At 41.4% G+C, this 576,716-nt stretch overlaps 2 protein-coding genes and 1 non-coding gene across 4 annotated transcripts; 1 reads left to right on the top strand and 2 right to left on the bottom strand.

Annotated features, from left to right (window-relative positions):
• Window positions 1-122,359: 122,359 nt before the first annotated feature.
• On the bottom strand, window positions 122,360-567,443 carry LOC124614053 (tyrosine-protein kinase Abl). 2 transcript variants are annotated; one of them, XM_047142887.1, is made up of 15 exons: window positions 567,096-567,443; window positions 270,198-270,572; window positions 262,244-262,542; window positions 258,945-259,086; window positions 254,988-255,118; window positions 244,958-245,042; window positions 239,536-239,713; window positions 217,565-217,736; window positions 203,613-203,725; window positions 195,523-195,665; window positions 193,939-194,070; window positions 178,596-178,728; window positions 175,777-175,898; window positions 139,324-139,565; window positions 122,360-127,219 (listed from the first exon to the last, which is right to left on the bottom strand). In XM_047142887.1, the coding sequence occupies exons 1-15, from the start codon at window positions 567,226-567,228 to the stop codon at window positions 124,478-124,480; spliced, it is 5,142 nt and encodes a 1,713-aa protein (XP_046998843.1). In that variant the 5' UTR covers window positions 567,229-567,443; the 3' UTR covers window positions 122,360-124,477. The 2 variants fall into 2 exon arrangements, with proteins under 2 accessions (XP_046998843.1, XP_046998844.1); XM_047142888.1 differs by having other exon boundaries at window positions 175,798-175,898.
• Window positions 507,920-507,994, bottom strand: Trnat-ugu. Its single transcript has one exon. It is a non-coding gene; the product is annotated as a tRNA-Thr (tRNA).
• Window positions 567,444-568,279: 836 nt separating the features above from the next.
• Window positions 568,280-569,067, top strand: LOC124613129 (DNA polymerase epsilon subunit 3). The gene is made up of 2 exons (XM_047141746.1): window positions 568,280-568,701; window positions 568,825-569,067. Exons 1-2 carry the CDS (start codon window positions 568,431-568,433, stop codon window positions 568,968-568,970), a joined length of 417 nt encoding a protein of 138 aa, XP_046997702.1. The 5' UTR covers window positions 568,280-568,430; the 3' UTR covers window positions 568,971-569,067.
• The last annotated feature ends 7,649 nt before the right edge of the window (window positions 569,068-576,716 follow it).

Here is a 576,716-nt window from a genome sequence, read left to right as displayed (position 1 = left end):
TCACAAATAAATCATGACAAACATCAAATTAATTTTTATCTTTTAAAGAATGCTTTTTAGGTACCATGACCCATAAACTAGCAGTAATAGGAATATAAAGGCTGCTCTTTTTCAGTTGCTTAGGGACAACTCACTTTGGTGGTGCCACAAATATAAACATTTGGAATGATGGCTCAAAGCTGTCATAATACACAGTCAAGTATTACATCATATTGCACTGTACCAGGTGATTCAAAAAGAAAGACACTGTGACTACACCACAAGAGGAATCATTTTGTGTATTGGAATTTGTGTGAAGTCAATCCATTGTTCAAATGCAACATGCATTCCGCTGTTGTTTCAGCAAGAAGACTCCTCTGCACAAGCAGATTTATGACTGGCATACAAAATTCTTGGAAGTTGGTTGCATATGCAAAAGTAAGAGCTCTGTTGGGCTACGTACATATGATGAAAATCTGGAGCATGTGCTTTACTGTATGATTAAATGATGATGGCGTCCTCTTGGGTAAAATATTCCAGAGGTAAAATGCTCTCCCATTCAGATCTCCGGGCGGGGACTACTCAAGAGGATGTCGTTATCAGGAGAAAGAAAACTGGCGTTCTACGGATCGGAGCGTGGAATGTCAGATCCCTTAATCGGGCGGGAAGGTTAGAAAATTTAAAAAGGGAAATGGATAGGTTAAAGTTAGATATAGTGGGAATTAGCGAAGTTCGGTGGCAGGAGGAACAAGACTTCTGGTCAGGTGAATACAGGGTTATAAATACAAAATCAAATAGGGGTAATGCAGGAGTCGGTTTAATAATGAATAAAAAAAATAGGAGTGCGGGTAAGCTACTACAAACAGCATAGTGAACGCATTATTGTGGCCAAGATAGACACGAAGCCCACGCCTACTACAGTAGTACAAGTTTATATGCCAACTAGCTCTGCAGATGACGAAGAAATTGAAGAAGTGTATGATGAAATAAAAGAAATTATTCAGATAGTGAAGGGAGACGAAAATTTAATAGTCATGGGTGACTGGAATTCGGTAGTAGGAAAAGGGAGAGAAGGAAACGTAGTAGGTGAATATGGATTGGGGCTAAGAAATGAAAGAGGAAGCCGTCTGATAGAATTTTGCACAGAGCACAACTTAATCATAGCTAACACTTGGTTCAAGAATCATAAAAGAAGGTTGTATACATGGAAGAAGCCTGGAGATACTGACAGGTTTCAGATAGATTACATAATGGTAAGACAGAGATTTAGGAACCAGGTTTTAAATTGTAAGACATTTCCAGAGGCAGATTATTGGTTATGAACTGTAGATTAAAACTGAAGAAACTGCAAAAAAGGTGGGAATTTAAGGAGATGGGACCTGGATAAACTGAAAGAACCAGAGGTTGTACAGAGCTTCAGGGAGAGCATAAGGGAACAATTGACAGGAATGGGTGAATGAAATACAGTAGAAGAAGAATGGGTAGCTTTGAGAGATGAAGTAGTGAAGGCAGCAGAGGACCTAGTAGGTAAATAGACGAGGGCTAGTAGAAATCCTTGGTTAACAGAAGAAATACTGAATTTAATTGATGAAAGGAGAAAATATAAAAATACAGTAAATGAAGCAGGCAAAAAGGAATACAAACGTCTCAAAAATGAGATCGACAGGAAGTGCAAAATGGCTAAGCAGGGATGGCTAGAGGACAAATGTAAGGATGTAGAGGGTTATCTCACTAGGGGTAAGATAGATACTGCCTACAGGAAAATTAACGAGACCTTTGGAGAAAAGAGACCCACTTGTATGAATATCAAGAGCTCAGATGGAAACCCAGTTCTAAGCAAAGAAGGGAAAGCAGAAAGGTGGAGGGAGTATATGAAGATGAAATGGGAGATACGATACTGCGTGAAGAGTTTGACAGAGCACTGAAAGACCTAAGTCGAAACAAGGCCCCGGGAGTAGACAACATTCCATTAGAACTACTGACGGCCTTGGGAGAGCCAGTCCTGATAAAACTCTACCATCTGGCGAGCAAGATGTATGAGACAGGTGAAATACCCTCAGACTTCAAGAAGAATATAATAATTCCGATCCCAAAGAAAGCAGGTGGTGACAGATGTGAAAATTACCGAACAATCAGTTTAATAAGTCACGGATGCAAAATACTAACGCGTATTCTCTACAGACGAATGGAAAAACTGGTAGAAGCTGACCTCGGGGAAGATCAGTTTGGATTCCGTAGAAATATTGGAACACGTGAGGCAATACTGACCCTACGACTTGTCTTAGAAGCTAGATTAAGGAAAAGCAAACCTACGTTTCTAGCATTTGTAGACTTAGAGAAAGCTTTTGACAATGTTGACTGGAATACTCTCTTTCAAATTCTGAAGGTGGCAGGGGTAAAATACAGGGAGCGAAAGGCTATTTACAATTTGTGCAGAAACCAGATGGCAGTTATAAGAGTGGAGGGGCACAAAAGGGAAGCAGTGGTTGGGAAGGGAGTGAGATAGGGTTGTACCTATCCCCAATGTTATTCAATCTGTATATTGAGCAAGCAGTGAAGGAAACAAAAGAAAAATTCAGAGTAAGTATTAAAATCCATGGAGAAGAAATAAAAACTTTGAGGTTCACCGATGACATTGTAATTCTGTCAGAGACAGCAAAGGACTTGGAAGAGCAGTTGAACGGAATGGACAGTGTCTTGAAAGGAAGATATAAGATGAACATCAACAAAAGCAAAACAAGGATAATGGAATGTAGTCTAATTAAGTCGGGTGATGCTGAGGGAATTAGATTAGGAAATGAGACACTTAAAGTAGTAAAGGAGTTTTGCTATTTGGGGAGCAAAATAACTGATGATGGTCGAAGTAGAGAGGATATAAAATGTAGGCTGGCAATGGCAAGGAAAGCGTTTCTGAAGAAGAGAAATTTGTTAACATCGAATATTGATTTAAGTGTCAGGAAGTCGTTTCTGAAAGTATTTGTATGGAGCGTAGCCATGTATGGAAGTGAAATATGGACGATAACTAGTTTGGACAAGAAGAGAATAGAAGCTTTTGAAATGTGGTGCTACAGAAGAATGTTGAAGATTAGATGGGTAGATCATATAACTAATGAGGAGGTATTGAATAGGATTGGGAAGAAGAGAAGTTTGTGGCACAACTTAACTAGAAGAAGGGATTGGTTGGTAGGACATGTTCTGAGGCATCAAGGGATCACCAATTTAGCATTGGAGGGCAGTGTGGAGGGTAAAAATTGTAGAGGGAGACCAAGAGATGAATACACTAAACAGATTCAGAAGGATGTAGGTTGCAGTAGGTACTGGGAGATGAAGAAGCTTGCACAGGATAGAGTAGCATGGAGAGCTGCATCAAACCAGTCTCAGGACTGAAGACCACAACAACAACACCAGAGATGCAGCGAATATGGAGCCCTCAGAAGTCTACATCTACATCTACATACATACTCCGCAATCCACCATACGGTGCATGGCGGAGGGTACCTGGTACCACAACTAACATCTCTCCCTGTTCCACTCCCAAACAGAACGAGGGAAAAACGACTGCCTATATGCCTCTGTATGAGATGGGCAAGCCAGTATTTTCAACTTGAAAATTTGGTTTGTTTAGAAATAATTTACAGCAAAAAAATAGCTATTTTAATCAACACTACAAACACTAAATTCATCGTGGCTTCATGCAATGACCTACACGGGAAGTACCTAACTTCTTTCTTCCTTCCAATACACAAAGAATTGTGGCTTAGTACATGATTATTTTTATGAATCACAGTAAGATAAATTAGTTACAAATTAATGTTACAAAGTAAACTAGAATTATTCACTCATGTACAACATTATGCCATAAAATTGTATATTTTTAACTCTGGCACTTTAAGTCATTGTATTGTAAATCATTGTGAATTATTTAACATAATATATATACTGTGCAAGTTATTATATGTACTCACTGTGTGAACTATTATATGCCTATACTGTGTAGATTGTAAGTATAGTGATGTGTCCTATGTTACAAGTACATAACTGCACAAGAGGTAAATTATGAGACTAATAAAGATCACAGTCACAATCTATTAACCCTGCAACTGAATATATTGCTGAATTTCAGAAAATTTATTCCTCCTATGGGTTGAAAAACCATAATTTCATTGAACTAAGTATAAGTTTAATCGAGAAGAGCATGTTAACAAATAAAATATTTGAAAAATACTTTAATTCCTGCATTTTTATCACACACTTTTCATTTTACACCCATAAGCTCTGGAGAGAACGCAGCTACCCTTAGTTGCACTCTGATCCTTGCGAGCATGTATTAATCGAAAACAACTTGCATAAACCATACATAATTCATATATACATGTATAAAACATATCACAAAACTAAGGGTCAATTGTCTAATGATATTGCTGTGAAGAAACATTCACAGATCTGCCATTTGCAAGTAGACAAAACTCCAGGAATTGAAGTAGCAGCAAATAAAGGTATTCCTGCTGTGCTACAAATTTATTATGAGCCTCAGCAACACAGATAGCAGCACCATAGGTGCAACCACAATGGATGGATATCTGTTGATAGGCCAGATAAGCAAGTAGTTGCTGAAGATGGGCAGCAGCCTTTTCAGTAGTTACAGGGCAAACATTCTGGATGATTGACTGATATGGTCTTGTAATATCAACCAAAATAGCCTGGTTGTGTTGATACTACGAACAGCTGAAAGCAAGGGGAAACTGCAGCCATAATTTTCCCCAAGGGCACGTAGCTCTGCCGTATGGTTAACTGAGGGTATCCTCTTGGGTAAAATATTTTGGAGGGAATATGGCCACCATTCAAACCCCTCAGCAGAGACTACTCACGAGGATGTCATCATCAGGAGAAACGTAACTGGTATTCTAAGGGTCCAAGCAGAAAACGTTATATTTCTTAGCTGAGCAGGTAGATCAGAAAATCCCACACCCACCACAGTAGTATAAGTTTATATGCCAAGTAGCTACACAGGTGAAAAAAATGCATGATGGCATAAAAGAAATTATACATATGGAGAAGAAAATTTAATTGTGCTGGGGGACTGGAATTTGATAGCAGGAAAAGGAAGAGAAGGAAAAAGAGTAGGTGAATGTGAACTGAGGGAAAAGAACGAAAGAGGAAGCCATCTGGTAGTGAAAGAAGGTTGTACAGGTGGAAGACACCTGGAAACACTGGAAGGTTTCAGACTGATTATACAGAGTGTTCATAAATAGTCTGAAAAGGCTGTTAAGGTTTTGCAAGGTAGGTTATGATGAAAAATACAAGGTAAGAAAAACATCTGACACATTGCACCATTTCTGAGTTGATAAGCATTGAAGCTAGCCAATCAGGCTGCCACACATGGATATTCAAGTGGCCCACTAGAGATAGTGTTGCCAAATATGTTTTTCATTTGGTTTCCTACAACCAAACAAGAGAGTTATAAAAAAATTGTACACAGGACAGTAGTAAGGATTGAACCTGAGCAAAAGGCTGAGCAGTCTCGTGCACTGTCATGAGTGCTATAAGGACAAATGACAATAACTGTATCTGGAAGGCTGTTCAAATTTGTGCACACAGTGGTCTGGTCAACTAACTTCAATGCTAATTAACTCGGGAATGGCACAATGTATTGATTCAACCCCCCCCCCCCTTAACAATTATTTCTCAGCACAATCTATCCTTCAACCTCCTTACAAGGTTTTCGGACTGTTTCTGACTACCTGAATAATGGTAAGACAGAGGTTTTGGAATTGGATTTTAGATTGTAAGACATTTCCATGGGTCAACTTGGACTCTGACCACAATTGATTGGTTATGAACTGTAGATTAAAACTGAAGAAACTGCAAAAATATAGGAAATTAGGGAGATGGGACCAGCATAAGTTGAAAGAACCAGAGGTTACTGCAATTGATTGGTTATGAACTGTAGATTAAAACTGAAGAAACTGCAAAAATATAGGAAATTAGGGAGATGGGACCAGCATAAGTTGAAAGAACCAGAGGTTACTGCAAGTATCAGAGGGAGCATTGGGGAATGATTGATTGGAACAGGGGAAAGGATACAGTAGATGACACATGGGTAGCTTTGAGAGATGAAACAGTGAAGGCAGCAGAGGATCAACTGGTAAAAAGAGAAGGCCTTATAGAAATCCTTGGATATCACAGGATGTATTGAATTTAATTGGTGAAAGACAAAAATATAAAAATGCAGCAAATGAAGTAGACAAAAGGGAATACAAACGTATAAAAAATGAGACTGACAGTAAGTGCAAAATGGCCAAGCAGGAATGGCTATGTGACAAATGTAGGATTTAGAGTCACATGTAACTAGGGAAAAGATGGGTATCACCTACAGGAATATTAAAGAGATGTTTGGAAAAAAGAGAAGCAACTGTATGATATCAAGAGCTAGAATGGAAAACTAAGCAAGGAAGGGAAAACTGAAGGGTGGAAGAAGTATATAGAGGGTCTATATATGGTAGATGAAGTTGAAGGCAGTATTATATAAAGGGAACAAGACCCCAGGGGTTGACGGCATTCCGTCAGAACTACTGATCTCCATCTTGTGTGCAAGATTTATGAGAAAGACATGAAATAATCTCAGACTTCAAAAAGAAAGTAACAATTCCAATAACAAAGAAAGCAGTGTTGACAGAGGTGAATATTACTGAACTACCAGTTTTATAAGTCATGGCTGCAAAATACTAACACCAATTCTTTACAGAAGAATGGAAAAAAAAGGAAGATCAGTTTGGATTCCAGAGACATGTAGCAAACACACAAGGCAACATTGAACCTACAACTTCTCTTAGAAAATAAGTTAACAAAAGGCAGACATACATTTACAGTATTTATAGACTTAGAGAATTTTTGACAATGTTGACTGGAATACTCCCTTTGAGTAAAATACAGGGAGCAAAAAGCTGTTTAAATCTGGTACAGAAACCAGACAGCAGTTATAATAGTCAAGGGGCATGAAATTCCAAGCAGCAGTTGAGATGGGAGTGAGACAGGGTTATAACCTGTTGTTCAATCTTACACTGAGCAAGCAGTAAAGGAAATCAAAGAAAAATTTGGAGTAGGAATTAAAGTTCAGGGAGAGGAAATAAAAAAGATCAGGTTTGCCAGTGAAACTGTAATTCTGTCAGAGATAGCAAAAACCCTATAAGAGCAGTTGAATGGAATTGACAGTGTCTTGAAAGAAGAATACGAGATGAGCATCAACAAAAATAAGACAAGGATAATGGAATGTAGTAGAGTTAAATCACGTGATGCTGAGAATTAGATTAGGAAATAGGACACCCCACTCAGTATACTTAAAGCAGTAGATGAGTTTTGCTATTTGGATAGAAAAATAACTCATGAGGGTTGAAGTAGAGATGATGTAAAATGTAGACTGGCAATGGCAAGAAATATGTTTCTGAAGAAGAGCAATTTGTTAACATCATATCTAGATTTAGGTGTAAAGAAGTCTTTTCTGAAGGTATTTGTATGGAGTGTAGCCATGTATGGAAGTGAAACATGGACAACAAACAGTGTAGACAAGAAGAGACGATAAGCTTTTGAAATGTGGTGCTACAGAAGAATGCTGAAGATTAGATGAGTAGATCATTTAACTAATGAGGAGGTATTAAACAGAACTGGGGAGAAAAGAAGGAATTGGTTGATAGGACACATTATGAGACATCAAGGAATCACCAATTTAGTGTTAGAGGGAAGTGTGAAGGGTAAAAATCATAGAGGGAGACAAACATGTATACAGTAAGCAAGATTCAAAGGAGTAGGTTGCAATAGTTATTTGGAGATGAAGAGCCTTGCACAGCATAGAGTAGCATGGAGAGCTGTATCAAACCAGTCTTCAGACTGAAGAGCACAACAATAACAATATGTCAGTTAAGTACTGAAAAGAGCAATTTATGCAGTATTATCATTCCAATTCTCCAAAGCTGAAACTATGCACATGGACATACACTGCTTTAGACCATAGAGTTACTGTCCAAGGTCCTCTCTGCTGATGAATGCAGAATGTGTTCATGATGATCATTGTCTGTATACAATTGCATAACCTGGAAATTATATATCACTAAGCAAGGTGACATAGTGGTTGGAACATTGGACCCACATTTGGGAGGACGACGGATCAAACCTACATGCAGCCATCCTGATTTAGGTTTTCCATGAGTTCCCTAAATCGCTTCAGGCAAAAGCTGGGATGGTTCTGGTGAAAGGGCACAACTGATTTCCTTCTCCATCCTTCCCTTAATCGAGCTTGTGCAAAAGTTAAACACTAATCTCCTCTTCCTTCCGGAAATTATCTTGTAGAGCTACTAACGGTATCTGTCTGCTCATTTATGAATAATGTGAACAGTTACAGTGTTCATCACACTTCTTTGCTGTATGCTTGATGTTACACCAGATTCTAGCTGTATGTTACCAATGAGGATATTGTGCTGAGTTGTGTTTGAGAAGAAGCCTTCAGCCTAACCATATATCTAATGTTACACTGCAAGAGTATATTATTAGTATGTTAGATGGTAGCATGAAATTATAACAAAGTGTATCTGCAGTCAACAAACATGGCATCAATTTGGTCTCATCTGTAATAATGATCTGATTGATATACATGAAATGAATGAGATGGTGCAACAGTTAATACACTCGATTAATATTTGGGGCAAATGGCATTCAAATCTACACCCAACCACCTGTAACTCGGTATTTGGCGATTTCTCTATATAACTAAAGTGAATGCTGGAACGGTTATTTTATTAAGACCACACCCAGTTTCTTGGTCCCTTCTTGCTTGGGACCTAATCTATAATGCTTTCACTCTCAGCAACACAACTTCCACCTGCCTCCATAGCTGAGGTTACTCACACACACCTTTACTGTGGCACCCAATTCAGTAGTTGGCCACTTCAGATTACAGTAGTGGAAGAATTCTTTATTGCCAGTATTTGGTCAGCAAGGTGAGAAATAATGGTAACATGAAGTACCAGATCCGTAGATTTGGTGCCAGTATCCTGCATTATAGTCTGATTAAACTTCATGCATTGTAACTGGTTTCCTCCAACCAAAGAACTCAATGTCACACCCGAACAGTTCACCATTACCAAACAGCCACAACAATTAGATTTGGTTGTGCTAATCAAATTCACACTTTTCATACACAGCACTAACCAAACACTACTTGATCCTTCCACTCAAGATGCAATTCAGCATCACATACATAGTTATGATAATCACAGAGATTGGCTTACGTTACATAAATTTCACACAACATTAATGAAGCCAAATTTTTTAAGGCTGCAATTAATCGTTGCGACTGTGTCACCAGACTCATAAATACAACTTTCTGCAGTGTAATAACATAGCATAGTGATTAACATATAAACGTGACAGAAGTCATAGGTTCAAATCCCATCAAATGCAGCAAATTTTTTTATTTTTGTACATCTGATCGAAAGACTTTACCTTTTTTTTCATTTAATTGGTTTAAATGTAATTTTTTTATTTCTAATCCTTTGGTGTGTCATTCTCGTCATCGTATTGACTTTTCTTGTGTGCTCTTATTTTTCTCCCTGTCATTCTTTTTTTGGTTGGGATCTGCTTGTGTAACCTGTAATTAGCAACTTAAGTGCCAACCAGGACTGTTCACCCCCTGTAGCCAATGTGGGTATAGTTCTAGGTACACAATGACAGTGAGAAATTACAGTTTTCTTTTACTGCTGAAACTGAAATTTTGCTGCAGAAGATGGCTATGGAAACATACATATTATGAAATTTTTCTATCTTGAGTTTGCTCATAGAGATTAGCCTTAAATGCCATGAACAAAATACTTATTTTAGTTCTGCCACAGATTATTGATCACTCTTTCCTTGTATACATTACACATAATGAGGTGGTTAGGTTAGGACATGAGTTTAAATTCAGGATTATAAAATGTATCTTCTGCTGCAGTTAAGTCATTGATCACTCAAAGTCAGCTGTTGACAGAGCATCTCCTGTTTCCATCAGACATCGTGACGGCCATTTACAAAATTTCTCCAAATTACACATTAACAGCATTTGTGTAGTTATCCACCATGTTTGTGTGTTGCCTATAACTGAGTGGTAGGCAGCAGCAGATGCGGCGGCACTGTAGTTGCAAGTGACAGACTTCAATTATCAAGTAATTTTATTCAGACTATTGTTGAAACTACTCAACAATGAGTGCATTTGATATTGCTGGCAGTAGTCTGTTCATGGGCTGTAAACATTAACTCTGTTGGGGCCTGCAGAGCTATTCAAGAGGAGTAAACTTGTCCCTCATTTTGATACACAATACAAACACTAAATTCTTCACGGCTTCATGCAGTGACCTACATCGAAAGTAATGAAAAGAACAACTGGATTTCACATAACTGATTCTTGCAAAATCCATATTGAATTGTTCTGTCTCAAGAAAAGTCATCATATGTGCAAAGCATTTGTTCCATTATTGTATAACAAATTAACAAAAGCAATACAGGGCTGCATTTCTGTGTATCCATCCTATGACCCAATCTCTGTTGAGCTTCACATTAATTGTTTTCTGTCCTGCCTTTTTCAGGTCGGCAGAAGCGCTCTGGAAAGCAGGCATCACCCTCGTCATCAGTACAACCGTCAGCCTCACAAGAGTCAGGCCTCAAGGCAGAAGTAGACCCGGCAACAGAGCATGCTTATCTGGCAGCTCTGTATGTGTGCACCTACCACCACGTGGCCACTGCTGTCGACTGGACAACTGCTGCGATAGAGTCGCATACTGTGCTCACACCCTGAACCTGCTGCTAGTTGCCCAAGCGAAAATAAATGTGCCTGTAAGTGAAAAATGTATTGCCTGGTCAGTTACAGTTGTCATTGTTAGTGGAAGGAAATGAACATTTTGGGTAATACATGGTCTTATATGCAGAGAAGTTGCCCACACTATCTCTTACAAATGGCCATATTACATATTTATGTAAAGTGCACTGCAGTAGGCACTTTTCATCAATGAAAATAGCACACAGGAACTGTACTCAACAGAGAACAATTTAGAACATTTATTACTCTTGAGTGACCAGCTGCATTGTTGACTCCATTTTTCGTCATACTATATTTTGACAATCTACTCAGTCATCTTCTTCAGGTGCTGTGAGCTGTGTTATTATGCATACTCTTACAGTGGCAGTGGCCATAACGAATGATTTATCTAACAGTAATGATCAAATAGCAGCAATAAACTATCTAATCAATTAGCCTTAGCTAAGAAGGTAAAAGTAGAATTTTACAGGATTATAAGAATCATGTTAGATGACTAAAAATGTTCTAACACTATGAATCCAGTTCTCCTTAACGTCAGGTCAGGGGCTATCATTTTGAAACATTTACAGTCAGAGTGTCTTATCTCAGAAAGAGAGAGCTTTATCTAATAAAGAGGACTATGAGCCACTACAAACAGTATTCAAAACTCTTCACTGTGTCTTGAACAAGTGATGCTCTGCAGCTTCAAAGGAGAAAAAATACCTTTCAAAAGACATTTATAACTCATGCACAGTATTTCCTATCACTTAATATGGCAGCTACTTTTTCACATAATATAACTTTATAACTCGTGCACAGTATTTCCTATCACTTAATATGGCAGCTACTTTTTCACATAATATAACTTGTGTTATACAGGTTGGTCAGAAACAGTCTGGAAAACTTGTAAGTGTGTCAGAGGACAGGTTGTGCTGGGAAATCATTGTTAAGAAAAAACTTCAATATGTTACACCATTTCCAAGTTAATTAACATTGAAGTTAGTCAGTCAGGTCATTGTGTGCACAAATTCAAATGGCCACCAGAGATAGTGTCACAGATCTACATCTACATCATACTCCACAAGCCACCTAATGGTATGTGGCGGAGGGTGCTTTCAGTACCACTATCCGATCCCTCGAACCCTGTTTCACTCGCAAATAGTGCGTGCGAAGAATGATTGTTGGTAAGCCTCTATATCGGCTCTAACTTCTCGAATTTTCTCCACATGGTCAATACGTGAGATGTATGTGGTGGCGGGAGGGGGGGGAATAATATGTTGTCTGACTCCTCCAGAAAAGTGCTTTCCTGAAATTTCAATAGTAAATCTCTCTGTGACACACAATGTCTCTCTTGCAATGTCTGCCAGTGGAGTTTGTTAAGCATCTCCGTAACACTCTCTCGCCAGCTAAACGATCCCATGATGAAACGCACCACTCTTCATTGGATCTTCTCTATCTCCTCTATCAGTCCAACCTGATAGGGATCCCAGATGGACGAACAATACTCAAGAATCAAGTGAACAAGTGCCGTATAAGTCACTTCTTTCATGTATGAGTTCAATTTCCTTAAGATTCTTCCGATGTATCTGAGTCTTGTATCCGCTTTTCCACTATCCATTTTATATGGTCATTCCACTTAAGGTTGCTCTGGATAGTTATGCCTAGATATTTTACAGCAGACGCTGTCTCCAGCTGTTTGTCATCAATAGTGTAGCTGTACAGTAGTGGATTTCTTCTCCTATGTATGCTCAATATGTTACATTTATTTACGTCCAGGGTCAACTGCCAGAGGCTCCATGAGTCATCAATGCTCTGCAGCTTGTTCTGCAAATTCTTACTATCTTCTGCTGTTGCTACTTTGGTATAGACAACTGCATCATCTTGTAACCTCCCCCTCACTTATCGACCTTAATGACAGTAAAAATTAAACCACGTGTACCTAATGGAAATTTGGGATAAGCAATCGTCACCGAAGTTAATCTGTCGGTAAAGAGGGAGGAAAGGGTTACATCTAAATGAAAGGAAAAATGCAAATGAAACTGGTGGAAATTAATTTTGAAAAGGGGTAAAGTTAACAAAGAGAGTAAATGTGCAGTTGTTACATTAACAATTAACTGGCGTTAATTAGAGATTTGAGATTTGGGGAAAATTACGGTCACCAGTCCTATGGACAACTACTATAATAACTGAAAATGAAAGATTAATGCACATATAATTAGCACTAATAGCGTGGCAACTGAAGGTTGACACGTGCTGTGTGAAAACTGAATGTTTGTCAGAAGTAATAAATTTCGCTACACTCTGACTTAATTTAGCAAAAGAATTAATAAAACCGGAAAATTGAAAGTTAATTTAGTGACTGAAATTAATAGTGAACTTTGTTTCTGACCCACTACAAAATTCAATAAAATAAGGTTAGTCTTGAGCTACCTCAACAATCATTTCAAAAGCTACTTGAATCTATGCAATTTAGAAATAAGAGATTTAACTTTGAACTTGAATTAAATGATTCTGAACAATTAACAATAGTAAAATTTAGTACGTACCAAGCTGAGCAGCAGTCGCAGGTAAGCTAAAATATGGTAACAAAACTCGCACTCTTAATTTGTGCTTGTGTAATCTAAATATTGTAGCCAGCTATGAATACCTTAACTGAACTTTGGAATCAAAGCAGTGAAATGGAATGATATTACTTTAATGCTGGCATTTGAATTTCAATGACACTCGGGATCATTTCAGAAAAGGAAGGGACACTGCTTGGTAATGCAATTGGGACAATGAGCAACAAAGGTTCATGCTAAGTTGCTGTAATTTTGATGCAACAGTTTGAAAATCTGAGGTCTGCCATACAGTTCTATAACTTTACGTGCTTTTAGTCTTCCTAGTTGGTTGATTGAAGGTTTGAAGTCGTCGATCGAGGAGGTGGCGACAGTCACTCATTGTCGGCCATCACTGTTGCAGAAGCTGGATGTTGGCGCGCCTTCTTCTCGACACGGTCAACAGACGAAACGGGCTCTTGATGTGCACCAGCTAATGCTTCCCGTCCGCGACACCGTGTCAGAAACTATCATAGCAAGTCGAGCGCAATTACGTGCTGCCAAACCCCGAAAGCGCGGAAACTCGCAGGAGCGTCACACAACACACCTGCTCCACCGCCCTACTCCAGCCAGACTCCCCTCTGCTTGCACTCCACGCGGCAGAGTTAACACTCTCAAAGATCATAAACACTTTGGTTCTCCACACGACCTATCGATGTAATCGTTCGATAGAACAGTTTTCCCTAGGCAAGACCCAGAATATAAATACAAATAATATTTACAAAACAAACCAATTATACATCGACATAAATGGATAAATATATATATATACAAACAGTAAAACAATTATAATATATAAAGAGATGGAAATGTCATATCTTCAGGTGACAAAATAAGGAAAAAAATTTATAGTACAATAGATGGGAATAGGAGGATATGCATTTCCGGCATTACACGTGCCCCACATTGTCTGAGGATGTTCATGTAACCTAAACAGACTCAGAAAATGCCCCAAAAAAGAAACAGCGGAAATGCATATGCTCAAAACGTCAACAAAATTAGCATTCGTCTAATTAACCATAAATCAATTTTAGACAATAATAATTGAGTGGAGACACTCCTAATCTTATTCCACTCTGTCATCTTGCACAAAATAAAACAGGTTGACAACATATTAAAATTCATAGAAAACATAGAAAATGGTTTAGCTATTCTAAAATCATTAAAGTTCGTAACACTATCAAGAAATGGAATACTATTTACAAAATTAATCAGAGTACATGGTTATAAAAACAGGTAGATCAAAATACGCAAATTAATAATTAATTACATAGAATACACATTTTTATGTAACCTTTTCATAATTAATATTCTCGCCATGAGAGTCCACTTAATACTAAACACGAAAATAATGTTCAGCAGATCGAAAAAAACATAAATATTGACAGCAGAATTCTTTCACATCAGCTGTCCAGGAAGAAAAACTACTCTGCCTTTCATACCCGCAAGTACAAAGAATGCCGACAGCAGCACAAGAGCCGACAGCGGCTCCGCCTCGCCAGTATTGTTGCGCCCGCCTGTGCGGCATGCTTGATCTCACTCGCCTGTGTAACGGCATTTCCAGAATGTCCGTTTCACTGAATTCTTTTGGAAAAACTCACTCCCGAGTAATCTCAAGGAGTCCATTAACACTATCACAGTGGATAACTCAACACTGTCCATCATCACACGAATGTACTAGCCTGAAACTTAAAACAGCGTCTAAGTACATCGGCAATGACTAGTAAATCACATATTTATGAAATCTTACAGCTAGTTACAAAATCATATTTACATTCCTTAATCTACTGTGACTCAGCTGAAAACTTAAACTAGCAGCTTGGATTTTTCAATTGATTAATAATTGTTACTCTTAAATCATTTAGTCAAAATTAATTACTTATTAGTTGCAACTTCTTTAATGTCCTCTTGGTCAGGCAAAAGCATGGCAATCTAGCAAATAGTTAAATATTACACTCTATATTTACATACTGTACAAATTACCCATGCTGTGGTATTAATCAATCCTTGGTTGGTACAATTTCAAGTCTACAATGTTCTGTATACCTGATAGTTTTCCAGAGCTTGGATACTCTAAGCAATAAGTATTTGTGTGAGGTATACCGATGACTTTATATGGTCCATTATAAACAAACTGAAATTTAGAGATTTCATTATATATCTCACTCTATTTCTCATGAACTTTTACAAGTACTAAGTCTCCGATTGCAAACTTAGCAAAATGCGCTTTAGCGTCATGACAACGTATGCGAGCATCGGCTTTTAGCTTCATTATTTCTCGCGAACGATCTTTTTTCACACCAATACTAATGTCAATCCGTGGAGGGAATTTGATCATCTCTTCCACTAAACTTTTATTTCTGTCATCTACAATACTTTCCAATTCACTTTCTACACTATTGTCAATGCCGAGATTCCTCGCGTTACAGTAGTTCAAATTCATGCCTACGTCAATGGCATCCGGCCAGTTCAGAATGTGTATAGGCTGGTATTGCCTATGCACACTGTCTCCCGCCTCGCCAAAACTGACTACTATTGTTTTATCTTGTGACATACATGTCAAAGTTTTGCTTTCACAGTTAATCACTGCACGGTACTTTAATAACCAATCTAAACCGATAATTACTTCCGTAGTTAAGTCTGGCATGACGACAAACTCTTGTTCAAATCGTGCCCCACATATCTCGAAGTTGACAAAAATCTGTTTTGTGACCGGTTTACTGGCCTTCCCAGTAGCACCGATAATTTTCATCCTGTTACTGGCATAACTACGATACCAGGTCTGTCTTTTAGTAACTCAAATATTTTCCCAGATACAGCACTCAATTCTGCACCGGTGTCAATCAACACGTTTAGTTGTAGGCCGTGCATATTAACAGACACTACTATCTGTCTACACTTATCCTCGACTGTTTCTTTATTTTCCCACAATAAATCCTCATCTATATCCAGGTCATTCCAGAAAAAAACCATCCGGCTTTGATCCTAAATCCTGCTTATCTGGCGGCTTTTTCAGCCTCTGTTCACATACAGTTTTAATTTCAACACGTTTGTCCTGAGGCTTAGTCTGTGGCTTCGCCTCCAATACCAAAACCTTTTCCTGTAATTCGTCAACTAGTGAGTGTTGCTTTGCTATCAGTTCACTAATTGTCACCTTCATTGATTCCTCTTTGGCCAGATTGATCTCATCTGCCAATCTACCTGGCGGAATGTGCCCAGTAGTATCTGCAATTACTTCCTCTGGATCTGTGCAACCCACACTGCCATCGTCCGACCGTATAACGTCAGCTCTAACCTCATACACGCTGTAATCTACGTGCTTTTCTACCAATCGTGTCTGGCTATCACTAAAATTCTCAAAATGTTTCTCCTTAATACTCTCGCAATGTTTAAACTGGAGTTTTGCGTCGGATGGGTCGGCTACTTCTACCACTATAACTTTCGGTAAGGTCTGCCGGTTAGGGCCAGAACTTTCCGTTACTACTTCAACATCAAACTCCTGCGGGACGAACCACGACGAATCTTGCTCTTGCTCCCCATTAAAACCAACTATTTCTGGTAAAGTCTGCCGGTTAGGGCCAGAACTTTCTATCACTTCACAACCACTATCTTCCTGCGGGACGAGACGCGGCAAATCCTGCCTGCGCTCCCCATCAACACTTCTCCCGTACAGGCCCCTATAATCTCTTAGTTCATCTTATAAGCGACCGAACTGCCTTAACCAGACCTCATCCCTCTCTGCATCCCCTCGCTCGATGACGAACGTGTTATCCGACATCTGATCTTCTCTCAACAATTGCGAATCATTCTTAAACTCAATCTCCAGTTCCGCTGTGACTGTTACAGCTGCCACTTTATAATCAATTTCCGGAACACTACTTAAATTGTTCTCACTGACAGTGAATGTATTTTCTACTGCCATGTCTACAACTGATCTACTACTTGTGGGCGCACTCCTTTCTCCTAACACTGGCACACTCTCCCGCCATTGATTATTCCATACGGAATTTTCATAACGACGACACCTCGGTTTTCTACTGTTATTGGGCCGCCAAAATTTCACCACGCCCGGTCGGCCCCTCACCGGCGCGGCTAATGGTTTCCCTGTCTCGTCCCTGCAGATACGCTCCCCGGATGCTGCTGAGGCGGCTGATCACACCCTCTGGCATTATTATTATTCTGTGAAGCCCGTATCACACTAGTATACTGGTTTCCATCAGTCCTGTTATTATTTGCATTGTACCGATTGTCATTACAGCCCGAATCACTATTGGTATTGCGGCCAAGGTTGCGGTATGCATTATTCCCATGGTTATCGTTGTCGTATGCGTTGTTTTTACCACGGCCTCTACCATTATCACGATTATTGTGCCAATTGTCCTCGTCCTCAACTCTCTCCAGGAAATCATTGATTGTCCTGTAATTGCTTCCTACGTAGCATTTTGTATCATCTGGAAGCTTCTTGTAGAGTTCTCAGACTATTTCCGATTCTGTGCGGTGATCACGCAAATATTTCAACTTGCGGATCCAGCCCTCACAAAACTCCTCATCGAGCCGTGCGAATTCACATCGAGAGGCCTCAATACGACAAATTCGTGCCAGACTCTTTGTTGTTTTTGCTCTGACCAGTATTCAGCCAGAAACAAATTTTTAAACTTGTCGAAAGTCAGGTTCGTGATGTTGAGGTTTAAGCCCCAACGCTTGGCATCACCAGCCAACACGTCAATAACTGCATTAATTTTTCTCTCATTAGTCCATGATCTGGGTAAAACTCTTTCACAATTTTTAATGAAATCTGTCACGTGTATACCGCCTTTTTTCAAGGGGTCGAACCGCTCCTCTTTCGCCAACAATTCCGAACTATGAGCACAGATTGGCACATAGCTCTGTTTTTCGTCAAGTTTCTTTTCTAATTCCGACACTCTCATAATAACTTGGCAAGTGGTTGTCGCAAGCGTTTCCACTTCCCTCTTTTACTCTTCGCAGGTATTAGCCTGCTTCCTCACTTTAGTATCTACCTCAGATACTAAAGCCTTTAAAGTTTCCACATTCTGTTGATCCTCTTTTTTTCACTAATTGAGCCGGCCGGTGTGGCCGTGCGGTTAAAGGCGCTTCAGTCTGGAACCGCGTGACCGCTACGGTCGCAGGTTCGAATCCTGCCTCGGGCATGGATGTGTGTGGTGTCCTTAGGTTAGTTAGGTTTAAGTAGTTCTAAGTTCTAGGGGACTTATGACCACAGATGTTGAGTCCCATAGTGCTCAGAGACATTTGAACCATCACTAATTGAATTTGTTCCATCACCTTATTCTCGATGATCGGAGCAACTGCTTCTCCTACACTTTTCTCGATTCTGCTAATTTCGGAATCAAAACGAGTATTTATGCTCGCAATTTCCGCCTGAACGCTTATCATTTCCTGTTTAAGATTACTGATTTCCGTATTAATCACAACAATATCTTCTATGATTTTATCAACTTTTGTGTTAACAGCTCCAACATTGTTGTTAACAACATTAATAGCTTTGTTCTGATTGTCTAGCTTCCTGTCAATTTTTTCAGACTGAGCTTTAATTTCTGCTGATTGACTCTTCATTTCGTTAATCAAAACATTCAATAAATCAGTTAAATTCCCGGAAACTACCGGTTTTACTTCCGTAGCTGGTTCCTCTATATATGTCCCCCCGTATTCGTCATCAAGGGGTTCAGATTTGATTTTCACTCCCGATTCCGAAACATTTTCTGAAGTTTGGAATTCCATTTCTGCTCTTTGTTGCATTTCGGCGGTCGCGTCTTTCATTATAGCTGCCTGCCCCTGACAATGGGTTCCGCGATGCGCGTTTCCCACTGTTTGACCGATTGTTCCGTACCCAAGTCTACCAAATTCTGGTAATTGTTGCCTTCACTCATTTTACAAATTTTCAATATAAATGACAAATCTCAAATCTAATTAGGATTCATCCCACTACTTATTCTCGCTGACATAACGACCTGTTCGTAACCAATACTTTGTTACGAGATTTGCGCAATGCAAAATTCGTGTCCAGAACAACCTCAAATCCGAAGATCGTCCTGTCACCAGGTCGCCACGTGTAACCTCCCCCTCACTTATCGACCTTAATGACAGTAAAAATTAAACTGTGTGTACCTAATGGAAATTTGGGATAAGCAATCGTCACCGAAGTTAATCTGTCGGTAAAGAGGGAGGAAAGGGTTACATCTAAATGAAACTGGTGGAAATTAATTTTGAAAAGGCGTAAAGTTAATCAAGAAAGCAAATGTGCAGTCATTACACTAACAATTAACTGGCGTTAATTAGAGATTTGAGATTTGGGGAAAATTATGGTCGCCAGTCCTATGGACAACTACTATAATAACTGAAAATGAAAGATTAATACACATGTAATTAGCACTAAAAGCGTGGCAACTGAAGGTTGACACATGCTGTGTGAAAACTGAATGTTTGTCAGAAGTATTAAATTTCGCTACACTCTGACTTAATTTAGCAAAAGAATTAATAAAACCGGAAAATTGAAAGTTAATTTAGTGACTGAAATTAATAGTGAACTTTGTTTCTGACGCACTATGAAATTCAATAAAATAAGGTTAGTCTTGGCCTACCTCAACAATCATTTCAAAAGCTACTTGAATCTATGCAATTTAGAAATAAGAGATTTAACTTTGAACTTGAATTAAATAATTCTGAACAGTTAACAATAGTAAAATTTAGTACGTACCAAGCTGAGCAGCAGTCGCAGGTAAGCTAAAATATGGTAACAAAACTCGCACTCTTAATTTGTGCTTGTGTAATCTAAATATTGTAGCCAGCTATGAATATCTTAACTGAACTTTGGAATCAAAGCAGTGAAATGGAATGATATTACTTTAATGCTGGCGTTTGAATTTCAACGACACTCGGGATCATTTCGGAAAAGGAAGGGACCCATGATGGAACAAATGGAAAGAAATCCGCTACCCCAGGTCCCAGTCAACGGACTGGACTTTCCTGGTCATCGGATTCTGGGGGACCAGGAACATCATGAGGAGAAGAGTCGGAGCTTCTCAAAACCTCTTCGCAAGCACTACCTTGGCATTCTCAATGCAAACACTCTGTTCAAACTTGGAAAACTAAAACAACTGACAGACATGCTAGATAAATTTCACATCAAAATTCTTGCCATCCAAGAGACGCGCTTCGTAGATGAAAACCATTTCGACACAGAACATTACAGGATTTACAAAGATAAACCTGCTGTCAGAAGAGGAACACCATTATTGTTTGGTACAGGGTTTGCAGTACACAAATCAGTCATGGATAACATCATAGACTTCAATTCAGTATCAGAACGTATCTCGACACTGTCCTTCAAATCAGGTAATAAAGCATACACAATTATCAACGCACATGCACCTACAAATGACCATAACAGAAAGAAGCCACAAGAAATTGAAGACTTCTGGGAAGACATGGAGGAAGTAACTAACAACGTACCAGAAAGAAATGTGAAAATTGTAATGGGTGATTTCAATGCGCAGCTTGGTAAGGAGAGAAAATTCAGAGAAATAACAGGCCCATACTCAGCACATATTCGCACGAACAGAAATGGGGAACACCTCATAAAATATTGTCAAAACTTTAACCTCAAAATCATGTCAACACAATTTCAAAAACCAAGACGAAAACTTACAACATGGAAAGCACCCAACACAGTGTGGGGAGAATTTCAGATTGATCATGTGGCCATATCCAAGAAAAATTCGCGGGAAATTCTAAATGTCAGAACACGTAAAGGAGTCTTCGAGTCTGATCATTATTTGCTACAAGTTAAGATTAGGCCAATCCCAAGACTGAAACAGACAGCGCAAAACAAAATAGTCAAACCTGATCCGGAATACTTGAAGATAAACAGGGATAAAATCGTTGAAGAAATTAATTGGCACTCAATAGACACATGGACAGATCTGGCGAAGGCAGTTCAGAAGACTATGTGCTGGGGACAACCACCTAGAAAACGCAAACATAGGTGGTGGAACGCAAAGTGTGATGAAGCCATTGAGAGAAGAAAGCAAGCATGGGACAAGTTCAGTAGCTACAGAAATTCAGAAACATGGAAAGAATTTCACGAAGTTCAGAAACTAGCATCGAAGGAAATCAGAAGGGAAAAACGAGCATATGACAATAACAGACTAAAAGAAATTGAGGAAGATTTCAAAAGAAATAACACAAGAAATTTTTACAGAACTTTCAAAGAAAATATTAAGGGCTATCAACCCCCTAGCCTCTGCTTCCGAAGAACAGATGGATCCCTGGAAACAAACACAAAAGAAAACTGTAAAATTCTCAAACATTACTTTGATAAACTTCTTAATTGCAAAAAACCTACAGGAAAATTAACATTCCAAAAGACCACATCTAATGCCGATTCTGATCCACCCACAATAGAAGAGATAGAGGAAATCATAAAACAAATGAAAAATAACAGAGCTGCCGGAGAAGATGGTATTATCGCCGAGATCTGGAAACTCCAAGATGAAAACATCACCAAAAAAATCCATAAGATTATCTCCGAAATTTGTATCACAGAGAAAGTGCCAGAGGAATGGAAATGTGCATTGATCCATCCGTTACATAAAAAGGGTGATAAGTCAGATCCAAACAATTACAGAGGCATTTCGCTAGTACCAGTTACATACAAAATTTTCTCTAAGGTGCTATTAAACAGACTAGAACCACAAGCAGATCTGCAAATTGGCGAATACCAGGCAGGCTTCAGAAAAGGGAGATCATGCATCGAACAGATCTGGAACCTGAGAACACTTTTGAAAGTCAGACAGGCAAGAAACACTGTAGTTACCTTTGTGGACTTTAAAAAAGCATATGATTCCATAGACAGACAGACACTCTTTGACGTACTGGAAGAATATGGTATCGACAGAAAAACCAGGGCACTTATACAACAGACGCTTACAGACACTACCTCCAAGATTAAGTTCATGGGAGAAATTTCGGAACCCTTCCACATACACACAGGTGTCCGACAAGGAGACGGGCTCTCACCAATACTGTTCAACAAGGTGTTAGACAAAATTATCAAGCAGTGGGAGGAACAAGTTAAAGGAATACAGCTGGGAAGAACACGTGAAACCAAAACAATCATAAAATGTCTGGCATTTGCAGATGATATAGCCATACTCAGCAATAATACACAGGAGGCAAAGGAAGCACTGGAATGCTTGCATGAAATAGGTGCCAAAACAGGTCTGCAGGTATCTTACGAGAAGACACAATATATGGAACGACAGACCAACAATGTACACACCATGCATACGGTATATGGATCCGTAGAAAGAGTCGAAAAATTTAAGTATTTAGGGGAGTATATACAAATGGGAGGATCAAACAAGGCGGCTAACATGGAACGAACGAAGAAACTCCAGAAGGCATACAAACTCACATGGTCACATTATAATAAGAAAAGCATATCGAGGCAGGCCAAACTTAGGCACTACAAAACAGTTGTATTACCAGAAGCATTGTACGCATCAGAAACAACCACAATTGGAGCATCAGGCATCATAGACACAGAAAAAATAGAACGCAAAATTCTCAGAAAAATATTTGGACCAATTCACAGAGATGGCATATGGATGAAGCGACCTACCAAAGAGCTGTACCAGCACACTGACAGACTAACAGACGCGATCAGAAAACGCAGATTAACTTTCTATGGGCACATACAGAGAATGGACAACAACCGACTTACAAAGAAAATTTTTGATGTAGTAAACAGCTCAAGCAAGAAAACAAATTGGTATCATGAAATAGACGAAGACTTAAGGCAGATAGGGATCAACAGGCAAATGATAGGAGACAGGAAATACTTCAGAAACAAAGTTAGGAGTGCAAAATTTATTGTAAAGGAGAGAAAGAAGAAAGGAACATTATGGACAGAGCAAAGGAAACAGGAGCACAGCCAAAGGATGAAGAGATTTTGGGAAGAGAAGAGGAAGAAAGGAAAGAAGTGAAAATTGTGTCATCATGTGATTTTCGAGTTCAAACACTATCCATAAGGGCAACAATGAAATGAATGAATGAATGAATGAAATGGAAATAGGAGGATATGCATTTCCGGTGTTACAATCTGTGAACAGTCTTAAAGAGTATCCGACGCTTTCTACTAGATCATTTATATATATTGTAAACAGCAACGGTCCTATCACACTTCTCTGTGGAACTCCGGATATTACCTTTACACCTGTCCATTTTGTTCCGTTAAGAGCGAAGTGTTGAGTTCCATCTGCAAAAAAGTCTTGAATTCAGTCCCAAGTCCGCTCTGATACTCCATAAGATCTTATTTTTTTTCATTAAATGGCAATGCAGGGCAGTGTCCAATGCCTTACTTAAATCCAGCAACACAGAATCAACCTGAGTGCCATTGTCCATTGCACTGTGGATCTCATAGAGGAACAGCGAGCTGAGTTTTGCAGGATCTCTTTTGCGGAATCCATGTTGATTTTTATAGAGGAGATGTTCATTTTCAAATAGTCATAATTCTTGAGCATAAAACATGTTCCATAATTCTACAGCAGATTGACATCAATGCTATAGATCTATAATTGTGCAGATCTGTCTTATGAACTTTCTTAAAAATGGGAATGACCTGCGCTTTTTTCCAGTTGTTAGGTACCTTTCGTTGCTCAAGCGATCCACTATAAATTACTGCTAGAAGGGGAGCAAGTTCTTTCGCATAATCTTTATAGAATCTTATAAGTATCTCATCTGGTCCTGACGCCTTCCCACTATCAAGTGATTGTAGCTGCTTTTCAGTTCAGTTATCTCAATATCTGCCATTTCAACGTTCATATGACGATTGAAAGGAGGGACAGTGTCACAATCTTTCGCAATGAAACAACTTCGAAAGACCATATTCAGTATTCGGCCTTCTCACTGTTATCTTCTGTTTCGGTGCCGGTGTGGTCACTGAGAGAATGAATTGATGATTTTCACCCACCTACTGATTTTACATATGATCAAAATCTCTTATGGTTTTTACTCATATCGGTTGACAACTTCTTCCTTTCAAAATCATTGAATGCTTCTCTCATTGCTCTCCTTATGCTCATTTTCGCTTTGTTCAGCTTTTGTTTGTCAGACAGGTTTTTACTTCTCTTGAATCTGAGATGAAGTGCTCTTTGTTTACATAGCGCTTTTCTAACATGGCTATTAAACCATGATGGATCTTAAAACCTTACTCAGAACACACTTGTCTAGGACATACTGAACGATGCCTTTGAATTTTTTCCATTTGTTCTCCACACCTTCGTCCTCATCACCAAATATTTCATGCCAACTGCTAAGATATTCTGAAATTTGTATCCTGTCACCCTTGCTGAGCAAATATATCTTCCTACCTTTCTTAACATTCCTTGTAGGACCCATCAGCATAGATTCTATCACAGCATTATGATCACTGATTCGATAAGCTCAGGTCTGTTTGTTGCCAGGAGGTCTAAGAAGCCGGCCGTGGTGGCCGAGCGGTTCTAGGCGCTACAGTCTGGAACCGCGCGACCACTACGGTCGCAGGTTCAAATCCTGCCTCGGGCATGGATGTGTGTGATGTCCTTAGGTTAGTTAGGTTTAAGTAGTTCTAAGTTCTAGGGGACTGATGACCTAAGATGTTAAGTCCTATAGTGCTCAGAGCCATTTGAACCATTTGAAGGTCTAAGAAGTTGCCCTCATGAGTTGGTTCTCTAACTATCTGCTCAAGGTAATTTTCAGACAACACATCGAGAACAATACCACACAAATCCCTGTCTCTGGCACCAGTTTTAATGGCATACTACTCCCAATATATACCTGGCAACTTGAAGTCACTCTATATTACAACAGCATGAGCAGGAAAATTACTAATGATATTCTGCAAATTCTGTCTGGCGCGCTCTACAACTACGGATCCTGACCCAGGTTGTCTATAAAAGCATCCGATCACCATTTTTGACCGTTCTTTGATAGTTTCACCCAGATTAATCCACATTCAGAATCCATGATAACCTCGCTACATTTTATCAAATTTTTTACTGCAATAAACACGCCGCCACCACTGGCAACTAACTTATCCTTTCAATAAATATTCCAATCTGAACTTAGGATTTCGGTGTCATTGAAGGATGGTTTCAACCAGCTTTCTGTTCCCAATACTGTCTGTGCATTGTAATCTTCAGTAAGTGATACTAATTCTGGGATCTTTCCTTGGATGCCCCTGCACTTTACTAAAGTCATATTAATCTCTCATACCTCTGATCTGCAAGGGCCAAGATTCTCTGAGCTCACTGTGGCTTTTTTAACAGGCAAATCATCTTTGATTCCAAGTGAAGGGTTCTCTAACCTAAAAACACCCCATGCATGCCACACATAGTCCACTACCCTAGTGCATGCCTGGTCTATTAAGGAGAACCCTACAATTATGCACCCAGTAGCGGAGGTTGAGACATTCCCATCCGATATCATTGCAGACTCTGAGCCTCTGGTTTAGACCTTCCACTCTCCTCCAAACCAGAGGACCGCAATCAACCCTGGGTACGATGCTACAAATAGACTGTTTAGCCTGCACTCCATGAGTGCTGCTAGTTGTCTTCACCAAATCAGCCAGCCACCAAAAGGAGCCAGGGATGGCCTCAGAACCCAAACAGCAGGCGTTATTCGTGCCGACATGTGCCACTAAATGCAGCCGGTTGCACCCAATGTGCTCAATAGCCGCTGGCAGCGCCTTCTCCACATCATGGATGAGACCTCCTGGCAAACATACCAAATGCACAGTGGAATTCTTTCCCGCCTTGCCTTCTATCTCCCTGAGGGGCTCCATCAACCGCCTAGCATTGTAGCACTCAATGACAAGCATACCTAACCTCTGTACTTGTCCGGACTGGGCAGGAAAATCGACCACTGGCCCAACAGGAGAGGCACCCCATGCTCGCTCAGAGTTATCATCAACACTAGGTAGCACCTCGTACCTGTAGCTAAGACATAGGAAGCCAGCCACACAGCCTGCTCCCTCTTTCGCATTCCACCCAGTAACAAGCGAAACCACCACTGTCTGACACCCACTCTGGAGTGGGGATGGACCGGTCAGATGTTGCGTATCAGAAGCCGGGTCACCAGGGGATTCCAGTGGCACCAAAGGTGTCGCAGGTCTTGTCACTGGCGTCCTGATGTCACTGCAACTTTGAACATTAGCTAGAAGCTTTTTGACGGTGGCAAATGCAGCTTCCAACTGTTTACAGACAGCAGCCAACTCTCCTTGTGTCCACTCACAACAAGCACAGTCCCTAGCCACATCATACTGTGTATGAAATAGAAATAAGGCATGAAATTGTGCTGCTGAGTTTGAAAGATTGAATTAATTTACTGTTTATCAGACAAGTGCTGCTACTGCGTGTCCTCTCACCTCAGCTGTTCTTTGTTTGGTTTCCTAAAACTGAATGAGAGAACAATACAAAAATTGTTCCTGGAATACTAATTAGGGCTGAACGCGCGACACTGAGCCAATGTTTGAGCAGTCTTGTGTGCTGTTATATATGCTATGAGCACACCTGATGTTAATTGTATCTGGCAGGCTACTGGAATTTGTGCACACAACATCCTGATTGGCCAATTCGATTCTAATTAAATCAGACACAGTGGAAGTACAAAAACTTTTTCTTCACAATTATTGCTCAGCAACATCCTTAAAAGCTTTCCAGACTGTTTCTGACCACCCTGTACACTGATTTCTTAGCATGTGCTGAAGACTTTTGCCAGTAACAGCCACTTAATTATCTATGTACACAGAAATGTGCTAAACATCCAAAGATATTGATTTAGTTGTTTATTTCATAGATTATGTAATGTAATTTCTTAATCCTGTTATCTATGTTAACAGAATTTCTAAACAAAGGAATGTACTTCAGAACTAAATGTTAAAATGAGAATACTGGTGAAATTTTTAATTAACTTTTTTAGGTCAGTCTGTTCGTTCAAAATAGTATTAGCTGTGTTGCCACACGTACTGGAAATCAGGGACTATCACAGAATTTCGAACATGTCAGGGAAATCAAGGAAATATCAGGGAAATTTGGAAAAAAAGCTGGAAAAATCTCGTTTTTGTCTCAGTAGATGAAATGGTTGGTTTACTGATATGTCATGCATTGTCGCTGGCTGGGCACAGCTGAGAACATACGCTGCTTTCCTAATCCCCCATTCTTACTGCTTCTCCTCTTCCTACCACTCCCCTCAGCTTGCAGTCAGTGCTGCCACCACTTCTTGCTCCTAGCCTAGTAGCTGCCAATGAGAAGCAGGGAGGCATGAGGAATTGTTTGTTTGGATTTGATTCTCAGAGGTAGTTGACACAGTGGCCAGTGACGGCAGTCATGTGCATGAGTTGCGCCTGAGTGATTGTGTGAATTTGTGTGTGCTCTCATTTTTGACAAAGGCTATGGCTGAAAATTTATTTGTGAGAGTGTGATTGTCTTTTCTATGTGCCTGTCTGCGGCTCAGTAGACTCTTTACGCTGTGTTGCTACCTATCCTCATTAGTATTGATTCTTAGAGTATTTGCGCAAGTAATCTGTTGCATGGACATATCACTCCGGTCTCATTTCATCAACATGCTGTTTGTGACATGTGAATAACTGCTCAAACGAGTTGATTTCTGTGACGGGCCAAAACAGCAGGCCATTTCTGTGGGTATCCCTAATGGACTAGGCCTGCCGATCTGAAGCCCATTGTTTCCCACTAATGTGCAGACCGTGCTCTTCTAGTCTCACCAATCTGTCTGGAGACCAGGTTGTTTGTGTGTGGCATAATGCGGTGGATTCTTGTGGTTTATCCATGGACCCAAGACCGAGGTGCTCCTCAGCAGGCCAGAGGCCACGGGCAATGGATTTCAGGAATTGTGACTGTCTCACCGCAAGTACATTGTACGGTGGTGTTTAGTAGACATTTATTGTACTAAATTTTGGAACTTCAAAAGTAGTTTATATATTAGAAACTATGGACGACAAGAAGAAAAAAAATTCTGGCAGTTTGTACACTATACTCATATTTCTCAAAAGAAAAATCACACAATACCTGTAAAATAATAGACATAACACAGTGGGTAATAATCAACAATTACGAACATAGCAGAACCAACATTTTATTGGCGGTCACCTATACTGTTGGTTTACACAACTCTTCATTGCCTTCTACACTTCTTTCAAGAGGCCTGCTTTATTCTGAAGTTATTTCTGAAATCAGTGAAGGTGTTTTAAATCTGAATCTTTCTTGCAACTCCAAGGAAATGTGTATTTTTGTCACCAGATATGTTTCATTTTATTGAAAAACATAACAGTGGTCTTAAGGAAACACATATACCATTTGGCTTGCTTTCCCCATCTAAAAATATTTCATTACAAAAGATGTTGATGTTAGTTTTGCTCACATGGGAGAGAAATACAGAAATCCTTACAATTTTTGTCAACTTATGTCTTTACTTACCCTTGAGATCTCAAAATCTGTCAGGGAAAAATGCTAAAACTTGTCTGGAAATAGGGAAATTGAAGGAAAAAATTTATTTGGGGAAACCCTGGTTAGGATGTTTCGTGAATGTGAAAATTTGCTACATTATTATGACTAAAAGTATTGATCTAAAAAAAAAAAAAAAAAAAAAAATCACCAATACGCTCATAAACCATTAATGCTGAAATACATAAATACATTCATTGTAAATTGTTTATGAATTCCAGTACACAAATAATATCATGTATTATGCACAAAAGATTGAAAGGTTCAAGAACAAACCCAAGCAAATGTGGGTCATTCTAGACTATGAAACAAATAAATCCATCAAAAATGATACTGAACTGCCTGATGACAATAGTAACAACAAGTACGATGTTAAATTCAAATATTGGCCACTAAATTCAGTGAATTCTACCAAACAATAGCTGTAAACACAGGTACAAAAATGAACATTTGAAATCAGATCCATTAGACTTAAACAGGCACTGATAACTCCACCATCAGACATCACTTTATCCAGATCAACTGCCAAAGAGATCACAAAAATGATTACTTCTCTCAAAAGCAATAACTCTTCTAACTATGATGGTATTTCAGTTGAAGTAGCAAAATCTTCTGCAGACTTGGTAGCATCTTACTTGACTAATATTTGTAACCAGTCAATGAGTTAAGGAGCATTTTCTGAAAGGCTGAAGTATGTCGGAGTAACACTAATTTACAGAAGTGGAGACAAGTAAGGGACTTTTAGTTGCAAATTCATATCCCTTGCTCCCACATTCTCAGTTTTCTTTAGAAAGTAGCTTATAACAATATTGAACAATCTATTTGTTTACAACAGCACACTTTTGGTCTTCATAGGGGCTTATCCACTGAGAAACAAATATATGATCTTACAAACGCTGCTCTGAGATAATTAAATGTGAAAAACTATGCTGCTGGACAAAATCAAACAATGGAAAGTCCAGGATGAAATAACAGGTAGTCAGACATGGAGTGTTAGAGTTGTGTTCGTGTGAATGTTTGTGTGTTTCCTACTCCAGAAGGAGGACTTTGTTCCTGTCTGTGACTCAGTGTATCCTCTTATGGTGAGTAGCAACCTACTGAAACTATGCTGTTGGCATTTTCTGTAATCTTGCTAAGGCCTTCAGTTGTGTGAATCATAAAATTAAACTTAGTGAACTAGAATGGTAGTGTGTGCACCTACCACCACGTGGCCACTGCTGTTGACTGGACAACTGCTGCGATAGAGTCACATACTGTGCTCACACCCTGAACCTGCTGCTAGTTGCCCAAGCTCTTGATGGTTAAAGTCTTATCTTACCAACAAAAACTGAGACACACATTTATAATTTATCAACAGAAATAAAACCAACTCTGAAATGTGTAAACATTAAATATGGTATCCCAATGGTTTGGTGCTTAGCATACTCCTTCTTTTTACCTACATCAATTATTTATCCAAGAACTGCAGAATTCTTCAAAAATTATGATTACATTAGTCTATCAATAAAGGATCCAAACACATTCGTACATGGCACAGCCAGGAGAATAATGATATCATAACTGATACAAAGCAATCATGGTAACACTTTATCCTACAAAGACTCATGTTATGCAGTTCAACACAAATATAGATGAAAATCACTTACAGGTATGAGGCCTCCGTGGTCAATGGACACACATTCGATGAGGTTTTGTGAGTGAGGTTCCTAAGTACCCATGTGGATAGTAAGCTGAGGGACAACAAGTGGATAAGTTAGCAAAAACCTATAATTTTGTCTGCTTTGCAACTAGAAATGTCTCATTATGTGGGCCTGCAGATGGCATTGCTAACAGGGCTGATTCCACAAAAGTGACACATAATTTTGCCCCCCCCCCCCCCCCTGCCAACCCAACTGGCCTCTTTTTTAAGACCTTTAAAAATAAATTTAACCCTAGTGATTGTGGATACAGGATGACTTTTCTTTTTAAATAACTACTACGTATACATTCAACTGTAACAAAAATAAATGTCTAAATCTTATTCTAGTGCTAAATATTAAGAGAAGAAACAATTCATTTCTGTTTAAAATAGTTCCCGAGATCTGTAAAAAATCTTAGTGAAAATTTTTTGTTCATAAATATACAGGCTGTATCACAATTAAAAGTGAAAACTGATAATGCAAAAGCATACAAAAACAGAAGAACAAATTGTGAATGTGTGGTTATGAGTTCTCCTAGTTAGTACACATGTGACTGAAATGTAAATTGATTAAGTTCCATCTAATTGAATTCAAATTTCACCCATGTCATCCTAGCTTAGCTTGTGTAATATTGGAGAATGTGGTACACGCATGATGAGGCACTGGCACATTTTCAGCTGATATAAAATTCTGCCTTATGCACTCATACAGTCAAAGCTGGATAGATCAAAAACAGACTTCACCTTGGCCATTAAGATCACATGCCCTCGATGCTCTGTATTTTTGCCTGAGTATCATCTCAAAAATGAAATGTACAAAACTCCCGTTGATATGGTTGAAGAACTGGATCAGCAAATTGTACAGTTGTGTCACGACTGATGATATGAGCCGGGAGTATTTGAAAGAATTCACAACCCACAGCAGGGATGAATGCTGTTCTGCAACACACGGAACTCTACATTTAACATACAATAAAGAGCCAAAAAAACTGGTACAACTGCCTAATAACGTGTAGGGCTCCCATGAGCACAAAGAAGTGCCACGACATGACATGGTCTCGACTAATGTCTGAAGTGGTGCTGGAGGGAAATGACACCATGAATCCTGTAGGGCTGTCCATAAATAAATAAAGAGTACTAGGGGGTGGAGATCTCTTCTGAACAACATGTTGCAAGGCATGTCAGATATGCTCAATAATGTTCATGTATAGAGTTTGATGGCCAGTGGAAGTGTTTAAACTTAGAAGAGTCTTCCTGGACCCACTCTGTAGCAATTCTGGATGTGTGGAGTTTTGCATTGTCGTGCTAGAATTGCCCAAGTCCACCGGAATGCACAATGGATATGAATGGATGCAGGTGATCAGGCAGGATGTTTATGTACATGTCACCTGTCGGAGTCGTATCTATATGTAACAGGGGTCCCACATCACTCCCACTGCACATGTCCCACGCCATTACAGAGCCTCCACCAGCTTGAACAGTCCCCTGCTGATATGCAGGGTCCAGGGATTCATGAGGTTGTCTCCATACCCGTACACATCCATCCTCTTGACACAATTTGAAAAGAGACTTGTCCGGCCAGGCAACATGTTTCCAGTCAACAGTCCAAAGTCAGTGTTGACGGGCCCAGGCGAGGTGTGAAGCTTTGTTTGTGCAGTCATGAAGGGTATACGAGAGGGTCATTGTCTCTGACAGCCCATATCGATGATGTTTTGTAGAATGGTTCGAACACTGACACTTGTTGATGGCCCAGCACTGAAACCTGCAACAATTTGCAGAAGGGTTGCACTTCTGTCATGTTGAACAATTCTCTTCAGTCATCGTTGGTCCCGTTCTTCTAGGATCTTTTCCCGGGCACAGTGACGTCAGAGATTTGATGTTTTACCAAAGTCCTGATATTCACTGTACACTCGAGAAATCGTTGTATAGGAAAATTGCCACTTCATCGCTACCTCAGAGACGCCGTATCCCATTGCTAGTGCGCTGACCATAACACCATGTTCAAACTCACTTAAATCTTAATAACCTGCCACAGTAGCAGCAGTAACCAATCTAACAACTGCGCCAGACACTTGTTGCCTTATATAGGGATTGCCGACTAAAGTGCCGTATTCTGCCTGTTTATATATCTCTGTATTTGAATATGTACGCCTATTCTTTGGCACTTCAGTATATATGAACGTACGGGAAATTGTAATACATTAATGCTGAAATAAAATTGTATTTTTTGTTAAAGTAGGCCAAAGGTGAAATCTGAGCCTAATTAGTCGGGACTTGATCAAAATGTTTGCATTTCAAATATATTTATACTAACCAGGACACTATTTCCTACAGAAGTCAATTGCAGTCATAATTGTACCCTTTTACTTATCTCACAAACAGTTCATTTGTGGCCCCATCTTTAATCAGACATTTTTGCTACAAATTATTTTTCACTCCGTATGCGAATCCTGCACCTCTAAGCTTAGCACCACAGAATTCTTTGTCACTGTAAAAATTATTCTTATCAAATTTGTGTACAGCACTCTCCATTTTTCAACATTTGACTACTAAAGTTGTATGCATATGCTAGGTTTCTCACGAATACATATGGACACACTTCACAGTGAGCTGGTACTTGAGAGTGCAACAGCTGAAATTGTAACATGAAAAAACACATTCAATATGTAGGAATGCAGTGGGTTGTGGAGAGATAGGCCCAGCAGGCAGACACAAACATGTGTAGAGAAAACTCCTTGAGTAATCACCAAGATATGAATAAACACTGACTGCATAACCTCCAAAGGCACAGAAACAAAGATGAAGAAATTATGTAAAAGATATATGAGGATGATTTGATAAGACCAGTAAAAAATCAGATAAAAGGTTTGTTTCATAAGAAGCTCACTTTACTTCTCGACATATTCTCCTTTGAGGGTGGTCCATCTGAAGTTCGGATGAGATTATCTCGAAAACTATACATTGGGTAAAACTAGTGGGTAAGACAAGTTCGTAAGCTTGAAGGGGGACATCAAATGATACTACACATGACCCCCTGCCCGCGCCCCCTTGGGTGGGGCAGAGGGCAACTTTTAAACCTTAAATGGAAACCCCAATTTTTTCATTGCAGATTCGGATTCTCCATAAAAAAGTAATCAAGTTCTGTCTGAAACATTTTTTAAACCATTGACAGGTGGCACTGAAATCGAGAAAAATTAAAATTGAGGAAGGATTCCAATTTATTTAGAATGATCCAAGAAAGACGCAGGAAATCATTAAAAAAGGTGCACTAATTCTTTCGTTATGCCAAATTAGCTATTTTTATACAAAATTCTCCATAAAAAAGTAATCAAGTTCTGTCTGAAACATTTTTTAAACCATTGACAGGTGGCATTGAAATCGAGAAAAATTAAAATTGGGGAAGAATTCCAATTTATTTAGAATGATCCGAGAAAGACGCAGGAAATCAATAAAAAATGTGCACTAAATCTTTCATTACACCAAATTAGCTATTTTTATACAAAATGTATCCTACTTGCCACAGTTTTTGATGGAGGGATGCGGAATGGTATTAAAATCTCGTTAGGGAACTCTTCACTATTGCATTACCTACCCGACTGTGGCACTACTGTGGCCAGACTGCGAACTATGGCTAGTATAAAGATCGGTGCAACGCGATCAGATATCACTTCACTTTCAGATTGTGAACTGTAAACATCAACTGATGAAAGTAAATTGTTCTTTAGCAAAACATGGCTCACTATCCTCCTACAGAGATTGTTGATATGATGTTAATTTTAGGTGAATTCCATAACAATTACACTGCAGCTGCACAACTGTATGCGGATCGTTTCCCAAACAGGCGACATCCAAGCAAAAACATTATTCGAAATTGCACTCAATGAACTTGAAATGGATATATGCACCGTCCACCCCTACATCGTGAATACAATGAAAATGACACTCGTACCATTACCGTTCTCGCCTGTGTTCAACAGGATCCCAAAATTAGTAGTCATGTCAGTCAGAGAGAAATTGGAATACCAAAATCAACTGTTTTGAGGATTTTGATGGCGCATAATTATCATGCGTATCATATCACACTGACACAGGCATTAACACCAAAAGATATGCAAATACATGTGCATTTCTGCCAGTGGGCCTTGGAAATGAATAAGAGGTGACAATGATTTTTTTAGATATGTTATGTTCACCAATGAAGGCACATTAAAAAACAATGGTGAATTAAATCGTCATGATTGTCATTATTGGTACCTATCAATCCACACTGGCACAGACCCGCTGACAATCAACACAAACGGTCATTAATGGTATGGTGTGCAATTTTAAATGGTTACTTGATAGGACCATATTTTTTTGACTGAAATGTTACTGGGGAATCTTATTTACAACTTCTCCGTGATAATTTGTAAGAACTATTGGAAGATGTTGATTTAGAAACTAGGCAACAAATGTGGTTCCAACAGGACGGAGCAGCTCCCCATTATGCTAAAAATGTGCATAACATTTTAAATTTAGGGTACCCTGGTCGGTGGATAGGATGCGACGGACCAATTCAGCAGCCTCCACGTTCACCAGACCTAACATATCCTGATTTTTTCTTGTGGGGTTATTTAAAAAATAATGTTTATGAAAGACAGCCCACAATCCGAAACGGTATGTAGCAATGCATTCGAAGAGCGTGTGCGGCCATACCACGGGATGTGCTGCTCAAAACTGTGGACAACTTTCGCAGACAATTGACTTCATGCACTGAAGCAAATTGGGATAGTTTTGAACAATTTCTTTGTGGCTAACTTCATAAATTAAGCACCCAAAATTGTGATAGACAAGGGGACTCACACTAATGAAGCACGCCAACATGTGAGAGGCAAGGGGACTCAGTGAAGCACCCCAACATGTAAGAGGCAAGAGGACTCACACTAATGAAGCACCCCATCGGAACATCATTCTACGATGTCCATGTCGTTGTTCCTGGGTAACGCTAAAAGTAGGATACAGTACATTTTGTATAAAAATAGCTTAATTTGGCATAATGAAAGAATTAGTGCACATTTTTATCGATTTCATGCGTCTTTCTCGGATAATTCTAAATAAATCAGAGTTCTTCCCCAATTTTACTCTTTTCTCAATTTCACCGCCATCTGTCAATGGTTTATAAATGTTTCAGACAAAACTTCATTACTTTTTTATGGAGAATCCGAATCTGCAATAAAAAATGGGTGTTTCCATTTAAGATTTAAAAGTTGTCCCACGCCCCACCCAAGGGGACGGGGGCTGGAGGTCACGGGTAGTATCATTTGATGTCCTCCTTTGAGCTTACGAACTTGTCTTACCCACTATTTTTACCCAATGTATAGTTTTCGTGATAATCTCATCCGAAACTTCAGATGGACCACCCTGTACATCTCATCCAGAGATCTTCCGGCTTTTATATCCCACTGGAAAAAAAGTTTCTGTCAAACTCTGCAAAATACTCATTGCCTATAAACTATCACATGATCATTTGAAAAAAAAAATCTTCCCAGCAAGCCAAAGTTTCAAGTTATAGAACAGACAGAGGTCACTTAGGGCTAAGTCTGGTGAACAGGATGGATGACAAACCGATTCACAGCCCAGTACTTGCACTTTCGCCACAGTTATTGCTGATGAGTGGGATGGTGCATTACCCTGGTGAAAGAGCACTTTCTTGTGTGCCACCCTTTGGTTTTATTCAGCCAATGCAAGATTCAAATGATGCAACAGTGAAGTGTAGTAGGGTACAGTTATGGTTCTGCCATTTTCCAAGTAATCTATGAGGATTATCCTTCAGGAATCCCAAAGGACAATGCTCATCACCTTACCAGCTGACAAAATGGCTTTTACCCTCTTTGGTGCCCTTTTACCAGTCTCTGCCCATTGTTTTGATGCTGGTGTATAACGGTGGATCTAAGTTTTATCAAAAACCATGAATTGATGCAAAAATCTTGTGGATTGTGATGAAACATTAACAGACACTGCACTGAAATGTTGTGCCAGATGGGCTTTTGTTCAACTGTGAGCAACTGCGGCACCCACCTCGCACACAACTTCTTCGTAGCTGATTCTCCAATGCAAGATACTATGCACTCACTCATTTCATATCCCTACAGTCTCAGCTATGTCACGAATCTTTACTCAAGGGTCTTGCATTACCATACCACGGATTTTGTCAGTGGTTTCCTTTGTAGTAACCTCAGTTGGACAGCCGCAGCATGCTTCATCCCTTGTGCTTGTCTGACCACATTTAAATTCATTAATCCAAATGTAATTGGTCTTCAGTAGTGGTGCAGATTCCATGTGAAATTCATACAACTCTGTTTTGCTTTGTGCAGCAGTCCAATGTTTCAAATGAAAATGTTTAATAACAGCACGAAGCTTGGTGTTCTACAATTTCAGTCATAGTCGACCCACTGACCAATTCAGACAGCTGTTAACTGTATGCTGTACTACATCCTTATATGATCCTTGGAACTAATCGAGCTTACCAGCCATAAAGGCGGAACAAAAATGCTCCATTCTTTAATGGAAATTTACCAGACGTATCAAACCAGCCTTATACTACACATCACTGTTGCAATCATTTTTTATTTGGCTATCATTATGTCACTACCCCTCACCCCACTTTTTCTTTGTAAAACATAAACATGGAGTTCCAGGGATGTCAGGGAACTGTTGTGTGATCTCAAGTCCAGCAAGTGTCCTTGTCAGCAGAAATTTCTGCATCCTAGCTATTGAGCCCCATGCCTTGACATTCAAGCTGCTGTCGCTTGCATCATCTGTCAGTGGTATGCAGTCTGCAGGAAGATGTGGCAGCAGCAGCTGCTGTGTTCCCTGTCTCCAGATCTAGATCCAGATGAGCTGGTTTAAGCTATCTGTTTTGACACCATCTACTCACATTTGTTCTACCGAATCTTGAAGTGTGTTGCACCACTCTGTATGGTTTATGTAATGAGCTGATAGTGGAAGAGGGTGAACAGTCATCACAAAGCTATACATAGGATGAGTTGAACAGGTCCCTGTGGACAAAAATGGGTTTGTCCATGTAAGGCTTAAGAGCAGTTGGTCAAAGGACACCCATGGTCATCACAGAACTGTCTTCCAAGCTCGACAAAACTGAAAGGATGTGTGTCGGCTTGTCTGAAATCAATTTGAGTGGCAGATGTAATGTTTTGTCATAAGCCAACTGTGCCGGTGTATGTTCCATGTCTTCCTTGAAGGCTGACCACAACCGTAACAACACAATTGGGAGAGCCCTCATCCATGTAACCTCATTACACATCAGTGCCACCTTCAACGTGCGATGGAAACTTTCCACCATCCCATTACTGGATGGGTATGGAACATGCCAAATCTTGCAATCAAACTCCTGAGGAGTGTCCTCACCATTGGTTGCAGCAGTGATACCAGCGACTGAGAAGGCCTCAGCCCATATTGTGAAATTGTTCACAATGGTTACCAAATAACAGTAACCATTCAACTACGAGTTGGATAGTGGCCTGACCAGATAGACACGAGTGTGCCCAAATTGTGCTGTAGGTATGGCGATGGCTCCTGTCAGTCCAGACACATATCACCTCCTTAGTTAGCAGCAGTGCAGTAGCTCATAGTCCTGGATGCAGCAGACCGTGGAACACAACAAACACACTGCACCAAAAACCCTGGGAAGGAAAATCCATGTTATTCCATGCAGAAATATCACACCACATGATTAAACTGCCAGCAGGGCATGTATCTCTGGGTCAAGTGCTTGTGCATAGGTAGTGTTGTGCCACTATATAAACTTCACGCATAAGCAATATCTTGACAGGCAATCGGCAATTATGTTTTTGCTACCACTTATGTAGTGCATGTCTGTTGTGCAAGCCTAATCAACCCGAGTGAACCATTGGACATTAATTCCCTGAACAGGGCTGCAGTTGGTGTGTGATCTGTATAAAGTTTCTTCTTTAGATTGAATCCCTGAAATGTCGGACTTCTGTATACTCTGCATACAGATCTCTGTCAATAGCACTCCAAGACCTTTGCATGTCTGTGAGTAGCTTGGAAAAGAAAGCTAAAGGCTGCCAAGCACCCTCAATGAAATGCTGGCATACCATCCGCATAGCCACCTGAATTTCGTCAACCATGAGAGCCATTGGTGCCTTCAGCCATGGATATGCCACCAGAACTGCCCACACAGCATATCCCTTTCCTTTCTTGAATGCTGTCACTCGCAAGATACCATTTTTGACCCGCTGCGTGTTTTCTGTTAAGCAGTTTTGTTAATGGTGCCAGCAATGTTGTAGACTGGGGTAAGTGCTGCCAATAATAATTTAACATTCCAAAGAGGCTTCTTAGATCTTTCAATGTCTTCAGGCTGGAAACATTTTGAATGGCAGTGTAAGCCCTTTTGCCTCTGTTGACTACAACACCAGCATCCTGTAGGCATATAAAAACTTGCAACAGAAGTTTTTTATGGTGGTCTCACAACTGCAAAAAGACTAGAATATTGCCCATACACTAGGGTGACAAAAGTAGTGGGATACCTCCTAACATTATGACAGACCTTCTTTTGACTGGTGTAGTGTTGGAATATGGCTTGGCATTGAATCAACAACTCGTTGGAAGTCCCCTGCAGAAATACTGAGACCATGCTAGCTCTATGGCCATCTGTAATTTAGAATATGCTGCTGGTGCAGGATTTTGTGCACAAACTTACCTCTTGTTTATGTCCCCTAAATGTTCAAGAGGATTCATGTCAGGCAATTTGGGTGTAAAATCATTCGCTTCAATTGACCAAATTGTTCTTCAACTCAATCGCGACCAGTTGTGGCCCAGTGACATGGCGCATAGTCATTCATAAAAATTCCATCATTGTTTGGGAACATGAAATCCATGAATGGCTGCAAATGGTCTCCAAGTAGCCAAACATAACCATTTCCAGTCAATGACCATTCAGTTGGACCAGAGAACTCAGTCCATTCCATGTAAACACAGACCACATTATTAAGGAACCACCACCAGCTTGCACAGTGCCTTGTTGACAACTTGGGTACATGGCTTCATGGGGTCTGCACTACACTCGAATCCTACCATCCACTCTTATCAACTGAAATTGGAAGTCATCAGACAAGGCCATGGTTTTCCAGTCATCTATGGTCCAAGCAGTATGGTCACAAACCCAGTAGAGGTGCTGCAGGTTGTCATTCTGTTAGCAAAGGCACTCACATCAGTCGTCTGCTGCCATAGCCCAGTAACACAAAATTTCGTGTCACTGTCCTTACGGATATGTTCATTGTACATCCCACAGAAACCAGATGGCTGTTATAAGAGTCGAGGGCCACAAAGGGGAGCAGTGGTTGGGAAGGGAGTGAGACAGGGTTGTAGTCTCTCACCGATGCTATTCAATCTGTATATTGAGCAAGCAGTAAAGGAAACAAAAGAAAAGTTTGGAGTAGGAACTATAATTCATGGAGAAGAAATAAAAACTTTGAGGTTCGCCGATGACATTGTAATTCTGTCAGAGACAGCAAAGGACTTGGAAGAGCAGTTGAACGGAATGGACAGTATCTTGAAAGGAGGGTATAAGATGAACATCAACAAAAGCAAAACAAGGATAATGGAATGTAGTCTAATTAAGTCGGGTGATGCTGAGGGAATTAGATTAGGAAATGAGACACTTAAAGTAGTAAAGGAGTTTTGCTATTTGGGGAGCAAAATAACTGATGATGGTCGAAGTAGAGAGGATATAAAATGTAGGCTGGCAATGGCAAGGAAAGCGTTTCTGAAGAAGAGAAATTTGTTAACATCCAGTATTGATTTAAGTGTCAGGAAGTCATTTCTGAAAGTATTCGTATGGAGTGTAGCCATGTATGGAAGTGAAACATGGACGATAAATAGTTTGGACAAGAAGAGAATAGAAGCTTTTGAAATGTGGTGCTACAGAAGAATGCTGAAGATTAGATGGGTAGATCAAATAACTAATGAGGAGGTATTGAATAGAATTGGGGAGAAGAGGAGTTTGTGGCACAACTTGACTAGAAGAAGGGATCGGTTGGCAGGACATGTTCTAAGGCATCAAGGGATCACCAATTTAGCACTGGAGGGCAGCGTGGAGGGTAAAAATCGTAGAGGGAGGCCAAGAGATGAATGCACTAAGCAGATTCAGAAGGATGTAGGGTGCAGTAGGTACTGGGAGATGAAGAAGTTTGCACAGGATAGAGTAGCATGGAGAGCTGCATCAAACCAGTCCCAGGACTGAAGACCACAACAACAACAACAACAACAACATTGATTTCTGCATTTATGTCATGCAGTGTTGCTTTTTTGTTAGCGCTGACAACTCTACACAAATGCCACTGCTCTTGATCATTAAGTGAAGCTGTTGACCATGGTGAGAGGTACTGCCTGAAATCCAATATTCTTGGCACACTCTTGACACCTTGGATCTTGGACTATTGAATTCCCTAACAATCTCCAAAATGGAATCTCTTGTGTCTAGCTTATACTATCATTCCACCTTCAGAGTCTGTTAATTCCAGTCATGTAGCCGTAATTGTGTAGGACATCCTTTCACATGAATCACCACAAATGACAGCTCCACCAAGGCACTGCCCTTTTGTACGATACTACTGTGATATGTGCATATCGCTATCACGTCTTTTGTCACCTCAGTGTATAACAGAATAAACAGTAGAATCCTTGGAGCACTAGTGAATGAAACATTGCCACATTTGGACAATGGTTTTCAATCCATACGGCATATCACAATATTCAAATAAGGCAAAGGGTGTGGCAACTGTCATCTTGACTTGTCAGATGATGCCATGGGAATTTGGGAGTATGTGTGGGTGCAGTCAATAACGGATAATATTGTGGCATCTGCCATTGAATTGTTTACATTTATAACATGTGGCATAGAATACCAATCTGGAATCGTCCTTGAATTTAATATCGAGTAGTTGCTGCAAGGCAGGGGCTTAGTTACCATCGTATCAATGATATGGGGCCCAACATGTGCTTGCAAAAATCCGTAAGATGTTTTCCACAATCTCACTCAAGTCTTAGGGGCAACAATGATTACGATATTTCTCCTTTCAGTTAAATAAGCACAATCTATATGTGTTTATTTCAATCAGTGCATGCAGTTCATGACATTCAAACTTTGTAAATCTAGTGATTATTTGTTCATTAATAAGTTTAATTGTGGAAGAAATGAGTGAAAGAAAGAGATTCTCCAGTGGAGCTATGAAAAAAAGAAATAAACAGAAGGAAGAAGTTATAAAGAAATTGCCCAAAATTTCTTCATTTTTTCAGGAATCAGATTCTGTGAGTGATTTACTTTGCAGTGGTAAGTACTAAAAACTTATTTATCTCCATGGAAAAAAACACTTCATGCATATAATTTAGGTCACATTATGTAGCATTCTAAACTGTGTAACTTAGGACTCATAAGTATCATTACACGTCCTCACAGAAATGTACAACATACATAATTTTATTTGAATTATGGTAACAATTCGATAACTCGATAAATAGTACAATTCTCAAGGCTGTCAATTCAACTAAGTACCTGGGTGTTAAAATTACGAACAACTTCAGTTGGAAAGACCACATAGATAATATTGTGGGGAAGGCGAGCCAAAGGATGCGTTTCATTGGCAGGACACTTAGAAGATGCGACAAGTCCACTAAAGAGACAGCTTACACTACACTCGTTCATCCTCTGTTAGAATATTGCTGCGTGGTGTGGGATCCTTACCAGGTGGGATTGACGGAGGACATCGAAAGGGTGCAAAAAAGGGCAGCTCGTTTTGTATTATCACGTAATAGGGGAGAGAGTGTGGCAGATATGATATGCGAGTTGGGATGGAAGTCATTAAAGCGAAGATGTTTTTCGTCGCGGTGAGATCTATTTATGAAATTTCAGTCACCAACTTTCTCTTCTGAATGCGAAAGTATTTTGTTGAGCCCAACCTTCATAGGTAGGAATGATCATCAAAATAAAATAAGAGAAATCAGAGCTCGAACAGAAAGGTTTAGGTGTTCGTTTTTCCTGCACGCTGTTCGGGAGTGGAATGGTAGAGAGATAGTATGATTGTGGTTCGATGAACCCTCTGCCAAGCACTTAAACGTGAATTGCAGAGTAATCATGTAGATGTAGATGTAGATGAACAACAGGGTTAGATTAAGAGTGTGCATGTGATCTATGTCTCTCGAGAGCAGCAGCATGTGAAAAGGTGCACCTAGGTCTATCATCTAGTTGAACAAATTGCACTAGGTAAATACACAGCATGTGAAAAGGTGCATCTAGGTCTATCATCTAGTTGAACGAATTGCACTAGGCAAATACATGTGAGCAGTGTGTTTGCTAGATTTGTACACATGCAGTACACACCTTTATAAGAAAATACATTACCTAATTTTATATACAGAAGTTTTCTCACATTAGGTGCATGTATATGAATGTTTAATTTTATGCACTTCATGCAGAATGTATTAATTCATTAATTTTTTTATGGTACACAATTAACAAGATGGTGAGACATTAAATTTGTTTACAATAGTGAGCTTATATGTATAACATTCTCGATTTTCTTGTTGTGTCAATTTGAGGTAATGCCCAAATTGGCAAAGCAAGAAATCTAAGAATGTTTTACATATCAGTGCCATTGCGAAAGACTTCGTTCTCACATTACTTTGCTCTATGGGGAGGATTACTTTGCTCTATGGGGAGGACACTGCATGCCAGGTTCGTCAACTGGAGAAGCTGGATGTCAAATATGCACAGTTGTGGAGTAATTTGGCATTTCTGCAATGCTGTCGCGACAAGGAGATTATGCCCAAGTTTGCTGTGGTTAAACGCCATACCAAGTCAGTTGGAATGAAGAATATATTACAGAAGACCAGGTGGCCAATCATCAAAGAAAGGTTGTGACACACAAGGTACGAACTGGATTTTAATACATGCAGTCTTATATATAGGGTAATGCCAACAGTAAGGTCTCCTATTTTTTTATAAGTACAGAAATCTGTTTGTTTGGCAGTTGGTCACACTGTTATGAAGAGTGCTTCACACACTGTGTGTAAACATTCGCACACCGCGCTGAGGTGCTCAGTCTTGGCTTGGCAGCCCTTGAGAATGGAGCTTCCATTGGACGTCACCGCCAAGTGCGAATTGTGCGCAGTTATTCGGTTTTTGAACGCAAAGGGCTCTGCGCTGATTGAAATCCATCGCCAATTGACGGAAGTGTATGGTGAGTCGTGCATGGATGTCAAAAATGTTTGTAAGTGGTGTAGAGAGTTTGCCGCTGGTCAGACTGAAATTCACAATGAACAAAGGATTGGGAGACCATCAGTTTCTGAGGAGATAGTGTTGAAGTTTGAGCAAAGCATGCGTGAAGATTGACAGATCACCCTGAATGATCTCTGCACGTTGGTTCCTGAGGTTTCCCGAAGCACCACTCACAGAATTTTAATGGAAACATTGAACTACCGGAAGGTGTGCACAAGATGGGTGCCACGCATGCCGACTGAGAACCACTTTCGGCAATGAATTGATGCTTCCCGCGCATTTCTTCACCACCTTTCAGCCGAACAGGACAACTTTCTGGACTCAATTGTCACGGGTGACGAAACCTGAGCATACCACTTTACACCTGAGACCAAGCAACAATCACGCCAGTGGCAGCATCCTTCTTTGCCAAAGCCACGGAAATTCAAACATACACAGTCTGCCGGTAAAGTCATGAAAACCGGTTTTTGGGATCGGAAAGCGGTATTGTTGGTCGACTTTATGCCCACTGGGACCATAATTAACGCTGACAGGTACTGTGAGACTCTGAAAAAACTCAAACAGGCAATTCAGAACTGGAGAAGAGGAATGTTGAGCAAGGGCGTACACATTCTCCATGACAACGCTCTCCCACACATCGCTCAGCAAACCATAGCTCTCCTGCAACAGTTTCAGTGGAACATAATCACCCACCCACCCTATAGTCCTGACTTGGTGCCCAGTGACTATCACCTGTTCCCTAGGTTAAAAGAACTTTTGGCCGGAAAGCGATTCAGCTCCGGCGACGAGGTGAAAGAAGACGTTCATAACTTTCTGAACAGCATGGCAGCGAGCTGGTATGAAATGGGCATACAAAAGCTTCCACAGCGTATACAAAAATGCATCGACAGAAATGGTGATGATGTTGAAAAATAGCTAAATATTCAAGCTGTAAATTGATGTAAACCATTGTAGAAATAAACAGGTCTATGTACTTATAAAAAAAATAGGAGATGTTACTTTTGGGATTATCCTCCTAGGTGCCATCTTTTGTTATCTACAGTTCTCTTGCCTTTTGACTGGGAGTGGGTCTATATGACAACGGCTGCTCATCAAAGAACTCATTTTAGCAATACACTGATTAAACAAGTAAAGATATTTGAGTGTCTTGCAGCTATGCAAAGATTGGAGTCATCATATGAAACAGCACACACTGTCATCAACCTGTCAGACAAGAACCTGGACAAAGGAGCCAATCTTGGCCCTTAATAAAGGTTTGAATTTTGCTCTCACACCATGTACTATACCCATCGTGGATCTTATCAATGGAGCAGAACAGACAGTGTAGCATCTTGCACAGGACGACGCCAACGAAGTGAGACTTACTACCAGTCACTTTTTGGCCTCAGCTAAGCCTCCCAAATATAATATCAGTAGAGAGGAGAGAGAGGGGCTCCGTTTGCTTCGGAGAGATGAAGATCTTGTCATATTACCAGACGACAAAGGAAATGCCACCATCATTCTTAATACTACCAAATATCATAGCAAAATGACATCAATATTGGAGGACAGTACATGTAAGTGTCTTAAGGGGATCACACCTTGCCTATCGAACCCATGTTAATTTAGGCAACTATTTGACCCATTTCAGAAAAAAAGAAAAACTATTTGATGCAGGACCTTAATATTTTTAATGTATGTTACATGATGCTAACAGAGTCAATTGTACTAAAGTCTACTTTATCCATTTTATACTTTTTAAGAAATACTTTTTTAAATTTATTAAGAAAAAATATTAAGTTTTTTCTGCAGAAAATATTTTTTTGTAAACTTCCTCTTGGGGGAATATTAATGAATGTAGTACCAGAGGTGGCTTTTTATGTTATGCAGAGTCTCTGGAAATTTCATTAATTTATCTATGATAGTTTCTGATATTATGGGCCACATGTACTGAAAATTTTAGTTTGCAGGAAATTGACTTAAAAAAAAAGCTTTTGAAATTTGTTACTTATAGTTAATTAAAACTGTCCTGCTGCATATGATGGCCTTCTTTGGCCTCTAGCAGGTCTACCAGCTTCTTTTTCACCTTCCTGGATGTTTGTCTTGCTTTTTTTGGCAATATTAGATGTAGACCTGTCTGCATCGGCTATCCTCATTTTATCGCAATGTTGCAGCCAAGTGATCATATTTTTACCAAGATTAATTCCCAGCTTTTTCAGTACCCTACACTTTCCAATATTATCACAATTTAAAACTATCCTGCTGCATATGATGGCCTTCTTTGGCCTCTAGCAGGTCTTCCAGCTTCTTTTTCACCTTCAGCATCATGAGCTCCAAGTTTCATTGTATGCATGCCTACAAATACAGTTTTAGGAAGGAAGTTCCAAATTATGCTGTTGAAATATTCACTTGGGTTCTGTGTCTGCCCGTGCAGACATTTCCTTAGAAGGTCAGGATGAGCCAAGTCTCTGAAAACATGTTTAATTGCTGTAATAACAGTATCAGGAAGAGAGTGCTGGTGAGAATAAGATTCTCCAGTTGCCTGAGCCCTATTGTATTTGAACCACGAATTTTCTCCTGATGGACATGTGGCGCCGATGAAATCGACACCAACATCGATATGCATTCATCCTTGGACCCTAAGCATGATCGTTGGCTGTTACACCATGTTCAGTTCAGTTCTTTGTGATCCTTGTATGTGTTAAGGTTAATGAATGAACTATTGCTAAATGGGTGTGATTATTGGTGCAACCAACCCGGCAATCCTCCTCACTGGTGACCCCGAGTTGTAACGTCTTCCGTTTTCGACGTTTTACTGTGTCAACGACCTCCGCAACGGTATTTTCGCATGTATTACATTGACACAGCATTCGAACAATGACTTCGGCCCAGCGCCTAATGCTGGATTTTGTGACCAACATGCATCGTGTTGCGGGCGATGTACACCCACCAGGACTGCAACACAATGCCTCTCACTCGATGATTCCGTCGATTTCACCGGACGTTTTCGAGCCTGCAACAATAAGTGAGGTTAGGAGTGCGCATGACTCTGGCTATCAAATGCCTTTGTTCTCGTCACATGTGCCCTCCCTCATCAACTGTGCAGTTACCTCTTACGGATCTCCGTGCAATGCCGATTTCTGCAAATGCTTTGTCGGACAACCTTCGTCGGACAACCTACTACCACCAGGACAACGATTTGCCATGCCGCAATCCGTGCAGTACTACACGGATACCTGCCACGTGGCCGGAACTGCTTTGTTCACAGGTCTACCTCCTCAGCATCCAACCACGCCCACGCCTACCTCAGCTCAGCAACAGCACATGCCCTCCTACTTCGATACTCTGCCTGCAACAGGAAAAATAACTTGTTATCTGTGCCTGACCTCCACCTCCGTCCCACTGCTATGCCTCAGTGTTTTGTGCCACGACATTCACCTTATCTGCACACCATTTTGAGTGGAGTGACTAAGAACAGTGATCATTCACACAGTCTGTCCCTCATTCTAAATCATTTCCCACACTGTGCTTCTGGACAGCCCGCACCTCCGCAACCTCCCTGCAACAAAGGTGGCCCAGGCTCTGATCATACGTCGAGCTTTCCGTGGACTAGCACGCGTTCTCAAACTTTGAACTTTTTCTCACCTGTTGCCCCCGCGCCGGCTCCAGTCGAGGTTCCGCTACCGTTCTCGGCACATCTCGGTGCCTCATCCACGTCGGTCTTCCGCGACACGTCAATCCGAACACACCCGCAACGTGTTGAGCTTCCGCAACCGCAACGACAAATTACGGTGTCGCAACCCCGTCGGTCTTCCGCGTCACAACGGATCGCACTCAACCACAACGCGTCATCTTCACGCTGCCACCCAAACAGCCGTCATTGCCATATCTCCTGGAGGCACACTCTCCTGGAATACTACAGCAACAACAGCTCGATTCAGGCAGTGCCCCTACGAACTCAACTCAACCTGTTCTTCCGAACATTCTACAATGCTTACCGACGCTGCCGCCATTCAATCCCGACAGAGCAACAACCTGGTTCAAAATTGTAGACGAAGTGTTTGACCATTACAAACTCAACGAGTCAACCAGGTTTCTGTGCCTCATCACCCACCTGCATTACCAGGAGGACTTGATTGCTAAACTGGTCAACGCCCCGGTCACATCTACCCAGTACACTCTAGCCAAAAAGACAGTTCTACGTCGGCTTGCATGCTCAACTGAGGCAGCAATACGGCAAGTGCCCCACGTCAAGTAACTAGGCAACGACAAACCTTCCCAGCTCTGGAGACGGCTACGTGCCCTGGTCAGCGCCGATCTATTCTCTGACACAGCACTCTTCGCCATCTGGTCAGATAAACTATCTCCTCACATCCGCTTTCCTCTGGCTCAAAGGTCTCCTGAACCTGTCGAGCAAATAATGACAATTGCTGATAAGCTACACCAGGGACGGCCAAGAACGCAGCACATGTGCATGCACGCATGCCAAGCTTTCACACGCGTGCAGATCGCTCCCTTCTGACGTCACACGTCACCCACTACCACACCAGCTGACTGCGCACGCATGCACGGAACTATGAACACACCGCACGTGACAGTGCGTTCGCGTAAGGAACACCGCCCTGCTAGCATACAGCTTAGTTTCATATTACGACATTTTATAATATTAAGCTCTGTACAATACATCATGTTGAGCAATACTGAATCTTTGTTGGCTGTTCGTACACCTACAGAAAAATAACAATAACGCTGGGTTTGAAACTGCAGTACACCAACAATATCGTGCTTCTCACATCGTCACTTGTAAAATTCTTACAACATTTAAGCTGAGATATAGAAACAGACTCGAAAGTAGTCTACAGCCAGCATGCAGTATTAGAGATGGGAGCAGCATGCAGTATTACAGATGGGAGATACGCTCCTGAACTGATTCATAGAGTTGAATCTTTCAAAGGAGTGAACAATCAGTGATTCAGAAAAAAAGAACGGTAGCTCCAAACATTTCCCACAGCAGAGAGAGAGAGAGAGAGAGAGAGAGAGAGAGAGAGAGAGAGAGAGAGAGAGAGAGTCGGAGCAGATCAGCGGGGCCTCTGCTGGTCAGAGCACACTGCACGCCACACAACACAGCCAGCGCCGGCCTCTGCCCTGCTTCTGCCTTGGCTGCCTGCATTGTTCAGTGCCCCAACGGATTTTGTGTTTCACATATGGCATGCTGTCTCTGTGCTTCCTCTGCCGCGTGCAGTGTCTGGCGCACCTCAACTTAGCATCGCACTTCGTCGGCGATCGTTTCAGTCGCACGTCCTGCCCTCTGGGCAGTTGATGCGAGCAACAGGACAGAGAGCCTCCCAGCGAAGAACATAAGAACTACTTGCAACAACCTGCTCGCAAGAGAACGGACGATTTGTCTCGGAGCGGGTGACTGGTGGACGAAACGTTGGCGACAGCCCGGAATGGTGCACAGTCCCGCCAAATCAGCCCCCTCCACACCAATCCATTTCCTAAGCTCCGCCCATGGTCTGCTGCATGTTCCAACATCAAAGTTCTTCGTATCACAGATATGCCAGTCATAAGAAGAGAGAAAATCAGTATTTAGTACAAAATACAGTTTTACCGGTACCATTGTGAAAAGAATTAGAAATATGTTCATTGAAAAATCATCAATAAGAATGAAAAATAAAAATGGTGTCCACACTGTCTTTTTTATTTCATGAGCTTTCATCTGCACTATATCAAAGAATATGATATTTGTTAACTGCAGTAAGTGCAAATTTCCGTCACCTCGCGTAGTGTAAGAAATTCTGTTGGGAAATATTAATTGGCAGTATTGCCAAGGATGCTGTCCATTATCTCCATTGTCTAAAGTCAATGTTGGGCATAAACAAGGCAATGTCGATGTCTTGCTTTGTTTCTGATTATCTCATTAAGACTAAAGAATATAAGAGTGGGATAATGTAGAAATGCGTAATGCGAGCAGTCAGATATTTATACAGTGACATTCTTCATTACCAAAACGGCCTTGCTGTGCTGGTACTGCGAACGGCTGAAAGCAAGGGGAAACTACAGCCGTAATTTTTCCCGAGGGCATGCAGCTTTACTGTATGATTACATGATGATGGCGTCCTCTTGGGTAAAATATTCCGGAGGTAAAATAGTCCCCCATTCGGATCTCTGGGCGGGGACTACTCAAGAGGATGTCGTTATCAGGAGAAAGAAAACTGGCGTTCTACGGATCGGAGCGTGGACTGTCAGATTCCTTAATCGGGCAGGTAGGTTAGAAAATTTAAAAAGGGAAATGGATAGGTTGAAGTTAGATATAGTGGGAATTAGTGAAGTTCGGTGGCAGGAGGAACAAGACTTCTGGTCAGGTGACTACAGGGTTATAAACACAAAATCAAGAAATGCACGAGTAGGTTTAATAAAGAATAGGAAAATAGGAATGCAGGTAAGCTACTACAAACAGCATAGTGAATGCATTATTGTGGCCAAGATAGATACGAAGCCCACACCTACTACAGTAGTACAAGTTTATATGCCAACTAGCTCTGCAGATGACGAAGAAATTGAAGAAATGTATGATGAAATAAAAGAAGTTATTCAGATTGTGAAGGGAGACGAAAATTTAATAGTCATGGGTGACTGGAATTCGAGTGTAGGAAAAGGGAGAGAAGGAAACATAGTAGGTGAATATGGATTGGGGCTAAGAAATGAAAGAGGAAGCCACCTGGTAGAATTTTGCACAGAGCACAACATAATCATAACTAACACTTGGTTTAAGAATCATGAAAGAAGGTTGTATACATGGAAGAACCCTGGAGATACTAAAAGGTATCAGATAGATTATATAATGGTAAGACAGAGATTTAGGAACCAGGTTTTAAATTGTAAGACATTTCCAGGCGCAGATGTGTACTCTGACCACAATCTACTGAAGAAACTGCAAAAAGGTGGGAATTTAAGGCGATGGGACCTGGATAAACTAAAAGAACCAGAGGTTGTACAGAGATTCAGGGAGAGCATAAGGGAACAATTGACAGGAATGGGGGAAATAAATACAGTAGAAGAAGAATGGGTAGCTTTGAGGGATGAAGTAGTGAAGGCAGCAGAGAATCAAGTAGGTAAAAAGACAAGGGCTAGTAGAAATCCTTGGGTAACAGAAGAAATGTTGAATTTAATTGATGAAAGGAGAAAATATAAAAATGCAGTAAGTGAAGCAGGCAAAAAGGAATACAAACGTCTCAAAAATGAGATCGACAGGAAGTGCAAAATGGCTAAGCAGGGATGGCTAGAGGACAAATGTAAGGATGTAGAGGCCTATCTCACTAGGGGTAAGATAGATACCGCCTATAGGAAAATTAAAGAGACCTTTGGAGATAAGAGAACGACTTGTATGAATATCAAGAGCTCAGATCAAAACCCAGTTCTAAGCAAAGAAGGGAAAGCAGAAAGGTGGAAGGAGTATATAGAGGGTCTATACAAGGGCGATGTACTTGAGGACAATATCATGGAAATGGAAGAGGATGTAGTTGAAGATGAAATGGGAGATATGATACTGCGTGAAGAGTTTGACAGAGCACTGAAAGACCTGAGTCGAAACAAGGCCCCCGGAGTAGACAATATTCCATTGGAACTACTGACGGCCGTGGGAGAGCCAGTCCTGACAAAACTCTACCATCTCGTGAGCAAGATGTATGAAACAGGCGAAATACCCTCAGACTTCAAGAAGAATATAATAATTCCAATCCCAAAGAAAGCAGGTGTTGACAGATGTGAAAATTACCGAACTATCAGTTTAATAAGTCACAGCTGCAAAATACTAACACGAATTCTTTACAGACGAATGGAAAAACTAGTAGAAGCCAACCTCGGGGAAGATCAGTTTGGATTCCGTAGAAACACTGGAACACGTGAGGCAATACTGACCTTACGACTTATCTTAGAAGAAAGATTAAGGAAAGGGAAACCTACGTTTCTAGCATTTGTAGACTTAGAGAAAGCTTTTGACAATGTTGACTGGAATACTCTCTTTCAAATTCTGAAGGTGGCAGGGGTAAAATACAGGGAGCGAAAGGCTATTTACAATTTGTACAGAAACCAGATGGCAGTTATAAGAGTCAAGGGACATGAAAGGGAAGCAGTGGTTGGGAAGGGAGTAAGACAGGGTTGTAGCCTCTCCCTGATGTTGTTCAATCTGTATATTGAGCAAGCAGTAAAGGAAACAAAAGAAAAATTCGGAGTAGGTATTAAAATTCATGGAGAAGAAATAAAAACTTTGAGGTTCGCCGATGACATTGTAATTCTGTCAGAGACAGCAAAGGACTTGGAAGAGCAGTTGAATGGAATGGACAGTGTCTTGAAAGGAGGATATAAGATGAACATCAACAAAAGCAAAACAAGGATAATGGAATGTAGTCTAATTAAGTCGGGTGATGCTGAGGGAATTAGATTAGGAAATGAGACACTTAAAGTAGTAAAGGAGTTTTGCTATTTGGGGAGCAAAATAACTGATGATGGTCGAAGTAGAGAGGATATAAAATGTAGGCTGGCAATGGCAAGGAAAGCGTTTCTGAAGAAGAGAAATTTGTTAACATCCAGTATTGATTTAAGTGTCAGGAAGTCATTTCTGAAAGTATTCGTATGGAGTGTAGCCATGTATGGAAGTGAAACATGGACGATAAATAGTTTGGACAAGAAGAGAATAGAAGCTTTTGAAATGTGGTGCTACAGAAGAATGCTGAAGATTAGATGGGTAGATCACATAACTAATGAGGAAGTATTGAATAGGATTGGGGAGAAGAGAAGTTTGTGGCACAACTTGACCAGAAGAAGGGATCGGTTGGTAGGACATGTTCTGAGGCATCAAGGGATCACCAATTTAGTATTGGAGGGCAGCGTGGAGGGTAAAAATCGTAGAGGGAGACCAAGAGATGAATACACTAAGCAGATTCAGAAGGATGTAGGTTGCAGTAGGTACTGGGAGATGAAAAAGCTTGCACAGGATAGAGTAGCATGGAGAGCTGCATCAAGCCAGTCTCAGGACTGAGGACCACAACAACAACATTCTTCATTAATATTTGCCTGTGTAGTGGGTGAATTTTTACTTGTGAACTCTTATGACTGCTTGCTTAAAGCAGACACAAGATTGCTTTGAGTTCTTCTTCAGTGTTTGAGAGCTTTAGAGCTGCCTATTGTTAAACATATGTACATAATTTCGTCAGTGTCATTCCAACGCATCTTATCGTACTTTAATGTCTGTTAGATATCAGTTTTGACAGCAGTTGGCCACAACAGTCAGGATTAGGTACCTTGTGTATGATAACTTTATTGAGAGTGCATATCTATGTTTCATTTTGACAGTATTACACAAACAGCTAAGAAGTAGTAACAGCACAACACTGCTAGTATGATGAACAACCGCGGTAAAACAAAAAACGACGACAAAAACACGACGGCGACGAGGACTACCAAAGATCATACTGATGCGCTCTTCTTTGGTGTAGCGGGGGGTAGGTGTGGAGGGGGGTAAATGGGCGGGACTTGTGCAAATGTCCGCGGCTGTCGCTAGCGTTTCCTGACTGGTGGCCGTTCACCGCTCCCCCCACCCTCGGAACTCGCCCGCTCAACACTCACCCCACCGTTCTCGATTCTAGCCAGAGCGTTGAGCAAAGCAACTCAGGTGTTACTCTGGTCTCTGCGGTGAGCGGTCTTAGCTCACGCAGTAATACAGCTCGCGGCTCGATCTGCTTGACTCAGCGCCTCTGCATCGGAGTTCGTCTCTACTGGATATTGTTCTACGTAGTAATACCGGTATGTATATTACATAATTATGTTATATATACATCATTTGTTTTTATTTTATTTTTATTTGTTTAAACTGATCAGATTAGGTTCCTGACGACTCCTGTTACTACAGGATTTTTTATTATGGACACTCGAATTTACGCTTTAATTACGAGCGAACCGATAAATGTATCGCAAAATGTGATAAACCAATATTTTCCTTGTTTTATTCTGCGTAAGGCTATATGCAGCACTTTGGTCTTACAGTCAAATTTACATATTTTTTTCTTATTGTAGTACGGATTTTGCGATTTTAGGCGTCTTCGGAAGGAAACGTTCACTTTAAAAATATATGGCTTCCGATGTATTTGTACGAGGTTAATGAAATTTTAATACATTATAGCCAAATATATTGTTAATGTAAATCTCAAGTTACAACATTTTCCGATCACCCAAAAAAAGTTCTTATTATTTTTGTAAACTAACTTTTTCTCATCACAGGATAAATATATAACAGAAATCGTGAGTTCGTTTTGAAGGTCTCTTTCGTGGTTGTAAGAAGCTGTAACCATTGCGACCATACAGTGGGGTATGGATTTTATACAGAGTGATATTTGATAGTGGTTGTGTGCGTGTTTGACCGTGCAGTTAGCAGTGTCCAGCAGAGCGCAGCATTGTCACGTACCGTTTCCTACCCCCGGCTGCTGGGAAAAACAGCAAGCTCACAGGCGTTAATTCCCTCCGTGCTGCCACTGTTACGCCTGAACGCGGCAATGTAGCAAATGATTTCCCTACCGCACGCACTATTAAACTCACGGTCAAACACGCTCACAATCGTTATACAATATCACTCTGTATAAAATCCGTATCCCACTGTATGGTCACAGTGGTTGCAGCTTCTTACAACCATGAAAGAGACCTTCAAAACAAACCCACGCTTGCAGTTATATATTTATCCTGTGATGAGAAAAATTTAGTTTACGAAAATCAAGAACTTTTTTTGGGTGATCGGAAAATGTTGAATCTTGAGATTTCCATTAACAATATATTTGGCTATAACATATTAAAATTTCATTAACCTGGAACAAATACATCGCAAGCTGTATATTTTTAAAGTGAACGTTTCCTTCTGAAGACGCCTAAAATCGTAAAATCCATATTACAATACGAAAAAAGTATATAAATTTGACTTTAAGACCAAATTGCTGCATATAGCCTTACGCAGTATAAAACAAGGGAAATATTGGTGTACACATTTTGCAATACATTTATTGTTTCGTTCGTAATTAAAGTGTAAACTCAAGTGTCCATAATAAAAAATCAGATAGTAGCTTGGCCAGGTCAGGGAACTATAAAACTTAGTACATCACAGCTACTTAACAAATATATTATAACATATGTCTTCTTTATGCAAGTACTAGGCATTATTATCTTATGCCACTTATAGTAGAAAGTATCATACTCTAATGCAGGGCTTCCCAACCCCTTATGGGTCCGCCGCCTCTTTCTAGGGGGTCCGCGGCCACCCTTCACCAAATCGCGTAAAATAATGAGTAAAATTATTGAATAAAAATGTGAAAATCAAATTCATCACTATTTTTCTTTCATGTGAAAAAAGTGTGTACTTTCACCTCAGGTCGTATTCCCAAGCAGTCTTTGCAGTTCCTAAGTGAGAACGCATACACAGTTTTAGTGCCGGAGAATGCGGCTTCTCTGATCGACTGTTTCGCAACAACACGGGGGTTGTTTGTGCGCCGGCTCACGGCGCTAGATGCGCGGAGCGAGCTTCGTCGACCAATCACAGCGCTCGCTGGCACGTATGCGGCCCCAGGCATCATTAAATGTTAAACTTGCTTTGTCAGTGCGCTACCTATTTCATAAGTCAATTTTTGACCTTCAAGTTGTTTTCATTCATCTCTAAACCAAAGACTATTGATACTTCAGGAGGGGTGGGGGGGGGGGGGGGGGGGGGGGGGTCATTGGGAACAGACTAGGGGTCCGCCATGGATTTTCGACTGAAGAAGGGGTCCACCTGCTGAAAAGGTTGGGAGGCGCTGCTCTAATGGAAACGAGTATTTCTGCTGCGTTGTCCAGGCAAGAGCCTTTAGGTCTAAGGAAGTAACGAGCAGTAGTTATAGCGTAGTATTGTGTCAATAATAAACTTGATCATTTGGACTGTGATGCCATCCTGTACAGAGGATGCTCATCTGACAAAAATGATGGATTTATCGATAGTGTTTCCAGCTTAAGAAAGAATTTTTCATAGCTAATGTTATTTACCTCTGTGAAACATTCGTTTAGGACAATGGGATCAGCTGTAGCTTTTACTTTGCCTTCACTTAGTCAATGCTTGTCTTGTAGATTCATATATCAGCTTGCCTGAGTTGTCTTTTCTCTCAGATTGATTGACTCTTCCCTTTTTGCTTGTAAACTATTTGTAGGTTCGATTTGTAGTGTGAGATTCATCTGCTGTTATAATTCATCCGTTAGCCAAGGCATAAGTTTCCCCTTAAGGTTTCCATCTCCAGTGGGCCATATTTATCTTGTAGTGGAGTTACTTTCTTAGTAAATCCAAGTTTGTATTTTATGTCCGGTAACAGAATGGAAGTAGTCTCCTAAACTCTCTCTTGTGCCCTTGCATCAAGACCAGATACAATGATGCACTTAGTCTCTGCAGTGAATTACGGTTTCTTTCTTGGATATTTTAACGAGTAGGGCCAACATCTCCAAAATTGTCATGAGCAGAATTCCAAATTTTAATGTTTGAGAGGTATAAATTACGCTGTTTGGAGATTTCATTTCAAATATATGTATGAAACTGTAACTGTTTGCGGCATTATGGATAGGTCCAAGTGGAAGTAGGCAAGTAGCGTCATATTTGAAGAGAAAGCTCAGGCTTGAATTTCTAAGTGGAGATACTGAAAAATTATGTTAGCGTCACCAGCATTAATTGTATGCTCTGACGCCAATTCTAATCTTGAAAGGGCAGTTTCGAAACACTCTGCATTCAAAGGTTTGTAGAGTATACAGTTTGAGGGGCCCAACCATGATCCCTGTGAAAATTTGGCCTTACGTAATGAAGTCAGGTTTCCTGCTAAATGAAAAAAAAAGTCTTCAGATTTAGAATGTTAATCGATTTAGAATGTTAATAGATTTAGAATGTTAATAGAATGACTGCATTGACACTAGCGCTGTCAAGATAGCTCTACTTTCCCTTTAACCACGCAGCTTTGATGAAAACCGCTGCAGTCCTCCTCCACATCAACCGACAACAATGCAGATTTCCATTTCTCTCACAGGCAGCCGCTGCTTGTGCCGAAATACCGGCACCAGAAACGTTTGATGTCTCCCACAGGAGGGGTATGCCTTTTGCCTATAATACTATACAAAGTGCCCTGCGTAGGCGGAGATCCACAGATAGTCTGTGGTGACAGCCCTCAACCCTTCACATTAACATGCAGTTGGGAATTTACACTGTTCATCTTGGGCAGGTTTGCATAAAGGGCCCTAACGTTTTCAGTATCAGTAATATGAGGCAGAGGGCACTTTTTCAACTGTGAAATCTACTTTGGCATACGTAAGAAAGGCCTTTCTGAAAGATGTGGAAAAATAGATGGTAATTTTTTTATAATGGGGTCAACTAAAACCAAATCAGATTTGGTTTAATATTACTGTAATGTTAAGTCGCACCTAATACATTGTTAGATTCCTGTTTTTCAGTTCTATTTTGTACTGGTTTTAGATACAGGTTCATCCATTTTAAATGCATATTTTCCTTGTTTAAGTGTATGTTTTAGGTATTTTTGTGCATATTTTAACTATAAATGCGTACATTTAACACGGCAAGGCCAACTTGTGATCTAGCTGGGGCAAAAGCACAGTCGTGTTGACATAAAAAAAGATTTGAGATTTTATGAAATCTACTCCAAGTTGTATTCTTACAACTGGGTCTTCACACTTTACACTCCATACAAAGAAATCATTGAATTAAAATGTGTTTTTTTTTACCAATTCCTAAGCCCATGCAAAGTCACAGGTATGCCACTACTTAATATACTGTTGGCCTGTCTGTAAATAGATTTAAAAAAACCTCATGCCATCGTTTTGATCAAAACTGTATAATCACTAAAGTCACAGAAAGTGTAGTCGAAATTACATTATACAAAAAAATAGGGGTGGGCCCAAAATCACATAGAGCCCTTAAATTCCTTAAAACTTCCCAGCCCCACCATAATTTTCGTTTACAAATATTAATGCATGTGCATTTGTTGTCATTTTACGTTTTTACTATTTAAGAGGTCTATCTGAAGAGTAAATACTTTAATTTCCACTGTACTTTTCAGTACTGGAGGACAGTATGTCAGCTACGTCGCCTTCGCCTAGAAGAATTTGGAGCGACATATGGTACCATTTTACCAAAATGGAAAAAAAAAGGAAAATGCCATTACTGCCAGCAGATAATTTCCATTTCCTCTGGCTCCAGTTCAAACCTGAAGAGACATCTAAAATCGAAGCATCCAACAATACCTGCAGAATGGTGTGGGTCAAGAAGCCGATCAAGATCGCCATCAATGGATGCAGAAATTCAAGAAATCATTTCTTGCGAATCTACTTCTACCTCAAATGAAGGTATTCTCCCAGAAAGCCAAACTGAGTCTCAAGCTGTATCCAGCCAATCACTGTCATCTGGTTCTGGACCAAGTCCTGATTTATCTTCTTTTGTGACCCCCTCAACTCCAACTGTTTATCATTTGCAACAACCCATAAGTAGATTTGTTAATATTATGAAGCCAATCACATTAAACAAAAGTATGGCATTAGATACACAACTTATGAAAATGATTTGCAAAGAGTACCATCCTTTCTCTATAGTTGAAGACACAGAGTTTAAAAAATTTATATTTTGCCCAAATTATAATTTACCGAATCGAAAAACATTATCAAACTTTTTAATGCCCAGATTGTATCACGAGTTATTTGAAAAAATTAAAAATGATTTGGCCGCTGCAAAGGCAGTTTGCCTTATATCTGACGGATGGACAAGTACAAATAACATAAGTTTCTATGCAGTCGCAGCACATTTCATAGATGTGAACAGTCAGCTGAAGTCATACCTTCTAGAGTGCTCACAGTTCGAAGAAAGGCACACTGCAGAAAACATTTAGAATTGGGTAAAGGCTGTTATTGCAAAACATAATATCAATTTTAAAGTCACTGAAATGATCACAGACAATGCATCAAACATGATAGCAACTGTCGTGCTTCTGAAACTTCCGCATATCCCATGTTTCGCACATACATTAAATCTCATTGTGCAACACGCGATGCACAAGTCGATTCAGAAAATTGTTTATGAGGTGAAAGACAGTAATGTACTTCAAGAAGGGTTCTTTTGCATTAAACAAATTTGCTGGAATGCAAAAAAATTTGAAAAAAGATAAATTGAAACTGAAACAAGACGTGCCAACAAGATGGAATTCTACTTACGACATGTTAGAAAGATTTCTATTGAATAAAGATCCCATCATTTCTTGCCTAGCTATTTTGGGTGGAAAGTCGATTACTTTAAACTTGAAAGACACTGAATGGGATATAATTCAACAATGTATAAGAATTTTGAAAGTTTTCGATGAGATAACCAAAGAGGTGTCCTCAGAGAAAACAGTCTCCCTGTCAAAAATGAAGATCTTGCCAAGATTAATGGCATGGCAACTACAGTCTTTTAAAGACAAAAATGAAAAATATCCTGAAGAAGCACATGCATTAATAAATAATTTGCTGAAAGGCTTGTCAGAGCGATTTGGGGTCATCTCCAGCAACGAAGTGGTTGCACAAGCAACTTTATTGGACCCCCGGTTCAAAAAACAAGGATTTGCTGATGAGTCGACATTCCATGACTGCTACATGAGTGTCATAGCAAAAATGAAATCACTGCTAGCTCAACAAGAAGAAACACATCAACGATCTGAACCAGTTACCACTGTAACAGGCGAGAGCTCTTCAATCTAGGAGGACTTCAATGAAACAATAAATCAGCTCCAAGGAAGTCATGACCCGGGATGTGCTACAATTGTCGAACTAGACAAATATTTGTCTGAGGCATATTTGTGTAGAAACAGCGATCCATTAAAGTGGTGGGGCACTAGAAGATTGCTGTACCCAACACTGTATGAACTAGTCCTGCAAATGTTATGCATCCCAGCTACATCAGTTCCCTGTGAGCGTATCTTCTCAAAAGCAGGACAAACATGCAACGACAGAAGGAACAGACTCACTTCAAGTAAAATTGAACAAATTTTATTTATAAACCAGAACATTGATTAGTTTTTCCTATAACATATACTCATTGTGTGTGTCGACTGTGCATACTAAAATATATTACAGTTTTTGTATGTTGCTTTTTATACAATTAAAGTTTGTTTACATAACATGAATCAGTCTTATTTTCAGAATTTCCCTACCCGATAAAAATACTTAGAATTTTATTGTAATATTTTTATTTTTTCCACCAGATGAAATGTACAACTTTTCTATCTCAAAGTGAATCAGGATGTAATATAAACCTATCAGGGATTTTTCCTTCATTGCGGACTGCAGTCATACTGTACTTTATGAATGAAAATGCAACCATTTGATTAAGTTTCATTATTACTTCATTTCACACTATCACTATTTAGATGTCGAGGTTTGTTTTGCGGGGCACTCAAAAGTGTCTTTATTAGCCTATTTTAGCTTTGTAGCCATTATCACGTGCAAAGGTGGAATATTTATTAAATGTCTGACATGTCTGAATGATTGTTGTCACAATATTACAATTATTCAGACATGTCAGATATTTTATGACTATTTCACCTTTGATCATGATAATGGCTACAAAGCCAAAACCACGATAGTTCAAAATAAATCACTAATCAAAAACTTTGTCATATCGTGGAAATTTCAATAAACAATACAAAATTCTTACTCATTATCTGTGTTACTTCAAAATAGGATAAAATAAGATCAAAATACAGATATAGTACTGGAATAAACCAAGTTTAAAGGGCAATGTGCCATTTATTTTCTGTTGTGAATGAGTGGCGAGTCATGAAAAAGAGCTAGTTCACTTCAGGGAGTGAACAATTCTGATCCGATCTCTGAAAAGAACAGTTTTGCCCATCTCTATGCAGTATGATGTGGAATAAGTGATTCCAACTACATGTGAAACAAGCAAATTTTACATTCTGGAACTACTGCACAAAATTTGCAATAACTACAATTCTCAACAAAACATATGACAAATACAACAAAATTATCACCATTAATTTAATCATTTTTGGTTCACTGTAGACATAATAAAGTACATATCCGGCACAAACTGATGGTACACGGACAAATGCAGACAGTTTCCCATATTTTCGTCACTCAGACTGCCACATAATTCTGACTTATTTAGTTTCATAATCGAAATAAACCTTTCGCACACATATGTCGATCCAAACACTGATATAACTTTTGCAGCCTCATTGTGGAGACGGGGAAACTCTTCCCGAGGAAAACCTTCGTAAAATTCCTGGACAGTTTTTACGTAGCAAAATTTGTCCTTTAAACGGAATTACACTGCAGATCGATCAATTCCAATTGGAAATGAACTGGAGTACTTTCAACTGAAACGGCAAAGGGTCTAGAAAATAGTTCAAAAGCAGATTTCAGACTGGCAGTGTCCTGAAAATGTTTAGAAAATTGTGCCTGTAGTTCCTCCAACACAGAAATGAATTCGTCAGAAGTTGCACTCTCTCTGACTTTAGAGAGTGTAGGGCAATGGGCGGTATTCATTTTCATAAGTTGTTCCTTCCACAATGCGAGTTTCTTATTAAATGCATTCACTTTTTTCATCAGATCAGAAACAAGCTGCTACTCACCTTGCAAAGTCTTATTGAGAGTGTTCAAGTGTGCAGTCAGATCAACTAAAAAGGCGAGGTCTGCAATCCATTTTGGATCTTCTAATTTTGGCTCTGCCTTTCCTTTTTTCTTCAGAAACTCAACAATAGTGAGTCTTAAATTGAAAAAATCTTTCGAGGCATTATCCTCGACTTAACCAACGTATTTCCCAGTGGTAAGTAACATCTCCGTACTCTTCGTCCAGTTCCATGAGAAACTGTTGAAACTGACGGTGTACAAAGCCATGCGACTTCAAAAAATGTACTATGGTGACTACCAACTTCATCATGTGCTCCAAATTTGCATACTTAGTACAAAGAGCTTCTTGGTGTACGAAACAGTGAATTCCGTACAAATCTTCTGTCGATCATCCTGGTTTTTTACGCAACAATGCTACAAGCCCATTTTGAGCACCTCGAATTGCTGGCGCTCCATCCGTGGTGACTGAAACTTAACATTTTCCAATTCAAGACAATGGCTTCAACTGTCTCTTCAACTGCTTTTAGCAAGTTGGTACCCCTCACTGTGTGTTTCATTGGTACTAAATCTAACAGTTGTTCTTTCACGTGCACCAACATAAATCGGTAGCTGTGCTGTGTCCGAAATGTCGGTCGACTCGTCCAAAGCAATCGAGAATGCAATAAACTTGCAGGCACTATCAATTAACTGCCTGTAGACATCCGCTGCCATACCAGCTATGCGCCAAGCTATTGTCTGTCTGGAAAGACTAATTCCACTAAACTTCTTTACTTCCAGTGGCGTCAAGAGTTCTGCTGCCTCAACAATAAATTCCTTGATGAAATCACCATCACTGAAAGGATTATTCGCTCTTGCAATTTTGAGCGCTATTTTGTAGCTTGCTCTTAAAGACAGGTCGCTAAGTTCGGTTGCAGGCTAAAAAAAGGAAACAAAAATTGAGTGAACTCTAAATTAGAATTGTAACGACAAATATGTACAAATACAAACATCAGAAACACAAAGATTTGTAAGTGGTACTCGCGTTCAGTCCGTCTCGCTGCATAACACTGTCTTCTTAATTCTGTCAACTTGTTTGATCTATCAACCCAACTAAATCATTAAGTGCTTTGTGTGTAATGTTATAATGCCGTTCTAATGCAAATTTGCGGTGCCCGGTGAGTGTGCGACTGCATAATAGACACTGAGAATTTTCATCCTTCTCTTCGAAAATATATTGCAATTTCCATTCAGCTCTGAAGGCTCGTGACGTTGTCACTACCCCACCTCTTTGTGAGCGTGCGTTCCATTGCAACAACCACTGTACAGTACTTACAAAACTTCCTATGAATCACTAACAAATAGCAAGGAATAAACATGGCTGCCACTACGAATCAACTAATGCACCCAATGCCGGATGAAAAGATCTCGCATCGCACAGCTAGCCTAATGTCTCGCCGAGCCAAGCAATGCCGTGAAAGACTGAGGAAAGCCAAGTAGTGGCGAGGCGGACCGAGCCCTGGACAGCACGCGTGCAGCACATCTGCACACGCGTGCAGCACATCTGCACACGCGTGCAGTTTGGCACGCCGTGGCCGTCCCTGAGCTACAAGATGCATCACTGCTATATTTCGCCAGCCTCTGCCTACCTGACAAGTCTCAGGTTCAGGCTCATCGCCCTGCGGCCAGATGCGGCTGGGGCCGTACTGTGCCGACCGTTCCGCTCACTCCGGGAAGCAGTGAACAAGCAACTGGGACATCACCGGCTCCGCCCACGGTCACACCTCCTCCTGCAACCGAACCTGCTGCGACCACCAAACCTCAGCCACCACCACTGGCAATGAACCTTCCACAGGAAATGCAACCGCACTACTTGCACTGTTACTTCCACACACGGTTTGGTGAGACAGCACGGAACTGCAGACCACCCTGCTACTTCCCAAACGACAATCGCAGGTAGGTCCGGGTGCCGACTCCTGCGCACAACATGACAGGCACCCCCCAGTGCTCCATTCTGTCCGGGAATGACCGGATAATTGCGGACAACTTTACATTAAAGACATTTTGTCGAGATACCGTTTCCTAGTGGACACAGGCGCTGATGTTTCGCTGCTACCTAATTCCTTAGCATCAGCAAACATCCGTCCTCCTCATATTTCACTGCAAGCCGTGAATTCAACTAAACTACAATGCTCAAGTTCAACTTCCCACATCGTCTCACTCTCCACAAACTGCAAACTTGAGTGGACTTTTTTAGTGTGGTGAAATTAACGAAACTATACTAGGCATTGACTTCTTGCAACACCACAAACTTTCACCGGACCTAGTGCGAAACACCATGTTTCATCATCCGTCCAAGACTCACTTCCCCTGTGCTCCGTCAAGCAACCTCCCCCCCCCCCCTCCCCCTTCCGTGACACATCGGTCTGGGCTCATCTTATCCGTACATGCTCGTCTCTGTTGAGGACGTTACAAGAAACCACGCACAAGTGCCTTGTCGAGCTAGAACATGTCGCTCACCTACGCAAGGAAAATTTCGAATTCTCCCTCCGGCTCCATGAAACACAGCTCCAGCTCTCCAATGCAGAAAGGAATTACAGACACTACAGCAAGGACAAAGCAAGGTCAGTAATTTCGCCGAATCTGCTTGCAATCCCAGCAATCGAGCCTCCGTGTGTTTACCTCCCGCTACCCCTCGCAACTGTGCTATCAAGACTGCCATAATGTGTACTGACAGTTCTGCAGGGCCACACCCTCCTAACACGGCAGCGTTTGCCACTCGGCCGAACACAAGTGCGCATGCGCGACGAGCGTCACGTGTTCCCGAACTGCCGGTTCCTACCCCACCCCTGGCGGACAGCACCTCAAACTATGCAACTTCGGCTCCTGCTCGCCGTCGTGCGACCGCCACTGACAACACAAACAGTGCACTCGCGCCAAGTGTTTTGCCCGCGACCATGCTGCCACAGACCGTGCCCTCGAACAATGGGCTCACTAACGGCTCATGAGCTCTACCAAGTTCACCTGACCACTGTGCCACTGCTTCGGTCCGGCGGCCATCTTGTCGTGTTGACTCCAGGGACACTTTGCTGCCTTGGCTCCTGTTGGATCCTCCGAGTGGCTCCGAACACCACGACCATGCCTCGCCTGCCCTGCCCACCACACATTGTAAACAAACTGCCTCCCGTGCCACCAGCAACATTTCCGTCGTCACCAAAGGCATGGTTCACAAGATTCGCCTCACACTAGGTCCCCTGATCTCCAGTAAACCACGTCGACTTTGTTCTGAGTGCCTCTCCAACCTTAAAAATTAGATTTCTGAACTACTAAGCTCCGGTGTCATTGAACTCTCTGCCAGTAGCTGGTCTACGCCCATACATATGTCACCCAAGAAAGACGGGTCCTGGCACATGAGTGGAGACTACCCTCGACTAAACACACGAACAATTATGGACACCTACCCCCTACCCAACATTGCCGAGTTTACCAGTTCCCTCGTAGGTGCGACCACGTTCTCTGTCATTGATTGCAAATGGGCCTACCACCAGATCCCCATGGCACCTGAAGACACCGAGAAGACAGAAATCACCACCCCGTTTGGGTTATTTCAGTTTCGATTCATGCCCTTCGGTCTGAAAAACACAACCCAGACCGGCAACGCTTCATCAATGAAGTGCTATTCAACCTAAAATTCTGCTTTGCATACCTTGAGGACATTCTTGTGTTCAGCTCCTCTGTCAAGGACAACATTCGACATGTGCAAACTGTTATGAACACTCTCGTGGCAGCAGGCATCGAGACCAACCAGGACAAATTGCAGCTACATCAACCTGCTGTCACTTTTCTTGTTTTTCGGGTCTCTGCCGATGGCATTTCATCGCCCCCTGAGAAAGTACAAACAATACTAAAACTGGAATGAGCAATACTAAAACTACCCAGACCTTCATCATTCAAAGAGCTCCGGTGCTTTCTGGGGATGGTTAATTATCATCGCCGACATCTACCTCAGGCTGCGGAGATTCAAGCTCCGCTGACGAATGTCTTGGCAGGCACCAACATTTCCGGATCTCGGCCCGTTCCATGGACCCCTGCTATGACTGACTCTTTCACTGCCCTCAAAAATCTTCTTGCTGAGGCCTGCACCATCACGCATCCTCATCCCAATGCGCAGCTTTTCATCACCACAGACGCGAGCGGTACTGCCATCGGCGCTGTCCTTAGCCAGACTATCGACGGCCAAACTTCGTCTCTCCAGTTCTTCTCGTGCAAGCTCACCAATGCACAACAGAAATATTCCGCGTTTGACAGGGAGTTGCTTGCGGTCTACGAAGTGATTAAGCATTTTAAGACTGACGTTGAGGGATGCTCTTTCTACGTTTTAACGGACCACAAACCCACCAGCTGACCCGCCTCCTCGCCGCTTCAGATACATGGACTTCATATCTCAGTTCACCACCAATGTCAGACACATAAAGGGTGCTGACAATATAGTTGCTGATTTCCTTTCACGAGTCAACGCTGTCCATTCGCTGTTAGACCTCTCTGAACTGCCTAACCTCCAACCCGCCGATGAGGAAACAAAACCTGATTTCAGACTCTACTTCTTCACTACACTTCGTCCACACCACCTTCCCTGGCATTCCTGGTGAGATCTGATGCAACGACAGTACGGGCACGTTACACCCCTTCATCCCAACCATGCTCCGTCGAGCTTTCTTCAACGCATTGCATAGTTTAGCCCACCCCGGTGTTCGGTGTTCGTGCGTCTGCCCGCCTCATAGCGGAGTGCTTTGTGTGGAGAAATGTCAACAAGGACTGCCAGCAATGGGCACGCGCCTGCGTCGTATGCCAACGCTGCAAAATACACAAACACACTTCACCCCCCCCCCTCCCTTTCCCTCGGCGCCTTTTCGATCCCTCCTGGGCATTTCCAGCATATTCATATTGACATTGTCGGCCCTCTCTCCCCCTCTAACGGCTTTCATTATGTTCTCTCGTCTATCCACCAAACAACTCGCTGGCTACCTCAGTATATCACTCACAAAGTAACTGGCTAGTCGAGCGCTGGCACCGCACTTTCGAGGTGGCTCTTCAGTGCCACGACTCTCTATGGATGGAGGCCCTTCCCCTTGTGCTACTCTGCATTCGTACGATTTAGAAGGAAGACCTCAAAGGCACAATAGCCGAGTTCGTATACAGCCAGAACGGTTGTTCTCCCTGTTGAGCTTGTGAGCCCTTCCGCTTCTCTCCCTCAGTCTGACTTACCTTCCTTCATGGACCGCATCCGATGCCACTTCATCAACCTCCATATCCCTCCGCCCACCAGTCATTCCCGCCCTAAGGTTTACGTCCCGAAATCTCTAGACAATTGCGAGTACGTCATGCTCTGAGATGACACTGCCCATGCTCCCTTCCAACCTCCATACACCGGCCCGTACCGAGTTCTCCGACGCTCACCCAACACCTATGACATGCAGATGAAAGATTCAGCTGTTACAGTCTCTCTCAACAGAATTCAGCCTGCTCATGTCGAGCCTTCTTCTACCCCCCTTCAGGCCACGACCATGCCGCTCACTGTTGTGGCTCACGACGCTCTGACCACTCCCTCCACATCGACACACTCCATCGAGTGACTTCCAGCTCCAATCATCATGCTCTCCTCCGACCTCGCCCTCTACTCCGGTCTCATGCACTCCATCAAGTGACCACATGCTCCCCACGTTGAGCTTACCTACCCTCGCCGCCAGGCCCTTCGCTGGTCCCTTTGACCTCTCCACTGCCACCTGCCTCGCTCTGTCGGGGTTTCTCACGCCCCCCCCCCCCATCTCGAACGTGCCCTCGCTCGAGGTGTTTGTGCCTGTCACCCCCCCCCCCCCCGGACATAATCCACGACATCTCAATAATACTGTGCGATTATACACTGTTCGTCATGTGTTTCTCTTCATCCAGTGCTCATGACACAACCTCCTCCATATTCCCTGCCACCTGGTGAAATGGGTTCCCCTCCCGCCCGATGTCGACCTGGACATGCTTCGTGTGTTCGCCACGCCCACCGGAGACATCGTTGTAATCGCTCCGTTCCAAACCGCCGGCCTACCTGTTGCCGCATGACCAGCAGGCCCAGTACGACGCCTGCCTCGCTTCAACGACTTCCAGGCTCGGTGGCCGAACCTTCCTTCACGACATCTACGCATACAACTCCCCGACGACGCTGTCGAGCTGACCATGGTTCGGCTCCCACACCCACAGACCACCCCTACCGACGCCATAGCCCCCCCCCCCCGGCCTCTCAAGAGTACTCTGAAAGGTGGGGGGAGGGGGGCGGGGCACGGATGAAATCAACACCAACATCGATATGCATTCATCTTTGGACTCTAAGCATGATCTTTGGCTGTTCCGCCATGTTCAGTTCAGTTCTTTGTGATCCTTGTATGTGTTAAGGTTAATACATGAACTATTGCTAAATGGGTGTGATTATTGGTGCAACTAACCCGGTAATCCTCCTCAGACACAATCCATGACATAGCTTATCATCAGTAGAGGACATATGGAAGAATATGGCCCAAACATCTCTCTTCATTTGCCTCCAGATATTCTTTATTTCTCCTAATTGCCTGCCCATAGTGTACCTGCAAGTTTACTATTTCAGTTTTAGTTAACTGACCCTGTCAGGTCAACAATTTTCCATCTCCTAATTGTTTTCCCCTCATATCAACAGTTAGTTTTCTCAGCCTTGTTCCCAAACGTTTTTGAACATGGCCCACACATTCTATTTTGCTAATAATGGCATCTCCATATGGCTTAGAGTTCACCACATTGTTGTATGCTTTATTGTCACCATCGCCCAAATATTTGGTGTACTGTACCCCTCTTGTTTCTACGGAGCGATGAAATATTTGTTGTACTCCATGAACTCCCATACCACCACTTGTTCCTCTAAAATTAGCCACACAGTTGTGTTCTTTATGTTGACTTTACACCATTTTCAATATTTAGACATTATCTCCACATCTAACACTCTACTGGTGTCTACACTCGTGGCAGTCACTACTCCATTCAGAGAAGTATGTCCTCTTTTCTGCCAACTTCCATCAAGTGCAACAGCAATATCAGAACATCCGTCATTTTCTTCCACTGCTTCCCTAGCAGCCAGTTTCATGCTTTCCTCACTGACCTCACATACAGCTTTCTCTAATATTGCAGTCAGTTTTTCAAATTTATTTGTTGGTTGATAGTTCATCATTGATCAAAATGTTCCCCCTGCAGCCATGCCCTTGCCAATGGCTTGTGAGGCATAAACTAATCTAGTATTGATTTCATAAGGGCCACTTGCATCTGGTTTTGAAGAACTCATAAATGAAATCATGGCTGAGCATTTAATGCAAATTAAATTCAAAGTAATTGCTAGGCCTTTTCTCCCACTGGCACTCTCACAAATTTTCAACTGTGTGACTCACCACACTGACTACATTGTACAAATTTGGAAATTACATCTGATAATATTCTCAAATTTATAATAATGTTACTGCACCCCTTGTCACTTACAGTAAATTCGTTGTAACTTTCTCGAAATGGTGAGAGCTTCTTTGATGATGCACTTGTTGAAGAATACAATTAGAAACATCATTGCCAGGTGACATACCCTCTTGTACAGAAAGCTTTCTAAACGTGTTTCCTCTAAATTGTCGTTTCTTGAGATTGCCTTTGGTTTTGTCATCTTAAATAAACACAACAAAACACATGTAAACAAGCACTGCAAAGGTAAGTATAACTACTACTCGCAATCACACTTGAACAAAACTGACCGCATATTTGAAAGCGTGTTGTTTACAAACAGCAGAAACAAAAGAATACTGACCGCTGCATTCCAAAGATAGCCAACACACTCGGGAGAAAAAAAATCCCAAACGTGCAATGTAGGGGATATAAAGATATAAAATATATGTAAAAAAGTGGGCGTGGCACATAAACACACGTGGTAAAAAAATGCTCTTTAAATGCTTGGAAAAAAATTTCAGCAAAATCCTTTTCAGAGTGCTTAAATAAAACCTTAATCTATCGAAATATGATGAAAACCGAAAATCGATTTTTTTCGACCTGAACCACGATGTGGTCCCCTTAAACAGGACTCAACTTTGATGTACAGCAGAAAAACTACAGAGCTGCTGAAGAATTTCGGTCTACCAGGTGATGTTACAAAAAATCTCAGTCTGAACTCCTAGATCTCCCAGGTTGTATGGACTACCGAAGATCCACAAAGATAATGTTCCTTGAGACCTATTGTCAGTGAAATTGGTTCTCTTATTTACAAACTGGCCAAATAACTAACAATGCTGATGACTCCTATAGTTGGCCATTGCGAACATCACAGCAAAAACTCTCACATGTTCATTGAGAAAATAGAAACAAATTAAGAGTTGGTGCAAATGGCATTTTAGTCAGCCTGGATGTGGTACCACTGTTCACAAAGTTCCTATGGAGGACCCTTTGAAAATGCTGGCGGATCTTTTTCCTCCTGAAACTATAAATTTGTTCCGGCATGTGATGACAACCACCTACTTTCTGCACAGTAGTAAATTTTATGAAATGATGGGGTCTCTGTTGTCTCCATCATTGGCTAACTTTTGTTATGGAGAATTTTGAGGAATGTGCATTAAATTCAGCTCCCCCTCCTTCCATCCTTATTTTATTGTTATGTTGACGATACTTTTATGGTCTAGCCATACAGTGCATATGGCCTGGCCACACGGTGCAGAAGCTCTTGAACAATTCATGGAACACGTGAACAGCATACAACCGAACAACCAGTTCACTGTCGAGACGGAGAAGGAAAGAAGGTTAACATTTCTAGACGTTTAGTACGACAGGCAGACAGGCGTCTCAGACACTCTGTGTACCAGAAGCTGATGCATACCAATTTATATCTTGGTGCACAGTTTCCATCATCCTGTTCAGAAGAGAGCCATTTTGAACACATTAGTATAAAGAGCAAAAACTGTTTCTGACAAGGATCACTTGAAATTAACCAATCTGAAGTACGTGTTCCGAAAGAATGGCTATGATGCACACAATATAAAATCAGCGTTCTCCAAAGAAAGGAAACGTGAAAATGCTATATACTCACTCGATGAATCACTGACTGTGGTTCTTCCTTTTTGTGGTGCTATATCCAGTAAAATAGGAAGAGTCCTGGGTAGATGGGGTATAAGACCGATTTTTCATCCTCCTAAGAAAACTAAGGAGATGATGCACCCTGTTCAGGACAGTCTCGGCCTCAGGGTCCCTGGAATTTATAATTTCCCCTGAGAGTGTGGAAGCAATTATATTGGTCAGACCATTTGTACGATGCTGTGCTGAACACCAATGGCATATTAAAAATAGAGAACTAGAGAAATCAGCAGTTGTGGAGCACAGCCTCACTAACAAACAAAAACTACTGTTTGATGAAACTAAAATTTTGTCCCATGCCTCCACATACTGGGATTCTGTTATTAAAGAGGCTGTTGAAATAAGACTGAGCGAGAAGAATTTTAATTGTGATATTGGACATCATCTAAGCAGAGCATGGGAAGGAGCGTTCGATGCAGAGAAGTAACAGACATTCCTTGCAGTGTTTTCGTTCCCACGGGTGCGATGGCGCCACCATCGCAGATATAGACACCGTCTGTGACAGCAGTACATAATCGCTGACAAATCACAAGCTAACTAATCAGAAACTGTCCATCAGCTACATAAGGCCACCACAGCAACAGTGAAGACAGTCAGTCGCTCCTGACGATGACAATGGAGGCTATTGCCGAAAGCACGAGATTTTAGCCCGAACTGACGCGGCAAGAAAACTGAATGTTTAACATATCAGTGCCATCGTGAAAAACTTCTTACTCAATGTAACTACAGAGCTAACTACCCATTGTTGACCCGTTTCTAAAGCATTGTAGGTCGGGAGCCACAATTATCAACATGTACCATACAAATCATCAAAGAATATAAAAGTATGTTTTACAGATATTTGCATTTTGTCACGCATAATGAAAGTAAAGTACGAGCTGATACCTCCAATAGCAAAAAACAAATATTTCCTTGTGAGAACCGGCCCCATGGAAAATTCATTATAAGTAATGACGATAATCGAATTTTTCGAGTAAGATCGATGAATTTATCGATTATGGGTTAAACAAAAACGTCTAAATCATCGAAATAAATTCCGTTACGGTATGTTTTATGTGTTGACTTTGCTGGTTACATATTCCCCATGACCACTAATTTCGTATTAGAACTGCTACAAATATTTGTTTCTAATCTTGATGTGCCTTGGAAAAGGTCAATATGCTTACAAAGTATTTATTACAACATTCATTTGCCACAAATGGAGGAGAGTATGAAAAAATAGCTCACCAAAGAAAAGCAAGGCACATTTTATATTGAAAACGAAAGGAACACTACAGTATACGTACATAAGTAACACTTTCTAAAAGTGTAACTTGAACGAACAGAGATCTCTCTCGATACACCAAACTCACAGAGGATTATAAATGGGAAGCGGACAACTAAAGAGACGTCAATCAAACACACATTGCAGTTTTGCAGCTATTGCAAGTTGTTATTCATGTGGAATGTTTTTTGCAAACAAATCGCTAACACTCTTTCATAACAAAATGGTTCAAATGGCTCTGAGCACTATGGGACTTAACATCTGAGGTCATCGGTCCCCTAGAACTTAGAACTACTTAAACCTAACTAACCTAAGGACACCACACACATCCACGTCCGAGACAGGATTCAAACCTGCGACTGTAGCGGTCATGTGGTTCCAGACTGAAGCACCTAGAACCGCTTGGCCACAGTGGCCGGCTCTTTCATAACACACAGGCCAATCACTATTATGTTCACCAGTGCCTAGGCACCCACTTAAACCATAAGGCCCGTTTCCAAAGACTCCAGAAACAAAGTGATGTTTTTCGGCATATAATTACTAATATTTCAATAAGGCTGGCATAAAAATTTCAAGGTCATGGCTACGTTATTCTAATATTTTAGACAAACAATATTGTCACTTCAGTTGGTTGTTTGCAGATGGTCAAAGCAAATAATAATTGGTTAAAAGGTAATACCATTGATACTTCACTGCAAAGTGAAATCAGTAGCAAACTTAACTTCTGGCGAGATGTGTCGCATGATGTTGTTGTTGTTGTTGTGGTCTTCAGTCCTGAGACTGGTTTGATGCAGCTCTCCATGCTACTCTATCCTGTGCAAGCTTCTTCATCTCCCAGTACCTACTGCAACCTACATCCTTCTGAATCTGCTTAGTGTATTCATCTCTTGGTCTCCCTCTACGATTTTTACCCTCCACGCTGCCCTCCAATGCTAAATTTGTGATCCCTTGATGGCTCAAAACATGTCCTACCAACCGATCCCTTCTTCTAGTCAAGTTGTGCCACAAACTTCTCTTCTCCCCAATCCTATTCAATACCTCCTCATTAGTTACGTGATCTACCCACCTTATCCGCATGATGTTATTAATGTAATAATTACATTAGCTTCAAGCAATTTACCTTTAAGAGACTATAATTCTGAATCCTGCCCCCTCCCCATTAACCATGGACCTTGCCTGGTGGGGAGGCTTGAGTACCTCAGCAATACAGGTAACTGTACCGTAGGTTCAGCCACAGCGGAGGGGTACCTGTAGAGAGGCCAGACAAATCTGTGGTTCCTGAAGAGAGCCAGCAGCCTTTTCAGTAGTTGCAGGGGCAACAGTCTGCAGGACTGACTCATCTGGACTTGTAACATCAATCAAACAGGCCTCATTGTGCTGGCACTGTGAACCACTAAAAGCAAGGGGAAATTACACCCATAATTTTTCCCAAGGGCATGCAGCTTTACTGTATGGTCAAATAATGATGGTGTCCTTTTGGGTAACATATTCCAGAGGTAAAATAGCCCCCATTTGGAGCTCTCAGGAGGACATCTTTATCAGGAGAAACAAAACTAGCGTTCTATGAATCCGAGCTTGGAATGTCAGATCCCTTAATCAGGCAGGCAGGTTAGAAAATTTACAAAGGGAAATGGATAGGTTAAAGTTAGATAAAATGGAAATTTGTGAAGTTCTGTGGCAGGAGGAACAAGAATTCTGGTCAGGTGAATACAGGGTTATAAATACATAATTAAATAGGGGTAATGCAGGAGTAGATTTAATAATGAATTAAAAACATGGGAACACAGATAAGCTACTATGAACAGCAAAGTGAATGCATTATTGTAGCCAAGATAGACACAAAGCCCACGCCTACCACAGTAATACAAGTTTATATTCCGACTAGCTCCGCAGATGAAGAAGAGATTGAAGATATGTATGATGCAATAAAAGAAATTATTCAGATAGTTAAGGGAGACAAAAATTTAATAGTGATGGGGGACTGGATTAGACAGTAGGAGAAGGAAGAGAAGGAAAAACAGTAGGTGAATATGGACTGGAGGTAAGGAATGAAAGAGGAAGCCGTCTGGTAGAGTTTTGCACAGAGCACAACTTAATCACAGTTAACACTTGGTTTAAGAATCATGAAAGAAGTTTTTATATGTGGAAGAGGCCTGAAGACATTGGAAGGTTTCAGATATATTACATAATGGTAAATTGTATGGCATTCCCAGGGGCAGATGTGGCCTCTGACCGCAATTTATTGGTTATAAACTGTAGATTACAACTGAAGAAACTGCAAAAATGTAGGAATTTAAGGAGATGGGACTTGGATAAACTGAAAGAACCACAGGTTATAGAGAGTTTCAGAGAGAGCATTAGGAAACAGTTGACAAGAACAGGGGAAAGAAATACAGCAGAAGAAGAATGGTAGCTTTGAGAGATGAAATAATGAAGGCAGCAGAGGAGCAAGTAGGGAAAAAGATGAGGGCTAGTAGATATCATTGGGTAACAGAAGAGAGATTGAATTTAACTGATGAAAGGAGAAAATGTAGAAATGTATTAAATGAAGCAGGCGAAAAGGAATACGAACGTCTCAAAAATGATACCAACAAGAAGTGCAAAATGGCTAAGCAGGGATGGCTAGAGGACAAATTAAAGGATGTAGAAGTATATATCATTATGGATAAGATAGATACTGCCTATAGGAAAATTAAAAATACCTTTGGAGAAAAGAGAACCACCTGTACAAATATCAAGAGCTCAGATCAGTCCTAGGCAAAGAAAGGAAAGCAGAAAGATGGAAGGAGTACATACACGGGCGATGTACTTGAGGGCAATATTATGCAAATGGAAGAGGACATAGAAGAAGATGAAGTGGAAGATATGATACCGCGTGAAGAATTTGACAGACCACTGAAAGACCTAAGTCAAAACAAGGCCTCGGGAGTAGACAACATTCCTTTAGAACTATTGATAGCCTTGGGAGAGCCAGCCATGACAAAACTCCATTGATGAGTGTGCTCCCTGCCGCCGTTGGATAAGCAGCTGCAGCAGCGAGTCGTATACTCCTAGCTCATGCATTTGTTACATAGTTCAATTCTTAATTTCTTTGCGTGTTTTTGGTACTTGCATTGTTTAATTCATAAATTTCGGGCGTATTATAGTATTTGAGAGTTGTAGCATCGCGTTTTAGTACCTGATTAGTGTAAATTCGCGTAGGCGTTTGTCTTCTGTTTTTGTTTTGAACGGCCAGTGTCGGTTGGTCACAGTCAGTGTGCTCCCTGCCGCCGTTGGATAAGCAGCTGCAGCAGCGAGTCGTATACTCCTAGCTCACTCATTTGTTACATAGTTTAATTCTTAATTTCTTTGCGTGTTTTTGGTACTTGCATTGTTTAATTCATAAATTTCGGGCGTATTATAGTATTTGAGAGTTGTAGCATCGCGTTTTAGTACCTGAATAGTGTAAATTCGCGCAGTCGTCTGTCTTCTGTTTTTGTTTTGAACGGCCAGTGTCGGTTGGTCACAGTCAGTGTGCTCCCTGCCGCCGTTGGATAAGCAGCTGCAGCAGCAAGTCGTATACTCCTAGCTCACTCATTTGTTACATAGTTTAATTCTTAATTTCTTTGCGTGTTTTTGGTACTTGCATTGTTTAATTCATAAATTTCGGGCGTATTATAGTATTTGAGAGTGTAGCATCGCGTTTTAGTACCTGAATAGTGTAAATTCGCGTAGTCTCCTTCCGCCGCCGAGCAGTGTCAGCAGTGCGCAAGTAGCAGCATTACTGCATTTACTAGGCAATCTTGTATTTTAATAACCGTTTAAATTTTGTCGATTTGTTTGCGCTCTCTGTAGATTAGTTCAGACGTTCTTTGCAAAACAGTTTTTAGCATGGATAGGGACTGCAACTGCTGTGTTCGGATGCAGGCTGAGTTGGCATCCCTTCGCTCCCAGCTTCAGGCAGTGTTGGCTTCGGTCACACAGCTTGAGGCTGTTGCCAATGGGCATCACTGTGGGGGTCCGGATGGGGGTTTGTCGGGGACGGCCAGCTCGTCCCACGCATCCCCCGATCGGACTACGACTGTGGTTGCCCGGGATACTGCCCGCATTGAGGCTGATCCCTCACCTGTGGCAGAGTGGGAGGCCGTCTCAAGGTGTGGCAGGGGGCGAAAGACATTCCGGAGGGCTGAACGGAAGGCCTCTCCAGTTTGTCTGACGAACCGGTTTCAGGCTCTGTCTCAGGCTGATACTGATCTTCGGCCTGACATGGCTGCTTGTCCTGTTCCAGAGGTTGCCCCTCAGTTTGCAAGATCCGGGCAGTTGCAGAGGGTGGGCTTACTGGTTGTTGGGAGCTCCAACGTCAGGCGCGTAATGGGGCCCCTTAGGGAAATGGCAGCAAGAGAGAGGAAGAAAACCAATGTGCACTCCGTGTGCATACCGGGGGGAGTCATTCGAGATGTGGAAAGGGTCCTTCCGGATACCATGAAGGGTACAGGGTGCACCCATCTGCAGGTGGTCGCTCATGTCAGCACCAATGATGTGTGTCGCTATGGATCGGAGGAAATCCTCTCTGGCTTCCGGCAGCTATCTGATTTGGTGAAGACTGCCAGTCTCGCTAGCGGGATGAAAGCAGAGCTCACCATCTGCAGCATCGTCGACAGGACTGACTGCGGACCTTTGGTACAGAGCCGAGTGGAGGGTCTGAATCAGAGGCTGAGACGGTTCTGCGACCGTGTGGGCTGCAGATTCCTCGACTTGCGCCATAGGGTGGTGGGGTTTCGGGTTCCGCTGGATAGGTCAGGAGTCCACTACACACAACAAGCGGCTACACGGGTAGCAGGGGTTGTGTGACATGGGCTGGGCGGTTTTTTAGGTTAGATGGCCTTGGGCAAGTACAGAAAGGGCAACAGCCTCAACGGGTGCGGGGCAAAGTCAGGACATGCGGGGACCAAGCAGCAATCGGTATTGTAATTGTCGACTGTCGAAGCTGCGTTGGTAAAGAACCAGAACTTCAAGCGCTGATAGAAAGCACCGAAGCTGAAATCGTTATAGGTACAGAAAGCTGGCTTAAGCCAGAGATAAATTCTGCCGAAATTTTTACAAAGGTACAGACGGTGTTTAGAAAGGATAGATTGCATGCAACCAGTGGTGGAGTGTTCGTCGCTGTTAGTAGTAGTTTATCCTGTAGTGAAGTAGAAGTGGATAGTTCCTGTGAATTATTATGGGTGGAGGTTACACTCAACAACCGAGCTAGGTTAATAATTGGCTCCTTTTACCGACCTCTCGACTCAGCAGCATTAGTGGCAGAACAACTGAGAGAAAATTTGGAATACATTTCGCATAAATTTTCTCAGCATGTTATTGTCTTAGGTGGAGATTTCAATTTACCAGATGTAGACTGGGACACTCAGATGTTTAGGACGGGTGGTAGGGACAGAGCATCGAGTGACATTATACTGAGTGCACTATCCGAAAATTACCTCGAGCAATTAAACAGAGAACCGACTCGTGGAGATAACATCTTGGACCTACTGATAACAAACAGACCCGAACTTTTCGACTCAAGTGCAGAACAGGGAATCAGTGATCATAAGGCCGTTGCAGCATCCCTGAAATGGAAGTTAATAGGAATATAAAAAAAGGGAGGAAGGTTTATCTGTTTAGCAAGAGTAATAGAAGGCAGATTTCAGACTACCTAACAGATCAAAACGAAAATTTCTGTTCCGACACTGACAATGTTGAGTGTTTATGGAAAAAGTTCAAGGCAATCGTAAAATGCGTTTTAGACAGGTACGTGCCGAGTAAAACTGTGAGGGACAGGAAAAACCCACCGTGGTACAACAACAAAGTTAGGAAACTACTGCGAAAGCAAAGAGAGCTTCACTCCAAGTTTAAACGCAGCCAAAACCTCTCAGACAAACAGAAGCTAAACGATGTCAAAGTTAGTGTAAGGAGGGCTATGCGTGAAGCGTTCAGTGAATTCGAAAGTAAAATTCTATGTACCGACTTGACAGAAAATCCTAGGAAGTTCTGGTCTTACGTTAAATCAGTAAGTGGCTCGAAACAGCATATCCAGACACTCCGGGATGATGATGGCATTGAAACAGAGGATGACACGTGTAAAGCTGAAATACTAAACACCTTTTTCCAAAGATGTTTCACAGAGGAAGACCGCACTGCAGTTCCTTCTCTAAATCCTCGCACAAACGAAAAAATGGCTGACATCGAAATAAGTGTCCAAGGAATAGAAAAGCAACTGGAATCACTCAATAGAGGAAAGTCCACTGGACCTGACGGGATACCAATTCGATTCTACACAGAGTACGTGAAAGAACTTGCCCCCCTTCTAACAGCCGTGTACCCCAAGTCTGTAGAGGAACGGAGGAGGGTTCCAAATGATGAGAAAAGAGCACAGGTAGTCCCAGTCTTCAGGAAGGGTCGTCGAGCAGATGCGCAAAACTATAGACCTATATCTCTGACCCGATCTGTTGTAGAATTTTAGAACATGTTTTTTGCTCGAGTATCATGGCGTTTTTGGAAACCCAGAATCTACTATGTAGGAATCAACATGGATTCCGGAAACAGCGATTGTGTGAGACCCAACTCGCTTTATTTGTTCATGAGACCCAGAAAATATTAGATACAGGCTCCCAGGTAGATGCTATTTTTCTTGACTTCCAGAAGGCGTTCGATACAGTTCCGCACTGTCGCCTGATAAACAAAGTAAGAGCCTACGGAATATCAGACCAGCTATGTGGCTGGATTGAAGAGTTTTTAGCAAACAGAACACAGCATGTTGTTATCAATGGAGAGATGTCTACAGACGTTAAAGTAACCTCTGGCGTGCCACAGGGGAGTGTTATGGGACCATTGCTTTTCACAATATATATAAATGACCTAGTAGATAGTGTCGGAAGTTCCATGCAGCTTTTCGCGGATGATGCTGTAGTATACAGAGAAGTTGCAGCATTAGAAAATTGTAGCGAAATGCAGGAAGATCTGCAGCGGATAGGCACTTGGTGCAGGGAGTGGCAACTGTCCCTTAACATAGACAAATGTAATGTATTGCGAATACATAGAAAGAAGGATCCTTTATTGTATGATTATATGATAGCGGAACAAACACTGGTAGCAGTTACTTCTGTAAAATATCTGGGAGTATGCGTGCGGAACGATTTGAAGTGGAATGATCATATAAAATTAATTGTTGGTAAGGCGGGTACCAGGTTGAGATTCATTGGGAGAGTGCTTAGAAAATGTAGTCCATCAACAAAGGAGGTGGCTTACAAAACACTCGTTCGACCTATACTTGAGTATTGCTCATCAGTGTGGGATCCGTACCAGATCGGTTTGACGGAGGAGATAGAGAAGATCCAAAGAAGAGCGGCGCGTTTCGTCACAGGGTTATTTGGTAACCGTGATAGCGTTACGGAGATGTTTAATAAACTCAAGTGGCAGACTCTGCAAGAGAGGCGCTCTGCATCGCGGTGTAGCTTGCTCGCCAGGTTTCGAGAGGGTGCGTTTCTGGATGAGGTATCGAATATATTGCTTCCCCCTAATTATACCTCCCGAGGAGATCACGAATGTAAAATTAGAGAGATTAGAGGGCGCACGGAGGCTTTCAGACAGTCGTTCTTCCCGCGAACCATACGCGACTGGATCAGGGAATGGAGGTAATGACAGTGGCACGTAAAGTGCCCTCCGCCACACACCGTTGGGTGGCTTGCGGAGTATAAATGTAGATGTAGATGAACTCTACCATCTGGTGAGCAAGATGCATGAGACAGTTGAAATGCCCTCAGACTTCAAGAAGAATATAATAATTCCAATCCCAAAGAAAGCAGATGTCGACAGGATAGATTGCTACTCACCGTGAATGACATAAAGATGACAGGCACAACAAAAAGACAGTTACGCACTGTGCTTATGAACAAAGCATTCTTCAGAAACGAAAACACGCTTGCACACTCACGCAAGCAAGCACACCTCACACGCACATGACCATAATCACTGGCTGTGGTTTATTGTAACTTGCTATTTATACAAGAAAGAAAGATTCTGAATTTGATGGCTCTCGCTCTACTGTTTTAATGACATGTGACAAATCTTTGTGATAATTGTTATTATAAGACTCCAACTCAAAGAGTGGTCACACTGAGGACTTTTGAAGACACTAAAGTTTAACTTGCGCTCTCCACAGTTCAGTCGCAATTTACTTTGCTCTATTTTGATCATCTTTCTGTCTAAAATGTTACATCAGATATGAAAAGAAGAATGGCAATAATTATTGCCATGATACTGCAAGACACCTGAAATAATGCTTTGATCATGATTTTTCTGTGTTTTCATACTTTGGCTTTTGTATGGCACACTCACCGAATGTTTGATAATAAGCCTATGTTCTTTGTAGACTTGTAAACTTCACAAGTTGAATAAAAAGGGACAACTGACGGAACTACAGCATCCTGAAATTTCTTAAATTTTAATCCAGGTCAGTATTCAGACTCTCAGAAATGAAGGTTACATATCACATAAGATCTAGAGTTTAAATAGGATTTGAAATCTGCTCTTGATATTGCTTTAAGGCATTTTTGTGTGAGATCACTTTGGCTGGGAAATACATCAAATGAAACTCCTTTCACATAACCACTTTGGCTTGTTCAAAAAGACACACAGTAATACACCATTGCTGTTGGTAAACTTAACCCTGTAATGAGATGTTATTCTACTAATTAAATGTAGGGTGAAATTGTAAGAAATAACTAATTTGAGCAGATGTGCCAATTGGGTGGAAAAATAGTGTGTGCAAAACATACGTTGGATTCATGCAATCTGTGTGGAGGTTTTTTATATTAAATTACTACTATGACATACCTCCTTACAATTAAATAAACCCATCACTATTCTTTTATCACACCTCAATATACCCTTGTAAATGTAGACAGAGAAACAATAAAGTACAATGTTTACTCAATTTGCACAAGTGATTCTAATATTTCTCTAGTGCGAGTCTACTACTAGTGCCACATTGGCCAAGATGATAACTCCAAGATGTCGGCTGAATTGCACGCCTGCTGAGCAAATTGGGAGGCTAGGAGAATTGTAGTGGACAATTCCTCAACATAACTCACCTTCAATCAACACAACAGCTACCCTCTTGCATTTGAATGTCTGATGTTGTAATGGTTTACCGCAATAAACAGCACTTAGGGATGCCACCTTTCAAGAAACCCTGGGATGAACTGCTTCTCGAAGAAAATGCCAATAGTTTGCTACAAATTTCGTAAGTAATATAATCAATTTTTTCTACCTGCAATTTCTGAACATATCAGTATTATTTTTAATAGTGTGTTAACAGAAAAATAAAAAATAAAATCTTTTTTTCAGTCATACTTTTAATGTATGGATTTGTCGTTTAGACATAAAATTATTTTTTTAACACTATATGCAGGCAATATAATCAGTTAAATTCAAAGTTCTGAAACAAAATCTTGGAAGAAATTGTCTAGCAGTAACATGGTCACTGTTTTGTATTTCTGAATGCATATTTTGTGTTGTTCTTTACTGCTTTCAGTAGCCTAGTCCTTCACTATCCCCACCTCCCCCCTCTTTCAGAAAATTCAAAGATTTACCAACACTTTCAGAAGGGTTCACATTTATTTGAAGTTCTCTTTTCTCAAAGGCCATGGACATTTGATTTCTTTCTTCTGACTACAGAACTATCTTCATCATACGGAAGATTGTTTCATCAAATGAATTACTGGTAGGAACTGAAAATATCCTTATACACTCCTGGAAATGGAAAAAAGAACACATTGACACCGGTGTGTCAGACCCACCATACTTGCTCCGGACACTGCAAGAGGGCTGTACAAGCAATGATCACACGCACGGCACAGCGGACACACCAGGAACCGCGGTGTTGGCCGTTGAATGGCGCTAGCTGCGCAGCATTTGTGCACCGCCGCCGTCAGTGTCAGCCAGTTTGCCGTAGCATACGGAGCTCCATCGCAGTCTTTAACACTGGTAGCATACCGCGACAGCGTGGACGTGAACCGTATGTGCAGTTGACGGACTTTGAGCTAGGGCGTATAGTGGGCATGCAGGAGGCCGGGTGGACGTACCGCCGAATTGCTCAACACGTGGGGCGTGAGGTCTCCACAGTACATCGATGTTGTCGCCAGTGGTCGGCGGAAGGTGCACGTGCCCGTCGACCTGGGACCGGACCGCAGCGACGCACGGATGCACGCCAAGACCGTAGGATCCTACGCAGTGCCGTAGGGGACCGCACCGCCACTTCCCAGCAAATTAGGGACACTGTTGCTCCTGGGGTATCGGCGAGGACCATTCGCAACCGTCTCCATGAAGCTGGGCTACGGTCCCGCACACCGTTAGGCCGTCTTCCGCTCACGCCCCAACATCGTGCAGCCCGCCTCCAGTGGTGTCGCGACAGGCGTGAATGGAGGGACGAATGGAGACGTGTCGTCTTCAGCGATGAGAGTCGCTTCTGCCTTGGTGCCAATGATGGTCGTATGCGTGTTTGGCGCCGTGCAGGTGAGCGCCACAATCAGGACTGCATACGACCGAGGCACACAGGGCCAACACCCGGCATCATGGTGTGGGGAGCGATCTCCTACACTGGCCGTACACCACTGGTGATCGTCGAGGGGACACTGAATAGTGCACGGTACATCCAAACCGTCATCGAACCCATCGTTCTACCATTCCTAGACCGGCAAGGGAACTTGCTGTTCCAACAGGACAATGCACGTCCGCATGTATCCCGTGCCACCCAACGTGCTCAAGAAGGTGTAAGTCAACTACCCTGGCCAGCAAGATCTCCGGATCTGTCCCCCATTGAGCATGTTTGGGACTGGATGAAGCGTCGTCTCACGCGGTCTGCACGTCCAGCACGAACGCTGGTCCAACTGAGGCGCCAGGTGGAAATGGCATGGCAAGCCGTTTCACAGGACTACATCCAGCATCTCTACGATCGTCTCCATGGGAGAATAGCAGCCTGTATTGTTGCGAAAGGTGGATATACACTGTACTAGTGCCGACATTGTGCATGCTCTGTTGCCTGTGTCTATGTGCCTGTGGTTCTGTCAGTGTGATCATGTGATGTATCTGACCCCAGGAATGTGTCAATAAAGTTTCCCCTTCCTGGGACAATGAATTCACGGTGTTCTTATTTCAATTTCCAGGAGTGTATATAAAATTCTCGTGTCACAGTGTTAGTTGCCATACTCCTCTGAAACGGCTCGATCGATTCTGATGAAATTTTACATGTGTATTAGGTAGGTCTGAGAATCAGCCATAATCTATTTTTCATACCCCTAAGCGATAAGGGTGGTCCACCCCCAAAATGTTTTTTCTTATTTTTTGGACAGAACTTTTTATTTTTATAATTTTATGATGTGAAATTAAAAAATACACAGAAGCCTAAATTTTCACCCTTCTACCACTAACCCTTATTTTTTAACAGCGATTTTAGTAATTGAATAATTTTCAATCCCAGTCGATAACTGATAAGTTATCACTTGATCAGTTATCCCTACCAGGTGTCTACCAGTGGTAGTCTTTCACTATTCTTTGAATCGACATAACTAGACAGAGAAGTTTAACTAGGTAGCACGCATCATTAGCCAAACCCACATTTACGCCTAGCGCACGTGCGACCTTTTTTATCATACAGAAATATATTGAACGATCAAATTCTTTTAGTGGAACAAAGAAGTTCCTATGCTCTCATTTGTTCCTCTAAAAGAATTTAATCGTACAATATTTTTACATACGATAAAAATTGATGCGTGTGCGCTTGGCCTTATTCATAATGCTGGCGAACATATTTTGACACTAAATTGCCGCTATGTTTGTATGCTCATGGACGAGCTGTGTGTCGGCTGCAATTGTTAAATCCACGTGGTTTACCGTAGAAATGCTAGAACTAATAGTGGCCGATACTGCAGGACTTCCCCCCAAGCTTTTTCTCACTCCCTACACAGTTTTCGAAAATTATTATTGTTTGTGTCACGAGCTCTCGCCAACAACAGCTATTGTGTTACACGTATACATTGTGTTAGTTGTATACATTATCCTTATAGACTAGAGATATTTTATATGGCAAAACAATGTTTGCTGGGTCAGCTGTAACACACAAAGATTTTTAGAGGCGGAACGAAGTTCGCCTCTATAGCTAGTGTACCTATAGTATAAGCCTACGCATGGGGAATGGGAGATGACAAATGTGTACTGCTGCTTAAAGAAATCTACCTAAATATGGTAATCTGCTTTACTTTTATCAAGTCCAGCATATTCTAGCGTTAAAAGGTTTTTGCTTTTCGTATTTAACGAAATATAACATTGATGATGATAATTTATGGCAATGTTTGCCGACAAGATAAAGAATGCAACCTTTTAACACTAGATTGCGTACTCACGGCAGTTCTCCATGGCCGTTTTTTTTTTTTTTTTTTTTTTTGGTACGACTTGGAAAGAGAGAAAAATCAATTAATGATCGACGATGCGTCGGTTCTCGATTGTGTTCAAGAGACGTACAGACTGATTGCGTGAAAATTGTTTCTCAAATGACTTCTTAACCCGGATTGCTTTCACGCAATCAGACCCTTCAATACCTAAGGGACCCATTTGAATAATAAAAAAAATGCAAAACAGTGAAATTTTGTAAAAAAAGTTGTCAGATCGGAAATTGATGGTCTCCCAAATACAATCGAGACACCGCGATAAAGAGCGAACCTGTAACAAAGTACATATAAACATAAACATTATTTGTGGTTAATTTAAAGAAAAGAATAAGCATAGATTTTCTGTACAGTGAAGCATCAATATATTCTCAAAGAACAAAGGCGTTAAACTATAAACATTAACAAATTTACAATGAATACAAAACTTACATTTTTATGTTTCTCTCATACATGGAGCAGACCAACAATCGCTTCTTTTGTATGTGTGATATTTTGTAAAAATTAAATGTCCTGGCGTGCGCGTAAGTATTTTTTATCGTCACAAGGTTTACAAAAGCGTTTTCTTTCTTGATGATAACGTGGTTTTTCACACTAAATGAAATATAACTTGTAGCGGTGCTACACAACACGTCTTAACAAGTCTGCGACCAAACATCAAAGGTAATGAAGTACATGTTAACATATCGGCGACCAGAAGTACAACTAACTATAAAGACTCTAGAATTTTCCTAACAAATGATAAATTGTTCTTTCTTCTGTTTCGCAGCTTCTTGCTATCAAGCGCTGCGGCAATTATTTTAAATATCTGCGCCCAGCGAGTCATAGTGTTTAAAAGTACCTTTTAAACGCTGGCCGCGCGTCTTGGTATAGGCGCACGTTATAAACAGATTTCGTTTCTTTACTCTCGTGTTGTCATGCTTAGTATCATTACAAACTACAGCTCGATGGCTGTCCTTTTCTCACATGCAAAAATGTCTGTAATCCAATAATATCACATTGCTTCCCGCGTGAGGAGCGATGACTCCGTCAGGATCATCGCGACTCACGCGTAGTCGTGATATTATTGCTTTCGTGAAACAAGTTAGTATTACTTGCAAAAATTCTTTACAATCGATTTTACACACTACATCGAGCAAAGTGGTTAACATACAGAGTATCAGGTAAGTCTATTCGTACGACTGAAATTGATAGTAATTTGTCCATGGCAATTGAACTGTGCTCTTTCTAATGTATTGTACAGGGATAACAAATGTTCATTTCTCGGTAAAAGATAATGAAATTAAGATAAAGATACACATACATAGATACATTATACATGGAATAATAAATATTAAAAAATAACAAAGAAATAAATTTCTTGACTTCGCAGGAAGTCTGGGTGCTGTGTGCACTCGTGGACAAAATTATGTTACAAAAATTTGACATTCTTGTTTTACAATGACGTATTACAGGAATATTTTTGTCGTTTTTTCGTCGAGGATTTCGTGCAGTAAATACGTAACACTTTACTTATTTGGGGCTTTCATGACCTGCAAAAAAAATGTTTCACTACATTTGGGTAGGTATGAGTTGCACTGGGAGTGGTAGAACTTCGGGTATAAATGATAGCACTACACTTGAGTAGGGAAATTGATTACACTTTCACAGTGGATGAAAAGTAGGGCATCACTTTCACTGTGGAGGTTGGAGTAGTTGTCGGGGTGTGATGTTGCGTTGGAAATACGTCGTGGGTCAGGAACTGAAAGATTGGTTCTGCAACATGTTGAGGTCTCTATTTCACTTGATACATGTCCGTGCTTCCATTTATGTTTTCGTACATGAAAAATACAGAAAAAAAATCTGTATTAGAATGTGCTTAGTTACTAATAACTTAGTCTATAAGAAAATTGGATTAGGTAAGGATAACAATTGTTTATGTACATAAGGTCTCATTCTCTTAGGAATGCTTAATTCTCACATCTATCTATTTTTCTGGTTTTATTTGGTTCGACACGTTTTCGTCATTACTCGGCCTGGTCAGTAAATTCGGTAGCAATTGTCAAATTTGAGCTTAAGACTCTTCCGATTAGTGTCTTTATAATTTCACAAGGTACATGAGTGCTTAATTCGTTGCTATATCATATTTTATTATGAATGCATTTCAAACACATTTGGCATCCGCGCTCGTTGTGCAAAGAAAAATTGATTGTTGAGCGCTCAGCGTACACAGTGTTACGTCCGTTGGTCACAATCACGTGATAATAACTGGACAGTTCCACAACGCTAGCAGCAGTATTCTGCGAGAAGCAGAGCGTTTGGTGTCTACTAGCCGTGGTGCGAGTTTTTCACAGTTTTTCATCGACTCTGATTTACGGAAGCAGCCAGATGCGGCGACTCCCGCAGCTGTTTCGAAGAATGTGTCCGTGGAAAGGCATACAGTACCGTTTGTGGTAAGTACAACACTTATTCACTTTCACTCTTCGGCTTTCTACATCGCGGTTTCGTGGTACAGGTACTTATAACTTTACTTCACACGCGGTATTTCACACGTGTCCTTGGAGTTATCACCTTTTCAGTTCACACGTTATTGTTAATTCGTGTTCACATTTATTTGGTCGTCATGTTAAGGTTCACACGCACCACTTTTATACGTGTCCATTAATTACTTGTCTATAGTCGGTTCACACGCAGCAGCATATACGTGTCCATTTATTACTGACTGCATTATTACTACAAAGTACAGTTAACATTTAGTATACATATCGTGTCTAAACATTATTTACAAAGAAATATTTAGTCTCTGTGACTACAAGGCCTGACGAAAAGCGTGTCTCTTGTTCGTAGTTTGTGCTTCCAAGGCACTTTAGGTTTACACTTTGTTCGAAATCTTGTTATTCTTTTCTTTTTATAGCAGTTACTCTTTTCTCAAGTTCAGCTTTTTTATTTTCTCTCTATTACGTCGTTAGTTTGAAGACATAGTCAATGTGGCTTCGTTTACGAGATGAACAGTTCGTGTTCAAACTACCATTAGGGAAATTGGGAAGCTTGGTGTTCCCTGTCGTGCAATTGCACATAACAAATCTTAACTGAACTCGCAATTTGCGGAGAATAAGCATAGCCCGTCGACAACCAATGTGTCACGACTATCCATTCGTATAGCCTGTATGTATCAATCATGCAACCAGCCCGTAAAATTCATTTCTCTACTGGATAAGGTAGGATGGTAAGGATACTAGTTAGAGGAAAACACAAAGACTTTTATGGAGTGAAGAGATTTGAAGGCAAAGTGTTAATGACGTATGATATGATGAGCTAAACATAAATTATTATCACCTTAGTTTTTCATAACAAATAGTATAATTAAATCGATACAGTAGTTTCAGTGTCGTCTGATCCAGCTCTCTAAACAATTTTCTATGCATATCTAAAATTCTTTAAACCATGCATTAGCAGTGAACTGTGTCTGTTAACTATCTTCTGTTCCATGTATCGTAAAATTGGTTTTCTAAAAAAAAAAAATCGTCGTATCTCGAGGACCTGAAATAGATATTTCTAGTACTAAATTAGTTTACTTATAAATGATCTTTGTAAGTATTTCAGCTGCACTGTGCCGTACAATTGTTATGAGAGTATACGGTTTTCTCCGTATTATAATAAAATAATTGAGTTGCGCACTTCATTCCTGCTACCTGGATCGTTATTGACTTACTTGATTCTTATATGCTAAACTGCTGCTTTTTGCCTGCTGCGTTTCATAGGTGGTGTCATAAAATTTGTTGTCACACACTCCTTATGCATTACATAACATTTACCTCATTAGAGTAAGCGACCTTAATCAAATTTTTTTTTTCTTCCTACGAGCAATCATTCTGGTCTGAATGATCATTTTAATTTATTTCATTCAAGAGGAGAGAGCTTTGCTATACTTAAAACTAGTGATAGCAGGTGGCACTTAGCACGTCCCTACTATAATATTTGTCAGCTCTTTCGGCTGTGGCCGTTCATGGCTCAATTAACTTAAAACTAACTTACATCTAAGGCAAATCTTGCTCTCCTACAATAAATGTGTTTTACTTAAGGTGCTCATATAAATTACTTATCTTGTTGTGGCAGGTCGACAGGGTGTTAGTCCTATGCATTACTCTTACATACGTTGGTACTTCACACATAGTATGACAACTTATAGTGTGTGTATATTTTATTTTAGCAGCTTAACAGATAGTTTCAATGGTTGACTCGGTATTTCTTCAAGTCTGCGTGATGAAACAATCCTTTTATTCGTCCAGATACAGGGTCAGCTAATAGATATCAACCAATGTGCGGCTTTCTTAATATAGTACACTCCTGGAAATTGAAATAAGAACACCGTGAATTCATTGTCCCAGGAAGGGGAAACTTTATTGACACATTCCTGGGGTCAGATACATCACATGATCACACTGACAGAACCACAGGCACATAGACACAGGCAACAGAGCATGCACAATGTCGGCACTAGTACAGTGTATATCCACCTTTCGCAGCAATGCAGGCTGCTATTCTCCCATGGAGACGATCGTAGAGATGCTGGATGTAGTCCTGTGGAACGGCTTGCCATGCCATTTCCACCTGGTGCCTCAGTTGGACCAGCGTTCGTGCTGGACGTGCAGACCGCGTGAGACGACGCTTCATCCAGTCCCAAACATGCTCAATGGGGGACAGATCCGGAGATCTTGCTGGCCAGGGTAGTTGACTTACACCTTCTTGAGCACGTTGGGTGGCACGGGATACATGCGGACGTGCATTGTCCTGTTGGAACAGCAAGTTCCCTTGCCGGTCTAGGAATGGTAGAACGATGGGTTCGATGACGGTTTGGATGTACCGTGCACTATTCAGTGTCCCCTCGACGATCACCAGTGGTGTACGGCCAGTGTAGGAGATCGCTCCCCACACCATGATGCCGGGTGTTGGCCCTGTGTGCCTCGGTCGTATGCAGTCCTGATTGTGGCGCTCACCTGCACGGCGCCAAACACGCATACGACCATCATTGGCACCAAGGCAGAAGCGACTCTCATCGCCGAAGACGACACGTCTCCATTCGTCCCTCCATTCACGCCTGTCGCGACACCACTGGAGGCGGGCTGCACGATGTTGGGGCGTGAGCGGAAGACGGCCTAACGGTGTGCGGGACCGTAGCCCAGCTTCATGGAGACGGTTGCGAATGGTCCTCGCCGATACCCCAGGAGCAACAGTGTCCCTAATTTGCTGGGAAGTGGCGGTGCGGTCCCCTACGGCACTGCGTAGGATCCTACGGTCTTGGCGTGCGTCCGTGCGTCGCTGCGGTCCGGTCCCAGGTCGACGGGCACGTGCACCTTCCGCCGACCACTGGCGACAACATCGATGTACTGTGGAGACCTCACGCCCCATGTGTTGAGCAATTCGGCGGTACGTCCACCCGGCCTCCCGCATGCCCACTATACGCCCTCGCTCAAAGTCCGTCAACTGCACATACGGTTCACGTCCACGCTGTCGCGGTATGCTACCAGTGTTAAAGACTGCGATGGAGCTCCGTATGCCACGGCAAACTGGCTGACACTGACGGCGGCGGTGCACAAATGCTGCGCAGCTAGCGCCATTCGACGGCCAACACCGCGGTTCCTGGTGTGTCCGCTGTGCCGTGCGTGTGATCATTGCTTGTACAGCCCTCTCGCAGTGTCCGGAGCAAGTATGGTGTGTCTGACACACCGGTGTCAATGTGTTCTTTTTTCCATTTCCAGGAGTGTATATGGTCCTTCATACAAGTGCTGCCACTTGCGATTCTTATGATGAATCGAAGATGGTTTGAAGTGGGTCTTTAATAGCACTCGTTCATTTATACGATACGATAAGACTTTGCTAATGTGTTTGTCATTCACCTTTTTTCTTAGGTTGGCATGAGTGGTTAAAGATATGAGAGCTTGTTGGTTCCGCAACTTCCCCGTGGAGGCATAAAGAATTTGCTAATGGTTTTCCGACTGGGGTGGAGCTGAAGTGTCAGTTATTTTTACTTGACTAGTATTTTGCGACATACCATGTCGAAAATTTGCGTTCGTATCCCATACGACTTGTGCATCTCTTGATGGCGTGTTATTTGACATCGCGTTTGGTGCTTGGTTCGCCTGTGTGTAGAAAATGATCGGATTTCCTTGGCTATTATGACCGGCGGTGTCAGGAAAAGCATGCGACGAATTGTCTTGATTATTGTTCCTGAACTGTTGGTTGGGTTGGTGGGAAAATGTCGCATTTTTCGGCTGTGAAAAATTCATTTGGTGAGAGGGAGTGAAGTGACTCGGCTGACTGTACTGTTGTGGTCTGTTACAATTGTTCCATTTCTTTCCCTTGTGACGATTTCCATTATTCGTCTTGTTGTTCTGGTACTGGTAATTACCGTTTTGATTTATCGGTGAATTACCGTATTGTTGCTGTGTGTTTTGATAAATCGGATTATATTTATTCTGGTGTGGATATTTGTTATATCGTTTTCCATTACAGCGGTTGAAGCTGTTATGATTGCCGTAAGGCTGAGCGTTTGGTTGTCCCGTGTTATGTTGGTACGACATTCCATTGACGCAATTTGTTATGTGCTGCTGCGGAGCGGGCGGTCCATTATTATAATTATTCCGCGCGCTCGCACGCACATCCTCATAGATCATATCCAAATTGTCAAGAACAGAAAGCAAGGCTTCTAGGTCTTCTTCACTCACATTAATTAGTTTTTCTCTTATTGACACAGGAAGTTTTGACTTTAAGATCATGATTACATCTTTGGTTGAAATGGGCGTGTCCCAATAGTGAATTTTACGTAGATATTTTTCAAAATAACGTCTCAAACCTCCTCCTTTGGTGTTGAAAGGTTCGGCGTTGTAAACCTCCTTTCGGAGTCTTTGTTGTATACCTGAACTCCAGAATTTATTCAAAAAATGCTTTTCAAAATCTGCATAGGTGTGACATTTGTCTATTATTTCTGTACCCCAAATTGATCCTTCACCGTGTACATAGCCTAAGATGAACTTTATCCGCTGCCTGTCGTTCCATGATTCTGGAAAAGCACCTGTGAATGATTTTAGAAATACCATGGGATGTATATTTCGTTTTTCAGGTATAAAAGGCTGAAAAACTCTGTGTTTTAGCACACTCTCGTCGCGCATTAGTTCGAGTGTTAGTTGATCGGCATGACTACGTGATGTGGAAGCTTCGTCACGCGTATTATTTACTATTGGTGAGAATTGTACCTAACACTTGGGATATTGACGATTATCGTGTTCTGGCGGTAGCGAATACTCACATTTATTGTCACCTTGCAATTCTGTAACTTGTCGTTGCAGCTGATCTATATCATTGCTTAGCTGACGTTTCCATTCCGGAAGATCGTGGCTAAATGCTCGTCTGATTTCACCTAATTCACTGGTTAAAGTGTCACCAGAAGTACCGGGAGCGGTTAAGATTTCTGCTGTAGCAGATTTAACCGTACCCTTTAGTTCAGCGTGTACCTTGCTGACAATGTACTGTTCTTTGGATTGCATCCACTCTTCCAATTCCCTATTTAGTGTATTGCTTATACCCCTGTTGACATCTGCGATCTTTTTGTCAATATTGACATCGGATATTTGCTGAGCAAGGTCTTCGACTCGCTCGCCAACGTGGTTGACAACTTCTGTCAATTGGCTCACTCTCTTTGAAACATCACTGTAATGTTTCAAAGAGTCACTCGCAGTTGATTTACACACAGCTATTTGGGCCTGCATATCTATGAACTTGCTACCAATATTGGTCTCTGCGGATTCCACCATCGAAAGAACACTATCAATTTTTGCGTGTACGCTTGCGTTTAGCTCGCTTGCGTAAGCAGTGGTAATGGCTTTAATTTTTTCCTCCATGGTGTCATTCGAATTTTTGATTTGTGCTTGGATGTCGGTAATAACAGAATTTATATTGTTCATTCGCACTTGAGTGTCCTCTATCCTTGATTCTAAACTGTTGAACCTGCTGTCACTTTGATTTGCTAACTGACTGATTTGCGTTTCAATATTGTCACTTTGGTTTGTTAACTGACTGATTTGCGTTTCAACATTGCCATTTTGGTTTGTTAACTGTGCCATGTTTGCTTCAAAACTGGTTTTCATATCAGCAAACAATTTTAGTATATCTGACAGCGAGCATTCACGTGACTGCGACGCGGTCTGTGGCGCCGACAGCTCACGTGTCGCTTCGTCGTCTGTTGTTCCCTCACTACGACATTCAGGTTTGTTTACACCCGCGCACGGTCTAAGTTGCCTTGGTTGCTCATCAGCCACTTTTTTTTTTTTAATTATGATTTTCACTTGTCAGGTGCGCCAAGGATTTCGCGTCCTGATTTCACAGATATTGCTTGCGCGTTATAAACAATTGAAACTCTGACACACGAAAATGCCAATATGGCAACGGGAGTGATAAAATAAATGAAAAACACTTATAGAGCACTGAAACTGGCACAGATAGCGCCCATTGTGATTCACTAAAATGCACAACAATGGAAATTCTTGCTAACTATTTCTAACTGTTGTAAGCGAAATGATGAGATAGAGGCGGATCTAATAGCAAAAGGAAACAGAAATTTGGGAAATTAAATTGCTTGAGGAAAAGGAAAAAAAGCGTAGAGAGTGAATGTCACGAGCCGACTGAATGCTCGGTACGCAAAGCTTCAAACGTAATGAAAAATCGTACTCACATTAGTTGTCTTGCGCGCTGCTATTTATTGCTGTTGTGGATTCTTACTGCGATTTTCTGCATATGCGTCCTTTTTTTTTTTTTTTAATCACTAGTTTTGGCTTCCAATTTTCTCCAGATGGTAGCATGAAAATAAAAGGAACAAATTAGTTTTTTAGTTAGGTCCCTGTTCGGGCGCCACATCTAGCGTCAAAAGGGTTTTTTTGTTTTTCACATTTAACCAAATATAACATTGATGATAATAATTTATGGCAATGTTTGCCGACAAGATAAAGAATGCACCCTTTAACACTAGATTGCGTACTCACGGCAGTTCTCCATGGCCTTTTTTTTTTTTTTTTTGGTACGACTTGGAAAGAGAGAAAAATCAATTAATGATCGACGATGCGTCGGTTCTCGATTGTGTTCAAGAGACGTACAGACTGATTGCGTGAAAATTGTTTCTCAAATGACCTCTTAACCCGGATTGCTTTCACGCAATCAGACTCTTCAATGAAATTACCTAAGGGACCTATTTGGATAATAAAAAAAATGCAAAACAGTGAAATTTTGTAAAAAAGTTGTCAGATCGGAAATTGAACACATTAATGGTCTCCCAAATACAATCGAGACACCACGATAAAGAGCGAACCTGTAACAAAGGTCATTTAAACATAAACATTATTTGTGGTCAATTTAAAGAAAAGAATAAGCATAGATTATCTGTACAGTGAAGCATCAATATATTCTCAAAGAACAAAGGCGTTTAACTATAAACATTAACAAATTTACAATGAATACAAAACTTACATTTTTATGTTTTTCTCATGCATAGAGCAGACCAACAATCGCTGCTTTTGTATGTGTGATATTTTGTAAAAATTAAATGTCCTGGCGTGCGCGTAAGTATTTTTTATCGTCACGAGGTTTACAAATGCGTTTTCTTTCTTGATGATAACGTGGTTTTTCGCACTAAATGAAATATAACTTGTAGCGGTGCTACACAACACGTCTTAACAAGTCTGCGACCAAACATCAAAGGTAATGAAGTACATGTTAACATATCGGCGACCAGAAGTACAACTAACTATAATCATTCATTGTTTAAGTCCGCATACATACATCATAGATGTCTGAGATTTTAAAAGGTCTCTGGAACCATAAAGTTTCATTTGATTAAAACACTTATACCTGGGATTCTGGAAGGATTACCCACTTAGTTTGATGGTGAGTCACAGTCCAATACAGTTGGAGAGCCTCTACAATGCTGTTCAAGTTTATGGGAATACCAAGTGGGCTGAGGTGTGAGTGAGGATTTGGGTTGAGAAGGGAGAAATGCTAGGATAGTCCATGCAGTTGTGCAAAGCCACTGTGCCAGGGCACACAATGTCTCAAAAATATCAGCTTCTCTCCCTTTTAAGTAAACCAATGTCCTGTCCATATCTTCCCATTCCACAAACTTTGTCCACTCAAATATGTCAAAACTTGCTAGTTGCTGAGACTGTTTTGTAAGATAAGTAATGGTATTGTCATAAAACTCCATTATGTCACTGTGAAATTTTTCAGTGGTTAGTTCAGGGCAGTTATCTTCTACACTTTTAAAATTTTTTAGTTTTCATACCCAAGTTGTGTTCTCAATGAAGATCTTCACTGCATGTCACTACTTTTGATTTTCTTTATTAAACTGGAAGTAGGCCCCACTTTCAGGAGCAGAAAAAAAGGTCTTAGGTGGTTTTTCTTCTAACAAGAACAAAGATTTCAGAACTTCAACTTCATACAGTTGTAAGATTGTCTTGACTGCAAGCACTAAAGGCAGCCATCTAGTTTTATTTTGTGAGAAAAACTTCTCTATAGCAATATCCACAAGTTCACAAATATTGGCAATTTTTGAGCTTCTGTTAGATGGAAAAGTAGTTAAAAAGTTTCAGCACAATTAACTCAATATCAACTGCTAAAATGACCACAGCAGTTGAAATAGCGGTAGTGTTATGTACAGCACTCCACAATTCTTCCCAAGTTTCGGTTTTAAGTGACTGAACGTTGTTTTCACCTCTATGGTTCAAACCCAGAAACTGATGTTGCAGCTCTTGGCACAAAATGTTACACAATTTTTAAATTAATTTTAACATCCGTGAGTGCTGAAATGTATAAGTTGGATATGGACTCTGATGTTTCATTTTATGCGGAATACCGCTTAATTGGTTTCGTTTTTATCCCTTCACCTACATCAAAAGACTGAAAAACTATGGCATATAATTTCCACGCTTTTTGATTACTGCCATTAGTTGCTAGGCTCAAAACGGAGGTTTTTCTAAAGTTCAATGAACACAGAATGAGGGGCAAGAATACCAGATGTTTGACCATTGCTGTGGCTTTTGTTCTTGTGACACGGGCATTTTTGCAATCACAGAATCGAGATACATAACTGAACACAATTTCATCATGCAATCAAGTGACTTAAATCAATGGTAATGTTTTACAGTTCCACATGCTGCTGTTAACTCAGCGGTAGCAGTGATAATTTTTTCTCCTGTACCCGATTTTACAAAAAAGCGTGTAAGTTTTGGACTGGATGCCTCTTCAAAAGTAATTCTTTTGTGCTTTTAGGTCTCAATACGACGACTTACGTAAGATTTCCCTCGACGCTCAACTGAAAAAAATAAAATAAAAACAGGAACTTGTTCGCAGCATACTTCCCCACCTGTGTTGCCTCTTTTTTTATGAATGGCCATATTTCTGTACATCCGTCACTGAAAGAGCACTTGAGTTTCACTTTTGGCATCAAAAAACAGTGAGAACTCACCCACTACAAAAGAACCAAACGAACTGCAATGGTAAAAGAAGTGAAGGAACTCAAATTACTCAACAATATGAACAAGTGAATAATGAATTTTATACAACGCTGCCAACTACAATGAACTAAACCAGACGTAATATAATGTATTGAAGGAGTAGATTATAAATCTTCGCTCCTCTTATTTAGAACTCGGGACATTTGGTGCCCCAATTGTGCCTTTTTGGAACAGCGGGATAAGGAGTAAAAAATGAGAACATTCCCGATTCATCGTCCCGTATGGCACCCGTGCTGTACATCGTTCACTGCGTTTACATGCGACACATCTTCCGAAAGACGAGAACTGAATTTCAGGAACTGCTCCAGTTTATGATTTAGCCAGCACTATCCTTGTTTCTGGTCAGTTAGTCGAGGGTAAACAGCTTCAGTCTATTGTTTCTACTTATCCTTCAATGTACAAAAAGCCTCTCCGTTCATCTTATGCGAAACACTTTTAAAACAAGACGAAACCTGACACCCCAAGCACGTTTCCAAACCGATTGTGTTGGGTATATGGGAGCAAAAATCAACTGCGGAACTGGAAAACCGGCAACCAGAAGCAGATTTTCACAACATATATTGAAATGTTTACATGACCACCCAGAAGCGGTGTTGGGAAGTCGGTTTCCGAAATCCAGTTTTGGCAGCACCATATAAATGGGGCGAATGAAATGTTTTTAGGCCATTTTTATAGTATTATTTATGAAATGGAAGTTGCACTTAGCCCTGAGAATGGATGGAGTTTGATTTCTCAGTTAAGACAGAAGCCAAATTGCTTTATCCATAGTGCACTGGGGCATTGTCAGCACGGTATACACATTCTTAATTCATATGAAAGCCATTAGATAGACAGATACTGTAATGTTCTTTATTGCATCGAAAATGTCTTAGTGGGTGTCTTTGGAGTCGTCATTAACATTTAGCAACCTCTGACGTATCCTGTGATTTAACATCAAAGTACCTACTGAGTTGTAAAAGGAAAAGTTTTTATATTTCCTGGGTTTGAAGCACATGAGGCCACAGAAGAATGAAAGGATTCATGAAGCTCGCCTATGATTAGGGCCTACATCTTGGATGTATTATAGACCAGGAACATTTTGCGAGATAGTCGCTGCCTTGGTTCTTCTACACGAAATTTTAGATGGAATGCTGTCTTGAAACAGCAAGCGATGCAATTTTATTTGGGAATCCAGTGAGTGTTAGTGAAGGCTGTGTTTTACACATGAATAAACGTCTGCAACTGAGCATTTTTCGACACTGCTGTTGTGCCAGGAAGTACTTTAGTGTCTTCTGGTGACCCAATACAGCTTTTCTTCCTTCAAGTTTGATCGAAAACGTGGCTGGGCGAAGCACACACTTCTTTCATAAACCGTGTGGAAAAATATTTGTTTTGCAACAAGTCTTTGTTGAAAACCGTACTCCTGTAACTTTCTTTAATGAACTAACTACCCACAACATTAGGCTAGGCGCAAATTGAGGCGCGTATAGCACGTGTGATGTGACACAACACTACAGCGCGACACGCACGTGCCGCACGAGTCGCGCGGGTGCAGCGCATATTGTGACGCGTACACCATACTTCGCACGCACCGACTGGCGACGCCCTGCGCTGACAGAACCGAAGCGCGTGCAACCTATTATCTTCCTCAAACGATTTTCCAGAAAATATTCACTGAAAATATTTGATTTTTGCCTTACTTGTAGCGTTATATGTCAGCTTCGTGGCGAAGTGCCCATGATCTCGCTAATGACTATTCTTATTGTGATGTACACATTTTAATTAGACACTACGCAAAACTCAAAAGGTTTGCAACGAAAATTAGGGGTCGCTATGATTTTGCGTTTGGTGCTTATTAAACCATATGTTGCTGCGTATGAAATTTAGCTAACATGTTGAATTTTTGTTTGGACTTGGGAGGCGGTCTCTATCTGCCTCCGATCTCGAGAAAATGGATCCCATGTAGCGCGGCCACTTCCGATCTCGCGCCCGCAGGAATGAAACACTCGCCATCATCTTTCATATCTCCTAAACCGCTCGAGACATCGAAACGAAAGTTTGGCGAATGATAGCAAACAAGGAGGAGAGTGTTTTGCCAATTCTTAAACACACGAAACTTTCTTATCTATATATCAGTACTTATCTATATATTAGTACTTATACTTCCCTTTTCATTTTTTTCACTCCAGTGACTGTAATTTTTTTAGAGTTATCGACAGCTAGCGAAACAAGAGCTTACTAGTATGAAAATAAACATGAAATTTCTTCTTTTATGTTACTGCAAACCGACACTATGAGGTTTTCCGTAAGCTATTGAGCTCTGTGATTGCCAATTACATGTTTAATGAGGCACTCCGTTTCGGAATTCTGTCTCAATAGCTGCTGTGAGATGAGTTTGGCAAATTACACTGTGACAATGAAAGTACAATTAAACCAGTCACTAAGAGAAATGTGGCCGTTACTCACTAACGGTGATGCTTTTCGAATGAGAAAAGGTTAACAACTCACACAAAACTAGATTGCAACTCTGTTGGAATTTTGGTGGAATCCCCATAACCCATCGTATTTTGAACACTGAGCGACTGGAATGCAAACTTACCAAAGGATTTTATTCCTTCTCTTGATCTCAGCAGTATTAAAAAAATGACGAGCGTTCCTTCAGGCGGAATGATAGACACATGCCAGATGCTGGTTCCTCGTCTATGGCTTGCCAAACTGACAATGTGTGACCGCGAATAAAATAGATGTTACTGAGAAAAATAAACAACTGATCTGTCGCACAACACAATGGTCATTGTATTGTCAGCAGCGGAGGATAATGCGCGCACAAGCTAGCCATGTGTGCCTTGTGGGCTGAAGTTTGAAAAACATTGCCATGAAAGTAGATCTGCCTTTATCGGCAGTACATTTCAACAAATTAAATATATCTAATCATGACACTCTTTTAGGATTTTCCTACTTTCGTAATACTACCGAACATTTTATTCATTTGTGTAGCCTGTTGTATAATTAGTTTATTAATGCTGATAATGTGCATACAACAATTGAAATGCTTTTTCTCATCACGGCCAACCAATTAAAACATTGTTATCTGTGACTGCTTTTCGACTCTGTCTAGCTTGCAGTGGAAATGTGATGTTCACATGCATATAGTACAGTGTGTCGTATTATATTATTACATCCATATCCAAGCAATCACAGTGAGACTTCTATACTTCAGACCTTGATCGCTTTTTACCAGGAGCACAAAGAAATCACACATGTGGAGATTATCTTTTTCTAAATTTTTGTAACAGATCGTACAGATACACCAGCATACTAGGCAGCGAAGAGATAACCTTGTTTTACTTTCCTGCCTTGCTTCTTAATCACATGATTTTATAATATTCCTTGCTTCCTTATTCACTACCCTCTGTCCCTTCTTGCGATCTGAAAACATCGCGGAGGCATATGATCCAATTCCAGCGGCTAATGGCTCATAAGTTACTGAAGTAAGAATTTTTCTTGACAGAAGAAAAACAAAACTATACAGATATAAATAACAGAAAAGTATAATGTAATGTACTAACAAAGAAAGCTGGAGCGTTTAAATGGGGGAAAACGAAACACTACCCAAAGGCAATAAAATTTAGTAAGGCAAAATTTATCGTATGGGCAATACCGCCACTGCTCATATGCGCCGTTCCAATGTGAACACATGGCCGGGCTACTTTTCCGCTCCCCACCTCAAATTTCCCACGGTGCTAACGAGGCACACGCGACGCGAGAAACTGTGCCTCAACCACAACGCCGCGCGACCTGGCGCAGGCGCGTGTCGCGTCCCAGTCGCGTCGCGTCGCAATTTGCGCGGTCCCATTTGAACCTGTGAAGTTACAAAAATGCTCGCTGCGCTGCGTCGCGTTATACGCGTCTCAATTTGCGCCTAGCCTTAGAGGAACAAACGAAACATCTTTTACGAATTCCGAACTTTCTAATTCTAAAACTCTCAGAATGGACGTGAAATGCACTGGCATCATAACTGCCAAATAACGCCTAACATAATAGGCAAATGTGTATTTTGAATTGTGTATAGTGAGTGAGCAAATTCGCAGATAATTCTTTCTCATCGTTCACATCGTCAGCAAATTCCGCACGAGGTGTGTCCTGAGTCCCTTTACCCTGGATCCTGGACAGTACTTTAAATTCTGCAACAACTCCGCTGAAAACGACGTGTAGCGTTCGCGCGTTTCTTATTGTCGCGTGTATCAATTTGCGATCAAACTTATTTATATACGAGTGAGCCCGCTATTTCCTGCTTCTGTAACGCATTTTCAGAATTTGCTTTATAACTCTCTATCCTTAAAACATATGGACCGTAATTTTTTACCTTCCTATTTTCGACTTTTTGCTAAAAATTTTCAATTGCTCCTTTTGTCCCGCGACGATGCATCCATGAATCCCAGCTCATTCTATTTTCGCTAACCCACAAAATTCCCCTCTGCCCTTGCAAAACTTCAACAATACATCCCCTTTCCAAATTTCTGTCTGGCATATAGCATCCTACCTACTGGACTTAAAATTGAAATCTCTGGCTGTCACTCCTCTACTCCAAGAACCTTCATATTATCCAATTCGATCGGCCTCTCACCCGTCTGGCCCGTTATAGTCATACAATCCTAGCTCAAACCATACTTGACAGTCTCGACTCTTTTCACAAAATACTTTTACCCTGTGACTCTGTAGTGTAACAGGACGTTGTGGGTCAAGCCCCGTTATGCTATATTAAGAATTGTAGCGTTAGCTAAAGATGCTCGCGATGTTTAAGTAAAATAAGGGTGGCGGGGAGGTCAAATATCGTAAGACCTACTGTGCGTACCGTATCAGTTCCTACAGAAAGGGCAAACCTGGAAAGATGTAGCCGCAGTGCGTGGAAGCCAGAAGAATGTTGACTACTTACTGGGCATATGGTATGCAGTTCATGGGCCCAGAAGAGGCGCACACAATAAACGGGATTATGACATCTCTTAGGAGAAAAACGAATGATGTTTTTTGATTGTAGTGCAAGAAAGCTTTTGTATTACTGTTAGATCAGTGGTGCTCTTGTTCGAGTTCTCATAGACAAAGAATGTATTAGCGTCATATTAATGGGCTGAATTGTAAATGCAGTTATGTGGAAACGTCTGGAAATGGATGGTTGAAAGTGAAAACATATGTTCAGTCATAATTTGATAATTTAGTATGAGTCATTAGTCAGAAAGCTTTAGCAATGTACTGCAGCAGAAAGACACTTTGGAGAAGTTCGTACAGGTGTGGCACAGCAGAGCTGATCCAAAATTCTAAATGGTGACCAAAATTATATGCAAGGCAGATTCATCAAAAAAGAGGTAATCCTTTAACTGATCATTGTGACACATGGTACAGGATGCAAATAAAATAGCACCGGGTGATGCCAAACTAAACTGAACTAACTAACACAACCAAAACTAAAATGTATATTTTGTTTTTCACCATAACTCCATCTTCCTGAATGTCATCACTGCAATAAGAACTGTTGCCCTTCAACAGTTGGTACAGTATTCTCAGCACCACCTGAGGAAGCTGGCCTAGATACTCCTGTCCTATGCGTGTATGGGACTACCTATTGCCAAGTAAGAGACTACAACTCTGATCACCCCTCGTCCTACCCCTCCGTCAACTCCTTTAGTTCTCTGACCGTGCCTTGCTGACTTACTCCTCCTTCCGCAGCCCCAAAAACTTTCTCCACTCTCCGTGATAAACACTGCTCCTGAACACCCATCCCATATCACTGTTGTCAATCTTTTTGCCAAAACTGTGACTCTTGCAGAACTCTTAGAAGTTTTAAAGGCCTCACATTTAGCCCAAACGTAATTTCAACCTTGCTGGGCATGTAAAGGACTTCCCTTTCCTTACTTATCCTTTGCAGTGGAAGCATTTCTTTGCCACACACACCACTGACAACAGCTAACCAATACCCCATACAGAACCTTGTTTAAAACAGTTCCAACTTCCCTCCAACATGATCCTTCTCCCCTTCCATGCAGTCATCCCCTGGTAATCAATCAGGAACTCCTCGCTTCTAACCTGGCCTCACTTTCTTTTCCTAAATCCCTCCTCAGGAAATCCAACATCACTACTATGGAACACACTGCTACACATAACTTGAAAAACAATCCAGACCTTATCATCCTTCCTGCAAAGACTCCACCACAATGTCATGAACCATAGTGACTACCTATGCGGACAAGATCTCTGCCAACATTTCTGACACCTTTTCATACAAACCTTACAACCATGACCCAATCCCAGAAGACCAACATGACCTTAAGCAGCTCCTCAAGGCCTGAGGTCTGTCCCAAAACCTGACATCTGAATGCACCACCCTCTGCACTCCTAAATTTTACTTGCTCCCCAAACCCAACCTGATTGTCCCATTGTGGCTGAGTACAAAGCTCTCCAAGAGTGAACCTGTCCCTTCGTTTACCAACACCAAACTATTGTCCATAGCATCCCATTCTAGTCAGGACTGTTCAGTCCCTTCATCGTCTCACCACAGTTCCTATCCTGTTACTACCAGCAGCAGAGAAGATGCTTCAGAGAAGTCCACACCCATGTGGCACAGCAGAGTTGCTCAAAAATCCTACATTGCGGCCAAAATTACATACAATCCAGATTCATCAAAAAAAGAGGTAATCCTGTAACAGAACATTGTGACACACAGTACAGGATTCAAGTGAAATAGTGCCGGATCACTGTGGATGCAAAGTCCTATTACACCAACACCCCCCCATCCCCATAACCTTGGGGCCAGGGAACCCTACCGTTCCAATGTCGTCCTGACACCAAACCCACCATCTCTTTCCTAATCCTCCACTTTATGACCCACACTTATTTCACTTCCGAAAGTCAAATCTACAAACAAATCTTTGGTACTGCCATGAGTACTCCAATGGCACTATTCTGTCAACCTATTTATGGGCCATTGGGAGAAATCCTTCCTATCCACTCAACACCTAAAATCTCTTATCTGGTTAAGATTCACTGATGACATTTTCATGATTTGGGCTCACACAGCAAGGACAATCTTTGCTCTTTCCTCCATAATAACAACACCTGTTCCCAAATCCACTTCATCTGGTCCATCTTAACTCATTGAGCCACCTTCTTAGGTGCCTGTCTCTACCTCTCAGATGGCTCCATAAATACATCTGTCCATATCAAAAACACCAACCACCAAAAGTATCCCCACTGTGACAGCTGTCACATGTTCCGTGTTCAAAAGTCTTTTGCTTACATACTCGCCAGTGGATGTCTCAACTGCAGTGAACACCAGGAGCTTTCGAAATATACTGATAACCTTACCAGAAGCTTTACTGACAGCCAATCCAGTTCGTCCATAAATAAATCCCCCATGCCATCAGCTACTCTGATACCAGTAAACCTGTTAACCAGCCACCGACAGTACTCCTTTGATCACCCACGCCTTGAAAAGTTCTACCAAATCTACCACCAAGACTTCAGTCATGCATTGAGATGAGGGATATCCTATCAAAAATCCTATTCACATCCCCTGAAAGTAGTGTTCTACCTCCCACCTGACCTACGGAATATCCTTGTCCATTCCTATTCCAATCCCACTCCCAGTCCTGCACTCCATGGGTAATTCTGTTGTGGGTGGCCCAGGTGCAAGACCTGTCCCATACACCCACCTATCACCTCCTACCACAGTCCAGTCCAGGCATTTCCTACCCAATAATATGTCAGGGCCATGTGTGATAGCTACCATGTTATACAGGGGGAGTCATATAAGATATAACATTCCTTTAAATTCATGAAGAATTCCAGGTATTGAAATGTTGTTTTCGCAAATGACAGTATGCCAAGGGGCATGTGTTTTGGTATGTGATAAAATGGCTTAGCTCTTGCATTGATGAGGCAAGTATGATTTTTTTTTTAAATGGCGTGATATACTTTTTTACAGCATCTGAAACCTCTTGAATAGATCGGTACAGTGGTATAGCACTTGTTAATGTTGAGGTTGAAGTTCTTCACAAAAAAATCCAAGAAATGTGTTAAAATTGGTAAGTAATGTGGTCAGAGTCAGCTATTGCAGTGTAAACATCACAAGGCAGAGCTCTGATGTAGGGATCCATCATTACATGCAGTAAAACAGCCCTACTCACAATGATAAACAGCCCTCTTCAAGGGAAAAAGGAAACTACTTTATTAACTTTCTTAGAGTTGGAAAAAAAATGTATGACCTGTCTTTGTCATGAGGTGCCTGAATGCTTCTATAAGTAAACCACCTGCTACTGGAAAAATATATACAAATACTACTTGAAACTGTAACTAGGTGGAATACACATTAAACAAACTGAACAGTTTATTCAGAAACTTCCCTTAACAAACACAGTTTCACATTTTACTCGAATATGTGCTCAAATTGTTTACCTTTGACTGCAACGCACATTCACAGTCATTGTTTGGGAGATAGATGAACAGATGAAAGTACATTGTACAGTATGCTATTGCATACTGTGGTGATTCAGTGGCGCTTATCATCTGGTGCAGTTGGGGCATCATGATGGGCTGCATCTTTCAGTGCTCCACATAGAAAGAAATCATTCCATTCTATCCATCGATCAGGAAACTTTTCACTCAGTATCCACATTGCAATACAGGAAGAGTGAGCTGGGCAGCCATCATGTTGGAACCACACATTTAGTCACTTATACAGTGGTACCTTTTCTAGAAGAAAAGATACATGTTCATAAGAAAGTGTGCACATGTATTTCCGTTTAACATATGTGGGATGAAGTAAGGTCCCCCAGTGGAATTCTCTGTGATACCGCACCATAAGTTTATGCTTCACAGCCGTTGTTGTTGTACCTGACAAGGCCATCTAGTGCATGTTATATAAATACTCCAGTTTGTAAATGTTGCTTTGTCTGAATAAATGTAGCATTGTATCCCAAGTGACATGGAACAACGCAATAAAATTCTACATGTGGTTTTCATGAGCAATAAAAATGGCGGAAATGATGTTTATGTTGATCTCTATTCCAGGATTTCTGAACAAGTCCCAGAACTCTCGGAAATGAGGTGATGCAAAACTTTTTTTGATGTGTGTATCTCACTGCAGTACCATGTAAAAATGTCCCCTGTGTATTTGGTGCTATGTTCCTACTATTTTTACCTATAGTTTTCTTACATCTATTGTAATTTATATAAGTATTATTGCTTTCTTTGCTCTACCTCTTCAAGTATAACAAAGACTATAAATGTGATGAGACAGATGATAAATAAACAAACAAACATCATTTGAGATAGTTTTGCTAAGTACAATTTTGTATTTAATCTTGTCTGGCTCAATGACAAAGTGGTTTCAAAGTTCCCATACTCTTTAGTTTTATTTACACTTCTGCATCTACACAATTACTCTTCAAGTCCCACCATATTCACCTGAAAATAAGCTGCACTTTTTATCCAAATTTCGCCATCAAAAAGTTAGGGTATGTCTCACATCCGCTACCTTGTCTTTTTACAAACACTTGCTGTACAAAAATTAAGCTCATTTGTTACAATGCAGGTAGTGCCTTTAGCCGAAACTGGCAACAAAGCATTTTGTTATGTAACAGTGTAAACTTTTACCGGTGTTCTATTGACGTTAACATAGTGTACATCTATCAGTATTGTTTTGTTAGCTAATAATTCAGTTTCAGTTGGATACTGGTAAGAAGGCCTGATTTATGATGATATGAATGACCTCCTTCTTCCATTGGCAGTACATCCCGGGACGGGACTTGGCCTCCTCAATAATTTTCTGCCATTCTTCTCTGGACTTCACTATGAACCTCCAGTAATGGCAACCGAATCTGGCAGCATCCTCTCCAACCTCATCTCTCCATCTCAACCTAGATCATCCTCTTGCTCTTCTTCCTCCAGGTTCACTGCAGCGGGCTTTTCTTACGGGATCTGTCTCATCGAGTCGCATTACATGTCCAGCCCATCTCAGTCTACACAGTTTTATGAACTTTACCACATCTTCCTCCTCATAGCAGTCACAAAGTTCGAAAATACTTCTCAATATACTCCTTTCATGTGATCTCAGTTTGTTTTCACCCTGCTTCATAATTGTTCGTGTTTCTGAGCCATAAGTATGTACTGGGCATATCAGTATTTTGTAAAGTCGTCACTTATGGCTCAAAAATAGTTCAAATGGCTCTGAGCACTATGGGACTTAACTTCTGAGGTCATCAGTCCCCTAGAACTTAGAACTACTTAAACCTAACTAACCTAAGGACATCACAAACATCCATGCCTGAGGCAGGATTCGAACCTGCAACCGTGGCGGTCACGCGGTTCCAGACTGTAGCGCCTAGAACCGCTCGGCCACCACGGCCGGCGCACTTAGTCCCTTGAGATATAAGCTTGGATTTAAAATGTCGTAACATTCCAAAGTAGCATCGGTTGGAAGCACTTATGTGAGCAATAATTTCAGTAAAGGTGGTGCCGTTTGCTTCTATCTTTGAGTCCAGATAGGTGAAACATTTGTAGTGTTACCTTTACTCGGGGTTCTGCTGTGAAAATATAAAATAGAAAATCTGATTGGGTTTTGAATTTTGGTGGTTTCAGTTACGGATAAGGCGGACTTCGTATCATTGATTGAGATAGTGCTGTAATTTGACCATGCATGGCAGACCAGGTCGGCAACACTACAAAAAGCGACTGTACGGAAATAGCATCAGAAACTAGTGAAAATTTACCTTATAATCTTGTTAGAAACGCAGTACTAATTACAATATAGTCCTCCATACTGTCAGATATTCAGATTCTGTGCATTTTTCATATAAATCATTAGGTTTAATTCCCTGAATATCCATTAACACATAAACCCAGAGGTCTACATCCACACAGACATTTGAAAAAATACCTACAGTAAAATGTTAGCTAATGAGAAGAAGATAATTAATATGATATACAGTTATGATGAACCTACATTGAAGTTATACAGATACTTAAATCTAATGAATGCAGGTCTAAAAAGCAATGTGAACCATCCAATAGCTAATAAGATATTTGGTTATAAGAGAAGTTGCTATTGAGGCATATACACATTAGAGGAGGCATATACACATTAGAGGAGGCATATACACATTAGAGGAGGCAGAGAACTGAACAGAATTATTTTCTTTAGGAGGAATGTGATAATAGTAATGTTGATATGAGTGATGTGAGTGACTGAATGAGATGAGTGAATTTAATTTTAGTTTAATAAGAGGACAAATAGTAATATGGAGAGAGGTAAATGGAATATAAGATGAGAAAAGGGTATTATTATTATTATTATTATTATTATTGTTGTTGTTGTTGTTGAAGTAAAAAGTAAGTGATGATGAATAAGAGGAAAATATGTATATAATGCTGAGGAATAAGTATATGTTATTTTGTGAAGAATAAATATTGGATAGGTGAGAATGTTATGAGTAATTGAGAATATGTTGAGAGGAAAGAAACTAGATTTGAACGCTATATCACATGTACTCATGGAATACAGAATGAAAGTAGTGAAAGAATATTATTTATTGAAACATTGGTATGCCTGAGATAATAACTTATGTGATGTCTTATATATTCTTATAACTAAAGGTGAAAGTATAGATTTATGTGGAAAGAATTATTTACACCAGCCACTGTTGAAAATATACCAGAAGATTTAACTCTATAACACTTTAACACTAATCTAATGGGAACTTGTAATGAAATTTTTGGAGTTATGTAGGCTTGACACTTCAGATTGGAAGAATTATTTAGGAGAACATATTTAGCAGTCATCTAATGGCATAAACAAAGCTCATCTATATATATATATTTGATATTATATAATTTGTGATTATCTGACAGTATGGAGAGACATACACACATATTTATTTATGAATAGAATTTTACAGGTACCGCAAGGTAAATACAGAATGGATATACAGCATGGAACGCAGCAGCAATTATCTAAGAAGATTTATTTATTTATTAAGTAAAACATTTATTTATATTGCTTGATACTCATGAAAGGAAGGAGATGAACTACACAAACTTTATAGGAACATGATTGACTGTTGTTATTTATAGATCCCCAGACTCCAATTTCACAACATTTTTGCTAAAGCTAGAGGAGGTTCTTGGTTCACTTTATAGGAAATACAAAAAGTTAGTTATATGTGGTGACTTCAATATTAATTGTATAAGTGATTGTGCAAGGAAGAGGATGCTGGTAGACCTCTTTAATTCATATAATCTTATGCAAACCGTGTTCTTTGCAACGAGAGTGCAAGGGAACAGTAGAACAGCCATAGACAACATTTTTGTTCATTCCTCATTACTAGAAGGGCATTCTGCTAGCAAAAAGGTGAATGGCCTTTCAGATCATGATGCACAAATTATAACTTTAAAAGATTTTTGTGCTGCAACACGTGTTAAATATAGTCATCAGCTGTTCAGGAAAGCTGATCCAGTTGCTGTAGAGACCTTTGTAAACCTTATAAAGGAACAAGAGTGGCAAGATGTTTATAGCGCTGATATAGTAGACGATAAATATAATGCTTTTCTCAAGACTTTTCTCATGCTCTTTGGAAGTTGCTTTCCGTTAGAACGTTTAAAACAGAGTACTAGCACAAACAGGCAGCCTGGGTGGCTGACTAGAGGGATAAGAATATCTTGTAGAACAAAGTGGCAATTATATCAAAACGTTAGAAACAGTCAAAATTTAAATGCAGCAGCCCATTACAAACAGTATTGTAAGGTGCTTAAAAATGTTATTAGGAAGGCAAAAAGTATGTGGTATGCAGATAGAATAGCTAAGTCTCAGGATAAAATTAAAACCATATGGTCAGTCGTAAAGGAAGTTGCTGGTCTGCGGAGACAGGTCGAGGATATAGAATCAGTGCGTAGTGGGAATGTCCGTGTTACTGATAAGTCGCATATATGTACAGCATTTAATAGTAACTTTCTGAATATAGCAGGTGAACTAAATAGAAACCTTGTCCCAACAGGGAATCATATAGCGCTCTTAGAAAAAAGTGTTCCGAGACTGTTACCTGAAATGCTCCTCCATGATACTCACAAGAGGGAGATTGAGTTAATAATTAAATCACTAAAGACCAAGAACTCTCATGGATATGACGGGGTATCTAGCAGAATACTGAAGTATTGTCCTATGTATGTTAGCCCAGTTCTCAGCCATGTCTGTAACTTTTCCTTTAGGAGTGGTCGGTTTCGTGACCGATTAAAGTACTCGGTAGTGAAGCCACTTTATGAAAAGGGAGACATTGATAATGTTGACAATTTTAGACCTATTTCTATGCCATCGGTGTTTGCTAAAGTTATCGAGAAGGTTGTATATACAAGGTTACTGGGGCATTTAAATTCACATAATTTGCTGTCAAATGTTCAGTTTGGTTTTAGAAATGGTTTAACAACTGAAAATGTTATATTCTCTTTTCTCTGTGAGGTTTTGGACGGATTAAATAAAAGGTTGCGAACGGTAGGTGTTTTCTTTGATTTAACGAAGGCTTTTGACTGTGTTGACCACAAAATATTACTGCAGAAGTTGGACCATTATGGAGTAAGGGGAGTAGCTTACAATTGGTTCGCCTCTTACTTTAAGAACAGAAAGCAGAGGGTAATTCTCCGCAATATTGAGAGTGGTAGCGATGTTCAGTCCCAATGGGGCACTGTTAAGTGGGGCATTCCCCAAGGGTCGGTGCTGGGGCCACTGCTGTTTCTTATTTATATAAATGATATGCCTTCTAGTATTACAGGTGATTCAAAAATATTTCTGTTTGCTGATGACACCAGCTTGATAGTGAAGGATCTTGTGTGTAATATTGAAACAGTAACAAATAATGTAGTTCATGAAATAAGTTCATGGCTTGTGGGAAATAATTTGATGCTAAATCACAGTAAGACTCAGTTTTTACAGTTTCTAACTCACAATTCAACAAGAACCGATATTTTGATCAGACAGAATAGGCATATTATAAGCGAGACGGAACAGTTCAAGTTCCTAGGCGTTCGGATAGATAGTAAGCTGTTGTGGAAAGCCCATGTCCAGGATCTTGTTCAGAAGCTAAATGCTGCTTTATTTACCATTAGAACAGTATCTGAAATAAGTGACACTTCAACACGAAAAGTAGTCTACTTCGCATATTTTCATACGCTTATGTCGTATGGTATTATTGTTTGGGGTAATTCTTCTGATTCAAAAAGGGTATTTTTGGCTCAAAAATGGGCTGTTCGAGCTATATGTGGTGTAAGTTCGAGAACCTCTTGTCGACCCCTATTCAAAAATCTGGGAATTCTGACATTGTCCTCACAGTATATATTTTCTTTAATGTCGTTTGTTGTTAGCAATATTAGCCTATTCCCAAGAGTTAGCAGCTTTCACTCAGTTAATACTAGGCAGAAATCAAATCTGCATGTAGAATGCACTTCCTTGACTCTTGTGCAGAAAGGAGTGCAGTATTCTGCTGCATCCATTTTCAATAAGCTACCACAAGAACTCAAAAATCTTAGCAGTAGCCCAAACACTTTTAAGTCTAAACTGAAGAGTTTCCTCATGGCTCATTCCTTCTATTCTGTCGAGGAGCTCCTGGAAGAGCTAAAAAATTAAGCAAATTCCAGTGTTACATTGTTGATTTTCTTCATTTAAACTTACGACTTGTCGCCTGAATATGTTTTTTTATATTTCATTTTATCTGTTTCTAATATCTAATATCATGTTATAATTTCATGTATTGACTCGTTCCATGACCATGGAGACTTCTCCTTTATATATATTAGGTATAGGAAATTTTACATTATATTAAGTAAACATGTATTTTGTCTATCATATTTTATTTTGTGTAGTCCACTGTAGGAGATAACTTTACTAGTATTTATGAAGTAGTTAGCAAATATCCCATGAACCTATCCTCCTACAGAGGGCTGTCTTGAAGCTTGAAATATGTGTAAATTTTATTCCAGGAGGCAAGAAGAATTTTAAGTTGAATATTCTAGCGAGTTGCCACAATTATCTTAAAATGTTGCAAGTGTAACGAAAAGGAAAGGAACGAAGAAAGGAAAGAAAGTAAATGGAATGAGCTAACAAATAAAATAAATAAAATGTATATTTCAATCTGAATGTAATTCACATGTCAGCACAATGATATTGAATGTAACGTAAAAATTTACTATATTTTTCATTTAATTCTGTATATGTACTATATGACAACAATGTAAATATCTCATGTAATGATTAATTGTAAATATTTGTATATTTATGTACTTATTATATCAAGAAATGTATTTTAAGGAGATGTTAATGAACTGCAAAGGACTTGTGCATGTGGCACATGATTCGTATAAATGGAACTGAAAATGCAATGAAGACACCAACGTGATGGAACACTGGTCAAGAAATATTTACGTAGTGTCAATATGCCTTAAAGTGTATGGTGTAGTGGAAGCCGGATGGTCTTCAGGTTGGTGTAAAGGACAAGCTCATCACCTGTCGTAGGCGGTGAGGTGTTTCCTGTGCCCTCATTGACCATTTATACCCCGGTGGACGCCACCAAAATTCGACTGCTGGGGATCACAATTTCGTGTTGACACAATGACCAAACTTTGGATTTTCTTCAAGTCACATGGAAGAGAGCCAGGCAGTACACACACACACACACACACTCAGAAGCCGATACTACGTTTAAAGACACTGGAGCAATATAATAGAAACATTTATTGTTTGAATTAATTCCATTGTAAACACGAATCATATGAACTGAATTCAAACGCTGTGCTAAGCAACAATAATAAGCCCCAGTTCAAAGACATTAATGTTACGACTCCTAAAATAGATACACATCAAAAAGACTATACAAAGACTGATATGCAAAGAGCATCGTTCTCAGAAATATTTTTTGTAATATGTAAATTTCTTATTTTCTCATATATATGTATGTATGTAAATTTTCTATACTGCCACGCTCGCTTGCGGAGCATGTCAGTAGAGGAGGCATTGTAATGGTACTTTGACTACCGCGCCTCCGCCAATACAAAGATATAATTCACGATCGCGCACGCAGAAGAGCGCTGCGCCAGCGACCTATTTTTATAAATAATTTTTTTGTTCTTTTTATTTTTGCGTAGGTGTTTGTTTTTAACAACTAATTGAGGACACTCTCTCTCTTGTCTTCATACGAAAGACGTGTATTTTTCCGCGCTGTGTTGAATGTGCTTTTGGGTGTAAATTAAAATTATATTACAAAGCGAGGTTGTTTCAATACTGATTCGATGTGGTTATCACCAAATTTGTGAATTGATCATGACAGTGACTGAAGAAGTTTTCACAGACGGAGAAAAGTGAAAGACGGGTTGTCCTACAAGGGAATTAGGACGACAGCCATGAAGACTATATTGTAATTAGTACTGCGTTTCTAACAAGATTATAAGGTAAATTTCCACTAGTTTCTGATGCTATTTCCGTACAGTCGCTTTTTGTAGTGTTGCCGACCCGGTCTGCCATGCACGGTCAAATTACAGCACTATCTCAATCAATAATACGAAGTCCGCCTTACTCGTAACTGAAACCACCAAAATTCAAGACCCAATCAGATTTTCTATTTTATATTTTCACGGCAGAACCCCGAGCAAAGGTAACACTACACATTCCACTAGCTCTAATGTCCATTATACATACTTTGTCTTTCCTTCATTAATTCTCAGACCCATCTTCTCTCAACTCAGTTTTAGAGCTGAAAATGCACTCTGTAGATCTGCTCATTAAATCCAAGTCATCTGCATATCCCAGCATATCGTACAGACTTATAGTAGATAGTTCTTCCTATCTCAGTATCCGATCCACGTACACTTTTTCAAGCGCCAAGTTGAAAAGTAACCAGGAAAGCCCGTCTCCTTGCCTTAGCCCAGTTCGAGTGGGAAAGTGAGGTGATGGGCTTGACTGCACTCACACGGTACACTGGGGATACTCTTGGGTGACCTCTATTAAATGCACCAATTTTCCAGGCACTCGAAATTCCCGCAGTGCCTCATAAAGTTTGGCCTGGTTTATTGTGTCATATGCAGATTTAAAGTAAATGAAAAGATCATGCATACCAACATTGAATTTATTAGTCTTTTCTACTATTTGTCCTAGAGTAAATATCTGATTTACAGTTGACTTTCCTGGTCTGAACCCGCATTGATAGCTTCCTATAATAGCTTCTGCTATAGGTGAAAGCCTACTAAACCGGATATTTGATAGTACTTTATATATAATATTTAAAATTGTTATGCCTCTGCAGTTGCTGCATTCAAATAGATCTCCTTTCTTATGCACCAGACACACTATCCCAACATTGGCTATGTATGTAAAAAACAGTATTCCATTTGAGTCCATGGACGTATCAAGACACTGCACTGAATAGATATTTGAATGTTGTGCAGGGGCAGTCAAATTTTGCTTCATGGCCCTCATTATCATCAGAGTCCATCATCAAGGGGTTCAAGAAATGGTGCATATTGAATGTGCTGGATGGCAGTGAGGATGATGTACTGTGGGAAGAGAATGAAGAAAATGGTAGTAGCGAGAGTAATGAAGTGGCTACTGGTACTGTTACTGATGAGAGTAAATAAGACAAAATATGTCACCAACATTTTGTATTGTATCAAATTTTAAACAAATGTTTGCGGTACCTACCTAAGTCTTATATGTAAGTAAAAATAAATTTTTGGTAATTTTTCTCCTTTCAGTAAGTGTAGGGCTTATTTTCAGGTATTTATTTTTCCCTCAAAATTTAGGGGTGTAGCTTATATACAGTGAGTGGTGCCTTATTTTTTTTGAGCCAATGTGGTATGTGTTTGGTGGAGTGTTCATATGGCCACTTTCAGACTATTTCTTATCTGTTCTGCTCTTGATAACAAGTGGGAAAACTAATCACTGAAATCTTTCCATGCTAGATTTAATTTTTCTTATTTTATATTATGCTGATCATTGCTCCCTATGTAGGTGGAAGTCTACAAAATATTTTCACATTCAGTGGAAAAAGCATGTTACCAAAATTTTGTGATAAGTTTTTGCCTTTGATTTAATGATTTTCACCCCAAATCACTTATCATATCCTTGATGCTCTCTTCCCTGTTTCATGATAATGCAAGATCAGCTGTCCTTCTCAGCACTTTTTCAATGTCTCCAGTCAACCATATCTGGTTAGAACAATGGATCAATATTCCAGAAGACAACAGGCAAGGGTAAAGTAAGCAGTCTCTTCATTGTACCTTCTAAGTGTTCTGGCAATAAAATGCAATATTTGGTTCACCTATCCCACAACATTTTCAGTGTGATGCTTTCAATTTAAGTTGTTTGTCATTTCAATCCTTAGGTATTTAGTAGAATCATCAATTTTTCAGTTTTTAGTATGTAATCATTTGAGGACCTCTCACTTCTTATTGTTTAAGGTCAAATACCCCTTTTTGCACCATGTAGATAACTTGTGTAAATCATCTTGCTATTTGTTTTATCTCCTGAAGGCTTAATGAGAGAGTAAATGACAGCACCACCTGCAAAAAATTTAGAGGGCTGCACATCTCCTAAATAGTGCATATACACTGAAGAGCAAAAAAACTGGTACACCTTCCTAATATTGTGTAGGGCCCCCGCAAGCATGCAGAAGTGCCACAATATGATGTGGCATGGATTTGACTAATGTCTGAAGTAGTGCTGGAGGGAACTGACGCCACGAATTCTGCTGGGCCGTCCATAAATCCGTAAGAGGCATCCAAGATATGCTCAATAATGTTCATTTCTGAAGAGTCCAGTGGCCAACAGAAGTTTCTAAACCCAGAAGAGTTTTCATGGAGCCACTCTGTGTTCATGGAGCCACTCTGTAGCAATTCTGGATGTGTGAGGTGTTGCACTGTCCTGCTGGAATTGCCCAAGTCTGTCAGCATGCACAATGGACATGAATGGGCGCAGGTGATCACACAGGGTGCTTGTGAATGTGTCATCTGTCAGAATCATATCTAGACATATCAGGGGTCCCATATCACTCCAACTGCACATGCCCCACACCATTACAGAGCCTCCACCATATTGAACAGTCCCCTGCTGACATGCAGGGTCCATGTATTCATGAGGATGTCTCCATATCCATTCACATCCATCCGCTCAATACAATTTGAAACGAGACTCGTCTGACCAGGAAAGTTATTTCCACTCAACAACAGTGCAATCTCTGTGTTGACAAGCCAAGGCGAGGTGTAAAGCTTTGTCTTGTACAGTCTTCAACAGTACACGAGTGGGCTTTCACCTCTGAAAGCCCATATCAGTGATGTTTTGTTGAATGGTTCGCACGCTGACTCTTGGTGATGGCCCAGCATTGAAATCTGCAGCAATTTGCAGAAGGGTTGCAGTTCCATCACGTTCCACGATTCTCTTGCAGGAGTCATCGGTCCCGTTCTTGCAGGATCTTTTTCCAGCCGCAGTGATGTCAGAGAGCTGATGTTTTACCGCATTCCTGATATTTTTGGTACACTCGTGAAATGGTCATACGGGAAAATTCCCACATCAACACTACCTCAGAGATGCTGTGTCCCATCGCTCATGTGCCGACTATACCACCATGTTCAAACACACTTATATCTTGATAACCTGCCATTGTAGGAGCAGTAACTGATCTGACAACTGCGACAGACACTTGTCTTATATAGGTACTGCTGACTGCAGCACCATATTCTGCCTCTTTACATATCTCTGTATCTGAATATGCATTTCTATACCAGTTTCTGTGGCACTTCAGTGTACATCAACAACAGCACAGGGTCTACAACATTTCCTTGGAGAACCCAAGATATCACTTTGCTCCCTCTAGATGACTTTCCATCAATTACTATGAACTGTGACCTGTTGAAAAGCAGTCTCACACATTGTAACTTAAGCTCAGGTCAAACTTTTGATACACTTTCTAACATTTGCAGCTAGAAGTAGTGAAATGCAGCTTAGCAAATTACATTTCTTTGGAATGTAGTTGTGAAAAAGTCAGGTGCACATTTATATACAGTGGTGTAGTAAAAGTACACTTAGAACTCACTAAAATCATTTGTAAATTCAGTGCATCATTCTAAGAACAAATTGAATTGCTAATTACTAAAGGGGGATAACTTCTCAAAAACTGGAAATGCAGGTTGTTTCAGTTTCTTGAGACATAGATGCATCGATTGAGACTAAAGAAGGATGCCATTGCTGTCTTGCTGTGTGCTGAGAGTAGATTGAATTCATCTGTTCTCTATCATCATGTGTCTTTTATCAACTTTGACCATCATTACAATATGTTGAAGTAAATACTATTAGTCATACATTTGCTCATCTAATTAGATTGTTGCATCATGCAGTTAATTCATCTGTGCATAAAACCTTCCTCCCTTCTATGGATCAATGAGAGAGTTGTACGTACAAGTTACGTATTCACATGTCATCAATGCGTTCTCAGCAACAGCATGGGCTATTGACAAGAATGTCTTGACAGTTGGTTCATACAATACACATTGCAGTTTGGCCACCCTTTCAATTAATTTATTAGACCTACAATTCTAACATTTCTGATATGAATATCATCACAAACAGTAGACAAGGGGCATATGCACTATTATCTCTCGTACAGTCTCACTGACAATGCTTGAAGCTCAGAGGCGGTCCGCTGGATTTGTTATCAATAGGTTTGATCAACACAGGAGTATTACACGGATGCTTCATCAACTTGAGTGGGGACCCTTCAAGGGAAAACCACTTCCTTTTCACGGGAAACTATTGAGATAATTTAGAGAACCAGCATTTGAATCTGACTAAGGTAACAAAATTAAGCCACTAACGGAGGCATATAGCCAGTCATTTTCCCCTCACTGTTAATTGCAAGTAGAAGAGAAAAGGAATTGAATAGTAGTGGTACCAGGTACCCTCGCCATGTGCTCTAAGCTGGCTTAAGGAATATGTACATGTAGAATTGTACAATCATAAAATCACACTCCCATTCAAATTTACTCAATTCTCTCTGGTGATTTAATCTGACAGAAATATGTCCACAGTTCAGATTTACTGTGGCTGAATCTATATAAACAGTTATGCCAAGCCTAACTTGAAAGTGCAGTCAATGCAGTCTGGACACTTGACGATACAGTGTAGACTTGTTAAGTCTAACAGCTAAATACACTAAGGTGACTAAAGTCATGGAATACCTCCTAATATTGTGTTGGACCTTCTTTTATCCAGTGTAGTGGAGCAACTCAATGTTTCATGGACTCAACAAGTTGTTGGAAGTCCCCTTCAGAAATATTGAGTCATACTGCCTCTACAGCAGTCTGTAAGTGCTAAATTGTTACTGGTGAAGGATTTTGTGCATGAACTCTCCATTGAGTCCCATAAATGTTCAATGAGGTGCACATCAGGAAATCTGGGTGGCCAAATCATTCACTTGAATTGTCAATAACGTACTTCAAACCAGTCATCAAAAATTGTGACATGGTACATTTTCGTCCATAAAAATTCCATTGTTCTTTGGGAACATGAAGTCCACGAATTGCTGAAAATGGTCTACAAGTAGCCAGACATTACCATTTCCAGTCAATGATAGGTTCAGCTGGCTCAAGGACTCAGTCCATTCCATAAAACACAGCACACAGCATTATGGAGCAACCACCAGAGCCTTGTTGACAACTTGGGTGCATGGCTTTGTGGGGTCTGTGTCCAACTCGAACCCTATCACCAGCTCTTATCAACTGAAATCAGGACTCATCTGACCAGCGCACAGTTTTCCAGTCATCTAGGGTCTAAGCAATATGAGCACAAGCCCAGGAGAGGCACTGCAGGCGATGTCATGCTGTTAGCAAAGGCAGTCACGTCAGTTGTCTGCTGCCTTAGCCCATCAGTGCCAAATTTTGTCATACTGTCGTAAATGATACATTTGTCAAACATCCTATATTGATTTGTGTGGTTAGTTTATGGAGTGTTGCTTGTCTTTCAGGACTGACAGCTCTACACAAGTTATTAAATGAAAGCTGTCAACCACTGTGTAGCCCAGGGTGAGGTCATGAGGTTGAAAGTCTTTATAGGGAAAAAAAGAAGAAACTCACTGCAGCATTTATGATTTCACGTGGAGCATGAGGTGTTTCAGGAATTTATTCCTCAGTGTGGACTGCCCATATAAAAGAATTCTAACCAACAAGGCCTGCACATGAGTGTCACCCCCTGCCAATAGCAATAGGTTTCAAACCCAATAGTAATTGCTGCTGTCATTGAATGCCTACATCTCAACCACTTCCTGAGCAAACACAGAGAGTAACTGCATGAAAGGGACATTTTTGAGTCGGGTACCTCGCTAAAGGCCATTGCTCACAGCAGCACAATAAAAGCTGCATGTCTTCAGTGGACTAAACAAAACAGAAACTGGACAGTAACTGATTGGAGGCATGTAATGTGGTCCAACAAGTCACGATTTTTCCTCCTTTCAAATGATGCAAGGCGTTGAGTGCACTGGTAGTCCAATGTGGAGTTGTAGCATGTGGAAGGTGTACTTTTGGCTGGAGACGGTTCTGAGATGTTTAGGGTATGTTTTCCATTCCACGACTTGAGGCTACTCATTTTGGCACCAGGAACATGAACCACCAGGTGTTTATTTCAACATTCTCTGTGACGCAGTGTTGCCCTTTCTTTTACATTTTGATGATGGCTATACTGTGGACACACTTACTGCCCAAGATGAGGACAGCCGTGTTCACTGTGTTACACACACAGTTCCTAGTTTGATGAGCACTCTGGCACTATACTGCACGTCAGTGGGCCCACTGAATTACACAGTCTTTATCTCATAGAGTATGTCTGGTATTATTTAGAACAGCAAATGAAATGCAGCATTCAACATTCCTACAGTCTGACAGCACTATGGAATCTAATAACAAAAGAGTGGTTTCAACTAGATGCAGAATTTCTGAAGACACTCTTCCTCATCAAATGAGACTATTATTGAGGATAGTGGTTTTGTTACATGGTATTAGTATACGTCTCCTGGGGTTGATAAATTTTTATTCCAGTGTGGTTATAAATCCTACAGCACTTCCCAGTGGGGGAAAATTCCTGAAGTATACTATCTGATCAAAAGTATCTGGACACGTTTTAGTGGACATTAACATGAGGTGAGTGCATCCTTTCCCTTTATGACGACAAACTTTGCTGTGCATACTTTCAATGAGGTGTCTGTGCGTGGAGGGATGGCAGCCCGTTCCTGAAGATCTACATTCTAACTCACCCCAAGGGTTAGGTTGGAGTAAGAGCAGGTCAGTCCATTTCCAGAACACTATTTTCCACAAACTATTGCCTCACAGACGCTGCTTTGACAAGGCACATACACAAACACTCATCTCGGAACTGCTCCTCTACTGTACACAGAATTCAGTGTTGTAAAATTTGTTCATATCCTCCTGTATTAAGTGTTTTATTAAGCACAATAAGGGGATCACACCCTAGCCATGACACACACACTCACACTGTTAACACCACTTTCTCTGTACTTCACTGTTGGCACTACACAGAATGGCATGTAATACTCTCCAGGCATGTGGCGAACCCGAAACCTTACACTGGAATGCCACATGATTCATCACTCCAAATCACTCATTTCCAGTCATCCTATGTGTAGTGCCAACACTTTTTACACCACCTTGAGCATAACGTAGCACTGAATATAGAAATATGCGACTTACTAAGTGCTGCTCGACCATTGTTCCCCATTCTTTTTAACTTCCAATGCGCAGTCATTATGCTGAATGGACTGACAGTAACACCGATGGGAACACAAGAGTGATTCCTTCTGCTGATTTAATGCTACTTCTTTACAACAACCCTCCACTGTGCTGGATGTTCCTTGTCTGTCAGTACATGAGGTCTGTCTGGTCTTGGTTTAGCTGTGGTTGTTCCTTCTCTTTGCCACTTACTGAAATCTGATGAATTTGTTACTCAAGAGACACCCAATGACTTTCATATGTGAAGTCACTGAGCTCTCCTAATCAACCCAGTCTGCTGTTACTGCTTCTCTACGGACTACACAATATTACCTGCCTCCTTTTATACTGTCGGATCTACCACTTGTGGTCAATTCCTCATTACAGAGAGATGTCCACATACTTCTGATCAAATAGTGTATATCATTCCCTCATGAAAAAAAGGGTTTTTAAATCTACAAAAATTGCTTTTGTTGCTACTAATCACTACCAGCATCTCCTTCTAAGGTATTTATGACATAACACTGCCATATGAATCAGCAGATAAGTATTCAAGTTTGAATTCCACAGACTCCCAACATAACTTTAATTGCTGGAAATGTACTTTGTACATGTGAAAATATCAAGCAGCTATAATCCTCGAGTGTCTTCAGATGACTATTTTATTAGATAATCTAATACACTATATACTTTCAAATGGTTCAGCTATCATTCTTTGCATGCTGGTTCAGCGAATATTGGCAGGAAATGGGAAGGGAGGAGAATTTACGAAGTTTTTAAGGATCATATTCAGAAAAGATTATGGAAGCAAATATATGAAATAAATTCCAAATTAGCCTCCTTGTATGGATGAGTACAAAATTTATTTCTGTTCCCTCACCTGCCAATAAAAAGAACAAACTATGTGGCAAGGTACACACCTAGCTGAAAATGACTTACAATTCTGTGGCGCCCTCCGTTGGTATTTCTGGAATTCAGTATGGTGTTGGCCCACCCTTAGCCTTGATGACAGCTTCCACTCTCGCAGGCATACGTTGAATCAGGTGCTGGAACATTTCTTGGGGAATGGCAGCCCATTCTTCATGGAGTGCTGCACTGAGGATAGGTATCGATGTCGGTCGGTGAGATCTGGCACAAAGTCGACATTCCAGAACATCCCAAAGGTGTTCCATAGGATTCAGGTCAGGATTCTGTGCAGGTCAGTCCATTACAGGGATGTTATTGTCATGTAATCACTCCACCACAGGCCATGCATTATGAACAGGTGCTCGATTGCATTGAAAGGTGCAATCACCATCCCCAAGTTGCTCTTCAACAGTGGGAAGTAAGAAAATGCTTAAAACTTCAGTGAAGGCCTGTGCTGTGATAGTGCCACGCAAAACAAGAGGTGCAAGCCCCCTCCATGAAAAACACGACCACACCACTGCCTACGAATTTTACTGTGCAGTGATAGTGCCATGCAAAAGAACAAAGCGGTGCAAGCCCCCTCCATGAAAAACATGACCACACCATAACACCACCGCCTCCGAATTTCACTGTTGGTGCTACACATACCGGCAGCTGACGTTCACCAGGCATTCGTCATACCCACACCCTGCCATAGGATCGCCACATTGTGTACTGTAATTTGTCACTCCAAACAACGTTTTTCCACTGTTCAATCGTCCAATGTTTACACTCCTTACACCAAGCGAGGCTTTATTTGGCATTTACCGGCATAATGTGTGGCTTATAAGCAGCTGCTCGATCATGAAATCCTAGTTTTCTCACCTCCCGCCTAACTGTCATAGTACTTGCAATGGATCCTGACACAGTTTGGAATTCCTGTGTGACGATCTGGACAGGTCGTCTGCCTATCACCCATTACAACCTTCTTCAACTGTTGGCAGCCTCTCAGTCAACAGACGAGGTCGGCCTGTACGCTTTTGTGCTGTACGTGTCCCTTCACGTTTCCACTTCACTATCACATCAGGAACAATGAACCTAGGGATGTTTATTAGGAGTGTGGAAATCTCGCATACAGACATATGATACAAGTGACACCCAATCACCTGACCACGTTTGAAGTCCGTGAGTTCAGCGGAGCACCCCATTCTGCTCTCTCACGCTGTCTAATGACTACTGAGGTTGCTGATATGGAGTATCTGGCAGCAAAATGCACCTAATATGAAAAACATTTGTTTTTGGGGGATGTCCGGATACTTTTGATCGCATAGTGTAATTTTAACTATGAAGTTTCATTATGGGTGTTTCGATTAAAAAAAAGAAAACTAAATAAATGGAGTTCTTTGTGTTTGTGAATAGAATGTGAAAAACGAGATCTGCATTCCTGTTCAGAACTGTGTATCCTGAATGAGAAATAAACTGAACTAGAGTATTTCAGCTGAGTAGCATTTACACGTCCCTTAACTGATCAAGTGCAGTTAAAAACAGTGCCATTCTAGTAAAACACTGGTGCAGAAATACACAGAGAAACCATAACACAATTGAAAACGTTATTTTAATTACAGACAAAATGACAAGCTTATGAACTGCAATTTATGGAAAGGAAAATGCTCTGAAGGAGTATTCATGAAGGGTACAAATGAATTTTGATTCTACTTCTTGTTTATATTTATAATCATTGTACAAACATCCATACAGCAATACACATTGACAAAGGAACACACTTTTACCTGTACAAAATGCATGCATCAACATACAAAGTAAAGAAACCATAATGAAGTAATCTGGCATTCGTACAGAGAAATATATATATAATATATATAATCTTCATATATAAAACAGAATTTCCTTGCGAAAATTACTTCACAGTTATAAAGTGTAAACATGAGAAATACAAAATCAAGACTATTTTTCCATCTTCATCCTTACGATCAGACATACAGAGTTCTCTCTCGAATCTCCAAAAAATTTTCAAATTCAAAATTTCATTCTAAAATATTGAGCCATGATACTGGTACTATACTAACAGTTACCTATGTGAAGTTTCACTGGTTTGAAATCTAGGAACAAAAAAATCTGTACCTAGAATATAATGCTAGTGTAAAAATAGTACATATTGTTAAAAAAAATCCACTGACAGGATTACAAGACAGCTGGTACAATTTGCACTACTGCTGAAGTTAAATGAAAAATAAATAATATATAACATAAAGAACCAAATTAGCATCAACAGATCACAGAGTATTCAAGTAATCTCATAATGTTTTTTCTGATTTATTTTGCACAAACACACTTTCCAAAGTTGCTATTCACTGCCATATAAAAGTATCATACACAGTCTGTTTTAAATTAACACAGTACACAATCGATTTTCTTTGCTTTGTTAATGAGCGCCAAGTGGGAAATGTTTTCATACAAAACCTATTTACATTACAAAAGAAATTTTAAAAAAGTATGCAAGAAATGGCATGAGCAAATACTAAACCTGCAATATTAGGCAGATTCTGAATTTTTCAGTACATGATTTCCAGTTCGTTGTTTTGAAAAACATTTTTGGCTCATTTAAACAAACTATGAATTCATTTAAAAAAAGGATGAATTAGTCACTACACAATAACAGTGGGAATATTTGTATGTGCACAGTAAGAAAAGTTATTTTTAAAATCTTTGGGTTTATAAAAACTCTTTGCAAGATGTTACATCCCAATTCTCAACTCTATTCAATATAACTATACATTACATAGACTAGCATAAACAATGCAAATTATGCAAATAATCAGATAATGTAAGCAGTAATTGTACTTAGCATAAAATAATAGTCCTTTAAGTTCAAATACTGCTTATTTCTGAATTCCATTCTTCAGTAACATTATAGGGGAGAACGTTATCACTGCAGCCCCGGAAGAAAATACTCCTTGGAAACAAATAGCACATTATGGTCCCTGTCCTAATTTCTTGCTTGCATTTTTTGTTAGACAAACAACACTCATTCAATACTGCATAAAATTATATTTGAGCACGTGCTATTCATATCTGTCAAGCATCTAATCCAATGTACAACGTTATCACAGGTAAAAGGGGGGAGGGGTAGCAAATACAACAGAACTCAAAACAAGATCAATTGCAGATATTTTTTGTTAATTTGCATTTACCTAGAGCAGCTTCATAAATAACAGCTATTGTTTAATGGTATTCAGACTGAAGTTGTGCTCAAGCCTTCAAATTTAATACATGCAGTAAATTCCACACAATACAGTGAAGCATACACACAGCACACATACATACCTCTCTGGATGATGCATGCTGTAAAACAATGTATCAGCAAATACTGTATGAAAAATAGTCTATAGTTTCATATTTTTTTGGTAAAACCTGAATATATGACTCAAAAGTGGATATTTTTCTCAACACTTACCAGACTTCGGCTCTCAGCACAAACATTTTACCATCTTAACACGTATTTCCTGCTTTAATAACCTTCCGATTACATTCCTCAACAGGAAACTATAACCTGCTCTTCACTTCTTACAATGGATATTCACGACTGAGGAAAAAACCACTGAGTCTCACACACATCACAGAAAATTCCACAAGTACAATAAGTACGCATAATGCCTAAAAAAAAGACACACACATTCACCTAGATGAACACGGATGACTCTATTTTAAATCTCAGAAGAGATCAGATGAAGTGTGCTCATTCCTACACACACACGTGAAACACATCAATGATCTTCTACAGTAGGTGCAGTTACCATAAACTAAATCAGTCTTTATCATACATTTAATGGACCTATCTTTGCACAGCATTTATCACATCTTTCACAGTATTCTGTACTTCAGTGAAAAGCCGCGTATTATCAGCTGAGTTTCTAACACTGGCTGAGCGTAACTGTTGAGCCTGAGTTTCCAGTCTAGTAAGTAATTCACGGAAATGAAACCGTGTGTGAGGTGGTACCCTATCAGCATAACCTACACATGAAGAATGGAACAAACCAACTTTGTCTGACAGTTGCAGCCAGCTGCCTGTCGATACATTTGGAGATGACCTTAACACAGATAAACTCGTTTCTAAGGCTTGTGAAATCTCGAGAACACTTTCCCGCTCATCTTTAGCGTCCTTTTCACTTTCCAGTTTCCCACATGTCTCTTCTTCTGTTTTGCTATCACTACTACTGCTTTTTGGTATGACAGAAGGTTTTGACATAGAAGGTGTTGCATAAATAGCTGCTGAGCTTGTAGGAAGTTTGGAAGAAAATATAACTGGCTTGGAAGCTTTTACTAATGGTTTAGTAGGAACTGCAGGTTTTTCATCACTTGTTGTAGGGGGCCACACTCTTCTTTCACCTACAGATACCTTGTTAATCCTGCTTGGTGCATCTTCTGGAGAACTATGATCTTTGTTATTTTCTTCACTCCTAGACCTATCATCATCATCACACGGTGTGTCACGACACGTTCGAGAAGGAACTTCAGGCTTGACTGCTGTCTTTAATGTTAATTTTGGACTCACTTGGCCAGGGGCACACTCGGATGTTGATTCTTTATTTTCCCACAGTTTTTTTAAACTACTTATGCTACCTGTACTACGTCGTTTGTCCTCTGTTTCGTCTACTTTCAATGATCCTCCATCTAGACTATGGGCACTCACTGTACTGTCCCTCTTTTTTGCGTCGTCCTCATGATAGTCACCATCTAAATGTACACTATTTCGACGCTTCTCGTCCTCTTGTCCCTGCTCCTCTTCTGCTTTTTCATTTTCTGATTTCTTTGAGACCTTTTCAGATAATTTATCTCCAGTGTTATCTACCTTACGTAAACGAGATTTAAAGTCTATGATGGAAACAGAATGGTCCTCATTCTCCTCCTTTGCACCCACTCTCTTAGGAGCAGCTTCAATTTTCTTCAGCTGAGCTTTAAACCCACCTAAGTTACTACCTACTGGCTCCTGGTTAGAGCTCGTCTGCTGATCATACAATTTTGAACTGTCTGATCCTCGACTGAACTTACGCAGATTCGATTTTATATCAACTGGAGAACCAGATGCTTTTCCTCCTAAATCAGGAGAAGTTTTATTAAAGCTAATATCAGAAGCTGATTCTTGTCGGCTGTTTTCTTGCAGCAGAGTTTCATTAAGTTCTGAAACTATTTGTGCTGATGGGTCAATTAATGCAGACGGTTGATCACCATGTGGAGATTCTTTTGACCCATTCCGTCCAAAGCCTCTATCAGCTCTCTCTTTAATCTCTGCCATCAATTTAAGTTCCAACAGGTCTTTCACATCTGATGGTACACTTTTTGCAGGTTTGCTACAAGAAGGTCTCCTCTCTGTTTCATCATTCTCATTTGGGGAGCACATTTCTTCGTCTGGATGATGGCAATCAGGTTCACTGAAGTTAGGAAAATCCTTATTCTGGGTTGGGGAGGAACAAGTTTCAGAAGGAAGTGCTGGAGGTGAATACAGTGCAGGTGCATCACTACCAGGGGAGAGAGGACTTTTTGTTTCAAGACTTGGAGATGTTAAACTTCTGCTGGATCTTGGTGGACTTGGAGGGCGATCACGAGGCCGTCCTTTCGAACTTCGGCGACCACTCTGCGTCAACTGACAGGAATCTTCCCTTTCTCTTCCTGACTTAACACTGCTGCAGGAGTCAGTAGATGGTTCACGGTGCCTCAGGCTCACACCAAATCTAGAACTTGCCTCCTCTACAGATGGTTCAGTGTTTCGAACATCACTGGTTTGCGTGGTATGAGGGCTATCCCGCTCTTGGTCACTATGATCCAGCGGAAAAATGGGTTCTACAATTGGATAGTTCCGTTCAGCCTCATTTGATGAGGCCCAATGAGGAGAAGGTTGATCTAAACTGGAACTGTGAGCTAACTTCCGCAAACTACGAGGTGAAGAAAGTCCTGATGGCTTGCCGGAAGCAGCACCAGAGCGGAGTCGTCGTCTTTCTGGGCTGGGGGAAGCAGCAGTCAAAGGTGGAGGTGGTTCTGGGGTCATTGGGGTTTCACTAACACAGTCAAACTCTTCTGGGGGAGGGGGTAGATCTGAAGGTGGTGGTGGAAACTCCAAATCAGCCAATGAAGGCTGAAGCACTCTTGAAGGACTGCCCCCACGGAAAGTTGAGGTGTTTGGTGCACGGAATGTACGCATCTCCGGCCCATGATTACGAGTATTTCCAGCTGTGCGAGGTCGTTGTAATTTGCTTGCAGTTGGTGAAGAAGGTGGATGGTGATGCTGATGGAAGCCTCCAACAGTTCCTCCAGACGAGTTGCTACGTATCATCTGTGGCTGGGTACGTATGTTAGTTCTTGGTGACACTGAACGATGGGGAGTAGGAAGATCATTCATAGATTGCTGCTCTACCATTTCTTCTCCTTGGTCCATTTCATCAGCATCTGTTCCTCCTGCTAGACCACTCTGCCGCAATGACTCCAGGTATGCTCCAATGCGGGCTCCTTTGGGTAGTGTGCCATATCGATTTATGGCTCGTGTTACATTTTTCACCTCAAGAGCTACAACTTGCACGACCTGAAAAAGGAAAGTTTTTGAAACACAACTCCAATGCATTAAGCAAATATTGCATATTATTTGTACCATAAAGCTAACCACTTAAATAATTCTTCTAGATCCTTTCATGAAACTTATAAATAAATTTAAAAACACTCCAGGTTCTCTGCCTGACATTTTCTGTGTTGCTCTTTCTGAACTGATCTGCCAAGTGTGTAAATAGGTTTAATATGAGAGTTACACAGTTTTACTGCAGCAATAATTATAGTGGTTTTAATATAGATTATCACATTGCAAATGCATATACAGCCATTCTTTACCTGACTATCTAAAAGCCATGAAGAGACTAAGTCTATATACACTAACTGGCAAAAAGATCTTGTATTCCCTATGTCATTTTGTCCAAGGACCCATTAACAAACATGAGAGATTTTCTTTTGCTATTATTATAATGTTTAACTTTAAGGGCAGGTTCTGATAAACAGAACAATAATTTCTGGTACAGAGTATGCAGAATGAGTTCTGGTACAGATATGCAGAATGAGTTCTGATATATAGAAGGCTAAATCTGCTACCATCCTTTCTCAAAAATGGTGAACAGTTTGCGTCAACCCATAGATATGCACGTGATTCAACCAAAAGCTTTGAGTATATTAGCCCAGAAACTCCAACATACTTTCTTCAAACTATGATGCTCTTGATTTGTGCAGAGGACTACCATGGCATTGAAATAAAAGGTTCCCTTCAAAATGTTTCCACAGTGTTTTAATTTTGACATCAACAATAATTATTGTTCACATTATGTTTGAAAGTGGTCCAATTCTGAGCTATTCTGTGCATCCATTTCCACAATCAAACAGCACCAAATAAGTTTGTCTTCTTCAGGCATCTTACCAAGGATAGACATCAGCAACTGCTCCTAACTGCACTTTAGCCAACTTCAGAAATAACATAATTTCAGTCACCACTGTCTGCATCAATATCATAACAGCCACACAGAGCATTTGCACTGACATTCAACACTGTCTCTACTTCATAAAACATTTTTAATTCCTCCACAGGCCAATGGCGGTTTTATTCAATATGCTCTGAACGTAATCTTACATTGTAGTTAGTGACTTTTGGTGGGAGCCAGACCATAACAACTGAGTCATTCCATCATCTCTAAAGTGATCCTTGTATCACTGATTGATCTATCTCTTTGTAACAGACATACTCTGCAATAGCCAACAAACACATCTGATGACTTTTTTGTGCAGTATGAAGTAGAGTTTAGGGTCCATATTAGGTCATTTCTTAGATGTACAAGACTAATAATTTGCGGGGCATGTTAGTAACATTTCCACTTCACACTGCCATTGTTGAAAATCGTTGTGTGTACATTTATCTCCCAAGGAATGCCTATTGTTTTGGATTCTTATCATCAGACCAACTACAAAATTGCTAAATTTTCCACACCGATTTACTTTACCAGCACCTGTGCCCTTGCATGTTCGATGGCTTTAGTTGGTCAGAAGAATGTAATAATAAAATTACATACTGTTTCATGGGACACAGGAATCCTTTTTGTTTTTGAATGAAGGAGAGAAGATCAGTATTTACTAAATTATTCTAACCGAAGTGTTATATTAAATGAAAACCAAAGTAAGATGAGGTTTAACAGTTTTTGAAAGTATAAGCATAAAAAATAATCCAGAATGAGATTTTCACTCTGCAGCGGAGTGTGCACTGATATGAAACTTCCTGGCAGATTAAAACTGTGTGCCCGACCGACACTCGAACTCGGGACCTTTGCCTTTAGCGGGCAAGTGCTCTACCATCTGAGCTACCAAAGCACGACTCACGCCCGGTGCCCACAGCAAGGTTCGCAGGAGAGCTTCTGTAAAGTTTGGAAGGTAGGAGACAAGATACTGGCAGAAGTAAAGGCAAAGGTCCCGAGTTCGAGTCTCGGTCGGGCACACAGTTTTAATCTGCCAGGAAGTTTCATAAAAAATAATGGTTACTAGTCCAGCAGAAGACTAAACATATACTGGCAGGTAACTGGAGGGGAAAAATTACAAATGGACTGATCACATAAATTTCAGACAGATAGTTCTAGATTACAATACTCCTAAGAATGTTTTTAAAAAATGAACATGCCATTGCATAAACTTTGTATTTCTGAAACCATTAACGTAAATGATCAAAAATAGGTAAAAATCAACAATGGAAAATCTAGGAAGGAGTAATGACCATATGAAAAAGATAAGATTTGCTACTCACCATACAGAGCAGACGTTGAGTTTTTGACAGGCACAACAAAAAGACTGCTATACATCTGAGCTTTCATCTGAAAGACCTCCTTCAGAAGTGGAAAACACACACGCACAAAAGCACAATTCACACACACATGACCACTGTCTCTGGCCATTGAGGCCAGGCTGAGTACACCAACTGCACCTGATGGAACAAGCAATCTGTAGGTGGAGTTGGGAGGAGGGAGGAGAGAGTGAGGAGAGGAGAGAGTGAGGAGGAGGCTGGGTCAGGGACAGGGAGCAATAAAAGGGTAGGGGTGGACGAGGGTGTATTGCTGCTTGTGGGGGCATGCACGGCATTGTGGGGACAGGACAGGGCTGCTAGGTGCAGTTGGGGGATTTGAGGTAGAGGGGAGGGGCAAGGGGAGCAGAAAAGGAGAGTACTATAGGAGGATAAAACAGACTGGTTGGTGTGCTGGTGGAACAGAAGGCTACGTAGTGCTGGAATAATGGGATCACAGTAGGGGATAAGTGGGTGAAAGGACAGGGACCAATGAAGGTTGAGGCCAGGATGCTTACAGGAACATAGGATATATAGGAGAGAGATTTCCCACCTGCATTACATGACTACCTCTTGTCGTGTCCTGAAATAATGACTATCCTATCTGCTACCTTTCCCACTCCTCCCACAGTAGTATTCCACCACCCATCAAATCTACACAATAACCTTGTCCATCCTCACTCCAACCCCTTGCCCCCCTGACTTGTACCTTTGCAATAGACCTAGATACACGATCTGTCTCATATGTCCTCCCACTACCACCTACTCCAGTCTGGTCACAGGTCTCTCCTATCTCATCGGAGGCAGGGCTACCTGTGAAAGCAGTCCTGTGATTTACAAACTAAGCTACAACCACTGTGCTGCTTTCTACATGGGCAAGACAACTAACAAGCTGTCTGTCAGCAATGTGCTTCACTTCAATGCCTCTTTCAAGGCCTGCCTGGATCCTTCTTGCCAACACCAGCTTTCCTGAACTGTGCAGGTGGGAACTCTCCTTGCAGTATATGCCACATACCTGCCTGTAACCCCCACCCACCAACTTTCAATAGTCTCTGTCCTTCGCCCAATTATCCCCTTTTCTATCTCCACACTTCAGCACTATAAAGTCTTCTATTTCACCCCCCCCCCCCCCCCCCCCAGTCTTTTTTCCCCTCTTCTTCCTTTCTGCTCACTTCCTCCCTCCCTCCCTCCTCAAACCTCCGAACTGTACCTGGCAGCCATGCCCCATCCCCACCACGTAACTGCAAGCCCCCATAAGCAGCACTACACCCTCCCCCACCTCAACCCTAGCTTGCTATACCTTCCCCTCCCCAGCCCAGCCTCTTTCTGATCTCCACCACCCAAAGACTGCTTGTCACATTAGGCACAGTTGCTATACACAGTTCAGCCACAATGACCAGGGACAGAGATCATATGAGTAAGTTGTGCTTGTGTGAATGTCTGACCGAAACCTTAAATGTATAGCACTCTTTTTCTTGTGCCCGGCTGCAACTCAACAAAAATAGGTAAATATGTCTATAAACTTTACATGCAATACCCAACAGCAGAACATATTTTGTAACACAATTTCCAAGTGGTTGCTGTCTGCTTTACTACATATATCTGAATTCTTGCCATCAAAAAACTTTGTAGATGGTAGCTAAGCACATAATGTGTAGTGAATTTCCATCAGCCACAATTCAGGAATGATTCCTGTCACTGTCGTCTATCTCTCGTTCACTATCCCTAATACTTCTCTAGTAGTCTGTAATACATAATATAATCGTTACGAGCAATAACTAATTGTAACTGATCAAAGCATGAGTATTCTGCCAAGATGAGAATTTGACAATCTGGTACAATGGATCAGACACTTTGAATGCCACAAGTGCAACACTTTTTTTTTCTTTCTTGATGTGAGGACCCTACAGACTGTTCTGCTTCCTGTATCTCAAATCGATCAGCTGTTCATTTTCACGATCACCTTAGTGCATTTACCTCTCTGGCATAATCTCTCTCACTCCTTGAAGTCACATTTCTCTTGAACAATGAGTTGTTCTGCATCTTTCTGGACATTACTCCAATACCTTTTCATGACAAGTTTATTTCTCCATTTTCCTACCATGACGATTCCAAAAGAGTTGCCAATTCTTGTAACCCAGTAATCAAAACTTGTCCTGCTACCTCCATTTCTGATATGCTACAAGGCCCTACAAGCATTTCGCTGATGACCCATTTCCTGGGCTTTTATCACATTTTCAGTGCTATCTGTATTGTGAAAACATTCTAAATATATTTTTGTGTTCTTCCTTACCATGGATAACTGTAATATAAACACATTTGCAACTCACTGTTAGCCACTGGGAGTCTTGAAATCAGTGGTTGAACATGCTTTCTTGGCAATTGAATATTAACACTTTCATGACAGGGCAAAGGGGATGTAGTGCAATTGACTGATAGTGTGCTATTTCATAGTTTTTCTGAATTTTGTGCAGCAGGTTCTACTGCATGTAACTTACATCAGTTTATTGCATTTGAAAGAAGGGTCTTTTTTCTGTGAAATACCGCAAAGAAACAGACTTGTTTCAGTTATTTTGAAATGAAAATGGATTGTTTTGCAAAAGTAGCAATCTTTTTAAATCTTTCATTTTCTAAATTGAGATAGAATTCCAAGTCACTAGTAATGAAAATAAAACCCTTTAAAGGGTAAATTTTTACTGAAAATTAATTGGTTGCATTTTGAAAACTTAAGTTGTGTGTCACATTCTTCACAATAGTACCAGGTATCTTTCCTTGTCACTTTCTCAGATCTTGCTTTGCTTCATTCTGCACAAACATTACATCTCCTCCAAGGCCATTTAGACATTTCTGCAGCCAGAATCAATTTAAGAAAATGTATCTCACTGAGTCTGTTTACTGGTGAACTATTTGGGGTAGAAGTTAATTCAACTAGACAGCCTTTGTATATCAAAGATGCTACAATTCAGTACCAAATTCAAAAAGGTATGTGATAGTAAGCCTCTACTTTTTATATAAAACTTACAAACTGAGGGAACATTTTTTCAAAACTTCATAAATACAGCGGATACTGTTTTTCACGGAAGGAGTTTTTCTGTTTTCACTTAAATACATTTGAGTGTTTGAATTTTTAGATGACTACTAGATTTCAGTGATATTAAGAAAATGTTCAATGAAATAAGATGAACATTTGATTTTTGTAACAGAATATTAAGGTGTGATTTTTCCAGTTTTTTCAACAGATGATAAATGCTTATAATCATTGCTAGTATCAGTTATGTTGCCTTCTTTATTTAAATGTAATTTTTCCACAACTAATTTTTTATAATGTTTATTATATGCCTGCATCATTGTAAAAGGCACATTTTTGCATATATTATTATATAAAGCAGTTTTTTTTAATGTATAGTTTTTGACTTTGTTAAGAATTACAATAATAGCAATGGTAACTATTTTAACGTAATTGTTTAACTCATATCATTATTATCATGAAGTATGAAATAAGTAACACAAAAATTTTTGCATGTTGCAATCACATTTTTTACTGTGAAGTTTTTCCTGTTACAGCCATACATTATTCCTCTAGGACATTTTGATAAAACTCCTCTGCATCATCTGCAACTTCAAAATATTTAGCAAGGCAGAAACATCTTTCTTCTTTTCTTTGCATCATCTGTAATTTCAAAATTACATCTTTCTTCTTTTCTTTGCTCATCATATTTTGTTTTGGTAGAACAGTGTATGTTAGTACTGTTGGATGGCATGGTTTCGTTCATCTCAGGATGTCAACTTGTGCTGGATCTCCACAGTACGTATCACTCAGAAACACATTAACAATCTTCTTTTCTTTCTTGTCTGAGATGAAATGATGATTGTTAATTTTGAAAGGTAGCTTGGATTTTAGTACTTTCTGTGCACTATCTTCTAGGTTTTTAACAGTCCAGTCGGTGTTTAGGACTTCGAGTATCATGATTTTCTAAAATATCATAATATTCTTTAGGAGAAAAACACTCGGTCCTGTTATTTTAAGAAGCCTTTGAGCAGTTACGTATCTGGGAACCTATTCTGTAGCCTCGTACTCTTTTCCAAGAATGCTGTAGGATTGTTGTCATACAAATGTTTTTATTTTGGCTGCTGCAACAATATGAGAACAGGTGTATAGTATTGGTACCATCATTTGGTTGTTTCTTATCTAAGTCAGAAAGGAAGTCCAGCAAAGCCGAAGCAACATGATTGCATCCTCTTGACGATTTTGTCTCCAACTGGGTGTAGAAAACAATGCTTTCAGTCTTTTGCTCCTTAACATGGGTCATGGTGCATGGATTGTGTAATCATACTTGTTTAGCATACAAAACATCACTGATCATAATTTTGGAATAGGCTGGTTTTGCTACATGCCAAAGCTAATCTTAAGGGCAGTTTGTTTATCTTCCTTCATTGTATCATAAAACCTCTTTGCACAAATTTTATGTAATTTGTACCTAGTTTACAGCTCATTCTTCTTCTGCAGGTAAGTTTCTGTTTTTATTTCCATTAAAACGACCTTACAAGTGGAGCAGGAATCACTATGAGGTGTCCTGAATGATAGACTGACATGTTTGTAAAATATATGCTAGTATTTTGGTAGGGAATATTGTTCCAGTTCTAAATTTTTTCCTTTCTTCACAGAATCTCTCTAAAATTTGACTGACAGAAGGCAAATAAATCTCTTAGACTTCCTCCTTTCATGATGGTTCTCTCTGCATCTATATTTTTTTTAATATTAATCTTAATGACAACAGTTATCTCCTTTTGACCCTTCTCTGTTCTGACACCTCCTCTCCTTTCCTTTGGACATCTCTCTTACAGGAAATCATCTTGCTAGATACGATAATTCTCCTTTGACATGGCAGATAGTCCTTGGAAAGTGGCAGTACATACAGACACTACTTCACCATTTATTTTTTTAATGGTATATTTCACTGTCATTGTATTCTTCCTTTTTCCATTCTTCGCGTCCATTATTCTGCACTGAGGTGAAGAAATATTAATAAATTTTAACAGAAACTTATCTTGGTCCATTTTATTATTTAATGGTGTCATGTAATGATGAAAGTGAGAAATATCTTCATGACAGAGTTCAACAGCTTTGTATTCCTTCATTCCTTAGCTACTGAAGTCGAAACTTCAGGTCCATGATTGAATTTGACGATAGATTCCTTTCTACACTTTTTGATTCTCATTTCAGATCGATGTAAGTTGTTTTTGAATTGGTATTTTCTCCCATCGAAACATTCTTCGATCTGTAAGACGTTCTTCGAATCACAAGAATCATCATCCACCCTGCTTCAGGTTGCAGTACATCTTCGTAGATGTACTGTGAGTGTCAAATGAACACTTGGGTAAAAGTAAGCTGCAGGTGTTGTGATGACAATGAAATCTGCTTGCAACACTATTCCCATCAGTCAATAATGTTACAACACTGAGTAACATTATTTAATGCAACCAATATACCCTATTATTGTTAATGGCTTGCTGCAGAAAAAGAGCTGAGATACCACAGAGTAATTACATTGCATTTGTCAACTTTTGCTGTAACTGTAAGAATGTATATATCGCATTTTGCTAAAACTGGGTCCAGCAGTTGTTGTAGAAGATCAACATTATATCATTACCATGCCTAACTCGATTTTGGAATTTTTGGCATCAAGTTTTGAAAAAATGCTCCTCACACAGTGCAGTCGTGCAATCATCCATCTTTTATTGTGTACACATGACCAGTTTTGGAACAATTGAAGTTCCATCATCTGGTGTAGAAAAGAAAATCACTGAATCACTGAGACCATCCTAACCCCTTTGACGATACAAATTTAATTGTTCCGAAACCAGTCATGTGTACACAATAAAAGATTGTGGATTAAACAACTGTCCTGCGGTTTCTTCATTTTCAAATTTCTCATGTTGACTTTAGATATAATCATTTTATGTTTAGTTGTCAAATGAAATACATTCCTAGTACATTCCCAAGAAAACTCTAGTCCTACATAAAATCACGAAGGTAACTAAAGGCTTCTATCCAGTCATTCATTGACCAATCTGGTGTGGCAGTACAAGACAGCAAAAAGCAAGCTGAAGTTTTAAATTTTGCAATGAAGAAACTGTTCATGCAGGAGGATCTTACAAACATACTGTTATTTGACCATCACACATACTCCCATATGGAGGACATAATTGGCCCCTTACTTATCTTGCACTTATAGTGAATCTCACCCAGCGCAAAGCCCCAAGTGACTAGAAAAAAGCGCATGTCTCCTGTATATAAGAATGGTTAAAGAACTGACCCACACAATTACAGACCAAAAACCTCAACATAGGTTTGCTGCAAAATTCTTGAGCATAAGTTAGAATTTAATACAGATCCTTGAGGTGGCAATGCACAATTTTAGAAAGCACTGTTCATATGGAACTCAGCTTGCCCTTTTCTCACATAATATACTGTGAACTATGAATGAAGGGCAACAGGCAGATTCCACATTCCTAGAATTTCTACGGTACTCCATTGCAGACTCTTCAAGATACGAGCCTACAGAATAGGTTCCCAGATACGTGACAGCTCAAAGACTTCAGGGTGAGCAGCGGTCTGTGGCTGTTTGCTGATGACGTTGTGGTGTACAGGAAGGTGTTGAAATTGAGTGATTGTAGGAGGATAAAAAATGACTTAGACAAAACTGCTAGTTGGTACGGTGAAAGCTAGTTAGCTGTAAATGTAGAGAAATGTAGGTTACTTTAGATGATTAGGTAAAACAATGCCGGAATGTTCAAATACAGCATTAGTAGTGAGCTGTTTGACCAACCAGGTCAATTTAATATTTCGGCATAACTTTGCGAAGTAATATGAAATAGAATGAGTATGTAAGGATCATAGTAGATGAGGCAAACGGTCGACTTCAGTTGTAGAGTTTTTGGAAATTGTGGTTCATTTGTAAAGGACACCATATTCAGAACACTTGTGGGATCCATTCCTGAGCATTGCTCATGTGTTTGGGGTTCCTGATAAGCTGGGTCAAAGGAAGACATTGAAGCAATACAAAGGTGGGCTGCTAGATCTGTTATTGGCAGGTTTGATCAACATGCAAGTATTACGGAGATGCTTTAGGAACTCAAATTCCCCTGAAGGGGAGATGACATCCTTTTTGAGGACCACTACTGAGAAAATTTAGAGAGCCAGCATATGAAGCTGACAGCAGAACAAGTCCACTGCCACTGACGTACATTTCACATAAGGATCATCAACACAAGGCAAGAGAGATTAAGGCTTGTATGGAGGCATATAGGCAGTCATTCATTCTTCCCTCGCTCTATTTGCAAAGGGGAAAAAGAAAGGAAATGACAAGAAGTGGTACAGGGACCCTCCACCATGCACCATATGGCAGCCTGCAGAGTTTGCATATGGATTTAGTGTCTTTCCATTTCATAAACAACAAAGCATCTTGTCTGCAAAACCTAAGTTCATTTTTGTTTAAGCTTCTGGCCAACTAGATCTTAGCTAGCCCTATTCTATTTTTCAGCACAGTACTGTAAGGCTTTCTTGAAAGTACATACAAAGCAAGCAGCAGACGACAACTGACGTCTTTTGCACTGCATATGACGTGTGGTATGAGTATGATGTGTGGCAACAAAGGGAACATGAATGCCACAAAAGAAAAAGTTGCATTGTTGTCTTAACCCCTTCTCGCCAATATGAGTGACATGTGCTTCCAACTGCATTTTCTCGTGGCAGCAGAAGTATCATAAAGTACTTTTACACAGATGACAGACTTAGGAGAAATGTTGGAGTACATTCACAAACCTGAAAAACGACAAAAATAGGTCCTATATCACTCGTCTTTTTTGGAGTGTAATGTATGCAAAGGAGGGGCTACATCACTCATCTCCAAAGCATGGAATGTCAACGTTTATATGATAGCAAGAGTCCGTCACTACTCTTCTTGTGGAAGCTAGTGCTTTCATAGGTAAGAATTCTTTGGATATCATTCTACATGTTACTGGGTTTTTAAGAACCTTGAAGTTGGTACCTCTAATAACACTATCTTTTGTGAATTATCATACTGGTGTCACAACAGACACTCATTTTGAACTCTGCTCTACCTTTGTATGTTCTTTCTTTAAACAACTGCCCATTTTCAGAAAGTGTGAACAAGATTTAAAACTTTTCACTTTTCAAGTAGGCTAGAATGAAAAATGAGACACAAAGTGCAGGAAAACCTGCAAGATATCTTTGAGCATTACATTCTGAGAAAAAAATGATGCTATTTATATGACGTAACAAGAACTGCATTTTTAAAAAGTGAAGTAAAAGTTGGGAGGCAGAATGGTTAACTTCAAACAGACATCTTCAACTTTTGTAGTCCGGTCTTCCTTAGTTACGTGAATTATTACAGTATATTGATAATTTTTACTTATGGACCATCTGACAGCAACTGAATAAAACACAATTTTAGTATCATACGCGTTTCGCCTTTATTTCCTGCAATGCATCATCAGTGGCCTGGAATATGTACATATGCATGCTATTTAATTTACATTTTTGTCACTGTACCTATAGGTTATAAACAGTTCTGGTGGTTGGTATTTCCTATTAAGTAGTAATGTTTTGAACTGTACTTACAGGTTGTGTGGACAATTTCTTACATATTATGTTCTTGTTGCATTTTTGGTGTTCTTCTTCTTATGAAAGCCAATTTGCCCCCCCCCCCCCCCCCCATTCCACAGCACTATGAACTGAATGCTTGTTTCAGTGCAATGTTTTGGTTTCTGTTGCTGACTGTCAAATGTTTTTGCCAAAGAACGAATCTTATTGCCAAACATTCAAGTGTAATTATTGAAGTATCTGTGATTTACTTTTGTATGTATTTCTGTGTGCGTTTGTGTACGTGTGCATGTGTGTGTGTGCGTGTGCGTGTGTGTGTGTGTGTTTCAGTATATATATTGTTGGCTCTGCTTGTGTGTGTTTTGGTGTGATACACTTTTTTTGTGGTGTGTGTGTGTGTGTGTGTGTGTGTGTGTGTGTGTGTGTGTCCAGAAGGTTAAGGGGGAAGAGATTTTGTGTTTTATCTTATCGTTTCCTTTATTAAGTGTAGTAGGGAGCCTGTGCTGATGTGTGTTTGTTCATTTATCATGTGTTTGTTTCCTGCTTTGGCTTTCTGGATGTGGAAGTTTTCTTGTGTTTGTATAAGATGTTTGTCATGGTTGCTTATTCTCATTATTTTCATTTCTTGTTCCAAGTTTGTAGGACGATGGTTATGGTGTTTTAAATGTTCTGCAAATGTGGAATGGTTTGTTTCATACATCCAACATCCGATATGTTCTTTGTATCGTGTTTCAAAATTCCTGCAGGTCATGCCAATGTATACTGCATCACAACTTTGACATTCAAGTTTATATATTCCTGATTGCTGGAATTTGTCCCTCTCGGTAGCTGGCTGGCTTAGGTGTGACTGGAGGGTTTACCCAGGCTTATATGCTATTTTGAAGCCCTGTCTCTTTAGGATGTTTGCAACTCTGTGTGTGAGTTTATGTGTGTAGGCCATGGTGTACCATCTGGTTCTTTTCTGTGTACCGTAACTTCAAACAGTGATGAACAGGAGAAAATAAATTGTGTGGAAACCAGTAGGGCCCTACTGCCTTCATTCTAAATGAACTGGTTACATGGCAGTTTCATTTTGATACTGAACGGAAGAGTAACATACAGCCTGGTTTGCTAATTAAAATTCAAGGTACACCATCATCAAAAATCTCTATACATGTTCTTTGTATATTGACATTAGTGTTTTGAGTAGTGAAATTAGTTTTACCTTTTGGGATGAAGATTCTTTAGTGGCCGAGGCTCGAGACTTCTTTCCTCGTTGCTCTAAGCCTCGATTACCCATGATTGGCGCACGTTTGAAGGAACTAGTGGAAGGAAAGAAAGCTCCTGTGGGTGCATCAGGATAAGAGTGTGCCCCTGAGTCATCAGTATCCGGTGTTTGATCTTGAAGGTCACTCTCACTGTCACCTTTATTGCTAGCTGCCAAGCTCTGCAGATCTCGTGTTATACCTGCAGAGAAACAGTGTCTGCGATTACATTCAATAAGTGTAATTACAGATAAGATATGCTAAATAAACTAACTCAAAAAATAAATCTTTTAATACATGTGAAAAAATAACAATGACTTTTCCTATCCTGTGTTTCTCTCTCTCTCTCTCTCTCTCTCTCACTCTCACTCTCACTCTCACTCTCACACACACACACACACACACACACACACACACACACACACCTTGTATCTTCAAAACATTAGCCAAATCCAAATTTTAATTCTGATATACCCAGAAAGCTCTACATCACAAATTCTCAACTTGTCACCAACAAATGACACATAAATTAAGAAACAATATACAGGGTGATTCAAAAAGAATACCACAACTTTAGGAATTTAAAACTCTGCAACGACAAAAGGCAGAGCTAAGCACTATCTGTCGGCGAATTAAGGGAGCTATAAAGTTTCATTTAGTTGTACATTTGTTCGCTTGAGGCGCTGTTGACTAGGCGTCAGCGTCAGTTGATGCTAAGATGGCGACCGCTCAACAGAAAGCTTTTTGTGTTATTGAGTACGGCAGAAGTGAATCGACGACAGTTGTTCAGCGTGCATTTCGAATGAAGTATGGTGTTAAACCTCCTGATAGGTGGTGTATTAAACGTTGGTATAAATAGTTTACAGAGAATGGGTGTTTGTGCAAAGGGAAAAGTTCTGGACGGCCGAGAACGAGTGATTAAAATGTAGCACGCATCCAGCAAGCATTTGTTCGCAGCCCAGGAAAATCGACTCGCAGAGCTAGCAGAGAGCTGCAAATTCCACAATCAACTGTATGGAGAGTCCTACGAAAAAGGTTAGTTATGAAACCTTATCGTCTGAAATTGGTTCAAGCACTGTCTGCAGCTGATAAGATTAAAAGAATCGATTTCTGTAATTTTATCCTTGCTCAAATGGAAACAGATGAATCTTTCGTTTCAAAGATTGTGTTTAGTGATGAAGCAACTTTCCACACTAACGGGAAAGTCAACCGTCACAATGTCTGTATATGGGGCACTGAGAATCCGCGGGAAACAACTCAGTATGAACGTGACTCGCCCAAGGTGAACGTTTTCCGTGCCATTTCAGCCAATAAAGTTTTTGGTCCCTTTTTCTTCGAAGGTGCTACTGTAACTGGACTACAGTATCTGGAGATGTTAGAGAATTGGCTGTTACCTCAGCTCGAACAAGAAGCACAACAATTCATATTTCAGCAGGATGGAGCGCCACTACATTGGCACTTATCTGTCCATAACTACCTGAACGTCAACTACCCGAGGCGATGGATCGGCCGCCAGGCAGCCCGTGACAGAGCACTTCATCACTGGCCTCCAAGAAGCCCTGATCTTACCCCCTGCGATTTTTTCTTATGGTGTTTCGGCCACCTCTCCCAGCCACCATTGATGATTTGAAACGAGAAATAACAGCAGCTATCCAAACTGTTACGCCTGATATGCTACAGAGAGTGTGGAACGAGTTGGAGTATCGAGTATTGCTTGAGTGTCTGGAGGGGGCCATATTGAACATCTCTGAACTTGTTTTTGAGTGAAAAAAAAACCTTTTTAAATACTCTTTGTAATGATGTATAACAGAAGGTTATATTATGTTTCTTTCATTAAATACACATTTTTAAAGTTGTGGTATTCTTTTTGAATCACCTTGTACTCTAACCATTGGGTATCCAAGCTAAACATGTAATGTGCTTATCACATCACCTGGTGATGTAACTGAATAAATAGAGAAAAACTTACTAAAAATTTCAGAGGATAGATAAGACATAGTTGGGTGAAGAAACACAACACTGCAGTTTTTCATGGAGCAGTTCCATAGAGAGGAAAAAGCTGTTACTACAACTACTCAAAATGTTCATCTACCATCACGACAACAATAACCACCACCACCACCACCACACTCACATCAAAATCAAAATTGTAACTTTTAACCGAGGAATGTGCCATTACAGATAAACAGATTGGCGTGATCGCATTACAAAAATTATGAAAAGGAAATATATGAAAATCTTGAAAAACTGAATGACTGTGATACAGAGAATGGGAATAAGAAGTAGAAGAGCCAGGAATACGCAGATGAGCATCCATCTGAGTAATGTTTGCCAACAGTTAGTCCATCCATTAGTCTTAGATTATTTGTAACATGTTTTAAGTATTCGACCTGTTCCAGAACACCCTCTTATGAGCCATTTAAGTCTCAAACATGAATATAAAATACTGTAGTTTGATGCTAATTACTATGTGAATTACAAGTAGTTAATAAAGAAGTTCTGGTTATAAGCAAAACAGAAAGTTCATGACGATGTCAGATTCGAGTATACTTAATATCCAGACTCTGTAACTGGTAGGAAGATTTTTTGTTAACAGTGAAGCCACTAATTAGCTAAGTTCTTTAATGATTACCAATGTTCATTAGAATTTATATTTGTCTCATATTCTATTCACATTGTATGCATTATTTCATCAAAGTTTGCCATATAATACATCAGCAATGTAAAATACTTGCAATATCATTTGTAATTAAAGGCAAATTATGCAGCCCTTTATTACAAATGTAAACATATACTGATTTTCAGTGCTAGCAACCATTTTGAACTATGTGGCTACTATTGAATAAACTCATATTTAATTTGTAACTCCAATTTTTGTTAGGAAAATGACACAACTTATACTTTGCTTATAAATTAATCAAATGTAACTCACATTGTTAATTTCTGTATATTATCGGGTTTCAAGCTTCTGAATTGTTTATTTCAAAACTACCTATACATACTAATTAGGAAATAGTGTACCTAAATTATTCTGTGCACAGTTTATCTCTGTTTGCTAATATTCTGTTGTAATTTTGTAAATCTATATCTTAAACAGTACTACTGAGTGTTACTGTAAGTGTAGATGTGCAACAGCATTGTTATGATGCAGATTGTAGCCAGTTTTCAGAGTGTCAAGATGTATTCAGTTTGTAACCCCAATGGTTCACTGTTGCACACAGCCTACACAGTAATAAAAGAGTTCATTGCAACTCCGAACTTTCACTGATGATTTCCACAATGTGGCAAGACCTGTCCCATGCACCCTCCCACCACCACCTACTCCAGTCCTGTAACCTGGAAGGTGTACACGATCAAAGGCAGAGCCACGTGTGAAAGCACCCACGTGATTTACCAACTGACATGCCTACACTGTGAAGCCTTCTATGTGGGAATGACCAGCAACAAACTGTCCATTCGCATGAACGGACACAGGCAGACAGTGTTTGATGGTAATGTGGATCACCCTGTGGCTAAACATCCCTTGGTGCACGGCCAGCACATCTTAGCACAGTGTTACACCGTCCTGGTTATCTGGATACTTCCTACCGACACCAACCTATCAGAACTCTGGAGATGGGAACTTGTCCTTAAATATATTCTCTCTTCCCGTTACCCACCAGGCCTCAACCTCCGCTAATTTCAAGTTGCCGCCCCTCGTATCTCACCTGTCATTCAACATCTTTGCCTCTGTAATTCCGCCTCGACTGACATCTCGGCCCAACCTCTATGCATTTACATATGTCTGCCTGTGTGTGTGTGTGTGTGTGTGTGTGTGTGTGTGTGTCCGCACGAGCAGGCAAGCGAGTGTATGCCTGTCCTTTTTTCCCCCTAAGGTAAGTCTTTCCGCTCCTACGATTGGGATGACTCCTTATCCTCTCTCTTAAAACCCACATCCTTTCATCTTTTCCTCTCCTTCCCTCTTTCCTGATGAAGCAACCATGGGTTGCGAAAGCTTGAATATTTGTGTGTGTGTTTTTTATTTATTTATTGTGTCTATCAACGTACCAGTGCTTTGTCATTTGGTAAGTTAAAGCATCTTTGTTTTTTATATATATTTTTCCCGCGTGCAATGTTTCCCTCTATTTTTTATATACATACACTGACATTTTTAAAAACAGAGTTGTTGTCACATTGAATAGTGAATCGAAGTGATCTATAGTGGTGTGCAAGTAACAAGGCAGCTGCATGGTGGCAAAGCTGAGCATACCCAGTACCGCTGCCACCAGGGTGGTCTCTGCCTTTGTCTCATGCCGTACTTTTCAGCCATTACCTATCCTTATAACTGGCCGTATCATGATAAATGTTACACTGGGTCACTATTTAAATTTATATTCTCATAAAACTATCAATGTAGCTTCTTAATGTTATACTTGTTTTGTTTGCTTTACCCCATCTACAATCAACACTCCAGTGCCAAAAGTACCTTCACCATGCCTAACTAACATGAAATCAAAGCTAAACGTTCTACTGACACCCTGGAGTAGATGCTTTGGTCAGGTGTGGTAGAATGATGCTACTGGCTGGAGCATCATGTGGTACACTACCCCTTATCATTGTGCACTATCCCAACATCCACCTTCTTACACACACACCACTATGGCACTGGTAAAGAAACTACTCGTGACTTTTGATTTTGACATATTTAAAAAGATAAAGGGTCATCATGTTTCAACCCAAATGAAAATTCAAAGTAATCAACAAATACACAGATTGCTTTTGGAATGATCAATTTAAAGATGCTATTGTGGTGCTCTACTGTGTCTGGAACTCATCACTTAATGTTGTTTCAAATTAATAATTAGGACAGAATAGGGTTTGAAAACTAACCTGCTCCAAATTGTTCTAAGTTCCTATCTATTCATGAATCACAGGTGTAACCTGCTCCAAATTGTTTTAAGTTCCTATCTATTCATGAATCACAGGTGTAATGCGTATGTATTTGCAGTCTCAGAATTTAGATATTGTAATGGAGACTTCAAAGTTAATACCATGAAAGTCCTGCAACAAGTGAAAACTACAGCAGCAAAATTTGTGACAGTAATACAATGTGTTACGCATGCTCATCGATATTTACATGACAACCAAAAGAGAAACAGTCCTAATGTTCACGACACTGCATTAAATAATATTCTTTGAAAATGAATCACGTTACTTGGTGACAGAACATACTGGCAATGTGGCATTCTCATGGTCCTAGTGCAGGTGGTCTGCTGTTGCCTTTTTCTGTCTAGATTTTTTGATGTGTCCAACTTTGTTGATACTACCAAGTGCATGTGCAGTGTAATGTTGAGTTTGTATTGTTACAGGGTATTTCAGAAGTGAAAGGCTGATAGAGCATAAAACAAGATGAATATATAACCTACTTCTGTTATATGATAATCATCATCATCAAATAATAATAATAATAATAATAATAGGTTATTACCCAGTAAAAGATTGACGCTCTTCCTCTATTTCTCTTGTGATTATTGCTCCTTAGGTGATCTGGGGTCCCAAGTCATAAACCACACACTCATTCATAGTGGTGGTCCATGCTGACTGTGCCTGGCACTAGTTAAAGGGGATTGAAGTTGCAACTATTCTCACTTAGCTGCTTTGTCTACAATGTCATTCTCTGAAATGCCACGGGTCTTCAGCGACACATAGCCAATATACTGATCGAAAAAATTTCTAGTTTGTGCGATGAATGGCAGATAACTCTAAATATAGACAAATGTATGTTTTGAAGGTGAGCAGGAAAAACCATCCCATAATGTTTGAATACAGCGTTAATAGTGTGCTACTTGACACAGTCATGTTGATTAGATATGTAGGCATAACATAGCAAAGTGGAACAAGCATGTATGGAACATAGTGGGGAAGGCATATGGCAACTTCAGTTTACTGGGAGAGTTATAGGAAAGTGTGTTTCATATGTAACAGATATTTCATATACAACACTAATGCGGCATATTCGAGAGTGCTGCTCAAGGTCTAGGATCCCCACCAGGCTGGATAAAAGAAAGACATCAAAGCAATTCAAGGTGGGCTGCTAGATTTCAATGAACATGCAAGCATTATGGAGATGCTTTGGGAACTCAAGTGGGAATCACTTGAGGGATGGCGATGTTGTTTTCAAGGAAGGCTATTGAGAAAATTTAGAGAACCAACATTTAAAACGGCTGCAAAATGATCCTGCTGTACCAAAGTACATTTTGCATAAGAGCCATGAACATAAGGTATGAGAAAATAGGGCTTGTACAGAGGCATACAGATAAGTCGTTGCTCCCTTGTTCTATTTGTGAGTGGAACAGAAAGGGAAATGATTAGTAGTGATGTAATGAATCCTTCTCCATGGAAGGGACGGTTGGCCTGCGAATTATATACGTACTTGTAGAATAGAAGCAATAATCTCGCAGTTAACAACACTAATTTGACATTTCTTCATATTGACACCTTTGTATTGGTTTTGCTGCCCTCCTGGTGTCTTTTTATCAGTATATAATCTCCTGTGGAACATAAGAATTAGGCATGTGAACACGGGCTACTGATCTTTAAGTTATTCTTGATGGAATTGACATTTGTGTACATGCCTCAACGATTCTATTGAAGGATCCTTCTATGACATCATTGATGATATATCTGAAGATGCTTCGGATGTATTCTGTAAGTAGTTCCTGTTTCACATCCACAAATATACACACAGTGTTTGGTTTGAGACTAATGTCTTGGTTATTCAAGACCCTATCTCACACACTACCAAAAACAGTGCTGGAATATTACAGACAATAATGAATTCCTGTATTAACCTGTCTGGGTAGTCGTCCACGTTACACGTCATTTCTGGGATTCGGGGAGACAAATTGATCCCAGATCAAATCCGCCTGTCGGGTTAATGAGGAAGTCCATTATGCTGGCCAGCCAGGATATGGTTTTTAGGCAGTTACCAATATCTGACTAGGTATATATTGGGCTGGTACCCACTTACACGGTGTACAAACATTTGGATAACACTAGATGCAGATACATAGGGTACACAATTCTGTTTGGGCTGGGAGGGGGAATTGCTGTACGGGGTGGTGGGTAGTGATAAGAATAAGAAGAGAAAAAATAATTCCTGTATTAATAATACCAAGTTCCATAGATATAGCTTTAAATTTTTTTAATATAATGAAATATTTCCTTCAAAATTTCATCCTTTTTTCACTACCTTAGGGGGTTGAATATCCAAAAACACAAACATCAATTTTTTTTTCATTCCTGACCAAGAAGCCTTTCTTTGATGTAGCTTTGAAAACGATTTAGTAGCTTTTTAATAAACATTTATTTTTAAGAAATTCACCCACTCCTTTACCCCCTTACTCACTGAACTTCCAAAAATGGTGAAAAACACATTTTTTTAAATTTCTGAGAGAGAAACCAAATACCAATTTTCATAGTTCTAGCTACAACATTGCCTTAATGGTGATATATTTTCAAAAGCCTTTAATCCCGTATTTCAGCCCTTAGGAGTGGAATTTCAAACAATCTCTTCTTAAACTGTGCCTACAGTCTAAGATCCACACCCTCTCCAAATTTCAAGTTTCTATCCTTTGCAGTTTGTTCTGGGTGATGATATACCAGAGAATTAGTCTGGCCCTATTTGACTCCAATAGGAGTTGAATTTACAAAAACACTAAAACATGTATTTTTCTCTATTTGTAACCAGGAAGTAAAATAGCAGATTTCATAGACTTTTCTTTTTTGATTTCACACACTATTTCAACCCCAACATAGCCAAATTTTCGAAACTGTTGGAACACGTATTTCTTTATTTTGGAATGAGAAATCAAATATCTAGCTTCAAATTGCCTTAACAGCAACACGTTTTCAATAAATCTTTCACCACCTATTTCGAAAAATTTACAGTACACGATCAACACCCCCTCCAAATTTTGAGTTGCTATGCTTCACGATTTGGGCTATGCGATGATGAGTCAGTCAGTCAGGACATTGCCTTTATAAAGGGTGTTAAAAAAAGTGTCTAATACTTTGAGAGTAAAAGTAAGTCCAATAAACTTGGATCTGGAAACGCATATTTTCTGTGATAAACACGTTTACAGGAGGTGTTTAATGTGGCAGCCACTCATGACAATGCACCCCTCTGTCTCCAGTGTAAAGAAAGATGCACACTTTGAAGTATACTCAGTTGTTGCTCTACCTGCAGGCATGTACTAAAGATGCGACCATGTAGTGTCCACACATCATTGATTGGCGTGGCATCGACCAATCCCTTCAAGTGTCCCCATAACCAAAGTCTAGGGGATTGAGGTCTGGCGAACGAGCAGACCAAATTGTGGGCCCCCGCGACCAATCTGCCGGTCCTGAAATGTCTGCATCAGATGTTTGCTCACATTGTGACAAAAGTGTGCTGGTGCACCATCATGCATGAACCACATTTGTATTCGTTGGTGCATTGGCTCAGCCTTCAGCATGACACACAATACTTTAATGGGAAAATCCAGATAAAGTGCCCCAGTTAAGCTTTGTCGTAGCATGTAGGGCCCTGTTGATCTATAGCCAAGTACGACTGTCCATAGAGTGATTGAGAATCTGTATTGATGTCCTCTTTCCTGAACTGCTTGGGAATTTACATTTGTCCATACAAGCTGGTTATGGAAATTCACAACACCTTCTCTTGTGAATCCTGCCTCATCAGTAAATAAAATCTTGGATGTGAACAGTGGATCTGCTGCACAATTCTGCAGCAGCCACTGACAGAATTGCCGTCTGCCATGATGATCTGTGGCCTTAGGGCCTAAAGTACTGAAGATGATATGGGTACAGGAATTGTCCATGAAGTAGCCCTCAGACAGGAGAGTGAGACATGCGTTTTGCTGCTGAGCACTGGTCCGAGGGGTTTCTTCCACTGAATGTAGCACATGCTGCTCCATGTCACGTGTGTAGACAATGCGAAGCATTCCCCTGTCAGTATTCTGACGTGCAAGGGTGCCCCTCAGATGCTGAAAAAGTCTGCCTAACAGCTTACTGTAGGGCACTCTGTGCTGTGGATATTTTTCAATGTAGAGGGCATGGGGTCACAGGCTCTGTCCATTTGCTAAACCATAGCAGAATACCATAACTGTCATTTCACTTGTTGAGTAGTAGGCTTCCATTGCTAACAAATGGTGGAAGAGACAAATGTAAATGTACTACACAATTTATATGTACAAAACCTTCAATAACAGTAAATACATACGTGAATCCACATTTGAAAGAAGGCAAAACACCATGATGCATATCCAGGGTTGACAGTACTGTACAATAAGGCACACAAACAAGACAAAAATTAGTGTAGCTTGCAACATGACTTGAACCACACAACTGACTGCAGACAACCCAATGGTAGGTAGAGTACTGTGAGTAAGACATCACAATACCCTGCTGACATCTGACTGTGCACCAATGCAATGACTGTGCTAATGTCTGCTACCAAGTGTCGCACAGCCCTTCCTATAAACACATGTTTATCACAGAAAGTATGCATTTCCAGGCCTGCATTTATTGGACATATTTTTCTTGTTTCGATGCATACTACCATCTCTTTAAGCATTCAACACTTTTTTTTTTAACACTCTGTATACAGAGATTGTAGAAAGATTTGGAACATACAAGGAGAGGTCCCCAGTGGTGGGATCAACTTTTTAACATCATCTACACGGTGATGTAGGTCAAGATCCTAGGTATAATGCCCTGCAGCCATTCACACGAGTGAGCTCTCATTTGCAAGTAATCAATGGAAAAAATTTGCAATATTACTTAACCCTCAACAGCGTCAAAAAAAAGTGATATTTTATGGAGTGGTTGGGTGGTGTAATAGGTAGGGTAATACCTTCATGTGCAAAAGGTTGTGGGCATGAAGCTCATCTCGTACTTTTTTTTTTTTTTTTTAATTTTAAATTTTTATTGAATTTACTTTCATCATTATATTTATTCAATTAATTGGTTTAAATGTAATTTTTTTCTGCCCTTTCATCACATCATTTTAATCATACTGATAGTTTAATTTGTTCTCATTTTTTCTTTATATAATTCTTTTTCTACTTGAAATTTTTGTGAATGTAAATTTATTATTATTGCTACTATTATTATTATTGTACTGTGTTGTAAGTAAAGGATCTTAATAGCAGAGTGGGCCTGTCAGGAGGCAACAGTGACTTTGTATGTAAACTAGTCACTGGATGTTACCTGAGTAACAAATCCACCAGGGAGAGTCAGTCCCTCTAAAGTTGCTTAAATGGACCATTGATGATGTGACTGAAGTGCTGGACAGGAACCATCAAGTATTTCAGAGAATGGTTGCAAAAAAATAGTGTGAAATTAGCAGAGGGTATCATTCATGACTTTCAAAGTGCTACCAGCAGACCAAAAGTAATGGGTACAATGGTCAAGTAGTTCCTAATACGACAGACATTACTATAGTCACTATTAAGTGACACTAGAGCTGGTATGAAGGCGGCAGAGGACTGAAAATGAACGATTTGGAGTGTTGAAACATGTTAAACACTCTGGCAATCCGATGAAACGGACTTGACTTGGCAGATGTCTTGAGGACTTTTCTTGCCATCATGTTTAGTGCCAACAGTGAGTATGGTGCAGGTGCTGTTATGATTTTGTGGGTATTTTTTGTGATTAAGGTGTAGCCATTTTACTGCACTTATGAAAAGATGAAATGCAGAAGGACATGAACACACTTTACAGCATTGTGTATTGTGTACTGCAGGAGAACAGTTTGGAGATGATGACTGACTGAACCCTGTCACAAGACAGCATCTGTGAGGCATGGTTTGTGGAGAATAATACTCTTGAAATGGACTGGCCTGCCCAGAGTCCTGACCTGAACACAATGGAATGCCTTTGGATGAGTCAGGATGCCAACTTCACTTCAGACCTCAACATCACTACCTCCTCTGGTTTCACCTCTTTGTAGAGCAATGGAATGCCATTTCTCCACAGACATTCAGAGACACCAATCAAAGCGTACCCAGCAAAGTTGAAACTGTCATAAAGAACGAGGGTGGAAACGCCCCATGTTAATGTTGTCCGCTAATGTGTGTCCTGACAAGTTTGATCAAATTGTGTTTGTACTCTTCGGGACAAAGCCCTTGTAATGTATTCTCGTTTATCTCACAATAAATCAACATCATTTGTACACCACTTTCTGTTATGTCCAAATAGAATGATACCTGACAACTCTCACCTGCTTGCTTTAGGAGAAGGATTTGAGCTGAAAGTTTGACAAAAATGTCATCATGGAAGGAAACTGACAATGACAACCACTGTCAGATTACTTCAGAAGAAAAGTCTTCCTCACCTTTTAGATCATCAAGTTCAAAAGCTATATAGACAATGTTCCAGTTTATTACAAGAAATGAAACATTGAATTCTGGTCAAGTGGCAAGAAATGCGGCTAGTCTTTCACAACAAGAAATCAAAGAATGCAAGAAGAAACAAGTATAAATACAAGGAACACAGAATGAAAAGCTTTGCTTGGGTCTAGCAAGGCACCACATGAATTATTTACTGTAATGAGCACAATCAAAAAAGTAAATTGCTTAACTTAAAACAATAAATATACTGGACAATTCATAATTATATCAGTTAAATTTAATTATTTTTGTCCAAGCATAGGAAAACCTGTTGCATATTGCATTTCATTTACAATGAACGTGAATGAGTATACTACTCTGAGATAAACTTTGTAGGCTGTTGTAAAATTACAGATAATCAGAATGTTGAAACAGTTGTTCAGTTTCTCTATTTTCAGAACACATCCAACACAAGTTAGTCAGCTTACAGATCAATGAGCACAACATACAAGAAACTATTTTGATGATACAGCAGGAGTCAAATTGTTCCAAGCAGAGACTGTATTCAACATTAAGCTCTGGGAAAAATGAAAATCAAAATGGGAAGCAGATATGTGGGTATCTTATTGCTACGAGGATTTGTAACAATTAAAAATGGTCTGTCAGCCCAGAACTAAAGCATGAGTGCACTCATTACTGATCAGCTCAATGATTTATCTTCTTGTTACTCCCCCTCCACCTCTATTGGTACAAATGTGACAGCATGTGCTACCTAACATGTCCCAAAATAGGATTCTTCTGGGGCTCATACTCCAGGGTTCTATTGGTGACAGAAAGGTAGGGCAAGTGTTTTATATTAGCCGTTGGGCAAGAGACCATTTGTATACCCAATGAAGGATCCTTTAGTGTCATTATCCTACAATACAGGTCAAAGTATGACGACGACACACTTTCTCCTGCTTGGGCAAATCAGATTCCAAGATGGCTATGCACAGCAAATGGTTGAAATTTTTTTACAGTATATTCCTAACATCCCAATCTCGAACATTTTTGTAAATTTTCTAGACATCTTTATCTGTTTCCAAGATACAGAAGTCCAAACTTATTAGATCACTGACAGTTCCTTAGAGAACCCCCAAAAAGCTGTTTTACCATTTTTTGTACCAAAGCTGAGCCACAGATTCCAAGAGCAAATGGCTGAAATTTTTATGATCCTGATCTCAAACAACCTTGAAAATTTCCTTAATACCTTCATTTGCTTCCAAGGTACAGAAGCTCAGAGTTACCCTTCTTGTACAGATAAAATACACATGTAAAATCCGGTGTGAGGAGGAAACATAGTATATAAAATGATGATGTATGAAGAAATATGATGTAAAATATCTCCATTATCTTCAGAAGGGTTCTGGGTACCCTGTTGTACTGAAGGACATGAAAAATTTTAGTGCACCTAAAATCAAGGAGTAACATTAGTTTTGCATAAACTATAAAAAGTTTACTGAAAGATAAAGTTCTTTATATATAAGTGACATTCTCTGCTGTGGCAAGGAAAACAAGGAAATCAACAGAAAAATACTCCTATCAGAGCACAAGAAGGCAAATATGTTCCTCTTTAAAAGAGTGAGTGTAAAATGGGGTACGAGCTGCCTCATTCTACCTGCCTCATCACCTTTAAAAATTTTGGCGTGGGAACACATTTGCACTTTGTATGCTGAGAGAGAAGGAGATGGTGGCAGTAGGAAAGATGTAGAAAAGTAATAAATACTGGAAGATTGTAGACAGTGTCTGTAGTACAGAGCAAAGGAGACAATGGCAGTGTGAGAGAAAGAGAGGGGCAGAGTGGCTGTGCAACACAGTTGACAGTGACAAAACAGTGCCAGGAGTGAAGGAGACAGTGCCACTGGGAGAGGAATAAAGAGAAGGAGGAAATGGAAGTGAGTGAGAACCAATGATATGGAGAAAGAGAGTCTATGACAACGAAAACAGAGGGAGAGGGAGGGGGAGCAGGAGAGGGAGAGGGACGGGGCAAGGGTGAGGGAGAGGGAGAGAGCAGACAGCAGCAGTGGGAAGGAATGAATGAAGAACTAGCAGTAAGAGAGACAAGAAGGAGACAATGACAGCAAAAACAGACAGTAGTAGTAGTAGTAGGACAGAGTGAAGGAGACTATGGCTGTGGGACAGTGACAGAGGGACATAAAGAGATATAGACAATGGGCTGGGCTGAGCGAATGAATGCAAATGGGCATATGGGAGCGGATTGGTTTGAGTGACAGCAATGGATTAGTGGGTGAATGCAAGTTACAGCTAGGGGAGCTTGTGGGAGTGAGCAGTTAAAAAGAGCGGAAGTATGTTCCCATGCCAAAATTTTTGGGAAAATTTTTAAAGGTGCTGAAGAATGAAGAAGGTTGAATGAGGCAGTTGGAACCCTGTTTTCAGTCAGAGTCTTTTAAACATGAGCATATTAGCCATTTTTGTGTTGTTATACGAGCATTTTTCCACTGATGCTGAAGGTACTCATTAGATAACATCAGGTTTTAGAGAGAAGTAATTTTACTAATGTCTAAACAAGCAATTCTTGGTTAAACACATGGTATTTATGTAATAAAAATCTAGTTGCACCACAATGAACAATTTTAATCCCTCAACTTAAAGCCCCGAGTTATCGTGTTTTTATTATTTTGACAGAAACTTAAAAGCCTAAGTACACTCAGGCAACTTAAGGAAAGACCTCTAAAAATACAACTATGCTTTTATTCAGTGCACCACTGACAGTTATTGTACCCTGAATGTTGTGTTTTGGTTGAGGTGGTGGCCACTGGATATCATATTCACTGTGTGCAGCTGTGGATACTTGACAACAAAATGTGCACTTTCAGACACTCACCTGTATGGTTGTTTAGACAATGCTCTAAAAAAAGGGATGGCTATACTGATCCTGAATTTGACATTGAATTCAGGTCGGAAAATGAAGAAGACTGTGATGTCACTTCATTAGTTACTGAAAATGGCGACATTTCGTCAGCTGAGTGACAAGTGCTTGCCAGTTGTATGAAATAAATACTGGTACATCGACTGTGCTTCATCCAGCCTCTCCAAGAGTTATGTTCACAGGAAACCATTGTGAAACACATGGTTAGACTTCATAATTACATAGAAACTAAAAAATGACTAAGTTCCAGGGTATTTTAGACAGTCCAGTGCATGAGTATACTAGTGATTTTATTATTGTTGATCTTCAAAATTTTGTAACTCATTATTTTGAGCTTTAAAAGCTGTCTTTATATGTCTGTATGCAATGTCATTCATTATAGTATGTTTTTATTAATAAAAAATATTATGTTTTGAAACATAATTTGGAAAAAAATTGTTAAGTTATGGGGTTAATGTAATAATTTGCAAGAACTAAAATGTGACTGATCAATCTCTGGCTCATTTTTACTTTACTGGTCACTTTCAGTTCATGTTGAGTTGTATGACAGGAGGATTTTCATGTTTACTCTGTGTAACTTATGGCAGTTACACATTTGATGCAAAGAATCTTTCAATTTCACTTTCTACAAACACATACAGCTCACTGACAGCTTGAAAACAATTTACAACTTTTTTGCCAGGTTTCAAATACAGATTTATTTTTGGGCTACTGAATGTCCATTAATTGTCACCCTAATCAAAATTTGTAGGTAGACTATATATATATATATACATATATATACATGGAAACATTCCACGTGGGAAAAATATATCTAAAAACAAAGATGATGAGACTTACCAAACAAAAGCGCTGGCAGGTCGACAGACACACAAACAAACACAAACATACACACAAAATTCTAGCTTTCGCATCCAACGGCTGCTTCATCAGGAACGAGGGAAGGAGAGGGAAAGACGAAAGGATGTGGGTTTTAAGGGAGAGGGTAAGGAGTCATTCCAATCCCGGGAGCGGAAAGACTTACCTTAGGGGGAAAAAAGGACGGGTATACACTCGCACGCACGCACACACACACACACACACACACACACACACACACACACACACACACACACACACACACCCGCGCATACACAGACACAAGCAGACATTTGTAAAGGCAAAGAGTTTGGGCAGAGATGTCAGTCGAGGTGGAAGTAAAGAGGCAAAGATGTTGTTGAAAGACAGGTGAGGTATGAGTGGCGGCAACTTGAAATTAGCAGAGGTTGAGGCCTGGCAGATAACGAGAAGAAACCTCCGCTAATTTCAAGTTGCCGCCACTCATACCTCACCTGTCTTTCAACAACATCTTTGCCTCTTTACTTCCGCCTCGACTGACATCTCTGCCCAAACTCTTTGCCTTTACAAATGTCTGCTTGTGTCTGTGCATGTGCGGATGGATATGTGTGCGTGTGCGAGCACGCGCGAGTGTACACCTGTCCTTTTTTCCCCCCTAAGGTAAGTCTTTCCGCTCCCGGGATTGGAAGGACTCCTTACCCTCTCTCTTAAAACCCACATCCTTTCGTCTTCCCCTCTCCTTCCCTCTTTCCTGATGAAGCAACCATTGGTTGCGAAAGCTTGAATTTTGTGTGTATGTATGTGTGTCTATTGACGTACCAGCACTTTCGTTTGGTAAGTCACATCATCTTTGTTTATATATATATATATATATATATATATATATATATATATATATATATATATATATATATATATATAATTTTTTTTTTAACTGTTCTATGCAAGCTAAAAATATAGGTTCATTTCTGATAAATGCTAAAAGTTCGTTAGATTGCAATGAAGTTTTACTAAATTTTCTACACAACAATTCCACAGATATACTCTAATGCAATGGTTTTTGTGATAAACAAAATTATTACTTATTCATTTTTGTACTACAGTATTAAAAAGTAGACATTAAAAAGTAGACATTGCTGTATAGTTAATATTCCCGGTTTAAAAGGCGAAATGTATCTGTTCCTCCAATTGCTGACCCTGGATGCACAACTTGCACTAATTACAAAAGAAATGCAGTATTTTGATGTCTTTTCACTAACGGCAGAAATTTATTAAATGGAGTTTCACTCTGATTGGTTAACTGGAGGATGTCGAAAACAGTTCAATGCACTGCTAACTTCTTTTTGCTGGAGACTTTTTTTTTTCTTCTTTTCCTTTTTTATATTTGACACATGTAAGAAGGTAAAATACTTCATCGGATAAGCAACCAATCCTTAAAAAGATACAAGTATGATAAAAAGAGCGAGCACAGGGAAATGGGGTGTATGGGATGGGCAGGGAGGATGAGAGGTGACAAGGAGAGGGAGGTGGATGGTGTAAGAGTGTGTGTGTGTGTGTGTGTGTGTGTGTGTGTGAGAGAGAGAGAGAGAGAGAGAGAGAGAGAGAGAGAGAGAGAGAGAGAGAGATATATTCACAAATCACATAGTATGTTATAATATAGCAACAGATACAAATTTCACTCAAGGAAAAATACATATTTCAGTCATCTGGACAGATCAAAATGTATAGTTTCAAAATGTATAGTTTCTTTTAATTACTTGAAGCTGAAACATCTGTGTTATATTGAAATTTTCTAAAAATGGTCCCAACACATCCAGTAGTCATGCACTGCAATATATTGTTACATGCATTAAGGCAGGTGCATTCAATCTTTTTTACCTACCACCCACTTTTGCACTTCTGTTGATAGTGAAATTTTCTTACCGCCCATTGATTCAACAGTAATGGCAATTTATAATGTTGGGAAGTAACTTTTCTTTATAAAAATTATAAAGCAAAGTTTTAGCAAGTTAAACCAAATAATAACAACTTACCAAATACTTTATGCCAAAATTTTATGAAAACTGAATGAAAATGTTTAAAATTCCTACCACCTGCTGCCCACCACAAAAGCTGGAATGTCACTAGTGAGTGGTAGGGATCAGGTTGACTATCACTGCATTAAATATTCATGAAACCATGAAGCCACTGACAAAGCATCAATCACAAAATAATTGTTACATCAAAAACAATCAATTATTGATAAAATTATTTAATTGAATAGATAAAAAATCTGTATACTGGCAACTCGCAATATCCTGTTGCAGAGCATGCTCTACAACACAACATTCATGACCTCAGCACCTGTTTCACCACATGTGCCATCTAGATTCTTCCCCCAGACACCAGTTTTTTGGAATTCCGCAGGTGGGAACTAGCACTGCAACATGATGTTGGTTCTCGACACCCAACTGGCCTTAATTTATGTTAATTTGTTCTGTTTCGGCTTTTCTCCAGTGTAACTACTCTGTGCTTCACTCCATTTCAGTTTTCTCTGTCTTTCACTGTCTTTCAAATCTATTTTTCACTGCCCCCTCCCACCATTGTTATGTACAATGCACTTAGCTTTTCACTCTTATTAGCTTGTGCACAATGTTCTAGCAGTAATCTCTGTCTTGCATATTACCCTGTCTTCCACCTTTAAGGTCTCATGTTTTCAAATCTCGTCTGATGCAGTCCCCAACAATCAGTCTTTCCTTCGCATCCCGTACAGTAAGTCTCCCATGAACTGCAGTTCTAGGTGACTTTCGTGAAACCTACCCCTTTTCCTAGACCTCTCCATTCCTTTTCCTTCACTCTTCTTCCTTCCCCTTTAACCCACCTCCCTGAAGAAGGAGCCACTGGCTCCGAAAGCTTGCCAATCACAACAGTCTTTTATATGTGTCCTGGCACTTGGTGAGTAGATTTTTTATCTATACAATTAAATAATAATATAAATGTTGTGTCATCTGTTGCAGAACATCCAATAGCATGCCGCCAACATGCAATAATGTAGCTACATAACAAACGTGCTGCTACTCAACAACTTGATGCATTTAAAAAGTTTGAAATAATACCATGCCACAAAATGTATAGAGATTTCACAACCAAATTGCACAGTTTTCCAATTATGTTTCAATGAACATAAAAGATGTATAAGACCTTCAAATGATGATGCTCTGTGTCCTTTCTGCTGCTATAAAAAATAGAGGTTATTAATTTTCAGTAAAGTTTTAGGTCAATGCCCACCCCTCAGTTAGCTCTTTCAAACTTTAATTTTCTTCTATTGTCTGAAATTCATCAATACTTTACCGAATTGAGCACATCTGACTTTTTTTAATCAACCTATACTCTGCATAGAAAGGAGATGTTTAATGATGAGTGCATTAGATACAAAGTACACTTGGTTTCTATTTCAGGATGTATATGTGGACAAGGAAAAAAATCCCGGTTTTTTCCTGGTTAAAAATATGCTTTCTCCAGGGTGACAGTATATTTTCTCTTACCAATCCTTTGAATGGTTTTATGCACGGGCGTACAATTTCACGGCACTTTAGAAAACGAAACTCAGGGGGGGAAAACACGTTTTAAAAGACCTTTGATGTGCAGCAACATGTACGCTGCATATTTTCTTATTTTGAAGGTACTACAAACTATTATGAAGCTACTACAAACAGCATAGTGAACGCATTATTGTGGTCAAGATAGACACGAAGCCCATGCCTACTACAGTAGTACAAGTTTATATGCCAACTAGCTCTGCAGATGACGAAGAAATTGAAGTAATGTATGATGAAATCAAAGAAATTATTCAGATAGTGAAGGGAGAAGAAAATTTAATAGTCATGGATGACTGGAATTCGGTAGTAGGAAAAGGGAGAGAAGGAAACATAGTAGGTGAATATGGATTGGGCCTAAGAAATGAAAGAGGAAGCCACCTAGTAGAATTTTGCACAGAGCATAACTTAATCATAGCTAACACTTGGTTCAAGAATCATGAAAGAAGGCTGTATACATGGAAGAAGCCTGGAGATACTGACAGATTTCAGATAGATTATACAGGGTGTTTCAAAAATGACCGGTACATTTGAAACGGCAATAAAAACTAAACGAGCAGCGATAGAAATACACCATTTGTTGCAATATGCTTGGGACAACAGTACATTTTCAGGCAGACAAACTTTCGAAATTACAGTAGTTACAATTTTCAACAACAGATGGCGCTGCGGTCTGGGAAACTCTATAGTACGATATTTTCCACATATCCACCATGCGTAGCAATAATACGGCGTAGTCTCTGAATGAAATTACCCGAAACCTTTGACAACGTGTCTGGCGGAATGGCTTCACATGCAGATGAGATGTACTGCTTCAGCTGTTCAATTGTTTCTGGATTCTGGCGGTACACCTGGTCTTTCAAGTGTCCCCACAGAAAGAAGTCACAGGGGTTCATGTCTGGCGAATAGGGAGGCCAATCCACGCCGCCTCCTGTATGGTTCAGATAGCCCAAAGCAATCACACAATCATCGAAATATTCATTCAGGAAATTAAAGACGTCGGCCGTGCGATGAGGCCGGGCACCATCTTGCATAAACCACGAGGTGTTCGCAGTGTCGTCTAAGGCAGTTTGTACCTCCACAAATTCACGAAGAATGTCCAGATAGCGTGATGCAGTAATCGTTTCGGATCTGAAAAATGGGCCAATGATTCCTTTGGAAGAAATGGCGGCCCAGACCAGTACTTTTTGAGGATGCAGGGACGATGGGACTGCAACATGGGGCTTTTCGGTTCCCCATATGCGCCAGTTCTGTTTATTGACGAAGCCGTCCAGGTAAAAATAAGCTTCGTCAGTAAACCAAATGCTGCCCACATGCATATCGCCGTAATCAATCCTGTGCACCATATCGTTAGCGAATGTCTCTCGTGCAGCAATGGTAGCGGCACTGAGGGGTTGCCGCGTTTGAATTTTGTATGGATAGAGGTGTAAACTCTGGCGCATGAGACGATACGTGGACGTTGGCGTCATTTGGACCGCAGCTGCAACACGGCGAACGGAAACCCAAGGCCGCTGTTGGATCACCTGCTGCACTAGCTGCGCGTTGCCCTCTGTGGTTGCCGTACGTGGTCGCCCTACCTTTCCAGCACGTTCATCCGTCACGTTCCCAGTCCGTTGAAATTTTTCAAACAGATCCTTTATTGTATCGCTTTTCGGTCCTTTGGTTACATTAAACCTCCGTCGAAAACTTCGTCTTGTTGCAACAACACTGTGTTCTAGGCGGTGGAATTCCAACACCAGAAAAATCCTCTGTTCTAAGGAATAAACCATGTTGTCTACAGCACACTTGCACGTTGTGAACAGCACACGCTTACAGCAGGAAGACTACGTACAGAATGGCGCACCCACAGACTGCGTTGTCTTCTGTATCTTTCACATCACTTGTTGAAAATTGTAACTACTGTAATTTCGAAAGATTGTCCACCTGAAAATGTACTGTTGTCCCAAGCATATTGCAACAAACGGTGTATTTCTATCGCTGCTCGTTTAGTTTTTATTGCTGTTTCAAATATACCGGTCATTTTTGAAACACCCTGTATAATGGTAAGCCAGAGATTTAGGAACCAGGTTTTAAATTGTAAGACATTTCCAGGGACAGATGTGGACTCTGACCACAATCTATTGGTTATGAACTGTAGATTAAAACTGAAGAAACTACAAAAAGGTAGTAATTTAAGGAGATGGGACCTGGATGAACTGACTAAACCAGAGGTTGTACAGAGTTTCAGGGAGAGCGTAAGGGAACAAATGGCAGGAATGGGGGAAAGAAATACAGTAGAGGAAGAATGGGTAGCTTTGAGGGATGAAGTAGTGAAGGCAGCAGAGGATCAAGTAGGTAAAAAGATGAGGGCTAGTAGATATCCTTGGGTAACAGAATAAATATTGAATTTAATTGATGAAAGGAGAAAATATAAAAATGCAGTAAATGAAGCAGGCAAAAAGGAATACAAATGTCTCAAAAATGAGATCGACAGGAAGTGCAAAATGGCTAAGCAGGGATGGTTGAGGATAAATGTAAGGATGTAGAGGCTTATCTCACTAGGGGTAAGATAGATACTGCCTACAGGAAAATTAAAGAGGCCTTTGGAGAAAAAAGAACCACTTGTATGAATATCAAGACCTCAGATGGAAAACCAGTTCTAAGCAAAGAAGGGAAAGCAGAAAGGTGGAATGAGTATATAGAGGGGCTATACAAGGACGATGTACTTCAGGAGAATATTATGGAAATGGACGGGGATGTAGATGAAGATGAAAAGGTAGATATGATACTGCGTGAAGAGTTTGACAGAGCACTGAAAGACCTGAGTCGAAACAAGGCCCCAGGAGTAGACAACATTCCATTAGAACTACTGACGGCCTTGGGAGAGCCAGTCCTGACAAAACTCTACCATCTGGTGAGCAAGATGTACGAGACAGGCGAAATACCCTGAGACTTCAAGAAGAATATAATAATTCCAATCCCAAAGAAAGCAGGTGCTGACAGATGTGAAAATTACCGAACTATCAGTTTAATAAGTCACGGCTGCAAAATACTAACAAGAATTCTTTACAGACGAATGGAAAAACTAGTAGAAGCCGACCTTGGGGAAGATCAGTTTGGATTCCGTAGAAATATTGGAACACGTGAGGCAATACTAATCCTACGGCTTATCTTAGAAGCTAGATTAAGGAAAGCAAACCTACGTTTCCAGCATTTGTAGACTTAGAGAAAGCTTTTGACAATGTTGACTGGAATACTCTCTTTCAAGTTCTGAAGGTGGCAGGGGTAAAATATAGGGAGCGAAAGGCTATTTACAATTTGTATAGAAATCAAATGGCAGTTATAAGAGTTGAGGGGCATGAAAGGGAAGCAGTGGTTGGGAAGAGAGAGAGACAGGGTTGTAGCCTCTCTCCGATGTTATTCAATCTATATATTGAGCAAGCAGTGAAGGAAACAAAAGAAAAATTAGGAGTAGGTAATCCATGGAGAAGAAATAAAAACTTTGAGGTTCGCCGATGACATTGTAATTCTGTCAGAGACAGCAAAGGAATTGGAAGAGCAGCTGAACGGAATGGATAGTGTCTTGAAGGGAGGATATAAGATGAACATCAACAAAAGCAAAACGATGATAATGGAGTGTAGTCGAATTAAGTTGGGTGATGTTGAGGGAATTAGATTAGGAAATGAGACACTTAAAGTAGTAAAGGAGTTTTGTTATTTGGGGAGCAAAATAACTGATGATGGTCGAAGTAGAGAGGATATAGAATGTAGACTGGCAATGGCAAGGAAAGCGTTTCTGAAGAAGAGAAATTTGTTAACATCGAGTATAGGTTTAAGTGTCAGGAAGTCATTTCTGAAAGTATTTGTATGGAGTGTAGCCATGTATGGAAGTGAAACATGGACGATAAATAGTTTAGACCAGAAGAGAATAGAAGCTTTCGAAATGTGGTGCTACAGAAGAATCCTGACGATTAGATGGGTAGATCACATAACTAATGAGGAGGTGTTGAATAGGATTGGGGAGAAGAGAAGTTTGTGGCACAACTTGACTAGAAGAAGGGATCGGTTGGTAGGACATGTTCTGAGGCATCAAGGGATCACCAATTTAGTATTGGAGGGCAGCGTGGAGGGTAAAAATCATAGAGGGAGACCAAGAGATGAATACACCAAGCAGATTCAGAAGGATGTAGGTTGCAGTAGGTACTGGGAGATGAAGCAGCTGGCACAGGATAGAGTAGCATGGAGAGCTGCATCAAACCAGTCTCAGGACAGAAGACCACAACAACAACATGAAGGTATAAATTGGAATTCCACCAAACACCGCATGTTACTTTCCGAATAATTGAAATCAAGATTTCGATGTGCTTTTGTAAGCCGTTCGTAGCTCACGTCACGGGATCTCGCCAGCCGATGACAGCGGATATTCAGAGCTTAGGACACGTGATGTAGCCAGCCCACAGCAACATCACTGTTAAGTAGCACGAACACACAAACAAGGAAAGTTAATTGTTTAAATTAATATACATAGTGTTGCTACAAGGAAAGCAAAGCTTTCACATATAATATTGGTCTCAAGCTGCAAGAGAAGCTAAGCTTTTGCATATACTGTTGATCTTTTTTGCGCGTGTTACACTTTAAGATACATCACACAAATGTGCCAGTAAAATTTTTATCAATGGCATAAATGTCTGATCTTCAGGGTTCGAAATTCTTACAAATGGCTCATCATCAAAGAGTTGATTTTTAAATGAGTGTCAAATGCTCTGGGGTTTAATAAATTCATGGTACATTTTAGCACATAGTTCAACTTACGTAAAAGGATATTTACTTTGAAAGTAACGCTTTTCAAACCACTATTCGTAATATTTTCCTGCGACCTGCTAGAAATAGATTCGTTTCAGCAGTTGCCAGAGAGCGCAGATAACAGGCGACACAGCGCTTGGGTAGCTATCATGGCATAGGAAGCCCGCATGTATGTACGTGTAAAACATTGAAAGATCATACATTGTGTCATAAAAGAAACAAGACATCAGAGGATACTGCAAGAGCATCGAAATTTCGTGAACCATATTAAAATGTGCACATCTGAAGTGCATACTTAAAGGGCAAATTTGTATGCCCAGATTCCCAATGAAGTAGACCAAGACCTGATATTAAGCTTTTCAGTGTAGTTTTCGGGATGTAAATTTTCTTGGAGCATCAGTACTGTATTATATCATGTTTGGGTCTTTATTATGGCATAATGCCACACGTGCTTGAAAATGAAAACTTTCTCTTGAAATGCAGCGAACAGTTGAAACTAGCCAGTACTGTGGAATTAAACATTTCGTTTCAAATACATTGACTGCCTCTGTGGAAAAGGTTAACAAAAGTCAAATTTCTTTAGCAAACAGACAAAAATAACTTCATTGCTCCGCAAGGCGATTAATGCTTGACTGTCAGAAAGTTGAAAATAAAATATAATCTGAAACTAATGACATATTTCAGCCTTCTGTAATTATGTGAATGTGTTTTAATTCACTTGATAGCTCCCGGCCACAGATATCCATTTTGTTTTCATTTGATATGAGAGTAAATGAAGGGGAAACAGCAAAATCACTAAATATAAACACGGGTCACGTGGAGACTACCCACTATAGCTCAGACTGCTCTGCGTATCAGGCCTGGATCTACGACATTTGCGAACCGGGTCAATACTAAAAAAAAAAAAAAAAAAAAAAAAAAAAAAAAAAAAAATCGAATTTTCAAAATATGTTCATCTTGTAGTGCACATCTTTCTGAAAAGTCTGAAACATAAAACATATGTATGCCATAGTGCACTGCCACGCCTCTTCATAAAGCAATTTTCTACTGCACATCCAAACCATATTCAGGAGAGTGGAAATTGTGATGTCCTGTGGTGCCACTCCTGCTCCCAGCTGGCCCATTTGACAGCCTGCTCCTCTTTAAAAAAAATCTCACAATTTACAATGGACGGGATTATTTGTAATCGATAGAACAAGAACTTTTCAGAAAATCTGGACACTCTTATTTTCTATTAGTTAATAACTTGCTGTTTTGTGTGACATAAAATTAAATATTGGATATATAAAACCAATACTGACAAGAAATAAGCAAGAAATTACACATTTCTTCAAACCTTAGCTCCTAGCATTTTTTTCTCTCTAATCTTGCTACAGCTTTACATGGCGTGCTTTCCTTTCTGCGAAAGAATCTATTACCTCATCAAACTTCTTCAAACTTTTTGCTACATGAAAAATCGAAATGTCGTTATCTAATACTGAAAAAGCTGTTAATACAAATAATACCCAAGACTTGTGTGGTTTCTCGATCTGATTACGTCCATTTTGTCACTGTCTGCTAAATAAAACAAAACAGGCCTTTCTAATATGGTAGCAATTTTGTCACACACACCAAATAAACGAGACTGTTTTGGCACAAATGGCCATTTTTATAACACGACAGAATACAATCCAATAAGTACCAATATCAAATGACTATTAGGCCTACGACAAGCAAAAAGCTTTGTGTTAGGAAATAGTTTCACATTTCATTCATACGCACCAGCTTCTCAAGCACGAGATCGAAAAGCAGTATTATGAAATTTTTATATAAATTTGGAATCGTCTTATTCTTCCATAACTTGTGTGATGTCCCCGTCTCTTCTCCTTCCTCGTTCTAAAAAAATAATCTGGCCATTATCAATTCTGTAGCTATTGCTGCCACTGTCAAAATTTGTTCGCTGTTTAACTTCACTAACCCTGCCAGAACCACAGGTGTAGTTATCCCACGATTATTTTTTGGTTAGGTGTTATTACGTGTTCGAACAACACGCTTTCCGCATTACTTCCAGAATAGAACTTAAGCAGCTGCTAGCCGGGGACTGTATTACTGGTCCTTACTAGTGTAGTGATCTGGCCAAAAATTTTCTGGCAAAATTTCGTTTTCCTGGATACACCGAGAAGATAATACGGATTCTTTGTTACCTGTTATTCCTGTTAGTCATTTATTTCCACTCTGGTAGTCTGAACATATGGATTTCGCTAGTAATTATAACAATGCAGATCATTCGCAAACCCAATCAGCCACATAATCAGACAGCGATTGGTATTCATCCATTCGGCTTTACTCCCTCAGCTCGTATAGCCCCGTCCCCTTTTGTCTGTGGAAAGTTTATTTCTTGATGCGACGAGGATTCCCCTAACAGAGAGATCACTTACACTATGCATGCATTCATTCAAAAGTCAACTAATGATTCATTCAGAAATCAACTTAAAATGTGTTCAAAAATGTTCAAAAACCAACAGGGAAGCGTTTCAAAATCATATGAATAATCGATAGGCAAATGTGCACTGGATGCTAGATGCTTTGCGAAATAAGTTTTTCTCCTCAAGAATATGAATTTGGCACCCCCTTTTCCCAATAGCATCTAGCTGCTTGCTGCGACTGCTTGCACAGCCAACAGCCACATTCCTGTTGCCAGTAGCGGGAGATTCTACTACTCAAACGTGACTCAACTGCACATGCGCATGAGCCCGCGCGTAACTGCTAAGCAAATCGAATGTAAACAGTTGCGACTTCACACTCATTGGAGGCAATTTGTTGTTATGAAGCATTGCATTGTCTTCCTAAAGCCTTTGAAACATTTTCAATTGGCAGACGCTTGCATGAGCACTGTGTGTCGTCGTCGTATATGGCGTATTTCCTTTGCAATTTAAGTTATTTTCATTTTTTCTCTCGTTTATGGTTTATTGTTGAAGTATGATTCTGCAGTAGGGGGATACAGTAATATCCTTTGTTAGAGTATCGGTTCTGACCAGTCAACATTACAAAAATTTAACTGAAAACTAAAACAATGAAAAATTCCCGGAATTCTAAAAATATCCCAGGTTTTTCCTGGTTTTCTCCCGGAAGAAAAAATTCCCGGGTTTTTCCCGGATCTCCCTGTTGTCCCGGGTCGTATACACCCTGTATTTAGAATATTGTGCACAACAGTGAACAGATGGAAGACAGTGTACATGGAATGAGTAATATGAGTATGTTAGAGAAGAGCCCTCAGCTTCTAATTAGGATAGCAGGAAGGTAACATATATATCAAGAATTACATGAAATTTATTATTTATTGATAATGGTGGCTGTAAACAGTGACTCTAAGATATGGGGGGAGAGCCCTTAATTACTTCTTAAGGAGAGTTAAGAGAACCAATCCATCTGGATTCCAGTAACCATTCAAGACTTTCAAACTATGCAGCTGATGAAACCTGGGCACTTTATTATGTCAGTTTTAGGAGGGGATGTTTTGAGCTACAGTTGCATAAGATTCCAGTAGCTAATGGGCCTGAAGTACCACATTTACAACACTATCAACCTCAGCAAACAGATGCACTGTAACTGTCAGCGAACACTTTGTGTACGCTTTGCTTTGGGCTCTGCACTACTTCTTGTTTTCATTTCCTATTTTGAAAAGAGAGAAGAGGTTAATCCTAGTCCATTGTGGTATTTGAGCACTATTCTCACAACGCTAGAAGGGATTATCATGCTTCTGTCCTGCTTGCGTAGAAGCACAGAACACAAGTATTGGCTTCTAACCCCATGAACTGCACACAGCAAGGCGTAATAGGAATACGCTACCCTGTGATCCAAATGGATTATGATCTGATACAAAAATGTAGTAACTGCTACATGACTGGAGACCTGAGATCCTTGCTAGCACAAACAGGATATATTGATCCCAGGCTTCCAGAAGCACTCAAATTTCAGATAAGACTGCTTAAGTACAGTTCTAGCAAGGTTTAGTAATGTTAAGGGTCTTAGAAAACTTCATGCTCTGGCTCCCTAGAATACTATGGCCAGGTTTGTCACAGGCTGTACTTCCATGTGTGAGTTATTGGAATATGAGTATTCTGGATTGAGTGAAAGAATGTTGGGAGCAGTAGATTCAGGTCATGAGGCACATCCACTAATTTCTGTGCCTATAACTTATTACACAATGTTTGACTAAATAGACAACTACAAGGGCCTTAGATACCCAACTGCTTTTACTATTTTTTATTTAGCAACAATAAACTGGAGGACACTGGAATCTGAAGGCAGGTTAGGTGAGTTGTGAGGGGAGTTAAATGGGATAAAGTACAGTTATCAGAACTGTAAGGAGAAAAATGAAGACCAATTAGATTTAACTCCAGAATATACATTTTACTACAGAAAAACAAAACATAGAGAAAATTCTGTAAAAGGTTTTATTGCACACAAAACAATCGAAAATAACAGTACTGAAACTAAATCCATCTCAAGAAAAGTAGCAGAACTTGTTTTAATAAATAAAATATACTCCACAAAAATTATTCAGGTATATACACCAATGTACTCGTCTTGTGATGAAAATGTATTAGATCTCTATGTAGAGTGATGAAACTTTATTAAGGACAGTTCATTGTACTACAACATGATAAGATTGCTTTTAATGTGAAAGTAGAACGAAAGCTAAACTATTGTTCTTCAGTGTGAAACTTTGAATATGATACCAGAAATGACACAAGTCACAAAGTAGTGAAACAGTTGGAAAAGGCATGTGGTTTGTCCATAACACAGTCCTCCAGAAAAAAAATACCAAATTGATCTGGCACAGACCAAATGGAACAAAAATATGAAACTGATTACATTTGATCAAACAATAATCAAATCATACAAGATGTGACAATCTTAAATCACATAAGAATTTCAACAGATCACGGACTAGTAAGATCCAAAGTACACAAAGCTAAAAGACTTGGGATCATCAAAAATATAGATTACCACAAGATATTTAACAACTGGGAGCTTAAATAAAGCAGCAAGACCAGGAAAAAAAAAATATATGCCCAATGGACAATTATTTAACCACAAGCAAAAGAGAAAGACGTGTAACAGTTATAAAGGAGGCAAGAGAAAAGTAAATCTGACATGAAACAGGACAATTATTAAGGAAAAGGTGAGAATTTCAAAGTAGTTATTAAAGAGAATAAAAATGACAAGATACTCTGAATGATTAAAACCTATTCAGTAATTTGTGCAAGAGTATATGAATACAAGCATTTTTATATAAAAAAATTGAAAACTGTATAAAGAAACATAACAGAAATTTATGCTGGTTGGAGATCACATTTTATCATTCAAGAAAATAGGCTGAACTGATTACAAAGAGAGAGTTGGACTAGATTTTCAAGATTTCTTAAAATTACAGTACAGTTCAAAACATAAATCAGAAGCATAAGATACTCAGCAGTGCAAATAATGACTTTTTGCAGTAATATCAGGTGAAGCGTGTAAAGTCATTCAAGATGTAAAGAAAGCAAAGATCCCAGAAGATAATAGTGTCTCCATACAGAAAATAAAAGTTTGAAGAAAATATAACTGTAGAAACTTGCAAAATTATCTGCAAAATGTGTCTGAAAGATAACAATTTTTTAAAATTGGAATGCTTATGGTGCTGCAACTGTTATTTTTCACAAATTGGGAAACGACATGGAAAAAAACTATTAACTTATTATCATACTTTCTTTAATGAGCTAGATATTCACTAAAATTATTAGCAAGCATAGGAAAAAACGTTAGACATTTATTTAGCAACACAAGAAGCTGGTTTCAGTTGCTGGTGCAACTTAATAGACCATTTGCAAATTGTGAAAATAATTATTCAAAAGAGCAATTAGAATGAATTACCACTTTGTCTAACCACCTCCATAGCTGAGATCGCTAGTGCACACTCCTAGTACTTGCCTCGGTGGCAACCAGTTTCAATCATGATGAAGAAGGAAATTTTACGCACTAATAAAATAAGTGGCCAGCTAGGGGAAGAGAGATGGTGTTATGAAGTTCTTGATCACCAGACCTTGTGCCAATGCCCAGGACTCTAAGAATCTCTACAGTGTCTCATGGAGTGAGATTACTTGATATCTGCTTGTTATCTGTTTGCCAGATATGGACATTAAGCTTGGTGGTCCTCTTTGTGCTATTCTAGAGGAGTAAGCTTTATGCCTGCGCCACGTTTCATTCCCTCTTTCTACTTTCATCATAATACAACACAAATATGGCATCCTATTCTAGAGGTGTAAGCTTTATTCCTGAGCCATGTTTCATTCCCTCTTTCTACTTTCACCATAATACAACACAAATATGGCATCATATTGTACACACATCCACTATTATCACCTACAATGAACATATACATTTTGGCCACAACTTTCACATATGATGAGGAAAGAACCCACTGCACCCAGAGAGGGAACTCTTTACTATTAGGCTTTACTATTAGGCTCTCCCAAGCAACAGTGCCATTTGGATTTTAAACAAACAATGCGGCTGGAAGCTCAAGAGAATTTTATCAATACTTACTGCCGCAAAGCCATGGATTCACATAAAGCCATTTCATTATCTCTCTCTCTCTCTCTCTCTCTCTCTCTCTCTCTCTCTCTCTCTCTCTCTCTCTCTACCTACCTACCTACCTACCTACCTACCTATTTGTTTGTCATAAACAGACTTTAAGAAAGCCTTTGACTTAGTTCAAAACAAATCTGTACTAACAGACTTTGTAAAACAAAACATTAATTCAAACAATATTAGTACACTAAAGAACCCCTATGTCCATGTTAAAGCTTAGTTTAAACCCCATGGGAATAGTGAGAGTGAAAGAGAAGTCAGGCAAGAAGTTTCTATTAATAACAAAAAAGTTTTCTTCCTACACAATGTGCTAGGAGCAAAACCGATCATCACATATATTTAGATGATAGCATAGTTGAAAATTTTCAAATTCTCCTGATTCCCAGTGTTAACAATCCTTTCCCATACCTAAATCTTTACATAACAAATTCATATGCCAGTCCGTAATATTGTTTGACATTTTATATCCTTTTACATTTACTTCTGTCAAGAAATTTTCCAACTGTTTCATCCAGTTCAGTTCCATCTCCAGAATTTCTTTTCACAGTGTTGAACATTTTTACTTAATAATTTTCTCTCTAAGTTGCTCTCATGTGCCTGTTCTCATACGTACATTGTAAGGAAAACTACTGTCAATATGTTATTCAGAAGTTAAGTTTTTCATGCCTATTTCTTTCATGATGATGATGATGATGAAAAAGCTAATCTAGCCACCTCAGTACACATCCAATCTTCCTTGTTTTATTCTTTTGATTCTTACGCAAGATATATGATGGAAGCATTGTAGCTGTTGCCCAGTCTTCCACAAAAATGGGTTCTCAGAATTTGCCCAACATGGTTTCAAAAGAACGATGTTGTATTCTTCCAAAGTTCCCCAAGCGTCTCTGTTACGCTTTTGAATATGCAGTTCTTACTTGCTACAATCTTGGCAGCAAATCTTAATTCCAGAGCTGTCTGCTGACATTCTTACTTTGCAAAGATTCTCAATGCAGGAGCAGTTCTATATACAGATGGTCATAGCAAAATCTTGCATGTGGTTTCATTTACAGATTCACTGGAATTTCCAGGGATACTCCAGTAAATCTACATCTCACATTTGCCTCCCCTACTCTTCATCCCATCCATGTTCATCCACTTTCTAAATGCCCTTAACAATCCCCCAAAATATTCACACTATGTGATAGGCTCCTAAGCTTTACCACCAATTTTTTCCATCAGATGCTACCCTCTCATTTCTCTTTCTCTCTGTCAAAGGCGTCCTGCATTCCCGATCGCCATCCACTTATGATACTTTCATGCAAACAATAGGGTCCATAATAAAACTGATAGTGCTTCCTGATCCTTCCTGATAAGCTGTTTATGTGTATTGAGAGCATTAGCAGTTGTATTGGGTTTCTTTGTTAGATACTCTATGTTACTTTTCTATCTGCTGAACATTTGCCATCCAATATAGAAATTGTCTTTGAGCCTATCACTTTTTTTGTATCTTATCTTAGGCTAGTTGTGTGACAGATCACTTTACAAACAGTGTTACAGGATAATGTCCATTACAAGTAGATATTTGAAATTACTATGGGTGATAAGAAGCAAACAGTGATAAATCTACCTCCAGCAGGATTAGAATCTCATTGTTAGTACAGACTCTTTTACAACCAGAAATGTCATTAATGTAGATTGTGAGAAGTTAATTAGGCTAGTTTGTGCAGAAATCACACCTGTGGAACATGAAAGACATTCAGTATCATTCTCGTGATGTTCAGTGAAAACTATGGATGAAATTGCAGAGGAAGTGGCTGTCAGCAACTGTAAGTATATAGTCACTTTTTTTAGTGTACATATGTCATCTTAATAGTTCAGAAGAGTTTTGGAGTAATTAGTTGACTAATGAAATACATTAACACACATGCAAATACTGACGTATCTGGTTAACGTTCACAAAAATATGCTGCAAATTTGCCTCTGATCATATAAGCAGTAGTGGCATTTATGTTTTCACCTAGCAAAGTAATTCTGATGTTAGCTTCCCTATGTTCAGTTTGTGATTGTTGTTCTAATGATGCAGCATATCTTTCACCTTCTTTATTGATGACAATACAACAAGCACATACATTTCACAACTGCATCAGTCAAATCAGGATTGACCTCAGTACACGTCTGAGGCACTTGACACTTGCTGGTCGCAATACCAAAGACACACTCAATAATGTGCCTTGTCTTTGAAAGTTGTTTACTACATATTATTTTGATGGTCCAAGTTGTGTGGGAAATGGCTTCATTAGATATGTTTTCAGCGATATGCTTCATATCCCCAAAAGAACATGAAGTGACATAACTGACTCTGAAACTAGCATTTGTGCAAATCTCTGCACACATCCGGTAATAATCCCAGAACTTCTCAGAATTGCTCTCAAAATCCTTGTGAAGTGATGGAATTCTCCCATAGCTTTCCTTTTAACTAGTATTGGATTTACCCCACACCTACATTTTCTTTTAACTATTTCCATCTGACATCTTATCAGGTATGGAGTGCCCAAACAGTAAGACCTATCCACAACAATAATTGAACTGCCTCACTGTAATGATTTCATCATCTGCCTAAAAACCCAAGTCACAAAATGACAGTCATGTGAAATCTCTTACAGTGGATGATCCCAGTCACTCATAGTCATACAACTCAGGTCACCTGTATTTGCTAGCTGTCGTGACCAGTCGGCAGTGTCGCATAACATTTACTGCTTTTCTGAAAACTAGAGGAACAGAATCTACCAGTTAATGTAGATCTACTATTTACTAGGTTAATTTTTCTGTACCTGAGTACATTTTTCAACAGAACATCTTTTCCTCCAGGGACATCATTATTTTCAAATTAAGAATAGCTTTACAACAGGCAGACATCATGAAATTTACTTGCAATTGCAGGATGTTTTGAATATTAGCTGCATTAGGTCTGAAGATATTATCTATTGCTGACTCTTGAAAATTTGTACTTCATAGAGTGTCAGTAATAATGTGTTTAGGCTTTGACAACAAATAAGTGGCAATTATGTAATGGAAAGTTCTGGTAGAACATTAATAATTTAGGTGAACGGATAATGACTCAGCAAATAGAGAAGGTGCTGAGTTATTGACAGGCACATAAACGACATCAAATCTTTGGTACTTTTTGGATGAATCCTTTTTCAAGCTATCCCATGCATGCGCACAGTAAATAAACTGTACCAGGACAGCATATTCACCTGGCACAATGTAGCCAATAAATCTGTGTGTGTGTGTGTGTGTGTGTGTGTGTGTGTGTGTGTGTGTGTGTGTGTGTGTTTTCTGCGATTTGTTAACTCGTATTGAGTAGGCGGTTACTAAATGTCTATCAGTTCATTCAAACACAGAAGTTTTCCTATCTTACTTGATGAACTTTCTTCCCCTAGTGAGTGCTGCCACTATAACAGCATTGTGGTTGATGATCTTGACTTTCTGGTAATAATCAAAAAGATAAGATCTCTCTGTAGCCGATACGTCTAAACTATCTCGCTAGAAAATGGGCTGTTGGACTAGTTGGTCACAGCAGCGTTTTCTTAATGCATCCATTATTAATAGGTTAGTTAAATTCTGCCTCTATTAGTACTGTGATGTCAGGTTCTGGATATATTTGAATGACTGTCACTGATTTGTCTCATCTGGCAGCTGATAAAAACATCATCTTGTCAATCCAAGTACACCAACTATGGTAATTATCCATCATCTCTCGAGCATGTGTCTGGGAACCCAGAATAGTATTATTTCTTCTTCTGATATTTCAGCTGATAACCTTATCCACCCTCAAGGTGAGTCGCTAACAGAATACAAACCACCTGACACAATACTTTGGAGTCCGTTCATATGCATCATAGGTAACAGAGTAAGCAACAAGAATAAAACTATGCACCTAAGGGTACAATATAGGAAATGCAAGGTCAGCTTCTCCACAGTGCCCACAATTTATGTGGTTGACTGTTAAAGTGGAGGGCATGTGTTAGAAAGCCATACAGAGAAGACACAGAACACCTATGTGGACTGAGTGGTTTCCTTAATTTGTTGAGCTGGAAACCATTATCTCAGTTGAGCAGGTTGTCAGCTAATTTTAATTCCACAGCTTCCTTGACCACTGAATATCAACAGTCTAAGGCTGTGACCAGTATCCTGACTTTCCTGTAATCCATGCAATGACCAATGAAAATTAGCAGACCACTTACTGAACCAAGAGAGGGACTTAAGCTCAACAAATCATGAAACATGTTCCGAACTGCACGAAAATGTGCTATGAGTCATTCACATGCAAAACCATGCATCTTACCATGAGAAACATAGAAGGTCTACGACACGGACTTTGACAACACAAACAAGCAAAATATCCATATGATAGGATCAACAACACACCAAAGATAATAAAATATTACCAACCTCTTGATGTGTATTTCTTTACGCAATGTAAGCTGTATGTGAGGATTACTGCAGATTTTCTAAGACTAAAATGTCAAAAAACACAACTAATGGTTTCATGATCAGATTTCACTCTGTGCTATACAATCAACTTTCCTGACAAAAGTGCAAGCATATCATACAATATGAATGGTGAAAAACGGAGTTAGAGCATTGACATACCAATATCATTTGAAAATTGACATACCAATATCATTTGAAAAACTAATTAGTGTGACATTTGATATCAGACTGCTTGAATTCGAAAGTGATATCAAATGTGAAAGAGTGGTTTTATTCAGATGTGTATTGTGGTGCTCCATATTGCTTATACCACTTCCATAAAAAAAAACCTCCTGCACTTCCAAGATTGAATAGCTGTCCAACATTAAGAGGTAAGTAGAAAATGTTTGTTATTAAGATGGAATAATTATTTTAAGCAGAGGGGAAGATAGTGGTAAGTCACAACATTGAAACACGTGTGTTTTTCGTTATGTCTGTATTTTGTTTCTTCGTGTTACAAAAGTTCCTCTCTCAGACTTTGAATGGGTGACCATTCCAATGTCTCTTGTGAAACAAACAATGGAATGTCACGATGGGAAAGGATAGATTGCTACCCATCACATACATGAGGTATCAAGTTGCAGACAGGCACAATGAGAGAGACTGCTACAATTTTTAGCTTTCAAACAAAGTCCTCCTTCCAAAGTAGGACAGTAGGGTGGACGGACGGACAGACGGACGGGAATGAAAGCTTCAATATTTTAGCAGTCATTTTCATTGTGTATGTATGTGACTCAATGTCTCCTCTGTGTGGTGAGTACCAATCTATACTTTCCAAATGTCTCTCATGGTAAGACAATGTTGTGTGCGAATGATTCATACCACTGTTTTTGGGTTGAGTAATTTATATTCTAAGCACATTTTATGCAGTTCTGAGTGTTGGAGGTAGGCACTTTCCTTGTCAGAGAAATTATTGTTCCGGGCCTTTGCTGTCTGGCATTCCAACATGTGCCATCCATTTTAATAATAAGTCACATAATTTGCAAGTACTATGGAGACACTGACTCTGCATTTGATATGTTTTACTCTTAGATGCATAGTTTTAGCTACGCCTCATGCTCTTGTTTCTAACCGTATCCTCTCTTATGCATCCATATTTATTCCACAGTATTGTGTCAACTAGTTTAAATTCTGTCAGCAGCTCACCTTGAAGAAGGATGTATGGACATCAGCTGAAATATCGGAAGAAGAAATAATACTATCTCATATGCAGCTTCAAAGGATGGCGGAATATTCTTTACCCATCCAGAAAAATGCTAGAAACATATGGTAATTATAGTCTATATGAGTTTGCCGTTGATTAATTTTAGACCTCTATGCACCTAGTGTTCCTAATTGTCGCAATAAATCCTGCTCCTTCTGGGGAGTCTCTTGTATCTTTCTGATGTGCACCTATTGAAGATTTCTTTACTTTCAAATTTATGTTTGAATCTACTATCAGTTCCTAATATTATATACTTTAACATATTAGCTTTCTGTCTGTTGTCTTTATCAAAACTACCTTCATGATGACAGACATGTACTCTATGACACGAAAAATGAAAATGATATAACTTTAAAATAATTTGGCAGGTAAGCAAACTAAATACGATATGTCTAATTCAATTTAAGTTGAAGTTGCTTCGAACAGACAGCTCAAAATATTAAGTCTGAACAATTTTCACTCCGAGCAACAATATACTTCATTCAGATGCAGCTACAAATATAAAAATGCAGAAGATATAAAAAATGCAGGCACACTCAAAGCAGCACGTCCACTGCAGGCAGGCAGAAAGTTTGCAGAATGGATACCTTCAAATATCTTATCAATACCATTTAAATCAGAGGTTGTCTCGTCTTGCTGATCTGGAGGCTGCAATGGGTCATGGTCAACATAGGTGCTGTCACGGAAGGAACTGCAAGAAGAGAGCAGACTACGAGGGGGTCAATGCAAGCCTGTAAATATAAACTCTCTTAATACATTAATAATCAATAAATACTTATATAATAATGTTATCAATGACATATTAGAACAAGTTTTTTAAACAGATCTTCAGTACTAAATACAATTATATTTGTCTATTATGTTTAGTTGCTTAACAATTAATGACTATTGTAAGATAAAACAGAATTCATAATTTATAACGGAAATCCATAAACAAAAAAATTTTTCTTTAGATGTCTTCCCTATACTATTTCTTAAAACAATACAAGACTAGAAGTTGTATGAATTGCAAACAAAAGTTTCATTTTACAGCACACACAAATAGATAAAATGGTATATTTCGCAATCAAAAAAGACCAGCACAGAAATATTCTGACAGGATGTAGACTGTTAATTTTGACAAGTTCTTTTGTCAGAAACTATAAGCCAGGTAAGAGAGAGAAAAAGATGTGGGAGAGATACCGCGAAGAAGACGAAATTTAAGTAGGCAGTGTAAAAAGTGCCACACAAGACAATACTGCAGTACTGGAGTATCCGTCTGCCATGAATTCAACATTTAGCATTGACTTTTTATAATACTGCTTGTACGGTGTTGGCCATTATGCCACTGTAGTATTCATTAAGAGCGGCAAGGGACACGCACCAGGCTATTCCATGCTCATGCACATCCTGGTTCATCTCTGTGCAACTCCCACTCCCAGCCCTTGGCACAGCGATTATATATCCCTGTAGAAGACCCAGATGTATGATCTCTCTAATCCACCCACCCAGCAATTCCTACTTCAGTCCTGTAACAGGCTTTTACTATCGCACCGGATCTGGGCCATCTCTAAAACCAGCCATGTCATATACCAACTCTGCTGCAATCACTGTATAGATTTTTATGTCCGTATGACAACCAACCAGGTGTCCATCTCGATGAATGAACACTGCCAAATCGTGGCCAAGAACAAAGTTGACTACCCAATGGTACAACCTGCAGCTGAGCACAACACACTCAAATTCAATGGTTGCTTTACAATGTGGCCCATCTGTATCCTTTCTTCCATCACCACTTTTCTGAGCTACGAACATGGGAGTTATCCCTCAACATGTCCTTCACTCCTGCAACCCTCCTGGCCTCAATCTCCACTAACCCACAGTCTCCACTCCTTCAGCCAGTATCTTCCCCTTTCTTTATCTGGTCAACTCCTCCCAACTCACACACCATGTCACCTTCATTGTGCACCATACCTCAACAGGTCTACTATCTATTCGTAACACGCCTAGCCTTTGCATCTACCACCCTTTCCTTTCTCAATCCTAACCAGTCAACTTGCTGCCTCCCTCCAAGTTACTAACTACCCATCCCCAACCCTTCTCCCTGCCTCTCTCCCCCCTACACCCACCCCACCTGACACAACTGCCACCCCACCCTGGCCCACCAGCTGAAGTGCAACCTAGGCATCGTGTGTCCAGCCAGTGCAATAATGTAGGGTGTAGAGTCACAGGTGGTGTGTGTGTGTGTGTGTGTGTGTGTGTGTGTGTGGGGGGGGGGGGGGGGGGGGGGGGCTGCGCCTGCATGGATGTGGGCACCTTTGCGGCCAAGTACTTATTCTTTTGTGTGTGCTTGCCAATGACTCAATGCTTCTGATATTCTGTGAATGGTCTCTTTTACTTCTAAATTATTTACATTCTGCCAGAACTTTTCTAATCCATTTATATAAAATTTTGAGATAGAGTCCTGAATAGAAACACTGTATATGACAGCAAACTGGTGATGCAGTAAGTGTACTCCCTCCCTCCCCCCCCCCCCCCCCCCCCCCCCCCCGCCACCCTCTCCCCACCCTTCTCTCTCCCTAAAACTTATTACACACCTGCATTTTTATGTCCACCACCACTCTAATTCATCTCAGGAGTTACACAGCCATACTACTTCTTAGTTCTAACAAATAAATGACCTTCAATATTCCCAGAGGTTTTTCTAAATCATCTCACAGTGCATACCACTCTTGATAAATGAACTCTACTTCTATAAGCTTATGATTCAACCGCTATTTTGTGTTTATTCACTTAACTTAGTTACTTCAATTTACATTACCGGTACATACTAGATTACTAGTATCATTTATCATTTTATCGTCTACCACTGAAAAATTGTTTTAGAAAGAATTAAAATGTTTCGACAAGTAAAGGTGATGAGCCACCTGCTTCTAATTCTAATTATGTTACTTTATAATAAGATTTATATGAGGAATTGCTATATTCTCTTAAAAATTATTATACTTCCATCAAAAGAAGATAAAAACTGTAGCTATAGAGCGACAGCAGACAAAGAAATATAAGAATTGACAAGTGCAAGCTTTTGAAGGCAGAGAACCTTCAATATGGTAAACCAGGTGAAAAATCTGGATAAATGGGATTACTATCGAAGTAAGTTTAAGAGAGACCCATCAGAACCTAGGATCTAATGAGGACACAGCTATATACCCTATCATTTTTCTTTGTATTTATCTGTAATATTACATAGAAAGTAGGGCGATTTACTGTCCTTGTTTGATTATCATTTTAAAATTTTGTTCTACAACCCTAACAGTATGAGTTTAAAACAAATATCTATATTTAATCCTGATAAATGAAAATTAATATTCACAAATGGCTACTGGCAGCGTGACAGCCAAACGTTTTAAACAGTATGGATAGATACCTGGTACGTTTTGGTGGTGCAGGAGCCTGTTTGCCTTTACGATTGGTCGGCCTCCTAAGCTGCACAAGATTGCTTTTGCTGCTAGCATGTACAGGACCACTTGAAAATGTGCTCAACTTGCTTACTGCTCCATCTGAAATTAGAACAATAATAATGTCAAACACTATACACAGTAACACTCATGCAGTTAATGTCAACTGGCAATGATTCATACATTTGGACACAAATGACTTTTATTACGAAGTGTGGATGCGATTTTACACCCTAGAACAGACAGAACAACATATTTCAAACTGTGAGTCAGTCTCTTCTAATAACTGCTGCCTTCTGTGGCGCTACAAAACACCACCATATAAAACAGATCAATCTATACGTAATTCCTATAATTAACAATGAGAGTACAAAAGGAAGAGCTACAACTGGCTAATAGCATATATAACATAAGTAGCCTGTAGGGCCTGCATCTGCTTGTAAATGTGTAATTTCTATTTCTCTGCATCCTTGGGCGATCTCCTACCCATTTTGTTCACCAGCTGAGATCGGTTCACCACATGGCCTTCTACATAGGGATCACTAGTACCAAAATCACACAACATACGACTGGATGGACACGACAACCTGTCCACATTAAGCCGCATTTACATTTAGTTTAAAAACATGTTTCTGTTCACAACAATGTTTCTGCAAAATTGTTCCACAAAAGTCAGCACCATGTTGGCAACAATGTTCACTGTTCGCAGTCCTGTCTGCACTAGCGACAAAAATTTCTGCATATGTATTCACATCAGCTGCTATGCTGAAATGGCAGCAAATGTTTCACGTTATTTATTTGCATCAAGAGCTGTGTTATAATAAGTGAAGAGCAAGAATTAATGATCTGTGGTGCTTTGCTGATAATACTCTATGAAATACGTAGACGAAGAATAAGATTTACTGATGGTCAGTGGAATGAGAGCACTTAGCAGCTTCAAACAAAAATTACACATAATTTCAAATTTTTAGAAAACTTTTTCTCCCTGACATGATGAAGGGAAAAATGTTTTTACTTACCAAATTTTCACTGTTCATGCAGTAAAACTTCAGCATCAGGCATGACATTTTAATTTAGTGCTTCTTTACTACTGACACTATTCGCAAAACTGTCTGCAGACAGTATCCACATATCCCACTGAATGTATCTGCACAACAGCATATCAATGTGTGATATACGGTTTAGAAGATATTACTTCATAGAGATTTAGATGCAGGAAAAATTGCTTTGGATTAAAATAGGACACAATTTACCTAACTATATTCATCCATTGTTTCATAATGGCAGCACTTAGTGATTTTTGATGAACTTTAGAGTGGGATTTCAAACTTTTCCCGAACTTGTTCTTGCTTATACATTAATATCAAATACGTAACATATTAACTCACATGTAAAGCATTCTTGCTTGCACATTAATGTCAAATATGTAATGTATTCCCCATACCCCACCCCCCATGCCTACTACAGTAATACAAGTTTATATGCCAACTAGTTCTGCAGATGACGAACAAATTGAAGAAGTGTATGATGAAATCAAAGAAATTATTCAGATAGTGAAGGGAGACGAAAATGTAATAGTCATGGGTGACTGGAATTCGGTAGTAGGAAAGAGGAGAGAAGGAAATAAAGTAGGTGAATATGGATTGGGGCTAAGAAATGAAAGAGGAAGCCGCCTGGTAGAATTTTGCACAGAACACAACTTAATGATAGCTAACACTTGGTTCAAGAATCATGAAAGAAGGCTGTATACATGGAAGAAGCATGGAGAAACTGACAGGTTTCAGATAGATTATACAATGGTAGGACAGAGATTTACGAACCAGGTTTTAAACTGTAAGACATTTCCAGGTGCAGATGTGGACTCCGACCACAATCTATTGGTTATGAACTGTCGATTAAAACTGAAGAAACTGCAAAAATGTGGGAATTTAAGGAGATGGAACCTGGATAAACTGACTAAACCAGAGGTTGTACAGAGTTTCAGGGAGAGCATAAGGGAACAATTGACAGGAATGGGGGAAATAAATACAGTAGAAGAAGAATGGGTAGATTTGAGAGATGAAGTAGTGAAAGCAGCAGAGGACTTAGTAGGTAAAAAGACGAGGGCTAGTAGAAATCCTTGGGTAACAGAAAAAATACTGAATTTAATTGATGAAAGGAGAAAATATAAAAATGCAGTAAATGAAGCAGGCAAAAAAGAATACAAATAAGATTGACACGAAGTGCAAAATGGCTAAGCAGGGATGGCTAGAGGACAAATGTAAGGATGTAGAGGCTTATCTCACTAGGGGTAAGATGGATACAGCCTACAGGAAAATTAAAGAGACCTTTGGAGAAAAGAGAACCACTTGTATGAATATCAAGACCTCAGATGGAAACCCAATTCTAAGCAAAGAAGGGAAAGCAGAAAGGTGGAACGAGTATGTAGAGGGTCTATACAAGGGCAATGTACTTCAGGACAATATTATAGAAATGGAACAGGATGTAGATGTAGACTAAATGGGAGTTACGATACTGCGTGAAGAGCACTGAAAGACCTGAGCCGAAACAAGGCCCCGGGAGTAGACAACATTCCATTAGAACTACTGACAGCCTTGGGAGAGCCAGTCCTGACAAAACTCTACCATCTGGTGAGCAAGATGTATGAAACAGGCGAAATACCCTCAGACTTCAAGAAGAATATAATAATTCCAATCCCAAAGAAAGCAGGTGTTACAGATGTGAAAATTACCGAACTATCAGTTTAATAAGTCACAGCTGCAAAATACTAACGCGAATTCTTTACAGACGAATGGAAAAACTAGTAGAAGCTGACCTCGTGGACGATCAGTTTGGATTCCGTAGAGATATTGGAACACATGAGGCAATACTGACCCTACGACTTATCTTAGAAGCTAAATTAAGGAAAGGCAAACCTACGTTTCTAGCATCTGTAGACTTAGAGAAAGCTTTTGACAATGTTGACTGGAATACTCTCTTTCAAATTCTAAAGGTGGCAGGGGTAAAATACAGGGAGCGAAAGGCTATTTACAATTTGTACAGAAAGCAGATGGCAGTTATAAGAGTCGAGGGGCATGAAAGGGAAGTAGTGGTTGGGAAGGGAGTGAGACAGGGTTGTAGCCTATCCCCGATGTTATTCAATCTGTATATTGAGCAAGCAGTAAAGGAAACAAAAATTTGGAGTAGGTATTAAAATACATGGAGACGAAATAAAAATTTTGAGGTTTGCCGATGACATTGTAATTCTGTCAGAGACAGCAAAGGACTTGGAAGAGCAGTTGAACGGAATGGATAGTGTCTCGAAAGGAGGCTATAAGAGGAACATCAACAAAAGCAAAACGAGGATAATGGAATGTAGTCAAATTAAGTTGGGTGATGCTGAGGGAATTAGATTAAGAAATGAGGCACTTAAAGTAGTAAAGGAGTTTCGCTATTTGGGGAGCGAAATAACTGATGATGGTCGAAGTAGAGAGGATATAGAATGTAGACTGGCAATGGCAAGGAAAGCGTTTCTGAAGAAGAGAAATTTGTTAACATCGAGTATAGGTTTAAGTGTCAGGAAGTCATTTCTGAAAGTATTTGTATGGAGTGTAGCCATGTATGGAAGTGAAACATGGACGATAAATAGTTTGGACAAGAAGAGAATAGGAGCTTTTGAAATGTGGTGCTACAGAAGAATGCTGAATATTAGATGGGTAGATCACATAACTAATGAGGAAGTATTGAATAGGATTGGGGAGAAAAGAAGTTTGTGGCGTAACTTGACTAGAAGAAGGGATCGATTGGTAGGACATGTTCTGAGGCATCAAGGGATCACCAATTTAGCACTGGAGGGCAGCGTGGAGGGTAAAAATCGTAGAGGGAGACCAAGAGATGAATACACTAAGCAGATTCAAAAGGATGTAGGTTGCAGTAGGTACTGGGAGATGAAGAAGTTTGCACAGGATAGAGTAGCATGCAGAGCTGCATCAAACCAGTCTCAGGACTGAAGACCACAACAACAACATGTAATGTATTAACTCATTTGTAAAGCAATCAAATGTCTGAAGCTGTCTGACACAGGGAAGTTTGAATCTTTAAAGAACAGAAAGTTTACTAGTACTATAGAGTGGCGAGAATAACATGCCTGTGAGCTGAATTTGGAAGACACTTCTAGTTTTTGTAATTTCACTAAGATGATGCTGTGCAGTTTTGAAATTCTAATGAATATTACAGGATCAGTTGCTTCAAAAACAACACAAAGCTTAGTAAAGCAATTATGTGAAGCAAAAACTTGCTGTTACTCTTTGTTTTTTGGCAACAAAGTATCAAACACTCCTAACACTGGCCCTCCGCAGCTGATGGCTCATGAATGTGCTAATGTTAATGTCACAACATCGACAACCATGACCGACTGCACAGTGGCAGAGCACTGCATGGTCCGCTGAATCCCAATACCATCTCCATCATGCCGACGGGAGATCGCGAATCTATCATCTTCCAGGGGAACAACTCCTTCGCACATCTATTGTGGGATGGAGACAAGCTGGCGGCAGTTCCATTGCACACTGGGGAACACTCATGTAGACATCCATGGATCTAGAGCAGCTTGTGCAAGACATGATGATAGGTACTGTACGCTGATTGTAGACCACCTAGACCTCTTCATGACAATCATGTTTCCCAATAGCAGTGACATTTTTCAGTAAGATAATGTGCCGTGTCACAAGGCCAGGAATGTGATGGAGTGGTTAGAGAAAGACAATGGCGAGTTCCAATTGATGTGCTGGTCCCACATCTTGCCAGGTCTGAGCCACATCAAACACATCTGAGATGTGACTGAACGTGGCATCAGAGCTCATCGCCCTCACACCGGAATTTACGGGAATTAAGTGACTTGTGTGCAGATGTGGTGTCAACTCCCTCCCGCGACCTACTAAGGCCTCAATGCTTCCATACCACAATGCGTCTCCACTGTTCTCCATGCCAAAGGTGAACATACTGGCTATCAGGTAGGTGGTCGTAACGTTCTGGCTGATCAGTGTAAGTTATCTGCCACCAATATCATTATATCCAAAAAGGAACAGTGGTTCTCTCTGCTGACAATGCAAGTATCATAAAACAGTCAATGGAGAACCTACACCACTTGAAAATGCAAAGCAAATTTTCTTGAAAATTAATAATTGCTTCTCTGTAAATGGACTACCACTCAACTTGGACAAAACACAACACATGCAATTCTGTTCTGCACAAGAGCTGACCTCACCTTTAGAAATAATGCATCTGAGTAAATCAATAAAAGAAACAGAATGCTCTCAAATTCTTTGGTGTTTAAATTGAGAACATGGACTGGACATCCCATCTTACAGATTTTGTTAAGTGCCTGAGCCCTTCAATTTCTGAATTACAGATAATAGCGCATTTAAGAGATGAAAATGCAAAATCTTCATTTGCTTTTTCTGTTTCATTCATTAGTGTCTTCTTCTTGTTGACCTCAGTCTGAAGACTGGTTTGATGCATCTCTCAATACTAGTCTGTCCTATGTAAGCCTCTTCATCTCTGCATGACAACTACATCCTACATCTGTTTGAACCTGCAACCTTTGCCGCCTCTTACCATTTTAGTAACCCCTGCCCCCTCCTGCCAATGCTGTGGAAGATGCCGAATACTTATGGTCTCGCCATGAGCAAATCGTCGAATGTCACGTGTCACTGCTTTAGCAATGTCGTTACGTGTTTGAAAGTGCGTTCAACACAATGGTTCTTTCAGTTTCAGTATGATGTCAAAATTGCAATGTGGGATGCTCCAGAACTTCCCCAGTGCATGAGCAGATTCTGCACATAATATGCTGCCTTACGGGTTCTTGCATTGTCCTGCAGAATTAACGCATTGTGTAGATGTTCAGGACATTTCACCCAAGCAGCCCATCGTAGGTGGTGTTGCAGGCAAGTGCGACAGTAGTGCAGTGCATTAACAATTTGTACATATGGGACCAAATGGCACAAAATTACTTCTCTCATGTCATAGGCTATGATGACCATTAACTTGACAGGAAAAGGATTGCGTCAGAATTTCTGACTGCATGGTGAACCTGCGTGACACTATTATGCGGACTGGTTTTTCAGTTCTGGCTAATAGGCTCTGGCCCAAAATTCATCTATGGTGATGATTCACGCAAGCATATTGTCTCCCTCTACTCATAATGCACCAGATGCACATGACTAGTTTTTGTAACATGTCCACTTTTTCACTCCACTTAGTGCAAGAGGTGCCCACTTTGCAGCAACTTTACGCATGTGCAGCTAAATGTATAAAATCATGTAGACTTTCTTCGTCAGCGTTTAACTTCAGTGATTTGACGGGAACCGGTGTTGCCACGGCAGCAAGGCTGTTGGCATATGAAGTGACTGATGCTGAGAAATGAACAGTGTTAAGCACTAGCATTTTAAATTGCATGAATGTGTAAAGAATACACTATTGTACAATAGCTATAAATTGAACGAGATTGCGCTGTTCTTAATACACTTATCTTGTATGTGAGAGGATGGAGGCTGTACTCCTGACTCTGGCACCCATATTAACATTTTCCGTGGTTTCCCGAAACTACTTCAGACAAATGTCAGGATAGTTTCTTCTTAACTGTCCACTCATTTTAATGTCACAACCTATGAACATCCTCAATAACCTCCTTTTGCAGTGCAGACTGCTGTGAAACGTGCAGAGAGAGAGTCAATAGGGTATTGGTTGATAGGTTGGTTGATTTCGGGGAGGCGAACAAACAGTGAGGCCATTGGTCCCGTTGGATTAGGGAAGGATGGGAAACAAAGACAGCCATGCCCTTTCAAAGAAACCATCCCGCCATTTGCCTGAAGCGATTTACGGAAATCACGGAAAAATCTAATTCAGGATGGCTGGACACAGGTTTGAATCGTCATCCTCCAGAATACGAGTCTACTGAGCTGACTAGTGCGCTACCTCGCTCGGTAATAGAGTTCTGGAAGGTACCAACAGGGATGTGGAGCCATGCCGACTCCAGTGCAGTGACCAGCTGCATTAAGTTTCTCGGTTGAAGATAAATCTCGCGAACTACCCACTCGAGACAATCCCATAGAGTCTCGATTTGGTTTCAATCAGGAGAATTTGATGGCCAGGAGAGTATGGTATACTCATCCTGGTGCCCTTCGAACCACGCATGTACACTGAGTTGTGTGACACGTTGCACTGCCCTGCTGATAGATGCCATTGTGCGGAGGAAACACAAACTGCAATGCGGGTGTAGACATGGTCCTCAAGAATAAATGCATACTTGTGTTGATCCACTGTGCCTTCCAGAATAACGAGATCACCCAGGGAATGCCACGAAAACATACCCCAAGTCTTCTTAGTACCAGTATGCACATAATTCCTGCAGCGTTCATCTTCAATTGTTCTCCAAGCATTAGACAATCTGGGTATGAGCACAGTCTGTATGCACACTAAAAGGCCACCTGGATCAGTGCATACCAGCCATTGCAGTTCTGCCATCCCTGAATGCATCTATCCACCAAGCAATCTTTCAGTACGATAGAACAGTATTTTCTACCATTTCCACAAGCTCCTCGTGGCATTGTCACCCATTCCTTCCACCGTGAACTGCAATCTTACATAAGAGTGCTGTTCAAGTTGGATAACATCTATCCTGAATGGCTGCTGAACTCACACTTTGGTCTCTCTTCACACTTCATTCTCCTTGAAAGGACTAGCATCTAATGTCACATCATGTTACTGTGGATTCTTTGGGAGACTCCTGATACCATGGAATGTGCATAGTTTATAATGTACTATTGTGTACTGTTGCAATTGTCAGTAAAACACTTAAGCAATGACAAACTTTTTTCGTCTTTTTTCTTGTTCTCTATCTTTAGGACAGTGCATTAAGATCTGCCATTGCTCTGCATATAATGTTAACATATGAACTAACCTTCCATTTGCATATTTCACAATCTTTTAATTCCTTACCATTATCACGATAGTTACCATGATGTTTGCAATGACCCTCATATTTCCCACCCTTCTGGCTAAAAAACCCTATTTTCAACACTCTCGTTCAATGCAATAGCCTTAGCCCACCTTAACAGTGAATGACATGGAAGTCTGAAAGTAAGAGATCCAGACTGTAGGGTGGATGAGGAAGAACAGTACAATGAAGTTTGTTAGCTTCTCTCAGGTGTGCAGACTTTTAAGGCCTTGTGCTGCCATGGAGAAGCAGAAGTTTTTTTTCTATTTTTGTGGTTACAAGCGTGCTGAAGTCAAAAACTTTCTGGCGGATTAAAACTGTGTGCCAGACCGAGACTAAAACTCAGGATCTTTGCCTTTCATGGGCAAGTGGTCTACCAATTGAGCTACCCGAGCACAACCCACCACCGTCCTCACAATTTTACTTCCCCTAGTACCAAACTTCACAGTTCTCCCGCCAAACCTTCAGGACTAGCACTTCTGGAAAGATCCATGTCTCCACAATAACCTTTCTTCCAGATGTGCTATAGTTGAATTCTTTTATCTTGGCGGCTCGCGCATGCCCGCCCAGACGCGGGAGATTGCTGCGTTGCCAGTTGCACACGACGCACGCGCCAAGAGAAGCAGCGCCGTAGTACAGCATAGTTCGCAAACTTACATTTAGGGGGGAGCGCGCAGTACATGAAGTAAAGCCACCATGGCCGCAATAACCCTTTCGCTGCTACAAAGACGTGCTCCCTGCATTCCGCGCTGTGCGCGATTTTGCACTGCACTGCTCGCCTGTGCAGACACATGGTGTTCCGACTGCTTTGACACTTATCATTCGATTCCACAAAAACTATTTGGCCCAAAAATTAGATTTTTGCACATCTTCTTGACTGATACCTTCCCCCCACAAATGACTTAATTTTATTTCGATGTTCAACGCAGTTATTACGCAGCGTTAAATATAGATAACCATTGCACGAAATTTTGAAGAGTTTGCAGAGGTAAAAGTTCATAGGGTATACTTTCCGTATGGTCGATTTAAGTTGCCACAATGTTGAGAATGAAATGTGGACAAGATACCGAAATTTCATATAAAATTTACTGTATAACAATATCTCATTTAATTCAAGCACCACATAGGTGTTGTATGTAATATTGAGAAATATTCCGTCTTTCGCGACTGTAACGAAAGTTTTATTTACACCGGGCATGTTTGGCTTTATTTTAAAGCACTTCAATCAATCAAAAGGCAGTACACGAAATACATTAAACAAAACTGTGGACTTACAAAAACATTAGGACTTGAATATACCGTCTATCAGTGAAGTCCTCTGAGCTATGTCAAATATAATTTTTGTGTGCGGCACGCACAAACAACATTTATTTGCTAAAACACTGATAAGCCAACACAAACGTTGAATATTGTGTTACCGCAGCGCAAAACTACGAAAGGTGACTTGGCAATGGAGGAGACAAAATACTGTCCACTGAAGATGCTTCAAAAAAGAGATACGCGTCTGGTCTAAATAAGTCGCTTATTACAGTTGCAGAAGAGGAATATATTTCAATACCATTGGTAAAACTGTGACTGTGGAACAAAAACAAGAAAGAGAACATGAGTACCATTGTGTATGTGCCATACCTTTCATTGATTGAAGTGCTTTAAAAAAAAGCCAAATGCACCCGGTGTAAATAAAACTTTTATTACAGTCGCAAAAGACGGAATATTTCTCAATATTACATACGACACCTATGTGGTACTTGAATTAAATGAGATGTTGTTATACGTAAATTTTATATGAAATTTTGGTATCTTGTCCACATTTCATTCTCAACACTGTGGCAACTAAAATCGACCATACGTAAAGTATATGCTATGGACTTTTACCTCTGCAAACTCTTCAAAATTTCGTGCAATGGTTTACTACATTCAATGCTGCATAATAACTGTGTTGAGCATCGAAACAAAATTAAGTCATTTATGGGGAAAAGGTATCAGTCAAGAAGACGTGTAAAAATCAAATTTTTGGGCCAAATAGTTTTTGTGAAATTCGAATGATAAGTGTGTCAAAGCAGTGGGAACATCATGTGTCTGCACAGGCGAGCAGTGCAGCGATGACAAAATCGCGCACAGCGCGGAATGCGGGGAGCACATGTCTGCAGCAGCGAAAGGGTCAATGAAGAGACAAAGCACTAGAAATTTCGAAAAATTGCATTCAAACGAATAAAATTCGTTAAGTATGACACTTCAATATTGTTTTTAAATAAGGAAAATATTATGCACCTCACAAGGATTGAACTCGTAACCTTTCACGTAGAAGCCCGACACCTTCACCGTTATGCTAACGCAGCTCGTCCGTGTTCATCGCTCCTTGAGAAGTATAACATGTCACGCAAAATACTGACAAACACCGTTGGTACGACTATGAATATTTGCGCTTTGTCGAAGTACGATAGGAAATAAACAATTACCGCTGTTCTTTATTGCGAAAAAGCAGTTCGTGAGATTGATACAAACACCTTTCCTTGCTATCGCCTGAATTAGGAGTCTTATTGCTTGTTTTGTTTAATTAATTAATAGAATATGAAGCAGTTGGTATAAAGAATGCTTTTTCCAAACTTTCTATAAAAGAAAGTCTGCTATCAAGACATTGCTTTTGTTCTATTACTTTATTTATGACTGAACGTTTCTAAAACTGAAGACACTCGTCCATGCTCTGCACTGCAGTCGAGATCTGGCAACATCGTTCTCTGTTCATTGGCTGACTGTGTTTTGTGACGTCAGATGTGCAGAACGAACCTAAACTCGGCCGCCAACATAAATGACGCGCACTTTAGTCCTGCAAGTTTCACGGGAGAACTTCTGTGAAGTTTGGAAGGTAGGAGACAAGATACTGGCAGAAGTAAAATTGCGAGAATGGGTTGTGAGTCATGCTTGGGTAACTCGGTAGAGCACTTGCCCGTGAAAGGCGAAGGTCCCGAGTTCGAGTCTCGGTCTGCCACACAGTTTCCATCTGGCAGGAAGTTTTACACCAGCACACACTCCACTGCAGAGTGAAAATTTCATTCCGGATGCTGAAGGCATTTCTTTAAATTCCTGGGGGTAGCACAATACACTTCAGAGTTGATTGATGCACTGTGGAGGAGGACATCAAACAGAATAACCCCTTCAGAGTCCACAGAACACCACTGTCATAACTTTATTGGCTGAGGGTGAGGCTTTGAAATTCTTCTTCAAGAGAGGTGGGGGTCATGCCACTCCATAAATTGCCATTTTGTTTGGTTTGAATCATTGAACCCACATTTCATCGCCTGAGATGACATTCAACAAAAAACTGTCATGAGAGGGCTCATAATGCACAAGCAATTCCTCACAGATGGTCTGTTGTTGCTCTTTATAGTCTCCTGTTAGGTGATGAGGAACAAAGTGGGCACACACCTTTGAGTACCCCGACGTACGTGTGTGTGTGTGTGTGTGTGTGTGTGTGTGTGTGTGTGTGTGTGTGTGTGTGTGTCAGTATTACCAATAGATATGTCCAGTTGAACAGCGAGAGTGGACATTCTGCAAGTATCTATTAATACTCGAGATGCCCTGGTTTTCCAAAAGAAACTCAATGACAGATGTCTGCTTGGAACTCACCTCATTTACACATGCCATTTTGAAGGCTATATATAGTGCCACCACGTTTCGGAACTTCATGGAACTATAGGGGCTGAAGTGGGAGTATTCCATGATGTCCTCAAACAAATTACACAATCTTTCAACAGAAACTGGCCAAGAAAAAAAAAATCTTTTGCATTACTTACTGAACACTCTTCCTATATTTATTTCTTTTGTCAAACTCAATATCTGTTGTGATTATCCAAGGATTTCTACTATGAATTGTCTTTTCACCTATGTGATCCTCTGCTGCCTACCCTACTTCATCTTTCAAAGCTACCCATTTGTATTCTGTTTTATTTCTTCCTCCTGTATCAGTTCAATGTTGTGCAATGTTCCCTCTGTAACTCTCAATAACCTCCAGCTCCAATTTATTCATGCCCTACCTCCTCAATTTTTTTTTTTTTTTGTGTTTGCAATTTCTTTAGTTTTAATCTGTGTTTCATAATCAAATAAATTATGGCCAGAGTCCAAATCTGCCCATGGAAATGTCTTCTAGTTCTGAATCTGTTTTCAAAATCTCTGTCTTACCATTATATAATCAATCTGAAACCTTCCAGTGTCTCCAGGTCTCTTCCACTTATATAACCTTCTTTAATGATGCTTAAATCAAGTACTAGCACTGATTAAATTGAGCTCTGTGCAAAATCTGTCATGTCGCTACCTCTTTCATTCCTTTCCTCGAGTCCATGTTATCCCTCTATTTCTCCTCCTCTTTTTTTCCTACTGCCAAATTTCAGTCGCCCACCACAATTTAATTTTTGTCTTCCTTAACTAAATGAGTAGTATTCTTTAAGTAATCATACATTCTTTCATTCTCATCAGTCGCAAAGATAGTTGGCATACAAACCTGTACTACTGAAATGAGTGCTGACTTTATCCTCCTATGATAATGCATTCACTATGCTGTTCATACTGGATTACCTGTTCTATTTTCTTATTCAATATTGGATGCATCCTGCACTACCCCTATTTGATTTTGTGTTTGTATATGTGTACTGATTTCAGCACTAACTCCCACTGTATGTAAATTCAACCTATTAATTTCATTTTTAAATTCTCTAACCAAGCTACCAAATTATGGGATCTAACATTCCACACTCCAAACTGTAGAATGGCAGGCAGTTGCATTTTTCCTGATGACTACATCCTCCAGAGTAGTTCCTGCCTGGAGATACGAATGGGACCACTTTATCTCTGGAATATTTCACCCACTGACATCATTAAGCTGTACAGCAGAGCTGCATGTCTTCTAGTTTCCTCTTGCTTTCAAGACCTGTTGGCTAGTATTACAATGCCAGATCTGGCAATCATTTAAACTGTTGCACCGCCACAACTTCTAAAAATGCTGCTGCTGCTGCCCCTCTTCAGGAACCACTAGTTCGCCTGGCCTCTCCACAGCTACCTATCCATTGTTGCTGCACCTACTGTAAGGCTATCTTTATCACTGAGGCTCACCAGTCACCCCACATCAGCAATGTATAGTGTCTTATGGCATCATACTCTGACGAAACTCGTCACTGAGAAAAAAAATTCTTTATTGCACACGACAATTTGGAGCATGTAATAGTAAGTGTTCACTTCAGTATCTCTCGCAGAAAATTCTTTTAACGCTGTGTATACTGGCAACGGTCTCACAGTGCATTTACTCCCTCATGAGCAAAAGCAGCATTCATTAATATAGCACCAGAAAAAGAAATTACTTTACACTATAGATCATTCAACTGCAGTGTGGCACAAAAAGGAGTGAGTTATTTAGTGAGATAAAGCATCTAACAGAAAATAAAGTTAACTTTGAACACATTAACTGAAATAATATCTTCTTGGGGCTCCTACTGTTCCACATCAGAGCAAGAGAGTGCAATGATATATGGATCAGTCAAATAACTACACTAACTGCTCCAAAACAATCAGTGATACTATCTTTATGCTCAAGTCTAGTAAACAGTATCATATTACAGAGCCAACAGTCAACTGACTCTGTGACAACGACATTCATCATAATGTTAAGTATTGTATAAAACAAATTAACAAGGCAAGTGCCTGAAGAGGATTGGTAATGGACCAAAATCTAAGTGTTTTAAGAAACTCCTCAAGAATATGGACTGAAGCTATGTCTCAGTGTTCATGACATGAACGTAAAATACAACACTTTTTTCAATGATATACTCCACCCCCCCCCCCCCCCCCCAAATTAAAAAATATTTCCCCAAAAATTAACTCAGATTAGACTTGAATCTACATAAAGGAAATTGAATCTTTAATGTTAGGCATAGCTCTGCTGTTGTTACTGTGGCTGATAGCCCCTTGAGCCTCAATAGTATTGGGGGAGGGGGGGGGGGGGGGGTGTACTACACCAATGATGAACGTCAGACATGGTGCGGAAATAATAAATAGGGTGAGAATTTCAACTGGAAAAGGCACATTTTGGAACTCTTCAAAAGCTACGTTCAGCCACATTTGCACTTAGAATCATTGCAGATCTCTGGGAGAGAGAAATCAGTAACTTGACATATTTTGCATATTTTCATTCAATAATGTCAAATGGAATAATGTTCTGGGCTACCTCGTCTTTAAGAAAGAAAGTCTTCCTTGCACAGAAACATGCTGTAAGACTAACATGTGGTGCTCACCCACAATTATCTTGTAGACATCTGTTTAAGGAGTTAGGCAGTCTGACTACTGCTTCACAGTACATTTATTCCCTTATGAAGTTTGCTGTGAATAATCCACTACAGTTCAAAAGGAAGAATTATGTACATAATTACAATACCAGAAGGAAAAATGACATTTATTACTCCACATCAAGGTCTTCTTTGGCACAAAAAGTTATGCACAATGTTGCAATAAAAATTTTTGATCACTTACCCAGTGACAAAAAATTTCTGACACACAGCATAGTAAAATTCGAAAACAGGAGAATTTTCTCCTTGGCAAATCCTTCTGTTACACAAAAGAATTCCTATTACTGAAATGTGTAAAAGGCAGTGGATAGAACTTGCTAATTCACAACATATGCATATCTTTTTTCTTTTTGAAAAATAAAAACTTAGAGATGTTCAGAATACGTACAAATTAATTTGCAATCTTAATGTGAATTGACTCATTCCATATCATTATGATCTATTGTGCAAAATGATCATGGAACACGAACCTAACTAAAGAGCATTATTTTCAACATTACATTGTTCTTTTTTCTATTTAGACAAATTTACAACAATTTTTTGTGGTTTCAAATCAAGATGAAAAGTATTGCTTGTATGAACACAAATTAGGCAAATACTACCCATTACAGACAATAAAATTGAGATAATCTTAAATAACTGCCATACACGACAAAATGCAAGGTGCAGCTGTGCACCCCCCCTTTCCAAGATGCTACATACACCAGTTCTTTAAATGAAGGAAGTTGTTCAGAAAAAATACGATGGTATTCTTGACCGAAGCCGCTACTGTTCGGTCAAGTAGTTCCTAAATTGGCATCACGAGGCTGAGTGCACCCCGAAAAATGGCAACAGCGCATGGCGACCTGGATGGTCATCCATCCAAGTGCCGACCAAGCCCGACAGTGCTTAACTTCGGTGATTTCACAGGAACCAGTGTAACCACTGTGGCAAGGCCATTGCCATATATTTATAATTTACTAATTTTAATTATTCAATCATCTTTTATTTCCAGTGGGGCCTTACCTGTTACAACACCAGCTGATGCCATCTGTTCTGACATTACAACAAGTCCATGGATGTTGCCTGTACTTCCAGCATGGGGTTTCTTGTATGAGAGCTGAGGTGTTCCTCCACCTTGAAGTTGTTTTTCAACTTCTGTTTCATCAAGGGAAGAAAAACAGATATCAGTAATGCATGTATTTTGTCTGGGAAATTAGGAAATAGGGTCATTAGGAAAGAACGAATATTTCAACATAGTTGTATGTGTGTATGGTTTTCTGCTAGTTACAGATAACAAGTTTCTGCTATGCAAAAATTACTAAAATTCTCAACATTAAGGTAATGCAAACTAATCACAACAAAAACCTATTACATTATAAATATAATTAATATGACCCATACACATTAATTGTGTGTGTGTGTGTGTGTGTGTGTGTGTGTGTGTGTGTGTGTGTGTGTATTTTTGTTTGTTTGTTTGTTTGGGTGGGTGTTGTTGGATAGTGGTGTCTTTGGACACTGTCGTGCCCATTTTGTATGACTAATTCTTACAGGCGACATCTATAGCTTACACATGATGTGCAATACTAAATTTGTTATACAAGACTTTGGAACCTGTTTGTGGGCATTTTGTTAACTCCTGCTGTGGGTAAAGAACGTAAATAGAGAATTACCAAAAAGACTGATCATTGTCTTTTCAGTTAAAAGGACAATATTTCAGAAATAGTGAAATCTGTGAACTGCACCAATGACCCCATTGTCAACAACAGTCATGCAAACTACAGAGTTCCACATCCATTGATGTCCTATGTGTTCATTGTTCTACAATGGTACATAAAGGCTAACACAAAAATTGTTGAAGAGGGATTTCATTGCAGAAAGATGATGTATTGTGAATGTGTTGGACAACACTTGCAAGACAGTGTTACATTTTCATTTCCACGATAACATTTAGAGATGAAGTTCGTACTTTTTTCCATGAGCTATTTCACATAACGACATTTTCCAAGGTATAACATAGAAACTGAATATTACTGATTACAAGCTACAGTTTTCAAATACAATAAAGATCTTTTTTAAATATATGATTGTTAAATGTGGCTCAATATAAAAAGTCATTGTTGAACATTATCACTATGTTTCAATATTTAAATGTGCGCACAGACTACACCTCCAGTCACATTGTGTATACTTGTTGACATTTAGAGTAACCAATATTTTTAGTATTTACAGCAGCTTCACAAGTTTGAATTGACTCACTTACTTTAAATTAGTCATATTCCATGGAATCCCTGGGGTAAGGTCTCTGATACATGAAAAAGTCAGCAATAAACATTTTATTTAAATATGTTACAATCAAATGGCAAAAGATTATTAAATATTCTTGTACTGCAGTGCTGATATTAATTATATAGTTAACATAATCAATGTGGATGCATGTGCTACTGTTTAAGGTTGTGTCAAGGAAAATAATAAATTTTTAAAAATGTAATGTAACTTAATAGATAACCTACTGCTGCCACTTGGTGAGTAGATTTTATATCTACCCAGTTACATTCTGTTGAATGTTGTGTGGTAGACAATTATTAAAATGACCTTTAGCAAGATTACCTTCAGTAATGCTAGACTCTTGAAACATGTTTTCCAGTGCATGATGAATTTCTTGGAAGGACGGCCGGTCACTGGCATTCCACTGCCAACACTGGCGCATCAGCTCATAAATCTTTGGTGGACAGCCTGGAGGACATTCCATCCTACAACATTAAAGAAAAACATATTTACATATATACAAACACAACAGCACAAATCTGTTGGTTTCGAGTGCCAAAAATGTGGTGATAAGAGGGAAAATAAATTTGCTAAAACTATCAGATGCTTTTTTGGCTTGATGAAATACATACTGGCAGTTTATCATCATTTCTATGTGCTTTTCCACTGTTCAACACCTCTTCCACTCAATTAGTGGTCACTTATACTCTTTACACATACTACCTAAGCAAATTAGAAAATTTAACAAATTGCAACCACCATGCCACAAAAAAGAAAACACACTAGTGTTGAAAGATGCAATCGCTATCCCCGAATTGCTTTTCAACAGTGGGAAGCAAGAAGGTGCTTAAAACATCAATGTTGGCCTGTGCAGTGATAGTGCCATGCAAAACAACAAGATCCGAGCAGGCACACGGGGGGAGGGGTTTATTAATGATTGGGAGCTCCAATGTTGGGTGGGTGATGGAGCCCCTTCGGGAAATAGCGGAAAGGTCAGGGAAGAAGGCCAGTGTTCACTCTGTTCTGCTTGCCAGGGGGTCTCATCCGAAATGTGGAGGAGGCCCTGCCGGCGGCGATACAGATCACAGGGTGCACCCAACTGCAAATTGTTGCTTATGTCGGCACCAATGACTCCTGCTGTCTGGGTTCAGAGGTCATCCTCCGTTCATACGGGTGGTTGGCGGAGTTGGTGAAGGCGGAAAGCCTCACTCACACCGTGGAATCTGAGCTAACTATTTGTAGTGTCGATCCCAGAACCGATCGTGGTCCTCTGGTTTGGAGCCAAGTGGAAGGCTTAAACCAGAGGCTCAGATGATTCTGCAGAGACCTGGGGTGCAAATTTCTCGACCTCTGCTAACAGGTGGAGAAATGTAGGGTGCCCCCGAATAGATCAGGCATGCACTACATGCAGAAAGCTGCTACAAGGGTAGAGGAGTACCGTATTTACTCGAATCTAAGCCGCATTCGAATCTAAGCCGCACCTGAAAAATGAGACTCGAAATCAAGGAAAAAAAATTTCCCGTATCTAAGTCGTACCTGAAATTTGAGACTCGAAATTCAAGGTGAGGGCAAAGTTTATGGCTGCACCTCCAAATCGAAACAAAGTTGGTCCATTGTAATATGAGACACAATTTAGGTCGAATGAATGACGACACAGCTACAGTAGTTTGGTTCGAGTCATAAGCTTAGCAGTTAAGCTTTACCAGGTAGCCATTGCTATGCTTCAGGCATTCTGTCCGTATTTATATGGGTACCCTTCCTTTTTCACGTGCTTCGTCTCGTTTGAATTCATTGCCTATTTTTCTTTCATCTAATATGTGCTGTTCTCTTTGTTATAGGTGTTTACGTCACTCTAAGCTGAAAATGCCTTATTGTACTGTGTCATCCATTGTTTGTCGCATTCTGATGATGAGTGTTTACGACCAGTAGCTGCTCGCGGCACGGCTTGCTTTAGTGCGCGCTGCCGCCGCTTACAATTTTAAAAAAATAGAGAGGAATCGTCTCATTAGCGAAACAATGGCAAAAGATTGTTATTTGTTGTTACTTACACTGCTGCTTCCTTTGATAATGATCAACAAGAACGAAATAATAGACTGCGTATGATAGAAGATGTTCTGAACGAGAGTTCAGCAAAAATTTTTCTCAATTTGAAAATCTTTGCAGACGCCTCTTTAGTACATTACATTCTGCACAGAAATTAGAGTCATCTTAGATTTAAAAATCTAGTCAATTGCCGTGCTTCATTTCTGATTGTATCACTATTAGGCATAAGAATAATACGAATATAAATATGACACGATATGTATATTCTTTCGTGTTTGCTGCTGTCTCACTCTAGTTTCGTGGTTTATTAGGCAGACAGGATTTAAATGAGTTAGCACCAAACACGAAACAATACATGGCAAAATGTTTATATTCGTATTATTCTTACGGTGAAGAGAATACTGCATGTGATTCACAATTCATAAAAGTTCCTGTTAGCACCAATCTCTTCTCACAGGTAGGAAAAAATTCAGAACGTAGAATTGGCCATTTTGATTGACAAACATCCCAAACAGTCTTGCCAGTGGATTTTCGTAGTACATTGAAATGCTGCTACATTCGAAGATGAGCAATACGGAATTTGTATTTAGTTCGTTGGATAATGTATGAAAATGCAGTGGTCGAAACTCGGGGCGGAGAAAAAAGATAGTCTTCGACCTTTTTTTTTTTAAATTTATTTACTGACGCAGAGGTTTTGGCGCCAGTATTTATCTTTGTGCCTGCAAAGCTTTCCTGTGTAGCGCTACATATATTTGACAGCAGCGGCACATACCAACACTTTTCAGAACTTCCATTTGCTTTGCACTCGATTGAAAGCCGCAGGCGGGTTTTTGGATTACAAAAACCGGAAAAAAAGTGTGACTTAGATTCAAGTAAATACGGTATGTGTGAAGTGCACATGTGGGTTTTTTAAGTTAGAGAATTCTCTCCCTAGGTCCGACAAGTCGCCTCCTGAGACGCGACAAGGTAGCAGTAGGCAAAACGCAACAGGGAATGAGAATATTAATGTGGTAATAGTAAACTGCAGGAGCGTCTATTGAAAGGTCCCAGAACTGCTTTGATTAATAAATGGTCGCAATGCCCACATAGTACTAGGGACGGAAAGTTGGCTGAAACCAGATGTAAACAGTAATGAAATTCTAAACTCAGTTTGGAATGTATACTGCAGAGACAGGCTGGCCAGTGAAGGGGGAGGCGTGTTTATAGTGATAAAAAGTGCAATAATATCGAAGGAATTTGACAGAGATCCGAAATGTGAAATAATTTGGGTGAAGGTCACAGTTAAAGCAGGCTCAAACATGGTAATTGGAAGTCTCTATGGGCCCCCCCTCGCTCAGCAGCTGTTGTGGCAGAGCACCTGAAGGAAAACTTGGAAAATATTTCGAGCATATTTCCCGACCATGTTACAGTTCTGGGTGGAGATTTTAACTTACCAGATATAGACTGGGAGACTCAAACATTCATAACAAGTGGCAGGGACAAAGAATCCAGTGAAATTTTTTTTAGTGCATTATCTGAAAATTACCTTCAGCAATTAAACAGAGAACCGACTTGTGGCGATAACATATTAGACCTTCTGGTGACAAACAGACCCGAACTATTTGAAACAGTTAACGTAGAACAGGGAATCAGCGATCATAAAGCGGTTACTGCATCGGTGATTTCAGCCACAAATAGAAATATTAAAAAAGGTAGGAAGATTTTTCTGTTTAGCAAAACTGACAAGAAGCAGATTTCAGAGGACTTGATGACTCAACACAAAAGTTTTATTTCAAGTACAGATAGTGTTGATGATCAGTGGACAAAGTTCAAAAACATCGTACAATATGCATTAGATGTGCCAAGCAAGATCGTAAGAGATGGAAAAGAGCCACCTTGTTACAACAACCGAGTTAGAAAACTGCTACGGAAGCAAAGGGAACTTCACAGCAAACATAAACATAGCAAAAGCCTTGCAGACAAACAAAAATTATACGAAGCGAAATGTAGTGTGAGGAGGGCTATGAGAGAGGCGTTCAATGAATTCGAAAGTAAAGTTCTATGTACTGACTTGGCAGAAAATCCTAAGAAATTTTGGTCTTATGTCAAAGTGGTAGGTGGATCAAGACAAAATGTCCACACACTCTGTGACCAAAATGGTACTGAAACAGAGGATGATAGACTAAAGGACGAAATACAAAATGTCTTTTTCCAAAGCTGTTTCACAGAGGAAGACTGCACTGTAGTTCCTTCTCTAGATTGTCACACAGATGACAAAATGGCAGATTTTGAAATAGATAGAAAAACAATTAAAATCGCTCAAAAGAGGAAAGGCCGCTGGACCCGATGGGATACCAGTGTGACTTCACACAGAGTACACAAAAGAACTTGCCCCCCTTCTTGCAGTGGTGTACCGTAGGTCTCTACAAGAGCGTAGCGTTCCAAACGATTGGAAAAGGGCACAGGTCATCCCCGTTTCCAAGAAGGGATGTCGAACAGATGTGCAAAACTATAGACCTATATCTCTAATGACGATCAGTTGTAGAATTTTGGAACACATATTATGTTCAAGTATAATGACTTTTCTGGAGACTAGAAATCTACTCTGTAGGAATCAGCATGGGTTTCGAAAAAGACGATCGTGTGAAACCCAGCTCGCGCTACTCGTCCACGAGACTCAGAGGGCCATAGACACGGGTTCCCAGGTAGATACCGTGTTTCTTGACTTCCGCAAGATGTTTGATACAGTTCCCCACAGTAGTTTAATGAACAAAATAAGAGCATATGGACTATCAGACCAATTGTGGAGAGGAGTCTTCCGAAGTAAGAGTGATTTCAGGTGTGCCGCAGGGGAGTGCCGTAGGACTGTTTCTATTCACAATATATATAAATGACCTTGTGGATAACATCGGATGTTCACTGAGGCTTTTTGCGGATGATGCTGTAGTATATCGAGAGGTTGTAACAACGGAAACTTTTACTGAAATGCAGGAGGATCTGCAACGAATTGACGCACGGTGCAGGGAATGGCAATTGAATCTCAATGTAGACAAGTGTAATGTGCTGCGAATACATAGAAAGAAAGATCCTTTATCATTCAGCTACACAATAGCAGGTCAGCAACCGGAAGCAGTTAATTCCATAAATTATCTAGGAGTAGGCATTAGGAGTGATTTAAAATGGAATGACCACATAAAATTAATCGTCAGTAAAGCAGACTGAGATTCATTGGAAGAATCCTAAGGAAACGCTCAGTACGGGCTTTTTTTGAAGTTTCGAGAACATACCTTCACCGAGGAGTCAAGCAGTATATTGCTCCTTCCTACATGTATCTCGCGAATAGACCATGAGAATAAAATCAGACAGATTAGAGCCCACACAGAGGCATACCGACAATCTTTCTTTCCACGAACAATGCGAGACTGGAACAGAAGGGAGAACCGATAGAGGTACTCCAGGTACCCTCTGCCACACACAGTCAGGTGGCTTGCTGAGTATGGATGTAGATGTAGGTGTAGGGTGCTAGCCCCCTATATGAAAAACGCGACCACACCGTAACACCATCACCTCCGAATTTTACTGTTGGCATTACACTCACTGGCAGATGCCGTTCACCATGCATTCGCCATACCCACACCCTGCCATTGGATCGCCACATTGTGTACAGTGATTAGTCACTCCACACAACGTTTTTCCACTGTTCAGTTGCCCAATGTTTATGCTCCTTACACCAAGCAGGGCATCATTTGGCATTTACCGGCGTGATGTGTCGCTTATGAGCAGCCACTCAACCATGTAATCCTAGTTTTCTCACCTCCCGCCTAACTGTCACAGTACTTACAGTGGGTGCTGATGCAGTTTGGAAACCCTGTGTGATGGTCTGGAGATATGTCTGCCTATTACACATTACGACCCTCTTCAACTGCTGGCAGTCTCTTGTCAGTCAACAGACTAGGTCAGCCAGTACACTTTTGTGCTGTACGTGTCCCTTCATGTTTCCACTTCACTATTACATCAAACCTAGGAATGTTTAGAAGTGTGGAAATCTCACGTACAAACGTATGACACAAGTGACACCCAATCACATGACCACGTTCGAAGTCCTTGAGTTCTGCAGGGCACCCCACTCTGCTCTCTCACAAAGCCTAATGACTACTGAGGTCGCGATGATATGGATTACCTGGCATAGGTGGCAGCACAATGCACCTAATATGAAAAACTTATGTTTTTGGGGGTGTCCAGATACTTTGATCACATAGCGTACATTTTTGAATTGTAAGTACAAAAATTATAGAACTGTCTTGGAATACTTGTCATGGCCTGTATCCAAATGATACGCGTAAGTAATGGAAGGAGTAAAGTTAACTAATCACACTATAGTTGAGACATTAAACAAATGAGAGGTACTTGGGCCTGTTTGAAAAATTTGGTAAATTTTCAGACATCAGACAAGGTTCTTTAGATCTAATATGACCAAAGACAGAGAGAGAGAGAGAGAGAGAGAGAGAGAGAGAGAGAGAGAGAGAGAGAGAGAGAGAGAGAGAGAGTCTTGTTCTGTGTGCGTATTGACCACTCAATGCTTGAACTATGTAGCAAATTGTTACCTTTAATCCTTCCATTATTTACATTCCATCCAGGACATTTCACAGTTATATCAAAATGTTATTAATGCCTCTTTGTATGTCAGGCTTTCTATAATATGTCTTCTCCAACTATTATCAAGAGTGACAGGAAAACAATTTAGGTGTGTGGTGAGTTATATGTGTGCACATAGCATAAAGCTGACCATGGGAAATGTAGTCCTGCCTGAAGTGAACAACCTGAGCGTTTCAGTGTTTGATCATGTAATTAATTTACTGTCACCATGAAGTGCACTTTGAGGGAAAACTGCAACTGTTTCCCTATTAACAGATCCAGTTGAAATAGTGGTCTGTGCCCCATGCAACGGGAGACCTGATGAATTTGTTCTATAGCATAACACACAGAATTTCTTGATGCATTTATTTATTTCAACAAGCACTTCTTGGCACCAACAGTAAAATTCAATCAAAATCTTCTTTGCTAACACTTGACACCACTCGTCAAGTTACAGCTACTTCTAACATCTTGTGCTTATATTTAAGAGCTTCAATGACTCTTTTTACACCATAGGAACTTCATCCCCTAGAATAGTTTTAATTTTTCTCAACAGTTGATCAGGAATGTTCTGTTTTGAAGAACCTATGAGATCTGTGAACTGCTTGTTCAATGTAAAGATCTAATGTAGCCTTCTAACAAAAGTCTTGTTCAAACTGCTGGCCATACATACCAAAACAACTTCATAATTAGTAAGACACTCGAGTATGAAAACAGTACTAAAATTCATCAAGCCAATTTAACAAATAAATAGTCACTGAAACAACAAAATTTGTTTATTTTGCTTAAGTTATCTCTACAGTCAGACCTAACAGAGACAGCCATTTCTAGAGCGGAAAAAGTTAACGGGAACAGATACATATGTATAACTGACAAAGCTCAAACTGACCAATTTCAACAATTATTACAATCTTGCATTGACGTTACACAGGGAAAAAATTATACTTAATACAACTAACTGCTCTGTGAATTGTTCTGACATAATTTTTTGTAAACAAGTAATGAATAAAAAATAGACTGGAACGAGCATCCCAGCAAAATTTATTTAATCAATAAATCAATGTCCTTGGGCCCTGAGAGTGGTGCACAACTATTACAGGCCAAACAATGATGTTAGTAAAGCCAACCACTTACTGTATAAAGGAAGATTTGAGCATAAAGCAAGAACAGAAACATGGTAGATCAGTTTGCAAACTTCAGTTTTTCCTTACACAAACGCCCTGCCCACATGCATGTAACAAAAACGAAAATTCCCAACCTGAGCTACCAGCTTTCAGCTATCATTCCTGCACCCATTTATTAACCAATGCTTCTGATACTCAATGGTTGTTGATCATCACTCATTCCACTAATTGTATTCCGTCCACAATTTTCCAGTATGACATGACCTGAGAAACATGTCTAAAATAAAACATTAAAGGTTTTGCCTTCCAGTTTGATTACAAGATGAAATATCAGCGGCTGTTGAAGATGCCACGTGGCTGTATTCCTATTACTTTAACATTCTATATGCTGAGAGAAATTCAGGTTTCACATACAAGATACAGTTTTGCTTTTCATATTTTTGTGATAGTTAATACTAATGCCTCTTTTTAAAGAGATACTCACTTCTTTCATCAAATAAACCAATCACATTTATGATTAATTGTATACTGTGAAACTTATTTAATTCACAATGAAAAGAACAAGAAGAACCAAAATTTTACATTAATCCTAATGGTAATTTTAAAATTAACACTTCCACAAGAAAGTAATGATTTGCAAGAAATTTATACCTGTATCCTTTTTCTAGCATGTGATACACATCAGTAAGGTCCACCCCTGGATATGGTGACATACCGTAAGTTGCTATTTCCCATAAGAGGATTCCAAATGCCCACACATCAGACTGAAACAGAATTATATTTCTTGTCACAACATAAAATTTTGAGAACTGAACAGGAAGAAAACAAGCACTTAACTGGAAAATAGCATTCCTATTTACCCAAGAATGTCTGTATGACGTTTCTTTCCAAACTGCCACTTGAAGTATCCTATGACAGTACTTAGACAGTTAATTTCCAGTTCAATTCTGCAAATAATTAGCAAATGTTTTTATTCCTTCTCACACATCATTCTAGCCTTGCCTTTACTTAACTGAGTTACAGTATCTTATAACTTCTGTAATAAATCTTCCACAAGTGTAAATTTTCTATAACTGCATGTGTTTTGTGCAAACATTGGCAACAGTAAATGAAAATGGCATGCATATGCATATTCATGGGAGTGGAGGGGGAATTATGAAGGCAGGGTAGACGCATGACAGCGAGAAAAGGAGAGGGAGGGTACAGGGGGAGAAGGTTCAAAATACTTCAAAACAAGTGTTCTCCCCCTCCACAGTAATGAGAAGGGTTATGAAAATTTTGCATCTATTTTTGACAAAATTCACAATTATTTTTTTTGGCATACAAATGACAGTTTGTGACAGATTTTGCCTGAAGACAAAGACTTACTGCTTTGAAACTGACTGTTACAAACAAGTGGTGACTCTAGAGCTTTTTGACTAGACGTTTGCTGTTGCAAAAGCTTCAACTATTTTTTTCTGAAGTGGTCTTTTTTTTTATTTTCTTCTTTTCCTTCTTATGCTTTCAATTAACAATTGCAGCAGCAGTTTCGTGTCTTTGAACAGGGTGCAGGGTGCAGATCTTGGCATTATTTTTCTTCTCCCAACCAATTCGGTAAATAAAAATCTGCAGAATATTGATTTCTGTCTTTCGTGGGAGTTCAAAGACATGTGACCCACACTTGACAATGCTACTAACAGAACTGTCAAGCTACTTAGCATAGAAGTAGTACCAAAAATAACACAATTCACATGTCATGCAAGATTTTCAGTGCGTTCAAAATACATCGTTTTCCTGTCACTATGGAGCGGAATACCAAAAGTTCAAATAATCATTGCAGTTCCACTGCTTGATAATCTAGTGAAGCTAAGGTAGCATATTTTCTATATAATCTGGATCATGTTCTGAGATGATTTTACTATGCACCTACATTCATATGATTTATCTGGTTCCCATAACACTGACCTCCATTTTTCTCATTAGCAGCTCTGTACCACAGTACGAATTTCTTGATAAATCTGTGCTAAATTAATCAGTTCAACAGCTGAGTCTCATATCTTGAAGCTCTTGCTGTCGACCAAATAGGCTGGTTCACATATAGATTTCATATTCTAGTCAAAATATATAGTCAAAATATTTCAAAACTGATAACTCATCTCAAAACCTACAAACAAGTGTATGCCTCACATTATACAATCTATATTAGCCTAAAATGCTTGAACACATTTCTCTGCTACAAGTAGGTTTTTTCCTTTTTTTTTAAATCATGGTCCAAAATGAAGCCTATGTTGCTCGCTAACCTTCTCCGACCTTCCAAATATGCTCTCCAAGTTGTTTTGTTGACAGCTGGTTTACACCATCATCCCCAACACAAAATGTGTTCTGTGCTTCATCACACTGTGGCCCCATGGAGACTCTGCATAAGATTATACACTTTACGTAACCGTTACTGTGCAATCACTATTCATTTTTCTATGATAAATAGTCAGCAACCAGTATGGATGAACACCCATGTGTATAGTCTGAAGTGGTAACGTACAACATACTTTCATCTCCACCTACGTATATACTCTATGAGCTACCTTACAATGCATGGCATGGGGTGCCTTGCCTCAGCAGTAGTCATTCCCTTTCCTGTACCACTTTTAAATGGAGCAAGGGAATAATCCTGTCTATAAGCCTCTGTATGGGCCCTAATTTCTCTTTGTGCAAAATTCATGTTGGTGGCAGCAGAACTATTTGCAGTCAGCTTCAAATACCAGGTCTCTAAATTTTCTCAACTGTATTTTGCTAAGGAATTGACGTCTTCCCTCCAGGGATTCCCATTTGAGTTCTCGGTGCGTCTCCATAATAATAGAAACTTCGTCGAACATACCGGTAACAAATATAGCAGCAGATCTCTGAATTGCTTCGATGTCTACCTTCAATCCAATCTGGTGAGGATAGCAACCACTTTACCAGTACTCAAGAATGGGTCACACAAGTATTCTATACATAGTCACCTTTAAAGATCAGCAACATTTCCTAGAATTCTTCCAATAAACCAAAGTCCACCATTTGGTCTCCCTATAACCAATGTAATGTCCTCATTCCATTTCATATCGCTTTGCAATGCTGTGTCTAGTTATTTAATCGACATGACTGTGTCATGCAGCGCACCACTAATACTGTACTCTAACATTACAATTTTTTTTTCCTATTCATCTGCATTAGCTTACAATATTTCCACATTTGGAGCAAGCTGCCACTGAACAGAAATTTAGTTTAAGACATCCTACATCCTATGACAGTCACTCAACAATGACCTTTGCTGTACACTACACAACATCAGCAAACTGTCACACATTGCTGCCACCCACTCTCTCAGATCATTTGTGCAGACCAATTCTGGCACACTTGCCTGGGGCAATTCTGATGACATCCTGGTCTCCAATGAACACTTGCCATCCAGAACTACACACTGAGTTCTATTATTCAAAAGGCCGCTGAACCTACTCTCATATTCAAGAACCTATTGTGTATGGTTGGACCTCCCTTAACAGTCTGCAGTGGGGCACAGTATCAAATGATTTATGGAGATCTAGGGACATGGAATCCAATGTACCTGTTGCCTTCGTCCATGGTTCACAGAATACAGTTTGAGAAAAAAGCAAGATGAGTTTTGTACAAGCAATGCTTTCTAAATCCGTGCTGATATGTGGACAGAAGGTTTTCTGACTCAAGGAAAATTATTATATTCAAAATTAAAATATGCTCAAGAATTCTGCAGCAAACCAATACTACAGATATTGGTCTGTAATTTTGCAGGTCTGTCTTTTGAATGTTCTTATATAATGGTGTCACCTGCAATCTTTCCCAGTTGCTTGGGACTTTGCACTGGGCTAGAGATTTATGACAAATACAAGCTAAGTAAGGGTCCAATGCCAAAGAGTACTGTAAAACAGTACTGGTATTCCATTTGGATCTGGCAACTTATTTGTTTTCAACTCTTTCAGTTGCTTCTCAATACCAAGGATGTCCATTTCCTCAGTAGGGGATTCTGTGCGATGGTCAGTTAATGATACGTCTATACGATCTTCCTGCAAGAATTACTTTTCAAATACAGAACTTAGAACTTCAGTTTTCCTTTTGCTGTCTTCTATTGCAACACCACGTTGGTCAACGAGTATCTGAATAGAAGCAGTCAACACACTTACCAATTTTTACATAGGACCAGAATTATTGTCGATTCTCAGCAAGATCTTTTGCCAGTGTAATAGTGGTGTAAGTAATTGTATGCTTCATGGTTCGTCATTTTTATAGCCACACGAATCTGTACTAACTTCTGCATGTGAATATTTCAGTGTTCTTTTTTGAACTGAGGGTACAAAAATCTATGTTTCCTCGCCATTTTTCAAAATTATGTTTTTAAATCACTTTCGGTGATTTCGTTTCTTAATCAACTTACTCGGCACATAATTCTCCAGAGCAAACTTTACAGTCAGTTTCAACTTTGGCCATAATTCCTCTACATCAATTATAATGGAACTAAATGACGTCTATTTGTTGTCTAAGTACGATACTAGAAGCTGCTTACATGCTCTTTCCAGCATAAAAATTCTCCTAGCCTTTGTGATGAATTTTTTAACTTAGTAACCAACATAAGCACTAGCCTTGTTTCTACAATATATTGTCAATAAGGTTAGGCCTGCTTGTAGCTACAGGATCTGAAATATTTCCAGTGCCTTTAGGCTGTCAAACTAGCTGCTCAAGACAGGTTTCAGAAAATGTATCCAAAACTGCTTCATTGGACTGACTGTCCACACCACCTGCAATGAATCCATCAATGTCTCAGGCTATACTAAACTGGTTCAAGTCACCTCCAAGTAACACTGGACGGCCGGGGAACTCCCGCACTCCTGAGCACAGACTTACTTTGAATGATTCTACAACGGTTATAGTGGAGTCAGATGGCCAGTAAAAATATCCAATGATTGACATGAATTCACCAAGGGCAGTTATTCATGTCCAGGTAACATCAAAGTCAGACTCAATTTTGGATCTTGCTCGACATAGTATTTCAATCGACTGCAAGAACTCTTTCAACAGACATCCTCTGTGACATAACAGCCTACTTCAACGCTTAACTTATTTGTTTGATTTGTGTTGATTTCACCACTAATGGAGTAAGAAAACAGGGTGAGGGGGTGGGAGGAGGGAGGGGGGTTTCAGTTGTAATTTAATTATGATTTCACATATATTGTCCTTTTAGACGTGTCATTTATTTCCACGTTAGAAGTATACTGCACCCAATTTTGTAATCTTAAGTTTCCATTTATAGGTGCCTGTTGAAGATGCTCTGAGTAAACAAGATCCCAAAAGCTAAAACCCTTTCAAGAAACCGACAAATCAAGAAAGCCTCCACATATACTCAATACGTAGCACATCACCCCAGTCATGCAAGTATACTCGTCAACATATGCAGAATTTCTGGCGCAGGTAGAATGAAGGTGGGTCCACTACTTCCAAATCCTGTTGGTGATCCTGGTACAAGCTGAATCCTTGGGACATTTTATGTTTTGTAATTATTATTATTATTATTATTATTTCCCTCACTTTCTCAGACGTTAAGTCCGGTTAAAAATGGAGTGACGCGGACCTTGATCAAGCGTCACTTCCTTTTAACTGTACGGTATGTGTTATATTGCATTTAGGAACTTTCGGGTAATTGAACATGTATCAATAATTACGGATTTCTGTAGTTGTATATATATGTTTGGATGTAGCTGTATTGCATTGATGTACTGGTGGAGATATTGTGTGGTATGACTCCTGTAGTTGATAGTATAATTGGTATGATGTCAACTGTATCCTGATGCCACAAGTCTTTGACTTCCTCAACCAGTTGGATGTATTTTTCAATTTTTTCTCCTGTTTTCTTTTGTATATTTGTTGTATTGGATATGGATATTTCGATTAGTTGTGTTAATTTCTTCTTTTTACTGGTGAGTATGATGTCAGGTTTGTTATGTGGCGTTGTTTTATCTGTTATAATGGTTCTGTTCCAGTATAATTTGTATTCATCATTCTCCAGTACATTTTGTGGTGTATACTTGTATGTAGGAACGTGTTGTTTTAAAAGTTTATGTTGTAAGGTAAGCTGTTGATGTATTATTTTTGCGACATTGTCATGTCTTCTGGGGTATTCTGTATTTGCTAGTATTGTACATCCGCTTGTGATGTGATCTACTGTTTCTATTTGTTATTTACAAAGTCTGCATTTATCCGTTGTGGTATTGGGATCTTTAATAATATGCTTGCTGTATTACCTGGTGTTTATTGTTTGATCCTGTATTGCAATCATGAATCCTTCTGTCTCACTGTATATATTGCCTTTTCTTAGCCATGTGTTGGATGCGTCTTGATCGATGTGTGGCTGTGTTAGATGATACGGGTGCTTGCCATGAAGTGTTTTCTTTTTCCAATTTACTTTCTTTGTATCTGTTGATGTTGTGTGATCTAAAGGGTTGTAGAGGTGGTTATGAAATTGTAGTGGTGTAGCCGATGTATTTATGTGGGTGATTGCTTTGTGTATTTTGCTAGTTTCTGTTCGTTCTAGAAAGAATTTTCTTAAATTGTCTACCTGTCCATAATGTAGGTTTTTTATGTCGATAAATCCCCTTCCTCCTTCCTTTCTGCTTAATGTGAATCTTTCTGTTGCTGAATGTATGTGATGTATTCTATATTTGTGGCATTGTGATCGTGTAAGTGTATTGAGTGCTTCTAGGTCTGTGTTACTCCATTTCACTACTCCAAATGAGTAGGTCAATATTGGTATGGCATAAGTATTTATAGCTTTTGTCTTGTTTCTTGCTGTCAATTCTGTTTTCAGTATTTTTGTTAGTCTTTGTCTATATTTTTCTTTTAGTTCTTCTTTAATATTTGTATTATCTATTCCTGTTTTTTGTCTATATCCTAGATATTTATAGGCATCCGTTTTTTCCATCGCTTCTATGCAGTCGCTGTGGTTATCCAATATGTAATCTTCTTGTTTAGTGTGTTTTCCCTTGACTATGCTATTTTTCTTACATTTGTCTGTTCCAAAAGCCATACTTATATCATTGCTGAATCCTTCTGTTATCTTTAGTAATTGGTTGAGTAGTTGATTTGTTGCTGCCAGTAGTTTTAGATCATCCATGTATAGCAAATGTGTGATTTTGTGTGGGTATGTTCCAGTAATATTGTATCCATAATTTGTATTATTTAGCATGTTGGATAGTGGGTTCAGAGCAAGGCAGAACCAGAAAGGACTTAATGAGTCTCCTTGGTATATTCCACGCTTAATCTGTATTGGCTGTGATGTGATATTATTTGAATTTGTTTGGATATTAAGTGTGGTTTTCCAATTTTTCATTACTATGTTTAGGAACTGTATCAATTTAGGATCTACTTTGTATATTTCCAATATTTGTAGTAACCATGAGTGGGGGTACACTATCAAAAGCTTTTTGGTAATCAATGTATGCGTAGTGTAGCGACCTTTGTTTAGTTTTAGCTTGATATGTCACCTCTGCATCTATTATCAGTTGCTCTTTACATCCTCGTGCTCCTTTGCAACAGCCTTTTTGTTCTTCATTTATAATTTTGTTCTGTGTTGTATGTGTCATTAATTTCTGTTTAATGACTGAAGTTAATATTTTGTATATTGTTGGTAGGCATGTTATGGGACGATATTTAGCTGGGTTCGCTGTGTCTGCTTGATCTTTAGGTTTCAGATATGTTATTCCGTGTGTAACTGTGTATGGGTCTGCAATGTAACTGTTAAATAATTTAGTTAGATGTGAATGTGTTGAGGTGAACTTCTTTAACCAGAAATTTGCTATTTTATCATTTCCAGGGGCTTTCCAATTGTGAGTAGAATTAATTGCTTGGGTGACTTCATGTTGCAAAATTATCACTTCAGGCATTTGTGGTATCATCTTGTATGTGTCTGTTTCTGCTTGTATCCATCGTGCATGCTTGTTATGTTGTACCGGGTTTGACCATATGTTGCTCCAGAAGTGTTCCATGTCTGTTATGTTTGGTGGATTGTTTATTTTAATGTGTGTGTTATCTATTGTCTGGTAAAATTTCTTTTGGTTTGTGTTGAATGTTTGGTTTTGTTTCCTTCTATTTTCACTTTTTTTGTATCTTCTGAGTCGTTTGGCTAATGCTTGTAATTTCTGCTTCTTTTCGTCTAATTGCTCTGTCGCTTCTTGTTGTGAGATTTTACCTAACCTTTTTCGTTTTTTTTTTCCGAGATTTCATTTCTTATAAATTGTGTTAGCTGTCCGATGTCTTTTCTCAGTTTTTCTATTTTGATCTGTAGCCTGTGTTGCCATGCTGGTTTTGTGGGTTTCTTCTGTGTGTTGGTTGGTTCTGATCTCTGCCTAGTGTGTATATTTAGTGTAGTGAGTGCTCCTATGTAAACCAGTAGTTGTAACTCTTCCATAGTTGTGTTTTCATTTATTTTGTTGTGTATGATTGTGTTGATAGTTTTTATTGTTGTTTCGACTTGTGGGTTATTTGGTGGTCTATGCAAGAATGGTCTAATGTCTGTATTTGTGTTTTTGTATTCTATATATGTCAGCTGAAATTTTTCTTCTATATCTAACATCTGTGTCACTTTGTGTTCCATTTGTGCTTGTTCTGGCGGCTGTCTTAAGATTTCGTTTTCCTCTGATTGTTTAATTGGTGTGTGTTGTTCTTCGTTTGTTTGCTCTGGGATGTTTGAGTCCATTACTGTATTTTCTTCTTCTTCTGATTGCACATTATTTTGTTCCAGTATTTGTTGTACTTGTTGTTTGATGTTTTCTAATTCTGACTGGGGTATCCTGTTATTTTTTATTATTACACGGATCTGATCAGCTAGTCGTTGTTCTGTTAAAAATTTTAATTCTGGGTATCTGGTAATAAATGTTGTGTATACTTGTGATCTGTATCCAGTTGTGTTGGTTCCTAGGTTTGTTGCTTGGTAATAACAGAACGTGAGGTGTCGATTAACTTCATCTGACCATATCATCCTCTGTCTTTGTTTTCCTTCTAGGGTGGTTGCAGGAAGCATATCCTGCAAAACACCTCTATTTGAATTTAAATCATTTTACTGTTGGCTAGCAGTGTCGTTACCATTGTGGGTGGGCATAGGGTTCAAGCGTCGTCCCCGACCATGACGGCGCTTGTCCGAGGCTTCTTTAGTTCTGTCCTGAACCAACTAATCACACTAAAAGGGGGGTTAGCCCTATTAGTGGTTTGTTCTTTTCGTCGCCTTTTACGACTGGCAGAACATACCGGAGGCCTATTCTTTTCCCGGGCATCCACGGGGATTATTATTATTATTATTATTATTATTATTATTATTATTATTATTATCTTTCCTTTCTCAGACCTTGGGTCTGGTTCGGAATGAAAGTGACGTGGACCTTGATCAAGCGTCACTTCCTTTTAACTGTACGGTATATGTTACATTGCGTTTAGGAACTTTCGGGTAATTGAACATGTATCAATAATTACGGATTTCTGAAGTTGTATATATAAGTTTGGATGTAGCTGTATTGCATTAATGTACTGGTGGATATTGTGTGGTATGACTCCTGTAGTTGAAAGTATAATTGGTATAATGTCAACTTTATCCTGATGCCACATGTCCTTGACTTCCTCAGCCAGTTGGATGTATTTTTCAATTTTTTCTCCTGTTTTCTTCTGTATATTTGCTGTATTGGGTATGGATATTTCAATTAGTTGTGTTAATTTCTTCTTTTTATTGGTGAGTATGATGTCAGGTTTGTTATGTGGTGTTGTTTTATCTGTTATAATGGTTCTGTTCCAGTATAATTTGTATTCATCATTCTCCAGTACATTTTGTGGTGTATACTTGTATGTAGGAATGTGTTGTTTTAAAAGTTTATGTTGTAAGGCAAGCTGTTGATGTATTATTTTTGCGACGTTGTCATGTCTTCTGGGGTATTCTGTATTTGCTAGTATTGTACATCCGCTTGTGATGTGATCTACTGTTTCTATTTGTTGTTTGCAAAGTCTGCATTTATCCGTTGTGGTATTGGGATCTCTAATAATATGCTTGCTGTAATATCTGGTGTTTACTGTTTGATCCTGTATTGCAATCATGAATCCTTCTGTCTCACTGTATATATTGCTTCTTCTTAGCCATGTGTTGGATGCGTCTTGATCGATGTGTGGCTGTGTTAGATGATACGGGTGCTTGCCATGTAGTGTTTTCTTTTTCCAATTTACTTTCTTTGTATCTGTTGATGTTGTGTGATCTAAAGGGTTGTAGAGGTGGTTATGAAATTGTAGTGGTGTAGCCGATGTATTTATGTGGGTGATTGCTTTGTGTATTTTGCTAGTTTCTGCTCGTTCTAGAAAGAATTTTCTTAAATTGTCTACCTGTCCATAATGTAGGTTTTTTATGTCGATAAATCCCCTTCCTTCTTCCTTTCTGCTTAATGTGAATCTTTCTGTTGCTGAATGTATGTGATGTATTCTATATTTGTGGCATTGTGATCGTGTAAGTGTATTGAGTGCTTCTAGGTCTGTGTTACTCCATTTCACTACTCCAAATGAGTAGGTCAATATTGGTATGGCATAAGTATTTATAGCTTTTGTCTTGTTTCTTGCTGTCAATTCTGTTTTCAGTATTTTTGTTAGTCTTTGTCTATATTTTTCTTTTAGTTCTTCTTTAATATTTGTATTATCTATTCCTGTTTTTTGTCTGTATCCTAGATATTTATAGGCATCCGTTTTTTCCATCGCTTCTATGCAGTCGCTGTGGTTATCCAATATGTAATCTTCTTGTTTAGTGTGTTTTCCCTTGACTATGCTATTTTTCTTACATTTGTCTGTTCCAAAAGCCATACTTATATCATTGCTGAATCCTTCTGTTATCTTTAGTAATTGGTTGAGTTGTTGATTTGTTGCTGCCAGTAGTTTTGATCATCCATGTATAGCAAATGTGTGATTTTGTGTGGGTATGTTCCAGTAATATTGTAACCATAATTTGTATTATTTAGCATGTTGGATAGTGGGTTCAGAGCAAGGCAGAACCAGAAAGGACTTAATGAATCTCCTTGGTATATTCCACGCTTAATCTGTATTGGCTGTGATGTGATATTATTTGAATTTGTTTGGATATTAAGTGTGGTTTTCCAGTTTTTCATTACTATGTTTAGGAACTGTATCAATTTAGGATCTACTTTATATATTTCCAATATTTGTAGTAACCATGAGTGGGGTACACTATCAAAAGCTTTTTGGTAATCGATGTATGCGTAGTGTAGCGACCTTTGTTTAGTTTTAGCTTGATATGTCACCTCTGCATCTATTATCAGTTGCTCTTTACATCCTCGTGCTTCTTTGCAACAGCCTTTTTGTTCTTCATTTATAATTTTGTTCTGTGTTGTATGTGTCACTAGTTTCTGTTTAATGACTGAAGTTAATATTTTGTATATTGTTGGTAGGCATGTTATGGGGCGATATTTAGCTGGGTTCGCTGTGTCTGCTTGATCTTTAGGTTTCAGATAAGTTATTCCATGTGTAAGTGTATTGTTATTATTATTATTATTATTATTATTATTACAAGGTGTACAACTTTGCTTCTGCCATTTTCTCCCCAACATTTGAGGTTTTAATGAAACGAATCGGTTACACATGTATCATTCAAAGTATTTTTCTATCACTGGCCACTACTTTCTTCCATCTTTCAGGCAGTGTACGAATAACGCATCGAAAAAATTGTTCATCTTTTGAAGCGATCCACAAATCGATCCAATCTGTGACTTCTTCATGAGATTGGAAGTGCTGGTCATCCAGGCCATGCACCATTGATCTAAACAGATGATCGATAGAGGGAGCAATGTCTGAAGAGTATGGTGGGTGGGGTAGGACTTCCCATTTTAACGTTTCCAAGTACGTTTTGACCTCTTTTGCAACGTGGGGTCGAGAATTGTTGTGCTGCAAAATCACTTTATTGTGCCTCTCGCTGTATTGTGGCTATTTGTCTTTTAATTCTCTGCTCAAACGCATCAATTGCGTTCGATAACAAGCACCTGTGGTTGTTTCACTTGGTTGTAACACCTCATATTACATGATGCCAAGTTGGTCCCACCAAATGCAGAACGTGATCTTGGAGCCATGAATATTCGGTTTGGTCATCGATGTGTTAGCATAGCCGGCACCTCCCCATGATTTTTTGCATTTAGGGTTATCGTAATGAACACATTTTTCGACTCCCATCATATGCCATGCAGCTATCCCTTCCGTTTTTGTCTCTTGGTTTCAGCTCACATGGGACCCAAGTTCCTTCTTTCTGAATCATGCCATAGCCTTGAGACATTTTGAATTGGCTTGCTGTGTTACTCCCACTAATCATGCCAATTCTTCTTGAGTTTGACCTGAGTCTTCACTCAGCAATGTCTCCAATTCTGTATCTTTGAAAACATTCTCTCTTCCACCACTATGATGGTCTACAACATTAAAAATCACCACTCTTGAAGCGTTGAAACCACTCACAACACATTCTTTCACTACTAGCATCCTTACCATACATACCTGAGAGCAATTCAATAAGACTCAGCTGCTGTTTTCTTCATATTGAAACAAAACAGTAACACCTCCCACAAATGACGAGAATTAGGCTTGTAAACTGACATTTTTAATCAAGAACAACTTCATGATGCAGACAAAAATTCATGATGCAGACAAAAATCGACTAATGTTTGAATGAGGTTATGTTGACTGAGGTCCATGCTAACTGCCTGATGCTGTCATCTGCTTCTTTCGACAGCTACTTACCATTGTCGCCACCCATCGACAAATGGCGGAAGCAAAGTTCTATATACACACAATATATATGAAACGAAGATGATGTGACTTACCAAACGAAAGCGCTGGCAGGTTGATAGACACACAAACAAACACAAACATACACACAAAATTCAAGCTTTCGCAACCAACGGCTGCTTCATCAGGAAAGAGGGAAGGAGAGGGAAAGACAAAAGGATGTGGGTTTTAAGGGAGAAGGTAAGGAGTCATTCCAATCCCGGGAGCGGAAAGACTTACCTTAGGGGGAAAAAAAGGACAGGTATACACTCGCATACACACACACATATCCATCCGCACATACACAGACACAAGCAGACATTTGTAAAGGCAAATAGTTTGGGCAGAGATCTTTTCTGCCCAACCTCTCTGCATTTACATATATGTGTGTGTGTGTGTGTGTGTGTGTGTGTGTGTGTGTGTGTGTGTGTGTGTGTGTGTGTGTGCGTGCGCGCGCACGCGCGCTTGAGCGAGTGTATGCCTGTCCTTTTTTCCCCCTAAAGTAAGTTTTTCCGCTCCCGGGATTGGAATGACTCCTTACCCTCTCCCTTAAAACCCACATCCTTTCGTCTTTCCCTCTCCTTCCCTCTTTCCTGATGGGGCAGCCGTTTGTTGCGAAGGCTTGAATTTTGTGTGTGTGTTTGTGTGTCTATCGACCTGCCAGCACTTATATATATATAAATGTGGATTTTAGATCACTCTGAGTACAAGTGCCTGACTCTAACAATGGAAACTCCAGGCTGGAATATCAACAATTTAAGGAAAAAGGTACATTGTTAACTCACCATAAAGAAGACACATTGAGTTGCATACAGGCACTACGAAAAAATTGTTACACGTTTACCTTTTGGCCAAAGCCTTTTCTGAAAATGGAAAAACACACACACACACACACACACACACACACACACACACAGAGACAGAGAGAGAGAAAGAGAGAGAGATGTGCTTGCTCGTGTGAAAGAATTTGTGCATCTTTGCTTTTCTGAAGGAGGCTTTGGCCAAAAGCTATGTGCTTAATGGTCTTTTCACTGTACCATTCTGCAACTGAAGATGGAATCTTATGGGTCCAAAGTGCTCTCTCTTCCATTTCTTACTCTCTTTTGAAGTGCTATCCACTTTTTTTGACATTTAATTAGTTATTTTCATCCAATTCTGTCCTACTGTTTTTCTCTTTCTGGAATGCTGTATTTTCCTGTTTATCCTAGAGAAGCCCTTTTACCACCAACTGCACCTTTTTTCCAGATCAACAAATCTCCTACTCTAAAAGCCAGTGCCTGCATTTTTTCATCATAATAGTCTTTATGGTCCTACATCATGCGTATAAAGAACACACCAATAGAAATACAAATCTGATTACACAACAAAATCTAAAAAAATGAATAAACTGGAAACACCAAACATGTGCAAATATGGTGAAATACTTTTGTAATAATCAATGGTCACAAACACACTTGAGATACAAGAAACATTCAAAATTTGATTTTGAAATAATGATCAGGGTGCAACTAATGATGCGTATAACTTCACCTGAGACCATGAATGTTACACATTTTCTTTTTCTTTTTAAACTACTATTCACTTCATTTTCATTTGAAACAAATATAGTATCACATACCTTATTTAAGAAGGAATTAGTTTTTCTTTTATGTCGGCTTCTGCTAGTATAATTAACTTTGACTCTACACAAGTACAGGATTAACACAATCACACACTCTGGCACTTTGAATTACAAATTTGTTGCTTCCACAATTTTTGAACTTTTTACTACACACCTTTGTTGAAAACTTGTTGTATGCCAGACCTTCTGGTGCAGTCCACTTAATAGGAAATTTAGCCCCAGCATGAGCTGTATATGTGTCGTCCCTCATTAGGCGTGCAAGTCCAAAATCGGCCACTTTGACCAAGTGATCCTCCCCAACAAGACAGTTCCGAGCAGCCAAATCCCTGTAACACATTTCCTTCAAGAAGTGAAACTTATAACACAAGATGGCAACTGTTTCATCAAAAGATTTCCCTGAGACTTACAGTTCATCCATGTTGAAATTTCAAATTTTGCAGAACCAATTCTTGTTGTGAGTGAAAGTTATATTTTACTACCTTTTATGAACATAAATGAAATATTTTGAGTTGCCATGTCACTTATTAGCGATTATTTCAAGACTGGCTAGAATTTACAGTTTTATCAATTATTCTGTGAGTTATAACCCTCCCCGAAAAATGCTATGTTACCTTCACCCATCACCATTCTGTGCATAACCTGAAGTATTTGAGAAATCCTTGCAGGAACACATTCTGAACCATTGCCAATGGAATGTAGTATTATTATACTTTGATAACAATAACCCACCATGTTTTATATTCGATGCTCTTCACACTCTGGTCATTGTTAACTTTAAGTATGACACTGTGCAAAGCCAACAAAATACTACTTTGCAATAAACTCTGCCAAAAAAAATGAATTTACAGCTATGTGACCAAATATCACATAGAGTCATCTCAAGATTATGCAATGGGAACTGGACCTGGAGCGTGTAAACCCACAGACAATAATGAACATTCCATAATCGGCAAGCATGCTGAAGGTAATTACAATTGAGTAACAAACATTACAACAATTTCAGTACACCTCTTCACCCTTTCCTTATGTCACCACACAACCAACTGTTTCTGGACAAAATCAAAGAATGAGTGGCAACAAAACTACTCAGTAGAATACTTTTAATCAACAAGCAGTTCAGCTCTTCCTTGACTCTCTCAGAATTCCCAGAGTATTTCAGAATCCCCTTTTCAGTAAGTTCAGTTTCCTTGACTATCGCCTTTCAGTAGAAGAGATATGCAGATGATGGACAAATGCTCATAGCTCTTAAGTTAAGCAATTTAGAGCTCATTTTACTACATATTTTTGTCTTGTTTTGGTCCATACTGCCACCTCTGAAAGTTGCTTACCCTAAAATCTCAGCAACAACAATACTAGCACATGTACTCCACTATCAGAGGTATCAGAAAGATTTTTGCTTATAACTTTTGACTCAGTCATTTTCAGACCAAGGACCCTTACCTCAAATTGATACATTTACTCTTCTCTATCATCCATGAAACTTTGTATCATCATCAGAGAATCACCCAGTATAAAGCTGCTCAACATCCATTAACAGCTGTAATTGAATCTTTGTCAAAGAAAACAAAATGTGGTGGTCATACAAGTTACTTTAATGCTCCACATGTGTGATAGAAATATTTTGTAGCTTACAACAAATATGGAAAAATTCTGTGCTAAAGACAATCATTTTACAGGAACAGACTGCCACCAGTAGTATCCTACAACTATAATTTAATTACAGAATTTATGAGCACGTATTACATGCTTAATTAATTGCACAATACTAATTTGGCACTAAATCTGTTCTCAAGATGTACATGTATATACAAAATATCCTTTCACAAATTATTTTACACATTTAAAATACTCCACAGAATTTATAATGTCTAATCTAAGCACCAGTTTTAGGGCATAAAGATAGATTTTAAATCTTTCAAAGACTTTCACCCATACAAATTCATTAAATAAAAGGAGTACAACAATATAAAGAAAATAATTACTCAAATGCAAAACATAATCACTGAAGAAACTTATTTATTTTGAGATCTTTGAAATTTGTAGAAAATCATCACACACAAACATTGGTGAATTAATTCCACAGCTGGTAATAAATGAAGGCTGTGTGAATGGAGGGCATTTCATGAATTTAGTGGGATAGATTGACACTACAGAATTCATCACTGGCAGGCTAATGTAGAAACTAAGTACAAAGCTTGTGAATTTCTTGTGTGTGTGTGTGTGTGTGACACTACAGAATTCATCACTGGCAGGCTAATGTAGAAACTAAGTACAAAGCTTGTGAATTTCTTGTGTGTGTGTGTGTGTGTGTGTGTGTGTGTGTGTGTGTGTGTGTGTGTGGGTGGGTGTTATTGTGTGCTGAGAAAAACCTAAGTGGTATTATGTCATCATGTGTGAACTACATTTGTGCTTTCTACAAGTATTGCAGTAGTATCCTCATCCAGTCACTCCTCCTAACTTCAGTGTATATTTGCATGACAGAAGGTGACCTTTTGAGAATTAATAGAAGTTTACAGATATCAGGCACAAATCTATTCCACAGTAAATCTCTGAAGAACTCCTCACAGAGTATAAAGCTGACTGCTTTGCCGCTTGTCCTTCTCCACTATGGTCAGAATTACATAGAAATGGAGTCAGTTGATAAATCTTGGCAAATTGTTTGCTATTTAACATATCAGTAACTGACTCCTGCTGGGCCATGCCAGCCCCAAAAAATATGAATGATCACAGCTTCAGGCTTTTGTCTACTAAAGGCTACGGAATTAGCCTCATTTCAAGTCTGAATGTGTGGCCATGGCAGAAGAGCTCCCTCATTGTTACATAAACATAATACACTAAGTTAACACACTAAGCTTCCCCAGGCAGGTTTACAGCTCCTCCCAGCGCTATCAAATGGTGTAACATACTTTCTGATAATTTCTCATGATGAAGAAAGCAAACGGTTGTGAAAGGGATCGTTAAAGCAAATAGCAGTGCACACAGTAAAGCACGTGGCATTCTGTGAAACCAAACAACACATCAGGTAGCACTGCACTTAGCTATTGTTGATTACTTTAAGAAGGCTCTGATGGAGAATTTGCTCCAACGCAGTTGCAATATGCCTCATAACCAATTGTACAACAATATATCGAAGAAGGCAATAAAGGAAGGCTGCCACAGCACACAAGAGCATTCGTTTGACCCACTGTAATGCAGCGTGCTCATTACTAAGCATAGAGTCAGTCACAGGAAAAGTAGGTGGCAGACTTCAGTTCATTGGTATGATAAGAGAAATTGCAATCAGCTTACAACAGAGATTCCTTACAAAACACTTGTACGACCCACCTTAAAATACCGATCAGGATACCACAATTACACAAAAGAGGGCAGTACATATGATGAGAAGTTTGTTTCACCTATTGGAAGGTGGCATGGAAATACTGAAAAATGTGAACCAGCAAACAAAAGTCTACTTACGAAGTTTAAAAAATCAGTATTAAGCGGCAAGTTTCAGGAAAGACTAGAGCCCCTATATATTGCTCCAACAGGGATGGCAAATACAAGATTACATTAATAACAGCTTGCACAGATATCTAAGCAATCATTCTTCACACACTAAATATTTCACAGCAATTTGCAATGTATGAATATATATGTAGATACATGCGAAATTTTCATCAACAAACAAAACCGGGTGCTATAATTTTCAGTGTTATAAGAGTCTGCAACTGCTATGAATTTTTTTGAATGATTTTGTGATGACGTGCTCTTTATTTCAAGTACGATTGTACAATTTTTGCCTTAGGCCATTTTCAAGTTTTAGATACTTGAAAAGGGCTAAGGCCAAAATTGTACAATCATACATGAAATAAACAGAATGGCAGCTAAAGGCATCAACGAAATTATAAAAATTGGATGCTTTAACCAACTATCTTACTTAGTGTAAGAGTGCTAAATCCTTGTCATTCTCAAAAGTTTCAGTGTGGTCCTTGTACTTTACTTCCTTGAAGAACATTGAAATCTGTTGTTCACTCTCCATCCACAACGATCTACTGCAATCTATATCTCGAATAATGCTGTCACAGTAAGGCTGTTTTTGTTGAACTGACAGATATATATCTGCCTTGTTACTTTGATCCAGTTTTCAGAAAATTTGAGAATAGTGTAAACTGAAATTCATGGCATCAGTGGTTTATGAATGGTCTTTTTTTTACCAATAAAAATGTTTTTGGTCAAGCCAAAACATTACGTTAAAATCTAAATTTACTTTAGATTTTAGCAACAGATGAAACTGGGTGCCCACAATTGAAATGTTGTCAACCTGTGCCCTCCTGTAGTAAAAAGCAACGTTGTCCATAACCCAATGGTTGGTTTAAAAACTGCAGTCCTTTACATGATATGGTTCTATTGAGAAAGGTATGCTTTTGCCTTTACCTGAATTTTGAGCCGACTTACCCAGGTAGTTACAGGGGGACACACAATTTAATGTGAACTCCAAACCATACTGTAGCCTGGCATCTTTTTAATTAACAAATCATTGCCACAGATGAAAGAAGTACTAAGGCTCATTGGTAAGTGCCATGTTAGAAACACATTTCTCTGGGGTTCTAGCCACAACTGTTCCTGGCATTTCTCAGTCACCACTTGTTTCATCTCTGGCAATGTTTTCTAAATGTGAAAGATATCAAACTGTATAATTGTTCAGAATTCAGTGTAAACTGCAGAAGCCCTTATAATTGACTAAGGTCAATCAAAAGCTGGAGGAAGGTAGGGGTATACCACCTCCAGTATGACTGTGGTGACAGTTCCTGTAGTACCTGGGAATTACTCGACAATACATTAAAGACAACAGTCGATTTAATGCAGTTTGCACAGTACCTAATCAAAACCATCAAGTGCTTTGAGGTATTCCTAATGTTTTATGATTTAATCCTTTTCAATACCATCAGGGCTTATAACTCCACATAATTCATGTAATGTAATTGCAGTTAAATTTTATAACACAAGTTGTAAATTTACTTTGTTCAAGAGCATACAGCTGATAACATTAGCACAACTCCAGCTACATGTGCTGCATCACAAGATGGTAGCTGGAATGAATGGACTGTCTGTTCATCTCCAAGTATACACATAAACGCAGCGGTGCTCTTACACCAAGGGTGCTCTGTGAGATATGACACACATTAGCAATAGAAGGATTTATGCCATCTTCCAACTTACACCACTGCAATTTTTTTGAAGTAGTTTTTGTTCAGTGTCACAAGCATACCTAATGGTTATAAATGGATCTCTTGGATACAAACACAAAAAAGTTCCTCATGCCAGGGGTTTAAGTAGGTTCCCAATAACTTTACATTTAGTTTTTGCAATCTGAGATAAACCTCGGTTTTTATTTATTTGTTTGTTTATTTTATGTGCTTATTTATTTATACATCCATAGGCAATGTAAATTGTATGTATGTTGTCAACACATAAACTACATAAACACACAAACTACAGACACAGAGATACATAAACACACTCAATTTCACACATAAATACATTTAATTATTTATTTTTTTATTTATTTAAATTTTCTTTAAGTGGAGCCATCATAACGATGGCTTTTGAAAACATCAGACTTAATCCTATGGTTATATTTACACTTATAAAATACACTATATTCTGTAGCTGTTGCTTCTTATGTATTTTTTACATTTATCACATTACAACTGATATGCTAATGTTTCATGTTACAATCACTATCTTAAAATTCATTGAAAGAATATAAACATTTTTCTATTAGAAAAGATTTTAATTTTGTTTTAAAAACATTTCTTGTGTACGTTCTTAGAGCGTTTGGTAGCTTGTTATACCAATTCAAACCACTGATATATGGACTTCTATCAGTCACTTTTAACGCTGTTCTGTTACGGAAATAGTTACACTTTGTTCTAGTGTCGTGATCATGTACATCACTGCCCTTGATAGCCTCTGTTGGTTGACTTATAAAAAATACAACTATTTTGAAGATGTAAAGAGAATATATTGTCAGATATTTGTGCTGCACAACCACTTCACAACATGAATCTCTATGTCCCATCCCATGTATGTGTCTTGTTGCTCTTTTCTGTAGTAGTAGTACTAGTAGTAGTAGTAGTAGTCTTTTTAAATGTACATCAGTGCAAAGCCCCATAGTTCAATTCCATAATTGAGAAAGGGGTAAAGTGTTCCATAATACACTAATTTCAGTGCTTGGCTAGGAACTATCTTTGCGAGCTGGCTGAGGAGATATATGACACAACTGAGTTTTTCGCATACGAAATTAATGTCGTATGTCCACCGCAAATTTTCATCAACATACACACCCAGGAATTTACAGTTACCATTTTCTGTTGCAGAGATATTACACACACTATTCATATTGTTCTGGTGAGAACTGCGTGTTTCAAATGTCAGTAGTTGACATTTGGTGACGTTCACCTTGAGTCCCTGATCAGTGAAGTATTTTGTTACTTCTGTTACACCACCAGTAGCAAGAGATTCTAGCTCATCAGATTCACTTCCATAGAATAAGATCGACATGTCATCTGCATAGCTTACAATATGGGAGTTAATGGGTTGTGCAATGTCATTAATATATATAAGGAAGAGAAAGGGTCCAAGGATTCAGCCTTGTGGTACACCTTGTAATACAGGTTCACCGGTGGACAGGGAGTTCATGATTTTATTATCTAGTTTGTATGACAATTTAGTGCTTTGCATATGATTCAGCAGGTATGTGGTTAGAAGATTCATGACTTGATCCCCAATACTATAAGATTTTAGCTTTTTAAGAAGTACCCTATGGTTTACTGTATCAAATGCTCTTGTCAGAAATATACCTGTGTAACTGCTGTGGTTGTACTTAGCTCTTTTCTGACACCTTGCTGGGAATCTACAAGCAGTTTATGTTTTGTGAAAAAGGCACTTAGCTGAGAAAGGATAATGCTTTCGAATATCTTAATAAAAGTGGGAATTAATGCTATTGGTCTATAGTTGGAGACATCTTTCTTACTTCCCTTTTTATATGCTGGTTTCACTACACTCGTTTTTAGAACCGTTGGATACATGTTTTCTCTAATGCTGCAATTAATCAGGTGATTAAAAGATTTAGAGATTTCTTTTGCGCACACTTTAGTATTAGCACTGGATACGCCATCCCATCCAGATGAAAATTTTTTTCTTTAGCATGTATATTGCCCTGCGAATCTCCTGCTCATTCACTTCCACAAATTCAAATTCGGTACACTGGGCGGCATGGCATCGGGTCTCTACCTGTGAAACTCTAATATGGGTTGACTGTTTGCCAGAAATGTAGTAGTTATTAAAAATATTACATACAGTATCTGGGGTTTTTCATAGTGTTACCATCATGTCTTATGCTGAGTGGTTCCATGTTCATCTTGTTGGGACCTTTTCGGTATTTGTCAATCAGCTTCCAAGATGCTTTGCTTATGTTGTCAGACTGTTCTATTGTTTTGCTGTTAATCTGCTTCTTAGATTAACAATTTCAGTTTTGAAAGTTTGCTTGGCCCTATTGTATTTTTCCTTGAACACCTGCATAGTAGTAGCTTTATAAAGCTGGTTTAGATCATGTACTTGCTGCCTGAGCCTAATCATATTTGATAGAAGTTTTGGTCTAGGATTACTTCCATTTTGACAGTGTTTAACTACCTTCTTGATTTCTCTGACTGGACAACTATATTCATAATGATGCAGTAGGGTTGAGTAGAATTCATTCCATTTCTCATCTGACCCTTTTACCTGGTACACAGAATCCCTTTTCTCATTCGCTAGTTTGTCTTTAAGAGCATTAATATTTGAGGTATTCAGCATTCATTTCTGTAGAATATTTTTTTTTAATGCATAACTGAATTTATGTATTCTATCACCTTACAGAAGTGCCCAGAATAAAGAAAATCTAAGTTACTGAAAGTACCTTATTTATAACATCTTTGTTGATTATAGCATAATCAATTCTAGTGGAACATGTGTCCGTTACTCTGGTGTCAGAGTTCACTATATTTACAAGATGGTAGGAGGTCAGTACATCACTGAGTTTCAAGTTTACTATTTGAGTTTACATCTATATTAAAGTCACCTAATTTAGTAAGGTCATTAGAACCGGCCTGACCAACAACACTACTCAGTTTATCCATAAACAGCATTACATCAGCACTTGGTGGCCTATATACTCCAATCACTTTATGCATTGGTAACTTAAGATCATTACTGTGGAGTACAATACCTGTCATTACTATTGATCCTTTTTTGGCTTGGTGTTCAAGAAAGGAAAGTTTTTTAGCTTCTGTAACCTTATTAACAAACTGCCACACCACTACCTTTTGCCTACAATAACCATTTGCTAGTATGTAACCTTCTAATCTATAATATATTATTTCACTATGTTTTAGCCCATGGTCTGTTATTACTAGTACATGTGGCAAGTGTTGTTCTATGAATATTTGTAGTATGTTTAGTTTGTTTATAAGATATTGCACATTTAAGTGCATTAACTTTAAGGGTGCTATCCCTTCTTGTTTATTTACCATCTTGCACGAATCTAAATTGTTTGAGTTACACTTTATACAACATTTTGCATACACTGGTTTTATAGAACTGTCCTGCAATGACTGATCACTTATTTCACAGCCTTGCTTTTCTTTGCTTGAACAGGACTCAGTCATATCCGAAATACATCCGTGAAAACTATTATTATGGTCCTTTATTCTAAAATAGTCTCGTGGTTGTAGCCTAGATCAACTGCAGCTTTCTCTACACTCTCTTTCTCAGACAGTTTGCTTATGTGGGAAACTAGCGTGGCTTTCCCTTTCCTGTTTAAGTGGAATCCGTGTTTTGTGTGTTCATCACGACTCATCTTAGTTAAGTCTATCAAATGTACATGGCTAAATTTATCACACAGTTTCTTTAGTTCGGAATTGTAGTGTCGAAACTCTTTGTTTACACACTACCACAGTGGTAAATCACATTGCACTGGCACATTTGTGATGACAATGTCCATTTGAAATAGTTTTGGTAATATGTTATGGAAACATCACAGGGCTGTCTTGCTTTCGTTTTTGTATACGTCGTTGCCACCGCCAATATCACAACGTGAGCGTCTTTGTTCAGTTGACTTGTTTCTGCTGTAATATTCTCCACCACTGCATTTAACATTGCACCAGGCTTGATTTTCGTGAAAACTAAATGTTTTGAATGCATACTTTCGCGAAAACGTTTGGATAGATCATTTCCATGACTGTCGGCATACAGAAGGAGCCCTTTGGTGCTTCTTAAGGTTGGCAAGTTCTTTTTTTGTTCTTTAGCGGGAGTTTTGTGATTACTTTCTGGTTTGTTTATGTCAGTTGTATTACCACAATCCGCTACTAGTGCTGAGAATTTGTTTGATAATGGTATCACTGGGGCTGTACTTACATGTCGTTCTTGCTTTTTTTTATTTTCATTTTTTTTGGGGGGGGGGGGGGGGGTGGGGGTGGGGGGTGGAAGGGGGGACACGCCACATGTTCGGCGTGGAATGATCATTAACAACGGCGTTGTCTTGTGTTAGGCAATAATTCCGATCCACTGCTTTATATTTCATTTCCAGCTCTTGATATTTCCTCAGAAGTTCTTGATATTTCGTATTGATTGACACTAAATCATATGTTAACACACTTATTGTTGTCTTACAGAGTTACATATTTTGGACACTGTATTTCACTGTTCTATTGAATATATTGTGAAATGTCCCTTAACTGCAGTAATTAATAATTAGCACAATTGTAAACAAAATGTACCCATCATTTTAGGTAATCCTTTACAGTATAAAAGCACTTTTCTAACAAATAATTTTTAAGGGTATTCCTAAGGCATGTATTTCACTTCTGTCTTTGATCTCTCATGGTAGTTTGTTGTATAGTTTAATTCTATTATACAGCACACTACTTTGGGTTTTTGTTTTGATTTTCTACTTAGACTTAAGTAATGGCTCGATCTGATTCCATGTACATGTAGAGACTTGTTCGTTGGATACTGATCAATGTGTTTTTAATTTGGATTACCATTTGCAAAATATAGTCATGTGGAACAGTCATAATTCCCATGGAATTAAATAACTCAGTGCAGTGACTTCTCTTGCTACTTTTTGTCATAATTCATACAGACCTTTTTGTAGCTTAAATACTGTTTGTCTGTTCTGCTCATTTGTTCCCCCAAACATTATCCCAAAAGCCATCACAGAATCAACATATGCAAAATACGTTGTTCTGGTGCACGAGCTACTACACACTGAATTTATTATTCTCAGTGCAAAGCATGCTGAAGATATTCTTCCCAAGGGCAGTAACAAGCTCAGTCTATTTTAGTTGTGCACTAACATGCAAACCTAGAAATTTTGTTTGTGATATACAATCTATGAACTCAACTTTCACTTTTAAAGAATATTTTTGGGTTTTCTGCTTTTGTGGAAACTAATACTGAGTCAGAAAGGTATTGCTGATTGGAGTTTGAGAGATCTCTACCCCTTGCACTCTGTTTTTTAGGTGTGCACAAAACCACTTATTTGCTACCCCTCCTATACATAGAGCTTCCTGTTTATGTAATAGAACTGTGTGGTGTACTGTATAGAAAGTTTTGCTGAAGTCGAGGAAGATGCCTGTCATATGATCTCCCTTATCTAGTGCTTCCAGAACAATGTTTGTAAAATGAGCAACAGCTGATTGTGTGCCTTTACCAGGCCTGAACCCAAAATGTTCTTCACACAGAAGATTGCACTTTGTTAAGTACCCCATGACTCTAATTTTCATTATGGTTTCCATTACTTTTAAAAATGATGACGGTAAAGAGATGGGCCCAAAATTTTCTATACTTTCTGTGTCCCCTTTCTTATGTAGAGGCAGCACCTCTGCATGCTTTAGCGCGCCTGGGAAGCAACCTGTGGTGAACGATTAGTTTGTGACACGCGCTAAAGGGTCTTTGATACTGTCCATACAGTCCTTCAGAAAGCACGCAGGCACTTCATCTATACCTGCTGCAGTTTTGTTTTTCACCTCCCGAATAACATTACTTATTTCTTCTGAAGTGTTGGGTTGCAGCATCATTGTGTTTGGAACACAGTTCAGTGTTTGTATAGGCTATATTTTGTTGACTGTGTTGTAGCGTGGTGAGTTGCAAAGTTTTCAATTTTTATTGGATCACGTATTATGGTACCATTTTGCTACAATTGTGTGTTTACTTGTTTTGTCTTTTTCCTATTTGTCTCCTGTATGGTAACATTCCAGGCTGCTTTTTATTTTTTTCTGCCTTTTCTATAATTATTATTATTTTGAGACATTTTAGCTTGGTGCTATAATTTTTCTATATTTATTTTTATATGTTAGGTGGTATTTTTGAAATACAGTGTCATTTCGGCTGTTTTTTAAGCTGTTGTGGTGTTTGAGTGTTACAGAGGATTTCCTTATCCCTTTGGTCACCCAGTTTCGTGTTTTAGTGACTCATAACTCATAGTACTTTTGGGAACACTTTTTTTGAACCTGAAATTAAATTTAAATATAAACTTTGAAAACTTCATACCTGTACTGGTCTTCATGTACACTTCTTCCAATGTTTCACTGTTCATTTGAGTGGTAAATTCAGCCCCTTTTTTCTTAGAGAAGACCCTTCTTTATGCGAGATTTTAGTTTGGTTTAGTTTTAGAGCTGACTGGGACGATCTGAAAGGCCCAGGTTACCTACGACAATGTCACGGTTTTCTTTCTCCAAGCCAGTTAGCATGTGGTCAATAACTGATGCTGAATGCTTAGTTATCCTTGTGGCTGTGTTAATCAATGGCAATATTTTACAGCTGTACATAACGCTCAAAAATGTGTTGCAGAACCCATTTGGATTCAATATGTTGATGTTTAAATCTCCACAAATGAGAATTTTGCCCTTAGGGTTTGTAACCATGTCCAATACTTGGAATAATGTAGCTATGTCACCACTGGGAGAATGGTAAATACTCAGTGCAGTTAATCTTTGGAATATATATGGCTTTTGTATCTCTATAGTTAATATTTCTAAATGATTTTCTTCATTTAATGAAATAATGTCATTTCTAACTTCATACATAATCCCTTCCTTTACATGTATTCATGATCCATCTCCTCTCATAGCGGTTCTACTATAATGGCGTGCTAGATTATATGAGTTTAGAGTTACATGTATTATTTCAGGACCCCACACTAGTGTTCTGTTATGCAAACAAGAGAGTTATCAATAGGATGCAGTTCACTTCTAGCTGTTACACTTTATTTTTTATGGACTGGGTATTTTGGTGGAGAACCGAGGAACACTTAGCACTTCTTACCTTGGAGCCTTCTCATTTTTCTAGTCTTCCTACATGAGGAGGATCTACAGTTTCCTAGTCATTCATTTCACTACCCACTACTGTTTCTGCTGACTCCTCACAGATTTTTGCGTAGTTTGCTCTTATTGCTGATAGTTTTATCAGCTCTATTTTTTTATGTGTTTTTTGTCCTTGTTGGATCTGGTGGTGGCTCTGTGACTATGGGTTTGGTTTTGAAATTATTTTGGTGGTTTTTTTTATTTCCTTGGTTACCAGGTTCACCAGATATTCTTTAACCAACCTGTTCAGGTGTAGTCCATGTTGTGTGTGGAATCTACATCCTATATTACTCACATCAACACAGTTCAAATTTTTAACATGCCTGCAAATTTTAGCAAACTGATTATTGACACTCTGTACTTCTTTTTTAACACACGATTGCCTCATAAGATCGTAGCAATGCAGAATATTCAAAATTACGACATTTGTATGTGCAAGATTTTTCAGACATAACACTCGCCATTTCACTTTTGTATACATCATTAAACTTTCCAAAAGTACAAAAAAGTATTTGTTGTGTAGATTTTTTACCCCTGTAGATGCTATCACCTTTTTAATTTCACCAAGTGGGTCTTCTGGTTTCACTAGACCACATGAATATACCTTCACTTAGTTTATTTGCAAGACTACACTCTGGCTGTCTGAAAGCACAAATAGTTTGCTATCGGATCTTACGGACTGGAATTTGTTTTATGTCATTTCACTAAACGTTTCACTGCAATTTTGGGTCGGCAGATTTGCACTGGCCAGTTTTATGCTTGGTTTTTTATTTGTCAGCGTCAATAAATTTTCTTCTCCTGTTATATTCACATTGTCATTTTCCTCTTCACCTCATTCACGAGTACTACATAGGCCTGCACGTCCACATCGCCAGTAGAAAGTACTTGCAGTAAGTTTTCGTGTACAAAGCTTATGATACTTTCATGGTTTTTTCAATTTAGGACTTTTTCCTTGCTCCTATTGTACGTCACATCTGTCCATTTTTGCCTAATGGTCGCACTATCGTCACCATGTTCAGTTCATTTTTTTTAAGCTGTAATTTCGAAATACCCATTTTTAAAGTACTGATAATAATCTGTAAACTAGTTATGTGTTCATTTATTGACATTGTGTGTTTATCTGATATCCCAAGTTTTCTTTCCATTATAGTGAAGTGCCTAAACTGGGTGAAAAAGAGGCTAATTACTATGTTACCACTTTTGATAAACCAACACCTGTTGCTGAAAATCACCTGTGTTCAACAGGCTAACAGTTCATGCATCGTCTAAGTTAATTTATCATCATTTCCTTATATGTTCAAGTAGGCGTCTCAGAAAAAGTTAATAACAAGAAATGATGGTGCGAGGATACCGGAGTGTATATATTTCTATTCTGAAATACTCACTTAAGGGATAGTTCTTAAGTGACACAAAGAAAACACATTCACGCAGTTATGAAGGTGACTTGCCACTATATACTTTATAGCCCAGCTCGAAATATATGTCTCTGTTTTGGTGTTCTAGTAAAGATAAGTCATTTTAGATTATAAAACATATAGTTTACTACTGATTATGTGGTAAATAGGTGTATTAGTGTGCCTTTTAAGTGTACCATTAAAGATTTCATTTTTCTTTACGTAATATAGCAGAAAACGGGAAAAGATCGTACTGTCGTATTTACTGTTTACGTTTTGCTGCAGCAAATCTATAGAATTTCGTTTACCTGTTCTTTGCTCTCTCCAGCAATTTAACTGCAGCGTACCTCTTCATTATTTAACTAGCATTCCCGGAAAGTAGTGAAAAGTTTAAGTTGTTGTTTCGGAAACTTTGAACTGTTGTTTTTGCTTACACACAGTTGTGTATAGGCCAAATTTTTGGAACCATATTTTTGTGTTTATCGGTAATTTAACTGACTTATTCTTAATAAACTATTATGTCTATCATGAGTGAAAAGTGCTTGACTTGCTGTAGAACTGTTAGGTCGGGGCTTTGGTGTGATGGGTGCTGTAGTTTTTTCCATGTGGGTGACTGTAGTGGCGTGGGAGTAGGGGAAGTAAATGAGACTCATCAGTGGTTTTGTAGGATTTGTAGTAGAGATAGGAAGATACTAGAGCAGGAGGGGAAAATTGCCGCCCATCAGGCTGAGTTAGACAAGGCCAGGGGAGATCTTCGACAGGTTAAGGAGGGAGAAGGGTAAAGAGAGGAGGGAAGTGGCAACAGGCAACAGGAGGAACAGGCCTAGAACTTTGTCTGACAGTTTCATGGTGAATGTGGAAAAAAAATTGGACCTGTTGGTTCAGTTAGAAGCTGGTGAGCCTCAAGCAGTTGCAGGTGTAGACAGGGCACAACAAACTTTCAGCAGTAAATTAAAAAGTAAGAATGTAGGGAAACCAGTAAAGAAAAAGAAAGTGTTGTTGTTGTTGTTGTTGTTGTTAGGCAATTCCCATGGCAGAGGTGTTGGCCAACTTTTGCAGGATGAACTAGGATCAGAATACCAGGTCACCAATTTTTTTTAAACCTAGTGCTGGTCTGGAGCAGGTGACCAAGGATTTAGGATCACTTTGCAAAGACACCGTGGTTATAGTGAGTGGGACAGTTAATAGTATTGACAGAGATCCTGGGTACAGTATAGAGTGTGACCTGGCAAAGGTTGCATCAGCATCGAAGCATACTAGTGTTGAGTTTGTATCTGTTCTTGGGCACCATGACCGATCTCATTTGAACTCTTCTGTCAAGAGAGTTGATTTGGAGTTGGAATGGTTGCTTATGCCAGGTTGATTCTCTCAATAGGTGGGATTATACTAGGCATGGCCTTCACCTCAACAGGAAGGGGAAGGGTAAACTGGCTGGGAAAATAACAGGTATGTTGAGGGGGGGGAGGCACTGTCATGAATGATAAAATACCAGTGGTTACAGGGTTCAGAAAAGGCCCTTTTTTAGGGTAGCGAGGACAGAAAGAAACCAAATTTTTAGGAGAGGTTAGGACTGAGACAAACCTTCAGTTTGAGAAAGAAACCAAATTTTTAAGAGAGGTTAGGACTGAGACAAACCTTCAGTTTGAGAAAGAAACCAAAAAACATAATTCTAGCTTATTACATCAGCATAAACAGCCATTGGTTAAGAATTTTCAACTGTCAGCAGATATTTTAACTCTACCCAATTTTAACTCAGTCAATGTGAAATGTCAGCTATCTTTTTTGCATCAAAATATTCGAGGACTGAGAAATAAAATTAATTAATTAATTATCTGCATAAATGAATTAGAGTCTTCAAACCCAGCTGACATAATCTGCCTCTCTGAACATCATGTGACCACTGGTATACAGGGTTTAGGTTAGCATTTCACTTTTGTAGATCAGAAATGGAGAAAAGAGGAGTTGCCACACTCATCAGGAACTGTCATAAATTTAAGAACATAGACATTCATAAATTTTGCCTAGAACAGCATATGGGAGCATGTGCAACAGAAGTAGAATTTCACAAAAAATCCTTCATAATATTAAGTGTATATCGAGTACCTGCAGGTAACTTTAATCTGTTCATAAACCACCTTGAAGCTGTACTGGCCCATTTAACAACCAAAAACAAAGAAATAGTGGTTGCTGGTGATTTCAATGTAGATTTCCTTAAAGACTATCCCAATAAGAACTTCTCTGAGTTAGTAACACTATCATTCAACTTAAGTCCCCCTGTAAATATCCCCACTAGGGTAGCCAATTGTTCACAAACAGCCATTGATAATATCTTTATAGACAAGTCCAATGAACAAATTTATATTACAAAACCAATAGTCAATGGCCTCTCAGATCATGACATGCAGTTCCTTCTGCTAAATGTTAATACTGAACAGGATATAAAATCTTAAAATCTGAGCTCAAGAGGGTAATCAATAAGCAAAAAATTGATTATTTTAGGACACTCCTCAGAGACATTCACTGGACTGATGTTTACAGTGCTCATGGCATGAACGAAAAATGGAACACTTTTGCTAATAAAGTGCTTACCTTATTCGAACACTGTTTTCTCCAAAAACTTACCAAGGTTAGAGAAAAGTCTACAAAGAAGCCATGGATTACTCAAGGAATAGGGATATCTTGTAAAACAAAAAGAAAACTGTATCTGTCAATCCGAAACAATTCTGATGTTGATGCTATAGCACATTACAAGAAATACTGCAAAATATTAAAGACTGTAATATGGACATCAAAGCAAATATAATACAAGGAAAATATAGTAATATCAGATAACAAAATAAAGACAATATGGGATAGAGTGAAGCAGGAGACTGGTAGAACCAACATGAAGAGGGACAAATAGCATTAAGAGTAAATGATACATTGGCGACAGATGTGTATAGTGTTGCAGAACTTTTTAACAAACATTTTATAACTGTTACTGAAAAGATGGAGTTGTCAGGTTCTGTAGATGTTGCTATGGAATACCTCAGACCAGATATTTCAAGTAACTTCCATAATATGAATTTGACCCTCACTACCCCAGCAGAAACACAAAGCTAATTACAGAATGTGATTCTGAGTTAAGTAACATATTAAACTATCTGTGTAACCAGTCGTTTATCTATGGAATATTTCCTGAATGGTTAAAATATGCTGAAGTTAAGCCACCGTTTAACAAGGGAGATAATGAAATAGCAACAAATTTCCGTCCAGTTTCACTTTTGCCAGCATTCTCAAAAATTTTAGAAAAAGTAATGTACAATTGGCTTTATAACCATCTTATCTCAAATAAGTCAAAGTCACAGTTCGGATTTCTAAATGGTTCTGATATTGAGAAGGCTATCTACACATGCTTAATTCATTAGATAAAAAATTGCAGGCAACTGGTATATTTTGTGACCTGTCAAAGGCATTTGACTGTGTAAATTACAATATCCTTTTAAGTAAATTAGAATATTATAGTGTAAGAGGAAATGCTGCAAAATGGTTCAAATCTTATATCACTGGCAGGAAACAAATAATAATAATAATAATAATAATAAAGATTTTATTGTCTTTAGGCCATTACAGCAATTGACAACGTCAAATGAAGTTTTAATTTATAATACAGTGAGATAAGGTATTGCCTACAGAAATATTTTAGCTTATATTACAATAAATGTACAGTGGGTCATCTGTTGGATTACTGCATTTTACAGTTGAAGAATTCATTGACATCATAGAATGGGTGGGCAATAAACCATTCATGCAGTCTTTCTTTGAGTGTATGATCAGGAAGATCCTGTATAGCATGTGGCAGCTTATTAAATAGTTTGTGCCCTGTGACTTCATAGCTATTTATTGATTTTGATAATCTGTGGTAAGCCGTGTATATGTGTTTGATGCTTCTTGTGTTGTAATAATGTACATTTTCTCTACATTTCACATCTCGTAGGTTCTTCTTTGTAAGGATTAAGACATTGTATACAGGGTGTTACAAAAAGGTACGGCCAAACTTTCAGGAAACATTCCTCACACACAAAGAAAGAAAATATGTTATGTGCACATGTGTCCGGAAACGCTTAATTTCCATGTTAGAGCTCATTTTAGTTTCGTCAGTATGTACTGTACTTCCTCGATTCACTGCCAGTTGGCCCAATTGAAGGAAGGTAATGTTGACTTTGGTGCTTGTGTTGACATGCGACTCATTGCTCTACAGTAGTAGCATCAGGCGCATCAGTACGTAGCATCAACAGGCTAGTGTTCATCACGAACGTGGTTTTGCAGTCAGTGCAATGTTTACAAATGCGGAGTTGGCAGATGTCCATTTGATGTATGGATTAGCACGGGGCAATAGCCGTGGCGTGGTACGTTTGTATCGAGACAGATTTCCAGAACGAAGGTGTCCCGACAGGAAGACGTTGTGCTACGGGAGAAACAGTTGTTTCCGTACATGTACAGCGTGTGCAGGCACTATCAGCAGTTGATTGGCCTCCACGGGTACACTTCTGCGAATGGTTCATCCAACAATGCGTCAGTCCTCATTTCAGTGCAAATGTTCTCTTTACAGATGAGGCTTCATTCCAACGTGATGAGATTGTAAATTTTCACTATCAACATGTGTGGGCTGACGAGAAACCGCACGCAATTGTGCAATCACGTCATCAACACAGATTTTCTGTGAATGTTTGGGCAGGCATTGTTGGTGATGTCCTGATTGGGCCCCATGTTCTTCCACCTACTCTCAATGGAGCACGTTATCACGATTTCATACGGGATACTCTACCTGTGCTGCTAGAACATGTGCCTTTACAAGTACGACAAAACATGTGGTTCATGCACAATGGAGCTCCGGCACATTTCAGTCAAAGTGTTCGCACGCTTCTCAACAACAGATTCGGTGACCGATGGATTGGTAGGGACGGACCAATTCCAAGGCCTCCACGCTCTCCTGACCTCAATCCTCTTGACTTTTATTTATGGGGGCATTTGAAAGCTCTTGTCTACGCAACCCCGGTACCAAATGTAGAGACTCTCCGTGCTCGTATTGTGGACGGCTGTGATACAATACGCCATTCTCCAGGGCTGCATCAGCGCATCAGGGATTCCCTGCGATGGATGGTGGATGCATGTATCCTCGCTAACGGAGGACATTTTGAACATATCCTGTAACAAAGTGTTTGAAGTCATGCTGGTACGTTCTGTTGCTGTGTGTTTCCATTCCATGATTAATGTGATTTGAAGAGAAGTAATAAAATGAGCTGTAACATGGAAAGTAAGCGTTTTCAGACACATGTCCACATAACATATTTTCTTTCTTTGTGTGTGAGGAATGTTTCCTGAAAGTTTGGCCGTACCTTTTTGTAACACCCTGTATATAGAGGTTTATTACTGTCATAATTTTTTTGTTTAGTAAATAAGGGTTTGCTGTGAGCCTTATGTGAAGTATGTGTAATTCTCCTAATGGCTTTCTTCTGCAATAGTACGATGTTGTGTATATGACTACAGTTACCCCACAATATAATGCCATAGGATATTATACTTTGGAAAAACGCCAAATAAGATTATCTGACGTATGTTTGAGGTACACAATTTCTGAGTTGTCTTAATAAATAAATTACTCTAGATAGCTTACTACTAATATAGTTTACATGTTAGCCCCAGCACAGGTTTTAAGATCATTAAGATTGTTACTGCTATGAAGAAAAGTTGCATCATCTGCATACAATACAGTGGTGGATCTAATAAACGAGGGGAGGTCATTGATCATTATCAGAAACAGGAAGGGGCCCAGTACAGACCCCTGAGGCACACCTACTTTAACATTTTCTATGTTTGACATTTTCTTACCAACACAAACTACCTGTTTACGGTTGTTGAGATAAGCTTTTAATAGTCTGAGACTGCTTCCTTTGATGCCGTAGAATTGTAGTTTCTCTAGTAGTGGTGTGTGCTCGACACAGTCGAAGGCCTTGCTTAGATCACTGAATGAGACCTGAGCAAAGCCTTTTTTCTCAAAAACAAAAAAGGATGTAACTGACTACCGTGTTGATTGCATCAATGGTCGATAGATTCTTCCTAAACCCGTATTGTGTAGCATTAATTATTCCTAGATTCTCAATGTGAGATGATAATTGTTGGCACATGATGCATTCTATTACCTTGGAGAATGCGAGTACTATTGAAATAGGCCTGTAATTAGATGGAGAGTCTTTATCTCCCTTTTTGTATACTGGGACGATCCTAGACAGTTTTAACTCATCAGGAAAATATCCCTCAAGTAAGCACTTTTTTATGCAATGGATTAAAGGGTACAGAATGCAATCACACACCTTTTTTTAGCAGGTTGCATGATATGCCATATATATCTAAGCTATCAGATGATTTCAGTTGTTTTACGACCCCTTGTACAAACCTAGGTGATGCTTCGGAGAAGGTTAGCATGCTTGTATTTAGTGACTGTCTACCCCAATTTTGGGAGAGTAACTCTGATCAACTAATGTCTGGTTTGATAATTGTGTCTCCTATTTCTTTCACCGAATTAATAAAAAACTCATTGAGTGTTTGAGGTGGGATATTAATTTTGTCTTTTTTTTTTAGTATTTGTGGCCGCACTGTTAATTACTTTCCAAGCGGTTTTGCATTTATTGGTGGAATTACTTATGCTGTTGGCATTTTAGGTATTTTTGGCTTGCAGGATGGCTTTTTTGTATTCATTCCTGCATTCCACATTGGCTGGTTTGGCAAGGGCGTTATTAGGAAAGAGACATGTATCAAGCTATCAGGCATCATCCAACTGGTAACTAATTACATGTGGGGTCCCACAAAGTTCCGTTTTAGGGCCCTTACTTTTTCTTGCGTTTATCAATGACCTTTCATCAGTAACATTACCAGACGCCAAGTTCGTTTTGTTTGCCGATGATACAAACATTGCAATAAATAGCAAATCAAGTGTAGTCTTAGAAAGATCAGCTAATAAAATATTTGTGGACATTAATCACTGGTTCCTAGCCAATTCTTTGTCACTAAACTTTGAAAAAACACACTACATGCAGTTCGGAACTTGTCTGGGGTGTCCCACGAGTACGTGCCTAACATATGATGACAAGCAGATAGAAGAAGTGGACAGTGTTAAATTCTTGGAATTACAGCTTGATAATAAATTCAACTGGGAAAAGCACACCACAGATCTGCTGAAGCATCTTAACAACTCTCTATTTGCAATGCGAATTGTGTCAGACATAGGGGATATAAAAATGAAAAAGCTGGCATACTATGCTTACTTTCATTCCATAATATCATATGAGATTATTTTTTGGGGTAATTCATCAAGCCAAGCTAAAGTTTTCTGGGCACAAAAATGCGCAGTAAGATTTATATGTGGTGTGAACTCAAGAACTTCCTGCAAAAGCCTGTTTAGGGAACTAGGAATAGTAACTACTGCTTCCCAATATATTTATTCTTTAATGAAATTCGTCATTAAAAATATATGACAATTTCAAACCAACAGCTCAATTCATGGAATCAATACTAAAATAAGAATAATCTTCACAAGGATTTAGAGTCCCTTAGTCTTGTACAAAAAGCTGTGCATTATTCAGGAACACTAATTTTCAATAACTTGCCAGCAGGCATAAGAAGCTTAACAACCAATGAAATTCAGTGTTTAAGAGAAGCCTAAAGGATTTATTGGTGGCCAACTCCTTCTATTCCATTGATGAATTTCTCAGTTTTAGCTGTGCGTGTGCATGTGCGTGTGTGTGTGTGTGTGTGTGTGTGTGTGTGTGTGTGTGTGTGTTTTTTAAGTACAATCTAACTTCTGCACCATTTCAGTGCAGTAATGTGTTCATTGTAAATAAGTATTATAGTAGTTGTATTACATGTTTATTACCTTATAAATAAATAAATAAACTTTATTTTAAATTCAGTGCACTAGTATTTGTAAAATGATCCTTTCATATAGTGTTCATTAAAAAATGAAGATCATTCCACTTGAGACCTGTGGAATGGTACATAAGTTTATTTGTTTGAGTTGTAAATATTTGTCATGTATTGTTGTTTTTATGACATGTTCTACATCCTGGAGGACCTCCTCACTCCGGATCAATTGGAATTAAAGTAAATCTAATCTAATCTGATGTATTTAGAGTTTATGCATTTTCCTCAAACACCACACACACACACACACACACACACACACACACACACAGCTAAAACAATTCAATTCATGCAAAGCTATCATAGAGAGCAGAATATTCCCCCATCTTTATTTACTTCAAATTCTTGACTTTTCCTTAAAAAAAGTCCTGTAGATCATAAAAACTCACCTGTGTATAAAGCTGCGGCTTTCAAGATAGCTCATACCACTAGCAATCTGGGTGGCCATATACATCAAAACAACAGCTGTTATATGCTCCTTACTTCCAGTGCGCAGATAGTCCAGTAAATTACCCTTGCTCATGAACTCTGTTATTATATAAAAAGGAGGTTCACGGGTACAAACACCTGTCAAAAACAAACAAGAATATTTTTAAATATCATCATGGTATGAAAAAGAACTAAAGTTACAAAATAACAGTGTCAATAAAAAATACAAGAAATGAATGGAGATAACTTGAAGGAGACCAATATGACAACTTAAAACCTGGGAGGAAAGACAACTTAGCCATTGTCACTCTCAGCTATTTAAAACTATTGTTTTGCCCGAGTCTAATAATTATAAATTCTTTTGCAGCTCTGCAGCAAAAAGAAGGTGAACGGGAACTGTTATTTTTATCACTGTCAATTTGGTACTGACTGATGCCTGTCAATTTTCAACATCAAACGAATGAACCAATGATAGATTTCTTTACCACTTTGCTTAGATTACACACCATATATGAACAATGGAAAGTCCAGGATGGAATAACAGTAATGTGGAAAGGATAAACTGCTAGTGACCGCATAGAGAAGGCGTTGAGTCACAGAGAGACACAATGAAAAAGAAGAAAAAGAATGCTAAAAATATTTCAGGTTGTCAACAAAGTCCTCCTCCAGAAGTAGAGGGGGGGGGGGGAGAGAGCCCAAAGCCCCCCCCCCCTCCCCCCGAGGAAAAGAAGCCCACCAAGAAAGAAAAAGAGACCTCCCACCACCACAAACACACACACACACACACACACACACACACACACACACACACACACACAAAATCACTGCCATCTCTGGCACTAAGGCCGAACTGAGTCTGAGATGAGCAGCAATCTGGGGTGTGGGTAGTTGGGGAAAGAAAAAGTGTGGCATGGGGACAGGGAGGTGTTGCAGGGTAAGGGTGGGGAAATATGCTAGTGTTGCTTGTGGGAGGGTGCAGGGACATAGGGGGAGAGAGTGGGGACAAGAGAAGGCTCCTACATGCGGCATTGGGAGGTTATACAGGAGGGGGGAGGAGGAAAGAGAGGAGGTAAGTACAGCAAGGGAAGTGTTATGTAGGTGCATCGGTGGGATAGAGGCGTGTGAGATATTGGAATAGGAGCAGGATTGGGGACAGGCTGGTAGAGGATAGAGACTAGCAAAGATTGAAGCCAGAGATGTTACTGGAACAATGTATCACGTAGAGTTTCCACCTGCACAGTTCAGAAAAGCTGGTATTCCAGAATGAAATTTTCACTCTTCAGCAGAGTGTGCACTGATGTGAAACTTCCTGACTGATTAAAACTGTGTCTTGGACTGAGACCCTAAATTGGGACCTTCACCTTTCACGGGCAAGTGCTCCATAGCTCTAGAGAGCTTGCCCGCATACGGCAAATGTCTCCAGTTCAAGTCTCGGTTCAGCACACTAGTTTAATCCGCCAGGAAGTTTCAAAGTTGGCACTGATGGGAAGAATCCAGGTGGGACACATTGTCAAGCAGTCATTAAAGTAAGCACATTGTAGTGGCCAGCATGTTAAGCAGCTGGACAGTCCTGCTGTCTCCTCGTTACAGCTTGGTGCTGGTCATTAATCAAAGAGAGGGCTTGTTAGTTGTCATGGCCACACAGATTGTGACACAGTGCTTGCTGCTAAGTCTGGTTGTTTTCACAGGTTGCACTGCCTTTATGGAGTACGAGATACCCGTGACAGGAATGGATTAGGTGATAGTGGGAGAATGGGACAGATCTTGCATCTAGGTCTACTGCAGGGGTATTAGCCACAAGGCAAGGGGATGTCAACAGGAGTGCAGTAAGGATGGACAAGGATATTGCGTAGATTGCATGGGCGCCAGACACTGTGTGAGGGGTGGGGAGATAGTGGGGAGCATATTTCTCCTTTTACAGCATGATGAGAGATGCCACAGTTTTGACTACCTTCTCTTTTTCATTGCAGCTGTCTGCAATTCAATGTGGTGATTAGCAACATGGTGAGTAGCAATTTATCCTTTCCATATCATTATTACAACATATTTGATGGTTACAATCAATTTCAGTGGCCGATAGCAACAGCAACTTTTTGTATTTATATTTTTGAGTCACTTACAGAAATCGTCCATTATTTTCTTACATTTCCATTCAGCACAAGTGAACAATGATAATGTACTAGCTTTGGGATTTCTATCTCTACATTTACTGAATCAAAGAACTCAGGCTTTTTTGTTGCCATTACATCTAAGATATTCCTTTCTGAATGGGTTGTCAGACTAACTGCCAATAATAATTTCTGGAAAAGATATTTAATGCAATGTCTTAATAGTTTCTACCTGAAGAGTTATTCCAAATGTCTGCATCTCCCTGTCTATATCTGACAAATTTTCATTTTTTTCATTTTGTTTAAGCATACTCAGAGAACTAACATTCAGGACAATTATCTCAGGAGTTTGACTCTCACCTTCTTATGACTTCTGCATTTTTATAGCAATAACGACACTGATACACTTGGCTTGCTAGTATATATTCATCTAGAATTTCAATTTTGCTGACACAAATTTATATTTTCACCTATCTTTCTGTGCCAAGCATTATTAAGATCACCACAGCATGCAAGTAACACAGGAATCTTATTCAAATTTTCCCCTTATCACACTCTCCTTATTCGTCAATCTTTCCTCTTCAAAATATATTATGTGACATGTTTGTTCATTTAAGCTTAATATGATCTGATGGGAAAATTTCGTTTCCTCACCTATTTTGAAAACTGCAGTATATTAATTTGAGGAGCAGGAATAAGCAATATTTAGCATGAACTCAAGTGTTTAAAAACTATGAACCATTACTTTCTTATGCACTTCACACCTATTTACTTATTATACATAAAATCTGATGGGATCCAAAAGTCTGAAATTCATGAACACTGAATTTCTCAAATTGAGAGAGTAATAAACCAATAGTGAACACAATACTGGATGTAATAAGCTTCTGTCTTTTATTTAGTGTTCCATAGATATGCTTGTGTTATCTCCACATAATGGTGTTTTCAGTAGTCTGTAACATTTAATGACAAGCCCCCTGCCTGAAGAAGATTGCCAGTTATAACTGTCTTATGTGTGTGTTCTGCCGCTGCTTTGCAAGTAATTTTTTATCTATTGAATTAAATTATTTCATCAATGATTGATTGTTTTTGTTGTTACACTGAATAATGTGCTCAACGAACCACAGTGAATGAGATCTTTGACCAACAGGATTTCTCCTCCTCCACGAGAAAACTACTGAATGACAAAAGGTATACACTGGCAAAATGGGTTAGCACTTTCTTTTCTTTCTGCCTTCCCTTCATTCTCCCTTCCTCTTGCTCTTTCTGTATTGAAGTACTCAGCAAGGGAAACAAAATGACTGAAATTCTTATGTTCCTAAGGTCTCTAACACAATTCATCATAAAATATTTAATAACACCATAAGTAAGCAATGTGCAAGATGATGAGTTCACGTCACAACTGGAAAATGGAGTAAAAAACAATCTTGACATCACGTTTCAGTAAAAAAAGAAAAACATGTATCAAATGTGAAACAAACAAAACTCTGTTTATATATGGTAAGATAATAATAACTGATAAATTACTACTAACTATTGGCAGAGAAAATCAGCCTAGTGCTCATTTCTGTATGGTGTTAGGCTGTGATGAAGGGGTCTGTTAGGCATAAACGTGTATCTGTGAATCACCTAGAAATTGAGAAATTTTATGTCTGGTCTCCAGCTGCTTGCACACAATACTCAATGTTTTTCTGGCAGTTAATGTTTCTCTTCTAGCTGTGCTTTGTGCACCACTTCACATAAAATCATGTCTATTAATGCACCAGTATTCAAATTCCCCTTGAGATTGATTACTGCTCTGCTTTTCTTATTTATGTACCATACCCTGTCAGTTAAAAGTTTTGAGATTGAGGTAATAAAAAACTGATAAAAGTTAACATGGTGGTTTTAACGCTGCAAGTGTTCTAAGTAGTCCCCCCATCCACACTTCAGTACAGTGCACAGGTTTTTCAATCGACCACGTCAAACTGTCAGGAGTCCTCCTTTGGAATGCTGTTCAACTTACGAGTCACAATGGCTCTAATGTCTATTACATTGTTAGAGCTTTAAGCCACGATGTGAATTTCTGCATTTTTTGTCTTTCTGTGGTTAGATCATATTGGTAACACTAAGTCTCGTCACCTGTGACCATTTTTTTACAGAAAAAAATTGTCTGCGTTTTTCATTTCAATCAAGTTACAGCGTACATACATGTTTGTAATTTTTGTTTGTGAGTCAAGGTATGTAGGACAAACTTTCCATACACTCTTCTCTTCTTCAAACTGTTCTGGAGAATGCCCTGCACATCTGATTTAGGGATGTTGTCCCACTGCTGTGTGTGACACAACAATGTTGACAGACTGTGGTTGAACATCCACTACTTAACACTGCCTGCTCACAAATGACTAGCTGAATGCACAATGTGTTGTTTACTGTTGTTAGTTCAAGCTGTCACCATAGTTACTATGCTGATGTTACGTACACACCACGAATAAAACAAATCTCACAACTGGGAAAAATTTATCAAAAAACAAAGATGATGTGACTTACCAAACGAAAGTGCTGGCAGGTCGAAAGACACACAAACAAACATACAAACAAACATACACACAAAATTCAAGCTTTCGCAACAAACTGTTGCCTCATCAGGAAAGAGGGAAGGAGAGGGAAAGACGAAAGGATGTGGGCTTTAAGGGAGAGGGTAAGGAGTCATTCCAATCCCGGGAGCGGAAAGACTTACCTTAGGGGGAAAAAAGGACGGGTATACACTCGCACACACACACATATCCATCCACACATATACAGACACAAGGCTTATGTCTGTGTGTGTGTGTGTGTGTGTGTGTGTGTGTGTGTGTGTGTGTGTGTGTGCGCGCGCGCGCGAGAGAGTGTATACCCGTCCGTCATATGACCGACTAATATGCACAGCGTGTGATGTCTCAACTAATAACGAGAACAGAATAATAAATTCGGAGCACTACTTTTCAACATGTCCTCATATAATTAATTGTCAGTAGTAACAAGATCTAAGTTGAAATATTTAAAACAGGTCTTGAGAACTTTACATTTGATGGGAATGAAATGCACTATTTTATGCAGAATGCACTATTTTACGAAGAATTTGAGTCACTGGTTTTGTGTAGTACAAGGTGAGTCAATATAAAATCTTGTGTTTCCCTAAAATAGCAAATAGGATAAATTGTAATATTGAAGGGAATGACAACAAGAAGCAAGCATTTAATATTAAATATACACAAATAAATTTCATAAATCTGATAATCCCTAAGAAACTCACCTAATAATTGAACCAAATTAGGATGTTTCATCTCTTTCATGATGGCAGCCTCTTCTAGGAAGTCTTTTAATGCCATGGTGTCTTCCTGTAATACAGGGAAGTGAAGCAACCACAATTTGGTAAAGAGTTATTCAGTTAAACAACAACACCTCATTCTGGTTTCCACCATAAAACACATTGCACAAGAAAATTTAACAAACTCCAACAAAAAATTACAATGAATATCTATTTTATTCATATATATTACAGTATATTCTGTCAAAGAACACAGCTGCCACACTAGATCCCACAGGGTAATTTCCAGGTGAACACAGTTGCAGTCTCATTCTGATAGTCTTGTAATAATTATCACTCAAAGACTGTTTACAATTAGAATACAGTAACAACTTAATTAAACTAAAATTGAGGAGTCATGTAACTGACTACCGTGCTTACTGGCCACATCACCCCCTGCCCACCTTCCCCACCTTCTCTACCCATCAAAATTTTAATGGCTCAAGCTGTCTAAAGAAACACATTAAAATAGCTCAAGAATTGTAGCATACAAAAAAGAGAAAAAGCAGAAATACTAAACATGTATGGTGCCATTCAAATATAAATACTAGACAGATGTTCTGAAATCCAATTTTAAAACGTTCACTTTAAATCTGTGAAGCAAACAAGGAAATTTCATTCTGTAACTAGTGACATAAATACACACACAAAATCAAACATGAAACATTATACTAGGTTACAGAGCTGACAAGTATCATGCAATTTTGCTCAGTCCCAAGCAGATTTATCACCACAACATTTAAAAATTGACACTGGATATCAGTAAGAGTTTTTTCTCATGATATTACTTATTAACAAATGTCAGTTTCATCAAATAATAATCACTCACACTGACAGGTTATTTACCAAATAGACTAACAGTACTACTAATGTTGTTCTATATTTCTGCATTTATGGCTAATGACTGAATTTTATTACTGTGTTATAAGCTACCGTAAAAAATTTTGCTGCAGTACACTTAATCATTATGAAAATGTTTTGTGACTTAGTGTGTGGTAGATGCAACCTAAACTATCTTACATAGATAAAGCATTCTGCAAAATGAAATATCATAGTCCAAATCATTAATTCCGTAACATTTTATTTCCTTCTTGTTGAGGCAAGTTCTGTAATCTAGATAAATATAAATCAGGGTGACTACACATCTTCAACAAAGAAATACACCTGACCCGAAGGCCAGCATTTACTGTTACACTAATTTGGTTGATTTGTATACTGTTACCTGACCTATCTTTGAGGGCTACTGATAAAAACCATACTGTTTAAAACTTTCAGATCACAGACTTTGTTAAAACATCTTAGTGCAGTCTTTATATGGTGATTTTAACAGCCTGCACATGCAAAACACATATACCTATATTATGGTATGGTGGCTTTTATAATGACACTTCTTTAAAATTATTTACTTAGTTGTTTATTTTGGGGAGGGGAGGAGGCAGTGTGGGGAGAGGGGGACAGAGGCTACTTTTCCAGTGGCACGAAAATGAAGATGTCATCAACGCTCTAAACCTAGTTCAAGAGGTACCACACACACATAGGACTAAGAAAATTATATACAAAAAATGATTATCAGAAGCAGTATGTGCTTCTAAGTTGTATCGGATTATTGCCGAAAAGTTTTCAGGCCTTAAAAGAAAGACACTTTATCCAAGGATAAAGACTTCTAAAACATTATTTGATTTTCACATCATACAAGATGTGACTGAAAAGTAACAGGATTTTTTTTAAAATTTTGTGGGCTTTATATATCCAATTCTCATTTTTTTATGTTGGTACACATGTTCCTAAAAAAAAAATTTAAAAAAAATAAAAAAAATTGAGAATTGGATATATAAAGCCCACAAAATTAGAAATAAAAATCCTGTTACTTTTCAATCACATCATGTATGATGTGAAAATCAAATGTTGGTACACATGCTCCTTTCAGAAGGATGTAGGTTGCAGTAGGTACTGGGAGATGAAGAAGCTTGCACAGGGTAGAGTAGTATGGAGAGCTGCATCAATCCAGTCTCAGGACTGAATAAAACAACAACAACAACAACAACAACACATGTTCCTAATGTATGTTTACATTTTCAGCTGTTTTGAGTATTTAGTTTGACAGTTGAAAACGTTGTATGTGTTTTCAAGAGCTTGGCTTGAAAAATGGAGTAAAGTGCAGCACCACATTCAAAATGTTGACTGTGGATTTTGAAAAATCTACTATGATAAAGACAAGAGTTTACAATTGGTATAAATATTTCAAACAGAGTCAAGAAGACATTGAAGATGACAACTGCCATGGACACCCTAGCACAACAATATGGAAGAAATAAAAAACTTGTTCTGGAAAACTGCTGGATCACTAACAGAGATGTTGCAGATAATGGTGATGGCGTATGCTTTGGCTCATGCTGAGCAAATTTACACGTGTTGGGCTTGAAATATGCAGCATGCACATTTGTTCTGAAATTGCTGAATTTTGACGGAAAACAATGTCATGTAGAAATTGGTCAGGAATTGCTGAATGAAGTTGACAATGATCCAGACCTTCCAAAGAAGGTTGTAAAAGATGACAAAACATGGGTATACAGGTATGACCTCGAAACAAAGGCCTAGTCATCCCAATGGAAACTGTTTGAGGAGTGAAGATAAAAAAATTCAACAATTCTGATCACATGTCAAGGTTCTTCTCATAGTTTTCTTTGATTATAATGGGGCAGTGTGTCATGAGATTTTAATCCCATTGATAATCTCTCTGATCACCTTTAACAATACTCCAACTGTGAAGAATAGCACCCACACAAGTTGGTCAAAGACCACAACTTCTTGTGGCGTAAATGGTTGCCTCCTACACCGACACGCTTAAGAGTTCATTTCGTAATTAACTGTAGCTGTCATGTACACTCATAGAAGTGGTGTTTACTGTCAAGACTAAAAGTGACTAAATTTCTGTCAAATAAAAGACAAGATTAGTGTTTGGAGCTCAGTTCAGATTTGTGATGGATGAAAAAGGCAACCTGCCATGTGTCTTCTGAAGGAACCATCCTGGTATTCATTCCACTCAATTCAGGAAAACCACGGGAAAATCAAATCGATGCCTGGACTCTGAACTGAAAACTGAATCCTGGTCCCCCACAAATGATAATCCTGTGTCAAACTTGGCACCAACTCTCATGGTTCACTAAGTGAGCTTATGTATCTCCAGCAAATGACCAAATTAGAAAAGTGTAGCAGTGGGTATTGTTAACTTTTCTCTAAAAATAAATCCACTTGACATTCACAATAGTTGTCTTCAGTGTTAAACTGAGTATAATGAGTGTTACTGTAATACATAAATAAGGAATGTGTATTTAAAGTGTAAATACACAATTACTATTATACTGTATCAGAAGCTACATTACATCTCCAATTTCCACTTTTTCTTGAGTAGTAGCTTGAATCAAACAGAAAAGCTGCTGTTGAAAAAAATGTATGAAAAGCAAGGCCAACACTTTTACAAGGTGGCAACTCACCACAGCAATACTGAAAACTTCAAAGCTATATAATACCTTCCCAGAAGGAATAGTAAATTTTAAAGATCTGAAGTACCATAAGAAACATTGATGGACAGCTACTGTATTTGAATAGGAGGTAAGGACTGATCTGCATAGTTACTTATGCCTGGGGGTGAGGCATTCTAAAAGAGATTTTTCATTGTAAGTGTGTTAATTTTCTTCCTGTAGCAGCAGCAATAAATTCTTCATAAGAAGAGAATTGTTGGGAATTTACCGCTGACTCAATAGTCAAACAACTCAAAAACTACAACAGGTATTCATTTAACAGAATTCATGAATTAAAAAACATATGTACGATTAGTAACTCCACTGAGAAAAGGTACATGTATAATACAATGTATCATATGCAAAAGAACCTGATTGTTGTCCACTGCAACACAGTTCAGCAACATGGAATTTATTTGCTCACTCTGTGCTGTGCTGCCACGCATGAACAGATCTCATCTGCTCCAAGCTTCTCATCCACTCTGCATGTATGCACAGAAGTGTCATCCTGTGTCACACAGGGTACAGTATAGTGTAATGTTCTGGCTAAAGTGACAGCACTCTTGTGAAGTTGTTCTGCATTTTTAATGTACTTGTAAAACCTAATTAACTAATGAAAATATGTTGGGAAATCATGTAAAGATATTATTTGAGGGTGCCACACACTTTCCTAAGAAAGTTCTTCCAGGATAACATCACTGCAATCAATAATCAGTACTATAAGTGTTTGTATAAGTTTCTTTTTCAGGTCATGAGGGAATAGCTTTTAACAATTTGTAGGGCACGGAGCAAAGCTGATGGCTTCTTGGACACTGTAGTTTCATGCTTAGTCCAATGTAGACTTAAACCCTATATCCTGCAGCCATTTTAGTGCAAATGGGCTAGTATTTAGATTCTTTATAACTGCCTTGAGGTTTGTTGGTTTTTTCACTTGGATACAATTGTAGATCGACAGCGTACTTGTGGTATTTGCAGTACGACAGAACTGATAAACATCATTTATGCACAATGAAAAGAGTACAGGACCTAATATTGAATCCTGAGAGACCCCTGAGACTACCTGCCTCCACTGTGACTTTCTGGTGCTGGACACAACGAATTGCTGGCAATACATCAGGTGTGAGTGAAACCACTGAACTGCACTTGCCGAGAAATTTAGGCTGCTGAATTTGGCAAACAAAATGTCAAAAGTCAAAATTGTCAAATGCTTTGCTGGAGTTTAAGAAGCATATGATAGTTGCCTCTTGTGCATCCATGGCAAGTTTCAGATCATATGTTACCTTTATTAAGGCAGATGATGTGCTGCGATGTTTATAGAAACCTGATCGGTGTTCGTCTAGTAGGTTGTTTGTGGTTAGGTAGTTTGTTAGGTTGTCATGGACTACATATCGTAAGGCCCTGAACAGTGCAGGAAGAATGCAAATATGTTAGTAACCAGAGAGCACTGTGACATCCTTTCTAGGCAGTAGCTTAACAGGCCTCAGGGTAAACACCTGTGGTTAAGGAGTGGTTGTAGGTATCTATTACAGTGGGCAGTTGTGGGTCAACAATAAGCTGCATCATTTGGGCTGTGATGCCACTATATACAGAGGATGCCCATCTGATATGCATGATGAAAGTACTTTCATTCCACCACTACACCACACATTACTATAAGAATATTTTAACTGCAGAGATTGTTACAACAGTAAGATCACAAAACAACCAGTAAGATGTTCATGAACACGATGATTCATTATGTGGTGATCAAATGGTGTTTGTGTGAAGAAGCAATGTTAAGTGAACTTGCTTGTAGACTTGCAGTTTGGATAATTAATTAGAAGAAAACATACTTTAAGAGGACACATTACAATAGGGAAATAAACAAATGAATGCACATTTCGTTGTATCTGAAGTCAGATGTCAGCATTTTTCAGGGCATTAGTGAACCATGCCCAATGCATTAAAGGAAAATGAACTTTTATTTTAATGAAAGTGTCGGTGTACATTGTGTTGGAAATTAGCTTGTATTTGTTCATTGTGACTGTAAAAAAATGAATGATTAATTCTTCACCCGTATTTAACTATATTACTTTAACATTACATCAGTTTTTCTTGGAAGAGTAAAATACGGACTTCGTCTACCTTTGCTTTGAATCCCTAATTTCTCCAAACGTAAATACTGTGAGCTTAGGTGGTGACTTACCTACAGCTAAAATTGTCACTTGAATACTTGAACCATTGTTGGTGTGGTAACGGATCACTTTTTTTTCCTTGTTACAAAACTTGGTTTCCTATTTCCGCAAATAACAAGTTTTATATGGATAACAGTATTTTATTAGTACAATTCTTTATTATTACAACCAGCAAGTACGTTTTTAATGAATTGAATAAAAGTAATGTGGTATTTAAAGAATGAAAAATACCATGGAGTCTTGACTACTGGGCTTGTGAAAACAAAATGGGACAGGTGCCGAATGATGTGTCACTTACGACAAAACGTTGTTGAACTGGTCTTTAACACATTCAAGACATCGACGAGAGTGATGGCCTAATGAGGCACTTAACCTGCAATATGTGGAGTGTCATAGTTTAGGCTGAAGATTTCTGTGATGTTCTGGAGACACTTTCTGTACCATGACTTGGACCCACCCATTCAGGTTACTGTTTACGCAACCATTCTTAGTCACCAAGTGTTATGCTGTCTTCTATATTTTCATTGTGAATGTGCTGTGGGCATTCCTTTCTTCCAAGATGACACAGCCATCTTCACAGGGCTGCACACATACGTATAGTGTGAACCAAAACTCTGGCAACAAAATTCCGGAGGTTGTTCAGTGATATTTTCTCAGGATTTTGGTTAAAGAAACCCATGGTGTTCAGTGGATCGTTGTAGAGTAATTGCATTTCGTTTGATTTATTGCCCTCATTTGTCTTTACACCTGCACTGCACTGAAAATGCTTGTATAACACTGCAAATGTCGACAGTATGCACAGTGTGTCTTGTTTGGAAACACTTGTTACATTCGCTCACTTTACTTGTTGATAACACTAAATCCCTCTTTATTCTTTGACTTTATGACTGCATTGGCATTGCTTGGTTCACTTATATCAAAATACTCACAAAATCTTACTGGGCAACCTTCGAAATTTTGTCAATAGAGTTCAGGTTCATCCTATATGTGTAAGGTGTAAAGGCAATAGATTTACACTCATTTTCAGGTCTCTCAAATCCCAAACTAACTTCAGATTCTGGTATTCTGTGGATCCCCTAAATTACTTCAGAACAGTGGGAGAATGGTTCCTTCAATATTGCCAATATCTCATTTTATTTGTGACAGTAATTGAGACAGTGTTCAACACAGGCCTTAATTGTCAGTGTGATATTAATCACTAACAGAAAACACTAATTTTCCCCTTTTTTAATGTATCTAGTTAACCATCAACTGACACGAGCCTCAAATGTACCTACAATTTCTTAGGCATTCACGCAGTACAGTAAGGTTACAATGTCATTTCTACACCCTTTCTTGTTAAACTGAGTAGCCAAAAGTCATGGGAAGGCACTGGTTGTGATGCCAATAGTGAGACACTAAGCATACCAGCTGCAGAAGTATGAAACCAGAATTTTCCTACAGATGGTGCTAGACGTCAGTGTAGGGCCTGTAAGACCACGTCTGCAGCGCCATCTGCTTCCTGTAATGGCTGATGACGAATGTCAACAAACAGTAACCCAACTTCCATACACTGGTATCTGTTTCAAATCCGTAAACATGTCGAGTTTTGTGCCTATGAATAAAATTTGCAGACAGCATTGGTTTCCTGTTACCACAAGAAGAAAACTGCTGCAGAATCGCATCGAATGCTTGTTAAAGCTTTCGGCAAACATGTTCTTGGGAACACACATTGTTTTGAGTGGTTCAAAACATTCAAAAGTGGTGATTTTGACATGAGAAAGAATGAGCGTGGGAAACCACTGAAAAAGTTTGAAGACAACAAAGTGCAGACCTTCCTGGTTGAAGATGATATTCAAACTCAACAGGAACTCGTGGAACAATTGAATGTGACACAGAAAGCCATTTCTCTTTGGTTGAATGCTACGGGGAAAGGTGCAGAAAGTGGGAAAACAGGTTCCATATGAACAGAATGAAAGACAGCAAGTAAACTGAAAGACCACTGGTGACATGCTGCTCGCCAGGTACAAAAGAAAGTCATTTCTCCATCGAATAGTGACAGGCGAATAAAAATGGATATATATTGAGAAATCATGGATGAATCCAGGCAAACCATCAACATCCACTGCAAGACCAAATCGCTTTGGAAAGAGGACAATGCTCTGTGTTTGGTGGGATCAGAAGGGTGTCATCTATTATGAGCTGCTAATATCTGGTGAAACCATTAACACTGATCACTACCAACAGCAAATGATTGATTTAAATTAAGCATTACATGAAAAATGACTGGAATATGTAAAAAGGCAACACAAAGCCACATTGCTCCATGATAACGCTCAATCATACACAGAAAAACGGGTCAGGTAAACGATTGAGGCATTCAGTTAGGAAATCTAGGGCATGTGGCTTATTCTTCAGACTTGGCTTCATCTGATTATTATCTACTTTCATCACTGGGACACGCTCTCGCTGAACAATGCTTCAATTCATATTAAAATGCACAAAAATGGTTGCTGATTGGTTTGCTTCAAAAGAATTGTCCCCCCCCCCCCCCCCCATGGCATTCATAGCCTGCCAGAGAGGTGTTTATCAGCTTCGAACAACAGACATGTAATTACTGCAAACAAATTCCAGTTTCATACTTCTACACCTGGTAGACTCTAGATGGTGTTGGAATGTTTATGCAAAGATATTAATCCATGCATCATACAGTCTCTTCTTCTTATTTTTCTTCTCTGTCTTTTCCTGTTTCTCTATGGGTTTGGCACTATTATATGGTTTTTGGCAATGGTATTAACAGTTGGTGGCTGAAGCCCTTCCTGACATAACCCCCCCAATCACGGAATACGTATACCCCATCAGTCTGTTTCTGGATTGAACATTCAAGTGTGGGAACATTTTCTAACTGTTTATGTAGGGTGTATCTGAGGTGGGACACGAGTATCAGCCAGGTATTTACCAAGTTGGATGTGGGAAACTGCCTAAAAACCAAATGCAGCTGGCCAGTTAATCAGCCCTCGTCGTTTATCCATGAGGCAGATTCCATTTATCTTACAGTGTTACCCACAATTGCTAATGTGCTGGGTTCACCAAGCATACACAGATATTAACAGCAAACCATAATGCTTGAAAGGGTTAAGATCAGTTAATCAGGAGGCCAAGCAATGGTGGTGCAATAAAAGAACGGTGACATCACAAACCATCTTGCTAAAGCTTGTCATCACCTTCATGGTATTTTGAGCCATAGCAGGATGCAGATGGTGAGCAAGAAAGTTCATATGATGTGCACATATCATTGGTCCTTACAAACTGACAATGAGACCTAATCATGAGCATGTGAACACAGCCCATGCCGTAATTGTTCCACTGCCTGCCTGAAGTCAACATTGTTGACACATGAGATCCATAGCTTCAGGGAGTTTGTGCCACACACTCACCACCTTGGGACAACTGAAACTGGGCTTCATCAGACCATGCCACATACTATTGTGTGGTTCAGTGACTATATTCACACACCCTAGCAGTCATTGAGCTCTGTGTCGAGGTGTCAGTAAATAGACATGAGGCAAACAGCAACTGCTGAAGCCTATGCTGTTCATTTGTCTCCACACAGTTCTGGTAAAAATGGATTCCTGAAAATCCACACTCAACCTGGGAGTGATCTGGAACAGCAGACCACACACCCATACCCACACCCACACACAGACGGAACTAAGTAGATCTCCATTTTCTACCTATGCATTACATTTACTCCAAACAAACAGAAACCATTTCCCTAAGCTATGTATATCTTAACACAAAATATCAGTATTAATTTTATATTTTAGTCAGCTGTTCAAACTTAAATGTACATTTAATCAAGGACAGAGAATGTATGTTTAATGAATCAGCTTAACTTAACAAAGCATTGATTGTAGTATGTATGATTTTACCCACACTAAGCTGAAACATAATTAAATAAAATGTTCTTAACCACCACAGCAACAGAATGCACCAACTTACAGCCTACTAGAACATTAGCATCATTTCCATAGCAAAAAAATAATGGCTGAATAATAAAAATAATTTATGGCATAAGGCAAGCTGCTTCAACACAATTCTGCATTGTTTAATTCTGAGTACAATCTACATCTCATTAGAGCTGATTAAAATAATACTGTAAAATTGTGTTTGTGTTATCTCAGATGTCAATCTCATTACAAAGTAAACAGTATTTTTAAAGTATGCTGTAATAACTATGTATGTGATGGGTGGAGAACAGTAATTTGTGGCACTGTATGTCCACAAGGCACATACACTCACCTTGAGTGTCTTGACTGCAACAGTTACATTGTAACGTTTCCAAACTGCCTCATACACATCACCATACTGTCCTCCGCCCAATTTATGTCGCATGACGATGTCTGTGCGGTTGATCTCCCATTCATCGGGTTCTGGAACATGTAATACTTTGATCATAAAGACTGGTGGGAAGTAATATAGAGACCATTGACATCTGTAGCTTTTGGAGTGACAACTTTTAAGAAATCCTATTGCCAAGAAACCTCAACATGTTGTATCACATGGAATCTGTCCAAATAATCTGCTGGGATCCAAGCAAGATTGCATGAAGGTACCAATTTCAAATATATGCAGACAATGAGCAATAGCTTATATTCTCGATCGAATTTATTTACATTAGAAAATCAATGCATCCAAAATTATTTCCCTTGTCAAATTTAACTGTGCAAAAATAATAATGGCAGTAGCAAAATGATAACTGAGCAGGAACAAAATCATTCTATTTTGCATTCATATGCCTGGGTGCTACATATAAAATCATGAGAAGCATATCCATGGCATAGAAGTGCAAGTGATTCAAAGCATAAGGATTCTAGAATTTGTGTAGAAAAGGGCTACATCATAATTTTAAACAGGCTTTGAGGAATATGGAGGACATACAGATTAACTAAAACATAAAAAGAACTAAGTTACAACCAGAATATCAAATTTTCGATTCACATCTTGGAAAACAAATCTGAAAGGGGTAGAATCACTACATTTAAAACAAGCAGAAATGGGTAAAAGCTGGTCTGAAGATAAAATTCTAAATGCAAATTATTTTAAAAAGTAACAATGCAAAGAAGTGGCACATTCTTTCATTCTCTTAAAGATAAATTCTAAATGTTTGACAAAGTACGGTTCTATATTCAACCTAAATTATGGCACCCATGTGCCAATACAAATGAGAGCACGTGGGGGGACCCTGGTCACTTTGGATGTTCACTCCTCAGTATGTCAAACTGCTGCCTGCAAATTATGAACAACTTTCAAGGAAAGTTAGCAAGAATATATGACGGAAAAGATTTCTACATATTTTGATTCCATATGATGCTTTGAAGACTCTTAATATGGACACACTGCAACAGTATTTGATATAATTTTTGCTTTGTAACAGCAGCGGCACCTGTCTTGTTTGTCTCACGAGTATATTAACCATCATAGATTAGACAAAGAGATCAAAATGTTCAGACTGCTTGACCCGAGTAAGGATTGGTTAGAGGTTATGGGGCGGTCATCAGTTAGAAATTATACAGAAGGAAGGCGAAGGTGAGATAAGAGAGGAGGTAGTCGGGTGCAGAGGTAAGGAAGGAAGACGGGCAGAGGGAACAGGAAGGCAGGCAGAGGGGTGGAGGAGTATGGGGGATGACAGGGGTAAGGAAAATCAAACTCATACCTCCAAATTTTCTCCCTTATGTTAGATATATATCTGTAGAACAACAGTATCTACATACAGAGAGTCAATTATTAGCTGATGTCAGCCTACAAAGCCAAAACTCTTTAATAATTTTGTGAAACACATGAGAAAAAAAAAAAGAATTATCTCTGTAACTGAATATTCTAACAACATATTTATGACTTATTTGAATTGGATAATATACTGGTGAATACACATGTTTCACTGAGACTTACAGTTTGCAATAACCACTATTAAATACATGATTTGTGAAAACTTTAACCAATATTCAACACTTAACTAAAATCCGTGTTAGGAAATAATCATTTGAATCATTAATAGTGTTTCTGTTCTACAGTGCTGAATTTCAGTCAAGGACAGTGGTAATGAAACTGCACAATTTGTAATGAGACACTGAGCATTCAAATACTGGTGGAAATCTTAGGTATGCAATCTAAAAACCATATCTAGTAATTCAAACAACCAAAAATGTTATCAGCTCCCCAGCCACTCCTCCTGCCACCACAATAATCTGTATTTAATATTTTACAAGTGACATACACTCTCCCCAGTACAACAGCAATAATACATATCCATAGTTTGAGACAGACAGAAAAAGATGAATGAAGAGGAGGAAGGATGTGATCATGTGGGAGGAGGAGGAGGAGGAGGGGGGGGGGGGGGGGGGAGGAGAGGACGTGAGAAAGGAAGAGGAAGTAGAGAGGAAGTTGGGAGGGGTGGGAATAAATGGAAATGAGATATAGAGAAAGAACGGTACACAAAGCAGCATGAAGCTGAAAATAAGTTCCTTGACAGTAAGTTACCAGAAGCCCTTAGCTAATATAACTTTGCCGGTGCAGTTTCACCACTAGTATTAAATATGTTGTCTGTATAAAAACTTCTTGAGTTGTCATTCGTACCCACCGTGGTTCAAAAACATAAAACAGCACTGATATTATTTCTACCAATATTGCACTTGAATTAAGTTACTTTTTTTTCTAATGAGATGTGAACCATAAAGAGTTCCTTTCAACATTCCAAAAGTTTTTCCTTGTCTTTTTCCATTCATTCAAATAGGATATCAAATTCAATCTTAAGATATATACCTTTTCTGTAAATTTTTTTGCTATAAATGAAAATGACACTTTGCTTACTGTGATGATGATTTAGAAATGCATGCCTTAAACAGCTGCATGAAAGAAATGCTGTCCAACATCACCGTATTAAAAGTAGTGCCGAAACCAAGCAGCTAGTAGATACATGGGAATTAAAAAAAGCTAAGGTGATGGCTGACCCTTTAATTTATATACAATAAAATGACACATACAAGACCTGTCACTTAGAGCTAATACAATGCCTAGACTGTTTATTGGTCTCAATTTTTGAAATTATTTCATTGTTGGTTTATAAAACGCAGAACTTGAAGCAACAGTTTAATCACATACCAGTATCATAGTAAATAAAAATTACAAAGAAATAAAATGGTTGGTCAGTACCCAGCTTTATCAGGCAGAAGCACAGTACTGTCAATACACACACTTAAAAGGTGAAAACTAGTTCTTGTTTTTAAAACTATTAATTCCTTTCTCAGGGAGGGGAGAGAGACAGACCAGTGCAGATTAGAAAGTAGGGGCGGGATATTCTAATCCCATGATGGGAGGGGCCACCCACTGTGAGGAAAAGGAGAAAAAAGATGAGGAATGAGGAGAGGAAGACGGAGAGCAACAAAGACAGTATATTAATAAGCACAGTGCTAGAAGCTGCAGACAACAGATAATTTAAGGACAGAGTAAGAAATACAGATAGACAGAGGAAGAGAAATGAGAAGTGAAATTAATAACAAAATTAAAAACTGAGGAAGTAAGAAACATATTCAAAATCAGAATTGCTTTTCTCCAGTTTTAAGTGTGTCAATCAGAAATGCTGGAGGTTTGCATTCTGAGGTAGGTACTAGTCAACCATTGTCAAGCTTTTGCAAGTCAGCTTTCCTTTTGATGCAATTAAATAATCAAATACACTTTTAGAGAATACATAAGGAACTGGTCAACTTTTAGTTGCTTTCATGTCCTGCATGATAATTTGTTAGATTAACATAATGGGTAAGCTGCAGTTTTCACCAAAATTCTGTTGTATGCCCAACACTTTCATATTATCACATTAATTTCACTATCACGTGAGAATAAACTTGTTCATAAAAGCAGACCCATATTACTAGTATACTACTACAAAGGAAAAAAATGTATCAGTCTGTAATAACATATTAAAACAGGTTGTGACAGATATTCTACAACAAATTTCTCAGAAATATATTTCCTGCCATCTCTCACAGCATGAGCACAACATACTGAAATGCACAGAAACAAAAAGATTACATTAAATGGACTTTTTAAAATTAGTAACAAAATTAAAATAAAACATGTTAAGGACCAGCCTGGTTAGTTTCCATGTGCACCATTTTTCATGCCATTAGTTGCAGAAGCTCATTCTGAAAAAAATATTTTGGCACTAACTTGATACAAGTGGTATGTGAAGGGAACCCCCACCTGGGCTAAGGGCAAACACAGTCGGTTTGTTGTGTTTGGGAGCTGGGTATAAAAGCTGCGTAATAAGGCCATCTGCATGCATCGAATGGTGATGAACCAGTTCTGCAAGTGTGTTGAACTTGCTCTCTGTTGTCACATACACCTGCAAGCAATCGTAAAGAAATACAAATTAAACTTACTAAATAGATCAACACTTATATCTGGTAAGAAATTAACAATCACAAAGCATATAGTAGAAAAAAGGATACATCTGGCAGCATGCAAGAGAGAGATATTTTCAACTCTGCTGCTACTATGAAATTTTCGAAGTACTGAATAAAATTTCACAATGCTCTTGTATTTTTATTCTGAAATTATTTTGTATGTTACATTCATAGCTCTGTAAATCATGGAGGCAGGATCATCATCATTTCTTTTGGACCTTTGTCCCATTTCAACGCAGGGTCGGCCTTGTTACTATGGATTTGGTGATGTTAGTGTCAGAGGGTGGCGGATGCCCTTCCTGTCGCCACCCCATACCCCCCAGGATGAAATTAGTGTACTCCAGCTGTCTGTGACTAGTGTAAACCATGAAATAGTGGTAACATTTTCAAATGTCTGCGAGTCATGTAACTGAGGCAGGACGTGGGGACTGGCCTGGTATTCACCTACTGTGATGTGGAAAACCACCACATAATGAAAAATGGCCAATTATGAGAGTGGGGAATCTTCCACACGAGACTACAGTAGCAAATTGCCCTTCTATGAGAGGTTAACAAAGAGAGTGAAAAATACAGGGTACCTCAAAAAGTACACTATAACTTCAACGTTTTATAACTGAGGCAGGACTGTATGTTGCACTTGTCACCAAAGGTGCACACATTGAAATTGATTGAATGACATAAAAAGCTGGAGAGATAGCGTGTCACCCAATCCAAATATGGTGTGAATATCTCAATCAATTTGGATGCTGTAACACGTTAAATTTGTACTGTACCTTTTGAGACAACCTCTAATTGTGAAACTTCCTGACAGATTAAAACTATGCACTGAATTGTGACTTGAACTCAGAACCTTTGCTTTTCACAGGCAAGTTCTACCGACTGCAAAAAATAATTGTGACGAGTGAGTGAAAGGTACCAATTAGATAGTGTAGGGTCAAAAAACACCACCGACTTGATCTGTCCCCATACAATTGTAATAAACTTCTCAATTAAGTTTTCCTTTGCATTGAAAGTATGGTGTTAATAGCAAGTAAATGCTACTTTGTACAGCTGTGTGAAGGATAGGAGAATTTGTTCCATAATCTTGGCACTACACGAAGAGGTTTTATTGATGCAAATGAAACGAATAATGGACAGTTTTGTCACTTCCATGTTTTTCCATTTATTGATTCATTAATTTGTCTTACGGAATCCAAATCTCAACACAGGAAACAAATTCCTGATTGAGCTGAAAAGCTGTAGAAAATAATGAATTTCATACAGCAAAATTACAATAGGACAAACAAAATACCATACATAATAGCTTAGGCAGGTGTCTACAGACAATACGTCCCTTTTGGATCTTCTGGCATGCACTTTTAAGGTTGAGTGGGAAACAGGGTAAGAATATTTGACAAAATGGTGGAAAACAGAATACAAGAGGGTGGATAAATGGGGGAGGGGGGGAGCAAAAAGGGTGAGGGCCGGCAGGTGACAGTGAGACAATTATGGCTTCTATCATAAAAATGGCTATCACAATTTATCCATCCAGTGGGCATTCATTCAATAAATGATGAGGGCAAACAGAAATGTCAAATGTAACTGCCACTTATTTTTATGATACTATCTGAACACCAAGCAGGTTAAATTGTAATAGGTAATCTTAATTTCAGGAGAGACAGCATGTCCATATGCTTAATGACTATACTAAACAATATTAAAGGATAAAGTTTAGAGCTTTAGAGTTTGTTTTCTGGCATGTCTATAGAAAATGAGAATTCATTAATTTCTCTACAAATCCACAATTCAGCCTAGAACAACAGAATATTTATTTCTAATCACAGAATTTACCAAGCTAAATCAGCATGTATAATCAACTGTAGCAGAGGTGCTGCAGGTCATAAATGGTGAAATTTAGCCTCCCAAGGACAACGGCCAATTGGAATTAAGCTTTGGGAAGCTTGGCCAAGAAGCAGCTCTTCATCAAAGAGAGCTTTCGCAAGGGCAGGAAATGGTCACTGTAAATATCTGAGTCTGTTCCTGGTCCTGATTGGCTGAAAGGGCTAGATGTTAATAAACAGTTTTGTGGAGCAGTTTGAAGCTCGCAAAATCAAAAAGAAGTAGCTGGCAGCCCTTGTCAAATGTGTGAGTGATTTAGTGAGTGAGCACATGCTTGGTAGGTAGAGGTCTCTTATCAGATTGCAAAAGCTGTAGGTTGCTGGAGGTGGTGTTGGATAAGCCTGACCAACTTGGACAGCTTCAATTAAAGCTAATAAATTCAATTTATTTTCATTGAAACTTCAAGTGTGATTTTGTGTATTGTATCTCAACTAACTATGGAGTGTATTCCTGTTAAGGAGATAGTTGGTAGAAGTTGCCAGGAATCAGCTGGAGGAGCTGTATCAAGCTGGTCAGACCTTGATGATTAAGATAACTACAGGGCTTTAACTATTGACTTTGGAGTTGTGACTATTTTAACTCTGTCTTGTGAATGAAAGCAAGTCTGGTTATCCTTATTTAGAATGATTTAACATTGTAGCAGCACAGGTGGTATATCCAGGTCTGTCAATTAGCATTTTCAAATAGATGTGTGCAGAAATATGTTGCATAATTTGTCTGACACTAGGAGTCGGAGGATTCTTCTGTATCCGTGAGTGTAATTTTGTGTGATGCCATAGAAGATCCGAGAACAGATGAAAGGTTTGTTTCAAATTCAATGTATTTTTTATAATGTTATATTGAAGAAGTGTATGGAAACACGAGTTTTTTTTGGCCTAGAGGTTTATCACGTATGTTATCTGGAACACATGTGCGCAATTCATAAATGTTGAATTCAGCCTCTTCTCAACCAACTCACACTATGTTAGCAAACAAAAGAGAGTAATTGTTTCACTCTCTCCGTTACCACAGAAAATCCAGCCTCTGCATATTATTTATGAAACTTGAGACCCTTTATTCAGTTTAGCACCTCTCCTTTCTTGCACGTTGTTACAGGGTACAGGTAAATCATTCGTTGTTGACAGATATTCTTCTCAGTTGGTCATAATTAAATGTTGACAATAGCAAAACAAAACGTATTAAACAACTTCAAATACACAAACTAAATAAAATTCTTACCTTCCCCTCACTATCCTCAGAGATTCGATAATGGTACACTCTGCCCTCGTAGCGCAGTGAGATGGATCTCTGACCGGGTGAGCTTTCTGATTCACGTACAAGGAAGCTCCCATTGATTCCTGAGCTAAGCAAGTACTCGGCTGCATTTCGCGAGATTGGCCCATGGTACCAGGAGTGTTTCTCCAGTGAGTTGACAGGTGTCACATAATTAGAAGGCACCCAGCCAACCTGGCCGGAGGCTGAGTGGGCTTCACACCACTCACCCGACTTATTGTAGCTCAGGATACGAACCTGCTCACCTGCAAAGATGATATGGTTAATTATAATAGGGCTGACTTTAAGTTTATTTGAGAGATGTAAGCATCAAAATAAAATATAATAAATACTGTGGTATGAATTGCCAATATACAGACTGTCAACTGTCACAGGAATAAGGCAAAAGTACCCTTTGCCTGCAAACAGATTTCGATTCGTGAACACTGTAGTAGAAAATTATTTTCAGCAGAGTACATGATGGTAGATATGAACTCACATCCAAATCAAGCACAAAATTGTCCCTGGAAGACCAGTACGCAAACTATAATTGTTATATAACTACAGGCTATGAAAACTGATACCATCTAAGATAAGTTCACAATGCAACAGGAAAGCAGTTAACTCTTGGAAAAAATATTCCTGTTAAATCCAAATGTGGTATTGTACGAGTGATTCTATGTGGTACATATCACATGAAGCTAAGTGTATATGATGTACTGTAGCTATAGAAAATGAGGTATGATGTTGTTATATTAGAGTAACTGCAATAGCAAGAAGACTGACAACCTGAGGTACTACTGAAAACTGCAAAGAATGAAAAAGAAGAGCCACTATAAACTGGTTGCTGAAGACAACTGAAAAATACCAAAGATACAGCCCATCTGAGAGCTACATGGAGAGAAAGATAGTCTCATAATATAAGTTGTTGCCAAGAATACTAAGACAAAATAGTGTGTCACATGTGATGCAATTGGTTATACACTAGTGTCAGGTTAACTCCTTGTATTATGCTCAACAGTTCGAAATAAAATGTAATCCATTTTCCTCTGGTTCACCTACATTGATGCATTGGTAACCAAATGAATTATTTTTTTCAGGAAACTTTTACCACTGAATGCAAGAGACCCTACCTCTAGAGGTACGGAAACTTTTTTCATTTTTTAAAAGTTCACAAGGCCTGTGCTGTACAAAACTTGATGCAGTGATCTCATCACTCATTAGTTTCATGCATACACAAGTACAAATCTGTTACCAAATTTGATGCTAGTCAAATTAACAGACCATACAGTTAACATGAAATCATAAAAAATGAAAGTTCTGTTTGGAAATTATATCTTCAGGTATAACGTTGAACTAATACTGATGAACCAAAATTGAAAGAATAACAGAATAAAGTACATCAGATTGATTGTCAGGGCTTTTGTATAGGAAAGCAGGCAATTTTCAAGCAGGAGATTAACATTTTCTTAATCATTCAATATGTAACAACAAATTCAGATACATAACAGGATACGTAAATATGATGTGGCCAATTACAAGCTAATTTCAGAAGCAGTTATTCTACTCCAGTATCAAAATGAGCAATAACTAATCCAGTAAGTTCTTCAACAGCTTAGACCACTCAGTAATTCAAAGGAGTGGAAAATATATATGGTTTTGAATGTGTATTTTAGCTGAGTTTTATAGCCGATTGAAATTAGATATGAGCTCTGAAGATGGTTCTGAAAGATAGAGAAATACCACTGGTGTGTGTGTGTGTGTGTGTGTGTGTGTGTGTGTGTGTGTATGTGTGTGTGTGTCGGGGGGGGGGGGGGGGGGGTTGGGGGGGGGGGGGGGGGTTGGTATTGAAAGTAGAGCCTCATGAAGATTAGTATCTGCCATCCCATCTGTCTCTTTATGAATTTAATACCTTCAAGTGAGATACTTTGCAGGTGTGTGTACTTAGCAAATGGCAGTTATGACTGGCTTAAAAATAAGGTGTTCCAGTAACAGAGTGCTTCACCTCCATATCTGTTCATGTTACTGATGGACTAAATAACAGAGAGATTTGATATAATTTATGCTTGTATCTGCACAGATTTTTTTTTCTGAATGGACTTAGTGAGAAAGTGAATCACTTTGTAAATCACACCAGCTAACACAAGCCATGTCACAATGTGAAAACGCCCAACATATAGAATGAGATTTTCACTCTGCAGCGGAGTGTGCGCTGATATGAAACTTCCTGGCAGATTAAAACTGTGTGCCCGACCGAGACTCGAACTCGGGTCCCAAGTTCGAGTCTCGGTCGGGCACACAGTTTTGATCTGCCAGGAAGTTTCATATTTTGCCCAACATATACCTTAATGAAATTGTTTTATTGAATTTTTCAGCCTTCGGTCACACAAGTGGTATGCAGTTTTGGCTTAGCAGCACATCTTTGTCAGATGACTGGAGTATATTATACAGTAATACGTCAAAGTACGACTATATGAACCAGGAAAGGCTGAAAAATACAACAGAAGAACTTTGTTTAAAAGATGATAAGGTAGTATGCCTAACCTGTGTAAATGCTTTAATATTTATGTATAACAATATTCTGTGGAAAGTAGGTGAATATCCAGCATGAGCTACGGACTACACAGTTAAGAAATCTAGACGAAAAGTCAGGACAAGAGCAGCAGTAGTAGTAATAAGCAAGAACATTAAAATGAAATATTTAAAACTTTTATAAATGAGCTAAAGTACAATCAATCTGTAAACAAGAAGCACTGAAACTCTCAAATCATCATAACTCTTCATTAAAGAGTGTAACCTTCTCTAAAACCCAAAATTAATGGACTGGATGTGGTTAGCTTCACTTGTCTCATGCATACAACCAACAGCAGAAGATGGAAATGGGTTTTGTTCTCTGTATTTGCAGCATATTAAGTTAATATTTTCAGCCACATGTATCAAACAAATTTTCTGTAGGAAGACTCATGGCTGTGGTTACTAGGATCAAGTACTGTTTCACTTTTTGTTATTGCATAAAATGCTCTACTTGGAAAGTAAAATAGGGTACAGGGTAAAATTATGGCTGTGAGCAATGCACCTCTGCACTATGGTACTGTGTCAAAGGTTGATGAACGCACTACTTATCGGAAGTCTCACAGTTAGTAGTAAGTCAAGATTAAGAGGAATTTAATAATTCACCAAATGTACACTGGACCAGTGCCAAGTGTGCCACTGTTCCAACTTTTTTTCCCTAGAAACCAAAAATGCAAACCTTCAGACACATCCGATTCTAATCTCCCTACAGTGATAGCTGCAGAAGTGTTTCACCCTATCAGCATGATTGCAATCTTTTAGCCCACACTGCTGCGCATCATAGTGAACAAACACCAAGTGGGAGGATTTCCAGTGCAGTCTTCACTCATATATATTGCAAGCATTCTGAACAGCTACTGCTACATTAGGAGTTTTGACACTCCTTCAGGCAACTGGACATGTCATACTTCAGCAGCTACACTTAGCAAGAAATTTGCAAACCTAGTTCAAAGAATGACACAAGGCATTTGATTTCCTGAGCAGGACATTTCCCCAATATGTCATACACTGAATGTGTCTGAGATGGTCAATCAGCTATTCGAAAATTCCTGGCATATTAAAACCGTGCCCCAGACTGGGATGTGTACAATGCTATTTCAGCACAGTACATATCATAATTTAATGGACACAATAAGCTATTAAAGGAGATGTTCGATCAATTGCTCCTGCATTTGGATGTGGTACTGCACTCACCTTTGCAGTGAGATGCAAACTCTTTCAAACACCCTCGGATCATCTCTCAAATCTTGGGAAGATGCTGCTCCAATCTGTCAACCATAACAATGGGAGTGTTGCACACTTCACTTCTGTGGTGACCAAAAACAGCAAAATTCAGAGGATCAGTTACACACCCTGCTCTACCTATGCATCTTGCACCATGCATTATGTCTTACTTGAGCACTGAAATCGCGGTAGCGACTTCGTTTCATCAAAAGACTTCCAAGATTTCAACGTTTGTCCAGGTTGAAATACTAAATTTCCCCGTTTCAATTTTTGTTGTATGTGAGACGAAATTTACTTTACTGGCTACTATGGCTGCAAATGAATTTTTTTGAGGTGGTACATCACTTGTTACTGAGTGTTCCAAGTTTTGCTATGATTTAGTGTTACCATCTTATCCTGTGCTCTGGCATGCTATTGTATTATAACCTTGAGTACATGAGGAATTCTCATTTGAGCATGCTTCAAACTGTTGTCATTGGAATATAATGTCAACACACTTTGATAGCATCGATGCATCCAAGCTGGACGCTATGCACACTACAGACACTATTAATGCTAAGCATAACACTGCAAGAATGTCTGCAGGTCACTACTCTGCACTGAATTAGTAAAATCAAACAGTGTAATATTAATGCTAATCTATTAAATATTTGTGTCCAAATATGGATCCACACTTATACCTTTATAAAATTAAAAAAGCACCTTTGATTTCTGACAATGACGTATTATCATGCATGCATTATACTCAGTCGCACTCGAAACTGCGCAAAGTGGAACGTACTTGGAGGCCAAGAACCCAAGCTTCCCAAAGGGTGATGAATGCAACAGAGGCAGCCATGATCGTGCAACAAACTTAACAGTTCACTGCACTTCTTCACCTTTTTTTTAATGCGAAAACGCAACCAACAGTTTCCAAAGCAGTACATCAGAGTGAATGTAACAAATGACTGAACATTTCCATTAATAAGCAGTTCAACTTCCTCTAGAGCCAGTCAGTATCCCCTGAGATTTTCCTGGGAATTCCAGGCTCTCAAATGAGGTTGCCAACCTAACATGTGATGGTCTCCCATCATGCATGAATCACATTCCCCATCCGTGGGCCATAGGTAAAACTTGCATCCAATTAGATTGTGACTTAATAATGAAGTTTACATTTTAAATATATTCATACAAACTACGGCAATATTTCATACTGAAGTCTGTGGCAGCTTGTAACCACAATCTGCAATTACCTCGGGAACAGTTTGTTTACACATCCACGTTTACTGGAACGTATTTGCTTTTACTGTCGCATACTTTGGCTGAAGTCCACTTACAGTGTCAGTGGCTCTTGCACTGTGTGCGGATGTTGCCAACTGGGTGATAGCATGAAGTAGCCAACGAGAATTGCTGAATGTAATGACTTCCTTAGGCAGATGATATGAAATCATTACATTTGTTTTCAATATGGAGAGACCCATAGTAACTTTTACAGATCTGGTTATTATAAGTTTTAATGTTGCTTTCTGATTTTCGTAATTCTTTGGTGACTGGAAAAAACTAGCGCGGACAGTCTGACCAGCAGCATAGCTCAAGGCCTAGGTTACGTTGGAATGACATAATTTGATTGCGAGTTGGCGAAGCCTATGAAACCCAGCACAAAAAGTAATGAGACTGACAACTCTGTGAGCGATCTGGCAGCGCTGTGTTGTTCTGTTTGTGTAGACTGGTGCGTTCATCTCTTCCAGCCACACTGTCAAAGTTTTAGCTCTGTGCAGCTATTACTTGATTTTTGAGATGCACCACCAGTGAAACTGTGTTTTTGTTGCGAGTTACGAAAATGGAACTGTCAACATTACACCATCAAGTTTTGTGTTTAACTTGGGGTATCCGCGAGTGTGACCTCTCACAGAAGTTGAAACAGTCCTGTGGGGAACATTGATTATCTAGAGCACAAGATATTCGCCAGCACAATTCATTTTTGGAAGGCCGAGAACACATTGAAGATGGACCTCTCAGGGTGACCTTCAACTTTAAAAACTGACGAAAATGTCGAACATATGTGTGCTCTTATGAGATTCTTCCTCTAGGATAGACTGTCAACAAATGTTGTACAAAGATATCGTTGAAAGGCTCAGGAAAATGGCGAATCGAGTGAGACAAAACATGCAGACAAGGTGATGCTGCACCATGACAACACCACTGTCACACAGCCACCTCCATTATGGAATTTTTGACCTCAAAAGGCATCACAATTATTTCACAGACCCTCTAATTCACTTGAGGACTCTGGAGAACATTCAAAAGAATGTATCCGACACGTCAAAGGCCCTACCAGTTGAAACTTTCAGCACTGCTAACAAGCCTGGGACCAATGGCTCCACTGCTGTACAGCTACTCGTACTTTGTAGGGGTCAATGCTGTCTGAAAAAAAAATAGAAACTATGTTAGACAAAAAGTCAGTCTCATTAATTTTCTCACACACCTCATACAATCGCCATTGCAATAACCTACTTTTATGTCTTATTTCCGATTTAGCCGAAAATTCTGGGAACGTAGTTAAAATTCCAAATCAATATAACAAAACGCCAGCTACCTTTATTTACGAGCCATAGAAAAATTACGCACGAGAATCTCACTGGCTCCCTACATTGTGGTGACAAAAGTCATGAGATACCTCCTAAAACCTTGTGGACCCGCTTTGGCCTGCTACAGTGCAGCAACTCCAGATGGCATGGACTCGATAAGTCGTTGAAAGTCCCCTGCCAAATACATCGTTCGCATTGTCCAGAATGTTCTTCAAATCAATTGTGAACAATTGTGGCCCAGTGACATAGCACATGGTCACCCTAAAAATTCCATCGTTGTTTGGGATCATGAACTCTCTAATGGCTACAAATGGCCTACAAGTAGCCAAATATAATCATTTACAGTCAATGATCGGTTCAGTTCGATCAGAGGACCCAGTCCATTAGATGTAAACACAGCCCATACCATTATGGATCCACTGCCAGCTTGCGCAGTGGCTTGTTGACAACTTGGGTCCACGGCTTCGTGGGGCCTGCGCCACACTCTAGCCCTACAATTATCTCTTAGCAACTGAAATCGGGACTCATCGGACCAAGCCACGGTTTTCCAGTCGTCTAGCGTCCAACCCATATGGTCACGAGTCCAGGACAGGTGCTGAAAGCGACGTCGCGCCATTAGCAAAGGCATTGCCTATTGACGCCAAATCTCGCCGCACAGTCCTAACGAATACATTCATCGCATGCCCTACATTTATTTCTGCAGTTACTTCACGCAGTGTTGCTTGAATGTTAGCAATGACAGCTCTACGCAAGCGCCACTGTTCTCTGTCGTTAGGCGAAGGCCGTCAGCCACTATTGAGAGGTAATGCCTGAAATCTGGTTTTCTCGGCACACCGTTGAAATTGTGGATCTCGGAATACTGAATTTCCAAACGATTTCCGAAATGGAATGATCTAGTGCATCTGGCTCCAACTACCTTTCTAGGTACGAAGTCTGTTACTTCCCACCGTTGGGCACAATCACGTCGGAGTCCTTCACATTAATCACTTGAGCACAAATGACAGCTCCACCAGTGACTGCCATCTATACCTCGTGCAGGCAATAAATACTACAGCCATCTGTATCTGTGCATATCGCTATCCCATGACTTGTCACCTCAGAGGGGAAGGATTAGTGTTTGAAGTCCCGTTGTCGTTATTAGAGACGGAGTACAAGTTCTGATTTAGGGAATGATGGGGAAGGAAATCGGCCCTGCTCTTTGCCAGAGGACACATCCCGGCATTTACCTGAAGCGATTTAGGGAAATCACGGAAAACCTAAATCAGGATGGCCGTACGCGGATTTGAACCGTTGTCCTCCGAAAGAGAGCCCAGTGTGCTAACAACTGCACCACCTCGCTTGTTTTGTCACCTCAATATACACCTGATTCATGATTCGTCATGTTGACTTCCCACGATTCATCGCGCCAATTTACCAACAGCAGCAAAGCCGCCGACACCAGAAGTGCACGTTTAGCTGTAATTACATCCTATTATGTTAGACGTCGTATATCGGTGTGGAAATTTGCACAAACTGGATGAAAACTAAGTGGAAAGCAGCCCGCGTGGCGAGGTGCTCACCCTTCTTGAGGCTGAGCTGGTTCTCGCCCCCGGCCGTGAAGTCGTAGAGAGCGACGAAGAGCTGCGGGTCGTCGTCCTCCTGCGCCTGCAGCAGGTTCTCCTTGGAGGTCCAGCGGGCGGCGGCGTCCAGCGAGCCGGAGCCCGAGCCGGCGGTGGCCGACCCGCCCCCGCCGCCGCCGGAGCCGCCGCCGCCACCCACGGCCGGCACGCAGCCGGCCCCCGTGGCCGCCCCCGCCCCGGCCCCCGACACGGAGCCCACCTGGCCCAGTGTCTCGCCGTCGGGCACGTCCGGGATGTGCGGCAGGGGCCGGCTCTGCAGCAACGCCTCTGCAACACGCGCACCGTCGCTCACCCACTGCCATTCTAGCGGCGAGCCTGCGTGCAACACAAAGCGTGCTCCGTCAGCACGGGGGCCAGGCAGCGACAACACATTTACACTCTACAAGCCCATCCCTAAAAATGAACGACTTTCTTGTCTCGATCGACTAATATAAGTACGAGGCCCATACCGTTCACCGGGTATACTTCGTCCGCCAGTGGCTACGTTGGCCACTCATACGCCAAAACTTTTACAGTTCTCTGTTGGCTCACAGTTGCCTGTTTAGTGTTTTCGTGACGCCATTTTTCTTGTGCAGCAGGTGGCGAAACTATTGCGACTTATAATATTTTAGGAATAGTTGTATTAAAATCTGGTTGTGCAAAATCCACCAGTATTCAGAATGAGATTTTCACTCTGCAGCGGAGTGTGCGCTGATATGAAACTTCCTGGCAGATTAAAACTGTGTGCCCGACCGAGACTCGAACTCAGGACCTTTGCCTTTCGCGGGAAAGTGCTCTACCATCTGGGCTACCCAAGCACGACTCACGCCCCACCCTCACAGCCTCACTGCCAGGAAGTTTCATATCAGCGCACACTCCGCTGCAGAGTGAAAATCTCATTCTGGAAACATCCCCAAGGCTGTGGCTAAGCCATGTCTCTGCAATATCCTTTCTTTCAGGAGTGCTAGTTCTGCAAGGTTCGCAGGAGAGCTTCTGTGAAGTTTGGAAGGTAGGTTCAAAATGGTTTAAATGGCTCTGAGCACTATGGGACTCAACTTCTGAGGTCATTAGTCCCCTAGAATTTAGAACTAGTTACACCTAACTAACCTAAGGACATCACACACATCCATGCCCGAGGCAGGATTCGAACCTGCGACCGTATCGGTCTCGCGGTTCCGGACTGCAGCGCCTAGAATCGCGCGGCCACACCGGCCGGCCTGGAAGGTAGGAGACGAGGTACCGGCAGAAGTGAGGCTGTGAGGGCGGGGCGTGAGTTGTGGTTGGGTAACTCAGTTGGTAGAGCACTTGCCCGCGAAAAGCAAAGGTCCCGAGTTCGAGTCTCGGTCCGGCACACAGTTTTAATCTGCCAGTAAGTTCCACCAGTATTATTTAACTACAAATGGCTTGGCCTTTTCACCTATATCATGTATGGAGCTTCCCGTCAGACTAAACTATGAGCCGGACTTAGACTCGAACTCGGGAACTTTGCCTTTTGAGGGAAAGTGCTGTAACAACTGAGTTACCCAGTCACAACTCAAGATTCAACCGAAGTTCCGTATCAGGGCACACTCCGCTACAGAACGAAAATTTCATTCTGGAAACATCCCCAAGGCTATGGCTAAGCAATCTCTGCAATATACTTTCCTCCAGAAGTGCTATTCCCGCCAGTTTCGCAGAACTTCTGTGAAGTTTGGAAGGTAGGAGACGAGGTAGTGGCGAAACTAAAGCCGTGAGGAAGGGTCGTAAGTCGTGTTTGGGTAGCTCAGCTGGTAGAGCACTTGCTTGCGGCAGACAAAGGTTCCGAGCTCGAGGCTCGGTCCAGCGCACAATTTCAATCTACCAGGAAGTTTCGTATCAGCGCACTCTCCGCTACAGAGTGAACATTTCATTCTGTTGTTCGATAAATTCTCAAAACAGATCACTGATTAGTTTTTTGATCACATTTATATATCTGCCACTATATTACGAATACTGAGGTCACGTGCATGATTTCTCTATTTTGGAGTTTCTTTAAGCACTGGTCATTGTTACCTCAGGATTACACACACACACACACACACACACACACACACACACACACACACACACACAAACACACACACACACAGTTTATTAGTGTTGATGCAATGACAGTGTGGAACTAAGGAACACAAAAAATAACGTTCGGCGTATAGAAGGAGGCTCATTTCTAACTGGTAATATACCCACCAATAAGAAAAACAAATGTCAGTCATGTACTGCTCAATTGCGAGCTACTGTGTTTCAGACAGTGATTCAGGTATAAGATATGATGTCAAGGAATGGAGTTTGTTTGGCCACAAATGCCAGCTACTGACTCGATAAACGGATAACAGATACTCTTAGTTCTAACTGCACCGGATGTTCTGACGGGAGGATTTAGGTTTAAAATAGAAGAAATTGGAAGTATTATACTCAACTAAATTTGGAGCTATGTGCGTGGTACTCCATCCCAGCAGTAACTTTCATTATATTTATAATTTTGATGATCGATCACACTGTGACTTACGTGCTGCACTAGGCTATACTTTTCTTTTATGAGGATTAATAAAGCGCTTAAAAAACTACAGATCAGTGTATTTATTTCTGAGTGGTCAATGTTTCGTTGTGTTTTTCGAATACTGACCACAAAATTGACTGGTAGTTGACTGTTGTGGTGAAAGTGTTGTCCGGTCAATGTATCCCCAAATCTCTTCTTTTGACCACCTGCAATCGGATCCATAATTTCCTTTGCATTTCAACTCTTTCATACAATCCCTTATGTTCCTATCACAAATATCACACAAGATAAAAAATAGTCTTGACAATCACATCTCAATCCGAAAATCGGACCAAGTATACCCGGTTTACGGTATCGAAAGTCGTGAGCAATCCACTGTTAAAATTGTTCCAGTTCCAACAATGTAACAAAACGATAGCGAACTGTAAGTTTAAAACGTCATGGTTGCAAAATATTGTCACGGATTATTTACAGAATAATTGTGGTAATGGTCGACTTCGATTTATTGGGACAATTTTGGGAAAGTGTCCACTTGTAAAGGAGACTGCAAACAGGACGCTAGCGCGACCTATTCTTGAGTACTGCTGGAGAGTTTTAAATACTTACCAGATCGGATTAAAAAAAAACATCGACGCAGTTCCGAGGCTGGCTGCGAGATCTGTTACCGATAGATTTGAACAATACGTCAAGCGTTACAGCGGTGGGGGGTCTCAAATGGGGATCTCTGGAGGGATGGCGGCGTTCTTTTCGAGGAACACTATTGAGAAAATTCAGGAAACTGACATCATCTACTGCCAAATTACATTTCGCATAAAGATCACTAAGTTAAATACGAGAACTTACGGCTCAAACGGTGGCAAATAGATAGCCGGTTTTCGCTCGTTTTATTTGCGAGTGAAATAGGAAAGGAAACGACTAGTAGTGGTACAGGCTACCTTCTGCCACGGATCGTACGGTAACTAGCAGGTTTGTGTGTAGATGCAGAAAAGTGCTAGATATCGGCCACAGGGAGAAGCAGTTTGGATTCAGGAGAATTGCGAGGGAATACTGTGACATTGTAATTCGGTCAGAAACAGCGGAGGACTTGGAAGAGCAACAGAATGGATGGTGTCTTCATAGTGAGTATATAAGATAAACAATAATAAAAGAAAAAGAATAGTAACGAAATGTAGTCGAATTACATCACGCGATACTGAGGGATGCACACAGGGTAAATCACCTAAAACTTTCACAGCAAATATTGCGAAAATGGAAAGTGCTATTGATGTGCGGGTTTCACAGAATGGATTGGAAGTCAGGAGCTCGTATTGTTAGCTAATAAACAGATTGTAATAATACTTATAAACTTTATTTTTGTGTGCAAATATTCACTTTTTAAATGGCACAATGCCTAGTGAAATTAACAAAATGAAAGTACAGTGAATTGGAATGTCAGTTGGTGTTTGTTGCAGGATTACCTACCAATACAGTTGGAGAGCCTCTACAATGCTGTTCGAGTTTACAGGAAATGCCAAGTCGGCTGCGGCGTGAATGGAAATTTTGATTGAGGAGGGAGACGTGCTAGGGTAGTCCGTGCTGTTGTGCAAAGCCAAAGGTGGCGTAGTGCTTAGCGCGTCTGCCTAGTGAGCAGGAGACCCAGGTTCGAATCCCGGACTTGGTACAATTTTCATTCGTCACTTTTGTCTGCATGTATACATTCCACATGTCAGACTTCGAAAGGTCTCTGGAACAATATACGAGGGTCATTCAATAACTAATGCCTCACAAACGTCTCTGCAGTTCCTGAGGCTGTAGCATCGCCATCCACTGCACACAAACGTTTATGGATGTTCACCACGGTTCCTTTTTGTGCACACAAGACTTCAATAACAGCACGCTGCTTGTAACTTGAGTCATATGTAGACGTCATTTTGACACTGTATTACCGCTCTGTCATCTGCCAGAACGGTTCGAAACTTCACCGGCGCACAGAACAGACATCAAATGTGAAGCACCAACAAGGACTTTGATCTGTGTATATAAATGGATTTTTTTTTTAAAATGTGGGGCACTACTTATTTAACGACACTCTTAGTTTTATTTGATACTGAAACAACGGATTAGTTTTGCTATTTGGGCAGCAAAACAACTGAAGACCGAAGTAGAGACGATATAAAATGTAGACTGGCAACGGCGAGTAGTGTGTTTCGGAAGACGAGAAATTGCTTAACGTCTAATATAGATTTAAATTTTAGAAACTCTTTTCTGAAGGTATTTGTTTGGAGTGTAGCCTTGAATGGCATTGAAACGTGGACCATAAATAGTTCACACAAGAAGAGAATAGAAGCTTTTGAAATGTGGTGCTACAGAATAACGCTGAAGATTTGATGGGTAGTTCATGTAAGTAATGAGGTACTGGATAGAACAGGGGAGGAAAGAAACTTGTGGCACAACTTGAGTAGAAGAAGGGATCAGTTGATAGAACACGTTCTGAAATATCAAGTGGTCATCAGTTTAGTACTGGAGGGACGAGGGGAGGGAGGGATGGTATTGTAGAGGAAGATTAAGACATAAATACAGTGAGCACATTCAAATAGATGTAGGTTGCAGTAGTTACTCGGCGATGAAGAGGCTTGCACAGGACAGAGTAACATGGAGAGTTGTATCAAACTAGTCTACGGACTGAAGACAACAACCACCAATAACAACAAACAACGACTGCAGGAATGTTATCCACAAACATCATCCCATGCTAGTATGTTTTGACGTCATCAGAGTCTCGCGTGACCACAGGCAGTACTTCGTTTCGATAGCGTGCTGTCATTGAATTCTTCGTTAAAGAGTGAAATTCTACGGCTGAAATTCACTTCGGATTTCAACGTGCTTATGAAGATGTTTGCTTTGGTGCCAGTCGTATTATGAGATGAGTAAAACATTTCAAAGGTGGAAACACGAGTATCTAAAATGAGTCTCCATTTTTAAAAAATTTAATGACATAATTAGAGAAGCCAGGCGTGATACAGTGAATGAAATCGCTACAAAACTTGCAGTAGGACACGATATAGTGCAAGTAATGAGTCAAAGCTTAGGTTATAGAAAAGTTTGTGCCCGTTGGGTGCCATGTTTACTGACTGAAAACAAAAACCTCGGAAATTAACAATCATCCAAAACCTTCAGAGATTTCAAGATGAAGGTGATTATTTTTTATAGTATTGCCACAGGCGATGAAAGCTGGTTCCATGATTCCGAGCCAGAAACAATATGCCTGAGTATGGAATGGCAGTACATGGATTCGCCTCGAAGGAGGAAATGAAGACAGTGCCATCTGCTGCAAAAGTTACTGGCACTGTCTTCTAGGATGCACAAAGTTGCAGTTTGGTTTTCTTGCACCTAGACAAACCATTCATGCTGCCCGCTATATGCAGACAATTATCATCCTGCGAGAGGATAACACGCGTCCTCACACTACTCGTGTCATTGTGAAGAACATTACGACATTGGGGTGGGAAACACTTTCATATGATCTCTTTAGTCCTGATTTGGTATCCTGTGACTGCCATTATTTCGGTTTTGTTAAGGAAAATATGCAAGGTTTGTATAAGGAGACGGCCGAGGATGTTTGGGAAGCAGTTCGTCAGTATCTTCAGGAAGCTGGAAAGGAGTTCTATTGTAAGGCTGTCGGTGGTTGTTTTCAAATTTCCAGAACAAGGAGAAGAATGTGTCCAAAGAATGGAGACAAAGTGGCAAAGTATGTTCATTAAGATGATGCTGCCTACCTGTTTTGTATGAAGAATAAAAACTTTTGCTCTTAGTTTCACTCTCGGACTCTAACAATATACTGGACACTTTTCGCGGAAAGAGGAGATTCGACATTGCAGCTATAATCTCGCCAGACGAATGCAACCTGTGTGGGCAGAAGAAAGGAGACAGCGTGCCTGTTACGCATTAAAACATTGATTACTATGAAAATAACATATTTTAAACTGTTGTTATTGACTGAAGAGTTGTACATTCAGATGAAAGGGGTCTCGCCAGAGTGCTGTGTCGAGCTAATTCAACTTCTGAATGGCCACTTTCAAGCGAAAACAACACTACTAGAACACAAAAGCAAAATAACTGAACAGCGACAACAACTGGTCAGATCATTTTTCTCCTGACGCGGTTTCGCAGCAAAACTCTCTCAACACTTTTCACATTGGCCTACTTGAAACCATGCCGCTCTTTTCATTATTATAATGGTACTCCTTGTGAGATGTATCCCATATTTCAGGGCATTTCTTCACCTCTTCAGTAAGAATTTCTACATCCAAGGCGATTCCATCCGTGAACACGTGCGTGCTGTCCAAGTCTCCCGTGACTGCTGCAAGATCGCAGTGCATCACAGCCGTACCGTGCGCGGCTCAATTTCTTCCCATTTACTGCTATAAGGCCATTTGCCAGTGACTAAAAGCGTCATAAAAGCTCATGCTCAGCAATACGCTGAAGCAAGCAGCTTGCGCCGAGTACATACGCGTTTTCTATGATCTTGCGCAACGAAGGACAAACATTCATTACAAATCTAGATGAAAGAAGTTGGGAGGGAGGGAGGGAAGGAGGGGGCTTGCCGGTATGAATGGTCGTGTGGCACGAGTAGTAAAAAAAAAAAATCAATACGCGGCCTGTACGCTACGGACGTGATGCCGGAGCAAACGATTTAGCGATGATGTCAGTAGTACTGTGGTGCAGGTACACATAACGCCCTTTTTTTTCGAGCTCTATTTTTTTTCGAGCTCTATTCATGAATAGAAAGAAAACGAAAACAACGGTACAAATATTTCATTCGTGCATTACACGATGATAAGTAAATAAGTAAAGTTTTTTTTTCTGCTCTTTGGGTTGAAAGAACGAATTCAACATTGTCATGCCGTAACTTCTAGGTTGTTCTTGTGGGTGAGCCTTTTACGAGGCCTGTTTTTTTAAGTAAGTACCGTTTTGAAATTAAAAAAAAGACGTGCTAAGATATCTCAATTTTATTTTTACATGAAAGCCTGTACCTTAATCTACGCATTGACGCCATTACAGTCTGATTCTTCCTTGTTTACGTTGTGTACTGAGTGTTTAAGATGCCTCCGATAATCGTGAGTCTCGCCGACTGTGAAGTACGGGCTGTTATAAGATTTCTTAGTGCTAAAGGCCTAAAAGCGATCGATATTCATCGTGATATCTGTGCAGTTTACGGAGAAAACATTATGAGTGATGGAATGGTAAGAAAGTGGGTAATAGCATTTAAAGATGGCCGCACAAATGTGCATGATGAACAATGGAGTGGGCGTCCTTCGGTCGTTCATGAAAGTTTGGTGCAGGAAGTGGACAATAAGCTGAGAGAAAACAGACGCTTTACGATTTCCTCCTTGCAGGATGACTTTCCTTAGGTTTCTCGTAGTGTTTTGTATGGCATTGTGACCGAGCACTTGAATTACCGAAAATTGTGCGCACGTTGGGTACCGAAAAGGTTTACGGATGTGCACAAAACCAAACGTTTAGACAGTGCATTGACTTTCCTTGAGCGGTACCACAACGACGGTGATGATTTCTTAAGCCAAACTGTTACGGGCGATGAAACATGAGTGGGCTACTTCACACCAGAATCAAAGCAACAGTCCACGGAAGTTGAGTATGGGCATCGTTTTGCTGCAAGACAATGCCCGTCCGCACGTGGCGAATCAGACCAAAGATCTCATCACATCTTTTCGACGGGAAACTCTGGATCATCCTCCGTACAGGCCCCATCTTGCGCCCAGTGACTACCATCTGTTCCTGCACCTGGACGGTCAGCGTCTTCAAGACGATGACGAACTCAAAACAGTGGTGATGCAGTGGTTAACAAGTCAGACGGCAGACTTCTATGAGGCGGGTATTAAAAAACTGGTACAACGTTATGACAAGTGCCTCAATATTGACGGAAATTATGTAGAAAAGTAGATTAAGGTACAAGCTTTCATGTAAAAATAAAATTTTTGAGATATCTTAGCACGTTTTAATTTCAAAACGGTACTTCACGCCTCGTATTATAAGCGCTCCGTTGTCTGTAAGCACCGACGAAGAAATGTGGACAGTGATTCGTTTTCTGTACTCTCAAGGGGCTAAAGCCTCGGAATTTGCTCGCACAATGCAGTTGCAGTCTGGCGATTGCCAACTCAGCGAGCGAAAAATTTACGAATGGATAAATGGCTTTAAAAGTGGGAATGTTCTGCCCACGAAGAGCGTTCGTGAATGCCATCTACTTCGTAAATGAGCAGTAACATCGAGACAGCTGAGCGTCACATCAGAACTTATGATATTGCGCATAAATGGAATGTTAGGCACGATTCACGATTTGCAATCGTATATGAATATCTGAACTATCACAAGGTCCGTGTCGTTTGGAAATGTCAATTCCCATTTAACGCGTCCTGTAGAAGGGGGAATACTTTCTCAATCTCATAACAACCGTTGACGAGAAGTCTATCCATCACAACGAACCACAAAGCAAGCAGCATAAAATTGGGGAGAGGTGTGGGCATGCGAGAGGGGGAATGAGAGGGGAGGGACAAGCATCATTATTCGTTTACAACAAAAAAAAATCAAACGCCGAGCTTCTGCAGGAAAGTTGATGACGACAATGTTTTGTAACATGAAAAGTCCATTGCTGATTATTACACACCTAACAATCAAAAGGTGAATAGTGACAGCTACTAAGAGCTATGGGGAGAACTAAAACTCAAAATCAAAACGAAGAGCTGAGGAAAATTTTCAGCAGGTGTAATTCTGATTTATGATAATTCCCAACCTCATACAGCTCAGAAACCAACCTCAGTATTCAAAACAATCTTTTTCGGCTGCTGGAACACTTACTGTCCTGTCCTAACTCCAAGTGATTTTTAACTTCTTGGTCCGATGAGGGAACACCTGGTTAATTCCAAGTTTTTGTCTGGTGACGAGGTTATGGAGTGCAGCGATAATTAATTGGCACGATGCTACACACCTCCCTCCAGCACGAAATTACGGAGCTTGTCAAGATATGGAGCAAGTGTTTAGAAGTTGAGGGAAAATATGGACAGAAATTACACTGAGGTGAACAAAGTCCTGCGACAGTAATGTGCACATATACAGATGGCGGCAGTGCGGCGTACACAAGGTACGAAAGGGCAGTGCATTGTACTCAGGTGATTCATTTGAAAAGTTTCTGACCACGACGAGAATGAGCAGACCTTGAACGCGGAATGGCAGGTAGTTGGAGCTAGATGGATGAGACATTCCACTTTGGAAATCGTTAAGGAATTCAATATTCAGACACCCACAGTGTTAAGAGCGAGCCGAGAATACCAAGTTTCAGGCGTTAACTATGACCGCAGCCAACGCAGTGGCCGACGACCTTCACATAACGACCGAGATCAGCGGCGTTTACGTAGAGTTGTCAGAGCTAACAGACTGCGTGCTGTGGTCAAGTGAACCGATCGTTGACTGGAAATGACGCATTTATTCGTGGACTTCATGTTCCATAACACCGGCGGAATTTTTATGGATGACAATGTGTCGTGTCACCGTGCCACAACTGTTAGCAATTTGTTTGAAGAACATTCTGGACAATTAGAGCGAATGATCTGGCCGTCCAGATCGCCCGACATGAATCCCATAGAACATTCATGGAAAATAATTCGTGTGCAAAATAATGCACCGGCCAACACTTTTGCAACTGAGCATTCTCAATATTTCTGCAGGGGACTTCCGCTGACCTTTTGAGTCCATGCCACGTCGAGTTGCTGCACTACGCCGGGCGAAGGAAGGTTCGACACGATATTAGGAGGTATTCCATGACTTTTGTCACCTCAGTATACAAAGCGTGCTTGGGGACGCGGAAAGCTCTGCAGTCGTACTGTGGAAATGTAGCTAAGTATCTGACGTCCAAAAGGGCATGATCATTGACGTTCGGACCAATGTTTGAAGCATTTCAGAAGCGGCTAAGTTTCTAAACTGCTCGCGTGCTGCCTTGGTTGAAATATACGGTGCATGCCAAAATGGCGCTATCGAAACCCGGGGCCAGGCCACTGTGGTGCGCCGGCCGCGGTGGACGAGCGGTTCTAGGCGCTTCAGTCCGGAACCTCGCGACTGCTACGGTCGCAGGTTCAAATCCTGCCTCGGCCATGGATGTGTGTGATGCCCTTAGGTTAGTTAGGTTTTATGTAGTTCCAAGTTTTAGGGGACTGATGACCTCAGATGTTAAGTCCCATAGTGCTAACAGCCATTTGAACCATTTTGAACCACTGTGGTGCACCACGGGCTGCGGAAATGTGTACGGGCGAACAGACAAGCAACTTTTGAGCAAATGACTGTCCAGGTGAACCAAGGGGGTCACATAATCGTTGGCACTTGCGCGACCTTGCATAGAAACTAGGGGTCCGTGGAATACCACGATATGGCTGCCCAAATCATCACCAAACCGGCGCCATGTTTCGCTCTTGGGAAGTAAACTCATCCGACCAAATTACTTTCTTCCACTGCTTGCACCATAGTCCAGGTTTTACGACTTTGCCACCACTTTATCCTCTTACGGGCATTTGCATCACTGATGAGTAGTTTCGGGATTCCAGCTTGTCCGGCAATTCCCAACTTGTGTTGTTTTGGTGCTAACAAGGACCGCGAATGCGACATTCAGTCCTCCTGTGACTCTTGCAGCTCTCGTTCCCTTGTATTTCGTCGCAATCCTTTTCAACGACCGTCCGGAATGATCACTCAACACACACTTTTGTCCGCTTTGTGACTTAGCGGATGACGTTTTTCCGCTTTCGCTGTATGCGGTATAAATCTTCGATATTGTGTCTCATGAAACCCCAAACACTTCGGCCACCTTCGCGAAAGAACTTGCCCCCCTTTTAACAGCCGTGTACCGCAAGTCTCTAGAGGAACGGAAGGTTCCAAATGATTGGAAAAGAGCACAGGTAGTCCCAGACTTCAAGAAGGGTCGTCGAGCAGATGCGCAAATCTATAACCCTATATCTCTGACGTCGATCTGTTGTAGAATTTTAGAACATGTTTTTTGCTGGCGTATCATGTCGTTTCTGGAAACCCAGAATCTACTCTGTAAGAATCAATATGGATTCCGGAAACAGCGATCGTGAGAGAACCAACTCGCTTTATTTGTTCATGAGACCCAGAAAATATTAGATACAGGCTCCCAGGTAGATGCTATTTTCCTTGACTTCCGGAAGGCGTTCGATACAGTTCCGCACTGTCGCCTGATAAAGTAAGAGCCTACGGAATATCAGACCAGCTGTGTGGCTAGATTGAAGAGTTTTTAGGAAACAGAACACAGCATCATGTTATCAATGGAGAGACGTCTACAGACGTTAAAGTAACCTCTGGCGTGCCACAGGGGAGTGTTATGGGACCATTGCTTTTCACAATATATATAAATGACCTAGTAGATAGTGTCGGGAGTTCCATGCGGCTTTTCGCGGATGATGCTGTAGTATACAGAGAAGTTGCAGCATTAGAAAATTGCAGCGAAATGCAGGAAGATCTGCAGCGGATAGGCACTTGGTGCAGGGAGTTGCAACTGACCCTTAACATAGACAAATGTAATGTATTGCGAATACATAGAAAGAAGGATCCTTTATTGTATGATTATATGATAGCGGAACAAACACTGGTAGCAGTTACTTCTGTAAAATATCTGGGAGTATGCGTACGGAACGATTTGAAGTGGAATGATCATATAAAATTAATTGTTGGTAATGCGGGTACCAGGTTGAGATTCATTGGGAGAGTCCTTAGAAAATGTAGTCCATCAAAAAAGGAGGTGGCTTACAAAACACTCGTTCGACCTATACTTGAGTATTGCTCATCAGTGTGGGATCCGTACCAGGTCGGGTTAACGGAGGAGATAGAGAAGATCTAAAGAAGAGCGGCGCGTTTCGTCACAGGGTTATTTGGTAACCGTGATAGCGTTACGGAGATGTTTAGCAAACTCAAGTGGCAGACTCCGCAAGAGAGGCGCTCTGCATCGCGGTGTAGCTTGCTCGCCAGGTTTCCAGAGGGTACGTTTCTGGATGAGGTATCGAATATATTGCTTCCCCCTACTTATACCTCCTGAGGAGATCACGAATGTAAAATTAGAGAGATTTGAGCGCGCACGGAGGCTTTCAGACAGTCGTTCTTCCCGCGTACCATACGCGACTGGAACAGGAAAGGGAGGTAATGACAGTGGCACGTAAAGTGCCCTCCGCCACACACCGTTGGGTGGCTTGCGGAGTATAAATGTAGATGTAGATTACGTAAGCACCCACCATGCAAGCACCAACAATTTGCCCATGTCAGAATTCCGTTAGCTCCGACATAATGCACTCACAACTAGAACAAAATAGTGATCTGACCACGACAGACACTTGCAACGTATTAAGGGCACCGCACAGGTGTCGTTCGTGGTCAAATACAGCATCGTATGCATCTCTGTTTCCGCATTTTTCTCCAACCCCTATACCCCCAAGCGGCTGTCGACCACACTTACCGATAATGTTGAAATAAACATTCCGGTTCATCCTAACCTGCATGAGTGGACCGAAATCATGGTGCGAAAAGTTCCTGCAGAACATTACAGAACCAACTTAGGCATCAGCTAAACCTTCAACACAATGCCGGTTAAGCACCTCATTTGTGCGTCGGTACGCTCAAAGCCTCGAGTCGTTTGAAAGGTGGCTAAATCGCGACTCGTCGGGTCACACTATATGCCTCGAATCAACTACTAAGTTTTGTGTTGTTCGGCCCACCGAAGACTTTCAGCTTCTTGTATCGCGTTGAGCAATGGTCTCTTGCGATGTACCCATCGACGAAAGTCCGTTGCGTCCAGTTCCCTTCACAATTTTCGGCTGGATATGGTTGATATGGACCTGCATTCTGTGACAACAGCAATTCTTGGTTTGAAACGGATCGTCATTGACAAGGCGTGACGCTCGTCATCACTGTTCTTACGCCGTATTACATGGCTGTTAGTGGTACGCCATTCGCCGTCAATGTGTTGGACAGTCCACAATACTACACCAACGAATCACGCAACTTCATTCACAGTGTGGTTACACGCACATTGTGAACTACAGGCCCTTACCTGCCATTCTCTCTCTTCCGTCGACTCATCATACTGCACTAACTCTAACAACTGATTGACACACACACACACACACACACACACACACACACACTATATATATATATATATATATATATATATATATATATATATATATATATATATATACCACTTCACTGCAACTACCGCCTGGTACCAGTACTAGAGCGCCAACAGCAACCCGAAGCGACGGATGGATCTTTTGAGGGAGTCACTAACACTTTGTCTGGTAACAGTATTACTTCCTTCTCTCCACGTTCCCTAATGAGGGCGACAGTTCCATTATGCGACCAAGCAGTTTATCTCGCGTAATCACCTATCGTTTGCACACCTCAGATTTCATCCAGCTCCAAACCAAAAATCTAATGGCGTAAGGTTTGGCAATCTTGGTGGACAGTTAACTGTACTACCATCACCAATCCAGAGATAAGCGTCAGTGCGCCACTAGTCCGAAAACAAACGTATTTTAAACGTGTGCTCTCGCGGTAACTATTCGAAATAGGGCATATGTCAATAACAGTTTTTTGTTGTTGCCTCAAATGAGCTTTCCTTTCATATCCCTGAACACAGAGTATTCCTCCTGGGACACCCTGTATGGATGCATCTTGCGAAATGACCATGACGCGCAAACCGGATATTTGAGGCCAGTCCGTATGACAGTCATGCTTCCCACGTCATTTTCGCGGATGGAACAGGAAAGCGGGGCGGGAGGGGGGCACGATGACGATGACGACGACGACGACGACGACGACGACGACATTGGTTTTTCTAAGGACACTTCAGCACACACCCTTAAGATGGGTTGCAATGTTTCAAGTTCAATAAATTATCGATTATTTGGGAACGGATTATCTGGCTAGCGAATTATCCATGCATAGTTCGGCGATTTTTGAAAAAATAAAGAAAGAAGCCTTAAGTAGTTTGTTAAGTTGGAACGAATATCTTCGTTCAGAATACAAATTGCTGGTCATTGAGACTTAGGTGACGAAAACCTCATCGCGTTGTTTAACAGTGACGCATACGAAAGGGAATTTGCGTACCTAGATGACGTGGTTATAGTGAATAAAGTGTGTTCAGTACAGAAAGAGAACGGTGACAAGGTAATTGAGGCTCCCGTTATCACGCACAACCGAGGCACTGAAATGCTTTGATCATCATTAGAGTTTGTTGGGCAATATTCGTTTCACTATACGTAAACTGATGCATTGACTCCCCGGAAAACGATTACGTCGTATGTGGAAAAAAGTGGATGAAAGAGATGAACAGAAAATAATTGCACGATTGCTTCCCGAAAGTGAACTAACAGCAGTTTTAATACACTACAGCGTGTTTAGGTGTAACTTTGAACGTAATTTCTCAGTATTAGGCGAGTAATGCGTATAAGCAACATAGTTTTCATTCGTGACATAATATACATTTCGTAAATACAAAAGACTCCCGCGACAAAAAGGTGTATTTTGTAATATCCGTGGTTTTCGGATATCCGCGCAGTTTCGGGTCGCCTTGATCCAGATTACCAGCAGTGAATGTATCCTGTACAAGAGAGCACTGTATCAACGTCTACTACGGAAACGCTTAGTACACGGACTCGGCCCGCGACCTTTTTTATGCGGAGCGTGGCGTGCAGCGACCGGAGCTACGCCGCTGTGCGCTGTATTTGTCTCAGACAATTGCCCCGCCACGAGACGTGGGCAGGGGTGCCGCGGAGGGTCTGGCATCGACTCAACTCGGCAGGCCGTGACTCAGCCGGGCAGCAGACGCCACGGCGCCGGCACGGGGGCGCCTGCCTTCCTCTCCTCCTCCTCCTCCTCCCCCTCCCCCGCTACTCCATTGCTGGCCTCCCTGTGGCCTCCAACTATTCGGCAATATTTTCTGCTTTTAAGTCCAATTGTTAGAGGGAATTTGAGAGGAACGGCGGGGGAAGGGGGGGGGGGGGGGCTATCACAGTGGGTATCATCCAAGTGGTGGGCAAAACTGACCAATCAAAACAGACACCGGTATTTTAGTTCTGAATAACCGGTATTTTTCGGAATTTGTTTGGTCTCAAGTTGTAACAGATTTTTAATTTTTTTTACTAATAACCGGGTAAAATACTGGTATATATATTTGCCATAGCAGCAGGGCAAAAATTTTTCATTTTTAAACAAACATTTTTTTTAAAGAAAGGAGTAACTTAAATTCGTTAAATTTACATTGGTTTGAAATATTGCATTATATAAAGAATGGGAAAAGTTGTCAGTGCTATTTTAATATCAATGCTGACAGAAACGAGCAATAACCACATGGCATAAGAAATGGCATAGCATTGCTGAGACAATGTCCCTGTTACCGTGTGTCGTGGCTTAAGCAATGCGTGTACGTGCAATGTGCGAGACTTCGTCGCCGGACATCCGTTGTATTGCAGAATGGTATCAAACCTAGTCTGGAAATATTTTTACGAAGTGCGTAGCGACTAAATATAAATCTTCATTTGCTCCAAAAGATTAAATAACTGTCTGCCATTTTTGTGGGATAACAAAAAAGAAAGAACGTTACAGAAACAGCAATACACGAAAAGCTTAAGAATACATTCATAGTATACAATAAAAGTACCTATCTGCTGCCTGTGTCTACATAATATACCTTTTTCAGCTTGTAGCCCTTGAAAATGACCAAATCAATACGAAAAGCAGAGTTCTTTACCAGCAGTTTTCACCCTTTAGAATTAACTATGCGTAATGCCAAAATAGTGATATAATCTCCGGCTACAACATAGATTTTGTACGAAGTTTCTAAAAATTAGAATCAATGGTAGAATACTGGCGATTTTTTTTTTTTTTTTTTTTTTTTTGTATTCAACCACTTATCACTTTTCGAAAAAAGCAGAGAATGGCGGACGGACTAAGTTTTCTTTTATTTGCCTCTTTACTTTAATATTTTGATTGTATTTTGAAACTGAAACAGTCCACATTTCTCAATCTTTCTTCGATTTTTAAGTTTATTACAGGAAGGAATAGGAATAAAAAACAGAAAATTTCGGAAACCGGTTATATCGAGCGGTTCTAACAGTCAGCTTAAACTGGCATGGAAAAAAGCGATATACAATCTAAAGTTTCTGGGCTAACTTTCAGGAGAATACAGGAGTATGAAAGCAAAGAATCAAAAATAACAAGGAATTCTGGAAAATTACACGCTATGTTTAACACCGCATATTTTCAGTAGCTTGCGTGAGCAGTCCAGCCGGCAGTAGCTCAAAATTTTCTGGACTTTCAGTATGTTGTATACAGGTGGTCTGCAGCACAGAATTCATGTTTTCGACCTCGAGGACCCTGAGCTATTTTGGGGGCGGGGGGAGGGGACGTGGGGAAGGGGCGGAGGGAGGGGACGGAGAGAAGAAAAATCCGCGAAATTTTGGCACTTTTTCGACGTCTGCTCCAAATTTTTCCCCCTTGCGTTCCACGATTAAAAAAAAAAACACTTAAACCTTTTACCTGTAGCATTATATTTCCTACAATTTGCAATGATTTAATGTCTGTCATGACACCAAATGCTCACCAAGATATAGAGCTTCAAAGGCACGTCCGACATCTCAAAAAATAAATGCAGATGTTACTATAATTTTAATTTTATAACACTTTTAAACACATAACAGCATGTGCCTCCAGCAGTCAATTATCTGTCCTAAGAAGCTTTGCAATGGAGCTTAGCTTCCTGGCACGTTAAAACTATGTGCCGAACCGGGACTCGAACCTGGCACCTATGCCTTTCGCGGGCAAACTGTCTACCGACTGAAGTATCTAAACACGACTCACGACCCGCCCTCACAGCTTTACCTCCAGCAATACCGCATCTCTCACGTTCATACTGTATGTTTAATATTACATTGGGAGGACGTATTTTTTTCCTGCCATTTTTACGTAGCCGTAGGCATAAATGAGCATCCCACTGGAGGGTGGGGCGAAAGGGGACTCTCGCTGTTAGGTGTTGATCGTTAGAGGCAGGTACAATTTTCTTTTTCAAAAGTTCTACAATTAAATGAGAAATTGTATTTAAGTATCTGAGTTTCATTACGTTCCTTTGAAGCTCCCTATCTTGATTAGTATATGATGTGAAAGTAAGTTTGACCAGGGGAAATACAGAAAATTTTACGTTCTGCACGACGTAAGGGTAAAAAATAAGATAAAAAACTGAAAAATTAAGAAAATTTCGCACTTTTGCAGCACCCCCTAAGTTAACACACCGTTATCGAAATCGAAAGTTTGGATTCTACACCACAACATAACAAAAGTTCATAAAATTCTGACCTTTTCTAAAATATAGAGCGCCTGTCCACTGTACCCCGATGGCTTGCCCTTGTGGTTAGGCTCGCGGCCTGACCGGTAACATTCTAGCCAGGTAAAGGCGCACATTCAAAGGCTGGCCGCACTAGCATAAACCACACGTGGTTCATAGACGGAGTGAAGTTGGGCACGGCAGAACAAGACAAAAATACCTTCTACGAAGGAAAAAATAACACAAAGACCTACATTCCCGAACCTATGAGAAAAGACAGCTTTCCCACTGTTAACATGTTCATATACTCATAACCAGCAAAACGAAGTTCTTACAGTCGTGTTTGGTGAAACACTAGCAATGGTGAGTGCATATTTCGATCGCATAAATTATGAGGCTGACAAAATTACTATTGTTTTTAAATAAATTGAGTGCCATATGTACTTCTCAAATTTTCGGATGAAACTTTTCAAATTACGGAATTTGTAGTTATACTACAGGCGACGAACTAAGCACTGATGTAAACAAAGTAATATATAATTCTAAGCATCTATGGCACGTTCAAAGACTGACAGGAGGGAACCCCTCCCCCCTCTTCCCCAAGAACTGTATCCTAAAACCGTGCCTGCTTACCTATGAAAGGATTACACCGTATAAGAGCGAACAGTTGCCTTCGACATTTGTAGACACTTTTAAAATTATGTGCTGAGAAGGTAGTCCAACCTGAACAACTCCCTTTCTCGCCTACTCTCTTCCAGAAAAGCCCTCACTGCAAACAACACGGGCAGACTTGCATCAAAAAGTCCACTTGGACTCTACAAGTTCCGTAACATGGCACAATAGTGCTGCTGAGTGAGTTAAATGTCTCACTTGTCTTGCTGACGCCTACAAGACGACTACAGATGAATAATACATGTTACCAAGAGTGCTCGTTTTTTGTGATCAATATGTTATTTCTAAGTGATGGGTCCTGTGGCGTCGTCCGAAGCACGAAGTCCTATGTCAAAGTTGGTATCTCGCTATAAAACCACGCAGCAACGAATGAGAGACGCCGACGTAGACACGCCCTGATGCGGTTCCACAGGCCGCCGCTGCAGGAAGATTACTTACGTCAGAGCGCAGCGCCGCTCACCCCACCCTGCAATCATCGCTGATGACGACAACATCGTCTTACTACGGATCCAACAGCGCGAATTGTATTTAAGCCTGAACTGTATCGAAGTTCGTACTCAATTGAGCACCTCTGCAATGTGTTTCTTCCGGTTCAAGTTTCCATGAATACGTACACTGAGAAACCATTTTGTTTACTGCCACCTATACATGTGCCACATCAATTTTGGATACGACTGTTTACTGCGGAGAACTAAATACGGCATGTTTCCTCAAAATGAAAGGAGATCCCATTTTCAGATAAGTAAATTCTTTGAAAATCAACATTTTCTTCTGCTGCTTCCCCTCTAATCTGATTTATTGTAACACTAGTATCGTTTGCAAAAAGCATGAATTCCGCCTGCTTAATGTTAAGTGGGAGGTCATTTACATATATAAGGAATAGGAGTAAACACAAAACAAACCCTGTGTGATTTCCTTCGTGATCTCTCCCTAGTCACTAAAATTCTTGTTCATTCTGTTTGGTAAGTATTATATAAAATAGTTGTTTGTGAAGCCAATGATAAGTATTATATAAAATAGTTGTTTGTGAAGCCAATGATAAGTATTATATAAAATAGTTGTTTGTGAAGCCAACAGCTCCATAAAAAACTTCTGAAAAAGGAACATGATCTACGCAATCAAACCCACTGGAAAAAAATCACAAAGAATAAGAACTGGCATTTTACTATGTAAGGCTTGTTTTACTTGGAGTGTGAATGCATAAACTGCTTTCTCAGTCGAACAACCTTCTTTAATACAAACTGCGATGTGCTAATCAAATTGTTTTTGCTCAAATGGAGACTACTCTTGAATACATAGGCTTCTGCGAGGGGACCAAGATGGAGCATCTGCTCCCTCCTGGAGTATGTAGTGAACTTTCATAATTTCAGAATATTTATAGAAATGATTCCCTCTCATTCTACTCAGCCGCATGCAGGGAGTAACACGGCGGCTTCAGTAAAAACTACATTGTTTGGTTGTTCAAGCCAATTATCCGTTCTCTTGGCGTAGCAGCGGTTCCAGGGTTGTTTTTCAATCTTAGGGAACGTGAATCTCTACAGAAAATTACCGAAATAGAGAACAAATCTTCTCTTGGCGCTTCCCCGTGCAGCCCTTAATGGGCAACAAAAAGAGTGTGCTCCAGCATCTAGCACAGTATGAACATGGTTGCATTAATCTGGCCGGCGCCTGTCCCCAATTTCCACAAGGAATGCCAATTCGCTTGCGCACATCTTAATCTCAACCGTAACTTTGCAAGTGACGTATCAAGGCTTGCAGAGACTACTTTCAGATTTCACAACAGACCGATTGTAGTAGAGTGTGAAGAATACGGCCAATCTATGCGGTAGGTACATTCACCTATACTTGATCTGTGAGCGTAAATACAGAAAAAAATAATTTCTGCTCTTAACGAAATGAAGAAATGGTTAAATATTAAGGTCGAAACGGTGTTTGGACCTTCCTCAGCTATATGGCTGTTAAATTACATGGGGTGTTTGGACCTTCTTAAACTATATAGTTGTTAAATTATATGGGGTGCAACCTAGCGCAACATCCAGTTACAGAGTTACGAGTTCTGTAATCCACTCTGCCGTGCTACACAATAACGTGACAAACCAAGAGGACGAAGGCCACATTGGTTGAGTCCTAGGCTGTTAAGAGAGTGTTCTACCGACGAATTTGGTGGTTGTATTCGAAGGTTACGTAGATCCATAATAATATAAGAAAATGACTCTACCTACCTAAAAAATTTAGACATAATTAGCTTTGTGCACTTCATGTCAAATTTATTTCTTCGGGCATGGCACAATCTGAAATTCAACTAATGAGTTGTATCAAAAATAGAACTTCTGGAATCTTTCCCATTCTGGAGAAATTTCTGCGAACGCCTATGCTTGAGTACATTACTATTTCGAATATATTAGACGAAGACGTCCGTGAGACAACTGGACGATAATTATTTCAACCGCTCTCATCTCTCTGGGGTCTAGCTAAACCACGCAGCTCCACCTATGCTCTAGATGGCTAAATCCTAATAACGAAAACACCATTCCGCGCTGACACACGTGTCTCCATCGCACACGTACAGACGCGACGCGCAGAGCGCCGTCGACGCGTGGCCTTCACTAGCGACAGGCGCAACCGCAAATGGCGTGTATATTTAGAGCGCGGGAAGCGATAGCTTTCGCCCGCCACGCGTGGACAGCCATTTCTGCGCTGAGCCCACTCATGCGGAGGCGCACACGGCCGGCTGCGAACGTCTCGTCGATCTCGCCTCATGCCACGACTGCGCTGCTTCCACAGCTGTGACTCACCGAACAGCGCACCTCTCTACCAGGAGGCACTTCACCGTACCACCGTACACCATTCCGCGCTGAGACACGTGTGTCTATCGAGTCCTGCGTCATGAAGACCGATTACCAGTACGCCCAAATTCTATAGCGATTAAAGATCAATTTTTTTTAATATGAACTTGGGAAATACTGGAACTTGCATTCTTGGATAATTTTACTTTTGCAGCCTTAAATCTAGAGGGTAACGATGTTTGCAAGCCCATCGGACAAAATATTAGTCACTTCCTTAAAAAAGAACACTGGTCGATTTGGAGCCCTGTACACGGTAGACAACTAGGCCAATGGTTGTCAAACTGTGGGCCGCAGGCCGCATGCGACCCGAACCATGTATTCGTGCGGCCCGTGGTTCGCAACAATATTTTACAGTAATACGCATCTAGCGACTAAGAGCCGAATCCAAAAATGGCAATTAACATTAAGAGCTTCTTAACGCTGTTGTTTTGCTGTTCACTAACAAAAATACAGAGACAGAAATAATATTATGAGGTGTGCTTAGCTGTAATTTACATTGCGGCCGCGAGATAAGTTGGCCACTTAAGTTACGGACAAAGCGATAACTAATGCGGTCACTCCGGGTTAGATGATGTGAGGGGAGGGATGCTTTGTTGTTTTTCTGCTGACGATCCATGGGTGTGCGCAATTTATGCTGAGTAGCTGCTATCGCACAGATTACAAACCTAAGTAACATGTATGGATTCGTTAATGCGCTTATAGACACGGTCAACTTCAAATGCGGATATTTGTAACAAAGAACATGCAATCAAATTAAGCCTGTTACAGCACAATGAGTAGAAGAAAAATAGCACTCAAAACATTTAGTACATCTGTGAGATCGTGTCTCATCTTGCATAATACATTAAGAAATAAATACAACTGCTGTTACTAATCAGTTAATCAGTCCCTCAAACAGGCAACATGACACCCCTTCGGTAGTTACAGTAGTATTACAATGGGGTTGTTGAGGGTGACAGCAATAAACAAAAGTGTTCCGAATGGTGCCTCCTTTTAAAGTGGGTACCTGGAGGCCAGCGATCAGGTTATCGCGCCCTTAATATAGATAGTCTATTGGGTGCTCGCAACATACTAACTCATTCAGGTTACAAATTAGTAATAAGATCGGTACACTTGCGGCCCAAGGTGTCCTTCCACTGTCTCAGTACTGGCTCTTGAACAAAAAAATTTGACGACCACTGTACTAGGCAGTCATGCGACCCTCAACCATTGACCTAAGTCATGGCAGGGAAATGGTGTGTATGGAACACTTGATTACGTGGGATCAGAGACGAAGCCAGCGACAGAACAACAGAAATGAGCTATCGTGTTTGGACGTGCCTGTAACCAAAGTGTTAATAAAGCTGCCAGATTTGTTCATCATCGCGGAATATCCAACGTCTCTATAACGAATAGTGAACTACACCTAGCCAAGTAAACAAAGTGTATGAAAAGCGATGTAATCGACAGGGACCGGAGACGAGATGATGTTTGGTATGTGGGGCCTCAACATAGCGGTCATCAGCCCCAGCCAATCTTCACACACTACAATCTAGCGACTGTCGATGATGATGATGATGATGATGATGATGACAACACGAACACGCAATCCTCGGGCAGAGAAAATCCCCAACCCGGCCGGGAATCGAATCCGGGACCCCGTGATCCAGAGGCAACAACGCTAGCCACTAGACCACCAGTTGCGGACCTGGAGACGAAAGTCGAGTCTTGTCAGTTACACTCTGCTACAAACTTGCCTGGAATTGCTGCCGCCAGTGAATACAGGCCCGGCTAACCAGTTTCCGAGCAAACATTGCTAAGGATGTTTTTGCCATGGACAGTTGAAGTCGAGTACCTCGTAAAAGGCCATGGCTCAGCAGCACGTCTTCAATGGGCCAAACGAAACAGAAACTGGACAGCAGCTAACTAGAAGCGTGTGTACAGCGCTCCGATGAGTTGCGATTTTGCTCTCTTTTCAAATGATGCATCAACCATGCAGTGCTTGATCTGTATCGCTGAGTCTTTAGGGGGTTCCGTGATGTCTTCGGAATCTGTTTAGTAACAATACGTGGGTCCACTTAGTTGGGCTACCGTGAACATGAACCAGGACGTTCATTTTAACATTCTCAGCGATTAAGATTGTCTTTCCTTCTACATATTCACGATGATTATGCTGTGGAAATCCCTATCGTCGACAATGACAACAGCCGCATTCACAGATCTGCATCCATAGGTTTCTAATTTAAGAAACAATCAGGCACTCCACCGCACCTCGACTGCCCCGATAAATAACCCAATCTTTATCCATAGAAAATGTATATGCCCATTTGGAAAGAGGGTAGAAACGTAGCACTCAACATCCTTACATTCTGTTAGCTCTTCGGTATCTAATACGTGTTACACGATATTAGGTTGACGTCTCCATGGTCATGGCAGTTTAAAACGGGCCAAAATTTAAAAAATGCGTCACGAAACAAGGGTATGTGCGCAATCTTATATACAGAGAAACGTTACGCTGGATAGTAATAAAAATTTGTCTAAATTATGTAAATTGTGGCTTTTTTCATTTATTGTGAATTGATGTGTAAATTTCATTACATTTCTATAGACGTTTACCGGGGAGGAAGGAGCTCCCAAATCGTCTGAACTATGAAATGTTGGATTACGCGTGATGGACGCAACAGAAAGTCCACGTCATCAAAACTGGGCGGCTGCAGAACCAATTGTCGGCCATAACATAGAAACAGCCCTGTTCCCTTGCTTTCGTTTAATTTCTACTCATGATCAGAATGATTCTTTTCAAGACAGCTGAATTTTGGGTCTTGAGTCGACTGGGTAAACTTGTCGGCTGTGTATAGTAATCTAACTGCTAACAGATAACAGAAAAGTAAATATCTTTCGGTTAAATTGGATACAATTGCTGTTTCAGTATCTGTGTTTCAATTAAAATCTTTTCCTTTTTTTAGTATTTCCAAGTTTCGCAAAGAAGTGACGAAACCGTGACATGCAACACTAATATTTGTTCCAGACAACTCAGTACTGTATTGGGACAAACAGTATTTGATAGATATCTTTAAGGTATAGTTGTTGGATCGGTAATTGCATCGATCGTTATTCACAGTTCACAGCTAATCTATAGCGAGCAATGTGTCTACTGAGAATGATGACTGTTTTTCTCTTTTGGTGTTGTTGTCGAAGATTATTCCGAGCTATAATAGACTCGGTGGTATTTGGATTGTGTAAATGATGCTAGTATTAATGCCATCCAGATTAGTTCGAGATGTTGCAAGACCCCAAATACAAACAGTCTACTTATTGATGTGTGCTATGCAAGTAGACATTCTGGTCTGGAACTACAGGAAGCAAGTAACAACATTATTTAGGATAGGCTGTTTCTAGTATCCACCACTTTTCGTAACCAGTTATTTGCGATATTTACAGTACTGAGCGGCCAAGGCGTGAAGCGGAAGAGTTTTTTGCTTCAATATCTTAGAAACAGGATAAAGGTAGCAACTAGATTTATTTTTAGGTAAGGCTAGGAATAATTTAAGCTGGGCAATACAGTGATACTCGAAGAAAACAAATGTACTCTCTACAAAAAGGAAAATAAAAATAATATTGCATTACAGTATGCAACACTACTTGCTATTTACCCCAAAAGTAGATTTCGTACGAGCCGGAAACTAAGGAGCAATCAACTATTTGGGCGACGCAAGATTATCCGAAATCAATAGAAATGATCTAATAGCAGAGCGCCTCGAAGTTAATAGCTTGTTTCCTTTATTACACTGGACATGCCGCGACCGTTGCTTGTTTAGACGAACGGTTGACAATGAACGGGAAATAATTTGCTTGTTACAAGCCATCGATGAAATCACGAAAAACAACCAAAAACCTCGCGTCATTCTTCATCAAGTCAAGCTGTCATACAGTACGTCAATGGATTATTTGACGAAAACGTGGAATTACTACCTCGCTGCTCGTATTCACCTGATTTATTGCTAACCCATCTTTTTCTTCCTTCGTATCAAACAAAAAATGCATAGAAGTAAATTTCCATAACCTCAATAAGCTTTTGAGTACCTCCACAACTATGTTTTTAAGGTACAAGTGACAGAGGAAAAAAGTGTTTCCAGAATTAGTTTGAATATATCCAAAAGTGTATAAATTTTAATGGCGAATATTTTGAGAAACGATAAATCTATTTGTAAAACAGAAGGTCTCTTCTCACAATTTCTCAAAAAACTAACACTATCCTCATACAATAACACTATAAATATTACTTACACGATTTAGCTACCGGAGAGCTATTGGAATCTGCCGGGATTCGGCTGAATTGCTACTAGTCTAACCACGCCAGTTCGTGAGTGCTCTAATAAAAGAAATATCTTCGTGGCACAATCACGAGGAGAAATTAAACCCGGAGAAAAAAAGCTTTTATGACTTGGATCAGACATCGTTCTTGTATTCTAGTTTTTTGAACTTCGGTATCCTGTCGAAACATATATCTTACAAGCAGCCGAAGCATTCCAACGGCCCAGCAGTTTAAGTAAACGCAGAGGTGCTAGATCGTAAATAATTATACAATGATAACTAATTTAATGTATACGTATGTTCAGAAAAATGTCAATTGCATTACTTTAAAGTAACGTATCCAACAGTAATACATGACGAAGTCTGTGGATGCTGAATCAAGTAACGAATATGTGAAGACTGGTGAAGAGCGGAAATTACGACAGAGATTGTGCACCAAGAACACAGTCTTGTTCTGCAACAGCGCCAATATGGAACGGCGTGTAAAGTTGCAAGTGTTTACGACACCTCAGACGAGCAGTAAAACTATATGCAAGTTAAGTAACACACATTTCCATGGGGAACAACGCTTTGAAGAGGTAGGGGTGACTCTGATCACGGGGGACATTCATAGCAACGTACTTTGCTACTGTGTCCAGGCACATTAAATGCGCTAATAACCACCTTTTGCAGCGCAGTCCGCTGCGAGACGTGCTGAAAGAGGGTCAGTGATATTCTGGAAAGTACCAACAGTGACGTGTAGCCACGCCGAATCCAGTGCCGTCGTCAGCTGCGCTAGGCTTCTCGGCTGAGGATCCATGGTGTGAACGGTCAGATCGAAGTGGTCCCACACATTCTCGATTGCGTTTTAATTCTGTGAATTTGATGGCCGTGGGAGGACGGTAAACTCACCATGGCGCTCTACGAACCACGCATGTACACTGCGAGCTGCATGACGCGTCGTATTGTCCTGCTGGTAGGTGCTATCGAACTGAGGAAGAACAAAGTGCGTCTAGGAAGGGACATAGTCCCCAAGGATAGATGCGTACTTGTGTTTATCCAATGTATCTTCCAGAATCACGAGATCACTCAGAGACTGCTCCCTGACTGGACCCTTACGGCGACTGATAAAGGGTATTGGCTTTCACGTCGTATACCCCAACGGCTATCTGTCCGATGGAGCACAAAAGCGTGATTAATTGGAAAGGCCATCTGTCGCCACTCAATGTATGTTCAGTTGCGGTATTGACGTGCAAATTCCAGCCTTCATTGGCTAAAATGGCTCTGAGCACTATGCGACTCAACTGCTGAGGTCATCAGTCGCCTAGAACTTAGAACTAATTAAACCTAACTAACCTAAGGACAGCACACAACACCCAGCCATCACGAGGCAGAGAAAATCCCTGGCCCCGCCGGGAATCGAACCCGGGAACCCGGGCGTGGGAAGCGAGAACGCTACCGCACGACCACGAGATGCGGGCCCAGCCTTCATTGCCACTGAATAACAGTCAGCACGGGTGCGAGAACAAGGCGCCTGTTGCGTAGATCAATACGCAGCATCGTTCGCCGAGGACACACTGTTGGTAACCCGCTGGTTCACCTGGGCAGTCCGTTGCTCAACAGTTGCACGTCTAACCGCCTGTACCTATCTCCGCCGCCGTGAGAATCAGCCACTATATCGCAGCTTGACTGGCCCGCTAAATAATACGATCTTCATCCATAGAAAATTTACGGACTATTTGGATAGACGGGTGAAACGTAGTAATCTACACCCCACAGTTTCGTAGCTCTACGTGATATTTACCGGTGTGAAGTTCATCTTTCTACGCTCATGTGGGTTCATAACGAGCCATAATGAGAGTCATCTCACTCTCACCACTGTTACCTCGGCACCGATTTTGGAAAGCTCTATTTCGCCATGCAAGGTGTACTGTAACCACGGCTACAGATAACAGTGTACAAACTCAGCCGTTTCGGAAATGTTTCCACCCTTGTCACGAAAGCCAATGATTATGCCATTTTTGACGTCATATAAATAGCTCATTTTCCACATTACGACAACATTTGCGTTGTTTTCCGCGTTCCCGCGACACGCTTTCCATACCCTCCAATGTTAGTGGTGCCACCTGCAGTCTGCAACTGGTTATTGGACGTTGACGCGGAACATAGGCGGCTGCCACATTAATGTGACTGGACCGTGTATTTTTATGGAAAAAAAAAAAAAAAAAAAAACGAAAACGGCTGAGTCACTGTCTCGTAAAACTAGTTCAAGCTAAAATCAAAGCAATGGAGGATGACCAGAGGGACACGATTTATCATGACTACCCCTGGCAGTGATTTATCATATATATGAAACATCGCGGCGCAGCATTTTTGGAATGCTGCCATCATGAAACGGCGGAAACTCAACACTCCAAGTAAAATACTGCATCAGTTTAACTAAAAACGAAAATAAAATAATAGTGGTGAAACACTGAATTTGTTGTGAGACAAGTATGAATGACAACATTCTGCAAATGGAAGCACAGAATACCGTCCCATGCGTTCCGTCGATTAACTTGTGCCTCTTCCGGCTCATGATTTCTGTAAGAGACAAGCAAATAACTCGTTTTCGATGATTAGATCGTGGAATGTTAAAATGGTTCTCTCTTTCAAATATTACAGCGGAACTATGTCACTATCTTTGTTGTGTCCTCAAGGGCGATCGATATAGGTGGTGAAGTGGGGTAAAAAACCGACATAAACTACATTATATTGTTGCATCAGTGCGGCGTAACGATGGGTAGTAGCTAGGTGAATGTCGTTCCTTCACGACTTGTGAAGCACGTGAATTAAATAAATAAATAAATAAATAAATAGACAAAAACCGGACGAAGGTTTGCCGTCTTACTGTGAATATTAATTATCTTAATTTATGCAAATTGTATCTACTGATGGTGATGACTAAGTCACTCTCGAAGACTTATAAACAGAACGACTGATTTCAGAAGGGGTAGCTTAACAGGAATGGTTCCTACTTCTCTGGTTTCGCTCTTTATCCAATGGAGTAGCACAAACAATGATAAACGCTTTCTGGATAACATTATCACGCAAAGCAGATCAGCAACAACCAGGAGTGCAAAGTCAGGGCGAAGGAGAGGACTCTGTGCCATTAAACGCCCACAGCTGTTCTGAGTAAGCAGGTTATCACAATGCACGATAAACCTGCCTACTTTTGGATAAAAGGTCTCGCGTTAACACTAAACTGCCGCAACGGTGTGCACGAATGTATTTTCTACACAGTTTCTCAGGGTAAATTAAGCTAACCAAAATATTCTTCGCATCGCATGAACTCAAATATATTACCGTATTTTTTCGTAGCCGTCCACAACAGACACGGCAGTAAATTATATGGATGTATACTACTAAAGATCGGTTCCTTTGTAAATACGGGCTACACTATCAACAAGACAGTACATAATTTAGCTTCGCACTCCGGGAGGTGCACAAAACACAGCAGACCCTTGGTTCTTTATGTTCACGTCAAGACGTTTGCAGTAAACAGACTCCTGAAACTGTTGCCTTCGAGATGAATTATATTACGCTCAACCGAAATTTGGCGGGTGAATTACTGCCAGGTGTACTTCAATTCTCACAGCCTGTGTGTCAGCGAATTCCCGTGATGCTGTGTGTAACTCGTGTCTTACGTCATATGCAATGGATGGGTACATACGATGACGCTGTCAGTACGGTGGTGGAAAGTCTGCAGTGGACGTGGCATCGATGTTCGAGGAGCATGTTGGCTACAGCGGCACATGGAGCCAGACAGAATAACATACTCAATCGAAACAGTTACCTTAAAAAACATGAGGTAATCTGATTCGTTCTATTACGTATAACGGAGCGCTATTGGGTAGCGGTCCCCGTTGCAGAAGCATGTGGCTACAATCGTAAAAGGTACATCGGCGTAATAGGTTTGCTATACTGTAAGAAATACCGCAACCAGCCACAAGTTTTCTTGAAATGATTCTCTTACACCATTATTAGTTTCGGGCCTGAGCCCATTGCCAGATGGTAGCGTTGACTTCTTGCAAGTATCCTAAAAATAACAAAATTTTTGTGATGCACAGATTACAAAAGATTTTTCATTTTACATTTGCCCCTTAAATTTTAACAGTTTCTGCGATTACACAGTTTTACACATATGTACTACATACATTGCACAATGTATATTGCATATGTAGTTGTAAAACTATGTAATCACAGAAAATTTGATAAAATTTAAGGGCAAATGTAAAATCTTTTGTAATCTATGCAGGACAAGTGTAAAACTTGCAAGAAGTCAACTCTATCATCCGACGATGGGCTCACGCCCAAAACCAGCAATGGCATAAAAAAATCATTTCAAGAAAATTTGAGGCTAGTTGCATTATTTCCTACAGTGTAACTTACGGAAACAGCTGCGGTGTTCTTCAACCAAAATGGAGAAAATAATATATTAGGTTTCAATTTGTTCGACAGTATATGGAACTGGACTGCTGGTTATGGGTGTTTGAGGGATTTCTCCGATTAATCACGTTCTTGACTCCACAGGATGAAATGGAGGCGACATGTCCGGCGGTAAATATCGAGGAGTGAAGTGTCGGAAAAACTGAAGTCGGTGGACGTAAGGTCTGGTGAACGTTTACGTTGCGTTCTGTTGGACAACCTACGCGTGGGAGGTACTACAGACACATCTTGATACACATTACATATACCCTCACATGATGCCTATCAAAACTGGAGAAGATTGGATATTTCTGCACGACAATGTCTATTCCATTGCGGCAAGAAATCTCTTACCACATACATAAGGTAAGACAAGCTCAAGATCTAAATACTTCACTGCCTATCTAGGTTATTCTCTTATTACTTTTATTCCACTCAGCTGATTTAATTGTTTCAATTTCTTTGCTTCGATTTCGAAGCTATTACGACTTCATCTTCTGACATTTTAGAACAGTGATCGATGACATAAACCACCGCCAAGAATATCTTGTTAACGCATATAGTATACTCTGATGTCCGAACTAGAGGAGTCACTGCGACCCCAAGACAAAGGGGCAAACCAACCAGTGGGGAACTTGCGGATTCACAACTGCCGAAAAACGTTAATACACTATGTGATCAAAAGTATCCGGACATACCCAAAAACAAACGTTTTTCATATTAGGTGCACCGTGCGCCACATACTGCCAGGTACGCCATATCAGCTACCTTAGTAGTCATTACACATCGTGAGAGGGCAGAATGGGGCGCTCCGCGGAACTCACGGACTTCGAACGTGATCACGCGATTGGGTGTCACTTGTGTCATACGTCTGTACGCGAGATTTGCACACTCCTGAACATCCCTCGATCCACTGTTTCCGATGTGATAGTGAAGTGGAAACGTGAAGGGACACGACACGTTGGTTGGTGTAAGGAGCGTAAACACTGGACGATAGAACAGTGGAAAAACGTTGTGTGGAGTGACAAATCATGGTACACAATGTGGCGATGTGATGGCAGGGTGTGGGTATGGCGAATGCCTCGTGAACGGCATCTGCCAGCGTGTGTAGTGCTAACAGTAAAATTCGGAGGCGGTGGTGTTACGGTGTGGTGGTGTTTTTCATGGAGGGGGCTTGTACCCCTTGTTGTTTTGCGTGGCACTATCATAGCATAGGACTATATTGATGTTTTAAGCACCTTCTTGCTTCTGACTGTTTAAGAGCAATTCCGGGATGGTGACTGCATGTTTCAACATGATCGAGCACCTGTTCATAACGCATGGCCTGTGGCGGAGCGCCGGCCGTTGTGGCCGAGCGATTCTAGGCGCTTCAGTCCCGAACCGCGCTGCTGCTACGGTCGCAGGTTCGAATCCTGCCTCGGGCATGGATGCGTGTGATGTCCTTAGGTTAGTTAGGTTTAAGTAGTTTTAAGTCTAGGGGATTGATGCCCTCGGATGTTTAGTCCTACAGTGCTCAGAGTCCTGACCTGAATCCTACAGAACACCTCTGGGATGTTTCGTGCCAGGCCTCACAAACCGACATCGATACCTCTCTTCAGTGTAGCACTCCGTGAAGAATGGGTTGCCATCCCCCAAGAAACCTTCCAGCACCTGACTGAACGTATGCCTGCGAGAGTGGAAGCTGTCATCAAGGCTAAGGGTGGACCAACACCATATTGAATTCTAGCATTACCAATGGAGGGCACCATGAACTTTTAAGTCATTTTCAGCCACGTGTTCGGTTACTTTTTGTCACCTAGTGCATCTAACCATCATCGGAAAAGATGGTAACGTTTTTTTGGGATTTCCATGGCGTAGTGGTATCAAATTATGCCCGTACGGGGCAAACCGTCACAGGAACATACTGTCGAAATCCTTTGGCTAGGTTAAGGGAACCGTCAAAGGGGATGTTTTTGCTCCCAGCTCTTTCTGCACAGGACACAGTCACAAATGCTGCTGCTTCGGTTGCCTTCCCTCTCGCACTCTGCTGACACAACACTCACGGTCTTCTTTCTCTTTCCTCATACAAAGAAACCATTACGTGGCAGGCATTTCCAGAATGAAGAGGAGGTGATTCTGGAGGTGGAATGTTTTCTCAGAACCCAGAACTAAGTCTTTTACATGTAAGCTCCAAGGCTGCCAAGTCATCCATAGCTGGGAAATGTGTGTAGTATTTAACGATGAAGGTGTAGAGAAGGACCAGTTTCTTGGTCGCAACTTGAGTCTTCACGAAATGGTAATTAAAACTTCATGACTGCTGTTGCAAGTGAGAAGTTATTTCAAGTAGATAGCTGACTTCCAAGATGTACACTACTGGCCATTAAAATTGCTACACCAAGAAGAAATGCAAATGATAAACGGGTTTCCTTTGGACAAATATACTATACTACAACTGACATGTTATTACATTTTCACACAATTTGGGTGCATAGATCCTGAGAGATCGGTACCCAGAACAACCACCTCTGGCCGTAATAACGGCCTTGATACGCCTGTGCATTGAGTCAAACAGAGCTTGGATGGCGTGTACAGATACAACTGCCCATGCAGCTTCAACACGATACCACAGTTCATCAAGAGTAGTGACTGGCGTATTGTGCGACCTAGTTGCTCGTCCACCGTTGACCAGACGTTTTCAATTGGTGAGATATTTGGAGAATGTGCTGGCCAGGGCAGCAGTCGAACATTTTCTGTGTCCAGAAAGGCCCGTACAGGACCAGCAACACGCGGTCGTGCATTATCCTGCTGAAATGAAGGGTTTCGCAAGGATCGAATGAAGGGTAGAGCCACGGGTCCTAACACATCTGAAATGTAACGTCCACTGTTCAAAGTGCCGTCAATGCGAACAAGAGGTGACCGAGACGTGTAACCAATGGCACCCCCATACCATCACGTCGGGTGATACGCCAGTATGGCGATGACGAATACACGCCTCCAATGTGCGTTCACCGCGATGTCGCCAAACACAGATGCGACCATCATGATGCTGTAAACAGAACCTGGATTCATCCGAAAAAATGACGTTCTGCCATTCGTGCACCCATGCTCGTCGTTGATTACACCATCGCAGGCGCTCCTGTCTGTGAGGCAGCGTCAAGGGTAACCGCAGCCATGGTCTCCGAGCTGATAGTCCATGCTGCTGCAAACGTCCGCATCTGTTGACTCAGGGATCGAGACGTGCCTGCACGATCCGTTACAGCCATGCGGATAAGATGCCTGTCATCTCGACTGCTAGTGATACTAGGCCGTTGGGACCCAGCAAGGCGTTCCGTATTATCCTCCTCAACTCATCGATTCCATATTCTGCTAACAGCCATTGGGTCTCGACCAACGCGAGCACCAATGTCGCGATACGATAAACCGCAATTTCGATAGGCTACAATCCGACCTTTATCAAAGTCGGAAACGTGATGGTCCGCACTTCTCCTCCTTACACGAGGCATCACAACAACGTTCGCCAGGCAACGCCGGTCAACTGCTGTTTGTGTATGAGAAATCGGTTGGAAACTTTCCTCGTGTCAGCACGTTGTAGGTGTCTCCACCGGCGCCATCCTTGCGTGAATGCTCTGAATAGCTAATCATTTGCATATCACAACATCTTTTCCCTGTCGGTAAAATTTCGCGACTGTAGCACGTGATCTTCATGGTGTAGCAATTTTAATGGCCAGTAGTGTACTTTAGTCTCGGCGATCACGTTATGGGGAAAGGATAACCTGTAGAACGGCAGAGGGGCAGGACTTGCAAAAGATTACTTTAAATAAGGTGACGCTTTATGTAGTACTCGCGGCTACGAAGGTACAGATTCCAAGTCTATACGAGACGCTTTATGCCCCACCGTTGTGTCCGACTACGTGGCAGTGCTGCCTGGAAACAGAGCAGCACAACTGCAGGAGCGACGGCAAGTGGGGAGACGTGTGTGCGGGCAATAAATCGGAAGAACAAGGCGGCTGTGAAGGCGGCGAGTGCGCGCGACGACAGGCAGGGAGCGGTGTGCTGGGTGCTGGTGCTGGTGCCGGTGCTACAGGTGCCCGTAGCCGCACCGCGCCCCCCTTCTCCGGTGTGAATAAACCGGCCGGCATTTGCACTCGGCCCCGCCCGCACGCCTAATCGACCGCCCAGTCACCGACCGCCACCAGCATCAGCTCCGCAGCTCGTGAGCCAACTCTTTTCCTACACGCAGCTACACGTTTACAACTATACCACCCGCGGTCCTTTAAAGAATCGAATTTCCTGCATAAAAAAATGTTTCCCGAAATGTGTGTCGTTCAATGATATAATTTTGCACGAACATTCATTGGTATATGTGGATACTTGCTCCAAAACTTTGGTGCGAACTCAGTTCGTAGCAAAGAAGTAATAAATCAAAACGTCATGCATGATGCGGCAGTTTTACTACATAAACAGTGAAAATTTGGTAAACGATAAAAAAATTTTTCCCTTCAATCATTCTGTGGATGTGTCAGCGAGGTTTCGAGCAGGTTTGAAATTATATGTAAAGTTTGTTGTAAGTTGCTAAGTACTCTCATTCTCAAATACTGGATGAATGAAGCCCAGCTATCTGCGCGCTATCTATCACACTGACTCAAACACACAGGTTTTAACTGAAGTACCTGTCTTGTTGGGTTAAACTTTTAGACGTAAGAAACCCAGATCGCTATTTTCATCCACTAGACCCAGAAAGCTGTAGATAACAAGCACCCAAGTAGATACCGTATTCCTCGACTTCCGAGACGCATTCGATAGTGTTCCGCACGGTCGCCTAATGAACAAAATAGGAGCGTATGGAATATCAAGCCAACTGTGTGATTGGACAGAAGAGCTAGCAAACAGAGTGAAGCGTGTCAGTCTCAACGGAGAGAAGTCTTCAGAAGTAAATGTAACTTAGCACGTGCCGCATAGGAGTTTAAGAGGACCATTACTTTCCACAGTATATATAAATGAGCAAGTATATAAAGTCGAAAGTTTCCTGAGACTTCTCGCGGATGATGCTGTTGTCTACAGAGAAATCGCGATGCTACGAATTTTGAGCGAAATGCAGGAAGACTTGCATAGGATCGAGGAGCAGTAATTGACCCACAACATGAATGTAACATATTTAGAATACACAGACAGGAAGACCCTTTGCTGTACGATTACCAAATTGTGGAACGATCAGTAAAAGCAAGTACTTCCACAAAATACGAAAGTTATTTCGAAAGTAAACTCCGAATCAACGTAACAAATCTAATGTCGAGCGAACGTTGAAATACACATGTGCACCGACTCAAGGCATGCCTTGCTGGTCACGGATGACGTCTGCGTTGATTTTTTCGCAGTGTGCTGTTTACAGTGTCTGTTCAAAACGTTTAACACAAAATGGAAAGAATGGCTTGCGTTCTCGATTTTATGGACCGCTATCATAATGAACCAGATCACTTTATAGAGAACATTGTCACAGGGGACGAGACGTAGGTTTTTCACACGACCCCAGAGTCTAAACATCAGTCATTGGAATGGCGTCACACGACATCAACAGTCACAGTAGAAAAATAGGACCCATGCCTCCCAGATCCTTAATGATCCGCCTGGGACACATGACCCAAGCTTCCTGCAGTCAGGCAAGAAACCCAGTCCTCCCGTTCAAAGCAGCTTATAATATACATTACGTACTTCTAATCGAGGATGCAGAACATTTTTCTGTTGTAACTAATAAGAAAAGCGACTCCGATTACCCTGCTATTACTTAAATATGAATTAATGGTTCTTGTACCAGTTCGTTGAATGTTACCCCGGTTGCACCACGGAGAGGCGAACTGTTTCAATTTTTACTTCATAAGAAACCAATTTCACATATTGCATTACTAATTTTTCCATCTTTGGAGTATGTTACCTATTGCTTTACGAATTTTAGATCCGAACAAGACCTTTCCTTTTTGTTTTTTGAGAAATTGATGACAATTTTTGGGTCGAGTTAAATTAGCTTCAGAACTTCAAGAAATCTGTATATATCTGGGCTGCAGGAGTAGGACTGTTGTACATGCTGTGGAAACTTTCGTAAGCATTGGTTGTTTCTGTCGCTTTACAGCTTGGTTCTATCCACATAGGAGGAGGAAAGACTGCGTTTTTCGTCTATTTTAAGTATCTAATACGTAGACGCAGAACGTTTGTAGTTCACACACAGGCATCGCCGACATTAAGTCCTCAACAGTCACCGACCATATCACTATCCAGCATTGGAAAATCAAATATATAAGACAGAAACTGCCAGATTTCGTTTCTGGAATAGTAGTCATGTGCAGATCCCAAAGTCTGTACCCTTCGCTGCCAGGTCTGTGTTAGGTGACGATTATTAGTGTTTTAGGGCGCACAACAACGAGGTTATCAGCGCCCGTGTTAGGTGAAATTTACATCCTTGGATTCTTACAATCGTCCACCCTTCATGTCCAGCTTTCATTATCTTTACTTCAAAATCTGAAAACATTGTTGACTGAAATAATTTCAGACACAGATTATCATTTATCAACAACGGTTGAAAGGACATGCGGATAAGGTGAAATTTTCTTATCGTTCAATGATGAATAAGCTATTGGAATATAATGTCCATTAGCAAGCCCATGGATCGTAAACAGCTGCCAAAAAGCTTTGTGCATTACTTGAAAATTCCATGAACATATATTGTCCCACACTACGTATTTTGAGCCTTTCATCTTCATAGAATGTATTACAATGTCCGCGTTAACATCATTATGCAACAATAAACCCGCCCCATCTGTATTTTTCACACTTAATCTGTAACAGAACATCAACCGCCTTAGTAACTATAGGTAATTTAGGTAGAATTTTCCGTCTATCTTTTTAAATGGATTTACGACATCTGTCTACAGCTGTAATGGTTCTTATTCGTTTGTTCTCCGTTCAGTTGATTATATATGAGTTCTGATGGGCTCTCATGTAATTATTCTGTAGCTTTCCTCTTCAGTTCTTAAAATATTTTCTGTCTGAATTTTATCACCATCTATTTCTGCGTGCTTGTAATTGTCTTTTGCTATTTTTAATGTTGAACGTCCATAGTGCTACACCACTTGTAACCATTTTTAAAATCAGAAAGCGTAACCTTCCTGAAGTAGCATTTCTTTCCCCTTCCTACTCTCAGTCATTGCAAAAGCGTCAGAGGTCGTGCTCACTATCAAGCGATCTGCTGTAGACAGAAATCTGAGCCCACAAACTATCTCTGCGAGGAGGCACGGAGAGCTCGGGGCTATTAACTGCCGGTACTTGGACTTTATCGGGAGGTTTGGGTACTGCTGTGACTGACCATCCGGTCTGCCGACCGCTGTTGGCAAGCGAGGTGCACTCAAACCTTTCGAGGCAAACTGAGGAGCTGCTTAACTGAGAAGTAGCGAATCCGGGCTCGTACGCGTAAACTGACGTACGGCCGTGAGAGCGGTGTGCTGACCACATGCCCCTCCATATCCACATCCAGTGACGCCTGTAGACTGAGGATGACACGGCGGCCAGTCGCTACCGTTTGGCCTTCATGACCTGTTCGGGCGTTTTTTTTTTTTTTTATGGAACCTGCTACCTACCAGACCAAACTGAGCCCCTCCACTTTTGTTGCTGCCATTCACATCAAAAATCTGACCAAGTCTTTTGGGTGGGAAATGACGTGCCACCCGCCGTACAGTCCACAATTGGTACCGAACGATTTTCACTTGTTCCACTACCTGAAGAAGTTGTTTGTAAGGTCCATAGTTTAATAAGTTCCGCGAGCCTACGTTCCTTAAAGAGTCGACGAACATATTGCTTCCTCCTACCTATATCTCACGAAAAGATCAATTTACAATTAGAGAGATGCGGGCCCATACGCAGGCTTAATACCCGTGGACCATGCGCGGCTGGAACAGGAAAAGGGCGAAGTGACACTGGTACATTACGTGCTCTCAGTCACACCTAGAAGGGTGGCTTGCGGGCCGAAGATGTAGATTACAGCTCTTAATAGGTACATAATGACAGCACTATTCATTTTTAAATTCCATCAATAACTGTATCGCACCCTCTGCAAACGGTACCCACATCTACTACTGAACGTACCTAAAAAATTGTATCACTCTACGTCACATAGTTCAGGGAATCTGTCAAACTTTGAGATCTGTGATAAACCAGCTCCCGATTGAAATGGAGCGCAAATTATCCAAACTATTTGTATCCAGTGTTAGATAATTAGAGCACTTAGCGACTCCCAACAAACTTAAGGCATAATTTTAAACAATTTCTAAACTTTTAAAATGTTTAATGTCAAATATTTAACATATTAACTCATTTGCAATCAGCCATTTGAAGCTGTTTTATAAATACGAGTTCGATTAGTTAAAGAATCGAATGTTTACTAGTCAATTCCGGAAAGCACAGTATGCTCGCTTCGGTCGCGATTCGAGCGAGTGAAAGATCACAGCTGTTACGCTTCCCAAGCGCTTCTTCATTCCTAAAATCGTGTCCCTGTGGTAATAACGCATTATGTCTAGTTTGGGACAACAGAACCTATTTACAATTTCCTCGCATACCAGATGCGTTTTAATACAACTAGTGTGCTATTTCTTCACATCGGCATCCTTCCAAAACAGTTGTTGAAAATGATGAACAAACATCAAAATGACAAGATTAGTCTTTGCGGTGGGCGCAGGCGATACGCTCCATGCTACCAACAGAAACTGCAACGTTTAGCTTCACCACGCAATTCTGACACTACAACTGCTAGGACGCCGGCGTTGGCAGAAATGGAAAACAGGGAAGTTGACATGAGGTGCTCCGGACAAATCAGATATGTGACGAAACCGAACGACTGACCCATCGGATTCCTTTTACTGTGCCACTTACATGCAGTTAGCATTGTCAGCAAAGTGGTTGTAGCAAAGAGTGAAAATGCATCGTTTTCCTTCCAATTCTTGCTCTAACGTGGATAGGCAGGCTGTTAACTTGTTGACGTACAGAATATCTACTAATGAATCAGTACTTAAAGAATACAGTTCTAAAACTGGCAGTATATTTACAATGTGCAGCTGATAATTTTTATAGGAATGCAGGTCGATATTTCTTCTTCCATCTATACACCGAGAGCAGATAACGATACTTCTTAAATATCGATGTATCGGATTCCCGAAATTTTTAGAAATACTAACTGTCCTAGTTGGTACCAGTCGGTGTTGCGATCCTGCACTGCTGGTATAAGTCATGGAAATGGAGTGGTGAGTACATATGGCAGCGCAGGAAGATGGGTCAACGTGGATACGTGCCAGAATGGTAGAAATGAGCTATCCTGGTCGGATGTGCCAGTGACCAAACGGTGAAATCGCCCGATTTGTTGATATATATATATATATATATATATGTGTGTGTGTGTGTGTGTGTGTGTGTGTGTGTGTGTGTGTGTGTCCAGCACCATCTTTAAACAGCATGCCCATTGAATATGATCATTGAGGGAACGGGGGCGCTTGTATACATTTTCCAAGTTGGAACGAGGTTTCTTGGCACGCAGAACCGGATTGGCAGCGGCGGCTCACCTAGCGGTTTGCGGGACCCTGCAGGCTCGTCTTGCTGCAACGTGCTTAGAGAGCCTTGCCTCACAGAGGCTATGCTACACAGGTACCTCTCGTGGTTCCAACCGCTTTACCGTACTCTCTCAGCCTCATTTAAAAAAGTGCACGTCCCGATCGTCTGTTTTGTTGCCAGACACTTCTGGTGCGATCTTCTTCATGAGGTACTGTCCACGTTGTTACCATACAGTGACACCTTTGCCCTTCGTTGGGCGTCTTATGGCACTACTCATAACTGTTTGATTGTCGGCTAAAAGTTAGACTGTAAATTAACAATAATTGTCGGTGTCGTGGATAAAGAGACGTATACCAGATGGATGATATCTTCAAAGGACACTAGACAGATTTAAATATAATTAAGAAATTCGTTTTTCTTAGTTATTGTAGGGACTCGACATCTAAATCCGTACTCTGCAATCCATCTTTCTGTATGTGGCGGAGGGCATTTGGCATACCTGTGTCACTTCACCCTATCGTGTTAAAGTCACGAATGGTGCAGGAACGAGCGATTGTTGATAAGCTGTATGTGAACTCGAATCTAACTAATCTTACCGTCATGGTCTTTTCGCGCCATATATATGTAGTAGGAAGCAATATGTCGCTTGAGTTTCGTAGGAAGATGCAGTAAACTGCACTGTAAGGCACAACGCCTCTCTTGTCTCGTCCGTCACTGAAGTTGGCTGAGCATTTTCGTGCCGCTTTTGCGCTTACAAACATAAATGCATATTCAGCGTTGACATTTACTTAAGAAAAAATAGAACGCGCGTCATTTCCATTATGCAGCAAATGCATTTACCTTTTCCTTCCTTTCTTTTTTTCCCAAAAAGTATTTCCAATTTTGTTTTTGTGGTATATTGATTGGGTCCTCCCGAACAAACTAGCTGCATGGGGGTAATGCGAAGTGTGGCGCGACATATATCTCACTTATCAGTGATATATATATATATATCTTAGTGAATACCATTCTTTCCAATCATGAACAGATACTGGCACTAAGGTTCGCACAAGCCAACAAAAGGAAGGTTGGGTTTAACTTCCAGTAGAAGGCGGGGTCATTTGAAATGGAGCACAACCACAGGTTGGAGAACGACGGGGAAAGGAAATCGGCCGTGTAACTTTAAGAGAGACCATCTTGACAGTTGCCTTAAAAGTGCATGGCTGCTCGGGGACTGGACGGCGACTGTCACAAGAGCTGCTTCAGTGTCTCAATCACGGCGATCGGTGTCTAAAAAAGGACGGCTTAGAACTGCTAAATTAACAGTTATCTAAAACAAAGGCGTCATCATTGGTAAATCGAAGATGAAGAATCTAAATGCAATGTCTGTTTCAGACATTGAAAATTAAGAGAAGACGAGTTGAAAGAAGTGCTGAGGAAAGAATCCTACGAAAAAAAATGTGCAATGAAATTCAAACATATTTATCTTGAAACTGGAAGACACAACAGAAAGGAAAAAGTGCAGAGAGCATGCAAAGATATAAATACCTAATTTCGTAGGAATGGAAAAATAATCGCAAGACAGGATGAGCTAGAAGAAGACACTAATGAGTTCGAAGAGCTTTAGGGGGAGAAAAATCTCGATCAAGTTTAGCATTCGGTTGATTAGAAGGTTGCCATGCCGGAGTATCTGCGAAAAAAAAACCTAAATCTTATCTTTTTCATGCACTTTTTTCTTACGAACGTTTTCATGTTCCGGGGAGCAAAACCATAATCAAAGTCAAAGGAATTTTGTTCTGCATTTCACTTCCTCTGTGTGAATGATATCTGGTTCCTCGATCACCTCGTCTTCGCTCTCTTCCTCTACCGAACACACTTTGTTCACAATATCCATGTTAGCTAGCTAGCCATCGCTATTCAATAACCCACGAATGCTTTCGTTATCTACGCCTTCAAAACAAGGAAATTTATATAATAATCCAAAATTTTCGTTCTAAGTAACACGTAATACGTGAGGCATCGTTTCTTATTCTTTAAAACCACCCAGAAAATTAAACGAGATGCTGCGCCCGGTTTCGGACAGGCTCGGTCTCATGGCATCTGAAATTTAAAAGATTCTGTATGAGTGCGGAAGCAACTACGTCGGTCATTCTAAGTGTACATTACCGACCGCTGTGGCGAACACCGCAGGCACATTTTAAAAAAAAGCAGCAATTGCGGAACTGAGTCTCTCAAAGAAAGACAGAATAATGTGTAATAGACTTAAAATTTTGTCCAGTGCTCCTAAATACTGGGCCCTTGGTAAAGCATCGGCAAAAATTAGGACCTGCGAGAACAACTTTATCCGAGAAAGCTTACCATCTTAGTGGTACGTGAAAGTGAACTCACGACGCTGTGGACAAAGAGAAAATAAGTTTAATTTCTGACGTCCCTATGAGGACGCATCTCCCACGGTATGGCGTACTCATAACGTATGCTGACTAATCATAAGCCGCTGACTATCATAAGCCGTCTATGGAACATAAATGGTCACCACAACAGCAAAAATGACAGTCATCAAAAGACCGTCCTTACAGCGCTCTACAGTCGCATCCACATTCGGCAACGCTTACAATAAGCCGTTGAGGACTTGACACAATGGGCCACCAAATGGCGTCTGAAACTCAATGGAGAAAAGACGCGAAGCATTGTGGTTGCTCCTTGATAGTTACCGGCAGCACTACCATTGATCACTGTCTAGGAAACGGCTGTGTCCTGGGGCAGCAAAGTCAATCCCTAGGCATTACCACCGATCGCGTGCTAACCTAGAAGCAACATATCGAGGGCCTCTTCCACGCGACTTCGGGAAGAAGCGGGACCTATATTCGTTCTGAATCGTGTGACCACGCTTCCACCTCAAATGCAAATTGCACTCTAAGATACGCTCGTCAGCCCAATCTTCGACTCCCTGGCGGTTGTCGGGGGCAGTGCGGCAGACACGTACATCGACTGTCTATTGACCGTCTGTAGCGTCTTCAAAACCGTGTCCTCTGCCTTCCCCAACATTTTCTGATCGAAAGTATCTGGACACCCCTATGTAAGACACAATTGATCAGTAGATGTGACGAGAGATGGACCCGCCAGTATAAAATAAGGTGGGGCATTTCTGTTGCGTGCAAGGAAGCAGTAACAACAGAATTAGTCCGTCAGGAGCGCTCAGTAACTTCGAACGTGGACTAGTAGTCAATGCAATGTCAACTGAGCTACAAATCCATCAGAGGGCATTTCAACTCTTCTGAAGCTACCCAAGTCGGCTGTTGTGATTGTGAAGTGGAAACGTGATGTAAGAACCACCAAGCTAAACCAAGACCAAGCAGACCTCACGTACTGACGGGTCAGGACCATCGAGCACTGTGGAAAGTGGTTGTAAAAAATCGCACAAGATCAGAAGATGTGTTCCAAACTGCTTCCAGCAGTCCAGTTAACACAATTACTCTGCCTAGGGAGCTAAAAAGAATGGAGTACAATGGACGAGGAGTTCTTTCTAAGCCACATGTTTCCGTAGTCCATGCTAAACAACACTCGAAGTTGTGTAAAGACAGACGCTACTGAAGGAAGTGATGAATCACGCTATACCTGTGACAATCCGATGGAAGGTTTTGGATTCGGCAAATACCTGGAGAACGTTACCTGCCATCATGTGTAGTGTCAAAATTGAAGTACGGTGGAGGTTGTTTTAGGGTATCTGGGTGCTTTCCATGGTTAGGGTGAGGTCCCCATATTGCGCTTAAGAAAAATTAAATGCGGAAGAATGTGAACACATTTAACAGCGTTCTGCAAAGGTACAGCATAGGAACAGCTCGGAAACGACGACTGACTGTATCAGCACGACAATGCACCCTGTTGTAAAAAAGCATCTGTGAGGCAATGGTTTGTGGACGAAACAGTCATGAAATGGACTCGCCTTGTCAGAGTGCCGATCTGAATCCAACGGAACACTTTTGAGTTGCGTTAAATGTATTTGCAATTGCGAATGACGACCATCAGCTATAGAATGAAATGACGACAATGAAAATTTGTGACGCGCCGTGACTGGAACCCGGATTTCCCCCTTATCGCGAGTGTTCGCCTTACCATTTGGTTATCCGTGCACGACTCACGGCCAGATCCAAACATCCACATGTCGTCAACCATGCGCCTACGAGCTGGACTCGTACATCCATTATGTATATTCCCGTACAGGTCAAACTTTGTACTTGAAAGTCGCTTGCCCGGTATCGGCAGAGACATACGATATTGCAGCGCCTGTGTTATTCTGATTACAACGCAAAGTTCCTTTGGACATGCATCGTAATCAGGATAACAAAGGCATTGCAATATCGTACTTTTGAGTTGACTCAGAATGTCGTTTTCCCTTCAAATTCCAGCGTCCAACATCACTAAATTCTCTGGCTTCGGCTGTTCAGAAAGAGTGGGCTGCCGTTCCAGCAAAGACCTTCTTATACCTATTGCAAGTGTTAGCTGCAGAACTGAAGTTGTCAAAAGACGAAGAGTGGACTCCATATTTATGGTCCGCAGCTCGTGGTCTACTGGCTAGCATTGCTACCTCTGGATCACAGGGTCCCGGGTTCGACTCCCGGCCGGGTTGGGGATTTTTCTCTGCCCGGGGACTGGGTGTTTGTGTTGTCCTCATCATTCTGTCATCATTCATGAAAGTGGCTAGATTGGACTGCGTACAGATCGGTAATGTGTAGGGCGCTAATAACCGCGCAACTGAGCGCTCCACAAACCAATCATCACCATCACCATCATCATCCACATTGATGTCCACTAATGGGTGTCGGCATACTTTCTGTCAGATAGGGTATACTGTGCGAGCGCAGAGACTGAATTCCACACGTTGGCCGCGCCTACTGAGTAACTTATACGCTGGCAGTACTAGACATAATGGCAATACTGCAGAGCGTAACTGAGGAAAGCCAGTGCAGAGAGCCACGACAGTCATTTGCTGCTGACGACGACGAAGAGGGACGATTTTTTAGTCGAAATCTCTAGATTTTACCTGAAGCGACGAGAAGACCGAGAATGTTTTATGTAAGGACGTCGTCTCGGCAAACTTCGATAATTTACGTCTGCACTTGCTCGTCTTTTCGCAAAGCGCCATACAAGCACTCGAGCGAACAGTTCTTGTTGCTCGCCCATCCGTTTCTGTGACTTTAGCAAGTGCTGTGGGTTTCATCAGAGAAACCGCAGCCTCGCTCTCTAAGAATGAAGGGAGCCTGGGGATAAACAAGACGCAGCTCTCTCCGCTGCGGGTCAACCACCGCGAAGCACCGACTCGGTGCACCGGCATTCCTTTCTGCATTCCAAGGAAGCGCAGGTATCGTCAAATGTCAGCCGGCGCGGGAGCCTTGCATCTGCCTACTCCGTGAAATTCCTGCAGCCGCCCGTGTCACGACTGCCCCGCCTCCTGACCTTCATTTTCTCTCCTCCTCACGCACCACCGCAGAGCTCGCCACGCTACCGTGCGGCCTTGACCGTTGTGTGCGGGTGTTAAGCGAAAGGCCAAATAAAAACAGCGCGAGAAACGCCTCCAGCAATTCGAATCGCGCGGTACATTTTGTCCTTCGCCACTGAAGTGAGGGGGCTTAAAATTCCCTCGCTCTATTTTCTGTACAGCCATCTTCTCAAGTCTACGTTGTTTTACCAGTAATAAAATCTTCTGTGTCACTATTATTTTCTTAACATAGATACAATCAAGAACATGTCAAATTAACATAAGAACAAGTATAATCAGAAAGAAGTGTTTTACACGGCTTTTGTTGTAAGTTTTTCACAGTGAAATCACTGGCAAACCAGGGACTGTTAATTTTTTATGACGCAAAAATTATTGTAACTCGTGCACAGTCCAATGTGACATGCCTGACACATCGATTTGGTATGACTGCGGGGTGTCTCGCTGTGCTACACACTTCAAGATGTCCCTTCTGAAAGCATGTATTCAGCTTCATTTACCGTTTAGATCGTGGAACGTGTGCTTTGTAATAGTTTGTGAGTAGTGTTTTAATTGCTCTTGTTGGCCAACACGTTGATGCCCTTACAAACTCGTAATAACGGTAAGTAATTCTCTCTGCATTAATTTCGCTGAAAATTACACTGGCTGGCGTAATCACAGTCACATCAAGAGAATGAAACATTAAGCGGCGTCGCCATTTTACTTTCGTTGTCGCTGTCGAATGTCACTGCTTTCTAGTCACTTAGTAATTCATTCAATGTCTGCTAACGCATGTGACTGGGCAGGTCAGCAGCACACAGGTTCCACGAATCCACGACTCAGTAGACGACATGACTAAATCTATATTTGCCACTGGGTACAGAAAAAATTGAATCTTTTTTAATTTTATGAACACATACAAAAGACAACTTACAGATAGCGGAGCACAGAAGAAGGATGAGCTTCAGCGGTAATCTCAAAGCTAAAAAAGGCGAGAAATATGCGCTATGCCAAAATTGAGTACTGGATGTGGCCACAGGTGAACTATGTAGTCTATCTAAAAGGAACTTGGTTCTCACGGCAACCACTGGCAAACAAACGATTAAGAGTTACGTGCTGCAGCATCATACAATTTATTGGAGCCACCGAGAACACACACCACAGCAAATTATTCATTTAGTTGCCCATCTGTGACAGCCTCTTCGGCGTATGCGCTACTATTCGCAAATAGAATTACGCTGCTGGACTTCTTAGGTAATTCTAGAATGATTTGACCAGTACGTGCTAAATGTCTCTTCGATTAGGTTGATTTTTAAGTAACCGACACTTTTATAGATTATTAAAATAGATCTTTATTCACTTGTCTCTTCGAAAGGTGGCGCACACGCACACAAGTGAACAGTTTCTTCAGACAACCGTTAACCGTTTGGATAACAATTAATTGAACTATCCGTTCTGTTTCCACTTCTGATTTTTCACTGGGTAAACCGTGATACATTATCGTTTTTCAAGTATCAATAGTCGTAATGTTTGTGACCATGGCATACGTGGCAAAAAAGCTTCACAAGTAAATGAATTCCCAGGAACTGAAAAGTTTGTTGGTGGAATATCATGACCCAGGTATACCAGTATGACAGCTCATAACTGGATGTAGTCCAGCAGTGTGATATGGATATTTCAAAACAAATTATTTAGCCGAACAAAGCACCCTGATGAAATATTCCAAATGTGGATTGTATTGTGCACCGATTAATACAAAAATCAAGTAAAATAAAGAATCTGTATAGCTTAGTACGTCAACAATTGGCATTTACTACGCTAAGTTTTTAGTACCAACCTGCGGAAAATGATACCCCTAAAATATTACAAAGAATGCAATAAAATTTTTAAAAGTTGATCGAATTTCCTGTAGTAACTTTAATGAACACTTAAGATTCTAAGGTACATACATATTCCGTCGAGCGTAGATGACTTCTTGATTCGAATAACTTTCCAAAATTCCTGTTGCGTAGATTCGTCATTTACGCCCAACTAAGAGCGAGGTTTTTGTAGCTGTATTAAGATAGCGAGTGAAACTAATAATGGTATTTTGGGAACAATCAACCTCTTCATCCTCACGAACGCAGCGCTCGCTTAGCCTTGACAAGAATCGTGTAGAACGACTGTGGCCTTGGAAAACGAACCGCTCTGTCATTCAGCTGAAGTTACTCTCGGGAATTAGCAGGAAACTTCAATGAGAACAGAGTTCTCTTGATTGTGATTCATCGTTTAATCACTCTGTCATTTATCTCGTAACGTAATCTACATTGCACTGAGAATCATATGGTTAAGAGCTGGAACTGTAAGTATATCACAGTGCAAATACTACGTGAATTTTCTGTATGTGATTAGAGAAAAAAAACGTGGAAAGCAAGCGCAATGTGTAACCTTTAGCACCGGAAAGGCATTACAAAGTCGTAAGTGGCACACCACTGTTCACTTAGTGGAAAACTGAACTGTATAGTGCGATGGGAACGACCGAGACACGTAGTCTGAAAGGACGAGGCTACATCGTACTCTCATGAAATGTTATGAAACAAATTATTTTGTAATCATTATGTAATGAAACACACCACCACCAACCACAAGAACAATAGCTCTTCTGCGACGACGACAAGCTCATTTTTTCTGTTGTAGGTCTTTGAGTGTGTAGAAATTATTGAAGTAAAAAAATTACACGGAGGGGCAGCGGGCTATCTCGGAGGCCATGAGATTTTCCAGCCTTTGCTGCCTGTCATCACACCTGACACATTTGTGCAAATCTTGCTGAAAATGTCCGTACCGTCGTTATTGTAGTAAAAGATCGCAATAGGACAATCTCAATATCTAAAAGACGTCCCTCTCATCGTCAATAGTTCGTTCCTATTCAACGTAAACGTTTCATCCGCTATCCTACACTACTGGAAACCACGGCTCTACCACTGCATGCATTCTGCAATTAGTGACGGCCATATACCCTGAACACATCTTTCTTTAACACACACATTCGACCATCGACTCCTTGTTGAAACGGAAGGCGAATCTGGCATGTCTACTGAGCCCCTTGTTCTGCTTCACATGACTAACAAGTCGCCAACTGATGGTATCACTGGCGTAACGAGCGAATGCGGTTGCGGTGACAAACTTGGCACGACCCTTATAGCGACCAGGCCGCAGCTGTTCATCTGATGAGGTACGTGCAAGGTAGAAATACTGGCTTGCGGTCATGTCCAACCGAAACAATACAAGTCAAGAAATCTGGCACACACTTATTAAGTTGTTGTCCTGAGTGCAAATGCACAAATTCACCAACATGCGCTGCAAAATATACACACCTTCTATGAAGAATAAAACAGATGTTCTGTCACGTTACTGAAAGTATGTCTTCCAGAGCACCCGGAAGAAACCATGGCCAAAAATCCGAAGCTTCCGAGACTAGATATATGTACGGGTGCTTAAGAGAAAAATGACTCAGTAATTTGGAGAGGGTACTTATGTGATTTACGAGGGTCATTTCTAGTTTTTTGTGGTGACACTGGATGTCCACTCCAGGTGTCCTTGGTGTACTGCTAATGCCTGAACCTCCCTCTTTCATTTCCAGGTGGTTCCGTAGTTCTGCGGTAGTTGGCGCCAGCAGACATGTGTTCCAAAATGGAGTCTGATACGGACGCGTGTGTAAAACAGCGATGTGTGACCGAATTGCTCACTGCTGAAGAACTGCGTCGATTGAAATTCATCGACGCTGGCTAAAGCTGTGTGGGAACGATACAATAGACATGAGCAATATGAGGCGATGGGTACGCCATTTTCAAGGCGGTGAAAAGGATGTGCATGACAAGTCACGACCCGATCGGCCCTGTGCAGCTGTCATCCCTCGCAATGAGGAGCACCTGTGTCAACTCATCCGTGCTGATCGGCGGATAACGACCAGAGAATTGTGTGCAAAGCTGAATGTCGACTGCAACGCCTTGGAAACTATGTTGGAACATCTTGGCTATCGCAAAGTCTGTCCGAGATGGACCCCGCGGTTAGTTACTGAAGAATAAAAAACTGATCGAATGGAAATTTGTCGGGACCTGCTGGACCAATATGAAGCTGAAAGTAACAATTTTCTGAATAGCATCATCACCGGGGATGCGACATGGTGCCACCACTACGAGCCGGAATTCGAAAGACAGTCCACGGAATGGCGAATTCGAATTCTTCGTCAAAGAAGAAATTCAAGACACAGCCGCCTGCACGCAAAGTGATGTGCACAGTCTTCCGGGATAGCCAAGTGTGATTCTTTTGGATGTCCTGGAGCCTGGGGAAACTGTCAATTCAGCAAGCTGCAAGACGATATTGACTAAGCTGAAAGCCCGAATTTCCACGGTAAGACCAGAGAAGACGACCAGTATGATAACGCCAGTCCTCACACCAGTTTTGTGACCAAGCAACTCACTGCAAAATTTGGCTGAAGTTCTTACCACATCTTCCGTACAGTCCCGATGTAGTGGCTACAGACTTCCATCTCTTTGGGCCTCTGAAAGTTGGACTATGTGGCGAACATTTAGTAAGACTCTGATGCTGTTACTAAAGCTGTAAGGAAGTGGTTAGATTCAACTGGTTCTGGCTTTTACAAGTGCGACATGCAGGCTCCAGTTCATCGTTGGGAAAAGCGCATAACGGATGGTGGTGATTACATGGAAAAATAACGGTTTGTAGCTGAAAAATTGCTCTATTTAGCTGTGCTATTGTGATTTATCCATCTCCTGTAGTTTCCATGAATAAAAATAAGAAGCATTACTTTCGGAACGATCCTCGTTGTTAATAATATAATGAAGTACATTGTTCTATTACTTTACACGGCGTTTGCTTACATTGGTTCCAACTCGGCAACCTTTCTCTAAACTTTAATTTAGAAGCAAAAACAGTCTAGTTCAGTATCTGTGTACGCATTGGAGAATCACTTTTCATAATAAAAGTTTTGAGTATGCGCCGCTGGAAAGGTTGTCACAACATACAATGACTCGTCCACTGTCTCTCTCCCAATAAATGTTTAGAGGACAGCTTGAGGAGCGTTGGCCAACTGTTAAATATACTGTCTACGATGAGGTCAATACAGACGGAGAACAAGCTCGTACTGGAAAAGGCCGTGTGCTTTCAATGGAACTATCTCCGCATCCGCTGTAAGTGGATTTTTGAAACGCGGTGTTACAGAAAATGCGGATGATTTATGGATAGACTTGATAACTAATAAATTGGCACTGAATCTAACTAAAGAGAAAATAGCTTCACGTCACAACTTGGGGTACGTTGACAAGACACAATATGAGGCAACATGGAACAGTTGATTTGATAACTGAGGGACGTACGGAGTAAAAATTTAACAGGAAGGCCCAAGGCTTGACTATAATAAAGAGGTCGAATGTGAGAATAGGCAAATATGACGAGACTTTGACAGCACAGACCAGCATGGAGAAATGCATTACACCTGTCCTCGGACTGAACACTGCAACAGAAAGTCCATTACTGCTGTTAGTTTTACCATTTAACATCAAGTTAATAACAGAATATCTTGTTCACGTCTTAACTTAGTCCACACGAATAAAAATAGCAGCAGTAACAGATCGAGAGATGCATGCTACAATCAAGTGAGCTTTGCTTGGAAATGGGTACGGTCCATCCCTTCGTTTCCAGGAAATACGGTCGACTAGCGGCGTCTTTTGTGATTTGGCGGCACAAGTTTCAACTCACTCGGTTTATCAGTGCTGGTGGGAGGGCTCTCAATGGTGTCCGCTCGACAGTAACTGTCTGTGTGGAGCCGGAAGGACAGCACTTATCGACGATGGTTTTCTACACTTCCAAAACAGCAGAGAGGGAATCTAAAAGTCTTAAACGTTTTCAACGGTGCCTCGACAATTCACTCCTTATAGTAAATTTTTATGGTAGATTCATGAATTCATACGAATCTGTACATTATGGAGAAAAATAATCGACCAGAGATAAAAAAAAAAAGAAAAAATAGATTGGAATTTAAGGGCTCTGCGGCAAAATTATTACACGATTTTATCATAGAGGAGACGAGGAGTTGAGCAACGCAGTACAGAGGAACAACTCATCGAAATTGTGTACTCTTGTAGAGAGAAATTACGTAAACAAAGAACTGTGGTGTGAGTGAACAATTTTTGTAACAAAAAACGACGCAGTACAACGAACAAATTAGCTAATACAGAATACGATAACTGGGGAAGAAAAAAATATGTAAATAAATTGATACAATCATAAAACATGAGAAAATAGTCAACTTCCTAACAACATTCCTAAATTCGCTCAATGCTCCCGGTATGTCCACGCAAAAATCTCCCGAACAACATCACACAAGTGAAAATATTAAGTGCAAAAGAAAAAGGCAAGTAAATATTCATATCACGAATTCAACTCATTTCAAGTGACTTACCATTCAGTTTTAAAAGGCTCCAATTTCCGGTAAGATTCGGTACTGCATGACTATCAATAAAACTCGAGGATAAATGTTTCAATATTGTGGAATTAATTTTAAAGAATCGTGTTTCTCGAATGTAGTATGTTCGCGTGTTGTTATCAGAAAACGTATTCGTCTTGGCACGCAAAAGCAAAACACAAAGTGTGATTTATTGTAATATACTTTGAGGAAGGTGCTATAAAAATGAGATGATAAAGTTCATACTGTCTCCAACTCAGAAGACAAAAAAAGAGAGAGAGACCATACGAAACGTGTCCTTTTCAGCTAGTTTCAAATAATAGTTCACGCCGACAGTGTGGTTGCTGTTCTTTCAGGCTGAGGCTGACTTCCAATGCCGCCTGCCGCGTGCTGTTTAGTTAACGCCTGTTACTTAGCTGTCTGCTCCGCTTAGCGCTTTTAGCACGTGCGCAGGCTTCCGCTCAATGGAGCCAACACATGTCTCGCGAAGCGACTTCCAGAGCACGTCACATAGACGTCATCCCATGAACAACTGTTTCATCGGTGCTGTACATAAACGACCACAAAACTACTACTCAGTTTTTGCGATAATTGACGCGAAACGAAATCGTGTTAAGTCATCAAATCTTAATTCAAATTGCGGAAATCGGTAACACCTCGTTGTTCTTAGAACCGTAAATATAACTATATATGCATTTTTTATGTACCAGCGATCTATGGAGATAGGCTAAATTCTTTAGTTACAGCAATGGGAATTCGTAAACACAGTTTCTTAAATGAATTTGTAACTGACAAAACCATTCAGCTTTATAAGACAGTAAGTAGTCGATCTCGTCAGATGCTCCACAAACCTGTTATTGAGGCGACATAGGAGGGCCTGAGCAGTGCCAGGCATCCTGCGTTTTGTTTTTTAAGTTAATGACGATAATATACCGCTGTCGTCCAACAATACACACAGTATGTCAAAAAGTTTGGAGACTTATTTTATTCCTGCCGTATAAGTGATGTCAGCGCAGTAACTACGAATACAACCTGAACTAACATCTGTAAACAACTGATGTGCAGTCGAGCAGTCATTTGTGAGCAGGCTGTGTTAATAGTGGACGTGCGGCCTTAGCATGGCAACGTTGTCACAAATCGCAATAGTGCAAAATCTTTAAATAAGGTATTCAGGACATTCTCTAGAACGTTCTGAAGAAGAGAAATGTGTGTGCAAAGTATGCTCCGCAGACTTTGGCTCCCGGAAAAAAAAGTGTGGACGCATGCCGCGACTTGATTGAAACAAAAAACGCGGACAATTCTTTTCTGAAAATATCGCAGGTGACGAGACGTGATATTATCAACACGTAACGACAAAATGCACAAAATTTAGTTAGTTCACATGAAGGGTCAATGCTTTGATGACATAATCGCCTTTCAAGGTATGTGTGACGCGCGAGTTTTGTTACCCTAGTCCCTGTGCTTTTTGAACTGACAGTGGTGTGGCACTTGCGAGCGTACTTCGACACACTGAGAATTTAGTACACGATGCGTTCCGAAGGAGCATCATCTAATGCAAAAATTTTCACAAACGGAGTGCCGCACTTCTTTAAATAGAAGAATAAATGAAAGAGTTCTTGAGTTCTCTGACTTTTAAACTGTGTTTCGACTAAATTCACGAAATAGCATTATTTGGATAATACTACTGCTCGCCTGACAATATTCCTCAGCTAAATGTCTGCAATGTCTTGCCGAATATGTTACAAGAAGACAGTCGTTGACAGCAGGTGACAGAGAACACGCTCTGAGTAACTCAATTGGACTGTACTCTGTAATGGAGGTCCAACGATTTCTGGAAGTATACTTCTAGGTCCTGCCATAAGGAAAGTCAACAGAGGCGGAGCAAAAGCCTGTTCTGATGTTTTGAGTGGAGTGGGATGTAGGCATCTGCAGTTGCGGCGATTGGTGTGGAAACCAGGCCGCGCGGGGTAGGGGTGACTGAGCCAAACAGCAGAAATTTTAATAATGATCGAGTTTAGGATATTTCAACTTAGCTCCTTCCCGAAACGAGCCGTGTTTCAATCACTGCTTCACCTCACTAGAGCCAGTGTTGAGGGAGTCAATACTACGAGGGTCTTCAGAAAGTAAAGACAGTACATGTTCCGGATTTACTGCAGAGGCAGTTTTGCTGCGTTACGTATTACAGGTACATCTCAGTGTGCGACTGATACGGTGCGGCAACGGGAAACTTACTCCATAGTGGAAGTGCGCGGAACAGACGATTACTGTGAGCAAAACGTTTATACACTCCTGGAAATTGAAATAAGAACACCGTGAATTCATTGTCCCAGGAAGGGGAAACTTTATTGACACATTCCTGGGGTCAGATACATCACATGATCACACTGACAGAACCACAGGCACATAGACACAGGCAACAGAGCATGCACAATGTCGGCACTAGTACAGAGTATATCCACCTTTCGCAGCAATGCAGGCTGCTATTCTCCCATGGAGACGATCGTAGAGATGCTGGATGTAGTCCTGTGGAACGGCTTGCCATGCTATTTCCACCTGGCGCCTCAGTTGGACCAGCGTTCGTGCTGGACGTGCAGACCGCGTGAGACGACGCTTCATCCAGTCCCAAACATGCTCAATGGGGGACAGATCCGGAGATCTTGCTGGCCAGGGTAGTTGACTTACACCTTCTAGAGCACGTTGGGTGCCACGGGATACATGCGGACGTGCATTGTCCTGTTGGAACAGCAAGTTCCCTTGCCGGTCTAGGAATGGTAGAACGATGGGTTCGATGACGGTTTGGATGTACCGTGCACTATTCAGTGTCCCCTCGACGATCACCAGTGGTGTACGGCCAGTGTAGGAGATTGCTCCCCACACCATGATGCCGGGTGTTGGCCCTGTGTGCCTCGGTCGTATGCAGTCCTGATTGTGGCGCTCACCTGCACGGCGCCAAACACGCATACGACCATCATTGGCACCAAGGCAGAAGCGACTCTCATCGCTGAAGACGACACGTCTCCATTCGTCCCTCCATTCACGCCTGTCGCGACACCACTGGAGGCGGGCTGCACGATGTTGGGGCGTGAGCGGAAGACGGCCTAACGGTGTGCGGGGCCGTAGCCCAGCTTCATGGAGACGGTTGCGAATGGTCCTCGCCGATACCCCAGGAGCAACAGTGTCCCTAATTTGCTGGGAAGTGGCGGTGCGGTCCCCTACGGCACTGCGTAGGATCCTACGGTCTTGGCGTGCATCCGTGCGTCGCTGCGGTCCGGTCCCAGGTCGACGGGCACGTGCACCTTCCGCCGACCACTGGCGACAACATCGATGTACTGTGGAGACCTCACGCCCCACGTGTTGAGCAATTCGGCGGTACGTCCACCCGGCCTCCTGCATGCCCACTATACGCCCTCGCTCAAAGTCCGTCAACTGCACATACGGTTCACGTCCACGCTGTCGCGGCATGCTACCAGTGTTAAAGACTGCGATGGAGCTCCGTATGCCACGGCAAACTGGCTGACACTGACGGCGGCGGTGCACAAATGCTGCGCAGCTAGCGCCATTCGACGGCCAACACCGCGGTTCCTGGTGTGTCCGCTGTGCCGTGCCTGTGATCATTGCTTGTACAGCCCTCTCGCAGTGTCCGGAGTAAGTATGGTGGGTCTGACACACCGGTGTCAATGTGTTCTTTTTTCCATTTCCAGGAGTGTATTTGCCCAAAGATTTGCCGCGAAATTTTGGCGTTATACAATGACCAAATGCAATGTCGCATCTAGTCGTTGCAACATGGTGCAAACAATTTGACCAAGATCGCACGAACTTCGTTGACGCTGATAGGGATGGAATGTCGTCGGCACCGAGCACAATGCCCTGGCAATCAAGGAAGAACATCTCGGAGAAAAACATGTTCCAACGATAAGGACCTTCGCACACGGTTCTCGAGTGATCCGTGCCCAAGTAGCGGATTTCTGTTGTGGAGGACTTTAACGACTGGTAGGACGTTCCGAACTTACAGTTAGAGCTCTTCTCGTATATAAATTCTGAAATCTCTTGACACGTCAATTGCGTGGGAATTTATAAAAGTTCAAGTGTTTCACTTTTTCAATTAGATCGTAATGACGGCTAAGACGTCAAATTTACGTTATGTCTGGTCTAAGTTAGAGTAGTCCATCTGGCGTTGGAGATTCGAAGTTATTGTCCTGTACTGTCTCCAGGCAGCCGCAGCATCGATACGCTCTCCGGAGTGGCCGAGCGGTTCTAGGCGCTACAGTCTGGAACCGCGCGACCGCTACGGTCGCAGGTTCGAATCCTGCCTCGGGCATGGATGTGTGTGATGTCCTTAGGTTAGTTAGGTTTACGTAGTTCTAAGTTCTAGGGGACTGATGACCTCAGAAGTTAAGTCCCATAGTGCTCAGAGCCATTTGATGCGCTCTCCATGGGTATAGAAATCATTTTAAAGTTTCAATTATCCACAACAATCACGATTAAAACTACTCACAAGATACGGGCTCTCTAAAAATATAAAAAAAGTTCACTATATTTTAATTAGGGCCGGAGTTACGTTAAATTTTCTGAAACGGGTGAAAAATTCCCGCCAAAGAATCAGCATCAAACTTCCATCGTATCTCTAAAACTACTGAACTCACTGAATTGAGTTTTTTTCTTTTCTTTGATTAGCAAATTACCTTTTTTGGTGTCCAATCTTTCCAAAGTTGCATACTGCATTGCGTTTCGGTATGTAGAAGTTTTGAAAAATCCATGTTTTACGTTAATAACTGACTCGTTGTTTTGGTCTTCAGTCCTCAGACTGGCTTGAAGCAACTCTACTCGCTAGTCTATGCTGTGCAGGTGTCTTCATTCTGCGTAACTATTGCAATATAGATCAGTCTGAAACTCCTTGCTGTAAGCTTGCATTGGCCTCCCTTCAAAATTTTACGCACACCAACACTCACATCCACATGTACACATATTTCCCTCTAATACCAAATTAAAGATTCCTTGATGCTTCAGGTTGCGCCCTCTCAATCGATCCCTTCTTTTAGTCAAACTGTGACATAAATATCTTTTTTTCCCCAATGTGATTCAGTACCTACTCGTTAATTAGTCTATCTACCCATCTTATCTTCGGCATTCTTCTGTGGCATGTTATTTCGAAAACTGTATTCTCTTCTATGAATTGCTTTCACGTACGTTCAAGCTACACTCCATATCAGTATATTCAGAAATGAGTTCTTATTTATTATCTTTACGGTGGATGGAACATATTTCTCGTTTTCACACATGTTTTTCTTCTTAGAGTCAGTCTCCATCAATATCTTCTTTATGTCGACAAAAATCAGTTATTTTTCAGCCCTAACTGTAGAACTCTACTACAGTTAGTGTCCATTTCCTAATCTAATACCTCAAATATTTTATTCGATTACATTCCATTCTGTTCACCTGCTGTTCGAAGTTCTTAGCTATCTCTGTAGAATCTCAAAAGTAAATTTTTATTTTTTCTCCCTAAACTTTAATTAATTTCCTAAATTTCTCGTTGGTTTCCTTCACTGCTTAACTGATTCGTAAGAAGTCTCTTAGTCCTACAAGAAAACAGGTAATTATCCGCAACTCACTTATGTTTTAGATCTTTAGTGTACGCGCGTCAAAATTCTGTCTTTATACATAATTATGACTAATTACGGTTTTTCTTGAAACGGGAGAAATTAACCCATTCGGAACAGCTTCTGACTTGTTAGCAGGGTGCCACAATGTTTTGGGCGCCGTTAGGTGGCAGCACAGTGGGTGCCAACAATGGTGGTATACTACAATAGAGAGCAGTCCAGTCCGTTCGTTGAGGAATGCCATCTCCTTTTAATCGGCTTTTTTGTTCGATGTATTTAAGAAATGTGTTAACGTGTACCTCGATCAAAATAACTAAGTGACCGACAGGTTGGTTGGTTTTGGGGAAGGAGACCAGACAGCGTGATCATCGGTCTGTTCGGATTAGGGAAGGATGGGGAAGGAATTCGGCCGTGCCCTTTCAGAGGAACCATCCCGGCATTTGCCTGGAGTGGTGACTGACACGCGAGCATAGTAGAGGCCAATGTTGTTGGTAAGGGTTTGTCTGCGTACACCATATAGCTGCGCTAGCAACATCTGGGCGTTTCAATTTGAATACATTCACACGCTGTCGGATTACGTGAAGTATTGGTTTGATCAACAGGATGGTGACAATCTTACCATTGTTCTGTGCACTTCCTTACTAGTTTAGGATGTTCTGTCGCGCAAAATAAAAACGCCGCGAAGACAAACCACGAAAACAACGAAACCAACGTTGTCTGCAATTACCTGCGTCACTTGGCAAGTGAGGTAGCCGTACGTTATGACAACTGTGGTCAGAACAGCAACATGTCCAGGCTCGTTCTCTGAGTGGTTGTTGCTATCGCAGCTGTCCTGTAAACAACTAAAGCTGTCCCGTAAAGAACAAACAGTATCATTTTGTGATCTTGATATAGCCGTAATTTAGGCTAACGCAATAGCTTGCCTTTTGGATTTGGAGAACATCGTACACGGCGCAGCAAGAAGGTTATTTAGTGATATGTAGCGGTCCATGGTTCTATTCCGGGCGACCGGACGGACGCTCAAGAAATCGTCAAGGACAGCGTTCATCGCTGCCCTTGATCGGAATTCCCCCACAGTGGCACCTACAAGCACTAACCGTATAGGCCTATAGGGAGTTTGTTAGTCGGCATCCACAGTGGCGACACTATCCGAGCGACCAGGCCCAAAGCGCGCGGCGAGACCTGTAATTACGCGAGGAAGTGAGCCTGCGGCGCGCGGCGGATTCCTGGAAGCTGTCCCAGACCCTCGCCATTCACGCTTGCAGGCGGCTCCGCGGGCTATAAAAAGCGACCGGCGGTCCACACACACAAGGCCCCGCGCGACTGCACAACTGGCCCCCCGCGACAACACGCTTCGCTCACTACTGGCGCCAGAACCACGCCAGTGTACCTTCTATCACCAATCGATGTCGCTTACCGTAAACTTCTGCACAAGTAATAATCCACGTTACGAGGTTAACGAATATAAGAGACTAGAGAGGGCGAATCACTAAAGGAACAATGAAATGTTACCGACAATATTATGAGCAGTAACTTCAATAGAGTCATAAAAGATGAATAAGAAACATGTAGACAACCTACGTCATTTTCGGTGTATCTACATCCGTACTTCGCAAACCACTATACGGTGCGTGGCGGAGGGTACCCTGTACCACAACTAGTAATTTCCTCTCCTGTTTCACTCGCAAATAGAGCCAGGGAAAAACGGCCGTCTATAGGCCTCCGTACGACTCCCAGTTACTCTGATGTGATCTTCATGGCCCTTACCACGAAATGTACGTTGACAGCAGTAGCCTGGTTCTGCATTCGGTCTCAACAGCCGGTTCTCCAAATTTTCTCAATAGCGCCCTCTAATACAGCATTGCCTTCCCTCCAGTGATTACCATTTGCGTTTCCGAAGTATCCCCGTAATACTTGCGTGTTGTTCGAACCTACCGGTGACGAATCTAGCAGCCCGCCTCTGAATTGCTTCGATGACTTCCTTTAATCCGATCCGGCGACCCGATGTGTATCCCAAACACTCTAGCAATACTCAAGAATAGGTCGCAGTACCGTCCTCGATCTCTTTTACAGATGAACCCCACTTTCCTAAAATTATCCCAATAAACCGAAGTCGACCACTCGCTTTTCCTGCCACGGTCCTCATGTGGCCGTTCCATTTCATATCGCTTTGCAGTGTTACGCCCAGATATTTAAACGACGTGTCTACGACAAGCAGGATACTACTTAGTGCTGTATCCGAACATTACGGGTTTGTTTTTCCCATTGATCCGCCTTAACTTACATTTTTCTACATTTAGAGCTAGCTGCCACTCACCACACCAACCAGAAATTTTGTATACGGGATCTTATATCATCCTGGAGTATCCTACAGTCACTCATTTTCGCAGCTTGCCGCACACCACATCATCATCAGCAAACAATCGCAGATTGCTGCCTACGCTACCCGCCAAATTATTTATGTTTATAGAAAATAATAATGGTCCTAACAGCCGGCCGGAGTGGCCGAGCGGTTCTAGGCGCTACAATCTGTAACCGCACTACAGTCTGTAACCGCGCGACAGCTACGATCGCAGGTTCGAATCCTGCCTCGGGCATGGATGTGTGTGATGTCCTTAGGTTAGTTAGGCTTAAGTAGTTCTAAGTTCTAGGGGACTAAGGACCACAGCAGTTAAGTCCCATAGTGCTCAGAGCCATTTTCAATGGTCCTAACACGCTTTCCTGTGGCACGCCTGACGATTCCTTTGTCTCTGATGAACACTCGCCGTCGAGCACAACATATGGCTTCTGTTACTTAAGAAGTCTTCGAGCGGTACATCCGCACTGCAACATTCGAACATTAAAGGTCACAGTGATGACACAGTCCCGATATTTGCCACGAGCTGTTCTATTGCGCGGTGTTTTAAAGACTTCACTGGGACTTTGCAATTATATTACGACGATGAATAAAGGAAGAACACGCAACGCTTCAACTTTTATTTTGGGAAATATGGCTGTTAATACTGCATAAGCTAACATGTACCAGTAAGCCACCCATCCCTGATTCTTTAAAGAGTCGCACTGCCATGTCTAAAACAGCTGCAAACGTCTAATTGTCTCACGTATGTCCGAATCTGTCAAATATTTGACGTTAAACATGTAAGCCATAAAAAGTCTAGAAACGGTTTGAAATTACTTTTAATATTTGTTGGAAGTCGCTAAATGCTCTCATTAATAAACGCTGGAAGAGTAGTCAGATAATTTGCTCTCCGTTTTAAGCAAAAGCTGGCTTTTAACACATCTCAATATTTATGACGTCATAGCTCCTTAACTTTGTGTCGTACAATGTGATTTTACGTGTACATTCAGTGGTATATGCAGAGGGTTTGTTGAAAATCGCTACGTGCTCACATTCTCAAATAATGAGTGAAGATAGTATGGGTAATTCACACGCCGTGAGTTACGTTGTTGCAAAACCTATACACAGTTTGTCACTGCAATACTTGTATCACTGTGTTAAAACTTTAATGTAAGACTATACTTGTTAATGAGTGGATTATGGCAAGATTTTAAATTTATAAAATTGACCAATAATACTATTAAATATTGCAAATCAAGTTTTTGTTTTCTTTGCAAGCCTTTTAGGCCGTAGATCGTCAGTCTTGAACCTTAGTAATGTACAGGGTGGTCAGGAACAGTCTGAAAAGCTTGTAAGGGTGTTAGAGGGGAGGTTGCGCCGAGAAATTGTCACGAAAAAAATTAGACACGTTGCGCCGTTTCCAAGTTATGTATGATTAAGTTAGACAAACAGGTCGTCGTGCGCGCAGATTCGAGCACTTGAACGGGCTAAAATGTGGTAATGCACTGATATCTGTGCGTCAGTAGGTTACTTTTTTAAACACTCGTTACCACTTAAAATGTGCCTTTACGGAAGTGGAAAATTATGATTGGTGAGCAAAAGCTACGTTTGTCCGGTTAGAGGAAATGCGTTTGACGACACTGTGTGTGGCAGTTTACTTCAATTTGCGCGCTCGACGACCTGACTGGTAACTTCAAAGTTCAGTAAGTCGGAAACGGCGGAACGTATCTGATAACGGCAGACAATTTGAAGTGCATAATGAAGTCTTATGTATCAATGACCGGATCCATATCGTGTAGCAGAAACCACTACATTTGACTAATCAGGTCCCCATGTGATTTCTATAATTAGTTTTTTTGTTTCTCCCGTAAAATTTGACCAATTTGAGTTAAGAGGTTTTCATTGCCTAGCGACAATCTAACTTTTATCTGAAAAATCATCTCTGTCCACAACCCGTCCTGCAGAATCCTTAGAACCTTTTCAGACTGCTCGAAGCAATATACAGGGTGGTCAGAAACAGAAGCTTAATTTTTTGCCACATACCACCTCAGTCCAGCTTTTGTGAATATGTTTTTCGTAACTGTCTGTCATGTGGTTTCAGCAGGTCGAGGTAGGGTACACCCCTTGCCCGAAAATACATCGAGCTTGTTTTCCAGCTATAGCGTATGTCACGTAGCTGCAAACTGAAGAGCGTCCTCAAAACTGCATCAACGAAGGGTGGTGAGTCGGAAGCATCACGACAGGAACAGCCGCGGGCTAGTGGCAGCGGCCTGAGGCAGCCGTGCGTCACAGGGCAATGAGCTCTAGCAAACTGAACCCAAAGCTATTTTGATGCGCCTGGCAAAACTGGAATAGTGCGCTCCCAGTAGTCTCTCACGCCAAAGCGTGTTGGATCGCCTCACAACATAGCGATACCTCTTATGTCTGCACCATTTTACGAAGCCAACGCTGGTTCTTAAAGTTTCAAGAACAGATTACCGATTACAACAGACATCATCAAGCTACCCCTTTTGCATGGTTTTGGGGTCGTAGCACGTTCTGGAAGAGGGTAAAAATCAAAGGTCGACTTGTTGCGCTTATCTTCTCTCAACATTTGTGAGAAAACTGACGTGGATGACGAAAATCCACAAAAATTGTCAACGGCATTATAAATAAGAAAAATAAACAAAAATGGAAGTCGTCAACCAATAAGTTATTTTATCGTTTGCGTACACGGAGTCCGAATGACACACCCACTTTGACACAGAAAGGAGCAACACGTTTTTAGGGCATCTGGCTCTAATAACCGCGTAGTTCAGAGTAATGTTGAGTTCCGACAGGAATAATATGACGAGACATAGATTGAAAGAAGCTTGGAGTTGAATCGAGGAAAGAATCAGCTGATGCTTTGCCTGACAAATCACGCGATACCTGTATCTTGATATCGATATTACATTTAAACTCAGCTTCTTCTGATTAATCCCCATGGTTACTGAACCTTCCAAGATTCAACAGTGTGAAGACGTCACAAATGTGTCTCAAATTTCGCCTAGAAAATTATCCGACTGAGAAACTCATTCAGAATCATATCGCTTGGGTTCCAGTCACTGCGTGTATTTTCGCTCTATTATTGCGCTTTGAGAAGTTTAAAATACACTGATGGCTGAATGCTGCCTGGTACGTTGCAGGCACTTGACGCGATTGGGAAAGTACGCGATGTACCAAATGTCCTTTAACATTTGAAAATGCACAAATTCATGGAATAATGTGCACTCACGTCCATAAAAATCGCAACACCTAGGACGAATAAAGATACGACGTTCATATTCAGAGGACACGTACATTAGTTTGTTTTGCAGAAATGATTAGCATTTGAACCATGTCGGCCCGTTGGTTCAAGGTCAAATTCGATATCGCAGCGGAACACCACCTACCGGTAAAACGCGCATGCGCCTCTCGTCGCTTTAAACCGAAGGTAATGGATCAGTGTGACATCATCAGACGTGCAGGATGCTCCGCAGACCTATTCGCTAACCGTACCGTGAAAACGTGTGTCTGAAAGAGAGCGCATTATGGCATGAGAGATGTGATGCATCCATACGAAACTGCTGCTCATGTGGGACGAAGTGTTTCGGCAGTGCGACGAGTGTGTGCCAAATAGTGCACGGAAGGCCGTAGAACACGACGGGATGGGTCACGTAATACAGCACCCCCCCCCCCCCCCCCCCCCCGCCCAAGAAGATCCGACACCTTATCCGAATGTCATTAAATGATAGATCTGCGTACTCCTCGGCTCTGGCGCAACACTGGAACACGTCGTACACTATGAGGGGTGACAGTCCGTCGCCATTTATTACGGCATGGGTTACGTGCGCGTCGTCCACTTCTCCGCCTACCTTTCACTAATGTACAGCAAAATGCTAGACGGCAATGGTGTGTGGAACAATGTCACTGGGGCAGGAATGACATCTGATAGTGTTTCCGAACGGATCCAGGTTATGTTTGAAAATTATGGTCGTATTTTGATTCGCCGCACACAGGGGAGCGGCATCATAGTGACTGCATTCGCACAAGACATACAGCGCCAACTCAAGGTCTTATGGTGTGGGGTACTGTTGGGTACAACCTCTAGTCACAGCTGGAGTGTGTTCAGGGCACTGTGACCAGTGTGACCTACGTGAATGACATTCTGCGACCCGTAGCCATACCCTTTCTGCACAACACTCCAGACGCCATTTTTCAGCAAGGCAATGCACGACCACACGTTGCTGCACTGCACAACTACATGCCTTCTTGGCGTCACAGGATGTCAGCCTTTTGCCAATCGAAAATGTGTGGGGTATGGTGAAACGACAAGTGCAGCGCTGTGACCCTATGCCAACCACCAAAGATGACATTTGGAACCGTGTGAATGTAGCATGGATTGCTATAACACAGGGTGTCATCACGAATGGAACAAGTTGTGAGGGCGCATGGCGGACCCTGTACCTACTATGCAATAGCACACATGCCCGAACCGAGGTGACTGAAATGCTAATCATTTCTGCAGAACAACTGTCGTACCTGTCATGTGAATACGGAGGTCCTGTCTCTAGTCGTTCAAGATATTCTGTTTTTTTCTGGACGTGAGTGTAGGTAGAGATAAAAATTGACACGCAGGACTGAAATGATATGGGGTTTCACTGAAACCAAACACGAGTGCAAAAAATTGCCAACAGATGGCGCTGGACAGAACACGCCAGTGACGCCGTATGAGAACCGTGTATGAAATGAGCTGTAGTTAAAGAGGGAGTCAGATCATTCCTAGACTGGCCGATAAAAACCTGCTGGAAAACACGACTTTTATGCAGGATGGCGCTCCATCCCATTCGCTACACGTGTGGAAGATCTCTTTCGCACCTCGTATGGAGAGGATCGCCCGAAAAGCCATGTCCGTCATGCACGGCCTCGCAGATTCACAGACATCAATCCGTGTAATTATTGGTTTAAGGGTTACCAGAACTCACTAGTCTATCGCGGTCGTTCGACCCCGCTTGGGGTGGTAAATGACAACATATGACGGCAGTTTCTCACCTTACCTACTGATATGCTACACCGTGCTGCTCACTACGTTGTCCTTCGGCTACAGGTATTAATGAATGACAATCAAAAAATTGAGCATTCTTTATAAAGAACGTCTTTGCTAAAAACCAATTGTTATACTAATTATTGTTTTTGTATCATATTACGTGCCATCTGTTAGTCATTTTGTGCTTTTGTGCACTCCTTCGGTTTCAATAAAACCGCGCGTCATTTCAAGCACGTGTATCAATTTTACCTCTCTACTTACAATGTTCCGTGAAGTATTGAATTTTCAAATGTAACGGACTTTTGAGTCACCATGTACATATGAGCTATCGTGCGCCAGTTCCGACCACATCGACGACACAAATGAAAGAAAGAGGGCTTGTCAGGTACTGTTTAAAAACACATCTTCCGTTGTTATAAGTAGTACTGCTTACTGTAAGGCCGATCAGAAAGCAAATGAGTTCACCTACCATCGAGTAGCTAGGAGTCTGAGGCGGGGAGTCGAAAGTTATCGTCACGCACTTTTCCAAGACAGTAAGTATAATGTAACGAATTGGGACAGAACAGACGCGGTTAGGTATAAAAGTTAAAGACTTGTCGAAAATGACGTAGAATTGATTCATTTACTTACATAATAAGTGGAATATCGTACAAGTGTCACACTTGTAACTCACCTCCCCCGATTGCGTACTACGTCATTTCGCCTAGCAATGTGATTCTGTTTATTATTGATGTACTTTTTTCACCCCTTATCCATTCGTTTTGGAAGCTCTGGAGGATTGTCGACTTAGCTGACACACCCTCTGAAACGTCACGCTAAAAGGAAGATAGTGGAGTAACACAGTTGCACTTCAGTTTCGATTGTGATTGCATAAAGAGGCATTTTACGTAATTAAACTGCTAATGTCATCTTTGTGAAGGCGAATGCTATATGCGCAGGAAATTGCGAAAACTTTACACAAAAGAAAAATGGTGCGTGTAAACTGTCAATGCTGCTGGGGAGTACGTCACGCATATCGGTAGATGCAAATCCTTAGTATTACAGATGACGATGAGATCAAACAGAAATATCCAACCTTTCGCAGTTCTCTGTGAAGAATACATTGGTTTGTATTGGAATGGAGAGGACAAGAAGAGATGAAATGTAGAACATCCCCGAAATGAGTTGGATTCCGGATTGCAAATTTGTCAAGGCAGAGTAGAGCAATAATTCTAAACGGGGTGAAGTAATAGTCTCCGAGTGCAACGTAAATAAGGCATCGAAAACTTGTGACGGACATTGAGGAATGAATACCACAATCCGTAAGAAGTTTACAGGGAAAAACAGCCAGCCAGTCACTGTCCGGTCGCCATGGTGCCGGAACCTCTGCGGATCGGTGCTCGCCGACACGAGAACTAGTGCCGAGATAATTCCATAATGGGAACTGCCCGACGGCCGGCGCAGCAGCAGCACGACAGCTCTCCGCACGACCCCGCTGTGCAATGTGTCGAAACACTGGCGCGTGATGCAACCGGGTCAATTCGCAGGCCGCTATGTTCAGCGGCGGAGGCGGCGATAAGGCGCGTTGCAGCCACACAGCTGCACAATGAAAAAGTAAACACTTCTTCCACAAACGCTGTATCTGAAATATTTATCAGAAAGTGTAAATAAGAAGATATCTTCCTATTATGTCGTACTGGGTTGTTAAGATTTTCAGTCCTCAGACTATGTCAAAGCAGTTCTGCGCACCAGCCTATCCCGTGAAAGACCTTTTGTCTTTGAGAAACCTAGATCCATCTAAACCTGTTCACAGTATTCAAGCTTTGGTCTACGGTTTGATCCCCCCCTCCGCTCATAACCAACGAACACACTTCCCTGCAACTCCAAACTGACGATTCCTTGATGCCTCGGTATGTGTCCTTTCAACAGATGCCTGCTTTGAGTCCAGTTGTGTCGTAATTCTGTTTTCACCAGTTCGGTTCTGTACCCCTTCATTAGTTATTCAAACTATCAACAATCAATGAGACACATACGGCAAACGTATCCCTTAGGACAGTGCGGCACTTGGCGTTAATGGGCTATGGCAGCAGACAACCGACGCGAGTGCCTATATTAACAGCACGACACCGCCTGCAGCGCCTGTCCTGGGCTCGTGACCATATAGGTTGGATCCTGGATGATTGGAGACCCCAGATCTGGTCAGATAAGTCCCGACTTCAGATGGTAAGAACTGATGGTAGGCTTCGAGTGTGGCGCAGAACCTATGAAACCATGGACCCTGGCTGTCAATAAGGCACAGTGCAAGTGGGCAACGGCTCCGTAATGTTGTGGGCTGCGTGTACAATGAATGGACTGGTTTCTCTGGCCCAACGGAACCGACCACTGACTGGAAATGGCCATGTTCGGCTACTTTAAGACCATTTGTAGCCATTCATGGATTTCATGTTCAAACAACGTCATGTCACGAGCCTCAATTTTCGCGATTAGTTTGAAGAACATACTTGACAATTCGAGCGAATGATTTGGCCACCTAGATCGCTCGACATGAATTCTATCGAGAGGTCACTTCGTGCGCAAAATCCTGCACCGGCAACACTTTCGCAATTACGGACGCCTACAGAGGCAGCATGGCTCAACATTTCTGCATAGGACTTCCACTGACCTTTTGAGTCGATGCCACGTCGAGTTGCTGCACTACGCCAGGCAAAAGAAAGCCCGACACGGTATTAGGAGATACCTCATAACTTTATTCACGAGTGTACACCATCATCAATAATGTGTATACCATAATCAATAACAATACCATACGGGAATATGTAAAATTGATTGTACAAAATTCCTGGGCTGCACAACAATCAGAATTGGAAGTTATATACGATGGATCTTCTCAAAGGCTTGTCCTACAATGTTGTAAGTATAATTACTGATTTTAATGATGAAAGTATACGATAATTGGCTTATTTTGTATACTTCCATTCACTGACGAATTCTGTGGGAGTGATTTATCAAAGATACTTGCTCTAAGGATAATATCTGGTGTCCACCCTCGAATTACATTTCGGCAACTGCTTAAAAATCAGGTATATAGACAACAGTATCCAAATATATTCACTCTCTTATGAAATCTGTTATGAAGATTCAGGTACGAACTGAAAACAACAGCACTCATAAAAATACAAGACTAGCAACAAAGATAGTCTCCATTATCCACAATTTATCCTAGCTCATAGACAGAAAGACGGAAAGTATACACCTAAAATAATTCTTGATCACCTCGCTTGGGAATTTCAGTGCTGGGAGATGATGAAAGATTAAAAAACAAATAGAAAACCTTGCTACTTGACAACTCGTTATGCTTATAGACGCATCTATGAACAGACTGTATGTACGAGGGGGGTGATAAAAAAAATAACAGGAATTTCTTAATTTCGCGGGCTTTGGACACATTTTCAAAACCTTTTTTATTTTCTCGGTAAACATGTTCCTGGTGTGCGTTTGTATTTTCAATGGTTTTGAATATTTAGTTTATTGTTGATAGTCGATAAGCGTTTCTTGCTTTCGAGTGCTCGGCGAATTTTTACTTACGAAAATGATGGATCAAAGAATTTGCATTAAATTTTGCTTAAAAATGGAATAATGTGGACATGTTGACTGGCTTTTGGCGAATCAACAATGAGTAAGACAAGAGTTTACGAGTGGTATAAGCGTCTCAAAGAGGGTCGAGAAGACGGTGAATACGATGACCGCAATGGACGACCTAACCCATCAATTACTGACGACAATGTGGAAAAAATAAATAAAATTCTGGAAAATCGCCGAATCACTATCAAAGAGGTTGGTGGTGATGTCGGTATATCCTTTGGCTCATTCCAAGCTTTTTTTTTTGGTGTGTTTTGTGTATGAAACATGTAGCAGTAAAGTTTGTTCCGAATTGTTAAATTTCGACCAAAAACGTCACGCAGACATCGCTCAGGAATTGCTGAATGAAGTCGAAAATGGTCCAGAACTTCTAAAGAAGATTATAAGAGGTGACGAAACGCGGATATACGGGTAAGACGTCGAAACCAAGAACCAATCGTCCCAATGGAAATACCTTGAAGAGCGAAGACTGGGGAAAAAAAATCGTTAAGTTCGATCACTTGTTAAGAGATTCTTCTCACTGTTTTCTTCGATTAAAAGGTATAGTGCGTCACGAGTCCCTGCCTTATTGTCGTACGGCCAATTAAGGAATACAAGCTATAAGAATACGCACCGTTCGTGTGAAGTAATCCGAAGAATATGACCAGGATTGTGCCAAAACTACTCTTAGAAATTGCATCACGATAATGCTCCCTCTCACATCTCAACGCTTTTTTTTTTGTTTTTTTATTGCCTCAGGCCACCGCACTCGCCGTACATGGCTCCCTGCGAAGTTGAAGAGACTCGTAGAAAGACGTTGTTCTGTCATTATTGATGAGATAAAAACAGAATCGCTGAAAGAGCTGAACAACGTAACGAAAAGTGAGTTCCAGAAGTGCTTCCAAGAGTGCAGAAAGCGCTGGCAGATTTTTTTCGGTATCTTCTGTTATTTATTATATTATGTATTATATCTGAGGATTACTTTGAAGGGGGACAAAGTTGTTGCTGATGAATAAATAAAGATACTTTAAGAACAACAAAAATTCCAGTTACTTTCTGATCACACCTCTCATGTAATAAGGGTACACTTATCAAATGATGTGACGGACTAGGATAAAATAGAAAGTCCAGTTACGTAACTGATCATCAAGTATCCATGTTTTCAAAAGGGAATGTGTGTCTTATTTGTAAACCTAACTGACATGTTCCACATCGCGGCGAGTTGTCGCGAATATGATCGACAGAACACGCAAAAAACCACACTACACTTTCTCCGGCTGACTGGAAGTAGACACAGTCGCAGCGTCGTATTCACCATTGCTTACGCCTGAGAGCGCCTGTCACTTTCCGTCCGGCGGCGGCGGTCGCGGAGCGTTCCCCGTGCGGCCTCCAGCAGCAACAGCAGCAGCCGCAGCGGTTCATGGCGGCGCGGCGCTACGCGACGCCGGGGCCGTCGGCGCTGAACTGTCGGGCGCCGCAGCTGTGGCCGTGGCGGCCACAGGCCCTGCCCGCCCCCACCACCGCCACCCGGCCGCAACGCACCACGTGCCCGCACTCGCGCTCAATTCGAAAAACATCTGCCGCCTGCCCAACCGCCGTGCTGTCCTCTACAACGCCACTGCAGCGGGAGAAGCCAGACTCACCTCCGCAACACTTCTCCCGGACTTCCTTATGACGTGATACGCCCAGTTTCGATTCTCGTGGATGTCAATCGCGTTTCGAGGTCGTATCGAGTTCTGAGAAGCGGGAGAAGCTACATTGGATTTCGACACTTAATTGAATCTCGTATTTAAGTTTTAAATTACGGCGTACGTCCTATGAATATATGCTGCTTCAAATATGAAGAAGCTTTTGAAAACGCGTCGTTATTGATATATGTTATAATGTAAGGTAAAAACATGTCAGTCTTTCAAGAACAAAAACAGACGCAATCTGCTGAAGTCCACAACGGCGTAGTACGTAGAGATGTTGAGTTGAAATGTAGAGTGCAGTTAGTTCGTATTTCGAATCCTACATCTACATTTATACTCCGCAAGCCATCCAATGGTGTGTGGCGGAGGGCACCTTACGTGCCACTGTCATTACCTCCCTTTCCTGTTCCAGTCGCGTATGGTTCGCGGGAAGAACGACTGCCGGAAAGCCTCCGTCCGCGCTCGAATCTCTCTAATTTTACACTCGTGATCTCCTCGGGAGGTATAAGTAGGGGGGAGCAATATATTCGATACCTCATCCAGAAACGCACCCTCTCGAAGCCTGGACAGAAACCTACACCGCGATGCAGAGCGCCTCTCTTGCAGAGTCTGCCACTTGAGTTTGCTAAACATCTCCATAACTCTATCACGCTTACCAAATAACCCTGTGACGAAACGCGCCGCTCTTCTTTGGATCTTCTCTAGCTACTCTGTCAACCCGATCTAGGACGGATCCCACACTGATGAGCAATACTCAATTATAGGTCGAACAAGTGTTTTGTAAGCCACCTCCTTTGTTGATGGACTACATTTTCTAAGCACTCTCCAAATGAATCTCAACCTGGTACCCGCCTTACCAACAATTAATTTTATATGATCATTCCACTTCAAATCGTTCCGCACGCATACTCCCAGATATTTTACAGAAGTAACTGCTACCAGTGTTTGTTCCGCTATCATATAATCATACAATAAAGGATCCTTCTTTCTATGTATTCGCAATACATTACATTTGTCTATGTTAAGGGACAGTTGCCACTCCCTGCACCAAGTGCCTATCCGCTGCAGATCTTCCTGCATTTTGCTACAATTTTCTAATGCTGCAACTTCTCTGTATACTACAGCATCATCCGCGAAAAGCTGCATGGAACTTCCGACACTATCTACTAGGTCATTTATATATATTGTGAAAAGCAATGGTCCCATAACACTCCCCTGTGGCACGCCAGAGGTTACTTTAACGTCTGTAAACGTCTCTCCATTGATAACAACATGCTGTGTTCTGTTTGCTAAAAACTCTTCAATCCAGCCACACACTGGTCTGATATTCCGTAGGCTCTTACTTTGTTTATCAGGCGACTGTGGAACTATATCGAACGCCTTCCGGAAGTCAAGGAAAATAGCATCTACCTGGAAGCCTGTATCTAATATTTTCTGGGTCTCATGAACAAATAAAGCGAGTTGGGTCTCACACGATCGCTGTTTCCGGAATCCATGTTGATTCCTACAGAGTAGATTCTGGGTTTCCAGAAACGACATGAAACGCGAGCAAAAAACGTATTCTAAAATTCTACAACAGATCGACATCAGAGATATAGGTCTATAGTTTTGCGGATCTGCTCGACGACCCTTCTTGAAGACTGGGACTACCTGTGCTCTTTTCCAATCATTTGGAACCTTCCGTTCCTCTAGGGACTTGCGGTACACGGCTGTTAGAAGGGGGGCAAGTTCTTTCGCGTACTCTGTGTAGAATCGAATTGGTATCCCGTCAGGTCCAGCGGACTTTCCTCTGTTGAGTGATTCCAGTTGCTTTTCTATTGATTGGACACTTATTTCGATGTCAGCCATTTTTTCGTTTGTGCGAGGATTTAGAGAAGGAACTGCAGTGCGGTCTTCCTCTGTGAAACAGTTTTGGAAAAAGGAGTTCAGTATTTCAGCTTTACGCGTGTCATCCTCTGTTTCAATGCCATCATCCTGCTACTGCTTAATTTTTTTTTTTTTTCGCTTTGGTAAAAGATTGTGGGACCTTAATATGTTGAATGAAAACACAACAGTGATGTAATATTCTACAGTATTTAGTATTTCGTATTTATTTCACAAACCGGTTTTCGGTTGTTAGGCCACCATCACGTACAAAGGTAAGTGTGTGATGCAGTGAAATTTTGTTAGATTCAAGATTTTAAACTAGTGTATCTAAAGAGTATCTCCATTTCCAGACATAAGAAACTGTTAACGTTAGGATTTAACGCATTTCCACTGAATAATCCCTTTTGTTTTATTTCTAAACCTAACGTTAACATTTTTCATCTCTGGAAATGAAGATAGTCTATAGTTGCACTAGTTTAAAATCTCAGCTCCAACAAAAATTCACTGCACCACATACTTATCTTTGTATATAATAACGGTGTAACAGCCGAAAACCTGTGTGACACACAAATAATAGATATTGTACAATATTTCATCGGCGTTCTGTTTTCATTCATAATGTATAAAATATTCTACCAAGAACAGACGGTTCAGTCAATCAATGCAACCTTCTTATTAATTTAAGGAAAGTATGTTCTGTAATATTCGGTGTTTTGTACATATAAGAGCGCTGTCTCCCATGAGTGAGCTGTCATTATAAACAATTCACCCTTTAACCACGAAACACGCAAATGCCAGTAAAAGCTCGAAACGCGTTTATCATCTGGTGAAACAAACCACGTAGGTCAGAATATAAATAAATAAATAAAAAAATTTGAAAAATAGTCAAAGGTAACTTAGTCTCCACAGTCTATAAATAATACAAAAAAATTACAAGCTAGTTATTTTAGCAGACTTCTTTTCCAAACAAGAATGTCTTCAATTAATATACTTATGCAGACTTTAATATATTCTGGAATTGGCACAGAAAAATGCCGGGATGGTTCCTTCGAAAGGGCACGGCCGATATCTTTCCCCATCCTTCCCTAATCCGATGGGACCGATGACCTCGCTGTTTGGTCTTCTTCCCCAAATAAACCAACCAATACAGGAATGCTCCTGCTGCTGTTTTTTCTCGTTGTTTCAGTTACTTTCAAGTGCAAAGGAAGAAATACATTGTTCTCGCATTGAATTATAATATGTTGCTCAAATCTGAATATACTTCACACAACCAGTACATTTTTACCTGGGGGGGGGGGGGGGGTAGCTTTTTGCTAAGCACTTCTCGTAGTACATATAAAAATAACGAGTATGAAGGTGGTAGGTTCTCATTTCCAAAGAAAGGAAAGGTAGCAACAGTTTCCAAAATTGCAATGCAATTAGAGATAATGAGTTTCTGCTTTACAAGAATGGCTACCACAGTCACAACCAATTCCGCATTTACAATCTTTATACAGTTTCTGTAGATTATTATGGTACTTCTGCATTTATTATTTTGGTGTTCACAGCACATTTACTTTTTGTATATGTCATTGGTCGACATAACATTATGTATATGATCCTCATATGAATAAATATATCAGTCACAACGAAGCCAATAACAGGGTCAAATCGAATAAGATGAGGGAAGATGTTATTCATCCACTGGTGCACAATCTATAGATACGTTTCAGTTTATAAATCCTTGCGAGACATACACAATGACTGCGCATTTCCAGTCAGCGCTTTAGAAATGAACATATTCTAAGCACTTTCATACTTGGAAGTGGTAAGGTACTGAAAACAGCAACCAATCACATGATTTCTAAGTATCATTAAGTTACGGCAGCAACTACGCCAGATGTGAGTTTAGTGTTACGGGGGGCTCTCATACTCGATACGACCTCGAAAGCCGATAGACGTGCCCGACGGTCGAAACTGTCAGGTCATAGTAACGTCATGGAGTGTCATAGAGGTGAATCTAGCTTCTTCTCACCACTGTTGCTGCTGCTGCTCGCTCATTTCATTGATTCAGCTCTTACCCGTTTGGGATGCAACGAGACGTACATTCTGCCCCGAAATGAATCGACAAGGGACAAGGACTTTCATCTCCGTTGCCACTGTCTTTATTACGCTTATGTTCGTTTAGATCAGTGGTTCCCCACCTGGGGGTAATTACCCCATCAGAGGTAAAGTGCAGTTTTCTGAGGGGTAAAAACTAAACTATTCGATTCTGTTTCAGTCACGAAACTAAATTATTTTCAAAAGATCATTACTATTATCACAATTTTGTGCGATTCTAAGACAGATTATATATCAATAATTACTTTTTCTCAGTTAGTAGCATAATACGGTGGATGTTATAGGTTACTCACATAGTCCACCCACTACACGTGCTTTGTCTCGTACATCGATGATGATAAAAATGACACACATACGTGACAAATGGTATATATCTCAAGAAAATCTCTCGTCCTACTTGTAGATAGTATCAGCAGTCGTCCAGAAAATGCTTCATTAAGCGCTTCGAAACAGATAAATAAATTAATTGACAACACGATACAGCAGTAACCACATAAGGGCTACTATGGTGCTGTACACAGTGTTATTATTATTATTATTATTATTATTATTATTATTATTATTATTAGAGTGGTTAGACACAAAGCATTCATACCCTGTAGTCCTCCAATTTCCGCCAGTTCAGAAGTAAGGAGTGCAGCAATCAAGCGATTTACGAACGGTAAGTATAGTGCACACATTTTAACTTGTTTGATTTTAAATGGGGTTGTACAGTGGAGGTCAAACAAGTGCCGCAACGTAAAGGAGTAATGCAGGAGAAGTATGTTTTTAACAAGTGTCCACCCTCATTATGGTTGTTAGCTTTCTTGTTTGAAGGGGAGCTGTGGGTAGCATTTACGATGCACCACTAATTCCTTCGTCATTCATTCTAACAAACTAAATATCATTCGTATTTCATTATTTTAAAAAGAAAAGTCTTTCATTCTATAGTTTAGTTAGGTGTTAAAGTTGGTGATAAATTGGGGAATGGGAGTGGAGGCAACAGTCGGCAGGAGGGCAGGGGTACAAGCTGCACTCGGGGTAATGGTCAAAGAAGGAACCACTCAGTTCAGTCCACCCTGCAATGGAACCGTGTTTGTTCACACGGTAAAGCTGTCCTTAAACCGAAGTGCTCCTATTCAGATTTACATTCGTGCGACTCCGTGACCGGAGACCAATTACCCACACGATACGCATCCAGTGCTGAATAAGAGCACTCATGGACTAATAACAAACTTTAAAAATAATTTCAAAGTTTTTCTGATTGGTTAATGTCAAATATTTAACACATTAATTCATTTATAAGGTCATCATATATTGGAATCCGGTTTCTACAAGTGAGTTCGATTCCTTAAAGAATCCGAGGTGGAGAGTTTACCGATAGATAACAGAATGCAAGCGATAGTTACCCGGAGTACGTAAATACAATGTTTCCTAAATAATGTCCTAAGATGGTTTAGATTACAATTCTGATGTATCGACTTACGTTTTTTTCCTCTGAATTCACCGTTTTCTTTCTTCACGATTTTTTTGTTCTCCTCTACTCTCTTTAATGCTACCATCCTTACATCCAACAGAACGAGGTAGCACAGCGAGAACGACTGCAATCGTGTTGGGGAAGTCTGGAGCTGAAATTCTCGTCTGGTTTACCCTGATTCCCCAATAGCACGCGGATACCAGAAAGATTCCATCAGTAAGATCGCGGCTGACATCTTACACATCACCCTTCTCCAACTGAGACGCTTAATTTGGGAGTGTTAGGCAAGTAGTAGGCAACAGAATGGTCACCTACCTCAGATCTTTTCAATAGGTTTGTTTGGTTGATACAGATCCAATTAGAAAGACAGTGACAAGCTCTCTTCGCCGTTAAGGATACGTGTTATTTTCTTTAATCCTCTCTGAAAGCGAAAGGAAGAACCCTACTGAAGGTACTCCTCACTTTCTTAATAACAATACTGCAGTCCCGCTTGATTCTTATTGCACGTGCACAGTAGTTACTTATCTGTAATGCAAATTCCTGATAAATCAAACGTCAGGTAGAGAATTGGAATATATCTACTATTCGACCATCACAACACACGCCAGGTATACGATGAATATCACGCACACAGTCCCGAATATAACAATGGCAGGCAAGTGCGTGGAGTATCCCATAATCAGCTCAACGGCTCATGCATCCAAGTTACTGACAAGAATAATATACAGAAGAATAGAAAACTGAGGGTCTGTTAGATGGCGATCAGTTTGGCTTGTGTAAAGGCAAGGGCACCAAAGAGGCACTTCTAAGGTTGCGACTGATAATCGAAACAAGATTCAGAAAAAATAAAAAAACCTGGAAATTATGCTTGACGGTGTAAGGCGGTGCAAGATGTTCAAAATTCTAAGTATGCTGTAGAGAAATACCCACAACAACTAGAGCATAGAACAAGAACGAAGTGCTTGGATTAAAAAGGGTATAGACCAATAACTAAGTGCTCGGATTAAAAAGTGTGTGTCATAGGTACGCTATGTGATCAAAAGTATCCGGACACCTGACTGAAAATGACTTACAAGCTCGTGGCGCCCTCCATCGGTAATACTGGAATTCAATATGGTGTTGGCCCACCCTTAGCCTTGATCACAGCTTCCACTCACGCAGGCATACGTTCAATCAGGTGCTGGAAGGTTTCTTGGGGAATGGTAGCCCATTCTTCACGGAGTGCTGCACTGAGGACAGGTATCGATGTCGGTCGGTGACGTCTGGCACGAAGTCGGCGTTCGAAAATATCCCAATATGTTCTATAGGATTCACGTCACGACTCCGAGCAGACCAGTCCATTACAGGGACGTTATTGTCCTGTAACCACTCCGCCAAAGGCCGTGCATTATGAACAGGTGCTCGATCGTGTTGAAAGATGCAATCGCCATCCCCGAATTGCTCTTCGACAGTGGGAAGGAAGAAGGTGCTTAGAACATCAATGTAGGCCTATGCTACGATAGTGCCATGCAAAACAACAACGGGTGCAAGCCCCATCCATAAAAAAACACGAGAACATCATAACATGATCGCCTCCGAATTATACTGTTCTCACTACACACGCTGGCAGATGACGTTCAACGGGAATTCGCTATACCCATACCTTGCCGTCGGATCGCCACATTGCGCACCGTGATTCGTCACTCCACACAACGTTTTTCTACTGTTCAATCGTCCAATGTTTACGCTCCTTATACCAAACGAGGTGTCGTTTGGCATTTACCGTCGTGATGTATGGCTTAGGCTACGAGCAGCCGCTTGACCATGAAATCCAAGTTTTCTCACCTCCCGCCTAACTATCATAGTACTTGCAGTGGATCACGACGCAGTTTGGAGTTCCTGCGCGATGGTCTGGATAGATTTCTGCCTCTTACACATTACGACCCTCTTCAACTGTCAGCGGTCTCTCTCAGTCAACAGACGAGGTCGGCCTGTACACTTTTGTGCTGTCCCTGTACCTTCACGTTTCCACTTCACTATCACATCGGAATCAGTGGACCTAGCGATGTTCAAGAGTGTGGAAATCTCTCGTACACATGTGTGACTCAAGTGACACCGAATCACGTGACCACGTTCAAAGTGCGTGAGTGCCGCGGGGCACCCCATTCATCTCTCTCACGATGTGTAATGACTACTGAGGTTTTCCGTAAATTTTCCCTCGGAACTGTAAAACGTATCAATCCTTTGAATGGCAAACGTCTTATACAATCGCGTAGATCTTCCCGGAGAAAAAAGAAAAGACGGGGCAGAGAAGTTTTGGAGAGACTTTTAATAAAGAAAAGGAGAGAAGTTTTGGAAAGACCTTTGATTTGCAGCAACATATACGCTACATATTTTCGTATTACGAAAGTATAAATTCGAATTGCTCCAAACACAGCGCGTTAGTTTCCAGAGCGTTGAAACCGAGGTTACGATGTCCTCCTGTAAGCGAGTCATATCTCAATCCACGAGATCTCGCCAGCCGATGACAGCAGCTATTCAGAGCATAGGACACGTGTCAGCCAACAGCAAGATCACTGGTTACATAGCGCGAACACGCAAGAGGAAAAGTTAACGGATTACATTAAAGTTCACCGTACCGTATATCTACAAGAAAAGCTAAGCTTTCACATATGATATTAGTCTCTAAGATTAACACGCTACAACAGAAGCTAAGCTTTCACATGTAATATTGATCTTTTTTTGCGTGTGTTATACTTTAAGATACATCATACAAATGTGCCAGTGAATTTAAAATTATGACATAAATGTCTCGGCTCGAAATTCTTGTAAGTGGCTGGTCCTCAAACTGTTCAGTTTCGAACGCTCTGTGATTTAGATATCCATCCCACTTTCTCACACGTAACATAATGCATCTTGCGTAAAAAGAAATGTACTTTGAAAGTAACGCTTTTCTAACCACCGTTCGCAGTACTATCCGGAGACTGTTAGAAATAGGTTCGATTTACCAGTTGCCAGAGAGCGCAAGAAAACCGGCATTACTGTGCGTGTGCAACTGCAGTGGTGTAGGAAGCCCGTATGTTCGTGTGTATAAAGCAGTAAGAGAGTTTACATTACACCATAAAAGAAACTGGACACCAGAGGATACTCCAAAGAGCATCAGAATTTCGTAAACCATACTAAAATGCATAATTCGGCTTGAAATGCAAATTGGATTTTTCCAGATTCACAATGAAGTAGGTCCCATCAGATATTAAGCTTTTCCGTGCGGTTTTTGGGATGTAAATTTTCTTGGAGTACCAGTACTCAACGATCTCATTTTTGGTTCTTTATTATGGCATAATGCCATATATTAGATTAGATTAGGAAATGAGACACTTAAAGTAGTAAAGGACTTTTGCTATTTGGGGAGCAAAATAACTGATGGTCGAAGTAGAGAGGATATAAAATGTAGACTGGCAATGGCAAGGAAAGCATTTCTGAAGAAGAGAAATTTGTTAACATCGAGTATAGATTTAAATGTCAGGAAGTCATTTCTGAAAGTATTTGTATCGAGTGTAGCCATGTATGGAAGTGAAACATGGACGATAAATAGTTTAGACAAGAAGACAATAGAAGCTTTCGAAATGTGGTGCTACAGAAGAATGCTGAAGATTAGATGGGTAGATCACGTAACTAATGAGGAAGTATTGAATAGGATTGGGGAGAAAAGAAGTTTGTGGCACAACTTGACCAGAAGAAGGGATCAGTGGTAGGACATGTTCTGAGGCATCAAGGGATCACCAATTTACTATTGGAGGGTAGCGTGGAGGGTAAAAATCGTAGAGGGAGACCAAGAGATGAATGCACTAAGCAGATTCAGAAGGATGTAGGTTGCAGTAGGTACTGGGAGATGATGAAGCTTGCACAGGATAGAGCGGCATGAAGAGCTGCATCAAACCAGTCTCAGGACTGAAGACCACAACAACAACAACAAATGCCATATATGGCAGAAGATGATAACGTGCGCTTGAAATTCAGCGAACAGTTGGAAATAGCCAATACTGTATAATGAAACACTTCGTTTCAAATAAAATTATTGCCTCAGCTCAACGATTAATAAAGCCAAATTTCTTTAGAAAATTTGCAAAAATAACTTCACTGTTCTGCAAGGCGATTAATGCTTGACTGCTACTAACTTGGAAATAAAACAAAATCAGGAAACTGAAATTAGTAATATATTTTTGTCCTCCGTAATTATGTGAATGTATTTTAATTCACTTGATAGCTCCCGGCCACAGAAATCCGTTTTGCTTTCATTTAACGTGAGAGCTGTACACGAGGAGAAGCAGCAAAATCACTTAACGTAAACACTGGGTCACGTGGAGGTTAACCCCTCCCCACTACAACTCACACAACTCTGCGCAAGCGTGAATCTGGCAGCTAGGGTGCGCGAGAAAAATTTGTCTCGTTTGCATCTGGCTGCTTGCTGCTACTACCGATACAGTTAACAGCCAAACTTTAAGTAGCGGGAGGAGGTACTGATAATACCCGAGTCAAATGCGCATGCGCAACAGACCGCTGACAATTGGTCAAACGAACCTAATGTGAACAGTTGTGACGTCATGCTCATAGCAAGCGGTTTATTGTTACGAAGAATTACAGTCTGCGCCCTACGGCCTCTGACATATTTTTGCTGTTTGCAGACGCTTGTGCGTGCACGCTGTTTTGTTGCTGTAAATTGCACATTTCCTTTGCAACTAAACTTTTATTTTTTCCCTCTCGTTTATATTTTATTGCTGCAGTATCATTCTCCAGTAGCAGGATACAATAACATTCTTTGCTAGAGAATCAATTCTGCAGTCCAAATTACAAAAATTTAACTGAAAGCTAAAACAATGAAAAATTCCCGGAATTCCGAAAAATTCCCGGGTTTATCCCGGTTTTCTCCCGGATGAAAAAATTCCCGGATTTCCCGGTTGTCCCGCGTCGTAGACACCCTGCTCGTACGAAGGCATACAGACAACCATTTTTCCCTCGCTCAATCTGCGTGTGGAACGTACAGAAGACGAGTACTAGTGGTACAAGATACCCACCGCCAGTCACCTTACGGTGGGTTGCGGAATTTGCGTATAGACGTAATCGAATCGTCAGATTCATTTTTTAGGGAAGAGTGTGTAGGAGGGAGTGTGTGTGTGTGGAGGGGACTGTAAAATTTTAGAGGGAGACGAAGGTATAAGCGCAGTTAAGTTCGACAAATGGATGTAGGTTCCAGCAGATATGCAGAGATGAAGAGACTTGCACAGAACACGTACGATGGACAGCTGCGTGAAAGCAGTGCTCGGAGTGAAGACAAAGAGCAATGATGCTTTCGCCAGCAAACGAAGATAGAGAGATATTTCTGTGACTTGTACCGTGATACGAAATGCGCATGGTGTATCTTTTTATGCGTTCTGGGCTGAATACTTCACGCAGGCAGGCAGGCAGGCAGTCAGTCAACCATCCTCCTTGGAGCGGTCCAGACTGGCAGGTGGTTGTTTTTTAGAGGGCAGGAGTGGACCAGAAGAGCCTTGGCGTAGGCGGATGTCCGCATACGGGCAGCGCGTCGTCACGGGCTGGCACGCGGCTGCGGCCACAGGGATGGCCCGCGGTGAGAGCCGTGCAAGGTCGCGAGGCCCTGGCCGCCGAGCGCTGCCCGTAACCGGCGCTCCGGCAGAGCGGCTCTTCGCCCGAACAACAAAATTAACTCGCACACCCAAGTCATTAATTAATGTATTTTATTTATAACGGATGCAGCTGATCTCCGTGACTGTTCCTTTGTAGGATGTAGAATAATAACCGCTACCGTTCACAATATGAGGTGATTTTACACTGAAGCGCTAAAGAGACTGGTATAGGTATGCGTATTCAAATACAGAGATATGTAAACAGCCGGAATACGGCGCTACGGTCGGCAACGCCTATATAAGACAAGTGTCTGGCGCAGTTGTTAGATTGGTTACTGCTGCTACAATGGCAGGTTATGAAGATTTAAGTAAGTTTGAACGTGGTGTTATTGTCAATGCACGAGCGATGGGACACAGCGTCGATGCGGTAGCGATGAAGTGGGGATTTTCCCATACGACCATTTCACGAGTGTACCGTGAATATCAGGAATCTGGGAAAACATCAAATCTCAGACATCGCTGCGACCGGAAAAAGATCCTGCAAGAACGGATTCAACGACGACGGAGGATAATCTTTCAACGCGACAGAAGTGCAATCGTTGCGCAAATTGCTCCTGATTTCAAAGCTGGGCGATCAATAAGTGTCAGGGTGCGAACCATTCAACAAAACATCATCGATGTGGGCTTTCGGAGCCAGAAGCCCACTCGTGTACCCTTGACGACTGCACGACACAACATGTTGCCTGGTCGGACGAGTCCCATTTCAAATCGTATCGAGCGGATGGACGTGTACGGGTCTGGAGACAACCTCATGAACCCATGGACCCTGCATGTTAGCACGGGACTGTTCAAGCTGGTTGAGACACTGTAATGGTGTAGGGCGTATCCAGCAGGAGTGATATGGGACCCCTGATACGACTAGATACTACACTGTCTGATAGGTGACACGTACGTAACCATCCTGTTTGATCACCTGCATCCATTCATGTACATTATGTTTTCTGAGGGACTTGGGCAATTCCAGCAGGACAATGCGACACCCCACACGACTAGAATTGCTACAGAGTGGCTCCTGGAACACACTGAGTTTAAACACTTCCGCTGACCACGAAACTCCCCATACATGAACATTATTGAGCATAGCTGGGATGCATTGCGACGTTTGCTGGTCACAAGAAATCTCCACCCCCTCGTACTCTTATGCATTATGGTCAGCCCTGCAGAATTAATGGTGTCAATTCCCTCCAGTGCTACTTCAGACATTAGTCTAGTCCATGCCACGTTGTGTTGTGGCACTTCTGCGTGCTCGCGGCGGCCCTACACGACATTAGGCACGTATACCAGTTTCTTTGACTCTTCAGCATATTTAGCACAGGACCGGTTGGGAGCTTCTGCCTCTCTTCAGGTCGTTTCCCTGCAGGTGCATGTTTCCATACTCAGTGTTGGAGATCACAGTTTAAACCAAAAACAACTGATTTGTTAATGACTAAATAGTCACAAATTAAACATCTGTAAGTGGTTAAGCGGCATGCTACGGTATCTATATAAAGTACCCCTATTTTTTACACAATACATTTATTATATTTTTGCACAAAAATGTTTTTTACATGTTAACTGCATATTAGTCAGTATGCTGATTATTGACGCATTCACATTACTTCTTTGATTAAGTAGTGGCACTTTAGACGTTGGTAACTTCACACGCACATGCACTCACAGCATCCAACATGTTTAAATTTGAAAAAAAACAGAGGTAATGGTCAATGAACTTAAGTCGAAAAATCACAGTGCTGTTACACTTATTAATACATAACGGATATAACAAATTATGACAGTAAAATTGTGGCACGATTACGGAACCACAACTGTCATTTATAATATCTAGAATGGTTGCTGGTAAATTATATAGGCCCTAACGTTAAACAGACAGTCTCTGCCCCCTTCCCTTTTCGAACAATGCAAGTTGTGAGAGAGCCATGAGTTACAGTTTTTGATATTTAAATATTTCATTACAGATATGTTGAAATGACTTGTTTGCAATGTCTACTTGAGAGATCATAAATCATGGTTCCATAACCATGTCACAATTTCATCTTCATACTTTTTAATATGTTACGTATTTATATACAGGGTGACAATTATTGAACTATATGGAAAAAAACGTAAATTAGTTACAAACTACGGCGTGCACACAGTATATTCAACATGTGAAGGTCACTACAGATATTCGGATTTAAGTTATGGCGTGTTCGATATGCCTGCCATCATTAGCGATGATATGACACAGACGAATAGCGAAATTCTGCATGACCCGCTGAAGTGTCGGAACATCGATGCTGCTGATGACCTCCTGAATGGCTGTTTTCAGCTCAGCAATTGTTTTGAGGTTATTGCTGCATAACTCATCTTCAATGTAGCCGCACAAAAAGGACGGTTCAGATCCGGAGAATATGGCGGCCAATCGAGGCCCATGCCAATGGTCTCTGGGTATCCCATAGCCAGAATACTGTTTCTAAAATGCTCCTCCAGGACATCAAACACTCTCCTGCTTCGGTGGGGTCGAGCTCCGTCTTGCATAAACCACATCTTTTCGAAATCAGAGTTACTTTGGATAATGGGGATGAAATCATCTTCCAAAGTGTTCACGTTCCGTTCGGTTGTCACTGTGCCAACAAGGGATATCGCACTGATTATTTCGTGACTGGACATTGCACACCACACAGTCAAGTGTTGAGGGTGAAGAGACTTCACGATCGCGAAATGCGGAATCTCAGTCCCCTAAACGCGCGAATTTTCCTTAATGACGAACCCATCCAAATGAAAGTGGCCTTCAACGCTAAAATAGACCATGCATGCGCTTACTAATTCCCATCATGCCCCTCAGCCAACCGTGCAGTTTCAATGTCCTAACTGTTCAGACGTTATGACGATTTTATTTCATACAGTTCAGTAATTGTCACCCTGTATGTAATATCTCTGTAATTATTTGGTTTCATCTCTTTGGCGATAACCTCTATTTTTCAAACGTAAACATGTTGGGTGTCGTGAGTTCATGTATGAAGTTACCAATATCTAAAGCCGGCCGCGGTGGTCTCGCGGTTCTAGGCGCCCAGTCTGGAACCGTGTGACCGCTACGGTCGCAGGTTCGAATCCTGCCTCGGGCATGGATGTGTGTGATGTCCTTAGGTTAGTTAGGTTTAAGTAGTTCTAAGTTCTAGGGGACTGATGACCACAGATGTTAAGTCCCATAGCGCTCAGAGCCAGTTGAACCAACATCTAAAGCACCACTACTTTATCACAGACAATATGGAAGCAACAATAATTAGCATGGTGACTAATGTACAGTTAACATGTAACAAAGGAAATATTTCTGTGCATAAAACGTGATAAATTTACTGTGAAAACGATATGGATACATCGCTTTATATAAGTACTGTAATATTTTGTAACACATGTTGCTTGTTCATTTCCGAATGTTTCATTTATGTCTATTTAGTCATCATCGCATTTGTTTTTTATTTAAACAGTGATCAACACTGAGTATGGAAATATATACCTGAATGTAAACCACCTGAAGATGAGTTCAAGCTGTGTTAAATAAAGTCACCTATTGTGAATGGCAGCCGTAATTATTCTACAACCTAATCAATTTATGTATTTATTTATCGTCTGGCAGGCATGACCAAACGGAAGGCAAACATGGAATTGAGGTCCCCCCTTCTTTCTTTCGTAAGACTCCCGGCTGTTATGATGCGGCCCACCCACGAATTCCTCTTCTGTGTAAAAATTTAACACTAATCTCAATTCTGCCACTCTCATTACTTTCGTCTTTATTCGGTTTGCCCTCAGACCATATTCTTTACTAATTGGACTGTTCTGTCCAATTAACAAATCCTCACCTTCACTGACGATGGCAATGTCATCAGCGAATCTCATCATTGATAAGCTTTACGCTGAATTTTAATCTCGTTATTTACACTTCTTTTATTTGCGTTGTTGCTTCTTCGACGTATTGACTGTATAGTAAGAGGAAAACAATGAATCCCTGTCCTACACGCTATTCAATACAAGCACTTAGTCCTTTTGTCTTCCATTTTTATTGTTCCCTCTTGGTTATAACACATACTGTACATTAGTCGACTTTCCCTACAGCATACTCCGACTGCTCTGAGAATTTCGAACATCTTACACTAATTTACACTGCCGAACGTGTTTTCTAGGTCGATCAAGCCTATGAACGCATCTTGATTTTTTTGAAGCCTTGCTTCCGTTATTAATTGCAATGGCAGAATGTTTCATTTTTCATTCATCTGTATATTATTCTTGTGAGCAACTTGGATTCATGAGATTTTAAGAAGACTGTTCGATAGTCCTCGCATTTATCTGTCTTTGCTATGTTATTAAATGTTTATATACTTATCCGACAGCCTCCTGCTATGTCTCCAGACTCTCAGATTCTACAAATCAACTTAAATGGTCAGTCCGACTTATACGGAAGTATAAGACAACAGTGAGACGTTATCATCGGGACGTATATGAAAACGCGTTACGTGATTGTAGTAGCGCGCGATGTAGCTATGTTAAGCCCACATCAACCGGGTGGGCTGTTCTTTCACCGTACAAAATGAACTCGCCGGTTGGTCATCGGCGTACGAATACTTTAAATTCTTTTTCCTCTCTTGTCTTTGGTGTACTGTTCCAGATCATACAAATTTTTTATCAGACTTATCTAAACATTCTAGTTGTGCGGACGACTATTTTTTCACCAGCAGCGGTTTGTGCCTCGCATGTGAAAACTGGAAACATTGCTGAAGATGTCAGGGCTCTTCTTTCGGCCTACGAAGTATTGTTCCGAGACAGAGATAGGTGGCGCATTAGTTAAGATACTGCACTTTAATTCGGGAGGACTGCGATTCATGAAGTACGGCCCTCTCACGCAATGTGTAGCTTACGTCTATCTCGCTCGACTTGTACATTAACACTGCTCCTATCTGCGAACTATACCGCGTAATATTTATACAGATAATAGGGAATATCCGAAAAAAAAAAGAGCAGCGCGTTTCGCCACGAGTTCGTTCAAAGCCCCAACGCACCAGCGATATGTTCAACCAACCCAGGCGGCAGAGGGTACAAGAGAGGCATTGTGGATCAGGCTTATCAACCGCTGTTCTTCCCGCGCATCATAAGCTATTACAACAGAAAAGCAGAGGAAGTGACAACGGTGCATGAAATATCTTATGTCATGTATTGCAAAATGGCTTGCAGAGTACATGTGTCTTGCTAGAGTGAACCTGTAGCCTGTCTGTACATACATTAAGGACCTGAGTTCCATCTGATAGCGATGATAACGGCCACATGGTCCAGTACTCGCAATAAGAGTACATCTCGCATCCGGAGTGGCAACTTTGTTCCCTTGACTTAATACGATTTGAGTCTACATCTGAGGCGGCATCAAGGCGGAGGGTACTCTATCCTAATTTATCGTTTTTGTAGAGCTCTATCGGACATGTAAACATTTTTCGGTAGAAGCTGTCATTCCAAACTGCTGACGTGTGTTTTCTAGCAGCAGTTTAATTTGGGTTTAAAATACAAAATTAGGTGCTTGCTAAAGCACGCCAAGTGACTGTCCGATGGAAGGCTTGAAGTAAGACTATGGAATGATTCTTTCCGAAAAAGTTTACACATCCGGCTCGTAATACCGCGTGTCAGTAGTAGATGTAGCTAGATTTTATGAACGCTTATTATAATAATAAGGTGAACGGAAGCCTGAATGGCGCACAACATGTGGCAGAACTCGTTTGCACGGCCGCAGACGGGTCCTGCAAACTGCCCACCACATGTGCTACGCGGGCTGCCGCTAGGCACGTTGTCAGGCGCACATTGCCATCGGCTGAGCTTGCGTTTCATTTCGTAGTTTCAACTTAATGGTATATTGCTATGTTTCAGAAGCCTTGAGCACAAAAATGATCGAATTCGATAAATGTTAAAAACGATTACAAAGACTGGTGATGACACGCAGAAAAACTTGGGCAGCATATATGTTTGTAGCACTTGTAAGATTTTTTATTTCCTTGGCGTGACAGTAAAATTACGCATACAGCTCGAATGAAGTAGCATTGTACGAGTAACTGACTACAGTGTTCCGAGGAAGCCGTGCAGGGCAGTGGTTAAGGAGTGCAGCCAACCACATTGGATTTGTTTCTTTCAGTTCCAACAAAACATCCAGCACAGGGAACACTTGGAGCTAGAGAAAGAATTACGACTGGATGGCGACTGGATTGCCACATGACTCGATGAAAGATCAGTAGGTAAGTTATTTTAATCCATGTATCGTAGAGAATAAGAGCGGCTATGCATATCTTCACCTTTCGCGTCCATGGAGGGAAATAGATGTTGAGAATTATGAGGCAACCAACAACTTCATAAAATGTAGCCGGCCGGAGTGGCCGTGCGGTTCTAGGTGCGCAGGTTCGAATCCTGCCTCGGGCATGGATGTGTGTGATGTCCTTAGGTTAGTTAGGTTTAATTAGTTCTAGGCGACTGATGACCTCAGAAGTTAAGTCGCATAGTGCTCAGACCCATTTGAACCATTTGATTAATGTATTACGGAACACGCAAAGCGACATATAAATAACGAAACTTATTTTGTACGTAATTTCTGTGGGCGATTTATGCGCATTCATAGGTGAAGTGATAACTTTTTTCTAATTTGCGATTAGGAAATACATAAGACTGCTTCAAGCTCAATACGTGGATGCAGATTACAACTCACTAACATAATATTGCTAATGACGATGAAGTATTGTACAAATGTTTTTGATACTGTGTAGCGAAAAATCAAACGAGAAAATTATGCATTGCAGTGTGTTATTCAAAACTTGGAGGCGTATGAAATGTAACAAATTGTAAGACACACACGGCTTACTCTTAAAGACGTACCTTTTTGACACGTTACTGAAAAAGGGCTTTTTGGAATGCTGAACTTTGCAGATATATCCCGAAATACATATTTTTCGGGAACCCTCAAACCTAAAAAAAACTCTGGGGCAGTCAAATCAGAAGGCACCCTTGCCGAGTGAGGGTCCCCAAAAAAAGAATTTCACGTGGCATGTCCTGTTGCATCGTAAAAAATAGTTGTAAGTACAGCTCAACAAAATGTCGAGACGGGGGTCTCGTCAAGATCATATTATTCTGACTGTCCAGGTTAATCAGTAACAAAAACAACAAGAAGCGACTCCTGCAGTCTTGCCCCTCTCATGAAGCTTTAATCTTGTTACATATTGTAGAAGACTTTAACTTATCATGTTTAAAATGAGACAGTTGATAGGCAGCGCGACGATGGTTGCGTTCAAATGCACTGCACATCTTCATGTGATATGTATCGTCGGTTTTCACAGTTTTCCTCACCCCATGCAATGTTACACGTGGTGGCCAACGTACGGAGCAACCGCTGTCTACGCCGTAGAGCGCAACCAGTACCCAGAAGGAAGGCCTACGCTTCCCAAGCGCTCATCGAGCACCGTCAAGTGGCGAGCTGGTTTTACCCGAGAAAATCGTTGCGTCAGTTAGCACATAATACTGGTGGTGTAAGAAAAAACATACGGCACACGATACTACAATGAACGTATCACACCCTCGAATTATTACACAAGCCGCTCAATTTTTGCGGAACGTTTAAGAGAAATGAATTAAAGGTCAGGTACAAGAAAGAAAGAAAGACGTGAAAATAGAATATATACTGAAAGACACCTGCTAATTTTGCAAAAGAACTATACAAAACTATAGTGAGAGAGAGAGAGAGAGAGAGAGAGAGAGAGAGAGAGAGAGAGAGAGAGAAATTAATTTAAAAACAATAGGGGAGTTGTCATCACTTAGCAAAAACAAATGAAGAGTGGAAATGGAATACCTAAGTGCCAAATATGACATTTGGCAGAAGAATGATAAAAATGGTTCAAATGGCTCTGAGCACTATGGGACTTAACCTCTGAGGTCATCAGTCCCCTAGAACTTAGAACTACTTGAACTTAACTAACAACATCACTCACATCCATGCCCGAGGCAGGATTCGACCCTGCGACCGTAGCAGTCGCGCGGTTCCGGACTGAAGGAATGATAAAACAGTGTATCTCTGTTTGTATGTGATTTGCAACCAAAGAAAAAAAAATTGAGAAAGCATTCTGATACCAAAGGAATACGCTGCTCACAGAATCTAAAAACGAGACAAACTATAAAATACTTTAAGAACGTTGTAGGAGCCATACCGGGAAAGTGGCTTGTTTTAAGTGCTAAGAAGGAAGCTAACGCACGACGAGTCTAGCAAAGAAGAAAACACCAAGCATACAGTGATAACGCTACTTATTTACACGAATAGTGCTTTTAACGGTTTCCGACAGACAGATTCAACTTCACATGGCTGTTCTCGTTTATATTACACCTGCTGATTTCATTTGTTGCTGGCTCCTTTTTTCTAACAAGTAACCTAGACAACAACAAACTGAACACATATGTGAACAGCCGTCTGAAGAGGAAACTGTCTGCTCTTAAGTGGTAACGGCGCTATTTGTGTAATAAATAACATTTATTAACAGCGGATAGTTGGTGTTTTCTCCTTTACAAGATTTAACGTTATCTTGTACACAGCCATTATCTCAAAAATATCAGTATTCGACAAAATAGAAGGAAGAACATTTTTGTTCCAGCTGACATTAATACTGAGGCATTGCGGTTTATTTGTAAGAATACAGGTACACATATATACCATTAGGTTTTTAAGTAGTAGTTAGTAGTCAACAAAAACCACATCTCTTATCTTTAAATTTTGAAACTCCAGACGGAAGCACAGCTTGGCACAAAGAGCATGCGCCATCTGTTATCGCATGTTTGAAAGACTTTCTCCACGGTTTCGTACCTGGATCAAGTCAAGGGACACGCAACTGAGTACCGACAACACTGTAAACGCATTTTGTGAAAAAAATAGCACCTAGAACTTTTGACATTTCCACTCTTCAAATGACACACTGTACATCGAAAATGGTCATTAGCGATTGAGCACAATCTTCCCCTTTCAAAGAAATCATCTTGGATTTAAGGAAATCGCGAAGACCCAAATTTTGGATGGTCGAACGGGGATTAGAACAACCGCCGTCCTGAATACGAGTCCAGTGTGTTACCGCTACATCACGTCGGTCGGTGCGGATCTAAATGGCGGGAAACTGTAGTGTGGTACAAATGGTGGCGCAAATAGTGTTGCTCTCTCCAACCGGATACCGAGACCATCTATTAAATGTACGCTGCAGAAAAAGTTGGAGAATTGCCCGTGGCCGGTGGCCAAAAGTCACAAGAATTGTGTTGCCTGACCTTTCACACAATTCCAGCTAGTGGGACGGTCAACGCCTTTGCGTAATGACTAACTCTCTGGCTATGAAGTCATTTCAACGAAACTATTGCCTCAGTGGATCAGATACAATGCATACGAGAACTGAGCCCTGTGAAGGAAGACATGACTTGTTATACATGGTGTTTCCCCATATCTTTATGATTTCAAAACTGAACAACACACAAATCAACTGAGAAACAAAGTTGAACATTTAACACAAGATACAATATTTATTCAAGTTTACTTATGAAATATTACATCGGACAAATTACGAACATTCGCGGCTGCACAATATTAGAGGTGTTTCACAGCTTTTGAGCACTACTTCGTAAATGCTGCAGGAGTTCTGGAAAGTTCATGCGGTGAATTCGATATTTTAACTATTGCAATCTCCTAGGTACGTTTTCGATACGAACGACGAGGGCTTGCCTCTGAGCTGCTACACACACTACTGAAGTTCTCAGGAGTTAGAACGGTTTCCCGAGGGCGGATTGACTTGCGATTCGATAGACTGGCAGTTGCACCGAAGTTTCTTAACCAATTCAATATTGTTCCAAGAGCAAGAAATCGATATCGCGGCTGAATCTTGAAATGCTTACAAAGGGCACGTTGCACGCACGCGGGAGATTCGCCGTAGTGAAAATAGCACTCCACCGCGGACACACGATGTTGGTTCGACGAGTACATGATTACTGACTTGTACATGGGATGAAACTTGACACTAAGCGCTACTAACATGCGGTGTCACCGTCGCTGGATCTTGTTTTTAGCGCGTGTCATTCAAGTCGTCGAAACATTGTGCAATACCCTGTACAATGTGGTATTACGAACCATCGGCATGCTAACGCAACATACCATTAGCTCTTGTTGACGAACAAGAAGTATAGACGGTAATTATCGAGCATGTCAAGCGACTTTACAATACACAGAAACGACATCGAGGCCTAAACGCTGGACAACTGCGGCCGCTACTTAATACCAGCGCGTCAAGTTTTTGTAAGGTAAAACAGTACTTTTAAAATACATGGCAGGAGGCCCACACACGCGTGAAGTTTGTAAGAACTAGAAAACATCGCGGAAACAATTGTTGGCAATTCTTATCTCCTTTTCACAAGCCAGGTAGCTGATGATTCGAGTAAACGTAACTGCTACGGTTAAATTACAGAAAAAATGGAAAAAGCGACTAATCCAGTGTTACAACTTATTTAATTCCTTCCTCCACATTTCATCTCACCGTTCCTACTTACACTATACACTCTCTGTAATCTACTTAATTTTTCATAATACTCCCCTGCCCCTACTACTCTTCCTTCGTTTGTTTGTTTTTAAGAAACTCCAGACGGACACGCTACAAGAAGAAAAGCTTTTCTGATCACGGAAAAATTCAGATATCACACAGTCTTCAAAGAAGACTCTCATATAGCGTGACTAGCATGGTAAAATTGATAAAATTTCAGATTATGCACAGGCGTACGGATACTCATTCTTCCATGCACCTAAAGCTAAACACTCAGTGCGCGAATACAACATTGCAAAGACTGGAGCGGCACTAGACTGATACATGAGTCGCTTGGTGCCTCGTGACCCCGTGTTGAGGCCACCTTTTTTTCACAATGTATAACGAAAATCAAGGAGCACTGAAATCGATATGAGATATTTTGCCGATCCACTAGAAACAGGCTACTGTAAAGTGTGGAACTAGGAATGAATACTGATGCATTATACTAAACTAATAGTAATCACACCTGTCCACTGGCGTGCCAGTTATGAAAGTAGGTAGAGATGGCGGAAGCTACTTGTCATTCAAGGATGTAGACTTCTTTGAGTTAAAGCTCTTGCCGCCTCTGGAAATTTCTTCGTTCCAGTGGTCCGTCACGATTCGATTCTAAGCGAGTCACTGTGCAAGAATCTTAACTATGGATATGAGACGCCCTAGTAAGAACAATCTTCCAAATATTGTCACTGGAATATAACGACAAAATACTGTGATGGAACAACACATCCTGTTTTACACCAGCGTTGCTCCCACTATGGTCATTGCTAATTTGAAGCATGATACTTTGAGGAAGTCAGTGAAGTACTACTTTGAGTGGAAATTACTCAAAAGCACGGAAGCGTGCAATACTGATCTACAAAAAGTGTGTTCTAATTTGGATCCATGTTTTTATTTTATTATTATTATTATTGTTTTTACATTTGAGAAACTCCTTTGCTGCTGTGTGAATATGAATTCACAGCTACGTGAGAAATCATGTACACGTTCGCTCTGTCGCACTACTATCACGCAATGGGAAACTGTCTTGGAGCCCGAGAACCTACGAGCACTAACGGAGCACACCAGAGGTAGCAGCGATAGACCTACTAATAGCTCAACAATTGAACTCTCTTCTTTATCTCTCCTTAAGCTAATTTTACAACAGCGACTTTCTCCTTAAAATGGGCTATTCGTGGCGGGTTTTCGTCACGTGACTACGTGTAAATCAGCCGCAAACCGCTTCGCGACTGGCTCAGTGACTTCAATGACCAATTGAGTGTGCTTAATGTAGACCTCTAAAATCCTGAGTATGCTGAAGACTGCGCATACGCAGTGCCCTGTGGGGTCGTCTGCTATTATCGGAACAATCAATTCTAGCCCCACGCACTTACGTTACAGTAAATGATTATTTTGGGAGATGGGCTTGATTTCTTCCTACTAAGTTCTCCCATCATGGATAGCAAATATCTAAATGCAAAAACGTTTTTAGGTTTTCCAGTATGTGGGCATTGAAATAACCTACACTGCGCATACATAAGAACGTAAATAGGTGGAAAGCTTGTTCAATGAAAACAAGTTTGATAAGGGAAACGACATCTATAAACGAAGAAAAAAATATATTGTTAGGAAGACAATAAGAAACCCTATTTAGGTTTTCCAGTATGTGGATATAGAAATACCTACCCTGCATTTATATAAGAACGTAAATGGGTGAAAAACTTGTTTAATGAAAATAGTTTCATCAGGAAGAAGACATCTACGTGCCGCTAAAAAGAAAAAAAAAAAAAAAAAAAAAAAAGAAAGAAAGAAAGAAAGAAAAGAAGGCAACACGATGGGTAACATAAGAAGGTACTAGGTTATGGAGGATCATGTTTCATACAAAAATTCGAAGTACAGCAACAGAATAAGGAATTGATCGTGTCACTGGATTTTATTAATGGCAAAAGCAAAATTAGCCGTTGGTGTAACATTGTTTGACATCTTTGAGTGTACATAGTTTCTCGGATGAATAAATGATCATGTTTCGATATATATCAAGGACACTTCTCTTATTCTTTTAGTTCTCAGCAGTGTGGAAAATGCAACATACTATCTTTATCAAGAACACCAACGGCTAATTTTGCTTTTGCCATTAATAAAATCCAGTGACACGATCAGTTCCGTATTCTGTTGCTGTACTTCGAATTTTTGTATGAAACATGATCCTCCATAACCTCATGAGAAGCACAGCTGACAGATCTCACGACACACGCAACTTTGAAGTTGACATGTAAACATCAACGACCACTCGTGACAGGGCGGATTCAATACTGGAACAATATGCAAGGGGGTTTGCAGTAGATTCACTTGCCATAGCCTCACTTGCCACGAACAGAGTATTGCCTCAGTTGTGCGACTGGACTCGTGATTTCTCGTCAGAAAGGTCACAATTCGTAGTAATAGACGGAACGTCATCCAGTAAAACAGAAGTAATATCCGGCGTTCCCCAAGGAAGTGTTATAGGCCCTCTATTGTTCCTGATCTATTTTAACGACATACGAGACAATCTGAGTAGCCGGCTTAGATTGTTTGCAGATGGTGCAGTCATTTACCGTCTTGTAAAACCATTAGATGATCAAAACGACTTGAAAAATGATTTAGATAAGATATCTGTGTCTTGCGAAAAGTGGCAATTGACCCTGAATAAGGGAAAGTGTGAAGTTATTCACATGAGTACTAAAAGAAATCAGCTAAACTTCGATTACGCGGGACGTCACACAAATCTGAAGACTGTAAATTCAACTAAATACTTAGCGATTACAATTACAAATAACCTAAATTGGAACGATCACATAGATAATATTGTGGGTAGAGCAAACCAAAGACTGCGATTCACTGGCAGAACACTTAGAAGGTGCAACAGGTCTACTAAAGAGACTGTTTACACCACGCTTGTCCGCCCTATTCTGGAGTATTGCCGTGCGGTGTGGGATCCGCATCAGGTGGGACTGACGGATGACATCGAAAAAGTACAAACAAGGGCAGCTCGTTTTGTATTATCGCGAAATAGGGGAGATGGTGTCACAGACATGATACGTGAATTGGAGTGGCAATCATTAAAACAAAGGCGTTTTTCGTTCCGTCGAGATCTTCTTATGAAATTTCAATCACCAATTTTCGCTTCCGATTGCGAAAACATTCTGTTGGCACCCACCTACATAGCGAGAAATGATCATCACGATAAATCAGGGCTCGCAGAGAAATATTTAAGTGGTCGTTTTTCCCGCGTGGAACGGTAGAGAGACAGCTTGAATGTGGTTCATTGAACCCTCTGCCAGCCACTTTATTGTGAATAGGAGAGTAATCACGTAGATGTAGACAGTCGACTGAGACAAGGAAGTCTTTCGTGTGAAAGTGGCTTTACGACATTCCACAACCGATTGTTTCGGGAACACAGTCTCAGAGCTATGAGTAACAAAATGAGCCGGAACAGTTCTTTCCGTCAATGAGCAGTTCAGTTCTCCGCTTTTCTGTGACTAAGAAATTTCTGTAATCCGCTAAGATTTTCCTGACTTTTTCAGTGAAAGTGTGAGGTCCTTCTCACGAAGAACGGTTGATGATTCAACTCAAGCCTTACATTTACGAAAAACTTCAATTAGAACCGTCACATAAAAAACGTTGGGGAGAAGATGAACCAAAGATTGTGTTTTACTGCCAGAATACTTAAAACGCGCAACAAATCAACTAAAGAGACTGCCTACACTGCGCTTGTCTGTCCTCTTCCGAAGTACTGCTGCGAGGTAGGGGATCCATACAAGGTAGGACTGACTGACGATAGACAAAATCTTCAAGAAACTGCCGTTAGTTTGGTATCACCGCGAAATAAGAGAGAGCGTCACGGATATGATAAGCGATTTGATGTAGCAATCTTTAAGAGAAGGGCGTTTTCCGTTTTTTCGTGGTCTTTCCACGGTGGTAAATTTCAGCAACTTACTCCTTCGAATGCTAAAATATTTTGTTGACGTCCACCCACACAGCGAGATGTTCACTGTAATGAAACGAATAAGGGCCGGCACAGAAAGATTTAGGTGTTCATTTTCTCACATGCCATTTGAGAGTGTAAGGGTCGAGAAATAGCCTGAAAGTGGTTCAATGAATCCTCCGGCAAACACTCGATTGTGAATTACACGGTAATTGTGTAAATGTAAATTCAATTTCCTCGAGAGTTCTCGATATTGCAGACAAGGCAAGCCGTCGCTTTCCTTGACGGTGGTCTTGGCGCCCGCCGCGGGAAGACAGCGCGTTCGACGTGCGCGTGACGGGCTGGTCAGTGCGTGATCAATAGCAGCAAGTCGCGCTCCGACTAGAGCTCCAGGAAGCGCCGATACTCGCCGCGCGGCGCCACGCCACGCCACGCCGCCCGCAGCCCGTTCACGGCGCGCCACTCACTACTGTAGAGGGAGGAGGGGGGCAAGGTTGTGTAGAGGGGTTGGGGGGAGGGAGGGAGGGTGCGTGCACGGCGCATGCGCTGGCGGCCGCCGCCCCGTCTTCCCGCCAGCACACCTCGGCCTGGGAACACTCGTCTCGTGCGGCGTCGGCTGTACGACTATGGACCACGCATCGCACGGACGTTGGGGCAGAATGATTCACTTTGTTATACAATGCTCCCTCATTTCATATTATTCTCTGAGGTGAAACAAAGAGGTATCTCCAACAGCATGACCACCTCAATGCCACAACGACTGTCCTCCAAAACATCGTTTCTGTTATGCCAACTCTCGGTTTTCTCAAATGGTACTTTCATATTTTATACAAATAGAAATATTGGAACACGTGAGGCAATACTGACCCTACGACTTATCTTAGAAGCTAGATTAAGGAAAGGCAAACCTATGTTTCTAGCATTTGTGGACTTAGAGAAAGCTTTTGACAACATTGCTGGCATACTCTCTTTCAAATTCTGAAGGTGGTAGGGGTAAAATACAGAGAGCGAAAGGCTATTTACAATTTGTACAGAAATCAGATGGCAGTTATAAGAGTTGAGGGGCATGAAAGGGAAGCAGTGGTTGGAAAGGGCGTAAGACAGGGTTGTAGCCTCTCCCCGATGTTATTCAATTTGTATTTTGAGCAAGCAGTGAAGGAAACAAAAGAAGTATTTGGAGTAGGTATTAAAATCCATGGAGAAGAAATAACGTTCGCCGATGACATTGTAATTGTCAGAGACGGCAAAGGACCTGGAAGAGCAGCTGAACGAAATGGACAGTGTCTTGAAGGTAGGATATAGGATGAACGTCAACAAAAGCAAAGTGAGGATAATGGAATGTAGTCGAATTAAATCGGGTGATCCTGAGGGAATTAGATTAGGAAATGAGACACTTAAAGTAGTAAAGGAGTTTTGCTATTTAGGGAGCAAAATAACTGATGATGGTCGAAGTAGAGAGGATATAAAATGTAGACTGGCAATGGCAAGGAAAGCATTTCGGAAGAAGAGAAATTTGTTAACATCGAGTATAGATTTAAGTGTCAGGAAGTCGTTTCTGAAAGTATTTGTATGGAGTGTAGCCATGTATGGAAGTGAAACATGGACGATAAATAGTTTGGAAAGAAGAGAATAGAAGCTTTTGAAATGTGGTGCTACAGAAGAATGCTGAAGATTAGATGGGTAGATCACATAACTAATGAGGAGGTACTGAATAGGATTGGAGAGAAGAGAAGTTTGTGGCACAACTTGACTAGTAGAAGGGATCGGTTGGTAGGACATGTTCTGAGTCACCAAGAGATCACTAATTTAGTATTGGAGGGCAGCGTGGAGGGTAAAAATCGTAGAGGGAGACCAAGAGATGAATACACAAAGCAGATTCAGAAAGATGTAGGTTGCAGTAGTTACTGGGAGATGAAGAAGCTTGCACAGGATAGAGTAGCATGGAGAGCTGCATCAAACCAGTCTCAGGACTGAAGACCACAACAACAACAAATGACCTGTCAGGAAATACAACCAGTAACCCTAGACTTTTTGCACAGGTAAGTAAATTCGAAAAGAAAGAAAGGCCGACATATATCCTATCAGATGGTGATAGCATTGCGAAGAGCTGGAGAGGCTTTAAATGTTCAGCAAAGTAAAACTGTATATTTCACAAAATGCACAAACGGGCTTTTCACATTGAAGTTTTTGAAGAAATTAATTCGTTGCTTTCTAGCATATCGTTTAGTAACATTTCACCGTACACTGTGCACACTTATTGACAATCTCCCACAGAAAATTAAAAACAACAAACCAACTGCGGCCCAGAAAACGAAAAAACTCACTGCTTGCATAGAATTTGCAGGCAAACACTCCTATAAAAGTCGTAGCACATATTTTGAGGCCGCTAAACATTAACACTGCCTTTACAACACAAACTGCAACACACACACGGAGACAACATAAACGCACATACAGATAAGCAAACAATGTTTGTAAAATAGTATGTAATTCATGCAAATTGGGAGAGACTTCCAGAGAAGATACCATACATATATAAATGCTTTACCACTCAATTATGATAAATCAGCGATGGCCACATAAAGGACACACTGCACCCATTCCATGATATCGTGAATGACTTCTTATGCTACACGAAATACACAAGGGACACCAAATGGGCTTCTATCAAGAATTAGAAATTTTCACTCATGGCACAGTACTAGTAATACATTACTAAATGATGAGCTATAAACCAACAATATTAATTTTTCCAAAAACTTATGCAATACTCAGAATTTATTTTATTGAAAGACATATTGCCTTTAACAATAAAAAATTGTCTTTATCAAGTACTTATATTATCTAATATGTGCCACGACATAAATAAATGACCGAGCGAGGTGGCGCAGTGGCTAGCACATTGGACTCGCGTTCGGGAGGACAACGGTTCAATCCCGCCTCCTGCCATCCTGATTTAGGTTGTACGTGATTTCGCTAAATCGCTCCAGGCAAATGCCGGGATGGTTCCTTTGAAAGAGCACGATCGACTTCCTTCACTAATCCGATAAGACCGATGACCTCACTGTCTGGTCTCCTCCCACAAAAACAACCCAACCCCATAAATAAATGTAGATAAAAAAGTTTTCGTCTTCACTATTTTAGCAAACTGAAATTACTTTATCTTAACAGGTAAGACTCCTTGGAAAGATATAAACATGTTTGGCTGTAGCGGCCAAATGAAATGAGCGTACGGCATTTTGGGCCCATTTGGGGAAGTTTGGCCGCCGAGGGCAAGAACTTATTGCATTCGACGCCACATTGGGGGACTTGCGCGACGGAGATAGGGATGAAATGATGATGAGGACAACACAGCACCCAGTCCCTGAGCGGAGAAAATCTGACCCAGCCGGGAATCGAAACCGGGCCCCCGATAACTCAGATAACGGGGGCGGTGAAGTGGCCATAGGATATGCCACAATGGATCCACGTGCCCACGAAACCAGTCCTGGACGATGCGAACTGTGTTAACAGGGAACCCATCCCCTTGGAGCACAGCATCACCGTTGGGAAATAAACATTTTACCATGGGATGGACCTACCCAGCCAAAATATTTAAATAATCCTTGACAGTAATGCAACCTCAGAGTAGCCATGGGCCACATTGAATATCACGATATGGCTGCCCAAATCGAACTCCCGCCATGTTACACTCTTGCGACATAAACACGGCTAGAAGTTGGAAACAGTGTGCAACAAGATTGATCTAACCAAACAACTTCTTCCATTGCTCCATGGTTTCTGATTTCGGAACCACATTGTTCTGTTACGGGCATTTGCATCACTGATGGGTGGTCTTTGAATTCCAAATCGTACTGCAATTTCTTGGTTATTAATCTCCCTTCGTGTAGTTTCGGCGATGACGAGGTTAGCGAGTGCGATATCCAGTTCTGTAGCTATCACATCTTCAATTATCGTCCGACAGGATCACTCAACATTCACTTTCGTCCGCGTTGTTACTTGGCGGATGATGTTTTTCTGTTTGCAAAATGTAAAATTTCACGGCCGTATATGTTACAAAACATTCCGGGCCATTCCGCCGTGGTCGAATGGAATATTTTATTGTGTTTCTCTGCTTGTCATGTATACGGTATAAATGTTCGATACGACGCCCCTTGAAACACCAAAGTTCGAATTTAACTAGCTCCGACATAATGCACTGAGAACTACGACTGTACAGAACACTGTCCTAACCACGTCTGACATTTGTAACGTATTGAGAACATTGCACAGGTGCCGTTTGTGGTTAAATACAAAAGCGCAACCTACCGACATGACTAGCGTACACTAAGGCGACAGAAGTCATGGAATACCGCCTAATATAGTGTCGGACCCCCTTTTGTCCGGCGCAGTGCAGCAAATCGACGTGGGATAAACTCAAAAATTCGTTGGAAGTACACTGAAGAAATACTGAACCATCTACCTCTTTCGCCGTCCAGAATTGCGGAAGCGATGCCGGTAGAGGATTTTGCGCACGAGCTGACCTCTCCATTAAGTCTCACAGATGTTCGACGAGACTCTCGTCCGGCGACCTGGCTGGCCAAACCGTTCGCTGTAACTGTCCATAATTTTCTTCATGCCAATCGTGAACAACTGTCGCCCGGTAACATGGTGCATTGTCATCCATAAAAATTCCATCGCTGTTTGGGAATATGAAGTCCAAGAATGGCTGCAAACGCTCTCCAAGTAGCCGAACATAACCATTTCCAGTCAATAATCGGTTCAGCTGGACCAGAGGACCCAGTCCACTCCATGTAAATACAGCCTAAATCATCATGGATCCACCACCAGCTTGTACAGTGCACTGTTGACACTTTGGGTCCAACGCTTCCTGGGGTCTGCGCCACACTCGAACCCCACTAGCAACGCTTACTAACTGAAATAGGGACTCTCATGACCAGGCAAGGTTTTCCTGTATTCTAGGGCCACGAGTCCAGCAGAGGCGCTGCAGGCGACGTCGTGCTGTTAGCAAAGGCACACGCGTCGGTCGTCTGCTGCCACAGCCCATTAACGCCAGATTTTGCCGCACTGTGCTAACTGAAACGTTCGTCATAAGTCCCACACTGATTTCTGCGGTCTTAACGCCGTTGCTTTCGGTCGTTAAGTGAAGGCCGTCGGTCACTGCGTTGTCCGTGGTGAGAGGTAATGCCTGGAATTTGATATTCTTGTCACTGTGGATCTCGGAATATTTAATTATCTAACAATTTCCGAAAAAGAATGTCCCAGGCGTCTAGCTCTAACTACTATTCCGCTTTCAAAGTCTTAATGCCCGTCGAGCGGCCTTAATCACGTAGGAAACTTCTACACGCGAATCAGCTGAGTACAACTGTTATCTCCGCCAATGAACTGCCCATTTATACATAGTTTACGCAACACTACAGCAGTCTATACGCGCATATCGCTATCCCGTGACTTCTGTCACCTCACCTCACTGTATGTTCAAGCATGGATTTCTCGCAGTGTTTCCATATTTTGCCCTACGCCTGTAATCTATACAGAGCTATGAAATACAGCAGTGAGACAGTGGATTCGTATTTGGGAACGACGTTTCATACATCCTTCCAGCCATCCCGGATTAACTGTTCCCCGATTTTCGTACGTTGCTTAAACACCACGATGGTTTCTTTGAAATGCCACAGCCGATTTCCTTTCCTATCATTCCCCAATCCGAGCTTGTGCTTTGTCTCTGATGATTACGTAGCCGACCAGATGATGATCCCTGATCTTCCTTTGGTATCTTTTGAGCAAATTTTAAATAATTGCTAATAACTTTCACGTATGTTTTTGCAGACGTCACCCGGAAAGGAATCAAATATGATAAAACCAACAGTTGGCGTGGGAGACAAGCTATTGCTGTGACAGTCGATATAAGGGAAACTAGAACTCCGATTGACAAAGTGGCTTGACATATTTTACATACTAGAAAATTATTACCACGGGTTAATGAAGCTGTAAGCGAAAGCAAAAGCAAAAAGCCTAGGACCGAACGAGAATTGAACTCCGGACCTTTGGATTTGTATCGTAAAGGAAGAGTATGCTGTTCTTTTTATTTTCAAATAAACATTTTATTTCATTATTTCGCCGTTAGCTAAATTGGCCCCTTTAAGTACTGTCAGGTTACAACACAATATAAATTGTCACACTTACACCATGTTACGATCGACACAGAAGTGTGGTTGAGGATGAAACATGTAATGGCATCTTTAATAAGAGTTTTTAATAAATGTTTCGTAGAGTCATAGTAGTAGCAGACAAGCTGTATGTCTGCCACAACAGCAAAGCGCAGACCGATGGGCTTCAAGCACACAAACTGAACTTGAGTTATGTGTTTAAGACAGTTGGGCAGATGTTTGTGGGACTTGCTCCACTGATGGCGGCGGCACAGTGGTTTGCAGTCTATTGCCAATATTTGCTTAGAAATTGTTAAACAGAAGTCATGGGTGTCGCGCGCACATGTGCTTGTGTCTGGCTTTTTTCGTTTTTCATTTTCGGGGAAGGGAGAATATGTTTCTCCAAACACAACATGTAAGTTGTGTTACATTTATATTTTGCGACTGTAGTTTACAGGGAGGCTGCGAAACCTCGACTGAAACTTTACATGCTCAGTAGAACAGGGTTGCCAAGCGCCATCAAGCGGAATATGACAAGTCGTATTTTGCAAAAGCAGATGTTTGTACCAAAAGACAGACGAACTACAGAAAACTCGGTGTTTCAAATCGCACCATTGTTCCGATGTGGAAATCGAGTGAATACCAATGGCATGAAGCACAAATGACAATTTTACTTTGATCTGCTGTCTACGAATTTCCTGAGACCATTGCCTTTTTATACCATTCAGGCAGCTCAGCAGTGGTCTGGCGATTAGAACTGGTCAGTCCGATGTTCTGAGGTAGCCTCTTTGCTATTTATACTGACTTCACGTTTGAAACACGTCAATTTAGCTACGAAGGTATTGCAGTAACACTTACGGCGCCGATGAAGTTCTTTTAATTCGCAAATAACTAAATTGGGTTCAATTCGAAGCGTCAGATTCGTGCCTACTTTAACCCATCTGATACCATGATATTTCCTCATTATCTAACTGATCTTCATTGTCAAGAACACAGGCTCTATGACGCCACCACTAAATTCATGTAATTCATATAAAACGGCGTATGATAAAATTTAGTATAGCAAACTGGTGACAGACTAGTGGAAGGCTTCATAAAACTATATTTCGACTAACACTGAAACTAACTACGTGGCAGTACCACCGCAACAAAGAAGAATTGTGTGTGTATGTTGACTCTGTGAGGTCTCTACATGAACTGCATGTGTCACACGACAGCCATACAGACGAAAATGCCATTATCATTAAGCGCTGTAAACATTAGGAGATTAGACACTCGCCGACGTTAGTGGGCAGCTGTTGTGAGGCCACGCCTTCTTGTACCTCTTGAGTTGTAGCATTAGGTTCGTCTACATATGCCGTGGTCATCTTCGTCTTTCAAACAAGGATTACGCATCTGCCTTTTCTGTCTTCACATAGTTTACATCTATGTCTACATCTGGATCTACTTGTATGCTCCACAAGTCACCTTTTTGTGTGCCACTGTCACTTCTCTCCTCTTCTGTTCCAGTCGGGAAAGGTTCGCGGGAAGAACGATTGCTGGTGGCCCTCCGTGTGGGCTCGAATCTCTCTAATTTCATCTCCACGGTCTTTTCGCCAGATGTACGTAGTAGGATTCAGTATGATTGTTGACTCTTTTAGGAAAGTACGCTCTCTGAAATGTAACAGTAGACGATATCGTGATACAGAACACCTCTTTTGCAGAGTCTACCACTGGAATTCGTTGGTCATCTCTCTGACGCTTCCATTTTTACTACATGAAACTTAACGAAATGTACTGCTTTTCTTTGAATTTTCTCTATTTTTTATCAATTATATCTAGTACGGATTCCATACTGACAAGCCAAATTTAAGCCACGATCGTTTCCTTCGCACACTTGTCTCTCCTTCCTTTCGGATGGTAGTTCTCCGTTTCCTTGGGTAGTCGTCCATCTCTCACTCTATTTACTTGTTATTCCCATCTCTCTCTACTGTTATTTCCTCATTAATAGTATTTACATTCAACTCATTTCGACCATCTTTATTCTTTACTAGAACTCTTCTTGTGCAACTCTCCATTCTCCTCAATTATCTTGTCTCTGCTGTTTGTATTTTGCTGTCACACTCTAAAAGAGTGTTTTTCGGATCCCCTTATTCGGACGTTATGTGCATATAAAAAAAAATGCAGAGCTTCTGCATTTAGTGTCATGAGTTAATGAGAGAACCTCGTCTGTTATAAAGATATGGCAAAATAACTGAACTAGACAAAAAGCTATTAAAGAAGCTTGTTAACTCTCATAAAAAGACCGTAACTGCGAAAATGACTGAGCTTAATGTGTGTGTCATGGATACTGTTTAAATTTAAACCGCGTAATGGGAAGTACATAAACACAACGTGGATGGCAAAGCCCTTATCGCTAATATCTCTTAAACAAGATGAATACAAGTAAGACACAAGCCTTGGACTATTAATTAATGGAAACGAACAACGTGATCTGTAGAGGTCATTGTATGACTGTATCCGTAATTGAGGACGGATTTGCGTGTGGTGAAAACTACGTGAAATGTACAGTCAAGGTGGTTTTCCGCTAACAGTAGAACATAGTGGTTTGCACTTTTAACACTGTTATTTTTAGGAGGTTCCTGGGTAACAGTGAAATCGTTTTGGGTGATAATATTCGTTCAACGGCGCAGAAATTGGCCCAGCATCGTATTACGTCCAAAATAACTAGGCTCACATTCTCTGTACTGGGAATGCCAGACGTTGTTTAATGAGCATGTAGACAAAAGATGAAGTTTTCCGCAGGATTCAAATATTACTCAGCCATTAATAAAACTGAGTCCTTGGTTCAAATGGCTCTGAGCACTATGCGACTTAACTGCTGAGGTCATCAGTCGCCTAGAACTCAGAACTAATTAAACCTAACTAACCTAAGGACATCACACACATCCATGCCCGAGGCAGGATTCGAACCTGCGACCGTAGCGGTCGCTCGGTTCCAGACTGCAGCGCCTAGAACCGCACGGCCACTCCGGCCGGCCTGAGTCCTTGTGGCCCAGTTTGGAGAGAAAGTAGCTTGATCGCTAATCAGCTCCATCACCGTTACCTAAACTTGTCTCTATTTTGCAGGAATAATGGTGTGATATTCGCTTGAAAACCAGATTCCGAGACGACTTGAAGGTGTTCTGAATGCCAATGGGTTTCCCATACCGTATTAGCCTGGTAATATGTTGCGTTTTCGGCGTTTCCATTTTTTTTGTCCACCATCTTATATCTAATGCCATTCCTAAATCGTGGGGTAACTGACAAATCCCCTGCCCATGACACCACGAACCATACTTTAAACCAGTTTTTATGCCTCTGAAGTGCTCTTCTTTGATGAGAAAGACGTTAATTTGTCAGATTATTCGGAAAAGGGCAATATCATCAATGCAACATACTGAAAACTACAGTAATTTTCTGAGAAATATGCGAGAGATTAACATAGAAACACTCACAGAATATTCAAAAGACAAAGCGCACGCTGATTTAACCCGTACGTGGCAATCCACTGTTCACGCTGCCTCCTCCACTAGGTTTTTCCTCTTTCAGCTAGAGATTTTTGTTTTCCCTTTTAGAGCACTTTCGAAGGTGTACTAAAGTCAGTTTTTCCATTAGAATCTTTGTTTGCGGAATCAAAGTTATTACACAAATTGGCTCTAAACATGTGCAAAGTAAAAAACGAAAAAGTCGCTTTGTTGAGTAACTACGAATAGGAAGCGCCAACACTTAGTGAATTTGAATCCTTTTACCTTCTGCAACGAGTTCTATGGAGCTTAACAAAACAATGATTTTAATTACCAAAAATGGCAGAATGTGACTGAAAACGTGGCTGTCCTCTCCATCTCGTACCTTCTCGCAAGTTCTCGCGTACTTTCTACAGCAGCATCACAGATGTACTGTTGAAATGCTAATGTTGTTAAATAAAATAAGCTATTGTTAATGAACCAAATCCAGGACGTAGTGCTTCAAGTGGAAATCCCGGAAGTAAGATAATAGCAAAAACGTCCAGAAATATTAAAAGCAATATAAATTACCTTTACCTGACACATAATTTTTCCATTTGTAAGAGAAATCAGTTCAGAAAACTTTATTAATTTTAACGAAGCATGGTACAGATATTACTATCTGAAAAAAAAAGACAAAACTAGTGGCGGAGGTAAAGACACCTCTGTTACACATCGATGTAAGTGTGGGGATGGAATCTTGATAAAAATGTCTTTTGAACTTGGTATGCAAATAGCTTGCTATGTGGAAAACCAATGGTGTTAAGATGAGACACCTCTATCAAACTTTACTAAGTGTAGTGGCGTGGAGGGTTGACACGTCGAAGCAACTCAACAGAATGTCCGGAAAAATTAACCGCATCTTTGTATTAACTACAGAATAATATATAAAAATATTATTGTGTAAGTAAATAGTACACAGCACTTCTAGGGTAGGAAGTGTGCGTAAATAAAAAGGCCGATATTAGTGTCGAATCCACAGCAACAGGAGTCGCTAGATGATTGGTAACAGCTGCAATGACATTTAATTAGAAGTTTATTGGAGTAGAACGTTGTAAAGCCTTATAAAATAAACGTTGGAGAAATCCTTTTGACTTAGCTTTATGTTAATATAAAATCGGAAAAATAAGTAACCAGACGAATCTATAATCCAACAAAAACATCTATTCAAATCTGGATATCGCATCAACCTCGTGCTAAAACTGATTCGAAGGCATATTTAGAGTCTTCGCCAAAACTAAAAGCAAGAAGTGATCAATCCGTCGTATTTCCTTGAGATTAACAATATTCAGTGGCATAGTCTCACGAGAATACCTGAAAGTCCGACTCTCGTCCATTTTCCTCATCCTAAAGCAGTGCGACGCAATTATTTTTTAAAAAACCGCCTGTGACGATTTATAGATATCCGAATGCTGTTACTTACAAAGCGTTTCTACTATAATAACAGTGGTCGTTAAGTTAGTGCATTGCGTTAACAGTCTCATATTCGACTAGTCGTAGGTTTCAATCTCGCTAGTAGCAACATCGTTTAATTTACTTTCTATATTTATTAACAAACATAAACACAATCATAATGTTAGCAAAAGCAATATCTTTCTATTTGTAATTACTAGTCGTACAAAGATATATTAAAATTTGATACAGACAAGCGAAATGCCTTATTGTTAAATGAAAATAACGTATGTACATCAACAACCCTATTCCATATCTAGAAAAAATGTATCATTTTCTATATGACGTTTCGAATTTTTCCACCAAATTTTATTTTATTGAAAATACAGGCATTTTCATATTATTGGTAACGAAAAATGTTACTTTCTATTACAAATTAAGATCCAATAGTTGTTGATTAACATTTATGTAAGATATGGGATTTCAATAAAAGTAAAAATAACGATATTACTAGAGAGGCTTCATGCAAAAACTTTACAATTGAAAAGCTTTTAAGTTATGTATTAAGCTCCCGACAACTATGTTAGTAAGGAGCACGTATTTCGTACTTGCAGCGATCGAGAACCATCTAATCTTCAAAGGCGATTTTTTTTCCAGTTTTCTTGCGAATTGTGTTGCACGCACTGCATTACTGCATTGATCTACATCTACATGGATGCTCCGCAAATCACACGTACGTGCCTGGCAGAGGGTTCATTATATCTTTCCGTGCGAGCTCTTATTTACTTCATTTCGTTATTATGATCGTTTCTCCCTATGCAGGTCGGCGTCAACAAAATATGTTCGTATTTGGAGGAGAAGTTGGTGCTTGAAATTTCGTCAGCAGATCCCGCTGCAACAAGTAACGCCTTTGTTGAAATGATGTCCATCCTAAATCTTGTATCATTTCCGTGACACTCTCTTCCCTATTTTTCGACAATACAAAACGTGCTACCCTTCTTTGAACTTTTTCGATGTCCTCCGTTGATCCCATCTGCTAAAGATCCCATACCGCGCAGCAGTACTCCAAAGGGGGCGGACAAGCGTAGTGTAAGCAATCTCTTTAGCAGATCTGTTGCACCTTCTAAGTGTTGTGTTAACAAAACGCAGTCTTTGGTTCGCATTCCCACGACATTTTTTATATATTTACTGAGTTTACAGCCTTCAGATTTGACTGCTTTAACGTGTAGCCGAAGCTTAACGGATTCGTTTTAGCACACAAGTAGATGACCTCAAACTTTTCTTTATTTAGGGTCAATTGCCAACTTGTTGAAACGTTTAGCAATTCTTTTGGTCTTCTGACGTCTTTACCAGAGGATAAACATCATCTGTAAAAAACCTAAGACGGCTACTCAGATTGACTCCTAAATCGTTTACACAGGGTGTACACAAAGTCACTTTCAATCATTGCACAAGATTAAACATTGTACAGATGTCATACTTCGCATTTTGAAGAGGAACTCAAAGTAGTGTTTCTTTTTTTTTTTGACCCGACAGAGGTCAATACGGTATTCAAATTCTTGCCATACCCGTTCCAGCATGGCATCCTCGACTGTGGCAGTCGCTTCCCGTATTCTCTCCCGGAGGTCTGCTACATCACGTGCTAGAGGCGGTACATACGCCAGATCTTTAATGTGCCCCACAGAAAAAGTGACACAAGGTGAGATCTGGGGCTAGGGGAGGCCGTTTCATGAAACAGCTATCCTCTTCTGTAATACGACCGATCTATCAATGTGGCAACTCCGTGTTCAGGTAGCCACGAACTTCACGATGAAAATGGGGTGGAGCCCCATCCTGCTGAAAGATGGACGGAGGGTCCGATTGCATTTGATGCATCAGCCATTGCTGCAACATGTCCAAATAGCAATATACAGTGGCAATGCTCTCGGCGAGGAAGAATGGCCCGTACAGTTTCGACGTGACAAGACACAACAGACGTTTACCTTTGGGGAATCACGCTCAAATTCAATGCATTCGTGTGGATGTTTTGTACCCCTGATTAGACGATTATGCCTGTTCACTTTCCCATTAGTGTGAAAAGTGGCTTAGTCGCTAAAAATTAAGCGATCAACAATGCCATCCCCATCCTCACTCAATTGTTGCAACTGCGAACAACACCCGAAACACTTTTCTTTGTCGTCGTCACTGAGCTTCTGCACTAGCTCCAATTTGAATGGTTTCATAGACTGCTTCTGTCAATGGAGCCATTTCGAGTTCACAGGATGCGCACCGATTTCTTTGGACTCCTTATGAACGTCTCTCGTACGCTCCACATTCAGTTCACTCATACTGGGACGTCCGCTTCTCTTTGCCGGGCACAAGAACCCGTCATAACGAATTTGTTGTTGCCAGTGGTAAATGGCTTTCCTTGTTGATGGCTTCTTACCATGCTTGGTTCTAACCATACGTTGAACAGCTGTAGCACACTTGTTTTTGTTGAAATCCAACACACAGAAAGCTCGCTCCGCACCTGAACTCGCCATGTTTACGATTAGCGCTGAATATCGGAAAATTACGAAACTACGCTAGCGCGGTATACATGGAACGAAAAAAAAAAAAACTTTCAGGCTTTCTCTTCAAAATGACATATGTATGATATCTGTACAATGTTTGGTTCTTGTGCAACAAATAATTGAAAGTGTTCTCGGACTTTATGTACACCCTGTATAAATACGGAACAGCAGAGGGTCTACAGCATAATCCTGGCAGACGTCAGAAATCACTTCTGTTTTACTCCATGACTTTTCATCAGTTACTACGATCCGTGATCTCTGTCACGAAATCACGAATCCGTCGCATAATCGAACCGATATTTCATAAGCACGCAATATGATTACAAGCCGCTTGTGATGTACAGTGTCAAAAGCCTTACGGAAATCTAGAAATACGGAATCAGTTTGAAATCCCTTGTCAATAGCGCTCAACACTTCGTGTGAGTGAAAAACTAATTGCGTTGCACAAGAAAGATGTTTTCTAAATCCGTGTTGATTGTGTGTCAATATGGAGTTATCTTCGAGGCTGTATTCGAACACAATATATGCTTCAAAATCCTGCTGTATATCGACTTTAATGATATGGGCCAGTAATGTAGTGGATTACTCCTACCGCCTTTTTCCTACTGATGCTCTAGGACAGGGTGCATTGCCATGCTGATATCATCAGTCAGCATCTCTGAATTGTTCCTCTACTGTACACAGTAGACAATGCTCTAAAATGTGTTCATGTCCTTCCGGATTTAGCGTTTTCTTAAGCGCTATAACGGGACAACATCTTGAACACGAAAAACACTAGCACATCTTAACAGCACCTGCCCCGCACATCACGGTTGGCATTACACATAATGACACGTAACGTTCCCTATGCGTTCGCCAAACCAAGAACATCTGTGTATGGTGTGATTCATCACTCCAAATCACTCGCTTCCAGTCATCCACTGTCCAGTAGCGTCGCTCACACCACCTTAAGCGATGCTTAGCACTGTCTACAGAAATGTGTGGCTTATGAGGAACTGCTCGGGAACACTTCTCCGTATTTCGTAATTCCTACACACTGTCATTGTGTTAGCTGGATGCTTGTAGCACAATGGAACTCACGACGTTTCTTTTCGCTCATTGCATACGTTTTTTTTTAGCACTCGTCGCAATGCTCGACGGTCCCTGCCCGTCACTACAAGAGGTCTGCCTGGTCCAGGAACAGCTTTGGTTGATCCCTGGTGTTCTCACTTGAAAATCACATTACAAACAGTCGACTTGGGTAGCTTTAGAAGCGCTAGAACGTCCCTGTCGGATTTCTTACTCATGTGGTTCAAATGGCTCTAAGCACTAGGGACCTATCATCTGAGGTCATCGGTCCCCTAAACTACGTATACCTAACTAACCTGAGGACATCACATACATCCACGCCTGAGGCAGGATTCCAACCGGCGACCGTAGCAGCAGCGCGGTTCCAGACTGAAGCGCCTAGAACCGCTCGTCCACAACGGCCGTTTACTCAGGTGGCATCCAATGATTAGTCCAGTTTCTAAGTCACTGAGATCTCCTGGCCCACCTACTCTGCTGTTACTACGTCCCGACTGACAACACAATAATCCCCCGACTTCCTTTTATGTTGGCGAGTCCACCTGTCCTGATATCAAGTGGTCAATTATGCACTACATAGGGGTGTCCAGATATTATTTGTTAGATAGTGTAGAACTCTGTTAACACAAAACGCCCTCCGCAGCCCAGATCGGTAACGTATGCCTGTGCGGAGGTAAGGCATTCAGAGAGTTAACAACCAACCTCACCACAGAACCACATGCTTCAGCACGAACGTCAGGCGTTAAGAACAGTAAAACTATCAACAGTATGTGAACAAGCAGCGCTAACTATGTTCTCTAACGAAGAATAACCGGATAGCCTGTACTCCAGCATCGATTGAGCAGGACAGCGGCATGGCAGCGGCGGTCAGCGCGGACCAAGGCGGTACTGGTATTACTGAAGTACTGGTTATAGTTCATATTTTACTTTATCAGTTAATACATATTGATAAAACGAATATCGCAGTCGACTGATTTGAAACCGGTCTATTGGAATGGCATGAAAAACTCCGCTTTAAAGTAATTGTGTTTGTAACGAGAAACGAGATGATCTTTCTGTCGATACGAGGCCTCGTATGAAAGATGTGGCGCATAGTATCTTCTGGGAATGAAAGATGTGACGAATAGTATCTTCTGGGGTTGTCTGCAGCTACACGATGCAAAAACAAAAATGCTAATATCTGCCGCAACACAAGAAAATATGCGCCTGACGACTCTTAGGAGAATCATTCTTTATACTTTCAACGTAACAATAAAGTGAACGTAGTACTAGAAGGGTACGACACCACTTCCTTACACTAAAACTGAGGTGGATGGATGGAGTCGAGAAACATATGGAGACCATGGGAGTCCACGAGAACGTGAACAGCGACAGAGACCAATGGAACCGGCTAAGGAGTGAGGCAATGAACCGACTTCGGTTCGTGTGGCCAACTTACTGGTGGTGGTGGTAGTGGTGGTGGTGGTGGTAGTGGTAGTGGTAGTGGTGGTGGTGGTGGTGGTGGTGGTGGTGGTGGTGGTGGTAGTAGTAGTAGTAGTAGTAGTAGTAGTAGTAACGCATTTCATATTACGTATAAAATTTTAATTGCTTTCATGGAACCAGCAATTTAAAAAATAAGATCTTATTTTTATTAAAAATTAAGACTGAATGATAGTTAACTGACATTTACATTTGATGATAAATATAGAATTTAGATGAAACTGCAAAGGTGACACTGGAGAGGCTCAAACCCGTGACATCGCGATTACATCTACGGAACGCGCTTAGCTACCGGCATTTCCGTTAACAAACTCGAAATGTTTTGTACCGAAAAACGCGCGGCAGTCTCCTAACGTTAAAAGGATTTTTTTTTCGAGTTTCTTTTCATAATTGCGTCATATTGCTTTAGGAAATGGATGCCCGGCCACTGATATTCATACGCTGCAAGTATAAAGAAAAACGAAGAGGACCAATTCGAAATGTGCCCCTGTCAGACGGAGGTCGATACGTCGGGAGGAGCCCAAAAACGGTAATGACTAGCAATGGTACAAAGTACCCTCTGCCATCGGCTGCACAATCATTTTAACTGTCACTGTCAACAAAACCTTATTCCAAATCGTTCTAAATTACATCGCTCATAAAAGAAAGTGAAGCCGCGTCTCGCTGAATAAACAGCTGCCGGCCACCTGCACCGCTATCTAGCGGCTGATTTAGAAACTACATGTCGCTCGCAACATAATGAATACCGGTCGAGCCCGTCAACATAGGTTGTTTCGTTTTTTCTAAGGGGTAGAAATCGTACCCCGTCATTTGACGGGATCGGCAGCCTACGGAAATTTTCGTGTCCCGTCAACCGACGCGACTGGCAGTCATAATGTAATGCTGACGTAGATGAGACTTCGTTACAAAACGACAGCCTGCCGTGGCCGCGTCCTAGGCGGTGGGGTGAGGGAGGCTCCGGCCGAGGCCGAGGCTCCGCTTTGGACTGTGCACGTGCGGCTTGGCTCGGCGCAGGGCAGGGCGCGCCGCCGCCACCAGATCGATAGCGGCCCTCCGCCCTCACAGCTGGCCGCCGCCGCCACAGCCACCAGGCACACACTTTTTCCCGGCGCCTCGACTCGCAAGCGCCGCGCCACGTCGCTACTGTCCGCATGCACTTCCTTACCGTTCCGCCCACTTACCACGCGAGGAAGCAACGCAGGACACACACACACACACACACACACACACACACACACACACACACACACACATTGGTGGCAGTCAGTTCTTCGGCTTCTGCCTTAGCTTCAGAAACGTCCTGTGCAATACTAGCGTTACCCAGGACCTAACTTTGCACTCTACTGTTCGTTCATGAGACCCAGAAGGCAATAGATACTGGCGTCTAGGCTTATACTGTGTTACCCTATGTGGAAAGCGTTCGGTATATACCGGGTGATCAAAAAGTCAGTATAAATTTGAAAACTGAATGAATCACGGAATAATGTAGATACAGAGGTACAAACTGACACACATGCTTGGAATGACATGGGGTTTTGTTAGAACCAAAAAAATACAAAAGTTCAAAAATGTCCGACAGATGGCGCTTCATCTGATCAGAATAGCAATAATTAGCATAAAAAGTAAGACGAAGCAAAGATCATGTTCTTTACAGGAAACGCTCAACAAGTCCACCATCATTCCTCAACAATAGCTGTAGTCGAGGAATAATGTTGTGAACAGCACTGTAAAGCATGTCCGGAGTTATGGTGAGGGATTGGCGTCGGATGTTGTCTTTCAGCATTCCTAGAGATGTCGGTCGATCACGATACACTTGCGACTTCAGGTAACCCCAAAGCCAATAATCGCACAGACTGAGGTCTGGGGACCTGGGAGGCCAAGCATAACGAAAGTGGCGGCTGAGCACACGATCATCACCAAACGACGCATATCTGTTGGACATTTTGTGAACTTTTTTTGTTCTAATAAAACCCCATGTCATTCCACGCATGTGTGTCAATTTTTACCTCTCTATCTACATTATTCCGTGGTTTATTAAGTTTTCAAATTTATACTGACTTTTTGATCACCCGGTAGCTCCGCACTGCAGTCTAGTGAATAAAATAAGCTAACTAGACAAAATATAAGCCACCGCCTAAACAACCATGCTGGTGGATGGTACAGAACTGGTACCAGGTCGCCATACAACCAACCACTGCTGACGTACAGGAGTATTACACAATCACAACTATTCAGAGTATACACTATCTGATCAGCAGTATCCGTACATCCCATGATAAGTGGAACTGACCACTACATGTCAACTGGTGGACCCGCTAGTATACAAAGGAGGGGGGCAGAGTATTGCTTTGTCAGTAGATATGCAGTAACAGCAAAGTGGATCGGTCAGGAGAGTTCAGTGACCTCGAACGTGGACTAGTCATTACGCGTCAACTGAATAAAAATCCATTAGACACATTTCAACTGGCCAGCCAACGGTCTTGCCGCATGATTAACACCTGTTCCCGTCAGATCACCTAAGTTAAGCTCTTTTCAATTCAATAAACTTTACCAACAGCCGTACACTGAAGGTATTTTATTTTATTCTGCAAGCAACCAGTTTCGGCAACTCAGTATGCCATCTTCAGGCCCCACATGCGTTTTTCAAATAAACGAACTTGTATAGCACCATAAAACTGGATATAGCCAATTCCAATCGTTGTGCAGCTGCTTCATACGAAACCGCGAGAGCAGTTGCTGTCACGCTGTCGTATGAAACAGGTCAGGATCGCCAATCCACCAAAATTTTCGCGTCCCGTCGGCAGTCAAGATGTTAAGATGACAGTATATATTTACAGTAAGCGTTTGAGACGAAAGTACTACTCTAACCACTTGTCCAAGGTAGTGGGTGCACACTTAATATTACTGGAGTATGTTGCTACAATGATATGTTCATCATAGGCCGCACATGGTATGTACTATTTGCTACTGCATTTGGATTTCCTGTATAATAAGCAGATACTGCTAATATTTTAAATCTCACTGAGCTACAAGGGGTGCTCAAAAGAATAATAGGCATGAAACAATGCTTGTGGGTACAAGTGAATCATTTGTTTAATAGTAATCACCACAGACCTGAGCACAACTATCCAACTGTTTCACGAGCCGAAGAATTCCTGTTTCAACAATTCCTGTGACTGTGACTGACAGAAGCCAGAACTCCACTGTGTCCTTTAGTCCGTCGTCCGAGTTGAAGCGCTACCCTTTGAGACTTTTTTTTTAACGAACCACACACATGGAAGTTGCAGGGCCACACGTCCAGGCTGTAGGGCGAATGCGCTCCCGGCGAGTATCAGATCTCGGACGTCGAAAAAGACTGAGCACCACTTTGCCTGCTGAGGCTTTGAATCTAATAGGGGGAGGTGACGACGCATGCTTCCACTGCACTACATTCGCGTCCCTAGATGTCTCACTGCGTTATCCTAACGCGGCATATGGAAATTTCAACCGGTTTGGTTGTTACGACGTTTCGTACCTTTTCATTTGAACACGCGTAACAGTAGGGAAGGGGGTGTTATTTTACTCCACATCATTAGATACTTCTTATGATATTCTCAAATTATGTAATAGCTGTTATCAATGTCGCTACAGTATGTGTCATATTAGTACTATCGAAACGTCCCCTATACATGTGAAATTGATGTGCCCGGCTGAAATTTCCAGGAACATACTATCTGCTGGGAAACGGCAAACGAGTTCCATAATGGCAAACGATGGCCTCTGTAAGACGGTACAGCATCGGCTCACCAGGTCATCGATGATGAACGACTGCCCACTACTTTCTCGACACCCGGACATTTTGACGAGTTCGGAAAATTGTCTGAACCAACAATGCATCCAGACGGCTTCCAACTCATACACTAGACACGGCAGGATAAAAATAAAATCATGCTCGCAGAGATCGGAAACAGCAATTGGCTATATACACGACTGTCACGTCATGCACGTTACAAATGCGCAGCTTTTGCAACGTGACAAGCTATTTCCTAGATTGCCCTCCAACAATGGAATCCCACGAGTGACATCTCGTCGTTCGACTATCCTTCATTCTGATTACTGTTTTTTAAGACTCCTAGAATTTGCTCCACTTGAGGAGAAATTTCTGTTTGACACTACTTTGCAACTGGAAAGTAAAGAGGAAAAAAACACCGATTTCTACAACTGTAGCGTCCACTCCTGGAAGTTTCCGCAGTGTTAATTCCGATTTCTCTATGAAATTATTGTTTGACAAGAACCGCATGGATAGCAAGATAGATAAAGAGACGAGAAAAAATGGCGTTGCGTGCTCTTGGCAAACTGAGATTCTGATTTGTCTCTCTCCCCTCTATCCTTAACGTCATGGTGAAAAATCCCGCTTTTGGCGATTAAACTTTTGCGTAATTTATAATGAAAGTTTAAGGTTCAGCCTCGGTCCAGGATTCAGCTGGAATGAGCACTGATGGCGAAAGGCAACTGTCTGGGTTCTACACCCCGTCCTACACACACAGTTGTAATTAGCTGTAGGTTGTTTGACAAACTATGTACTGAAGATTTATCTTCATTTTTTAAAAGAGATTCGCTCTTATTACGCTGCATCAAACGACTTTCGCAAGACTGAATCTAACATTTCTCCCTTTATACGATATTAAAACCGTCTGAAATGCACCAACACAGAATCCATCTTTTGTCATCGATTGGTTATCTCTGTGAAAGTATGACTCGTCAGGCAGCTGTACAGGCTCAGGCAGCTGTGGGCGGTTATCCCGGCACTGATAATCTCAACGCTGAAGTGGATACCTGCGTTGATCAACAAGGTATCTGGATATCAAACGAGCGGGAAACTAAAAGCAGCATTAAAGGGAAACGTAATTATGTTTCACACCGCGGAGAAGATAACAGTCTTTTCTCACTGACAACGGCAGTGTCGGAAAGTATTCCATCGGCAGAATGAGCAATTAGTTACAATTGTAGGGGGCCAATCAGGAAAACGGCGATCGTTGTTAAGTGCTGACGGCAGCCGTGAGCACTTGAACCAATGAGTTGCTACGGCTCCTCTACAGCGTTATAACGACGATACAAGCAGTAGCTTGATAAATGATTTTATTTTGGCAATGAAAACTGAAAGTATATTAGAAGTGTGACCTTACAAAAAAAAAAAAACATTATTTACTCTTTTCATTACGACCCAGACATATTATACACACATCCACTATTTTTCAAAGGGTGCTTTTTGTCAATAACCTGAAATTTTATCCGAAAACTGTTTGCATGAATAAGACACAGAAATTTTACAAATTAAGATTAAAAGCTACTTTCTGAAACCTTTGCTCAGCCGGAACACGCATATTTCACTGACTGGCATTCAGTTTCACAAAGTAATGAAAAACTATCTTGCAAAACGGAGGAAACAATACAGAAAAATCTTACCACTTAATATTTTTATAGCGTGAGCTAAATGAATTACAAACCACATTATCCATCAAAAGGTTTGTACAAACCGCCCGTTTCACATGAGACATTGTGATCACAACAGTCTCAACAGCATCCTTCAGAAAATAGTACACAATTTTAAGTGAATTTTCTTCTTACGACCATCTTCTATAACACAATTTCAGTATGCCAATTAGGAGCAATGATCGGGACTTACGCAACTACGTCGAACCCCGTTCAGCGCACAACGAAGAATTAAAACAAGGGCATTATTAGCATCATAATGATTCTCGTTAGATGCACATTGACCCGACCGCAAGGTCACAAGAGTGATGAAGCAGGATAGAAAAGGAACACACAAAACTGGAAAACTAATGACCTTCAACATTTACGTCGAGAACATGACGTTCGTATCTAAAATTACTCGAACATAAAAAGAACTGTTTCTCACACGCGCACAAAGAGTTCAAAAAAATAGCTCTGAGCACTATGGGACATAACATCTATGGTCATCAGTCCCCTAGAACTTAGAACTACTTAAACCTAACTAACCTAAGGACATCACACAACACCCAGTCATCACGAGGCAGAGAAAATCCCTGACCCCGCCGGGAATCGAACCCGGGAACCCGGGCGCGGGAAGCGAGAACGCTACCGCACGACCACGAGCTGCGGACACAAAGAGTTCAATAAATTTGTTAATAACGTCTAAGCACATGAGTAGCCAATTAAAAAGATAGAACGCCTAATTCGTGGTACTCTCAATAGGCATTATCAATATCCACTTGCTCTCTAGTCAACAAATCGATCTTCCATAGCTCGCAAATACAGGGGCTGTACGAACATATGGAAACACCGCAAGAAGGCCATGTATGAACCCAAATGCAGGTGCTAGGCTGCGCTGTTTTATCTGTCCACGAAAGGCACCTGTGCAATGTCCTCTATATGCTGCAAGTGACATTCGTGGTGACAATGGTGTTCTGCGTTATGCCGCATCTAAGTACTATTAAATTTTAACGTGGGCAAATTGCTGGTACTCGTATGCAACCAAGGTAGCCGAAGTACCTGATGTTTGAAAACGCGTAGCGAAGATTTATATCACATACAAGGAAAGTGGAAAACAACATTGGACAAATCACAACGCAGGTGAAAGTGTGTGTCGAGTGACGTGACGGAAGATCACTTAAGTGGACAGTGACGAAAAATAAAGAGGACGATGAGTGCAAAAGTTACTGCAGAATTGAATGTACCACTGGCGGACCTTGTCAGCGCCAAAATAACAAGAAGTGATCTCCATAAGCAGGAAATTGCAGGGCCGGCTGGAATTCCAAAACCACTCACCAGCAACGTAAATGCCCGTAGCAACAAAATGCGGTGCCCAAGCCATAAAACTTGGCCTATGGAACAACAGAAGAAAGTCATTTGATCGGATGAATCTTGTTGCACACTGTTTCAACCTCTGGTCGGGTCCACGGGTGAAACATGGAGGGGATTCAGTGGTGATTTGGGCAGCCATATCGTGATATTCCATGACCTCCATGATTGCTTTGCAAGGTCGCATCACTGCCAAAGATTATGTGGCCATTTTGGCTGATCATGTCCATCCAAGGTAAAATGATATACCCCAATGGTGAGTCTGTGTTCCAAGACGACAAGGCCCCTCTTCATACTGGTCGCATCGTTCAGGACTGGTTTTGTGAGCACGAGAATGAATTGTCGCATCTCCCTTGGCCACAACAGTCACCAGATCTCAATATTACTGAGCCTCTACGGTCAACTTTGGAGAGAAGGGTGCATGTTCGCTATCCAACTCCATTATAGTTGTCTGAGCTTCCTATCCTTTTTCATGACGAATGGTACAACATATCCTTGAAAACCACACGGGACCTGTTTTACCCATTCCGAGACGGCCAGCTGTTTTGAAATCAAACGGTTTTCCTAAAGCGTATGAGGCATGGCAATAGATTGTTTTTTGGTGATTCCACGTTTTGTACACCTCCCCTGTGTGTTTTCCTGAGACTACAATTTACAACATCTTAGGTGATCTACAACTAAAGATTGGTAACTGTAAAACTATACTAGATATTAACAAATGGTTTTCAACATGTGATAACTCTGGGTTTTTTTTATTACCTGCCAGGTGACAATTTTGACGAATAATTGGACTAGAAAACCCGATAAAATTAGGACGACACAGGTGAAAGCTTAGTGTGTGGCCAGGTCCATACAGACGACGTCCGTGACCCAAGCGCAACAAAACTTTCGAAGCGGTATAAAAGGCAGCCACCAGCCCGACCAAGTATTCGGGCTTGGCGTACTACGTCATTTATGGAAAAAGGTAGTATTCTCTATAAAAAGGGGTAGGATCGCCCATCTGTTTTGGACGCCAATGTGGACAGCGTACGGCACCCAGAGTTGGAAATGAAACGCTCAACAGTGCACAGTGTCTTGCATAAGAAGTTGCAGCTATATCCTTACAAGATGCAGCTGCTTCAAGTATTAAAGCCTACGGATACGCTAGGCAAGACAGACGCAAACAATGGCACTTTGGAAAACAAACATTTGTTTCTCCCTTGAGACAACGTTTCATGTATCTAGCAAACTGAATCGTTATAACGTTAGTATATGGCGTTCACGTGAAGAGACACTCCTAAGGTCAGAGTTTGGCGCGGACTGCTGCACAATTTCAACGAGTCTGCAGTCAACAGTGTGTTTTCCTAGACACGTCACAAGATTTTGCCGTGGCACAACTGGAACACTTGCAACATGATGTCATATTCCAGCAGGATGGGCACCTCACCACTGGTCCCTAAATGGCTGTCAATTTCTAGATGAAAACTTTCCGTACAGCTGGATTGGATGAGACGGTCCAATTCGATGGCCGCCACGATCCCCTGGCTCACACCACTAGACTTCCTCCTGTGGGTTTTTGTACAGGTTCTTATGTGCCGAATCAACGTCAGTGACCTACAGGGTTTGAAGGTACGCATTCGCAATGCATTTGAACATGTCAACGAGGAGATCTTGAGTCGTAAGTAGGGAGCAATAAATTCCGACGAGACAATATCCGTGTCACTGAGGCTGCACACACTAATGTGCATGAATCAGGAAACAAAACTTTAGGAGTTATTTTATCACCTCTTAAAACCATCTGTTAATATCTAGTATAGTTTTAAAGGTATTAAAGTCTTAAGTTGCAACGATAATTTATGGACACCTTGCACATTAACACGTACCGTAATTTACTAATTATTCCAGGAACCATTTAACTCTGTTTTGCCGTTAGATTATCCGCTTAGAGTACATTACAATTCGAAACTTACAGGTTACTGTGAATGGACCTTACAGTCTGCAGCGGAATGTATGCTTTTGTGAAACTTAATTACAGGTTGAAGTTGAATGTCGGACCGGGACCTGAACCCGTGCCTTTGTCTTTACTGACAAATGCTCTTACAGAATATGCTGTAGAAGCACATCTCGGGCCTGTCTTCATAGTTTCAATTCTGCCAGTACTTTCCTCCTCTTTTCCAAGCTTCATGGAGTACACGGAAACTTCCTTAGAGAGAGAGAGAGAGAGAGAGAGAGAGAGAGAGAGAGAGAGAGAGAATTGTAATACGAATTTTTAACACAAATTCAATCAGGAAACTAGCAGACATTTGACGCTTTCTCCATTAGTGACCAGCCATAAATTGCCCCCGAAGTATCTTATGAAACACTGAATGCGGACCCCGTCCAGCAGCTGAATAAGTCAAAATAGCCTTCTCTACGGAACGGGAAGAGTACTTATATCTTTTATTCACTTGACCGAGCTCTCCAGACCTGTTGGCATTGATTGCGAGCATATCTAATGGCACTGCCCTGATGGAATTCCCGTCAATACTCGTATTCATCTTACAGGATGTCTTGTTCCAAGGGCTGACATCTTTCAGGTTAATAGTTGATATGATCTTTCCTACACCGATGAACTTCATAATGTTCTGCTACATGTTAAAAGCACAACTGCTGGTTTTCTTCTTCCCTCTTCAATTGAAGACCTTTTGTTTTATGCTCACAATCTGCACCTTTGCATCTAGTCGTCTGTTTTTTCTTTTAAGCCAGAATTTTCGACATTTCCCTAAAGATTTTTCCGATGACATTTCTACTCCAGAAAATCTGTTTAACGTATTTTATTTTACTACTTTCTCTCTGTATTCTTTTACCTCTCTTGTTTCTATTTTCTGGCCGTGACACCGCTCGCTATACACCCTAAACATACACAAGAATATCAACTATTATCGTAACTTCTTAATAAGCTGTAGCTGCTGCCACTCTAAGATTTTCAGCGAAGAGCATTCCGAGAATGAGAGACTGCGCACTCGTGCGTGAGTGACGCAAGGGGATGTATACAGATAAGCTCCCGTGCGATCAGCACGGCCGCAGAGGTTTCGCGTGACATGACACTGAACCTGACTGCAGAGGCTGACGAAGCTCTTCGTACAGTGAGACGCCTCATCTAATTGACATCCTCCTGATAATTCAGAGTGTCACTCTGAACGTTTCAGAAAAAGCAACAATATAACCCAACTTTCTACTTTCAAGAAAGCCATCTTCACACATACATAAATGTAAAAGTAAATGACGTGTGACTAGAGCCTCCCGTCGGGTAGACCGATCGCCGGGTGCATGTCTTTCGATTTGACGCCACTTCGGCGACTTGCGCGTCGATGGGGATGAAATGGTGATGATTAGGACAACACCCAGTCCCTGAGCGGAGAAAATCTCCAACCCAGCCGGGAATCGAACCCGGACCCTTAGGATTGACATTCTGTTGCGCTGGCCACTGAGCTACCGGGGGGGGGGGGGGGGGGGGGGGAGAGACAGATTCTTAAATGACCATCTTTCATGCTGCATGAAACGGTAGTGTCTCTCAATCTACCTACTGGAAGCTCCACAACGATATTCAGAAACACTTCGTAGGTAGAAATTTTGAATGACAGATCGCACGAGACCTACTTGTGTCACAAAAAAAAAGGCGTAAAGAAAAGCTTGTGGCCCTTGGGCGTGTGCGCTATCGTGGTGAAATGTAAACTCTCACGTGGAAACAACACGTTTATAGTTAGGAAAATTTAGTTCTGTCTTGAGCAAAGAATTTCTTCTTTTGTAACTCCCACACATCTTTCGGTTAAGTTTCTTCATCGTCTGTGGGTTCATTTATTATCTGTACGGAGATAAATAAAGAAATTTTGCACAGTCATATGGACAGTAGTCAGATTGTAGTATACACATTAATAATATTAGTAACAGGATATATATCCTTCAATGAAACTTACTGACATTTGTGTAAACGTCGGAAATTTACAGTCCAACTGATTTCTGCACATAAGAAGGTTCAAATGGTTCTGAGCACTATGCGACTCAACTTCTGAGGTCATCAGTCCCCTAGAACTTAGAACTAATTAAACCTAACTAACCTATGGACATCACACACATCCATGCCCCAGGCAGGATTCGAACCTGCGACCGCAGCGGTCGCTCGGCTCCAGGCTGTTGCGCCCAGAGCCGCACGGCCACTCCGGCCGGCAAATAATAAGGATTTCTCATTATTATGTTAGACGTATTTACCGAATTGCGGGGCCTAAAACAAACATTTCTGTTTTCTCTCTCCATTTCGCTAATGTTAGGCTATAGTACTGCCATTATTTCATATCTTACTGTCAACACTGATCTGTTATTCTGTCTTTAACTATTGGTTGTATGCTTAAAGTAATGGTTTTCGAGAAATGTTGTGGGGATATGTTATTGACGAGTGATTTCATAAACTGATGATTGGGTGGGTGCGGCGGGGTGAGCTGTGTGTTCAATTTGTATGTACTTACATTTTGTTGAGTCCACTTTTTGCATGTCTCTATGGAAACTATACTTTCTAATACCATATTAACTCTTCCGCCCAGAGCACTTAAAACAAGATGACGCAACTGGTGAATATGTGATAGACAGTGACGTAGTACGAGCTAGAAAGCACAGTTTACATATACTTGAAAATACAGGGATCAACAAAGAGTGCATACGAATCATATCATACATAGCCTACCCTCCTCCGCCATTCACAAATAAATCAAGACAGCATTATCTAATTCTCGAAAACTATGATTTTGACCTCGAAAACGACAATTGAAGAATATAATGACTAATCAACGTTGACAGCAGAATATAAAATAATGGCAATACTGTAGTTTAGCACTAGCAAAGTGGAGCAATAAAAAAGCAACAGTTCATTTTAGGCCTAACATTTCGGGAAAGATAAGTAAATCGAGAAATCGCGGTTAACTGCGTATAAGAAACTAATACAAAATATTAGGTGTACTGTAAACGTCTCACAGTCACACAACCGTCAATATGTTACATTAAGGTATACATTTTCTGTTATTAATTACGTATATGAATGTAAATACAATACTCTCACTAATGTGCATTTTATCATACAAAATTTCTTTACATATTATCTGAAATATTATAAGTAAGTCCTCTTAACAATGGTGAAACATCAACGAAACATGTTTTGGAATTTAAAAAAATAGAAATTGCGTTTGCTCAAGGCAAAACCATATTTCCATAATTATATACTTGGAAGCTGACAACGGTTTTGAACTACAAGATGAATAACACTGAGCGCTGTCACCAAATTCTTTCTCAGGTATAATTCAGTACATCAAGATGCCGTTGCTGCCCTGTTGTTAAAAGTCTAAATGCTGGCCAACCTCTTCGTTGATTATACGTTGTGATATGCATCGACTGTAAATCATCTGGGCATGAAGACATTCGCGCAAAATCTTAGCTGTGGTGACCGATCCAGCCTTAAAAGTACACTAAATACGCTGGTGAGAATAGCAAGTTGCCCCCCTCCCTCCCTCCCCCCCAATTACGAAACACATTTTCTTCGGTAGCGCCTGATGCCGGGCGTGTGTGAATTTATTGACCCAATGAAATCCCAACAGTCACGTCCTTCTCTCAAGATGCGTACTCCTGCCTCCGCATCCATCCCTATTAGAAATCATAAAACTCATCGTCGAGCAATGCTTGCCTTCAAACCGCACGACTGGCCGCAACTAGGCTCATCACGACCAAGAATACAGTGCCACTTTCAATAATATTCATACAACAATCAATTAGTTTCAATAAGACTATCACGCCTTAAGACCACAGCATAAGACCTGATTGTAATTATTCTCAAAACCCTCATAGTGCTTTTGAATATCTTGTTTAGTGAATGTATCAGATTATTTCGTTAGCACGCAGCGACTCGCCGAGAGCGAGGATTTGAAAAGGTGCATTAATAGCTTAGCCCTGACAGGAACAACCAGAACGTAGTCCCTGTTAAGGAAACATACCGGATTGAACTAGAGTTGCCCACTTACAACAAGAAATGTTCATGAAGATGACCGACTTTGGTTCGAAATACGGACGAACTCCCCCCCCCCCCCCCCCTACCCTCCACCCCAACTGCATTTGCATCTAATTTCATATCTTCATTTGGAAAAGAAAACTAACTTTTATACTAAACGTCTGAAAAATAAAAAAACGCATAACTGCCGATTTTACATATGAGATGGCCATTTACTTCATCTTCCTAAATATTTGTTCCCACTTTCATGCAGCTCACGACATAACCAAAGTTCTTCGATTTTCTACGTGCCAACTGAAATGACAGGGGCTCCGCACTGTTGCTGCAATTAATGAACGTTAGTTACTCAATCAACGTATCATCGTACAGAAAAACAATTTTCCCGACAAAAAAATCTACGATTAAAAAGAACTATGAGGTGTGAAACAACTGCACATAGTTTTCATGTTTTAGTGCTCTTCTAATATATACAATAACCAGTTGAATGTGTTTTACTTTTGTCTGTTGTACACCGCTGACAATAACCGCCCCAGGGCAACATTCCCATTTAATTACATCCCTGCGCTGAAAATACATGAAGGTTTCACTGACTTCTGTCATATTTTCTAGGTGGCGAAGCCCTTGTGTCTCTACTTATCCATCCTTATAAATGACCTCACTGTATTCTGAACAAAAGATGAACTACTACGAAAATATGAGTGTCGTCCACACCTCAGTCGTTACATAAAGTTAAACATACAAGAAAAAAATGTGCTAATTAGTTAGTATGCATTTAATTTTGCGCCCTGCTGATTTACCTGGGAACCAGAAGCGAAACGACGTACAGGAGAGATAATGTGTAACTGCTGTATAAATTAATACTTCAGCGTTCTTTCAGTTCGTGAATCTAGATTATACCAGAGACGTTGTCATGCAAAACCGTCCATTCGGCAGGAAGAAACAAATCTGGCGTAATCAGCGACTGGTCTGTTGCCCTACGGCGGCTGCGGTAGTTATTATTACATATGCTTGGCGATGGAGGCCAGTTGAGTTGTCCTTCGCACGCGCGAAGCCGCTGACTCGCTGAGCCGCACACAAATGCGCCTTATCTGTTATGCAGCGCTCTGCCGAGACAGTCGCAAAGTAGCGATGGAACACTGGCACATGAAATAAGTCTCATAGTATCTAACAAGCCCACAAAGAAACTATTAAAACATCACTGTAGTGGAGCATTTTTCCCACTCACTAGAGTTTTCTACGTTCTAGTTCGTCCTGCTATGCAACATAGAAGTGCTTCAGCATTGGTCTCTTTAGTTGGCATGAATGTCTTCTCAGCGAGCAATTTCACGTTTTCGTAGACAAAATAGTCGCAACATACCAACTTGAGGAACCATGGATTCGATGGCTGATCACGTCAACTTTAGTCATCTTATAAAATATTAAAAAAATACTTTTTATCACTGGAATTTCGCCTTCTCTGGCGCATGTAGACGAGCAGAGCTCCACCGATTTCCCCACTCTCAATTCAGAATAAAACTTTGAGTTTGAACATGTACAAAATCTTCTAGCAAATGATCATTCTGTTAGGTTTCCGATTAAATGTACGAAGGTGTAAATGTTTTATATGAACCTAACAATGGCCTTTGGACCGAAACTAGTTCAAGAAAGACATTTCAACAGCAGCTCTTGGCGATAAATCATGACGTTCTCCTAATGGAACAAATAAACATGAACCACTTTTGTTTTGCAGAGTGGTTAGAACTTTCGCTACATGGAGGGCCTCCATAAAAAAAAAGGACAGTGAAACTGTGGGAATATTTGTAAGGGCATGTGGAAAAGAAATAACGAATAAACCATTGAAAGAAATATTTTAATTTCTACATCAAGTGGTAATATTTGTTAACTGTGTTCCATGTTTACGTTCCAGGTTACAAACGTTGCACAACGCGACTACCATCTGCATCCAAGACAGCCTGGAACCGCACTAGAGATTGCTCCAAGGGTGCCCGAAACATCTCCGGTGGGATGTTGGCGTATCTCCCTTCCTATGCTGACCTTCAACCTCTAACTTGTGTTACTTGATAAACCCTATCCTTCCGGTAATTCCATGGCCAGAAATCACACGGCTTCAAATCTGATGATCTTTAGCGGCCACGCACTTTGGAACGATCGGTCAATGATTCCGTTTTCTTCAACTGTGTTACGGAGTAACCGAGAGACCTCACGGGCAATCTGAGGCGGATCTCCATCGCCGATACCCGCGAAGAGCAGCATAATTAATGCCGTTGTTACGATGCAATAGCTTTACCAGTAAGGCACTGCTCACTTTGTCCACACCCATATTAACTGTCTGCATGTGTAGTCCACACTGATGTTTGATCGCCGTACCAGTACCGGCACCGGCACCTAACGACAGGTCATGACACTAAAGCTACTAATATGTAGTGCGCAGTCTGAACATCGTTCCTACAATATTGGGTACGGTACTCATACGGTAAATAGTTTTCCGTCCGCGCTGGCTCAAGCGGCGAAAGTTAAATTGTAAATACTTTGTACTTCTACTGAAAATTAACTTCCACAACGAAAGGAGGGGCATAGAAAAAGTTTGCAAGTTGTAATTATCAATTATGATAAGACTAAAATAGTTTATAACTATCACGTCAGAAAGAAAAAAGTACTACTGAACAATCACGGCATTCAATCAGTTGACGATTCTTTTATTTACGGCAGTTGGTCAGCAAAATAATAAACAGAAAAATAAAAGGCGTTCTTGGTAAACGAACGAGAGATTCCGTAACCAAGCTTTTGATGTTCGTTACCAGCTTTCGCTTATGGAAATCGGACATGGACTTTTAACGGAGCAGGGGGGGGGGGGGGGGGGGGGAGGCCTAAAAACGGCGGATTGCTCAATAAGCACTGGAGAGATGCAGGTTGAGAATTATCACGACACAGACGAGAAAAAATGGGAAAGGAAAGAAATGACGTAATTGTGGTTGCAGTGTAAACGAAGGTTATGGAGGACATGTTATAAAATAACACAACATAAAGACGCAAATAATAAAACTTACAGCTATTAAATTCCTTAATGAAAATAAACAACAACAATAATAACAATAATAATAGTAATGTAGCACGAATATACACTTCTTAACAATGGGCAACGAAAGGAGATGTCGTCCATGCCAGAAATCATCCTTTCGATTTGGGAAAACCACAAAATCCCAAATCAAGCCGCTGGATCACGTATTAAAATTTGTACCTCCCCTCCATGAACAGTTTTTCGTCGTTATCAGACCACTATGTAGATTACAATAGTGCGATCGATCGGATCTAAAGTTCTCGTAATTATATGAACAGAATTTTCTAATCCCATAACTCCATTTATTTGAATTAAATGTTGACAATACAAGTAAGAGGAGCTAAACTATTCTTGTAGTAAATTGAAGGAATTTGCCAGGAAAAAAGGCTTGAACTTAGGTCTGAAAACGTGCGGTGTGTGATTCGACAGCATTCAGCTCTCGTGTATGTCTACAAAAAACGTATGCTACGCACTTCAATGGTATGCAAGAATGTGCTCGCAATATAAAGATCTTTCCGGAACATTGTTCCTCGAAATTGCTTCATTAACATAGAAGCACAGTTGCTTCAGTATCATGATAGATGAAAAATAAGAATACTCGTCTTTTCACGTAATACTGCTAGTCGAAAATCTTGTTTTATCTTTACCCGACATTGCGTCACCCGAATGTATACGATGGCCGTCTTAAAAAATAGTTACTACGTGAAATACGGTAATCATTGCTGCGTGATAATTCTGCCTTTGAAGTAAAAAATGCAGGAAAGAAAAATTATTTACGAGTCAGCGACAGTAAATATAACAAACACACACACACATAGCATGTATTAGAATCAGGGACAGTAAAGTGGCCAGAGCTTCAGACATTCCTAGGCGACGGCTCATATTGCAGGTAACTAATCTTTTCCACACATCGTAATACCAGTTACAATGGATTTTCAACAAAATACTTTTTTAACACTAAACTTTATAAATTTTATCACAATTTCCTTTATTTATCATTCATTATCTGAACGTGGTCCAAATGTCAAGTCTGTTGCAACACATTTGTGTATGCGTAAAAGTAGGCCGTCGTAGACTTTTTAAACATTTACAAATAATCAGACATGCAGTTGTGGTCATATTCGATCACTGACGATGGGTTCATCATTGTAGCAATTTACGGTGAACTATGAAGACATTTTACTCAGCTCAAAAGAGCCCTTTGCTGTTCCCATAAAGGCAACATCTAGTCTTTTATAATGAAGCAGCACGCTTCTATAAAGGTGTAACAGAGAACAGCGTCCATACATCCGTGTGTGTAAAATAACCAAAAGAAATTAAAAAAATGTGTCTGCAAGGTCTAGCTGCTTCTATGAAAAAATTTAAATCATGAAAAACGTCAGAACGCTTAAAATTTGGCATTACAAGGGAACATGTCACATCTGCCACAATTATGGACTACAATAACAAATATTCCGGCTGTATTTCGGACTTAAGTTTTATTTAACCATTTGAATTTGCTACATTTTTGCATTTGAGTTAAAAATATGATTAATCACTATTCAACGGAATCAGGTATCAAAATCACACATGACTCCGCTAGGACAGGAAAGCAACAAAGACTGATATTTAATGACAATATTTTGTATTACAAATACCTTTGAGGCTACAGCTTTCTAGACACGCTGGTTGTAAATATTTTCCGTGCTTACCTGTAAAATGAGAAATTGTTTATATTAATGTACAATAATATATAATAGTTAACGAATTTTTAATTTCATAAATAGGAAAAACAGTGGCACCAACGAAAAAATTACGCGGAAACATCGTTATCTTATTTTTATACGATACGTTGATGCTCTTGTAAGGAATAAGCAACAGGTGGATAGGCTTTGAGAAAGGGACCTTGTTTTCCTTTCAGCACAATCTTTACCTCAATGTCCAATTAACTTCTGGAATGCCCAATCAACGCATAAAAGTTCAGTATACTCAAATTCTTTTTCCAGAGCTCTGAAATGTCATTTCCGTGTTTTATGAAGGCTGAGATACTTGTTCCTAGAAAAAAATTTCTTATAATTCCATTTTAATTTTCAATGTCACCGTATCACTAAAAGTGAAACATTGGCTAGTTTCGAGAAAGGTAACGGACGAAACTGGTTGTGAACTCATTACAGGAACCAATGTCGAATTCGTCTGAGTTCTTTCATGCAGATTTTTTGTCCGCTATTTCGTAACATTGGGTTTCTGACTCACTCAATCTCTCAAGGTTTACAGAACTCTGTCACCGACACAGGAAGACGATAGGCCACTACAACAAAAATGTTGACTTTGTACGAAACAGCCAAGTGCCTAAATATATCTTAAGATGTAATTAACGAAATGGCATCCCGTATGATCTAATGAAGCAGCTACATGAACATTAATTGAAACTACTCGCCAGATGGGCTGTATTTATATATTTTACCTCAGGGACAAACCCCAGTCACGTTACATAAAACGAAGTATAAATGTTTATCTTCAAATCAAACAAGCATAAATAGCATTAATGAAAATGAGAACGAAAGACTTTCAGAATAATATTGTGTATAAAAGCTGCCCGTGGTAGCAGACTTCATAATAAAGGCGCCATGAGATAGCCATTACACAAAAATAGCGACACGCAGCTTCCGTCGTTGAAAAACCGCGACTACTCCATGTCCCTGGCGTAATTTTGTTTCCATTTACAAATAATCGAACACAAAAGTTGAAATTTAAGTTTGTTTGGTCATGTTCAGTTTCATCAAATGGAACTATTTGGTTCTTGAGACATTTTCAAGTCTCAGCTATAATGTACATATGCAGACAGGTTCGAATTCAGTCTGATTTGACGTTTGAGCCTACTCATATAAATCACAGAAATTTGAGACTTTAGAAGGTCTCAGGAAACAAAGTTTCAATTCATTAAAGCTCATATACCTGTGGTTCAGGCACGATACCCCGTTGAGTCCGATGCTGAGGTGCTGTTCCACTACAGTTGGAGACTCTCGGCGATGCTGTTCGAGTTCAGGGGTAACACCATGTGGGCTGATGCGTAATTTGGAATGAGGAGGGAGGAGTGCTGGCATAGCCCGTGTTGTCCAAAACCACTACGCCAGGGTGGAGTAATTGTTAGCGCATATGCCTAGTGACCAGGAGACCCAGGTCAAAATACCTGCCTTGGTATAAATTTACATACTTCGCTTCTGTTTATACACACATTTAGTTCTTGCCCCTTAGGTTAGTAAGTGAATAGCTATCACCCTCCGGACTACTCCTACAAAACTCATTGTAAGTTGTCAATAATTTTGACATTTCTGACATCTTACGTCCAGTTGAGCCTAATAAAAGAGCCCAAACACGAGTTTGATAAAATCACCGACATCCTGCAACTTCAGAAGACGTTTTCAGTGTCATCAATTCTCTACAAAATAAATGTTGTACTTATGATGTCAGCAATAAAATTATCGTTTTTTTTACTAGGTTATTTGTGTAATGAAATTTCCCAGACTGATGTTTTCTCTCAGAAATTGAAATACGATGCTTTCAGAGCACTTCTCAAAAAGGAAATAAATACAGTAAGAAATAATCAATGCTTTCAATTTCTCAAAAACTTCTGATCATGCATAAAAAAACTGAAGACTCGTAACAGAAAGAAGATTCCCAGTAGCAAACGGTACGGATTTCAAGAAGTACCACCACCTGAACACTTATATTTATTTGGACAGAATGAATCGTTTAGGAGTATTTAATCTGGTAACCAAGTTAAATTTCCATGACAGCCGTTTTCAAAGTAGCCTATCGCTGTTACACAGAACGTTATGTTTTTCGTTTGCACTTTACGTGTCATCTACCTCTTCTCACTCTGTATTTCCTGATCTTTGTTTCTTCTCCATTAACTTAAGAGTGCGCAACCCCAATGTTGTCACAACGTCGCGCCGATGTCAGTGGCCTGCCTGCTGTGCACGAGTGGTGTCTTCTTAAGGAACAGGACACTAGCGATCATGTCCCGATACACGTCCTTGCAGACAGAACAGGTTCTGGCGAACGTTAACCTTGCTTATCTTCGAGGAAGCACAAGTCGACTTGCGTTCTGTTGAAACGATATAAACGTTCCGCAGACAAGTATACCACGAAATAACCAAACATCCCAGACACAAAACAAATCTGGACGTGTTAGAAAGCTAGACTCATATATTGCGTGACGTGCTATGACTGTGGAAGGACGATGCAGGCGTTTGCGGAGGGGAAAGACTAAACCTTCGACCAGCAAACACATTTTGTTCTGTAATACACAGAGGTTGCACAACAACTTTGAGCATAAATGCATATGCTAGCCAAGCCTGCAGGTTGCGCTGTTGTATTTGACCAGGAACGGCACCCGTGAAATGTCCTCTATAGGTTGCCAAGTGTCAGTCGTGCTTGGTTGATTGGTTGGTTTTAAAGAGTGGGGAAGGGACCAAACTACGAGGTCATCGGTCCCTTGTTCCTAATAAAACAATGCCACAAGTGTGAGAATAAAACAGACGAGACATATAACACCAAACGGAAAGAAAGGAAATACCACAAGAACGAAGGAAAGACAACGAACACTAAAAGGAACAAAAGAGGACAAGAAAACAACAGAGACATTAGAAACAAGATTACAATGGCTGGCCGACCACGAGAATAAAAAGGAAAAGCCAGCCACTCTGCAACACATTAAAACTTCCACCATAAAAGCACTAGGGTGGAGGACATAGAGGGACAATGGACATGCGCTAAAACCTACATAGAAGTATAAAACCCACTCTCACGGATAAAACTGAAACTAAAGCTGCATCTGAGGCATCGTCGCCCAACACCGAAGGTAGGGTGCTGGGAAAGTTTAAAAATCCGCCGAAGAGCAGCTAAAAGTGGGCAGTCCAGCAAGAGGTGGACGACTGTCATTTGGGAGCCACAGCGACACTGAGGTGGGTCCTCACGACAGAGTAGGTAACGAAGCGTTAGACACGTATGGCCAATGCGGAGCCGGCAGAGGACAATTGATTCCCTGCGAGAGGACCGCATGGAAGACTTCCACACACTCATGGTCTCCTTAATGACACGCAGCTTGTTGTGCATACTGTTATGCCATCTGGTCGCCCAAAGTCTGAAAACCCTGCAGCGTAAGACAGAACGCAGGTCAGCTTCGGAGATGCCCATCTCCAAAAGCGATTTCCGCGGCGCCTGTTTGGCCAGAATGTCGGCAAGTTCGTTGGCTGGGATTCCGACGTGTCATGGGGTCCACACAAACACCACGGAACGACTGGACCGTTCCAGAGCATAAATGGACTCCTGAATGGCGAGGGTAGCATTGGTCGATAGCTTGCAGGCTGCTCAATGAGCCAGTACACAGGAGAAATGACGCGCCAGGGCATGAGCGGATGTGCTCAAGAGCACGAGATATGGCCGCCAGCTTTGCAGTGAATACACTGCAGCCACCTGGCAAGGAGTGCTGTTCAATATGTCCTCCATGAACATACGCAAAGCCTACGTGACCATCAGCCATCGAGCAGTCGGTGTGAACCACGTCATAGCACCGGAACACGTCAAGAATCGAGAGGAAGTGACAGCGGAGAGCGGCGGGATTAATGGAGTCCTTAGGGCCATGCAGGAGGTCCGGACGAAGCTGCGGCCGAGGCGTACACCATGGAGGCGTACGTGAACGGGCCGCAAGTAGTGGTGGTAAAGAGAAGGACTGCAGTTCGGAAAGAAGGGACCGCACGCGAACCGCAATCGTTAGCCCCGACCTGGGCCGCCGATGCGGGAGATGGACCGCAGCGGGCGGGAAAAGGGGACGGTAATTCGGATGCTCACGAAAACCAAGAATGTGTGCAGCGTAACTGGCGAGCAGTTGTGCACATCTGATCTGCAATGGAGGGACCCTAGCCTCCATCAGTATGCTGGTCACCGGACACGTCCTAAGAACTCCTGTCGCTAGTCGAACCCCGCAGTGGTACACAGGGTCGAGTAAATGCAACGCTGAGGGCGCTGCCGAACCGTAAACCACACTCCAATTCGGGGTTGGACAAGGGCTCTGTAGAGCTGCAGCGGCATATAGCGATCTGCACCCCAATTGGTGTTGCTCAGGCAACGGAAGGCATTGAAGTGCTGATAGCACTTCCGCTTAAGCTGACGAAAATGAGGAAGCCAGGTCAATCGAGCGTGTAAAACCAGTCCTAAGCATCGGTATGTCTACACTATAGTGAATGGATCGTCATGAAGTTAAAGTTTTGGGTCTGGATGACCGTACGACGCCGACAGAAGTGCATGACACACGACTTTGCGGCTGAAAACTGGAAGCCGCGGGCTGGAGCCCATGACTGCGCCTTGTGGATGGCTCCCTGCAGGCGCCGCTCAGCAACTCAAGTACTGGAGCAGCAGTGCGAAATGCAGAAGTCGTCTGCATATAGAGAAGGTGAGACGGATGGCCCGACACCTGCTGCTAGACCGTTAATGGCCACTAAAAATAGACACACACTCAATACAGAGCCCTGGGGGCTCCATTCTCCTGGATATGGATGGAACTATGGGAGGCACCAACTTGAACACGGAAAGTATGGAGCGACAAAAAAGTTTGCATAAAAATCGGGAGCGGGCCCCGGAGACCCCACTCATACAATGTGGTAAGGATATCATGTCACCAGGTCGTGTCGTATGCTTCGCGTACGTCAAAAAAGACGGCAACCAGGTGTCGTCGTCTGGAAAAGGCTGTTCGGATGGCAAACTCGATGGACACAAGATTATCAGTGGTGGAGTGACCCTGGCGGAAGCCGCCCTGACATGGAGCCCGCAAGCCATGTGACTCCAGGACCTAACCCAACCGCCGACATTCCATACGTTCCAGCAGCTTACAAAGAACGTTGGTGACGCTGATGGGCCTATAGTTATCCACATCAAGCGGGTTGTTACCGGGTCTGAGCACCGGAATGACGGTGCTCTCCCGCCGTTGCGATGGAAAGACGCCATCGCACCAGATCCGGTTGAAGATGACGAGAAGATGTCGCTTGCAGTCAGATGAGAGATGTATTATCACCTGGCTGTGGATGCGATCAGGCCCAAGGAGCTGTGTCGGGGCAATGTGCAAGGGCACTTAGGAGCTCCCACTCTGTAAATGGGGCGTTAAAGGATTCACTACAGCGTGAGAGCTCGCCGACACTCCTTAAATGCTTCAGCGACTTCCGGCGACCACCAAGGGACTGCCTTACACCTCTGGCACCCTAACAGGGATCGCGTTTTCTGCCGCAGAAACAATTGTGTTAGTCACCTGCTCAACCATCACATTGATGTTACCGTGTGGGGAAGATCCAGCGGTGACAGCAGAGGTGAAAGTTACCCAGTCCGCCATGTTCAAAGCCCATCTGGGCAGGCGTCCGTGTGCCTGACTCTGGGGCAGTGACAGGAGGATGGGGAAGTCGTCACTACCACACAGGTCGTCATGTGCTCTCCAGTGGACAGATGGGAGAAGTTCTGGGCTGCAAACCGATGAATCAGTGGCCGATTAACTACCATGAGCCACACTGAAATGTGTGGCTGCCCCAGTATTTAAGAGGCAGAGGTCGAATTGCGACAGTAAAGTTTCGATCTCTCTGCCTCGGCCAGTAAGAATGGTATCACCCCAAAAGGGGTTAAGGGCATTAAAATCTCCCAGAAGTAGGAATGGTTTAGGGAGTTGATCAATCAGTGCAGCTAATACATTCAGGGGTACTGCATCATCTGGAGGAAGATATCCATTGCCGACAGTTAATTCGTGCGTCGTCATTACTCTGACAGCCATAGCTTTAAGAGGGGTTTGAAGGGGCACATGTTCACTATAGACCGAGTTTAGGGCATAAACGCAAACTCCACCTGATACTTGATTATAGTCGCTACGGTTCCTGTAATATCCCTTACAGCCGCGGAGGGCAGGGGTCAGCATTGTCGGGAACCAGGTTTCCTGGAGGGCAATGCAGATAGGAGGTGTAAATCTTAACAGTCTCGGTAGCTCAGCCAGGCGGCGGAAAAAACTGCCGCAATTGCACTGGAGGATGACGTCGTCGTGAGACTGGGAAGGCATGGAACATTCAATGAGGCAGTTTACGCCTCAGAGTCATCTGCTCCCACCGATTTATTGCCTTAGCAGTCTATATCCGTTGTGTCTGAGGGTCTGGTGAGGTCTAGGTCCTCAGCCGACGCCAGAATCTCCACCTCATCCTCAGACGCAGAGCTTGTAGGCAGTGGTGGTGTGGGTGCCACCGCAATTTCCTTGGTCTTAGAGGTCTTTTTGGATTTCTCTCGCTGCTACTTTGGTTTCCCTGTCTGGGAGGACTTCACTGGCTCAGTTCCCGGAACTGCGGATGAGCGTGAAGCCCTACAACCAGCTGCTTTTGAGCTCTTCAGCCACTGGTGGGTATCATCTTTCCTACTAGCAGAAACCTCGGAAGGGAGTGACCCAAGGGTCTCCTTCCTAGCGAGAGAAGCCGAAGAAGACTTACGCTTCTCCGGCTTAAAAGTGGGGACGGATGTCCCCGATGGTGGTGGTGGTGGTGGGGGGGGGGGGGGGGGTTGGTCCGGAAGTAGATAGTGCAGGAGCAACAGGGAGGGAAATGCCCCCCACCATCAAGGGGGTAGGTGTAGTCTTCCGGCTCTGGGAGGTGACCTGGGTTGGCGGAGCTGATGGTGCCAGAATTGTTGTAGCGGCGGCGTAAGACGATGTCATACGCACAGGGTGCAGGCGTTCAAATTTTCTCTTGGCCTCAGTGTAGGTCAGTCAGTCCAGGATCTTTCACTCCATGATTTTCCTTTCCTTCTGGAGAATCCTGCAGTCTGGCGAGCGAGGCGAATGGTGCTCCTCGCAGTTGGCACAGATGGGAGGCGGGATACATGGAGTATTGGCATGTGATGGACGTCCAAAATCTCAACATGTGACGCTGGAAGTACAGCGGGAAGACACATGGCCGAAGTTCCAGCACTTAAAGCACCGCATCGGGGGACGGATATATGGCTTTACAACGCAGCGGTAGACCATCACCTTGACCTTCTTGGGCAATGTATCACCCTTGAAGGCCAAAATGAAGGCACCAGTGGCAACATGATTAACCCTCGGACGCCTGACAAAATTTACACTTCGCCGCTCTAAATTGGCGCGCAGCTCATCGTCAGACTGCAAAAGAAAGTCCCTGTGAAATATGATACCCTGGACCATATTTAAGCTCTTATGGGGCGTGATGGTTACGCAAACATCCCCCAGCTTGTCACAAGCGAGTAACGTATGTGACTGGGCAGAGGATGCTGTTTTGATCAAGACTGAGCCAGATCGTATTTTGGACAATCCCTCCACCTTCTCAGCTTGTCCTCTAAATGCTCAACTGTGGCTTCCATCGTCATGAAAGATTCCCCATCAGCCCTTGATCATACAAGGTACTGGGGTAAATAAGATCTGCTGCCATCCTTAGCCTGACGTTCCTCCCTCGGTGTGGCCACGGAGGGTAACGATTTGGGATTTTACTTCTGCACGTTGAATTGAGCTCGTGAACGCCTAGAGATTGCTGATGTTTCACCACCAGCAAGAGATGACGAACTAGGCTTCATTGCGTGTCATCCGCCCTGATGCCACCCACTCCGACCAGGGGCCCTCCCCATGGGCGCCACACAGCTGCAGCAAGGGCCACCTGGCAGGATGGCCTTTGCCAGGAGTCCCGATGCCCCAGGGGGATGGGCATCTACCCATTGGCATACGTGGAGAGTTAACGGCGCAGGTATCAGCAGAGCGATCCCTGTGTGGTCAAGGGGCTACAACCAACAGGTTACATGGACTGGCTATCATGCTGGATACCAGGTGCAAAGAAGTCCGTGGCCATCGTCGACGCAGAAAGCGACACTGAATAATGCATGGTGGAAAACGCACCCAGCTAGGTGTCCTCGCCCAAGGGATGGAGAATGAGCGGGACTGAAATGGGACGACGGGAAATTGGGCTAAAGATCTCAATGCACGATGGACATGGTGCACCATGTAAGGCCCCCTTCCCCAATTTGCTCGCTCTTCGGGAATCTTTTGAGGAATGGAGGTCAAACCCTACAGGGGACCATCACACAAAGGCCGAAACGTGTGAAACTCCTTTTAGTCGCCTCTTACGATAGGCAGGAATACATCGGGCCTTTTCTTAGCCCCGGATCCGCTGGGGGTCAGAACAGTGTTCTGTGTACTTGTGAGTGCATTATGTCGGAGATAAGTGAATTCGAACGTGAACAAATTGTTGCTGCTTGTAACCATGGGAGGAGAAGTGTTTGGTATTTCAAGAGACGCCGTATGGAAGATTTATAACACAGACAAGGAAAGCGGAAAAACATTTGCTAAGTCCTAGATCGGATGAAAGTGTGTGTTGAGTGATCGCGACGGATGGTCATAGAAGAGGATTGCAACGAAAAATACGGAATGACAGCTGCAAAAGTCACAGTAGGGCTGAATGTCGCACTCGCGATCCCCGACAGCACCAAAACAACACGAAGAGAATTCCATAAGCTGGATATGGTCGGGCGAGCTGGAATTCCAGCTCATCATCAGTGATTTAAATACCCTTAACAGCGTAAAGTGGTGGCGAAGTCATAAAACCTAGATTATGGAGCAAGCAATACAAGAAAATCATTTGGTCGGATGAGTTTATTTCCCAAAAGTGAAACATGGCGGGGGTTCGGTGAAGATTTGAGCAGCTATATTGTGATATTCCATGGGTTCCCACAGTTACTCTGCAAGGTCGCATTGTGGACCAGGACTATGTGACCATTTTGACTGACCCAATCCATTTTATGGTACAATGCTTATATCCCAATAGTGATGCTGTGTTAGTAGACGACGGGCCCCTGTTCACACATCTCGCATCGTCACGGTCTGGTTTTGTGAGCACGAGGATGAACTGTCATATCTCCCCTGGCCACCACAATCGCCAGATCTAATTGTTATTGAGCCTTTGTGGAGAGATGAGTGTGTGATCGCTATCATCTTCGACCATGGTAACCTGAAATTGCTACTGCTTCACCGGAAAAATGGTGTAAGATTCGCTCGAAAACCAAAAGGATTTGTATTTATCCATTCCGAGACGACTGGATGCGGTATTGAATGCCTACTTGTTTCCTACACGATATTAGGCACGGTAATATGGTGTGGTTTTGGTGTTTCCATATTTTGGTCCACCCCCTGTATCTCTCTTCACTCTGCCCAACATCCACTTGCACCAGACGATTCACAACCTATAAGGGTGTTACATGCACCACAATGACGTGTTTGTAGAAACGTGATGCAGATTTATCTTACATACATCCCTTAGCGTGCCGATGGACTAACTGTTTGAGGAAATATGGCAACTACGTAAATTAAATGTAAGGGGTAAATTACAATTAATAAAATATTGCGCGCTATTATACCATGGTCGAACGGATTTCACATTAATACTCAACGTGTCGTTCCCATCTGCGGAGCTTCTTTGAATGTCCAATTCACATCCTGGCTCAGTACATGGGGACGACGAAACGTTGGGTTTCAATATGAAACCCATTCGACCAAGGCATAAAAGCCGGAAACAGTTTATCAATGGCAACATTTCCAGCAGTGAAAGTTTACATTTTGCAAGGGCTACATTTCTATATCTCTTTACACGCGACTGTGCACTGCAGTTCACTAATCACCTACAGAATAAAGTCGAATATTTGGTTTATAACCAGTTTTCACGCTAATGAGTTCACAGTTACGTACAATGTAGCGGGTGCAGGAATGGAAAGTATTGCTGCTGTATCGATACATTCCAACAATTCAAGCGAAAGAGTGTTAACAAATAGTCGCTCATTACCGGCATTTGTTACTAATAATTTAAAAATCACAGAATGATTAACAACTATTAATCAGATAGCAATTTACTCAAAAATGAAACATGACGGAGTAATAAAGTTATCAAAAGCACAAGTGTACAATGAACACCGCAGGTAAATAGTATGTTGAGAATGATATGACAATTGATGCTTATGAGAATGAGAAAAAATAATGATAATACGCAAACCTGGGAGAATGGCGTCCAGGCATCTTCTACCAACCAAACACTACAATGGAAGGCCATTGAAAACTTGGGAGGCGGGCTAAATTTAAATAGAAGTTGACATGAAGTAAATTTTTCGTAGTTCTGTTGTTCTTGACGGTGGGAATACTACATCTAACAGTTTCGACACCTGCAAGATTCAGACAGGGGCTACCAGGCGTGTCGTTGACTAATATGCACAATGATACTAACCTAATTACGATCAGCATTTTACTGGAAATATAGGAAGAGCGTACTCATAGAATGCTGTGGGCAGAAGGATCTGTGAAGTTAGTCTGCATCTGAGGCCACCATTCATTGCTCGTCACTGCAGGCAGCGTTAGCAGTCGGAAAGCCACGCACAGCATGTTTATAATTGGTGTCCATAAATGGAGGAGTGTGTTCTTGCCACCGAACCATAACAAAAAGTTCATACGAACATGGCTCCGAAAATTCTTCGTTAGTGAGTCACGAAATGAATTACCTGTAGTGGCACGCATGCTAAGGGCATGCATCGCTCCAGGAGGTGGTCACATCGAACAATATTTGTAAGTATATGTAGCTAAATGTATCACATGAAACTCACTAACGAAGGATTCTCGGACCCATGTTCGTGAGGACTTTTTGCAAGGTTTTTCATGTCAGGAACACATTATTACATTTACGGACACCAATTTATAAATGCATTCTACAATAAGTTCGAGCGTACGTAATATCAGACCAGTTTCGTGGTTGGATTGAGTAGTTCCTAGCAAACAGAAGACAATACGCCATTCTTACTTGAGAGAAAGTTTCAGACGTAAAAGGAACTTCGGGCGATCCCCATAAGAGAACGTTACAGGTTCATTAAAGTTTACAATATACACAGTGAATCGGAACCCCACCGATAAAACTTCGCAATTTGTTATGGAATATTGTCTAAGGGTTTTGGTGTATGATATCCGTGATCTCCAGTTGCTCGACACAGAATGATACGGGCAATTATGATCTATTCGATCTGTTACCCGAATTACCTTTGTTTCTGCGAAAATACCTCCAGCGTATCAGAAAAGCGTGTGATATACAATCATCAAATGTACAACACAAAATACAGAGTACTGCAACAACCCTCAGATACAAAGGTTCTGTAATGTGACTGCTGTCGCTGCAGGGCTATCTCAGAATACCGTCGTTGCGCCGTTCTTCCATTACATTTAGTGAACCCATACAGGAGCTACACATCGGCCAACTCTTAATCAGTAAATCTATCCATACTGCTGTGAACCACTGTTAACTTACAACCGACACTGCCGGAAAATAAAGATGAGACAGAACTGAGTAATACTGAAAGTAAACGTGCGGGCGAAGAGTAAACCGGGTATTTTTGTTGTCAACAGCGAGTACACAGTGCAAAGCGTCGACAACTGCACCTTTATGAAGTGTAATAAAGTTACAAACATAAATGTGGGTAAGATATCAAAAGAAATGGAATTACTCTAACTAGATACCGAAAACCAAAGGTTCTTTACATTAAGATACTTAATAAATAGCCCTGAACAACTTCCAACACGTTTTCGGTGTAACACTAGTTCACACTATATATAAATGACAGACGACAGCGTAGGGAAGCTGAATGAGGCTGTTCGCGGATGACGCTGCATACAGAGAAGTAGTAATGCTAGAAAACTGTAGCGAAATGCAGGAAGACCTGTACAAAATCGACACTTGATGCAGGGAATCATGGTTGATCCTCAACATAAACTAATAGAACATGTTGCACATAAATAGGCGGAAATCCCTATCATTGTGTGGTTACACAATTCCCGAACAAGTAGGTAGCCTACAAAAGGCTCGTTCTACTGTTACTAGACAGAACTGATAAAGTACCAATGCAGAACAGTGCCTTTCGTCACAGCTTCGTTAAGTATGTGCGAAAGTGACACGTAGATTCTCATGCGCTCTTGTGGCAGACGCTACAACAGAGGTGTAGTGCAATGCAGTGTGGTTCCGAGAGCGTCCGTTCCTAGAACAATCTATCAATGTATTGCTTGCTCCTGTGCATACCCCGAGGAAAAATAGTGAGGGTAAAATTTGTGAGATTCGAGCCTGCAAGGCGTTCGATACAGTTCCCCACAGTCGTTTAATGAACAAAGTAAGAGCATATGGACTATCAGACCAATTGTGTGATTGGATTGAGGAGTTCCTAGATAACAGGACGCAGCACGTCATTCTCAATGGAGAGAAGTCTTCCGAAGTAAGAGTGATTTCAGGTGTGCCGCAGGGGAGTGTCATAGGACCGTTTCTATTCACAATATACATAAATGACCTTGTGGATGACATCGGAAGTTCACTGAGGCTTTTTGCAGATGATGCTGTGGTGTATCGAGAGGTTGTAACAATGGAAAATTGTACTGAAATGCAGGAGGATCTGCAGCGAATTGACGCATGGTGCAGGGAATGGCGATTGAATCTCAATGTAGACAAGTGTAATGTGCTGCGAATACACAGAAAGATAGATCCTTTATCATTTAGCTACAAAATAGCAGGTCAGCAACTGGAAGCAGTTAATACCATAAATTATCTGGGAGTACGCATTAGGAGTGATTTAAAACGGAATGATCATATAATGTTGATCGTCGGTAAAGCAGATGCCAGACTGAGATTCATTGGAAAAATCCTAAGGAAATGCAATACGAAAACAAAGGAAGTAGGTTACAGTACGCTTGTTCGCCCACTGCTTGAATACTGCTCAGCAGTGTGGGATCCGTACCAGATAGGGTTGATAGAAGATATAGAGAAGATCCAACGGAGAGCAGCGCGCTTCGTTACAGGATCATTTAGTAATCGCGAAAGCGTTACGGAGATGATAGATAAACTCCAGTGGAAGACTCTGCAGGAGAGACGCTCAGTAGCTCGCTACGGGCTTTTGTCAAAGTTTCGAGAACATACCTTCACCGAAGAGTCAAGCAGTATATTGCTCCCTCCTACGTATATCTCGCGAAGAGACCATGAGGATAAAATCAGAGAGATTAGAGCCCACACAGAGGAATACCGACAATCCTTCTTTCCACGAACAATACGAGACTGGAATAGAAGGGAGAACCGATAGAGGTACTCAAGGTACCCTCCGCCACACACCGTCAGGTGGCTTGCGGAGTATGGATGTAGATGTAGATGCCTACGTACAACTGTTCTTCCCGCGGGCCATTCGTCACGGTAACGGGAAGGGACGGTGCTGGTTCGAGCCTTAATTTCATCAAAGTATCAATTTTCTTTATCTTAGCGTTCTGCATGTGGAAACATCAGTTGCTCGAGGAGGAACTGGACGGACGAAGAGAAGACCCACCTGGCGCGAGCGCGGGGCGGCGGTGCGCTGCGCTGCGGAGGCAGCGTATCCACGGAGAGGACAGGGCAGGAAATCCTGTGTCCGCGCAGTCCGCGCCGTGACGGAAGCACACCGTGGAGCCATTGTTCTGCCCGCCGTGGGCCGGTGCGGCGGCCAGATTTCACAAGTGCCACTCCGAGATTGCAGCCCCCCCCCTCCCCATCCCCACCCGAGTTCCTCCCATTCATTTCGGACACATGTCGCCAGTCGTCGAAATCAGTCTCACTTGCCACTTCATTCGTTGTTCATGTCCCAAGAGCAAGTTGTCACCACAGAAGGTCAGTTCACTTTGGGCGACCACGGAACGGACCAGAAGGCGACGTCACCGCCAAATAATGGAGTGTTCACCCAACACCGAACGTCAACACAACGTCCCTTCGCACACGCTAGTACTACACGGTGAAAGTGAGGTTACGATATACCATTCGCGATACAAAATGCCGGAGTACAGTATCAGAGGCAAGTAATTACCAATGATGTAGTTTATTGATGTCCAGCCAAAATTCATAACGGATTAAAACTGTGTGCCGGGCCGAGACTAGAACTCGGGACCTTTGCCTTCCGCGTGCAAGTTCTCTACCAACTGAGCTACCCAAGCACGACTCACGCCCCGTCCTCACAGCTTTACTTCTGCCAATTTTAATCTGCCAGGAAGTTTTCATATCAGCGCACACTTCGCTGCAGAGTGAAATTCTCATTCTTCATAACGGATGCTCTTGATAAAAAGATTATTTTGTAAATTATCCACATTGTTGAAAAGTAAAAGAATTGGGAAAGAGTCGTACAAATATTTCGAGCTATCGAGAAAAATATGCAAGATGTCTCAGGAGGAATGGTCAGTATTCAAGGAAATGACAAGGAAGCTCATTTGAAGCAAAAAAAAAACTTAACGCGGGCATATGCCCTATTCCGAATGTTTCCGAGATACATTTAATGTCCATTTGTTTCAGGGTTAATGTGTATTATCCACCCAACCTCTTTGATATTTTATTGTCCTCACTACTTTCAACCTCTTTGGTCGGAACGTCTTTCTACTATGCAAATAGCAGTGGGCTCTAAATTGAATACTGTGGGATACCCTTTGTGATTTCTCCTTCGTCACTGAGTTTTTCTGCCTTTCCGACATCGTTTGATTTGTTCAGCACAACATTTAGCATTCTGTTCGTGAAGTATTATTCAAACCATTTGTGTATAAAGCCAGGAGTCCCACAAATAACGATGTACATTGAATCTGATCTATCTCGGAAACCGTTCTGAATAGGGCATATGTCCATATGAAATTTTTGCTTCAAATGAATGTTCCTGTCATGTCTCTGAATATTTACCATTTCTCCTGGTACACTTTTAAAAGGTAATTAACAAAGCCTGTTTACTCTGTTGCTTTTATTTATTCCTAAGTACTAAGTAACGTCAAATAACTGTATTTTTCTCCGTCAACGGGGCTAATTTCTTCGTGTTAGAGAAAAGTTATGCAACGAAAATTGTTTCATGAATTAATGTTCTTATTTATGCACAGTTTAAGGTTTTCCTTTGCCCAAGTATTGTGGGACATAAATCATTTTTCTCTTTCAGATATCTGGCTTCTTTCGTGAACGGAAAAAAAACATAGGAAAAATAGCCAAGTAGTGATAAAACTTTTGCAATCTCTTTTATCGATAACAAAGAAAATGATAAAATAAATATTATGCTGATGCAAAAACCACACAATACTTTTGTAACATAAGTGAGCGCTCACAAATAGATTAACTTCTGATATTAGCAGACGACGCCAAAGTGAACCTCATTCTATCCATGTCATCAAGAAAACTTCCACAGAAACCTCGACGTTGACGTCCCGTATGAACGCCGTCATTTCAAACGCATTATGGAATGTGTTGACGTACGAACGATCAGTTTAGAAGCCTTCACTGAGGTAAGGAAAGACTGCTAACTCACTATCATAATTACTTCATGCGGCTCAGTGGCCTGGTGCAAGTTTGCCTAGGGACCCCACTTTGGCGACTTGTGTGTCCCTAAGCAACAGGAGAAAGAGGGCCTATATTTTAATGTGAAATCTGAACCACGTGTCATTTATGGTGAGTCTCCAAATCACTAAGAGGTGAGTGCCGCATTAAAAGGCTGACTGAAAAATCCGTGGTCCCATCGGTATTTGATCCCATGGTCTTTCGGTTTCCTGGCAGACGCTTTACCTAATTTACTCATATAGAAGTATCATGAAAAAAAAACCGAACTATTTGTCAACGGATTAGTCCATGACTGAGACACTGTTTTAATCTCTATTGGCAGACATAAATACTTACCTGTTCGCAGCTGATACGTTTCGACCATCACTGCAAATATTCATATTTAACTCACTGAAAAGGAATAATAAACACTGCAAATAGTATTGCGTGAATGTATAGAATTAAAAAACTATATATAATTGAAAGGGATGGACAATGAGAAACAGCGGTTACAAACTGAATATCAGCAAAAATGAACAACGTTAACTGAATGTAGCCTACTTACACAGGCGATGCTGAAAGAGATTAGGAAGTGAGACACAAACTAGTAGACGAATTTTTCGAGTTGGACAGCAAAATAACTGCCGATTGCCGATGTGAAGGGCATAAGATGCAGTCTGTTAATACCACGAAAAGCTTTTCGAAAAACGGTATTTGCCCGGAATGTAGTCTTATGGAAGGGAATCGTGGACGATAAATAGTTCAGACAAGAAGAGAATAAAAGGTTTTGAAATGTGGTGCTACAGAAGGATGCTAAGAACAGATTGGTAGATTGAGTAACTAATGAGGTGGTACTAAAACGAATTGGTGAAAGAAGAAATTTATGGCGTAACTTGAGTCTTAAGTGTTTTGGTTTACATGACACATTCTGGGGCGTCGAGGAATCGTTCCAACTTGGTAATGGAAGGATGTGTGTGGGGTAAAAATCGTAGAGGGTGAATGAAGTAACCAGGCTTAAATTAATGTAGGTTGCGGTAGTCATACAGAGCTCAAGATGCTTGTGCGGCTTAGACTTATACGGAGGTCTACATCTAACCGGTCTTCGGTCTGAAGACCTCAACAACGGCGTCATAGGCGTATGTGAACAGGTGATTGTTTCTTGCAATAGAAATGTTAAAATATGTCATTGTAAAAACTCTGCGGTACAGAAATGGATTCTGAAATGAGTAACTTTTACAGTGTTCAGTAGCTCGACTGTGTTGTCGACCACAGAAGAGCTACACAACAGGTTACAAATACCAAATATATCTACTAATCTGCAATGTATAAAGCAACAACAATAAATGATTAAGTAATATATTGCACTTTAAAACTATATTTCCAATTAGAGGGCCTTCGTCAATAGATAACGCATGACCACTCTACACGATTATTTCATGTTTTATGACCCGTTAGAACGGGACAAAAACTGAAGCGTCTAAAAGACGTCGGCACTCTTGTGGAAGAGTGGGGTGGGCTACCGAACAAGAAGAAATAGAAGACAATGGAAGGAATCGTACAATGTTGTTCAAGGAACGGATAACGACTGGACTGCTGCATATGACACTACTTCTACATCAACATGCATAGTACGCATGCAAGTTCGGCATATTACTGTTGTAGGATACAAATGCTTATGCGAAAGACTTACCCTGCTCGGATCTGTCCATCACAGATAGAACACAATGACAATTGCCAGCACACGGCACACGTAACGAGCTTCACAATTAGAGATGACGGCATCAGCCCACATCAAGGCTACAGACAAAAAGCTAGTGCCATCATAAAAGCGCTGAATACTCGCGTTCGATGCGCAGTAGTGAAAAACGAATAGTTACTTTACTACGAGATGAAGAGGAATTCGAGGTACAGACAGGAGAAAGAGAGTAAACAAATTATAACGTACTCTGGTGGCTTAAGTACTTATTTATAAACGAATTATCACCAAAATGACAATATTGTGCGCGCTCTCTCAATGGAAGAACACACACTTCTGAATCAGCATCTGTTTGATGTACAGGATCACGTCGGTAAAAAAAAAAAAAAAATAAATAAATAAAAAAAAATAAAAAAAAAATGTACGTACTAAACATCCATTCATGACTGAGACCTACACCAGGACAAGTGTATCAACAGTGAGGTTCAGGCCCCACAGATCGCTTGTGTATCTTCTTAAATTTTGATACATGAGACAAGACTCGAAATTTAAAATTCAACGAATGTCAGACAAAGTCTATATCCGCTATGAAAGAAGCGACTCCTGAAGATGATTTATTGAAATTCTTGTCTCATCTGTGTTAACTGACTCCCAGGCTCTCTCAAGGTAGAAGACCATGCAGTGTTGCAACCGTATTCTAATGATTCCTCTGTCCAATAGTTCAAGTTATGAATCGAATAAACCGATTGCTAATACATATACACAAAAATGACAATAGCATCTAAAGCAATCAGAAAAATTAAAAATTGTCACATCCCGATTATCGTTTCATTTGTATTCTCCTTAGATGGGGTCGTGTGTGTAAACGCCATGCCACATACCCCTTACCTGAAGCAGTAGCCATCAAATGTTCACAGTCCACTGTGTCTCAATGAAACTGCAAAGCTACAATTCTGAGGAGCATTCGTCTGTAATCTAAAAAGCAAGGCACAGATATTGCGAAAAAGGCGGAGTGAAATGTATTTTTGCACTGTTGTTAATTGATGAAAAACTTGTCTTTTTAATAAAGATACTGCAATACAATCATTGGCATAGAGTAATTTCCTCTGCTCCAGTTTCATTGTACTGTGAGGAAGGGAGCAGGCGAAACCTATAACGTTAACTGTATTTACCCTCTACGATAACGGACACACACGCTCTACATTCCACGCATTTAATGCTATGAAATGATTAGAGAGGTATAGAAATCTCTGTATAGCTACTGTGTAATATTCGTATTTCGTCACGAAGTGAAATTAGCTCTCTACAGCTGCTAGCAGTTGCCACATACATCGAGGAAACGTTGCTACAGTTGGCTGCGATGGCGAAGCGAACGAATTAAAACCAACTGTCGCATCACTTACAGTCTCAAATAGGGGGTGGGGTTGTGCAGCAACAGAAACAATGTACGTTACACGTTCCTCAGTCTCTTCAGTGGAACTTTTTGGTCTCCATCACTTCTGAATATACGCTGGGCAATTTCAATTAGTGGAAAAAAATTTTACTGACTGTGGTCTGTCGACACTTTTTGCCGTGCCTTCGAGAAGTTAAGAAGATGATGTGAGGGGTCTAACTGCTTCCTTCAGTCCCTAGTAGGTAGTTAATAGCTTACTAATGCCCTCCAGTATTAACTATGTGGCAGTCTATTCCTGTCCTGCGACTACGGGTCTGGAGCAGGAAATGCTGTAACGAGTGCAAGAACAACATACGTATTAGGAAAATCCTTTTTTTTCTTTTTTTCATGTTGGTTCACCTTACGCAATGATGCAAGGCATGTGTAATCTTGATCTACAGAACAATTTTGGTTGGTTGGCTATTTGATACACTCGCCGTTGTGCGTGCGTTACTCAAATAGTTAAGCTTTTCACAATTTATTGTTACAGGAATTCAACTCAATGCCGGCTGGTTTATAAAACGACCGTTCCTTCATTTTCAGCTGTTGAGAAATCGGCGGTTAAATTCAAACCTGTGTTGATAATGATGTACTTCAAGGTCTTCCCACAACTGCAATCCTATCACAACATCAACATGCACGGTAGTGGTCGACTGGTGATTAACGGTACACGAAATACCTGACTCCATCAGAACGAAGAGTAATATACATCTTTCCTACAGATGTAAGTATAGTTTGTTGAATTCTGACCAAAGGCATATGCAATAAAGATTTTTTCAACGTAGTATTCTTCCATATCACGTCAGACATGTAACAGTTATCAAACCAGTGGGTGGGAGATTGAAAGAAAAAAATAAGCAAACAGGTTCTAGATTAGAACAAAACATTTTCTTCATAGAGTAATACAACGGCCCACAAGGGTGTCTTGGAACAGAAAAACGAAAAGGTGTAATGACCGTATTAGAAGAACATGTACCCCATTCACTAGTTTTTGCAAACTATGACTTCCAGAAACACCAACATCAATAAAGTCTTAAAACTTGTGGTTGAGACGCGTGTGAAATGCCAAGACCAGGATTTTTCAAGCGCAACTCTACATTTATTGCAGACCTTACAGAATCGCACTTCAGCGGTGGCATTCACTATAAGAAGAGTACGCGATATTTGCGTTTTTCTTTACCTACGTCTCATTCAAACATGGTTCAAATGGCTCTGAGCACTATGGGACTTAACATCTGATGTCATCAGTCCCCTAGAACTTACAAGGGAACCTCCCCATCGCACCCCCCTCATATTTAGTTATAAGTTGGCACAGTGGATAGGCCTTGGAAAGCTGAACACAGATCAACCGAGAAAACAGGAAGAAGTTGTGTGGAACTATGAAAAAAATAAGCAAAATATACAAAATGAGTAGTCCATGCGCAAGATAGGCAACATCAAGTACAGTTTGAGCTGAGGAGCGTCGTGGTCCAGTGGTTAGCGTGAGCAGCTACGGAACGAGAGGTCCTTGGTTCAAGTCTTCCCTCGAGTGAAAAGTTTACTTTTTTTTATTTTCGCAAAATTATGATCTGTCCGTTCGTTCATTGACGTCTCTATTCACTGCAATAAGTGTCTGTGTTTTGCGACTGCACTGCAAAACCGTGCGATAAGTAGACGAAAGGACGTGCCTCTCGAATGGGAGCCGAAAACATTTCGTCGCAAGGTCATAGATCAACCGATTCCTCCACAGAAAAACACGTCTGATATATTCTATACGACACTGGTGATGGCATGTGCGTCACATGACAGGAATATGTTGTCGACCCACCTAACTTGTACACTTGGCGAATGGGTAAAAAGATACTTCACCTTGAACGATTTAGATTTTCTTGTGGATGTGGTAATCACTCCCAAAACAATGATGAAAACAAGAGTTTGTCACATAAACTGCAACAAATGAATGTAACAGTTTCACAGTCGCGCAGTTTTCCCTGTGCTCTGTTAAAACATATGTTTTTAACGGTTTCAAATTTTTCCGTGTGTAGACCGTCAAATCCTGCATATGTCCAAGCAAATCTGAACGTGTCCTGGAATTTTGGAGAGCGAAGTTGATTATGTGTGAGTGTCTGAACTTTGATAATTGTCTGAAAATAAAAAGCAAAGCTTTTCACTTGACGGAAGACTTGAACCAAGGACCTCTCGTTCCGTAGCTGCTCACGCTTACCACGGGACCACGGGACTCCTGCGCTCAGGCTCTCCTTGATGTTGCCTATCTTGCGCATAGGCTACTAAGTTTGTATATTTTGCTTATTTTTTTCATAGTTCCACACAACTTCTTCCTGTTTCCTCTATTGATTTGTGTTCAGTTTTTCAAGGCCTATCCACTGTGCCAACTTATAACTAAATCTGAGGGGGGTGCGATGGGGAGCTTCCCTTGTTAGAACTACTTAAACCTACCTAACCTAAGGACATCACACACATCCATGCCCGAGGCCGAATTCGAACCTGCGACCGTAGCGGTCGCGCGGTTCCAGACTGAAGCGCCTAGAACCGATCAGCCACACCGGCCGGCACGTCTCATTCAGTACCTTTTTATTAGTTACTCGATCGACCCACTTACACTTCATCATTCTTTTGTAGTACCACATCTAAAAAGCTTATATTCTCTTCTCGTCTGAATTGTTACCGTCTACATTTCGTTTCCGGACTATTTTCCTGTAAATATTTTTTCCCCTTTTGCGTGAGACTGTAAATTCTCCAGATGTTCGTTTTACTACACTGGTCGCAAATTAAACTTTTATTTTCGTAGTTCTAGTGGATTTGGATTTAATGCGAAGTAATGTGTGTATTCGTAATAGTTTTCTTTTTTCAAAATGGAGTCGCAATAGATAAGAAGCCGGTGATCCGAAGGAAGCAGCTCGTACTGGCTTTCAGAAAGATGTTGTCGGTTGAGTGAAATTTTCTATTATTAGTCTTGCAGCTATGGCAATATTGCGTCGACGTTATATGCTATAATTCAAGGACAGCTCTGTAAGTAGCCACAGCGCTATTTTGCTGAAGCAGTGCGGCCACGTTTGGAATGCGCCCGTCTCTATTAGCGGCACTACTGGCCCTCGGCAGAACGCCGCACATCTGCCGGAGAGCCGAAAGATATGGAAAAAAAGAAGAACGGCGGCGCGGCCTTGGCCCGCGGCCCCTTTGAGTTGGCTAGGCAGAAGTGCCAGCGTCGATAGCGTCCCATGCTGATTCTCTCTGTTGCCAAAAACACAGCTTGCTTGCTTCTCTTGGTCCCACGTACAACACATGTCCATAAAGGCCTTTATACCCTTTACTTCCAGACCCTGTAGTGTCTAACTTACACTGTTACTTATCGCTCCTCCCTGAAGGTTACATAATTAATTTTTTGTTTGTTTATTTATTTGCTGATACAGTTTTGCAATCCTGGTATACACTGAGATTCCCCTACCACATTACGGTAACATGCTGTTAAGGAACCAAAACATATACGGCGTCAAAACGTAAAAACGAAAGTAGCTTTCGCATGACGTCTCACTGCAAAATCGGGAAGCTCGAGGAATCTTGGGTTATACATAGAAAGAACTGCTACAGTATAATAAAGACGGCAACTGAAAGAAATACGCAATGAGACAAACAGAAGACACACTCTTATTCAAACACTATAATTACAGTGAAGTCAACGGGATTTATTACGAAAGGTGGGATGTGGTTCTTAATAGGGTGTGAGATCACCATGGATGGCACTGCATGCTCTGCAACGTGCTCCCATGCTGGCCGTAAAGATCAAGAATGTTTTTTGTAGTAAGGTGTTCTTTTCGTCTACCGGCGCGGTTGAGAACTGCTGGATGGTCCTTACTGCATGTGGACGAGCTGCAATACATCTTCCTGACGTACTCCACACGTGCTCGGTGGGATTTAAGTCGAAGGAATGGGAAGGCCACTCCATTCGCCTAATATTCTGTCGTTCAATAGCTTCTCCATCTGCGCAGTTCGATGTGGTCGCCCACTGTCATCCATATCAATGAGATCAGTGCCGAATGCACCCCTGAAAAGACGCTCGTGGGGAAGGAGTACATCTACATCCATACTCCGCAAGCCACCTGACGGTGTGTGGCGGAGGGTACCTTGAGTACCTCTACCGGTGACAACGTTAACCGGCGACTAGGAGATCATTACACCCATACAACATTATGCCTCCTCACACCATAACATTCACACCACCAAAACTATTGCTTTCCTTTCATGTCCTACGACTCTTGTAGCTGTCGTTTCGCTTTTGTACAATCAGTAAGTAACCTTTCGTTCCCTGTCCTTTATCCCCACTACTTTCAGAATTTCAAGAAGTGTAATTCAATCAACACTGGCAAAAGCTCTCTCTCAGTCTACTATAAATGTAGGTATGCATGTTCCTCAATCTATCTTCTAGGATGAGTAGTAGGGTCAGCATTGCCTCGCGTCTTCCCGCATTTACACCGGAGAAAAACTGATGTATCAGTTTTTCCATTCTTCTGTAAATAATTCCTGTCAGTATTTTGCACAATGACTAGATAAACTGATAGCTCAGTACTATGCAAACCTCTCAGCACATGCTTTCTTTAGAATTGGAATTGTTACATTCCTTTTGAAGTGTGACGGTCTTGGCTCGCTCTTTTTGAAGATCTCAATAATTCTAACGAAATGTCGCCTGCTCCAGGAGCCTTGTTTTGTTTTAGGTATTTCAGTGCTCCGTCAAATTCTTTTCTAAGTACCATATGCCCTATCTGATCATGTTCTTCCTCTTCACGTTCTATAATAATGTCTTTCAAGTGCTTTTCTTTTTGTACTGCCTCTCTAATCGTATGTACTCCTGGCATCTTAGTATTGGCTTGCCATCCGACCCCTTGATATTCATACGTTTGCTTTTGGTTCCTCCAGAGGTCGCTGTAATCTCCCCATTGGCGGTATCTATCTTTCCACCTTAGTTATATTGTCACGTAGGAGGAGGTGTAATTACATGAATGACGAACACTAACTTCACTTTACGAAGGTTTATTCAGCACTTGCACAATCAAGAGCGCGGAGCGAACTGCCTCCGGCCAGAACACATACAGTGTATATAAAGCTACAGAACATTCCAGTACAATGACTCTTGACATTTGTGGGTACTTCAATAATGTACTCGCACCGAATATAGAAATTAAAATTGTACAGTCCAAGTGAGTTTTGAACTCACAATGTATCATAACCATTACAATACGGAGCTACTCAGCTTCTTCTGCGACAATATGTGCTCCTTACAGCGTGAATTTGTCCTCTAGCCATTCTCGCTCAGCCATTATGAAATTTGTACCAATTTCATTTTTGAACGAATGCATTCCTTTCAATTGCTTGATTTCCATATAAGTAGAATTACATATTGGAATTACGTCGTAAACAAATATCGAAATTATAAGCCAGTTTTCTACTCTTAAGTTTTAATATTCCACATTTGTTAATGGACACAAACACAAAACTCTTTGTGCACTGTTGGTGTCATTAAGTGCCTGCTAGCGACTAATTTTATTACGGATTTGGTTCCGATGTTCAGAACCATCTAAAAATAAATCATAAAAAGGTGTTCTTGTATAAAACGAATGATGCCTGTTTAGCACTTCTTGTCTCTACAATATACTCAGTTATGAGGCTGCAATATCTTTCAGTGCGAAATTTCACACTGACTCGTTGAATTAGTCCCGCACCTGCAATTAGTTTTCACAGTGTAACGAGCACTACATCTGAGAGGCACGTAACGTCGATTTCAGTGTTTTGCAGTTATTGGAGGAAAGGTTCTAGAGGAAAAGTTAATTCCTGTTACTTTCATATATACTTCTCATTTTTCTTCGTGGCGGTGTTGTGGTATACTATAATCCACCTAATTTGAGCCATATTGGGCGACAGAAAGTTAGATGTCGACATACAGGCAGCCAGAAGGAAAGATTGTAGTTGGTTCCCTATTATGGGATACAGAAAAATTAGTCAAGACGCTGAACAAAACAAAATGTGAAAAGTTACTCGCTTTTAGGTAATTCTACATACTAGAAATAAGGTGAGTTTTGTTTCTGTATATTATTTTTGGTCGTATTCTCAATTCTGCTTTTCCATCATCATCATCATCATCATCATCATCATCATCATCATCATCACAGTTTTAAATCCCATAGGTACAGAAAATTCGCGGAGCAGTTTTATCTACAAAACGATGCCCATAAAGTTAACCAAAAACAGTAGAGTATGAGAGTGAACGGTACATATATACGTTAAACACTTTATCCACCTGAAGCTTGTGTGTATATGGTAGTCACGAACACAAGTCCATACTGTACATCGTTCTAATACACCACGTATGGGATGAGGAAGTGCTAACGAATTTACATCGAATTTTGCGTCAAGCTTGGGAAAAAGAAAGTGCTGTATAAGGCCACCACTTGAGGGAATATTTCCAACTGCTGAAAAACTAGTTGACTTCTGAACAAAGTTGATTTTGGCAGACCTCCTGGACCAATATCATCAACACAGATAATATTACTCCCTGCATTATGTTGTCCTGTCAGTTGAGCAGGTTTTAGTGTAAGTGTAATTGGTCAGAATTGTATTAAACAAAAGCAGAAAGAAGCAGTCACTAAGTATGAAGCCTCCCAAAACTTGGAACAATTCATGTAAGGCTGACACGTCTTCCTTTGTAGTAGGTGATCACGATTTAAGCAAGCCTACACTTGCACAAGTACTTCAATGAAGACGCAGGGGTCACGGTGTAAACTGAGATGACCGTTCTACAGCACAGATGTCTGGGCGTACACTCTTAAGTGTTCTTCACACCTCTGGCAACCACTGGTATGCCCGCACACTACTTTCCGCCGTAATTTACACGTCTCTTGAAGGTCATCTGAATACGTGATGTTATAGCTTGAAGAGGTATAGCAACCAACCACAAATTTTTATTGCTGCCATGAAGCACTTCGGGCTTTCATTCGTCTTTAGCTGCTACTGCTTTTTTCATGTAATTTGACCCACGGCAATGGAGTTCAGCAGTCAATAACATGGATGCATTAAAACGTGATAGACCTGATAAAACGATAGGCGAGGAAAAATAACGGCCAATTTGATTCTCGAAAACAGTCATTTGTGTAGTATGCGCATGTGCAGCAGCAGAAAACTACGGTATGGACGCATTTGTAAAAGTTTCCTTAAAACTTTCAACACTGCCGTCGTTGACATCTGATGTTCAAGACCTACTTTCAGAACAAGTCTAGGACTACTAAGGTACGATGCTCTGACACGGTCAACATCCCCTTCAGATATTTTTGATAGTCCCATGCTATTCCCTTTACACACACATCCAGTCGTTTCGAATTGACTACACCATCGGTGGATGTTTCCGTCACATGGGGGATCACAGTTAAACTTTAAACGAAGAAATTACAAGTTCACTCTTAGCAAACTGCAGAAAACACAACTCTTTACGCTCAGAAATAGCCATTCTGTGTATGTGGCCCAGGGCGCGGGAAATCGACAAAGCAGAACCCGCGCATTCGCTTATCTAAAACTGTTTGAGTTACTCTTTAATTGTGACCTTGAACCAACAATCTACAACTCTTACATTTATACTATTGTAATTTATAACTGAGAGTCTTCTACAGACCCGCTGTACTTTGGCAGGAATGCGCTACTGAGGGTAATATCTGGACATGCGCCCAGCATTCTTTACACTAGTCATGTTCGGAACCAGACAAGCACTGGTTCGCCTACGCGAAGCTAAGTTGTGGCGCTACCAACACATTATTTCGCCAGCTGACGGCCTAACTGCTCGAGACTGGAATTTAATAGCGGCGATAAGGTCTGCGAGATCCCTAGTCCTTTGACAGATGCCCAAAATTCGTCTGTCTTAAGTAACGATTTGCAGGACCCCGAAACGCCTACGCGAAGTCGAGCCGACGAAAGCGCATAGCAGCGTCCTGAGTCAGCTGGCCCCAGCTGACAACAGGTGCCCGAACAGCTTATCCGGGCAGAGTGGGGGCGTGACTTGGCAAGCCGCCTTACCTCCACAGCTGCTACTCGCTCCCTGCAGCCACCTTGCTGCCTAGCAGTTCGATCACCCCGCCTTTGCAACATCGCGAAGGAAATGTCAATGATTCAAAACTTCAGAGCGTGCGCTATTTAGAGAATTATACCTACGGGATTTTAACATATATATGTGGCCCAAATAGCGCAATAAACCTGAAGTCAAGTTTTACGTTACAGGTTACCAGTTAACAGTTAAAGATTTCTGTAAGGTACACATGCACTATGGTGAAGAGTTAAATCACGGACAAAATAACGCTTTACCTGTAATTCTGTAGAAATCAGAATGGCCATAACGTGGCCTCTCAGTCCCGAGATTGCTGTTGTGCGATACTGCGGATGGTGTCTTACGATGAAACAGACACCTTTAACAAACTGGAGGTACACAAATGGCCAAACGGTGTAAATCCGGAAGAGAGGAAAATACAGTTAGGAAAAAAAGCGTTCTGGGACCTGTTTACAGCGCGCACATAGCAAGCCACCACAGCTGAGGAGTTACAGTGATTTGAGAAGACTGAGCTGGAAGTATCAGATAAAGGGGCGGAAGGGACAATTGGACGTCCCTAGAAGGTGTGACACGCCACTGAGACGATATGCAGTTTGCCGGTTGCTGTGAATGCTTCTTAGCGTTTTCGTGTGCTCTCTTGCCGAAAGGTGTATGGGAACGTTAGCAGACGAGGTGAAAGAGGAGGAGGTGGTGGTACACAGGATATTTACTCTTAACAGGCGGTCTGTGGTTTGCCCAGTGAAGGAATTCCACCCACAATAAAGTCTGTGTGAGTTCTTCCTTTCTGACTGTGAACATTTGCATAATTCAGATGAGTTGTGACACACGACGGTACAAATTCTTGTTGAAACCCACAAACTAAATAGTGCGAAGATAGGTAATCAGTACCTCCGAAGTTGTACGTAGGAATCAAAATTCGGGAACGGAATATCGCCTGAGAGTAAACGTGAGTTCATAGTAGTGGCTCCTGTCGCAAGTACTAGAATAAAACTGTATTTCCTTATTGGTTTAAAACTGTGTTAAGCCATGTGGAGAAGCAGCAGACGTTTGTGTCTCGTTGTCTGGCAACAGTCAACGTTGCATGGTAGATCTCTATGCCTCGGTGGCGATTAAAGACGCACGAACCAGGCAGAGGAATTTGAACTGGAATACACAAAGTTGCTGACTTTCGTAAATTAGGCACAGGACGTAATTATGTGACAGCTGCACGGGACAACACACATTTCGTGTGCCTCTAGCGTAGGGATTCCCAAACTTTTCCTCTGACGGAATACTTTGAGAATCCTGGTACTTTGATGGAATACCTTGTTAATTTTGAAAGCTAGTAAAATTGGTAACATTTCAAAAATGAGAAAATCTTCATTTATTCGTTGATTATTTCAGTTTTAAATCATAACTAACACGGAATCATAACACATTTAAAAAAATGTCGAGGAAACCGCTACGTTATTAATATTGTTTCAAGAAGCACTAGTAAACTTCCCACAGAACATCAGTGATCCTGCTCTAGCGACGCAGGTGAACGAGGTGGTGCAATTTTAAGTTCATGGACACGCGTGCGGAAGGGCAGCTGTTCCAATCCATCAGATTTTCATATTCCGTGGTTTCCCTACGTCACAAATGGCAAATGCCTGGAAAAGGGCATCTTTCTCGTCCTTTCCCAATAACAGTTTGTTTTGAGACTCTACATGACCTAGACAACGAGAAGATTTAAAACCCTAGTCTTTCTTCTTTCTGGCGAGAGCCCATCGATCGTCAGTTCGAATGACGGCACAGCCATTGTGGCGTTAGTACTAGTGTGCTAATTACTGTCCCCGTAACTCACTTTCGTCTGCTACGATGTGGAATGATCACATACGTGCTGGATAAACTAACTAGAGAACGCCTCCGGAAACAATGGGCTCATCGATACGTTTTGGATAAACAATAACAAATAACACTTTATTAGAGTCTAATTTTCATTTCGTCTACAGTGATAACTGAATACTCGTAGAATTATGTTAGCAAGTGCTGTTGTCGTGGATGCACTGCACGCAGTAATACCAGAAGAACTATTGGCGTGATGCTCTGTGAAGCCATTATTTATTTAGAAAATATACAGCCTAGCAACTGTGAACTTGAAAACTTGCTACAACTCTTAGAAGTGACGACAAAAAGAATGGTAATTGGACTAGACTGCATATACTCAAATGCTACAATCATTCGTCAGAACCGATGTATGTCTTAGTATCCAGGTATAGAGTAACTCTTCAGGAATAACCATAAACTCAACGTCACAGAAGCGACATTCACAGTGAGCAGATGGTCGAACACAAATATACCAATGGTTTATTTGCTTTAAAAGATGTTCGAATATAGTTCTGGTAATGTGTTCTTTTCCACTCGTTGGTAATTGCTTATACTTTATAATGCTGCACTAGCACTAATTCTTATCGCTCCGAGTGGAGCATGGAGGATTCATCGAACTGCAACCGTTCGAATTCACTCTTTGTCTCGTGATTTGATACGTATGATCTGTTAAAGAGCCGAAAATTGTTTCATTTCTCAATTATCTAGATAATTTGCACCTTACCTACTAGCCAACCGTTAAAGGGAAACTAAGATCTTTGGTGAAACAACAGCAACGTTTCTCTACGCTTAAATTAACATCAAGTTATTTATTTTTCGATATCTAAAGAATCAAGTTAAAAAGCCTACAAATTAGTTGATAGTCAGTTATCAATCAATTACGAAACTATATTACAAACAATCAAACGGTTTAAAATGTTATTACAATTAAGGAAATGAATTTGCAAATTATCTGATAGAATGATTCCCTATTAGTGCAATCTAAGGACTGGTGACACTTTGAATTACACAGCAGTTGGTTTTTGCGACAAGCACACCTATCTGTGGTATATTTAGATTTGCAATCACTTTTTCTGAAACCTTGCCCGGAAGCTAGGGATTGTCTTCTTCTCGTTCGACGTAAAGATATTTCCACAGCAGGACATTATCTTTGGTTAAAAATCTCTCTACGCAAACACTGAGTTCAGATTTTGAATACAACTGTTTTACAATACCAATTTTAGTACTAAGTTTATAAGAGACATCAACTGGTTTACTAAGAACGACAGCCAAAATAAACCGAGCAGTTTTTGCTGACTACTTTGGATACTTTAATTCAGACAGTGATAGCTTCATAGAAATTTGGGTGCTTTGCATTAGACAATGCGAAAATTTTCTTTGCTGGCTTTTCTAAGCCTTTCTTGGCTACATCACGCTGTATTTTTAAATCGTACGCCCTCACTCCACTTGCTGGGTTTTGTTATCACTAACCAGCCATCCAAATGGTGAACTTTTTTCACTGTCTTGATTTGCTCGTTCTATACTTCTCTAACTTTGGCTGTGTCTAGATTTGCCATTAACCATTTTGGTTCCTGGCCACAACTGTGTTAAAACTTTCTAAGATTTTATTACAAAATTTGAGTCCACTATCAGAATGCAAAATACCTGGAGCGCCAAAATGGAGAAAAATGTCAAACAAGTTGTAGGCTCCTTCAGATGTGAGTGGCTTCAATACAACATATTTTGTTAAGTGGACTTGGTATGCACATGTTAGTGAAATGCGATGAAATAATGGTAAGCCCATTATTTCGCACTTTGTTTTTGTTGACAAGGTTCGCATAAATCCAAAAACTTTCTTCTTTGAGCTTGGGTTATGTTTTTTGAAGTGAATTTAATTGCCTGATATTTCTGTCTCTTCCACAGTGGCCACTTAAATGAGTAGAATACGTCATACAATTCTTCGGGATGGACAAACTTTTCACATTTTCTCGCGCCCATGTACCCACTCAAAGCATTTTACACAGCCTTGTACAGTTAGCGCATCATACCTTTGATTAATTCGATAATCTATAGAGTTTTTCTGTTGGAAACTTATATTTGTATTACATCTTTAATTATGGAATTATACTTTTGTTTTGTCATTAAAACACTATTATATTTTTAATCTTCGCACAAGAGATTTGTGAAGAACCTTTTCTTCATTTTACTCAACAATTCGTTGCTTGCTTGTATACTAGGAGCTAAATTTAGCTGCTTCAGAAAAATCACGGCACAAATTCGTGCACTGGCAGCCGAGTCAAATTATGAGAAAGGAAAAGAGCCACCGACGACAAGACGCTGTCAAAACCAAACTAAATGTAGATGGGAGGGGTGTGGGGTGGGCGATAGACTAGGAAAAGTAAATGAAACAAACTTTTCAACTATGAGGAAATGTTAATGAGCACATTACCTATGTAAAATGCGGAAAACTGTTGATTCCGCACGTAAACGTAATAAATCAGTTAATATGCGGATTACCTAGATAATGTGCACATTAAGGACTTTCGATCTTTAGGGGTAACATTTCCACTAAATATGCCTACAGTTAAAAATAGGCTCGTAAAACTTTCTTTTGACTTGAAATACTTTCTATACATTACATATACTCCAACACCACGAATGAGGTCGTTCATAGAAGTTTCATCCGTCCCATTGGGAGTATTTGTTATGTCAGCCTGCGACCTATACCAAACTGGATTAAGGAGGAGACAAAAAACTGAAATAAGAGTTGCACGACGCGTTACATTTTATTATTATTCAATGCGAAAAGATGATAGAAAAGCATGTCTCACAGCAGGAAAAGCACCGCACGAGGCGTGAAGCCTTACTCTTAAAATTTCAATACCGTACGTTACGAGAGGGCTTAATTCCTGTCACAGACGTCTTGTGTAATAATTAAGACGGCACGATCGTTCTCTCAGGCAGCATCACCATACGGTAGAGGGAAGGGTTGACACGGCACTGATATACCATGCATCAGCAATATTTGCTGATCGATTAATAGCTTCCGTCTGCAACTTTAGCTTTTAGCTGCTGGCACAACACTGTTCACGAACCGGTTAAAGAAGTCATTTGGATTAGTCTGCTACAGCTGCAAGATTTTCGCTGCTACCGAAACGAATTAGAGCAGGATATTCCGCTTTATCGATGACTTGCGCCATTTTGTTCTGGCCTGTTTCATTATTCATATTACTTGCTTCTAAGGGTTATAGAAGGGATTCAGGATATTATTTTGACATGGAATCCGTATTTAGACATGCACACCGTTTGGATTTAAGTTTGAGGATCGGGTTAATTTATCTGCCGCCTCACGGTACGCGCACAAAGTGAGAAGTCCGTCCCTGTTGTAATTACGATATCACATACCATTTCCGTCCGACTGCAAGAACGGGCCGGCCGGTGTGGCTGAGCGGTTCGGACAGCACTCTCGACTTTCAAGTGGACGTCCGTCGTTAGGTAGAAAAGAACCCGACGACGAGTACACGAAACACTGCCCGTGCCACTGACTGCTGTAGCACACGTACGACAGAGCTCACTGTCTCCGTTCTGCGCATACCTTCACATTCGGGAAATTTGAAAGTGATCAGTTTCCCATACTTATTTTTCATTCGAAGGTTATATTTACTGATAAGGATTTATCAAAACTATCTGGTAAGTCGCCTCTATAGCCACAGTACTGTAGCACACCGCTAGAAGAAGACCCACAAGGAAATGGTACAGCCCAAAGATAATACAGTGTATCGTGCGACGACTGGTTTGCGGCAGTAGTGGAAATGTTGCAGCTGCGTCAAATCGTCCAGACGGTTAAAGGAAGATATCAGCTGGATTTGCGGGATACAACTGCAACATTTCCGCTACTGCCGAAAACCAGTTGCCGCACTATATTCCACTTCATCATTCGGTTGTCCATTTCGTTTCAGCTTCTCTAGAGGCCTGCTACACACTGTGGGCGTTAATGTCCAAGAGTACAAGGGCAGCAAACGGAAAAAATAACTATGTAACTTAATTTTTACGAGGCTGACTACTACTCGCTTATTAACATTTAAAGTTGCATTGCCCGGTAATATTACATATCCTGACGAAGGACTTAAAACGGCGGCCGAAACGTCGGCACATCATTTTTTACAATATGACGCAGTTAACAGTTCAGAAAAACATTCTTTGCATACATGTGATATAATACATAGAAAGAAAGATCCCATATCATTTAGCTACAATATAGCAGGTCAGCAACTGGAAGCAGGTAATTCCATAAATTATCTGGGAATATGCACTAGGAGTGATTTAAAATGGAATGATCATATAAAGTTGATCGTCGGTAAAGCAGATGCCAGACTGAGATTCATTGGAAGAATCCTAAGGAAATGCAATCCGAAAACAAAGGAAGTAGGTTACAGTACGCTTGTTCGCCCACTGCTTGAATACTGCGCAGCAGTGTGGGATCCGTACCAGATAGGATTGATAGAAGAGATAGAGAAGATCCAACGGAGAGCAGCGCGCTTCGTTATAGGATCATTTAGTAATCGCGAAAGCGTTACGGAGATGATAAACTCCAGTGGAAGACTCTGCAGGAGAGACGCTCAGTAGCTCGCTACGGGCTTTTGTCAAAGTTTCGAGAACATACCTTCACCGAGGAGTCAAAGCAGTATATTGCTCCCTCCTACGCATATCTCGCGAAGAGACCATGAGGATAAAATCAGAGAGATTAGAGCCCACACAGAAGCATACCGACAATCCCTCTTTCCACGAACAATACGAGACTGGAATAGTAGGGAGAACCGATAGAGGTACTCAAGGTACCCTCCGCCACACACCGTCAGGTGGCTTGCGGAGTATGGATGTAGATGTAGAATAGTGTACTTTTAACGTCAGACACCTATTTGTGGACATTATTATGGTGTGTCGACCCTTCACCTTTTTGGCGGCCTGGGCTCTGCTGCGGACACTTTCAATGAGGTATGTCAATGTTTGTGCAGGAACTGTAGCCCAGTCTTCATCAATAAACTACAGAAGGTAGTGATGTTGGAAGCTTAGGCGAGGAGCGAAGTCTATGTTCTTACTCATCCAAAAGCTGTTCCTTTGTGTTCTGGCCGAGACGCTGGGCGGGTCAGGCCATTTCAGGAATGTTATTGTCCACAAACCATTTCCTTGCATATGCTGCTTTATGACTCAATGGTTGATACAATCAATCATCGTACCTGAACTGTCCCTCTACAAATCCAATCCCTTCCATCGGGCTGCCATAGGATACAGCATGATTCATCGCTCTACATCAATCGCTCCCAGTCATTCACTGTGCAATGGCGTCGCTCTTTACATCACCTCAAGCGTCGTGTAGCACTCACTACAAATCTGTTTGTTTTATAAAAGGCTGGTCTAAAAGATGTACGCCATTCTTTGTAATTCTCTACACACGGTCATCGTACTAGCTGGGTTGCTGGTAGCACTTTGGAACGCACGACTGATACGTTCCGCTAATTCCATGTGGTTTTTCACAACCGCCCTCCGCAATGCTCGGTGGTTCCCTGTTCGTCAGTACACGATGTCTGCCTGGTCTTGGTTTAGTTAGGGTTGTTCCTTTTCACAGTTACAACAGTCCATTGGGCAGCTTTAGATGGGTTGAAACGTTCCTGATGCGTTTGTTATTCAGGTGACATCCGATGCCTGGTCCATCTTCGAAGTCAATGAGCTCTCCTGATCGACTCATCCTGCTGTTACTGTTTCTCTAACAACACGAAACTCCACCTCCTTTTTTCTGGCGAGTATGATTCGCGATATATCTAGTCTCAATTCCGCATTAGAAGAGTGGCCAGATAGTTTTGATCAGAGTGTTTGTATTGGTCACTGATTACTCAAGTATCGGGGCATGGTTACTGCATAACGCGACCCGTGTCGGCCACGTTAACTCAGTGCGGTGTATGTCATTTTACGTGGTTGATTTATATAACTGTGTTGTTTCTGCCGCTGAGTTGTTTTCGACAATATTCAACAATATGCGCTGTGACTAAAGTTCTTCAAAGGCGCCATGGCTATGGAGTATCGCTGAATTTCGGGCACGGGCAAGCACAAAGATCACGGCAGCGCCTTCCCATTCAGTTCTGTAAACAGGAGCACCCGCACCGTAAATCTCTGCGGCCCCGCAATCTCTCAGGAGTAGCCGGGGGGCTCGGCCTCTGCCCCCCTTTGCCTCCGCGGGCTTATGAGGCGGCCTACAAAGCTGTTTTAAAATGCTCGTTGTCATCAAGCCACTGTAGCGCTTCTCCATGATTCCGGCGCCAAGAGAAAGTGGAGAAGATTTTCGCGTACTGTTCGATCGAAGGCTTCAATTTGTTTTTCCTGATATTGGCCCGAATATAAGCCAAGGGGGGGGGGAGGGAGGGAGGGAGGGAGGGAGGGAGGGAGGGAGGGAGGGAGGGAGGGAGGGAGGGAGGACTAAGAGAGATCCAAAGAGGACAAAAATTATGGCACATAAGCAACGTATAAAAATAAATACGTTGCCACAGTTCACGTTTCCGCATTTATTATCGTTTCCGCATTTACCGAACGTAAGTTGGAAAGACACGAATGCACACTAATCCCCTGCCTACATGTCGGAGGTAATGTAAACGTATCGGTGTCGTGCTACGTTGCTTATATGCTGGAGCAACGCCCTCAAACGGAAACTTTATGATCGCCCCTTGTATTTCGAACAGCTGTAAATCGTGAACAATGTTCTTTAAAAGAAGAAAGATCAAGAACTGCAATGTCAAAGCAAACTAATCATGTAACGAAACTGGTTGGTGTTAAGAAGGATGCTTCGTGCGGAGAGTTTTTCTATGTGGCCACGAAAGGTGGACAAAAAATGGCTCTGAGCACTATGGGACTCAACTGCTGAGGTCATTAGTCCCCTAGAACTTAGAACTAGTTAAACCTAACTAACCTAAGGGCATCACAAACATCCATGCCCGAGGCAGGATTCGAACCTGCGACCGTAGCGGTCTTGCGGTTCCAGACTGCAGCGCCTTTAACCGCACGGCCACTTCGGCCGGCGAAAGGTGGACACTGAAGAAAAAAAGAAAGAGATAAAACTGAAGCAGTCAAAGTGTGGCTTTGGAGGAGAATTGAGAAAATAAAATGGGTGAATAAAGTGAAGAACTGTGAAGTATTTCAACAGCTATAGAAAATACTTTGGAAGCACATAAGAAAATAGGAACGAAAAGAATAAAAATACCGGATGAAGTGGGAAGAAGAATATATCAGACTACCAAAAGTTGGTCTGGAAATACCTAGAGTTGGTCGGGTAAAAGACCAGATGGAGACAGCTATGGTGTCAGAAATTTGCTAATAGGCAGAATGCCTAATGAAAATGATGTCACATTTACAACAACTGTTCACAATATGGTCACCTTTAATCAATTTTTAATGTTGTAGTGAGTGCAAATTAGACTAAAATACTATGCTTCTAGTCACAGTCTTCTTTGATGTTGCTGTTACCTTCGCTACCAGTATTTGTTTCATCACTGTCGGTATTTTCTTCAGTCGTCTCCCCAAGTACATTGTTCTCGCTTCCATCCAGGGCACTAGACACGCAACATTTCTTGAAATCTTTAATGGTGGAATCTGAAGATACCGTGCGCCATGAGCAGAGACTCCACGCACAAACGAATGTGACTGATGGCTTTCTAATCTTGCCGGATGGAACGAGTGCATCATCCCATTACAATCGCCGACCGAAATAATATTTTCAGACACCGTCGAAGTACCTGCAGACTTGAAGTCGTACTACTTGGGATTACGAATAGGCCTGTCTTCAACGCAAAAACTATATTTTTTACTTGAAGTGAGAGGCGATAACCGAACCGAAACTAGCATAGCTCTCTAACTGACCAACGCACAAGGTCTTCGATTCCAAGCACCAGTCAGTCAGTCAGTTCAGTTCACCGTTAACTCAGTTATCACTAAACTTTTTTCTTGGCAACGAATCACTTATCTCTTAACGAAATTTTCCTAGGGCAAAGCGTTAAGCTTCACAATAACCTAAGAGGGCAGCTGTCGTCCCTCTGCATTAACTGCTACATCACGGCAATTGCTTGGTTTTCATTGCCAACTGTTCTTAATGCATAGTTTTCGCCATTTTACAGCTGTGTTGCTGAACATATCGCTAGCGACGGACGACTTGTCGGCGTTGCAGATCTGATGAAATCTGGAGATACTGTCCGCCTGGAAGATAGGTTTCACCTAAAATATTCTGGAAGTCTAAACCCTAGTGGAATGCTTCGCTGCATAGAGAGGCCACTTCTGCTCATAAACCTGCGGCACCAGCGGAAAACCCCACGAAATCCAGATTCGTCCAAACTATACCTTCTGTCAGGTTCTCTAGTGTAGTACTGACAAGTCGCATTGTGACCCAATTTTGTGGAAAACCGCGGCGTATATTCGGGCCATTGCTATAATAATAATAATAATAATAATAATAATAATGGAGTGTGACGAGAGCCTTCCGTCGGGTAGACCGCTCGCTTAGTGCAAGTCTTTCGATTTGACGCCACTTCGGCGACTTGCGCGTCGATGGGGATGAAGTGGTGATGATTAGGACAACACAACACCCAGTCCCTGAGCGGAGAAAATCTCCGACCCAGCCGAGAATCGAACCCGGGCCCTTAGGATTGACAGTATGTCGTGCTGACCACTCAGCTACCGGGGGCGAAAACTGCACGGAAGGCACGCGGTTCCTTCATAGACACATCAACTATTTAACAGACAATAACGAAGCTCATTGTGGACTGCAATCCACGGAATGCCTCTGCAGATGCTTCATGTTTAAGACAATTTCTGTGAACATCATATACAAAGTGTTTACTGTTTTGTGTCCAGGAAGGTAATATACATAAAATGTAATCTAGTTTAGTCTTACGGTAAAATTTACTTGATCATCGAGAAAAATTGTTAGAATATCAACATTATCGCAGAATTTTATGTACTATCGCATCCTAACTGCTAATGTCAATTCAGTGTATTTCTGAAGAATAAATAGCAGTGTTCCACCAAGATAGAGCCAAATAGCGAAGTTACAAACTATGTGTAAAAGAAGAGAGAGTTTCCTACGTTCGTTAAACTGCAGTATAGTTCTTTGACAGCTGACCCTCTCATTTCCTACTCTAAATGGAAGATGTATCTTCCTCCTAATGAGCTTCGAGAAAATAGCGACCTTCTAGTCTTAGTAGCCTGAGACAAAGGTAAGAACTGCCGTCAACTAACTGCATTATGACATAGAACATAAATGAAGCGACATAAAAGACTTAACCTTCACAAACAGGACACTTACAGCATTATACGACTTCTCAAAGGAAAGCTAAAACCTCGCGCTTCGTACTCTTGATCATCTTACTTCCAAACAAAATACAATCTCGCTTAAATAACAAGATCTGAGTCTTTCAAGTCTTAGAGAAAGCTTTCCATTAGAGCAATGGTCATCGATCAGCGACTCAAGGGCCGTTTGCGGCAGGAATAAAGTGTTCGTGTAGCCTGCGGTTCTCAGCCGTCTTTTATAATAATATGCATCTGGCAACTCACAGCCAGAAATACCAACTAACGTTCAGAGCATAGTTTTGCTCCTCAGTAACACACAAAAATACTTAATTTAAACTGACGGTGAATTTGAGCGTGAGCTAAATAGAACTGGCCACTAACCTCTCTGGGCATAGTGTTTGTCTTCCAGTACTGACAATTAACGAGCGTACCGGTCAACCGCTAGGGTATAAATTTTGACACACAAATAATACGGATTCGTGAACACGCATTACAGAGACGGTCATTCAAATAAAAGTACAACTACCATTATTAATAAATGTATCATCTCCTCACACAGACAACTTTTCGTCGGACAATTACGGAGTCACAACAATCATAGAGCTCAGAGCTCGCTGACAGTGGCAGCAACCTGAAACAGACACCACTCGACACGAAGTTACCGAGTGGTGCCGACTTAACGATCAGTACCGGGGAGGGGGGGGGGGCTGTCGATGGCCAACTTATCGCGCTCTTACTGTAACTAGTCCACAGGGGGTTCATAACACAATAATTTACGAAGATTATCAATCAATAGTAACATCGGTACATATATACGCTATGTAGCCCAAGGTGCCATCCCCTAATGTCATTACTGGCTCTCGGGCAAGGAAGTTTGACGACCGCTGCATTAAAGCCAACAATTACTCGCTCCCATGCCACCATTCGCCTCAACATATTTATGGAATCTACGGAAAACACACCTCTGTGAGGCTGACACCAGTCGTGGTCTCCTGTCCGAAGACTGGATTGATGCACCTCTCCAAGCTATTCCACACACTACAAGCCTCTTCATCTCTGCGTAACTACTGCAACCTACATCCACTTGAACCTGCTTTTTCTTTTTAAGTCATCAGTCGTCTGACTAGTTTGATGTGGCCCGCCACGAACTCGTCTCCCGTGCCAATCTTTTCATCTCAGAGTAGCACTCGTACTCTGATTCCCCAGTATTATGCTCTACATCTCCCTCTAGTATCATGGCAGTTACTTCCTGATGTCTTAAAACATGTCCTATCGTCCTGCTTACTGTACTAAAGACTTGGCCCAACTCTTTTCAAGACACCGCCCATTCAGTTCAACTGATCTCCCCAGTCCTTTGGCATCTATGATAGCATTAGAAGGTCATCGGCAAACCTTACAGCTTTAATTCCTCTCGCAAAAAATTAACTCCCTTTCGAAATTTCTCCATGGTTTTCTTTACTGCTATCTCAATGTGTAGTTTGAATAACACTGTTTCCTTTTCATTTCTTCCGGCTTTTATAATTGTAGTCTGGTTTCTATACACGTTGAAGGCTAGATGAGCATTATAACCACCTCGCCGCTCCAGTTTCCGAAATAGCAAACACTAAGGCGTCTCGCTAGGTTAAATCACTAAGACAAACTATTTCTAAATATCACTGATGAATGAAACAGCAACCAGCCACATTTTTTTATGAATATTTTATTTCGCCGTACCAAGTTTTGGGCCTGAGTCGAACGCCAGACGGCAGACAGGATTTCTTGTGCAGATTCACATTGTTTTCGTCCTACAATGTAACAAAATATTCACTATTTTCTTGTTTACAAAAGCTTTTACATTATCCATGTCTCATCTTTGTAATCATTTGAGGAAAGGTCTTCCCATGCATGACATGGAGCATGTTGAACGTGACCTTGACTAAAGACAAGACAGCAGACAAATGTGTGTATATCGGACGTCACATCAGCTAGTGATCTGATTAGTTGCATCCAAGAATAAGATAGTGCAGTAGTGGCATACTTAATGTATACTGTTGCAGAGATTCTTTTTTTTTTTTAGCCTACGTCTTTATGGACGCTATATATATAACATGCATAACAGTGGCAATGTAAACAAAGTCTTTTACATGTTCTTATCTCTGGGCTAGCTATGGCAGTATGCATATTCCTTCTACCGCTCCGGCATTACAGAAGATGGTTGAAATTTTGTAGGTACATTTGGTTCCTAGCATTTTTTGATAGCTCAAGATGCGAAACTTTGTTGCAAAGCTGGCTGAATATTCCTATTTCTTTCACTTACCCCTTGCATCGCCACTGCACTGAAAATATCTGCACAATAATACAAATGTCGAGGGAGATGTGCTGTGTGTCTTATTTGCTAACAAACTTGTACAATTCACTCACGGCATTTGCTACTGACAACAGTGACGCCTATTTACTCTTGGTCATGACGATTGCATTCAGTACTGCTCGGTTCAGTCTCGGCTCTGTTTTCCCGGTAGTGTTAGATATACGTTAACAGTGATACCCAGCAGCATGGAAATAACTGATGAGTTAAGCGATAGGCACCTTGTGTACGGGTTTACTGAACGCAATGAAAAAGCGACGCGACACTATGCACAGCTGTCTCAACAGTGGCTGCAACATCAGAGTAATTTTGCAACTGTACATAGGCACCCACGAATAAACGGATCGTGCACGTTACTAGGTTTTGGTGATCACGTGTAAGACTGTGAAAAGTATTTTCGGGATGGGGGTGCCCCGTCTTGTTGGAAGATGGAACTCTCGGAATCAACAATCAGTTGTAGAAACAACCACAAATGCAACATATCGAGGAAAAGGTACCCGTCACAGTCCTCTGAGAGAAGCACCAGATAATTCTGATAACAAAGCCGAATAAATCATAATTACATTAAATAATCAGACAAATGCCCCTGAACAACGTACCAAATATCTTTAGAGTTCTCGTTCACCCTATATTTACATATTCTGCTGTGGTTCTCTACAGTTCCCATGGTTTTGTCAGTCAGCTTAGCAGCAATGTCATACAGTGCGAACATAAAGTCTGTAACAGGCAGTTACGTGAAAACTAAGCAAAGAAGCCCATCGTACTTACACAAGAGCCAATGGGCACCTTAAACATAGGCGACCAAACGGTAAGTGCTCAGTCTAAAACCTTTGTTTGTAAATAATGTGCTGACATACAGAACTCGGTACCTCAAAACAAAATACATGGCAACTACAAATGAGTCATTATTTTAAAATCTCTATATTTTCTAGGGTATTATATGTAGGCCAAAAATATGATTAATGCATGAATGAAACCGTAAACTCACTAAGTCTGCATCTTGCACTCTACAAATATTCTACGAGTGCCGCTCTGGTCACACGACACACGTCTAAGCAGCAGTCAAAGCTCGTTCCAAACCTTCATCCTGTCAATGGTCACCACAGCAGCATTGATGCGTTCTCTGAGCTGTTCCAGTGTTCTTGGCAGTGGGGATACGCCAACACGGTCGATAACGTACTCCAAAACGAAAAAGTCACAGGACGTTAGGACAAGCGAAGTGGGAGGCCAAGCCAGAACAGCCACGACATCTTCACCGCTACGCACAATCCAGCTATGCGGAAATTCGTTGTTTAGGTAGCGACGACCATCGATGCTCCGATAAGGGGGTGCCCGATCTTGTTGGAGAATGAAATTTTTGGAATCAACAATCAGTTGTAGAGACAATCACAAATGCAACATATCAAGATACCCGTTACAGTCTTCTGAGAGAAGCAAAACGGCCAATACAGCTTCGTCTGTGGCACCGCACAGAAAACATTAGCCTTCGGCTAATCTCGTTCACACACCACAATTTCATGAGGAATTTCCATATCCCACACTCACACTGCAGTGATTAACCTTTCCAAATAAATGGAATGTTGCTTTGCCGCTGGATATCGGCTTGGAGGTGAAATGTTCACCCTGAAGAGCGTCCTGCATTTTGATACAAAATTGAAGGCGCCAGCCACAATCTTCCGGTTTTAATTGCTGCATGAGCTGCAGATGGTACGGTCTGAAATATACTTTGCGTCGCTGCACGGGATGAATTTTATTTTTTTAAATTTTTTGTGGTTAGCCAACAAAAGTTTCGCCTCCCCCTTTCCACAGATGCACCTGGCACACGTGATCGACCAATACTGTTCTGTTCACAGACAGAACCAGTGTCCCTAAATTGTCGATACCAACGTACAATGCTCTGTTTACATGGCGGTTCTTTTCCATAATTCCTTTTGAATGCACGCTGCACTACTGTAACACACACACACACACCCTTCTTGCTTTGTCACCATTTTGTCAAGGCACTGCATTCTTAACGCCAACTGATAGACACAATGCAAACTCGGTGAGTTTATGGTTCTATTCATGCATCAATCTTGTTTGTACCTAAAAAATACACAACTCTGAAAACAGATGAATCATTCGTAGCATCCCAGTACTTACTAAGACTGAATGAAAAGTAATGCCTCCACCTTCGTTAATTGCGTTATGATGGAAATATTTTAATAAATCAAACGCAGAAATAATCCTTAGAATGTGATCTTTAATTACCAGTATTCATTTCTCCGCATAATCACCAGCCAATTAGATACATTTCTGCTAACGATGAACAAGTTTTCTGAAGCCCTCACGGAAGAGGTCTACACTTTGTTTCCTCAACCACAGTCGCACAGTTCTCTCAACGTTTTCATCAGAAGCATAATGATGTCCCCGCAGATCGTCTTTCATTATCGGGAACAGATGGAAGTCAGACGGTGCTAAATCTGGACCGTATGGAGGATGCCGTACACGGTGGTGAGATTCAGTGTATGAAGTTCTGCTGTGGTGGCACGTGAAGTGTGTGGTTTGGCATTGTCTTGCTGCAGGAAAACATTTCCCTTTTCCTTTCCGACCCTTGTTAGCCGTCGTTTCAGAGTTCGCAGCGTTGTGATGTAACGCTCTGAATTTATTCTTGTTCCACGATCAAGGAAATTAACACGGATAACGCCATCTGCATCGCAGAACACTGTGGCCGTGATTTTTCCAGCTGAGGGCTGCGTCTTGGATTTCTTTTTCTGGGGCGAGTTTTTGTGTCGAAATTCCGTACACTGACCTTTCGTCTCCGGGTCGTAATGGTGTACCCATTTTTCGTTTCCTGTAACAGTTGAATGGAGAAAGGCGTCACCTTCATTCTCATAACGCCGAGAGGAGTTCCTGGCAAATTTCAAGTCTCTACGCTTTCATTTCAGGACTCAACATCCGGGGTACCCATCGTGGAGAGATCTACCGATAGCCAAGCAAAGCAATAATGTGAACTACACGTTCTTGTGAAATGCCGATTGTGCTTGCAATTTCTCTCCGAGTGATACGACGATCGTCCTGAATCAATCTTAACATTCTGCTAGTAAAACTCGGTGGTTGCTGTCACAGGACGTCCAACCCTTTGTCACGCAGCTCGAATGTTCCCGCCTCAACATCTTCAATCGCACTGACCGACCGACTGCGCAGGGTTCCATACTTTACAATGTAACAACACAACCGTTCAATGCTAAGGCTTCCCGCCAACTGGAGCTGTAGAGAAGAGGCTACGGAAGAAGCCAGTACCTGCCGCATACCAATGCTGCCAACTGTTGAAGAGTTACGAAGGTGGAGGCATTAATTTTCTGTCAACCCTCGTACAATCAAGCAAAAAGTTACTTCCTTTAAGTCGCAGTACACCAACGAATATTTCTAAATCAATTTTTGTAAACGGGTTTGATAAAACTGTAGTAAAATTATGTTCTAAAAGACGAGTAACAGTTATCTATAAGACGAACAGCATTAAATTAACACAGTACAAGGGTAATTTCATGTATATTACGTCCCTTTAAATTACGAGTGATAAAGACTGAACATTCAAATAACTAACGACAATGTAGTGGGGTCACATCTTTGACAACCGCCGATATTTCGACAGGAAAACACCCTATCATTTTCAAGGCAAAACGGCAGTAATGTAGCACTGTGCAATGGAATTTAAAACCTCGGTCTTCAGAGAAACTACGTAAAGATAAAACACACACACACACACACACACACACACACACACACACACACACACACACACAGAGAGAGAGAGAGAGAGAGAGAGAGAGAGAGAGAGAGAGAGAGAGACTCCGTAAACGCTAGCGGCATCACAAACCGAAGATGACCGACGTCAGAAGTTATCGCCAGTGAAATTAATAATCAACGGGTGTCCACTTTTTTTTTTTTTTTTTCCTTCGACAAGTGGTAAGAGCAGGATTCCATGCAGAATTTAAACAAGAGCCACCATCTCTGTTCATACGGTTACTTGTTATTTTAAATTTCAACAGCTTCAGTCTACATTTACGTAGATACTCCGCAAACCACCGTACAGTGCGTGGCGAAGGGTGCCCTGTACCACTACCAGTCATTTCCTTGCCTGTTCCACTGGAAAACAGAACGAGAGGAAAAACGACTGTCAACATGCCTCCGGATGAGCCCTAATTTCTCGTATATAATCTTCGTAGTCCTTACGCGAAACATGTTGGCAGCATTCGAATCGTTCGGCAGTCAGCTTCCCTCGGATTACCATTCAAGATCCCGAAGCTTCTCCGTAACATTTACGTGCTGTTAGAACCTTCCGGTGAAAAATCAAGCAGCCCGCCTCTGAATTACTTTTATGTCCTCCTCCAATCCGACCTGGTGCGGAACCCGAACACTCGAGCAGTATTCAAGAATAGATCGCAAGGCGTTCTATATGCGCTCTCCTTTATAGATTTACACTTTCCTAAAATTCTCCCAATACGCCGAAGTCGGCCATTCACCGTCCCTACAACAGTCGTCATATGCTCGTTACATTTCGTATTACTCTGCAAAGTTATGCCCAGATATTTTAACTACGTTACTGTGTCAAGCAGTACACCACTAATGCTGTATCCGAAAATTACAGGTTTATTTTTCCTAATCATCTGCATCAATTTACATTTCCCACATTTGGAACTAGCTGCCATTCATCACACCAATACGAAATTTTGCCTAAGTCATCGTTTACCTTCCTTCAGTCGCTCAACTTCGACACTACCGTACACCAAAGCATCATCAGCAAACAACCGCAGATTGCTGCCCACCCCGACCGCCAAATCATTTGTGTATACAGAGAACAACAGCGGTACTATCACAATTCCCTGGGGCACTTCGAACCATACCCTTGTTTCCGATAACACTATCCCAATAGCTGGAAGTACATGCCACAATCTACATATTGTTATATTCCATAGGATCACCGCTGCCAAGACTATGATCAACAACGACGGATTTGCTCGGCTGTTGTAAGCGTGTGTGCCGCTTATGCTCAGTACAGTTCAGATGGTCTGATCAGTATATGGTGTGCCTCACCTGCAAGGCTTATAGTAGACACCTGCCTTACGCAAACCAAACTCATCCTTTACGGAAAATGAAAGGATCCTGATTTTAGACGCTGGTCGAAAACCATACTTCACATCATATATCGGCAAAATAAGACCAATCCCGCTCGAAATGCTCCCTCCGTATAGAAAAAAAAAAGGCTGTAGACTTTGGTGTCACATCGTTATTATCACTGACCCGGAGCGCAGTTGGTCGATAGAGCAACGTACGTCTAATCTGTCTTCCACTATAACGACTCTAACGAAATGTGACATCGAGATGGGTTATCTTCGCTGACAAACTCTCAGTGTCTGAGATGACATAGGCCTGTGAACGAAGATACGAAGTACTATTACACGTTGCACCGGATGGTGACAACCAACAGCCTACAGAGCCAAGTCAGTAAGAGTAGGCTTCATATAAACGGCATGTCCCAATGTACCATCCAACATCGGTTATCTTTGGTTTGTGATGGCACTGGTGCTTACTCTGTGTGTGTGTGTGTGTGTGTGTGTGTGTGTGTGTGTGTGTGTGTGTGTGCGTTTGTCTCTCTGAAAACCGGGATTTTATATTCGGTTGCACAGAGCTTACTTGTTGCACTTTTGGCTTTAAAATGGCAGGGTGTACTCCCGTAGAGATATCGGAAGTTGGCGACGGCGTCACTCGACAATGTCATTTGAACATTGCATACGCCAGGAAAAACTAAAGACCGAACGTAATTCACAAGCAATGGGATCGTTTATTTTCGCAGCCGTTGTAACTTGCTGTCACTGAGGTATGACAACGACAGTGTGAAGGCGTATGGTCTCTGGCACACAGCGGCTCTGTTCGCGGAGGTGCACACTTGTGGGCCCGAGTAGCGGCGCGCGCTGGGAGAGAAGTGGCCGGCGGCGCGGGACGTGGGTGGCTGTGCCGCGGGCGGGCAGATAAGGCGGCCGCTGTTCCAAGGTTGCGTCACGCGGCCTAAGGCAACGGATGTGGCGGCCAGCCGGCGCTCGGGAGTGGACCGCCACGCCGCTCTGCCCAGGCACGCGCCGCGCCGTTGAGCAAGCTGGCGGCAACTGCGCCACTCTCCGTGTGCGCCTGTTCTCGCGAATAAAAACTACCGCGCTCTCAGTTGCACCCAGAAGGCTATCAACTTCTTTCGGAGAACACCTGTCTACATGGAGAGACAATCACTACACTTGTAGCACAGGGATCGACAATGGGTCCACTCTTGCTTACCTGGAGACGTGTCCGCCATACTACCTGACAAAGGAAGTTGTGTAACACAAATTTTAAAATTTTACCAAGAGTCAGGCTTGCTATCTAAAGTGTTAGGCAGACAGAGTCACTGAACTCTGAGCGGATGGCTCGGCCCCTGTTTTTTGGTTAAGTACCCAAGCATCCATGTAACAAACAGGTAGTGTGTCATTATTACCTGTGTAGTGCATAATACCGCTGTTTTTCTTGGAGTGCGCGTTACAGTTGTTAGAACCTTCAGGTGACTGGTAGCTTCCCTCACAGTAATAGCGCACCGAAGCATACCGTTTGGTTTGTAAGTTGACACAGTTTCTCTTATAAAGTGAATTTTTCTGCATTTCCTCTGTGCCCTTTAATTTAAACTCTTAAATTTCTTGCGTGTTTCTAAATTACAGGCGCAGTTTCGAGTTTTACTGTCTATACAATATTTCTGCCATCTTTAGTATGGACAGGACTGTGACTGGTGTGTTTAGATGCGACCTCAGTTGGCGATACTTCGCTCACAGCTCCAGGCACCGGTGGCCTCGGTCCTGCAGTTTGAGACTGGCACCAACGGACACCAAGGTGGGGGACTGGACATGGGGATCCAAGGGGTGTCCAGCACGTCTCACATGTCCCCCCAATCGGTCGCTACCGTGGCCACCCCAGGTACTGCCCGCACTGAGTTCGACCCATCACCCGTGGTCAAGTAGGAGGTCGCCGCAAGTTATAGCAGGCTGTGAATCCGGGGTGGGGACGGGTTGTTCGGGCGGAGATGGGGTGGCCAGCAATCGAAGGGCCTTCCCAGTTAGACGAAAAGGTTTCAGACGTTGTCTGTGTCACGCATCGTTAAGTAGACGGAGTCACTTGCGCCGTTTCAGGCGAAACTTCTCGGCCTACAAGATCTGGGCAGTCACAGAGTGGGATTACTGGCAATTTGGAGCTCCAGCGTTAGGTGTGCAATAAGGCACTTTAGGAATAAGGCTGACAAGGACGGAAAGGAATCCAATGTGCGCTCTGCGTGCATACCAACAGTACCTCTTGCCAGGTAATAAGTAATCCGTGTACCAAGTTTGGTTGAAATCGATCCATGGGTTTAGGTGCAGTTTTTTAGCCGCTGTTTTGCTAATGTACGCAGACCAAGTATTTTACAGATATTAACGTATTTCACGAGTACTTGTACACATATTTCACCTATGTCTGTAGCTAAATTCGCCTGCAGTTTTCTTTTCACGCAGCTCTATCTTCATGACGTCAAATCTCCTGGATGATGTGTCGTATAATGATATATCTTGCAGGTGTATTCAGTGGTATATGTCAATACCATATGCAAAATTTGCCGTGGATACATTCAGTAGTCAAGAAGAAATAAATTAAACGTCATGCCCGATGCGGCAGTTTAACGTAAATGTAGTAAGCGATAATTTTTCTTTTCATCGCTTTGTGGGATTGTCAGAACAAAGTTTCTTAAAAGCCTGAAATTGTGTGTAAAGTCTGTCAGAAGTCACTAAGTGCTCTCGATCTCTATAGTGGATGAACGAAGTCTGGGTATTTGCGCGTCGTGAGCTGCACTACTTTCTCACCCTCGCTCGTTTGATTGGTAGGTGGTTTTCACATCCGCAGAGTTTCTTTCCAGACAGTAAGTGGTATGTATACCGCGTTTGATTGAAATCGGTACAGTGCGCGCACAATTTTATAATATTTATGGATTTATGGATTAGGATTCAATACCTGTTAATTAACATTTCAATTTGATGATTAATATACTATGCAAATTAAAAAGGTTGCATCTGGCAAGAACAAAACCAGCAACAAGACTAGAACGCAGCGGGAGGCTGTATTAAATATCTCGAACTTTTTATACGTAACGGCGCTCCGAAGTTTTCAGAGTATTTTTAAGTGCGTCTGAAAAGTACATCGCACTGCTTCAGAAACGATGTCCGGGCAGTGACCTTCTAATCCTCGAAGTATGATCAAACAACTGGAGAGGACCAGTCGCGAAGGGCTCCATGAAATATGTATCGCAAGAGAGAGGAGATCATTCATAAACCGTGATACTTCTGAATCGCCGCTTTCCTCCGTCTAGGAACCGGAAAGAGTGTCTTCACACAACCCCTAAAAATCTGCTCTAGAAGCGCGAGAAAGAATTGTGCAGACAGGAAGCAGCACACCTAATACATAAACTTCTTGTCCATTGCCGTCGATCAATTGTGATGAAAATTATCTCGCACTAATACGGCACGACAAATAATTCCGTAGTAAGCGACCACTCGTTTTTGTCAAAACTTGAATCCGTACGATGAATTATTAAATGCAATGGATAAATGCAGATTTTATGTGGTTTTCACGGTAATCTTACATCAGTTTTTCAGAAAAATAGTGGCAAGTTGAGCTAAAGATGATGGAGGAGGATAGCGATCTCATAAGTAAACCTACAGAATCTTCGGGACATCGGAACCTGAAGAAACTGTGTCTAACAAAAAAACTGGTACAGGGACTCCTTGCACTATTTAAGAGCACTGGTTGGCTTTACTAGATATACAGGGAGCGATACCGCACAATAAACTTAGTTTCGGTGCGGGCAGTGGCGGGTTATACGTAATCTGTTTTAGCTTTCCTGTTAAAATCAAATCAATCCAACGTAGACCACAAATTCTCAATAATATCGAGATCTGGTGACTGAGGCCAAGGCAGGTCAAATGCGACAATTCATCCACACGCTCACACAACCAGTCCTGAACGACACGAGCTGTTTGAACAGGGATTCTGTCGTCTTGGAACACTGTATCACCACTGGAACTGGGGAACAAACATTGTGCCATGGGGTCTAGCGGCTAGCGTTGCTGCCTCTGGATCAGGAGGCCCGGGTTCGATTTCCGGTCCGGTTTGGGATTTTCTCTGCCCGGGGACTGGGTGTTTGTATCATCATCATCATCATCATCATCATCATCATCATCATCCGTGACAGTGGCTAGATTGGACTGCGAAAAAAATTGGACTGCGTAAAAATTTGGACTTTTACGGGCGCTCAGTTGAGCGCCCCACGAACCAATCATTATCATTGTGCCATGGGATGGTCCTGATCAGCCAAAATGGTTACATTGGCACTAACGCGACCTCGCAGAGGAATGGTGGGGCCCATGGAACACCAAGATATGGCTGCCAAGTCATCACTGAAACCCCACCAAGTTTCACTCTTTGAGCGTAAACGCAGCCGAAAGCTAGAAACTGTGTCCAACAAGTTTAATCCAACCAAATGAATTTCTTCCAATGCTCCATAGTCCAGGTTTTATGCCTTCGGTACCACGATTTCCTGTTACTGGTATTTGCGTCACTGATGAGCGATTTTAGAATTCCAGCTCGTCCTGGAATTCGCAGCTTCTGGAGCCTGATGCTGACAGGCTTCGCGAGTGCGACATTCATTTCTGCAGGAACGTTTGCAGGCGTCGTCCTCTTATTTTCGTCACAATACTCTTCAATGGACGTCTGTCGCGATTACTCAACATGCACTTCGATTCGCGCTGTGACTTAGGAGCTGATATTTTTCCAATGCCTCTTGAATCACAAATGATTTCCGACTCCCTTGGTTACGGAAGCACGTACCACACGAGCACCAACAATTCGCCCACTTTCGAATTCACTTAGTTCGGACATAATGCATTCACAACTACACAGAACATTGTTCTGAGAACGACTGACACCTGCAATGTACAAAAGCGCAACCCGCAGGATTGGCTAATATCTGCATTTACGCTCAAGCAAGCATCTCACGCGGTGCTTCCACATTTTTGTCCAAACCCTGCACCTGTCTGCTGTCATGGTACAAACTGAAGTCCCTGCACCATAATATCGTACCACTCCTCTACACGAGCAGAGACAATATATAAACACTTTATCAACAGGTTGAGCCATTTTGTTTCGGCTACTCTAGCAGCTTGCCAAGGTACCGTAGTCGGGGTCGTCAATGTTTATCCGGACTTCCAGAGTAGTACCTTTTATTCAAATTCTACATTGTGAAACGGAGATGTTAATTACCAAATAATGAAACCATGATTACATAATAAAGAATAACATTTTTGAACGACAATGTGTGGCTTTAAATTAGACGAGTTAGCCATTGCGGAACCTAGAGAGACCCATAGCGAGCCGATCCTCTCGCCGTTGCGGTCTCGGCCACTGTCGTAATTTCGTGTGGCTCAGTGGCCATGTGTCGTTCCTGGAAACAGAGCAAATCGTTGAGAGGTGATGGCTACAATAAAGGTGGACTGAAAATTCCCGTAGTTCGGCTGGGATTCGATGACGCGACCATTCTGTTATCAAGTATGTGCTTTATCGATAGACATCCAGGCCTGAGAGTGACGTGTTTAATAGCGAACAAGTTTTCTATAAATTTGCATCCGAACTGTTATTACATAATCTGTGTTTATAAATATTTATGGAACTATCCGAATTGTCGAGCCAATGAAACTATATAGTTCCCGAGAACTCAAACATCTATGATGTATATACGCAGACAGACTGCAGCGAAGAATGACAATTTATACCTGCTTCCGGCCTTGGTACAAATTTTCGATCGTCGCGTCAGTCCGCTTATGTACACCGACTCGTTAAGGTTATAGGATGTGATAACCGAAATCATGTATCAATCTTTGCCAATTTATATTTTAGTTTTTAATAATGTCAACAGAATTCAAATAAACTGGACAAAAAAATTATCTTGGAAGAACTGAATCAGCTACTTTGCTATTACATGACTATAATGCTTTGCACTCAGCTACAGCCGCCTCTTTTCAAAATCTCTAAATTTTTTACATTTAACAGCGCTAGGATCTTCAGAGATGATTTTATTTCGAGTGGTCTTCAAAAGTGCATCGTATTGCTTTGCGAAACTAATGTCCAATCAACGACCATCAAATACTATAAATACGAAGAAAATCAAAGGATGCCATGCCGTAAAGTCCCGTCGTACGTTGTATATATCGACGGTTTCTGACTAACGTGATTGACATAAACAGAAACGATATGGAATAGATCCCCTCCCCAAGTTAATATAGATATGGAATGGATCTCTTCCGCAAGTTAATGTATCAGTTGTGCAACACCTTTACGTAGAGAGACAGTGTGCATGTGAAGTGTGATTCTGGCCGACCAAGGACATGTGAATCTGACAGGCATACGGGTATAATTCACGAACCTAATCTTTATGAGAGGTGTTATAGGAGCTCCAAATTCCTAGGTCGACTGTGTACAGAGTTCACCGAATGCAATTTGCTGTATACATGCTTGACAAGTTATATAGAAAAAGGCAATTTTTGACTTTTAAATAAGACAGTTGATTTCCGACAACACATATATTCAGGCGAATCATCTTTGCACGTGTGCAGCATGGGAAACATCCATCTACGTGTACGGATGAGCCGAAACATTATGACCGCCTACTGAATAGCGTTACGGTCTACCTTTGGAACTCAATCCAGCAGCAGTTCTGTGTGCCTTGGATATGACGAGTCCTTCATAGGTTTCAGGATGTACGCGGCACGAGACGTCTACGTGCAGGTTGCATAACTTCCGTAAATCACGGGCTGGTGGTTTGTGGACGCGGAGCTGACATTCGATAGCTTTTTTTTTTGGGGGGGGGGGGGCGGGTTTAAGGGCGCTCAACTACTGAGGTCATTAGCGCCCAGTCACAGTTGTTAGAGCACATGGAATCTAGTAAAACTCAAGGGGAGGGGGGGGGGGACACCAGAAAGGCCTGACAAAGATGCAGATAAAATAAGTAAAAAAGTTAGATGTCTTTGGACAAGCCAGTCAAAGTTATAAAACGCAGAACACGAGCAACTGCTCGAGCGTCATCAGCTAAAATATCCGGTAAAGTAGATGGCAGGGACAGGACAACAGGAGATTGACTAAAGCGGGGACACGACAATAAAACATGGCGCACTGTTAATGCCTGACCACAAGGGCACTGCGGGGCTGGGTCACCGGAGAGCAGGTAGCGGTGGCTAAACCGGCAATGCCCAATCCGCAACCTGGTCAGAAGGACCTCTTCTCGCCGAGATGGTCGGGAGGAGGTTGTCCAAGCAGTTGGGAGCGGTTTTACTGCCCGGAGCTTGTTTCCTTGGAGGGATGACCACGCATCCCACCACAACGGCACCAGCCTCTTACAAACAACCCCACGAACGTCAGATGACGGGACACAATGGGAGGCTGGCCGAGGCAGGAGGACTGCAGCCTTGGCTGCAGCATCTGCAGCCTCATTCCCAGGCACTCCTACATGTCCGGGAACCCACAGAAAGCTGACAGGAGAACCATTATCAGCGAAAGAATGGAGGGACCGCTGTATCCCTTGAACCAAGGGATGGACCGGATAGGGAGCTCCAAGGCTCTGAAGAGCACTGAGTGAGTCAGAGCAGAGTACATACGATGAACGGCGGTGGCGGCGAGCATACTGAACGGCCTGATGGAGAGCAAAAAGCTCGGCCGTAAAGCTGGAACATTGGTCGAGGAGCCGGTATTTAAAGGTGGCGGCCCCGACGACAAAGGCACAGCCGACACCATCGTCAGTTTTGGAGCCATCGGTGTAAATAAAGGTGTGACCGGCAAGTCGAGCACGAAGTTCGACAAACCGTGAGCAATACACTGCAGTCGGAGTACCCTCCTTCGGGAGTGAGCTGAGGTCGAGATAAATATGAACCGGAGCCTGGAGCCAAGGTGGTGACGTGCTCTCACCCTCTCTGAAGGTGGTAGGGAGGGCAAAATCCAACTGTCGAAGCAGGCGACGGAAGCGGACTCCGGGGGGCAGCAGGGCAGACACATACAACCCGTACTGACGGTCGGGAGAATCGGCGAAGAAGGACTGGTAAGAGGGGTGATCGGGCATAGACAACAGCCGGCAGGCATACCGACACAGCAGTACGTCGCGCCGGTAGGTCAATGGTAATTCGGCAGCTTCAGCATGAAGACTCTCGACAGGACTAGTGTAGAAGGCTCCGGTCGCAAGACGTAACCCCCGATGGTGGATGGAGTTGAGACGGCGTAAGAGGGATGGCCGAGCAGACGAGTAGACGAAGCTCCCATAATCCAGCTTCGATCGGACTATGGACCGATACAAGCGAAGCAGGACAGTGCTATCCGCTCCCCAAGATGAACCACTAAGAACTCTGAGGACATTAAGGGAACGTGTACAACAGGCCGCCAAATAAGAGACATGCGGAGACCAACAAAGTTTCCTGTCCAACGTGAGCCCTAGAAACTTAGTTGTTTCCACAAATGGGAGAACAACGGGACCGAGATGTAAGGATGGCGGAAGGAACGCTTTATATCGCCAAAAGTTGATACAAACCGTCTTCTCTTCAGAGAACCGGAAGCCATTTGCCACGCTCCATGAGTATAGGCTGTCTAGACAACGCTGAAGGCAGCGCTCCAGGAGGCATGTTCTCTGGGCACTGCAGTAGATCGCGAAGTCATCGACAAAGAGAGAGCCTGAGACATTAGGTGGAATGCAATCCATAATTGGATTGATCGCGATGGCAAAAAGGGCTACGCTCAAGACGGAGCCCTGAGGCACTCCGTTCTCCTGGAGGAAGACGTCGGACAATACGGAACCCACACGTACCCTAAGCTTTCGATCCGTTAAAAAGGAATCAATAAAAAGGGGCAGGCGACCGCGTAGGCCCCACCTGTGCATAGTGCGGAGGATACCTCCTCTCCAACAGGTATCATAAGCCTTCTCCAAATCGAAGAACACGGCTACCGTTTGGCGCCTTCGCAAAAACTTGTTCATGATGAATGTCGGCAAGGTCACAAGGTGGTCAACAGCGGAGCGGCGGCGACAAAAGCCGCATTGGGCATTGGTAAGTAGCCGTCGAGATTCAAGAATCCGGACTAACCGAGCATGAACCATGCGCTCCATCACCTTACAGACACAGCTTGTAAGAGAAATGGGGCGGTAACTAGAAGGAAGGTGTCTATCCTTCCCGGGTTTGGGTATAGGAACAACGACGGCGTCACGCCAACGCATGGGGACCTGACCTTCGGTCCAGACGCGATTGTAGGTACGAAGAAGGAAGCTTTTGCCCGCCGGAGAAAGGTGTGTCAGCATCTGAACGTGAATGGCATCTGGCCCCGGAGCAGAGGAGCGGGACAGTGCAAGCGCACGTTCGAGTTCCCGCATAGTAAAGGGGGCATTATAAGTTTCCAGAGTCAGCGAGTGGAAGGAATGTCGCAGACCCTCTTCTGCCTCTTTCCTGGGAAGGAAGGCAGGGTGGTAATGGGCGGAGCTTGAAACCTCCGCGAAAAACCGGCCGAAGGCGTTGGAGACAGCCACAGGATCAACGAGGACCTCATTACCTGAGGTCAGGCCAGGTACCGAGGAGTGGGCCTTAATGCCCGACAGCCGGTGCAGGCCACCCCAGACGACAGAAGAGGGAGTAAAACTGTTAAAGGAGCTGGTGAAAGAGGCCCAACAAGCTTTTTTGCTGTCTTTGATGACTCTACGGCATTGCGCTCGGAGTCGTTTGTATCCAATACAATTCGCCAACGTAGGATGGCGGCGAAAGGTGCGTAAAGCACGTCGTCGAGCACGGATAGCGTCTCTACAAGCCTCGTTCCACCAGGGGACGGAAACGCGACGTGAAGAAGAGGTAGTACGAGGAATGGAACGTTCGGCAGCATTGATGATAACAGCCGTGAGGTATTCGACCTGACTGTCACAACTGAGAAAATCGTGGTCCGGAAAGGTCGCCAGGGAGGAGTAAAGTCCCCAGTCAGCTTTCGGTATGTTTCAGCTCGAAGGACGTGGGGATGGGGTGTGGTGCAGGAGACGAACGACACAGGGGAAATGGTCACTCGAATAGGTGTCAGAAAGGACATACCACTCGAACCGACGGGCAAGAGTGGTAGAACAGATCGAGAGGTCCTAGTGGGAGTAGGTATGAGTAGAGTCAGAGAGGAAAGTCGGGGCGCCAGTATTGAGGAAGACAAGATTGAGATGGTTGAAGACATCCGCCAAGAGTGAGCCTCTTTGACAGGATGCAGGAGAGCCCCAAAGGGGATGATGGGCATTGAAGTCGCCAAACAATAAAAACGGCGGGGGAAGCTTAAGAATCAGGTGCATCATGTCAGCCCGACTAACTGCGGACGACGATGGAGTGTAGATGGTACAAACTGAAAGAGTAAAAGCAGAAAGAGTAATACGGAGAGCTATTGCTTGGAGTGGGGTGGTCAATGGGATGGGATGGTAATAGACATCGTCCCGAACGAGCAACATGACCCCACCATGAGCTGGGATACCGTCCACAGGGGTGAGGTCATACCGCTCCGAGGTATAGTGGGTAAAGGCAATACGGTCAGTCGGGCGCAACTTGGTTTCCTGGAGACCAAGGACTAGCGGACAGTGCAGGCGGAGGAGCAGTTGTAATTCCTCCCGATTAGATCGAATACCTCTTACGTTTCAATGTAACAAGGCCATCGCTAGTCAAAAAAGAGGGGGAACGAGACAGGGGAAGAGCTGGTCACCTCGACGGCCGCGGAGGGCCAGGTTTCGAGGGAGCAACGCGACAACCGGCGGGAGGCGGATCCTGTTCCATCGAGTCGTCGCCAGCTGTGGCCGCTGCCCCGGGTTGTGTAGGAGAGGCAGCATCATTTGCCGACGAGAGGCCAGCTGAGCGCCTGGCAGCAGAGCGTCCCGGCGAAACTGAGGACGGCCGGGAGCAGCGACTCACGGATGGAGCGTCAGACGAAACGCGCCGGGGTGGAGAGGGGGACAAAGACTACTTCTTGGAGGCCTTCTTGGAAGTCCGAGGAGGCACAGGGATGGTGGGCTGGACCCGAAGAAGGTCCTCACGCGCGGGGTCCGTTTTGGAACGCAGGACTTCGGAAGCTGGGGTCCGGAACGTTTCCTCGATGGACGCCTGAGAAGAGGATCGCTTTGGAAGGGAGGGATTTGGGAGGCGGAGGCATAGACCCCGGATGGGGGGAGGAGGCGGAGGGGTGAGAATACCGTGGAAGGAGTGGACACAACTGAGGCAAACGAAGTGGTCAACGTCACGGGATGGAGGCAGTCATACTTCTTCCTGGCCTCAGAATAAGAGAGACGATCCGAAGTTTGGAGTTCTTGAATCTTCTTCTCCTTCTGATACGCAGGGCAGTCTAAGGATCTAGGCGAGTGGATGCCAGGACAATTAACGCACCGAGGTGGTGGGGTGCATGTATGTTCCTCACGAAGAGGACGTCCATAATCGCCACAAAGGGGCTCAGCCTCACACCGTGACGACATGTGCCCAAAGCGCAAACACCGAAAACAGCGCATAGGAGGCGGGACGTAAGGTCGCAAGTCGCACCGGTAGCACATCACCTTTACCTTCTCCGGGAGAACGTCCCCCTCGAAGGCGAGGATAAAGGCCCCGGTGTCGATGCGACGGTCTTTGGGGCCGCGCTGGACTCGCCGGACGAAATGCACGCCTCGGCGCTCCAGGTTGGCCCTGAGCTCCTCATCAGATTGCAGCAGGAGGTCCCCGAAGATGTCCTCAATGTGCTGAACAAAGAACATGGGCTTGGAGGTGGCGAACGTCCCCCCATCGGTTCGGGAACAGACCAAATAGCGGGGGAAGTACTTCGCCCCAAGCCGGCGGGCCTGTCCCTCCTCCCAGGGAGTGGCCAAGGGGGAAAGACCAGGAGAACCAGAACCAGAGACAGTACCTTTCCTTTTGAAAGACTCGGCCGCAGAGCGACCTGATACGTGTTGACGTTTCATCTGCGAAACGTCCGCCCCGATACCACCCACTCCGACCAGGGGCTCTCCCCACAGGCGCCACCCAGCCTCAGCAAGGGCCACCTGGCAGGATGACCGTTGCTGGGAGTCCTGATGCCCCAAGGAGACGGGCATCTACTCCTTGGCCGACGTGGGGAGGGTGCAGCTCAGGTATCGGCAGTACGATCCCTGTGTTGTCAGGGGGCTACAACCTAGAGGGTACATGACGACCCCACCACAACGGGCTGGCTACCGTGCTGGATTTCTGGTGCCATGGAAAAGTCCATCATGATCATAGGTGCAGATGGGGACGCACTATGGGCGTAACTTGTACAACCCATCAGGCGTTTAGGCCCAACTTGAGGAGGTGACATGCTTTCACCTCGACAATGCCCAAGCAAAAAGAAAGCTCAACGTTCATTTCGAAAACAGGCAGCTAAACCATAATAATTACCCCAGATATCTAGGCGTCACCTTTGACAGAACCCTAACATTTAAGGAACACCTACGTAATACACCCGCAAAACTTAAAACTCGAAATAATATCATACAGAAGCTATGTGGGACCACGTGGGGCTCTTCCGCGGCTGTACTGAGATCTTCGGCTCTGGGACTTGTCTACACAACAGCAGAATATGCCGCACCGGTATGGCTAAATAGTAAACACACAGGCTTGATCGATGCTCAACTAAACTACACAATGAGGATGATATCAGGAACAATAAAGCCAACGCCTTTACACTGGCTACCTATACTGAGCAACATTCCCCCACCGGACCTGCGCAGAGAGAACGCTCTCTTACGCAAGTATGGAAAAGTGCTGAACAACGAAAAACTGCCAATCCATAAGGATGTTCCTGCCCTGGAGATGAACAGATTGCGCTCAAGACACCCCTCTTTAAAAAAGGCAAAAAATACGCATCCTCTCAACCCGGATTATGGCAACCTCTGGAAAATGCGGTGGAGAGAATCTGTGCCCCAAAACCTGCAGAATATGCCATGCATCAATGTCCAACTACCAGGATTCAATTTGCCAAGGAAAACTTGGACGACCCTGAATCGAATTCGGACAAATAACGGCAGATGTGCAGACAGCCTCCACAGGTGGGGTAAAATCACCACCCCGAGATGTGACTGCAGTGCGGACCAGCAGACGATTCGTCACATCGTGGAAGATTGCCCTCTGAGACGTTTTGCAGGAGACCCCAATGAGTTTCTGACCGCGACTGAAAGTGCAATAGACTATGTCACAAATCTGGATGTTTGGTTGTGAACTTTTGTTTGTTATATACACTATTTTTAAACACTTTTATATCTACAACTATATGTTACACACTGTGACTACTCTTTATTTCTGTGTCTTATGATTTTTATGTCTTTTCTATATGATGTGTTATATGCCATAAGCTAAATAAAATAAATGAGGAATAGTGGGTATGGTTACAACGCCGTTACAATGCTGAGTGCCAAGGTCTTAGTGCACTGAGGACCAGTGGACACCACGTAAGGCGTCCTTCCCCAAAAGCCTCGTACTTCTGTAGAATTTTGAAAAATGGAGGTCAAACCCCAACGGGGACCATCACATGGAAGGCCGAAACGGTTGAAACTCCTTTTAGTCGCCTCTTACGACAGGCAGGAATACCTCGGGCCTATTCTTACCCCGGACCCGCAGGGGGGACATTCGATAGCGTCCGGGGACTATTCCACTGGGTTCCGTTAAGACGAATCGTCGGTACAATGATTGCCCACATTCGTTTCTGTTTGGCTTATATACTTTCCTGAGCACATCAAAAGACCTCTACGCCAACAACCAGCATTCAGTCTGGTGGTGGGCGGCCGTCATAATCTTTTGGCCTTATCAGTGTACATATTCCGCAGTGCGCGACTGACGGTACTTCGCATCAGTATTTGATATTCTCAGTCTCATTCCATCCGTACACGGAGTGACGCAAAAAGGCCGTTCACACTGAGATGAAAAAAGTCAGAAGATAATTCCTAATATCATGTCGAAGCTCCTTCCCGGCGTAGTGCAGCGATCCGCCGTGGCGTGGACTTAGGTCGTTGGAATCCCCTGCACAAATATTGATCCATGCTGCCACTATAGCAGTCCATAATTGCAAGTGTTGCCCATGTAGGATTTTAGGCACGAACTGACCTCCCGTGTACGTCCCATAAACTTTAGACGGGATTCATGTCGGGCGATTTGGGTGGCGAAATCATTCGCTCGAATTGTCCAGAATGTTCTTCAGACCAATCGCTAACAACTGCGCCCCGATGACATGGTGTATTGTCATCCATAAAAAGTCCATCGTTATTTGGTAACATGAAGCCACAAATGGCTGCAAATGGTCTCCAAGTAGCCGAACATAACCATTTTCGGTCAATGACCCATCCCATTCCATGTAAAAACAGCCCACATCACTATGGAGCCACCACCAGCTTGTACAGTCACTTGTTGACAACTTCGGTCCACGGCTTAGCGCAGACTACGCCACATTCTAACCCGGACTCATCTGACCAGGCCACAGTTCCCCAGACGTCTAGGGTCCAACCGACATGACACGAGCCCAAGAAATGCGCCGTAGGCGATGTCGTGCTATTAAGCAAAGGCACTCGCGTCAGTCGTCTGCTGCCGCAATCCATTAAAGCCACATTTCGTCGCACTGTCCTAACGGATACTTTCGTCGTACGTCCCACTTTGATTTCTACGGTTATTTCACGCAATTTGTTGCTTGCCTGTTAACACTGACAACTTTACGCAAACGCCGCTGCTCTCGGTCTGCGAGTGAAGGCCGCGCGCACTACGTTGTCCGTGGTGAGAAGTAATCCCTCAAATTTGGTATTCTGAGCACACACTATACACTGTCGATAGCGGAATACTGAATTCCGTAAAGATTTCCGAGATGAAAAGCCCCTTGCGTCTAGCTCCAACTACCATTTGCGTTCAAAGTTGTGAATTCCCGCCGAGCGGCAATAATCACGTCGGTAAACTTTTCACATGAATCACTTGAGTACAAATGATAGCCTCGTCAATGCACTGTCCTTTTAAAACTTGTGTAAGCGATACAACCGTCACCTGTACATGTGCCTGTCGCTATCCCATGACACTTGCCACCTCAGTTTGTGATCCTATAGAAGCGTCTTAATTTTTACTTTTTCATGATCCCTACATAATGGATACAGTAGTATCGTATTGTCTTCCTCGAGTACAGATGCAGTTTTCCTACCAAGGTACATCGAGCACTATTTTGCCTTTGTTTCAAGGATTCCTATTTAAGATCCCCCGAGATTTCTGTTATGCTTTCGTGTTGGCTGTAGTGGTCTGTTGTCATCCTGTGTCTCTGAATTCGACATCTGCTGCCAGGCGTAATTGATAAGCATTCCAAACGTTGGAACAAAACTCTAAAACTGACCGCACTAGCGTATTGTATGCAATTTTCATTTTCTTCACAGAAGCACTGCACTTTCCCAGAACCTTTCCAACAAGTCTAAGTGTTTCATTCACCATGCTGAGATGGATTTTACTTGGTTGTCTCATTTTATTAATATAGTTCTTTAGAATTACACCTAAATGCTTAACGATGTGACTTGCTCAAGGTGTTTACCATTGATCTTGTAAATTATTATGGAGATCTCTCTCTTTGTTATAGGTAAGGTCTTGATTAAACTGAAAAGCCATTCATTTCTCGCGGCTGGGGTACAGTGATGAACAACCAACACATATGCTGTAGGGAAAATGGTGAACGATTGCCCTGAAGTAAATGTGTGTCATGTTTTCGATGGATGCGTTCTTGGCTCATTCTTCTTTTTTCAGAAGAAACTTTAATTATACAACTGGACATGTTGCAGCAGTATGCTCTTTTCACATTTTGTTGATTTTTAGCGTGTCCAAGATCACGTTATTTTTCCTACTAGTGTTTACAAAGATCAAGTTTCCCACGTCTGTGAACGACGACGCGAATTACTAATATTACCGCCAGTAACACACCATGCAGACATATCGCATCAACAGTGGGTGTAACTAAAACCCAGATTGAGTGTTTTTGAGACAGTAAATGGGTACACATTAAAATAAACTAAAAAATCGTTTGGCTTTGTTAATGACACACGATAAATGACGAGAATGCGATGGTATCAAGATCGAACCCTGCCAGTAGACGTCATAACTGCGAAACTGTAGCCTTTCTGATTAAAACAGCAATGCACGAGGCGGAATGACTCAGAAAATGATACAAAGGTGGACAAATTTCTTGCTAGGTAAATGTGATGCTAAAATTTCATGGCCACTAACCTCCTTTACAAGTACTATTTGAATTACACAGAAAATTTACAACTGTGCTTGTCATCAGGGTATGTGAAATGATAAATAAGCAACATTAAGTCCATAATTTCACCTAGTGATAAGCTTTTCTGCCCAAGCTCTCAATATAATTTCACTTCGTATTTAATAATAGAGATGAGGTCTTTGAACAGAATTTTCGAAGGGTTAAATGTCTTTGGAAAATTTCATAAGCTCACTACCCACTTCTGTCAAAGAGCATATGCATGGTGCGAGTGTTTCTTCATTTAGATTAAGTCCTTATATACACTTTCGATGGGACACACTCTCAACTACTAATCCTGCCACTCACATTAACGATGACATTGTCTTACGCTTGAGTCTAACCTACGTGTGGTTACGGTCTGCTCTTCCCTTTTCCCTACCGCACAGAAGCTGTGTTCGCCTTAGGCTTTCGCAGCTTTTTGTATAAGGAGCTCAGCTAAAACAAGAATGTCATTTCGCATGAGACTAGCGTGGGAGAACCAATTCGCGTCAACTGCACAACAGCGGAAATTGGTGTACGGGTACCCTCGTATGTACTTTAAATCATGCACGGCGTGATGTGTAAACGAGGTTTTAGCTGTCTGAGTTGTGACATTCATTTAATTCGTGTCTTCTACACCTTGTTTAAGCGTCTGAGTGTGACTAACTTCACATAACAAGCATTCAATTACAGGGCAACTCTTGATACAAGCGTATGTACATCACCTCATCTTGGTATCCTCAATCGACAGTGTGTCTTAACACCAAACGGCCGCTTCTCATAATGAAATGCGAATGGTGTTTTTACGACAAGCATTAAGTTAGCTTCCAGAGTAGATGGGATTTTCCCCAACGTTTTGTAAGCTGTAGCAGTATATGAATGATCGCATTTGTGTCTAAATTTAGCAGAAGCAGAATAGGCGCCCAAAATTATGATTAATGACGGCGATACGCTAAGACGTTGTAAGCGGACAACTGGAGATTTACGAGTTTATTCGCTGGCAACGGCGGTCACAGACGTCCATTTGTTCCACCATTACTGGCAATTCTTTGTGCCAGCCTACAGGTGATAAATTTTGAAATTTTAATTTCGAAGTCACAGTTTATTGCACATGAACATTTGGGAATTTTTTTCCAAATGACGCTGTTACTAATTCCACTAGCAGCGAGTTTTCGTCTTACTCAAGCGGTGGATGTTATTTTTCCCTGCATATGATACTTAACACATGAGATTAACGTATGCTATATAATGAAAGACTTTTGGCTATCTTCTTCCAATAACTACATAACTAACACCAGTTTAATAAGTGTTTATGGTACACTGTCGCTCTGTATGACTCTCAGGAATGTCAAACGTCTAAAGGAAGAGCCATCAGGGCACATGCCATCAATAGCAATGGCGTCTGCATATGACTGTGGGGACAAAAAAGACGCACACACGCGAAAGAGCGATGCGCGCAGCTGGCATAACGGGGCCAGCTGGTCATCGTACTGAGCGGAGCGGTTGTAATAAGGCATAGCTTCCGCCCGTGGCCAGGCCGTGCCAAGAAACACGTCAGCCGGCACAATGCAGTTCTTGCAGCCAGGCAAGCAAACCTACACCACAGTGTAGTAACCACTGTATGTCTGTATAAAATTTGAAATGTGGACGGCGAAATATCGCAAATGCTGCAGCGCGGAAGAAAAAGTTGATAGCTGAGAAAAGCAATCCTTGCAGGTTTCAGTAGGACTGGGAGGCAGACGTAGCAGTCCGGCTTTTGTCTGCTGTAGTTTTCAGTAGGACTGGGAGGCAGACGTAGCAGTCCGGCTTTTGTCTGCTGTGGCAAACCACTTTCACTAAGGTACTGCAAAGGAGGGCAGTAAGGCTGGTCTTTAGGTACTGTTATTGTTCGCACGAATGAAATAAATAATTTACATGCAAAAAAAAAAACTTACTGATAAACTCTCTAAAACTATTCTGAGTACGCGGACGATGGGGGTGGGGTCGATTGAACACATCGTATATCGCACTTCCCCGAGGCACTCCTGACGACGCATTTGTCTCTGATAAACATTCGCCGTCGAGGACCACGTACTGGGTTCTATTACTTCAAAAGTCTTCGAGTCACATATCTCGGACCCTAAACAGTATGCTGGACATTTTTCAATAATCTGCAATGGGGCACCGTGTCAAATGCTTTCCGGAAATCTGGAATTATGGAATCTCGTGTTACCCTCCTCCATGGTTAATACGATATCATGTGAGAAAAGGGGCAAGCTGAGTTTCGCGCGATGCAGTCCGAATACAAGCCGAAGTGTGGACGATGCTTTACTGTCTCAAGGAAATTTATTATATTCGAACTCAGGAGGCCTTCAAGAATTCTGCAGCAGACCGATGTTTAAAGATATTGGTCTGTAATTATGCGGGTCTGTTCGTTTATTTCTCTTGTGTACATGAGTAACCTGCCGCATTCCATCACTCAAGCGCCTTTTCTAATTATAAATCCTTTTCAGTGGAACGAACCCGACTCTAGAATGATCTCCCTAATTCCCTCACAATACCAGAGTACTGAATCACATCTCCATTTCTAAAAGACAGTTAGTGACACAGCTTCTGAAACAACATTAATGTCTGTCTTTGCCCTGTACGAATGCCTGCCCCACTTTAGCTAAATATCCTTCTTTACTAACTGATTTCCTGATTTTCCAACCTACGTAACTTGTCTCCCATGAAACTCGTTATGTCAGAAAATGTAACTTTTGTACACCCAGGGAAAGGAATAACAACACCGCTGCTATTAACGCTATTACTTTGCAGACAGTACTGTTATTCACAATGTCTTTAGATGTATCAAAATCTTGTTCTACATCACTTGTAATTATATCTCTGCCATCACTTGTAATTATATCTCTGCCAGTGTATCACTATGTATCATATTAAAATCGTCATCAAATAACGTAATTAAAAAGTACTGCGTATGTAAAGCCACAGTCTGATGTGCGAGGGACTTCGAAGGCCCAAATCCGTTTAGGTGTTATCAATAAAATAAGAGACATGCAACACAATTTGAACAGATATAGCGACCAACCTGTTACACAACAGCTTTGAATATCATATATGAGTAAGAGCAGTCATCACAAATCAGTTTTTTCCTCCCTAATACAAGAACGACAGCAGCCCAGTGTACGGGATGTAAGTACAAGTGACTTAAATCAAAGTCCTGGAATTTTTAGTAATAAACTCGTTGCGTTCGCTAGATCAGAATAGAATACGAAGAAAAGAGTGTGCGTAGGAAAAAGTTATAATGATGTAACAGATAAGTTTGTCGAAGTAAAGGATTCAGCGACCTCCTTTCCTTATTTGAGAATACAGTTCCCGTGCACTCGAGGCATTTCACTCAACGCTCAGGCGAAGCACAGTATCTTCTGTCAACCCAATGGCACTGAGCGGTGAGAGGAGACTTTCCTACCGGGCGATTCTCCAACAAGCCAAACGAGGCTCATTAACTGCTCCTCTGAGCCAAGGATTGCTGATAGAAGGCATTGCGGGCGGTTTCAATAGCCCTGCGCTTCCTCACAAATCACTGCTTCTGTGAACCTGAATAGATTGCATATTCGCACTGCTGTCGTACGGCCGTGCCATTGAGAAACTTGTTGAGCTTTTGTGGCATACGACAATGCTGCCACGATACGCAGTCTTGTACCCTCACAGCAGTATCAAAAACGGGTATTTCAACGCTTCGAAAGACGAGTTTTAAGAAATAGTCGCAACAAAAATAACGCAGGAAAGGACATAGTAGACTTCTTAAGCATCAAAAATACGGTTGAACTATGACTTTACTGTGAGCTTGCTTCTGTGCCTGTGCTGATGTTCAAATGGCTCTGAGCACTGTGCGATTTAACTTCTGAGGTCATCAGTCGCCTAGAACTTAGAACTAATTAAACCCAACTAACCTAAGGACATCACACACATCCATGCCCGAGGCAGGATTCGAACCTGCGACCATAGCGGTCGCTCGGTTCCAGACTGTAGCGCCTAGAACCGCACGGCCACTCCGGCCGGCACTGCTGATGTCTGAACACACATTATGGGGTGGAGAAATGTAGGATTCCTCTTGAACTACACAAAAGAAGCAGTTGTCACTAGACTAGCAGAGTACTTGTGAAATTCACCAATCCACATGGGTGGTTATTAAGGTAGGTGATCGTTAGAGGACCTCTGAGCAGGTCTATACACATATACGCAGAGAGCCAAACCACATTGCGTACAAAATAAACACATTCGAAAGACAAGATTTTAAAAGTAACTTACAGAAGCAGTCGTAGCAAAATCCCTTCATTTACCTCCCCCCCCCCCCCCCCCCCCACGCGCGCGCACACACACACACACACACACACACACACACACACACACACACACACACACACACACACACACACACACACACAGGAAGACTGTCGCCCTCAAATTACACTCTATATACAGAGCTGCATAAAACCCTACGAAGAAAGCTCCGAAATACACTGACCAGCCAAAACATTATGGCTTGGAAGCAATGAGGCCTTGGTAGGTCGCTGGAGGGAGTTGGAACCACATCTGCACATTGTTCGATTGTCTTCAGATCTGGCGAATTGAGGGGGCCAGCATATCAATTGGAATTCGCCACTGTGTTCCTCGAAGAACTCCATAATACTCCTGGCCTTGAGATATGTCGCATTATCTTGCTGAAAAATGACACTGCCGTCGGGAAACATGATCGTAATGAACGAATGTACGTGGTCTGCAACCGGTGTACGACACTCCTTGGACATCATGGCGCCTTGCACGAGCTCCAATTGACCCATGGATGCCTACGTGAATGTTCCCCAGAGCATAATGGTGCAGCCGCCAGCTTGTCTCCGTTCCGCAGAATAAGTGCGCCCTGCCATCGGCATGTTGAAGAAGGTATCGAGATTCATCAGACCATGCAACGCTCTGCCACTGCGCCAACATCTGGTGCCTATGGTCACGTGCCCGTTCCAATCGTAGATGCCGATTCGTGGTGTTAACATTGGCACATGCATAGGTCGTCGACTGCGAAGACCCGTCGTTAGGAGTGTTCGGTGCACTGTTTTGTCAGACACACTTGTACTCTGTCCAGCATTAAAGTCTGATGTTAGTTCCGCCATAGTTCCCGCCTGTCCTGTTTTACCGGTCTGTCCAGCCTAAGACGTCCCTCACCTGAAATGAGGGGTGGCCGCCCAACCCCACGGCGCCTGGATGTCGTTTCAATTTTGTTGAAGACACTACAGCCCTCCGCAAACACCGAGCAAGTCCGAAATGCTCGTGCCGATCCTATTGGCTATCACTATCTGCCGTGGGTCTAACAAACATATGGCGCGCCTTGCCCATTACACGGACAGCACGCTCACTGATACGAGTATGCACAGCAAGTGTCTGACTAGAAGTCATTCCTCGCCAGGCGACGCTCCTATCGCCTGGACGGGTTTATTTTAGTAGTTGGTAGGTGGTCTTGTGTTCTGACTGATCAGTGTATATAACCAGCCATGGAATGTATATCGAGAAACATGTTAGACGTCTTAGCACGGGGAGTGTGTATTGCAATCGACATAAATCTCTGTTGTTGTTGTTATGGTCTTCAGTCCTGAGACTGGTTTGATGTAGCTCTCCATGCTACTCTATTCTGTGCATCATGTCCCAGTGCCTACTGCAACCTACATCCTTCTGAATCTGCTTAGTGTAGTCATCTGTTGGTCTCCCTCTACGATTTTTACCCTGCACTCTGCCCTCCAATACTAAATTGGTGATCCCTTGATGTCTCAGAACATGCCCTACCAACCGATCCCTTCTTATGGTCAAGTTGTGCCACAAACTTCTCTTCCCCCCTATCCTATTCAATACTTCCTCATTAGTTATGTGATCTACACATCTAATCTTCAGCATTCTTCTGTAGCACCACATTTCGAAAGCTTCTATTCTCTTCTTGTCCATACTAGTTATCGTCCATGTTTCACTTCCATACATGGCTACACTCCATACACATACCTTCAGAAACGACTTCCTGACACTTAAATCTATACTCGATGTTAACAAATTTCTCTTCTTCAGAAACGATTTCCTTGCCATTGCCAGTCTACATTTTATATCCTCTCTACTTCGACCGTCATCAGTTATTTTGCTCCCCAAATAGCAAAACTCCTTTACTACTTTAAGTGTCTCATTTCCTAATCTAATTCCCTCGACATCACTCGACTTAATTCGACTACATTCCATTATCCTCGTTTTGCTTTTGTTGATGTTCAACTTATATCCCCCTTTCAATCGAGGTCGAAATCTAGGGACTGGGAAGTTAATCTGATGGGAGTAACCGGCTTAGGCACACAAGCGGAAAATCAGGTTACTTTCTACAGCTAAATGCTTTAGCTACACTGATACTTTTGGTTTAAATATGGGCTCTCCGTTTCGTTTAGTTCACTAGATTATGATTAAAAGCTCACGAAGGACAACACAAGGAAAAGTTTGTGTATCAAGACATTGTGAGAAAATACAGGACAATATGTTCAGAGCGTTTCTCCGAAGTTGACACTGATCTAACGTCAGTCATGAGATCGCATCACAGACATTGAAGTGCCTTAAATGTTTATTTCATTTACGTCATATATGCAGAATGTAAGTTGCGCAAATGTTTTCTAAATGAGTATAATGCTTCAGTATATGATACCTATTTGACAAAATTTGATGTTCTGACTTACTTTCCTTTGCTGTTGCCACTGTTGTCACAGCTGTTTTCCATGCTTGTGTAATTTATTTCAATGTTTACGATTTAGATAATCCAGAGAGTTAATGTTATGAGCAGACAACAATCCATTCATTTAATATTGTCAATATATGAATTCTTTTTGGTGTGTGCATTGTATGACTTTACCCTTTTCACAAAGTTCCGCGTTTTGGCCCAGACGGGCCAACCGTGACCGACTGCCACGTCATCCTTTGCCAATGGCGTCATTTGGATGTGAGATGGGGAGGCAGGGGGTCGAGCACACCGTTCTCCCACTGGTTGTCAGCCTTGTTCCGCTACTTCTCAGTCAAGTAAATCCTGAACAAGCCTCGTGATGCCGAGTCGTCGTCTCCCCCCACCCCCATTTCGAGTCCTCACACCAAGAACAAATCCCTGGCAGTAACAGGAATCGAACCCGGGTCTTCCGCACAGAAGCCAGATACGATGACAACTTCTTTTTCTTTCTTTTTACCCCTTCTTCTTCGTTGTCTTTCTTCTGTGTGGGAGCAGTCCTGCGCAGACGTCGCATGACGTCTCGCAAAATCTACCGGTGATATCTTGACTCGATTTTTTACTACGGACGATGGCTAGCTCCCTGACTGAACGCGCTGAGCTACCGCGCCTGCAATCACTGATCTACGGAGGCGGATCTATTGTTTCATTCTGTGTTAACTGTTAAGTGGAATACTTTTCTACGTCTCGGGAACCGCTTCTCTGGAAGGTAGTGGTAACTTTTGTGCATTAAAAACTTGATGTCTTTGCCAATTTTCTTATTTATGCATCTGTTCGTGTTCTTTTGTTGCAAAAAGATTCTCCTCAAACTAGACAAACCACCTCATGATACTATTGTTCGTATCATATGACACACTGTGTGTGAAGTAGATACGCAATACAGGAAGAAAATCAACTACTTTCTGCGGGTAAGCTGTCGATTCAAGTAGGCGATAGTAATTTGAATGGTGCCACAACAGCCTTGTACAATAACTACATAGATGAAGCGAGTGTTTCGGTGCTTAAAGTTGTGTCATATGTAAATGGACAGTTGTTATCACGTCTGTCTGCGAAGACTACAGGTTCTGTCGTTCTTAAAAGATGTGGCTCAGGTTTGAGATCTTTTGCATTAACAGCTAACTATTATTCTACAAGAAAACGTGATTACGCCAGGGCTATATTTGATACTTGCTTGCCACATCCTACACGAATTACCTTGCATCTAAGAGTGAACGGAGCACCTTGTTTCACAAATGATGCAATATTTATACTGTATTTCTACCACCAAATATTTATGGCACGGAATAGGTATTGAGAGCGTTAAAAACCCCAGCTCACAGTCATCACCGGTATAACGACTGTGCCCACCTCCCCTCCTCATTATATGACGATACTTTCCCGCTAACTATAGCAAGCAGTCTGAGATCGCTTCCCACCGTATCTTGTCATATCATTTACGTATATAGGTAACAAGAGCGGTCGTATTACACTTGCCTCAGGCACTCTTGACTATACCCACGTCTCTAATGAACACACGCCGTCGAGAACGACGTTTGGACTCTATTACGACGTTTGGATTCTATTACTGAAGAAGTCTCCGAGCCATTCATTCATGGACTGAGATGACAGAAGTCATGGGATACCTCCTAATATCGTGCCGGATCTTCTTTTGCCCGGCATGGTGCAACAACTCTACGTCGGATGGGCTCAACAAGGCACTGAAAGTCCCCTACAGAAACAATGAGCAGTGCTGCCTCTATAGCCGATCGTATTTGCGAAAGTTTCGCCGGTGTAGGATTTTGTGCACGATCTGACGTCTCGATTATATCCTATAAATGTTCGATGGGATTCTCATGTCGGGCGATCTGGGCGGCCAAATCATTCGCTCGAATTGTCCAGAATGTTCTTCAAACCAACTGTGAACAATTGTGGCCCGGTGACATGCATCGTTGTTTGGGAACATTAATGACTGCAAATGGTCTCCAAGTAGCCGAAGCCATTTACAATCAATGATCGGTTCACTTGCACCAGAGGATCCAGTCAATTGCCTGTAAACACAACACACACCATTATGGAGCCCCCGACAGCTTGCACAGTGCCTTGTTACCAACTTGGGTCCATTGCTTTGTGGAATCTGCGCCACACTCGAACCCTACCATCAGCTCCCACCAACTGAAATCAGCACTCATCTGACCAGGCCAAGGTTTTCCTGTCGTCTAGGTCCAACCGACATGGTCACAAGCCCAGGAGAGACGCTGCAGACGATGTGCTGTTATTAAAGGCTGCTACAGCCCATTAAACGCCACATTTCGCTGCACTGACCTAAAGGATACGTTCGAGGTACGTCCCTCACTGAAGTCTGCGGTTATTTCACGCAATGTTGCTTGTCTGTTAACACTAACAACTTATGCAAACGCAGTTGCTCTCGGTCGTTAAGTGAAGGCCATCGGCCACTGCGTTGTCCGTGGTGAGAGGTTCAAATGTGTGTGAATTACTACGGGACCAAACTCCTGAGATCATCGGTTCCTAGGCGTTCACACTACTTAAGGGGAGGTTTACTATCCCGAAAAAAGCATGTTGTTTGAGAATTTTTTTTCTCGGGATGTGTTATAGATATCAATGTCAAATTTGGTCAAAATGTTTATTGATATTTCCTTTACAAACTGGAATTTTTTCGACCGGAAATGCCTAAGAGCAAAGGCTGAAGTGCAGTCGGAACGAAACAAAATTTCGATGTAGACCACGCGCGGTATATCACAGGTCAGCCGGCTCGTCTGAAACAAAAATTGAGTTGACGTTAGGGAAGTATATAAGATCCTTTGGGAGTTGTATCTCGCATAATTTATTTGGACCATAGGAAACAAAATGGCGGCCATTTGAAAATTACGATTTTTTCCTCGATTTTTCGTCTTCGTCGGCCAAGCAAAAATAGTTATAGTTGATGGATCGGCATAAAAGTGGCACAAGGCCTAGACAATTTAGTTAGCTTCGTCGGAAACAAATAATCATGCCAATCGGTTCAGTAGATTTGAAGTTACCACACCGCGCAATAAAAAAAAGTCGTTTCGAGAAAAACGCGTTTGTAGTTTTGACTACATATAAATGCAATATTATGCAATGTACGTTCAATCTGCTATTCCGGGTCCATAAACTAATCCTCCCTCTTCCTCACAGAGGGCGTTCGGCTCGATCTGGGCCATCCTGCGCTCCTCCAGAGGCGTTCGTACGGCCGGTGACAAGCGGATTTCGGCCGCTTGAATCCGGTGGTCGTCCGAATGCTTTGCGAACTGCGTCGAATACAGTCCCAGTGTGACGTCCATCGTTGTCATGGTCTACAGAATTGCTGAATACCCTTCGTTGAAGCTGCTCACTGCTAGGAAAGTCACTATCTGCACAGTCTTCGCACCAGAATGCAAATGCTTGGGGGGCTAACTTACAAACACACGCGTTCAAGCTTTCAGACAAGAGGTGATTCAGTGTTGTTTTGGAAATTGTTTTCGTGCCGAGACCTGTGTCCTCTCATGAACGTTACATGTATTTGAGCTACGATGATTATTTCATCATTTTCATTGGCCAGGTATTGCCCTTTCGTCTACATTTTCGTGAAGAAGTGCTGTGGATACGCTTGCCCTCCATGGTAACATCTGTGTTCAGAGGCTGCACGCATACAATCTTGTTTTGATGAACAGTCGGGCACCGTAACCCACCTCAACTGGCTCGCCAAATCACCCGAACTTAATACCTTAGGAAATCATTGGGACTATTGGAAACAACAGGTGAAACTTAGCAATCAACATCCCGTAATTTGATGGGTTTGCAGGGTCTAGTAAGTCAGTCAGTAAATCCCAAGCACCGGTATAACAGCTCGTCCTTCGAAAGAAAAAAAGTGGTGCGTGAAGAAGGCCGATTTCATGCAGGTGCATACTTTTGTTCAACCGTTTATAATAATCATTTCCGTTCCGTATTCGGAAAAACCATTTGAGGAGCGGATTCTAAACACTTTTATATAGCCGGCCGGAGTGGCCGAGCGGTTCTAGGCGCTACAGTCTGGAACCGCGCGATCGCTACGGTCGCAGGTTCGAATCTTGCCTCGGGCATGGATGTGTGTTATGTTTTTAGGTTAGTTAGGTTTAAGTAGTCTAAGTTGTAGTGGACTGATGACCCCAGAAGTTAAGTCTCATAGTGCTCAGAGCCATTTGAACCATTTTTGAACTTTTATATATTCAAAAATGCAATTAAAGAAATCGATTTTGAACCAAAAGATAGTGAACCTCCCCTTAAACAAACGAATAATAAGAACAACAAACACACCCACGCCCGAGAGAGGACTCTAACCTCCGACGGGAGGGGCCGCGCAATCCGTGAAATGGCGCCCTAGACCGCGCGGCCACTCGGCGCGGCATGGTGAGAGGTAATGCCTGAAATTCGGTATTCTGCGACCACTCTTGATACGGTCTACCTTGGACAATTGTATTTCCTAACGATTTCCGAAATGGAATGTCGCATGCGTCTAGCTCTTAACTACTATTCCGCTTTCAAATGCCCGTCGTGCGCCGATAATCACGTGGGATAGCTTTCCAAGTGAATCACCTGATTACAGATGATAGCTCCGCCAATGCACTGCTACCCGTGTATGTGCAAATCGCCAGCCCTTAACTTCTGTCACCTCGGTGTAGACCTGGGAACCTGTTTCGGGACTCGGTCCTTCGTTTACAATCTACTGTGGGGCACCGTGTCAAACACTATCCGGGAATCTAGGAATATGTGACCTACTGTTCGCATATCACGCTACGCGCCGTTGAATAAATGCTCTTTACAGCCAAGTTCATTCACCCCGACGTAGCAGAAGCAATGGTCGTAGACAACCGCAACGAATGTAAATGAAGCGCGCTGTAAGAGTATACATAGCAGATATAGGCACACCATAGCGTATCATTATTTCGTACGATGTGAAATGCACGTGACAAGGCGTGAGATAACGCGTATGACACAAGAGGGGAGGTGAGACGCCGTGCAGTTCAGCTGTAGCTGATAGGCGTCGGCTTACGTAACGGGCACGCTGCCTTATCGGCCGGGCCAGGGCAGAGCCGCGGGGGCTACACCGTTACAGAGACGAGCCGCGAGGCTGCAGTAACGGCGCGACCTACCTGCCACCGCGAGACTTCCAGTCCGGCGCACGCCAGCCAGCTACAGCATAGAAGAGGTCTCAAAACAGCGCTGTCTGATTTGTATTCGAATTTGAGTATGTGTTAAAAAAACTAAGGGGATTACGCATTCAACACCTTGAGCTACTGCCTCACAGTATAACGTAAGCACAAAAAAAAGGTCAACCTCCCTCCCCGGCATTTGAAATCATTGTTATAACGTATACTACCCCCCCCCATGAACCATGGACCTTGTCGTTGGTGGGGAGGCTTGCGTGCCTCAGCGATACAGATGGCCGTACCGTAGGTGCAACCACAACGGAGGGGTATCTGTTGAGAGGCCAGACAAACATGTGGTTCCTGAAGAGGGGCAGCAGCCTTTTCAGTAGTTGCAGGGGCAACAGTATGGATGATTGACTGATCTGGCCCTGTAACATTAACCAAAACGGCCTTGCTGTGCTGGTACTGCGAACGGCTGAAAGCAAGGGGAAACTACAGCCGTAATTTTTCCCGAGGACATGCAGCTTTACTGTATGATTAAATGATGATGGCGTCCTCTTGGGTAAAATATTCCGGAGGTAAAATAGTCCCCCATTCGGATCTCCGGGCGGGGACTACTCAAGAGGACGTCGTTATCAGGAGAAAGAAAACTGGCGTTCTACGGATCGGAGCGTGGAATGTCAGATCCCTTAATCGGGCAGGTAGGTTAGAAAATTTAAAAAGGGAAATGGATAGGTTAAAGTTAGATATAGTGGGAATTAGTGAAGTTCGGTGGCAGGAGGAACAAGACTTTTGGTCAGGTGATTACAGGGTTATAAATACAAAATCAAAAAAATGGTTCAAATGGCTCTGAGCACTATGCGACTTAACTTCTGAGGTCATCAGGCGCCTAGAACTTAGAACTAATTAAACCTAACTAACCTAAGGACATCACACACATCCATGCCCGAGGCAGGATTCGAACCTGCGACCGTAGCGGTCAAATACAAAATCAAATAGAGGTAAAGCAGGAGTAGGTTTAATAATGAAAAAAAAAAAAAATAGGAGTGAGGGTTAGCTACTACAAACAGCATAGTGAACGCATTATTGTGGCCAAGATAGATACGAAGCCCACACCTACTACAGTAGCTCTGCAGATGACGAAGAAATTGAAGAAATGTATGACGAGATAAAAGAAATCATTCAGGTAGTGAAGGGAGACGAAAATTTAATAGTCATGGGTGACTGGAATTCGTCAGTAGGAAAAGGGAGAGAAGGAAACATAGTAGGTGAATATGGATTGGGGGGAAGAAATGAAAGAGGAAGCCGCCTTGTAGAATTTTGCACAGAGCATAACTTAATCATAGCTAACACTTGGTTCAAGAATCATAAAAGAAGGTTGTATACCTGGAAGAATCCTGGAGATACTAAAAGGTATCAGACAGATTATATAATGGTAAGACAGAGATTTAGGAACCAGGTTTTAAATTGTAAGACATTTCCAGGGGCAGATATGGATTCTGACCACAATCTCTTGGTTATGAACTGAAAGAAACTGCAAAAAGGTGAGAATTTAAGGAGATGGGACCTGGATAAACTGAAAGAACCAGAGGTTGTAGAGTGTTTCAGGGAGAGCATAAGGGAACAATTGACAGGAATGGGGGAAAGAAATACAGTAGAAGAAGAATGGGTAGCTTGAGGGATGAAGTAGTGAAAGCAGCAGACGATCAAGTAGGTAAAAAGACGAGGGCTAATAGAAATCCTTGGGTAACAGAAGAAATACTGAATTTAATTGATGAAAGGAGAAAATATAAAAATGCAGTAAATGAAGCAGGCAAAAAGGAATACAAACGTCTCAAAAATGAGATCGACAGGAAGTGCAAAATGGCTAAGCAGGGATGGCTAGAGGACAAATGTAAGGATGTAGAGGCTTGTCTCACTAGGGGTAAGATAGATACTGCCTACAGGAAAATTAAAGAGACCTTTGGAGAGAAGAGAACCACTTGTATGAATATCAAGAGCTCAGATGGAAACCCAGTTCTAAGCAAAGGAGGGGAGGCAGAAAGGTGGAAGGAGTATATAGAGGGTTTATACAAGGGCGATGTACTTGAGAACAATATTATGGAAATGGAAGAGGATGTAGATGAAGATGAAATGGGAGATACGATACTGCGTGAAGAGTTTGACAGAGCACTGAAAGACCTGAGTCGAAACAAAGCCCCGGGAGTAGACAACATTCCATTAGAACTACTGACGGCCTTGGGAGAGCCAGTCCTGACAAAACTCTACCATCTGGTGAGCTAGATGTATGAGACAGGTGAAATACCCTCAGACTTCAAGAAGAATATAATAATTCCAATCCCAAAGAAAGCAGGTGTTGACAGATGTGAAAATTACCGAACTATCAGTTTAATAAGTCACAGCTGCAAAATACTAACGCGAATTCTTTACAGACGAATGGAAAAACTGGTAGAAGCGGACCTCAGGGAAGATCAGTTTGGATCCCGTAGAAATGTTGGAACACGTGAGGCAATACTAACCTTACGACTTATCTTAGAAGAAAGATTAAGAAAAGGCAAACCTACGTTTCTGGCATTTGTAGACTTAGAGAAAGCTTTTGACAATGTTGACTGGAATACTCTCTTTCACATTCTAAAGGTGGCAGGGATAAAATACAGGGAGCGAAAGGCTATTTACAATTTGTACAGAAAGCAGATGGCAGTTTATAAGAGTCGAGGGGCATGAAAGGGAAGCAGTGGTTGGGAAAGGAGTGAGACAGGGTTGTAGCCTCTCCCCGATGTTATTCAATCTGTATATTGAGCAAGCAGTAAAGGAAACAAAAGAAAAATTCGGAGTAGGTATTAAAATTCATGGAGAAGAAGTAAAAACTTTGAGGTTTGCCGATGACATTGTAATTCTGTCAGAGACAGCAAAGGACTTGGAAGAGCAGTTGAACGGGATGGACAGGATGAACATCAACAAAAGCAAAACGAGGATAATGGAATGTAGTCGAATTAAGTCGGGTGATGCTGAGGGAATTAGATTAGTAAATGAGACACTTAAAGTAGTAAAGGAGTTTTGCTATTTAGGGAGTAAAATAACTGATGATGGTCGAAGTAGAGAGGATATAAAATGTAGACTGGCAATGGCAAGGAAATCGTTTCTGAAGAAGAGAAATTTGTTAACATCGAGTATAGATTTAAGTGTCAGGAAGTCATTTCTGAAAGTATTTGTATGGAGTGTAGCCATGTATGGAAGTGAAACATGGACGATAACTAGTATGGACAAGAAGAGAATAGAAGCTTTCGAAATGTGGTGCTACAGAAGAATGCTGAAGATAAGGTGGGTAGATCACGTAACTAATGAGGAGGTATTGAATAGGATTGGGGAGAAGAGAAGTTTGTGGCACAACTTGACTAGAAGAAGGGATAGGTTGGTAGGACATGTTTTGAGGCATCAAGGGATCACAAATTTAGCATTGGAGGGCAGCGTGGAGGGTAAAAATCGTAGAGGGAGACCAAGAGATGAATACACTAAGCAGATTCAGAAGGATGTAGGTTGCAGTAGGTACTGGGAGATGATGAAGCTTGCACAGGATAGAGTAGCATGGAGGGCTGCATCAAACCAGTCTCAGGACTGAAGACCACAACAACAACAACGTATACTACTACCTCTAGCATTAATAATGAACTCAGTTCGGTGAGGAAGTGAATTTATAAGTTTCTTCTGGTATGCCATATCTAGCTGAAGTCACTAATCCGTTTTACTAAACGGCTAACTCGGTTCAGTCCACTTCCGCAGCTGAGTCGTCAGCGCAGATGGCTGCTATGCGGGGGACCTGGGTTCGATTCCCGCGACTGCTAAGCTTCATAATCTTAATTACGGAGCTACTTGACCCAGCAGGAGCGGCTCCAAAGTCGGAAAAGTCTGCAAAACGGAAGAAAGCGGTGTACTGACGACATGCTCATCCACACCGCATCCGCATGACTGCGCAAGGCAAAGGATGACACGGGGCTGGTAGACATCCCTTGGCCTTCACGGCCTGGCGAGGAGCTCATTCATGGTGCACGATCTCGCTGCAGGTTACCTGCCTGATGACTTCCAGAGCACCAAAAATTTAATTTTCACTAGCTCGTATACTAGCTGATCGGATTTATGAATGATCTACTCATTAAGATATATACTTACATGCTTAACACGGCAAGGAAGTATCACAGATAGAAACAGTGTATATATCTTGAGGCAGCATAACTTACTGCACGCAAATTACCAAGCTATATTCATACAGCATTTGAAAATGACTACACTTAGCAAGAAAAAGTTTTGAAAAATTTTAAAATTATGTAGAAAGTCATTGTAAGTCGCTGACTCTTCACACAAAATGGTCAAAAGAAAAACGTTCATCTTCGCTACCTATGCAGTAATACTTCAGCATCTGGCATGGTGTTTTAATTGATTTCTTGTTTACTATCGACTACTCGCAACACATTTTGCAGAGAGTATCTACAGATATCACTGAATGTACCTGCACAATCATATCACTGTACGACACACCGTTCTGAAGATATGACGTCAAAAACACTGAGATGTGTCGAACACCAGCTTTAGCTTTAAAACGAAACGCAAATTACGCGGACTACACTCACCCATTGTTTGATAGTGAGAGTACGTAGCGATTCTGCCATCTATAAACATGTATTTTAAATCTGATTCAAAAATTTTATTGCTTAAGCGCTTATTCGTAAAAGTACGCAGACGTTGGGAACCTTTTAGACACGGAAGTTTGAGTCTTTATAGGATCGGGGAAGGAGGTTTACTGGCTGATTATAGACCCTGCAAACCCATCAAATTACGGGATATTGATTGCTAAGTTTCACCTGTTGTTTCCAATAGCCCCAATCATTTCCTATGGTATTAAGATCAGGTGATTTGGCGAGCCGGTTGTGGTGTGATAGGGTGCCCGACTGTTCGTCAAAACAAGATTGTATGCGTGCAGCCTCTGAACACAGATGTTGTTACCTTGGAGGGCAAGCGTATCCACAGCACTTCTTCACGAAAATGTAGACGAAAGGGCAATAGTTGGTAAACGAAAATGATAAAATAATCATCCAAGTTCACATACATGTAACGTTCACGAGAGGACACAGGTCTCGGTACGAAAACCATCTCCAAAACAACACTGTATCACATCTTGTCTGAACTAAAACCCCCAACATGGATAGTTAAACGCCTCACTGGACTGTCGGTGCACTCGACACCTTGCATCACTTCAAAGGAGAGAAAACTGCGACTCGTCGGTCAACAACACACGCCTCCAGTCAGGTATGTCCAGTTTTTGTATTGTTTGCCCCACTGATGACTTGCTACCTGTAGTAATACCCACAGAGTCTGTGGAACACACAGATGCAGGGTGAAGCGCTCAATATGGAATTCATGCGTCGTGATCTTCGGAAGTACCAACCTATGTCACTGACCTATATTCGAAACATAATTCTAAATTATGGTATTGTAACATACATGTACAGAGGAAACTAGATGTACCTGGTATTTGCTGTCACCAAAAAGTGCATATAGACAGTAGTTGATTTTATGTTTTAATAATCACAGATTGCCCTAACAGGATGCTATCAACAAGCAATGCAGAGAAACCGCATAAATAGGCCAAGAGATCTACCACTGTTCGATTACACAAATCAGTGGGTTATTACCGCAAAGTACCTGCGAGTAACCATCTGGAAGCGACCTAAAGTGAACAAAAAGGAAATATTTGGAAAAGCATGTAACACGTTGAGATTCGTTGGAAGTATCTTAAGGAAATGAAATGTAATTGAACCAAAAGAAGCTCCTACAAAACACTTTCTACGGATTCTTGACTATTGCTCGTCAGCCTGAGACTCTTCCCGAAGAGAATTAAGAAAAATGTAGGGAAGATCGAAAGAAGGGCGGCGCATTTCGTCACGCAATCGTTTACTCGGAGGGAAAGGGTCACGGAGATTCTCAACAAATTCCAGTTTTAGGCGCTACAAGACAAGCGTTGAGCATCATCACGGATGGGTTTAATGTTGAAATTTCGACAGCTTATGTTCCAAGAAAAGTCAGGCAACAAATTACTTTCTCCCTCATACGTCTCGCGAAATGACCACAACAAAATTAGAAAAAATAGATGTTACACAGGCATTTACCGACAATCAGTTTTCCCATGTGCTATTCGCGAATAGAAAAGGAAAGAAGGGAAGAGATGGAGGAACCACACACACTGTAAGATGGCTTGCGCAGTATTAATTTAGATGCAGAATAGGGGATTGGTCAACATCATTAACTGATGACGTTTCTTATGTGTGAACAATGTGTGTCCAAAGGACACATGGAAGTCATTACCTCAAGAGTACATACAGCTGTAACCTACAAATCGCTCTTCAGTACATGGCAGAGGGTACGTTTTACTGAATTATCTATTAACATCCTTCCTGTACCATCCTTAGAGGAAGCACTGATAGAATGACTACTTATAAGATTCTGTTCTGCCATTATTTGCTTCTATTTGTTGATCTCTCACAGCAACACAGATTTCTTTTTCTATATTCGGTTTCTGGGTCTCTACATTGGTAGACGTCGGTCATATAAATGGCGCTCATGGCGCAACCCAAAGTACAGACATGACGTCACTGGGGCTTGCTTACTAGGAAATGTGATCGATACCTTGATGTTTCGAACACGTTACAACGTTGTTCCACTGACAGCAATTAAAACACAAATGATGAGCAATCAGAATTGGGTATCACCTTTCGAATGCCCTGTGGATGGAGCAATGGGAAAGTTTTCCTACATCAGATTCCAGGAAGACATGCTCCTGTCCATACTTAACATCTGTTATTACTTGCACTACAGCCAAGAGCTCCGATTCACTTCATCAATCTGGCCATCAATCTTAGCACCAACGAATAAAGGTGACGATTGGACTGTTTCGAACAGTATTACTTATGGTACCCAGGCAGTTTAGCAGCGCTTTGCGTAAATGCCTCCACTGCTTTGTCACTTCTCAAGCACACTATCTAATCCAACGTATCCGGATACCACTATGTAATGCAGAACTGACGGCTAGGCATCATAGACTGGTGGAACTGCCAGTACGAAACGAAGCTGGGAGTACCGTGCTGCCAATACAGGAGAAGGAACAGCAGAATGGGTCGGTCAGGAGAGATACGGCGACTTCGAACGCGATCTAGTCACTGGACGTCATCTAAGTAGCTAATCCACCAGGGACATTTCAACCCTCCTCAAGCTGCCCAATGAGCTGCTGAATAAACACGCAGGCAGACACGCCCTGACGGACGTGGACCGTCGAGCATTGCTGAGGGTAATTGTACAAATCGCATGAATCAGCGGAAGGAAACCCTGCTGAATTCCAAGATCCAGATAGCGCAACTACTGTACGTAGATAGTTACGGAGAACGGATTACAATTACCGAGCAGATCTTCATAAGCCAAATATCTCTGTAGTCAATATTAAGCAACGGTTGATGTGACGTAAAAAAACGACGCCACTGGGCAGTGTATGGCTCAAAATGAGTGGTCTGGAATGATGAATCACGCTTTTTCCTGGGACAATCCACTCCGATGGAAAGATCTGGGTTTGGAGATTGTCCAGAGTATGTAACCTGCCACCATGTTTAGTGCCAACAGGAAAGGACAGCGGAGGTGGTGTTATAGTATTGGGATGTTTTTCGTGTTAGGTATGGTCGCCTTATTGCGCTGAAGAATACGCTAACTGCGGAAGGATATGAATATATTTTACACCACTATGTACTGGCTATAGTAGGGGAATGGTTTGGAGATACTGACTGGTTCTATCAGCACGATAATGCACCGTTTCACGAAGCAACATCTATGAGGCAAATATTCGTGCACAAAAGCATGCCTAAAATGGACGGGCTTGGCTAGAGTCATACCTGAAACCAATGTAACACCTCTGAGATAAGTTAGAACGTACACTTCGCTTCAGACCCCAGCGTCCAACATCACTACCTTTTCTGGTTCCGGCTCTTGAGGAAGAATGGGCTGCCATTCCTTCACAGACTTTCAGATACTCCACTGAAAGTGTTCCAACAGTGTTCAAGCTATTGGAAAGACGAAGAATGGATATACCTCATATTAATAATCACTAGTAGGTGACCGGATACTTTTGATCAGATTCGGTTCACCACCGAGGACGCTAAGTGCTCTGATCGACTTTTTCCATAGTACTCAAAAAGGGAATGTTTCTACAATACGGAAATGAGTGGAGGAGAATCACAGTGAGGGGTATCAGCTGAGAGAGAAGCTTCGGCCCTGTCAACACCTTAATTTTACAAGAGTGCAAGACCGCTTAAGGCAAGAAAGCTTTAGTCAGTTGGGTACTTCATCCTTTGACAACGCAGCAGCTAGCATTTCGGGTCTCCTGGTGTAATGAAATGTCGACACAAATAGAATGTTGTATCTCCTGTTAATAAGGACAGCGTTGTCATGGGTCACGATACTTATCTTTATTACAATAATGGATCAACTAGGTTAAAATCAGGCAGAATATTTGAAGAGAAGGCTGCTACTGACGCAGACCGAAAATTCACTATGTACTGTATCGTCGTTTTGGTTACCGAAAGAAAAGCTATGCGCGGAACAAGGCTTGTCTTTAAGTCTAACGCTTAAGGCCACCTGTGCAATATCGAGAGCTGGCTGTTCGCGCTGTCAAATATTTAGCAAAACATCCACTTTAAATATCTAACTCCACTAGGCTTGAAAAATCTTCACCACATAATAGTATGCAGATTTGCTTCGAAAAGCGAAAAATAATTCGATGTACTATGGAAGGACGACTGTGCCGGACTGTAAGAGAACACTTGAGGCAGTTGGGGAGGAATGGGGGAGTTCTGATAAGTAATTCTGAAGAACGGAGTAGTTTTAAACATAGAAGATATGCACAGTATATACTGGAAAGTTCTTGGGGTGTATATGTAAGGAAGTGTTGCGCAAAATCATCGTCGTACATATCTGAAGAGGGAAGCCGAGAGAAGCTTCTGTGGGAGAATGTCGGGAGGTTCCTCATCCTTGTACAACCCGAGCTCCTGTTGCGTCTCTAATGACCTCAGCGTCGTCGAAATGCTAATTTGCAACGTCTCGAAAGGAATTTTTATCGATTTAACAGTGGTAGACCTATTTGGCCTTTAGCTTCTAAAAAATGAGTAAAAGAATATCAAATTAATACACGTGGTAGAATCTTCTGAACCTATGAAAATACAGTGTTTCAGTCTCAGTTAAAATGTGTACGATTCGTAGCTTGACAACCATCGGGATTTAAATTTGCCTACACATAGATCAGACTTCATTTATGGAAAATGAGAAAGTATTCGTTTATCAGGTCAGGGCTGCATGACGGATGGTGAAATATTGTGAAACAGTTAATGAATGGCGTGGTATCCTACAGAAGCTGTAAAATTCTCACAAGACTGCCCGTCCTCTGTGCTATGTTTACGTAGAACACTGCTAGTTCGCGTCCTATAGTACGCCGACGGCACGTTGAATCTACAATTTCTTTTCAAATTCATGACGTAAATTTTTTTTCACAAACACGTACTTTTCCACATTTTTCATGAAAATGTTCTTTCAGAATTGTTAAGAGAGCTGCCTGTCGAAAGTCCAAACCATTAACAACGTTGTTTTCCAGTCGCCCACTGGAAAACATTTTCCTCGACGTGTTCTACCATACCCCTGACAAAGTCTGTCGGACTGTTGCGGAGATGATTGAGGGGCGAACATCATTTACGACCTAAAATGTTTTGCTCTTATTTTACAATCTAGTACTACGTGGCAGCATTGTCAGATACACACATTTCACACTTTTATCAGCGCGTCATACTGAAGAGTTGGCGTAGCACACAAAGGTGTGATATCGTCTCAGGCTGATTCACTACCGTGTGGCAACACAATGGGGCTGACTTCTGTATCTCGTTACAAGTCGTAGGCATTTCCAGGTTACTGCCCATACATGAAATGGGTCAGGCGGGAAAGCTCATGCCGTTATCACGTATTTAAGGGAATGAAATACAAAATGTAACAAGTGAAATGTCTGTTGTGCAGATATGAGCAAATAACTTAATATGATACCACATGCTACGAAAATATGAACATTCATTTTATCAGTTACTGTACCACAGCGTGCAGTGAGGAAGTTAAAAATGGTCTTAATCACCTTATACGATCCGTCTAAAGCTAAAAATAAGCTAATCCTGGGCGTTGTAGTCATTGTTTAAATTGCTGAATGATTCCAACAGAGCGTTCCTGAACTGAAAAATCTTTAAGTGAGTAGCAACAGTATGACTTCGAGGCACGACTTCCTGGAGTAAATCGGTTCTCAGTCAATGACTTTTGTTCCACGACACTGTAAGTCTACTTCAATTTCTAAAAAGGAATAACATTTAGAGATTAATCACAATTCTACTTGGACGCCACTGCACCCTTCTTAACCCTGGGCACACAAACAACGCTGGCTAGAAACAGTACTTAGTTCAAATGTATGTGAATTCCTAAGGGATCAAACTGCTGAGGTCATCGGTCGCTGGACTTACACAGTACTTAAATTAACTTACGCTAAGAACAACACACACACACACACACACACACACACACACACACACACACACACACACACACAGGCGCGCGCCCATGCCCAAGGGAGGACTCGAACCCCGGCGTGAGAGACCGCGCAATGCGTGATATGGCGCCTCAAACCGTGCGGCCAGTACTTAGTCATATTGTATTCAGCTCTTACAGTCACACTAACAGCTGCTAGGCGAATCTCTTATTTTTTTGTAGCAGTTTCCTTGGGATCATGTTTTACAAAAAGATCACTACAATGCACTCAAGTTCACGTAATGATTTCCAAAGATGTCAATCGGTGTCAAAAGTTCCTTAAAATCCCAAAATTCATGAGCTTACACTGTCAGTAGATGGGAGAACTTTTATAGGAGCCAACAGAACATAAGTCGGCCATAACAACATGCTGGTTGTTATGGTTTCCGACAATATACAGGTTGATTTTTGTTAAATGGCGACAAAAATGCAGGAAACGATCCTCGAGAGGTGAAGGAGCAAAAAGAGACCATACGGGCAATGGCCGGAAATTCGTTCCAAGAGAGGTACACCCACTTGGAGGAGGAAACGAAAGATACTGGACAGTGACCCCGGGCTCAGCACGAGGCAGATGGTCCGTTACCATGTAATAAGCCAGACGACCGTGTGGAACAATCTCCAAGACAACTGGCACTATTCGTATCACTTGCAACGCGTGCAGGCCATACTACTTACGGACTTTCCCCTGCGGCGACGGTTTTGTCGCCGTTCCGACGCCTAGGCCATCACGGTGCTGGTATTTCTGTCACCCACTATACTCACACATGAGGCTACCTCTACGAGGGGTGGTATCTCTCACCGTCATAACAACCACCTGTGAGCTAGGGAGAATCCTCATGGTACGTTGGCAGCGAACGATCAGCAAGCATCGGTCCAGCATCAATGTGGGGGAGGGGCTTATTGGCGACAGCCTGTGGGATTAGTCGTGCTTGCACAACGCCTCAAAGGCGAGATATAACTGCCAGCGTTTGGCCGTATCTCCCCTGCTGGAATATGTACCCTTGGTGATATAAAGCTTAATGTAGCTACTGCATGGTGATGCTCCAGCTCGTTGATCTTTTCAGTGTGGAGCTAAGACACTGGTAAAGGGAGAACATTTCCACTTGTCTGGTGTGTTCTTATGTGTACTTTCGACCACAGAAACCTACAGTGTCAAAGATCTGTTACTTCCACTTTAAAGCGGGTGTACCTCCCTTGGAACAAATTTCCAGCCATATGTTCATACGACCTTCATTGCTTGTTATTCTGTCTGGTAACGTTTACTGCAGTTTGGCACCATTTAGCAAAATCACAATGTACTGCATGTACTACAATGACAAAGGTACTGAGCAGCTCGTATCATCTAGTGTGAAGTTTCTGTCCAAACTAGATTGTGACTTGATAAAAACTTGTATATCGTGCTGATGTTTTTGTACCTTAAGGTGACGAGAAAAACCTAATCTGGCTAAAGTAAAACAAAAGCAGTTCACCTATCAGCTGTCGGTGTGCGTATACGGAAGTTTCATGTAGCATATATTAGCTGTAAAGCATCACTTAGCAAAAATATGTAGCCGTAAGTGTATTACCTCACGATTAAGTTCATCTACATCTATACTCCGCGAGCCACCTTACGGTGTGTGGCGGAGGGTACTTATTGTACCACTATCTGATCCCCCCTTCCCTGTTCCATTCACGAATTGTGCGTGGGAAGAACGACTGCTTGTAAGTCTCCGTATTTGCTCTAATTTCTCGGATCTTTTCGTTGTGATCATTACGCGAGATATATGTGGGCGGTAGTAATATGTTGCCCATCTCTTCCCGGAATGTGCTCTCTCGTAATTTCGATAATAAACCTCTCCGTATTGCGTAACGCCTTTCTTGAAGTGTCCGCCACTGGAGCTTGTTCAGCATCTCCGTAACGCTCTCGCGCTGACTAAATGTCCCCATGACGAATCGCGCTGCTTTTCGCTGGATCATGTCTATCTCTTCTATTAATCCAACCTGGTAAGGGTCCCATACTGATGAGCAATACTCAAGAATCGGACGAACAAGCGTTTTGTAAGCTACTTCTTTCGTCGATGAGTCACATTTTCTTAGAATTCTTCCTATGAATCTCAACCTGGCGCCTGCTTTTCCCACTATTTGTTTTATGTGATCATTCCATTTCAGATCGCTCCGGATAGTAACTCCTAAGTATTTTACGGTCGTTACCGCTTCCAATGATTTACCACCTATGGCATAATCGTACTGGAATGGATTTCTGCCCCTATGTATGCGCATTATATTACATTTATCTACGTTTAGGGAAAGCTGCCAGCTGTCGCACCATGCATTAATCCTCTGCAGGTCCTCCTGGAGTACGTACGAGTCTTCTGATGTTGCTACTTTCTTGTAGACAACCGTGTCATCTGCAAGTAACACACACTAAACAGCGCGAGTGATTTGAAGTCTCATATTTGGCGCACTCTCTATGGAGAGAGAGATCGGCAATTGACTACAAATAAGAGCATGTAGATTTATCTCCAACCAACCTGAGGCAACGATTTTGCTGTCTTATGTAAGAACGTTTGTCTTCCTGGTTTCCATCCTCGCTGGGGAAACGGATGTGGTTCCGAACTACAAAGTGATTTATCTCCGTCTTCAAGTGCCTGCAGTTTAAGTTCTTTCAGCATCACCATATCGCTCACCCACCGGTCAAACAAATCTGTGACCATTCATGCTGCCCTTTTCTGTATACATTCAATGCCTGTTAATTCTATCTGCTGCAGGTCCCACACACTTGAGCAATACTTCTAGGATGTTGCACAAGCGTTTTGAAAACTGTCTTTTTTGTAGACTGAACGCATTTCTCTAACATTTTAGAAATAAACTGCAGCCTGTCACCTACTTTACAACTCAGCCATGTAAGTTTTTTTCCATTTCATAACCCCATAAATTGTTAATCTCCGGTATTTGTATTTGTGCAGATTTTATTCAGACAGTATCTCATAAAAGATAACTGCACCATCAGCGAAAAGTCTGACGTTACTATACATTATGTCTGCCAAGTCATTAATATATCTAGGCGCTCAGTCCGGAACCGCGAGACTGCTACGGTCGCAGGTTCGAATCCTGCATCGGACATGGATGTGTGTGATGTCCTTAGATTAGTTATGTTTAAGTAGTTCTGAGTTCTAGGGGACAGATGACCACAGATGTTAAGTCCCATAGTGCTCAGAGCCATTAATATAAAAATGAAGAGTAAGAGTCCCAACAAGCTTCCCTGGGGCACGCCTGAAGTTATTTCTATGACATTTGCCGATAAATCTTCATCCAAGATAACATAGTGCATCCTACCACCAACAAATCCTCAATCCTGTCACAAATCTCGTTGGGTATCCCGTATTATCATACTTTCGATAATAAGCGTATGTGTGGTATGTAATCAAATACTTTTCGGAAGAAGTACTGCATCCAACTAACTGCTTTGATTCGTGCCTTTCGATGCGACTCCGAGATCGATGTTTTCGGAATTCACGCTGTAATTCGTCGTGGAAACTGTCCCATTTGACAGTGTGCGGTGGGGCGGTCGCGGAGCGCTGGCAGCGCAGCGTGAGAACGGCATAATTACGGATTGCGCCGCTGGGAGCGTGCGAGGCGCCGCACGGTGCCGCAGGATTCCAGGCGTTCAGCGGCGCGGCGCGAGCCAAGGCAAGCTCGGGCTGGCGCGGCGCGACCACCATTGTCCTGCGCCGCTTCCGGCCGCGAGGCGGATGCCCGACTCGTCGCCCACTGCCGACACTCTCAGTTCACTCCACAACCGGGACTGGCTGTCCGTCGCGTTTACAACAGCCAACGCCGGTAGTAGCTTGTGCGTGCCGCTTTTATCATCTCCGGGCTACAAAACACGGCGATATCACCGTTCACATCGTTCGAAAGCAGGGCATAACCTATACTTCATTTTCCTATCCCGTATCATTGAGTGGTCGGCATGTCAATCTGGATTTGGCAACGTTAGCCGCAGGGGGTAGCCGGAAGCCCTTCGTGACATCGGCACGCCCCTCCCAACATGCTCCGTGCTATTCGGCGGGTAAAGCAGGGCAAAAGTAATCCAGTATATACCACACGTAGGAGGCAAGTCATAAAATGGCAATTTCGGTATCAAACTTTTTTACTAGAAAAACAATACTGCAAGCAACATCGCTGCTCTACATTATCTTCTTCAACCTCTATGTATCATTTCTACACAAGTTACCTAATTTCGTCCTTTAAGTACAAGCACATCCAAGCGGTCTGGGTGTGGAGTCGTCGGGGTGCTCATGACACCCTTCGCTCCCAAAATATTACACAAGAAGCGTTTATACTTTTACGTATATCAATTTCGAAATATCTCACTCACTTTCGGGCAATAAACTGCAATTAAAATTACAAGTCTCGAAAAATTATTCTTGATATTTACAAGCTATTTTTCTGTAGCTCTTGCTCTGCAGCATGGAACACGTCGTAATATGACATTTAAGATGGAATCTTCGAAGTTAGCTCCTAATATCTTTGCTATATTTGGTATAATATGCCTATTTCGACGGTACTGCAATTGCCAAGTATACCTGCGAATTTTACAGTTCGTCAATTTCATTTACTTTTGCGGTATTTGTATATAGGAGTTAATTGTATAAGTATAAAACATACGTCTAGCTGGGCGAGACGTACATATTACATCATCGATGAATCCTCTGTCAGTTGTCGCTGTTTTATATAGTAAAAGGAAGTCAGGTAGTAATTTCCCTGCTAGTTGACAGTTCTCAATGATACTGTACGTTTAGAAAGTGGTTACAGCTAGTCAGCGATATTGTTTGAGTTACAGATAATCTAGTTGTAATAAATTTTACCTTGGACAAACAGTACAAAACTGAAAAACTATCCACGCGACATATTAAACGAACAAATCGAATTTAAATGAAAGTATTGCCTGGAGAATTTTATTGACGTTCTCCAACATGACAAAAAATAAATAACCAAATATTACATAAATAAGTTATCTGTAACTCAAATAATATCGCTGACTAGCTATAATCACTTTCTAAACATACAGCATCACTGAGGACTGTCAACTAGCTGCCATTTACTACGTGGCTATTTTACCATCACAAAACAGCAACAACTGACAAAGGGATTCATCGATGATGCAATATATACGTCTCGTCCGGCTAGACGTGAAGCATGTATATACAGCTAACTCCGTATAGAAATATCGAAAAGGTATTCCAAACCGTAAAATTAGCATGTGTACTTGACAAAGCAGTACCGCCGAGATAGGAGTATTCTGCAAAATATAATAAAAATATTAGCAGTTAACTTGGAAGACTGACATTTCAAAGTCAAAGCTATGTCTAATAAAGTTACTTCCCAACTGGTTGGCTGCAGGCTAGTCCGCATGGATGAACTTACGGCTTGACCGGCTGCAGAAAACATTACAGCCAATAAAAGGCGCCCATTCACAGACTGAACGTAGCTGCTGAGAACTAATCGGACAAGGTTCATAACTCCACAAGCAGAATAGGCAACTCGCAGGCCATTGAGTAAGACAAGACAGAGAGGACGAGGGCAAAGAACGCGTATACCCGTCTGCGTAAACTGCTAATTACACCTGATGTCGACACACACACACACACACACACACACACACACACAGAGAGAGAGAGAGAGAGAGAGAGAGAGAGAGAGAGAGAGAGAGAGAGAGAGAAGGGAAAGGGGGGGGGGGGGAGAAGGAGAGACAAAATGCAGCTAATTAAAGTGAATCACAGTATTGATTCTTAGATCGGTTCTAACACAGGACTAATTTCTCCAAATGATCCCTCTTGTTATACTTGTCATCTGTGACAGTGTAATTGGTCCTTTAGTTGTTACCAATCAATCGATGATTAAGTTCAAAAGCGTGATCACGACTGCGAGATAAGCAAGTGTTTGTGACTACAGGAGTGAACGAACATTACGGCAACTTCGTCCACTGTGCAACAAGAGTGGCAGAAAGACGGTAGCATATGACGCCTGTTTAGTTCTGTTAACGAAGGAAAATGAGGCGAAAAACATCGTGTGGTCGCACATTTTTGCTCAGTGGTAGATGAGTGTGTCATCGGCAACATACTAAAAATCCTGTCAGGTGGGGTGTGATCGTTGGGTTGGGGATGGGTTAAATGGTCTCTGCTTTCTGTTTTTCTCGAATAAATCGAAAACAGCGTCTTCTAGCGAAAATGTTACCCAGTATAAGATCGAATTACATTAAATTCCCTACAAAAATGTTTTATTCATTTTTTGTAGAGGACTAACAGTTCCGCTTTCAAGGAATGGAAAAATATCAGATAATTAAAATATTGTACTAACGGTATAAAATTAATCTTTATCTATAAATGAAGTGGGTTAAAAACAAATATTCAATGACTGAGTCACACCTAAGTGCAGTACAGCCTTATTGAGCAATAAATTCTGTTCCTAGGGCGCAACAGGAGGGGGAAGTGGGAGGAGGTGTGTGGAGTAGTAGCGGAAGGGAAGGGTGGGCGCCGGATTGTGTTTAAGGACTTCCCCCCCCCCCCCCCCCCCTCCACACATCTGCAGACTGCGGGTCGAACTGGTCATTCCCCACTCTATTTGCCCTACTACGTCACAGTGCGCCTTATGATTCGCTGGCGAAGATGTGCGTAGACACGCCCGGGGAGTGCTTATAGTGCACAAAATGCATTACCACACATGGAATACAGATACGAGTAACTAATAACACGCCAGCCCGGTTAGCCGTGCGTTCTAACGCACTGCTTTCCAGGCGAGATGGTGTGCCGGTCCCCGGCACGAATCCGCCCGGCCAACCATTCTGTGGATGATTTTGGTTTTCCATCTGACTCGGCGAATGCGGACTGGTTCCCCTTATTCCGTCTCAGTTACACCCTGTCGGCGATTGCTGCGCAAACACTTTCTCCACGTACCCGTACACGATAATTACTCTACCACACAAACATTGCGGTTACAGGGTTACACTCGTCTGGTGTGAAACTTTCCACCAGTGCGAGTGTGTGTGTGTGTGTGTGGGGGGGGGGGGGGGGGGGGGCGGGGCGGTTCCATTGGGGGGCCAAACCGCACAATGGGGCGGCGGTGGGGTGAGTGGACTGCTGTGGCCTGTTGTGGGGTTGCGTACCACTGAGGGCTACGGCGGGGACGAAGCCTCTCCGTCGTTTCTAGGTCCCCAGCTGCATGCAATATGCAATAATACTAATAAAACACAGGTAATGCATATGGACAGAATCTCTGCACACTGTTCTACACCGCTGGAGGGGAAATTGGTTTTTGGTCATCTGGTACGGCAGCTGTAGTGTTCTCCTAGGAAAGGCAACTTCCCCGCTATGAGGGATGCTCGTTTTTCAGTTTACAGGCGGACTGTATCTGCTAAGCATCTCCTGTTCAGTTCTCTTTTGTGAGTAGACAAAATAACTTCACAGACCTCGTGTTTATGAAGTGGAACTATTTTCACTTTATTGAGTACTCATTTGCGATTGTTGAGTGGGCTACTACGTAAAATACGACCCATAAGTGTAACTTGTACGTGTAACGTTTTAACTATGTAGTGTTGGAGGATAAAGGGATTGGATCGGTAAATGTGACACCTTGCAGCTGTCTATCGTTGACAGCGAATTGCAAAGCAGCGTAAATGCGTTTTTAACAGTCGGCCTGGTGGACAGACAGATTATAAGGGTTCCGTTTTCACCGACTGAGGTACGGAGATCTAAAAATGGGCAATAAAACAAGTATCAAGGGCAAAATTTGTCTAAAATGTGCAAATAGGCAACAGCCCCTTCGTCAACTAGAAACAGAAGATGCGGGTGGCTAGTATGTCGTTTTAGACATGCAATTATTTCACTGTCACTTTAGAAACAGTTATTTGTCCTGAAACTCCGTACGTCTATCCCCATTATTCTACCACAACGTGATACGCTTTTATATGCTCCTGCTCATCCACTTAATGGCAGTTATGTCAATTTTCATGTATAGTTGCGTTGTGCTCTCTCTTAATTCCAAGCTCTGCAGCACGCTTTCTGGCCGTCTTGTAAAGTGAACGCATCACTGACGCTCTAGCTTCGTCCCGATCCCCTTCGGGGTGGTGGACGACCACAGCGGGGAGCCACCCAAAACACTTCCCAGGAGAAAGCATTCTTATCACACGGTATTAAAATCTGACGACTTTGTGTCTCCTTTCCGAATCGTTCACAAATCCCATCCACGAACTGTCATATTTTCGTTGTCGTGCTTCCTTTCATGGACCCACACACTTGTCATTAATCGCTCGTCCAAAGCGGTATCTGCCATCGTTCTTTACTGAACACGGAGAGGTGAACAATAAACTCTTCAACGTAGAGTCTATGTTCCTCCCGGTGGCAATTACGTAGCTATCACTTTGCAATTTATGCGAGGAGTACTACTACTGTATCAATGATCAGTCTGGGAGGTTCAGATCTTAAGTATTTTACCACCTTACACTGTTACACGCATTTAGTCCAGATGTCAAGCGACATTCTGCCCACACTCTTGTGCGAATAACAGGAAACGTGTATGTCAAAAAAACCCTAATTTAGCAACTTACACAGTTATTACTACGAATGAACTGTTCATATCAATCACTGTAAACCATGAAGTGCCCGCCCTTTTATGCATACATTAATCGAATGCGGATACGTCACGGCTGACAATGAAGTCTAGTAACAGGGCAATAATTATGTTTCTGACGGCCAATACCACTCACCATAAACGGTCGACGGTAGCAAAGGATGCGAGGTGGAGGGGAGGAGGAAGGACCCCACTTCACCCCTCGATCTTTCGGGTTGCCTACTTGCACAGTGTCGGAACCATTTTTCACCCCCTTCTGCTATAGAGTTCCAACGCATTTTTTAAAATTGTGAACAGGAAAGACCGAAAGAGTACAGAAATGCCCGACAACAACAGACTATGGTGTCTGCCTATTGATGTTTGTAACAGTTTATCACTGTTATAGGCAACCTGCTTCTGACGTTATGAGCGATCGTATTGACTTTTATGCTGCGTTACATTGTAACACGGCGACGTAGTTGACGTGTTATGCTGTTATCAGGCTAACAAGATCTGAAGACGATCCGTTTGAAATTTGTGATCATCTATTTTACATAAAACCCGTGACTAACAAATTACATAGCAACAGTAATTGTAATAAATGATATTCTAGCAGCTGCTGTTGTATTGTGTCAGCCCTTATATCCATGTGCTATGACTACTTTTACTAGCGTTCTGATACCGACATTCAAAATAATGATGAGTAAGCTGTTGTAATGGCACGCGACGATCTAAAAAAGCTTTACTGAACTAGCCGCATGAGCGCAACGTTTTTGCGTCCTCCCGCAGGGAAACATTACCAGCGCCACAAAAAACGCCGGCAGAGCGGCCGCAAGGAATCATGAGTGAGTTAGGCTGCTGATCGCCCCCCCCCCCCCAAACCAACACAGCTGGGGCAAAACAACATTCCTGACAGGAGGGGCTCTGTTGGGTTAGTTAGTATGCCACCTACACAATTATTTCTCTCCAATTAAGCGGCTTGCTATAATGCATCAAGAGCCTCATCCCTCATTAATTTACTAGAAAAAGGCTACTGCAGTATAGCGCGCTAAGACAATAAGCTGTTGCACTGATATCACAAGTTATATCAGAATCAGAATGGTGAAGTCTTTGGCTTTAGGGAGTCGTCAAAGCACTTATCACTCTTCTGTGCACTTTCTTTTGAAACCACAGGATATGGCGTTGGGATAGCGTACCGTACATGTCGCGAACATCAAACCAGATTCCAGAATGAATTCTAATTCTGCGGCGAAATGCACGCATATTTGCAACTTCCAAGAACATTAAAAATTGTGTGCAGTATCGGGAATCGAATCTGAGACATTCGTCTATCATGTCTAAGTGCTTTACCGACTGAGCTATCCGATTTACCACCCGCCTTCACTGCTTTACTTCCGTCAGTACCTCATCAAACCAGACTGTGACGATTTCTGTATAACGCTGTTTGTTTACATTTTACTCTAAAACAAAACCTTTATTACTATATTAACCATACATTTGCATTGTTCTGCCGGCCACGGTGGCCGAGCGGTTCTACGCGCTACAGTCTGGAACCGCGGGACCGCTACGGTCGCTGGTTCGAATCCTGCCTCGGGCATGGATGTGTGTGATGTCCTTAGGTTAGTTAGGTTTAAGTAGTTCTAAGTTCCAGGGAGCTGATGACCTCAGAAGTTAAGTCCCATAGTGCTCAGAGCCATTTGAACCATTTTTTTTTTTTGCATTTTCTTACATGTTTATTTATTAGTACCAGCAACGGTGAATAACTGTTGCTGCTACGGATGCAATCCGAAATACTTCAAACTGGGACAAGTAACACAAAGGTCTAATTATAGTTGTGATACTAGTACGAGACGCTGTTTTGTGTTGAGAAGTACCTAAGCACATTGAAATCAAGAATTTATACTTTACGGTTAATTTATATGACTGTATGGTCAAATACAAACGAGACTAGATAAAATCGTTAGTGTGGAAGAATGGTGCCAATCAATCCACTGAATGTATTTACATTTCAGGCAATTTCTATCTGCTCGTAAGATCTATGCACTGGTGTGCAAAACTTAACGAGGAAAGTACCTTCGCATGATCTGTCACTGCCAAGTAACACAGCTCTATGACACTCGGACCATACACAGAAAGAACTGCTACACTATATGATGATTTTTATTAAGTCTCCGTATGCCCATCTTTTTAGAGACGGTTGCGGGACTCGGCTTTTCGATACGGGATGTAAAATTAAACACCTTTCAGCCGTCTAGTTTCCAAACTTGTTTCATTTGGCTGCCAGTTTCAGCTGGTATTGCTGCCCCCTGATTTAATCAGGACCGAAGTAGCATCTTACTCCACGGTGGTCAGGGGCCTGAAGATGGCGTAGTAAAACGCTGAAACTGGTAGCCAAATACAAGTAGTTTGGAAACTAGACGGCTGAAAAGTGTTTAATTTGACATCCTGATTCTTATTAAGGTTTAAAACCCTCACGAAACTACGTATATGACGCTGAGGTAAGTAATTTAACACATGGCACATGGGGCCGCAGATGTCGAGAAATACCCCAAAAATAGATTATGAATGTTAAACATGTGACGTCCCCAGTAGGGCAACCTCGCTGCACGTGCATCGGTAGAGCCTATCTATCTGTTATACCTGATCACCCTGAACCAAGTCAAGTATTCACGCCGGTGTGACCGTCCTACGTGTGCGACTTCAGCGCGTGGATCTCAGGGTTCGAGTACTGCGTCTCGCAGGCAGTAATTTCTCACTGCGTTAGGTAATTGTGTGTGTACATTGAGATAACATTTATTATTTTATTTGTCGGTCTCGTGGTCTCCGTTTGTTTATTGCAAACTGCAGTATAACAAAAACCTACCTACTGTATCACAAGTAAATCAATAGAAGCTTCCGAACTGCGTCGTTACCAGTAAATGGCTACGTCTTCTTTACTTAAAGTCCGAAAAAAGGGGAGAAAAGGAAAGAAACTCAAAATGAGAACAGCTTATGCTCGATTACATATAGTGACGTAACATGTTCAACATTTTTTATCCACTTTTGGTGTACTTTCCTATATTTGCGGCCCTATGCGTCTTATATTAAATTACTTGTCTCAGCGACTTCTACGGCGCTTCGGGATTTTTTAAACGTTAATAAGAATCAGCCTGTATAGTGCACAAAGCAGTTGAGAGAAATGCGCAATTAGACGAACAGAAAAGACAATTCTATTGAAAGATAAAAATTACACTGAAGTCACTGCGATTTATGATGGTGCCCTGGACATTAAAAAATGCGGGACATGGCTCTTAATACGGCGCGTGACCACGACGGACGGCAATGCTTGCTTTGAACCGTGGTCCCATGCTGGCCACAAGGTTGGTAAGAAGTACTTATGGTAGAGAGTTCCATTCCTTCACCAGCGCGGTAGATGGCCTTTGGTGGATGTGGACGTGCTGCAATACGCTGTCCCCAATGTGCTCGATGGAGTTCGAGACGGGTGAACGGGCAGGCCAGTCCGATAGCCTAATATCCTTTCGTTCCAAGAGCTCCACCTGCTCCAGAGCCGAACACACCCCTGAAAAGACGTACATGGGGAAGCAGTACAATTTCACATATGACTGGTGAGCGTACCGTGTTCGAAGATTTGCAGGTGAGTAGGCCCGTGTAACGTTATGCCTCCCCACATCGTAACCAAACCACCAAAAGGATCATGTTCGAAAATGTATCTGGGTGCATTACGTTGCCTCGTGTGGCGAGAGGTGCGGATAAACAGTGCACACTTCATGCCAATTTGACGTTTGTTGCATGCCAGCTTTATGAGTGTTGCAGTTTCAATTGTCAATAGTTCATGTCACCAATGTGCTAACTTAAAGCGACTAATGCGAAGATCGAGATGAATCTTGGTAGTGTTGTTGAGCGTTTCGTTCTCGACAGCCAGCAGCAGGCTGCGGCGCTTATATGCAGTGGGAGGCTGCGGCCGGCCTTGGCGGTTGCTGACAGGTGGGAACGACCGCTCGGGCCCCCGCAGATACGGAGGCACCTGGCTACGACCACGTGAACACGAGGACGTAACTCCTTTTTACCTTCCTCAATCACTAGTCAAACTGTCTCGCTGCACAGTCTACCATCCCCGTGTAATCACAAGGCGGAGCTATTTTTCTCTCATTCCACGAAAAAGGTTTCTTAGGTTCATACTTTTTACGGAATCATCGCTATGTTGATGGAATTGACCACCTCGTACCGATAATGAGAAAATATTTCTTAACATTTTCGATGCGATAACCGTAACAGTTTTGGGCAACTTAAACAACATTAGAAGCCGACTTCGGGGAAGATCAGTTTGGATTCCGTAGAAATGTTGGAACACGTGAGGCAATACTGACCCTACGACTTATCTTAGAAAATAGATTAAGGAAAGGCAAACCTACGTTTCTAGCATTTGTAGACTTAGAGAAAGCTTTTGACAATGTTGGCTAGAATACCCTCTTCCAAATTCTGAAGGTGGCAGGGGTAAAATACAGGGAGCGAAAAGATATTTACAATTTGTACAGGAACCAGATGGCAGTTATAAGAGTCGAGGGGCATGAAAGGGAAGCAGTGGTTGGGAAGGGAGTGAGACAGGGTTGTAGCCTATCCCCGATGTTATTCAATCTACACTCCTGGAAATTGAAATAAGAACACCGTGAATTCATTGCCCCAGGAAGGGGAAACTTTATTGACACATTCCTGGGGTCAGATACATCACATGATCACACTGACAGAACCACAGGCACATAGACACAGGCAACAGAGCATGCACAATGTCGGCACTAGTACAGTGTATATCCACCTTTCGCAGCAATGCAGGCTGCTATTCTCCCATGGAGACGATCGTAGAGATGCTGGATGTAGTCCTGTGGAACGGCTTGCCATGCCATTTCCACCTGGCGCCTCAGTTGGACCAGCGTTCGTGCTGGACGTGCAGACCGCGTGAGACGACGCTTCATCCAGTCCCAAACATGCTCAATGGGGGACAGATCCGGAGATCTTGCTGGCCAGGGTAGTTGACTTACACCTTCTAGAGCACGTTGAGTGGCACGGGATACATGCGGACGTGCATTGTCCTGTTGGAACAGCAAGTTCCCTTGCCGGTCTAGGAATGGTAGAACGGCCTCCCGCATGCCCACTATACGCCCTCGCTCAAAGTCCGTCAACTGCACATACGGTTCACGTCCACGCTGTCGCGGCATGCTACCAGTGTTAAAGACTGCGATGGAGCTCCGTATGCCACGGCAAACTGGCTGACACTGACGGCGGCGGTGCACAAATGCTGCGCAGCTAGCGCCATTCGACGGCCAACACCGCGGTTCCTGGTGTGTCCGCTGTGGCATGCGTGTGATCATTGCTTGTACAGCCCTCTCGCAGTGTCCGGAGCAAGTATGGTGGGTCTGACACACCGGTGTCAATGTGTTCTTTTTTCCATTTCCAGGAGTGTATATATTCAGCAAGCAGTAAAGGAAACAAAAGAAAAATTCGGAGTGAGTATTAAAGTCCATGGAGAAGAAATAAAAACTTTGAGGTTCGCCGATGACATTGTAATTCTGTCAGAGACAGCAAAGGACTTGGAAGAGCAGTTGAACGGAATGGACAGTGTCTTGAAAGGAGGATATAAGATGAACATCAACAAAAGCAAAACGAGGATAATGGAATGTAGTCGAATTAAGTCGGGTGATGCTGAGGGAATTAGATTAGTAAATGAGACACTTAATGTAGTAAAGGAGTTTTGCTATTTAGGGAGTAAAATAACTGATGATGGTCGAAGTAGAGAGGATATAAAATGTAGACTGGCAATGGCAAGGAAATCGTTTCTGAAGAAGAGAAATTTGTTAACATCGAGTATAGATTTAAGTGTCAGGAAGTCATTTCTGAAAGTATTTGTATGGAGTGTAGCCATGTATGGAAGTGAAACATGGACGATAACTAGTATGGACAAGAAGAGAATAGAAGCTTTCGAAATGTGGTGCTACAGAAGAATGCTGAAGATAAGGTGGGTAGATCACGTAACTAATGAGGAGGTATTGAATAGGATTGGGGAGAAGAGAAGTTTGTAGCACAACTTGACTAGAAGAAGGGATCGGTTGGTAGGACATGTTTTGAGGCATCAAGGGATCACAAATTTAGCATTGGAGGGCAGCGTGGAGGGTAAAAATCATAAAGGGAGACCAAGAGATGAATACACTAAGCAGACTCAGAAGGATGTAGGTTGCAGTAGGTACTGGGAGATGCTTGCTTGCACAGGATAGAGTGGCATGGAGAGCTACATCAAACCAGTCTCTGGACTGAAGACCACAACAACAACAACAACAACAACAAGTCCAAATACCGTGCGTTGCAGCCAACTAGCTCCAGAATTATAAGCCGGAAAATAACCTTCTGATCTTTGTCTCCGTTCATGGTAGTTTCTGAGACGACATTTCCCAGTCAAGAAATTATCTGCTACTTCTGAAATACAATTGACCACTTTTCCTACAGAAGGCAGTAAAATAACAATAAGACGTCCAGTCGACATTGATATTATGAACGAGTCTGATTGGTTTGGTCTGGAAGGAATAGTTTGCTATGAAAATGTTCAAGGAACGTTTCGATATTCGCCTGAAGTTATTTAGGGTGGCTACCCTCAGACAAGAATTTGAAACATTATCCGTCGCAGCTCGACCTTGCTCGATATATTTTGTTGTTGTTGTGTTGAATAGACTGTGTTGAATAGACTGCTGGAAAAAATTAATACACTTCGAAAAAAAAAACAACGATTTTGATTCGATAACGGCATATGCCATCTGGCGGATAGTACACTGCTGGCCACCGTAAATGCAACACCCGGAAGGAAGCATCCGAATCAAGTGAAACTTACACCATGGGTTTGCAGCGATGAGATATGCAACTGATTAGAATTTCAGCGCAGACGCACATCACGCGCGCCTGTGGCGCCACCTCATAGCGCCATTTAAGGCTTGGCGATTTCGACGAGTGTACGTTCGGCACGTGTGTTTACCTTGTGGTTGTTTCACAAGACTATCAGTTATGCCTCGTAGACAACAGCGAACATCTTTTGATCAAGTATCCGAGTTCGACAGAGGAAGGATAGTGGCTTACCGAGATTGTGGATTATCATACAGAGAAATCGCTAGTCGTGTTGGAAACCAAATAACTGTAATGCGGATATGTGACCGTTGGATGCAGGAGGGTACGACGGACCGACGTGGTCGATCGCATTCACCTCGGTGCACCACTGCACGTGCTGATAGGCAAATTGCGCGCATGGCAGTGACGGATCGCTCAGTGACATCCCGAACCATAGCACAGCACATTGCGTCTGTAACGCATCATCCAGTGTCTGCGCGTACCATTCGACGCCGTTTACAGCAGAGTGGTCTGTCCGCAAGACGTCCATTGCTTCGTCTACCATTGACGCAGAACCACAGACGTCTCCGTCGCCAATGGTGCGATGACAGACGGATGTGGACGGCAGAATGGAATGACGTTGTCTTCACTGACGATGCACGCTTCTGTCTGCAGCACCACGATGGTCGGATTCGAGTGTGGAGACACCGTGGAGAGAGGATGCTGGACAGCTGCATTATGCACTGCCACACTGGTCTTGCACCGGGTATTATGGTATGGGGCGGTATTGGATATTACTCTCGCACGCCTCTAGTACGCATTGCCGGTACTTTAAATAGCCGGCGCTACATATCCGAGGTGCTGGATCCAGTTGTCCTTCCTTAACTTCAGGGCTCGGCCACAGCCATATTTCAACAGGATAATGCGCGACCACACGTGGCACGCATTGTCCAAAGGTTCTTCGTCAATAACCAGATCGAATTGCTTCCCTGGCCGGCTCGCTCTCCGGATCTTTCGCCGATAGAAAACATGTGGTCCATGGTTGCTCAACGAGTGACCCAGATTACATCCCCAGCTGCCACACCAGATGATCTTTGGCAACGTGTGGAAGCTGCTTGGGCTGCTGTACCCCAGGAACACATCCAACGTCTCTTTGACTCAATGCTGAGACGTGTGGCAGCGGTGATTTCCAACAATGGCGGCTACTCTGGCTACTGATTCTGGCAGGAACCACATGTCACAGACGTCTGTAAACGTAATCATTTGATACTTGGTCAACATGTTATCTACAAAATAAATTTTGTTGTGCTACCTCTTGTCTTTCTTGGTGTTGCATTTACGGTGGCCAGCAGTGTAGATGTACTGATAATGGTTTCCAGGTCGTCCGCAATAGATAGCGCTCTGTACGTGCAGAATGTTGTTACTTCTTTTGCCGTTCTTGCAGCAGGAAGGTGATGTGTTGTTCCAAAGGGACAATGCTCGTCCACACGTTGCCCGTGAAACTCAACGTGCCCTCCATGACGTGCAGCAATTTCCCTGGTCAGCACAATCTTCGAACTTCCTCCAGTCGAGCACGTGCGCGATATGATGGGACAAGAAATGACTCGTCAATCAACAACTCTTACAGAACTAATTGACAGGATGAGCAGGCATGGAATAACGTATCCCAGGACTGTTATTCGCCAGCTCGGCGATCGATTGGATTCCAGAGCCCGTGACTGCATTATCGCCCAAGGAGGCTACACCACGGACTAATTTGGGTGTTTCGGCGTGGGTCGGTACCTGATACCTCAGAACCGCATGTGTTATTGATCGGTAAATGTTATCATTTCATGTACTCCATACGCAGCATTGGAACAATAAATCTTGAGCGAACTGAAAACCTCTAATAGGTTGTACTAATTTTTTTCCGAACGTGTAGAACAGTTGAAGTATGAGGCGAGGAGACAAGACAAACCATCTGCTGAAAAGGGAAAGAAAGAAAATGGAGAGAGTTCAAACAAATTTCGGGCTTGCAGCCGGTCGTCGTTCAATACTTCGCACGATATTTCAACTGGGCACCTGCCAGTCATCTTCAGGTGAGCCGTTTCAGTCTGCGACGGCTCGCCTGAAGATGACTGGCAAGTGCCCAGTTGAAATATCGTGCGAAGTATTTAACGACGACCGGCTGCGAGCCCGAAATTTGTTTGAACAGTCAATTCGCCGGGAAAATTTTAAAATTCACAACTGGAGAGAGATAAACATGATTATAGCGATGCTCTCGACGAGACTTGTATGGGAAGCTACTTCAAGAGAAAACAGATGAATATTCGTTCAGATGCACATGGTTCAAATGGCTCTGAGCACTATGGGACTTAACTGCTGTGGTCATCAGTCCCCAGAACTTAGAACTACTTAAACCTAACTAACCTAAGGACATCACACACATCCATGCCCGAGGCAGGATTCGAACCTGCGACCGTAGCGGTCATGCGGTTCCAGACTGTAGCGCCTAGAACCGCACGGCCACTACGGCCGGCCACAGATGCACATATTACGTACTAAATAGTTATTAATATCTCTCGTGTTCCAAATGTATGCAGCTGAGATTTTCAGCGAAGACAGCCTATACAATTGTAAATACTCCTCAACATCGATAAAAAATATATTACGAGGGTCATTCAACAATTAGAGAGACAAACTGGTCAGGAGAAAACAGCGTTTATTTTTACAAAACAATACTTTTTCTACTTTTCCAACAATTCCCTTGAATATTTATGCACTTGTCCCAATGGGCTACAAGCTTTTTTATTCCAGCTTCTAAGAACTCTTTATCTTGATGTTTGAACCAATTACCCACAACTTTTCCACGTCCTCATTGTCCTGGAACCTCTTCCCACGTGCCTCCTTCAGTGCACCAAACAAATGGAAATCACTAGATACTACATCAGGACTGTAAGGGGGATGAGGAAGTACTTCCCAGCCAATTTTGTCGATGGTTTGACGGGTTAGTTGAGCAATATGAGGACGTGCGTTGTCTATCTGGAGAATCCCACCTCTGCTTTGAGATCCAGGACGTCTCGGGATGGCTTCACCTTCACTTACTGAGTCGTATTGGCTGTTCATTGTAGGCTGCTCTTCGAGATAAACACAAAAAACTGGACCTTCAGCATCCCAAAACACCGTCGACATGACTTTTCCTGCTGATGCTTGGATTTTGAATTTTTTTCGTGACAGGTGAATTGGTGTGTTTCAACTCCACGCTTTGTCTTTTTGATTCTGGCTCATAATAGTGAACCCAAGTTTCATGACAAGCTAAAATTTTGTTGAGAAAGTGCTCACCTTATCTTTCATAACGTTGGTTTCCTTTGGGACCCATCTTGCAAATTTTTTGCGGTACTTCGGCTTGTTACAGATTATGTTATGAACTGTACCAGTACTAACCTGAACCATAGCAACTATCATTTCCAGTCACACGGCAGTCGGCACGAATAATGCCATCAATTCGACTTTCAAGAGTGAGAGCTGAAACTGCAACTGGTCGGCCAGAATGGTGTTCGTCAATCACTGAGTCGCGATCACTTTTTAACTGCTCTACCCGCCTGTAAAAATTTGAACCAATCATACGACCTTCACCATACATTTTAGACATTCCACAGTATATATCCACCGGTTTCTCGCCTTCAGCAACTAAAAAAAAAAAGAATAACAGAACACCGTTCAACTAATGTGGACGTTTCAAGCGGACTCGCCGTCTTGAAATGTATTTTTGTGGTTCCAACCACCAAACGCTATATAAAGTCCGATAAATTTTTTGTCATAAGTGCATTACAGATAACGCTAAAGTAATACGTGAGAAAAGCTGAGAAGTAACATCTAATGGCAATACCTGGATAGAGATAGACGGGAGGGGGGAGGGAAGGCGAGAGGAACTCTGCAGTCGCATATTAACACACTGCGCGCAATTTAACACATTGCGCGCAAATGCTACCAGTGATACGTATCTTTCACTCCACGCCAATTTTCATCTCAAGGTATACAGATTGACTGGATGCGGATCACGCATTGCTGTATGCAGTATTTGTCAGCTATTATTATTAAGGATACTGTAGAATGATATCAATGTAGAAGGTATTAAGTAAACTTCAGTATGAATTGGCAGCTAACAACAGTATCCGAACGACTTCAAATATCGGTCACAACCATCCTCAAACAATTCCAAAAATCTGTTATTTCACGACTATTGATATTGGCTATACCAGATGCACCACTATGCTGAACAGATGTGCCAAGTCCGATTCCGCCATATGAAAATCAGAAACTTCGAATCAGGACTGTCACCTTTGTGTCGTCGTGAATGAATCAAGAGTGCACACTTCCGCAACATTCCTAAGTGAATTACAGGGCTTCGTAACACAATGATTCAATAAATCACACGCTAAGTCCTCACACTGTATTCGCGACTTGGCTGCTTGGGATTAACGTGAAAGGGCAAGGCGTTTTACAATACTGGCCCGAGGAATCTCGCATTTGAAAGATACATTAAAGAAGGTAAAGACTATACATGGAATGACTTGGCCGAACACGTGATACTGATGTCACGGCACAAAATGTCCCAGTTTCGCGAAGATTTTAGGAATCACCAGTAAAGACTCGATTCTTTAAAGAATAACTCCCATGTCTAAAACAGCTTCAAACATCTGATACGATACAAATGAGATAATGTGTTAAGTATTTGACTTTAAGCATATAACGGAGAAAGTGTTTAAGAAAGGTTTGAAATTACGTTTACAGCTTTTCTGGAAATAGCTAAGTGTTATCATTATGAAATAATGGATGAATTTAGTCTGGGTAATTTGAGCTTCATTTTAAGCAAAATCAAGTTTTTGACGCAACACAATGTTTAACTGAACTGTGTGTCGCACAATGACAATTTTGCAGGTATACTCAGTGGTGTATGTGGGTACTGTTTGCAAAATGTGTTAGGAGAGGAGTGTCAGTAGTAAAGAACTAATAACGTACGAGATGAACTTTCTCCTTTCATAATTTTGTGTGGAGTCTCAGCGAAAAAAAGGTTTCGTAAAGGTTTTAAATTTTGTCTAAGGTTTGTTGTAAGTCGCTAAGTGCTCTCAGTCTCGAATACTGGATGAATATATTCCGTGTATTTGCATGGAGTGAGTTATGCTGCCTGAAGACGTACTATGCAGTGTTTCTGACTATTACTTGTCTTACTGTGTTAAACTTTTAAAATAAGACTATGCCTCTTAATTAGTAGATTAGGCCGGCCGTGGTGGCCGAGCGGTTCTAGGCGCTACAGTCTGGAACCGCGCGACCGCTACGGTCGCAGGTTCGAATCCCGCTTCGGGCATGGATGTGTGTGATGTCCTTAGGTTAGTTAGGTTCAAGTAGTTCTAAGTTCCAGGGGACTGATGACCTCAGAAGTTAAGTCCCATAGTACTCAGAGCCATTTGAACCAATTAGTAGATTACGACAGCATTTTAAATTTTTAAATGCAGCCAAAAATCACGCGAAATATTTAAAATCAATTTCTTTTTATCCTGGAAACCGTTAGATTGGCAATCTGCGATTTAGTAATAGAGACATGTGGTGTGACACACTGATCAGCCAGAAAATTATTACCATCTACACAACAGCCTTAATGTCCACCTTTGACACGGATAACAGCGGCGACGCGTTGTGGCATGGAAGCAATGATGTCTTGGTAAGTAGCGGAGGGATATGCCCAAATCTGCACACTAGTCAATTCCCGTAAATTCCGAGATCTGATGCCACGTTGATTCACCTCCTAGACGTGTTCGATCAGGTTCAGATCTGGCGAGCCGAGTGTGTGTGTGTGTGTGTGTGTGTGTGTGTGTGTGTGTGTGTGTGTGAGCACATCAATTGGAACTCGCCACTGTGTTCCTCAAACCACGGTATCACTCATCTGGCCTTGTACATAGCGGATTGTCTCGTTGAAAAACACCACTGCCGTCGGGAAACGTGTCATGAAGGGGGTATACATGGTCTGCAACCAGTGCACGATACTCCTTGATACACTGGACCCATGGATGCCCACGTGAATGTTCCCCAGAGCATAATGGAGCCACCGCCACCTTGTCTCCGTTACGCAGTATAGGTACGAAGAAGCTGTTTCGCTGGAAGACGACGGATTGGTGCTACCCCATCGGAGTGATGAAGAAGGTGTCGGGATTCATCAGATCATGCAACGCTCTGCCACTGAGATAACGTCAACGTGCCTGTGAAACTAGCCCATTCCAGTCGTATTTGCCGATGTGTAGTGTAAACATTGACACATGCATGGATAGTCGGCTGCAAAGACCCGTCGTTAGGAGTGTTCGGTGCAATATGTGTTCACACACACTTTTACTCTGCCCAGCATTAAAGCCTTATGTTAGTTTCGCCACAGTTCGCCTCCCGTCTTGTTTTACCAGTCTGCCCAGCCCAAGACGTCCGACATCTATGATGATGGGTGGCCACCCAACCTCACGACGTCTGGACGTGGTTTCACCTCGGTTTCGCCACGTGTAGAAGACACTTACCACAGCACTCTTCGAACACACAAGTCGCGCAGTTTCCGAAATGCTCGTGCCAAGTCTCCGGGCCATCACAATCTGTCCTCGGTCAAACTCAAGACAGATCGCGCGATTTTTCCATTCCAGCACGTTCACATGCACCGTGCATGTCTGACTAGCAGTCATTCCTTGCCAGGTGAAGCTGTTACCGCCTGGACGGGTTTATATCGATAGTAGGTCGGTGGTCATAATGTTCTGGCTGATCATTGTACACGTAAGTTGTTCCAAGATAAAACACTCGACTGACATCTAAACATGACAACAATGTGTGGTAGAGCAAGCCATTAATCTACTGAAAGAATCGTGCCAAATCGTTCCCGAAATGAAGCAAAGATCCTTGTTTCCCAAAAGAACTGTAAAGCCCAAAATTCTGCGAGATGGAGAAAGCTACAACAGTTTTCCACAACGTGCGGCTTGAGTTCACATTTTCTAGACAAACGTGAGGGCTGTGTCAATAAAGAATGACCTTAATTTTTTTGACCTTTACTCCCCCCACATAATTTTGATGGTTGTTCCCAAAATACCCTCCTTTGAATAAGATGCACTAGTCCCAACACTTCTGCCAGCCTGCAAAGATAGGCTTTGAACTGTTTTCAGCATCGCCTATGCAACCTTCACTACTGCTTCTGATGAGGGAAAATGCTTGCGCCTGATCTGGACTTGCAAAGTTTTTCCGACATCCCTATAGCATTGTTCAGTTATTGATGTGTGTGCAACTACACCACACTGATAAATCATACCCCGAGTATTACAAAACGAGATGATAAATTTAACTGCAAGAGGAACCACTTTTGCTCTTTGGGGATTGGTGATGGAGATTTCTATACTGAGTTTTGCTGTTTTTCAGGATCAAAACGTTTTATCGACAATGATTAACTTCAAATAAAACTCCGGATTTTCTTCTAACATCACCTTAACCTAGCTGCAGCTGCTGCAGACTACGACGACGACATTTTTTAAATTTTAGACTGTGACTGCAGCTTTGGCGACGTGTACCAAAATATCTTGAAAGTGCTAACAATTCTATGGTGTAACCAAAACCGTTACAGTTGCCAACAATGTCAATTGGGAGATATTACTGCCATGTCCTAAAAGTTTCAGGAGACAAGCGGCTGTAACAACACAGCTGACTAATTACGTCACATGTAGCAGTTCCTGGAAATATCAATAAGTGGGACACTTCACCTGCCACCGGCACAATCGATCTGTTCGGACGACACCGGTATTATGTGTACAGCTCAAAGCATGACCCGATATATCACGATGTTCGAACTGTAAGCACCACGTAGTCAATCACTATGGTTATGAGTAAAATTACGCAATCATGTAATTATGCAACGCACTTGGTCACTTTTCTGGCAAATGTGTACATTATGGTGATGGTTTGAGTTCAAAGAAGTCATACTACAGAGATACAGCGAGCTACAACAAGTTTCGACGATTTTTTTAATTCAACTTTTACACCCACGCCTGTTTTTGACACATGCTTCAGAATAAAAAGATTACTTCATACAATCTCCGTTCTTTTAGATTGCTCCAGTCACCATGAAACGATTGCCCTACGTTAGTACGGTAACAATCTGGTTCGGAGCGTCTTAGCTTCAATTTTGCAGCCCTCACAAGCGCGTATCTTCGAGTCCCATTCTGTGAAGATATTCTTCATTTTTGCCAGCTTTACGTTTGTCACACTGTACAAAGTCGTAAGGAGGATATGGCAATGCTACCCAAATTTTGTGATCGCGTCTTGGCTTCTTATCACACTGCAGATCACATCCAATTTCTGCAGGTTATTAGAATTTATTTTGGTTTTCTTTGGAATGATATTTATAAATTCTAACAAGCTCGGGTTGTTTCTTTTCTATACTGAATCAATCGATGTTTGGTTTCTCTACTAGTGTTACCGATACCGTTATGTTTGTATTTGCGCGATTCTCAATTTATGCTGGTGAACTTGGTTTATTAAATATTTGTTTACCCTATTTAAAGACAATAGGAATATTTGATATGCTCAGATCACAAGAAAATGGATTCTCTGAAGAATTAAATGATGATAAAATCAAGACCCTAAGCTGTCGACAGGCGTTGATATACAGCAACGGAGACAGCTGAAAATGTGTGCCCCGGCCGGGACTCGAACCCGGGATCTCCTGCTTACATGGCAGGCGCTCTATCCATCTGAGCCACCGACGACAGAGGATAGTGCGACTGCAGGGATTTATACCTCGCACGCTTCCCGTGAGACCCACATTCCCAACATATTGTCCACACACTACATTCGTTGTGGCCATGCCCACTACACTCATTACTCGCGGCAGACAATCTTACCGAGTCCCGTAAGAGTTCAGGCAATGCGTGTGCTTCCGCACAGAAGAAGAAGGCCAATGGCCGGTTAGTCTATGAGAGCCAGTCATGTTATGACCAGCTTTGTAAACAATCTGTTCTGAGTCATAACGATGCAGAGCCAAGTGGATTTTGAGTGTAATTAATACAGAGATGAAACCTAATGTCAATATCGAATGTACAAGAGTTATTTTCGATCGGAAAAAACGATGTGTGTTTTAATTTTGAAATAAAACCCGGAAAATTAATATGATTTCAGAAGAGATATCCCCAACGACAATTATGCTGAAGGCAAGTACTATTAATTATCTGTTGGGCGTGCTCTTCTCGAATCAATTTAATAGAAGTACAATATTAGATACTGTTACTCTAAAAATGTTTTCATTGACCAGCCGTTTCCATAATAGTACTGCAGGAATTGGATACATTTCAAGGCAGAAACGTACGCCAAAGACGCTATGAAAAGGAACGTTCTTTAACGTCCCGTCGATGATGTGATCATTACAATTGGAGCACATGCTGAAGTTGTTTTACGACGATGGAGAAGAAAATCGAATGTACATTTTTGAAAAACAAGACAGCGTGGGAGAAATATCTAGAGCAGTTATTCAAAGATGGCCAGAGGAGGCAAGAACCAGAGATATTAAACACAGAGGGACCATGTATCCTAGTAAGTGAAGTGAAAGCGGCTATACATCAAATGAAGGAAGGGAAAGCAGCTGCGCCAGATGGCATACAAGCAGAATTCCTCAAACTACTCAAAGAAAAAGTAAAAATCATCACAGAAATATTCAACCACATTTACTCATCAGGCAAAATCCTTCCAAAATGGCTTACATAAGAGGTCATTACTCTACCTATGAAACCGAATGCCAAAGTACGTGGGGACTACCGTATCATCAGTTTAATGAGCCAACTTCTAAAACTGTTTCATAATGTAATCCACAAGCGGGATATACAAGATTTGTGAAGACCAAATAGCGCCCAACTAGTCGGGTTTCTACATGCAGTTGGCACAAGAGAAGCCGTATTTAGTGTACAAGTATTGTTCCAAAGATGTAGGGACATCAATTGTGATATCTGCTTGCCTCATTGATTATCAGAAGGCATTTGACCGTGTGAAGCATGAACAAATGATAGAAGTACTAAAGGAAACAGGAATTGATGGGAAAGATCTAAGAACAATAGCCAATTTATACTGGAACCAATCTGCAGTCATGAGAATAGATCAAGACCAATCAGAACAAGTGAGAAAATGTGGCCTCAGGCAGGGCTGTATAATATCACCAATACTCTGTAACCTGTATTCAGAACACATATTCGAACAAGACTTACTTGATGTGGAAGAAGGAATCTCAGTGAATGGGGTCACCCTCAACAATTTTCGTCATGCTGATGACAACGTGGTGTTTGCGGATATAATGGAAGGGCTGCAGAAGCTGATAAAATTTTTGAGACAAGCATGAAATACTGCTTGGACATCAACACAAACAAAACAATATTTATGATTATCAGCAGGAAGAACATTCGAGGTGTGAATCTGTACACCAATGGCACAAGAATAGAGCGAGTTTCACAGTACCTATACCTGGGCACCATCATTAACGAAGCATGGGACAACTCGCAGGAGATAAAGTGTCGCATCGGAAAGGCGCGGAGTGTTATCAACGCTATGAGCTCAGCCTTCAAGAGTCACGATCTTACCATGAACACAAAAATGCGGCTCCTCAGGTGCTGTGTGTTCTCAATTCTCTTGTACGGCGTGGAAACATGGACTCTTACAAAGGCAACCACTGCCGGACTCCAAGCCTTTGAACTCTGGATATCAGAAGAACGTTGAGAATATCAAGGACTCAAAAACCTCGAGGTTCTCCGTCGAGAACCCAGAGCTGATCAACATCATTGAAGTGTCGCAAACTGCAATACCTTGGCCACTTCATGAGCAATCAAAAATGATATGAGCTGCTTCAATGTATCCTGCAAGGGAAAATCGAAGGAAAGAGACCTCCGGGACGAAGAAGAATTTCCTAACTCGACAACCTTAGATTTTGGTTTAATATTAGCTCTGAGGAACTGTTTCGCATTGCAACTGATAAAGACAGAAGGGCCATGATGATCTCCGAAGAGGACAGGCACGCTAAGAAGAAGAAGACATTTTTCAAGGAAATCACCATGACATTCGTCGTAGATAATTATGGGAAACCACGAGGCTGCACGTTTGGCAACCTACTTACTGGCTCTTAGCCTTCTAGGGTTCGAAGCTGTAACTCCATATCTATTTTTCTTGGTGCGCAAATGGTTCACTGTATGAAACTTTTCAGCATTATGAATTCATAATGATAAGCGAAAATATGCGCCGGACCGGGAATCGAAACCAGAATGCCTTAACCATTAGGGTATCCGAGCACACCAACTCGCGAAACTCAAACTTCAATTGTCACTGAGGTTTCTACCTGTAATTTCTGAAAACTATTACTGGAGATTCTCCCACAGGGTGTGTGAAAACAGCACCTCTAGCTTAACGGAACCAGTGAACGACCATGGCTTACCATGTATCAAGGGATATGTATGAATTGAATTAAACTCGTTGAAATGACGGAATCAATGGGGAATGAAATCAACGAAAATTGGTTGGTGTTAGGAAGCGATATGTGGAAACATGAAGGACAGTGAAAGTCTGAGTCAGTTATGGAGAGGTGCTGAGACGGCGTTATGGATAGGGCGACAGATCGTGCCAAGCAAATTACCCGGTTTCACGTCAAGCTCTGGCACAAATTTTCAGCTGCAATGTATTTTCATTACATTGGAAGCTCGGAGCAGATCGGTTTGCACAGATATCACTTCGTTCCCTATGATGTATCCATTTCATTTTGTTTAGTTTTCAATTCCTTCCTCGCACTTACGTGACGAACTTCCAATACCACATTAGCACTTTTATCCCCCAAAATTGTATTACGAACACACTGTGTGTTGGCAGGTGTCTACGTGTGTTATTTGTCATTTTGGAGCTTCGGTTCTGACGTGCCCACTTATCAAGCAACGACTAATATTGTGCTAAGGCTGAAACTCCAACTCCACTGACGAGCGGTGGGTCTCTGTGTCTCCTCTTGATACGTTCTTCAGGACATCGCGAAGCAGTGAGTGGTGTACGTGTCTGAGAAAACTGATAGAGAGAGAGAGAGAGAGAGAGAGAGAGAGAGAGAGAGAGAGAGAGTGTAGCGCTTGTATTTGGTGTAATGGTATTTCCCGGAAGAACGCCACAGTAGCCGTGCATGATTAAGAATCAATTTTCCGTCTAGCAGTGCAGTGAAACGTGCGGTGGTTCACGTAGATTCTGTTCCTGTTAATTTATTTGCGTTAGTTATACTAGTCTCTAATTTTTATGTTCCGTATAGTGTTAACGTATTCTGAAGAAAATAAACACTTCCGGGGCATGTCTACGCATTGCGCCTTCATTAATTTAAAAGGCGCCGGATTGCGGTAGGTATAACTTTGTAGCGTACCTAGGTAGTGAGAGTAGGTACTCGCCCGCTCACTCTTCAGTTTGCATAGAATACAAATGGCTATAGAAGTTTGTGACTATGATGCAATGTAAAGATACCTGACGTTGGAAGCTTTCCACGGGACGCGTAGTTCAGATCAAAGAACATTTTCACTGCAGCAGCCATAAATCGCATGCAACTCTCCTTTTTTGACACGTTTCGCTCGCCAGAAGCGAGCGTTTCTGCAGCTGCTTGCGACAGACGAGTGATACAAGTTCGAAAAAGAATGCTATATACAACCTGTAGCTGCTACAGAATTTCAATTTCTAACGGTCGCTATTCCCCCTGCAGGCGATGCCTGAGCACGCTAAAATTCTCATGCACTTTTTATAGAAAAGCTTAGTTTAAGAAATGATTTTGCAAATTCCTACGGCCGAGGGCGTGTAATTTGCCGACAGCAGCTCTAGGACAGATACGGGTAGACTAGCCAGCACCGCATCGCGTGCCGCTCGGCCAAGCAGACGGGTCGGCGCCTGCCTTTGTGCATGCGCTCCCCCAGCGCCGCGACCCCAGGCCGGGGTCTGCTCTCCCCTCCCCAGCCCTACCCCAGTCTCGCGACAGCAGGCCAGCGGGGCTTCACACACCCTCGCTAACTTTTACCCTGACCTGTCAGCTTCAAATTTACGGCCTCCCGAGCACAGCACACTGCACTCCACGTGGGACAGAATTTAACGAAGCCGCTGTCTCAGCTCCTTCAAGGGTTCCTATGAAGTGCAAAATATGAGTATAGAGCAAGAGATGTAATCGTCTTTATGTCAAGACAAAAATATATGTAAGGCTCGCTTTAGATGTGACAGACCAAACGTAACTGCATTTGTCTGGCTGTAGGACAATTTTCTACTGATTCCCTACAAGGGTGAATATAACAAGATGATCAGGTGACACCATTATAGGTCTTCAGATTTACATTAGCTCCCACAACAACGTTCCCTTAATTTCGCCCTCCCCCCTTTTCCATCAGTCTTGTCGGAGACAGCTAGATGGTTCTAGGAAATATTTCCTGTCCATCTTACGAGTGCTTGTGGAGGTTTAATGAACTGGTGAGGCTGTAACCTCACGGTTTGTCTTTTTTCTGTCAGTTGTACCAAGTCTTCTAAATATGTGAATGTAGAACACTTGCTAAACGACAGATAAAAACGACAGGTAGTGCAGAGATGAGTTTTCTGAGAGCAGCGGACAGTTATACATTAGTTGATAACGAAAGAAATGAAGCTATTACGTAAGAAACATATTAAAAATTTGAAAGAAGTAACTGAAGTATAGGAACAAATGGAAAGGATGTAACAAGAATGAAGGATGTCAGAAAACCAAACTCACTGCTAAACTAGCCAAAACAACGAGAACTGCTGATCAGTTGGCCAAAGAAATGAGGGAGAGAACAACATATTTGAGGGCAGAACCACTCAGTGATGGTTTACTTATTGTTGTTGTTGGATGATGGTGGTGGTGTGCACGCATGTTCTACTATGTAGGACCTATGCTGTGTCATACTGGCACATTTCCGCATCAAAAAACTTCTCCGGTCCTTATGACGACTGGAAACTTTAATTCATAATGGAAAGTAAAGAATGATGTCAGAGAAAACCGCAACTTGTACCGATAAATTAACGAACATGCGTCAACCTTAACCGGAACTCTCACCGATAAAACTAACAACTAAGTTCAGGACAGAATGAAGGTCAGCCTCTGTCGCACAGTCATCTATCTTTTTTATTCCATTGCAGATCTAGACTTCAACTGACAATGCAGCTACCATCAGTGCGTTGTAAGTAGTCATGTACCGGATGATCAAAAAGTCAGTATAAATTTGAAAACTGAATAAATCACGGAATAATGTAGATAGAGAGGTACAAATTGACACACATGCTTGGAATGACATGGGGTTTTATTAGAACCAAAAAAATACGAAAGTTCAAAAATGTCCGAAATATGGCGCTTCTTCTGCAATAATTAGCATAACAAAGTAAGACAAAGCAAAGATGATGTTCTTTACAGGAAATGCTCAATGTTTCCACCATCATTCCTCAACAATAGCTGTAGTCGAGGAATAATGTTGTGAACAGCACTGCAAAGCATGTCCGGAGTTATGGTGAGGCACTGGCGTCGGATGTTGTCTTTCAGCATCTCTACAGATGTTGGTCGATCACGATACATTTGCGACTTCAGGTAACCCCAAAGCCAATAATCGCACGGACTGAGGTCTGGGGACCTGGGAGGCCAAGCATGACGAAAGTGGCAGATGAGCACACGATCATCACCAAACGGCGCGCACAAGAGATCTTTCAGGCGTCTAGCAATATGGGATGGAGCGCCATCTTGCATAAACACCGTACGTTCCAGCAGGTGTTTATCAGCCAGGCTGGGGATGATGCGATTCTGTAACTTATCGGCGTACCTCTCACCCGTCACGTTAGCAGTTACAAAACCAAAATCACGCATTTCCTCGAAGAAAAAAGGCCCGATAACGATAGATGTGGTAAATCCAACGCATACCGTGACTTTCTCGTCGTGCAAAGGAGTTTTCACGACAATTCTAGAATTTTCGGTAGCCCAAATTCTGCAGTTGTGGGCGTTGACAGACCCTCGGAGCGTGAAATGAGCTTCGTCGATACACAACACGTTACTCAACCAATCGTCATCTTCCGCCATCTTTTATAACGCCCACACCGCAAATGCCCTCCGCTTCACTAAATCGCCAGGTAACAGTACATGATGACGATGGATTTTGTACGGATAGCATCGGAGGGTACGCCTCAGTGCCAACCAAACAGTAGTGTATGGAATGCCGGTGCGACGTGCGACTGCAAGAGCGCTGACTTTTCCGTGCATAGACGAACTCGCTACAGTCTCCATTTCTTCTTCAACTGTCTCAACAGCATTACGCCTTGTGCTCGGTCGGCCACTACGGGGTCTATCGTCTAAACAACCCGTGGCTTCGTACTTCGAAATCATTCTCGCCACAGCTGCACTTGTCAACGGATCTTTACCCGTTCGAATCCCCTTCCTATGGCGATAGGATCGTAACGCTAACTAGCACATTCCCCATTCTGATAATACAGCTTCACTAAAAGCGCCTTTTCAGGTAACGTCAACATGCTGCGACTGCTGGCGCATCTGATACTCATTACAGCTCCTTTTATACACGATTGTCATGCGCAGTCACTGACGTTTTGCTGTCTAGAGCCATATGTCGGACATTATGTGAGCTTTTTTCCTAATAAAACCACATGTCATTCCAAGTATATGTGTCAATTTTTACCTCTCTATCTACATTATTCCGTGGTTTATTAAGTTTTCAAATTTATAGTGGCTTTTTGATCACCCGGCGGGTCGAACGTAATTATAACGGTACGTATTCCAATCTAACTCAAGCATATATAAGCATTAGTTCAACTCCCATCTGAGTTGGACTAATGCTGGTACACACCTGAGTTAGACTGGAATACGAATCGTTATAACTACGTTTAGTCTATATGACTGCTAATGACGCACTGATAATAGCTGCACTGTCAGTTGAAATCTAGACCTGCATGGCAATAAGAAAGACGGATGACATTACGACCAATGCTGACCACCTTTCTGTGCTGGATTACTTCGTGGTCGTTTCCCATGGTAACGAATAAGTACTGAAAAATAATAACAAGAAGAAATACGTGCAGATTATTCGGAAGGTTTCCATCAAAAAAGTTTTTATACAAAACTCTTACGACTTAAGCGTCAACTTTAGGCACACTAGAACGCAGTACATTATTCTTATTCTTGCCTTGTGCATTTGCCTTAATGTCACTACAAGTTGGATAGAACTTGTGGAAGATTCGTACTGTTATGCTTTTATCAGTGATTACATTAAAATATTCATATTAATAGATACCCTACGTAAAGTGCACGCTAGAATTAAAGGTTAAACGTCCGAGACAATACAGCAATGGAGGAAATTCAGATTCAAGAATAAGGTATTTATGTAAGTGTTCGATGTTTATTATTTTCAAACTGTAATTATGACAATCTAATGCATCTTCGGGCTGATGGCCGATTCCGTTTAATAGAGTGAATTGGCGCAATTGCTGAGTTTTGCACTTACATTCAGAAGGACGGTGATTCAAATTACCCATCCGCCGTCTTCGACGATTGTCCCAAATCGGGTAAAGTGAATGTGGGGATGTTCTTCCCGAAAGATGACTGATCTCCTTCCTCAAAACGAGCTTGAGCTGCGCCTGACCGACGAGATGACGCAGTGATCAGCACGCAGGAGTCGCATTTGGGAGGACGATTGTTACAATCCCTGTCCGGTCATTCAGATTTAGATTTTCCGTACTTGCCTAAATCGCATAAGACAAATGCTGGGACGGTTCCTCTGAAAGGGAAAGGGTGATTTCGTTCTTCCCTCATCATTCCTTGCTCCGAGCTTGTGTTCCATCTCTAATTTTAGATTAGATTAGATTAGATTTACTTTCATTCCAATTGATCCGTAGTGAGGAGGTCCTCCAGGATGTGGAACATGTCAGAAAAACAACAATACATGACAAATATTTAAACTAAAACAAATAAGCTAATGTACCATTCCACAGGTCCCAAGTGGAATGATCGTCATTTTTTAATGAACACTAAGAGTCATTTTACAAATACTATTGCACTGAATTTAAAATAAAAAAGTTTTTTATTTATTTATAAGGTAAGAAACATGTAATACAACTACTGTAATACTTATTTACAATGAACACATTACTGCACTGAAATGGTGCAGAAGTTAGATTATACTTACACATACACACACACACACACACACACACACACACACACACACACACACACACAAATTTTCAGTGAACACATTACTGCACTGAAATTGTGCAGAAGTTATGTTGTACTTATATACAAATCAGTTGGTTTTCCTCAGAAATTCATCAATGGAGTAGAAGGAGTTGGCCACCAATAAATCCTTTAGGCTTCTCTTAAACTGAATTTCATTGGTTGTTAAGCTTTTTATGGCTGCTGGCAAGTTATTGAAAATGTGTGTTCCTGAATAATGCACACCTTTTTGTACAAGACTAAGTGACTTTAAATCCTTGTGAAGATTATTCTTATTTCTAGTATTGATTCCATGAATTGAGCTGTTGGTTTGAAAAAGTGATATATTTTTAATGACAAATTTCATTAAGGAATAAATATATTGGGAAGCTGTAGTTAGTATCCCTAGTTCCCTAAACAGGCTTCTGCAGGATGTTCTTGAGTTCACACCACATATAATTCTTACTGCACGTTTTTGTGCCCGGAAAACTTTAGCTTGGCTTGATGAATTACCCCAGAAAATAATCCCATATGACATTATGGAATGAAAGTAAGCATAGTATGCCAGCTTTTTCATTTTTATATCCCCTATGTCTGACAAAATTCGCATTGCAAACAGAGATTTGTTAAGACGCTTCAGCAGTTCTGTGGTGTGCTCCTCCCAGTTGAATTTATTATCAAGCTGTAATCCCAAGAATTTAACACCGTCCACTTCTTCTATCTTCTTGTCATCATATGTTAGACATATACTCTTGGGACACCCCTTACAAGTTCTGAACTGCATGTAGTGTGTTTTTTCAAAGTTTAGTGACAAAGAATTGGCTAGGAACCAGTGATTAATGTCTACAAATATTTTATTGGCTGATCTTTCTAAGACTACACTTGATTTGCTATTTATTGCAATGTTTGTATCATCAGCAAACAAAACAAACTTGGCATCTGGTAATGTTACTGATGAAAGGTCATTGATATACACAAGAAAAAGTAAGGGCCCCAAAATGGAACCTTGTGGGACCCCACATGTAATTAGTTCCCAGTTGGATGATGCCTGATAGCTTGATACATGTCTCTTTCCTAATAACACCCTTTGTTTCCTGCCAGAGATATAAGATTTGAACCATTTTGCAGCATTTCCTAATGACCTCGCTGTCGACGGGATGTTAAATACTAATATTACTTCATTTCGTTTTTCATGACCACAATGTCTACGAGTCTTTCCTTTTCTCTGAATATACTTTATTAACACTATTGTTTTCTCTTTTGCAATAATTAGTCAAAAGCATTATAACCACAAATCGGATTTTCAATAGTGTTTTGAGTCAATACTTAACCAAGTTAAAAGACTTAAGTTGTCCACATCACTACAGATATCACGACACACGACCTACGGGACAGTGATAGTGTGCTCATATCGCACAGGAAAAGAATCGCAGTCGTTATCGGTATATCGAGGTGCTTTCAATTTTATTTTCAAGACCAAAGTCTCTTGTTTCACTACCATTCTGAAGTTCTTAACAATATGTAAGTCACACTCCTCATAAGCCTGTTTCGGTCCTGGCCATGTTAGGAGTTGCGTCCGCGCGCATAGCTTGTATATGGTGTACCAAAATTAATAGTGGAAAGTGAAAATACATGACAACAGAAGCAAAAACGTTTCAGCAAACACGGGCCCGCGAGAGACACTTGTGAGATAACTGCGGTTGTGTGGTTACGAGCCGCTACCGACTCCAGTAGGAGTTATTGTTCTAATTAGTACAAACGTACTGGAAAATGAAAGGATAAAGGGAAGTTCCGCGTTCTGACCGACCGACCGACCGCCTTGTCGTCCTCTGCCAGTAGCGTCACTGGATACTGTTTGGAGGAATGTCGGGTCAGAACACCGCTCTCCGGGTCGTCGCTGGCTTCCTCTACCTTGGAGCCGCTACTTCTTACACAAGTAGCTTCTCAATTCAATCACGAAGCCGAGTCCACCCCGTTCCCTGGCTGTAGCGGGAATCTAACCCGTGTCCACCGCATAGTAGCCATGTCCACTGACCAGCTACGGAGGCAGACATTGAAAAAGTAAACTTTTCCATTGAGTCACCAACCGATTGCGCTCGAATTTAATCCATGGCCTACGTTTTCATGAAGACACTATTCATTCCGTTCAACTTCTCTTCCAAGCCCTTCGCCGCCTCTTGACAGTATTACAGTGCCATAGGCAAATCTCAATGTTTTAACTTTTTTCCCTGCACGTAATTTCCTGTCCAAATTTCTGCTTACTTTCCTTCGCAGCTGGCCGAGATACGCGTTACACTTATGAGTGGAGAGCTGTGCCGTGGCTCTGCCATCCTCGGCGTTCGACTGTCTCAGCAGCCGGCGTCAGCGTCCAGCGAGTCACCTGTTCGGCGTACCGCTGACGGCCGTACAGCTGACGGCGGCGCCTCATGAATCAGCCCAGCACGTGCGCTTTCCTACCCGAATTCTACGTCCGCAGCTTCGCCACACCGAGTTTAACAACCTCCGAGCTGCATAACGAAAAACCGGAATTCCTATCACTCTAGCAGCCCGGTATAAATATCATTAGTATCAACTACTTACTCATGAAACCAACTTTTTATTACAGAATTTGCGCAATAGAAAAAGACATTTGGCAATATTGGCTTTAATACATCCTTCGAAATTCTGATCGAAAGGTTTATCTTCAGTTTGTACAATCATAAGAGTCGAAGTACATGAAAAGGGCGACAGTAGCTGAAAACGAGTGAGGAATACTTGTTGCCTTTTTCCCATGTTATTCAATATGTATGTAGTGTTGTCATCTATCCGCATATAGATTACTCTGAAATTCACACTTACGTGTTTGGAGAAGTTTTACAGAAACCTATTTTCAGACTATTTCTTGGTCGTTCCACTTTCGAATAGACGGTGGCGGAGTGAACACCTAGTTCTCTTGTTTAATTATTATTAATTTTTATCTCTATATAGACAAGAGTCGAAGTACATGAAAAGGGCGACAGTAGCTGAAAACGAGTGAGGAATACTTGTTGCCTTTTTCCCATGTTATTCAATATGTATGTAGTGTTGTCATCTATCCGCATATAGATTACTCTGAAATTCACACTTACGTGTTTGGAGAAGTTTTACAGAAACCTATTTTCAGACTATTTCTTGGTCGTTCCACTTTCGAATAGACGGTGGCGGAGTGAACACCTAGTTCTCTTGTTTAATTATTATTAATTTTTATCTCTATATAGACAAGAAGAGGTTTCGAAATGTGGTGGTACAGAAGAATGCTGAAGATTAGATGGGTAGATCACGTAACTAATGAGGAGGAACTGAACAGGATTGGGCAGAAGAGGAATTTGTGGCACAACTTGACTAGAAGAAGGGGTCGGCTGGTAGGACACGTTCTGAGGCCTCAAGGTGGAGAGAAGTATGGAGGATAAAAATCGTAGAGGGAGACCAAGAGATGAATAGACTAAGCAGATTCAGAAGGGTGTGGGTTGCAGTAGTTACTCAGAGATGAGGAGGCTTGCACAGGATAGAGTAGCATGGAGAGCTGCATCAAACCAGTGTTTGGACTGAGGACCACAACAACACAAAGAGAATATTGTTTATTCAGTGAAGCGATATAAAAAGCTGTTACTAATGTCAAGCCGAACATGATCCAGTTAACAAAATACCGTTTATAAGCGTGTTGAGCTGCGTACAAGAAACATATCAAATTTTGCTAACGGAAGCATAGAATCTTATGTACATTTTAACCAAGTTTTTGTACCGAAACAAATGTACCCTGAAGAACAATAAAAAGTTATTATGACACAATTTTGCCAATCTTCTTCGGGGTGCTTCCTGTATATTCAACGTTTGGAGGGTGCAGAACGTAGGGCAATGTGGCAGCGTTTTCGTCGCCCAAAGGAAACGTACTCAAACACGTCACATTCTCTTTCAAAACATGCTTTAATAAAATAATTTGTTTCAGTCTCTCCGACTACTCTACAGCTACCTAACGCATCTCTTATTTCACAAAGATATTTCGCTGATACAGAAATTAGTTTAATGTCACATAAATGAAACAGATTCCTTTTCTTGTCAGATATGAATAAAAAATGCTACTACTGCAACACACGCTTAATGTGTATTTCGATGATGAAGTACGACATTTCATCACAGAGGGCAACTCGTTACACGCAAGATGAGCCAACGTTCAGTATGACCTCCACGTCCGTTACTTCGCGAGGACCTACTAACTCACTTATCAAATCAATGTGAGACTTTCCCGCCAAAGCACTGCCTGTCTCGTCAACTTACGCCTAAGTATTTATGAACGACTTATGTAACGTATTCTTGCACTAAAATGTTATATTCTTTTGGTGGTAGGGAGAGAGAGGGCAGTCTGGTTATTGCTTCGCCGCCTGTAAAATTTTTGCATCGCATAGAAGTTACACTTCGTGGGTGCATACAGAAACACTGGCACGTTTTCTAGTCTTGCGTCGTTCAATGATCTGACCCCTCTGTTCACTTCTTTCTATCTTTTGTATCCATTTATTTTGGTGCTTGTTTCTTGCAAGATATAAAATCTGAAACTCTAATTTTTCTGCAACTTAACCGTTCAATCTGGGATGTCATGAAAGAATGAAGGAACATCAGGGTTGATGACGAGGTCATTAGGGGCAGACAACAAGCTCGGATGATAGCTGGATAAGTAAAGAAACCGGCCGCGCCCATTACACAGGAACCATCCCGGCAATCGCGCGACGCGATAAGGGAAGTAAGGGAAACCTTGATCTGTATGACCGGCAGGTGATTTGAACCGCCGTTCTCCCGAATAGGAGTGCAGTGTCTTGCAACTCCGTCATCATGCTCGGACTGATGTCAAGAGGCATGGATGCAAAAGCAAGGAAATGTATTTCTCAACTTCCCTCTGACTAATGTGAGTTAATTTTAAGGACAGAATTGTCCTTGCGCCATTCTGGTATTGCTTTATCAAGCACGAAGTTGAATATTGATGGAAAGAGTCTTAGTCTTACCCCAGCTTTGACTAAACGGTTCTGAAAATTCTTCCACGAATTTCCCTTTGCATCTTGTGATTTCAAGGAATTTGAGGTCTAAAACTTGTCACTTCGGAATACGGAATACTGACTCATGATCAGCTCAATCCGGAACCGGATTTACAAATTGCTGCGCCATAGCCCAATGACTGTTCGCCTCTCGCTCCCCTCATCCACTCGCTTGTTTTCGACTTTTCATGTTTCAAATATTTTCATGAATGTTTTGTTGCTCTATATAATTAAGATGCCACATTATTCAAAATGTAAGCAATAATGGAATGACTTAAAAGAAACTTATGAATTCTGCATTTGAAGGTTCTCTCTATTTATGGCTCTCTTTCTGTTGTGAAAAGGAGAACTGTGTCGAACCATGGGAAGCAGCAAGTTGGTGTCATGTTTTGAATGGGAAGAGACTACGGAGGAGGGAAATGCAATGGCGACTTTAACCTTAAAACAACAACGAAACAAATCAGACCGATGCTGTTTTATTCATAAAAAGAGAAATAATATCAGCCTAATTTTTTTAGCTTGAATTGTATCTTCCCTTTATCGTCCAATAGCACATATTTTATTTCGTGCACCACGTATCTTCTTCACGCCAGTCGACGTATAGGACTGACTAGTTTTTGAATGACAATAACAACATGCGCAATGGAAAATAAAAATAGAGAAAAGGGATTTTATTTCATCGACGATTGCTGTTTATTTGTTTAAATTACGTTAGCATATTAATATTTGCCTAAGGATGGTAACGACAACAACGCTGAGTGACCCAAAGACGTGTGTAAACTATCACAATCTTGTTCATAGATAAGAGAACGCTAAATGTCTTCTTACGAGGAAATCACTATGAGGTAGAACACTTTTAAATCAAGAGATTGGTTGTAGCACTGCAATTCTTTACTAGACATGGAACCATCGGAGAAGATATGAATGTGTCTTTTCTGAAACAGAAATCTGTTAACATTGAATATAAATTTACATGCTAGGTGGTCTTTTCTGAAATGTATTTGTATGAAGTGTGGCCTTGTATGAAAGTGAAACGTGGACGACAAGCTGTTTAGATAAGAAAAGAGTAAATGCTGTTGATATGTGGTGCTACAAAATCATGCTATAGGCTTGATGGGTATGAACTTTCGACTAATGAAGAGGTCTAGAATAGAAGCACGGAAAAAATAAATGTGGCACAAATTAACTACAAGCAGGAATTTGTAATACGACACATTCCGAGACATCAAAGAATGGCCACTTCAGTAATGAAAGGAATGGTAAGGAATGAAAACTATAGAGGGGCATCAAGGTTTAACTACAAGACGATTTTGGTTGTTGGGCGCGTTTTATCTACAATAAGTAGGTTCAAATGGTTGTACGTCGGAATAGTTATGCAGAAATGAAGAGGCTTGCACAGTATATTCTATGGTGGACAGTTGCATCAAACATTCTTCAGATTGATGACTATGCTACTATGGTGCACACAAATGAATGCGCGTCGTTACAGGAGCTGCATACACACTGTACACGTCCCTGTCCAGCGAAAAGTATTTGCGAGGCCAGCTGCGTCCGCCGTTTATCGGAATCTCTGCAGAAGTCAGGGAACTGGAGCGGGACGCACGCGTCACAGTGATAAAACGCGCTTCCTCGTAGACTGCGACACAGCATCTGAGCACACGCCGGCCTATTCAGTAAATAGCCACTTCCTGCGTCGCAGAGTGGACATCCACATCTCTAACTCACCGGCCTGTCTCCAGTTCGTCAGAACAAACTCTTGTTCATGGGTGAAGCAGCTCGTCATATTGAGCACTGTTCTTACAAGGGATTCTCGCAGAAAGACAATGCCACAGAACAAGTTACACAGTTATGCGTCAATTTCTCTAAATTCTGATGTTGCTGTTGTCTTCAGTCCGAAGACTGATCCGATGCAGCTCTAGCTGTGCAATCTATGCTGTAAATGCCTTTCCATCTATGCGTAACTACTGCAACCAAAGACCGTTTCTACCTCCTTGCTGTGGTCTCCATGTATTATTTTTACCACAAACATTTTCCTCCGTTACCAAATTAACGATTCTCTCGCGTCTCAGGTTGTGTCTACCAAGTGACCATGGCTCTTAGTAAAGTTCAGCCAAAAATTTCTCTTTTCCTCATTCGATTCATTACTTTCTCTTTAGTTACCGCATACACTTGTCTGGTCTTCAGCATTCTCCTGTAGCACTACGTTTCAGAAGTTTCCATTCTCTTCTAATGTGAACTATTTACGACCACGCTGCACTTCCAAACACGTCTACACCCCATCCTTCAAAAAATACCTCCTAACATTGAAATTAATACTCTGTGTTAATTTTTTTTCCGAAAAACTTTTCTTGCTACAGTTAATCTGCATTTTATATCCTCTCTACTTTGATTATGTTATTTTGCTACACATATAGCAAACCCCGTTTACTGCTTTTACTTTTTCATTTCCTAATCTAATTCCTTCATCTTCTCCTGATTTAGATCTACTGCCTTCCATTACCTTTGTTTCATTTTTGTTGAAGCTCATCATCTACCTATTTTCAAGCCATTACCCTTCCCTTCAACTGCTCTTCCAAATCCTTCGCCATCTCTGACAACAGTTATAGGCAATCTCAAATTTCAACCCCTTTTCTAAATTTTTCTTTTGTTTCCTTCAGAGCTTGCACAATGTACAGAATTAATGGAAGAGACTTTCGCACTGTAGTGTGCCCTCGTTTTGTCGTCTCTCCTGAAGTAGCTCGAGATTTGAACGTGATAACTCGCATGCCACGAAGTTTCATAATTACTACACAGACCGATTGTTTGGTAGTGTATTTGCTTTGTAGCTTCCTGACGCGGATTCTCGGCTGCGGCGGCGAAAACAAAGTACTTATCTGGACGCGCCGTCACATTATACTCTTGAAACTGGAGCTGCCTTCGACTTAAGCTGCAGGGGAATTGTAGGGGAAACTTTATACGGTGCTCAGAGGGCAGTTAGGCGGCTTCACGAATGCATCGATAGACAAATGTCTCTCCTATCCCACGGCGCCTGTTTCGATTCTAATCAAACTCACGTAACACAGACTGCGTTGCATCAAATATGTATTACTTAATTTACATGGGTAAATAATCTCTAAGAATATCGCTTTTATCTGACATCTTAACATTAAAGAGCGATGAAAACGCTGACGATGTTCCTATTCTATGCATATTTACGACGTTTCAAACTTACGTTGGTGGATGAAGTAGTCACCTAAATACGTCTTTGCATTATTCACAGAAGGGATTCTCGTAGAAGCCAATTTCTCGAAATTATGGTAGCGACTTTTTCTTATCTCTTACAAAGTATATAGCGTTTCTCATTGCCTTCAATGCACAAAATCGTATCATTACTTCCAGAAGTGAGTCAAGACTTACATCGCCTGGCCATCGTGACAAAAGTGTGATCATATTCCTCGCAAAGGCCAATACAAAATTTTAATGGGGCATCTTATGAACAAACATGGTTTATAGTTTACCATTTATGGTAGCAATATAGCCTGATTCCATTCGTTGTAAGGCATCCTGTTTCCGCAACATGCCCCTCGTATGCTGGTGTTTTTGAGTTTATTATGGCTAGCTAAAAGGGAATGCATTAACTCTTATGTTAAATAAAAGGGTATTACAAATCTGTAAGCCAACTACCTGTAATTTTAATGCTTTTCCCCACCTGGATGACAGATTCGGTAGACTCTCTCCGTGGTTTCATATCTCCCGAAACACAATAAAACGTTCTCCAAAGTAAAATATGACGCTTGCCACGATCGAACAGCTAAAGTGTTTGCGGGATGAAATTGTGGTAGCCATGAGCTATGGGGTACCGAGAAATTCGTCACTATTATCATTACATGAAACATTCTCAGGTACTTCGTACGTCACACTGGAATTTCTTCATATTAGCGAAACGATAGCATTATTTTTTACCTGACAAATTTAATGCTCTTTGATATGCCAAATCAAAAAGTGTGCCACTAAACTGCGGGCAGTTTCGTGAGTGCGGCATACAGGGTTATCTTCGGGGACTGTGCCACCTTTACGAGGCGAGGGCTCAGATTTGATGGCATAGGATGGACTGCAATGTGATTAGATGACCTTCGCGAAACCATACCAGTAACTGGTCAAATGAAATCCCTCGGACTGTCGTCGAAGTCGCTGAAACAAAGCAAACTAGATAATGATACCGCTCAGCTCAACAAAAAATCATCCAGCACTTAGATTCACCATCAACAGTTGAGCAGCTCTGGTTGTTTAAATTTCAAAAATGGAACTAATGACCTCTGAAGAAGTAAGGTTTTGAAAACAGCCCCAAGTCGCGCTCCGTATTTTTTATTGAACGATTTTTCTCTTCGAATGAAGAAGAGCATCACCAGTAAATACACTGTATAAGATACAAATTGAGATAATACGGAAAACTTACATTGGCATTACGTAAAGAACATATTCTACTTCCAGTATAGCAACTTATGTTTAAAGTTGGCTGACAGCAATAAAGATTGCTTTTACAATTTGTTCGGAGATAATTGTCCTCTGTTAAATGTTTTGCAAGAATTGGAAATTTTCGTAGAAAAGAGGAAAGATCTGCAAAATTTATTAAATGAACAAAACTAATTAAATTTACATGGGTTCTTCCAGTTATTTCCTGAAGTGTTGTGGATAAGCAACCAAAATACAATACCTGCCGTATTATCCTAACAGAAGTATTTTTGAAACGTTAGTTTTGAATGCATTTTTATATAGACATTTTTAAATATGTATTTTTGTAACGTATTTTGAAAGATATTCTAATTTTTAAAGATGTACTCATTTTTTGAAAGATAAGTAGATGTGTACAGATATGAGACGTCTATACAAACACCCGTAAGAGAGGCGATTTAAGTGTAAATTTTGTTTCCTGCAGTTGTAAATTATCCTAGGATGGACGTTACAAGTACTTTTGTACAGTCAGTGCGACTTGAAGCTGTTTTCAAATACTTAGTTGTAACAGTCACTTCCCCTGCAGGAAGAAATGTATCTGAGACAACTTTGATCCGTCAAAGATTATGCACAGAAACAGTGGGACTTACACAACAAGACTTACCACGAATATGTTAACACTATCGAGCTTACAAATTGCTGTATTGAACACTGGTGATAGACTATTGCCCCGAAAGTAGTTAGCTCTATTTATTACCAGCTGCACAGCAAGCATAACTACATTAATTTATTACCACTTCAAACTAATCGGACACTTCAACGTCATCCTGTTTTTCAGTAGTGATGTGTGTGTTTACGATGCGCTGGCACAAACCATCGAAGATCCCCTACGTAACAACCTTGTTTATGGTCATATCTTACTCTTATCGGACAGGAACTTTATTTGAGCAACCGCCTCATGAGACATGAATAAAGCTCAGAACATTGGCTGTACGATATTCAGTAGGGCAAGACAGTGCGTAATAAAAGCGTTAAGTTGTCTTCAGGAAAGCCAAATGCAGCAGATAAATGATGTTAAAACGTGGTGTCCAAATACAAATATTCTGCGCACATATTAGAACGAAAAAAACGATTTAAATGACTTTGAATCAAATCCTTTATCATTTCAGTGTCCTGCGCAAGCATTGGCCATCCTTCATGGGCAAATTAACGTAAATAGTTCGTCACAATATTTCTTCGGAACTATAGACCCTACGGTTGTGGGAACACGATGGATGAAAAAAAAAGCAGTGGCATGAACAGTTCAGAAAAAGGTAACAGACTCATACACGGCCAACCGATTGCGGCTCATGTTTGACACATGTCGCTTGTATACCACCCCTTTATGCCGCCGTTTTCGAGAAAACTATCCCTGAAGTTCATTATGCGCTCTCGACTCTAAATTGATGGGATCAATGGATAATTGAATACTGAGCACTTGTCACAATCATATACATTTGCAAACGCATATTTTCCGAGAAATTAAGAAAAGAAACTTTTGCGACTTCCACTTATGTATCCGTAAGATAATCGTCCTTCAAAGAAAGCGGCACCGGCCGAGCGGAGGACCTGTGTTCGATTCCTTTAGTTGACTTTCGAAATTGGTGTGTTTAGGACGCTTAATAAAGTAAGGAATAACAAGATGGTAAGTACATAAATTTTTGGAACAACTTGGATTACTGAAGAACTAAAATTTTAATCCAGGTATTTGTACAATCGCTCTTTTACTCTGTTAAATATCCTCACATCCGCTCGAACAAGGCTTCACAGTTGTACTTCGCTTCTGGAAAATGACGGTGTTACTGAAATTTTGACTTCTTAAAACGTTATTTTAAAGCTTTGATCATACACTTGTTATAAAACTCTCCAATTGCAGCAGAGGTTCGAGCATGTTAAATCTCAAAAATCTAGGGGTTTTCCCCCCCTCAGGGGTACCTGTACGACGTGACGGTGCGTACTCTCACAAAAGAAGTTATACAGGGTGTTACAAAAAGGTACGGCCAAACTTTCAGGAAACATTCCTCACACACAAAGAAAGAAAACATGTTATGTGGACATGTGTCCGGAAACGCTTACTTTCCATGTTAGAGCTCATTTTATTACTTCTCTTCAAATCACATTAATCATGGAATGGAAACACACAGCAACAGAACGTACCAGCGTGACTTCAAACATTTTGTTACAGGAAGTGTTCAAAATGTCCTCCGTTAGCGAGGATACATGCATCCACCCTCCGTCGCATGGAATCCCTGATGCGCTGATGCAGCCCTGGAGAATGGTGTATTGTATCACAGCCGTCCACAATACGAGCACGAAGAGTCTCTACATTTGGTACCGGGGTTGCGTAGACAAGAGCTTTCAAATGGCCCCATAAATGAAAGTCAAGAGGGTTGAGGTCAGGAGAGCGTGGAGGCCATGGAATTGGTCCGCCTCTACCAATCCATCGGTCACCGAATCTGTTGTTGAGAAGCGTACGAACACTTTGACTGAAATGTGCAGGAGCTCCATCGTGCATGAACCACATGTTGTGTCGTACTTGTAAAGGCACATGTTCTAGCAGCACAGGTAGAGTATCCCGTGTGAAATCATGATAACGTGCTCCATTGAGCGTAGGTGGAAGAACATGGGGCCCAATCAAGACATCACCAACAATGCCTGCCCAAACGTACTGTAGAGCAATGAGTCGCATGTCAACACAAGCACCGAAGTCAACATTACCTTCCTTCAATTGGGCCAACTGGCGGTGAATCGAGGAAGTACAGTACATACTGACGAAACTAAAATGAGCTCTAACATGGAAATTAAGCGTTTCCGAACCCATGTCAACATAACATCTTTTCTTTATTTGTGTGTGAGGAATGTTTCCTGAAAGTTTGGCCGTACCTTTTTGTAACACCCTGTATAAAATCACTAATCCAGCAGCTACAGTCAAGGTTATTATTGCCAATCATATTTTTATAATTACAAAAAAAGGAAACGTCCTTTTCGATAACCGAAATTAATCATTTCCACCATAGTTATCGCTTTTCTACACAGAGACTCGGATGGCCATACGGTAATATTTTCTACAGTCGTGTCATAAAGCAAGGGGCGGCAGTCGTTCGTGGGATGAGACATTCTAATGCACCCGGAGGGGGAAAAAAGAGAGCCTTGGACAATGGATCCCCGAGGCTGAAGTGTCCGGGGTTGGCGCCCGCATACGGGCAGGGAGCTTTCCCTCCAGAGAACCCCAGTTCGATTCTGTCTGTTGGATAAATGAACACCGGAAAGCTGGTTCTTACAGAGCGAAACATATTGCCAGCTCACTGAGATTACTTCACCGGAGGCGACAATAATTTGTCATTGTAAAGCCTTTTTCTAAAAATAAACCACCTTCTGCGCCTTCTATAATAAGGTAGTTTGTGCCTATGGATACTGAAACAACTCAACGAAACATTCAAAATTACGAAAGAAACGACAAAGACGAATAAGACTTGACGAATCACTTAATATCAGACACGGGGCTGTCTCGCCCTCCAACATTTACAGAACACCAGAACACATACATATCTCAACTCTAACATATAAACGCTTTCTGTAGAAGTGCACATGCAATGTAACTTTTTAATTTTTTTACGTGGTTTACTGTAGACATAATTCAGATCTGTAATCTGAGTGTCAACGACGTTTCGCTTAGGTACACACTCACTGCATAAAACGCATGATATTTCACAGTAAAACAGAGAAGGAAACCGATTACCGCACAATAATTATAATTTACACATAGTAGCTAGCCGTCCTAGAGAAATTCTGATTCGATACACGATACCAGTGTCGGCTGACTTTCAATACCAATCGGAACTTCATATATTCCTGGCATAGTCAGTCTGAGGGCGATCTACAATGTATGATAACTGAAGAAAACTTCACAAGCCAATATTGCTAATAAAAAGCATTTTATTGGATTACCGGTTTCGACAAAGCTATCTTATCGGATCTTATGCTTTAAAATTTTTACAACATATAGTCCATCAGTTTTGCAAGTCGCTTCACATCATGAAGATTACTACACAACGGCTTTTCAAGTATAAAAGTATTATATAGAAACATACAGGTAACTATATTGAGCCCAAGCACTCATGTTTACCACCAGCTGGCAACTGCTATGTTTATGTTTGTACATAATACTTTTATGTGTGACATGCGGATGTGTAGTTATCTTCATGGTAGTGGTAACTGCATATGCAATGTAAAACGACTTGCAACACTGATGAGCAATATGCTGTAAAATTGTTAAAGCATAAGATCCGATTACGACAGTGTAGCTATGTCGAAACCGGTCAGCCAATAAATTGCTTTTTTTAGCGATCGTGACTCGTGAAGCTTTCTTCAATTATCACAATCCGAACTTCGCCATGAAGCCAAAGAAGGTAGGTGCCGCTTACAAAAAGTGAGCGTATTAACCGAAAAGTACAGATGACACAAGGATAATAACAACAATAAAATAACAGTTGGAAAGTAGGAGCTCCGCCTTCTGACATGAATAATGACTTTTATAGAGTTGCACGATGCAACTAGAGTTCTGAAAGTTCTTCAGATTCACAGACCGTTTTTCGTCACTTCTGTTGAACAACGGCGGATAAGCTGTCAGGGCTAGAAATGCAAAAAATAAAATTTATCACGAGTAGTTTTCCTTCCATATTCTACGAAAGTAACAAAGCCACAACTGCAACACACAGCATGACAGGTAAAATTAAAAAATAAAAGTTATAAAGTAGCTCTTGTTTTAAATTTTATTGAACATTTGCTTTCTCTGACCCGGCAATCTGGCTCACATGCCTTGTCGTTCGTATACTCTAAGTTACTTCCTGTTCTGTAGTGAACTACAGGCGTGGTAAATCGTTAGAGAGCATCAATAAACAGATTGTGCTTAATGTCCTTTTTGGTTTTGAGGGGGTGTGGTATAAATCCCGGCATTCGCCTTACAAGTAAGGGAAGCCCACTAAAACCAAAACTGTGATTATGTTGTGGACATGAGGTTTGACTGTTTTCCGTTTTTTTTGTTTTTGTTTTCTTGTAAAAGGTGGTTGATGTTGCTGGCAAGACCTGTTTGCAGTTCTATAGTTGTAGTCTTCGCCTGCTTCCGTTATAAATTGGGCTATTATGTGTGACGAGTAACTTGAAAATTGAAAATAATGGTTTTATCTTTTAAGTGGGTCCTTTGTCAGTGTATTGGTACTTTATTCAGTCCGCTTTTACTAGCAAGTTTCGTGATTCGGTATTTTAAAGGTTTTATATTGTCTGTTTCATATGTGACATTGTTTGGCGTATATGTACTAGATATTGTTGTTAGTCCTCTCAGATTTTTAGAGACGCAAAATAATGTTTTTGTTTGGTTTGTTATTAGCCATCCCGACAGGCGCTGCTTATTCGATCATTGGTCTAATGAATGCATTGTATGTATGAACTAATATTTCGCATGAAGCAACGTTAATGCGTCCTATAATCAGTTTTGATCTTGCTGATGTCATCTACGTGAAATTTCCACGACTGTGTAGTATTCAGAGAGAGACAAGAGATATTTAGCTTTCGTTTTTGGTGTTAATTCATGTCCAAATTAGTGTAACATTAGGCGACTCTGCCGATGCTTTTTATTTCTTGCCTTTTTTTTGCGCATTACATTTTATGAGTCATAGACTGAGCCGGTTTTAAAGTATGCTGATGTATTGCATGTTAATACTGTTTTATGCTTTTTGTTTCCTCTTCATGGCACCAATATACAGTGTCGCATGTGTATAACCTTTGTTCCAGTGCGTTGGGTGAGATATTGGCAATGTTTATACTACAGGAACGGAAAAATGTTCCTGCTGGAGCACAACAGAAGTCGAAATTGTTTCTCTTTAAGAGATTCTGACAAAGGGGGCGGGGTGGGGGAGGGTGGGCAGCTGCCTCAATCCTCATTTCGCCTCCCTCTCCAAAAATTTTCGCATGTGAATATATTCGCGTTCTTTTAAGAAAGAACTTTCTAAATCCTTTCACCCACTCTCTACGCAGTTGAGCCTTCATATTCAGCATCTCCCTCTAATTGCCATTATAAATATTTGTCTCGTTCCCACTGCCACTGCCACTGTCCCCTGCCCCCCCCCCCCCCCCCCCCCCCCCGTTTACACTGTCTCCTTTCGCCTTTCTTTCCCACTGCCACTGTTTATACCATATCCCAGCAGCTCAAAAATTCTGGGATGCGGGAGCAGCCAACCAATTTTCCCCCCACACTGAGGGGCAAGCTTTTGAGGGGAGCATGTAACGGCTTTTTGACAGCCTTCCTAAACGAATCAGTGCATGTGTTTCAAACTTCGGCCCAAATGGCGCCTTCCCTTATACCTCGATATTGAAGTATGCCGGTCTGGGAAGGTCCAGGCCCCAACCCCTCAAGCCTATGCATGGGCTCCACTAACATGTATTTTATTTCCTCTTTCTGCCCTCTCTTCTGGCCCCACTACGTTTATCTTCATCAATTTCTCTTTTCTTTTACTGTCAATCCTCACTGGCCATCAATATCTTCCTATATCTCTATTTGGCACCCACTGCTACGGCTTTCATTATATATATATATATATATATATATATATATATATATATATATATATATATATATATCCCCTAACACCCTCCTCCTCTTCCTTTCTCATCCACCGCCAGTGTCTCCCTGCTACTCTCTTACAGCAAAACAATGCGGCAATATGTTCAAATATCAAATTTTCTTGGTGGGGAATGTGGACTGAGGCAGCTAGTTCTCCACTTTTCTATTAGAGTTTTAAAGAGAAACGTATTCGCTCCGACAGGAACATTTTTCCGCTGGTTGCCGTTATTCCCCGTTACAGCAAGGTGTACGGCTGATATAAAACGAAGTCTACAGTTAAGTAACGTTTTGACAGTTTACTTATACTCGATATGTTTGTATACTCTGATACAAGTACGCAAAATATAAGGTTAAGACAAAATCGTTTGATTTATATGCTTTTCTTGAAACTTCGATCATCGATCGCAGTTAGTCGAAAACGCCTGGATTATGATTCATATCTTAAAAGAGTAAAAACGTTATGAGAAATATTTTACAGAATTTGCTGCCTTTCCACAGTCTTACATAATTTTTGGCAGTGATGTAAGTTCCTTTCAGGATTGTGAAGATCCTTTTTTGCCCACTTTGCAGCAGTACCACTTTGAGCGTATTTGTAAAGAGGTGAAGTTCCCTTTATACAGCGACGAGCGTTCAAGTTTTAGTGGTAAAAAATGGCCACTAAAAACATCGTTTGGAGACCTCAGAACATTTGCTATGACCCCAGAACCCTTGTCATGCGTTCACTACGTCAGTTAAAACTACATTTACGCCCCAGACCGGATATTATGTGCATAAGTACTCTAGCTTTGAACCTAGGGATCTCCGTAACTGATGATACCGGGGCAATAATGATAACGGACAAAGTATCCAGATTCCCAGAGATCATCTTAAGAATATATGGCAAAAATTACGACGGTTTGCCATGAACAGTAATTATATGAAAGTGGCCATCCCCACAACTGGAACTATTCGTACACAATTCTCAGGAACCACCCATGAACAAATGGTGCTTTTACAAGCCGCCTGAGGTCCGCCCTACACTATACCTTAGGCCAGTGGTTCCCAACAGGTGGTCCGCGGACCCCAGGGGCCCGCGAGCTGCGCCAGAGGGGTCCGCAAGATGCTATTAGAATAAAAAACATATTAAATATATTTAGTATGATAAGATTTTTTTGTTTTGGCTGCTCAATATTTTTTCAATAATGAATATGTCAATGTTTTTTCTAAGTACAAAAAATAGAAAATGTATAAAGAGAACTTAATTTGGCTTTTTTAGGTACTTGATACTGTGATACGACAAGGTACCAATCATGCTCGATGAGGGGGCCCTCGAGAAAATTTTGTTGGGAACCTCTGCCTTAGGCAAAAGAACCAACTGATTTGCTCAATTTGTCTGGCCTGGAGGAAGTGCGCAATGTTTCAGTTTTGACCCTCTACTGTAGGATAGCTAGGGTACGCTAGTTGTTTGTTACTATAAGTGAGGGTATGCAAATGGTCGCTAGGCCAACAGCTATTCGATAACACTTGATCCCTTATCTCTGTAACCATTAGAACACGGCATTTGACTCCTGAAAAATTGTATTTTTGCGCGTGGTTTTTTGGAACATGTTGGTACCGTGTACTGTCATGCACGGATCGATAGTGAAATGTGTCAGTAAATCGACGTGCGAGCTGAGAGCAAACATACCACAAAGTGCGCGACTGCATTCGTCAGGGCGTCATTTGCATCCCACGGAAGAGGATTCCGATGACGTAACAACACATGCGGAGGAATACTTTTCACAATGTTCACTTTCATGTTAAAATTACGACGAACAGAGTACGGAACTGGAAAATGTAGCGCTGCATTGGGTGTCAGGTTGCGCTCTTCCACGCGGCTGCCGAGCACCACGCACGCAGTATGGGGTCACAGCGTAAAATACGGGGCGGGCCGCGGGAGCGCGAATGGCAGTGAGTCCGGCGCGCCCTATTGATCGCAGTCTCAATTAACACAGCTGGCGGCCGGCGGGAACACCTCGAGGAACCGGAAGAGACCCGGCCGCGCGCGTATTTTGGGCCGGCGCATCTCTCTGCCTGCATCTGCTCTGCGGGACGCGAAGCGGTGGCAGCTAGTAGGGCGAAGTACAGCGCTGCGGTTACTAGCAAAGGTTCTTATGTTAGGAACAACCGAGCTCTGAGTACATACTGACCAGTGTGTGAATGGCGAATCTCAGTAAGTACGTAATGCGAGGAAACGAACCTGGTAGAAATCTAATACATAAAAATTAATATTTGTTTGTTCGTCTTCTAAGCGTTCCTATGCCTTCCATACGATTACTATTAAACCTAGGTGAGCTGCTGCGTGCGCGCCCGCAGATATTTCTGTGGCGGTAACATCATCCATAGGGCGGGGCAAAAAGGGGGGTGACAATATCAGCTCAAGAACGTCTGGAGCAATTTCGATAAAATTTTGTACGTACATGACTTATTATAGTTCTAATTATTTGTATAAAAATACTGTGGGGTAATATACCTCAACCCCCGCTAGGGGTAGAGTGAAAAGACGTGCCATGTATGGGCGGTAGTCAAATGAAAACCGGATACTCGCCCCCAACGGGGCCATGGAATGGTTCCATTCAAAAGTATTTACCACAAAGACATTTATTCCATTGAGAGACGAGAAAATCAGTTCCTGTTTCGTAGAACGCAGTAGGCCGTAGACGACTCCACAACCGCGCACACTCTTGTACTTCCTCGCCGACTAAAACCGACATCCTTGTATGTCTTTCTTCAGGTCACCAAAGTTATGAAAATAACAAGATAAAGGATCCGGGCTGTGCAGACTGAAGAGATTCGCTGAAGCGTAGCCTTAGTTCGATTGCCAGTATGGGGGCGAGGGATATCGTCCAACAGAATGATTCCGTCCGACAACATTCCTAGGCATTTTGACTTCATGGCACGCCGCAAAAAAAAAAAAAAAAAAAAAAAAAAAAAAAAAAAAAAAAAAAAAAGTCTGCTATCTTCATAGCGCTGCGCACTGAGAGTGGTTCGACGCTCGACGAGCAGAGAACCCCTGCAGTCGGAGGAGGAAGAGGTCATCATGGTCCTACTAGGACTTGCGTGAACAGCTTTGGACGTCTTTGGCGTGGGAAATGTGCGATGTTTCCACTGTTTGTCCTCGGGCTCCAAATGGTGGCACCACGAAAGGTGGTCGACTGCAGGGGCCCTCAGCTCGTCAAGTTCCTCGAGAGTGGAACCACGATCAACGTGCAGCACTATGTAGACACTCAGCAGAAACTGCGACGCATCATAAAGTTTAAACGCCCAGGAGTGCTGTCGGATGGAATCATCCTGTTGCACGATAGCAAACGCCCCACATTGCCAATCGGGCGATGGCTAAGCTACAGCGATTTGGTTCGGAAACACTGCAGCATCCTCCGTGCAGTCCTGATCTTTAAGTGCGTGATTTTCAAACCCTTGGCGACCTCAAGGAAGACATGCGTCGACGTCGGTTGCAGTCGAACGAGGAAGTACAAGAGTGGGTGCGGCTGTGGAGCCGTCAGCAGCCGACCGCGTTCAAAGAACCAGGAACTGATCGTCTCGTATCCCAGTGGGATGAATGCCTTAACGTGTACGGTGACTACTTTTGCATGGAACCATTCCAAGGTGCCGCTGTAGCGGGTGTTCGGTTTCCATTTGACTGCCCCTTATAAAAACGTTCGATAAATTTTTATTTAAGAATGTAAATTTATAGTTATAGTGGCCGCTAGACTTATTGGTTACAGTCGCGATGACCTTTTTCTTCCCTAGGGTTGGGGGAGAGAGCGCAAAGATAGTAACGTATCAGCGTATCTCTGTAACACCTGAAGGAATTTCTACCAAAACTGGCACAAGCACTACTACCTTCGTGCAAAAATTTACTGTAATACACCTCCAGCACCTCAATGGCGGAAGGTTTGAGGTGAAAACGGGTTACAAGAAAGCATAATTGAGGAGAACTTTGAGCTATTTCCATTAAATTTGGCATACACGAGAGTCGCCTCATAAGCGGGACAACCAAAAAATGTATTAATTTTTGCAGAAGACGGAAAGACCAGATGTATTGTGTATCCGAAAGCAGGCGAATAAACTTTTTCAAATTTTATTTAACGCACAAAAATCATCCCTTTCCACCAGAAGATTCACAACATGCATTTAATTTATTTTGTACATTAAATGTTTGTATTTTGTGTACATGTACGCCAGGCACAGCCAGTCAGTAAATAAGAATAAAATGTAAGACTGGGACTCAGACCTTTCGCGGACAATATTCTTACGCCTGAGCTATCTGTGCGTGACGCGTGACTCACGACCATCCCACACAGCTTCTGCATTCTCTCCTACCTCCCAACAAACTTCGCAGAACCTCTCTTATATACCTTACAGGACTAGAAATCCTGAAGAAATGGCATTTCTCCATAAATAGCCTTCTTCCTGGAGTGGTACAGCTGCAAAGTATGCCCCGAGCTTCGGTGAAGTTGGGAAAGTTCGTATGGAAGTCAAAGTTTTAAGTATCACATCTAAAAATTAAGTTAGGTAATTAATTTGTTTGTTTGCAGGCACTTCTCAGCAGTCCTGTTACGCAGTGAAATTCCTACGCCACAGTAACGTAGTTTGCCGCCAGGGGGACAAAAACATGAGTTGGCTTCTCCACTCTGTTTTGTTTCCTTTCGAAGCGTGCTATGGTACTACCGGGAGGAGGAATATCAACGTGTACCGCGACTGCAAAAATGTATTTGCAAACAAATAGAAAGTTAATTACATATACTTTATTATTCCGAGGTGATATAAAAAGTTTCCATCCCCTTCTCCTGAATGGTACAATATGTTTCCTGCGTTCGTTGTTACACAGGAGTCCAGGATGCTGTGGAACGGTTACAGACTAACAAAAATGAGAGAGAGAGAGAGAGAGACAAGGCAGACAACAACCGACCGCTGGAATAAGGAACTGAAGGAATTCACAAGCTTCAACTGGCAGGGGACAGCAGGAGACAGAGAGACAAGGCAATAGCAACTGAAATTGTATTTCTTAGAGTAAGATAAAAAAGGTAATCCTTCGGGTAAAGGTTGAATTAGCTGAACAATTAATTAATTAAACTTTGTCATTACGCCCAACCGGGGTAAAGCTGTGAGGGCATGTCTGGATACGAGTATTTAAAAAAAGCAATTCCAAGTGTAATTGTACTAATTTTTTCCAAAACAAAAAGTCAGTGATCTTCGAGATCCACGAAATTACAATGCTTCACTGCTGGTCGTTTGGAAATTTGGGGTAGGCCACAACTCGCGCTAGGTGAGTCGGGAATTCTGCACTTTCGTCGCTCGCAGCATTATATCTCGGCTGTTGATAAAATTTCAAGAGCGGAACTCAGCGGCTCTCCTAACAAGTTCAACCAGGTGCTACAACCCTGCGCCGGGATCGTTACCTTCCTTTACGTGCCCGAAGACCTACAGCCAGTGCATGACTTGTGCTGTTTTCATACAGACTTGGCTGTATTTAATTGAAGCCAATAAATTACACTTGCTTTTGTGAAAGCTGGTGTGCGATGTTTTTGTCTTTTTTCTATTTACATCAAACTGTGTTTTTTTGTTGTTGACATGAACAGAGGAAGTTGCTAGAGGCCAGCTGGAGGAGCTGTTAAAACTGTTAGCCTTGTGCATTTTACCCAGTCCAGGGGCCGGATCAGGGAGTTTTCCTAAAAGTAACAGGATAGCTACAGGGGTTTCAGGAATAGTTTTCGAGTAGTGAGAGGTTTAACTATGTCTCACAGGTCAAAGTGAACGAGAGGAGCCCTAATTGGACTGATTTTATAGGTGTAGTGGCGCAAAGAATAAATTCGGGTCCGACTATAAATATTTCCGACTAAAACTGCGGAGCCATATGTCGCGCAATTTATCTCGCGCACTGCACACAGTTGGAGTACGCGACTCTTGGCCGCGTTTGCAAGCGGGACTTGGCGCAACACTAGGGAAGTTCCGAAGCACGGACGATAGGAGATTTTCGATACAATACAGGGAGCCGTTGTGCAACCTGTATTGGGACAATATGGTGTCACACGCCATATTGAGGTTCCGTATGCCACCGACGGATGGACACCCTACAACCACAACCCTTGTTCGGTGTTTCCACGTACATAGTATCGCGAGTTAATATCACGAGTTACAAATTTACGAAAGCACCTTTTACTTGCAGTGTACGTGTCATCCTCGTGGCTCGTGTTTCGCGGATCTCTAAGATTCCTGAACTTATGTAGATTTCGCGGTTTAGACAACGCCACAAACAATTTGGTGGAGAAAGATCTGGCGTCGTCCCCGGCCACTTAAGAAAATCGCAGAACGTGCAACCACCTAATGTGGAGAAGAACTTGCTACTTCCATTCCCTGTCCCATCTAAAAATGTGACTGGCGCCGCACCTCTGATCGTTGTGTGTTTCATTCAACCGATTTTCAGCAGCATTTTACTGTTCAATATCCCAAATACACCACATCATATCAATTCGCTAAAGCTCTCGCGGCCACCTGTTGGCGTATTATCGTTTTTCCTAACTTTTCGACAGTATGTATGGCTGACGATAGTCATAAAATGCGTTAAACAAATGTCAGCTAAATATCGCGAGACATAGTGCAAGAGACAACCGGCAAATGCATCTTCTAATGATTATGTCCGATTTCCCTGTATAGTGTCTTTTTTTTATTTTTTATTTTTTTTTAGTATGGGAATACTGCCATTACCATTACGTCGCATAAATCGTCCTGGTTAATAGCGCTATAGGTATTCAACGAAACTTACTTTCGGTATGCTTCACATACGCACTTAGTGAAACATATCGATTTTTGCTTCGTTGCATCACAGAAAACATGCATGAGTGTAGTTTAACTTTTCAGAAAATGTGCAACTCGTCGTACTGTTAGTAATTATCTTCATAATTTTTACAAGTCGTATTCGATGTAAGTGTGGTTTGGTGGTACAGTGTGTCCTGGGGTTTAATCACTATTTCGTCCAACGATTCTTTCCTATTATTTATCGCTTCTTCACATCCGGCAATATTTGTTAATGTGAAAAATGAGAAACAGCACTGCATTACGTTGAACTGTAGGTCTCCTTATAAATTGCTCGGTAAATCAGTTCCAAATTCGGAGAAAGGGATGGGCATACCAGCTTCAAAAGCAGGTAATGGAGTGCAATGTTGAAAGTGACCTTCGGGTTGAGAACTGTTTTACTTGCTTTATCCGATAAACGGACTACATACTGACTAACAAGCAGCCACGGAGTCATTCATCAAGAATTTTAAAATGTTGCCTCCATGTTCCAGTTCAATCCCTACATAAATTTTCCAGTGCTTTCACGGTATCAACCAGATTCTGCAATAAATTAACAGGTACGAATGTCTAAACAAAAAGGAAATCTGAAATAAGAAAAGAGAATCCGAAAGGTTTTTTTTATCACGGGCACTAACTTTTCTGACGTTTTTGTCTGCTTCTAATGATGGCAGGCACTTTTCGGGTTACGGGTCTTTTGAATGTTTTAACAGCTAAGAACATGAACGAAGCGCTCGCTTCTCTAGTTCATGATATTCATGTGTACGTATATCTCTCAACTGCAGCGTCAGGATCCTCATATATCTGCAATCAGCGAATTTTACGGGCCACCTCAGCAGTTTCGTTCATAAATTACTTTGTCGATCTGCTGCTGTAATTCAATTTAGCTTGGTGCAGTGGTTTAAGTCTGCTCGATAAAAGAAAAAAGAAAAGTGGAGGCGAGTTCCCACGAAGCTTGACTCAGTAGTTCCGAAAAACAATGTTAGAATACGAATAATGAAAAACCGAGTTCGGGCCTACATGCAAACGCTTAGCAAAGCCGTTCCTGAGAAAATGCGACGAAGAATACTGTACAGAACTCGCAAATTATCCCTGGATTACGATTCAAGCACTAAATTCATACCAATGCATTGGTTGCCACGAAATCGAGACATCAGTAGTTAATTTCAGTCGCAGTTGCTAGTTTTGATTTTGTCTCTTAACTTTCACCCGAAGATTTACGGGAAAATAAAATTCGAACGAGTAATTAAGAGTTCAACGACCCACAAAGAGGCAGGTCGTCAGAAACAGATTAACCTCAATTAACGTAATGGAAAGGGATAGCTTAACCGCTTCTCGTACCGAAACGTGTAAGGCTCTTAAAATGTATGTCACTATGTATGCACATATAAAACGGGAGGGAGTCAGCTTCCACAGACCTAGTGACCTGAAATAACGAAGTAAATGTGACGAAAGAAATGTTTTGTTTCCATGATACGTAATTGGTGTAATAATGATAATGGCGGGAATCTACAGCTGAATGCCCAACTCACAGCAACATTACACTGGAGAGAAAAAAAAAAAAAAAAAAAAAACAGCGTTAGTTAAAGGCAGGAAAATCGACATAGAAATAATGACTCCTGTACAAAAAAACTAGGGGTTATTCCTCTTGTCTATTCTTGTACTAGGGCAAGTCAATTATTATCCGCAATTTAGTTATATATTTGTTTATTTTGGTAGTACTGTCGTTTTACGTTGACGACGAATGCTTTGTTTATTTCTTGTTATATCTTTGCAATTTTCAAGCTGCTAGGTTAGTTTCGTTATCGCTGCCGTGCTGTTAATCATGACTGCACCACTGTCTATTTGCACCAAAGAAGAGCAACGTTCAGCGATCCGTTTCTTTGTGGTCGGAAGGGGCCGAAATTCATCGAAGACTTTCGGTACAGTACGGGAAGAGTGTTTTGCCACAAAGGAGCGTCTATGAATGGACTGAAAAATTCCGAAATGGTCGCACAAGTGTTACGCACGATGAAGGAGCCGGACGACTGTTTATCGCCACACATGAAGAAACCATTGAGCGTTTACGTGAAATGATTCTCTTAGACGATTAACTATTGACGAAGTGGCACATCGTCTGCAAATTAGTCACGGTTCTGCCTACGACATCATCCATAGCAGACTTGGGTTGCATAAAGTTTGTGCAAGATGGGTCCCAAAACAACTCACACAGTTGCATAAACAAACGCGCTTGGACATATGCAAAAAACATCTGGATCGCTATGGTAACGAAGGGGACAACTTCTTAGACAGGATCATTACTGGTGACGAAACATGGATCAATCATTACGAGCAGAGTATGGAATGGAAAGATCCAAATTCGCCGTGCAAAAAAAAAAAAAAAAATTTCAAGACCCAACAGGCTGTCGATTTGCCTCGGACGAAGCAGTGAAAGAAGCGGTGCATTCCTGGCTCGCAGCTCAACCGAGGACCTTCTTTTATGAGGGCATCAGGAAGCTTGTGTACAATGATGGACCAAGAGCGTTGAAACACTAGGAGACTATGTCGAAAAATGATGCTCTTGTAAGTTTCCGATTTGATTACAACTAAATTTTATAACTACTTTACGGATAATGACTTACCCTCGTAGTTACTACCTTGTTTAAATGTCCCACTTTCTTAATTTAGTAACAAATACTATGAATACGCATCTACACACACTGCAAGGTGGACCCAAACTTCACGCACCGTATTTTATGAATAACTTACAAAACTATGTCAAGTTACGGCAACGGTCACTGACTTCCATTGTCGTAACGCGAGAGCGGCATTATTCGATGCAATAGACTCTGCAAATTTCCAGCTTGAAGCCAACACGGCTTTCGAATCAACATTCACTTTGTATATTTATTTAGTGGCCGCACTGGCTTGTAACTGCTATCGACATTGGTCAACTAATCCGTTATTCAGCTATTCACTGGTATATTCCGAAGGATGCAATGAATAACATCAGGATTTAACGTAGCGCCGCGAGTTTGCAAAGAGACGCAGCATAAGCTCCGACTGGCTAAAAATAAAGAAAATTGGTCGTGTTTCTTTCAAATAACTATCCGAGCATTCGTCTTAAGTGATTTAAAGAAACCATGGACAGCCGAAATGTAGGTAGCCGGACGGATATTTGAAATACGCTCCTTCGGAAAGCAAGCCCAGCGAGTTAAACGCTGCACCACCTCGCTCAGTATATTTACAAAGACAGTCACACACTGTCTTGAACGAACAGGCGAACTAAGCTATTGCATACGATCTTAACCAGGCATCTACAAGCTAGTATGACAGGGGTCAAACCCGATTAAACATCAAACAGTCAAGGATAGTCGACCACACCACATCTCTATCATCATGTAAGCTACGATTTACGAAGCTTTTCTACACCTTCGGAGAAACAACACTCCGTTACAATATCTGATAAACATACCAATACGAAGTATGGCGGTGCAATAAAAAAAACTTACAGTATGAAATGAATTATGTACAGGTTCAGTATTTCTAAATGGTTTTCACTGTTATTACTTTTATATCACTAAATCTTCACATATTTCATCCCCATACGTTTTACTGCAGTCCATTTGATTACTTTCACGTACAGGGTGATTAAAATTAAAAAAAGAATCGCTGCTCAGAATGACGTCAAATTTGAACAGAATATTATCGGTGAAGGGAGAAACTATTTGAAAAATAAAAAACCAAAAACGTTCCCATGAGATAGCGCTGTCAGTATCATAAAGTTAATGAGTTCGGCTACAAATGACAGATGAATCGCAATACGACGGCTATGGTGTGGACGTACATTAAAGCAACAGTACTGTGTAATGTTCATAAGCGCACATCATTGGTGTTCAGGAGTTGTGGCACTGTTTGCTAGATAAGCCCATTCGCCACGAAAGGTCGTGCTACACCAGATGGAAAAATCGTTTTTATTTGACCCAAGGCCAAAAACAGCGTGAGAAGCAAGCATGAATTCGGTTTTAATCGTCGTGACACCTGCGCAAGACATCTGTACACCGTTTTCATCCCCGAATTGAAATGGAGAAACAGCATGTTCCATGACAGAATTAAAGCGGCATCGGCTGATGAGCGGATTTTCTGTTGCCTACATTTTGCAGTTCTTTACTTTGAAATGTCCTTGGAGACAGAAATGGGTTTCATCTGTCCACAGGATGTTCCACGGCCATTGATTGCCCACTTCCACGAGCAAGAAATTCTAGGGCAAACGTTTGTCTTACTGGCAGGTCAGCATAAAGCAACTCCTGAACGTGGGTAATTTTGTATGGATAGCACTGCAAGATGTTTCGTACCTACCATTCTCACCACATGGCCAACGTGCGGCCAATTCCCCGTGCACTGTATGTTTGCACAACACCTCTCGACTCCTCCTGTAGTGCTTTGACCATATCTGCACATAATCTACTAACGTTGGCCAATTGTTTCCCTCCTCCTTCCACACTGCATTTCAAAAGAACCTGTCTTTTCGAATTGACCAACGCCTTATTTCATACGTTTGAATGTCCAGAACTTCTGCAGAGCTACTGCTGCGCAGTCACCGTTCTTGTATGAAACCTTTATCAACAGCGCATGAGCCTGCATTGACAGTCATGCCGAGCACCGACAACGTTTTGAAACTGGAACATTAATTGTAATCACACTGTGTATCCCTTGCAGCAGGGTAAGATACAGGCCTGAACCGACTCAATTTCACCAGCGGTGAATGAAACTGAATGGATCCCATAAAATGTTTATAGTGCAAAAATCTCTGGAATGGTTTCCACTAATGCAGTAAGGACGTGGCGTAATATAAAGCAGGAAGTGCCTAACTTGTCACCCATGTTTTATCAAATACCACAAAATCCAGTAACTGGGCACTTATTGACCAATGACCACGTAACGCAAGCAAGTTATTCGGAAACAGAAGCGGAACACTTTACAACTCAAGAGTACCACTTGTCTGACAATACATAATGCCCACTGAGCGAGATGCTGGGCCAACAAATCGGAGAGAAGAGGGAGACGCGTCAATGAAACGTGGAGTAGATTCAGGGGTGTGGGAGGGAGGGGGCGAGCAGAGGACCGGTCAGTGAAACAAGTCAATCGAATAGTCAGTGACTTAGGCTTTTCATGTGCTGTCGAACTGCTAGTACCATTGTGGCCTTTAGAACTTTTGTTAGACAACAGGATACTGTACGCGAGGGAATGCTCTGGTGTAGGCGGTCAAAGATAGTTATGCATTCATGTCAACACGTTTGCGATCTCAATCAAGTTTATTAGAACAGTGTTTTCACACGATATCCTGTTAACAGCACTGAAAATCGATGCGGATGGTTGGGTGTTACGAAGACTAATATGATCGTCCGGAACAATGAGTTCCGTATCTCGGCTAGTATTATTATTTCGAGCAACGGTTCGTCTATCTGACGTACACGGAGAGGTTTGTGAATATAAACTGTATACGGAAGTATACGTGAAAGACTCCAGTCTGCGAGTAGTCGGTTCATTTGCGACTATTTTGAGCATTAACTTCCAATAACACTAAATTTTTCACAAAACAAACAGCAACAACATAACCAAGGTGCTTTGTGCAGTTCAAAAAAGTGTAAATTACTAGTTTGGTTCTTGAAAAACACGTATCTTGTTCCCAGAATGATTTCTCACTCTGCTGTGGAGTGAAACGTCCTGGAAGATTAAAACTGTTTGCCTCTGCAGGACTCGAACCTGGGACCTTTGCTTTCGTGGGCAAATGCCCTACCAACTGAGCCTTTTTTTCTAAACTATTTCATTGCACTGAAAAACAACTAATACGAAGTTTTACAAATGCTGATGTATAGCTTAACCATCATCGCTGTATACCTCAAACTGTTTGCATTATGCAAGGAATTAACCAATATATATATATATATATATATATATATATATATATATATATATATATATCAAATGCATTTACTCATATGTGCCGCTGTAACTCCGCAGTCCCAAGACGGATATATGGTATGGTACCCCTCCAGTCCCATAAGGGGGAGGTTTGGTTTTGGTTTGGAACTGCAGGGGTTGTGTTCGATGATATGGGTATCAAAAGTGGGCAATGCACCAATGATCTTGTGGGAAATCGGTCAAGTAGCTGGGAATCGAGTAGTGAAGTGGCCCAGGTTGCCCAGAACGTTCCCCCTAGAATGTTGTAGAATGTACTAAGTTGTTCGCGAATGCTCCAGTATCGTGCTGTGGCAGAGATATGTTCCAGCTGAGAACGATATATACAGGTTGTTGCAGTATTAAGTGGTGAGTGAGGATAGTGTACTAAAAACATTACATAGTAAATACTTCGCCTGTATACTAATATTACAGGTGTTAGGAGTAGCATCTTTTAGGTTGGTTAGTACCTCCAAGTAAATGTGGCAAGAGCAAGCCATTAATGATCATTTTTCCCTGGGCAGCAGGTCACGTGTTGAAGTGTGGGCGCAATACGGTAGTCTATGCTGACAGGTGTAGTCAACTCAGTGGTGCAGACACGACCGTGCAGAAAATATCAGGTAGTAAATTAATGAGACGTGTTTCCGGGATGACTGTTAGACGCAGAGAAAAAACTAACACACTGAAATGGCTACACATTAAGCTACCAATGATCACGATATCTGCACTTACATCCCTAACACCCAACACAGGCGATGATAAGATGCATGTGACAGTCCACTTTTGGAAAAGCAGATCTTATTCAGGTAATAATAAAGTTGCAGACTACAGTACCGTACACTGTGGGTCTACAACAGCGTAACAAAAAAACGTGTTTTTCTGCTTTTATACGTAAATTTGAGAAATTAAACAGCAGAATTGCAAAAAATGCTGCAGGGATTTAGTTTTTCCCAAAGTATGAATTTCGCATGTATTATAAACAATAAACATGTGATATTTATTTGTAATGGGAATAAATTGTTCAAATTTATAGTAGACGAAGCGATTTCTTCAATTTTTATCATTTACACGCCATTTATAATACAGGGAGACAATTACTGAACTATATGAAACGAAATAGTCAAATTCTGAACGGTTTGCGCTAGGATGTTCAAACAGCATGGTTGGCCGAGAGGCATGATGGTTTGGTTTCGCGACGAAGCCCACTTTCTTCTGGATGGAATCGCCAATAAGCCAAATTGGCGCATTTGTGGGACCGAGAAGTCTTTTCACCCTCAAGGGGTGGCTGTGTAGTAGGCAATGTCCAGTCACAGAATAATCAGTGCGATATTCCTTGACGGTACGGTGACTACCGAACGGTACGTGAAGGTTTTGGAAGATACTTTCACCCCATTATCCAAAGTGACCCTGATTTCAACAAGATGCGGTTCATGCAAGACGGTGCTCGACCCCATCGAAACAGGAGAGTGATGTCCTGGGGGAGCACTTTGGGGACCGCATTCTGGCTCAGGGGTACCCAGAGATCACTGGCATGTGCCTCGGTTGGCCGCCATTTTCTGCGGATCTGAACACATGCAACTCCTTTTTTGTAGGCTATATTAAAGACAAGGTGTACAGCAATAACCCCAAAACAATTGTTGAGCTGAAAACAGCCATTCGGGAGGTCATCGAAAGCATCGATATTACGACACTTGGGTCATGCAGAATTTCGCTATTCGTCTGCGCCACATCATAGCCAATGATGGCAGACATATCGAGCATGTCATAACCTAAATCCGTGACGTTTACATGTTGAATGAAGTGTGTGCACGCCGTAGTTTGTAACTAATTTGTGCTTCTTTTTTTCATATAGTTGAATAACTGTCACCCTGTATCTCTCAAGCAGACAGAAAGCAGTCTGCAATTAACTTTTTTCTGTGTAACTTAGCAGGGTTTTCGAACTGTCTTGTTCCATCAGGAGATTGTATTAATGACTTACTATTCATCACGATTCCTTTCTCAACATGTTCGAGAATCACAAGCACGAATTGCTCATTGAGTTAATAACTAATTAGCAAATGAATTTCCCAATGTTGCAATGACAATTCTTGTATTTCAGTGCCTTTGAGTTTGGCGAGAAAATATGCCAAGCATCCAACAAGACATGCAAAGGCGTCGTGCTTAAAGTCGGGGAAAAATTTTCCATTTGGTCGCAAAACTTGATGGACGTTTGTCATAGTTAGCTATCCAAGCACGACTTATGAGCCCCCCTCATTGCTTCACTTTCACCGTCAACTCTCTTCCTACCTTATAAACTTCACAGAAGTCCTGCACATGATGTGTGCCAAGCACTCCTGGACGAAAGTATACTCCGGAGAAATGGAATGATTTCATAAATGAATTTTCAGTATGCAGCGTATAGCTAAGTCGGTAGAGCGCTTGCTTGCGAACGAAACAGGTCCCAGAGGTGCGAGTCCCGTTCGAACAGACAGTTTTAATCTGTCAGGAGGTTTATGTATCTTGTTTTTGCGCGTACTTCCACAATCGATGAGTTTGCAGATGAGGTCAGATACAATAACGTAAAGATGTTCCTACAGAACCTACAGGGGTTGAACGAAAATATGGACGCACCGCGAGAAATGCATAGTTACAGATACTAGCCATGCATTCGGGTTGCGCTGATTTATATGACCACGAACGGCAACTGTGCAATGTCCTCAAAACGTTGCAACCGTTAGTCTTGGTCAGGACAGTACTCTGCGTAGTTTTGAGTGAATTATATTGGAGCTACGTGAATTCGAAACTGGGGAAATTGCTGGTGCTCGTATTTTGAGTGCTTTGGTAATCAACAGAACCGAAGTGTTTGGTGTTTTATGAGGCACCGTATCAAAGATTTACACCGCATACAGAGAAAGCGGAAAAACGTCATCCATCATCCGTCACAACGCACACGAAAGAATATGTTGAATGATTGTGATGGACGGTCACTGAAGAGGATTGTTATGAAAAATAAGGGGATGACAGCTGAAAAAGTCACTGCCGAATTGAATGTCGCACGCGCGAAACATCTCAGCACCAAAACAACACTAAGGGAGCCCCAGAAACAGGTAATTACAGGGTGAGCTGAAATTCCAAAACCACTTACCAGTGATGCAAACGCCCGTAACAGGAAAACTGTGCCGAAGTCATAAAATGTGGGCCATGGAGCAATGGAAGAACGTCTTGATCGGATGAATTTTGAAGGAAGGAAGATCAGTATCTATCGTCCCTCATTATCGAGGTTGTTAGGCATGTAGCACATCTCGTAATGTTTCAGGGATGGGAAGCAAATCGAGCGTGCCCTTTCAAAGGAACGATCCCGACGTTTGCCTGGAGTTATTTAGGGAAATCACGGAAAATCTAAACCTGGATGAGCGAACGTGGATATGAACCGTCGTCCTTCCGAATGCTAGTGCAGTGTGCTAAGCACTGCGCCACCTCAGTCGGTCGGATGAGTCTTGTTTCACACTGTTTCCAACTTCTGGCTTTCTTTACCTCCCAAGAGTGAAACATGGTGGGGGTTCAGTGATGATTTAGGCGGCCATATCGTGGATTCCACGTGCCCCATGGTTTCTCAGCAAGGTCGCGTTACGGCCGAGGATTATGTGACCATTTTGGCTGACCAAGTCCGTCCCATGGTACAACGTTTGTTCCTCAATGGGGATACTGTGTTCCAAGACGACAGACCAGTGTTCACACCGACCGTATCGTCCGCGACTGGTTTCGTGAGCACGATGAGGACTTCTCGCCTCTCCCATGGACACTACAGTCAACAGATCGTACTATTATTGAGCCTTTATGTACTTTATAGAGAAGGGTATGTGAACGCTATCCATTCCCGTCATCGTTATCTGAACTTGCACACCTTTTTACATAAAGAAAAATGGTGTAAGATTTCCTCGAAGACCGTGTAGGACCTGTATTTACTCATTCCAAGACGACTGGAAGTTGTTCTGAATGACAATGGGTTTCCTACATCGTAATTAGACATCGTTACGCGTTTTTGTATTTCCATATTTTTGTTCACCCCTTTTAACTTTTGCAGTTATCTCAAACTACACTCTAATATCTAGGCCACGAATATGATCTATTGATCCCTCCGGCATCACCACGAGCTCTGTTGGATGATGTACGGTGAAAACTCTCAGAGGACATTCTTGAATCACATGGCGAAGTCCGCTTTTCAACGTCACAGTCACTATTTGATGAAGCTATTTTCTTCCACTTGCCAAAGAGTCGACACACCGTCCAGTTTTGGTTCTGATCGGTTAAGAACCGACCAGATCTTCCGTCGCAATTCAAAGCCAGGTGGCTTGGTCGATATGCATGGCATATTAAAGTCGTTCGGTCGATATGTACTGCACCTTCAAGTCGTTCGGTCGTGACAATCTGCTATATTGTATCTCTAGCAGTCGTCAGTATTAAAACAGTTTCCAACTAACATTCTTGCAGTTTCCAGGGGTGGTTCACAAGAGCGAAACCTGGCTTTACTAATGCTCGGAATGTCTCCGTTAACACGGAGGTAAAAAATTTTCCTGTATTTATTACTCCCGTACAAGTCCATTTTGCCGCCGCAGAACTAGACGTGGCATGTCGCTAAGTATGGCAGTCAGAAAGTAGTTGGGTCTGATGGTACCGGTTATAAGACATGGTATGACTGAGCTGTGTATCAACAAGTTTTGTGCGAACTATTTATCCAGACTGGTAAGCAGTATTCCGTAACTGGGTAAAACAACTCGAGAGCCGAAGTATGGAGGATTGATGATGTTGATCCACAAGATATGCCATAAAGTTTCTGGAGGATGTTATTTCGAGTTTTGATTTTGACGGCTATTGTTAATAGATGATGTTTGTAAATGAGTGTTCTATCACGAGTGACCACTAGATATTTTGGAATTTTGTTATATCTGAGTACTCTTCCTTCAAGGCGGATAGTGATCTCTTTGTTGGCCATCTTACTGTTTAGGTGAAAAGTTGGGACTGCTGTCTTTGCAGCATTTGGTTGCATTCTCCACCGCAGCAACACGGTGGAGCTGTTGCGACATAAACGAAAGTTGGCAGGCGTGTTTCTACATTGAAAGATGTTCAAATTTCGTGCCAATCGCATAATGGTGGCGAAGAAGCGCCGCTATGAGGATCCAAATCAGGTTTGCTTTAATACACGCTGTAAAGGTCGCGCGGACGTTAGTCACATTTAAAATTGGACATGGTGAGTTAAGGTTAGTCAAGAATGCCTTTAAGATGGCATTACCAACACCTCCGTGAATTTGAACGAGGTTGTGTAATGGTTTTATAATAAGGCTACGAGAAGCTGGATGCTCCTTCAGCGATACTGTAGCTACTGTACATGTCTGCTACCATCGGTGGTCACGAGAATGTACGGTCGCAAGACGACCGGGCTCCGGACGGCCACGTGGCACTACAGAGAGGTAAGAACATCGTGTTCGGTGTACAGGGTGTATACGTGGACAAGGAAAAAAAAAATTCCCGGATTTTTCCCAGTTAAAAATACACTTTCTCCCGGGTGACAGTGTATTTTCCCTTATCAATCCTTTGAATGGTTATGGTTTTATATACGGGTGTACAATTTCCCAGCACTTTAGAAAACGAAACTCAGGGAAAAAGACACGTTTTGGAAATATCTTTGATGTGCAGCAACATGTACGGTGCGTATTTTCATATTACGGAAGTATACAATGGAATTCCACCAAACACCGCATGTTACTTACCGAATAATTGAAACCGAGATTTCGATGCGCTTTTGTAAGCCGTTCGTAGCTCATGTCACGTGATCTCGCCAGCCGATGACGCGTGTATTCAGAGCATAGGACACGTGATGTAATCAGCCAACAGCAACATCACTGTTAAGTAACACGAACACACAAACAGGGAAAGGTAATAGTTTAAATTAATATACATTGTGTTGCTACAAGAAAAGAAAAGCTTTCACATATAATATTGATCTCAAGCTGCAAATAGGGAATCTAAGCTTTCGCATACACTGTTGATCTTTTTGCGCGTGTTACACTTTAAGATATATCACACAATTGCGCCAGTAAAGTTTTTAATAATGACATAAATGTCTGATCTTCAGGGTTCGAAATTTTTCTAAATTGCTCGTCATCAAAGAGTTCATTTTTAAATGAGAGTCAAACGCTCTGTGATTTAATAATGCCTCTGCGGAAAAGGTTAACAAAAGTCAAATTTCTTCAGCAAACAGGCAAAAATAATTGCTGCGTAAGGTGATTAATGCTTGACCGTCAGAAAGGCGGAAACAAAATCAAATCTGAAACAAATGACATATTTCAGCCTTCCGTAATTATGTGAATGTGTTTTAATTCACTTGATAGCTCCCGGCCACAGATATCCGTTTTGTTTTCATTTGACGTGACAGTAAACGAAGGGGAAACAACAAAATCACTAAATGTAAACACGGGTCACGTGGAGACTACCCAGTATAACTCAGACTGCTCTACGCATCAGCCCCGGATCTACGACATTTGCGAACCGAGTCAATACTAAAAAGAATCGAATTTTCAAAATATGTTCATCTTGTAGCGCACATCTTTCTGAAAAGTCTGAAGCATAAAACGTACGTATTCGAGGAAATTTAAGACATTATTTGGTCTTAACTATGCCAAAGTGCAGTGCCGCGCCTCTTCATAAAGCATTTTTGTATTGCACGTCCAAACTCTATTCAGGAGAGTGGAAATTGAAATGTCCTGTGGTGCCTCTCCTGCTCCCAGTCGGCTGGTTTGACAGCCTGCCCCTCTTAAAAAAAATCTCGTAGTTAATAGCGGATGTGATTATTTGTAATCGAGAGAAGAAGAACTCTTCAGAAAGCCTGAACTCTTTATTGCCTATTAGTTAATAATGTGCTGTTTTGTGTGACATAAAATTAAATATAAGATATATAAAAGCAATACTGACAAGAGATAAACAAGAAATTACACATTTCTTCAAACCTTAGCTCCTAGCATTTCTTTCTCTCTAATCTTGCTACAGCTTTACATGGCGTGCTTTCCTTTCTGTGAAAGAATCTATTACCTCATCAAAGTTCGTCAAACGTTTTGCCACATGAAAAATCGAAATGTCGTTATCTAATACTGAAAAAGCTGTTAATACGAATAATATCCAAGACTGGTGTGGTTTCTCGATCTGATGACGTCTATTTTGTCACTGTCTGCTAGATAAAACAAAATAGGCCTTTCTAATATGGCAGCAATTTTGTCACACACACCAAATAAAAAAGACTGTTTTGGCACATATGGCCATTTTTACAACACGACAGAATAATCCACGAAGTACCAATATCAAATGCCTATTAGGTCTACTACAAGCAAAAAGCTTTATGTTAGGAAATTGTTTCACATTTCATTCATACGCACCAGCTTCTCAAGCATGAGATCGAAAAGTAGTATTACAAAATTTTTATATAAATTTGGAATCGTCTTATTTGTGGTGTCACCGCCAGACACCACACTTGCTAGGTGGTAGCCTTTAAGGGGCTCCGGAACGCCCTATACTTGCAATGTTAAAATAACGCTTATAAATTACATCTTTCCTCACAAAGTATTTGAGGTAGGAAGTTGAACTTTTTACAGATTATTTATTGGAATATGGGCTACAACTTAACACAGGGATTTTACAAATTTTTAGTTCAGTTATTAAAGATGATTTTTTTTCAATTGTAATGAAAATTCACAACATTTTTTGCAATTTTTTATTTATATACTCAAAAATATACAGTTTCTTGGAAAAAGGCTGTGTTAAATTATGCAGAAGGTACTGTGTAACATTTACTGAAAGTTTGAAACAAATATGTTTGGAAGATCCTTAGAAAACTTGTAATTAGTATGAGAAAATAAAAGTTTTGGGAATCGAGCGACAAAGATTGGATTAACTTTTTAGTGCATTCCAGGTCCATAGGATGGATTATCTTCATCCTCTGCAAACTCCTCCTCCAGCTTCCTCTTGTTCCTCCTCCTGTTTACTCTTGCTTGTATTTCTAGACTCTTTACAGCCCTGTCTGCAGCCCGAAGGCGTTCCTTGTCTAAAGCAAGGATCGCTCGTTGTTGTGTTCGTAGATTTTGCTACCATTTTCTTCAGTTGCAGTTACTGCAACACTGTTCCAAAAGGTGGTCATGTATGAACACTTATCACATTTCAGTTGTATTTCACTAGCAAGTCCTACGTGCTTTATTATGGAGAGTTCCAGACCAACTTCACTACAATGAATACATCTTACACAGTTTGAAAAAATTCCTTTGAGAACCGACATATCAATTATTTCATTCACATCCGATTCGCCCATAAAACATTGATAGTTTTCACTCATTGAACCAAGCTGCTTCTGTGAAGTATTTTCTTTCCCACTTTGACTGCTATGGGCAGGTGTACTTGAGAGGTTAGGTTCACTCACTTGGTTACCGTCTTTATTGTTTACAGTAATAACACACACCTTTGGCTTTCCAACATTTCTCCTTTTCTTAAAAGCCTTCAGAGGATTTCTAATAACTTTACTTTTACTCATTATTATACTTCAACAAAACAGAGACTCAAGAAACAGAATTAATTACGAATATTTTCGAGATAACGACAGAGTAAATAAACATGAAACAATCGACAATCACACCAGCGATATATATTGAACCATCACAGGTTAGCCACAACACATACTTTATCTCACATCACTAAAATGTACCTGATGAACACGGACGTTAATAATAACACCATTTAACAGCAGTTTAACAGAGTCACAGTGGGTCACGCCCATGTAGAACACATTTAAAAAAAAAATGGCTTTGAGCACTATGGGACTCAACTGCTGAAGTCATTAGTCCCCTAGAACTTAGAACTAGTTAAACCTAACTAACCTAAGGACATCACAAACATCCATGCCCGAGGCAGGATTCGAACCTGCGACCGTAGCGGTCTTGCGGTTCCAGACTGCAGCGCCTTTAACCGCACGGCCACTTCGGCCGGCAACACATTTCAAAAAAAATTTAAAAATAGTTGTAGTCTTCGGAATTGAATAAATTATATATCTATTAAAAGGTAATAGTCTGCAGATTCAGAAAACGCAAAAAAAGTAAAAATTGAACTTTTCATGATTTTGAGTCTTTCCGGAGCCCCTTAAATCGGCCGCGGTCCGGTAGTATACGTCGGACCCGCGTATCGCCACTGTGTGATTGTAGACCGAGTGCCGACACACGGCAGGTCTAGAGAGACTTCCTAGCACTCGCCCAGTTGCACAGCCGACTTTGCTAGCGAAGGTTCACTGACAAAATACGCTCTCATTTGCCGAGATGATAGTTAGCATAGCCTTCAGCTACGTCATTTGCTACGACCTAGCAAGACGCCATTATCAGTTGCTATTGATATTGTAAATAATGTACAGACAAGAGCTACGTTCAACATTTATGGATTAAAGTTAAGTATTCCACCATCTGCGTCCGTTTTTCTAAGTTCTAATTTCCTTGTCCTGTTCCAGACCTCACGCCAGCCTGCGTGAGCTAAAACGCGTGCCTTTCGGCTTCCTCTAAATTTAGTGGGTTGGTCTCCTGCCAATCCACAACATTATTCTTCCATAATTTGTGTGATGTCCCTGTTTCTCCTTCTTCCTCCTTCTAACAAACAATCTCGTCATCACCAATTCTGTAGCTGCCACTGTCAAAATTTGTTCGCCGATTAACTTCACTAACACTGCCAGAATCACAGGTTTAGTTATCCCGTGATTATTTTCCGGTTAGGCGTTATTACGTGTTCGAACAACACGTTTTCTGCGTCACTTCCAGAATAGAACTTACACGCGGCTGCTAGCTGGGGACTGTACAACTGGTCCTTACTAGTGTAGCGATCTGGCCAAAAATTTTCTGTGAAAATTTCGTTTCCTTGGATACGCTGAGAAGATAATACATAATCTTTCTCACCTGTTATGCCCGTCAGTCGTTTATTTCCATTCTGGTAGTCTGAATCTATGGGTTTCACTAGTAATTATAACAACGCTGATCATTCGCAAACCCAATCAACCATATAATCAGACTGCGATTGACATTCAACCGTTCGGCTTTACTCCCTCAGCTCGTATAGCCCCCCGTCCCCTTTTGTCTGCGGAAAGTTCATTTCTCGATGCGACGAGGATTCTCCTGACAGATACATCACGTACACTATGCATGCATTCAAAAGTCAACTTATGATTCATTCAGAAATCAACTTAAAATGTGTTCAAAAACCAACAGGGATCTGTTTCAAAATCATATGAATAATCGATAGACACGCGTGCGCTGGATGCTAGGCGCTTTGTGAAACAAGTTTTTTTCCTCAAGAATATGAATTTGGCGCCCCCTTTTCCCGGTAGTATCTAACTGCTTGCTGCGACTGCTTGCACAGCCAACAGCCACATTCCTGTAGCCAGAAGCGGGAGAATCTGCTACTCAAACGTGACTCAACTGCCCTTGCGCAAGGGTCCGCGAGTAACTGCTAAAACAAATCAAATGTAAACAGTTGGGACTTCACGCTTATTGGAGGCAATTTGTTTTTATGAAGCACTACATAGTCTTCCTAAAGCCTTTCACACATTTTCAATTGGCAGATGCTTGCATGAGCACTGTGTGTCATTGTTTAATATGGCGCATTTCCTTTGCAATTTAAGTTATTTCATTTTTTTCTCTCGTTTATGTTTTATTGTTGAAGAATTATTCTGCAGTAGCGGTGTACAGTAATATCCTTTGTAACAGAGTATCGGTTGTTACCAATCAAAATTACAAAAATTTAACTGAAAACTAAAACAATGTAAAATTCCCGGAATTCTAAAAATATCCCGGGTTTTTTCGGTTTTCTCCCGGAAGAAAAAATTCACGGGTTTTTCCTGGATCTCCCGGTTGTCCCGGCTCGTATACACCCTGGTGTATGGCTTTGGCCCATCGTATTGCATCTGCAGCAGCAACTTTAGGAGCAGCTGGCTCCATAGTAACAACGGACTGTTACAAGTCGGCTATTGCAAGGATAGCTCCGAGCCAGACGTCCTGTATCGTGTATTCCACTGACCCCAAACCACCGACATTTGCAACTTCAGTGGTGTCAAGCGAAAGCTTATTAGAGGGCACGGTGGAGGTCTGTTGTGTTTTCTGTTTAAAGCTGGTTCTGCCTCGATGCCAGTGATGGCTGTGTGTTGGTTACAAGAGGGGCCGGTTGAGGGCCTTGCAAGCAACCTGCCTGCCTGTTTTCTAACAGGATAACACTCGCCCATATACCGCTGTTGTAATTCAACATCCTCTACAGAGTGTCTACATGCTGCCTTGGCCTGCTAGATCACCAGATCTGTCTGCAATCTAGTACATATGCGACATAATCGGACAACTCCAGTGCCATCCACAACCAGCGGTGACCGTTCTTGTATTGACCAACCAAGTGTAAAAAGCATTGAACTCCATCCCACAAACTGACATCCGGCACCTGCACAACACAAAGCATGCACGTTTATAGTCTTGAATTCAACATTTTGATGGTTACACCGTATACAATGTACCAGCATTTTACATTTGCAATGACTTTTTAACGCTTACATTAACCTGTGACTTTGCGCTGTTATATTTGTTACCTAGACAAATATATTCCCGAAATTTCATGACTACATTAATTATTTTTAGTACTTTGATTTTTTTTTCGTTGGTGTATTTGACAATAGCTGATAGAAAATTAGTCAATACGATCTCGCTAGCTCCGAGACATTTTACCTTGTTATGAGTGCCGAATTTTCAGCGTAATCAACCTTTTTTTGATGCGGTTCCAGGCATATATGATATGTACAAACGGATCAGGACAGGGTTCAGGACAGATCCTTGCGGTAGCCCATTGTTTAGCTTCATCTGAACTCATCATTTTGCTGATCAGTACTTGGGAAAGATAAATAGGTTCACGTTAAAAGCTAAAGAAAGCACGAGTCAGCAGTGTATAAAGGTGGAGAAACGAACTACCCACATAAAGCAAGATTAGGGATGCGTTTCCTGCATCTCAGAAATGAACTGCAACGCTTTGCGACGACACAAGAGCCAAAAGAGGAACAATCACAGGTAAGATGAGCTGAAATTAAAACGCTCGGGAGTCATTATAGCGAAGAAGATTGAAGTAATTCTTCAGTTTCTCCCGGCGTATTTGTTGCCCGAACAGTCCACGGGTATACTGCCGTTTCATAGTGTCCAATGGGCACACTATGAACCGGCAGTATACCAGTGGACTGTTCGAGCAAAACTGAAGTAGTTCTACAAAAACGCAAATGGAGTTTGCGACATCACCCTTCGAGTTGTGAGAGGAAAAGTGCGCCGCGCGGAGCATATAGCGAGGTGTCGGCCTAGTCTCCCCAAGTGAAACAAAGGAAATGTTAATCGGGAACATTTAGGGCACAAGAGGATTTCCAGCCTGGTGAGTAGACCAACCCGACACTGCAACTCAGTCAAGAGAGCTCTGAAAGCAGCAAAGCACAGCACAAAGTCTCGCACCAAGAGGGCGATAAAGCTGTCTGGAGAAGCCGCTACTGGAGCACCCCGCCTGGAGTACGAGGGCTCTCCTGGAAGCGACACGGCACAGGCAGCTGCTCCTTCATAAGGGCAATCACCTCGCCCGCAAAACACAAACAGGCAGCTAACGACGTACTTCGCACGAGATGCGATCACAGCAGCAAGGTGGGACGACAAATGTGTGGAATTCGTAACGGAAGAGATAACAAGACACTTTAAAAGTACGTCAAAAATATATTAAAATACGCCGATTCCCGCAACGTCTGCATTTCAGACCAGTATGTATGTCGCCGTTCTGGGAGTCACTACTCACTTTTGTGTTGGATACCTTGCCTACAAATGTACGAGGGGGGTATCCAAAAGAAACCGCACTAATTTTCTGGTGGGCGGAACTTTTGTAGTAAAGTGTTTTGACGCTTGGAGCGCACAGAGCAAACATTCCAGCCAGTAAGGCGAGTGCCGTCGCCGAAGGAGATCAGGACTAGTGTCGGCAGATTTTATAGTGACAACAGTTCTGTGACTGTCCTTTTTGCAATGGCTGATTTTATTGAACAGTGTGCGGAGGTGAAATTCTGCCTTTTGTTCGGAAAAAGCGGAACAGAAACTCTTGAAATGTTAAAAACGGCGTACACGGACGATGCTACGAGAAAACTCAACTGTTGGAGTAGATTTCACGTTTCAAAAATGGTGAAATGTCAACTGATGACAAACCTCGTCCTGGTTGTCAAATAACGAGCCCGAACACATGAAATTGTTGTAAACATTTTCCTGAAGACATATGAGTCATCTTTATCTTCGATAAGTATAGGAGCTGAAGTAACGAATTAAAATTTGTGCCAGCGCCAGGACTTCGAACCCGGGTCTCTTGTTTACTAGGCAGATGTACTAACCACACCACCACCGTGCTATCATCAACGAAGATCGACGACGGACCACTGGAGAAATTGTGGAGCTGTCGGGAATGACTTGGAGTTCAGTGCAACGAATTTTACTACAAGGTTTGGGGGTGAAAAGAGTGGCTGCCAAATTCGTGCCAAGACTGTTGAAAAAAAAAAAAAAGAAAGAAAGGCAGGCGTTTGGGAGCATGCTGCGTTTTGAAAGGAAAGTTCCAAAATGATCCAAACCTTTTTTTCCCAAAAGTTATAACAGATGACGAAACTTGGTGGTACGCTTACTATCCTGAATCAAAGCAATACCGAGCCAGTAGAAAACTTCCAAGTTCGTCTCCCTGAAACAAAGCTCATCTGGTGAAATCAAACATTAAAACAATGCTGATTTGCTGTTTTTCTTTTTCGATGTGAAAGAAGTCGAATATTCAGAGTTTGCTGCGCATGGATAGACAGTTAACCAGGCTTTCTACTTGTATATTCTAAGTAGTTTGCACAACTGTGTGGAGCGGAAGCGGCGTGATTTGTGGCGGTCGGACGACTGCTTTTTCCATCGCGACAATGCCCCTGCTCACACAGCTCTGTCTTACCACAGATCTTGATCAAAAGTGGTATGACCCTGTTTCTCACCCCCCCCCCCCTCTCCAAATACTCTCCCGACCTTACCCCATACGACTTTGTTTTCTAGAATGAAAAGACACATGAAAGGAAAGAATTCTGCTGATGTTCCCGTGGTGAAGAAAAAAAGTACGGAGGAGCTGTCAAGAATAATAAAAGATGAATTTAAACGATGTTTCGAAAAATGGAATAAAAGATTAGACAAGTGTATTAGTGCAAGTGGAGAATATTTTGAAGGGAATTGAAGATTTGTGCTTAAAATATGAATAAATAAGTTCTGTTTCTTTGGGTAATCTCTCGTAACCATGTAAAGAACATTCGAAACATCTCGTCTCCAACACTGGTGCTACCTCACAACAACAAAAGCTGTTTTTTCTTGATGATGATAAAGCAACAGCGAGTCGATGCAGTGTTCCAGAATTTACATATACAGGGTTATTCGTTACCACCAGGGTTTCCAGGTTTTTCTCAACGAATGTACTAACAAACATGCAAATCTGATTTTCTTTTTCTTCGGTGCACGAGTCCAAAATCTCCATCATGAGACAGATGAGTGGGTATTAAAATGTAGACTTTCGATTATGTAAAATTAGGCATGATAACCAGTGGATTGTTGAGTAGGTGAGTCAATGTCGTCGTCCCCCCCCCCCCCCCCCACACACCATTTTTCCCTACAAATCTGTCTTACTAAATCATACATTACACCACTGTCTCGCGCATGGAAACATATGTTTAGTTTCGCTATTACGCTGCTCAGCTCGGCCTAGCAGTGTAATGACACAGGTACTCAGGAATCTGATACGGTGCTGGGACAAAAATATGGACCAAAAACACTTTACCATGCCTAATACGGCGTAGGAAACCTGCTAGCGTTCAAAACAGCTCCAAGTCTACGGAATGGATAAATACAGCCCCCCCCCCCTTTTTCTTCAAGGAAATCTTATGCCATTCTTCCTGCAAAATACTGGCAACTTCAGGTTAAGTATGAGGGAAGCTGATAGAGATTAGGGGCCATTCTTTCTTGGGTACACTACAATGGCTCAATAATACTGAGATATGATAAGGGAAGACACGATAGTTCATCCTGATCCTCACAAAACAAGTTATGGACGATGCGAGCCCTGTCGTCTTCGAACACAGAATCATCACTGGAGGCAAACACTGTACCATGGGATGGACCTGATCGGCCAAAATGGTCACATAATTCTCGACAGTTGACGGGACATTGCTGAGTAACCAAGGCTGCTCAAATCCTCACTGAACCCCCGCCTTGTTTCACTCTTGGCGTGTAAACTCGGCCAGAAGGAGGCACATCCGACCAAATGAGTTTCTTCCGCTCCTCTACAGTCCAGATTTTATGGCTTCAGCATCATTTTTTCCTATTACAGGCATTTCCATAACTGATAAGTGGTTTCGGAATTCCCACTCGCCTTTTAATTCTCTGCCTATAGAACTCCCTTCGTGTTGTTTGGCGCCGATGGTGTTCGCGAGTGCGACATTCCAGTCCTGTAGTGATTTGCAGCTTCTTAGTCACACTCTTCTTCAATGTCCCCCCTGTGACTTGGCGGATATTTTTCCGCTTTCACTGTCTGTGGTATGAATCTTTGATACAATGGCTCTTGAAATAGCGAACACTTCGGCTCCATTAATTAGGGAAGCATCCACCATACGCTCACCAACAATTTTCCCCACATTTGAATTCAAGTGGCTCCGACATAAAGCACTCAAAAGTACACAGAATACTGACCCTGACTGGCACTTTGAACGTATTGAGGACATTGCACAGGTTACGTTTGTGGTCAGATGCAAAGGTGCAGCCTCTTGGCTAGCACCAGCAACAAGTATACATTTCTCGCGGTGTTTTCAAGTTTTTGTCCAACCCCTGTATATCGGGAGGTATAAAGCAACAGCAGACACGCTAGGTGCATGTGTGGAAAATTATTTTCTATTAGGAGTATACCATCTCATTTCTAAAGAATGCCTTACTGACACTTTGATAGGATCTCTGTAACCATCTCGACGTGGATTTAGCAGACTCGACAGAGTGCTAATTATACTCTTTCACGCTGTCGTGCTACAGAAATTGGAAAACAGTGTAAAAGGATGTGAGACATAGTCCACGTATTCATTACTTTCAAAGGAAATTTATGCAATGTCTGCTTAAAGATGAGCCCATTGTAACTGCGAAACGTAGGAAATCTATAAGATGCTTTTTCCCGGTGCGTGATCTTGAGCCGATAGTTCTAAGGCCTAATTTCAAATTCTACACTTTTAGTGATGTTTACAGCCAAATCTGATTTATTTTTAAGGACGGGATATTCAACAGCAACGATAATAATAGCTACGAACGGAATCACAGAATATCGCTTCCCAACCCTTGTCACCGCCATTATCTGCCAATCCCAATTGTGGAACGTCAATCTTTTTTCCTCCAATCATTCTCGTCACGTTTAAACGTAATATTTGGAGTCCCTGAAAATGGACTGGATCACATTATGTATCTGTATATTGTCTTCAGTTCACGACGTTGAATTCCCACGAAGGAAAATTAATACACTAGTTTCTCATGATGATGTTCCTGCAGCACTCAATGCTCTACATTTAAACACCTTAAAACGAAATAAATACTGATTCTAGCTTCACTATGCAATTTCATTCGGGAAACGCAACAGCGAACGGAGTCAAGAATATAATGACGCACACTCTATTAATTAGTCCGCAGCTCGTGGTCTAGTGTGTGGCGTTGCTGACTCTGGATCACGTGGTCCCGGGTACGATCCCAACCTAGTTGGGGATTTTCTTTGTCCGGGGACTGGGTGTTTGTGTTGTCCTCATAATTTCATCGTCATTCGTGAAAGTGGCTAGATTGGGTTGTGTAAAGATTAGGACTTTGTATGGGCGCTGATGACCGCGCAGTTGAACGCCCCACAAACCAAATATCATCGATTAATTACAAGAAGGCCTATAAAATTTATCAAGACCACAATTCTAACAAAGAATTGAAGGTATTAAATTTGTGCACCGCGGAAGAGCTAGAAACCGACTTCCGATATAATTAAGGTTCGCGATCTCATTTTTGTAATTACGATTTTTTTCTCCCTGTGAAAAGGATGCTAGTGGCTAGTTCTTGGAATATTTGTGGCTGGTTCTAAGAAGATCACAGTTAAGTTTATCTAATGTCCCCGATGCCGAAAGTGTGTTGAACAAAGCGCTAACAAACGACAAAGAGGACAGAAATTAAACAAAGGCAAGGACGAATATACGCAGATTTAATAGCAAACTACTCCAAATAATGTGAGTAAAAGGGCGGTTTCAAGTTGGTCCATCCACAACGAGGGTATTGTGGGGGTGAGTGGTAATGGAGCTAGTCAAATGTGAGAAAGAATTGACGGAAACATCTTGATTTCGTGTGATTTTCTTTAGAGAAATTTCAGGTCGACGAACGAATATGAATTCCGCTCCGCCCGAATGAACGTCAAATGCGTTGATCGCGGTGAGATCTTGGCAGCAAGTGTCTTGTCGGTAACAGAGCCAAAATGTCATGATTATGTTTTTTCTAATTGCCAGCTTACAAAGCTAGTGCTTTCAATAGTACACATCATCACTAATCATAATGATTATTTTTCAGCCAGTTCAATTGTGCCGCTGATAAACTGTGTAAACAGGGTAAAATTTCCGAAAGCAGTTTCTTAGGGCGACAGCCAATATAGTCGACAGACACGCAGCAGTGAACCAATTGTACTTGAACCGTCTCATGGAGCCCTAGGATTTAAGTTTCAGTAGCCTGCCAATGCAGGCAATTTGCGTTTTCTGCGCGATTTTCTACGTTTTTTCCCCCTTATATGCTTTCTTTTATAGTATTTTGCTCGCTGGTTGTGCTAGGGATGGTTTGACTCTTGGCGTCATCAATAAATAATTTGGAGATGAGACGACTTAGAAAATAGCAACGACGAAATTTAACACTGTTTGTGTGTTTATTTCCTGTTTTACAGTTGGGACTTTTTACACTGGGACTCCCTAATTCACCAGAGCGCCAATATTTAAGAATATGTTTTACAGCTTTCGTTCAGTGGTGAGATTTATTTATTTCATCAATGGTATGAAATGAGATGTTGCTTACAAATCATGCACAAATATATTATTTGTCAGAAAGAACACAACTGCGTGGTGTTTCTTAAAGAACACAAGTTTTGGAACTACTTTAATTGCTCAGCAGCCGGCCGGTGTGAACGAGCGGTTCTACGCGCTTCAGTCTAGAACCGCGCGGCCGCTACGGTCGCAGGTTCGAATCCTGCCTTGGGCATGGATGTGTGTAATGTCCTTAGGTTAGTTAGGTTTAAGTAGTTCTAAGTTCTACGGGACTGAGACCTCAGATGTTAAGTCCCATAGTGCTCAGAGTCATTTGAACCATTTTTTTTTGCTCAGCAATCTTTTATTCCTATTACTTGAAAGTTTTTTTATCGGTTATCTGTTTACTTTATACAAAATCAATAAAATAAACGAATAATCGTCACAAAAGTGGCTAGTAAAAGGGGTAACGCAGATTGCTGAGCATTTAAAGTAGTTTCAAAACTTTTCTTCCGTCAGAAATACTTTGCAGTTTTTCTGCAATGATGCTCTTTCTGAGGTCACAATATATTATTTACAATTCGCAAATCAGCAGGGCAAATTATTGTTATATATGGTCGACAGACTCGCATCAGAACCTTTTATTGTACTTGAACCATCTCATGGAGCCCTAGGATTTAAGTTTCAGGAGTGGCTTGATATGCAAATGAGTAGCATATTCGGAAAGTAGCAAAATAATCTCTCTGCAGGTATATCACATATGCATATTTCGGGTCTCTCGCAAGCACAAAGTCGAATAGGATTTGATTAATGGTAAGTGGCATAGGCATTAGAGACGAGTGATAACGACTAATATTTTGCGAAGCAACGACGTACAACTGGATACTGGCGGTTATTTGCTTTTTTTAGTAATTTTTAGTAATGTGGAAATGGTTGGCACTACGATACCGCATATCTGAAGCTCCGTTTAGTGCGGGCAATGTACACAGCAAAGAGATTTGATAGGATACTTAAATTTGCATCAGTCATTACCATACAGTTTCTCGTATGTAAACCAACAATCACAATGACAATCAACATCCTAAATGGATAACATCTCATTCTACCCTATCCTCGCCAAATTCTATCCTATTTTGCTGGTATTTTATATACGTATATCCGATACTGTTGTTTAAAAAAATCTACAAGCAAGAGCGCATACATGTTTCTTTATTTAATACAACCGGTTTCGATAGAATTTGGTCATCTTCAGGTGTTACAACAACTTTTTATTGTGAAACGTTCATTTTACGTTAGATTTCACGCCAAGTTGTCATGAGGTTAAAAAATAGCATATTAAAAAAGGTTTGTCGTAACCAAAATATATAAAAAATAAAACATCTTACGAACACTGAACTTGAGAGAGCACAATTCTCACAATGGCCAGAACTCATTCGAAATTGACGCGAGTTTATATAAACTGTCTTTCCTACATTCCTAAGGATATAACAGGCAAGTTATAATATGTAATTTATATTTAATTAGAAAAACGTCAACTGTAATCTCACGCAGCTCAACCAGGAAGCCTAACTGGTACATAAACAATTGCTCAATTTTCTTTCAATATTTACCCACACAAAACTAATTCAGCGATAGCAAGAAACATGTAGGCCCTTCCTTCATTCAGGTCTTTTATTAACCACTGAGGACATATGAAATACTTCCGTGCTGGGTAAACAAATCACGCAACTCTTTTTCTGACCCTCCCTGCACTTCGACTTCGTAACGACTGATTCCGGTTTTGTAACGAGCGCACATTCATCCCTTGTGAGCGACGATCTTCTTACTTGGCCGGCAGTTGAATGACAGGCTCAAAATCAATGAACTTGCAGTTTAAATTTTGTAACTATACAAAGTAAAGAGTATTCTGGAAAATGTAAGACCGTATTAATTTCAACTCAGATAAAGAAATTGTCCAGAGTGAAACTATACGCTATTGAGTATCAGTTAACAACCTAAGGGCAGAACGAATTGCGCAACGAATTTAGAACTCATAATAATAATAATAATAATACACCATCACTATCAGCTGCCCACATTAAGTAACAACAATCATTTGAGTCTTTTCTGAGGTCTTAGCCTTCTATAAGAAACCGATTCGAAAAAGCAGAAAACTATATAAACTGCTAATGATGACGGGCGTTCCAAAACCATCTAAATACCAGTAACTTACAACTTTTAAGTTTTCACTCTTCATAGATCGATAGCAGGTGAAAAACCTCTCTTTCTTTCTACTTTCTTTCGCCAGAACCTGAATAGCGACACTAACTCTTGAAATTCCACAAAAATAATTACGGAAACATGCACGTCATCGGAAATCAAGTACCAGCAATAAAATATCGAAATAACAGTACAAAAACGTTTACATATTTAAGCACAGAAAATTCATTTCTCAAGACGACGACGATTAACACTACGAGACCGAAAAAAAAAACCTGCAGCGAACGTAATTATAAAGAAATTGGGGAGTTAGGGTATAATAATAATAATTCAACGATAACGATCTCTTCTTCACAGAATGAACCATGATGTAGGCTACTATCCGAGCCAACTATCCTCTGATAGGCAACATTGTGAGAAAACCAAATTTTAAATGAAAACAGTTTCTGACACACTTTTGTAATCAGGATAACCCTACTCCCGTCAAGAAAACAGACGTTCAAATTCTGACGAGAAAATTATATACGTTTCATCAAAATGCTGCCAAGAGGACACGGAGGTAAGAAAAGAATGGACATGACAACCAGTAATGGTGACCATTATTATGGAAGGCCGATCACTGCACAGTATGTATCACAAGCGCTAGGTGAAGAGATTGACTCAAAGTTTAAAAATGTGTTTCGAACTACCCCACTCTGATCATTAGCGCTGTTGGACAAGTACTACATTGCAATTAATTCAACTTGCTCCTTTTACTTTAGATCTAATTATGTTAGTCCTTTGGAGTAGTTCTCTTTAAATATTCTACTGCATAAATATGTTTTACACGAAATTCTGAATAAAAACCTTACCCTTACAGCGAAGATAAAGACATAATTTATCATCCACAAACCAATACAGTGCTTACCGAACACACATCATCTAAAAATATTTTAAGTTATACAGTAACACGATGACATTACACTGGCTTATCATTAATTATATCAGTTGTTGCGGTCTCTCTACATTTTAAAGTATTAAAGGTACGCCCAATCAGAACCATCGATTCTGGAATGGAAGTACAGAAATGCAGTTAGGGCGCCTTCTAATCTCAGTACTAATTTTGGGACACACACATTTATAAGACGTGGCTGAAAGTTACAATACAAAATGAAATAACATCACGGGGCCTTCACTGCATTACAGCTGACAAGCACTTAATAATCGCACTGCAGAGCAACCTGTAACTAAGTTCCCCATTATGTGACAGTGATCTGTCAACGATCTGTAACAGTGCGCAAACTTTCACGTCTCCATGTGCAAGACGACATAAATGTGAGTATAAATGACTGAAATAAGATCACATTCCAATGACACAGAAAATAAGCACACATCTGGAAACAAGGCTCCTAGGTTAAAAGGTGATTTTGTATGACTATTACTCTGCTCACCACTATGTTCCGTGAAAATGTTAGATCCTTGCTGTCGACCATCCTTCTGAGTTCTTGGTTTGCTTCTAATAGTATTTCTAACATTGAGATTGCTTCCCGATACGACGCGTTCCTTAGCTTGCTGAGCGCCCATGATTCGATACCATTCCCCAGTCGGCCTCAGCCTATACGCGCCGAGACGTACTGAAGAAGGTTTTACACTATTTCATCCATACATATTACTTCTTACACTTCTGTCCTCACTAAGCAGTCACACACAACAATACTTAACACTATTTCTCTCACAGTTCCTTCACAGTGTTCAGTTTACTACAGTGTCACCAACATAGCCGCTACCTCAATCCGCCATATTTGACATATCAACGTCGATTATTTAGTTTCGGCAGTAAACGAACGGGGCAGCACCGTACGTAAGCGTAAGTGCCAAAGATGACAGCTGATGAAACATCTGAATGGTTATGGACATAGTATGTGACTACATTTTCCAATCAATTGACAGATAACTGAATCATCTGACAAACACAGCTGGAGAGGGTGTGGTCTGATGACCTAACGACGTTATTACACGGATATTTATGATGGCCGTTAAGTGCGTACACGATGGAAGTTGATTAATGTGGAATGGCAACTGAGACCACCGACTGAATTTAAGAAATGGGTGTTTAGTATTAACAGTGCAATACAGCGTCAGCCGTTATCGTATTGTTACTGTTTTTAGCCGATAGAATTTGAGTACTACCAATCGATAGACAACTTATGTCATTCATGTCACTTCTTAGGCATAACAAGCAAACAACAGTTATTTTTTTCATTTTTCTATATGCCCGATTACTTTAGTTTTAGCCATAACGAAGTCAAGTTGGTAAGATCAGAATTCTTAATTCTACAGACCACATGCCTTGCGACAAATCACAAAAATGACTAAAAAAAGAAGTCAGTTCAGACTATAAAGGAAGAATATCTGAATGTTCTTTCTACAATACCTTAAACGTAGAAGGGATTTAATGATTATCGTTATTTAAATGACTGAAATAATGGTTGTTTTTTAAAGAGTTTTCCAACATGCAATTATATACTGTATAAAATTCTTCAGAGCATTTCAAGCGGGTTTTTCAGATATCGCTACTCATTGTAACCCTTTGCTTCACCGCCTTCTAGTAAAAGAATAATAGAAAGATTCTCTCTGACCTGCAGGAGGCGCGTAGTTGGGACGCCGGACATACAGCTAAACAGGTTGTGTTGGTGTCGTGTTCGAATGTGTTGGAGATAAACGTATGCGGTGTTTGTCTTAAGGGAAGAGTAACACTATCATAAACTCAGAACAGTTTACTCAGTATGGCTGAAAAGATAGAAGATCTTAATTTGCCGAATGCAGTTGTAGCCAGAATTGTTAAAGACTGTTTGCCTGGTGGTATAAATGTGTCGAAAGAATCTAGAACTGCAATTGCAAAAGCAGCTTCAGTGTTTGTACTGTACATAACATCAGCAGCAAACATGATAGCAATGAAAAATAACAAGAAAACGATTAGTGGCAGTGATGTTATAAATGCTATGCATGATACAGAATTCGTTGACTTCATAGAACCTTTAGAAGAAGCTTTGGAAAGTGAGTATATAGCCTGTGGATACATACATCTTCTTTAAATTCCTGAAACGTACACCTCTTAAAAGGTTGAAATTTACGTGACGTTGTTCAAACGGAATATAAATTTATCAATGCCTGTTTCAGATTTCAAGAAATTCCAGAAGGAAAAGAAAGATGCAACCGCGAAACGTAAACAACTGATAATGATGCTGAAAGAAAACGCCGAACAGGGTAGTACAGAAAATGGTACAGAAAAGGAAGTGATGGAAATTGATGAGGATGATGATTGAAATTAAAGTTGATGGCTTTGAATGCGTTTTACACATATTGTATATATGTTTTCTATTGTAATCAAACTTTTCCCAATAAAATATAATTTATTACCCATTTGTTAACATTGTTTATATTTCCTGGCGATCTTTTAAAATAGGCTATAATTATTTTTACTTTTCTATACCCATCTTTTCTCTCTCTCTCTCTCTCTCTCTCTCTCTCTCTCTCTCTCTCTCTCCTGACACACACACACACACACACACACACACACACACTAAGTAGTCTATAGTCCACTGTTTTCCCTGGTAAATGAATAATTTCAAATCTTTTATAGAGTGTTTGTAAGAACTGTTCTACTAGAGGAACAGTGTCACCTACTGATATTATACAGTGATGATAAAGTTTAGGCTGCCTTGGTTGCAAGTTAATTTTGTATGTAAAATTATGCAATTTCAATGTAGCTTCTTTCTGCTGATACTGTAGAATGCACTGAAAAGTGTCATTGTGAACATATTTATGGTATATAACCTTCTGACTGGTATTTGAAGGGACACAAACATAAAAGAAAAGTTTTACCTTAAATAGTGCACTTTCGTGTGATGCAACTACCTTGTAAATGTATGTTAGATTAGGCCTAAATGATTCTGTGAGACACTATTGTAAAAATTAGTTTTATTGGTAACCAGATGCAGTTTACATAATCATTTCACGAATTTTTTAAGTCAGAATGCTTCATTTTCAGGCACATCTTTTATATCTTCAGGTCATAGATATTGTACAAATTCCAAACCAGAAGTGGAAGTAAATATCAACAGAACATCTCTTCTGACATACTATTTCATATAGGATATTATTAGTTTATATCTGAATAAAACTCAAGAAGCTAATTTGTACAGTAGTCTTCGTAAGTAATTTAATTTTGAAACGCGGAGACCATTGCATCCTGAACTAAATTGGCAAAAATTGATTGTTCCCACATTAAAACGAACATATCTAGTGTCTAGAGAAAGAAAAAGATAAATAATGTTATGGACAGCTATCATTTAAATGATGTTTTAATAAGGACAAAAAATTGCAACTAAACCAACCAACTTAGTAGTTATCAAGAATGGGTCACACAAGTGCTCTCCTCTGTAGATGAGCTACACTTTCCTAAAACTGCCCCAGTAAACTGAAGTTTGCCATTTGCTCTCCCTACTACCATCTGTATTTGCTCTTTCCGTCTCGTGTCATTCTGCAACGTCAGGCATAGATATTGACATGACTCTCAAAAATGGTTCAAATAGCTCTGAGCAGTATGGGACTTAACATCTGAGGTCATCAGTCCCCGAGAACTGAGAACTACTAAAACGTAACTAACCTAAGGAGAATACACACATCCATGCCTGAGGCAGGATTCGAACCTGCGACCGTAGCGGTTCCAGACTGAAGCGCATAGAACCGCTCGGCCACACCGGCAGGTGACGTGACTGTTTCAAGCGGCACAACACTAATATTGTGTTCGAACGCTGCATGATTGTCCTACTCATTTGCATTAACTTACATTTTGCAACATTCAGAGCATCACATCTTCCCATATGTCAGTGCCATCAGCAAACAGCTGCAGAGTACTGCTCATAAGATCGTTTATGTATATAGAGAATGTGCTGGCCTATCATACTTCCCTGGGGCACTCCTGATAATATCCTTGTATAAGTTACAAGAAGGTATAGAATCAAAGTCTAACCATAGCTCTCCAGTTTTAGAGATATACAGCACTCGTACCAGTCTTAGCAAAGTGTAATGTAAGATTCAAAAGTAGCAAGAAGATTAAGGAAAAAAAGTTGAATATTAAAAAAATCGAAGAACTACAGTATAGAGTTATTCCATCACATGTTCATTTTAAAGTAACTACAAAATGCAACCTAGTGCCACAAATCAAGAACTATGGAGTAAGAACACGGATGAAGCAAGATATAAAGACAAATTATTCCACAAAAATTGAAGAACCATCAGTGAATGTGCTACAAGAACAAACATCCTTAAAAGTGGTAGTTATTCCTTATCATAGAATACAGTGAAAGAAACTGTAAAAAAAAAAAAAAACAGATAAAGTGCTGGAAAAAAACCAAATGCAGTGTAAAAAAGTGATGCAGGACTGACAATGTAATAAACTTGATTCTGGAAAGGAATATTTATAGAAAGAGATAAACAATAGTAATGCACCCACCTCTGTGGCTGAGGTTGCTAATGCACACTTGTGTGGTGGTGCTCTACCCAGGGGATAAGCTGGTTTGAATCCTTGTAGTGGAAAAAAATTTCACTCTCAGTATTTGGTTGGCAACAGGAGGAGAGGTGGTGGTGGTGTAAAGTTCATGATCACCAGATATCAGTGTTCTGCTTAAATATGGAACCTCTGTGCAGTGTCTCATGAAGTGAGGGCATGTGACACTGTTGGCGGTGATCTGTGGCGTTAAACTTGGCAGCCTCCTTGGTGCTATTCGTGAGAAGTAGGCTATGTGCCTGGTAACGGATCCCATATTCTCTCCCTTGTTTCATCATCATCACCATACAATTCTCTCTCTCTTTCTTTCTCCATCCATACTCTGCAAGCTACTGAGAAGTCCATGACAGAGGGTACGTACCATTGTAGCAGTTAATTAAGGCTTTTTCCTGTTCCATTCATGTATAGAGTGTGAGAAGAATACACTGTGTAATTGCCTCTGCATGTGATGTAATTAATCTAATCTTTTCCCCACAATCCCTATGGGAGCAGTATGTACAGGGTTGTAGCCAATGCCTAGACTTATTAAAGCAGAGTATTGAAACCTTGTAATCAGAGTTTCTCAGGATAGTTTACGACTGTCTTCAAGAATCTGCCAGTTCTGTTCATTTGACAGATCTTTGACACTCCCCTAGGGTCAAATAAACTTGTGACCACTTGTGTTGCCCTTCACTTGTGTACGTTCAATATCCCATTAGTCATGTTTGATTTGGGTCCCACAGTGTCATAAAGAACATATAAAAATTCGGAGCAGCTAAGAAGTAGTGGATGAATGATATATTTGTGGATGTACAATTGGACATGAGAAATGGAATGACTGGTAAAGTGTACAGAAAGATTAAGAAATTAGAATTAAAGATCAGGACAAGATCATCTGCAGTAAGAGATGAACAAGGAGGCATATTACTGGAGGAAAATGTAATAGTTAATAGATTGCAGGAATTATTTTGAAGAACTTTATTTATTAAAGGACAGACATCACTGAGAAAAAATACATTGAAGAAAAAGAATTTGTACTAGAAGATGATGTACATACTCGGTAGATGCCTTCATGGAGTACCTCAGACAAGACAGTACACATAATTTCACTAACATCAGTATGACGCTCACTCCTCAAGCAGAAGTTATGTCCATAATAATATCTTTAAAATCAAAGAATTCTAATGGTTGTGCTAAAATATGTTGTTGTTGTGGTCTTCGGTCCAGAGACTGTTTTGCCATGCTACTCTATCCTGTGCAAGCTTCTTTACCATCCAGTACCTACTGCAACCTACATCCTTCTGAATCTGCTTAATGTATTCATCTCTTGGTCTCCCTCTACGATTTTTACCCTCCACACTGCCCTCCAATACTAAATTGGTGATCCCTTGATGCCTCATCCCTTCTTCTAGTCAAGTTGTGCCACAAATTCCTCTTCTTCCAAATTCTATTCTGTACCACCTGATTACTTATGTGATCTACCCATCTGATCTTCAGCATTTTTCTGTAGCACCACATTTTGAAAGCTTCTGTTCTCATCTTGTCTAAACTATTTATCGTCCATGTTTCACTTCCATACATGGCCACACTCCATACAAATACTTCCAGAAACAACTTCCTGACACTTAAATCTATACTCGATGTTAACAAATTTCTTGTCTTCAGAAACGCTTTCTTTGCCATTGCCAGTCTACATTTTATATCCTCTCTACTTTGACCATCATCAGTTATTTTGCTCCCCAAATAGCAAAATTCAACACCACTTTAAGTGTCTCATTTCCTATTCTACATTCCATTATCCTCGTTTTGCTTTTTTTGATGTTCATTTTACATCCTCCTTTCAAGACACTGTCCATTCTGTTCAACTGCTCTTCCAGGTCCTTTGCTGTCTCTGACATAATTACGATGTCATCGGCAAACAAAGTTTTTATTTCTGCTCCATGCATTTTAATTCCTACTCCAAAATTTTCTTTTGTTGCCTTTACTGCTTGCTCAATATACAGATTGAATAACATCAGGGATAGGCTACAACCCTATCTCACTCCCTTCCCAACCACTGCTTCCCTTCCATGCCCCTCGACTCTTATAACTGCCATCCGGTTGCTGTACAAATTGTAAATAGCCTTTCACTCCCTGTATTTGACCCCTGCCACCTTCAGAATTTGAAAGAGACTATTCCAACCAACATTGTCAAAAGCTTTCTCTAAGTCTACAAACGCTAGAAATGTAGGTTTACCTTTCCTTAATCTATCTTCTGAGACAAGTCGTAGGGTCAGTATTGCCTCAGGTGTTCCAACATTTCTACGGAATCCAAACTGATCTTCCGCAAGGTCGACTTTTACCAGTTTTCCATTTGTCTGTACAGAATTCGTGTTAGTATTTTGCAGCCATGACTTATTAAACTGATCATTCAGTAATTTTCACATCTGTCAACTCCTCCTTTCTTTGGGATTGGAATTATTATATTATTCTTGAAGTCTGAGGGTGTTTAGTCTGTCTGATACATCTTGCTCACCAGATGGTAGAGTTTTGTCAGAGCTGGCTCTCCCAAAGCTATCAATAGTTCTAATGGAATGTTGTCTACTCCTGGGGCCTTGTTTCGACTTAGGTCTTTTAGTGCTCTGTCAAACTCTTCATGCAGTATCATATCTCCCATTTCATCTTCATCTACGTCCTCTTCCATTTCCTTAATGTTGTCCGCTATATACTCCTTCCACCTTTCTGCTTTCCTTTCTTTGCTTAGAACTGGGTTTCCATCTGAGCTCTTGATATTCATACAATTGGTTCTCTTTTCTCCAAATGTCTCTTTGATTTTCCTGTAGGCAGTATCTATCTTACCCCTAGTGAGATAAGCCTCTACATCCTTACATTTGTCCTCTAGCCATCCCTGCTTAGCCATTTTGCACTTCCTGTCGAACTCATTTTTGAGACTTTTGTATTCCTTTTTGTCTGCTTCATTTACTGCATTTTTATATTTTCTCCTCTCATCAATTAAATTCAATATTTCTTCTGTTACCCAAGGATTTCTACGAGCCCTCGTCTTTTTACCTACTTGACCCCCTGCTCTCTTCACTATTTCATCTCTCAAAGCTACCCATTCTTCTTCTACTGTATTTATTTCCCCCGTTCTTGTCAATCGTTCCCTAATGCTCTCTGAAACTCTCTATGACCTCTGGTTTAGTCAGTTTATTCAGGTCCCATCTCCTTGCATTCCCACCTTTTTGCAGTTTCTTCAGTTTTAACCGACAGTTCATAACCAATAGATTGTGGTCAGCGTCCACATCTGCCCCTGGAAATGTCTTACAATTTAAAACCTGGTTCCTAAATCTCTGTCTTACCATTATATAATTTATCTGAAACCTTCCACTGTCTCCAGGCCTCTTCCGTGTATACAACCTTCTTTCGTGATTCTTGAACCAAGTGTTAGCTACGATTAAATTATGCTCTGTGCAAAATTCTACCGGGTGGCTTCCTACCTCATTCCTTACCCCCATTCCATATTCACCTACTACTTTTCCTTCTCTTCCTTTTCCTTCTATCGAATTACAGTCACCCATGACTATTAAATTTTTGTCTCCCTTCACTATCTGAATAATTTCTTTTATCTCATCATACATTTCATCAATCTCTTCGTCATCTGCTGAGCTGTTTGGCATATAAACTTGCACTACTGTGGTAGGCACGGGCTTCGTGTCTATCTTTGCTACAATAATGCGTTCGCTTTGCTGTTTGTAGTAGCTTACCCGCGCTCCCATTTTTTTAAATTCATTATTAAACCTACTCCTGCACTAGCCATATTTGATTTTGTATTTATAACCCTGTAGTCATCTGACCAGAAGTCTTGTTCCTCCTGCCACCGAACTTCACTAATTCCCACTATATCTAACTTTAACCTATCCATTTCCCTTTTTAAATTTTCTAACCTACCTGCCTGATTAAGGGAGCTGACATTCCACACTCCGATACGTAGAACGCCAGTTTTCTTTCTTTTTATAACAACATCCTCCTTAGTAGGCCCCGCCCGGAGATACGAATGGGGCACTATTTTATCTCTGGAATATTTTACCCAAGAGGACACCATCATCATTTAACCATACAGTAAAGCTGCATGCCCTCGGGAAAAATTATGGCTGTACTTTCCCCTTGCTTTCAGCTGTTCGCAGTACCAACACAGCAAGGCCATTTTGGTTAATGTTACAAGGCCGCCTCTCAACAGATACCCCTCCATTGTGGTTGGACCTACGGTACGGCTATCCGTATCGCTGAGGCATGCAAGCCTCCCTACCAATGGCAAGGTCCATGGTTCATTGGGGTGGGGGATAAAATATAAAAAAAAAGTTAATTAAAGAGTGTGCTTGATAGGAGATAAAGAAATACTGTCAAATTTCCATGCAGTTGTAATTTCAGCAGCTTTCCCTTTAGAAAAGGTAATATCCAGTCGGCTTCTTAACTATCTGACAGCAAATAATAAATTATCCAGATCTCAGTTTGGATTTCTAAAGAGTTCTGGTATTGAGAAGGCTATTTGCACATAGAGTGAAAAAGTACTTAATCATTAGACCAGTGGCTCCCAACAGGTGGTCTGCGGACCCCCAGGTGTCTGCGAGCTATGCCAGAGGGGTCCGCAAGATGCTATTAGAGTAAAAAATATATTAAATATATTTCTCATGATGACAAATCTTTTTTTTGGACACTTCCTGCATGAGCAGAGCTTTAGCAAACGCTAACTTCTGCATCTAGAGTCTCCCTAGAGCCTACTGACAATAGCACACTCTAGCACAAAACTAGAATTAGATAGAGACAAATAGTTCTGCTGTATGCTGTTAGACAGCGCGTGCTGCCTCTTTGCAGCTGACAACTGAAAGTCACTTTACACAGAAACTTGCATTTACTGTGATGTGACAAGGAACCAATCATGCTCGATGAGAGAGTCCTCGAGAAAATTTTGTTGGGAACCCCTGTATTAGACAATAAATTACAGGCTACTGCTATATTTTGTGATTTGTCACAGGGATTTGCCTATATAAATCACAATATCCTTTTAAGTAAATTAGAATATTACGGTGTAACAGAAATTTCTGCAGAAATGGTTCCAAGCCTGTGTATCTGACAGTAAACAAAGGGTGTCATTAGGAAAAATATATGTGTTAAGCTATCAGGAATCATCCAACTGGGAACTAATTACATGTGGCGTCACACAATATTCCATCATAGGGCACTTCTTTTTCTTATGGATATCAATGGCCTTTCATCGGTAACATTACCGGATGCCAAGTTTCTTTTGTATGCAGACGATACACACATTGTAATAAATAGCAAATCAAGTGTAGTCTTAGAAAGATGGTTAACGAAAGTTTCATGGAAATTGGTAAATGGTTCCTAGCCAATTCTTTGTCACCGAACTTTTTGGGGGGGGGGGGGGGGGGGGGGAAGACCACTAGTGCAATTCAGAACTTGTAAGAGGTTTCCCACCAATATACGCCTAAAATAGGCAATTCTCTATTTGCAATGTGAATATTGT

The sequence above is a fragment of the Schistocerca americana genome, chromosome 4, assembly GCF_021461395.2.
Source record: "Schistocerca americana isolate TAMUIC-IGC-003095 chromosome 4, iqSchAmer2.1, whole genome shotgun sequence".
Classification (NCBI taxonomy): Eukaryota; Metazoa; Arthropoda; class Insecta; order Orthoptera; family Acrididae; genus Schistocerca; species Schistocerca americana.
This window is presented reverse-complemented; position numbering and strand designations above follow the sequence as displayed.

Bases quoted from the DNA above. Each gene is read 5' to 3' on its own strand.
- LOC124614053 (XM_047142887.1), bottom strand. From the start codon at position 567,228: ATGGGCGCTCAGCAAGCTAAGGAACGCGTCGTATCGGGAAGCAATCTC. The intron at 203,726-217,564 runs GTGTGTAGTAAA...ATTCTGTTTCAG, and splicing joins ACAACAAGTTTTCAACAAAG to TCTGATGTGTGGGCATTTGG. The intron at 178,729-193,938 runs GTAAGGCCCCAC...TTCTAATTTCAG, and splicing joins ATCAGCTGGTGTTGTAACAG to ATGGAGCAGTAAGCAAGTTG.
- LOC124613129 (XM_047141746.1), top strand. From the start codon at position 568,431: ATGGCTGAAAAGATAGAAGATCTTAATTTGCCGAATGCAGTTGTAGCC. The intron at 568,702-568,824 runs GTGAGTATATAG...TGCCTGTTTCAG, and splicing joins TTTAGAAGAAGCTTTGGAAA to ATTTCAAGAAATTCCAGAAG.